General features: G+C 35.0%; 33 protein-coding genes, 1 long non-coding RNA gene and 1 other non-coding gene across 49 annotated transcripts; 18 read left to right on the forward strand and 17 right to left on the reverse strand.

The window, feature by feature from the left end:
- The first annotated feature begins 2184 nt into the window (after positions 1 to 2184).
- Positions 2185 to 51823, forward strand: Zip (zipper). 4 transcript variants are annotated; one of them, XM_064048438.1, is made up of 12 exons: positions 2185 to 2696; positions 40368 to 40524; positions 40578 to 40702; positions 40894 to 40908; positions 41038 to 41058; positions 41408 to 41500; positions 41556 to 41718; positions 41772 to 42130; positions 45975 to 49530; positions 49579 to 50494; positions 50666 to 50704; positions 50844 to 50895. In XM_064048438.1, the coding sequence occupies exons 1-11, from the start codon at positions 2346 to 2348 to the stop codon at positions 50673 to 50675; spliced, it is 5766 nt and encodes a 1921-aa protein (XP_063904508.1). In that variant the 5' UTR covers positions 2185 to 2345; the 3' UTR covers positions 50676 to 50704; positions 50844 to 50895. The 4 variants fall into 4 exon arrangements, with proteins under 4 accessions (XP_063904508.1, XP_063904505.1, XP_063904506.1 ...); XM_064048435.1 differs by lacking the exon at positions 50666 to 50704 and having other exon boundaries at positions 50844 to 51823; XM_064048436.1 differs by lacking the exons at positions 41038 to 41058; positions 50666 to 50704 and having other exon boundaries at positions 2186 to 2696; positions 50844 to 51823.
- A 4974-nt stretch (positions 51824 to 56797) lies between these two features.
- LOC135123633 (small ribosomal subunit protein uS7m) lies at positions 56798 to 57730 on the reverse strand. The gene is made up of 3 exons (XM_064048468.1): positions 57644 to 57730; positions 57340 to 57519; positions 56798 to 57288 (listed from the first exon to the last, which is right to left on the reverse strand). The coding sequence occupies exons 1-3, from the start codon at positions 57706 to 57708 to the stop codon at positions 56835 to 56837; spliced, it is 699 nt and encodes a 232-aa protein (XP_063904538.1). The 5' UTR covers positions 57709 to 57730; the 3' UTR covers positions 56798 to 56834.
- A 130-nt stretch (positions 57731 to 57860) lies between these two features.
- On the forward strand, positions 57861 to 66086 carry LOC135123631 (dual specificity mitogen-activated protein kinase kinase 4-like). Its single transcript, XM_064048465.1, has 6 exons — positions 57861 to 57952; positions 58018 to 58210; positions 58264 to 58558; positions 58767 to 59066; positions 65005 to 65231; positions 65288 to 66086. Exons 1-6 carry the CDS (start codon positions 57931 to 57933, stop codon positions 65451 to 65453), a joined length of 1203 nt encoding a protein of 400 aa, XP_063904535.1. The 5' UTR covers positions 57861 to 57930; the 3' UTR covers positions 65454 to 66086.
- Positions 66083 to 75033, reverse strand: LOC135123624 (vacuolar protein sorting-associated protein 18 homolog). Of its 2 annotated transcripts, XM_064048439.1 has the most exons (11): positions 74754 to 75033; positions 74521 to 74704; positions 74232 to 74474; positions 74081 to 74181; positions 73980 to 74027; positions 67755 to 68906; positions 67300 to 67662; positions 67042 to 67252; positions 66841 to 66992; positions 66560 to 66791; positions 66083 to 66452 (listed from the first exon to the last, which is right to left on the reverse strand). In XM_064048439.1, the coding sequence occupies exons 1-11, from the start codon at positions 74826 to 74828 to the stop codon at positions 66211 to 66213; spliced, it is 3003 nt and encodes a 1000-aa protein (XP_063904509.1). In that variant the 5' UTR covers positions 74829 to 75033; the 3' UTR covers positions 66083 to 66210. The 2 variants fall into 2 exon arrangements, with proteins under 2 accessions (XP_063904509.1, XP_063904510.1); XM_064048440.1 differs by lacking the exon at positions 73980 to 74027 and having other exon boundaries at positions 74754 to 75032.
- An 80-nt stretch (positions 75034 to 75113) lies between these two features.
- On the forward strand, positions 75114 to 77080 carry LOC135123632 (DNA-directed RNA polymerase III subunit RPC5-like). Its single transcript, XM_064048466.1, has 2 exons — positions 75114 to 75258; positions 75344 to 77080. The coding sequence occupies exons 1-2, from the start codon at positions 75202 to 75204 to the stop codon at positions 76103 to 76105; spliced, it is 819 nt and encodes a 272-aa protein (XP_063904536.1). The 5' UTR covers positions 75114 to 75201; the 3' UTR covers positions 76106 to 77080.
- A 351-nt stretch (positions 77081 to 77431) lies between these two features.
- LOC135123635 (vacuolar protein sorting-associated protein 18 homolog) lies at positions 77432 to 78248 on the reverse strand. The gene is made up of 3 exons (XM_064048470.1): positions 77965 to 78248; positions 77732 to 77915; positions 77432 to 77685 (listed from the first exon to the last, which is right to left on the reverse strand). Exons 1-3 carry the CDS (start codon positions 78037 to 78039, stop codon positions 77591 to 77593), a joined length of 354 nt encoding a protein of 117 aa, XP_063904540.1. The 5' UTR covers positions 78040 to 78248; the 3' UTR covers positions 77432 to 77590.
- Positions 78249 to 78308: 60 nt separating this feature from the next.
- Positions 78309 to 84663, forward strand: LOC135123630 (DNA-directed RNA polymerase III subunit RPC5-like). The gene is made up of 3 exons (XM_064048464.1): positions 78309 to 78469; positions 78555 to 79583; positions 84175 to 84663. Exons 1-3 carry the CDS (start codon positions 78413 to 78415, stop codon positions 84499 to 84501), a joined length of 1413 nt encoding a protein of 470 aa, XP_063904534.1. The 5' UTR covers positions 78309 to 78412; the 3' UTR covers positions 84502 to 84663.
- Positions 82760 to 83549, reverse strand: LOC135123634 (lysozyme-like). Its single transcript, XM_064048469.1, has 3 exons — positions 83464 to 83549; positions 83041 to 83312; positions 82760 to 82991 (listed from the first exon to the last, which is right to left on the reverse strand). Exons 1-3 carry the CDS (start codon positions 83504 to 83506, stop codon positions 82821 to 82823), a joined length of 486 nt encoding a protein of 161 aa, XP_063904539.1. The 5' UTR covers positions 83507 to 83549; the 3' UTR covers positions 82760 to 82820.
- A 27-nt stretch (positions 84664 to 84690) lies between the features above and the next one.
- Positions 84691 to 112848, forward strand: LOC135123627 (BTB/POZ domain-containing protein 9-like). Of its 2 annotated transcripts, XM_064048451.1 has the most exons (13): positions 84691 to 84778; positions 84835 to 84886; positions 106142 to 106265; positions 106316 to 106384; positions 106430 to 106499; positions 106549 to 106805; positions 106855 to 107116; positions 107169 to 107358; positions 107668 to 107824; positions 107882 to 108003; positions 112184 to 112293; positions 112367 to 112581; positions 112632 to 112848. In XM_064048451.1, the coding sequence occupies exons 3-13, from the start codon at positions 106155 to 106157 to the stop codon at positions 112713 to 112715; spliced, it is 1647 nt and encodes a 548-aa protein (XP_063904521.1). In that variant the 5' UTR covers positions 84691 to 84778; positions 84835 to 84886; positions 106142 to 106154; the 3' UTR covers positions 112716 to 112848. The 2 variants fall into 2 exon arrangements, with proteins under 2 accessions (XP_063904521.1, XP_063904520.1); XM_064048450.1 differs by lacking the exons at positions 84691 to 84778; positions 84835 to 84886 and adding an exon at positions 105864 to 106084.
- On the reverse strand, positions 86345 to 93726 carry LOC135123621 (BTB/POZ domain-containing protein 9-like). Its single transcript, XM_064048432.1, has 11 exons — positions 93379 to 93726; positions 93257 to 93325; positions 88877 to 88946; positions 88560 to 88819; positions 87879 to 88158; positions 87624 to 87825; positions 87414 to 87570; positions 87242 to 87363; positions 86855 to 86967; positions 86593 to 86804; positions 86345 to 86534 (listed from the first exon to the last, which is right to left on the reverse strand). Exons 1-11 carry the CDS (start codon positions 93505 to 93507, stop codon positions 86451 to 86453), a joined length of 1698 nt encoding a protein of 565 aa, XP_063904502.1. The 5' UTR covers positions 93508 to 93726; the 3' UTR covers positions 86345 to 86450.
- LOC135123622 (RE1-silencing transcription factor B-like) lies at positions 93732 to 95285 on the forward strand. Its single transcript, XM_064048433.1, has 2 exons — positions 93732 to 93928; positions 93981 to 95285. Exon 2 carries the CDS (start codon positions 94002 to 94004, stop codon positions 95169 to 95171), a length of 1170 nt encoding a protein of 389 aa, XP_063904503.1. The 5' UTR covers positions 93732 to 93928; positions 93981 to 94001; the 3' UTR covers positions 95172 to 95285.
- An 8210-nt stretch (positions 112849 to 121058) lies between the features above and the next one.
- Positions 121059 to 286084, forward strand: LOC135123118 (uncharacterized). 2 transcript variants are annotated; one of them, XR_010279546.1, is made up of 3 exons: positions 121059 to 121156; positions 121214 to 121316; positions 285885 to 286084. It is a non-coding gene; the product is annotated as an uncharacterized LOC135123118 (long non-coding RNA). The 2 variants fall into 2 exon arrangements; XR_010279545.1 differs by lacking the exon at positions 285885 to 286084 and adding an exon at positions 248225 to 248462.
- Positions 127035 to 129835, forward strand: LOC135123639 (uncharacterized). 2 transcript variants are annotated; one of them, XM_064048474.1, is made up of 4 exons: positions 127036 to 127488; positions 127550 to 127954; positions 128003 to 128161; positions 128215 to 129835. In XM_064048474.1, exons 2-4 carry the CDS (start codon positions 127550 to 127552, stop codon positions 128521 to 128523), a joined length of 873 nt encoding a protein of 290 aa, XP_063904544.1. In that variant the 5' UTR covers positions 127036 to 127488; the 3' UTR covers positions 128524 to 129835. The 2 variants fall into 2 exon arrangements, with proteins under 2 accessions (XP_063904543.1, XP_063904544.1); XM_064048473.1 differs by having other exon boundaries at positions 127035 to 127954.
- LOC135123638 (putative nuclease HARBI1) lies at positions 128533 to 130108 on the reverse strand. Its single transcript, XM_064048472.1, has 4 exons — positions 129602 to 130108; positions 129260 to 129546; positions 129010 to 129207; positions 128533 to 128959 (listed from the first exon to the last, which is right to left on the reverse strand). Exons 1-4 carry the CDS (start codon positions 129802 to 129804, stop codon positions 128565 to 128567), a joined length of 1083 nt encoding a protein of 360 aa, XP_063904542.1. The 5' UTR covers positions 129805 to 130108; the 3' UTR covers positions 128533 to 128564.
- On the forward strand, positions 275598 to 275670 carry Trnak-cuu (transfer RNA lysine (anticodon CUU)). Its single transcript has one exon. It is a non-coding gene; the product is annotated as a tRNA-Lys (tRNA).
- On the forward strand, positions 280049 to 282290 carry LOC135123117 (U3 small nucleolar RNA-associated protein 14 homolog A-like). The gene is made up of 2 exons (XM_064047630.1): positions 280049 to 280989; positions 281295 to 282290. The coding sequence occupies exons 1-2, from the start codon at positions 280108 to 280110 to the stop codon at positions 282255 to 282257; spliced, it is 1845 nt and encodes a 614-aa protein (XP_063903700.1). The 5' UTR covers positions 280049 to 280107; the 3' UTR covers positions 282258 to 282290.
- A 2817-nt stretch (positions 286085 to 288901) lies between the features above and the next one.
- On the reverse strand, positions 288902 to 295679 carry LOC135123642 (fibroblast growth factor 1-like). Its single transcript, XM_064048476.1, has 3 exons — positions 294486 to 295679; positions 289342 to 289553; positions 288902 to 289287 (listed from the first exon to the last, which is right to left on the reverse strand). Exons 1-3 carry the CDS (start codon positions 294602 to 294604, stop codon positions 288986 to 288988), a joined length of 633 nt encoding a protein of 210 aa, XP_063904546.1. The 5' UTR covers positions 294605 to 295679; the 3' UTR covers positions 288902 to 288985.
- LOC135123641 (uncharacterized protein K02A2.6-like) lies at positions 290050 to 294347 on the forward strand. The gene is made up of 2 exons (XM_064048475.1): positions 290050 to 290868; positions 291058 to 294347. Exons 1-2 carry the CDS (start codon positions 290256 to 290258, stop codon positions 294192 to 294194), a joined length of 3750 nt encoding a protein of 1249 aa, XP_063904545.1. The 5' UTR covers positions 290050 to 290255; the 3' UTR covers positions 294195 to 294347.
- Positions 295680 to 302057: 6378 nt separating the features above from the next.
- On the forward strand, positions 302058 to 302579 carry LOC135123653 (U6 snRNA-associated Sm-like protein LSm3). Its single transcript, XM_064048493.1, has 3 exons — positions 302058 to 302164; positions 302220 to 302327; positions 302385 to 302579. The coding sequence occupies exons 1-3, from the start codon at positions 302144 to 302146 to the stop codon at positions 302559 to 302561; spliced, it is 306 nt and encodes a 101-aa protein (XP_063904563.1). The 5' UTR covers positions 302058 to 302143; the 3' UTR covers positions 302562 to 302579.
- LOC135123652 (actin-binding protein WASF3) lies at positions 302572 to 321491 on the reverse strand. 3 transcript variants are annotated; one of them, XM_064048491.1, is made up of 4 exons: positions 321313 to 321491; positions 318161 to 318309; positions 309901 to 310264; positions 302572 to 304264 (listed from the first exon to the last, which is right to left on the reverse strand). In XM_064048491.1, the coding sequence occupies exons 3-4, from the start codon at positions 310234 to 310236 to the stop codon at positions 302963 to 302965; spliced, it is 1638 nt and encodes a 545-aa protein (XP_063904561.1). In that variant the 5' UTR covers positions 310237 to 310264; positions 318161 to 318309; positions 321313 to 321491; the 3' UTR covers positions 302572 to 302962. The 3 variants fall into 3 exon arrangements, with proteins under 3 accessions (XP_063904561.1, XP_063904559.1, XP_063904562.1); XM_064048489.1 differs by lacking the exon at positions 318161 to 318309 and having other exon boundaries at positions 321313 to 321490; XM_064048492.1 differs by lacking the exons at positions 318161 to 318309; positions 321313 to 321491 and adding an exon at positions 321045 to 321282.
- A 1868-nt stretch (positions 321492 to 323359) lies between these two features.
- On the reverse strand, positions 323360 to 379572 carry LOC135123651 (endoribonuclease ZC3H12A-like). Of its 2 annotated transcripts, none has more exons than XM_064048487.1 (3): positions 379205 to 379572; positions 330080 to 330531; positions 323360 to 325104 (listed from the first exon to the last, which is right to left on the reverse strand). In XM_064048487.1, exons 1-3 carry the CDS (start codon positions 379430 to 379432, stop codon positions 323925 to 323927), a joined length of 1860 nt encoding a protein of 619 aa, XP_063904557.1. In that variant the 5' UTR covers positions 379433 to 379572; the 3' UTR covers positions 323360 to 323924. The 2 variants fall into 2 exon arrangements, with proteins under 2 accessions (XP_063904557.1, XP_063904558.1); XM_064048488.1 differs by lacking the exon at positions 379205 to 379572 and adding an exon at positions 336551 to 336844.
- A 5619-nt stretch (positions 379573 to 385191) lies between these two features.
- On the forward strand, positions 385192 to 388032 carry LOC135123643 (serine/arginine repetitive matrix protein 1-like). Of its 2 annotated transcripts, XM_064048477.1 has the most exons (6): positions 385192 to 385413; positions 385468 to 385631; positions 386702 to 386969; positions 387024 to 387341; positions 387404 to 387599; positions 387658 to 388032. In XM_064048477.1, exons 1-6 carry the CDS (start codon positions 385391 to 385393, stop codon positions 387970 to 387972), a joined length of 1284 nt encoding a protein of 427 aa, XP_063904547.1. In that variant the 5' UTR covers positions 385192 to 385390; the 3' UTR covers positions 387973 to 388032. The 2 variants fall into 2 exon arrangements, with proteins under 2 accessions (XP_063904547.1, XP_063904549.1); XM_064048479.1 differs by lacking the exons at positions 385192 to 385413; positions 385468 to 385631 and adding an exon at positions 385637 to 385884.
- A 33394-nt stretch (positions 388033 to 421426) lies between these two features.
- Positions 421427 to 436068, forward strand: LOC135123645 (ubiquitin-conjugating enzyme E2-24 kDa-like). 2 transcript variants are annotated; one of them, XM_064048481.1, is made up of 3 exons: positions 434502 to 434676; positions 434729 to 434843; positions 434903 to 436068. In XM_064048481.1, exon 3 carries the CDS (start codon positions 435011 to 435013, stop codon positions 435572 to 435574), a length of 564 nt encoding a protein of 187 aa, XP_063904551.1. In that variant the 5' UTR covers positions 434502 to 434676; positions 434729 to 434843; positions 434903 to 435010; the 3' UTR covers positions 435575 to 436068. The 2 variants fall into 2 exon arrangements, with proteins under 2 accessions (XP_063904552.1, XP_063904551.1); XM_064048482.1 differs by lacking the exons at positions 434502 to 434676; positions 434729 to 434843 and adding an exon at positions 421427 to 421503.
- On the forward strand, positions 421659 to 422210 carry LOC135123119 (ubiquitin-conjugating enzyme E2-24 kDa-like). Its single transcript, XM_064047631.1, has one exon. It carries the CDS (start codon positions 421659 to 421661, stop codon positions 422208 to 422210), a length of 552 nt encoding a protein of 183 aa, XP_063903701.1.
- LOC135123840 (zinc finger and SCAN domain-containing protein 21-like) lies at positions 422470 to 423066 on the reverse strand. Its single transcript, XM_064048717.1, has one exon. The coding sequence runs from the start codon at positions 423064 to 423066 to the stop codon at positions 422470 to 422472; it is 597 nt and encodes a 198-aa protein (XP_063904787.1).
- On the reverse strand, positions 424123 to 427189 carry LOC135123644 (uncharacterized). The gene is made up of 2 exons (XM_064048480.1): positions 426988 to 427189; positions 424123 to 426635 (listed from the first exon to the last, which is right to left on the reverse strand). Exon 2 carries the CDS (start codon positions 426623 to 426625, stop codon positions 424163 to 424165), a length of 2463 nt encoding a protein of 820 aa, XP_063904550.1. The 5' UTR covers positions 426626 to 426635; positions 426988 to 427189; the 3' UTR covers positions 424123 to 424162.
- Positions 436069 to 442828: 6760 nt separating the features above from the next.
- Positions 442829 to 443924, reverse strand: LOC135123120 (phospholipid scramblase 2-like). Of its 2 annotated transcripts, XM_064047632.1 has the most exons (5): positions 443705 to 443924; positions 443609 to 443659; positions 443330 to 443550; positions 442975 to 443274; positions 442829 to 442915 (listed from the first exon to the last, which is right to left on the reverse strand). In XM_064047632.1, the coding sequence occupies exons 1-5, from the start codon at positions 443796 to 443798 to the stop codon at positions 442895 to 442897; spliced, it is 687 nt and encodes a 228-aa protein (XP_063903702.1). In that variant the 5' UTR covers positions 443799 to 443924; the 3' UTR covers positions 442829 to 442894. The 2 variants fall into 2 exon arrangements, with proteins under 2 accessions (XP_063903702.1, XP_063903703.1); XM_064047633.1 differs by having other exon boundaries at positions 442829 to 443195; positions 443395 to 443550.
- A 5651-nt stretch (positions 443925 to 449575) lies between these two features.
- Positions 449576 to 451333, forward strand: LOC135123121 (tektin-4). The gene is made up of 4 exons (XM_064047634.1): positions 449576 to 450003; positions 450063 to 450807; positions 450867 to 451021; positions 451076 to 451333. The coding sequence occupies exons 1-4, from the start codon at positions 449615 to 449617 to the stop codon at positions 451287 to 451289; spliced, it is 1503 nt and encodes a 500-aa protein (XP_063903704.1). The 5' UTR covers positions 449576 to 449614; the 3' UTR covers positions 451290 to 451333.
- A 985-nt stretch (positions 451334 to 452318) lies between these two features.
- On the forward strand, positions 452319 to 456178 carry LOC135123841 (zinc finger Y-chromosomal protein-like). Its single transcript, XM_064048718.1, has 3 exons — positions 452319 to 452393; positions 455466 to 455842; positions 455896 to 456178. Exons 1-3 carry the CDS (start codon positions 452319 to 452321, stop codon positions 456176 to 456178), a joined length of 735 nt encoding a protein of 244 aa, XP_063904788.1.
- Positions 456179 to 456290: 112 nt separating this feature from the next.
- On the reverse strand, positions 456291 to 458504 carry LOC135123646 (U3 small nucleolar RNA-associated protein 14 homolog A-like). Its single transcript, XM_064048483.1, has 2 exons — positions 457555 to 458504; positions 456291 to 457260 (listed from the first exon to the last, which is right to left on the reverse strand). The coding sequence occupies exons 1-2, from the start codon at positions 458434 to 458436 to the stop codon at positions 456298 to 456300; spliced, it is 1845 nt and encodes a 614-aa protein (XP_063904553.1). The 5' UTR covers positions 458437 to 458504; the 3' UTR covers positions 456291 to 456297.
- Positions 458505 to 459756: 1252 nt separating this feature from the next.
- Positions 459757 to 462370, reverse strand: LOC135123647 (U3 small nucleolar RNA-associated protein 14 homolog A-like). The gene is made up of 2 exons (XM_064048484.1): positions 461422 to 462370; positions 459757 to 461104 (listed from the first exon to the last, which is right to left on the reverse strand). The coding sequence occupies exons 1-2, from the start codon at positions 462301 to 462303 to the stop codon at positions 459764 to 459766; spliced, it is 2223 nt and encodes a 740-aa protein (XP_063904554.1). The 5' UTR covers positions 462304 to 462370; the 3' UTR covers positions 459757 to 459763.
- A 297-nt stretch (positions 462371 to 462667) lies between these two features.
- LOC135123648 (uncharacterized) lies at positions 462668 to 475676 on the forward strand. Its single transcript, XM_064048485.1, has 4 exons — positions 462668 to 462842; positions 462908 to 463421; positions 474766 to 475058; positions 475109 to 475676. The coding sequence occupies exons 2-4, from the start codon at positions 462914 to 462916 to the stop codon at positions 475655 to 475657; spliced, it is 1350 nt and encodes a 449-aa protein (XP_063904555.1). The 5' UTR covers positions 462668 to 462842; positions 462908 to 462913; the 3' UTR covers positions 475658 to 475676.
- On the reverse strand, positions 475661 to 476970 carry Ttm50 (tiny tim 50). Its single transcript, XM_064048486.1, has one exon. It carries the CDS (start codon positions 476842 to 476844, stop codon positions 475723 to 475725), a length of 1122 nt encoding a protein of 373 aa, XP_063904556.1. The 5' UTR covers positions 476845 to 476970; the 3' UTR covers positions 475661 to 475722.
- A 20915-nt stretch (positions 476971 to 497885) lies between these two features.
- LOC135123842 (uncharacterized) lies at positions 497886 to 499088 on the reverse strand. The gene is made up of 3 exons (XM_064048719.1): positions 498770 to 499088; positions 498166 to 498231; positions 497886 to 498076 (listed from the first exon to the last, which is right to left on the reverse strand). Exons 1-3 carry the CDS (start codon positions 499086 to 499088, stop codon positions 497886 to 497888), a joined length of 576 nt encoding a protein of 191 aa, XP_063904789.1.
- Positions 499089 to 515312: 16224 nt separating this feature from the next.
- LOC135123123 (angiopoietin-related protein 1-like) lies at positions 515313 to 517919 on the reverse strand. 2 transcript variants are annotated; one of them, XM_064047635.1, is made up of 4 exons: positions 517852 to 517919; positions 516307 to 517513; positions 516031 to 516249; positions 515313 to 515979 (listed from the first exon to the last, which is right to left on the reverse strand). In XM_064047635.1, exons 2-4 carry the CDS (start codon positions 516455 to 516457, stop codon positions 515804 to 515806), a joined length of 546 nt encoding a protein of 181 aa, XP_063903705.1. In that variant the 5' UTR covers positions 516458 to 517513; positions 517852 to 517919; the 3' UTR covers positions 515313 to 515803. Both variants share the same exon structure in this region; 1 of them encodes a protein (XP_063903705.1).
- Positions 517920 to 576716: the final 58797 nt, after the last annotated feature.

Raw genomic sequence — 576716 nt, forward strand, 5'->3', positions numbered from 1 at the left:
TTTAAAAAATAGTTTACTAGACCTACCGAATATACACAAAAAATTTCATAAAAATCGGTCAAGGCGTTTCAGAGGAGACACCAGAATTTTATATTAGATTATTTTAGAAAAAAATTCATTACCATAAAAAAGGTTATACTGAGTCGACCTTAAAAGATTGACGTATGCTGTCGCGGACTTTTTTTTAGAACTTTTAGAAGGGAACAATTCCATCATAAATGATTTTTATGTAACTTTAACCGTTTAATAAGCAGCGTAAGCAACGGAAGCTGTCAGAACGATGTTTTTATATCACTAGTGAGATATACTAGTGAGACATCAAACGAGAAAATCTGGCTTCTATTACATATTTTTGTTTACGTTTTCGTCATAATTAATTTTTGAACCTGACCTGATTCTTAGCCGATAGAAACACGAAAATAAATGGATAAGTTTATAAACAAAAAAAACGAACTCAAAACACTACTTCTTCCAAAAAAGTAACTGAAAAACAACTTTTCCAACACTTGGTTTACAGATTTCCAATGATTCTGCTAAACACCATTTCTAACTTTGCACCACGGCTTTGTATTGAATTTATTTCATATATCTGGACATCGTGTATATATGTACGCATAACTAAAATTTTTTGTGAACTTAAAAAATAGGTCGTAAATTTCCAATATCAACACGGTTCACTGCTTAATAACAACTTACCAAACACATTATAGCTAAATATAACACACTTTAACATGTAAATTTGACTTTATAGCCATTAAATTTAAATGATGATTAATACAAGTTTCGAATTGTTCATCGTGCAGCTGTAACAGGTTGAACGTCCGTGATGACATCATCAGGTTTACCTCGTTCTAACTGCTGAATTTTGTTTGACATATGTCTTTGTGGCCAGCATTTGCAGAACAAATGGCAGATTTGGAAAGACACAGATTCGATTACAAAAAATTAGTCACAAGCACGGTACACAACTGTCGAACACCCAAAAGAATAATCAATAACTCTAGTAACATAAAGAAAACTCACGAATTTTGAATTCTTTTCAAGTATATAGTAACTAAGTAACTATATAACTACATATAACTAATTACTAATCAGTTACCATGATGCTAGCCAAATTTTGAAAAAAAAGTCAGTTGAATTAGGTAATTGTAGTTCCAAAACACAAATGCTGAATTTTCAAAAACAAAGTTACTGCCTACATATTAGAAAAAAATTCTGTAAATAAAAGGTAGGTTAAATTATATCTTTATTTTAGCTTATAGGAGCACAAAAAAACAAAAGTTGCAAAACCAAATTTTATAATTTGATGGAGCAGCAAATGTAAGGGAACTTCTGTCTAAATAATTTTAATCCGAGTTTTTCCTTGGATAACATTTCATTTATTACGGGCTGAAAATTGGCGCGAAATCATGCTCAACTGAGACAGGGCGTATACAACTCTCATCCTGTAATAACACTAGGTGGCAATAAAAGTACGCAGGCTATGACGGTTAGACGTTTAAATCACAGATGATTTTTATTAAGATCATTTTCATTTACAAATTTACAATGCTTTCATTCTGTCCCGTTTTATTCTTAGTTGTTGGAGGAACTTCGGATGACTTCATTCTGGCGTAGCAAATTGAAATGAGTATTGAATTTCCTAGGTGATTTTAAATATTTATTCTTTGTTGAATTGTTAGGTGGAAAACAGCCATTGTTTTTGAATCTGCATGTTTTTAAAATTTGAATTTCGAATAGTGCTTTTTAGTTATCACGTTGGCAGCAACTTTAAAAAATCGGCATTTTTTAAAGTTTGGAATTGCGGGAAGTACTGCATTTCTACAAATCAGAAAGTTTCATGTCACTGCTACAATTCTTATAAAAGCAGAGATAACCACCGGTTAACACAGTATTATTTTTTTTGAAAATTTTCCATAACACATCTCGACCTCGGTTGCACGTTGTTATAAATGCGAATAATTTCCATTATTATCATTTCAGTTTAGATAAACGGAAAACGCTTTGACTCTATCGCGAAGTCACGAACTGTACAGTTAAAATCCCTTCGATTAATATTTAGTTAATAAAAATAAAAAAAAAGATTGTCAAGTTGCGTTGTGGCGACTTCACGTTGGCAGCACTTTTCCCTGCGCCGCGATTGGTCGATCCCGCTCCGCACAGTCGGTAAAATAGGCGCGGCCATACTCGACCGTTGTAATGATTTAGCGAGCGGCTGTCACTCACGCCACCCATTCGTCTCCGCAAGCACGTTAACCGGCCGCGTCCCGACTTAGCCCCGGTGTCGCGCCCCCGATGTGCATTTAGAGTGGACCTAGTGCAGTGTTGTAACACAGGGCCCAGCCATGGCGGACACCGAGAAGGACCGCTACGACCCCGAGCTCAAGTACCTGTGCGTGGACAGGAACAACTTCAACGACCCCGCGACGCAGGCCGAATGGACCCAGAAGCGCCTCGTGTGGGTGCCCCACGAGAACCAGGGCTTCGTCGCCGCCAGCATCAAGGGCGAGCGCGGCGACGAAGTGGAGGTGGAGCTCCAGGAGACCGGCAAGCGCACCACCGTCGCCAAGGATGACATCCAGAAGATGAATCCGCCCAAGTTCGACAAGGTCGAGGACATGGCGGAGCTCACCTGCCTCAACGAGGCCTGTGTCCTGCACAACCTCAAAGACAGATACTACTCGGGATTGATCTACGTAAGTTGAGCCGGCTAAGACTAACGACACCGAGAGTTATTTGACCTTGGGTTTGGGTGTCGGGCCTTTTTTATTCGGTTCCGTGAAATGGGACGGGTTTCGGCGGCCTTATCGTGGGAGGTGCGACATGGGGTGGACGCGATGGGGATTATCGCAGGCTCCGTTAGGAACTGGTTATGTCGCTTTGCAAGTCACCTCGAGAGGTTTTCGTCGGTTTATTTTTAAATTCGAGAACTACGGGCTACTTCGTCTAGCTAAATAAACGGTAATTAATTTTGAATTTAGACATAAGTAATGTTCATTTGATACTGCTGCTACTTGGTGCAGAACCGTGAAACCTTCGCCGTTGGGAGGTTGGAATTGTAGACTCAGCGTTTTACATAGAAGAATGTCGGCCTTTCCTAGAAGATTCGGTCTTCCATCTAGCTTTTTCAGTTTCTATGTATCTGATCATACTTCCGTCCTCAGAAATTGTCTATCGTCAAAGAACACTTGATTACGTTCCTTTGTTGATGCAGCACCTTCAAAAGCTAGAGTTTGTTTCAACATGAAAAACAATTAACCCATATGTGACATCAGAAACGGTAAAGGTGGAGTTTTCGACAAATAGAGCAAACCACTCTGATTAGCACGTTAGTGTCATTTAAAGTCACTATACTGTGGAAAATATATGTTCATTGTTCAGGTAATAAAACTTCCACAGTTGTAAAAGTTTTCTGATTATCGCAAAACGTCGGTGGACATTTGATAAACTTTATTGTCCTTTTAATTCCGAATTATGCAGACAAAAGACCAAATGAATGTTTTTTTTTTTCGCAACACAAAGATGTCATATTTAATTTCCGTCCATTGTAAAAAACCGTATTGTTAAATTCAGTTTTTTCACTTACTGTGGTCTGCAAAATTTATTTATTTAAAATTCCTTGGGAATGCGTTGCTTCGTTTGGGGTTAATTGGTCATTTCTTTGTTGGGTAGGAACTTCTAGCACTAAATAATAAAAATGTGCAGTTGAGTCTTCATTCGGTTTACGCAAGCAAAATTAAACTTAATGTAGCGTTCATTTAATTAAAAGTATTGCCTCCGTATTATTTTTTGATTATAAGAAATCAATTATAAACAATTTGAGTGTAGATGTTAATGTTACTTTTAGGCGGTTGTTATTTAAACACCCGAGTAATTTCGAAGTCGTGGGTAGCGATTGTACCTTGTCGTATGACAAATTAAATTGATTCATTTTAGGTACGTGAACTTTGTCGATTTTGAATATTAAGTTACATAAAAGTGCCAAAAGCACAAAGCTAAAAGCGAAATCCATTACCCCACCAAAAGCATTGTCGAAACAATACAGACAAAATGAACTCCAAGGCGAGGTATAATATTACATAGGAAAAACGAGCTCAAATAAATCTATTAGCACGTTGATGTAATTTTTATATTTGGCGGAGTTTCTACAGTTTATGCTCTTACTCACATTTCGGTCTCTTCCTCTTCGGTTCATGTTTCTATTTTCTTCTGCCTGTTTCCGGCCTTTTTTCTTATTCTCATCTAAATGTATAAAGGTGATTTGAAAGTAAAGGGCGTTCCCACGATTTTGCTTTTTATCCATAGCGTACGTAAATATTGCTTTAGAATATGCCGGACGTGGGTCAGTTGCGTGCCGCGGTCAAAACAAATTTTTTTAGAAGAAGACTATAATTGCTAAAAGATTCACATTTAACCCACCTGCTGTATTTTCCAGTTTTCCTTTTAGATTACATTTCTTTTCCTGGCGACTGGATGTCATCTAGAAACATCTCCGCATGTCAAACAATTATCACATTTCTTTGTTGGTACAGCATATACAAAGGCTAGACTTGGGTAAATATCGGTAACACTATCTCTTTCAGCGTCAGATTGCTGTAAAATATAATTGTCGGATACTTTTCTGCAACTGGATTTATATTTTTTCGCAAAAAATTCCCATTGTCGAATACAGAGATCTTTTTTTGTAAATGTAAAGAAAGGGCAATTGAACTTTCTTTTTTCTGGTTGGCTTCTTGTGCATCTTCTGCGCCCTGATGCCGAAGAAGGGAACAAAAATGATGCCCTATTCAGAAAAATATATTTTTTTGCAACATTTTCGCGATAGAGTTCCACTTGGTTTTGATGACATACTCTAATGCTAACTAAGTGACATGTAAATTGAGCAAGATCATAATTTCTTTCCTTGCAGAACGCCTCAAATTGCATCCACTTTATCTTCATGGAAAACATTACCAGCTTAGAGTTTTATAAACCGAAAATCGTGGTGAAAACCGCGTTCCGAAATTTTTATAAACAATTGAGATATTGATTTTTAAAATACGTGATGAAAAATTTTATCAAAGTGCTAAAAAGAAGATGAAGATAAACTGTTTTTAAGAAAACTGCTTTTGCAAAGCTGTGGACCAGGTATATTTAAAATTTCGTAACAATAATGTTAATAATGAAGATATTACATTCTGAAAATGTTTTGAAAACCCCATGAGCTCTTAAACTTCCCCAGCGGTCATTTCTTCCTTTTGAGGATCACGGACGATCTACAATAACAAGCCACACCGTAATCCCCTCTAGGTAACTTTCATCACGTAATTTAGTACATACTTTTAACTGAATTTTTTTTAAATTCGTCGTCCCACATGGAGTCAGTTGGTTTTAACTATACATTTGTATTCCATAATTTTTTAAATAATACTCAACAAAATAAAATACAGTGTAAACTATCAACGAAAGTTGTACTGTAAACAAATACTTTCGTCTTCGTGTACACGGAACGTTATTTGGTTTCCATTAAAATTTTGCGACGTACAATAGGATTAATGTATACCGGTGTATGTTTTTTAGGTACTGCAAGCTCTTCCTAGAAAGGTCGTTTTCACGTTTTTTCGTTTGTCGTTTTAAGTGAAAGTCAATATTGGCTCTAGGATTGTTTTAAAACTATCAGGTTTCACAATCTCCTTTTAAATCATCCAAGTCTAAAACTTCATCATTCGCTTTTTAAAAAATCGATACTGCGGAAATCGTGTCGTTTGAAAAATCTCTGATCTTTCCTTTCAATCCGCTTGGCTGTATTGGGTTTCGAAGTCATTTCAGTCGGGTGCCAGTAATCCTCGTTGGTCTATTTTTAAATTGAAGAACTACAAACTTGTGCAGCTATAACATAAATGTAATTTGAATAATGAATTTAATTCTTTATCTAATAGTGTTTCTACTTTGTGCAAAACCGTGAAAAATTAATTCACTGAGAGATTGAAATTGAAATCCGTATTTTTTAGTTTTTGAGCTTTCATTACAAAAAGAGGGACTACGTTTAAGAACATCAGAGTTATATCTCGTTTCTCATTAGTCAGACAACGCAATAGTGATTTCTTTTCAGGAAAAATTTCTTTTCCCGTGATAATAACTATCACAGCTTTAACGAGTTCGTTTTTATCGTTGGTCGCAAAAACGCAACTGCTACACTTAACTATTATTAGAAATGAATAAGAATGTGATAATGATAACGTTCATACCGATTGTGGCATTCAGAGAATTACGTTACTCTTAAAAACTATTAAAGAATATTGCAATAAAACTTAACAAAAAAAATGTACTAATACAACAAAAATAAAACTTTTCAACTGAAAAATTGCATTCAAATATGTTCTTGCAATTTAACGCAGCTAATCTTCTTATCAGTTTGAAAATGATTACTTCCATAATAAATTTTGTTTTATCTTGATTGATTTATTCTAGTTCTGGTAAATAATTTTACTTGAAATTTAACTGGAAAAAACGCAACCCTATCAGTGACTGTATTTTTTAGACCGCTTTTTTTATTGTCTCAAATATATTGCATTTTCTTTCATGGTTCAAGAAGGATTCGTGTTTTTAAATGATGTATTTTAATAAAATGAATGAGGAAACAAAATTTAAATAACGTTTAAATTAAAAATGCAGCTTCTATTCATAAATTATTTACGTTACGTGGAATGTACTTTTTGTTACAGTTTATTTGTTATTTTATACTATATCGGAACGAATCGTCCCGAAAATTTTGGAAAAATAGTTGTAGAGAAATGGTGGGGGAAATTAAGTGTAATCAAGTTTACAACTGATGTTGCATTCCAAAAAGTACAAACATTCGTCACGCTTTTAAAGTTTAATGTAAATACATATTCATCATAAATTACGACTGTTATATTATTTATCATTAGCGAGATGTAAAGATGCCAACGTACTGTTGAAAAAAGTTTGCACGTATTTGTCAATTAGTTAATTAACTAACTTTGATAACTAAAACTGTACAGGACTCAGCTTGAAATTACAGCGTTTCCCCAAAATTATTCATGCTGAGGTCATCTTCATTGAGCAATCTCATCAATTGTTTGTTTAGAGTAGCCAACTAACGGAAAATCCTGATCACTTTTCCGTTTTTAGAAGTTGACCTCATCGTCCATCCCAAAATTTAGAAAACTTCTAAACATCCGGTCTCATTTTAGTCCGAAAAGGTTCTAATAAAATGAACTAATCGCTTTATTCCTATATAAAAAATCCACAAAGCAGGAACTGCTTATGTTAATAAACTTTGCAATCCTCTGACAAAGCGAGCCAGTCATTGCGTTTCCAGGTAAAAGCGTTGATAAAATACACACCGTGTGGTTTTTCCTTTCCTGCACGATAACGCAGCTTGTTAACCATCCTCTGATAAAGCTATTTGTGTACCCTGTCTGATATTTGACATCGACGGCTACCAAAACCTATTCCACTATCAGACATGGGCGTAGCATCTCGAACCAAAATCCCCAAAACGTGGCGAATTTTCTATATCATCGACGATTTCCGAGTTAATTGTGTGTTTCATCCGATAAGATACCGTTTTATTACAGCGCTTATTTATGATTCCGCCCCTGGAAACGAACGCGAAAATGCCCCACCCACGACCAGATAACCATCGTCTCAATTAAACCCGACATCCATTCATCAAAAACAACCGTTTTTTCTCCTTGTTTATACAACCGTCTCAATTAAGCCCTCGAAAATACGTTACACAAATCATCAACCGCCCGGTGTAGGTGGCTTCTGATTTAGCCGATGACGTCCTTTTGTGCAGGCCACATGTTGCTTCGGTTTATTTTTGTTGCATTTAGATTTTTTTACCGTTAGGATGTTCGCATCGATTTTCGATGATTTTTGGCCAGACTTTGTGCTTTTTCGGTGAAATTCGACCGGTTGGAATGACATGACCTTGACAGAGCGGCGACCTGCGGTACTCGCAGCAGGTCGAAGTCGCCGTGGGATGTGTTCAACAGCCGGCTTGGATCGTGGCACCGAGCAATGAGTTGTTTTGTCATTGTGTTTTTATGTCGAATTAAAACGACCGAATTCTTTTCTATTAAGTCGTTATTGGATGAATTATTAATTTGGGACGTGATTCCATGGGGGCGTTGGCTTTTCTCTGGGCCATTGTGTCTTGGGTGTAGGACTGTCGGATATTTCACGGGTTGAGTCGGTCAGAGGCGGAGGAGATACGTAATTTATAAGGGGGCTGTTTTTTCCGGAAATTCCAAACAGTTTGTTTTAGATGCGGTAATTTCGTGCTTCAGGATTTAACTGAACTTTACCCCTAATCTAAATGACGTGTATTATTTCTGGGATTGTGAATTTAATCCTAACACGGATTGAGTTTCGGTAAAAATAGACAGCGCTTTATACACATAATCCCTTATTTTATGATTAGAACGTTTACAGTAAAGCGTTAGTAGTGTTTAGATTACAGATGTCGGAGACAACTGTCAAATTGTCGTCGTTGAGAAATGAAGACCCGAACCCATTAATGCGGATAAATCTGTGATAATTTATTCATCTTTGTAGTAAAATTGTGGTTGTTGAATACACCTACTGCATAGTTTACACCTGCATTTATATAGGCTGTTATGGAATGGTACGTACAAAAAAATTGACAGTCGTTTGCGAAGTCGAACAACTCTGAAAAACCTATTTTGTATTATCAAAATTATAAGGGGAAAATTAATCCGTATCTAACCTTTAGACCCTACTCTAGGATAAATAGCAGGGTACCCATTTGCCACAAAATCATAAAAAATCATAAAATTTTACTTCTGTGACAAAAATCATAATGTATCATAAAATTCAAAGATATGTCATAAAAATTGTAATTTGTATGAAAGGTTTTCTGATTTTCAATGATTTCTATATTTAAATTTTGGTGTTAAGTTTTGTTGTCCAGTTGGTGCCATAGTAGCAAGTGTTTTTCAAGTTCTTCACTGAAAACAATTTGGATTTCTCATGCCTAATCCATATTGGAATGGACGGTCCCAACGTCAATTTGAAATTTGAAAATCTTATAAAAGAAGAACTGTTTTAAGAAAGGTTCGGAGTGCTTGAACAGTAGTCAATTTGAATCATTTATCAACGATTTGGTTTTCTTTTTTATGTTGTCAAGTGCAAGACGGGAAGATTATAAAGCTATAATTGATATGGCCGAAGACTCAAATTCTTTGTTTCTGAGAGAATTTTGGAATAGGTGGATAATATTAAGAAATATTTCAAAGATGTTTTATTAAAGCAAAAGAATTTTTCAAAAGAAATTAAAAACATTAGTCGATATAAAAGAATTATAACAATTACACTGGTCAACAAAATTCAATTTTTTCTCTCTAACTTTGACATAATTGTAATGTTTTCGTTTAATTTGTCTCTGTGTTTGTAACAAAGGGCATAAACCTTACAACTTAGCTCAATTAAAAAGAAAAATGCATATTTGATGTTAAAAACAAAAAATCAGGTAAAACAATTTAAATTTTGTATATTTAACGGCAAAAAGTGATGTATTAACAAAAGAACAACCATAATTAAGAAAAAAACAACGATTTTAGTTTAAAAAACGAAAAAAACAAAAGAAACAGCTAGGGCCGACGTTTTTTCGGTTGCCTCCTATAGATTTCATTGGAGATCGCTCGCTTGATGATCCCGCAGTATTCTACGAGCATTTAGGTGTTCCATCGATCTTGGTAACGTTTTTCTATCCACAAAATGCCCAGATGGAAGCGTTCTCTATGTCCGTCATGCACGTCGTCATAATTTTTGGGGAAAAAATCAAGATGCGAATACATAAAATGCACTTTTAAGAATATGTTAATTAAAAATTTTTTATATGATGATAACATGTTTTCTACTTACTAAACGTAGTTTTCTTATTGTTTCCCAAGAAGTTTGTAGCAATTTGATCACAAAAAAATACACCTTATAGAAAGTTTCGTATTACTCAATAGTACGATTTTTGTATTTTTCAAAGGATAATATTTTAAGATTACTTTTAAATGAGAGCTAAGTTTTGGTTTAGCCGTTTATAATATCATTTAAAATTGTTAATTAAATAATAATTGGCTGCTACAATAAAAGTTAGAGCTTAGCTGTTGACCAGTGTTATCAGTGATCCAAAGACTAGTATTTATATTAATTTTTCTATTTATGTTGCACAAATTTCTGAGGAATTCCTGACAAAATTTCAAGGAGAACAAGTCCTAATTCATCTTTTATTGGCCTCTCTGCATTGTTACATACTTTAATGAGTCATGTATTAAAACACGAACTTCTAACTAGGGAGGGAAAGAAACTGGAGGGCGACTTATTGCGCAAAAAATTGGCCTTAAAGAAGATAAGCTAAATTTAACAATAAGACAAATGATCAGTGAAATTCTTTAAAGAAATTTCAAAGTACCTCAAAAAAAAACTTCTTTTGGGCAATTCTTTTTTAAAAGATGTGCGGCACATTTATTTCACAATATTTAGTTTTTATTATGTGAACAGAAAATTCTGTTGTTTTTTTACGTTGATGTTAATGTTATGTGTATGTATCTGAATGCAAATTATACTTTTTGTGAAAAACAACGAATTATTATTGTCATAAAAAAAATTCCCTCTCAAAAAAAAAAAAAAATTCTGAGCAGTGGGTACCCTGAAATAGGTATAATTAATTTATTTTAGTAAATCCTAGTAAGAAAAAACCCATAAACAATAATCAGAAAAATTACAGTGCCAGAGAACAAAATTGACAATTTTTTTTCTGGCATTTTTTCCTAAATTTTTTGAAATGTCTTTTGCCCATTACCATGTCAAATTACCTTAAAAAATCTACGTGGACAAATGAGGCAGAATCGTAGATTAAGTTTTGTACTTATTTGCTGATTTATTAGACACACCGCAAGCATGAAAATTAGAACATGAATGACTTTTACCCAAGTTTAGGTTTTAAAGGTTGTTAGTATTGAAAGATGAAAATGGGATGATCTTTTAGGAAACGCATTGGAATCCAAGTGACAGCATGTATCCAGAAATTGAAAGAAAATTCTCTATCAGCTCAGAATTTACGTGCTTTCTTACAACATTATTGCCCCTCTTGATTTGGCTATACTACATATTGAAGTTTTTTGTTAATACAGCTGTAGCAATAATAAAAAATAAGAGACTGTTTTGCTTTATCTACTGAATTGCAAAACATTGTTTTGGGAGAAATAAAGAAGTTTTTTTTTATTTTATGGTCGAAAAGTATGGAAACTGGTGATTTTAGCTATTGAACTCTATTTGCGGGAGTTTCATAAACCAATTGTTTCAAATGTCCTCAAAAAAATCAGTTGGATTAAGATCCGGAGAGTGAGGTGACCATCGCACTGGTTTATTCCTATCCATTGTCTTGGAAAATGTTGATCGAACCGTCATCGTACTTCTCGAGCACGGTGTGCAGATGGCCCATCGTGGAGATACTCAACGGGTAGCTACAAGGATGTCATCTAACAAATTTAGTAAATGTTCATTGAGATATTGTATATAAGCTACTGCTGTTGAAGGAAGAGGTAAAATGTAAGGGGCTACCACATCATTGGCAACTGTTCCGGCCTATACATTGACACTAAACCGCTCCTGAGATGTCTTTCTTGGACAGCGTGAAGATTTTCATTTGACCATATTTACCATCCCTTGTAAATGTCCTTTCGTCTGTGGGGGAAATAGTCGCTACAAAACGTAGGTCTGCGGTATTCCTTTCAAGCAACCAATCACAAACTCTCATTCGGCGTTATAGATCTTCTGGTTTCAAAATTTGAATTCGTTGAACGTGGTAAGGATAAAGTCCTTGCTCATGTAATATTCGGCACACAACAAACGGCGAAATTCCTACACTGTAAAATAATCCTCTTACTCTGATGCCTCTGATGTCCAAAATTTCTGTCTCCGTATCTAGAACACGCTGTGTTCGTTCGATACCCCAATTCGTCTTTGGACTAAGCGTGCAATTTTTTATTTGTCAACAGTTTATTGTTGTCAAACAAAAAAAAAAACTTTTTGTCAGGACTAAATGTTGCTAAAAAAACGAAAAAGGGCCTTTTGTCAGAGGCGTATAACGAATTTGGACCTAAATTTCACTTTAACACCCACATTTCCGAAACCAATTATTGATTTTATTTTGTATGTACTTTTCTGTAACACGCTGTATATTGCCCATTTTAGGTTAAATTGACATCATTTGTGTGTGACTTTGCGGCGATGTTGCCAATTCGTTTACTATTCTAAATTCCCCCCCACAAAAAAAATCGCTACCTGAATCATGCACAACTTATCAAATACCACAATTTTTTTTTATACAGTAGCCAGTTTGATTTATAAGGGTGCTTTGGCTTAAGCCGCTTAAGTCCTAAAAGTTTTACAAGGTGTATGTCAAATGAGTTTACTGTACTTGAAATTTGCGGTGGTTTTAACAAATTGGCATTATGATCCCAAAGTAATCGGGTATTCAATTGAAAAAGTCATCAAGTTAGCTTTGATTTTTTTGTAAACATGAAGCGCGTCTGCAATAATCTAAAATTTAATGGATGACAGCTAACGTGGAATGGTATACCAGCAAAAACGTTCATATTTAAAAAGGATGTTGCAAATATTGTCCATTTGCTTCAAAAATACGATAGAATTCTCCAGTCAAAACTTCTACGAACTTTTTCTAAGATAATGCCGGGTGATTTTTTAAATTTCGGCTCTAATTGCCCATGACGCTTGCATTACCAGTGAAACGTGTTGTACCCATACAAGCGTCTCCGTCAAACGGCAAGCCATACACCAATTTTTTCTATATGTAAAGGCGTTTCTTCAAAATACTGAGCATTTTCTGCGCTCCACATTCGCAGGTTTTGTGAATTCATATACCCTAACAAAAGAAACCAAGCTTCATCATTAAAGAAGGTTATGTCGAGAAGACTATTGTCCATCGTTGGATTAAACGAGTTGAAATACGTCACTCTCTACTCATCACCTAGTGGTTGAAGTTCTTGAAACATTTGCATCTTGTAGGGAAGCAACCCCAGGTCTCTCGACTTTACTGACTGCTCCCGACGGTGGTTCCCATTTAAAGAGCCACGCGGTCTTTCTCGGACAGTCGCCGTCACTGCCTCTAGGCTTATTCTGGAGCACCCATCTCGACTTCCGCTTCCAGGCTTTTCTTTAGCAAATGCCACCCGGCCGCCGTCACCGACGATGAGTCACCCATCACCGCTGCACGTACTAGAAAACTCATAGGTGTCGTACCGGGGCGGCGTATGGGTTTATTTCGTAACAGTATGATAAGTCAGCTTGCAGTGAAAGACTTCTTAAAGATTTTTGGCGGTTATCATCCATATCTTGTCTAACGTTATTCACAGTCTCGGGCGTTCGTTTTTTTTTCCTCCCAACACTGTTGCTTCTACTGCAGCAACATCAGGAAATTCTCTACGAAATTCCAGGAAACAAGGTGTAGCTTCATACACCATTCCTTATATGACCTTTTTACTTCCCGAGCGTAAGCAAAGGAAGTATTGTAATCGAGTCCGTCGGCCGACTCTCTACTTTTACGTTTTCTCGATCTTTCATGACCCCTAGAAGACGAAGAAATAGGTCTCCCATTTCCGTCTGTCTGTCCGTCTGTCCGTCTGTCCGTCCGTCTGTCCGTCTGTCCGTCTGTCCGTCCGTCTGTCCGTCTGTCCGTCTGTTGTCCCGGATTTTTATTAGACAGATAATCTCCGAAAGTACTCGACCGATTGTTGTGAAATTTTGTACTTATATTAAGAATATCATGTAGATGGTAAAACGCTAACCAAAATTTGTCTAATCATCCCCACCACTAATGCGATGACGTCACTTCAAAATTGTACATAGTAAATGGGTTTTCAATTGTATAAAATAACATAGTCCTACACATGTAGTTTACAACTCCGAATCGACTTTTCACCCGAAACGTCCAGATTTTTGGAAAAAAATCAAAATTATAAAACAACATTTTGAAATTTAATTTTTAATCTGCTAACCAGAATGCTTTGAAATGTTGCAGATGTTTTAAGGCTATAAAGAGCATCATAAATCTTTAGTCAAAAAATATTTGCTTATCCCCTCCAAAAACTTGATGACGTCAGCTCAAAAGTTTGTGGAATAAATCATATCTAAAATGTACAAAATATGATGAGTCTGTACTTGTGATCTATCACTTCATTCATATTTTTTGGATTTGCATATACAGGGTGACTCAAAAAAATTAATGAATGCGTAAATTTATTTTACTGATTTACTCAGAAACTACAAAACCGAATGCTTTGAAATCTTGCAGATGTTTTAAGGTTCTAAAGAGCATAATAAATGTTTAGTCAAAATATATTTGCTTATCCCCTCCAAAAAATTGATGACGTCAGCTCGAAAGTTTGCCGAATAAATCCTATCTAAACTGTAAAAATATGATGAGTCTGTACTTGTAATTTATCACTCCATTCATATTTTTTGGATTTGCATATACAGGGTGACTCAAAAAAATTAATGAATGCGTAAATATATTTTATTGATTTAATCAGGAACTACAAAACCGAATGCTCTGAAATCTTGCAGATGTTTTAAGGTCATAAAGAGCATAATAAATGTCTAGTCAAAATATATTTGCTTATCCCCTCCAAAAACTTGATGACGTCAGCTCGAAAGTTTGCCGAATAAATCATATCTAAAATGTACAAAATATGATGAGTCTGTACTTGTCATTTATCACTCCATTTATATTTTTTGGATTTGCATATACAGAGTGACTCAAAAAAATTAATGAATGCGTAAATATATTTTATTGATTTAATCAGGAACTACAAAACCGAATTCTTTGAAATCCACTGAGAAAAAAAAAACATAATAGGCATGCAGTCGTCACGTTTCCGACAGCGAGGGAAGTACTGTCTAAACTCTTTAGACCAATTTTTTTCTTCGGTGAATATTTTGCACAGGTCAAAATCATTCTTTTATTGAAATTGAAAGTCCTAAAATGTCCTTGATTCATGCGCCAACGACAATGTAGTCTGTAGACATATTTGAACCGATTTTGTTAATTCTGATTTTCATTTTTTTATTTATATTTTTGTAGACACCCCGTGATTCTTAATAAATACTTGATATATTAAAAAGTTGCTGTAAACGATTCAGAATCTTATCTCTTCTTGGAAAAATAACTTAAATGAGTTAACTACTATTTCTCAACTTCAATAATTGATTTAAACTCGAAGAGCGTGTTCTACGAATCATCATAATCCATGAATAGAAGTTAGATAAGAGATAGATAGATATCTTTCAAACTGTAAACACCGTTGATAACGAAATTTTCCGAAACTATCTCTGTAGCACTACAGATAGTAAGCTTTGCTCTTTACTTTATAGTACGGCGTAATCTGTTGCGTTTGCGCTAGATTCTTGTATACTTACTGATTATAATGGTAAAATTAAGGCAGTATCACTTGGGTTAGTTGGGGATAATTGTCTTCCCAACTTTGTTCTGGCTTAAAAACGAGGAAAATTGACTTTAGAGTGAGTTTTTTTTCATAAGAATCCTTGAATTAGACAGGATCATTGGATAAAACGAAAAATTTAACTCTACAAAAGGTTTAAAAACGTTATCAAGGTTTTCGGTGTGTTTGCTTGATACAAGGATAACCAATAATTCAGCTCGGATCATTCTTATACCGAATTCGAAGAAACTGCAAATTCTTGTTGGAAATGCAGTGACAGATTTTCCAAAACCAACTTTGTGTATTATGTGTTCAAAAGTTAAAAGACCACCCAACCGGAAAAATAATACAAAAACTCTACGGACTACATTGTCTAAGGAGATGTTTTGCGCATGTATTCTGCTTATTATAAGTAGTTTCACAATGTGGCCAATCCAGTGGGGTTATATTCACGCTGATAAGGAGGAAGTCGTAATGCATTTATACCATCCAGTAGTGATAAGGCGCGTTATCCATTACCACTACTGTTTTTCTGCCATCAAATGGTAACGCCGGAATTCATTGCTCCTCTACCCTCGTTTGAAAATTGTATGGTTCATGGTCATCTAGTTCTTTGATTTTGGAAGTTATAATTTTGAACACCCATCTAGAAACTCAGCATTTTATTCTTTTTTAGGAAATGCATCATTTGTGCATTCGAAGTTGACATCTGGGTAATCCTGCTTATATTTTTTTAGAAACCTAATTCTTTGTGCTACACTGCAGAGTGTTTAAAATATGTATTATTTTCAATCTACAAGGATAACCCATGTTTTTCTAAATACTATATAATATAGTGCGACCTCTGGTATACTCTAAATTTTGTCTTGCGAAGTCATTCAAGTTAAAATATCCTTCTTTTTTTTTCAAATTTGAAACTTAGCAGTCTAAACATAAGTCCTACAGGTGGTGTTGTTTTTTAATATTTGTAACAGATAGATAGTACATCTTGTATACTAATCATCATATACCACTGTCGAATAAATGAGTGCCCAAGCCATATTTATGCAGAAAATTATAATTTTAGTTTAACATAATTTGGGTATGATAAAAAACTGACTTTTTGTTCTTTGAATCATTGTTAAAGTTTAAATCAAGTTTAGTTGATCATATCTGGCTTTTGTGGTTTTACGAATTCAATTCAATTTACATTGTGCAGTAATAAAATCAAAAGAAATATTCTTTTTTCAATGTTAAACTATTTGTTGCACCGGCTACTCTACCATACTTACTTTTTATGTACACCTGTCCTATCATTTCATGTTAGTCTTCCTGTTGATGACAATATTAATTGTCCTTTCTTAATTTCCTCCAGTATTTCAAAACTAATTCAATTTTTACTACAAACTTGTAATTGTTGTGAATAAGATTTGATTTTCAGATAAGTGGTTTTCTTGCTAACATTGTTATTGCTATTGGTTACAAGTACTTAAAAAAAAAGAAAGTTTAATAGCACACCACAGGGACGAAGACCATTTTGAGCCCACAATTAAAGCTAAAATGCTCTCAAATTCGTTTGAAGTGGTCACTGTGTTTCACAATTATAAAAATCTTCTGAATTGTCTGTTCAGAAAAAGCTGTACCGGAATATTAAATTAATATAATTATGGAGCAACTTTCAGAAAAAAATACGTTTATCAGTGATTGATCAACCATAAGTAACTGATCCGGTAGATGAACATGCCAAGTGTAAATGAGTGTTATTACTGTCTAGTTGAACACTAATTATAAGTTTGTAATTGCATCACATTTACTACTTTTAACATACGGGTGCTTAGATTTCATCACATTTTGTCTTCGGCGATTGATGGATATTGTTTTATTCTTTTTTCCATCTCTGGTGGAGAATTGTTGCATAATAAATAATTAAAACATGCTTGTTAATTAATAGTGATGACCTACATTTGTTGGTTTGTTTACCTACTGCATTACTTAATTTTTCTTTTGTAGTATGTGTTTTCTACGTATCTATAAATGTTTATGGTAACAAAAAAAAAGTGGCACCCTTTACAAGCTTTTGGCAATCGACTTGTAGTCAACTCCAAACATTCTACTGTATAATTGGTCACATAATTAGACCAAATTAGTTTAAAAGAAATTTTTTCAATTTTATTTAAGTTAAATTAATAACGGAGTCATTTGTGGACGGACAAAAAAATGGAATATTTTGCTTTTGTGGCAGCACTGCGCGCGCCACGTCGTACGTGTCGCTCGAAATTTCCAATTTATTGCGTGATAATAAAACCATAAATTTAATCTCTGACCCAAATTTTATGTACATTTTCTACAAAAACATCCTCTTCGCGATACCTGAGTCAGTCATTCTTCCACCGGACTGACTCATAACCGATGACTTAGGGTGCGGCCCCTTCGGAGTCGGCGCCCATGGCAGCAGATATTTTTATTTGTTGTAAGTATGCGATGATGACGAGTCGCGACGGCGACTGCATTCCCTCCTGCGATAGTCCGTCCGGACGAGTTTCTGCTCTTCGTAATAACAAAACAGGACAAATGCACCGCTCTAATCGCACATACTTACCGTTTTAGAAAAAAGGAATTTCCAAATTAGTCATCATCAAGAAAACAAGCAGGCACGTTCTTATCGAACGAAAAGAGTGACTACATGTACATACCGTACAAACATCGGTTTAGTCATGTCGCTAGCGAAGTTTGCTTTGTATGAAACGGCGGAATGTCAGCGACCGTGAAATTCGCCAGGATCAGCGATTTCTCATGAGGAATTTTTCGACAAGAAAAATGACGCGGGCGTAAAGTGGAGGAGCGATTAGGTTTCGTAGTAATGACTTGTATAATGGCGATTATGACACGTTACCTGTGCGTAATTAATTTTTGATCGATGTATTGTTGGCCGAAAGCGAGTTTTTAATGGTCGCTTTATTTGTTTTCCGTTTTGTTGTTTTACTAGAGGCGGTCGTTTAACTGTCAGCTTTGGGCGGCCGTCGTCCGTAAATTAAAACGTCAAATTGAGGGAGCGCTCGTTGACGTGTCAATTAAAAATTTTTCTTGTTCGAGGTTCAAGTTGGGGACAAATAAAAGCAATCGGGAAAGCAAACATAGTCCATTAAATGACAAAACGGAATTATTTACCTGACAGCCAGCTTATAGAATCGAAAAATACGTGGCACAGATTAGATAAAACGAATTACACTTTCAGATGTGTAGTGTAATGTGCGTGTTCTCAAACTACACCATGATGTATTTTTATGCAGATGTGTAATATGTATATACATGCAATACTTTTGGGTAATGCAGCTGTCACCTATATAATATTTTTGATGTATCTGAACTAATTAAGCGAAGGACGTGGTGTGCAAAATGAAGCCTAATTTATCACAAACAGAAAGTTATTATCGATTTATCATGCCTATGAAAATAAAAGTATTTGCTCGCATAATTAGTTGTCCTGGCGGCGTTGAGGATGTTAAATGACATGTTAATTAAGGTTTTCAACTTCTATTTTTATGCCTTTTTACAGGTCGGGTTTATTTCTTCGTTCGGGCCAACTATTTTGGTTCAGGGAAATGATACTTTACCAAAAAACAACCGTTGGTTATTGTTGCACTGATGTTGAACAAATTAAGGGATGTTTGTTGAAGAATCACGTTCCTGGTATTACATGACGCTTGTACGTCTATAATTACATATTGTTTATTCTCGGTAGTACAACAGTTAACGGTCTTTAAGGACGATTATTTTCAAACAAACTACATGTTCTGCTGTAGTATATCTAAACAAATAGAAGTATTGTAGGCGGCAGATACGCCAAATAAATCTTATGTAAATTGAACGAAAAAGAAAACAAGACAAGGAGGTTGTACCTGTTTAAGCAGATTAAATTATTGCAAATTAATCATGCAGATTTTATAATGCGATTAGAAGGAAAAAATACTGGAATATCCCTCGATAGCTGCATTTTTCGTGTTTGTAATATTTTAAATCTCGTAAGCTGGTAAAGTATGGTAATAGGGTCCACTTGACTAATGGCTAATTTCATGTCGTCTGTCTGTTGACGATCTTATCTGACACGTAATCTCTGAAACTACCGGACTGATCGCCGTGGAATGTCGGGTATGTTTTAGGACTGTCGTCTAGATTAGTTTAACGCTTGTCAAAATATGTTGTTCATCCCCACGAATAATTGATTGACGTCATCTCAAAATTTTGCCGAGTAAATCGGATGTGCAAAATATGAATTCACACTTGTGATTCACGAGTGAGTCAAAATTCATGAATGAAGGAATTTATTTTATTGATTCCTTCTTGCGGATTTGTAAGCCACAGGTATGTGTGTTATTAAATAGAATTTACTTACAAATTTTGATTAGCGTAGACATATTCTGGAGGTTATGAAATGTCGAGAAAATACATAATTTTTTGGTGCAGTAAGATGTTCTGATACTTATTTTGAACTGGCAGAATTAATGTGTAAAAATGAAATCGTATTCTGTTATCGTTGTTTCATAACACTGTTGTGAATCCAACCTATCAGATTTGTTAAATGTTGAATGAAAAAAAAATTATTCAGCTTTTTCTCTTGTAGGTTCCAGTACATTTCCATAATGTAATATCTCTGTTATTAATTATAAAATTTTAAATATAATTTCCTCACAAATTTCTATATAAACATAAAAGCATTTTTTTGATGAAATTTTTCATAACGTATATCAATATATCCAGTTATTTATGGAAATTTCTAGAACGCAATTTTCACCACTGTTGTCAACTTACAAAACGATAGAAATTACAAAAAAAAAAAAAAATATCGACCTTTTTGCAAGAGCAGTTTTTTCGGTACAAGCTTCTTTTACTGTACCTCGGTAAATAATATTTAAATTTTATAAAATGATATCCTCCTGTATTTGTGGTTTATGAATCTACCTTGATTTTGTTTATAATTATTACTTCCCGAGCGCCAGCTAAGGAAATATGTATAGTAATCGAGTCCATCGGACGAATTGCCACTTTAATATTTTCTCGACGTTTCGTAACCCCTGTGTCGATTTTGTTAAACACCTAATTTCTGAAACTACGGAACCGATTGTTGTGAAATATTCTATGTATATTGGAATTTCACATAGATGGTAAAACGCTAACCAAAATTTTAACAATTTGATGACGTCCGCCCATTACATTGCATAATTAACATTACCAAAATTGTTTGAAATAATTTAAAATAAAAATGTTTGTATTGATGAAATTAAGGACGAGTCACCCCTTTTTCTCGAAAGTGTGAGAGTACGCACGTCTGTATTTAATAATGATACAATAAAAATAATAATATTCAGGACATTTTGCCTCAAATGGCTTTTTTTTAATGTGAAACCTTGACGGGGTCCCAATTGTCTTTTTTAAAAATGTAAAACCTTCTCGGGGCGCCAGATGTTTTTTTAGAATGTGAAACCATCTCGGGCGTCCCAACTGTCTTTTTTTTTTAAATGTAAAACCTTATCCGGGGGTCTAAATGTCTTTTTTGTTTCATGTGAAACCTCCTCGGGCGTCCCAACTGTCTTTTTTAAAAATATGAAACCTTCTCGGGTGTCCCAATTGTCTTTTTATTAAGGATGTGAAACCTTCTCGGGGGCCCCAAATGTCTTTTGAAAATGTAAAGCCTTCTCGATGGATCCAAATGTATTTTTTTAAGAATGTGAAACCTCGGCGGTCCCAACTGTCTTCTTTTTAATGTGAAACCTTTTTGGGTGGGCCAAATATATATATTTTTTTTCTTTAGAATGTGAAACTATCGCGGGGGCACAACTGTCTTTTTTAAAAATGTAAAACCTTCTCGGATGTCCCAACTGACTTTTAAGAAAGTGAAACCTTCTCAGGGGCCCTAAATGTCTTTTTTGAACATGTAAAATCTTCTCGAAAGACCCAATTGTCTTTTTTTATGTGAAACCTTCTCGGGGGTCCCAACTGTCTTTTTTAAAAATGTAAAACCTTCTGGGGTGCCCCAACTATCTTTTTTGAGAATGTGAAACCTTCTCGGGGCCGCCAACTGTCTTTTTTCTTTGATGTGAAACCTCGGGGGTACCAACTCTCCTTTTTTAAAGAAAGCGAAACCTTTTTGGGGGGCCCAAATGTCTTTTGAAAATGTAAAACCTTCTCGGTGGATGCAAATGTATTTTTTTAAGAATGTGAAACCTCGGCGGTCCCAACTGTGTTCTTTTTAATGTGAAACCGTTTTGGGTGCGCCAAATGTGATTTTTAGTATGTGAAGCTATCTTGGAGGTCCCAACTGTTTTTTAAACATCTAAAACCTTCCAGGGGACCTCAAATGTCTTTTTTAATGTGAAACCTTGTCGGGGGTCCCAATTGTCATTTTTAAAAATGTAAAACCTTCTCGGGGGCGCCAAATGTTTTTTTTTTTAGAATGTGAAACCATCTCGGGCGTCCTAACTGTCTTTTTCAAAAATGTACAACCCGGGATCCCGAAATATCTTTTTTAAAAATGTGAAACCTTCTCGGGGGTCCCAACTGTCTTTTTAAAAAAAGTAAAACCTTCTCGGGGCGTCAAATGTCTTTTTTAAGAATGTGAAACCTTCTCGGGTGTCCCAACTGACTTTGAAGAATGCAAAACCTTCTCGAAGGCCTCAAAAGTCTTTTTTTTATGTGAAACCTTCTCGGGGGTCCCGACTGTCTTTTTTAAAAATGGAAAACCTTCTCGGGTGCCCCAACTATGTTTTTTTAAGAATGTGAAACCTTCTCGGGGGCGCCAAATGTCTTTTTTCTTTGATATGTAACCTCGGGGGTCCCAACTGTTTGAAACCTTCTCGGGGCTCTCAACTGTCTTTTTTTAAGAATCTCACTTTCATTTTTTCGAGTTACACTGTGACTAGTTTTTACTCCATAGAGGTTATCAACAAAAAGTAAAATTCCGCAAAATCAAATTTTATAATTTTTCAGAAAAGCAGTATTTCTTGGACTAGTTCAGAAGCGAGGGAAGTTCTGTGGAAATAACTTTCGACCAATTTTTTCCTTTGGTTGTCTACTTTAATTATATTTTTCTTGTCCGTACTTGTGCGGCGTCCTCTTCGAATTGCGCCCCCACGGCGCGGGGGCTGCGGGGGTGTTATGTCGGGTTATTTCAGGATGGTTTTTTGGTTTCGTACTAAAAAAACCCTTGGAATTAAATATCGATATGTACCTTTGTTAGCAGTTGAAAAGCAGGCATTTCACTTATAATGACGAGCAATAAAATTTCATAAAAAATTAAGTAGGTAATTTACTAAATTTTCTACGGCTGTTCGGAGGAATACGCAAAGCGGATTATATTTCAAACAAACACTTTTATTAAGATCGTGTCACGCAAACCAATTAGTCATTAAATTTGTTTTTATACACATGAAACAAAAATGAAGGTAATTGGAATTTAAAATTCGAATTGGTATAATAATTATAATTTTTGTGTTTTAGTACATTCCGACTTACATATTTGAGCGCAAGACTTCTGAGAAGTACATTTTTTCTTGCTGTTTTGAACGTAATCCAAGCCTGCTACAATGATAACATTATTAAATTGCTTTGTGATTTTAATTAAGCTTCTTGTTAAACAGATCGTTTTAGTATCTAAATGGTTGAAAATCCTTCCAAGAAATATCGTAGACGTGAAACTTTTTCGTGATTATTCTTAGTTTTATGTTAATTGCGAAGTCACATCACGTCTGCACGTCATTAGGCGCTAATGAGTTTTAAGGATCGGTTTTCGATAACTTTCAAACAAGTTCTCAGTAATTCTCTTGAGTAAGTTTTTAAGAACATGAAATTATCAAGTAAACGGAATGTCGAACATTGGGAAAATTATCATAAGTCTGTGTACTTTCCTTATACATAATTCCCGTCGTGAGTAAACTGCTTGAATACTAAATGTTATCAACTTACTCGAATTAAAAATGTTATTTATTACCCATGCAATTTGTACCGTAAATCGTATAATAACACGTACTCCGTAAGTAAATTAAATTACATAATTACGTTTACGAGTTTTCACTTTTCTGCCTTTAAAAGGTAATCACTTAATCAGCACCGATTTATTACATTTAAATTTCAAACTTCGCTGTCTCAATAAGGCCAGCACTACACTATTTTAGTAAAATCGGAAGTACTCGAAAACCAGTGGGTTCAGTTGTTTGCCCTGGTTCTGTAAATAAGGCTAAAAATAATTAAAGCCAATATAGCCAACAATCGCGAAAAAGGCCATCTCAACAACACCAACCAAATCCGAACGTCGTTATCTAAGATCGCCACACTTTCATCGGCGTCATTTCATTCCCCGTTCATGACCCGCTCTCTAATCCATTTCGTCCATATATGGTATCAAAAAATGTAACCATGGCTGGGTCCTACTACAAAACAAAAGTGAAAATAAATAATGAGTATTAATTACACGAACTTGGAATTGTGAATAATGAACACTCGTATCTATTGGCACCCAACCTGGGTGAGGTAACCTCCTCTCTTTTTTCATTTAGATGGTATTTTTGCCATTGAATTGAACAGGTTTTTGTCTTTAGGTGTGAGCCTAGATGACCTTTTGGAAAGCTACTGTACCATCTCTTTCCAAATCTACCCAAATTGAAAAGGGTTTTAGACTTTCATTGTCTACTTTCTTGTTAACACTGTCTTACATACGACTTGGAATCCAAAGATCGACACCTAAAATCCATAATAGTTAACGTGGTGTATATCGTTAGGTACGATAGCCAAAAACAAATAATATTTTAAAAAAGACACTTTATTCACATAGAGATCAAAAATGCGTGCATATCGCTCAAACTTCAGTTTAAAGTACAGTTCAATGTACAAATACAGGACACACCTGTCACGTTTTGGGTTACATCTATTGAAAATATTTAAAAAAATATTATTAGAAAAGTAAATACAGTAATACATACTCTGATACGTTGTTAAAACATACTCAAAACAACTAGAGAAAAAGATAAGAAAAACTTGTGTGTTTAAGACCGCAGGACTAAAGTAAACACTTCTCTGGCGATCGTAATCAATTCGAAGTAATATGTGTTATTTATGAATTATGTAGTAGTATATTATGTAACAAATATTATAACCGTCGTTTTAGGCACGAGTTTAATTAATCATGAGCGGAGCGAAGCGAGTGTTTAAAAAATGAGTGTCTAGAGAAGTTTATAAACGTGTTATATGCTATGCTTTTTTACAACTTCACGCAACACTTTTGAAAATTTATCGAGACACTCGTTTTTTAAACACTTGCTTCGTTCGAACTTATATAAACTTGTTACATAACACAGAGTGATTTAAAAATGCCGAATTAACTCGATTATTAAGTTCGAGAAAAATCATTACAAAATTCATGGCGTCAAATTGACGTTTATTTAAAAAGCAAAACACCTATTTTGAGGTAGATGGATTAAAAAAGATGAAAAACTAGCCACTGTTGTCAGATCCATTCAGAATAAGCGTAAGCTAAGGAAGTACCGGGTGTCTGGTTCACAGTTAAAGTCTGTCAACTGATATTTGGGTGATTATTGTTTAGCCCCGCTGTAAATGTGTCCATTAAGACTGCGTTTAAAGAAGTTTACAAATTTTTCGAGTACGGCACCGATTCATGTCATTTGCCAAAATCGGTCTTATTTCAGCAAGTACTAGCCCCGCCCACCTGCCCTCCCTCTCTCTCTGAGGGTATCTCATTTACCAAAATCAATTTTATCATAGCAAGTACTATCCCCGCCCACCCACCCTCTCTTTTCTTAGAGGGTATGTCATTTGTCAAAATCAGCCTTATCTCAGCAGGTACTAGCCCCGCCCACCCACCCTCTCTTTTCTTACAGGATATCTTATTAGCCAAAATTTGTCTTATCTTAGCAGCGACTCTCCCCGCCCACCCACCCTCTCTTTTCTTAGAGGGTATCTCATTTGCCAAAATCAGTTTTATCTTAGCAGCTACTAGCTTCCCTGGTTGTTATGGTTATTGTCCTAAAAAACGTAAAAGGTGAATTTCAGTCACCATCGTTACTAATAAATCAGAAAGTAAGCCATTAGATGCTTGCAGTATTTCCAATAATTTTACTTTTATAAAACTACGTTTTTTTTCGTAATCACCGTCATAAAGTATTTTTGGGGGGGGGGATTCCCGAAACCCCCGTACATAACGTACTGAAGAGTTAATCCGCCATTTTTCAGACATCCGGTATAGTAATCGAGTCCAATGGGTGATTTGCCAACCTCATGTTTTCTCGACGTTTCATGACCCCAAGAGTACGAAAAAATGGTCCCCAGTTTCCGTTTGTCTGTCCGTCTGTTTCTGTCGATTTTTATTAGATAGATAATCTCTGAAACTACTGATCGATTGTTGAATACCAGTAAAACGCCAACCAAAATTTGGCTAATCATCCCCATCAACAATTTAATGACGTCATTTTAAAGAATTTTATTTTAAAACGATTTAAATGTTATACAACAACATACTCCTATACTTGTGGTGCATGAATCTGCTTTGAGTTTTTTCCTAAACGTCCAAATTTGCCGGAAAAAAAATTGACACAATACATATAACATTTTACCACCAACTCAGGATATAACCGTCCATAGTCTTGCGGCTTAGGTGTCAGACATTCGATGCCAAACTTGGCCGTTTCTTTTTTATTCTCTTGCAATTGTGACTAGTATTATCTATGTTGATGATATCATCACAATTTTTTTTACTCATCCAGTTTGCTCGAAAATTTGAGAATACGCACGTCTTGATTTAATAATGAAATGATAAAATAAGAAATATAAAAAACAAGTTTCTACGTGACATTCTTTCGATGTATAAACATAAACACTCGAAGTTAATCATGTTATTATTGGGGGAGGACATTTCCCGGTGGTTATCTGCTTTAAATATATTCCGTACTTGTGCGGCTCCCACGGCGCAGGGGCTGCGAAAGGGTTATTTATGGCGCTGATTTTTACTTTACATAAAGATTATCACAAAACAAAAATCGCAAAATCAAATTTTATAATTGTTCTAAGAAGCAGGATTTGTTGGACTTGTGCTTCAGGCGCGAGAGAAGTTCTGTCGAAATAAACTTTGACCATTTTTTTTTTAATATTATAGAATAAAAAAACAATGATAAAGACATGATGCTTCTAAAGTTATTTTGGAATAATAATAAAAGTCCGACAGATGTCATATTATACCCAACACAAAGCGAATTAATATATGGTCAGATTTGGGCGGAAGGATTTTTTAATTCATTTTTTCTTTGCTCCGTAATACCGTGTTATAAGTAGTTAGTGCGTATTTAAAATCGGCGTGGGTAAAACTCTACAATATATTTCTCAGGAATACTAACTTACATGATTAACATATGCAGCGCTTATGTACAGAATAATTCCGACTCGACTGGAATGAATTTGACTAGACTATTCTCTCGTCGACTGAACTCCTACCCGTTCTTGACGTTTGTCCCTATTTAAACCGCGATGCGTTCTTCCAGAGAATTCGCGAGGTAGTTCTGGAGTTCGAGACTTCCGGCACCGCATCCAGGCTTTTCTCTGTTCGAACGCAGCCGTCACCGCTCATCGCCGTTCAAACTAAAAAATCCATAGGCGTCGTACTGGGCGGCGTTTGGGTTAATTTCGTAACAATATTATTATAATCATTGTCAGAATCTGAAAAAGAAACGATGGGCTTGTGGTAACTAAATTACGAGATAAACACTTCTGATTGAAATCAGTCTAAATATCTAAAATACTCGATAAACATATTTAAATTCAATGTGGTTTTTAAAATATCACAGAAATCCACATAGAAATCTTCTCTCAAAATCATCGATAATAATTCATGTTAAGCCCCGCTTGAGTAGTGTAGACCCTGATGTTGCATAAATGACCAGATTTTCATAGATGAATTCAATGATTTTATCTACACCGTACATTTTCCGCTTCACATTTTCCTGCACAAATTTGTTCAGTAGATTATTTGTTAAAGCCACATGATTTTTGAATTACGAACGGAGCGAGTGGTTAAAACACGAGTGTTTTAGATGTCTATATGTAACGCATTTTTTTCATAGAACCCACACTTGTTACTCCTGTTTGAAAGAGTTCTTGAGATTTTTACAATTATATACTCCATCAAATTTTTTATACAATTTCAATAAAAGTTAGAAACGCGTTAAAAGTTGCTGATTATGACTTGTTACAACCAAAATTCCAGTAATATTAAATTTTGTTGTTATTTAAGAAATTTTGACATGTTTATGCATAATATTCTTTGATTAGATACAATAAAATTAGAGAATTCACACTTATCTGTATTTGTTAGTTTTCGAAGATATGATTAATCTATAGAAAGTAATTCATTATACAAAGCTATTAACCGTTATAATCATAGTTTTTTTACGTAAAATGAGGGAGAAATCTAGTTTGTGGTAGAATGCGATATTGTCTAGACGATGATTTGATATAATTTTACGAGTATGTTTAAAATTTCAGATCAGTTGATATAGTAATTTTAAAAATTTCCAGCAGGCAAGCGGAAACAGGAAACCTGCTTGTTCGTATTCTGTGAGCTGTGAAACTCCGAGAAAACATGAAATTAGATGTTTACAAAATGACCTTACTACAGTATGTCCTTTGCTTTCGCGTAGGAAATAATTGTGCAAAAAATAAATAAATACCCCTATAATAATAATAATAAATACTGAAGTTGTAGAAAATAACTTACAATAAAATTAAAGTCTAAATTCGACTGACCAAGGCGACCTGAGCTGTTTCGGTAAAATTAGAAATCCACCAAAACCAGTGGGTTTGGTTCTTTGCCCCGTTTCCGTAAATAAGGCTAAAAATAATTACAAAAGCCAATATGGCCAGCAATCTCGAGACCGTCATCCCATTAAGTCCGCAGTCCCACCGTCGCCTCACTTTCATCCGCGTCATTTCGTTCCCCGTCCATGACCCGCTCTCTAACCCATTTCGTCCATATATGGCGTAAATCATGGTGAACTCCTGGTGCAAACCGCGCCGGCGGCTGAGTCACAATCGCGACTTAATCATCTAGAATTTCGAAAACGACGCGCATTCCAAAAGCAAACAATTATTACTCCATCATCGCCGCGAGGTGGCCTGTTTTTTGCACACATAAACACATGTTGGGCAACAAGAGTGCACTTTCGTGCACACGTGGGCGAAACGGCACCTTGTGCGGGGTCAGCATCCACCTTGCGACCGGAAAACACCGACCTCGCCTTTTTTAATGGGGTGAAAGAGGAGCGGCCCTAGACGGCGCCCCTGCGGAGTCCCGTTCGGCGCGCGGAGGAACAATGGAACGAACAGCTGACACGGATAGAGGTCGGAACGACTTTCTCTCCTCGATATCGATCGAGATCGTCGACGGCGATGGCGGCGGAGCGGTTTCTAATGGGCCAAATAGGGGAGTGCTGAAGACTATCGGAGGCGAAAGATTCGAAGGAGTCGGTTATTGTTTAGAGAATGATGGCCGGTTGGGTTAAGCGATCTTTTGTGTTGATGTTAATGTTCTGATAGAAATCGCGAAACAAGTACACTATGAACAGAAGGTTCAGAGTTGTTGGCGGGAAAACGTTAACATAGTACTTTCAAAAGATTATTTGTCGTATGATACACATCAGTCGCTCGAGAAGGGGCTAATCATAAATTATTCTATATACCATATATGTATGCTTTGTACTTTTCCAGTGAAATTTTGCGGCTTTTTAAACAGAAAAAGTCGGTATCAAATTTTAACCGTTTTAAACCATAATCGTGATTATTTATACAGATATATATAGACAGTTTATCTAACATTTTTTAACATCACGATAAAATAGGAATATTTTTAACTATCCAACATTCAAGCATCAATAAAGCAGATATATTTATGTCTATTTAAACAGTTTAAGTATCATTAAAGTTAAAATAAGGGAACTAAACTTATTATTATTAAACAATAATCCGGGATTCTATTCTACCATCACCATACATAGGACCATAAAAGCAACCAAAATGCGTCCTTTTAAATTATTGATTGGCTTTATAAAACGCATCAAAAAATAGAATCAAAGTTCGGTTGTGCAAATTGGGTTTCTTCCCAATAATTAAAAACGTGCTTAGTATAATACTGCCAAACAATTAAACAAGTCAGTCTATTATGGTGGGTAAAATTGAACTAAATTGCTTAATGTAAGCACTTTGTGAAAGATAATTACTATTTAAACATTTGTTTTAATAACTGTAGTGGGTATAACTTTTTTTACTTCCCGAGCATAAACTAAGGAAGTATTGTAATAGGATCAATCGGGCGCTGGCTACTTTTATGTTTTTTCAACGTTCATGACCCCAAGAGTCCGGCAAAATAGGTCCCCGTTTCCGTCTGTCTGTCTGTTTTCTGTCGTCTGTGTTGATTGTATTGGACAAATAATCTCCAAAACTACCAGACCGATTGCTTGTGTAGATTGTAAAACTCTTGCCAAAATTTGTCTAATCATCCGCACCAACAGTTTCATAACGTCAGCTCCACATTTTGGTCAGTAACGGATATTTAAATTTTATAAACTAATGTACACCTGTATTTGTGATTTATGAATCCACGTTGATTTTGTTTACTATTATAATTTCATTGTTTTATTGTTCCTTTACTGTGGATCCATAATATGAAGTTCGACAAGCGCATTTCCAATTCATTTTCTCGAAAATATCAGAATATGTCCCGCCCGCCTATATTTAATAATAATAAAGTAATAATTATCACAATAACAGCTACTCATCCAAAATAATAGTCGGACCGTTTTGCTTCATTGTAGCTTAATTAATTAATTAATTTTGAAGAGACAAAATCAAATTTCATTTTCTTTTAACACAAATGCATGATTTGATGTCTGATCCTGGTTATCTGTACGTGCTAAATTCCTTCAAAATATAAATTTAAGCAGTCGAAGTTAAGCATGTACTGAGAAATTTGCTGTAAGGACGTATATTTATTGTATTGTCCGCACTTGTGCAGACCTTGCCCTTTTGGAACTGCCGATGCGTATCATGTTTTCTTCACGTTTCCATGCGAAACTACCGGATTGATTATGGCCAAGTTTTATATGTATGTTAAAAATATCGTGTAGATAGTAAAACGCTAACCAAAATTTGCCTGATCATCCCAACCGATTAGAAAAAATAGAAAATAGAATTTAAATTTTCTGAAATAACATACTCCTGCACCTGTTGTTTATGAATCCGCCTTGAGATTTTCCCCGAGGCATCCAAATTTTCTCAAAAAAGCGGAAATTATTCCTACAAGATTATTCATTAGCTTCCCACGTGCACCGTTCGCCTTCGGACTTGTAATGCGAAAATCGCGGAGCATAAGCTAAGGAAGTATTGTGATCGACTCCATTGGACGACTGGCTACTTTATATTTTCTCGACGTTTCATGACCCCTAGAATACGAAAAAATGGGTCTCCCGTTTCTGTTTGTCTGTCTGTCTGTCGATTTTTATTAGACAGATAATCTCGGAACTATTGGACCGATTGTTCTCAAATTTTATATGTGTGATAAAACTATCGTGTAGTTACGTTAGTAAATATTATTTAAATTTTATAAAATTAGATACTTCTGGTTTATGAATCCGTGTTTAGTTTGCAATTTAACGTTGAAACTGCAAAACCGAAAGCTCTAGAATCTTGCAAACGTTTTAAGGTCATCGTAAGCATGGTAAATCGTTAATCAGAATTTTTCCGTTTATGCCCCCTGAAAAACTGACGATGTCATTTTACAATTTTGCAGTGTTCTTTAAATTTTCTATAAATACGTGCAATACGTTTTTACCTTAGACATCCAGATTTTTGGAAAAAAGTTAAAAATTGTGTAACAATAAATGTTCCTTAATTTTTATAGAATATGTATAAATTTTAAGAACCCATTTTGGGTTTTTACCCTAGACATCCAAATTTTTGGCAAAAATCCTAATTTTATTTTACAATTTAACTTCGAAATTGCAAAAACCGAATGCTGTGAAGTCTTTCAAAGATTTCAATCAAAGAGCATGGTAATTCGTGAATCAAAATTTGTCCGTCATTTTACAATTTTTCCGAATACATATTCAAATTTTTGAGTGTTTTTAGGAGAAAAAAATAACTTCATGTGGTTAATTAATTAGTCCTCCTCTCCTCTGCAACCAGGAGACAAAATTAATCAAATTTCAGTTTCTGTTAACCTCTTATGCTTGTAATCTGAACGTGCTAGTAGTCAAATTTTTACGAAGTATAAACATAAACAATCGAAGTTAAGCGTGCATTGAGAAATTGAGAATATCTACCAATTTTTCCTTTGGCTACCTGTTTTAAAGATGTTTCATATTGTTCACACTTTTTGAGACCACATCCCCTTGGAGTTCGTGTAGGGGCTGCGGGGGTGTTATTTAGGCCATTACAAATTTTCTATGAATCAAATTCAGAACGAATCACCCCATCTTCTCGAAACTGTGAAAATACACACGTCTTTATTTAATAATGATAAAATAAGAATTATAACAATTATATTCAGAACATTTTATTCGATTATGGCATAATTAATAATTTTAGTCCTCTATTTTGAGGAGACAAACCCATTCAAATCAAACTAATTTCTACGTGACGTTTTTTCAATGCATAAACATAAATACTTCAAGTTAAGCTTGTTATTATTGCTGAGAAGCCACTTTTTCCAGTTGGTTATATGTGTACTTTAAATAGATTTTGCATTGTCCGTACTTGTGTGGCATCCCCTTGGAATTTGTCCTTCCCACCGCGCAGGGATTGCGGAGGTGTTATTTATGCCGCTGGTTTTTACTTTATAGAGTACAAAAAAAAAAAAAACAAAAAAGGAAAAATTAAGTTTCATATATTTTTTAAGAAGCGGGATTTGTCGGACTATACGAAAGTTCTGTCGAAGTAATCTTCGACCAAGTTTTTTTATTGATCTAATCAAAAGAACTGTACATTCCAGAGTTTTATTGGTAGTATTCTTGCTAAATATATACGTGTTTTTGCTGAAATGATGTTGATCGAAAAAGTTTCAAGTGGGAAAACTCACTAGAAATATCTCAAGTACTAACCCCGCCCACCCGCCCTTTATTTTTTTAGAGGATATATCATTTGCCAAAATCAGTCGTATCTTAGGAAGTACTAACCCCACCCACCCGCCCTCTATTTTCTTAAAGGGTATATCTTTTGCCAAAATAGTTTTAGCTTAAAAAATACTAGCCCCGCCCACCCGTCCTCTATTTTCTTAAAGAGTATATCGTTTGCCAGATTCAGTCTTATTTAAAACAAGTATTAGGCTCGCCCACCCACCCTTTATTTTGTTAGGGGATATGTCATTTGCCAAAATCAGTCTTATTTAACAAGTAGTAGCCCTTTATCAATGCATTCATATTTTTGGAGCAATTATTAATCTATGGGTGGAGGAAAAGTGCCCGCCAGACCAAATATAAACAAGTTAACAAGTGTTTTCATAACATCATGCGTTCGAATCATAGACAGTGGCTTCTGTATATGTAACTGATTAAAGGGTTATTCATTAATTAAGAAAAACAAGCTCGACAAGAATCTCTAAAACAATATATAGTGTCACTAAAAAAAAGTTGGATGTCGTAGACAAACAGAAAAATTGGGCCTCAAAACGTTATGTCGAAATAATCTACCAATTTTTGCACTAATATGCTCACTATTGCTTAGAAAATTGATTGTGGCAGACATATCAGAATTACGAAGTTAATTCTTCAGCTTTGAAGTTTAATATTTCAAAAAATTTGACTCAGGGATTTTTTTAAACCATTTTTCCGAGTTCTTCAGAGCCTGCTTAACTACCCTGGAGTCATTTTTTCAACATTTTTTTGCAGTAAATCTTTTCGGAACAAAATAATCTAACTTATTTCTTTGTAAAATAGAGTTCAAAATGTGGCATAACATACTCAACATTAGGATTGCGAAGCATATTACTTTCTTTATTTACTTCCAAAATAAGACCTTAATAAACCTACTACATAAAAAAGAAATTCTGTTCAAATCCAATTTATATCCCATTAGTATTCTTGAAGACAAGAATGTTCGAACAGCCTCTATCGTAAAAATCTTCATCAACATGTGACAGATGATACATGTAATACATACAAATTTAAATCCTAAGATAAAATAAACCAACGAATTTGTTGAAAAAAAAAACACCATTATAACTTACGACTACCAGTCTCTCGAGTGTCTGCAGTTATGTTTGTACGGATGATGATCTTTTAAGTCTCTTATCTTTCAGGTCGTAAAATTTATTCTAGAATTGCCGAGCATATGCAGTAATAAAGGAGCGTAAACAACGAACTTACCGTTCTTGTTGGTTAGAAAATACGTGTCTTGAAACTGATGGGCTTTAACGCAGGCTGTTCATGCGACTTTCTCGTGATCAGGGCATCTATGTATTCAACAACTATTATTACAGCACACTTTTTTCCTCTCTTTAAAAGATGTTGTGTATTTCCTGGAGAATTGATCAAAGATTTTCACCGTTCATCATAGAATCTTTGTCACTTCATATGTTGGTATTAAAATTTAGGAAAATAATCAATCCTGCTATTGTACCATCCAACCCCTCATAATCAGGTTATAAAATTATATTGCAATTAAAACGAAGCAAAGAGCAAAAAAAAAAACAATTGCATTAATCCAGCGAAAATTCCGAATGTTTTGTGTTTGTAAGAATGAGAAATAAAAAAATATTAATCGAATTGGAATCACTTTGGAAAACAATTACGTATTGCGCAAATCCATCAATCAAATAACAAAGTTGCCCATGTAGTTAGTTAAGAGATTCGATTTTTCGGTGTAAATAGGGTTGAAACTAGAAACTGTTCCTTTTGTTTTAACGAATTCTCCTCGACTCGCCGAGGCATTCCTGACATTATCGGCATTTCAACAATCACTTTTTGTCTTCGAACGTTCTGGGGCGATGGTCTTGGATGTCGTGCCGTTCAATTAGCACCATCTGGATCTGCTCGGTTGGTCAATCCGATGGGTCAAATATGGCAATAATTTGCCGCCAGTTGCACGAGCCCACGTAATTGGCGGCTAATTTGGTAAAGCGTTTCATTTAATGATGTTTGTTTACGTTGAGATTATGTCGATTGGAACCTTGGGTCTACATCGTAAATGGTAGATCGGAGAGTATGTATTTGGGTCGAAAAATGATTTCGTTCTTTGCAGATAAGGTATTGAGTAAGGTGCGGGCGCAGGTCGCTGGCACCGATGCACTTTTTCCTAATAATACAAGCCTGTCGAGCGTTATTGGGATTATTTACGACCCGACTCGAAATTCACTAATAGCCGAGTTGCCAGACGAGACGTCTGGCACCACGGAGACTTTTCAAAACGACCACATTCTTTCAATTCCAAAAGAAGTCGCGGGATAATTATGATTTGTAATTGAAACTGATTTGAATACGCAGTTATTAATATTGAAAGTAACCTTGGGATTAATTCATTTGAACTTGTAGGAAAATTTTGTAGGAAAGGCGATGAAATTATCGCTGCGGTGAGACGGAGTGTGGTCGAATAACTTCGAGTGGATGTTATTTATGGGTTTATTTTTGACTATCGTTATTTTACTTTATTGCAGTAAATTGTAAAGGAGAGTGATTCATTTGACGTCATTGTTAAAATTCAAATTTTACTTATCTACTGTAAGCGTTTGATTTAAATATCGTGTAGGTTGTTGGACATAATTTATTTACGCTTGGTTGAATATGTGTTGCTACTTTAAATTTACTTTTATGATTGTATGTTATTCTTGAATATTGCCGTGTAAATGTCTCGCGATGTTGAAATTATTCCACGACTTCTTTAAAAATCGGAAAATATTGTACGACGATTTTGCATTTTGTTGAAATTGCAGATATCGAAGTGTGAAAAATTAATTTTAAAATTTGTATTTACAACCAAGTTTGTTTAAATACATTTTATGGACAATTTAAGTTTCAGAATACTTCTTAATCCCACAAGGCATAAATTATCTCAGATAATCATAGGGTCAGTTGCGCGCTGCGGTCAGTAACATTTGGAAATGATTTTAAGAATTAATAGCATAAATACTTTAAAATAAATTGCACTTTATTTATAGAACTGAAAATGTTTTTCATTGTTTTTAAATTTTAAATTTCTACGAATGGGTTCATTTGCTGATCCTCTTGTTTGTATACATATTAACTAAATTACCTAATATATCTAGGTAATATATTAACTTTTATCAGAAACGGTGTAGACTAGGGCAGTTTTAGAATTTTTTCATCCCTGGGCTGCTAAACTTACTATAGAATTGATGGAACTATAATTCAGGAGAATAAAACGAGGCAATCCTTATAGTCCGCAAGTGTCATATAATGACCTTTTTAGGAATTAAACCAGCTACATTGGGTATACTGACCGTTGCGCGCAACTGACCAATACCCCCTTTGTTATTTTAAAAAATCAATAGTAGTTTGGAATTTTTAGTATGTCACAAAATTTATATTAGATATTAAGTTTTCAGTAACAAACGCAACTGCCGGAAATTACATACACTTTATTTTTAACGAAGTTTCAATAAACAAAAAAAAAATATAATCAATTGGTGCTTTTGTGAATATAAGTAACGATAAAATTTACAGTTATCGTTAAATATGGAGGAAGTGCGTTATTTGGTTACTTTGGCTTTGAATATGCAACAAAATTTCTTTGAGAGTAAAGTAAAATTTGGTCCCGCATTACATACATAAGCTTAATTTCCAAAATACCAACTATAAAATCGAGGGTGATTAAAAAATTGTGCACTAACTTTATGACGTCAAGCAAAAAACACTTTCAAAAATCCTTGGGTCTATATGTAGACGACCTTCCAGGTTTCATTTTTACTTCCCGAGCTTATGCTAAGAATAGTAAGCGAGTCCATTGGGCGACTTTCCAGTTTCGTGTTTTCTCGAAGTTTCATGACCTTTAGAGTACGAAAAAAAAGGTCTCTTGTTTCAGTCTGCCTGTCCGTCCATCTGTCTGTGTCGATTTTTATTAGGCATATAATCTCCGAAACTAGTGCGCCGATTGTTTTCAAATTTTGTATGTATATTAAGAACATCATTTAGATGGTAAAAAGCTAACCAAAATTTGGCCAATCATCTCCAACAGTTTGATGATGCCATTACAAAGAATTGAAACTTTCCCGAAGGCCCTAACTGTCTTTAACTATTTGACCAATTCACTACTTACTAGCTACATTAAATCGATCGGACATTTATTACCTACTTATTATTAATTTTGGATGTATGGTGTCTTTGGCCATAGTTTTCTTCATTTTATAATCTCACAAAAAATGTAAAAATTGATCAAAATAAATCTAAGAGCGACTAATTTTTCTCATTTTTTAATTTATATGTCTAAATCGATATTTTGTTTTTGCAAATGAACGTTAATTTGACGTAAGGAATTTTTTAATTACCCTTTTTTCGAACTTATTACTTACTGTTGAGTTGGTGCGCCATTTTTTAGTCACCCTGTATAAATTTGTTTTTCTAAAGTCGTTACTTTTGGTATTGACTACCGCGTTTTTAAAAACAAATCAACTTATGTCCATGGCAATTTAGTTCCTACGTACTTTTTCATTCCTATTATGTTAATCTGCCACATTGAATGATTTGAAATCTTTGCAGATGCTTTAAACTTATGGTAAGCATAATACATTTTTAATCAATAAGTATATATATTCTTATCCTCTCCAAAAAATTGATGATATCATCTCAAAATTTTGCCTATCTTAAATGTGCAAAATATAATGAGTCATTACTTGTGATTTTTTATATATAATTAATATTTGCTTATACAGGGTGTGTCAGAAAAATTAATGACGGAGTTGTTGAAAGATAAATACCCAATCAGATTTAGGAATTTAACTCGTTACTATGGAAATATGCAACTTAACACCTTTTAAATTTAACAAGTTTTTACAAGTTTAATAGGGGCAAAACCAATCTTATCTTAGCAAGTGTTATTATATCAGAGGGTATGGCGTTTGCCAAACTCAGTCTTATTTGAGTAAGTACTAGTCCCGCCCACCCGCCCTCTATTATCTCAGAGGGTGTGGCATTTGCCAAAATCAGTCTGATCTGAGCAAGTACTAGCCCCGCCCACCCGCCCTTATTGATTACTCCTTTTCTCTGTTTTGAGAAGGGAAAATCAGTCAAACTTATTTTCTGTTAACGCAAAGGCATACTTTGATTGGATGCCACTGATGCTTATTAACTGTACGTGTTTAATAGTCGAATTCTTTCGAAGTATAAACATAATCAATCGAAATTAAGCATGTACTTAGAATATATTTCATATTATCTGCACTTGTGTGGACCACGCTTCTATAGAATGGGCTTCGGGGGTGTTATTTACTTACTCTAGTGGTTTTTACTGTATGGTTATTACAAAACAAAAATCGCAAAATAAAATGTTGTTAAAATCTTTCAAAGAAACGGGATTTCTTGGACCCTACTTCAGGGCCCAGGGAAGTTTAGACCAATTTTACCTTTACTTACCGTAAGATGTTGTAACATCCAGTTGCATTTTATATTGACCACCTCAATTTTAAATTTTTATTAGTATTTATTTACTGTTATTTTTAACACCAGTAGTATTCGGACATTTTATCGTTATGTCAATATGTTGACTCATTTCAAAAGTAGCTCTCTCGTGCAAACCTAAATAAATGAAAAATCCAAGTGTTTTACAAGGATTCTACTTCAGACCCATTTCATTTATCCTTTACATAAATGATGCTGGCGTTACTTTTGGATGCTTAAAATACTTAAGACATATCGTCTATTCTTGTACTTAAAATCACTTGAATAAAGCACTAACTACTCCGCTTTTTCCGATCTGCCGCCACTGCACCAGATATCTATAATTTAATTTCGGAGTTCAGGTGGGCAAAAGTGCTTCGAAATCCTGTCTTGGTTTGTTACGTGAACAAAATTAGTGGCTTTCAAAAGTTTAGACGTGGTTTAATGTACGATCGTTGCGGTTGGTTTCACATGATCGGCAATTTTTTCTCTAGACGGTGAACACTAATTTAATAAATAGATATATTTACGATTGTTACATAAAAATACTTAAATTGTTATTATTGCTTTCGTTTATATTTTAATGAAACTTTACATTCTCAGAATGTAATAGCTCCATTATTAGTAGACTGGGTTATTGTTAATGAAATTTTAAATATAACCTGCCTACAACCGTCTGTATATAACACAAGGGCAGTGTAAAAAAAGCATCATTTTTTAAATTTTAGTGAAATGGTTCATCACGTATCTTTAACATTTCAATTATTTATGGAAATTTCGGAATGCGTTTTTTACCACTGTTTTCAGCGTACAAAACAATAAATTATTAGTATAAATTATTAGAACAAAATTGTAAATCCATCGTTGATTATATGCAAAAAAAAAATAAATAAAATAAAAACCATAATAAAGTAATAAAATTCTCTTTTTATTAAATACAAAAACAATAAAATACGCGTGGGAGCTTTGTAATTGTATAAGTTGTATGAATGCACGTGTTTAACATATTCTGAGAGTGAAAATAATCTAAAATTACAATTTAAATTTTAATTGACCGGTTATGCAAAAACTTTTTTGTAAATAATGTTGAACTATAAAGGAAATTGAAGGATGGTTGATTATATCCCGTTATTAGTGGCTCGGTATAATGAACGATGTTTAATATTATTTGCTAGGAGCTGAAGTAAATTATTAATTAATAATTTCCAATTAAGTAATCATCGAATATACTGTCACGTCAAAACAGTTTACTTATTTTTGTAGATATTAAAGCTGTCATTGAAAACATTTTCAAGATTTACTTATAAATCTTAAAATATTTATTTTATGTTAGTCACGATAACAAATCGAAATCCGTTTTATTAATTTCATCTTTCTCGCAGTGAACATTTTGATAATAAAAAAAGAATCCTTATATGTGAAATGTCTGTTATTAATGTCATATCGTGTCGAAACAACTATTTTGTAGCGTTTATCAATAAACTTTTAATCCGATTTAATTGTTCGGAAAATATATACTGGAGAAATGTTACATTTGATGTGTTTACTTCAGTTTTAATTGACCTACATACTTTATAAGGTAGAGAAAAGAAACCGAACTAAACGAAGTTGGTCTTTATCATGGCATTAAAAAGTATGTGTTTAAATTTTAAGCCGTAATGTGAGTGGTGACAGTTTTTGTTCAAGACGACTCACATACCAACTATTCACCAGGATACATAAAAATATTTATGAGCCAAGATGGCCATTGTTTAATGTTCGTTATTTACGGAAATTTATTGTTGTTTGCACTCCCACAATGGGCTCGAACCTTAAAAGCACGAAATATGAACATCTGACAAAGTTTCAAAAGTCTCAGGCAGAATATAATTCCATAAATTTGATAAAATTAAATAAGTTGTTGATTTGAGTCAAAACGGTATTGCATTTTCTTTCAGAAATTTTCTAAATGTTTGCAGTATGCAGTAATTAAAAAAATGTCCAAGTAGTCGTAAAGTTTTGCAAGATGGTGGGTTTTATGAAACTATATTTTTTAAGTAGTGAATTATAAACAACCTACGTGCTTACAATTTGCTAGTAGAACTACGAAATTGACTTAAATTAGCTTTTTTATTGATGAAATATTCCATTGGGCACACCCTGAATCGTAATTTAATACTTAGGGATAGAGGGAATTGTAATGAAGGAGCGCTACAAAAATGTGCACAGACTGGGTAATTAATTACTAACTTTTTTTCTTGTTTTGCAGACTTACTCTGGCCTCTTCTGTGTGGTCGTAAACCCCTACAAGAAGCTCCCCATTTACACAGAAAAAATTATGGAACGGTATAAAGGTATCAAAAGACACGAAGTACCACCTCACGTTTTCGCCATAACGGACACAGCATACCGTTCCATGTTACAAGGTAAATACAATTTTTGTACTTTTGCCAAAATTTACTGATCTTTCGGTTTTTAGAACGCGAAGATCAGTCAATTCTTTGTACCGGAGAATCTGGTGCCGGAAAAACCGAAAACACGAAAAAAGTCATTCAGTATTTGGCCTACGTGGCAGCATCGAAATCTCCCAAAGGATCAGGAGCGGTAAGTTTTGAAATTAGTTTCGATCGCATTGCATCTAGGAAATGTACAAAATTGGCATGATGCTATCACTGTACATACAGTTGCTGCAAGCAAATTTCTACTGTTATGAATGCCAAAGCACGTGGGGATTTTTTTCTAATTTCTTTTTTTCTCTTCTTTTGCATGTGTTGTTTCGTTCTTTCGGAGCACAGCAGAAAGACCTTATTGTAAGTAGTCTTAAAAATTATTTTAAGTACACTATAAGCACTGAGCTAGTAGTTGGTAGTGATGTGTGCGCGACTGTGAAAATATACATGTAATTATTTATTTTTTTACTTTTTACATGCTTACGGCAGAGTCCCACGAGAGAATTCTCGGTATGTAAGTTCAATGTGTGTCAAATCAGTTGGAAAATCGTACTAAAACCAAAGTACTAAATTAGTAAATTAGTAGAAGTCCGTCGCACGTAACCATCCTCCAATTAATAAAATCGTTCGTTATCGTTCCTGCATTCAAGATAATTGAATAACTGGTCTCATTAATCAAAATTCCTAGATAATAACTGGTAAACTCATCCATTTTTCCATCGTGTGTGTGTTTCCTAACATTATTCATTATTCAAATATGTCGGAACGAAGGACGATGTGTATTTACTTTATCATCATGTGTGCATATTGACTTCACGTCCCGATTACTTTGAAACGAAAAAAATTGTTTAACATACAGGGCGGTCTAGAACAACAACTCTTGCAAGCCAATCCCATCCTCGAGGCCTTCGGAAATGCCAAAACCATCAAAAACGACAACTCTTCCAGATTCGTAAGTTGAATTTTTCGCAAAATAATCGCCAACTTACCACTCGTGCCCGTTCCAGGGTAAATTCATAAGGATAAACTTCGACGCTTCCGGGTACATCGCAGGGGCGAACATTGAAACCTATCTTCTTGAGAAATCACGTGCCATTAGACAAGCCAAACAGGAAAGAACCTTCCACATCTTCTACCAGCTTTTGGCTGGAGCGTCCACCGACCAGAAAAGTATTGAACCCTCGCAAAACTTGACACCTGTTTCTATGTAAATTATTTTCCAGAGGAGTTCATTCTGGAGGACCCCAAGTCATATCCTTTCCTTCGCGAGGACAATCACATAGTTCCCGGTGTAGACGACGCCGCCGAATTTCAAGCCACCGTCAAGAGTATGAACATCATGGGAATGACCAACGAGGATTTCAGTGCCATTTTCCGAGTTGTGTCGGCTGTGATGCTTTTCGGGACCATGCAGTTCAAGCAGGACCGGAATTCGGACCAGGCGACGCTGCCCGATAACACGGTCGCCCAGAAAATCGCCCATTTGTTGGGACTGTCGGTCACCGACATGACCAAGGCCTTCTTGAAGCCCAGGATTAAGGTCGGAAGAGACTTCGTTACCAAGAGTCAGACCAAAGAACAGGTAATTCAAGGTTTTTTTCATTCAAATCCATATAATTTAATTATGAGGAGTAACTATCTTTCAAAATATTAGACATTGATGGAGTTCCGGTTAGTGTATTCATTATCAGTAATCTCAGCTTCCAAATTTACGTGATACATAAAAAGATTACCTCTTGTGTAATCCTGTCAGGAATGCACATCTACGTCACCAGCTGTCGCATTTGATAGCCTAATCACTGCTTTTACAATTTGACATTTTAGAGCCGTGGGGTCAGTTTTGTGCGTAACTGTAGGAGTGTAGTCAGCAGGTGTTCACTAAAAGAACTTTTGTGACGATAAAGTTTGAGTTGGATAACGAAATTGCATAGTAAATTGGTTTGTTATTTCGATTATCAGTGAAAATATCCATTCTGCGATTCTTCAAGAGCAAGCTGGGCAATAAATTCTTGTGGCATGTTCTGATATTTCGCAGCTGTAACTGACTTCTTAAAGAAAATGGGCCCAAATAGTCCAAACTCAGATTTTTTGTGGATGGAATGGCGTTCCTTCAAAATAATTTTCTGCACTCCACATCCTTCAATCTTGCCGGTTTATATACCGTGGCTGAGAAGATCATTGTTCATTGTTTGATTAAACCACTTAAAATAAATCATTCTCTTTTCATAATCAGGTTTAAGATTTTGAAACACCTACATTTTGTAGGGAAACATCAGGACCTTCTTAACAACTTTTTGGCAAATTGAGTATAGCAAGTACGTGAAATGTATCTAAGTATTCACGATAATTAGTACAATTTTTAAAATCATGTGTAACGTGATAAAAAAAAAAAGTTAAACCGGAAAGCATCAACATGAAAGTAGTGTTTAAGTTTTGCGAGGAAGAGGTAAATTTGAGTATGCCAACTTATTTGTATTATTTCTTTGAGGTGTGATAGAAATGTGCGACTTCTTAATGTTATACGAAATTAGTGGTTTTACGACTTTCACATTAACGTCCCCCTTGTCAACGACAATGAGCATCTTAAACTAATAACCTTAAGGCGAAAAACTTGGGCGTCGTTAAGAATTAATTAACACTAAGTCGGTCATTACCTATAATGTTTAGGGTGAACATAGATGTTAGCATGACCGTGCTTATTGCTTTATGGGTATTTAACTTGTCTCACCCCCAATAACCACCCGCTGTAAATTCTGTTTAGTTTCATTACGGTCCATCTTGGCAAAGTACTTAAAATTCACTTTTAAATACTGATGACCGTTGGTGAGGGTTGCTTAGAAAATTCTATTGTATGTTTATGGTCACTACTTAGAAAGTCAGAGCAATAAAAACGGAATATCGTTAGACAACCTATATAAATATATAACTTTATTTCACATTTAGAACTTTTGTTTAGTTTATTTCTGCAGTGCAACATAGTTAGTAAAATGATATTTCGAAATTTCTCGCTCACTTTACCATCAAAATATAAAATATCTTTCTCAGTAGTAATTTTCGGAGTAATTGTGTGACGTATTTTTATACGCATTGCCAAAAAATTGTGTTTTTTGTGTATCATGATGAAAACTTTAAGCACAAGTTACAGTTAGGAATCATCGTCGTTAACATCACTAATTTATAAAATTATATGTGTACCAAGTGTCCCAGTTTATCTATTTCACTTGAATATCTCAAGTTATTTGAAAAGGCAGGTTTAAAATTTAAACTACTTACTACGTACTGTGCTGTGTTACTTTCGGCTTGTACGGAAATGACATCAAATTGTAATTTTTGAAATATGTATTTAATATATTTTTTAATTGCGTTGAATAGATTTTTTTTTCAGTGATGTGGTACTTGGTCATATTATTTACACAAAAATTTTAATAATGGCATTTCTGTTGAACTGCTCCACTTTAATATCTCAGATATTTGAAAAGACAAGTTCAAAACTTGGAATGATTAATTAATTAATTAAGGATAATGTTGTAGGAAAAAAATTACGTACGTTAACAAAAAAGAAAATGTAAAAATAAGCTCCTTATTACTCGTAATCTTCCTTTCACAACAAGATACTTAAACATGTTTAAAATTGTAAATTTTTGCAGGAAACTAAACAGTACTACCCATAAATAGTAAAAATGAGGTTATAGTTATAGTACAGTTAAAAAACTAAGACAAAATTTTGATAACTTAAGATTACAAATTCAAATCTTCAATCAATCACGATAATTAATGTTTCCTTTTGTTGTCCCTACTTATAACTAATTAGTTGCATTTTTTTTTATTTTGTAAATTAATATCACGTATTTTATCACTGAAAAAAAAAAAAAAATATGTTTATTTAACCGGATTAAAAACATATTACTTCTATTTGGAAAAATAATTTGATGTCATTTCTGGAAAAACTAAAATCATGAAAATATCAATAAATATAGTTGAGATATTAGTATTAAAGTGGAATTTGTAAAGCTAAACCAAACAAACTACATATTACTTTCTGCCCTCTTGAAAAATTAAAAGATACTGTATTTAACGCACTGAAAAAACATACTCTCCTCGATTTGAAACAGAAGTTGATGTACTTAGTGTGACCTAACTAAAAGAGGACACCTCTAATAACTTTTTTATTTGTGAAACTATGTTAATGGAGTTTAGTTTATTAATAAAGAAGAATGAATTCTATGTATCCATCACTTTATTAACATGCAATAATTGATAGACAGCAAAATAATTAACACAATCGTCACAACAAAATTTTTTGAATTTTTATTTTACTATAAAATTGAGAAAAAAATGCTGTGTAAAGTTCAACATTACTTTAGGTACGTTTTATTTGCTTTTGTAAAATAATATTTTCTTGAAGCATTTTCTGCGCTGTGTTGTCTAAACACGTGTTTGCGGACGTAGTGAAGTTTTTTTTTTTTTTTTGAACTCAGAAGTTATTTCATTTCAATCCAATCCAGTATTTTACCAAATTTTACGTAAATTCGCACTAGCGATCAACGTTAGTCAGAATTTTTTAAGCAAAATTTCAATAATTTATGAATAGTGAAGTTAATAAAGCTAATTTTTCCATTTTTTTTTATTTAAAAAAATTGCAAAATCTGAAAAATAAAAAAGTTAAATGGTATTTCTGTACTACTTTTTCTTCTTTTTGGTAAAGTTCATGCAAGACTGAAGTCTAGAGCTAACTACTTTAGACCCTCTAAAAGCCTCTGACCAGTTTAATGGCCAAGAATTGCCGCTTCCATCATCTGATGTCATGTTTCTTTTGTTTTCGAGTCCTTCCTTCCGGCTGTCGTTATCCTTGTATTTGAGTTTGACTTCTGCTGTTCTATACAGCTTCTCGGTTGGTCTTGAATCATCTGGTTATTTCACTTATATTGTTGCGTATTACTTCTTTATTTGAGGTACATATTTTGAATTTGATATCTTTCTGCTTCTGGTTCTCTCGGACCTACGCTTCCGAAAACTAGTAACTGGAGATCTTTTTTATCGCTCGTTATATAAATGAGATTTTACGAAGCTTTCCTATATTTGATTGTCTACATTTCTGAAACAAAAACGATCCTCTAGTCACTAAAGGTTTTTTATGGCTCGTTTGCTATCAAATTTGGTTTATCTTTCTTGTATTTGGCTGATTAGCACTCCTTTGAGATTCAAATTCTTTTTGTTGGCCTACATGACTTCTGTTCCCGTTTTGATACAGAATTTTCTCCTAAGTTTTCAAAGTTTTCGACGACCATAAATATTTACACTATAAATCTATGAATTACACTGAACATGTAAATTATAAAAAACAATACACTCAAAAAAGTTCGTCAATGATACAACAAAAATAAGCTAGAAATAACCCAAATACCGAACGTTACAATTCTTTTTAGGTCGAATTCGCCGTCGAAGCCATCTCCAAGGCCTGCTACGAGCGCATGTTCCGCTGGTTGGTAACGCGAATTAACCGCTCCTTGGGCCGCACCAAACGTCAAGGTGCCAGTTTCATCGGAATCCTCGACATCGCCGGTTTCGAAATCTTCGAACTGAACTCATTCGAACAACTATGCATCAACTACACGAACGAGAAACTCCAACAACTCTTCAACCACACCATGTTCATCCTCGAACAAGAAGAGTACCAGCGGGAAGGCATCGAATGGAAATTCATCGATTTCGGCCTAGATCTCCAGCCCACGATTGATCTCATCGATAAACCCATGGGTATTATGGCTTTGCTCGACGAAGAGTGCCTCTTCCCGAAAGCCACGGATAAAACTTTCGTCGACAAGCTCGTTAGCGCGCACTCGGTGCACCCCAAGTTCAAGAAGAGCGATTTCCGAGGAGTCGCAGATTTCTCGATCATTCATTACGCCGGGAAGGTCGATTATTGCGCCAACCAGTGGTTGATGAAGAACATGGATCCGCAGAACGAGAATGTGGTGTCCTTGTTGCAGGCTTCCCAGGATCCGTTCGTCGTGCATATTTGGAAGGATGCGGAGAGCATAGGACGTGCCAAAGGCATGTTTAGGACTGTTTCGTATTTGTACAAAGAGCAGTTGGCTAACCTGATGGTCACTTTGAGGAATACCAACCCGAACTTCGTTCGTTGTATTATTCCGAATCATGAGAAACGTGCCGGGAAGATCGACGCCCCGTTAGTTTTGGACCAGTTGAGGTGTAATGGTGTCCTCGAGGGAATAAGAATTTGTAGGCAAGGGTTCCCCAACAGAATTCCCTTCCAAGAATTCAGACAACGATACGAGTTATTGACGCCCAACGTGATTAATAAAGGCTTCATGGATGGAAAGAAGGCTTGTGAGACCATGATTAAAAGTCTAGAGCTTGATCAAAATCTTTACAGAATCGGTCAGTCGAAGATCTTTTTCAGAGCCGGAGTGTTGGCACACCTGGAAGAAGAACGCGATTACAAGATCACTGATTTGATCGTCAACTTCCAAGCCTTCTGCAGAGGTTTCTTGTCTAGAAGAAACTACCAGAAGAGAGTCCAACAGTTGAATGCCATCAGAATTATTCAAAGGAATTGCTCGGCTTACCTCAAACTCCGCAATTGGCAATGGTGGAGGCTTTACACCAAAGTCAAACCACTGTTGGAAGTCACCAAACAAGAAGAAAAGCTCATGCAAAAGGAAGACGAACTTAAGCAAGTTAAAGATAAGTTGGATCATCATATTAAATCCGCGAAAGAGTACGAAACGAAATACCAGCAAGCCCAGGAAGAGAAAATCATGTTGCAAGAGCAACTGCAAGCAGAAGTCGAGTTGTGTGCCGAAGCTGAAGAAATGCGTGCTAGATTGACGGCTCGCAAGCAAGAACTAGAAGAGATTCTTCACGATTTGGAAGCAAGAATTGAGGAAGAGGAAGAACGTGCCAATACCCTCAGTAACGACAAGAAGAAGTTGCAGTTGACGATCCAAGATTTGGAGGAACAACTCGAAGAAGAAGAAGGCGCGAGACAGAAGCTACAACTAGAGAAAGTTCAATGCGATGCCAAAATCAAGAAGCTAGAAGAAGATCTAGCTTTGAGCGACGATACAAATCAGAAACTTATAAAAGAAAAGAAGGTTTTGGAAGAACGCAGTAACGACCTGAGTCAAACTTTGGCAGAAGAAGAAGAAAAAGCCAAGCATTTAGCCAAATTGAAAGCCAAACACGAAGCCACCATAGCTGAATTAGAAGAACGTCTTCTCAAAGATCATCAACAGAGACAAGAATCGGATCGATCTAAACGTAAAGTAGAGACTGAAGTGAACGATTTGAAAGAACAATTGTCGGAAAAGCGCACACACTTAGAAGAATTACAGTTACAGCTTGGTAAAAGAGAAGAGGAGTTGGCACAGGCCATGGTTCGCGTGGACGAAGAAGGTGCTTTGAAAGCTCAATCTCAGAAAGCTCTCCGGGAATTAGAAAGTCAACTTTCCGAGTTGCAGGAAGATTTGGAAGCCGAGAAAGCCGCTAGAAGTAAAGCGGAAAAATTAAAACGCGATCTTAACGAAGAACTGGAAGCTTTGAAGAACGAACTTCTGGATTCGCTAGATACCACTGCCGCGCAACAGGAGTTGCGATCGAAACGTGAACAAGAACTTGCCAATTTGAAAAAGAACTTAGAAGAAGAAAATCAAGTGCATGAGGCTACTTTAGCTGAAATGAGGCATAAGCACACTCAAGAACTCGGAAGTTTGAACGAACAGTTGGAGAACATTAAGAAACAAAAAGCGAGCGTCGACAAAGCAAAGCAGTCTCTGGAAGCAGAAAATGCAGACTTGACCAGCGAATTGAGAAACGTGGGAGCTAGTAGACAAGAAGGGGAAAGAAGGAGAAAGCAAGCCGAAAGTCAGTTGGTGGAAGTACAAGGAAAATTAACAGAAGTCGAAAGGGTGCGCGTGGAACTTCAAGAAAAATCGCAAAAATTACAACAAGAGATGGACAACGTTGTCCAACAGTTGGAAGAAGCCGAGCTTAAAGCTTCCGCGGCGTTGAAGAGCCAAGCAACTATTGAGTCGCAGTTTGCCGAAGCTCAAAGCGCCTTAGAAGAAGAAACTAGACAGAAATTAGCCCTCAGCTCGAAATTGCGTCAATTAGAATCAGACAAAGAAAACTTGCAAGAACAGATCGAAGAAGAAGAGGAAGCGAAGAAAAATCTAGAAAAACAAATCAACACCTTGAGCACTCAGCTGGCCGAAGCAAAGAAGAAAGCCGAAGATGAAGCCGAGCAAGCTGCCATCTTGGAAGAAAGCAAGAAGAAACTCGCTAAAGACTTGGAACTCTTGCAGCGCCAAGTCGAAGAGTTGACTGCAGCCAACGATAAACTCGAACGCAGCAAGAAGAAGATCGCCGCAGAATTAGAAGATACAAACATCGATTTGGAAACTCAGCGACAGAAAGTGTCCGAGCTCGAGAAGAAACAAAAGAACTTCGACAAGGTCCTAGCTGAAGAAAAGCAAGTCAGCGAGCAACTGATGGCAGAAAAGGATGCCGCTGAACGTGAAGCCCGCGAAAAAGAAACCAGAGTTTTGTCGCTGAGTCGTGAATTAGATGAATCCAACGTTAAAGTCGAAGAGCTAGAAAGAATTAAGAGACAGTTGCAAGCGGAACTCGACGAACTGGTCAACAATCAAGGCACTGCCGATAAGAACGTGCACGAACTAGAAAAGGCCAAACGGTCACTAGAAACCCAACTAGCCGAACTGAAAGCTCAAAATGAAGAATTAGAAGACGAACTTCAACTGACTGAAGACGCGAAGTTAAGACTGGAGGTCAACATGCAAGCTTTGAGGGCTCAGTTTGAACGTGATGTTCAAGCTAAAGAAGAACAAGCCGAGGAGAAGCGTAGAGGCATCGTTAAACAATTGCGTGATCTTGAAGCCGAGTTAGATGAAGAAAGAAAACAGAGAGCTGCTGCGGTCACCGCGAGGAAGAAGCTTGAAGGTACGTAGAAGGTGTTTGAATGTGCAGTAATAACATTTGCGGTTTCAGGCGACCTCAAAGAGTTAGAGGCTCAAATTGAATTACAATGCAAGATGAAAGAAGATGCTTTGAAACAGTTGAAGAAGTCGCAACAACAATGCAAGGAAGCCGTGCGGGATGCGGAGGAAGCTCGTGCTTCGCGTGATGAACTGGCTGCAAGTTGTAAAGAAGCCGAACGTAAAGTGAAGACTCTAGAAGCGGAAGTTCTTCAATTGAGTGAAGATCATGCTGCTTCCGAGAGGGCGAGACGTGCCGCCGAAGCGGAACGTGATGAATTATTAGAAGAAGTAAACAATAGTAATAGTAAAGGAGCGTTGCTCATTGATGAGAAACGTCGTCTGGAAGCCAGAATTGCCACGCTAGAGGAAGAAATAGAGGAAGAACAGAGTAACAACGAACTGCTGCAAGATAGGGCCCGCAAAGCACAACTGACTATCGAACAGTTGACTTCTGAGTTGGCTACCGAGAGGTCCTTGGCTCAGAAACAAGAGTCCCATAAGTTGTTGCTGGAAAGACAGAATAAAGAACTTAAAGCGAAACTGACTGAATTGGAGACGGCTCAGAGAACCAAGACGAAAGCCACGATTGCTGCCCTTGAAAGTAAGATAAGTAACTTGGAAGAACAACTAGAAGTTGAGGCGAAGGAAAGATTGGCACAGCAAAAGACCAATAGGAAGTTGGACAAGAGATTGAAAGAGCTAGTCATGCAGTTGGAAGATGAGCGCCGCCACGCCGACCAGTATAAAGAACAAGTCGATAAGGCCAATTCGAGAGTGAAGACATTGAAGAGACAGTTAGATGAAGCGGAAGAGGAAATCACTAGAGAAAAGGCTCAGAAGCGGAAAGTACAGAGGGATTATGAAGATATGCTCGAGAGTAATGAATCAATGACCAGGGAACTTAACAACCTCAAAAGCAAACTTAGGTAAGTCTTATTGTCCACTTGTCTATTCTTGGTATCATGCTTCCATCCATTTGAAAGGCAGCTTGAGCATATATCTGTACTTACACAAGCCGACTTTCGTTGTCTTCATCTGTCATCCATAAAGTAGCTTCTTGGGATTCTTTTATTTCATTTACATTTGGATATTTTCAGCATTAAATGAACGAGAATAGTCTTCGTGGTGATCATGTGGTATGTGGTGTTTAAAAATGGTTTTGGATGTGTGCAATGGTATTAACAATTTTTGCTTTGACTTTTTTTTTGTTTTTTTTTTCCTCTAATGATAATGCATTTGAGAAGAACGCAAGGGTCAATTTTGCTTCCATTTTAGGCGTGGCACTGGTACTGGTGGTAGCATGGGTTTGCCCAGTAGACTCAGCGGCAGAGGTTCAATCCAAGCGAGTGGCAATGGCTCTGGTGACGATTCCACAACACAGGATGACGCCATGGACGGTGACGACGCTCCCAATTAAAAAAAAAACGTCATTTTACGCATTTGTTGTAAATATATTTGTATATCCCCTCTTAGTACTTAGATTTTTTAAGAATCGCTATTGTCGGATGATTTGTAAAAATTGGACGTTTAGTTCAGAATATCAGTATCAATAATTGAATGAACTTCATTATTTTTCTTTATTTATAGTTTTTTATTATTTTAATCGTGCTTTATAGTAATTAATTTGTATTTTTAACAGTTGATTGCATTTATTTATATAAAAGTTAATTCGCTTAATTTGATTCTAGGGTTTCCATCGTACTTTATATTTTTTAAATTAGCTATTAGTTGGCAATGTCGGCATTCAAGAGGATAGAGCATGTATACTGAAAGAACATGATTGAATTGTCTTGTTGAGTACGGACACTAGCAAGGACACGGTTATGATTTGTAGTAAAGTTTTATATCTAGAACAGTCTACCTTCCTAAGATTTTAGTACACTTAACTGGTGTCCTTTTGTTAAAAACGTTTTACCTCTTGACTTTTAATGGCAATTGGATCGAATGTTCTATCAGTGGTATATCCTCTATTTTTTAATAACACATTTACGCATTAATAACTATATGGACTTATCGATATCGCTAACGACTACAAATGACATTTTTATACACATTTATAGGATACATAATAGAATATATTTTGTAAAAAAAGGCATCCAAATAGAAAAAAGCAACTTTTGATATTCAACGTTTTTGTAAAAATTCAGTTTTTGTATGTATATATCCTTTTACTTGTATAAAAATATATACATATTTTGGGTTTTGGGCTCATTTATTTGTACTTTAACGAGTTCAATAAAATCGTGAAAAAAGAACGAAGTTTTACTACTATTCCCAAATGGCTGATCATGAGAGTAGGAGACTGTTTTGTATGGGTCCATTTCAATGTTGGGAAAAAAGAGAGGCAGTACTACTAAACAGAAACCACAAATATAGAACCTAGAATTGATTACACTCGTGTTCACAAAAAACTCATTTTGTCCCTAAATTCTTGGGTTGAGTGTCATGGCATAGAGCTTGCAGTTTAATTAATTAAATTATATTTAGCGCCACAAAAATCACAAAAAACACCTTAAAAGAATAACTTTTTAGTTAAAAAAAATGTAGTGGGGATTTTTCGCTTCCGCAGTCCCCACTGAACGGTTATTCACTTCGATTCAGTTAATCGAGGAGAAAAGGCGTACTGTCACTATGGGGCCTGAGGTCACATGTGTTTGAAAACTTGATACAGTAAATTAAAGGAATGCCATCGTTACCCCCATGTGTAAGTAGTAAGTAAAAATTTTGACATACTTGTGAATGTGATTTTAAAATGTTTTAGAGATAATTGTTTTGCTGTTAAAATAATTATTCAGCAATGTAAATGTTAATATGTATAACACGTGTAAGACATTCACTGATTCAAACTTAATAATTTAATTCATTAATTCTCATCCGAGATACTCGAAATTGTAATATTCAAGATTTAATTTTAAACACTGATCCGTTGAAAATTATCAGTTGAATTATCGTGGACTTGAAGAAGGAATGGATATTTTATGGCGATTTGGTGTTACCATTTATGTGTTGTAGGACTTGACTTTTGAACATTAATTTTCAGACACTCCTCTCACAGCGAAGTGTGATATTACATATTATGATTTCGATCATATTTAATAGATATGTTGTGGGGTCCCAGTGTGAATTCAAATTTCGCGCTTAGAAAAAAAAAACGCCGCGAAACAGCATTTGAATTTGAAAAATCAAGTAAGAAAATCGTTAAACATACGCAATCATGTGCAACTTCATTTAGGATGTCAGCTCGTGAACGTCTATCATCAAGTTAGTAGTGGTGGGGGGTTGGTAATGGTAATTAAGTCATGAAAAGAGAAACTCGTTTTGGTCACGCATTTTGACATATAATCACTTCAAATAACACAATTTAACATCATCGAAATTCTTTGTTTGAAATTTAACTTCATATAACTTAGTCGCAACACGATTCCGCCAGAATTGAGACATGCGCACAAAATTTGAAAACCCGCGAAAAGTCGAAAAGTGGCCATGAACTGTGATCGTCATCAAGTGGTGGAACCCTACGTTGTGTTTTGAATGGCGAAATGCGTTCTGATGCAAGTGGTGAACCGCAAAGGTGGAAGAGTAACCTTGAAATTAACAACACAAAAATATGTTTGTTTTTTTTTGTCAACATTTCTAATTACAAAATTCTCGTTCTGTCAAGTGTAAGAGTTACAAATTTCGACCACATAAACACAGCTTGTTCTTAAAGGTACACAATGCTCTAAAGTAGCGGTCATTTCTACGGAACCACTCGATAAAAAGTCAAGTTGGTAGCCCTGTCATCTAGTACTTTACGCCGAACGCGGTTGGTAGCGGTAGTTGATATGGCAATCGAAACTAGCACAACACGAATGTTTTGGTTGCCCTCAAATATGCCGCACTGTATCCTGTGCAAATTGTATGTTCTGTTCATCTATTTATTAAAATAAAATATCTACATTAACAATGGGGCCATCTAATCTGTCAAATTTTTGACACATATATTTTCCCCCAGAAACCCCTCAAGGTCACTTACACCAAACAAATTTTGAAAATTTACACTAGGGAGTGGTTCTATAGAAAAGATCGCGACTTTAGTTGGTAAATTTATATCCAAGGTAAATGGAAAAAGCAATCCCCATTGATTATTTAAAACGATGTAACTGCCATCGGACTATTGCTTTGCACTACCACAGCTACGTACAACCAAGCCGCGATGCCCCCACAAACGCCACGCTATCTCCATGCTGTGTTCGCTGGCGCCTGAGGCAGCTACTTCAAGTGTTATCCCGTAACTATACTCCATCCACCGCGTGACACACGACACTGGCTACCCCCAGTAAAGTTTCCTTTACCAGTTGGCGGCATCCAGTATGCGAATAATACGAATAAACAGCCATATGAATGACAGGAAAAATTAGTCAGTCTTGACTTGCGCCGAAGTAGCCAACCGAATTCAATTAAACAAAATTAATGAAACAAGAGTACATCGTGAATCGAATTCCCCAACACATAAATACATAAAACACACGTTTAATATGGTTAAAAACACAAAATATCATTCGGTTTGTACATTGATTTGAGAGGTACGTTTGAGAATAAATGTTCCAAACTGGAATCATAAAACATAACACAATTGACCCTTTTCCTGTAAGCAAAGTGAGTAGACATTATATAAATTCCAATGGTACAGAGTGAGACAACATCGCGCAGGCGAAGTCAGATTTTTGGAGCGCCAAGTTAAAATTGACCAATGAGCGACGGATTACGCATGTGTAGCCGGTTGCATTCTGTCAAAGCGGTTTGTTGTCACAGGCCTTTGCTCTGCTGCCGGAGTGACGGAGACTATTTCCAACGTGGTTTTGAAGATGCGTGCGCACGGAAAGTCACTATGGAAGTTTTACGATCTTACAGGAAAAGGGTCAATATCAGTATAAAATCTCCTTTGTTCTTTCGAATCCACGAAGACATTTATTTCGCTGATTATTTCCAAAGCGACTCAATCTTTAAAAATTTAAATCTTGAATACTGCCAAAAACTATGTTAGAATTACTAGACGGGAATCTATTTAAATTGAAATAATAATTTAAGAAGAACCATCCATCCCCTGAGACATTTCGTAATTTAAAATATTATAAAATGTTGCATTTAAACATTCCTGGTATATTGTTTTTTTTTTTGTCGTCATATAAGAAAATAAAATGTATAATTTTTCAAGACTCGCTTTTAACAAGTTCAGCGCGGCCCGGGAAAACCTCCAGCTGACCAGTCAACGTTAGCCTAAACAACATATATCTAATAGTACTATATTGCTAACACTTCGGAAGTAACATAGAAACGGTGTTCACGGACAGAGAGAGACAGAAGATGTTGTTTTCTGTCTATAAGAGTACCGAGGGTCTATGCGCATGTACACAAAATAGAAACGAAAGTACGAAATGTCAAAACGCATCCAGTCACGCTATCCACTACAAATCAACCAAGTACGAGTGCATGCGCAGTACTGTTTGGTACCACAGAGAGACAGAGAGGTCCGATATATTGCTCTGCCGTTATGTTTTCGGAATCTTTTGAGGACAGTTAGCAATATAGTACTATTAGATATAAGCTAAACAATAATAATACAATGTGTCGAATTGCAGAATGGCCAGACGCCATCGTATTACGTGAGATTGACAAATTATTATCAATTAAAAATCATATTAAACTTTACACTTACACCTGGAGGTAACGATGGTGTCCCTCTAATCTACTGCCAATTGGCCCTTCGGTCAAATTTTACAAATAAATGAAACGTACAAATCTCAAACACATGTGACTTTAACACGAGGGATTTACATCCTCACAGTACGACTGCTTGAATTAATCTTAATCTCTCCCACCGCTCATCAAGAAAAATCAAATCTACATTACAGAAAAAATGTCATTCTTTGTGGCGCTAAATTTAATTTGAACCGGGACACTACAACGGCGTAAAGCTGAAAACTGAGAGGAGTTCACTCAGATAAGGACCATCGATCCCATAGACGTGATTAATGATTTGAACTTCTAATATAGACTTTAGTGTTGTTCATATTTAAATTTTTGCCGCCACATATTCGTAATACTTATAACTGTGCTTATATATTTGCATCCATTTACTTAAATTCATATTTCTCTCAGTTTTGATTTTTTCAATTTGTGACATTCAAATATTTGCATTGATTCGGAACGTTTGATTTGATTTCGTTTTGAAAACTAGGCAGTTTTTATGTAACTGAGAACTACTTCAATTTACTCAAAGTGCACTTGGCCGCAGCTTTTTTTGTCAGGAATAAACGATTTTTGTGTTCTCTATATTTTGTATTTTATGTAAAATAAATAGGGGCACTGATAATTTTTAGTGGCGTAATCAAGGCTTAAAACAGCTGATCCAAGGTCACGATGTCACGACAGGTGCGCGCGCAACCAGCAAACCATGTGTATCGTATTTTAGGTTAGAAAATTCGATAAGTATTTAAAATAACCAAGAAACAAGAAAATATATGAGCGTGTTATGTTTAAAATGTTAGTTTTTGCATATTTAAGAATTTGTGGAGATCGAAGTTTGTAAATAAACACAAAAAACAACCTTTCGATTAATTTAAAAGTGTAACAATTAGGTTATGTAAACTACGCACCAAAGGTACAAATAAATTTTAGATTTGTATCCAACTTGGTAATTTAATAATTTTTTAGATTTAAAATGTTTCCGTTATTAAGGGTAGCTACAAAATGTAATTTTTCGACGCAAGCTAAAACTACAGGTCAAAATGAGTTTAGAGCAATATATAAATTTCCATATATAAACGGCGCTGGAATGGTCAACAGAATGAAATTATATCAGACTTTACTCACTTCGGTAGCACTACCCAGTGGAGCAATTTTAAATCAGTTAGATCTTTTATCGCAAGGCAATTTATCACTCATTACTGTTTTAGGGCTGGGTGGCATGATACCTTTATACATTGTTGGTCACTTCACTAATAAGTTAGTAGGAATTGTGTACTCCAACGAACAGAGTGATTTGGTGAAATTTGCATATAGCGATTTTTGGGGAACAAGAAAAGATGTTGTAATACCTACAAATGAATTGGTGCCATTTTCAGAAAACCAGCCATCCATCACAGATGCATTATACCTCAAAGTGAATCAATTTTCATCAAAAAATACACTGAAATTGTGCACACGATACGGTATTGTAGATGTCGCAGGTTTTAATAAAATATTCGTTTGTTAACCTATTAAAAATTCTTTATTTCAACCTACTTAACTCCACCTATAATGGGCATACGCTCGGTTTGCCTCACACTGTTTATGTAAATCCTGTTTTCGCTTCACTACACGTCCTTTATTATTGGCTGCATCAATTAACTCCAATGCTAATTGATAGTGAAATCGCATAGTCGCGTCTTTTTCTTTAGCAGCTTCAATTAACCACTTCATTGATAAGAACTGACTTCTCTTTGGTGTGATGGGTACAGGCACTTGATAACGGACACCTCCTCTCTTAATGGGTGTTAAAGCTAGAATGGGTTTACAATTTTCAACAGCTTGATGAAAAATAACGCGTGGAGCTAATTCGATTTTTGCTTTTTTTTCCTCATCGTCACATTTGTGGTACTTTTCTAACTGGATTCGTTTGATATTTTCAAATGCTTTTTCGACTAATCCCCGAGCTAGAACTTTTTCGCCATTTCGCATGACATAATTGATGAAAAGGCTAAATCAAATAAGGTTAAATTTACACAATAGTACGAACTGTGGTTCTTACTTGACTAAATCATCTTGTCGGAATGAAGAACTTTGGTCGTTACGGGCCGCCTTCGTCGGTAAGTGTGCTAGTTTTTGTATTTCACCCGACTTTATTAAATCTTCTTGCATTTCTTTTTTATGGACCGGTTCGATGTAGTAACTAGGGTACTGAGACATGCCATGTTTTTGTACAAGGGGGCTGCAAACAAATGACACTTGTCAAAATTTGAGGTTAGATCAGTTTCACTAACATGCAACATGCACAACTAAAGCTAACATTTGGCTTAATTAAATCTTCTTGGTTTGTTTAAACTGCGATTTACCTCAAAACGGCACAATTTCTGTTAATAATTTGGCAATTTTTGACAAAAGTCCTGATGGCAGCCATGCTCGTCTTCCGCGCATGCGCCACCAAAATGGCGACGTTTAGCAGTCAAGTTTTTGCGTTGGCTATTTTTGAGTGAATTTCAAAGAAAAATTTGATATGTCTATCGATTTTTAACAATTATAACACCAGACTATGCTCAGAAAAAGATCGATCATTTAGTGCTGCCGGTTTGCAGTGCAGTGAGTTCTAGTGACTGCTTCTGTTCGAAAAAATTTGGTCAAAATGGCAGATCAGTCCAACCAAGGTGAGCACCCTTTTCTGCGCTCAAAACAATAATCTCGTCAAATTTGGTTTGTGTGCGCGTTGCAGCCCGAAGAACTATGCTTAAGATGGATTTTCCCGTCCCAAACAGTAACAACTCCATCGGAGGCTTCCGCCCCCTTCCGAGCCAGCCTGGGGTCAACAGCGAGAAATTTGGAGCGGCGGGGGGTACCAACCGCCCCAAAATGAACCTGCCTACCGTCGCCAAATCCGCACTGGACCCCACAATAGACAGAACTCGGTATGAACGCGATTGTTTTGGTTGTGCTCGGTGCACATTGTGTTTCTTTTTAGTGATTCAAGATTCAAAATTCAGTCGATGAATTCAACAGGAAAGCTGCAGATTGCCGGGAAGACGTACGATTTTACATCAGATGATTTGCAGGACATTGGTGAAATTGGGAGAGGGGGTTTCGGGACTGTTAATAAAATGGTACATAGGAAGTCAAATACTGTGGTTGCTGTGAAAAGGATAAGATCAACGGTCGATGAAAAGGAACAAAAACAGTTGTTAATGGATTTGGATGTTGTGATGAAAAGCAATGAGTGCCATTATATTGTTCAGTTCTATGGGGCGCTGTTTAAGGAGGTTGGTTGCGCAATGTAATTTTTCTTTTTGTGTTTGCACAAGTATTGTTATCAGATTCCCAGAATTAGGCTTAGAAATGCATTTCTTTAGTAATGTTAATGTTGACTCAAAGATAAGAGAACACGTTGTTTGCTTAATGACTAGAATTAAATTGTAAAAAATTGCCAGGAAATTTTAAAACTTCTTTTCTCCATGATGGGTGTTGCAGGGGGACTGCTGGATCGTAATGGAACTAATGGATACATCGTTGGACAAATTTTACAAATTCATCTATGATAAATTAAATGATCGAATTCCAGAAGAAATTTTGGGGAAAATTGCACTAGCAACTGTAAAAGCCTTAAACTATCTTAAAGAGAAGTTAAAAATTATACATCGAGATGTAAAACCAAGCAATATTCTACTTGATCGAAATGGGAATATTAAGTTATGTGATTTTGGGATTTCGGGACAGTTGGTGGATTCAATCGCAAGGACACGGGATGCCGGCTGTAGACCATATATGGCTGTAAGTAATTTTATCCAGTAGTTTCTATTAGCATTAAAATTAAAAAATTACAAAATGATAAAAGAGTGAACTTCGTTTTGCCATATTTTTTTATGTGAACAAAATTTGCCCAATATTGGCCCTTTGGCCCACAGTTTTCGTTGTAAAGTATTTGACGGTGTTCACTCAAAATAATTTCTAAAAAGATGATTATTTATATCAAGCTATGCGCCATCAGAATTAATGATGTCCTTGTCAAGTTGTATTCTGCATTCTTTACTGTAATTCGCAATTCTATTTTAAAATATGTACTTGGTGGAAACTTGACTAAAGGTAAATTTTTTTCAAATAAAATATATAGAGTAACATTTGTATATGGCATTCATAATTGTGTAACCAGGAAAAAGTTTATTATTTTTCCACCTTTTACGCAATTTGGCTGTTAGATTTGCTGGTTGAATGTTTTGTGTGCTTATCTACATAGACAAACAACACAGAAATAAAACGTAGAAAGTTATGTTTATATAGCAGTAACGAAAAATGTGACTCACAAATTTATACATTTAAAACCTAATTCGTCATTCTACCAACTTAGCAGTAGCGGTTGCTTTTAATTAAATTTTAGATATTAATAAGTTTTAGATTTGACAAAGAAGTAGCTGGCAGCTGACTATCAAATCAAATTTATCAATTTTCCTATAGAAATAATTATATTATTCGTGATAATCAACTTATTACTTATTACTAGTTTAACGTGCTGTAATAAAAATGACGGACTTCAAATAAGATTAAGTTTTGTTCTACTTTTTTTACTTCCCGAGCGTAAGCTAAGGAAATATAATAATCGAGCCATCGGACGAATGGCCACTTTTAAATTTTCTCGACGTTTCATGACCCCTACACTACGAAAAAAGTAGTGTCCCGTTTCCGTTTGTCTGTAGTGTCCCGTTTCCGTTTGTCTGTCTGATGTCTGAATCCATTTTTGTTAGACACGTAATCTACGAAACTGTTGGACCGATTTATTGTCAAATTTTGTATGTATATCAGAAATGTCATGTTCTATGTTTATTTGATTTAACTGTTAAACAACAATATACTCCTATACGTGTGATGTACGAATCCGCTTTGAGTTGTTTCCCTAACCGTCCAAATTTTCGCAAAAACATAATGCACAGTACCGGGTGTCTGGAAAATGGCGGATTAACAATCAACTGTTGAGTCTGGAAAAAATAGTAAAAAAATTCATTATCACAATAACTAGTAATAAAACTTTTAGTTAATATTTCTCTCGCCCATGACCATGTCTAATTACTATTTCAGTTAGAATGTACAAAGATATGGTCGTATTGTTTTTGTAATAATTTGATAAAATTCGATTTGACAACAATATTTGTCTAATAGAAATCGACGGTACTTTTTTTTTGAGATTTTGGGTACCCATGGTGTATTATTTTGGGAGCCCATGGAGATTTTTTTTGTAAATTATTTTAAACAAATTTGGGGGACTTTGGTGTTCTGTTTTTGGAAAATTCTGACCTGACCTTTTTTTTTTAACAATATTGAGGTTCTAGCTATTCCTGTTTGGAAAGAATTTGAAAGTGCTTTGGAGCCTCTAGTGTCTTTTCTTATAATAATGTAATTAAATTTCTTAGAGGATACGTCATTTGCTAAAATAAGTCTTAGCAGGTAATGACCCCAGCCGCCCGCCCTCTATTGATCTTATTTTAGCAGGTACTAACCCCGCCCACCCGCCCTCTATTTTCTTAGAGGGATCTCATTTGCCAAAATCAGTCTTATCTTAGCAGGTACTAACGCCGCCCACCCACCCTCTCTGTTCTTAGAAGATATGTCATTGCCAAAATCAATTTTATCTTAGCAAGTAGTGATGATTAACTTATACAAAAAAATGATCAAATTTGGAAACATTACGAGCTTACTTATATGCACGAGGCAGGAATTTTGAATATTTTCTCTACGGCTTAGTTGATTATGCTTTAATGTTAATGGATTTTTACCTCCCGAGCGTAAGCGATGGAAGTATTGTAATCGAGTCCGTCGGCTGACTCTCTACTTTTACATTTCTCGACCTTTCATGACCCCTAGAGTACGAAGAAATAGGCCTCCCGTTTCCGTCTGTCTGTCTACCGTCCCGGATTTTTATTAGACGGATAATCTCCGAAAGTACTGGGCCGATTGTTGTCAAATTTTGTATTTATATTACGAATATCATGTAGATGGTAAAACGCTAACCAAAATTTGTAAAATCATCCTCACCACTAAGTGGATGACGTCACTTCAAAATTGAACATAGTAAATGGGTTTTAAATTGTATAAAATAACATGGTCCTACACATTAGTTTATGAGTCTGTGTTGAGTTTTTACCCGAAACGTCCAGTTTTTTGGAAAAAAAATCAAAATTATCACATAAAATGTTGCAATTTAATTTTGACTCTGCAAAACCGAATGTTTTAAAATCTTGCCGATGGTTTACAGTTATGATAAGCATGATAAATTTTTAATTAAAATATATTTATTTATCCCTTCCAAAAAATTGATAATGTCAGCTCAAAAGTTGACCGAATAAATCCCATCTAAAATGTATAAAATATGATAAGTCTGTATTTGTAATTTATCATTCCATTCATATTTTCTGGATTTGCATATACAGGGTGATTAAAAAATATGCTTGAATTTATTTTATTGATTTAGTCAGGAACTACAAAACCGAAGCTTTTAAATCTTGGAGATGTTTTAAAGTTATCATAGGCATGGTAAATTTTTAGTCAAAATGTATTTGCTCATCCTCCCTAAAAAATGGATGACGTTACCTCAAAATTTTGCAATTTAATTGTGAATCTGTAAAACCGAATGCTTTGAATTTTTGCAGATACATATATTAAAGTTATGATGAACATAATCAATTTGTATTGAAAATATATTTGCTTATCTCCTCCTAAAAAATTGATGACGTCTCTCTTAAAATCTTAAATGTGCAAAATATGTTCAACCTATACTTGTATTTTATCATTGCGTTTATATTTTTTAGATTTGCTTATGCAGGGTGACTCAAAAAAATTAATAAATCTGTCAATTTATTTTATTGAATAAGTCAAGAATCGTAAGTTATTGTAAGCATGGTAACTTTTTAATCAAAAGGTATCTGTTTATCAACCCCAAAAAATTGATTGCGTCATCTCAAAATTTTGCCGGATAAATCCTTTCGAAAATGTGCAAAATATGATTAGTCTATACTTGTATTTTATTACTGCATTCATATTTTTTAGATTTGGTTATACGGGTTGACTCAAAAAAATTAATGAATGAGGCAATTTATTTTATTGACTCCGTTTTCCCGGAAAATTTTGGGAATACAACGCTGTTATTTTTAGTATAACTCTGCACCAATCCAAGTTGATGTGTCCTTGCAAAAATGTTGATGACGTCATCACAAAATTGTGTAAAGAAAAAACTCAACTCGAAAATGCTGGATTTGCTTCATTGTACTTCGGAAGCGAGGGAAGTTCTGTCGAAACAACTTTCGCCAATTTTTCTTTTGTTGGTTTTGTTTATCATTTATAAATGTCTTATTAAATGTTTTTTTTTTTTTTGGTTTATTTATTAATTAAAAACAACTTGTTTTATTAATAATAATGCACAACGATTAATGACTACTGGTTGTTATGGTTAATGTCCTAAAAAAGTGGATTTCAGTCACCATCGTTACTAAGAAATCAGAAAGTGATCCGGGGGTGCGTGCTGTGTTGCCAATTTTAGTTTTATAAAATTGCGTTTTTTTCGTAATATACATCATAAAGAATTTTTTCATTATTTTTTTTTTTTTGGGACTCCCGAAATCCCGTATATATTGAAGAGATAATCCGGCATTTGCCAGGCACCCGGTATAATACTCGGTTACCATTAGCGTAAGACGTCCTGATCGTAGTCTAGTCCATAGGAGTATGGAATTCGGACCGGAGGTCCCGGGTTCGATGTCAAATTTGGCCTTTCGTTTTGTTTTTTTCCCTCTTTTTTTCTCGAATTGTCCATTATCTATGTTGATGATGTCATAACAAATTTTTCATTGCTCAAATTAAGACTCGTTTTTTTTCTCGAAAATGTGAGAAAATTAACCAGACACTAAAAAATATAACAGCAGATGTTTAATTCAATAAAAAATGTAATGATAAAATAAGAGTTATGTATAATATTGACAACATTTTGTTCGATTTTGGTTTAATTAATAATTTTAGTCCTCTGTTTTGGGAAGACAAACTCATTCAGATCAAACTGATTTCTATCTAACATTTTTTAGATGTATAAACATAAATAAAGACCTGAGCTTCAGGTTGCTATTACTTAGTGCTGAAGGACATTTTATCCCGTTGGTTAAATACTTCAAATATATTTTAGATTGTCCGTACTCTTATAGTATTCGCTAAGATAAGACTGATTTTGACATACTCTCCAAAAAAATAGAGGGTGGATGAAAACTGAATTTGACACTTTTGACATTTTCAACCATATTCGAAAATTGGTTGAAGACATTTTGTTGTATATTTCGATATCCAGAACTAATTTTAGGCTTCGTTTCTTCAGAAATTCCTATCGTATTTCAAAAATCGCGAATTTATAGGTAAAAAGGATAATTTTTGTTTCACAAAATACAATAAGAATGTACTTTATAAATAAATATAGCAATTAGTATATATAAAAAAATATATATACGATAAGCGCTTTCTTTTACTTTTTTCAAATCCTAGATTTTTTTAGTTTCCAGTCCCACTCGACAGAAGAACATAATTAGCCCCACCCACCCACCCACCCTGTCTCCATTTCAGTGATTAATTTTATCCGGTCAGAATGAAATTAATGATCTTATACAGAAAATTTGTAATTTCAAAACGAAAATCGTAAAATCGAATTTGATAATTTTTTTAAAGAGCTGGATTTGTCGGATTATATTTCAAGGGCGAGGGAAGTTCTGTCGAAATGGCCTTTGACCAATTTTTTATTAACAAAATGGAATCGTGTAAAAAATTATATGCTTTAGAACTTAAATCTTCCAAACCCCTTTACAAAGTTTCAAGCAATTGTGACGAATAGTTTTCTAATGTCGCAACCGATTCTATGCTTGCAAAAATTGTTGAGGGATTAGTTTTTGATTTAAAAATGGATAGATAATTCTACCGTATGATCTAAAACTTGTTCGAAAGTCCGACAAAAAATGCTCATTCTATCCAACCAATTTTTCCATATAAATTTATTACATGGATTTACTAAAAAATACCTGACCTGACATAAATTTTAGTTTAAAATGTAAAAGTCATCATTTCATAGATAAACAGTGCGAATATCCAACTAGGTCACATGGAACATGTAGGGTCGATAAGAATTCTTTTTCTTATAAACTACCTGTTTTTTTTTATTATTAAAAAAAAACATTTCCCGATTTAAATGTGCTATGGTATGAAGTACAATAAATTGCGAAATATGTTTTTAAATAAAACCTTGAAGTCATAATAGGGTTTTCACCGGCAATGGAATAAAGCTCCAAGTATGTCTTATCATTTACGGACCGTTTCAGTTTAATAGGGCAAAACTTGCAGAATTTTTTATGCGTGTAGTTTTAAAAGTTTGTTTACTCTTTCTGCTTTATTTTCTATGTCTATGTAATACATACGTACAGGAGGAAATTATATGTATTTAACCTTGACACAAGGCAAGGTATTTGTAATAAAAGTTTATAGTGAATAGTAATAATAATAACGAGTAAAGGGGTAGTCTTATTAAAAAATAACAAGTCGCATTTAAGCATAATTAAAAGTTCTGTAAATCAGCTATGTGATTAATATGAAAATACTAAATAAAAAAGAAATATGCATTACACACTGATAGTTCTGTCAATTTTTTGTTAATAAAGCGAAAAAATGTATTTGTGGGAATTGATAATTGTTACAGCCGGAAAGAATAGACCCCCAGACTGCCAAAGGGTACGACGTTCGAAGTGACGTTTGGTCCTTGGGTATAACATTAATGGAAGTTGCAACGGGTCGTTTTCCTTACCCGCGATGGTCGAGTGTTTTCGATCAATTACACCAAGTCGTCAATGGGGAACCTCCTCGCCTTACAGTTAACCATAACGCCAACACATTTACGTCAGAATTTGTTAATTTTGTAAATACTTGGTAAGTCACGTCACGAGCATTCGTTCATGGTTTAATTTTTAATCCGTCTATCGTAGTTTAATAAAAGATGAACATGCCAGACCAAAGTACAAGCGGTTGCTCGAAGATCCGTTCATTTTGAGGGCCCAGAAAGAAAAAGTCGACGTGGCTGCTTACGTTTCGAGGATTATGGATGAAATGGCCAATAACGGAATAAGTGCTTTTACAACAAATCAGCAGTGAAGTTTGTTGAAGTGAGTTTCTTAGCTGTAGCGACCGAGTCACAGGCATCTCAGGTGATGTAATAAGTAGGAAAAAACTGTTAGTGATTACTTAAAGTGAGTAATTATCGCTTAGAAAATAATTTTATTATTAAATATTATGATTATCGGTAAGTTTTGTGCAATTGCGACTCCAATCGCGACTTCCTTGGTGATAACTCGATGATGAGATTCTTTACGTTATTTTAAGTTCATCATTCTAAAGATGTAATTATTGAGGAAAAGTATATAGCTTTAGTAACTTTCATGTTACATAGGTGAAGCCACTGAAAACAGTCCAATGTATATATTATAGTGAGTGTCCAGTTTTTAGGTTCAACTTTAATGTGATGTCTATTTTAGCATTTATTGGATACATTCAAGGTGCTTTTTGCATTATTTTCGTCGATTTTTTTGATGCGATTATTTCGAAAATTGTTACCGATTTTAACCAATAAAACGTTGCCTGTTCTATTGTACCTTGTACGATCTTTGTACATAGTTAGTGTATGTTGTTAATATTTAATTTTTTACTCAATTGTTTAAGAAATAAGCAAATTGTATGTTTATTTACCAACACAATGTTGAGTATGTAAAGTAAAATTGTACAGAAACATTTATGTTTTATTTATTTAATTACTTAAAGCAACATATTATAAATATATCACACTTAACATACTGCAGTACAGACATGCTAGCAATTGTTATACTTAATGGAATGAAGTTTTGAAGTCTCAAATTTATTCCCACTCTTTGGCTATCTTATCGTAGTCATCGTCTTCAATAAACGGCTTGTCTATATTTCTGATCATGTTTTCGCCACAGAACAGACACTCAGAGGCCACAATATTGTCGATTTCCGATTTCACTATTTCTCTGGCGGACATTCCAGAACCCGTACTGACATTGTCGACGTTTGTTTGTGTGTTCAGGATTTTTAACTGCCTTTCTAAGTCTGCCAGCTTATTCTTTTTCGCAGGACCTGTATTTGAAAAAATATTTACAACAATAATAATGAGCATCAGAAAGACCAAAATGCTTAAAATTTTATTCGTTTTAGAATAGAAGCATTTTGGTCCCTAATCTTACCTAAAAGTGGTTGCAATTCGCTCATCAAACATTCTGTATGAAATCGGTGTTGACAGGGAAACATATAAAATGGCTTTATCATCAAAGTAATGTTACAGATTTCACAAATCTTGTCACTACTGATACAGGTAAACCGATTTCGGAAAGACTGGATGTCTTCCCGGACTAAATGAGCCGACTTCGTAGCTTCCTCCATTTCATCCTTCAAATCCTGAATGTGTTGATTGTACTCCTAAAAGTCAACTTTGCAGTTGTTGTTGCTAAAAACGACAAAACCTCACCTTCAACGAATTACAAATCGCTTCTTTAAAGTGATCAATCGTTACAAAATCAGAGAAAAACGGTAAAATATCTTCAATCCGAATCAAATCACACTGTCGCAAAAATTCCATAGCTTGCTGAATGTCATCTTTTCCACTTACCACGTGCTGCGCTAAAATGTCAAAGATCTTTCACTGTTGTCACATTTTCAACATTTTTACCAATTTTGAGCCACAGTTTCTTCCTCAATTCTACATCTTCTTCAGGCGGCATATCCGCTAACTGCTTGGCCAATTTTAAATTATTGTCAGTCAGAGCCAACTCAACAGCGGATTCCCACAAGCCCAACAAACCAGACAACTGAACACACGCTTCTTTTAAATTTGGGTTATCTTGACACAACCTCAAAGCGAAATGAACGTCGTAGCTCACCTAAATTGTTGCTATTTAAACACGGTTTGTTATTTTTTGCGACATACCAGACTCAACTCCTGTCCCTGTGAGTTCAAATACTGCATCAGTTTTTCTTTATCGTGTTTGGCATACAAAGATAACAGAAAATTGTGGATGGCCTTATCGGTGTTTTTGAGTTTATCAATGCAAAATTCTAAATACGTTATTACTTGTTTGGCGTGAAATTCGCCCTCGCATGTTACAAGAGCTGGAAGGAGACGAACTGGAACTAGTTTTTTGCCTTGATCGATTAGCGCTTTGACGGTGTGTTTCGGGACTTCTTGCATTAAAATCGGGGCGAACTGGTAGTAGAGTTCGTATTTGTTTTGGCCTTTTAAGACGTCCAGGGCTTCGTGAAAACTATTTTTGTAGATGTGATGTCGTATTAACTAAAACGGGGATCGATATAAAATACAAAAATACCGTGTATACTTGGAAAAAAAAAGAGTTTGAACTAATCACAATTTTTTGTATAACCAACCTGTTCAAAGTCTTTGTTGACAATCGTCAACTTGATCAAATTACTCTTATCTCCATGGCTGGCCATCAGTTCATAAATCGTCGACTTATTTTTCTTAATGCAATCCGAAACCTCCGTCAGAGCCAAAAACGCCTCGAATTCCTTCTGAATATCCAAATACGCCGCACTCTGCTCCAAACCAACTAACCTCTTCTCTTCCAGTTTACTCAAATACAACTCAATAACCCAAATCACGATCATGGTAATCTGGGTTTTATCCTGCGGCTTCAACGTATCCAGCTTCCTCCTCAGAAAAATCTTGAGTGAATCCTGTTGATTGACTTGAATAAACTTCAAACAAATCTCCTCGAAACTCGACTGAGTTTCCGCGTATCTTTGTGCGCTCAATTCGTACTCTTTCTTGTTGAATAACATCTCAGCTTCTTTGATCAGAACTTGATTGTAGGACGCTTCATTGCCCCTCGAGTACTTCTTAGCAAGATCGAACTGCTGGTTTTCGCAGAAAATCTGCCACACGTTTCTCTCTTCTTTGCTTACTTTAAACCTGAAAACCGCATTTTCCGTAATCGCCCAAATTTCTCCCGTACTTGCGTCTTTGACTATATTTATCAATTTGCCGAAAGCTTCGTTGTAGTTATCTTCATACACGACGTCCTCGTTCAGTAAGCAAACACCTTTGATTGTGTCGGTGTATGCTAGCAAAATGTGAAATTCCGTCAGTGTTATAGCTATGGGGAATTTCTGCGAAACGGAATAGTCTTCGTACAAGGGTTTCGGGTATTTAATCAATCGAGTTCGGCTTTTCAGAGTCGACATGTTGTCGTCTATACCTGAGTCGAACTGACCGTAAGTAATTCCTTTTTCGGTCATCCAGGCCAAACAGTTCGGAATGGTCAAGTTCTCTGACCAGAACTTCAAGCGCGAATATCTCAAGTTGCTGTCAACTTCTAGATAAGTATCTTTTTCGGGTATGTTTAAGTAACGATTGAACACTTGTTGGAGAAGGGGTTTCTCTTCGTGTTCAGCTCGTCCAACGAAATAGTACAGTCTGGTAGGCGTGGCTGCAAAAATTACGTACTTATCACTGCCTAACACTTTGTGAAACTCTAAGCCTGTGATTGGTGTGTTGGACCCTTTTCCGATGTCGAATACCTAGAGAGAGGGCGGAGTCAAACATATGTATGTTGGGGGTTTACATTCAGTGCATTAAATAGAATTATATGATCTCAGTTGCAATTTTGTTAATTTTTAATATACTCCAACTGTCTGTCTTTGAAGCTTTTCAAAAAATTTCACTACTCAATTTTTACCTACGTATTGATATTAAAAATTAAATTTCACGCCGGTAAAACCGCATTTGAAAAATAAAAAAAATCACTTGATCTGTTACTTCTTGTTTAGTAAGTGCAGGAAAAACACGTGGGAAATTAAGGGTACATAAAATTTAGTCAGTAATTGCATGAAAAGGCAGTTGTTTAAACAAAAATGAATCGCAGTCAACGCCACTGTCCCCTTGAATGGGTATAATTAGTGTAAGACCACTTAATTAATCATTTTCTAATCTCACTTATTCAGGCTCAACTTATATTTAATAGACGGATATCCAAAAGTTCTGGATGTTTTTATTTAAGTTATTATATTATATGGGCGAATTTATTTTTTTTTTAACAGACTCAATTTGAACATTCATTGTTGAATTATTACAGATTTTGACCGAAATTTTGCGATATTTAAATATTTGTATCGATTTCATCACTCTGCATTTGAACATATTCCGTCAAATAAAAAAACAACGTAAATTTTGAATTTTTCGAGGATTTTAAAATTTTGGCTACATGTTTAATTTTGCGGGATGTTTGTTTAATATTTGTATATAGATTTCTAGTACAAATAGTGGGTGATGCTCTGTTTCTCTCCAGTAAAATATTTCGATATTTCATATATGCTTTTATTTCAACCAACCAATTTCAGAAACGTTCTTCATCTGCAGATCTTCCACAAAAACTTATACGTCAAAATTAAATTAACAGGTGAAATTAAGCTGTGTCGTCCTTGAGTGATTATTATTTACAAATTTCAGAAAATAAGGTGTTAACTTGTATAAATATTAAGTGTATGATATGAAAGTTTAAAGTTATTCTGCACCATTCCCCGATAGTAAATATATGGTGAATATTACCAAAAATAGATTTTAAAATTTTATATACCGGGTGTCCCAGTCTACCTGTTCCATATGTCTATGTGAATATCTTAGTTGTTTGAAATAATACACGTTTGAAATGTGGAAAGGTTATTAACTTTTTCGGCAATGACATCAATTTTTTTTAATAAAACGGAGCGTTCTGGGTTTAAGTGCAACAAATGGAATATTACTTCCCGAGCATAACTACTTTTACATTTTCTCGACCTCTCATGATCCCTGGAGTGCGACGAAATAGGTTTCTCGTTTCCGTTTGTCTGTCTGTCGTCTGTCCGGATTTTCTTTGACAGATAATCTCCGAAACTACTGGACCGATGGTTGTCAAATTTTATGTCTATTATGAATATCATGTAGATGGCAAAACGCTAACCAAACCTTGTCTAATTAACCCCACTAATGATATGATGACATCGCTTCAAAATTGTACATAGTAAATGGGTTTTAAATTGGATAAAATAACACAGTCCTACACATGTAATTTATGACTCCGCAGAGTTTTTACTCGAAACGTCTAGGTTTTTGGGAAAAAAAATCTAAAATTATAAAATAATATTTTACAATTTAATTTTGAATCTATAAAAGCGAATACTTTGAAATCTTGCAGATATTTTAAAGTTATGATAAACATAATCAATTTGTATTCAAAATATATTTGCCTATCCCCTCCTTAAAAATTGATAACATCGCCTCAAAATTTTGCTGAATAAATCCTGTCTGAAGTGTGCCAAATATGATACCCTATACTTATAATTTAACATTGCATTAATATTTTTTAGATTTTCTTATACAGGGTGACTCAAAAAAATGTATGAATATTCTGAAATCTTGCAGACGTTTTAAAGTTATTGTTAGTATGCTAAATTGTTATCTGTTTATTTATTATGACGTCATCACAAAATTTTGCCGAATAAATTCTACCCAAAATGTGCAAAATATGATGAGTTTTTACTTGTGATTTATCACTGCATTAATATTTTTTAGATTTGCTTATGCAGGTGGCTCAAAAAAATTAATGAATGAGTCAATTTAGTTTATTGATTAAATCAGGAACGGTTCACTTCATTTTCCCCGAAAATTTTGGGAATACAATACTGTTATTTTTCAATTTCCATTTTACACTAAATCTTCTTCCAACAATAAACTTAAACATGCTTAAAATGGTACATTTTTACAAGAAAATATGGATTTTGTAATTATGGGGCGGAGCCTAATTGCAAAAGTGATATTTCTTTATACAAATTTTCAATTTTAAATATGTTTTAAGTTTCATGCTGTGAAAGGAAGTCTACACATATTAAAACAAAAAGACATAATGTAAGCCCGCCCACCGGCGCTGTTTCAATTGTAAAGATTTTTTTTTATTCGCTATGAACCAAGCTTAACTGCAAAATACTTATTTCTTTGCAAGACATTAAAAACATTTTTTGAGTATCGTGTTGTTCAAAGAATACTAAATATATTAGGAAAAAAGGCAAAATATTAACCCCGCCCACCCACCCCAACTCAATTTTGATGATTTTTGAAAATATGGATTTTATGAATGAGGCTCCGCTTCTAGATCTAACGAATGAAAACTTTTTTTTTCTTAATATATATGTACATACTATTCTTTGACTAACACGATGACTAAAAGACATGTTTTTCATAGGAATTTCTTGTGAAGAAATAAGGATTTTGCAGTTAAGTTCCGCCTTCTTGGCTCACGACGAATAAAAAAAATCATCAGAATTGAGCCAGGGCGGGCGGGCGGGGCTACATTTTGCTTTTTTTTTCTTAATATGAGTAGACTTATTTCGTCAACAAAAAACTTAAAACATGTCTAAAATGGTAAATTTTTATAGTAATCAACTTAAATCCTTTTACGACTTGTAAAATCTGAACATTTTCTTTAATAAAACTTTCAATTGTACAAAATAGCATGTTTCTATGTACGTATTTTCTTTATTCCCTCTTGTTTTTAGAACTGTGTGTATATACATGATATCTCAAAAAAATTAAACAGAATAACATTAGGTCTTTCCATTTTTGGATTTATTAACTTTGCGGCTTTTCAATTTCTCGTTGTTTCGATTTTTTTACTTTTTTGATTTTCCAATTTGCAATTTCTAATTTTTCGTTTTAATTTTTGGTCTTGTCAAATTTTCAATTTTCAAAGTTTCAGTTTCTCGATTTTTCGACTACTCGATAACTCAAAATTTCAACTTTTCGATTTTTCGGTTTTTCAGTCCTCAATTCCTTTATTTTTCCATTTCTTGATTTAGGACTTCGAGTTTTCAATTTATCGATTTTTCGACTTTTCAATATATCGATTTTTGAATTGTTCTATTTTTCGATTTTTGTATTTTTCAACTTCAATTCTTCAACTTCTCGAGTCTCCAATTTTTTCCGTTCAATTTTACGACTTTTCAAGTTTTGATTTCTCGATTTTTCGACTTTTCGAGAATTCGATTTTTCATTATTTAAATTTTTCGACTTTCCGATTTTTCCATAAATTAGGGGCTAAATTGAGCTTTTTTCTAATTTTACGAGCAAGCAGTAGCCCCACCCACCCCTTCTTTGTTCCAGTGACTACTCTTAATATTGTTCAGTCCTACCTTAACATGTTTTAGCCCGCCCACCCACCCTTTTTTTTCTTAGAGGATATGTCATTTACCAAAATCAATCTTATCTTAACAAGTACTAGTACCGCCCACCTGCCCTTTATTTTCTTAGAGGATATGTCGTTTACCACACTCAGTCTTATCTTAGCAAGTACTAGCCCCGCCCATCACGCTGTTCTCATTCTAACGATTTTATCTCTTTCCTTGGGCTCCACCTTTCACTCGGGCTAGACAAAATGAATCACTGAAATGGAGGCGGGGTGGGTGGGTGGGGCTAATTATGTTCTTCTGTCGAAACAACTTGAGACTTTTAGACCTTTTTTATTACTGCCCGAGCATAACGTAACGAAGTATTTTAAACGAGTCCATCGGCCGACTGACTACTTTCATGTTTTCCCTACGATTCATAACCTCGAGAGTACGAAAAATAGATCTCCGTTCCCGTCCATCCATTCGGCTGTCTTGTCTATTTGTCTGTAGTCTGTCCAGATTTTTATTAGACAGATAATTTCCGAAACTACCGGATAAATTGTTGTCAAATTTTATAGGTATCTTAGGAATATCATGTTACAACTTTTTTCTTTCGAATGTAAATAAGCAAAGGAGTGTGTTTTTTTAGGTATTACATTTATTTATTATTGATTTAAGACTTTTGTAATATGTATGTTTTTTTTTTTTAATTTTTTGCAACGTTTTATAGAACAAATAATTCTATAGTGTACATTTTTTACGTCAATTGATTGTAATAATTTTCAAAATTTTGTTTTTTTTTGAAATAATTGAAATAAAACAGTGGGACAAATAAACTGGGGTGCCGCGGTTTCAAAAATTTTATGGCATTGTATTTTTAAGTGATCTATTTAACGCATCATATTTTACTTGAAAACGAAGTTGAACTAATTTCCGAAAATCCCAAAGTTGATCTAACGCTAAAAATATACTCATTTTATGCGGCTTTTTGTATTAATGTATTTTTTCAAATTTATAACCCTTCTTTTTCCATATAACTGAGATATTAGAATGGAATATGTAAACTGTCCACAAATTATTTTTGTACAAAAAATTTTAAATTCTAAAAATTGATCTAAAGTTAATGTTTTTAAGCAGGAGCAAGTGGTAATACATATTTCGAAAATGTGAAAGAAATCCGTCAGTTCTGTGTTTATATCTCGATTTCGTATTTGAAATGCCATAACAGATTGAGATTATATTTGGTATATTAAATTTAAAACTCAATAAGAATACATTTAAAAATTTAACATTAAATATGTAAATATGATAGTTAGGAGTTTTAGTTGCAGGGCCTTTGACTAATGGAGGTCTTAGTTAATAAAGTCAAAAACCAGTTTTTATTAAGGCTTGTTTAGCTATTAGTAGTATGCACTGAATGAAAAAACCTGAACACATATTCAAACACAAAATTACCAATCCATCTACTTCTCTATTCCCATACAATGGTAAATAATTTGGCAGCTTGTAATATTATAACAATGACTTTTTACAAGTTTAAACTGGAAAATAATTACCTGTCTCCAATACTGCTCCAAACTAGAAGAAAATCCAGACGTGAAAAACTTGTCACCTTCCAGAACAATCTCGGTTTCAAAAATTAAGCCTTTGGAAGTACCTACAACACATAAAACCAGTGACAAAAAAAATCCAAGTCAAAAATAGTACCCAATAAAATAGGTCCTGTAGTGCTTTCTGACTCATTCACAGTATTCCAAGCCACTTCAGTAAATTCGTGTCCTCGGAATTTCGTTGTAGATTTCAGCTTATTTGATTTTCTCGACAAATAAAGCAACTCAGGGCCCCCTTCTATGCTTTTTGGTGCAAAAGTTAACAGCAAGTGATTGCCAGTGGGGTCCATGAATAAATTAGTTAATCGGCATGTTGTAGTGTATTTAGTCAAAGAAATTTCTAAAACAGTGTTTATAATATTCCCCTACAAACACAATAGTCTTACCATCGTGTTGTTGGGGGTTGTGCAGATTCATTCGAAACAACATATTATTAGCCATAGCAACAGCCAGCTGTTTGTTAGAAATAGCAACATGCGTTATTTTATCCGAGGGCGTGAAATCTTTTTTTGTTTTGCTAAAAATTGGGACGTCTTGCTCTAGAGTCATGTTGATGTAACCGAGTGTACTCTAAAGATGCAACTTTGAACAGGAATTATTTGTAGTAATATGAGCTTACCATTTCCGCTGTTGTTAAATTGTTGTTGCGCGGTTTACTCGAGGGTTGCTCGAACTGATCGAATAACGAGGTCATTTTGTTTTATTTTATAAATAGTCTTATCCAGTATTGACTATCTTTGTTTTGAGGTTATGTCGTGTTAATTTAACACGATGCTATAAATAATACATAAATATTTGTAACAGCAGATAACACTGTTTACGACTTTGGCTAAACTGAAACTAAATAGGTTCCGTGACTGTTAACAATAGAATTAGTCAATAAAAAAGATTATTTGTAAATAAATTAATTTGACAGGTGTCATTCGTGTCATTTGTCATTTTGATAAAGCTCCCTCTCGTAGTGTCACCTGTAGTTGTGGAAACATCACAAATTATAACCTACAAAAACTGACATTTGAGGTGATAAGATTCGCCTCAAATGTGTCCATTTCACGAATAAAAGCAGCATGGATGAGCCCGTTCCTTCAAATTCTACAGCAGACGATGACGAAGTTATTAAAGAGGTAGGTAATATCACTTTCCAAGCTTTCACTTTTAGGTTATGTAACATTGTTGGGGTCCATGTGTCACAATAAAATTTTCTTTTAGATTCCAATTTTCAACTCAACCCGCTTACCAAATAATTTATTCTTACTGCGATATCCCCTACTGTCAAAAAAGTGCCCTAATGAACTCACTCTCCGACGTGGACTTTTTAAACCGAACAATCAAGAGCTTGAGTTGGAAATGTGCATCGACGTAGAATCGTCGAATTTTGACAGTGATAGAGCCGAATTAATTGCCCAGGAGGTCGACGGGGCACCAGAGAACCGCAAATCTACGACTAAAGTTCATTTCGAAAATGACTTAGTTGATAAAGTATGCCTTAAATCAACACCGCCCGTGAAGGAACCGAGCAAATACGCCGCTTTGACGTTCTCTGGCAAGGAGATACATCTAACGACACTTAGGAATATATTTGAATTCCGACCTTCATTTATGTATTTAGATAAGGGCTCGAGGAAACGCAAAGACACCGAGCATAATGACTTGAGTGACGAAGAAGAACCAGGACCCAGTACCGCAGAAGCGGTCACTGTGAAGTTCAAACAAAGTGATGATCGGTGGAAGAAATCAAAGGACTTTAAGACTTTGCAAACAAAAAGTGCCTACGAAGCTTTTATTTTCTGCGAGGTTCATCCAGAAAGCAGTTCTCTAAGTAAAGTGGAAAAATTGAAGTTGATGGCCGAAAACACTGAGCCGAGGGGGCAGGCTATGAATTTGACGGACGCGGAGTATGTTAGGGTGCTGGTTCCGGAGGACGAAGGGCAAGGAACAACCGAGCCATCTTCTCGATTTTTCATTATTTAAATTTTTCGACTTTCCGATTTTTCCATATCCCGGCGGGCGGGGCTAAATTGAGCTTTTTTCTAATTTTACGAGCAATCAGTAGCCCCACCCACCCCTTCTTTGTTCCAGTGACTACTCTAAATATTGTTCAGTCCTACCTTAACAAGTTTTAGCCCCGCCCACCCACCCTTTTTTTTCTTTGAGGATATGTCATTTACCAAAATCAATCTTATCTTAACAAGTACTAGCACCGCCCACCCGCCCTTTATTTTCTTAGAGGATATGTCGTTTACCACACTCAGTCTTATCTTAGCAAGTACTAGCCCCGCCCATCACGCTGTTCTCATTCTAACGATTTTATCTCTTTCCTTGGGCTCCACCTTTCACTCGGGCTAGACAAAATGAATCACTGAAATGGAGGCGGGGTGGGTGGGTGGGGCTAATTATGTTCTTCTGTCGAAACAACTTGAGACTTTTAGACCTTTTTTATTACTGCCCGAGCATAACGTAACGAAGTATTTTAAACGAGTCCATGGGCCGACTGACTACTTTCATGTTTTCCCTACGATTCATAACCTCGAGAGTACGAAAAATAGATCTCCGTTCCCGTCCGTCCATTCGGCTGTCTGTCTATTTGTCTGTAGTCTGTCCAGATTTTTATTAGACAGATAATTTCCGAAACTACCGGATAAATTGTTGTCAAATTTTATAGGTTCTTAAGAATATCATGTTACAACTTTTTTCTTTCGAATGGAAATAAGCAAAGGAGTGTGTTTTTTAGGTATTACATTTATTTATTATTGATTTAAGACTTTTGTAATATGTGTATTTTTTTTTTAATTTTGTGCAACGTTTTATAGAACATCTAAATAATTCTATAGTGTACATTTTTTACGTCAATTGATTGTAATAATTTTCAAAATTTTGTTTTTTTGAAATAATTGAAATAGAACAGTGGGACAAATAAACTGGGGTGCCGCAGTTTCAAAAATTTTATGACATTGCATTTTTTGGTGTTCCATTTAACGCATATCATATTTTACTTGAAAAAGAAGTTGAACTAATTTCCGGAAATCCCAAAGCTGATCTAACGCTAAAAATTTATTCATTTTATGCGGCTTTTTGTATTAATGTATTTTTTCAAATTTAAAACCCTTTTTGCATATAACTGAGATGGAATATGTAAACTGTACACAAATTATTTTTGTATAAAAAATTTAAAATTCTAAAAATTGATCTAAAGTTAATGTTTTTAAGCAGGAGCAAGTGGTAATACATATTTCGAAAATGTGAAAGAAGTCCGTCAGTTCTGTGTTTATATCTCGATTTCGTATTTGAAATGCCATGACAGATTGAGATTATATTTGTGTTATATTAAATTTAAAACTCAATAAGAATACATTTAAAAATTTAACATTAAACATGTAAATATGATAGTTAGGAGTTTTAGTTGTAGAGCGTTTGACTAATGGAGGTCTTAGTTAATAAAGTCAAAAACCAGTTTTATTAAGGCTTGTTAGTTAACAGCAAGTGATTGCCAGTGGGGTCCATGAATAAATTAGTTAATCGGCATGTTGTAGTGTATTTGGTCAAAGAAATTTCTAAAACAGTGTTTATAATATTCCCCTACAAACACAATAGTCTTACCATCGTGTTGTTGGGGGTTGTGCGGATTCATTCGAAACAACATATTATTAGCCATAGCAACCGCCAGCTGTTTGTTAGAAATAGCAACATGCGTTATTTTATCTGAGGGCGTGAAATCTTTTTTTGTTTTGCTAAAAATTGGGACGTCTTGCTCTAGAGTCATGTTGATGTAACCGAGTGTACTCTAAAGATGCAACTTTGAACAGAAATTATTTGTAGTAATATGAGCTTACCATTTCCGCTGTTGTTAAATTGTTGTTGCGCGGTTTACTCGAGGGTTGCTCGAACTGATCGAATAACGAGGTCATTTTGTTTTATTTTATAAATAGTTTTATCCAGTATTGACTATCTTTGTTTTGAGGTTATGTCGTGTTAATTTAACACGATGCTATAAATAATACATAAATATTTGTAACAGCAGATAACACTGTTTACGACTTTGGCTAAACTGAAACTAAATAGGTTCCGTGACTGTTAACAATAGAATTAGTCAATAAAAAAGATTATTTGTAAATAAATTAATTTGACAGGTGTCATTCATGTCATTTGTCATTTTGATAAAGCTCCCTCTCGTAACGTCACCTGTAGTTATGGAAACATCACAAATTATAACCTACAAAAACTGACATTTGAGGTGATAAGATTCGCCTCAAATGTGTCCATTTCACGAATAAAAGCAACATGGATGAGCCCGTTCCTTCAAATTCTACAGCAGACGATGACGAAGTTATTAAAGAGGTAGGTAATATCACTTTCCAAGCTTTCACTTTTAGGTTATGTCACATTGTTGGGGTCCATGTGTCACTATAAAATTTTCTTCTAGATTCCAATTTTCAACTCAACCCGCTTACCAAATAATTTATTCTTACTGCGATATCCCCTACTGTCAAAAAAGTGCCCTAATGAACTCACTCTCCGACGTGGACTTTTTAAACCGAACAATCAAGAGCTTGAGTTGGAAATGTGCATCGACGTAGAATCGTCGAATTTTGACAGTGATAGAGCCGAATTAATTGCCCAGGAGGTCGACGGGCCACCAGAGAACCGCAAATCTACGACTAAAGTTCATTTTGAAAATGACTTAGTTGATAAAGTATGCCTTAAATCAACACCGGCCGTGAAGGAACCGAGCAAATACGCTGCTTTGACGTTCTCTGGCAAGGAGATACATTTAACGACACTTAGGAATATATTTGAATTCCGACCTTCATTTATGTATTTAGATAAGGGCTCGAGGAAACGCAAAGACACCGAGCATAATGACTTGAGTGACGAAGAAGAACCAGGACCCAGTACCGCAGAAGCGGTCACTGTGAAGTTCAAACAAAGTGATGATCGGTGGAAGAAATCAAAGGACTTCAAGACCTTGCAAACAAAAAGTGCCGATGAGGCTTTTATTTCCTGCGAGGTTCATCCAGAAAGCAGCTCTCTAAGTAAAGTGGAAAAATTGAAGTTGATGGCCGAAAACACGGAGCCGACGGGGCAGGCTATGAATTTGACGGACGCGGAGTATGTTAGGGTGCTGGTTCCGGAGGACGAAGGGCAAGGAACAACCGAGCCATCTTCTCCTTCACATATTATGTCATTGCACACTCTGAGGGCGTCTCCTATTTCAGAACAGTGTCGAGTGTTGCTGAAAGACGCTCAGATTATACAATTTCAACAGTTGATGATGATTCTCGCAGGTGGTGAGGGTTTGACTGCAGATACTTTGTTGAGAAACTTGCCGAAAGTTGCTGTGCTAGTCAGGGGGAATTGGGTGGTGAAGAGCGAAGTGTTGTACCCCAGCAATACGTTTTCGTCGACCAGTGGGGTACCAGCTGAATTGATGTGCCGAACAAGAGATTATGTGGTAAGTGACAAATGTCTGCAAAAGAAGCATCATACTAAAAATAAACAGTCGTGGAATTTTTAAAATATGTTAGCCAAAATATATTGTGTCTAAAAACCGACGTTTAATGAAGTAATCTTGACCAAATTCTTACGAATCTATAATAAAAAAAAAATGGTTTAAAGTTATTCAGACAGAACATTCTTCTCCTCTGAAGCAGAAGCAATTAAACAAAGTCATTAACTTTTTAGTATACCTGTTAATTTAAATAACTACAATTTAATGTTCGTAACAACGATACTGTATTCCGATAATTTCATGAAAATGAGGTAGGCTGTTTTTAATTTAATCAGTAACTTAGATAGCATCTTTCATTAAGTTTTTTGTGATAAGCCAAATAAACAATAAAATTGTTGTTGGCAACAAAAGCCACAACATTTAATTACGCCACACAAACAAAACATTTGTAGGATATTAAACTCAATAAATCAAAATTGTGGTCGAAATCACAATAATATCGTTTTGGTACACTTTACTGTGAGAGGAGTGTCTGAGAATAAATGTTCAAAATTCAAGCTGTAGAACAGATAAATGATAACACAAAATCTGATAATAACGTGAGTATTGCAATTTACAGTTTCAAAATTTCGAATGAGAAGTTATTAAATCTAAATAATAACTTAGGAAAAAAAGTTATTTCAACAAAAAAACAGATCTCACTAAAACAATTTAAAATCACATTCACAAGTATGTCAAAATTTGACAACAATCGGTCCAGCAGTTTCGGAAATTACGTTATTAAAAATGGACACAGATAGACAGACAGATGGAAACGGAAGGCTACTTTTTTCGTACTATAGGGGCCATGAAGCGTCGAGAAAAGATAAAAGTGGCAATTCGTCCGATGGACTCGATTACTATACTTCCTTAGCTTACGCTCGGGAGTAAAATTGAAATTTGGCATATTCAATATGTATTGTGTAACACAGTCTGTTAAATGGATAGATTATTGGCGTCGTATTAGTTTCAGTTTCGCCGGAAATAACATCAACTTTCTTTTTTTTTTTTTTTGTGTAAAAGGGTATAATTTTTCAATACATTAATTAGTGCCCTTTTTTGTCTTTTCAACAATGTATCACATGATGCGATGTTGTTTACTTGAATGTTTTAAAACGTCTTTAAAATACAAAAAAAAAAACGAAATTTAAAACTCAGTCATATGCAACAAAGTATTTTAATAAAATCTAAGTTTAAAGCAAAATAAAACGATACAAAAACAATAACTTTAACTTACATATTCAAATTAAGGACCTTCTGCCTCTAAACAACATTCTGCTTGATCAAGTAGACCCCTACGTGTTACTTCTTGTAACATTTCTGGGTTAAACCTATCACATTCTACCCTAATTCTTTGCTTAAGTTTTTCTAAGTCTCTTAGAGGTTGATGATACACTGTGTCTTTTAAATAGCCCCACAAAAAAAAATCGAGAGGTGTTAGATCTGGAGATCCGTCGTCCATGAAGAAATGTATCATTCAAAATCTGTTATTATAATAATATCATTTATTGACGGTTCATGGTAACCAATTACAACACAGGAAGATATAATTTAAACAATTTATGAATTAAACGATTTTTTTTTAAATATTGCGGCAGATGTTCCTACAAAATCCAAATCTTTGCGTAAATAAGTTAGTTTACATAGCTGACAGTGGGTAGAATTTAAACCATACGAGGTCCTATGAAATGGAATCTGTAGAACAATCAATAACGGATGATAAGACCTTATAAATAAACAGACAATCAAACATACATCTACGGGTCTCCAGCAGCGATAAACCGAAATAAGTTAAGATATTTTCATAGTTGTCACTGGAATAAAAAATATTAAATTCAAAACATAAAAACTTTACAAATTTTTTCTGTACTTTCTCAATTCTGTTAATATAAATATTATAAAATGGAGACCAGATGACAGTACAATACTCTAAATTTGAACGAACTAAAAAATCGTAAAGTATTACCAACGTTCGGATTTTATTAAATTTAGTGCATGATCTTAAGATAAAACCAAGAAGCTTATTTGCCTTGGAGAGCATTTTATTCATATAGGTGGAAAAAGTTAACTGATAATCAAGATTGATTCCTAAATCATTAAATTCTTTCACATTGTCCAATTTATTATCGGAAATAAAATAATCATAGTAGCTACTAATTATCTTATGGCTAAATCTTAAAACCTTGCATTTAAGTATATTCAAATTAAGATTATTTAAAGTACACCAAACAGTTAATCCATTGATATCATGTTGAATGGGTTGACGATCTTCAATTTTAGAAAATTTTAAAAATAACTTTAAATCCTCAGCAAAAAGTAAGACTTTACAAGTCTTTATAACATTTACTACATCATTAACATATAAAGTAAACAAGATTGGGCCCAGATGGGAACCTTGGGGCACACCCGATGGAACGTGAATTGGGTTTGATTTAATTCCGTCAGTTTCTACAAATTGTTTTCTACCAGTCAGATATGATTCTAACCATGCTAAAAGAGGATTACCAATACCTAGGTGATATAATTTCATCAATAATCTTTTTATGTTTACACGATCGAACGCCTTTGGCAAATCAGTATAGACGCAATCTACTTCAAAACCATTTTCCAAGCTGTTTAACACATAATTCGTAAACAAAACAAAACAAAAAAAATAATTTCGGCGGTCGGCGTAACAATATATTGAACATGCCTAAATTTAAATTTTTATGTTTTAAAATAATTGAGACTGAGTGGAACAGGTACGCTGGGACACCCGGTATACTCTGACTCAGCATAAAACTTTTTAAACATGTCATTGTTGGTAGGGCAGTAGACAAATTTTAAAACAACAATCACTCAATCAGTAGTCCAACAATATTTTAAATAATTCATAGATAACATCTAGGTTATAGTGCGAAACCCTGAATACTGTCCGTCGTAATAAAAACGCAGTTGTTTAACTTATACCACGAAAAACTCCATAAGCCATAACAGTAGGATATACCTTGTATTAATTATATATTTCAATAAAAATGAGATAAAACGAGTTATAATTCTTAACAGAATACAAAGTATAGTTAGGCTAATAATAATTCTAACTATAAGTTTCCTCATTTATGTACAATTTACATTGTTAACATTTTAATATTTTTCCTATCATAAACATATTGCTAGTAAAGTACCTACGCATAACGAAATGCATATATTAACAAAGAAAAATTATCTATAATTATTACTTTGATCAACTCTTTCATACTTAAGTAACATCTTTCTGCACTGCGAATAAGATGTTGTATAGTAATATGGAAGCGTCCTTGTGCAGTCGTATTTTCCCAGTTGATGAATTGCGGCAAAATCATCGCAGTCAATGATACCATCGCCATTACAATCCTGTCAAAAAAACTTTTATAACGAAAAAAAAACGTTGATTAACACGAACCCGTTCGTTTATTTTCATGAACATTTGGACAGTTTTGATGGAACAGTAAAGATCACTCGTACAGTGCGAGAAAGCCGAAACCGAGTTGGGGGATTCATCCTTAATCGTGGGACTTCCAGCACCTTTCCAGTAGGGTCTGGTAATTCTAAACGGACCACATATTGCAGCGTTGGAGGAACAATTATAATTGAAATTGCAACCAGTTGTAGCTTCACAAATGCAAACCAAACATTCGGACGTTACAATATTTTGACATTTTATAAATCCAAAACCTGAAAATACGGTTTATTTAACTTTCATGCGTTACTGTAACTGATAATCTGAAAGTAGGTTCGAAAGTCCCATTTCTAAAACAGTTATTGCAAATATTTTTAAAAAGATCCATATGTTACAATGAAAATTAAATTAAAACAAATTACTAACCTGTAATCAGTAAAATCAAACAAATGCTGTTTATAGTTGCCATGACACGAAGTGGTAGTCTATGGTGGTTGGTAGTCGATTTTGGCTTCAATCGTTGACTGCCTGTTCGGTAAAATCTTTGCGACTTTTATAGAAAATGTCTTGTTAGTTATTTATAGCCAAATAAAATTAGAAAAAAAAAATACGACTTTTATGGATTTACTACGAAAACAACAAATGTTTGGTTAATACACAAATATGCTATTAATGTACGATCTGGTGATGTTCACCTACGTCTTACAGTCAGATTAATTTATTATTCTTTAAACGAATTTTTTTTTTACTTCCAAGGGTAACCTCGAGAAGTAGTGCAGTTTCATGTTTCCTTGACGTTTCTTATCTCGTAGAATATGAAAAAGTAGGTCTTTTATTTACACCCTTCTGTCATCTCTTATATGTTGGTGATTGTATTAGGCACATAATTTCCGAAACTATTAGGTCGATTACTGTAACAATTCAGATTTGTTTTATGAATATCGTTAGTGAAAATGTGATGGCGTTATCTATACGCAAATTTTATTTTAAATATGCAAAATATATGTTTCTTCGCTTAGGAGTACGCACCTCTAAAATTTGATAGCTTTCGAAAAATTAAAACTTGACATACATTTTTAGTATGATGTACTTCTTATGCAAACCTGTATCGCACAGTTGCTAATACTTACCTTTCAGCTTTATTTATTTACCAAAAATCAATATGTCGAGAGGAAGAAAGTTTCGTCAATAATGAAGATACCGTCTGAAGAAGTGAAAGAGATCTTCATGGGCTTCTCCAAGTTGAGCCATAACAAAGGATGGGAGTTAGTTCTGCCAACTGACAATGATTTCATTGTAAAACATGGTGATATAGTGCAAAAACAAAAAGACGCTTGGGAAGAAAAGTTTAAACAGTTGAGTGAGTTTTTAAAAGACAATTTGAAACAAAGACGGAAAAGTAAGAGTGTTAGCAGTGATGAACTCCACTTGCTGTCGGTACCTTTGATCTCGGCGGGTCCCTAGCGCATGCCGTATTGCCGCTTAGTACCTTCGTCGTAGTTGCCACATCGCCAACAAATCTCTGTAACGCATCCCGAGTCCCAGAATGACAACTATCAATTTTACTACAGCTTTTATGATTATAAAATGATGTAAAAACTGAAGATATTGGATTTATTACGAAAATTTTCTTTTTACTTCTCATCATGGCCCCAGCTATAGTTAAAATATTTGGCGAACAATATTGTACGAACGCTTTTTAATGTAACAAACTCAAAAAATTAACTAATTGATTTGAATGGTGACTACGTAAATTGCATTAAAACTACAGAGGACTAATTTTCGTTGTTATTTTAGATTACAAGTGGAGTGTTTGCTTTCAGTCACTTGAAACTGCACGTCATATTAGGTAAGCGAAAAAAGCATATAAAAGCACAAGAGTAAAGTACCATGTAGTAAATCAAATTTATTTGTAAACAAACAACCACATTACATTTATTTATTGACAAAAATAAATAGTCCTAACAATACACGAAATAAACAAGTATTTGTCTAATTAATAATAATTAGGTAGGCACTAAAAAAGCTAAACAGCGTTTAAAATTTCCTAGCCATATACGACCCAAAAGTTTTCAGATAAAGGCAGGCGGTGATGCTTACTGGAAAGCGACAGGACAAGGATACGTATATTAATGACAGCCTCCCTTTATCTGAAAACTCATAAAAATAAATACACCTAATAAAAATTACTAGAAGAAAGCCCAACAGGAGTTTAAAATATCACAGCATAATATACGGAAAATATACACATCTCATACAAAAATGACTAGACAGAAAACCCAAAGGGGGCTTAAGATATTATCACAGGTCTATATTGTATAAAACTGAATATATCTAATAAAAAAATGATTAGAAAGAAAGCCCAAAGGGCGCTTAAAATAATATCATTACTTTATAGCAACAAAAATAAATATAGCTAATATAAAATGACCAAATAAAAGCACATCAGGAATTCAAAATATCACAGTCTCATAATATACATACACTGAATAAAAATGACTAGAAAAAACATATAGGTGATATCACAGCCTAATATACGGAAAATATAGACACCTAATAAAAATTATGAGAAAGAATATATACATATACAAAATTTAAATAAATAAATACATAGAACATGACTAGAATAAGAACTTAAAAGGTGCATCCTAAATACGAAACAACTTTTATAGATGTCGTAAAATTATTATTCGATCTCACGTCGTGCCGATTTTAAAAGCTCCATATTGGCAAATTTTGTTAAATGGAATATTCTCATTCTTACAAACAAAGACAGCAAATACTCTATTGGAAAATTATCACATGGGGGACATGGGGGGGGGGGGGGTGAAATTAATAGTTGCTAGCAGCTCCTTTAACTTAAGCCCTACATTTGAACTTAAAGCCAGTGTCTGAAAATGTTCACATAAGACGTTATCCATGTTTTTAATATATTCGTAAAACTCTAATGACGGCATTGTTAATCCTTCAAATGGATTTGGTTGATTGTAATGACGTGCAACGTGGAAAACCTGTGCAGTCACTTCATATTGAGTATTCCCATATTCAACACACTTGGAACAAAATTATAATTAGTACCATTACTCATAATTAATAATTATCTGAGTTCGGATAACGATTCAGGCACTGAAAAAAATAAATCGGCAGTGGCTGCTAGAAAAATAATGAAAGTTCGAGATGGTGCGCAAGAGAGTGTGTCATGATAAATTATTGATATTTTTTTATGTAATAAATTATAACACTAGTGATGTTACTGCAAATTTGTTTTCCCTTATCTGCGCAGGAATTATATATTAAAAGACTGTAATAAAAGCAAGACTTTATTTCAAGTATGGGTAAAATTTATAATTAAAATATATTTCTAGTAAGTATAAATCCATAATGTATAAAATATTAAAAACATGCTTTTTCTGTTACTCTTGTATACTACTTTGACTCAAATTTGTAATATCAGAAGATATGGCTGGGCACACGAAAAGACAGATTCGAAATTCATTCTGCAACAAATGTTTGTTTAACTTTTTTAATTTTCTAATAGGAAATTAATATACAAACATCATTTGCCGACGTTAAAGTTCCCACAAAACGAATAAAAACGACTACCCTTTCTTCAAACGAAATTGTCGGTTGAACGTTGACTTCGTTTCTGTAATCTGCTAACATTTCCCAGTCTCGGGTGTTAACCGAAGTTTCGATATAATATTTGTAAGTCCTGTTGTTCTCATGACATAATAATAATAAGATATTTGACACTAGGTACGGTTGATCTAGAAATTAAAAAATAAGTTGGTATGTTTGGTTAGAAAAAAAAACTTACTAAATTGCACTGTGATATTCCTAATTTCAGTGTCAGTATGTATCCAGTGATAAGCGAAACTAGCATTAAGACTGCCTCTTTTGACGTTGTATATCAAATTGTCCCCATTCATTCTAGTATCAAAACAAAATTAGAATAAAAGGCAGTATCAAGTTTGAAGTAATTAAGTAAATTTCAAATACATAATTGTAGTAACTATGGCTGAAAACTAAAGAAAAATTCAGCGATAGCGAAAATCTGATCTTCCTGTACCATCAATACACATTTTCTACGTCGAGCAAACAAGTGACGTCACGTTTTGTAATCTACACAGAAACGCTCAATTTTTAATACCATTATATAAAAAAAAAACTAAAATCAGAAAAGCGAACCCAAAAATTTATTTACCCTGAAATAATAAGTGCTCCCATTTTTTTGGTAACGATGTTGTGCACTGGGCGGGTGATACCGTTTACTGACTGTGGACAGGATGTTTTATAACTTGCTCTAAACCCCATTATCCGAATTTCCTAAAACAAAGTCAATTAACTCTTAACAAAAAACTGCGCAAGTAACTTACATCCACTGAACTGTATGTTCCCATTACCCTAATATAAAGTGCAACCACCTCATCGAAATATAAGTACTGAACGCCCCTACACACATATTGGGAATAATCAATTATCCTTTTCCAATTTTGGCGGTCCACGGAAACTTCAATGTAGTAGCAGTAGCATCTTAAAAATTAAATGTAAATGTAAGCAAAGTACGCGGTACTAAATTTACATACTCATCGTGTTTACTATATAGCATCAAACCAATATAGTTAATGAACGTGGGAACCCCTAATTTTATAATTACACCCTTCTTATTTCTAATCTTCACCCTTTCACAAAGATCTAAATCTCTGAATGGGCCTTCCAAAATGCAAGAGTCTTTATTTGAAAGCACTTCTGCTTTGTCTGCCGGAGTGGCGACATTTTTGTTCAATACTAAATTACAAACGAATTTCACTGGAATTCATTTTAGGAAAATTACAACTTACTGCGAATTCCCCTACTGGATACTTCTTTTTGTTTAACTCCCATACTTTCAGCAATCGATTTAAGCAGATACTCATTGTTTACCAATCCGGTGGGCCACACGACTGACATAAGATTGTGCGGTTCTATCCACGACAAGCGAACACATCGTAAAACAGATTCATCTAATCGACCCTCATCGTCTACAAACTTGTTCTTTTGACACCACTGTACCACGGCATTGAATATTTCTATTTCGGGTGCATAAAAAGTGCTCCTTTTTAAAACACCGCTAAGTGAATCCTGCATTGAAAGTAACCGCGTTCTTGAAAAATATTTTAAAGCAATAACATACAGTAGAAAACACACCGTGCAAAACAAAAGTATGCTCAGGACGTTATTTTTATATGCACTAAAATTTTATGATATGATGATGCGGGTCTGGACAGCACAACAGGGTATACAGTAAATGTCGCACAACAAATTTTTATTACGAAAAAAAAAAACTTTCTTTTCTTTTATTTTCTCTCTGAAACCAGTTTCCGAGTTTACTAATGTTTCATGGCACACAATCAAATTTTAGTGGATATAAAAATAAAATACAGATTTTCGAAAAAAACAAGAATGTATTAAAATAATAACACAAAAAAAAAATATTTACATATTTTGTGTTCACACCAGGCCGAAGATTTTTGTCTTCTTACCTTTGACAAATCCTTAAAATTAGTAACTCGTAAAAATTCCAGGGGCTTGCTTTCTACAAAATGGTGGCACGTATCTCGTATTTCCATAAAACTGTACTGATTAGACACATTCAAAATAGAACAAATATTGTCTAGATTTATTACTGTTTTCAGTTGTTCAAGTATGCCATCCTGTAGATCAAGCATACAATATTTTTGTGCTAAAATCAACACCTCTAGATTGAGGTCTGTGTTTGCTGAGGTCACCTCTGGTATGCATGCTACAAAAATCGAAAACGTTAAACTAGTAGTTTTTAAACTATAAATGCTAAACTAACCACCGTAGATGTATTTTAGTAACAATTTAAATGCTGTGTTTGATGATACGTCGCTAAGATGAATTTCGGTCTACAAAATTGGACTATACAGAACACAGTATACTCGTAATTTTAGTTTACGTACACATGACCACGATAACATTACACAAGTTATTTAGACAGAACCTCCCTCGCCCCTAAAGTATATACGAACAAATACAGAATCTTCGAAAAATGATAAAATTTAAATTTGCCAATTTTATTTTTTATTTTTTCATAACCCCTCTAAGTTAAAATAAAGGTGTTAACTGTTGGCACAGTATATCTTAAACATATGTTTCAAATGATACTTTCTTGTAGGAAAATCAGGATTTTGCAATTAAACTCCGCCCTCGAGCTCACGGCGAATAAAAAAATCACCACAATTGAAATAGCGACGGGTGGGGGGTGCTTATATCTTGCTTTTTTCATAATTAAACCTGCATATATCAAGGAAAAAAGCAGAGCAAAGATTAAGCCCCACCCACCCGCCCTAATCTCAGTTGTGATGAATTTTTCATTAGTTGTCGAGCCGAAGGCGGAGTTTAAATGCAAAGTTCATATTTTTGTACAAGAAATTACGAAAACATGTTTTAAGAATTACCATATTGTTGGAAAAAACATCATTTTCAGAAAAAGTGGGCTACGTAACTCCTCCCACTTATGACAATAACACGATACTTAAACATATGTTTCAAATGATAATTTCTTGCAGGAAAATCAGGATTTTGTAATTAAACTCCGCCCTCGGGCTCACGGCGAATAAAAAAATCACCACAATTGAAATTGGGGCGGGTGGGCGGGGTTTATATTTTGCTTTGTTTCTTAATTAAACCTGCATATTATAATAAAAACCAGAGCAATAGTCATATACAAGATTTTTTGTGCAAATTTTTATATAAATATCATTGTTATTCATTATATTGATTTTGACGTATATAATTATGGAAATGGCAGAAAATAGGGTGTATGCAGAGCTGTTCAAAGTACTCAAAAAAAGTACTTGAAGTACCAAGTACAAAGTACTACTTGAAATAATGTTCAAGTAAAGTACCAAGTACTTACTTTCAGCAAGAGTATTTCAAGTATCAAGTACTTTTCAGATGTACTTGAAGTACAAGCCAAGTACATTACTTCAAGTACTTACGAGTACTTGAAGTACTGGAGGTATACTTCAAGTACTTACAAATACTTGAAGTACTGAAAATGCTTCAAGTACTTTCTAATTATTTGAAATACTGTAGAATTAGATAACTTTTCCTGTTTTTTTAAAAAAGCTTAATATATTTTTAGAACTGAATTTTTTAATACTCAGAATTTAAGTATACAATAATACATATTTCGCTACAACGAAAATTGCATAAGCATCAACTTAAATGCAGAATGGTAGCTCACTTATTAATAATACTATGTTATTTATAAACAATATTCTTTTGAAATATTTTTCTCTTTCTGTTGACACAATGCCTTCGACAAAATTAACGTATATTTCTAATTTAAAATTTAAAATAAAATACATGACGGCGGTGTCTATGTATGCTTACTATTAATTTATAACAAAAACATCGGCGCTGTATGGTATTTTCTCAGGCTTGTTGCCTTTTTTTAATATTTTGAATTTTGGTTCACCACCAAAACGTTCTGATTTTTTAATAAAGTTGTGTTAAAAATATATGAATTTTATGAACCGGTTCCATGTTTAAGTTTGTGGGTAGTTGACAGCACCCTTAATCATTACCCATTGTGAGAGTGCACAGGGCCGGATTTGTGAAACTCAAATTTTTTTGAAACAAATTTTAAGAGCAGTGCGATACATATAGGTACATGCTCGTGACATAAAAATGTTTAAGTCACTATGCTGCATTTTCAAAAAAAACGTATGAATTTTTTAAATAAAAAATAAAATGCCTAAAACGAGAGTCCATTTTCAGCGAAAACTATAACTCTTGAAAAATATCAAGGTGATCAAAGTAATTAGTCGTTTTTTACTTTTGCGGTTACCAAAAATGCTGAGAATTTTCTTGGAATGAATGCCCCATATTCCTCAATATATATGTCTACCACTTACGTATTTACTATTCTAAAAATTATTAAATTAACCTAAATCCTACAGTGACTAAATAGTAAACACTAATCACTACGATGTTTGTCTAACTAAGTATGTAACTTTACACTGACAAATCACAAATAATAGGTTCGTAATGCTGTTCCGTCCATTTATACAAAATTTTGTTCCTCTAATGCCACAATACTTTCAGAATTTTCCTTTACATTTTCGATTGGCTTATTTTTTATTTTTACCTGAAAACCCAAAGAAGATGACATTAGTAACTACAATGACTTCAGGGAATGCCTAACAACAGCTTTTGCGAAAATTCAGGTAAATATGTATAAAATTTATTATTGTTAAAATATTTCGTAGGGGTGTATTTATATAGGCAATTATACTAACTAATCGCGAATTTCATTAACTTTGTATTTTTTTATAATGTGAATATGTATTTTGTTCCATTTACGGAAGCGGCCACTGACCCTTTTGGGTATCTTTACCTGATATTGTAAATACAAACGTAAATTCAGTACTTCTGTAACCGTCCTGTATTTAAACATCGAAACCGAACGCTGTCTATTATTTCGCACACAACAAAACAAAGGTCCTTCGAGCAATACCAAAGTACAATTCGGTACTCATCAAAACCATACAATCATGGTCGTATCAACTGGATTACAAAAAACATTAGTACTACGAGCCGAGTTTCACAAAATATATTTCATTTTGAACAATATTGGGTTTATGTAATAGCGATGCAATGTAATACGTAAAGTTGTTGTACGGTAATAAATAAAATCCGCACAGGAAAGATAAATGACACTAATTAGTGTGACTTTTAAAATCATTGTTTTTCTGCCTTACGTCTTTTTAAATTGTTGGTGTTCAAATAATTCATACAATTTAACAGATTATTTGAAACTGTAATGTGAGAAAATATAAGTAGTAATAACAAACTAAGTTTATATGGCTGAACAATGTATAAACAAAAAAAGAAAATTTGGTAAAAAACGAGTGTCTAACATGATAAAGAAAATTAAACTGCAAAATATTTAACATAAAATTGTGTTTAAATTCTACGAGGAAGAGGCGAATATGGAAGTCTGTACCTGCCATCAGCTATTGCTATTATAATAAAAGGGATAATCCCCTGCCAAGTTCTCCGCCCTGACCAGGCTTCTTACTGACAAATACACGGCGGGGTTAATAAACTAATGAAAGAATAAATATCTTTTTGAACGAGTACTGAATCATTTCTCAAATATTTTCAAATGCGACCTTGCACTTTAGCAGGTACGTCAACAAACCCCATCCCCTTTGGGGTACTGGGAGGATACTGAAAAACTTAAGTTCCAGGCCAAAATACAAAAAAGACAAAATTCATATATTCACAACTTTACATCGCTGAAAATTTTACACAGATCTCCGACCCTTCTGCTGTCGTCATCTACTCTCAAATGACATATTTATGACATTAATTTTCTTACCTACCTATCTATCGGCATTATGCAAGTACCTATGAAATGTACGTCATATTGTGAATAAGATATCCACAATCACAGATCAAAATATAACCTCACAGGAAACAAACACGATTTTACTATAAAAATACATCTAATCAAATAATTGAATTAATAACTTCAAATATTTAACAGACCCTATTTTGAGATGTGAAAATTTCGTAAAATAGAGACTAAAGTATTTGAAATTTTCACTTTCATACTTCAAGTAATTCAAAAATATTTAAAATACTGAGTGAAGTACTTGGACTATAGTACTTGGCAAAATCAAGTACTAAACTCAAGTACATTTTAGAAATACTCCAAGTACCAAGTACCAAGTACCTAAATATAAAAGTACTTCAAGTAAAGTACTTGAAGTACTTAAAGTACTTGAAGTATTACTTCAAGTACTTTTACTTGAAGTACTGAACAGCTCTGGGTGTATGTAAATGATTTTAACAATTACCTTAAATGGGTATTCTAGTTTAAAATTTAGAAAAACTTTGCTTTATTACAAAAACATGCCAGGTAACCCATTTGTCAAAGACAATAAAAAGCAATAGTACCAACCGATATCGATAATTATAAAAAAGTCCCTAGGTTTTTGCCAGACCAGTCCAGCAATTTTTGGTTTCTGGACGTTAAAGACGTACGGAAAACCAGTACAAGATTTTTTAAATGCCATATTGATAAGGTTTATTTATTGAGAAGCTATTTTTTTAAATTTGACTCAAATAATGTTTTCAATGGTCTTGTGTTTGTAAATTAAAATCAACAATCAACCACACGGTATAAAGGTGTTCACCATACCTGCAAAGACTCTTGCATTCCTCCATAAAAAAGTGCTTCAAAATACTCACTTCGCACCGCAAGTATCATCTAAAAAAACCATGTTAATGCATCAACGAAGACAAATAACGCTTATTACATACCTTGTGTGCATACAATCGTTCATCGTTAACAATTAACGTGACATCTGAGTATCTTTCGTTTAAATAAAGTAAAGAAATATCTCGACTTAATTTCAACGAACTTGCATTCGTGGTCATGTTGACTGGCATCAACTTTGTCAAGAATTTGCAAAATAAGCGAATTTGTACAAATTTATAACCTCACAATATGTAAAAACCGAAAACCAGCTCATAATACTTCATGTACGCGTGTAAAACACTTGCAATTATGCTTCTTTTAAAACCTCCACAATAATAAACACGTTTTTTGTTACAAATGTTAATAAAATCTTTATATTTGCCTCAAAACACCGACTTAACCTGTTTCGACGATAATAACAAATGACAGCTGACAGTGACAGTTGAGTGAGAGATTAATGACAGGACAACCACGTGAGTTAGTCACGTGACAACTGACAACAATTTGATCAGCTAACCTCAACAATATTCAACAAATTTTACAAAACAAATACGTAACGTATCATGTAATGTCATGTTGTAGATATTTGTATTTTATTGAATTTGCGATCGAGTAAGTAATTCAAATCGTCAAAAGACTCTAACAAGAATAACATTAATTTTAGATATTTCAAAAAAAAAAAAAAATGCTAGGAAACAAGGACACAGAAAGTATAACAAAAAAGTATGCACCTTGCACCGTTAACGTTAATTCTGAATATCCCTGCACACTAACTGGTAATCATTTCTACCAAAATTCTGCTTTAGAATCAGTAACATTTAACTGTGCAACAGACAGCCTGGAAATGTACCAGTGCAAAGGTTGTAAGTACCAAACAAATTTTGTGGCATTTATAAATGATCATATCCAAGACGTCCACTGCGAAAACCTCGGACTAACAGAATATTTCTCAAAAATAGACTGCCTACTCAGAAGTTACACTTGCAGAAGTTGCTACTTTAAAACATACTCGATGTTATTTTGGCTCCAACATATCAGAACTAAATGTGATACTCCAATTCTCACACAAACACCTTCTTTACGTGTCAAAGCCATAAAACACTTCGAATGTACATTTTGTTCATTCACAACTAAACGCAAAAATTACTTAAAAACCCACATCTTTGTAAAACATACATCAGACGAGAATGTAATGTGGCGCAGTTGTATTTACTGCCTCTTTAAAACAAAACTGGAAGTAGTGCTGAAAAAACACATCCACTATCAACACGAAATATTCTCAGCCTCAAGTCAGTGGTTTAAATGTGATCAGTGCGCCTACAAAGCGAAACAAAAGGGTACTCTCAACAGACACTACACAGCAGTGCACACAGCACACGAAAACATTAAGTGGTTTGAATGCCAGCGTTGTCCATACAAAGCCAAACGTAAGTCAGGTTTGAAGGAGCATTTCATGACTCAGCATCTGCCTCAAGATGAGATTCAGTGGTTTCGATGTAATTTGTGCCCGTATAAAGCCAAATGTAAACAGTCAGTGAAAAAACATCAGTGCCCTAGAAAAACCGAACAGGATTTCAAGTGGTTTGATTGTCTTCAGTGCGGTTTTAGGACAAAGTGGAGCCATGCTCTGACGCGGCATTTTCAGGTTAAACATGTGAGGGATGAGGCGATCAAGTGGTTTGAATGTGATCACTGTGTGTTTAAAACTAAGTTGAAGTCTAATTTGAAGAAGCACTTGTTGTACAAACATACAGCGCCTGAAGATATTCGATGGTTTAAGTGCGACGAGTGCTCGTTTAAAGCTAAGCAAAGAGGGAATTTGAAGCAGCATCTGCAGCTGAAACACAAACCATAGAAATTAGAATAGGGGGAGAAACAGTTGTTGCAATAATTTGTTAAATTAGATTAAAAGACACTGTGCATTTAATACTAAAATTTTTTTGTTGTGTTTATACAAACTGTTTCCATTTTTTCCGTTGTAGCTGTATTTGTTATTAAATTATTTTAATGTCAGTTAATCGACCATTACCAATATCTGTTACATTGTGGAAGGAAAAATAAATAGTACTTTCTATCATTTGTTACATATTCTTGTCGAATTTTATGAGTTCTGAAGTGTATTTCAACTTGTTTTCACAATCCTGATCATCATCACCGTTTTTAGAATTTTGATGACGCTACCAAAAAAAACAGAGCTAGTAGAAAAATTGTGGAAGGTGATTTGGGCAGAACTTTCCTCGCCTTTGAAGTATGGTCCAATAAATTCCGCTTCTTTAGAAAATTAGATTCTGCGATTTTCGTTATATAACTGTTAATCTTTGTAAAGTGGCGTAATTAACATCCCCGCAACCCCTACGTCTTTAAATATAGTTAAAGCCGATAACTAAGGGGGAAAATGTAGACAATTTCAATTTCTCAGTATATGTTGAACTTCGACTATTTATGTTTTACAATTTAATAATGAAGTTGTAAAATGTTACAGTTTTGTTTTTTTTTCCCAAAAATCTGGATGTCTAGGGTGAAAACTTGCCACGAATTCATGACTTACATATGCAAGAGTATGCAATCCTATAAAATTAAATATAACACCAAAAAAAAGGAACAAATTAGTAGTAAGTAATACGTTCCACCAGAAATTTTGTTTTTTAATTTATTATAAAGTACTCTATCATTTTTAGCAGACCAGTTTTGAGGTTGAAGTGTTTTTTTTTTACTTTTTTTTTATAAAAATCTCAAAGTCAGCTATATGGATCGCTGGAATCATGATCAAAATCTTTAGAAATTCACAACTTTTTAAAAAATAACCTTAAAAATGGGGTTAAACGTCAAAAAAATGAGTTTTTAAAATTTCAACGTCAAAATTGGCCAGTTTGCTTACAAACATGATAAAGTACCTTAAAATAGATGAAAGGTAAAAAAAGCTTAAATAGATGAAAAAAAAATGTGAGGTGAAACGTACCATTTTACTTTCTACTGAATTCAGTTTAGAAATTTCATCTAAAATGTTCTATAATTCAATCCTTAAACCCGAGTCGTTTAGATGAGAATTGGATTTAAAATAATAAACAATGCTTTTGGAATCACCAAAAATTATATTTGGTAATTTGATTAACGGTTTTCCATGCTTACGATAACCTAAAACGTTTCCAAAATTTCAAAGCAGTTTCAAAGTTAAATTACAATATGTTGTAATTTTGATTTTTTTCTCCAAAAATCTGGATGTCTAAGATAAAAATTCAACAGGGGTTCATAAAGCACATGTATCTTATTTTATAAAATTTAAATAACATTTAATTTACTAAATGTTACTGTTGTGACGGGCTTGGGAGATTTTCAAAATTAACTTTTGTTAATTTATTATATATAAAACTGTAAAACTCTTGTCGTGGACCTTGTGCCCGACATACATATAGTGAAAATATTATTTATCTGTTCGTAGGCTGGTTCGTGATGATGGTAATACATTCTAGTGACTGATCAGAGGGACTACTTCAAGTATATGCATTTTGCTTTAATGAATAATTATATTTAATTTAGAAATGAGTATGTACAAAAGAGATTTAGTCATATGAGAATAATTTGGTATAACAATAAATTGTAGTGTAGTTTAATATGCAAATATAATTATCAGAAAATGAACTTCAGTATTAAAACATTTTTAAATAAATTCAAGAAAACCTTATAAATTTAAAACTAAATCTTTGAAAGCATAATAAAACAAACATTTAAAAAAAATCTAAAACAAAAATATAACAAAACTCAAAATTGGTACCATAACTCAAAATTTGGTAACATAACTCAAAATTTGGTAACAACTCAAAAATTTGGTAAGGAACATTATAGTAGTTGCGTGGTCAGCGTTCATCAAACAATATAACTGTTTAACTAATAATTTCAATGCAAATTAATCTTTAAAAATAGATATAAATCTCAAAACGTTATCCAATCGAGAATACAAAGGGCGATTTATCATCAAAATTAAATTGAACTTTAAAAATATTAATAAAAACAAAACTTTGAACTTTTTATGAAATCATCCACATTTTTGAAGATATCAACACTTACCCCCTTGTGTCACAACACAAACACACACTAAACAGGCAACTGGCTAGAGGACTCTGCTCTTTTTTGGATCTTTCGATCTTTTATAAGTAAAGACCCCTCCAAAGGACTTGTTTTCGCAAAATTGTTTACAAGTTACCAGTTTATTTGGGGAGTCGTAAAAGTATTTGTGTTTCCACCAAATTAGGCTTAATTAACAGTAATATGAAGATTTCTAGTGGCAAAATGTGCTTTTTGTTAAAATTAACAAATTTAAACCATGAAATTATAAAACTGGACAAAGACATCGTGTCCAGCCAAACGGCGCCAATATTTAACTGTGAAATTATAAACCTTGATTAGAATGGTGTGAAATCATAAAATCCAAGTTTCACAAGGACAACCTTGATTTTTATGACAATGACGATTGTTCTGATTCATACCAACATCTCCAAAAATAAGTAAATTTATCGCCCGTTACACTGTAAATTTTGGAGATGACGTCAACAAATTGTTGGTAGGGATGATTAGCCAAATTTTGATCATCTACACGATATTCGTAATACACGTATAAAATTTAACAACTGGTTCAGTAATTTCGGAGATTATCTGTCTAATAAAAATCCGGACAGACGGCAAACAGACATACAGACAGATAGATAGACGGAAACGGGCGACCTACTGTTTCGTCCTGAATTTACGCTCTGAAAATAAAAAGATGCTCTTATTTAGTATTTACATATACCGTTTTTTATGTATCTGTTATATTTTTAGGAATATTTATTGCATTTGTAATTATAACATCCTGCGTATGTAAAAAATGTAAATAATTCTATCTAAAAAAAAGGAGTAGACGGTTTCGGGGAATCGGGTCCCACCAGAAAATTTCTCGGTGTCTCGGCGGCACAATCTGATACTGCATTAGGTTGTACATAATTCGTTTTAAAAAACGCAATTTTTTTTGTCAATTTTTTTAATAACGTAACTGACATGCAATTTAAGTGTCAATTTATCGTCCATTTGTATTCCTAAATATTTAATTGGCTTAACACTGTGGTGACCAGATTTAAATTAAAATTTGGCGCTGAAAAAAACAACGGGACGAAATCACATTTGAATAATTTGAATTAAAAAAAAAATGCAATCAAGAAACTCGTTAAACATAAGCAACCATGTAAGTGCACGTTTAGTTCTTTTCTGGTAGTTGGTAGCTCTCTTAGGGCGGGAATTTCTGTTGAGAGGCTTGGTAGAAGTTGATTTTGGTTGCTAAAGGGGTGAGAGGTGTCACTTTTTTTGTCTGTTTAGTGTGAGTGAAACCACGTGGTGAGTCAGCTAGGTTAAATTTAGTTGGTTTGGTAGTTAATAAAAATGGGGAGCCTTTGCTTAGCGAAAATTAACCGTAACGACGAGAACGCCACAGTTTCCCAAACACGTGTAGCTAATTCTTGCGGTTTTTCCAAGCAGAAATATGCGAATTTTCGACCGACGTTAACTCGTGGTGTAATTTTTTTTGTTTTATTGTTTGTAAATTCACAGGTCATGTTAGGATTTTAATCGTTAACTAGTTCTAACACAATTTAACGGTCCTGACATCGTTCAGATAAAGAACTTGCTAGGAGATTTCATGAAATTCACTTAAGTCTTACATTATAACACTTCTTAATTCCTCACACAAGACTGCTAATAGTTCATTTGCGGCAGTTAAATTAACCTAACGTTGTCCCACTCTGGGAAAAGAACCGTGATAGTGCGGTAGAATTCATAATATCGTGCACTGAGGGACGTGGGGATTAAATTTTCCCCTTAGGCAGTTATCATCGTTATCATCATCACATCACCCAGACATATTATCTCGCAACGTGGAAAACTATATCACCGAGACGCATATTCCTCGCAACGCTTGTATTTGTTTATCATGTGTTTTGTTTGGCATAAGCTAGGGACAGTCCACGATATAAACTCTCAAACCTAATTGTTTAAAGCAACCAGTAATAATAATAATAATAATTTATTCACCATTAAATTTCAGATTTTAAGGCTAATCAAAACTATAATAATAATAATAACATTGTGATAACCCAAACTTCCCGCCTTTAAATGGACCTTGAAAAAGTTTGAAAGGCCCGCGAAAATTTAAAAATTCAAAGTTTGGCCTTGGCTATGATCGTCTAACAAATAGGAACCTACGCTGTGTTTTTGTTTTTGTTTTTGAAAAATGGCGGGAAGACGTTCTTTCATACAAGTGAGCAATATACTGCATGTGAGCTGAGAGCGCAAGAAATAATAGACAAAATTGTTTTGGAGGGGGGAGTACGGCACCCCCTCACCGGAGGAAAGACGCTGCGAAGATTTACTCCTCAGCGCAAAACCCCCTTTGTTTTATTCCCGGACATATTACATTTCAAACACCTTAAGATACGATATGAAAGAAAACACTCGCAAATTGACAAACATACACATATGAAAAACGAACAAACGGAGATTCTATACATCTGTTTGGAGTCAATGCAAATATTTGAATATCACAAATTTAATAAAACAAAGCAAAAACTGAATCAAGTAACTGGATGCAAATACACAAGTTATTACAGGCGTGTGGCGGCAGATCCTTTTTTTTTGCTACGGCAGTTAACAAGAGCACAACAAAAGTACCCCTGGGGCGTTGTAGCATAAGCAGAGTTTGGACTACCGGTCTGGAGCTGTTCTCCCCCCACGACGGTGATTCTATCTATCGCAAAGCCTACCCCACACGCATATCTCCATTACGAACGTGACCTGCGGAAATAGGCCATGACGGTCGTCCAACTTGCAAGAGATCTAGGCTAGCATGAAGTCTAGAAATTTACAACATCGGCGGCCGCCCCTGAATCTATCCAAACCTGTGGACTTGTACAGGTGGCACGATAAATCTCGCCAGCTCGACTAGGAACCGAACTTTGCTTCTGCCAGGTTTTCTGTGTCATTTAACCTCAATTCCATTTTAAAATATCCAATCTCTTATAACTCTGATGTTAACAACAACTGAACAAGTGTTAAAATTTCAAAGAGCAATAAACAACATTTAAATTCGCCATACAATCTTGTGAAATTTTAAACAACAAATAATTCTTATGTGAGATTAAAGTTGGACATCAAATAATTTATATGATAGAAATATTCATCAACAAAGTATTTACAAAACAAAACTTAGTAAGGATTTATGAAACAAAAGATCTGTTGTGAAATAAACTTGTACAAATAGAAATATGTGAGGTTAAAACTGTCGAACATGAAATTTACGTTCCATTAAAATTATACAACAAACAAAATTACTGAGGTTAAAATTGTGAGATTAAAGAAATATTGTTTGAGGTGGAAAATTGTAGAGTTAACAAAATTTACAGGAGATTAATATTTGCCACACTTTATCAACGGTTCAAACAAAGAGTTTACATTGTGCTAAATTATGTCATGATCTAAATAATTGGTTGATTAATCAATCTGTGGCGTTGTGAGGCATGCCTCGATGAATTAATCATGATAACGATGATAAGCGCCTAAGGGAAGAAAACATTTTAAACCCCTCCCGCCAGTTCGGAGTATAATTAACTTGTTTAATTACCGTAAATGAACTATTAGCAATCTTGTGTGAAGAATTTAGAAGTGTTATATTGTAACACTTACGTATATGCATCCAGAAGCTTATTCGTAATTAAACAATAAGGTGTTTTCCTGACTTGGTGAATTTCATGAAATCTTCTAGCAAGTGATTTATTTAAAGAATCTTGTGTTTGCACTAGCTGACTATTAAGAAAAACTAACTTGATTGGTGAATTTACAAACAAAGAAACAAATTTACAGCACGTGTTCGCGTTCGACCGGAAGTCCGCATTTCTCCGATTAACAGGGCGCAAGAATTTACCGCGCGGGTTGGAGACAACTGTATCATTATGAAAAATACGTTTGATTGTCGTTAAACAAAGGCTTCCTCCCGTTTTATTAACTACCAAACCAACTAATTTAAACCTAGCGCTTACCACGTGTTCACACTCTCACAAGCACATTCATAATAATCTACGACATGCAGCTTCTCTACCAACCCTCTAACTGAAATCACTCTAGCGCTATGTGCTGCCATCTAACTCAATGATCATGCATTAACCCGACATGTCTATTTGGTTGCCTATGTTTAACGATACTCTTTTCATGATTGAATTTTTTTTTTTTTCAAATTCAAATTATTCAAATGTGATTTCGCGCCGCTGTTAATTAATTTCAGTGCGAAAACTTTGATTTAAATTCTGTCACCACAACATAAAACATCTTGAGTTACAATAGACAATTAAAACCTATCTCCTAGAAATTCATCCACAGAGTAGTAGCATTTCTTCAGTAGCAAACATTTTGTTTTGTCTTTGAATAATCTTTCAGACTGTTGTTGCTTTAATTCATGTAGTAGCCTATTAACTAATATAGTACCAATATATTTTGGATTATTTTGAGAAATGTTTAATCTAGCATATGATATGGTTGATCTTGATTGTCCGAATTTATCAAATTATATTCAGTTACTTGGATAATGGCATAATTTAACATCAGGTATATTCTTTGTCTGAATCGTCGATAAACTGTGGCAAATATTAGGTAAACTCATGTAATTTTGTTAGGTTTGCAATTTTTCTCAATCTCACAATTTTAGCCTCAGTAATTTTCTTTGCTGTATGATTTAAATTGAACGTAAGTTTCATACTATGCAGTTCCTAACCTCATGTAACTTTTTATCTGCACAAGTTTTACTTCACACCAGATTATTTTTTTTATAAATCTTTGCTAGTTTTTTTCGTAAATATTTTGTTGATTAATGTTTCCATCATACCAATCTCAATCATAGAGAAGAATTCTTTTCGGTTTGAAATTTCACGAGAGTGTATGGCGAATTTAAATGTTGTTTACTGCTCTTTGAAACCTTAACAATTGTTCAGTTGTAGTTTAATATCAGAATAATAGAAATTGAACATTTAAATAGAATTGAGGTAAATAACACAGAAACATGTGGCGGAAGCGGAGCGCGCGGTTCGTTCTCGAGCTGGCGGTCTCGCCATCTGCACAAAAGGATACAGGCTGTGAATAGAAGTCAGGAGGGCGGTCGGGATGACGTGACGCTGTCAGCTTATCTATAGCCGTGATTTCCAACCACGAGTTTGCAACCGTAACGGCCTGTTTCCGGGCAGCACGTTTCTTCTGGATAGAGGGGTGCTGGGCGGCATCCTTGCTGATAGAATAGAATCACCGTCGTGGTGGGACAACAGCCACGACCAGGAGCCCCAAACTCCGGTCGTGCTACAATACTCCCTATGAGTAATTTTTGCTGCGCTCTGGAATGAAATTTATATAGTTCAATCGCCAGACTCTTATAGCACTCTGGTACCGCTGTCACTGTGCGTCCCACTGCATAGAGTTTTGTTCTCTTGTTGACTGCCACAATTTAAATTTGCCGCCACACTTCCGTAATAACTTGTGTATTACGGACGTACTTTAATTCGGATTTTTTTAAATTAAATTTGTGATATTCAAATATTTGCATTGACTCAAAACGTTTAATTTGATTTAAGAGGTGTCTTCAACCGGCACAACGTAGTCGCAGCTTTTTATTGTCAGTGGAGGAATACATGATTTTGTGTCCTCCATATATTTTGTATTTTATTTAGCGGTACTCTTCCAACCTTGGGATTCACCACTTGCATCTGAACTCATTTCGCCACAAAAAAAAACAAACACAATGTAGGGTTCTATTTTGTTAAATGATCATAGCCAAGGCCAAATTTTTGAATTTTTCGCGGGCTTTTCATTTTTTTTTCACATGTCAATTTAAGGCGGGATGTTAGGGTTATCACAACACGATTTAAATTTTGGTTTCCTATTTTAATTTTTTACATGTCACAGATAATCTGTATATGTACCTTAGATCATATAATAAATAGATACCACCATGCCGTGTTCTTTCCCTAGGACAGCCTGTGACGACATCCTCCTGTCACACATCTCTCTCGTGCATGGAAGGATTACAATGAAGCTATCCTTGCCTGATCACTATTTGAATTTTGCGCGCCTAAATTTTAGGAAGTATGTCTGAACTAACTTCGGAAGAAAGATGTTGACAGCTTGATTTTATAAATAATTCACAGTAGATAACGAAAGCAATAGTAAATTATTGGGCAGCAATTGCGATCCTTTATGACTACATCACTTAAAATAGGATCTTTGTTCTAAATTCTAAAATTGTTTTTTGTACAACAACTCGAAAGAGAGGTTAGAAGAAACATCTGTCAAAAGCGATTTGTTGCGCTGGTGCGGTACAAGGATGGAAGTGAAATAGACATATACAGATGAAATGCATATAACAAAGATGAAGATGTGGTGATCACACAAGGATAGCATTATACTACTTTCCTTGACGTAGAAAACGACAACAGATAGCTTCATGTCTAGTCACACCTTTCAGTTTGAGTATTGGTATCTATTTATTATATGATCTAAGATATGTACCTAATTTTTGTTGCTTATGATAATATATTTTGCTTTACCGGTATTAAACTTGAGCCTATTATTATAATACAACCAATTCAGTAACACTAACATTTTGGCATCTACAGAGTCATCAAAATTGATTGAGAGAGTTGGTACTCCCTGTTTTTGTCGTGAAGTTTGTCAACCTTATGACAGATTTCTTTAAGGTTATATGGCAATGAATTCAGTGGCGTGACAAGAGAACTGGGGATTGATTGTCGAACTCACCTGAATCAGTTGCGAATACGAAACTTACCTTCTTGCAAAGTTGCGAACAGTTTTAACGTTTGTACGAATCGCCTTGGTCGATGTGCACCCTATACCTTATTGCTACTTGCATCTTTGAGAACAAATTCCAAAAATGACTGGATCTTAACTTCGAAACTTCAAATCTGACAACTAATATTTTTTACCAAAAAAATAAATCGAAAAAAGACGCCACTGAGTTTTGAAATTTGAAACTTCAAATCTGACAGCTAATATTTTTATACAACTTAATAAACCAAATTATTCAAGTTCAGGTTTACCAACTCTATCAATCAATTTTGATGACTCTGTACATAATTTATATAATTTTTATTTAAACATTTCCCTGGCAGAAGGAGTAAGTATCATACGCAAAATATGGTGAATCTAAACTTGTGATTTTTCATTTTGACAAATACGTCCCGGGTGATTAAAAAAAATTAAGTCACTTATTTTATTGATTGCTAGAAACGGGTCACTCCATTTTCCCGACAATTTGGGAATACAATACAGTTTTTATTAGCGTTACAGTTCCCAATCCAAATTGATATACAATACAATACATGTCTTTCAAAACTTTGATGACGTCATCACAAAAGTTTATGACGGAAAAACTCATTTAAAACATACCGTGCACGCTTCTTTACATTTACGTACATAATTATCATAATTTTATCTTGATTTTAACTTCTTGAGGTTCTCATAAGAAATATAAAATTCGCAAAATCAAATTTTATAATTTTTCGAAAAAGCTGGATATTTTTTTCTGTACTTCCGGGACGTTCCTTTATCGCTAATTTTTGTCTACGATGTAATAGATCTGCGATATATTAATAATACAACGTACAAAACCCCGTGATTTAAGATTTTTACACATGCGTTAATTCATCCTTTATTTATTATGGTTTAATAATCTTTATACATTAATTCAGAGGGGATTTATAAAAAGATATAATTTGCAGAATGAAACTGACTTTATTTTATTGTACTCCATGGGCGAGGGAAGTTCTATAGTAATAATTTTAGACCAGTTTTTTTTGTTAAAGGTTACATTTTCATCTTGTAAAAAATACTGACTTGGTACAGTCGCGGACAGTGAATTTCGTCCACACAATTCACGTGAATTCACAAAAATTCACTGTAGTCGGTCCTTTACTGTCATGATGACTGACGTAAGTATTGTCAAATTTAATTTAGCTTCGAACCTGCCATCAATTAGTTATTTTAATGAAGGTAAACTAATATTCCTTTTCCAAGACGGGATGTCGCTACACTTTTCGGCTTACCGCGGACTAGTGTTAGTATGTATAAAAAAATGTTTGCCCCTTTATTTCAAAATGACAAAAAAAAGTTAGAAAGATCTAAGGGCTAATTTAGAATTTTTTTCTGTCAAAGAAATTGGGTGGACGAAATTCACTGTCCACGACCGTACACTTAAGTAATGCAAAAATGACAACTTCAATCGGTTTAAAAGTTTCATCAAAATGAAAACACATTTTTGTTTTTTTACAATGAAAAATAATTAATAAAATTAAATATTTGTGTAGATTCGCTACAAAAATGAATTTTTAAAAGGCACCGCAACTCAAATGTTACAAAAGTCCAATATTTTCATTTTTTCAGCTAGTGTAGTGGAGTGCGCGGTTGCATAACTCACGGACTCCGCCCCTGGAATCCACATTCCACATGTTGCGCACGATACCATTAACTTGCTGTTTTGTGGCTGGTTTTGTGTACGACGCATTATTGTTGTGCCACGTGCTCACGTAACAAAAATATTTTTGTTTTGATTATTATTTGAGGTTATGTGGTGATTTCAAAATGATACAGTTTTATTTTTATTATAACCATTAATACTCTTGCAATTTTGATCTCGTAGTGCTAAAAGTTCTTGCATAATTTCAAAATGTGTTCGTGTATGTGTGCGCATTTTCTGTAGGTTTCATGTTTCGCAGATTAATTTTTTTTAATGATATGGTTTTATGTTTATAGATGCGCAGGCAAAATGACCGGATGTAATTCGAACATACACGGCCACATTGCTTCGCTTTACTTGAACGAAAAGTATTCGGATGTGGTGCTCATCGCGAATGAAAAGCGACTACCCGCCCACAAAGTATGTGAACATTTAAATTTTTTCCATACATGTAACACAAATTTTATTAGGCTGTACTTGCTGTACGGAGTGAGTACTTCGATAAGCTCCTTTTTGGGGGCTTACAAGAATCGTCACAGGTAAATATAAAATCAAAAATATTTGTTTTTAATACCAAACTTTAGAAAGAAATACAACTGAATGACGCATCGTCGAGTGAAGCATTCGAACTATTTTTAGAGTATATGTATACAGGTGAATTGAATATATTAAATAAAATTTGTAGTAATAATTAAACTCACAGATTCCATATCAATAGCGCCAAAAAACATAGACTTAAGCTTGGAAGTATTAATTTTAGCTCATAAGTATTGCATGGAAGACTTGCAAAACACTCTGATTATTAAATTAGTGGAAGCCGTGGACTTGGACAAAATTGCCACAATTTTGAACATATCGAATATGTATCGTTTTAATGTATTAAAAGAGGCCTGTCTTATGTTTTTAGATAGTAATGCTTTGGATTTTTTACGAAACTTTGACGTATCAGAACTCTCACAGGTTACATAGTTGTGTTATTTTATATTTTATACAATTTGTTAATGTATAGGAGTCCATCATTGAGATTTTAAAACGTGATACGTTTTACGCCCCAGAGACTGAATTGTTCAAGACAGTTGTAAAGTGGCGTGAGAGAAATAAAGACGTAGGCGATTCTGTTTTGAAATGCATTAGGTTACCGTGGATTTCAGCACAGGATCTTATGTCAGTGGTTTGGCCAACTGGTTTGGTAGAGAACGATGTGTTGCTCAAAGCAGTAGCACAAAGTCTGTGCGTTAAACCCAAAGAGGTGCCTTCCAGAGGCCGTCGAAGTACTGCTTATTATTATTATTTTTTTTTTATTAAATAAGTTTTACTTTCTAGTACTTGATTCAAACGTCGCTAGAGAAGAAGATAAAGCAGAAGTGCTCACAAATCATAAATCCCGACTTTTAAGCGCTATTGAACCTAGAGATTGCGAACGACAAAAAATTGATCAAGGGATCGTTATAAAATTAGGTGTGCCTTCATTTATCAACAGCATTCGTATGCGGCTTTATAGTAATCACGATGAGTAAGTAACAGAATTTGATTTTTACTTCCTTTAAGCAAAATTTGCCCCACCAAAAATTTGGTGACGTCGTTTAAAAATTTCGCTAAGTAATCTTATTCACATGTAGGTTTTTGGAAAAACATTGAAAAACTTCGTCTATTGGCCCGTTCCAAAAATTATGATATCATTTCAAGATTCATTATATCTACTAACTAATTTACTGATTAAATCAAAAATAAAATCAATTTGTATAATTTATTTGAGAAACTGAACGTGTTTCATTGTACTTCAGACGCGAGGGAAGTTAATCTTTTTTAATTGTTTGGGTAGGTACTATAGTTACTACGTAGAGGTCACCATAGACGGTCGTAACTGGAAGAAAATAATTGATTACACAGGTTATGTTTGTCGAGATACACAGTTTTTATGTTTTGAGGGTCAAGTCGTCCAGTATATTAAAGTAGTAGGAAAATACAGCAATGTCAATGTGAGTTATGACTTATAAATTTTCATTGTTTTTCACAATGTAATTGTTTGCTTTTAGGAACTTTGTTTAGTCAGTTTTGAGGCAACCTATCTGTCACAGGGTCCACTAGTAATAGGAGGTCTTATCCGACCAAATAGTAATATTGCTATAGAAAAGCTTGGAGCCACCGTCATTGAAGGGTAAATATTATTTAAATTTAAATTTTACTTGCCAAGCTTAAGTTAAGGGAAGTCTTGTAATGGGGACGTTATTGTTTCACCGCTTAAAAATGCGAGAATATCTGTCGTCTCCTTTCGGTCTGTCTGTTGGATCTAAGATCTATGCTAACAATATTTCGTCATTCTGTAGTATATTCTTATTTGCTGATGTATATTCGTATTCATTTTCACTTAAAGCATCTCTAATTTTCAATTTTTCGAATTTTCGATTTTACAATTTTTCAACATTTCGGTTTTGGGATTTTTCAGTTTTTCTATTCTTCAATTTTTCGTTTGTTTATTTTTAGATTTTCAATTTCTTGATATTTATTTTTTTGTTTTTTTTTAGAGTTTCGGTTTTTTAAATTTAATATTTTCGACTTCATCATTTTTTTGTTTCGATTTCTCAATTTTTCGATTTTCCGATTTCTTGATTTTTCAGTTTTTCGATGTTTCGATTTTTTAATAGTATTTTGATTTAATTTTTCAGTTTTTAAAAAATGTTCGAGTTTTTAATTTGATATCTTCGACTACAAATTTTCCATTTTTCTTTCGATTTCTCGATTTTTCAGTTTTTCGATTCTTCTATGTTTTGGTTGTTTAAATTTTCAGATTTTTCAATTTCTTTATCTCTAGCTTTGGTTTTTTGGATTCCCGATTTTTTAAATTTAACGTTTTGATTTTACCATTTTTTTTATGTTTCGATTTTCCGATTTTTCGAGTTTTAGATTTCTTGATTTTTGAATTTATCGATTTCTCAATTTTTTGATGTTCCGACATTTTAATGTTTGAGTTAATCTTTCAGTTTTTCAAACGTTTTCAATTTTTTGGGGTCTTCATTAGTCGATTTTTCAATTTTTCAATCTTTTAATTTTTCAATTTTTTAAATTTTAGACATTTCGATTTCTCGATGTTTGAATTTTTCAATTTCCACTTTTCGATTTTATAATCTTCCAACATTTCGGTTTTGAGATTTTTCAGTTTCTCCATTTTTCAGTTTTTCGATTCTTCAATTTTTTGTTTTTTTTTTTTAGATTTTCGGTTTTTTAAATTTAACTTTTTTTTTGTTTCGATTTCCCGATTTGTCGACTTTTCGATTTCTTGATGTTTCATTTTATCGATTTCTCAATTTTTCGATGTTTCTCTTTTTAGTAGTATTTTGATTTAATTTTTGAATTTTTCAAAAATTTTCGAATTTTTAATTTTATATCTTCGACTTTACAAATTTTTCATTTTTTTTTGTCTTGATTTGGCGATTTTTCAATTTTTCCATCTTTTAATTTTTCGGTTTTGGGATTTTTCAATTTCGCGATTTTTCAGTTTTACGGTTCTTCAATTTTTTGATAGTTTAAATTTTTCAATTTTTTGATATCCAAGTTTTTACTTGTGTAGATCTTCGATTTTTAAATTTAACATTTTCGATTTTACCATTTTTTTTTGTTTCGATTTCCCCAAAATTTTCGAGATTTTAACTTTGTATCTTCGACTTTACAAATTTTCAATTTTTCGATTTTATTAAATTTCAGATTTTTCAGTTTCTTGATCTCTAGTTTTGTTTTTTTAAATTTCCGTTTTTTTGAATCTAACATTTTCGATTTTACCATTTATTTGTTTAGATTTCCTGATTTTTCGACTTTCCGATTGCTTGATTTTTCAATTTTTCGGTGTTTCGACTTTTTAATAATATTTTTATTTAGTTTTTCAGTTTTTCAAAATTTATTGAGTTTTTAGTTTTATATCTTCGATTTTACCAATTTTTCTTTTTTTTTTTTGTCTTGATTTGGGGATTTTTAAATTTTTCCATCTTTTAATTCTTCGGTTGTGAGATGTTTCAGTTTTTCGATTCTTCAATTTTTTGATTGTTTAAATTTTCAGATTTTTCAATTTTTTTGATACCTAATTTTTTGTTTTTTTAAATTTCTCCAAAATTTTCGAGTTTTTAATTTTGTATCTTCGACTTTACAAATTTTACATTTTTTGAATAAATCAAGAATTGCAAAATTGAATACTTTGAAATCTTGTTTTATCTTGATTTAGCAGTTTTTCAATTTTTCCATCTTTTAATTTTTCGGTTTATTAAATTTTAGTTATTTCGAGTTGTCAATTTTTCGACTTTTCAGTTATTCGTTTTTTCTATTTTTCAATTTTCCGATTTTTAAATCTTAGATTTTTGTCTTTTTTGATATTTCGATCTCTCTATCTTTCGATTTTCCGACTTCCATGTTTTATATTTTTCGGTTTTTCAATTAATCAGTTTTTTAAATTTTTGATTTTACGAGTTTTCAATTTTTTGGTCTTCAAATTTTTCGATTTTCAGTCTGTCGATTTTTCAATGTTTCGATTTATCGGGTATTTAAAGTTTAAATATTTCAGTTTCGAATTTTTCAATTTTGGACTATTTCTATGTCTCAGTTTTTCGGTTTTTCGACTTCTCCACTTCGTGATTTTTCGATCTTTTGAGTTTCGAGTTCTGGATGTTTGAATTTTTCAATTTCAACTTCTCGAATTCTCGGTTTTTCGAGGTTTCGTCTTTTTCATTTTTCAATTTTTCGATTTTATTAAATTTCAGATTTTTCAGTTTCTTGATCTCTAGTTTTGTTTTTTTAAATTTCCGGTTTTTTGAATATAACATTTTCGATTTTACCATTTTTTTGTTTAGATTTCCTGATTTTTCGACTTTTTAATGGTATTTTGATTTAATTTTTCAGTTTTTCAAAATTGATCGAGTTTTTAGTTTTATATCTTCGATTTTACCAATTTTCCATTTTTTTGTCTTGGTTTGGCGATTCTTCAATTTTTTATTGTTTAAATTTTTAGATTTTTCAATTTTTTTGATATCTAATTTTTTGTTTTTTTAGATTTTCGATTTTTTAAATTTAACATTTTCGATTTTATCATTTTTTTTGTTTCGATTTCCCCAAAGTTTTCTAGTTTTTAATTTTGTATCTTCGACTTTCCAAATTTTCCATTTTTTGAATAAATCAAGAATTGCAAAACTGAATACTTTGAAATCTTGTTTTATCTTGATTGGGCGATTTTTCATTTTCCATCTTTTAATTTTTCGATTTTATAAATTTTAGTTATTTCGAGTTCTCAATTTTTCGATGTTTCGACTTTTAATATTTGAGTTGATTTTTCAGTTTTTCAAAAATTTTCGATTTTTCAATTTTTCGGTTCGTTTTCAGTTATTCGTTTTTCCTATTCTCCCATTTTTGGATTTTAAATCTTAATTTTTTATTTCCATTTTTAATTTTTCGATTTTTCGAAAAAAAACCAAAAGTCTACAATCAAAGGGATCAAAATTATTTTTTTTCTTGAAGATTGGTTAACAATTGACTGTTTCCAGTCATCCGGTAGGCAGTCTGACCTAAAGGCTTGTGTCATCAACATGCTCAAGGGTTTACATATGACTAATGAACAGTTTATTAGGACCCGGCTGTTAGTTTGCAATTATTAAAAAAAAATGTGCAGAAACAATATTTGTTTTGTTTATTGACAACAAATTGGCTCGCGATGTTATTAATTTATTACGAATAACCACGTTACAAATGACTGGTTGAATAAGAATGTTGAATATGTGTATGACCGTTTGGTCGAGGTGACTATGCTAAGTCTTGAATGATGAGTAATAAATGTTCGGTTGGAGACTGATGATTAGTAACAAGTTAATGCATAAAACCCCTCCTTTTCCCTTGCTGTATGCAACTGGGACTATGGGACTCTCACCCACTGAAACCACTCCATTTTCTGCTCGGCCACCAGGACGTTGTCCCTTTCACCCTGATTAACGTGCCTAAGAGGTAAAACCCCAATTGTGGCCAATAATCTTACGGTTGTCCTAGTGTAATTTACCGACGAAATGATATACAACAGCAATTAGGGCAAATCTTGTTTCGAAATTCTTGGTTTTATAATTTCTAACAGATTTTTTTTATTTGCTTAATGGTTCTAAATATTTATTTTTTGTTGGAGCGTTTTTTTTAAGTCACCTGCGATATAAGAAATATTTATTTTAACATATCGCATAATCTATTTTAATTCTCCTATACCGCTATTGCCAGCTTGTTTTTTTCCCGATTCTTAGTGGTTTGAGTGGTATAGAAGGACAGTTATTAATTAATACCACTTACACAATTTGCTTGACATTTTATTTTGTTAATAGGAATCATGGTGAACATTTACTGTGGTGTGGCGAAAAAGACTTGGATTACAGAGATGGATATGCATATCATTTAATAGGTACTGATACAGAGGGCATTGTGATTCAACTAAGTACGTATATTGTTATTCTTAAATAGAATTTTTCCATACAGAAATAAAATAAAGTGTATTTTAAAATTTGTAGATCAACCATACATAATTTCCAGTATGATACTATTGTTGTATGATCTGGACTTCATAGTCTACAGATACTTTGTCGAAACGTCAGTAGATAATGAAAATTGGGAATTGTTGTTTGACCGTAGAGATGAAGATCATCAGTCAGGCGAAATCATTACATTTGATGAAAGACCAGTTGTGTTCATCCGGATCAAAGGGACGTACAGTTCAGCCGAGGATGTTAGTAGATTTACATTTTCTACGGACGTTTGACGTGATTTGTTTTGCAGGACCAGTTTCGCATTTTCCATTTTGAATGTCCAGCAATGGTTAAAGTTAAGACCGCTTGGCCGGAAGAAATTCTGGAAGATTAAAAAAAGTTTTAGGTCTGAAGTAGTAGAGGATTCAGGCTATGAAGAAGGAAAAATTAAGTTTTGTTTGTGTTAATCTGCATGTACTACAATAGAAGATGTTTTAGTTTTGAAAATAAATTTTTGAAGTTCTTTACAGGTGTGTGTGGTTGCTGACAATGTGTCAGAATATCCTGTTCCAGTTATCATGTGTCTGCTTCAAATATATGAGTTGTAAATTCCAACCAAAAACTTTGAGGCCCACCCCAATTTTTCTAGGAATACTGGTGTTACTTTTTAACTTGTTTTGTAATAAAATTACGAAAACATTTTTTTACTCCCCGCAAATGAATCCGCTGCCCGTAGGTGATGCTTTCACACTTTGGACACTTAATAGCTAATTTCGTTGTTTGGATTGACTGTTTCTTGAATTCAGGATTCTGGTAGCTCTGAAGAGTCGTTAAGTTGATTCTTAATTTGCAACCATCTGAGATGGTGAAAACGTAACTTCCTTTTATTGAGATTTGTTCTTCCTGTTATCCGCATGTTGAAGTGGCTGGTTGTTCAATTGGGAATATTCCAATCCATTGGTTCTTGTCGATTTTTCTGATTGTCATATTTTTGAAGTTGACTTTGATGATATTACACTGCTGGTAACTCTTCGAAAATTTGAGTAGTTGAATTTCACAAGGTGCTTCTTTGGAAATTTTGCTAGTCTGTGGCAAATTCTAGATATAGTCTCCAGGGGTGACTTCATTACATTTATCGTCGTTCAAACTGAAGTAAAGCTTGTTAAGGTAGAGGTATTTGTGGGACGGTATAATTATTTGGTAAGTTTTGGAATCATGCTGAATGGGAAATGGGTATAATTGGTAAAAATTGTAATTATGAGGTTCGGTAAGAGGTATCTCAAAAATGAACGTAATATGCAGATCTTTCTGATCTTTAATTCTTGCGGACTTCTGTTCAACGCGAAACACGTGCTGTAACTTTGTTTTATTGTTTGTAAATTCACCAATCAAGTTAGTTTTTCTTAATCATCAGCTAGTACAAACATAATTTAACAATCAGGATTATTTAAATAAACCACTTGCTAGAAGATTTCATGAAATTCACTTGGTCAGGAAAACACTTTGACACTTTGTTGTTTAATTACGAATAGGTTTCTGGATGCATATACGTAAGTGTTACATTATAACACTTCTTAATTCTTCACACAAGATTGCTAATAGTTCATTTACGGCAGTTAAACAAAATTCATTATACTGCGAATTGGCGGCGGGTTAAAATAATTTCTTCCCTTAGACGGTTATCATCGTGATTATCGTCGTGATCATGATTATATCATCGAGGCTTGTCCTCACAACGCTAAAGATTGATTACTTCATCGAGACTAGTCCTCGCAACGCTACAGATTGATTACTTCATCGGGGCTTGTCCTCACAACGCTGCATATTTATTACTTCATCGAGGCTGCTCCTCGCAAACACTAGAGATTGATAACAGCAACGAGACTTATTCCTCGCAACGCTAGGGATTAATAATACCATCGAGGTATTTCCTTGCAACGATAAAAATTTACATCACCGAGACGCTTTTTCCTCGCATCGATGATTGGATATTTTTGTGTCTGTTTATTATGTATTTTGTTGGGGTAACCAGCTCGCGGTATGCTAAACTCTCAAAGTAAATTGTTTTTTTTTAAGTAACCAATCACTTAGATCATGATATAATTTGACATAATGTAAACTCTTTGTTTGAATCGTTGATAAAGTGTGGCAAATATTAATCTCGTGTAAATTTTGTTAATTTTGCAATTTTTCACCTCATACAATATTTCTTTAATCTCACAATTTTAACTTCAGTAATTTTCTTTGTTGTATAATTTTGATTGAACGTAAATTTCATGCTCTACAGTTTTAATCTACGCAATGTTTTTATTTGTAGTTTTAAGTTTATTTCACACCAGATCTTTTGTTTTTCATAAATCTTTGCTAGTTTTTGTTTTGTAAATATTTTGTTGATGAATGTTTCCATCGTATAAATTATTATTTTTTTAATTAATTTGTCCAATTTTATCTCACATAAGAATTATTTGTTGTTTAAAATCTCACAAGATTGTATGGCGAATTTAAATGTTATTTATTGCTCTTTGAAATTTTAACACTTGTTCAGTTGTTGTTAATATCAGAGTTATAAAGAATTGAACATTTAAAATGGGATTGAGGTTAAATAACACAGAAAACGTGGCAGAAGAGAAGTGCAGTTCCTAGTCGAGCCGCGTCATGTGCTGTACGGGTAGGCTTGCGATAGATAGAATCACCGTCGTGGGGGGAGAACAGCCCCGACCTGTAGCCCCAAACTCCGCTTGTGCTAGAACACCTCAGGGGTATTTTTGTTGTGCTCCTGTTAACTGCCGTAACTTTAAAATTTGACGCCACACGCCCGTAATGACTTGTGTATTTGCATCCAGTTACTTTAATTCAGATTTTGCTTTGTTTTTATTAAATTTGTTATATTCAAATATTTGCATTGATTCCAAACAGATGTATAGGATTTTGTGACTGAATGGATTGAGTTGTTGTATCCGATAATTGCGTAAGCCATGGTGGTGATTGATACGTCTTTGAAATATTGGCTCAGAATTCGGTAATGTTCTAAGTGAGAGTCGAATGTAGTCTTCCAATTAAACCATTTGATTGCGGATATCTTGGTGTTGTAAAATGAGCTTGGATTTTGTGGGTTTCCAAAAGTTTTTTCACGGTGTCATTTTAAATTCTAGTCCTGAGTGAAATGTGATTCTTTCTGGTACTCCATAGTGTTGGAAAAAGATTAATAGTTTGTCACAAATTTCGATGGTGTTGTTAAGAATGTGGTTCCCTCGATTGTAAATAGATCCATGTTTGTTTGTTGAAAGGGATTGTCAACTTGTTCTGTCAGTTTTAGTGGAATCTCGGGAGGATGTCTTTCGTATTCGCCCTTTTGCATATTTCGCATTTGTTGATGTAATCGGCTACGTCTATGGTTAATTTTTTTGTAATCTGGTGTATGTATCACGTATTACTCGATGATTGGTTTTCCCAACATGGTCATCTCTTATCAATTCCTTTTGTTCGTTTTTGTCTGTGATTAAAGTTATTGTTTTGGTACACGGTTTGAGAATTGGTCCTTCGGCGTTGAATGTTGTGTTGTATACTTTGCAAAAATCTCTGTACATTCTTTCGATGTCGAAAACGCAATAATCTATAAAGATCTTCGATTTGTTGATTATAATTGCTCAAGACAACAATAATTGTTATTGCCTTGAGCGATTTGGACTTGAACTGTGGTTATAAAAATTTGTCTTTCTTTTCGATCGATTGCATCTTCACAGATGTTGATTATTCTTGGTGTTTCGTTATTTTCTCGTCGTGAGGTTACTGATGGTGTGTTTATTGTGTTAGTGATGGGTCTTTCAGATTGACTATTTTCTGATCGGTTGTAATTCGGTTGGTTATTTCCTGTTTGCCTGAAATCTGATTGGGTAGTTCTGTAATCTGTTAGTTGATAATCTGGTTTTCTGCAATGTCGATGTGTCGGATGGGCTTGTTCCTTAAATTGCTGATATTGTTTCTGATGAATTACTTGGTGATAGGTTTCTTGGTGAACTGCCTATTGGTGAATGTCTTGGGGAATTGTTTGGCGTTGGCATTCTAATGTTGGTATTGAGAATTCTTCAGGGATTGTTGGTGACAAGTCGATTAAGTTTGGAATGGGAAGTGCGTCGTTGTTGCTGACTGTTGGTTCTGGAGTTCTTATTAATCCTGAATTTTGGCTTTCATTTTCCTGTGTTAGCTCGTTTAGTAACCATTCAAGTTCTTCATCTGGTTGAACTGCAGTTGATCGTGTGTCAATGTCTAGAGGGCAGATCTGTATTCTTGAGAGGGCGTCAGCGTTTGTATTAAATTTTCCTTTTTTGTAGACGATATTGTAGTCGTAGTCTTCTAGTTTTAATCTCCAGCGTACTAATTTTGAATTAGGTTCTTTGAGTGAGAATAGCCATTGAAGTGAGCGATGATCTGTATAGATGGTGAAATATTTTGCTGCCCATAGCCAATACTATTGGTAATAATTCTTTTTAGATCGTTGAGTACCTTTTTTTGTTTAGTCTCATTGAGTGTTCTTAATGTGTAAGCAATTGGTTTATCTTCTCTTAGTTGTTCTTGTGATAAGACTGCTCCTAGGGCTACATTTGATGCATCTGTTTTTAAGATAAATGGTCTTGAAAAATCCGGGTATGGTAAAATGGGATGGTTGATTAAAATTTTCTTGCAGGTCCCGGAGGTGGTCATAAATTGTTGGTCATGCGTTATCTTGGCATTTTTCTTCAAGCATTTTGTTAAAGGTTTTGTGAGTTGTGTAAACTTTGGTATGAATTTTCTGTAATAATCGAGTGGTTCTAAAAATCCTTTAATTTCTTTCTGGGTTTTCGGTAATGGGTAGTTCGTGACTGCTTTTATTTTATTTGAGTTTAGATTCACTCCTTCGGGTGTGATAAGGTGTCCTAAATATGTTACTTCGTTTCACAAGAATTCGCTTTTGTCCAGTTTTATTTTGAAATTTACTTTTTTAATTTTTCAAAGACTTCTTTTAGTCGTGAGATATGTTCTTCAAGTGATGTTGAAAAAATGATGATGTCATCAATGTAACCGAGGCATGTTCTGTGTTCATGTGCTTTAGTCGGAGATTGCACAAATTGTCCTTTAAAATTTCGTCAATGTTTGGGTGAATTGGACATAGTGGTGGTTGTGGATTGAATTCGTATGGATTGACCGTATTGATTTCTAAAGGCTTGAACAGTGTGAAAGTCTATATTCTTGGTCCGTTGGGTTGATTATGGTGGTCGTTGCTTTTTTGTCCTTGACTGTGACGTATGAGGCTGGTACTTCAACTGTGTCGAATTTTTGGTGGTGTAAGATTCCTTCTGTGACATATTTGTCTGGATGTTTTGTTCAGTTTTTTTTTGAGATTTTTCCTCAAGACTCTATAATCTAAATTCTAAATAATGGCTCCAGTTTGCAAATTTTGCAATGATATTGTGGCTGACAAAGATACGGCCCAGTGTGACTTGTGTAAAGATACCTTCCATGGTGGATGTACGGGTCTTTCTTCTGCGGAACTAAAATGTTTAAAAAAAGAAGACCGTAAAATCAGTTTTCATTGCAACGCATGTTCATCATTAAAAGTCAATTTGCTAAAAATTAACGAACTTATTGCAACCACTTCTAGTCTTCAGGAAGAAGTTAATAATTTAAAAAAAGTAATAAGTGATAACTTAAAAAAGGCAACCTCTGATAACGCTGATATCGTCAATGACGCCGGACATCGATGCGATTGCAATGAAATAATGAATGAAATTATGGATCGTCAACGTCGTGAATCAAATTTAATCTTCTTTCAAGTACCGGAATCCCGCAATGATGATTTCACTGTCATCCAAGAACTGATTTCTCCTGACGTAAGAATAGATGGGATTAAAATCTTTCGTTTTGGCAAATACAAACAAGGAGTTATTCGTCCGATTAAATTTATTATGCCCTGCTCCCAGGATGCGTTATCTGTATTACGTAACAAAAAGACACTCAATGATAATATCTTCATACAAGCGGACCAAACTCATTCACAACGTCAATATCTTGATAATTTAAGAGTTCAGCTGAATCAACTTCAAAGCGAAGGAGTTTTAAACAAAACCATTCGTTTTATTAATGGTGTCCCAAAAATCGTTAATAAACCAAAAAACGCTTAATTCAAGGACATAATAACATCAACATGTTCTATCAAATAAACGAAAACTGTTGATATACTTCATGCTACTGCCAATCTAAATCACGAAATTGTTCTAATTGAAACTGGTGTTGATGATATTATTTCTACCTCTGAAATATTTTCTGAAAATTACACCGCTTATAGAAAAGACCGTGATGCTACCACAAGTACTAAATCCAGAGGTGAAAGTGTGCTAATTGTTGTCCTTTCTAGTTGTGCATCTCATCAAATCATTCTTCCTGTAAATAATACCTGTGAAAATTTATTTGTTTCTGTGAGTATAGGTTCTGTAGAGGCATTTGATCGGGTAAATATTAAATTTATTAACAAACTAACGAAATACGGTGGAATCGGAAATATGTTTAAATGGTTAACTTCCTACTTAATTGGTCGTATCCAAAAAATCAAGGGTTTTCTGTCAAAAGAAATACAGGTAACATCCGGTGTTTTCCAAGACCCAAGGGAGTCACTTAGGCCCAATCTTATTCCCTTTATTTATACATGATATTGTTCATTGTTTCAAATATTCAAAGTGTTTATTATTTGTAGATGATTTGAACCTCTTTTTAGAAATAACGAACAAATTAATAATGATATTATTAATTTTCAAAAAGACATTGATTCATTAAATAATTGGTGTAAAAATAATGACATGTCATTAAATATAAATAAGTGTAAAATTATATCTTTCGCATGGATACTACATCCCCTTGAATATCAGTAGTATATTGGTAACATCATAACACTAGAGGTAAAGATTTATTTTCTATTGAGCTTCAAAGAACTAATTATGGATTTCACTCTCCTTGTATGAGAATTACAAGACTAATTAATGACCTACCTTCATCTATCGATATAGTTAATTGTAAATTGAATAAATTAGAAAAATGTTATCCTATAATCATGTTTATTGAGTTTTATTATTTCTGTTTGTTTTAAGGTACAATCTGCATTGTTTAAATTAGATTAATTTTTATTAACTATGTCTCATTAGTTTTAGGTCTAAATTACTTTGTGAACTGCTTATTTGGGTTTTTCTGTTGGCAATTAAGTAACAATAAACAATAAACAATTCTTGGTTGAAGATTCATTTGAAGAACTGGTTTTCTTCTCTTTATTTCATCACAATCAAAGTAAATGGGAATTATGCCTTGTCTGTTATCAAAAGATTAAATAGGGTTCAAAAACTTTTTAGAGACGAATTTAATCAAGCCATTTATGTCCACTGTTATAATTATAGATTAAACTTGGTGGTAGTGGACGTTTGTAAAAACTATATTAAAAGTCATCGTTTCTTTAATCTACTGGACAACTTATAGGTACGTTTTCATATCCGGGTCGGTTGTTCATGCAAGATTTTTAAAAATTTAGACAGACATAAAACCACAACAAAAACCAACTGAATTAAAACATACCTACTTACTACACACGATGGTCTGAACAAGTATTCGTATGCTTTGAAATGAAGAAAGCTTTTCCACAAATATTAATTTTACTAAGCACTTTGTTTAATGAACAGAGTGATAGATCATCTGAAGCTGTGGGTTTGCTGCATCAAATAAATTGTGAGTGTGTTTTCAACACTTTGTATGTATACAAAGATTCTATCTATGTAAAGGTGTTAGCGATTATCTTCAACAAGTGGCATATATGACATTGGCCATGCTAATAGCCTTGTTAATTTTCTTCAATATATGCTGAAGCAGAAAAAATGTGTCAAGAAAATAACATAGACTTAACAAGTAATAAAAAAATTAGGAAAAAATGTAGAAGAAGAATTCAAAAAAAAATTTGAAAAGTACATTGTTGACCAAACCGTACAAGAACTATGTACAATTAAATTCAAAAGATGACTTTAGGATCCATATATTTTCCCTGCTATCGATCTTACTATTTCTGAACTTGAAAATGGTTTTGGCCAGATGAGACCCATTATTGATGTTGTTGCAGCTTTGCACCCTAGCAATACTTAATTTTTAAATTTTGACGACTTAACTCCTTTAGCCACTTTTTATCAAAGTAATTTGGATTTGTTGAAATCAGAACTTACGATACTTCCAACGACGTTGACAACGCTTAGCTCACCCTAGAATTTCATGCTAGTTCCGCCACTGTGAACTAGAATGCTTGCGCAGTTATCATAACACTTCAGTAGTGCTAATTTTGGTTTAGTTTACGTGTATTAACTACGAATTTAACATATACCAATTTAAAATTAATATAGTCAGACATGTAAAAAAATATTCTTGATTTTGTGAAATTACGAAAATTTCTCAAACTCTATGGTTTGTGGCTTGTATCCTACTTATTAAATTATGACTGCGAGGCGACTGTAGTTAAAAATCGGTAGTTGACAAGATTAACTTTAATTTACACAATATTTTTCGAACAAAATTTCAATTGCGGTTAGCTGATTGCACGGTTGCATACTCAATTATAATCCACTTAGAACCTCTGTACGTTTATTGGCTATTTCCAATCCCCCCTCTTCAAAAATGGAAGGAATTGGCCAATCAGTGTTCGTTCTTTGAAAGAATCGACAGTTGGCCAGTTCGGCGCGGTTGAGTTAGACGTGTTGAAGACATAACCTTAATAATTGTAGTGCGCAATTTAGAATATTTTGTGTATTTTTTCATAGTGCAGCGAGTATATCGATGGTATGTATGTTATTTGACGATTTTGATGGTTACTTTAATGTTCACATTTTGTTATAGCTCGATTCACTTGGTCGTAATGGTTTTTGTGTTCGGTTTCAACGTCCTGCAGATATGGACAACAAAAAAACCAAGGCTTTGTTTTTGCTGCGTCTGATTGCCGGTAAGTAATGTACAGTTTTAACATTTAACACGTTGAGGGAAAAAAGTCCACACGTGGGCATCTCGGTTGTTTTTATTCCAACAACGTGCTTATCGGGAATATTTTGTATGAGTTTTTGCATATGCTGGGGTATCTCTGGTTCGCATTGGTTATATAGGATACCCGCAAATTAGTAGGTGAACACTTATAACTTGCAGCATTTCGATAAATATACAGTATGCTGCACTCAGGGTAAACCGTATAGTTATAAAATACCCTTTTACTTTTGATTTGTGGTCATTAAAGGGTTAATATATATTTGTACCTAAATATAAATTGGTCAGAGTTGTTAAAATACTACGAAAGATAATTGCAAACGCCATCAATTACTTTAGGAGCGGTCTTTAGTACTTTGGACCGCAACCTGCAATAAAACCATTACCAATCCTTCGCAACGGAGGTATGACTTTGGCTAGGGCCGGACTTTTTATGTCAATGTATTAATGTAACATTTTCTGGTAATTTTGTCTGTACTGTTTATGAAAATTTTTGCAAAAATCGCTAATTCAATTTCAAAATTTTCTCCGATAATTTTTTTTATAGTTTTTCGGCGACAGGTGATAATTAAAAATTGCTTGTCAACTATAATTCTGATTATACCAGCTATATCATTTATTTAATGTGGGGATAACTAACCTCATACAATACGGCCGCGGCCGTGCCAAACAAAAACAACGTATTTCCACTTTTGACGTTTTCGAGAAAATGGCGATTGAAAGTTTAGTTTGGTTAAATTTGCTTTTTTTACAAACATTTGTTAATAATAATAGGTAGAACGCCATCAATAGTTACCTAGATACTCAATAAAAGGTATAATTAAAAAAAATCAAGTTTAAGTACCAAGTTTTATTATTAAAATAACATCAACAACGAAACTTGCATAACACAGTTAAAGTTAAAACATAATATTACCTAATTCAAACACTACAACTATTTTTTATTGTAATTTAAAACCATACGCTTTTCCAAGTTATCGATTAAAAATCTTTGTCTTTTATCGGACAAGGTATTGTTATATTTAGAAAAACTTCTTTATACATCAATGTAATGGGCGCGTATTTGAAAAAAAAAACACTTTCAAAATATTTTGTTCCAATTTTTTTAAATTATTAATTGATTCTGCCGGCGATTTATTTTGTTCTTCTAAGTTGTTAATAGTTTTTATAACAAAATTATAGTGATTTTTAAGAAACGCAAGTTGGTTACCTAGCCCAGAATCTCAAATATTTTGACATTTTTCTATAGCAGCACAGTTCGCTGCATCAAATTCTTAAATGAGTACTTCAAGTGGTTTAAAATATTGCGACTTCCAAAGTGCCCCACCTTGTTAAAATCGGTTCGGGAAGCGAAGGTGTGTCCGGTAATTTTTCCCGATATTCTTGGATTGGTCTTGTCGAATTTGCTCCGCAACTCTTATTAACTCCATGAGCCAAACAGGTAACATGGATTCAATTTTTGTAAATATGGTTTAACTCTTGTCCAGGGTTTACCAACTAAGTTAGGAGAGTAAAAGCTCACTAAACATTCATTTACCACTCTCAAAATACTCAAGTGGTTTGTTTTTTCTACTTTACTTGCACGCTGTTGACTAGGCTCATCTTCACGTATGCTTCCGATTAATAAACGAACAATATAACGACCACAAGAATCGGTGGTCTCGTCTACAATCAAATATTCCACCTAATGGATTCCAATAATATGTTTAATATGATTTAACGTATCTTCATAAATGTCAGTCACGTCATTTTTTCGTGAAGTGCTTTCATTTGTCACCCTTTTATGTGTAAACTTCCAAAAAATTTTTGAAAACAGTTTATTCACGGGTATTTTTGCGCAAACCAGAACTTTACATAATTTCGCATTAAATATTTACCGCTCACTTTTTGAGGATGATGCAATTGAAGTTCAATAGTAATAACATCTATTTCTTAAAATTATAAATTTCCAAAAAAAAAAGTTACTATAGTTAACTAAACATGTATTAACTCTAACCCCGACAGTAACAAATAAGTAAGAAATAAAAGAAATTAAGTTTCCTATAATAAGTATGTATGTATGTAACTGTTTATTTCTTTCCCATTCGGGACTTGAAAGAAGTCCGGTTTACATTTTTCCCTTAATATATCTATATATGTACAAATATATATCAATTAAACATATTTTAACTTAAACTAATATTCTTTCTCGAAATGCTTCCTTATTTTCGTTTCTTTTCTAATATCATTTTCATCCATTCCAGACCATCACCTGTTTCGTTCAATAGCTCATTCCTATCTTTCTCGACTTCCCGTAACTCTTCACAATCCTTTAGCCAGTGTTCAATCGTCTCCGGAAATTCCCTGCATAATCCGCATCTTCTATCCTCTTCCTCTTTCCAGTAACAGTTTTCTCCTTCTTCATTTCCCACCCTAAATCTGGCTATTGTCTTTCTGTCTTCATTCTTTCTCCCTCCTATAATAAGTACCTTAAACTGTAACTTAAACTATGGAACTCTTATTAATGAAATACATTAGCAAATTCTTCTCTTATAAAACATCATTAAACGGATTTCTTACAGTTAATTAAGATCTCTTAACGATGAAAAACTGAGATCAAAATTAGGTAGCCTATTAATGTATTTACACATTATTGAAAGTGGTGACTTTAAACCTACATTTAATTTTGTGTTCGACGCTTTGTTATAGGTAATATGTAGGATGTTGTCTAGCATTCACTCGCGGTACGGCATAATGAATTAATTTTAATAATTCAGTACAATCTACCGTATTATTTACAAGTTTATAATAACAACGAAATCGCAAAGTAAATTTTTCTTTAGTTATCGCCTATATAGATATAGTCACAGCCACCTATACTTACAAGCCGTGCAAAAAGCAATGGAAATACATTTATAAAACCCAGAGAAATAGATACATATACAGAATAATAATTAAAAATAGTATATTACATATCGAGGGTGGTAAGAAGCTAATTACGAACGAAGTTTACACACGAGCGAGCGTAGCGAGCGAGTGATGTAATATGAGTTCGTAATTAGCTTACCACCAGAGTTGTGTCATATACTTTTTCTACGATCTATAATGAAGAATCACTTTCAGAAGAATTTTTTTTGGGAAAGCAAATATTTATAGTTGCTATGGAAACTACCCAAACAGGCACGTAATATATATATATTACGTGCCTGTTCATTCATTACATGCCAGTGGGTGTAACTATGGTTTTACTATGAGGCTAGACAGTTCGTAATTCATGGATTACTATGTGGGAGTAGAAAAATAAAATAAAACACAATAAATTTACCCTAACACTTACTTGCTAAAGGTTTCCGATTTTCTTTTTTTATTTGAAGTTTTATGAAGTACATCCTTTGTACATTTTTAGTAATTATTTAATAAAATATAAGCGAAAATTTGGGCAACTATTTGAAATATAATTTTATTACTGTTGCCACATACGCAAATCTCTTCAAAATATCATGGAAAAAATTATGAATATCCAAGCTTTTTAACACCAAAGAAATTACTATTGGTTTTTGGTTATCTTTTTTTAAAAATCTGCTTTCAAGTTTATTATTAAAAATTATATATTGAAAAATTGCATAAGTATGTAAAAAAAACTGTTTCTTCATATTTCATGGCTGCAGTTAAACTTCCTCGCTGTAAATGCTCGAAGTATAGTAGTCCAGAAGCTAAAAGTTTCTATGGCCATCATAAAATTATCCCATTGTGTCGAAGTTAAGTTGTTTACAATAGAAAAGGTTTTGGGGTAGTAAATAACGTGTCCACTGCAGCTCGACCGGCTGTTGTCCTTTCGTTCAGGGGCGGTTCTCACTAAATATATAAATTCACCACGCCGTTAATCGGCTACTACCTACAGCCGCAGAGGGTTCGGAAATAACCAGTCGCTTTGAAAGCCGACCCTGTTAAATGTGAGCAAGAAATGTTTAGAACACGATTTATTGCCAACCGGTAAGCTTAGTGCGAACCACACAAAGAAGGTATTTATTTGAAGTCAACTACTTTTATGATCATATTATAAGCTTATAGCTTTTGGGCTAGTTTATATATTTTTACCTTGCAATGTTTGCATTGGATCTTTCATATTTAGGAAATTATTGCGAACACATAAATGTACAAAATCAAACATAAAAAATAGTTCCTTATTTTGATATATGGGATTTGGCATAGTTTCTGTGACTGATAACACTATGCAACAAATTAAAAAAAAATAAAATTCACAGAATGCACAGTATGTAGTTAAAATTTCTTACCTCAAACTCAATTGAGGATCATGCTTGAAAGAATCGTATCACATCAGGTTTCAAAGTGAAAAGTGTTTATTGAATTTTTTGAAATCATACAAAATTAATGAAACAAAACTTCATTTTTCATTGAAAAAGGTCTTTTTTTTCGAACGATTGGCATTCTTATTGTAGCCAGATCTTGCAGTATCCCTCTGAAGACACCAACAGAAGTCTGCAAGCATGGGTGGATACATAAAAGCGATATTTTTACGATTAAATGCAATCAAGTGTCCCAAAAAGTAAGAAAAACAAAACACCCGTTAGCTATGTTTTGTGATGTGATATGAGTATAAAACATTTTTTTCTTTAGTATATGGAGTATAGGTACCCAACATATCACATCAGATATCACAATGAAAAATGTTTATTGAATTTTTTGAAATCATACAAAATTAATAAAACAATACTTCATTTTTCATTGAAAAAGGTCTTTTTTTTTCGAACGATTGGCATTCCTATTATAGCCAGATCTCGCAGTATCCCTCTGAAGACACCAACAGAAGTCTGCAAGAATGGGTGGATACATAAAAGCGATATTTTTACGATTAAATGCAATCAAGTGTCTCAAAAAGTAAGAAAAACAAAACACACGTTATCTATGTTTTGTGATGTGATATGAGTATAAAACATTTTTTTCTTTAGTATATGGAGTATACCCAACCTCAAACACTATCTGAACTTTCTGTGAATTTTTTAGTGTTGCATAGTGTAATTGATTGAACATATTTTGATTCAATCTGTTATTATGTGTGATCACAGCTATAACCTTAAAATTTAAATTCTGCAAAAAAATTATCAAATTAAAAGTGATTTCTTTTAACCCTTTCTACACATAAGTAGACTCCACAGCGTGAACATATAGAATAAGGCCTCGATTCAACGACTAACGATGAACATTGTTGACATCTTCTTCTTTTCTGCCATTTCCTGTGTATGTTCTTTGATTTTACAATCTTCCCTTTCTTCTTAGTGTTTATTTCGCAACAGGATGCTTCATTGTCTGACTGCCCAGACATATGATCATCAATTCCGTTCTCATTTAGATCAAGAACATAAATTTATAAACGATTGAAATCGTCTTCAGATTCATCCTCACTATTTTCGACTCTGGGTTTCACTAAAGTCACAACTGTGGGAAAAGTCGCTGGTAACATCTTCAAAGATCAGAAACAATCAAGTATACGTATCACTTTTTTATATCAGAAACATACTTCCTGAATAATTTGATCCATAATTTTGATTTGGGAAGTAGGTAAAAGAGATTAAAACAGATCAACATCGACTGTTTGAAACTAAAATATATCCTACTCCTAACATACATTTTGACTACTTTATATAGTATATTATGACAATTTGGTACATTAACAAAATTGTTAAATTCTAGTACATATATTATTTTTAATTTGGTGTTCATGTTTTCGGTAAAGTACTTCCAACGTCCTTTATGCCCATTTGCACCAACGTTTAAGTCAGGTACTTAAAATTTAAGCTTTTCTTAAAACTAAGAATGCGTTGCACCAACGGTTAACTCTCTCTTAAAGCCTTCTAAGAAATCCTTAATTTAAGTGCCCGTTTACCTGTGGCTTAAATTTGTAAGCAGTGCTTAACGAGACACAACGATACAACGCATGTGCGGTAGCCATAGTAACGGAACAATACTTCGTTTCTATTGGATGATGGTTTTGGAAATCGAAAATTTGCAATTTTGCAATCATTTCAGCCATTTGCCATTTCAACCTTTCAACAGTAGCAGCGTTCGTGAGTGTTTTGTAATCAGCGGTGAAAAGTGTGGAATAAAGTTCTAACAAGACAAAAAATAATATAAAGAAGGTATGTACCACAATTACAACGTTTTGTTGTAAAGAATTATGTACATATGTTTTATTTTCAGATGAATAATACAAAGCGCCAGCGTGGAGCAAATTTTACGGCAGATGAAAAGACCTTTGTCTTAACATTAATCAGTGAACAGCGTCATATTATAGAAAATAAAAAAACGGACGCTGTTACAAATAAGGAGAAGCAGCGGTGCTGGGAAGAACTAACGAATAAATTTAATTCATGTAGTCCTAGCGGTGCCATGAGGAGTGTAACCTCATTACAAAAATTTTACACAAATAAAAAAAAAGAAGTGCGAAAAGAAGTGGCCGATAAAAAAGTGTTTATGCGAAAAACAGGAGGTGGTCCTTCATCTTCAAAATGTGAGGATCCATACCTGCAGCTAACGTTAGCCACCATGGATGAGAATTCAGTGTATGGACTGGAAACTCAATACGGCGGGGATAGTGAATTATTTGTAAGTTGAACAGCATCATAAAAATTGGTCTTATTTTTTTTTTTATAGCAAACTATAGGTGAAGAAGATAACGAAGACCATGAAAACGATAATGTGGTGCCCATTGCCACCTCTTCTCCACACATACCTGAAGCAATGGATGAGGTTCACAAAACAAAAAAACGAGTGTTTTCTGATACATATGACCAAGGGGAAGAAAATGCAAATGTAAGCTTTTTCTGTGTTGGTTATCATCTGTTATATATATTAATTAATTGCAGTTTAAAGCTGACTGGGGTGATTATAAAGTTGAACACCTGAAAAAAAAGAAATCAAAGGAGTTACAAACAGTCATTAATAGGAGGAGGCCAACAATAACAGCACTACATTCCAGCCATTTGTCGAAAACTTACGACGAACTAGCTACAAAGAAAATGGAGTTAGTTGAGGCACAACTCGAAGGACAAAAACATGACGAAGAAAGAAAGCAAGTTGAATTTTTGCTTCGAAAGCAAATTTTAGAACTAGATATTGAAATAAAAAAGGAGCAGCTGAGAAAACTGAAACAGGATAATACGGAAAAACAATAAAATATAAAATAAAATATTAATAAAACATTTATTTGTTAAATTTATAAATTTCCAAAAAAATTTGTTATAAAATTTCTTCTAATTTCACTGCCCCTCCTTTGGTTGTCAATAACATTGACCTCTGGTATTTGACCATCTTCAATAAGTCGCTGCAGTTCATGCTGGTTAATGTCAGCTGGGAGAGGAGGTTCATCTTCACCCATTTGTCGAGCTATATTATGCAGGACTGCACACGCAATTATAATACTCAAAACAGTTTCTTTTTTTAATCGACATCCATATGCTAGCACAGGAAATCTTCGTTTGCAGACACCAAAAGTTCTTTCGATGACATTTCTTGTACGAATATGAGCTTCATTATACAACTGCTCTTCTTGAGTGTGTGGATTTAATAATGGTGTAAAAAAATAGTGTCTTACACCATAGCCACCATCACCTGAAAACAAATGCAATGTATTTTTACACATATTAAAAACTGAAACTTACCCAATATTATACAATTTGGATAATCTCCATTCTCAAAATTTGCTCGTAAAATCGAGTTATTGAAAATGGTCATATCATGAGTAGAACCAGGCCACCGAGCAACTACGTTTGTAAACTCCATATTCGCATTACACATGGCTTGAACGTTAATTGAAAAATAATCTTTCCGATTGCGAAAAACTTCAGCATTTTCTCCACCTTAAAAACGTTCCAATGAAAAGAATGTGTTTTTGGTTTTTTAAATCTTTACCTGGTGATTCAATTTTGATATGAGTGCAATCAATGGCCCCAATCACTCTTGGGAATCTCGCGATGTCAAAAAAACCATTTTGAATAAGCCTTTGCTCCATGAGAGTTTGGGGCATCTTAATAAAATGGTGGTAAAGCCTTGCTATAGCGTCCGATACACGTCTAATTATTCTCGACACAGTTGAGATGTGCATTCCCATATAGTCCGCTACTGTACTCAAATGGCCCCCGCTTGCAAAGAATCGTAATGTAGTAAGCAGCTGATTTATAGGTGACACCGCCTGATTTCTGTAATGATCAAATCATAATATATTTACACATTAAATTTTTTAACCACTTTTACCTGTCTGTAGGAAATTCCAAACGTTCTTCAATTAACGTTAATAAATGTAAAACTGTTGGTTTTGTTAGTCGAAATCTTTGGAAAAATTGAAGCTCTGGTAAACCATAGAAATGATCAGCTCTAGTGTACATCTGCCGTGGAATTCCCATCTCAACAATTTCAATGACTTCTAAGTCATCCTCGTACGCGTCGAACACATCCATTTTTTAAACACACATTCAACACCACATAAAATTAATTCAACAATATCACAACTACATACGCGCGGTGTCATTGACTGTCGTACACACAACAAACTAACCTAAAATTTTTGATGTTCCAATAACAACAAACGTCAGTGTTGCCAATAGAAATGAAACTTTTACACAATTCCCCAACTAAGTATTACTTGGTTAAGTAGAGTCTAAGCAGTGACGGTGCAACAACTGTACAATTTAAGAAGTAGTTACTTTTAAGAATTGCTTAGCTAAGCAATGCTTACTGCTAACGTTGGTGCAAATGGGCATTATACATTTAAATAAAGTTGGATGTGCATATTACAAAACATTCTCTTTGTATTCCTTTAATTTTAGTAATTTATTTATATTTGTTTCGGAATGATCAGAGGTAATAAGGTTCGCAAAACATTTATCACATGTAGTCATTTTTTTTTTAATTTTATAAAATGACATGATGATAATAAATATTAAATACTACTCTGTAAATTCATGTCCATTTCTAATGCAACAATTTCCTCATGTAGTTCAAAAGAAGAACATAATACTGAACCATCGAGTCACCAACATCTTGTTCATAATTTCCTCTTTTTACACTAGTTTCAAATTGCGATAAACAGAGTAATTGTTGGAAATTCCATATCCAATCATCTTTAGCAGGTATAGTGAACCAAGACTTATAAGGTTATATGGCCATCATAAAATCATCCCATTGTGTCGAAGTTAAGTTGTTTACAATAGAAAAGGTTTTAGGGTCGTAAATAACGTGTCCACTGCAGCTCGACCGGCTCTTGTGGTTTCGTTCAGGGGCGGCTTTCACTAAATATGAAAATCCAACACTCCACTATTTCTTTACTACCTGCAGCCGCTGAGGGTTCCGAAATAACCACTCGCTTTGAAAGCCGGCCCTGTTAAATATGAGCAAGAAATGTTTAGAAGATGATTTATTGCCAACCGGTAAGCTTAGTGTGAACCACACAATGGGGGTATTTATTTGCGGTCAACTACTTTTATGATGGCCATATAACCTTATAGGTCTTGGTTCACTATACCTGGGGTTGTGAGAGGTGGGGGTGTGTCCCACCCACCCCATTTAGTCGGTACCGGTACACACAATTATGTAACCAGAGTTCTGGAATAAACCCCAAGTACAACGGTCGCACTATTCATTTTGGTCCTTCGAAGCAATTCTAATAATCATAAACAGTAATCCTAACGAAACTCTGAACATGTGTGCGTCAGGTACGGCTTGACGGCTTCTAATAGTCGAGAAACTGTTTTCTAAAGCATCTTGTGTCAACCGAGAGAGCATTATGTAATTGAATTTCTCTTCTTCTAAATAATGTTTTTGGAAATCTAAAGGCTGTCTCGGTTGACAACAGAATGCCAGTTTGGAATGGATTCCAGGTCCCATTGACTGTAGTTTTGCAAATAATGTCTTGAACCGACTTTAAAAAACTTATACTTTCGTCATACTCGTCTTTATTTCGGTAAGACAGTGCTAATTTGTGGTAACGACTGGTCATTAACTTAAACCATTTAAAAAAAACTCTAATCAACCAAGTTGTGGTTTTATGCTTTTCATCCGTATTTTTTTCTCCAATATAATACAAAATACCTGCTGCTACATCACTGTGTAGTAATGCAATGCTGAGAGAAACACTCATTTTGTCAAAATGAGATGGCGAAATTACATTCTGTTTTAATCTTGGACACACTTTAAGTACATCTGTGCTATCTATTTCAAAAGCCCTTTTCATTGGTGCTATTGAAATTTCGTTACAGGGTAACTTATAATGTTGTACAACTGAATTATCCACAACAAATTTATGCCTATTTGTAAAAGCAGTAGCAATATTTTTAAAAACGTGTACTGGATCTGGCATGAAAACTAATTTTTTGTCCCCATGCCACGGATGCTTTACGAAATTTTAAATTTTAAAATGTTTTCCAGCTACGATGTTTAACATTTTCCATAAACTTCTATTTTGCCATCCCATGTCTGATATCATAGCTGCTGCATGCGCCCTTTCAATTATATCTGTTTTACGGTTGTATAAGTCCACAGGATTCACTGAATTTGCTGTGAAATCATGTGCCACTATTTGTTTCCAAATAGTTGATAAACCAATGCATGGATTGCATTTTCATCTGTAACTTCATTTCCATTTGATAATCTAAGTGTACTTTTACCAACTATCTGGGACAGGGAATTATCATATTGGAGGCCAGGTTTAATTTCCATCTCATCGAAGATAAGGGTAGCATGTCGTTCCTCTGATTCAAAGGTCTCCATCTAAATATTTAACAACATTAATGATAATGCTGTTTTTAAATAATATATATTAAATGCACGTCCACCAATACTAACTTTAATTTGGGGCAGATTAAAAACGTCTTCTAAAATAGCTCGACGAAATTTTAGATTCCTAATCCTATGTTGCAATGTCCGAGGGCTTGAGTGCGGAAGTTTTTCTCTACGAATTTCTTCATAGCTCTTTACTCCACATGCCATATACAACTACAGTGCCTTAGTAATCGTCTCAGACCATGTGAACCTCTACATTGATTGGTTTCCAAAAAGTGTAGTTGATCTGCAAATTTTTTTTACAAATTTGTCTTACTCTTCTGTTGCAGTTTTTTTCATAAAGTTTACACTCTTCAATGCTGCTTTATGTTTTTGTTTGAGTTCTCCAACAGTGTTCAAGTTATCTACTGAATGTAGTCCAATGTCTTCATCTGCTCTGGAAATCAGAAAGTCGTCATCTTCTACTTGTTGGTTTGTCTTATCTAGTTCTTAATAATAATGAAAAAACTTTCAGAGTTTAAATAATATATTCGTCGTCACTGCTATACGTGTTTCGGTACACAGTACCGTTTTCTGGCAGAAGAGAAACTGATTTATTTTATTAATACATATTAACTAAAAAAATACTTACAAGTTGCTTCATAATTACCATCAAATTCGCTGTTATGCCCCGTTAATCTAACCCCAAGAATTTAATTCACAACCACATCGACATCGGTAACTTCAATAAGTTGTTGTGGTCCTCCCTCAGTACTACCGACGTAACATGTCTAGTTCTTTTTTTGATGTTGTCATATTTTTTTTCGAAACTTTGTCGTGTCGGTATATTTGGCGCGATAAAGAATTAAATTCTATGGCAATTTTTTTCCAGCACTGATTTTTTTTCTGGTTTGCATCAGTTCCGGACAACTTGCATTCAAGAATATTTTTATATTTGCTCACTAATGAGTCATTAGTAATGACAGCAGCAGTATACCTATAAATCTATCTTACAAGTCGATAAGGTTTTGAAGCTGATGCTTTTTATTCCGCAGATCTAAAAGAAGAGCTTCTTTTTGGAGTTGGTGCCGCTTTTCTTCTTTTTCCTTTTTGTGTCGCTAATTCTCGGGATTCTTTTCGGGTTTTTTGCAGCTGTGCCTGCAAAATTGATTTTTGACCTCCCTAAGTTATTTTTTATGAGCAAACTTTTCGGTTTCTTCTACAATCTGCATTTGTGAAAGAGTGAATTGAACGTTTGCCAACTCTTTTTTCACTTGCGAGAAATCTTCATACGATTTCGCCAGATTGACTGACGCACTAAGGGCAGGGCGTCTTCGATCCGCCCGGGATTTTCTGAAGTTTTCGCTAGTTCTTTTCATCAGGGCTGGCGATTGGGCATTAAATTCTTTGGTAATTACGGCCTTCGAACAACCCAGTGGCGACGCTAGACTTTAAAATCAGGGTGGGCCAGGTTGGGCCCAACAGTTTGAAAGGTGGGCCATACTTTCTTGAAAAAAAAAAAAAGAAAAAAAAACAAACTTAAGCATAATACAAATGTAATATATTTAACAACTATAAACTATTTACAAAAAAAAGCACTTAATAATTAATAAAACACACTATACATGTTATTAATTTAAAACAATGCGTCTGTTTTGATGGGCACTAGAAAATAATTCAAGGGTTTTATCTAAATCAATCTCGGTTGAACGTTCCGTTTCTATGCTTAAAATGGCTATATTTGCCAAACGATCGTCAAGCATTTTCGATCTTAAGTAGGTCTTGATTCGTTTCAAGCATGAAAAAGATCGTTCACACGATGCCGTAGAAACAGGTATTATAACAGCTATTTTACAACATCCAAAAAGTATTTCAAAAGCTGGTTGAAATTTTTCTAATAACTTTACTAATTTTAAAGTGGTATCCACGCATTTATTTTCAGGCCTGGCACAAATTTTTTTTAAAATTTTACATTCCGCTTCAACATCTTCCAACGTAGAATTATGCACAATATTATAATGCAAAACAATTTTATAAATTTTTTGTGCATTTAAAAATTCGTCATTTTTGGGATCAAGACTAGATAAAGCTTCTAATAACTCATTGTTCTGCTGAAATCTACAATTAATTTCCATTAAAATTTTGTCCAATATTGGGTAAAACAACTGGGTTTTACATGAGTCTTTGGAATTGTTTATTGAAGATAATGAATTGCATTCAGTTAAAAACACATTGAATTTTTCCGGCAGTTTTCTAATTCTTTTCGGTTTCACAAAATCTTCACTTTCTTTGAGACCGGTATTGTTAGCTAATTCATCCACTTTAGACCAGATACTATTCCAAATATTATCATCATTTCTCATTTCCTGTAAATCTGAAAATGTAGCAGTTATCATTTGGCACGCAGATGAATAATTCAGTTGAGGAGACTGTAAATAATTAGAGAGAGATGATAATTTGCCCAAAATAATTCTAAATGATATTAGATATGTTAAAAATATATGGTCAATATTAAATAACAAATTTTTGGCTTCATATCTTCTATCAGTTTTGCTGTTTGAAATATTTGTTAATAAAACAACTATAGCTTCAAATGTGTTTTCAACTGCAAAGCAAGCTCGATACTGAACGGTCCATCTTGTATCCAAAAGCCTTTTAAGTTCAATAGGTTGTTTTTTTGGGATACATAATTTTCTGCAGATTAATAAATTCAGGGTGTACTGTTAAATGTGAAACAAAGACGTACAAGGATTCTAGTGTCTTAAAAAATGACGATGCCTCCATCAACCCTTTACAGGTATCAACTATTGCTAAATTTAACACGTGATTAAAACAATGTATGTATACAGCATGAGGCACATCACGTTTAAATCTAGCTTGCACTCCATTCAAATGTCCGCTCATAACACTAGCACCGTCATAAGCTTGAGCTATACAATTTTGTAAGTCTAAGCCACAAGTTTTTATTTTTTCTTGAATTAGACCATTCAGAGATTCTGCATTTAACTTTTCTGTTGATATAAAACCGAAAAATTTTTCATGTATAGCGTTCTGATGCAAATACCTGATAACAATTGATACTTGTTCTTTTTTTGCTATATCTTTTGTTTCGTCTACTAAAACAGCATAATACTTTGAAAAGTTTGTAATCTCCCCAATAAACGAGTTTATTACTTGTTTTGCCATCACCGAAATTAGTTCATTTTGTATTGAACTATGCAGATACTTCGCATTTTTAGGAGAGTTGTCGAGTTTATTTTTAAAAATTGTGTCATGTTTTGCAAATAAATGAACTATTTCTAAAAAATTACCCTTATTAACGCTTTCTTCTTTTTCATTATGTCCTCTCTGAGCTATTTCAAGTTTGCATGTGAGACGAAGAATTTCACATAAAGTTTTGATAAAATGTCTATTTTCACGCACCACCGTTCGTTGGCTATCACTTAACATTTTTAATACACTTTGATCACTGCTTTTCATCTTTTGATAATCACTCCATCTGAGAAATGAATTTGTATGTTCTTCAGATCTTTGATGACCTTTGAATCCGTGGTTTGTTTCCATGGCCCGCTTCCAGTTCCAGAAACCACTCAGAATAAATGTCTTTTCTTTACCACTTTGAGGAGAAAAATGTCTGCAGTAATGACAAAAGACACAATCCTTCGAAACGGAGTATTCCAGCCAAGGGAATACTTTGTACCATTCTTTATTAAAACTTCTTAATCTATTGCCAAAATTTCTACTTGGATACGCATTCATTATTATTTGAGTTGGCCCTTCGTCAACACATTGGGAGATATCAGACGGACTGCGTAATGGCATCGAGCAATCAACATTTTCTTCATTGGAGCACAAAGTTTCCTCTTCAAAATTTTTACTTTGTATTTCAGTTGTCTCAAATTCATTTTCAGAATCATCTGATTCCGATGCCGACGTTGTTTCAACAACCTGTGGAACCTGGCAACAGCCTGATGTTTGTGACGATTCACCACCGTTTTCTTTAAGAAAATAGGAAATATAATCAAATTTTAAATATTATCTTTTAAGTACTGCATTGCATTTCATTAATTTCATTTTTTAAATAAAAATATAATAATGTTACTGACCTTCAATCGGACTAGAACCTTCATCACTTAATTTTCTTTTTTTCTGCAACTGTGTAAAATAATCTGCAATCGAACGCTTCATTTTGCTAACTGATGCTCTTCAGACACTGTTCGTCTGCTTTTATTCATATATTACAAAGTTAAGTGTTTAACACATGGTTTAGCACAATTTCGAGAATCGCTCGTAATAAATTGCAAAACCCTTAAGTGACAACTTAACGGCAACCGGATGCGGACCTTTCGTTCGGAACGCTTATTGTGCTGTTTTTACTAATGCTTCCAAATTCACATTTGTGTAAGAAATTAAGATAATGATTTTTTTTAAGTATTTCACAAGTCTCAGGGTGGGCCAGAGGGTGGGCCAAGATGTTTGTCGGGTGGGCCATGGCCCACCCTGGCCCCCCCCGTAGCGTCGCCACTGGGTTGCTGGGAATATGTATAAAAGTATTCTTCATCGGAAGTTTCCCCAAAACTTTCATCAGAGGACCCTGTGTTAACCATAAATTCAAATTCTTCTAAAGCCTCATCCAACATTCTCTCTCTACTTATATAGTCATCTTCGGTCTTTGCCACATGACTACAAATAGCCGCCCAATTATCTGGCGTAATTTCTGCAAAACGTTTTCTTGCCAAAGTTTCAACATCTTTTAATTTAAAAGTAGTATTTTGCCCAGCAACCCAGTTTTTTACATTTGCCCATATCTTCTCAATGGGATTCAGTTCTGGGTGATATGGTGGTAGTCTTAACACTTGGTGACCGTGTTGTGCCATTAATAAATCTAATTTATAGACGCGATGTTTACTTTTATATTCTTTTATAACTTGGTAAAGTTCTGGCTTAGTAAGATTCGGATCTACTGGAATTTCTTTTTCCTCTAACCATAAAAGCATATTTGCTTTTCTTGTAGCCGACGTTGGTTCTTGTATGTCCCTAATATAGTGATAAGACGCGTTATCTACCACCAAAACTGAATTATCTTGAAGATTCGGGATTAGTTGGTTCTGTAGCCACGTTTGAAAATTTTCCCAGTTCATTTCATCATGGTAGTCTCCAGACTTGCTTCCTATATAATCATAATAAAAATATTAAATAATATACCAGTAGTATATGACAAGCAAGAAATTTACCAGACGTAAATATCAATTCCATTCGTTACAAAGCCAGATTCGTTTCCTGCATGAACAATAATGAGTCGTTTTCCTTTGGCAATTGGTTTGCGAATTAATTTATCACTACCATCTCTCCATTCATAGGGGGTTGTATGCGATGCATGAATATAAGTTTCGTCGGTGTATACAATGTTTCTGCCTTCAGCACGATACTGCATAAGTTTTTTTAAATACTCAATCCGTAGCAATCGCACGTCGTGTCTTTCCATCAAAATTTTTTTATTATCCTTAGTTTTTTTCCATCTTCAATATATATTTTTATTGTATAAAGTATTTATTAAGAAATAAATTACTTACTGAAACCCCATACGCATAAGTAATCTTTTAAGTGATGATTCACTACCATTGAATGGTAGGCCAGATTCTTTAATTTTTTGTAAAAAAGCTAAAAATTAGTAGTAATAATAATTTTTCAAAACATGTATTGCAAAAGGTTAGTTGAACATGCCTAACTGGTTAGTAAAAATCAAAACTACCCATTATTACTTTTCTTGTTGTAGGCAAATATTTCAAAGCACCAAAAGCATGCGCAATAAAAATATAAAAATAAAATAACATAACTGACCTTCTGTCTGGTTTTTTTTTTTTTTAACTAGATACTATGTTACCAGGCATTGTTGGTTGCCTTTTCTCGACCACGTGAAAGTTATAAAACATGTTTCGAATAGTTTGTTCGAAATTTTGGTCAATATTTGTAACTCGTGGTTGTGGCTTTGTTTTTTTAGGCGTTGTAAACGATGCTTTGTCTCCAGATTTAACGACTTTGTTTTCTTTAGAAATGCTGACAAATGTATTTTTAGATATTCCTGTGGCTACCATAACTCTCTCTCTAAAATTTGCTATCGGAATAGTAATTCCCTCCTCAGCTTCTCTTTTCATAAAATCAATCACTCTAGCTATTACTTCTCTAGTCTGTGATCGCAAGAGCCTGCCTTTGCCGGTTTTCGAAGCAAACATTTCTACTACTGTAAATGAAATAAAAAAAAAAATTGGTCTAAAGAGTTTAGCCAGTACTTCCCTCGCTGTTGGAAACGTGACGACTGCATGCCTATTGTGTTTTTTTTCGCAGTAGATTTCATATATTTTTTTTTGAGTTACCCGGTATATGCAAATTCAAAAAATATGAATGGAATGATAAATTACAAGTACAGACTCATCATATTTTGTATATTCTAGATAGGATTTATTCGGCAAACTTTTGAGCTGACGTCAACAAGTTTTTGGAGGGGATAACCAACTATATTCTGACTAAAGATTTATGATGCTCTTTATAACCTTAAAATATCTGCAAGATTTCAAAGCATTCGGTTTTGTAGTTCTTGATTAACTCAATAAAATATATTCACGCATTCATTAATTTTTTGGAGTCACCCTGTATATAGAAATCCAAAAAATATGAATGGAGTGATAGATCACAAGTACGGACTCATCATATTTTGTACATTTTAGATATGATTTATTCCACAAACTTTTGAGCTGACGTCATCAAGTTTTTGGAGGGGATAAGCAAATATTTTTTGAGTAAAGATTTATGATGCTCTTTATAGCCTTAAAACATCTGCAAGATTTCAGAGCATTCGGTTTTGTAGTTCCTGATTAAATCAATAAAATATATTTACGCATTCATTAATTTTTTTGAGTCACCCTGTATATGCAAATCCAAAAAATATGAATGGATTGATAGATCACAAGTACAGACTCATCATATTTTGTACATTTTAGATATGATTTATTCCACGAACTTTTAAGCTGACGTCATCAAGTTTTTGGAGGGGATAAGTAAATATTTTTTGACTAAAGATTTATGATGCTCTTTATAGCCTTAAAACATCTGCAACATTTCAAAGCATTCTGGTTAGCAGATTAAAAATTAAATTTCAAAATATTGTTTTATAATTTTGATTTTTTTTCCAAAAATCTGGACGTTTCGGGTGAAAAGTCGATTCAGAGTTGTAAACTACATGTGTAGGACTATGTTATTTTATACAATTGAAAACCCATTTACTATGTACAATTTTGAAGTGACGTCATCGCATTAGTGGTGGGGATGATTAGACAAATTTTGGTTAGCGTTTTACCATCTACATGATATTCTTAATATAAGTACAAAATTTCACAACAATCGGTCGAGTACTTTCGGAGATTATCTGTCTAATAAAAATCCGGGACAACAGACGGACAGACGGACAGACGGACGGACAGACGGACAGACGGACAGACGGACGGACAGACGGACAGACGGACAGACGGACAGACGGACAGACGGACAGACAGACGGAAATGGGAGACCTATTTCTTCGTCTTCTAGGGGTCATGAAAGATCGAGAAAACGTAAAAGTAGAGAGTCGACCGACGGACTCGATTACAATACTTCCTTTGCTTACGCTCGGGAAGTAAAAATAGTATATTATTAGCCAAGGTTGCAGAGCCAAGCATTCTAGACCGAGCGCAAATTAGAACCCGAGACGCGCAGCGTCGAGGGCTCTAAGTGCGAGGTCTAGAAGTGGCTTTGCAACCGTGGTTAATATACTATTTTTTTCACTAGTACAAACCATAAGACAATAAACTGAAAAATAAACGTTCAATTTTTTGACGCAACGTGATTTTGTTTTGATTTCTAATCAAACTTGATCTAAATCTTCAACACAAAGAAAACCGTTTATACTTGTCGCTGAGTTAATCATTTTATCTTCTACCGTCTACCAACTACCATGCGTATACTCAAGTAATGTTTGTAGCACACATTTGTTCATTTTTTAAGAAATAATCACATCAAACATTGCGTACATAACCTCAATTTTCCTTTTTGAACCCGTGGTAGCAAAAGTTGAATTTGCTACCACTAAATGAGTCGACATTTGCATGCGTCCAGGCTGCTAGTGAAAAAACGATATTTTCTTTAAATAAACATAAATTAAAAGTGCTGCTTGTAGGTGTGCAGAGAAAAATGTTGTGCCTCGGTGGGAATCGAACCCCACGCCTCACGCTTTCCGGGCAAGCATCCTAACCACTAGACCCCGTGGCCACTTATCTTTCTCTGCTTACCGACGTCTTATTGTGCCGCCACACTGATGTTATTTATTTTATTTATGAGTAGGTACTTACTAAGAACAATAAAACTCAGAGCAAAATTGTCTTGAAAAAGACAGATTTTTTAAAACAAACAAGCAAAAAGAACGAGGAAACGCAAGGAAATAGCAAAAAGACACGAGACGCTGACACCACACACGAAGACAGTACAAAAGTAAAATAAATTAACGGCGCTACTGCCTTATGTTTCCATCCCTCGAGAGCTACGAATAGACTCGACCAACGTAACTTGCTTTACTGCGCAACCCACGTGATGGGCCTTTTCGTTTTAATTGTCACTCTACTGTATGTTTTTTCAGTTAGTTGTACAAGTACGTAAAGCTTGGTAAAGTCAGTTTAGAGAAGACGTTCTCGGTCAGTTTATTTATATTAAGGTTTTTCATTTACATATTGTAATAAGTTATTTATAAGCTAGTAACAATAAAAAAGTATTAATTAATTATAGTTTCCAAATGATTCATTATTAATTAACAATAAAAAAGGATTAATATCCAAACGGTATTGTGTCTAAAGTTTTCTAGAATAACTCTCTTGTCATAAACAAAACCAAATTCCTTTGTTTCTATTTTATTTAAAAGTTCTTTAGTTTTAGTATCTCTGGTAATTCGATTATATTGTGTACTGATTTTTTTGTCTTTGTTCTTTTTTGACTCTGGACCAGCTCTGCTGGACTTTTTTAAAATATCGTTTATACTATCGGAATTAATCTTTTCAGAGGTTTCATAGTTTAATGTAAATCCTTTAATTTTGCAAACAACTTTACCTGTGTTAGTTTTATAACAATAACTTTTTGGACCTGTTGATACCCAATCAGCAATCCATACGTTCTTACCTAATTCATCGGTCCAATCTCCCAATAGACAACCTGTTTTAACAGTGTTTTTACCATTATCTATATATACAATGCTATCTGTATCATAATATATTACACTTTCTCCTAATATGTCTAACATTTCGTACAATCTTAGTCTAGCATTTGCGGTTGTAAATGCCGCTATGAATATATTGGTATTGAAATCATTTTCTACATAGCAACCTTTATACTTGTAATCAATTTGTAACATATTTTCGTTTAATTCATTGATATGTATATTATCAAGTCTGTCGTCTAATAAGATCTCATAAAATCTCTTAATATCTGTAACATACTCTGTTGCCCCCATATTTTGTCTTTGACCAAATTTACCCCATAAGGAATTTAAACAGATTTTTGCAACAGCTCTCTTTCCAGGATTATTTTCTATTTTACCCAATTCAATACCTAGATTTTCTTTTACGGCTTTTCTATATTCTTCTTCTGATTCAAAATCATTTCTCCATTCACTTGTCTCTAACTTTATTTTCATAAATGCTTTTACATATCCTTTAAACAAATAACTCGATTTTTGTTCAAAATGCCAAACTTCATTAATAGTTATTATTTTGTATCCTTTTTCAATTGCTTTTTTTACTTCGTTTGTACACCAGGTTCCTCTGACAATTCTTTGAGATTCCGTATGAGTACATTTATCTTTTTGATTATTTAATTTTGCACACAATTGACATAATGGAAATGTTAGTTTTTCATCGCCAGATTTCCTTTTATTACTTCCCGAGCGTAAGCAAAGGAAGTATTGTAATCGAGTCCGTCGGCCGACTCTCTACTTTTACGTTTTCTCGATCTTTCATGACCCCTAGAAGACGAAGAAATAGGTCTCCCACTTCCGTCTGTCTGTCCGTCTGTCCGTCCGTCTGTCCGTCCGTCTGTCCGTCCGTCTGTCCGTCCGTCTGTCCGTCTGTCCGTCTGCCCCCGGATTTTTATTAGACAGATAATCTCCGAAAGTACTCGACCGATTGTTGTGAAATTTTGTACTTATATTAAGAATATCATGTAGATGGTAAAACGCTAACCAAAATTTGTCTAATCATCCCCACCACTAATGCGATGACGTCACTTCAAAATTGTACATAGTAAATGGGTTTTCAATTGTATAAAATAACATAGTCCTACACATGTAGTTTACAACTCTGAATCGACTTTTCACCCGAAACGTCCAGATTTTTGGAAAAAAAATCAAAATTATAAAACAACATTTTGAAATTTAATTTTTAATCTGCTAACCAGAATGCTTTGAAATGTTGCAGATGTTTTAAGGCTATAAAGAGCATCATAAATCTTTAGTCAAAAAATATTTGCTTATCCCCTCCAAAAACTTGATGACGTCAGCTCAAAAGTTTGTGGAATAAATCATATCTAAAATGTACAAAATATGATGAGTCTGTACTTGTGATCTATCACTCCATTCATATTTTTTGGATTTGCATATACAGGGTGACTCAAAAAAATTAATGAATGCGTAAATATATTTTATTGATTTAATCAGGAACTTCAAAACCGAATGCTCTGAAATCTTGCAGATGTTTTAAGGTCATAAAGAGCATAATAAATGTTTAGTCAAAATATATTTGCTTATCCCCTCCAAAAACTTGATGACGTCAGCTCGAAAGTTTGCCGAATAAATCATATCTAAAATGTACAAAATATGATGAGCCTGTACTTGTCATTTATCACTCCATTCATATTTTTTGGATTTGCATATACAGAGTGACTCAAAAAAATTAATGAATGCGTAAATATATTTTATTGATTTAATCAGGAACTACAAAACGGAATGCTCTGACATCTTGCAGATGTTTTAAGGTTATAAAGAGCATAATAAATGTTTAGTCAAAATATATTTGCTTATCCCCTCCAAAAACTTGATGACGTCAGCTCGAAAATTTGCCGAATAAATCATATCTAAAATGTACAAAATATGATCAGTCTGTACTTGTGATCTATCACTCCATTCATATTTTTTGGATTTGCATATACAGGGTGATTCAAGAAAATAAATGAAAGCGTAAATTTATTTTACTGATTTACTCAGGAACTACAAAACCGAATGCTTCGAAATCTTGAAGATATTTTAAAATTATCATAAGCATGGTAAATTTTTGATCAAAACGTATTTGGTCGTCCCCCCTAAAAAATTTATGACGTCACCACAAAATTTTGCTGAATAAATCCAATCTAAAATGTACAAAATATGGTGAGTCCCTTCTTGTGCTTTATCATTCCATTCAAATTTTTTCGATTTGCATATACAGGGTGACTCAAAAAAATTAATGAATGCGTAAATTTATTTTATTGATTTAATCAGGAACTACAAAACCGAATGCTTTGAAATCTTGCAGATGTTTTAAGGTTATAAAGAGCATAATAAATTTTTTGTCAAAATATATTTGGTTATCTTCTACAAAAAACTGATGACGTCAGCTCAAAAGTTTGCCGAATAGATCGTATCTAAAATGTACAAAATATGATGAGTCTGTACTTGTGATTTATCATTCCATTCATATTTTTGGATTTGCATATGCAGGGTGACTCAAAAAAATTAATGAAGGCGTGAATTTATTTTATCGATTTAATCAGGAATTACAAAACCGAATGCTTTGAAATCTTGGGAATATTTTAAAGTTATTATAAGCATGGTAAACTTTTGTTCAAAATGTATTTGTTCATCTCTCCTAAAAAAATTGATGACGTCACCCTTAAATTTTGCTGAATAAATCCTATCTAAAATGCAAAAAATATGATGAGTTTGTACTTGTGATTTATCATTCCATTGATATTTTTTAGATTTTCTTAAGAGGTTGTTCAAAAAAATTAATGAAGTCAATTTATTTTATTGATTAAATTAAAGGCAACACTTATTATTAGTATTACACCCCAACCAACCCAATTTGGTAGACACAAAATTTGTTAAAGGAAAAACTCGGTTGAAACATAAGGGTAGCACGCTTATTTACATCGACTTTAACATTACAGACCTGCATTTTTTTTATGCGCTCACTTGGTTCCGCGAATGTGAAATAGACATGTTTATAATCAACCATTTGTGAATTTCACCGTCAAGAATTAAAATAAAACCCAATGTTTTATATAATAAGCGGAAGTCGAAGCAATAAAACCGATGGTCGTTTTGTTTACAGTTTCTCTGTTTGACTCTCACGTATGCTGTTACGCCTGTCATCTTAAATTAAGAATGTTTATACATACACGATTTTCAGTTGCCTCTGATACGTATACGTGAGTAAATTGTTTCGTTATTTTATTGATTATTACAAATCAATATTCAAAACGACCCAATTCATTTTCCCGAAAATTTAAGAATATAATAATTTTATTCTTAGTATTACACTACATCTATCCCAACTGATATACGTGTCCTTGCAAAAATGTTGATGACGTCATCGCAATTTTTTTTAAATTCCCACTACAAAAATGTAATGAGAAAAAAAACACAATAGGCATGCAGTCGTCAAGTTTCCGACAGCGAGGGAAGTACTGTCTAAACTCTTTAGACCAATTTTTAGTTATAAGTTCAGTTAAAATGCATAGAACATTTTCGTTAAGAATGTAGATAATTAAAAATGGGTTCACCTGACTCACCGTGTTGTCAGGGGTGGCTAGTCATTACGGGTACTGGCGTACCAAGTAATGATTTTCGTTCCATGGCCCTATCCCTGGAAACACGATCAACTGACATTTTTATTTGTCACTTTGTCATGACTTTTTGACAATCGAATCAGGTGTTATGCATCCGTACGGGTTACCTATACAGTACAGTAACCAAGTGACGACGCATTATTTACGGGTCACCCATCTAAATGTGGGTTATATTGTTAAACATATCAGTAAGACTATTTTTATTATTATTAGCAATAACAGCGGCTCTCTGAATCTTACTACTGAATTACTGGATCACTGGCACACAAAAGCTTAGTATTTTAATGATGGTGGATGTCGACCAAGGAAATTGTAAAAGGCCTTTCAACTCATTGCAGTTGCTACAATTTTTTATTTTAAAAAAAGTGTTAAAAATAAATATTGTCGCAGAGCACAGATTTCGGAGGATGTGTTTTGTGGGAGGTAAAAGACGGAGTGAATTGAATTTAATAATGAATTGTATTGAAAAATAATGAACGTTACACATTGCTTCACATTACATTTCGAACTGAACTTTTTGTAATTGACAATTGACAGAATGAAAGTAAAATTCCCTAAACATACATAAACCCGCGAAAATACAAATTATTATTTACTTTCAACAAATATTATCACATTAATACTTTCTTGGTGGGGAAAATAAAAATTGGCTTTTATTGTCTAAAGTAACTATGTCGGAAGGGCTCAATGGAAGTGCTAAGCAAACGTTTTTCAAAAAAATATAATGACAATGAGAAAGTTCAGATTTCACTAGATACACTTTCCTTATCCCACTGTGGAAATAATTATGTATGTCATCACTAATTGTCCCATACACTTTAGTTGCAATCTCAGCAACATTATGGCATTCTGCCTCTGCCATTCGCGCCTGGAACGCTTTTCCCGTATTTTCTTCCTGTAGAAATGCTTTCCACATCTCGAGGGGGCTTTGTTCTTTTTTGTTTTTATTTTTAAAAACGTAGCGTTTTTGAAATAACTCAAGAGCTCCTCTTGCAGATAGTTTTTGCGTCGCGTACAAGTATTCTAGTTGAATGTTTTCCTAAAATATTTACCAAGAAATTAGCAAATTAGTTTTAAAACAGATAGGGTGTTAATAAAATGTATCAATTACTTTGTAGTGTACTATCTTACCAAAGACTGTTTCAAAAGTAATTTTTCCATTTCTAATTTGTGATTTTCCTCTTTTTGATTTTCATTCTTTAAAATTTGTTTTTCAATTTTTACCGAGAGTTTTTCTTTCTGTTTTTCATGTCTTTCTTTTTCTTTTTCATGTCTTTCATTTTCTTTTTCATGTCTTTCTTTTTCTTCTATATATCTTTTTTCATGTCTTTCTTTTTCTTCTATATATCTTTTTTCATGATACAATAAGGTTTAGCGGTATGATACTCATGCGACGCAATCTCGTCCGTTGCGCGCAGTGACGCGAAGTGGTGACCACTTCTCACAGAGTTGTAGGGGAATAATATAGCAAAACAGAAATTTCTCGGTAGTTTTAGAAAACTGTGGGTGATAAAGTGTTCTAATGACGAATTATGTACTTATTGATCAAATGTCAACACCATGTACATATGTACAACATCTTTTGGGGTTTCTCTAAACGTATTGTAATAAAAAAACAAGCAACTTTCAAAATTAATTAATGTAAAGATTTTTTCGTAGTAAAACATTCAACATACATTATTTATTTACTTATCATAAACAGTAAATACACAAAACTTTATAAAAATATATCTACTTAGAATGAGAATGACAAATTAACATTTGCATGATTGAAATAATATACAAAAGTAAACGGACATGCTAAAATAAAAAAAAATAGTTTACTCTGTTATTATAACATCAAATAATAAAAAATAAAATACGTGTTACAACCGATTGAATATTAGACAATTAGCGAAACCACGCAAAACGTAGAAAAAACTGTTATATCTATGGAAAAACTAAAAATTGACATGTTCTATACAACTTGTTTGTCTACAGAATGAATAAAAATATTATTAATATTAATATTATTATTATTAATATTATTATAGAAACATAGACAATGCAGTGTCCCTATTGGGGATTGTGTACGTTAACGTAACATACGTTGTACGGAACGTAATTTCGCTAATTGACTATGTAAAAAAATGTGAAACAAAAAAAATGTAGAGCCTAATTACAAATTTTAGTAAATTTTTTTCTTCTTTGTTTCATACCAGTTACATCTTTTAAAGAACGATTAAGGTGTTTAATTCGAAAATACATTCTTGATCGGAAAAATATTTTTTTTACATTCTCGCTACATTTGATCAATGTAGATTTTTGCAACAACTGTTTCACATAATTGTTGGTAATTTTGAGTGTATCTCCATTTACGAAATTAAAAATTTGTTCTAACTCACTAGTATGGGCTAAAAGTTCTTGCGAAGGTTTTATAAGTCCACCTTCGGATAATTGGTCGGTCCAAGTGAATGTTTCACTGGTATTTGTTGCATATTCTTGAAGATTTAACTTCCGACATATATAACCTGTGAGATGTTCTAACGCATCGTATTTGAGATCATCCATTTCTTCATTGACCACGTCTTGAACAATGGGTTCTGCCGGCCCGGCTAATGAAGAAAAACATCTTTCACTAAGAAGACGCTCCGCAATATTCTTTACTGGACCAGCTGGTGTATTGTCTTTTTCAGTGTTCCCATTCTCTGAAAGATACCCGTCATTTCGACCTAAAATATAATTGCGTAGCCTATATTTGAATTCTAATGGGTCGGGATGATCATGTAATCCTCCCTTAGCCCGTATTGCTGAAAAGAAGTTTTCGAGCACATCTTGGTTTAACCTGTATGTTAATATGTAGTCTATTTCAAATCGTGCTCGCAAATCTTCGTACAACTGTTTAATAGCCGAGTTTGTTAAAAGAATTCCTATAAAATATATATTTTAATTATACCCAATTAAGTAAACGCATTAATATAGTTACCATTCTGAAAGGGTAACATAGTTGATTTGCCCAATACTTTTAGTTGAGATATTTTTTCGGTCATCTTGTCCAAAATATTTTCTTGTATTTGCAGTTCTAACCCAAACGCCTTGACTCGTGCTCGACTGTCGCTTATTGGCACTCGTACGTTTAATACATCAAACCAGTCATTTACCTTTAAACCATACACAATAATAATCTTTAGACACTGTTGTAGAAATAAATTTCTATTTATCCTACCACTTCGATGAAATCTGCACATTATAGCCAATTGAGGTTTTTGTCTAGGCTTTGATCGAAACGTCCTTTGGTACCACATCTTTTAATAGCTGCAGAAACTGTCCGAGAAAAAAGTTTTGTTGCTAACTTCACTTTTTGTCGTTGCGGGCCCTGCACTGTTAAATTTGTCATATTTATTTTAAAACTAATCCTTAAATCAGTATCTGTCAATCTTAAAAGTTGAATAACGACATCTTTTGTTATTTGTTTTTCTTTTATTTCGAAACCATAATCCAAAAAGTGGTTTCTAATTAATTTTAACAAATGAGGTACGTCGAAAAAAACGAAAATTTTATGATTACTAATCGGACTGAGGAACCACGGTTTCTTAATATCAATTTCCAGAATTCGATGCAACTTTCTATTACCACCACCCATATCACTTACAATGGCACAAACATAAAAACCAGCTGCTTCTACATATTCAATAATGTTAAACAACAATTCTTTGTCCATGCTACGATCATAATCGAAGAAAATGGGTTGTATCCAGTTTCCCAATAAACCTCGCATCATTACCACTTGTACATAATTGCTAGGTTTCAAAGTTGTGTCATTAGCTTTGTCGTATGCATAAGCTTTTTTTACCTTCATTTCATCGAAGGACACAACACATATTTTATTCTTTGCAGAAAGGTCAGTTTTTTGAACAATGTTAATTACTTGTTTCAAGAGACCAGGGATTAGCTTAAGTTTTTTAGTCCATGATCGAAGAGTTGACACGGCAGGAAATGGGTATTCTTTTTTAAGAAGGAGTTCATAAGCTCTTGGGCCTGCCGAATATATAGCAATTCCTCGAGAAATGTCCTCTACGGACCAAATGGGTCTAACCTGAGGGTTTTGTAATTTTTTAATTTGCCTTGAAGTAAAAAGTTTTTCCAATAGTACAGTTTGGTTATTTTCTAACTGTTCAACTTTTTGTTTAAGGATTTGAAGTTCATCATTCACTTCTGTGTTTACCCTTCAACACATTAACAATAATAATTATTGATTCATTTTAATATAATAAAACAGTACTGATACTTCAATCTACTAAGAAAGAATCATGCAAAATACAAACAAATTATGCTGAAAAAAAAAACAAAATACAAATCCCATGTGGAAAAAAAACATGCAAAATAATATAAAATTCTTAGAAAAGCAGTTGATTTCCATTAAAAATATTTAGGTACCCAATCGATATTTTATTCGTGGATGCTATGTTTTGGTCAACGTTCTCAATTACAAAGTGGAAATTATTTTCGACCTTGCTAGGTGTCAAAACTTCAGTCTGATTATTGCTATAAAATAAAATGCCAAACGTCGAAAAAAATTATTATACGTAATAAAAATGAAAAAAAGTATTGTATTAATAATTTCCGATTTTTAACTCACCTGCTTTCAATTATAGCATTAACCAATTTCGACGACTGTCTTTTCGCCAGTCTTTTCGATCTTGCGTTCGATGCCGTAGAAATTTGTTTGCCTTTAGGCAGAAACAATGAAGGAACCGCAGCTGACTTCAATTCTCTTGCATTTTTGGGAAAATAATTTTGTAGTTCGTGTTTAAGGTTCCTTTCATAATCGTCGACGCCAAAATGCTTGGAACAAATTCGGGAGTACTTTGTATTTATTGTATCAGCGCGACAACAAGCAATAACCCACAGTTTTTGTATTTCGGCATTTTTGGGAAATCGATAAAAGTGGATACTTTTATCAAATGTTTTGCAACGATTATTGTTGTTGCATCCAAACATTGCACAACGCATTGTAGATGCAATTCTCTCAGAAAAAAGCGGTTAAACAGTAACAGAGCACCCAAATACACTCAATTCTCGTGTGTTGGTGATCGGAATGGTCACCACTCGCCGTCATACGTGGACTTGGACCTGCGCAACATCATTCCTTTAAGCTATTTATTCCATGTCTTTTTTCATGTCTTTCTTTTTCTTCTATATATCTTTTTTCATGTCAATCGACTCAAATTCTTGATCCAACAATAATGATTTTTGTCTTTATTTCCAAAGTATAGTAAGTCGATATTCATTTCATATATTTGCTTATTATTATGATACAAAGGATAAAATATTTGTTCTTCGTAACTAAACACGGTAACATTAATTTTATTATGTGATTCAAATTTAGGTATGTCCTGGATTTTGACAGGAAAATGTATTCCTTCAAAATTTAATTCATTTATACATATAACATAAATACAGATGGCCGCAACACAGCGCCCTTCTCGACACAGATTACCACAGTACGGTGTTTTATTTCCTCCCTCCTTTTCTTCTGTATGCAAGTCCTGCGGGACGATTCGTGGGGGGGGATCTGGCACGGCGGCTCCCCTCGTCTTCGATGCGCCCCCGGCTCGCTGGGACGAGTCGGGAGGGGAGGTGCTGAGGCCTGAGAGATTTTCACGACCTCCCAAAAGAGGTTTTCCGTCCTTCTTCAAAAAAAAAAATAAATAAATAAGCAGCACTCCACGTCGAAGAGAAAAAGTTGTCAAAAAAAAAAAACCGAAAACTTGGCTGAGGTTCTCTCTCTCTCTCTCTTACTCTCACCCCCGGTGTAACTTTTCCGGGCTTTCGCTCCCCAAACGTCACAACCCTTTTGATATTATTTTTTGCGTCCGCCGCCGACCGTTCGATTCTTTTTGAACACGATCCCGTCGGATGAGTTGCGGAAATTCCCGATTAGGCGACCAATCGCGTTATCCCTGCTCACAAACGCCACTCGTTCACCGCAGTCTCTCACCTGCGCCTCACTCTCTGTTATCTAGGCAACCCCTTATTTTCGAATCGTAACAGTACCTAAATCGTATTATTAATATTGTGCATTAATACAAATTAAAAGTATTTATAATTGTGTAACCACAAACACATTGAAAAAAAAAAATCTTCGCTGTAGTAAAGTTTAGGTTGGTAGTACAGAAAGTTGAGAACTGTCAATGATGGAATGAGAGTTTTTTTGATTAACTGTAAACGATTAATACACGACATGTGTTTTAATAACAAAAGCAACAACAAACTAAACAACCAAAAACACTACGTTCACATATATTCTTTCCTCCATAGTATTTACTATTTACCCGCCCGATAAAATGTAAGAAACGTCAGTTCCCTAACGTGACTTGTTGCAACCTAGAGTACGATAGATGATGAAAGTAACAATAGTCTGTGGTAATAAGAACGATGTATACCGATATAAAGTATAGACTTTTCTGTGTGACAGAGAAAATATGCCAAGACACATTTTACCAACTTAAAAAAGTCCCTAAAGCGTGCAAATTGTTTTTATTTTGTATATTGTAAATATTTATTTATTTTTATTTTTTATTTTTTAATAATTAGTTTCCAACTGGCTGAGGCCCAATATTTTAATGTGAACGCCATATTAGTCGCCAGTCGCCAAATTGAAAAAATCGCATGCCACAACTCTCCAACTGTCCCCACTGCTCATGCGTCAAAGACCGCGCATGTGCACAAACAAAGTTTAAATTCTTCAACTACGAATCATCGGGGGCTTAAGTTAACTGTAGTTTATGCGATAGTTAGAGAGTAGCGCGGCATGGTGCAAAGCAAGTTTCACCTTAACGATATAACCATATTTTCTGATATTACAAATTTAAGTCAAAGTAGTATCCAAGAGTAACAGAAAAATCATGTTTTTAATATTTTATGCGTTATGGATTTATACTTACGAGAAATATGCTTTAATTATAAATTTTACCCATACTTGAAATAAAGTCTTGCTTTTATTACACATTCTTTTAATATATGATTCCTGCGCAGATAAGGGAAAATAAATTTGCAGTAACATCAGTAGTGTTATAATTTATTACATAAAAAAATATCAATAATTTATCATGACACACTCTCTTGCGCACCATCTCGAACTTTCATTATTTTCCTAGCAGCCACTGGCGATTTATTTTTGTGCCTCTGATGTATTTTTATCCTAATATTTTTGTATAGCAGTGGCTAAAAAGGTCATTGTGTTAACGTCGACACTCTTATCCATATAATGTTCCGAGTTTCTTAAGACCCTGTTAATGCAGGTTGTGTGTTGTAAATATAATGACGTCACGCAGCACTGGATTTTCTAATGGAGACTAATTTTTATGTGCATTAATAGGGTCTAAGAACGCGGTAAGGCAGCATTCAGGTAGTGAACACAATTCCGACATATTCCGAGTGGTAAAAGGGCGCAACTCCTATCTTTTTCGGGTCATGTGCGCAATTCGGACCCCCCAATTTAGTCCCACAAAGAGCCAATATATCAACATCATTAAGGGTGGCGTCTGGTTCGGTTTCGCCCAATACTAAATATGTACATTGAAAACATCGTCGTAGTTTCCGGAATTGCATTTTTAAAATACTGAAATCTCCAACCAAGTCAGAATCTAAGTAAACCTGCATTCTGCTACCGCAGCACAGCTCGTTTAATGCCGTTTTCTAGTTTCAATAGATTTTGACTTTTCGCGAGTTATTTACCTCGGTCGTGGATTTTTTAATATTATAAATGGTATCAAAAGAAAGCTGACACTTTTCCCCAGGGGACCTCCTATCTCAGAATGCAAAAAACTTCAGCACTTCGTCTAAAAATGCATCAATGTGCCGGTTAAAATGTGATGTAAAAGTTGTTCAACTTTATCATTTTTTTTTGTAAAAACTGCATACTAGATATGAATATAAATATGGAGGTCCCCTGGACTGAAGTTTGTTAATTCGAAATATATTTTTTTTTAAGCGATATATCTCATATTTTTAAAATGCAACTCCGGAAACCGCGACGATGTTTTCAATGTATTTAGTATAGGGCTAAACCGAACCAGACGCCAGCCTTAACGGATAAGACTTAATTTTTGTACTTTGTTGTGGATGGCGTTGGCATTTCACCGAAATTTGATACGTTTTTTATGGCTGCGCATTGCTGGCTACAGAGTGGCCTAGAAAGGCCGTAATTACTTCTATGGGAGTGCTGTCTTTAGATATGCGGTTGTTTAATTGGATAAGCATATTTAACAAATTTTTTAGATTAATTTTAGATTTGAGTTTGTTAATCTCGCTCATTAAATACTCATTAGTACCCGTAATGATAGAAGTCTTGCCTGAATACCGGTCATTTCCAGGTTAGTGGTATGTCCTAATAATAATAACAACTGCTGTGGCACCATATACCACAGTAGAAATAATTCTAGTTCTTCTCTACATCTATCCCTACCACGTAAACCTCATCAGGTATGTTCGGCTGTTCCGAATCCAATCTCTGATATTTGAAATATAAAGACGTTGGAACATGTTTCTTGGGTTTTTCTATTGCTGCATCCATGTTAGTTGGAGTGAATGTGAGATGAATTCGTCATATACCACCGACCCGTCCGAAGCGACGACAGTAACTATGGTTAATTCTAAGCCGGCAATTTTGTAACGCATCTCACAGTCGAGAGCGTAGATGCCAAAATTGGTATGCAAGTGCGAGCATCCTCATGTTCCCATCTTGGACCGTCTTCTTTAACGGAGAAAGCTCCAACTTGTTCAACCCTCGCTTCCGTTGTAGTATGATCTGTGAGAACCGGGTGTTTTTGAATTGTTTATTTGAAGTAATATAGTACTGTAAAAATAGTATTATCATCAGCTGTGAATACTTCTAGCGCGACGCACTGGTAAGGGTCTTGTGGACCAGATCAAAGCGTCCCCACTACTCGCCGTAAAACACACCTTACTTCAACTGGGGGATTGCACCAGTAAGATATAATTCCGCGCGCCGATCATAGACCATCGACCCGTCCGTAGCGACAACAGTAACTATGGCTAATTCTAAACCGGCAACCTTGTAACGCATCTCAGTTGACATGCATGTGCGAACATCCTCATGACTGGCATTCTCGTCCCAATTTTGGACCGTTTTGCTTAACAAACACAGTAGTCTTCTGTTTCTTCTGTCGGCCAACAGATGTAAACGGCACAGTCTCTACACTCTCACTGGCCAGAGTAGATGCCGAAGAACAGCGACATTCCCGCACACCAGCTGAAGTAGAAGGTTCATTTAAATTAGCCAAAGGATCAGATATACCGTCCTGCAAGTTCAGGTATCAATGATTGTTGGAATCTTGGTCGTCTTCTTGCGTGCTTACACATTCTTCCAAAACCTCTTGCTTTTGTGTTTGTGCAGCGTCACTTAGGTTTGAATGTGTCTATGTATCGCTGAGGTAGGAATCAAGAAACATCCAGAAGCTACTTCTGATTCTGTATGATCCTCTGAGCACCTGCCTTTAAATTACAACCACTAATATTCCACTTGTCAAAAATACTGTTAAACGCACGTTAAAAGTCTGGTTAAAAGGGTGGTTAGAATGGACTGGAATGAATGGGCTTACAACAGCTGCGACTCATGCGCAGTTAGACTTACTTCATGAAGCGTAAAGCATTGGCAAGTAAAATTTCCTGACGTGGTTTCGCGGATTGACGAAGGAGTCGTACACCTTTGACCAGTGCAAAGCGACGACGGTGACTGGCTAATTCTAGGCTGGCAACCGTATAACGCATTTCAGAGTTCAGGGCGTAGGTGCCAGAGTTGGCGTGCAAGTGTGAGCATCCTCATAACTGTCATGCCCGCTCCCATTCCAGAAGATTTATCTCCCCCTTTTTTGCTATTACATGAACATTGAGATGATAAGTATCATTATCATATTTTAATTTTACCCTGATGTAACCGAAATTGTTCGATGTGTTGCTAGATCAGAATTTTAATATTACCTTATTTTTAAACAAAGTACGTACATCTCTAAAAAAAATGTAGTAATTTTCCATTATCATACATAAAGTTGTTCCAGTATCCATCGGGATCAGTACTGGTACCTTCTTTATGAACACGTTTTACCTTCCAAGGTTCGCTGTTATCAAATTTCAAGTTGTAGATCTCTGCTCTTTCTACTTGCAAAAGTACGCATCATGCCATTTAAAAATAAAATTTGACTTACGTTTTTCGTTCGCCAGTCTCTCTTGGTGTTGGAATTCCTCTTAGTGTAAGTATTGGAACGACTGCTGAATGCTTTTCTCATGGAAAGTTTCTATCATCCGTTCCATCGAGAACTGGTGTTCTTGCGCTTCTTCAAGTCTCTTCGAAAGGTATCCTTCTGGCACAAATAGAATTAACGGAAAATTTTGGGGCCTTGATGTGGAGGGAAGACATATTTGAGGGCTACGACTCATTGGGGGATGCGTTCCGACGCTTCGTCGAGGGGGAGAAACGTCATGACGCCTTCGTCGTGGACGGAAAGCGTTACGACGCTTTCACCTTGGGGAAGCCGACTCACGCCTCGCATTAATTTATCCTTCTGTTTTATTGTTTCTAATTTTACTCTTGTTTTGGTGGACCCTAACAGAATTATTCAAATAAACATGCCTTAAATAAATTAAATGGTGGAATAACTAAGCTATTGCTTCGGGTTACGGTTTAAGCTTATTTCTTTAAAGTTAACTCGCTGTTTAGTTTTAAAAATGACATAATTTGCCTTTTTTTTTCTTCTTATTTTCATTTTTTCTATTCCAATGTGACTACAAAAATGGAAAATTAAATTTGAACACTGAATCTATTCTTGCAAATGCTGTTTCTCATGTTCCAAAATAACATCACTCTCCCATAGTGCGCGGATAATGTGACTTTTTGATGATTTCGTAAATATATGATTATGCAATTTTTTCATGTTTGCTCCTATTATTTCGGTCTTAAAGTATTTTGTAACAATACTTACAAGTGTTTTCACTGACGTTTAAGGTATCGGTTGGTGGAGATGCCATTTTAAACTTAAAAATAGAATCGCATGATTTAAGCAGACCACAGCTAAAGACATCGTATACATGTTGGAAATTCCATATCCAATCATCTTTAGCAGGTACCTGGGGTTGTGAGAGGTGGGGGTGTGTCCCACCCACCCCATTTAGTCGGTACCGGTACACACAATTTTGTAGCAGAAAGTTCTGGAATAAATCCCAAGTACAACGGTCGCACTGTTCATTTTGGTCCTTCGAAGTAAATCCTAATAATCACAAACAGTGTGGAAATTACATATACCGAAGGCTCCTCGGTTCCATGCAAATTACAGATTCGTGTGCTCGCCGCCAATGACGGATTGCAGTTACTTGACCCTTTTACTCTTTTGATTCTGGACGAAAGTCAGGTACTAATTAAATTACTTTTTAAATGTCATTTCATTCGATTGTCATCTAAAATATTTTTCAGTCTTTGAGAATAAAACAATATAGCCATCTGAATAATGTAACCAAGTTTTGTTCACACTATTCTACTTCACTGATATTTTTCTAACAAACTACAAGTTGGTGGTCGTCCGTCAATCTTAGGTATACGTCATATGCCTGTTCGTAAGGGTGACCATCACGCGACCACTGCCTCTAGTTAATGATCTTCCGTTGAGGTTTTATGAGTGTCAAACGGATCCGGTGCCACATAATGGGAGTCTTTCCGTAATTCTTCCAGCATTTACAGTTTGATGTGCGATATTTATCAATACTTTGTACATACGTACATAATGATGTAAATATTTCTATTTCTACACCTCGGTGGTGGACAATTCGGCGCGGCCGACTTGGCGCGAGACATTTTGGCGCAAAGCCAACTTGGCGCAGGGACACTTTGGCGCAAGCCATCTTGACGCGGATTAACTCGCACCAAGAAAAATATATATACCTAAATATATACAAATTGCAGCCGTTGCTAACATAATCCAACTTTTTATAGTCACCAACGCGTGGAGGGATAATGTCGACTTTTTTAAGGACACACGGGCGCCCTGCACCCCATTACAAACATACTCCTAAACGTGGAACTTTGTGCTCCGTGGATCATTTAGTTATTGGAATTTGTGCGAATGAAATTCCGTGTGTATTTCGTTGTCTACACTTGGCGTAACCAATAGGGTGTCAACCAGAGTACGAACAATAAATATTGTTTATATTATACACCCACCTACTCGCGCCAAAGTGTCCTTGCGCCAAAATGTCTCGCGCCAAGTCGATGATGCCCGTTCCCATCTTGGACGGTCTTCTTTAACGAAGAGAGTTCCAACTGTTTTAATCCTCGCTTCTAAGGGAACCCCTTATAGTGTGACCCGTCCGAAGGGTCGACAGTAACTCTGGCTAATTTTAAGCCGGCAACCTTGTAACGCATCTCGCAGTTGAGGGCGTAGATTCCAGAGTTGGCAGGCAAGTGCGAGCATCCTCGTGACTATGATGCCCGTTCTCATCTTGGACCGTTCTTTAACGAAGAGAGCTCCAACTGCTTCAATCCTCGTTTCCAAAAGAATCCCTCGTGTGACTCCAGAAAACTTGGTGTTGTAGTCCACGACGTGGGTCCGCGACTTGACGAAGGAGTCATTTCACCTTCGACCCGTCCGAAGGGTCGACAGTAGCTCTGGCTAATTTTAAACCGGCAACCTTGTAACGCATCTCGCAGTCGAGGGCGTAGAGGCCAGAGTTGGGATGCAAGTGCGAGCATCGTCATAACTATGATGCCCGTTCACATCTTGGACCGTCTTCTTTAACGAAGAGAGCTCCAACTGCTTCAACCCTCGCTTCCAAGGGAACCCCTTGAAGTGTGATCTCTCAAAACATCGTATTAAAGTCCAGCACTGTGTCCGAGGCTTGACGAAGGAGTCATACTCCTCCGACCCGTCCGAAGGGTCGACAGTAACTCTGGCTAATTTTAAGCCGGCAACCTTGTAACGCATCTCGCAGTCGAGGGCATAGATTCCAGAGTTGTTGCGTAGCGGCCTCAACCTGAATCCGCGGGAGGAAATGTTCCACTCTGCTCCCTTGATATATAAATAACTATAATTTTACCTTGATGTTACTTAAATTGTTCGCTGTGTTGCTGGAGTAAGATTTTAATATTATTGTACTTTTAATCAAAATTCATGTCTAGAAAATTTGGACTGATTACTTTCCGTTATCATACGAGGGCTTTTCAACAAAGACTAGGACTAGTACTACCAAAACTTCATTATTAATCTTGAACAATAATATTCCTGTCACTTTTTTTATATATTCCCCTTGCATTGCAATGACTTTATCCCAACGGTGCTGTCATTGTTTAAAGATATGACGGAAGCCATTCTTTGAGAGCCTCTTTAAAATCGCGTCTAAAGTCTTAACAGTATCCAACTCTGTTCGAAACCGTCGTCTTTTAGGCTTTTTTTTTTGCGTGGGGGAACAAATGAAAATCGCATGGGGCCACATCAGAGCTATACGGAAGATGCGGTACACACTTGATATTTTCACTGACCAAAAATTGAGTCACAACATTAGCCACGTGCGGGCAGGAATTATCATGATCCCCTTCCACTTTCCGTTCATTTCGGGTCGTTTTCTAGGAATGTGATCTTTCTTCAACTGATGTAAAACTCCTTTGTAATAATTTGCGTTTACCGTAGTACCATGTGGGACCATATGGGTATATACCATACCCTTGTAATAAAAAAAATGTTATGACCACACCTTTTCCGGCAGAGTTTTGCACGCGTGATTTTTTGGTTGGCAGTCCTCCTTTTTCTACCCACTCTGTGCTGTGTTGGTTCATCTCCGGATCATAAAGAAAAAGTTTCTGTTGCAGATTTTCCGAGACGTACACAAAATTTAATCGTATGTCTTTGCTCTTTCTTTTCTTCAATGGCGATTATTAGAGGCGCGATAACAATGTTTTAACTTTCGAGCTGTGTCAAACTCAAACAAATAATTTGTGACAAGTGTTATTTTGCAGGGCCTTAAAAGAATCAGTCCTAGTCTTTGTTGAAGGGCCCTTGTAGATAATATATACAGAAGCCTCTCGATCATAACTTCAGCATTCTCCATATTTAGTCATAGCTCGTTGTTGGGCCAATATCATTTCTTTGATCTTATTCTGATTCTATACCACTCATTTGCCAAAGTGGTCTACCTATCCCGTCCCTTTATTACAAGACTTTCGATTGATGTCAATGACGAATTCTTTTCTTTCCGGTGCCAACGTTTACAACCATTTTTTGTATAATTTACTGTATCATCATTCATTTTGTAGCCACAGTAACCTGGTTATTGTCTTGCATTCTCGTTAGTTATTCCATAATTTTGACCTTGCATTTCATGTTTCTTTTTGTAGGTACACGAAAAGGAAATTTTTGTATCTATATAATCATGTACCAGTACTTGTTTGTGATTAAAAGTGTGGTGAAAACGGGCTTTGGAAAAATGTATTAAAAATAGCCTAATTATCTACTTAAAATTAAAAACGCAGTTACACAGGTATTTACAATATATTTTAATATAATATTATACATCATCTCATCTTGTACTTCGCGAGATTGATACAAGTGCGAGCAGCCTTATAATTGTCGTGCCCGCTCCCATCCTAGACATTCTACTTTCACAAAGAATCCACTAACTGCTCGGCCTAATCCTCGTCTCCACGGGAATTCCTTGTAGTGTGATCTCCAAGAATCGCGTGTTGTAATTTACGACGTGCTTGACGAAGGAGTCTTAGATCTTCGACTTGTCTGATGCGACGACAACTCTCTGGCTAGTTCTAAGCCGGCAACTGCGTTAACATATCTCACAGTCGAGGCCGTAGTTGCCGGAGTTCGCGTGCGTCGATTTCTTCGTTTTGGCGTAGTCCCTGAAGGGGCCGTAGATCCGGGTTTCACCCCGCTCCGTACGTGCAGCGTGCACGTGAGCCGGAGCTCCGTGGAAAAAGACCTGGTCCACCCCGTACACGAAGGAGTCCCTGTTGTTGGGAAACGGGTTCTTCCTAGTCCAGGAATTGTTGATCATGAAGACTACTTTTTACCCACGGTATAAGGGAACCCGCATTTAAACTGTTGCTCTTTGATGAACGTGGGGCTGCAGCATATATGCACAAAGATGCACTTCGGTGCAGTGTATTCGGACATCAGATATCATACTTTGATTAAATCCAACAAAATTCTGTGGAACGTCATGCGATTTGAAAATAAAATTTGACTTACGTTTTTCGTCCTTCCTGCTCAGTTAGTTGGAGTCGCTCTTGGTGCCAACGACTGCTGTAAGCTCTCCTCTCGAAAAGTTTTCATTGGCAGTTCTTTCGAGAATTGGTGTTTCTCCAATCTCTTCAGATATTGTTCTTGTCTCCTGAAGTTGCCGAAGTGTTCTTGAATGTCTGGCCGGGTGACGAATGTATTAAAAATAGCCTAATTATCTACTTAAAATTAAAAACACAGTCACGCAGTAATTTACAATATCTATAAATGATCGGTCACATCATCAGTGATCCTATCTTATACTTTGCGAGATTCACACAAGTGCGAGGATCCTCATAGCTGTCGTACAATCTACTTTAACAAAGAATACACTAACTGCTCGCTCCACTCCGCGTCTCCACGGGAACCCTTTGTAGTGTGATCCCCAAGAATCGCGTGTTGTAATTTACGAGGTGCTTGACGAAGGAGTCTTAGATCTTCGACTTGTCTGATGCGACGACGACAACTCTCTCTGGCTAGTTCTAAGCCGGCAACTGCGTTAACATATCTCACAGTCGAGGCCGTAGTTGCCGGAGTTCGCGTGCGTCGATTTCTTCGTTTTGGCGTAGTCCCTGAAGGGGCCATTGATCCGGGTTTCACCCCGCTCCGTACGTGCAGCGTGCACGTGAGCCGGAGCTCCGTAGAAAAAGACCTGGTCCACCCCGTACACGAAGGAGTCCCTGTTGTTGGGAAACGGGTTCTTCCTAGTCCAGGAATTGTTGATCATGAAGACTACTTTTTACCCACGGTATAAGGGAACCCGCATTTAAACTGTTGCTCTTTGATGAACGTGGGGCTGCAGCATATGCACAAAGATGCACTTCGGTGCAGTGTATTCGGACATCAGATATCATACTTTGATTAAATCCAACAAAATTCTGTGGAACGTCATGCGATTTGAAAATAAAATTTGACTTACGTTTTTCGTCCTTCCTGCTCAGTTAGTTGGAGTCGCTCTTGGTGCCAACGACTGCTGTAAGTTCTCCTCTCGAAAAGTTTTCATTGGCAGTTCTTTCGAGAATTGGTGTTTCTCCAATCTCTTCAGATATTGTTCTTGTCTCCTGAAGTTGCCGAAGTGTTCTTGAATGTCTGGCCGGGTGACGAATGTATTAAAAATAGCCTAATTATCTACTTAAAATTAAAAACACAGTCACGCAGTAATTTACAATATCTATAAATGATCGGTCACATCATCAGTGATCCTATCTTATACTTTGCGAGATTCACACAAGTGCGAGGATCCTCATAGCTGTCGTACAATCTACTTTAACAAAGAATACACTAACTGCTCGCTCCACTCCGCGTCTCCACGGGAACCCTTTGTAGTGTGATCCCCAAGAATCGCGTGTTGTAATTTACGAGGTGCTTGACGAAGGAGTCTTAGATCTTCGACTTGTCTGATGCGACGACGACAACTCTCTCTGGCTAGTTCTAAGCCGGCAACTGCGTTAACATATCTCACAGTCGAGGCCGTAGTTGCCGGAGTTCGCGTGCGTCGATTTCTTCGTTTTGGCGTAGTCCCTGAAGGGGCCATTGATCCGGGTTTCACCCCGCTCCGTACGTGCAGCGTGCACGTGAGCCGGAGCTCCGTGGAAAAAGACCTGGTCCACCCCGTACACGAAGGAGTCCCTGTTGTTGGGAAACGGGTTCTTCCTAGTCCAGGAATTGTTGATCATGAAGACTACTTTTTACCCACGGTATAAGGGAACCCGCATTTAAACTGTTGCTCTTTGATGAACGTGGGGCTGCAGCATATATGCACAAAGATGCACTTCGGTGCAGTGTATTCGGACATCAGATGTCATACTTTGATTAAATCCAACAAAATTCTGTGGAACGTCATGCGATTTGAAAATAAAATTTGACTTACGTTTTTCGTCCTTCCTGCTCAGTTAGTTGGAGTCGCTCTTGGTGCCAACGACTGCTGTAAGCTCTCCTCTCGAAAAGTTTTCATTGGCAGTTCTTTCGAGAATTGGTGTTTCTCCAATCTCTTCAGATATTGTTCTTGTCTCCTGAAGTTGCCGAAGTGTTCTTGAATGTCTGGCCGAGTGACGAATGTATTAAAAATAGCCTAATTATCTACTTAAAATTAAAAACACAGTCACGCAGTAATTTACAATATCTATAAATGATCGGTCACATCATCAGTGATCCTATCTTATACTTTGCGAGATCCACACAAGTGCGAGGATCCTCATAGCTGTCGTACAATCTACTTTAACAAAGAATACACTAACTGCTCGCTCCACTCCGCGTCTCCACGGGAACCCTTTGTAGTGTGATCCCCAAGAATCGCGTGTTGTAATTTACGAGGTGCTTGACGAAGGAGTCTTAGATCTTCGACTTGTCTGATGCGACGACGACAACTCTCTCTGGCTAGTTCTAAGCCGGCAACTGCGTTAACATATCTCACAGTCGAGGCCGTAGTTGCCGGAGTTCGCGTGCGTCGATTTCTTCGTTTTGGCGTAGTCCCTGAAGGGGCCATAGATCCGGGTTTCACCCCGCTCCGTACGTGCAGCGTGCACGTGAGCCGGAGCTCCGTGGAAAAAGACCTGGTGCACCCCGTACACGAAGGAGTCCCTGTTGTTGGGAAACGGGTTCTTCCTAGTCCAGGAATTGTTGATCATGAAGACTACTTTTTACCCACGGTATAAGGGAACCCGCATTTAAACTGTTGCTCTTTGATGAACGTGGGGCTGCAGCATATGCACAAAGATGCACTTCGGTGTAGTGTATTCGGACATCAGATATCATACTTTTATTAAATCCAACAAAATTCTGTGGAACGTCATGCGATTTGAAAATAAAATTTGACTTACGTTTTTCGTCCTTCCTGCTCAGTTAGTTGGAGTCGCTCTTGGTGCCAACGACTGCTGTAAGCTCTCCTCTCGAAAAGTTTTCATTTTCAGTTCTTTCGAGAATTGGTGTTTCTCCAATCTCTTCAGATATTGTTCTTGTCTCCTGAAGTTGCCGAAGTGTTCTTGAATGTCTGGCCGGGTGACGAATGTATTAAAAATAGCCTAATTATCTACTTAAAATTAAAAACACAGTCACGCAGTAATTTACAATATCTATAAATGATCGGTCACATCATCAGTGATCCTATCTTATACTTTGCGAGATTCACACAAGTGCGAGGATCCTCATAGTTGTCGTACAATCTACTTTAACAAAGAATACACTAACTGCTCGCTCCACTCCGCGTCTCCACGGGAACCCTTTGTAGTGTGATCCCCAAGAATCGCGTGTTGTAATTTACGAGGTGCTTGACGAAGGAGTCTTAGATCTTCGACTTGTCTGATGCGACGACGACAACTCTCTGGCTAGTTCTAAGCCGGCAACTGCGTTAACATATCTCACAGTCGAGGCCGTAGTTGCCGGAGTTCGCGTGCGTCGATTTCTTCGTTTTGGCGTAGTCCCTGAAGGGGCCATAGATCCGGGTTTCACCCCGCTCCGTACGTGCAGCGTGCACGTGAGCCGGAGCTCCGTGGAAAAAGACCTGGTCCACCCCGTACACGAAGGAGTCCCTGTTGTTGGGAAACAGGTTCTTCCTAGTCCAGGAATTGTTGATCATGAAGACTACTTTTTACCCACGGTATAAGGGAACCCGCATTTAAACTGTTGCTCTTTGATGAACGTGGGGCTGCAGCATATGCACAAAGATGCACTTCGGTGCAGTGTATTCGGACATCAGATATCATACTTTGATTAAATCCAACAAAATTCTGTGGAACGTCATGCGATTTGAAAATAAAATTTGACTTACGTTTTTCGTCCTTTTTGCTCAGTTAGTTGGAGTCGCTCTTGGTGCCAACGACTGCTGTAAGCTCTCCTCTCGAAAAGTTTTCATTGGCAGTTCTTTCGAGAATTGGTGTTCCTCCAATCTCTTCAGATATTGTTCTTATCTCCTGAAGTTGCCGAAGTGCTCTTGAATGTCTGTCCGGGTGACGAATGTATTAAAAATAGCCTAATTATCTACTTAAAATTAAAAACACAGTCACGCAGTAATTTACAATATCTATAAATGATCGGTCACATCATCAGTGATCCCATCTTATATTTTGCGAGATAGACACAAGTGCGAGGATCCTCATAGCTGTCGTACATTCTACTTTAACAAAGAATCCACTAACTGCTCGCTCCACTCCGCGTCTCCACGGGAACCCTTTGTAGTGTGATCCCCAAGAATCGCGTGTTGTAATTTACGAGGTGCTTGACGAAGGAGTCTTAGATCTTCGACTTGTCTGATGCGACGACGACAACTCTCTCTGGCTAGTTCTAAGCCGGCAACTCACAGTCGAGGACGTAGATGCTCGAGTTTGCCTGCGTCGATTTCTTCGTTGAGACATAAGAGGTGAATGGTCCGTTAATTCCGGGTTCCATCCCGCTTGGTACGTGCAGCTTGCACGTGAGTCGGAGCTGCGTTTGCAGCAGCTGTACTGAGCTGCACTTACCTTCCCCCAGTGATAAATGCAGCTGTCCTGCGTCTGATAATCTTTATGGGTTTGAAAAAAAGATCTGGTCCACCCTGTACACGAAAGAGTCCGTGCTATTGGGAAATGGGTTCTTCCTAGCCCAATGATTTTTTGTGAGGAACACTACGTTGTCCTCTACGGTATAGGGGAAACCGTTCAGAAATATCTTTAAGCTGTCCAAAGCAACAACGGCAACCGTCTGGCTATTTCTAAGCTGGCAACCGCGTTAACATATCTCACAGTCGAGGACGTAGATGCCGCAGTTTGCGTGCGTCGACTTTTTCGTAGTGGCATAGCCTCTGAAGAGGCCGTGGATCCCAGGTTTCACCTTGCTCCGTACGTGCAAACGTTTACAACCATCTTTTGTACAATAAATTACTGTGTCATCATTCATTTTAATAGCCACAGTAACCTGGTTATTGTCTTGCAGTCTCGCCACAGTTATTCCATAATTTTGATCTTGCATTACATCCTATGAGTCGTTTGTTTTCTTTGTTAGGTCCTCTAAAAGGAACTTTTTGTATCTATATAATTAAGTATCAGTACTTGTTTGTGGTTAAAAGTGCGGTGAAAACGGACTTTATAAAAATGTATTAAAATAGCCTACTTAAAACTAACACAGTCACACAAGTAATTAAAAAAGTACTCCTAATTTACAATATCTACAAATGATCGGTCACGTCAGCAGTGATCCCATCTTATACTTCGCCAAATCGATACAAGTGTGAGCATCCTCGTAATTGTTGAGCCTGCTTCCGTCCTGGATATTCTACTTTGACAAAGAATGCACTAACTGCTCGCCTCAATCCACGTCTCCACAGGAACCTCTTGTAGTGTGATCCCCAAGAATCGCGTGTTGTAATTTACGACATGATTGACGGAGTCATATATCTTCGACCTGTCCGAAGCGAAGAGGACAACTCTTTGGCTAGTTCTATTGCCGGATTATTCAGTTTTTTAATGTTTTCTATGACCAGCTTGCAATGATACATACACCTTTGGTTTTTCCAGTGCGACTTGGAACTCGGATAACCATGGATAAGAGTACTTTGCTCGAATAACTTCCATATTTTGTTTGGTTATTAATATTCCTCTTGATGATAACTAATTGTGCACTTGAAGATCACAGCATCGACATTTAAAACAAATAATAAAGAGTTACTCACACTTCTTGTATTTGGAACGATGTCATTATGTTATGATTGGGGTGGTATTTGAGCTTTTCCTTATCGGGGGCAACAGTAATTGTTAGCTGTTGTACATGAAGCTCAGATTAATGTTACTTACAAATTTATTTTTTATAAAAGTACGCAATTGTACACAGAATTGTAAAAAATTCACGTATTAGCTGTGTCTACTTCTGACGATTTTTCAAAACATGAATTGTATAATAGTCTTTCAGACACCAGACACACAGATGTATTTATTGCATTTTTCAGACGTACGCTGAGTTTTACACCGTTTTCTCGTTTCTGTGTAATAGGATACGCAGTATTTTCGCTGGTAGGGCTTAAGGGGGATCCGATACGGCTCAAGTTTTTTCGGGGGTGGCGATCGGAGCGGTACCATGGTGGGCGCCCGGACATTTATTGAGGCCGTTATAGTATTGACATAATGAAAAATGGGAGAAAGATACTGATGACAGCTTTCACCGTGGTGATACAACTAAAATGAGTGGATTCTAGTGAAACTATATTTCAAGAAGTTAGTGTTGCAAACTTGAAATTTTAAACTTTTTGAATTGTTTCAAGTTTTTATTATGAGAAACTAACCAGGCCAAGAATCGTATATTATAATGGAAGACTTAATGTTGGCAATAAGGTGGGATATGATAGGGGTGTTAAAATTGTTTGTTTGTTTACATATCTTAATTATCTATTGTTTATTTAACCACATAGCTTTATCATCGAAGGGAATATATCTGGCCGCTCGAAAAACACCTGTCTGTCAGGTATACAAGTCCCTTTAATCCCTTGTACAGGCAAATTTTTCTTCTATGCTTTGTACATACATGTCTGTTATCTCAGCTGAGGTATTGTATTTTCAAGGATTGCACCCTCGGGCTTTTGCTCTTCCCCTTCGAGGATGAGCTTTGCCCGTTTGTGCAGGCGTTTGCACCGTTTTGCTAGCTGCGGGTGCCCTCGCTCCGGTAGCCGGCTTAGCGGCATCGGCGTTTGTTCCCTGTTAAGACCATAGCGGGCATCCACTGTAGCTGGCTGGGTGCGAGCCTCCGTAACTGGTCTAGTTTTACAATCAGGCCGCACACTCTGGACACAGAATAGATTTTTTGTTCTTTTCGGGGAACCTTAACCACAACCATGTTCAGATTTTTCTGGCTTTTCCGCATGCGGTTTACCCGCAGAACTTCGATGGAGATCTTTCTGTTGTCACCCTTCAGGACTACCTTTGAGCCCTTTTCGCCTTTTAGGGCGAAGGAATGCTACGGGAGCTTGGCTTCGTGGAACGCCGCCGTAAGTGCGCGGAAACGATCCCCGGACATGGGCATTATTCGCATGCCGTCCCGAGTCGTTTTCGCCTGTTTGTAGGCGATATTTTTGGCCTTCAATAAGGCCGACACTATTGTTGCACTCGTGCGCGTACGGAGAATCACCGACGGGATCTTCTCCGTCTTGGTAGAGGAGTTCGCGGTTTTTCCGTTGGCTTTCCCCTTCGCCCGCGCTGTCGTCGCCATCTGTTTTCGATTCTGAATCAGACGTCGCGGGCTTCAGCCGTTTGTGGGACCGTGATGAAGCCCTCTCCGCCCTCGAGTCGGACGGCTGCCGTGGCAGGACGTCGTTAGCTTGTGGTACGCTCTCGACGATTTTCATCGCCTTCTCTCGCGGTGAGGTCACTGGGATCTACTTGACTGAGGCACTGTCTCTTTTTTGCTTTTTTACGAGGTTTCACTTTTATCAAGTTATGAGGTTATTTGCTTCCTGCGGTGACGATATTATTATCAGCCCATTTGACAGAAATTATTCCGTGAGTTTTGTCAATCGCCGAAACATATGCTCCTCTAAGTGCTTTCTTCAAATCGTTGTTTTTACTTATTCGGAAGCTAGTGGGAACCCGGTTTTCACGAAATGTACCTGTCAAATTATAGCCCTTTTCTCGTGTCACTGTGGCCGGTGGTGGAGAAGTGGGGGAAGAAAAACACGCCTCTTGAAAGTCGCCTAGTCTTTCGCGGCACGATGTATAGTTCGTGTAAAACTCACGGACGATCTTAACGGGCTTCGTGGACAATCTTGACGCGTTTCGTAAATCTGCGATGGACCTGCCGCGTTATGAAAAGGGTATTGTTTGACTCGCCTAATTTGCAAAACTCCCTTCGGTCGTTTTGGCAAACTGTTAGGACTCGTCAAACAATATCCCAGTTTTCATAACTAATTATGTAAATCACTATTTGACTCAGTTTTGGCGTCCCATTTTTTTGCCTATTTTAGTTGAATGTACCCCACTGAAAGAGCTTGGTAAAAATACCGGTTTATTATGGTATCATTTGAGCGCTGTTTTTTATGAACATACCCTCTTCCTTTCTTTTTTTTTATTTTCTTATCACTGATGAAACTGCAACTTGGTAACCGAGTTGAACGAACTGTTCCTAAGCTGAGTATCCCCATTTTGTATAGAGCAACTTCCAAGGGTATGCTGTTGAACAATTATCATAGTACATTTTGTAGTATTCATCCTTGGGTACAATTTTTGCTAAAGTTAAAACCACATTTCCACTAACACCAACATCTGGAAGATCAAGATCATGGTTTACAGCTCCAGCATATAGTTCCCTATTATAAACTATTGCATCTGAACCACATGATATAAAAGCTTTCTAGGCCCATTTTCGGCTGATTTTTGAGATGTAGATGGTGGCGATCCTTGAAAGGTTATCATTTGTTTACCTACACATATTTTTTTACCGTAGGAATTTTATTACAATTTGTTACTATCTTGTCTATAAAAGGACGAATTTTGAACAATTGTCCTTTTTGTCCCACCTATTTGAGATCCCTAGCAACTGTGGACTAGTAAATGCCAGTCTCTCTTTCGCCGGTTCTCATGCTAGTGGATGGATCTTGCTTGATTTGGTCCTGTACGACTAATTTTGGAACATTCGTCTCTGGCGCAGCAGCAGCTTCTGCACATTTCTTTTTGCGCGCCCAACGCTGCCACTGTTTTCGAAACGCTCGATCACAGGTTTAGAGAACTGGTTACAAAAACAAGTCGTTTTGGAAAATAACCTGCCAGTGTGTCGCAAATCTGCGCAAGCCGAATTTCCGCCATAATAAGCTTTACTACAACCTTCCTTGTCTTCGACAATGCATGTACCTTATTGTGAATATAAAATTTTTAAGAGAGGGGGGCGTCTCACACTATAAGAGAAAACTTTATATTATATCTGACCTGACCTGACCTGAGCTGACCTAACTTGACCTGACTTGACTTATTTTGGTCACTTGTATAATACATAACTAAGTATTATTTAACCCTTTCACGATGGGCATGTTTTCTTATGTATTTATGTAGCCGAGAACCGGGAGTTTTTAGCTCATTCGGCTGACCTGGATCGGTTGGAAATCCAGGTCTTCCAGGATTTCTTGGCTGGCGACGCCGCCGGTGACCACCCGTAGGTTTTTTTCCTCCCGAAGGGTGAAGATGTGGTTCCGGAGTGCTCTTGGCTTTCGCATACCGAAATGGACTTGTCGGTCATCCGCCGCGATATTTCCGACCATCTCTAGCCGTCTCGCAGGATTATCGGAGGAATCTTGCTCTTCGGGGTGGTCTCCACGGGGACGATGACGGGCTGGGGCTCGACGGGGCACTCGTCGTCAGCGGGGGTGGTGTTGGTGGTGGGCTTGGCCTTGGCGTGGGCCTGGCTTTTTCGCGGTCGGGGGTTTCGGCACGACGGTCGGGGTCGGGGTGGCCCTTTTCGGTGGGGGCGTCTTTCTCGTCGCTCAGGACGTTGAAGCGGTTGCCGGTTATGAAAATTGGCTTGGGGTTGGGGGTGTCCGGCCTCTTGCAGCTTGTCTTGGCGAGGACAAGCTCGAAGGGGGTTCGGAGAGCGCGACCTCCATGGCCTCGTAGCGAGTCAGCATCTTCTTCTTCACTGGAGGACTCGGACTCGGTGTAGTCCTCGATTTTCTTCTCAACCCTCGTTATTTTCTTAAGGTTTTTCTTCACCGCCGCTTCCAGCCTGGTCACAACCTTTTGGAGCATGGCGTGTCGCCGCTTCGGACATCAGATAATCATACTTTGACCAAATCCAACAAAAGTCCGTGGAACGTCATGTTGATTCAGACGAAGAAAGTTTAATTCGTCCAAATTTCACATCATACGATTTGAAAGTAAAATTTGACTTACGTTTTTCGTCCGCCCTGCTCAGCTAGTTGGAGTTGCTCTTGGTGCCAACGACTGCTGGAAGCTCTCCTCGCGGAAAGTCTTCATTAGAAATTCTTACGAGAATTGGTGTTCCTCCAGTCGCTTCAGATATTGTTCTTATCTCCTGAAATTGCCGAAGTGCTCTTGAATGTCTGGCCGGGTCAAACGTGGTTGGAAGACCTCTGTCTCGAATTATTCTTGTTGTTTGCTCCGTGGAGAGTCGCCATGTTTAAACGGCACTAATTAAAGAACTGTTTTCGAAAATGCCTTCTGTTTTAAAATTTTCCCTCTAGAAGGGGTGGTACGCGAAGGGTTGTGGGTGACGACTACGCTATCATTAGACTTAGGAGGGATTGTTTTCGGATTAATGTTTTTTTTAAGTGTTTGCTTTAGGACAGATCAAAAAAATAATTAAAATATGCAGATCTTGTTGTAAATTTGCAAATTTTGGGTAGTTCACACGTTTTTGGCGTTATCTTGTTTGTGCGGCTTAAGCACAGCGATTTGGTGCTTTTTAATGAAACTGTCATTTGTTTGGATAAAAAAAGTAGTTATAAAGACATTGTAGCCAGTTTTTTGGTTAAAACTTGTAAATGTGAAGGCTTTCGTTCGGGAATCTTGAAAAGTTATAATAACACTTTTGGTGTTTGTCTTTTTTGTCTGATGGTAAAAAGATATCTCTCGATAACACAAAAGAAATGCGATAAATTTTATTACTCCTGAATTTTTTTACAGAATCGGAAATAAAACTAAAAATATCAAATCAAATGGATACATGAGATTTGACAAAAGGAGAAAAAAAAATAGTAAAGCGATGAAGAAACTTTTCCCCAACACAGAGAAAACGTATTAACAATCATTTAACTATTTCTGCTTTGTGAAAATAATAAATTAACGTAAAGTTTAATGAACAAATTCGCTTTAATACAAGTATTTTAATTAATTTTTGTAAACAACCTTATTTCGTTATTGCCGGATTATTTAGTTTCTTTATGCTTTCTATGACCAGCTTGCAATGATATTTAGTTTTTCCAGTGCGACTTGAAACTCGGATAACCATGGATAAGAGTACTTTGCTCAGATAACTTCACTATTTTGTTTGGTTATTAATATTCCTCCTGATGATAGATCACAGTATCAACTCATTTAAAACCAATAACAAAGAGTTACACATACTTCTTGTAGTTGGAATGATGTCATTATGTTACCATGATTGGAGAGGTCTTTGAGCTTTTCCTTATCGGGGGCAACAGTAATTTTTAGCTGTTGTTCATGAAGCTCAGATTAATCTTGCTAACAAATTTACTTTTTATAAAATATACGCAGTTGTACACAGAATTGTAACAAATTCACGTATTGGCTGTTTCCACTTCCGACGATTTTTCAAAACATGAATTGCATAATAGTCTTTTAGACGCCAGACACACAGATGTATTTATTGCATTTTTTAGACGTACACTGAGTTGGACACTGTTTTTTCGGTTCTGTGTAACGGGATCCGCAGTATTTTCTTTTATTTCTTGCAGCTTTGTGGGGTTGGTTTTGTGTTGTTTATTGGTGGTCTTGGTTTTTCCAGCAAAACGTGTAGTTAGTGTAGTGCAGTTAGTGTTGCAAACTTGAAATTTTAAACTTTTTGAATTGTTTCAAGTTTTTATTATGAGAAACTAACCAGGCCAAGAATCGTATATTATAATGGAAGACTTAAATGTTGGCAATAAGGTGGGATATGATAGGGGTGTTAAAATTGTTTGTTTGTTTACATATCTTAATTATCTATTGTTTATTTAACCACATAGCTTTATCATCGAAGGCAATATATCTGGCCGCTCGAAAAACACCTGTCTGTCAGGTATACAAGTCCCTTTAATCCCTTGTACAGGCAAATTTTTCTTCTATGCTTTGTACATACATGTCTGTTATCTCATCTGAGGTATTGTATTTTCAAGGATTGCACCCTCGGGCTTTTGCTCTTCCCCTTCGAGGAGGAGCTTTGCCCGTTTGTGCAGGCGTTTGCACCGTTTTGCTAGCTGCGGGTGCTCTCGCTCCGGTAGCCGGCTTAGCGGCATCGGCGTTTGTCCCCTGTTAAGACCATAGCGGGCATCCACTGTGGCTGGTTGGGTGCGAGCCTCCGTAATTGGTCTAGTTTTACAATCAGGCCGCACACTCGGGACACAGAATAGATTTTTTGTTCTTTTCGGGGAACCTCAACCACAACCATGTTCAGATTCTTCTGGCTTTTCCGCATGCGGTTTACCCGCAAATCTTCGATGGAGATCTTTCTGTTGTCACCCTTCAGGACCACCTTTAAGTCCTTTTCGTCTTTTAGGGCGAAGGAATGGTACGGTAGCTTGGCTTCGTGGAACGCCGCCGTAATTGCGCTGAAACGATCCGCGGACATGGGCATTATTCACATGCTGTCCCGAGTCGTTTTCGCCTGTTTGTAGGCGATATTTTTGGCCTTCAATAAGGCCGACGCTATTGTTGCACTCGTGCGTACGGAGAATCACCGACGGGATCTTCTCCGTCTTGGTGGAGGAGTTCGCGGTATTTCCGTTGGCTTTCGCCTTTGCCCGCACTGCCTCCGCGCTGTTGTCGCCATCTGTTTTCGATTCTGAATCAGACGTCGCGGGCTTCAGCCGTTCGTGGGACCGTGATGAAGCCCTCTCCGTCGTCCTCGAGTCGGACGGCTGCCGTGGCAGGACGTCGTTAGCTTATGGTACGCTCTCGACGATTTTCATCGCCTTCTCTGGCGGTGAGGTCACTGGGATCTACTCGATCGAGGCACTGTCTCTTTTTTGCTTTTTTACAAGGTTTCACTTTTATCAAGTTATGAGGTTATTTGCTTCCTGCGCTGACGATATTATTATCAGCCCATTTGACAAAAATTATTCCGTGAGTTTTGTCAATCGCCGAAACATATGCTCCTCTACGTGCTTTCTTCAAATCGTTATTTTTACTTATTCGACAGTAAGTGGGAACCCGGTTTTCACGAAATGTACCTGTCAAATTATAGCCCTTTTCTCGTGTCACTGTGGCCGGTGGTGGAGAAGTGGGGGAAGAAAAACACGCCTCTTGAAAGTCGCCTAGTCTTTCGCGGCACGATGTATAGTTCGTGTAAAACTCACGGACGATCTTAACGGGCTTCGTGGACAATCTTGACGCGTTTCGTAATTCTGCGGCGGACCTGCCGCTTTATGAAAAGGGTACTGTTTGACTCGCCTAACTTGCAAATTTCCCTTCGATCGTTTTGGCAAACTGTTAGGACTCGTCAAACAATATCCCAGTTTTCATAACTAATTATGTAAATCACTATTTGACTCAGTTTTGGCGTCCCATCTTTTGCCTGTTTTAGTTGAATGTACCCCACTGAAAGAGCTTGGTAAAAATACCGGTTTATTAAGGTATCATTTGAGCGCTGTTTTTTTATGAACATACCCTCTTCCTTCCTTTTTTTTTATTTTCTTATCACTGATGAAACTGCAACTTGGTAACCGATTTGAACGAACTGTTCCCAAGCTGAGTATCCCCATTTTGTACAGAGCAACTTCCAAGGGTATGCTGTTGAACAATTATCATAATACATTTTGTAGTATTCATCGTTGGGTACAATTTTTGCTAAAGTTAAAACCACATTTCCACTAACACCAACATCTGGAAGATCAAGATCATGGTTTACAGCTCCAGCATATAGTTCCCTATTATAAACTATTGCATCTGAACCACTTGATATAAAAGCTTTCTACATCTTTTCCACGTGTATTTCAGAACAAATCAACTGTAATTCAGATTAGTGAATTGTATTTCAGAAAGCGTCAGTTGTAATTCAGAATAGACAGTTTTATTTGAGAAACCATTAATTGTATTTCAGAACAGTCACAAGTAATTCAGAATACAACAATTGTATTTCAGATTTCGCCAATTGTAATTCAGAAAGCGTCAAATGTAATTCAGTCAATTTATTTTTTCCTACATAGACAGCTTCAATAATTGTATTTCAGATTTTGCATAAACCCACCATTAACATTTATAACTTATGGAAAATTAACAAACAAAAATGAAAACAACAAAAAAATCAATATGAAACACACGAGGAAACACATTAGCGACCAACTTGCATGTCTTGCATTGCCAGTGCTGCAGCATGGTGGACGGTGCTGTGTTGAGCAGCTCGAGCACAATCACCACCAACCACCGTTTCTTTAGCAGCGTCGATTATTTCTTCTAAATATACAAGTCGTTCTACGACGCCTGGAGGAGCCACCACAGGCACACGAAGATTGGGTTTGGCATACGTTTTTATTTTTGACCAAATGTTTTCGATCGGATTAAGCATTGGTGAATAAGGTCCTAATCGTAAAAGAGTAGCTCCTGTTCCATTTACTGCTTCTTCAAGTGAAGAATGGCATGGGGCATTGTCACTGACCAAAACTAGGTCGGCGATTTCGTTGCCCATAGCTTGCCATTCTTCTAGCAATCTTCTAACCCATTCATTCGCTAAAAGTGCCGTAAAAGACCCTCTTCTTCGCTCCATTTGTACGACTCCTGCAGCTGAAATTGCTCCTATCAGGTGCACATTAGGACCTCTAGCTGCTGGAAGGTGTTGAACGGCTCGGTTTACAACACGAGCTCGACCACGGGTTCGACGGCAGAACAAATTGAAATTTGTTTCGTCCATCCAGACAATTTGCTTCTCTTGTTGAATATACCTGTTTAAGTTTTCAACGTATTCGGCTCTCTTCCTTTTATTTTCCGGGGTGTTCATAGAGACTGATTGCCGATGAACCCCCTTTACAGTGAAAATTCTACCTTCAAGATAATTCCCTATTGTTGATATTGACACTATTTGTCTAAAATGCTGCAAAACTTTGTCTTTCAACTGCTTCAGTGTAATGCTAGAGTCTTCTTCAACCCATTCTATTATATTATCAATTTGTTGTTCAGTGAGCACTTTTGGTTTTACGCCACCTTTTTGAAGCATTAAAGGGCGACCAGAATGTACCCAGTGAGATGCCGTTTTGTAATTAATTCCCAAAGTTGTAGCCAACGCGGTCCAGTTGTCACCTCTATTTGCACAAGTGACAATTCTCTCACGGTCTTGAGAAGAATTTTTCTTGTAGCTTTTTCGTTCTATGATTTCTGTATTATACACTTCAGTTCTACAAAGTGGACATACATGGTCTTGGTTAAGTCCATTCAGTGGTTGCAGACAATTTGTATGGAACAAGTGTCTGCAGGGTAATAAACGTGCCACCCCTTTTCGCAGCATGGGCACCCTACATATGGCACAATTATCTTTTAAATTCATATTGAACAATAAGTACACAACTTTTGTGACAAGCTATTATTAATAAAATAAAATATCAATAAAAAGTCGTTTACATAGTAACAAAAGGTTTCTTGATTCCTGCTGCAGTAAATGAAAAAATATAGTTTCTGAAATACATATAACGAAATCTGAATTTCAATTGACAATTTCTGAAATACAATTCACTAATCTGAAATACATTTGCTGCGTTCTGAAATTCAATTGATTAATCTGAAATACATTTGATGCATTCTGAAATTCAAATCACTAATCTGAAATACATCTAACGATTTCTGAAATCGACGTTATATTTTCTGAAATACACTTGGAAAAGGTGTAGCCCCATTTTCGGCTGATTTTTGAGATGTTTTAGATGGTGGCGATCCTTAAAAGGTTATCATTTGTTTACCTACACATATTTTTTTACCGTAGGAATTTTATTACAATTTGTTACTATCTTGTCTATAAAAGGACGAATTTTGAACAATTTGTCCTTTTTGTCCCACCTATTTGAGATCCCTAGTAACTGTGGAGTAGTAAATGCCAGTCTCTCTTTCGCCGGTTCTCATGCTAGTGGATGGATCTTGCTTGATTTGGTCCTGTACGAGTAATTTTGGAACATTCGTCTCTGGCGCAGCAGCAGCTTCTGCACATTTCTTTTTGCGCGCTCAACGCTGCCACTGTTTTCGAAACGCTCTATCACAAGTTTAGAGAACTGGTTACAAAAACAAGTCGTTTTGGAAAATAACCTGCCAGTGTGTCGCAAATCTGCGCAAGCCGAATTTCCTCCATAATAAGCTTTACTACAACCTTCCTTGTCTTCGACAATGCATGTACCTTATTGTGAATATAAAATTTTTAATAGAAGGGGGCGTCTCACACTATAAGAGAAAACTTTATATTATACCTGACCTGACCTGACCTGAGCTGACCTAACTTGACCTGACTTGACTTGACTTATTTTTGTCACTTGTATAATACATAACTATTATTTAACCCTTTCACGATGGGCATGTTTTCTTATGTATTTATGTAGCCGAAAACCGGGAGTTTTTAGCTCATTCGGCTGACCTGGATCGGTTGGAAATCCAGGTCTTCCAGGATTTCTTGGCTGGCGACGCCGCCGGTGACCACCCGTAGGTTTTTTACCTCCGGAAGGGTGAAGATGTGGTTCCGGAGTGCTCTTGGCTTTCGCATACCGAAATGGACTTGTCGGTCATCCGTCGCGATATTTCCGACCATCTCTAGCCGTCTCGCAGGATTATCGGAGGAATCTTGCTCTTCGGGGTGGTCTCCACAGGTACGATGACGGGCTGGGGCTCGACGGGGCACTCGTCGTCAGCGGGGGTGGTGTTGGTGGTGGGCTTGGCCTTGGCGTGGGCCTGGCTTTTTCGCGGTCGGGGGTTTCGGCACGACGGTCGGGGTCGGGGTGGGTCTTTTCGGCTTTGGGGGCGTCTTTCTCGTCGCTCAGGACGTTGAAGCGGTTGCCGGTTGTGAAAATTGGCTTGGGTTGGGGGTGTCCGGCCTCTTGCTGCTTGTCTTGGCGAGGACAAGCTCGAAGGGGGTTCGGAGAGCGCGACCTCCATGGCCTCGTAGCGAGTCAGCATCTTCTTCTTCACTGGAGGACTCGGACTCGGTGTAGTCCTCGATTTTCTTCTCAATCCTCGTTATTTCCTTAAGGTTTTTCTTCACCGCCGCTCCCAGCCTGGTCACAACCTTTTGGAGCATGGCGTGTCGCCGCTTCGGACATCAGATAATCATACTTTGACCAAATCCAACAAAAGTCCGTGGAACGTCATGTTTATTCAGACGAAGGAAATTTAATTCGTCCAAATTTCACATCATACGATTTGAAAATAAAATTTGACTTACGTTTTTCGTCCGTCCTGCTCAGCCAATTGGAGTTGCTCTTGGTGCCAACGACTGCTGCAGGCTCTCTTCGGGGAAAGTCTTCATTAGAAATTCTTTCGAGAATTGATGTTCCTCCAGTCTCTTCAGATATTGTTCTTATCTCCTGAAATTGCCGAAGTGCTCTTGAATGTCTGGCCGGGTCAAACGTGGTTGGAAGACCTCTGCCTCGAATTATTCTTCTTGTTGTTTGCTCCGTGGAGAGTCGCCATGTTTAAACGACACTAATTAAAGAACTGTTTTCGAAAATGCCTTGTGTATTCAAATTTTCCCTCTAGAAGGAGTGGTACGCAAAGGGTTGTGGGTGACGACCGCGCTATATTAGACTTAGGAGGGATTGTTTTCGGATTAATGTTTTTTTTTAAGTGTTTGCTTTAGGACAGATCAAAAAAATTATTAAAATATGCAGATCTTGTTGTAAATCTGCAAATTTTGGGTAGCTCACACTTTTTTGGCGTTATCTTGTTTGTGCGGCTTAAGCACAGCGATTTGGTGCTTTTTAATGAAACTGTCATTTGTTTGGATAAAAAAAGCAGTTATAAAGACATTGTAGCCAGTTTTTTTGGTTAAAACTTGTAAATGTGAAGGCTTTCGTATGGGAATCTTGAAAAGTTATAATAACACTTTTGGTGTTTGCCTTTTTTGTCTGATGGTAAAAAGATATCTCTCGAAAAGACAAAAGAAATGCGATAAATTTTATTACTCCTGAATTTTTTTACAGAATCGGAGATAAAACTAAAAATATCAAATCAAATGGATACATGAGATTTGACAAAAGGAGAAAAAAAAAATAGTAAAGCGATGAAGAAACTTTTCCCCAACACAGAGAAAACGTATTAACAATCATTAACTATTTCTGCTTTTTGAAAATAATAAATTAACGTCAAGTTTAATGAACAAATTCGCTTTAATACAAGTATTTTAATTAATTTTTGTAAACAACCTTATTTCGTTATTGCCGGATTATTTAGTTTCTTTATGCTTTCTATAACCAGCTTGCAATATTTAGTTTTTCTAGTGCGACTTGAAACTCGGGTAACCATGGATAAGAGTACTTTGCTCAGATAACTTCACTATTTTGTTTGGTTATTAATATTCCTCCTGATGATAACTAATTGTGCACTTAAAGATCACAGCATCAACTCATTTAAAACCAATAACAAAGAGTTACACATATTTCTTGTAGTTGGAACGATGTTATACATAAAGCTCAGATTAATGTTACTAACAAATTTACTTTTTATAAAATATACGCAATTGTACACAGATTTGTAAAAAATTCCCGTATTAGCTGTTTCCACTTCCGACGATTTTTCAAAACATGAATTGCATAATAGTCTTTTAGACGCCAGACACACAGATGTATTTATTGCATTTTTCAGACGTACACTGAGTTTGGCACTGTTTTTTCGGTTCTGTGTAATAGGATCCGCAGTATTTTCTCTTATTTCTTGCAGATTTGTGGAGTTGGTTTTGTGTTGTTTATTGGTGGTCTTGGTCTATATTTTTCCAGCAAAACTTGTAACTTTCCAGGCAAATTTTTTAGTAGCCATACCCTTTGTAACTGTAGTGTCACTAGATCCTTGCTACTTTTTTCAAGAAATTTCTTCTTGAACTATATTCCATTCCGTTTCCAAAAAAATGATTGTGGACTTTATTCCAGCCATATTTAACACATGGTTAAATATTACCATGGAACGTCTTCTTGTTGATGGTGCTGTATTGTATGTGGCACATAATTTGTCCAGAACATCAACACCTTTAATGGCCGGATTCGGGAAACAATTAACCGACAAGTTAGTTTAACTCTCCGATAAATTAGTGCATGGATTGCTAGAAACAAATTGTCATTTTAACTGAGCGAAAATGCACAGTTCAATTAATACGGCACGGAGGTCCGTTAAATTTTGACGCATGCGCAGTCGCTTTGTTTCGTTTCGAGTTTTGATTTCGATTTTGGAGTTGTATGCAAGGATTAAATCTTCAGCGGTTTCAACAAATTAACAACAGTTCAGTGAAAATAAAATCAGTTCTTTTCAGAACTTTGCAGTGTACGTGGTCAGAGACGATGGAAGTTGTTTGAAAATTCGAGAGTTCCAGTTCTTCCTCTGATGAGGAATTGGATGACCTTTTAGTGGTTGTGGATAGCATGAAAATATTCGGAGACAGACGTAATCCTAATCGTAATGCAGTGAAGACGAGTTTCAAAATGTCATTGGTTGTGTGGATGGTAGCCATGTTCCCATAACATCACCTGGAGGAGACAATGTTGAGCTATTAAGAAATCGGAAAACTTGTTTCCCCATCAACGTGCAAGCTGTTGGTGATTCAAAGTTAGCCATACGTGATATCGTTGCACGTTGGCCAGCATCTACCCACGATAGCACAATATGGAACGCTTCACTCTTAAGCGCAAGATGTGAAAATAGAGAATTTCAAGGGTCATACATACTCGGAGATAGTGCCTATGGTTGTACAACTTATTTAATGACCCCTCTTCTAAATCCAACAACTCCAGCAGAACGAATTATAATGCAGCCCACAAATCGACTAGAAAAGTATTGAGCGTTGTTTTGGGAACTGGGAACGAAGATTTTCGTGTCTGTCTCTGGGACTACGAACAAAATTGGAGAAAACCCTGACAATCCTGGTAGCAACTGCAGTGCTGCATAATATTGCCATTAGCCAAAATGATCCAGCTGACGATTTTGAAGCTATTCAGCAATATGAAGATGTGGAAAATGAAGTTAACAATGATAATTTTCCAGGAGCCAATGCTACAAGAAGAGCACTAATAGACACAGTTTTCAGGTAAACTGTGGTTTTATTAACATTAACATAACTATAAATATTACAAAAAAATATACAAAAGTCACAATTATAAATTATTATTATCGGCATGCAATTTATTCCGTTTCATTTGGCGAATTTTGCGCTCGAAATTAATTTCTTCTAACCTGTTTTGATAATTTAAATTAAACAGTTTTTGGTCATTGTCCAACTGTTGTTGCACAACGGCCAGTTGTTTCAATTTGACCTCATTTTCAATGTTCAAGATTTGTATCTTTAATTTCTGCATCCTGCAGATCTTTGAAATTTTTGCGGCCTACAAATCTATTTGATAAAGTTTCACCACAGGTTCTTCTTCTTTTAGGCACATGAATTGACTGCAATTTTTGTTTCTGGCCTACTCTTGCTTCGACTTGCTGCTCAGGAGGAGGAGAAGGCGTTTCGGATGAAACAGATGCACTTGGTGAAGCTCTAGTTAAGTCGATCCGTCCAGGTGTGTTAGGAGATTCTGCACAGAAATTGTTAGAATGTTTATTTTATTTTCTTACTTATATTAAGTACCATTTGATATTGCACCCGCAAACTCAATCGAAAGGCGTAGATGTTGTATTTTTCTAGAAACATAGTTACATTGTATAATACTTATAATTGTATGTTATATTATACCTCTTATATTAATTAGTCCAGAACAACGTGGTTTTGGCTGTCCATCGATATAACTGGCACTAGAATCGAATTTATTGTGTAGCGGTCGGAACTGGTCTTTCAACATTGTTACGATTTTTGCATCCAGGGCAGTACTCTTAGGTACAAATGTGCCCCCGCCTGTTTTGTACGAATTCTTCTAAAAATAAAGCATATTTCACATTTATAAGTATATTCATTTTCTTCTCTCGTCTCAGGGATTTCAAAAACTGCACATACACTTACCTTGTCGGAATATAAATTGCTGCGCGCCGTGTTTTTCATGTTGTCATATAACTGTCTTCTGTTTTTTTTTTTTGAATATAGGAAACTAATGTTTTTGTTTTTGTATACCCAAAAAGGCTGTCTTTTGGTGAAACAAATGGAACAGGAAGCTCTCGTTAATTCAATCAGACTTTCTTGTGTATGGCAGCATTTTGTCCTGCAGTATATTTTTTAAGATCAAAACCAGCTGTCAGCAGTTATGTGTCTTCCGCTTCCGATTCCAAAAATTGGTTCGGATATTCTAAGAACGATGCTCACTTCTGAATTACTTTGTCTACAGAGTCTATTTAACTGCTGAGCACAATATATTTCCATATTGTAGGCATAAAAAAATTTCTCATCACTTGGGCAAAAAAAAATCATTCCATTCCATTAATATTTGCAAGAGATATACTGGATGAATTCCCAACGTCCTCGGACTGCTGAAAGAATTTCATCCATAGTGATATTTTCTTCAGGATGGTAATGAGTTTTATAATTTTCAAGGAAATAAACCTACAGGTACGCATGTACAAAGATACTCATTCCATACAAGGGGACACTTAATCTAACGGTGCATGGGGGAAGTCCGGGAATTCAATGCGTACTTGAGTCACGCGCACCAGAAACACTGTTAAAAATTTGTTGCGTACCTGTAACATGGGTAAGAGTGCGCACTCGCAGCAATCCAACAATCTGCCCCTCTCTTCAAGAGATGTGAACCCGCGGATCAACCCAGCGGAAAGAAGGTAGACTAAGAAGACTTGGAGTAACAAGTAGCCAAAGACACAAGACCTGAGAGCGGGTGTCCGCTTAGCTGCAGGGGCTTGGTATTTTAAGGTTGAGAGTGCGCTGGTGGAGCGAAGAGGGGGAAACGATACGGCTGGAGTTTGTTTGGGGGTGGTGCCCGGACATTTATTGAAGCCGTTACAATATTAACATAATGAACATGGGAGAAAGCTACTGATGGCAGCTTTCACCGTAGTGATTATAGAACTAAAATGAGTGGATTGTTCTAAAATGTTCTCTAGCAGAAGTATTGGCAAACGATATTTAAGGCTACAGAAAATGAAATTAAATTGCATTTGGTTATAATATAATCATAACCATATAAGCACCGAAGTTATTTCAATTTATAATTGAGCTTAAATAAATGTAATAATTACAATCTGTGAGATTAATCGGTCGGCGAATTCGGCCGGTGGGTCTATGATGATAGTTGGGAGTGTCTGGGTTTCGTCAGTAACTGTCAGTTTATGGAATTCCGGTCATGCAGGAAGGAGCATTCGAGTCCTTCCTTTGGACATTTGGGTTTCCGAACACGGGGGACAATGTAGAAATCAGAGGCGCCAACTAATAGATGAATATTTTGCGAGATTAATTTTTTTATTAACAAAAATTTATAATTATGAGACAAATGTGATTATATCTCTATATTGTATTTTTGCTTAAAATCTTGTAACTTCTTTACTACTTACCCAGAGAATACTAGTGTCATCTCCCTAAATTGTTAATTATTGCTCTTAATATAAGATTTCCAATCGGAAGAAAAAAATCACTTAACAGGGTAGGTTATCGTCGACCCTGTTTTGCCATTTTTACATTAATAATTGCAAGGAGGGCGTAGGTGACCGGGCCAATTACCAACTTACTTTAGCCGACGTCCTTCGTATTTCTCACAATTTTCCTGGTACGTGTTTTATACTGTCATATTTTGACATAATTTTGTCAACAGATCGATATTAAGTGACCACAAAATTACGTTTCTGCTTACACGAAACCACCACCACGATATCTGAAATTAGCTGCAAAAACTTGATGCTTTCTTGAACAGACATGACATTTAATTTTTAAGGATACAATATTTTTCTCATCAAAAAGGGACACATTTTGCGTCTCCATGGAAGTTGGAAATAAAACTTTTTGATTTTACGATGAAGCCAATTTTACAGTTTTGTTTCTCTTGATGGAGATGCTTTAACAATGATCTATTCTCCATTTTCGAGAATTTTCTTTCACACCTCCTGGGATGTTGGTCAATTTGCTGATCGCCGTGAGGATGCCCGTGGCGACTTTATCTTCCATGGCTTTATCTGCTCTACATGAAACCACCATCACTATATCTGAAATTAGCTGCAAAAATTTGATGGTTTCTTGAACAGGCATCACATTTAATTTTTAACGCTACAATATTTTTCTCATCAAAAAGGGACACATTTTGCGTCTCCATAGAAGTTGGAAATACAACTTTTTGACTTTACGATGAAGTCAATTTTACAGTTTTGTTTCTCTTAATTCTCTGCTTTAACAATTATCTTTTCTCGATTTTCGAGAATCCTCTTTCTGACCTCCTGAGGTGAACGATCAGATCATTGATCTTGTTGGTCAATTTGCTGATCGCCGTCAGCAGGGCCCTGACGACTTCACCTCCCATGACTTTATCTCTCCTGCTTAACCCATTAAGTCCGGAATTTGTTTTTAAGTAATTTTTTGTATAATTCAATAAATGTTTGTCATCTTCTTGTGTGATAAATGACACAACAAAACAACATTTTACATTTAATTTTCAAAATATAAGAAAAAGGAATGTAACATACATGTACGAGTATGTTACGCTAAGACAATATACTGCATGGTTTATTATTTTTTTTTTTTTTGTTACTGTGTGGAAAATTACATTTCAATGATCGGTCAACATCACACTTGCCACACATTGTTCACGTGTGACTTGAGCAACCTTCCCCCGCATAACGTTTTCTGTTATTATTGAGTACATAATCTAGCAGATGATTGCGGCCATCGTAACGCAAATCGTCTAAAATGCGATTGAAGGCCAAACTTGAGTCTGATGAAGAAGACCTTCCAGGGCGTTTGGGTAGATTTGAAATCCAGATTTTCCAGGACTTCTTGGCTCGGGCGATGCCACGAATGACAACCCGCAGTGTTTTTTCCTCCGGGAGGGTGAAAGTGTGATACGGCACGAAGTCTGATTAAACCTCTGAAGTCGTCGACTCCGACGGGCTGAATGCGGACTCCTTCCGGAGTACTCTTCGCTTTCGCTTACCGGATGGACTTGTTCATCCGGCGTGAAATTTCCGACCATGTCTGGCCGTCTCGCATGATGATCGAGGGAATTCTGCTCTTGGGGGTTTTCCGTCTCTGTGGTCACGATGACGATGACGGGCTGGGGCTCGATGGTGGCCTCAACGTCGACGGGGGTGGTGTCGGCGGTGGTGGCGAGCTTGGCCTTTGCGGTGTTCCGGCGTAGGGCTGCGTGAGACTGGCTCTTCTGCTGCTTCTTGTTGCTTGCCCTGGCGGAGACAAGCTCCAAGGGGTCTTCCAGGATTGTCGGGTAGGCGGGGGCAGGCGGGACCTCCATGGCCTCGTCCGAGTCGGCATCTCCCTCTTCGCTGGTCTCGGACTCGGTGCAGTGGTCCGCGCTTTTCTTCTCGATCTTCGTGATCCTCGTCATATTTTTCTTCACGATCGCTTCCAGCCTGGCCACGACCGCTAGAATCATGGAGAGCGTCGGAGTCCAGAACCTGATTTTCGATGAAGCGAAACTTATTCTTGTTTACATTCGCCACTCACTTTGAAAAAAGTTACGTACTCGAGTAAAAAGCAGTGGCTGGCTGGTGATAAAGCGCTTAAAAGCACAAGTATCACAGCGAGTTCGGTGATTTCTCAGCATACTTTGAGTGTTGCCGGTCGGGAAATACAACGTCGTAGCGCCTCCGGGAGAAATAAGCCGACGGAAAACTGGCCACCATTCCATAGAACCGCCGCCGACGACGTAACATCGTTGTCACGGGACCGGGGTAGGCACCTAGTGGAAACACGCAGCCTTGGTGGAGGACGACGAACTTGCCTTGAGAATAGGTTGCTTGAACCGATCCGAAGTGTAGGTCCTCCACTTTGACTTTGGCCTTTTCGTAGGAGGCTTATTCATTTTTTTAGCCCAGTGATAAACTGCTCTTCATGGTTTTCAATCTGTAAGATTAAAAACATGGAGTGTCCTTTGTTCACAGTTTCTCTTCCACTTCGGTCATCTGTTCCTCGTTTTCGTTATCCTCATCACTGTGGTAATAATAAGGTTTTAATTCATCGCGCTTATTCCATCCGACATCAACTGGCGTTGATACTGCTTTACATTATTGAACGTGAAAACGTAAAATTTTCTTGATGTAGGCACTCTGGTTTATAAAAATCGAGCCATTCTTTAAAAAAGTAAAGTCAATTCCCAGAGATCTTGAATTCACGTTGAAGAGCACTTAAGAAATTGTCTGTATCCTTTTGCTTTGTAGCAAACACCAAATCGTCATCAACATTTTCTGTACTTTGAGTCTTCAATTTCTGCTCCTCGGTGAGCAACCTCGTTGTCAGGTTGTCTAACGTTTTCAGCGTTGGACTGGTGGAATCCCAAGCACTATGGAAATACTGGTACTCTCCAGGTAAAATGGACAGAATTCTGGACACCAGCATCGAATCAGGAATTGTCGCATTTAACTTTCGCATTCCATGGGTTGATTGCTCCAGATTGGCAATGTGTTCTCCGACGGACAGCGATCCATCCCACTTAAAATCGAAAAATTGTTTTTGGATCAAGGCCAAGTTTCATCATTTTGTAAATCGTAAACTGAGTGCAACTTCATCCACATTTCGCGAGCCATCTCCGCATTCATTAAAAACTGAAGCGGTTTCGATTCCAGAGTAGTCACAAACAACTTCCTCGCGATTTTATCTGCTTTGGTATGTTCCATGCTGCTAAATCGGAATTGCCAACCACAACTTAAGTTTTCCCAAATTTTTTCCGTCAATTGATCAACTTTACCAGTGTAAATCTAAAAATCGCACATATATCGTGTGGAATCTGCACGAACCCAGACCTTACATCCTGCATTTATGGGTTTCATCGGCATATATAGACGAATGTTATTGCGACCCATAAATTTTATCATTGATTTGTCTGTTAATAAGGCCAATCAATGGTTTGGACGCCCTCAATATCGGTAGATTCGGATGCCGACGATGAAGTGATCGAAAATAAGTCATCATCTTCTTTCCTACCATCCCTCTCCCAGTACTCGCCTTCAATTTTTTTTACATGTCTGACGTAAGGCCGTATTGCAAAAATTGCTTGGTAGGTTAAATCTGTTAACTGGTGAATGCTCATTTCTCCTGTGGTATTCCTGTCTCGTATGTATCTTAAAAGAAATATAATATTATATAGACTTTGAACAACTGCGGGTCATATGCTAAAACAATCGAAAATACTGTCATACCGTTTTAGTGCAGTTCATGCAAGTTCAATTGGGTTCAGTTCACACATGTACGGCGGTAATCTCAAGGGACGATGTCCATGTGCCCAAATAATTTCATCTTCTTTATATTGTTTTTCAAGTGCCTTGTGTTGAAGAACGATTTGCATTAGATCTACCTCTCGCATGGAGGAGTTACATGGAATATTGTTGGCGCTCAACCAATCCATTATCGTCCCTTTCGTAGATAAGGTAGTTGGTACTTTATTGACTAAAGTGGAATGGTATGGAGGATTATCCAATACAATCACGGAGTTCGGTGGTATGTTTGGAAATAAAGATTCTGTTAGCCACTTTTCAAAATTCGTGGCATTCATGTGTCCATGGTAATCTCCTGTATTCGTGCCCGTTCTAAATACAAATTCGGCTTTTTTAACAAACCCCTGCACCGACCCTCTATGTACCATTATTAAACGCTCTGTAGATCTAATACCACCCTATTTATTTTTTGTTAACCCACGCTTTAGCAATTTTTTGTGTTCCGTTTCTTTAAAACTGGATGATTTTGTATAACTTGACCTGATTCTGGTAATATGGGCAGCTGCTTATTTTTTAAATTATTACATTTTTTTCAGGTGTAGTCCAGGTAGCTAATATTTTTGTAATGTACCTATTTAATTACGAAAATCACTTACTTTTAGGGTCGGTTTATAGAAAGGCGAATTAAATATTTAATCCTCGATTAATTTAACAGAGGATTAAAATGTGGAATATGAGCCCGTGATTGGTTAGAACATGCACGTTACCTAGCAACGGACCTCAGTCGCAGAAAAATATTAGCTGGCCCGTTTTTCATGCCGGTGAGTGTAGGTAGTACAGCACCGGTACTATTTTTACGTACAAATTTTTAAACTGATCACTTGTTGGCGCTGCGCTTCATTAAGTTTAAATCGAGAGTGCAACAATATTTGGAAGGGCTGTTCATGCACGTTAGGGTGGGCGGGACCGAATGTTCAAATGAGAAGACTAGCACAATTAAGGTCGAGCATCATAAAATCGTTTGACCTGTTTAATTGTGCAAACGTCTTCTCATCTGAACATTTCTTTATCTAACTAGGTAGACGTTTAAAGGAATATTGTTGCGCAACTTAAAAGTATGTATGTATATACATACATATTCATCCTTCTTGACATTGGACGGAGGGGCAGTGGCTGCAACCTCAGGGTTTAACCGGGGGACGTTTGCGGGAGTATTTTCTGCCTTCACTTTCATAGTTGGATGTCGATATCTCTCGCATATATTGTGATACTGCAATAAGTTTGACATCATTTTGAAATTGCGACACATTTGGGATGACATTTTTCGAACGAATAACGGAAAATAAATTTTCTACGCAGTCCTGACCTGACCTGTGAGAATGAATTCAAAGTTTCTTTCCTCCAATAAATAAAAAGTTAAATCTATAATTGATTGGATTGAAATTATTACGCCTCTTTAAATTGGCTTAAATGATCACTAAAACTCATGGGTTTAGTTATATAAGGCTTTAATGCTAATGTTAATCTTAATGTTAAATGTCGCTCTTTTTCCAACTTTTAAAATTTAAAATAATTCAATCACCTGTCGTAAAAATGCGATCGTCTCTTCGAACTTCTGGTTGTTGTGTTTGTTTAGAGCTAAAGTTGGGTGTCTTGAGGTCATAAAACAGAACCATCTGGCAACTGTTTTAATAAAAAAAGCTGTCGCAAAATATTCAGATGCAGTATTTTCGTCAGCTAAAAATTCAAGAGCAGCACTAATATCTCTACTCAGCAAGTGTTTTGCGCGATTTACTTTCATTTTCTTAAAATGACTTTTCGTTGCAATATCATCCTCCAGCAATTTTCGCACTAGCATGAACTCTAAAGCTTTTGCGAAAATGTTGCGGCAAAATTTTTACTGGAAAAACATTCTGCTGGCGGGTGTGTATTGTCTTTTGGCAATTAACAAATTGGAATTTTGTTCTGCCGAACCAAACATCACTTCAGCACATGTGGGGCAACTAAGTACTTGTTTTTTATTTTTTTCAAAATGAAACCAGAAACATAGTTGCTAGATAGTTCGTTTTAAATCAATTTGAATTAATTGCTCGTCCAATGTAGCGTGTTCCACTTTTGGAGTTTGCTCGTTTTCTATGTTTAAATCAAATTTCGCATCTATTGCAGGCAGTTTCATTTCCTGTTTAAAAGATACTTGAAAATCATCAACCAGAAAATCACACTCATCATCTTTGCAGTTGAAGGTGGGATTCTAATTTTTAAACGAAGAATTGACTACAATTGTTTTAAAAATTAACGTAAAACTTGCAGGAGTTGGATTGTTCTGCAAAACACCATAACTGCTTACCCGACTAAAAAGAATATCCAAGGGATCTTGATTAAAATGTCGTATACAACATAGGTATAATCAAATCCTTTGCACTTCAAAATGTCCCAGATTCTAATGAAATTTTTTATGATAAATACCCTATTTTTTAAACTAGTGGGTTAGCTCTGTCTTTAGAATTTTTCACTTCAAATTTCACGGATTCAAGCAACGGTATCGCCTCATTTTTCCAGAAGTTCAAATGTTTTGTGGAATCATTAACACCACACCTCTCACCTTCTTTCGAATATTTGTTGCTTGCTTCCATTAACTTGTCAAAAAACAACAGTAGCAGCGCTGTATCTTTGGTTCCACCGCCAAAGGCATTCAAAGAATCTAAAAAATATAAATTAATAACAGTCATAATTAATATATTGTTTTTGCTTACCAAGATTCCCTGCCAAGTGTAACAGCAACGCGTGCCGCATATTTAACCTTCATCTTTTTTATCTTCCCAGCATATATGTGTTCATCAGTAAGATGTGATACGGCCTTCAATCCATCAAGTGAATTAGTGGCGTTATCTATTTCATACAATTTCACAATATATTGCCATTTTGCAACTTTTTTTCCATTAATGCCATACGAAATACTCTTATTTATAAAATTATTGCGTGTAACTTTCAAAAGATGTGAAGGATCATTTATCATAAAACTTCCTTCTACGTGCTCACTGGCATTTCTAAGGCAGTCTTCCTTCGTTTCTTTCAACAAGGCATTTAATACCTTCACATTGGTGGTCGCCTGATTACAGACTGTGGCAATTGAGTTTAGACCAACTTCTACAAGAAGGGCTAAAATTGTTTTTACCATTTTTACTTCCCGAGCGTAAAGCAAAGGAAGTATTGTAATCGAGTCCGTCGACCGACTCTCTACTTTTTTCTAGACCTTTCATGACCCCTAGAAGACGAAGAAATAGGTCTCCCGTTTCCGTCTGTCTCCGAAAATAACGCTAACCAAAATTTGCCTAATCAACCCCACCAATAATGTGATGACGTCACTGCAAAATTGTACATAGTAAATGGGTTTTAAATTGTATAAAATAACATAGTCCTACACGCGCAGTTTATGACTCCGAATTGAGTTTTTACCCGAAATGTCCAGATTTAAAAAAAAATCAAATTTATGAAACAACATCTTGCAATTTAATTTGGAATATGCAAAACCGAATGCTTTGAAATCTTGGAGATGTTTTACAGTTATCATAGGCATGGTAAATTTTCAGTAAAAATATATTTCCTCATCCTCCCCTAAAAGATTGATGACGTCACCCCAAAATTTTGCTGAATATGTCCTATCTAAAATGTAGAGAATATGATGAGTCTGTACCTGTAATTTGATAGACACAAAATTTTGTAAAGTAAAAACTCGTTCGAAACATTGGCGTATCACGCTTATTTACATTTACTTTAACACTACAGACGTGCATTTGTTTTGTTGCGCTGGCTAGGTTCCGTGAATGTGGGATAGACAAGTTATAATCAACCGATTGTGAATTACACCATAAAAAAAAAATTCTGGGCGACCATCGGTATTGTTTGCAGTTTCTCTGTTTGACTCTCACGTGTACAATCTCAACAAGTGTTACCGCTTGTTATCTTAAATTAAGAATTGTTATACGTAAATGATTTTGAGTCGCCTCTGCTAATACACGCCGCATACGTCAGTAAACTGTTTCGTTATTTTATTGATTATAAATCAGTATTCAAGACGACCCGATTCATTTTAGTTTCGTGTCCTTTTGCTCCATCTTTTGAAGAAAACGCATAACATACGGGTTGCTTTAATCTCCTTTTGATTCCTCGTATCATGAAGACTAGTACGTGATCAGCTATTTCATGACCACGGTTATTTTCTCCAAAATCATGGAACCCTTCAACATATCTTTCTTTTATTAAATGTCAGATTAGGTTGAATCGACATTTCATCCCACATCAAAGTTATGTAACGTTCTGACCATGACATTTTCTGCACTCTGTGCCTCAATGAATTAAAAATTTCCATATTTACGCCAGCTTGAAATTTAATCTCATTTAAAAAGTTCTTTTGCGGGGTAATGCAAATATCTTCGAGAGAAAACGATATGATTTTGGGCTTTGTTTAGAAAGTGTCAAAGCCAAAATTTTGTTCTCCACATTAAAACGACGTTGTTTATTTAATTTAGATTCGACAGATTTTCTTCCAAACCTCTTATATGAAAATTTTTCTGCCTCAAATAACCGTTTGCGAAAATTATCTCTGGATGAACCGATTTGCATCACTTTTCTCATACATTTTTTTACAAGGGAATATAATCGATTTTTACACGGTGTCATATCGTTTCGAATATTGATTCCAGTCCAATATTCACCAACATTTCATGAAGTTTCCAAGTTTCTTAAAAAAAAAGCTAAGAAAAACCGTTGTAAAATAGATCAATGTCTGAAAAATAAGTAAATAAGTACTATTGTTATAACAAATACATATTTTGTAAAGATTACCTTCCTATATGGGATGTTTTTTTCCGTAATTGCAAAATTGTGCATAATTGTCCGAATGGATTCTACTTGACCTTCGTGCAATGTACTTTTTGGGTATGCACGAGTTCTTTTTTTTGGGATTCGGAAATTTGGTCGAGACTCCGGCTTGCACTTTTTTCGATTCCGCCGTTCTGTTCCTATAACTTTTGCTTATTTTAATTGGAACCAGAAGTTTTGCTTTAAAATTAGCAATAACCTGCCGAGTCTATAACAAACAGTGAAACAAAAAAATTCACAGAGCGCTAGTGAAACATAGGTGAAACACAAAACTGAGGGACTGCCTCCCGTCCTTTTTGAAAATGGACACGTCCGGTCCCAATTTCGTTCTTTGCGCATTTTTATTGGTGTGCTGTACTTACAGCGGGCAAACTCTAACAGTGTCAGAGACGTCTTTAATAACACTTTTACCTATTGAAGTAAACTTGGAATATGGATCTTTTTTAACAATGGAAAAATTACCAGAATTTAGAAAAGTTTCAGCTCTGTTGTCTGTTTTATCTATGATGACCACCGAATTGCCTTTGTCTGCTTTTGAAAACAGTGTTGTGGATTTTGGCTTCTGACTTGATGTTTCTAAGGGATTTTAGATCTGAGAATTTTGTTGTGTTTTATTTCTTAAATAATGTACTCACCAACACATTATCAGAGAAATTAACAAGCTCTTCAAGACAACTTTCAAAACAACATTCTTTTTATCAGTGTACCTTACTATACTTTTAAAGTCAAATAATTATGTGATTTATAAAGGGAAAGGTAAAATTGAATTTGAACTGTTCCCATGCATATATTTTTTCTTAAACACAATTTTGTATCGATTAGCGTCAAAATTTCGCTGAAGAAATCCATTAAATTCCAATGTTTCGATGTTTATGTTGGCAAATTCTAGGAATCTCTTTTTTTTCATTCTTGAATTTGACTATTCAATTGCTTGCCATCGAGTAGGTCCAGGAAGTTTCTTAATTCAACAAGTTTTAAATGCTTCAAGTTTTTCCAGTTGGATGTCGTCTAAAAGATAGCAATGACAATTAATTTTAATTAAATTCATTAACAACAATCAAAATAACGTTAACTTACGAAACGATATTTTTCTTTTTCTAATTCAAAGTCAAAAGACAAACGAATTATTTGTTGGTCGTTGTTATAACTATCTAAGGATAATTTTTCTAAAAATTAAATTAAGGAAGGAAATAAGAAAATAGGAGAAATAGTTTGAAATTAATTAGATGTTTTACAACAAGCTTGGGTTAGCAATGATGAAAGCCATACCTGAATAACTTGCTGTAAGTTCTTAGTTAGTTTTGTAAATAAAACCTATTCGTCTATTTTTTTGAGATATAAAATGATTTATAACTAATTCGTTAAAATTTTCGGTGTTCTGAATCAATTCTTTTTCAATTGAACACACTGCTAAAGCACATAGCCTATCCTGGGCCATAGTATTCCGCTTAAAAGAATTAATTCTTTTTAGAGTTGAAAAGCAACGTTTCCTTTCAACTATGGTCATGGGAATTGTACAAACCATTTCCATCAGCTTAACGGTTTCTTGAAAGACATTTGTGAGGTTGTTAAAAAAAAAAGCCGAAGTAAGTGAAGCGCTCCATTAGCTTGAACAAAATCTTCTCTTGTGTAGGTGGTTATTAATTCTTGTTTTAGTGATACAGGATCAACTTTAAATTTTTTTACTGCTGCTAGGAATCTTGAAAATACTTGTACGTTGAACGGGTGATTGAAATCGGTGTGGACTAAACTCAACACCTATTTCTAAATAAACCAAATTACACGACTAAATATTACAGCGATTGTGTACAAAGTAACTTCGGCGTAACTTCTCTGGACACTCGCTGGACTCGATGGATTCAGAACGCCGCTTCAAGGGTTTTCTGGGCCCGTCGCGACATCCGGTTCCAAGCTTTTCTCTATCGAGCGCCGGTCGCTGTCATCGATGAGTCATACTACGCACAAGAAGAAACGCATACATACTAGAAGACCCATAGGCGTCGTACCGGGGCGGCGTATGGGTTTATTTCGTAACAATACGTTACATCAAATAACAAAGATGCTTCTAAATAAACAGTGAATGAAAATCAAATCAGTTGTATTGGAAATGATAACATCACATACCTCTTTTACCATTTGTATATTGTTATCAGCATATGCTGGTCGCTTTGTTGGTGATTCCACATCATGTTTGTCATCAACATTATAATAGCCGTAATTACTTTCATCCGTAATCTTCTGAATAGAATTTTTAAAAGTAGATATATATTCCTGAATCTTTACACTATCCAACTGTCGTTGCTGTAATTGACCATAAAGAATATCGAAATTTAGAAGAATTTTATTAAAAAAATATAACCAAAAATTGAAATCTGGGCCCTTGAAATAATTCATAAACCCTGTCACGACCGATAACGGTACGGCTCGCACCCGAATCAAGCAAAAACTCGCATTGTCACATATGTTTTATCTGGTAGAAGTTTCCAAAAAAGTTCAGTCTCATCTGCATTGTAAGTTTGGTGTTTGCTTAAGTCAAAAAAAAAAAAATGTTCACATAACCGAGTACTTCCGTACCTTCAGGAAGGTTGACGTTAACATAATGAGGTTATAAATATGACACAACGGACTTAAGAAATTTCTAATACAATTTTTGACTATAAAAGCTGGAATATTGTCAGAGCCGCAAACCTTGTTTGGTTTGGTCTTCTTCACTGCTGAGAGGATGTCAGCGTTAGATATTGACATCTTATAAAAAACAGATGTGTTAACACTACGAGGTAAGCGCCAAATATTCTCGGCCTGATATACAGTAGCGTCCGGTTATAATGAACTCAAAAAATGTAACAAAACTAGTTCATTATATCCGAAGTTCACTATTAACGGAAAAATAAAAACTGCGTTTGTTTAAATTCAATTTACTTCAATTCTACGTTGGGAACAATTCAAAAAATATTTCTTGGTTTATAAACTAAAAATAAAAAAAAACATAGCTATTTATGTAATTACATATAACAAGACGTCACATAAACACAAGTCTACTTGACAAAATCAGTTATTTTTGTCTGTACATATCTATTAGAAAAGTGAATGTCACTAATATAGCGTTCGAGGTTGCAAAAGCTGTTCCATATAGGCTCCGGAACAGTGCGCGATTCTAAAAAGTTGCGAGTCTCTGCCATTTTTTGCGCCATTTCATTAAGAGAAGGAACATAAACATCAACATCTTCATCAGACTCATTTTCCTCACCCTCGGCCTCGTCACTTGTTGCCATGACTGATGTCACTGATTCTATAATCTGCTCGTCAGTTAGTCTTTCTGTTACCGTTATGTCGTTATCAATTTCCACATATTCTTCAAAATTAAATTCCCCGATTTTCTCTTGCACTGCAATTTCAATTGCATTATCCACATCTGTGAAAATAAGTCCAGGATCATCTTCATGTTTTTTTAACCATTCTGTTAGGGGAAGCTCATCGTCTGCATCAAATTCAGCACTTTTTTCAGAAAATCCTCCATGCTTGAAACAGTTTGCTATTGTATCTTTGCTAACCTTTTGCCAAGCCATGTGAATAAAATTTACAGCATCTAAAATGCTAACTGAAAATGTTTTTCCGTTGTCCATAGCCTCTATCATCTGCGCGAGTAAAATTTTCCTATAATGGCTCTTTAATGAATGAATTACACCTTGATCCATCGGTTGTAATTTTGAACTCGTATTCGGTGGCATAAAAACTAATTTAATTTGGTTTAGTTTAATCTCAGGGTGAGCTGTACAGTTATCAACTAAAAGTACAATTTTCCTATTTTTTTGTTTTAATTGTTCATCCCATTCAAGCAGTTCATTTGTGAAAATTTCAGAGGTCATCCACGCGTTACGGTTTGATTTGTATTTTACGGGCAATTGTTTATTTTTGAAACATCTAGGATTGGCAGATTTGCCTATAACCAACAATTTCCTTTTTTCTGTTCCAGACATATTGGCAGCTACTAAAACTGTAATCCTCAATTTAGATAACTTTCCTCCAGCACAACTTTCTCCCACAAATTTTAAAGTCTTATCAGGAGTCATTTGATAAAAGAGCCCTGTCTCATCAGCGTTAAAAATGTCTTCACTGTCATAGTTTTTCCGAATATGAGGCCAAACATTAGTTAACCAGTCATTAACAACATTCAAATCTACTGCTGCAGACTCACCCACAATTTTTTTGTTCGGATATTATGTCTTCTTTTAAAACGTTCAATCCAACTTTTAGAACACTTGAAGTCTTTGTTTTCGATTTTACTACCCATTTCATTAGCTTTTTCTTGTAGAATAATACCACTTACAGGAACGTTTTCTTGTCTTTTTTGTGTAAACCACTTAAGAAGCCCTTGATCCATTTCATGGTGCTTTGATTTTCTCATTTTTTTACACGTAGAATTTCCCTGACCATACGCTGATAAAATGGCTTCTCTTTGCTTCCATATCATAGAAACAGTGGATTTTATCAAGTTCATTTCCTGGCTAACATCGCGTTGTTTAACACCACTTTGTATTTTTTGTATAATATCATACTTGTCCTTTAAGGTTAGAGCTTTACGTTTTTGTTTTTCCATTTCGAACAATGTTATTACACAAGTAAGTACTTATGTAGCGCTACTTCGACACAGTGACCAAGAATCGACTGGCACAGAAAGCAAGTTGGTGGGGAAATGCGTAGCGCGTAAATCAGGGAATCCCCGAAAAGTTCATTATAAACGGAAAACTGCACTTTATTTTGAATAATATTTAGTTCATTTTATCCGAAAGTTCATTACAAGCGGATTCAGTGGTTCATTATAACCGAAAAAAAATACATTAGATATATGGAAAAAATTTCGTTACTTGAAATACAGTACACTATAGCCGGAAGTTCATTACAAGCGGGTTCATTATAACCGGACAATACTGTATTTGCGATTGCTCACCGGGAAATTTGTACAACTCATAGAAGACTAGAGGGTCCCTGCAGTATGTGTGTAAAATTTCAAACCCTACTCCCCATTAGTTTTGATACATTTGAGGAGTAATCTTTGAAAAATTATGGACTCATCATGCCTGTTTAAAATTGAAAATCGAACGGCAATAAAATTCTTAGCAAAAGATGGAATTGCTCTAAAGGGTATTAAGGGCAGGATGGTTTTTGTGTTTGCTGAAGCTTGTCCTTCACATTTTACTAAAAAAAATGATTACAGTTATTTCGCATGGGGTAAGAAACCCTTGAAGACGAATCAATCTTCCAAAAAAATCATGGCCACAATTTTTTGGGACTGTAGAGGCATGTTGTTGATTAATTTTAAAGGATGAAATACCACTGTCAACGCTACATATTATAGTTACTTATTGCATAAATTAGGAGAACGTATTTGGGAAAAAAGGCCGAGAAAATTAGCAAGAGGCGTTCGATTGCTTCATGACAATGCGCCCGTTCATACCGCATGTCTTTCTCAAGCTGCTATAGGGGCCTGTGACTTCGAGTAACTTGAGCACCCACCCTACAGTACTGACTTAGCTTCGAACGATTATTAACTGTTCTCTAAGTTACAAAACGACTTGCAGGGAAAACGTTTGGGACGGATAAAGAAGTGCAAACGGCAGTACTACATCATTTTAGTGATAAAGATTCAAATAATTTTTTTAAACGGATAGAGCTGTTAGTTGAACGTAGTTTTGAGTGTATTGAAGTTAACAGAGACTATGTTGAAATATAAATATTTAATTTTTTTCCATCAGGTCTCTTTCTTTGTTAGGCCGAGAATATTTGGCGCTTACCTCGTACCACCACAATTAATCGAGATTGATAACGACGGGCAACACATCTTATTACCGTAATCACAGCTGGTCGAGACGTGAGCATTTGATAGTATATCACAGGTACTATTAATATCACAGCTATTATTACTATCGCAGGCACATCACAGTTAAGCAAGTAAACACTAGAGAAATGGTGTGGGAAAGCATTAACAATGTCTTGCTGACTGCTCAATGTCAGGTCGCCGAATTTCATAACCCCAGGCATAACTGTAGTTTTATTCTTTTGGTGGATAAATGACCAAAATTTGTTAGGGTCATTTTTCAGTGATTCCTCCATCGATCTAATGTAGGCACTGAAAGCTTGGCGGACTTATGACGTAATGACCTTTATGGCACAAGTAATACAGAAGTTTGGACCTCCTGTATTTATTATTCAGCTGTCTTTTCGCTTTTATCGGGCTAATTATATGATTAGTGTACCAGTTTGGATATGTAGACGATTTCGGATGAAATTTTTGTCGGAGCACAAATTTGTCTTAAAGTGCCATACAGGATTGAGTAAAAGTTGGAGCAGGATATCTCGACTGTAGTAGATGATAGGATGGAGGACCAGTCTACTGATAAAAAGCACCATAAAGTTAGGGCGGAATGGGACTATTTGGCGCGGCCGATTTGGCGCGGCCAACTTGGCGCGGCCGACTTGGCGCGAGCCATTTTGGCGCAAGGCCAACTTGGCGCAGGGACACTTTGGCGCAAGCAATCTTGGCGCGAGCCATCTTGGCGCGAGTACGTCGGTATATAATATAAAAAATATTTATTTTTTGTATCGTCGTTTGCACCCTGTTATTTATGCTAAGTGTAGGCAACCAAATACACAGTTTCATTCGCACAAATTCCAATAACTAAATGATCCACGGAGCAAGAAGTTCCACGTTTAGGAGTATGTTTATAATGGGGTGCAGGGCGCGAAGCGCCCGCGTGTCCATTAAAAAGTCGACATTACCCCTCCACGCATTGGAGACCCTAAAAAATTAGGTTATGCTAACAATGGGTACAATTTTTGTATAATTATATCCATTTTTCTTGGTGCGAGTTCATTCGCGCCAAGATGGTCCACGCCAAGATGGCTTGCGCCAAAGTGTCCCTGCGCCAAGTTGGCTTTGCGCCAAAATGTCTCGCGCCAAGTCGGCCGCGCCAAGTTGGCCGCGCCAAGTCGGCCGCGCCGAATTGTCCTAGACCGAAGTTAGGGATAATTTGCTTTTGGAAAATTGTATTTGTGTTCGTCCCACCCACTCAAACGGCCTAGAAAGATCCTGCTGTAAAGAGATGTTTAATTCGAGACAAATGTTTATTTAGGCTTTATACTAGTAGTTGGGAATTTCATGTGGACCACGTGCCCAGGCAATATGATGTCGTCTTTGTCACGTGAATAAATGGTCATCAATTACGTCATAGTGACCAAAGATTTCACGTGATATTGACGTACCAATGACGGTCAAATGTCTCGTCCAGATGACGTCATTTTCTAACGAACTATTGACGTGATGTACTGACGTCTTAGAGACGGCATTTATTATAAGACGTTTTTTATATTTTGATTTTTAGAAAAAAATATGCAATAAATAAAACGCTGAAATAAAGCAAGCAAAAAAATGGGGTTGGGTTCTTCCGGCAAAGATTTCCGACAACAGCTAAAAAGCGACCAAAAAACGCAAGGTAAGTGTAATTAATGAAACAAACCCGTTTTTCTGACTGTGTTTTAAGTTATGCAACGTTTTCTCCAACAAACCGACGACGAGGCGATTCAATGTGTTCAAAGCAATGATCTCGTGTAGGGTAGATACGCCGTGGCTGTATGTCGTACGTACTCGGAATTGAAATGACCATAAGAAAGAGATAGCATGATAGAGAACGTGTCAAGAGGAACAAGAAGCACAACAATTGTACCACGTGGTTTACGGCAACCTTTAAATGATTTCTTATGAAAGTTATTGGAAATTTGAGTGCAAAATATTTTTTTCTACGCAAAACAATTAAACAGACAAACAGAGTAAAATAAATATATTTATTTTTTATAAAAGAACATTAACAATTTATTTAAGTTATAAATAAGGTGACTGGTAACTCTTTGAAATGAAAAGTCAGGACACCAAAAAAAACTTCATTATCTTCATTAAGTAAACAATAAGAGTTATTTACGTATCAAGTGAGTAAAAGTGATATTACTGTCGAGACAAGGACATTGCGTTCGAGGCAAAGCCAAAGTGTAACCACGTCGAGTGGTAAAAATCTTATTATTTATTAATTATTAAATATTTTGAGGGTTGAAAATGTTGTCGTTTCATAGCCATGATCCGTCGCTGCCGCAAAATTGTATCAGATGGGAAACTGCATACGTTACAAATAAAATAGTTTTTAAGGATATATGTTTGTTAAAAGAATATTTAAGTACCTATGAAAGGATATGTCGACACCTTTCTTTTATCGATTTGTACAACCATACGCTGAGCAAGAGATCACCACTTTATTAAAGCATAAGTCTTCTAATCAAGAACTAGTAAAAGAAAAAGAAAAAGAAAACAGTAATAACCACCAACCATTCCTATGATAATCACACTACAAACTACAAAAAAACACTGTCCAACACTGTTCGTCAGTCACTAATCCACAAAAAATAGCCTGATAAATCCCCGATTGAAGAAACAAATTAAAGAAAATTGATCGTCTTCATCAAGAAACACTATTTATGACACAAACACTTCGAAATAACAAATCAATACGTCAGATCCGTCTTGGAGTATGCGTCGGTGGTATGGAGCCCTTTTTTTCAAACCTACATTTCTCTGTTGGAAAAAATGTAGCGTCGATTCTTAAAATTCCTGTCTTATATCTGTGATGGTGTTTACCCTACAAGAGGAATTCCAAATGATATACTGTTACGTAGATTTGGCTATGAGAGTTTGGTCTGCAGGCGAAAAGCAGCTTCTATCTTAATGTTACATAATATTTTAAATTATCGTATCAAATGTGAAGATCTTCTTAAGATCCTAAAGCTACGTGTGCTAAAACCAGGTTTAAGATCATATTCTTTGTTGCATATGCCTGTCCCAAGAACAAACATATTGAAATCGTCTCCAGTATATCAAATGCTTCAAAACTATAGAGAGGTGGAATCGGAAATTGATATATTTAGTACTTCGCCAGCAAAAATTAAGCAGTTTTTCAGTCTCTAATTCTATATTAACTTAGTTGTTTTTGCCTTTATTTTCTAGTTTTTATTCCTCAGTAATTGGGCTCTCAGCCTGTTGAGGGATTACTCATAATAATAATAATAATAAATCAAACACAGTTTATTTGTATAAAACAGCTAAATAGAATGGCTAAAACCGGTGTATCGTCCGTATGTTTTGCCGTAAATCACCTGATTGCCGTTCGCTATCTCATTCTTATGTTCATTTCAATACCTCTCTCTCTACAAGTTATCTACCCCTACTACCAGATCATTGGTTCAAAGCTACTTGGAGCATGGGGGTAGCGCGTTGGAGATTCTCCAAACCATGGAGGGCGAATCGGGGGTTTCGCCCGTTGTGGCATTCGATGTAGTTAATCGAGTTTTGCTACAAATTGGAACAAAGCTGCCACAGTATTAAAATGCGGCGTACGACGCGTGTCGCTACTTGTTGAATACGTATCTCACCCAGATTAATAAAATGTTGGGGTTGAGCTCGTCGATGAAAGAGCGCGTGCTCACGTTGAAATTGTTAACCACGAGGGTGACGTTTTCAGCGGTTTTTTGCGAAAGACGTGTTGCTGAACGTGAATTTCAACCCCACGAACTTGGAATTGTTGACAAAGGTTGGGGAAAGCAAGAACGAAGCGAGGGCGGCTTTGATTCATTTTATTACCGCGTATTTTCCAACGTTCTCAGTGCTGCTGGAGAAGAAGGGTTTGATGACTAGTATTATTAAGGGGTTGCAATTTGATAGAGCCGACGTCGTGGTTTTGCTGGTCACAGCGATGACGAACCACATCGTGGAAAATTCGTCGGTCTCAAAAACCGTCAAAATGAAGACATTTAGTACCCCAGTGGTGAAAGACATTGTCAATTTGTACAACTGAAAAGGACCCGCTGGGCTTGCAGATCACAAAAAACACAAAACTGTGGCCGTGAGTGCGTCAATTTGTGTTAAAATAAATTTTGAAACTTGTTTTTAGGTGGATGAAGTTGAAAAATCCAAAGTCAATGAGGCCGTGCACGCGTTTCTTTTGGTTTTGTATACTTCCCACAAATTCGGGGTGATTTTCAAAGACCCGGCTCTGGGTTTAGGGAGGAGACAGAACAATTTGATGTTCACGGTTCTGGATAGCTTGGCGCGACCCTGGGAGCATTCTTACGCAGGCGAGCTTGTGTCCAGATTTGGCGAAAACCGTCTGGAGTAGCGTGAAGGCGTTTCTTGAACCCAGGTGGACTGAAAAGGGGCTTAAAAGTATCAATTTTGCCCATAAACTCGTGTATGAGTTTAAACCAGATTGCATTGACTTTGCAGTTGATAATCTTACGGTTCATCAGGTGCGTTTTTATTTCATGTCGCTATCAATTCTGAAAACGCTGATCCCAGAAAGTTGCCGTTTTGATAAACCCGTGACCAAGTTCCACGTTTTGACGTTACTATTGAAAATGGCGACGTCAATGGAAAGTTTTCTGAAACGTGCGAAGACTTGGACGCACGTAAATTATCCAGATTTGAGCAGTTCTTTGGGTGATTACGTACAGAGAAATTTCCCAGACGGTCAGGTTATTTTCACCGACTGGGACGAAGTTTGTGACGATCTACGTATTAGTGACTATTTAGACGTAGCGTTTGATTTGTAGAAAAATATAAAGTTTTGTCGCCCAAAGCGACAGAAGAATGGAGTTTGAGTTTCGACGTACGCGAGTTTCTCGCAAGAAGTCAACGAGTCATTGACGAAGATAATTTGAAAAGGTTGCAGGTCAAAGCGGTGATGTTTTTTTATGGACTTGGAGCCTGCGCTCTTCAAATCGCAGACGGATTTGTTCAGAAACGTTGTATTATTTTCGCTGGAGTACTACCACGAGGTGAAGGATTTAAACTTTTTGACGGTCCTAAGGCAACTTTTGAAAAACTCGGGAGTTTTCGACGGTTTTCTTCACGAAGTTGATTTTTGGATAGACGGGATACTCAATTTGAAAAGTTACGACACAAATGTGGCTGTTTTTTTGTACGAATTGCTACAAAAAAGCGAAAAGAACGCGTCGTACATCAGAAGCTTTTCGAATTTAAGAACGCCAATTTTAGCGTCATGGTTTTGAGTTTGGTGAACCATTTCAACGGCGTTGAGGTCTCAAAGTCGGTGAAAAATTATTTGAACTTGGTCGTTTGGAATATTTTTCACGTGCAAGATGATTCAAGTTCGTTAGTGCAAGTCATGGGAAAATTTCAGCACGTCTCGGACGTTCTGATTAATCACATGTTAAATTGGAATAGCCTTGAAGCGGTAACTTTAGGCAAATGTAAAGGAAAATTGACGGATCAGCTGCATTCGTTCTCCCAGAATTTTTTAGAAGGGGGTTTGGAAATCGTTGATTTTGATTTGTATCCCAATTGTAGACTGTATTTACTGAATGCTGTAATTTTTTATTTAACACGTTTGGTTAAAGCGTAGAGTGGCGTTTCGGGCGTCGTGCCCTTGCCGTTCCGTTCGTCCGTTCGCGCGGGCGTTTCGGTCGGGCGTCGCTACGGGCGCCGATATACGCTCCCGCGTGATCCGATCCGAGGACACTGCGAGGCGGGGAGTTTGACCGGGGCGGTACATCTGTCAAAGAATAACGCAGGTGTCCTAAGGCCAGCTCAGCGAGGACAGAAACCTCGCGTAGAGCAAAAGGGCAAAAGCTGGCTTGATCCCGATGTTCAGTACGCATAGGGACTGCGAAAGCACGGCCTATCGATCCTTTGGCTTGAAGAGTTTTCAGCAAGAGGTGTCAGAAAAGTTACCACAGGGATAACTGGCTTGTGGCGGCCAAGCGTTCATAGCGACGTCGCTTTTTGATCCTTCTATGTCGGCTCGAAATTGGCCCTTCGACTGATGAAAAGGTAGATATGGTGTTAATTTACGGTGCACTTGGTCCTATTCGCCGGGGATTTGGAGTAGTTTAGTGGGCGAGAGTCCGTCGCGGTCAGCGCATTCGGTCGGTAGGTCAATTGTGATTGTGAGATTAGATTAAGGAATTCAGAGCATTTTGTGGCCCATGCGGAGTGGGGCCTTTGCAGAAGGGATATTCCGGTTCTTCCGTGGGGCACTTTCAGGACAAGGTGGTTGTTAGGACGGCATTTTACTTTTGGGTTGCGAATTTTTGAGGTATATTTTGGACTGTGTACTTGTAAAATGATTTTGATGATGATGAGGAGTTCAAAGAACGAATGGCTGCTTTTGAGTCGACCGGAAACGATCGACCCGAGCTAGAGGGGACTGGGGACTGGGATGGTGGAGATTGGCGTTTTTGGCGGGGTTCTTGTAATGGCGAGCATTGGATCCAGAAGTTCATTCTGAATAGTTTTCGAAACACCTTTAAATACTGTATTTTGTTGAAGATGTTCTTTGAAAATGAAGATTCCTTCTTGTAGTGTCCACGTATTGCCAATTCAAAAGCTCCACAGAATTTTACACATTCGACAATTCTGTTGAGAATGTATCTGTTTTTTGTTTAACTCGTTCGTTAAAATCTGGAACTACTCAGTTGAAATCGGATATTAGTTCGTCCGAGAGCGGCTAAGCTCATGGAGCTCATCAAATATGTGCCTAGAGTTGAATGATTCTTTAATGTTTCCTTTAAATGTTTGTCTTTCACCGTATGGACAAGCCGCCACTGTTCGAGAAACTTCTCAGTGTCCATACTGATGTTTCCATAGTAGTTATTCTTCTCCCTTAAGCTTGAAATATCTTCGGTAGCAATAACGTCTTCAAGGTGTTCAGTAAAAGTAAAATGTTTATACATAATTTTGCTATTAAGTTTTCAAGTTTGTTTGTCATGTCAAAAACTGTAATAGACAACAATTCATCCCCGGTAGGTATTTTGTTCAAGCTGTAGTGAAGGAGTGTCTCAAATTTCGGTATGCGTTTCATTGTTTGCGTAGGTCACCACATTGGTAATTTAATCGCTTTGACTTCACTATAGTCTAGCTTTCTAAGTTTGGTTAAAATATTTAGAATAAATATTTGTTATTTTGACTCATATGATTCTAAACTGAATTAGATTATTACTCAAGGTGCGCCACTACCTTTTGCCTCTCTGTGGCTCTGTAGTGCATGATCAGCGCATCGTCTTAATCATTCTTCTCACTACATTTGTCAACTGTTGGTCCTGCCTCATTGATAGGGCTCTGAACCTTTCAGTTCCGATCCCAGCGGGTAAGTGATTGAATGTACTTTAGATTAAATCTGGTACCGTTCACATACTCGTGGAATGCGTTTGCAGTGATACCATAGCCTGCTAGGCGTTGTAGTATCTGTGGTCGTCTTGGACCGATAGGCGCGGTATTTCCAGTCAAGTTGCTTGTTGTTCTTGATCCTGGAGGTAAGTTTATACGGAAGTTTGGAATTGGCTCGTTCTTCTGCGAAGCGACAGCCATTAGCATATCTCCGGCAATGCCTAAAGATGGCACCTCTTCGAATAAGTTATGCGTGTCGACGTTTATCGCATTTGCGTGATAACCCCCAAATTATTCCACAAACCCATTTTTGACACATCGTCCTGTTTCTTACACCTTTGGAACCTTGGTCCTTGAATTTCATAGTTTTGCTGTTGTTGCTGCCATTTTTCCTGTTCCACGCCTGCGCACCTGCACTTGATTTGCCATCACTATTTCTCAAGTTTTCACGGTAACCACCAACACCAGTTTCAGTACACTATTTTTTATAGGCTAGACATCGTTTTTCCCCACGATTGTTTCTATTTTTAAGCTATATTGTACTTTCCCTCAATTTCTCTGAAGTTAACCTACAAATTAGGACATTATAAATGAGATCAGTTTCCAAATCTCCCCATTTGCATTTTTAAGCTTATTTAACCATCAAGTTGTTGGAGTCTGACAATCGCATTAAGAAGAACGATAAATGCGAGTAAAATTTTTACAGAAATATGACATTTCTACGTTGTTTTGATTTGATCCCCCTTTTAATTAATGAATTAAATAATATTGATTAAATGGAATTTTATTATTCGAATACATTTATTCAAGCTATATTAGGGATATATTAATAATAATAATTATGTATTTGCCCAACAGATGCAAATCCATTAACAGGACAAAAATAAAATAATAACAGCTAAAACATTTCTCTTACTAATAGTAAAACAATTCAGTTTTACTGGGGGTTCGCTGAGGAACTAATTTTTCTAAAATATTCTTCCTATATAGAATGCTGTTACGTTGAACGGTGAATAAAATCGGCATGGGTAAAACTCAACAATTTATTTCCTACTAACTCGAATTTACACGGCCAACTATTGCAGCGATTATCTACAAAATAACTTCGTTGTGCACTGGCTGGACTCGGCTTCTTAACTGAATAATAACACTAATTACAAGGTTTTATATCCAAAGACAAAAATTGTTGATTCTAAAGGATTTGGGTTCGGGAAATTCAAATCTGAAAGCAGAAAAAATCCATCACGTCAGGTTTTTGAGATATTTATATAAACATACCCTGTATTTCTTTGATTTTATACAACTCTTGTATCTTTTTTATTTTTAAATATACACTCCCCCCAAAAATTATCGCACCACCTCCAGTTCTAGTGAACCGGACTACATATGGTTACCATATACATAGTAGTGATAAATTTATGCAAGACAATGCCAAAAATGACAATATTTAAAAAATATACATATTCTGGGTCTGATTTGGAGATTGTCTTAATATAGGTACATAAGTTTATAAGCGTTAATTAAATCAATATCGTGTATTTCCACCCTTGACTTGAATAACGGCTTCCATCCGTCGCTGCATACCTTCGTAAAAGTTTACAATATTGTCTTGAGGAATATTTTCCCATTCTTCCATAAGAACTGCTTCTAGCTGTTGGAGAGTTCTAAAAGCAATTCTACGGCCCGCAACACGACATTGCGGATCATCCCACACATGCTCGATGGGGTTCATATCAGGGCTTCGAGCTGGCCGCTCCATAACAATCGTATCTGTTTCTCTGAAATAAGCTTGTACAACGCGCGTTATGTGCGGCCAAGCGTTATCATGCATATAAACAAAATTTGGACCAATAAAAGGTCCGTATGGAATGACATGTGTTTCCAAAATGTCTGTTATTTAACGTACAGCCACCAAACGAGCTCCAGGTAATGATACTAAGTCTGTACGACCTTGCAAAGATATGCCAGTCCAAATCATGATGGAACCTCCACCGAACTGTACATTTGGTTGAAGTTACATTGAAAATACCGCTCCCCAGGCCTTCTATACATCGGTATTCGTCTGTCATTTGAGCAAAGACAGAATCTAGACTCATCAAAGAACATCACATTTTCCCAATCTTCAATTCCCCAATTCACATGCTCCCTTGCGAATTCTAGCCGGGCTACTCGGTTAGCTCTGGTGAGTAATGCTCCTTTTGCAGGAACACGAGCTGGAAGATTATCTTCGCGAAGACGATTTCTTACTGTCTGTACAGAAATATACACATCTTGAGCACCAAACAACTCCATTTGAGGTAATCGAGCAGTGCAATGCCTCATACGGAGCGCTGTTAAGTGCAAAAAGCGATCATCCTATGGCGAAGTCACCCTTCGACGACCTTGTCCTATTCTTCTGGCAAGACTTCCTGTTTCATGGTACCTTTGTGCAAGTCTAACTATTGTGGAATGATTAACTCCTAAAACTCTTGCTACGTATTCGCTGACTACGACCATCTTCCAACAGAGTCAATGCTCGTACAACTTCGTCGTGGGTCAAATGCAAGGTTAAGGGTTGAGGGACCTCCATAATGTCGAATATGTATGACAGTAGCGATAGATATCTACATAAATCCTTTGCAAATGAAAAGGACGAAATTCGTATATGTGCATATTTATCTGAAGAACTAGAAACCATCATTTTAATCCCCATATTGGTTTTTATTCTGGCAAATAAATAAATAAAAATATGTTTGGATATGATTTGGCCCCATATGTGTCTTCTACAAATTTTCAAATTGGAAATATACAAAATTTTGAGGGTGGTGCGATAATTTTTGGGGGGAGTGTATATGAACATATATAGTTCTTGGAGCAAATTTGTATCATTTTAAAAGATTTACGTAAATAAATAACATGAGTGTCAATTTTTCAAGCTACTAGATTGTCATCAATGTTTTATTTAAAAATTTTCAAGTACTGATTTTAGAATAATTGGTTGCTTTTGATTTTTCTACGGGAAGTAATAATAAAAATGTGAGGTTGGCCTCACAAAGATCTTTTATAATGATACAAATTTCCTCAAAGAAATACAGGTTTATCTTTAAGAATAAAGAAGTTACAGTTTACATTTTCGTCCCAAAAACCTTGATACCTTCTTTTTAAGCATATTTGAACAGGTCTTCTCGCTTTAGGTACTATAATTTTACTACAAACATAACAAAAGTGATTTGCACTTACTTTGCACGATCTCGAAGACATTTTTTATGCGACAATGGTGCATTAACATGAATCAGTCTAACACTAACGTGAAAGTAAAAGCAAAGTTCATTATTTTGGATTTATGAAAAAACCTGACGTGATACGGATTATCCGTTTTTGGATTTGTTGTCAGTAAGTAATTTAGAAGAAAAAAAATTTTTTTTTATTTTTGGATATGAAAAAAAAAGTTTAAAATTGTAAAATGTGTAATCGTTCCCCACAGTGGCCTCTATTTAAACCGACACGTTCCTCTCGAAGCTTCGAGGGTTTTCTGGGTCCATCGCGACATCCGCTTCCAGGCTTTCTTTTAGCGAACGCCGCGTCGTTCGGCCGATGAGTCATACTACATACTAGAAGAAACATGTACATGCTAGAAGACCCATAGACGTCGTACCAGGGCAGCGTATGGGTTTATTTCGTAACAATACTACAAAATTTATTCAAAGCATTATTAACATCAGTGCATGTCATAACTTCAGTCTAGTCAACATCATAAATATTTTGATATGGAGTAATATACAGGGACATTTTTTTAACTCTGAACATACGCCATAAGTCCCTATGTTCAATCTGAAAAAAACACATCAATGTATTGGAAGTATACAACCAATATTACATCTAACCTACGTGACAATTAAAAAATAATTTTAACTCAACTTGTCAAAATATGATTTGGAAATATGAAAAATGCATACAATAGAAGAAAAAATACAAATATTAAATTAGGACGCCATGCAAGCACTCGAAGTGTTGGTACGTTTTTTTGGGTCAATTTTTCTTCAAGCGAATGTAGGTAAAGAATAAATTAATTATGTATTGTGAAATTTATTAAACAGATGACAGAAAAAAACAAACAAGAATTATTACTTATTTTAACAAATATTCGAAATGACCACCTTCACATTCCAGACAATAAGCCAGCCTATGGTAGAAGCCTTGAACAGCGTTCCCAATGAAATTAGGGTTAAGCTCATTGCAGGCATTTCTTATCCGGTCTTTTAATTCTTCAACATCGTTTATCATGATGTTATTATAAATCGTATTTTTTAGATGCCCCCAAAGGAAAAAGTCATTCGGAGACAAATCTGGCGACCTTGGTGGCCAGGCAATCGGCCCAAATCTTCCTATCCACCGTTCTGCAAAAATTTCGTGTAAATAACGACTTATTATTGCAGTTGAGTGTGGGGGAGCTCCATCCATTTGAAACCAAACATCATTAATATTTAAGTTTTGAATTTGGGGCACTATGTGGTTACGAAGCAGTCTTAAAAAGGAATTAGCATTCAAATTTCCTTCAATAAAAAATGGACCAATTATGGTTTGGTTTATAATTCCTACCCACACATTAACCCTACGGTTATATTGTGTTCTTGTCAAATTTTGCAGACGGGGATTAGTATTTGACCAATATCTGTAAAGAAAGGAAAAGGATATGAAGGGGTAAAGGCATCAATAGGACTAACCGATAATTTTGGGAATTGACTTCACCATCTAATGAAAATGATGCTTCATCTGTAAATACGATGTTTTTTAAAATATTTTCATTATTGTTTATTAAATTAAATAGTGTTTCGCAAAAATCCGTTCTTTTAATTTTATCTTCTGGACTTAGTTGTTGATGATTTGTGAATTTATAGGGTTTGTATTTAAACTTTTTTTAAACTCTGCGAATTGAAGACCGGGAAATTCCAAAGTAGTTGCTTGTTATGGTTAGCGAAGACATCGGGTTCTCTTCGGCATAACATAAGATATTCAATTGTACTTCTTCAGTTAGGACATAATTTGATCTGTTTCTCCTGTGATGTTTATATTCGACGCATCCATGGGTGTTAAATTTTGCAATAATGTTATGAATTGTTCCAATTAACACAATTGGTCTATCGGGATAATTAACTGAAAAAAGATCTCGTACAACTCTAATGCTTGAATGGCTACGGTACCAAGTTAAAATTTGTACTTTCTCTTCTGTCGTATAAAACATTGTTTTTATACTCAAATTTTGAAATTATATTTTGACAAGTTGACAAGTTTAAATCATTTTTTTTTTAATAATCACGTAGGTTTGATGTAATATTGGTTGTATACTTCCAATACATTGACGTGTTTTTTTTCAGATTGAACATAGGGACTTTATGGTGTATGTTCAGTGTTAAAAAAATGTCCCTTTATAAACAATATTCGTAACACAGAAAACCAGTAAAAAGATGTTTAATCTAAATGACAAGGTCTGAGCGTAAAATAAATAACTTGTATAGAATCTAAACTACAGAAAAACCTCTATAAGAGGATTGTGTATGTGTATATACAATGGTAAAATGCGACGAAACTTATAGCCGCACATTATGGCACGACGAGGGCCACTTGGACCTCTCACCGCAGAGCCCGATCACGGAGCCAGATGGTCGGCTCGTGAGATGGTGTGGTTTACACCCCCGTCAGATATACAATGCGCGATCGACGGGGGACAGGCAGGTAGGTGTGAGATCGGCGTTCGGAGGACGAAGACTTGGACAGACAGAGGCGGCGGAATGGTTCCGTGAGGCCCTATGCCCAGACGGTCCTCATGAAGGCTGAGTGGATACTCGAGCCCCACTTGAGGACCGAATTTACTCAGGAAGACCTCAAATGGTCGGGGATGTTCAATAGGTCTACCGTCCCTTTGTAATAAATTGTGATTTTCGATAGCAGGGTCGCCATGTAATTGATGTTGTTTTAATTTGATGGGACCATTTGAAGAATACGTACTCAACCTTTTAAACCCATATATTCACTACCGATGTACATTGGAGACTACTCATAAATTGTCACTTCCTATCCTATGTTAGGTGCTGACTTATGTTATATATTAGTATTTCCTAACTTAACGCTTACTCTACAATAAATACAATAAATGCTTACTGTACAACCTGATTACATCGGGGCCAAAAACCCCTAGCCCCCAGGATGAGCGGGCAGAGCAAAACGGGCTACTTTGCGACAGATCTCGTCATGTCTTTGAATCCTCACCCCGTGCGTCACAGCACATCCCTCTAGGACGTGTGGGACAAGGTTTCTATTCTCTGGAGACAACCCCTGCACTGCCTGGTCGGTTGGGGATTATAAGGCACCCCGACTACCGACAGGTTCTCCTTAACCAGGCAGAAAGCGCAGGATCACCAGACGCGCTTCGGAGACCCGCCGTCATTCACCCGCATGCAGCCTCTCCTTCCACACCTGGTCCGGGGAACGTCCCCAGCCACTTGTCGGATCCTCGATACGAGCCTAGTCACCCGCGGCGAGGCCATCACAGCGCGTATCACGAAATCGCCTTTCCTACCCGGTCGGTCCAACCTCCGGTAAAACGTGTATGGCACGCCACTCCGGAGGCAATACACTGTCAGACCGCCATACCGCGCCGAAGCGTGAATCACCGCATCTGGGATGTGGATTTGAACATCTACACCCCTCTTCACAAACCTTTTAATTAACCGGTCGGCTGCTGTAAGCAAACTGCCTGTAACACAGAGGTTCTGGAGTTCATAAAGAAGCCGAGGGACCAAGTACTCTCGGAGCATGGAGAGCTTCTGGTCCGGCTTCAAAGAAGCGCGATGAATACGCTCTAGAATCATCCAGAGCGCGTAGAGATTCGGCCGCTTGACACCGAGCGACCCGATCCGTTGTCCAAGGTATCGAAGAGTCCATTGCCTTAATCGGTCTTATCCATTGTCCGCCGCGATCCTAAATCACTCTTTCGAGGATTGACCTCCGTGTCTCGGACACGGAAGAAGCCCTCCACGGTAGCGAGCATGTTTGGGACTCTTCTCTTCTTCTCTTCCAAAAAGACAAAGTCGTCGACAAACGCCATTGCGGCTAAACGCAGTCCGTCAGCTCTTTTCTCCCGAACCATTGAGGCTCTCAAGTAGCTCGTCCACCACCATTCATATTGAAGAGTAGTGGCGACAGAGGATCCCCCTGTTTGACTCGCCGCCGGAGAACTAGTTCCGTAGTACAGGTCTGCGTCGTGGTGGCATAAGTAAAAGTTCCCATGATATACGTTCTGACGGCTTCATCAACCCCATATCGACGTCCCATCGAACGACCAATGCGACACCGTATCGAAGGCCTTCCGGATATAGAGAGACGCAACCGCGCCCGACCTACCAGACTCCCTCCTGGGCCGTATGAACGAATCTAAGATTGCGACGTTGGGCATCGTCCCATCGATCTCTATGAAACCGTGCTGGTTATGGTTTAGCGCTAAGGCTCTGCGGAATCTCCGAGACAATAGCCGGTGGCACAACCGTAGAACGGCAGAGCCTATAGTGATATGGCGCCAGTTGGAAGCGTCGTTTTTATCTCCACCTTGTGGATCAATATGGTCTTAGAAGCCCCCAGGACGATTTCCACAAAATAAGCGTGTAGAGGACAGCCAACTCGTCCGACCTGCCCCCCACCTGCGCCACCCCAATTCCATCGGGACCAGGGGCTGAAATACTCCAACCCCTTTTGGCGGCCCCAACTTCCTCAGGAGTGACCGGCAAAAAGACAGGCTGCGAGCCCTTCGGGTACCGCAGTGGCTCCTGGTCAGGTGGACAGACGGACTCAAATATACCCCCAAACAACTGCTCCACATTGTTCACCTCGGGAACATTTTCCCCCATCGAATCCGCCGATCCACCGTCCAAAATCGCTCCGGCGAGGGTTGACCTGTTCTTCTGCCAGAGGTCCTGGGTTTTCTTATAAAGAGACGCCCTAGGATCTCGTTTTGATGGTTTATGCGGGCAGGCCGGCAGGTCAGTGGTCTTCGCTCTCCTACCCCTACGTCTACCAGGGCCAGCAGATGTTCGGAACTGTACCCTGATAGACAGGCCTCTATCAAGCCGGCCGCGGCAGAGGCCCCCCAGATGTGCAACGAAGAGCCCTTCAACCGCCTCCGCTGGGTTGTCCAAAATGGAAGAGGAGGGGTGTACGCTGCGCCGAACCAAACGGCTCTGGCGGCGATCTACCTGTCCTCTCAACAGTACCGGTGTTTTACCCTTGCTCACGGGTTCTGCGGGGGGAGCAATGGAGTTCACTTGAACGGCTTCAATGGCATCATCAAGGGATCCGGATGATGTAGAGGCTAGCGATGCTTCATTAGCTGATCATTTCAGATCCAATTATTTTTTCGATAATTTGAAGACAACCTTTGATGTCATAACCGTCGAGGTTACTATTATTTACATTATGGTCATCACTCTGTTTAAATATCTGATACATTTTTAACTTTAGTATAATCCACAGCATCAGGATTTAGAGGACATAAGTCACACCGTTTGAATCCATTTTGAATAGTCTACACTGAACATGTCTTCTTTAGAGTTTCAGGAAGTAAAGGTGCAAAATCTTCACGTTAAATCCCCTATCACTCACGAAGAAAGACCACTTAACAAGCGCTTGTTCTTCTGTAATATTTAAAACTGTTGGGGCATCGATTCTTCTTTCCTCTGGATATTTTCCCAATTTTTTATAGTAAAGTGTAATTCTCGGAACATTATATGCTTCTTGTTCAGGAAGGGTTGTGACCAACGTGGATTCTTACAAGTAAAACTTTCAACTCTTCGTTGGAATTTTGCTTTGCAATTATACGTGCAGGACCATTGGCATTTATCTTGATGGTTCCTTTTACTTTAATATCTCGCTGACATTTATTCGGATCCTTTTGACGAGATTTGTATGTCCCCGATCGATTACAAATATATTTTATAGTCTTCGTTCCATCTTCAATGTCGTTTTTTGAGTTGTAGAAGCAAAATGCTGATTGGGTATCTTTTTCAAAATCTAGTTTCCACTTGGTAAAGTCTCCTTTCGTTGAAAACTAAAGTTCTTCTAATTTTATATCATGGTAATGATTTAGAGATAGGTTTGTCAAATTCTTCATAGTTTGGACACACAGAGGCACACAAATGGCAGCGTAAGGTAGGCTTTGTAAAAGAGCTACAGAAGTTACCATGGACTAATTTTGTGTGTCTGTTCATATTCGATTTGCTCGAACACGTTGTCGCACAAATCGTATTTTTTTACGTATTGCTAAAGGACCTTCGTAAATATTGTTTAATCATTTTCATTTAAGTCTGATGCGCTATTGTCGTGATGTTCGGGAATTGATTGACTATTATTTCCTGATATACTTTATACATCGTTTCTATACGAAGTTACAAAATTCCATCGGAATTTTTGACAATTTTTATTTTTTTTATTTCGCTCTAATTAACATTCCTACCTTTCCTATTCAAAAAATAAATTGATTTCCATGTTTTCGGTCCATTCTTAACTATATCAGAAGACATTGTGCATTTGTTGTATTCACTTTGTACCTAAATTAGTAGGAGTATCAGATTATCAACATCGACTGAAATCTCATAGCTTCATAGCTTACGTGTATTTCACTTACTTTTGAGATATGGCAGTCTTGCATTAAGTGCACACGTAATTTTCGGAAATGCAATAGAAACATTTTGATGAATTTGAGCATTACGCAACTATTAAAAACCGTTTATACTTACATGTACTAAAACTACATTAACTTTTTTATACATTAATGATAAATTTAAGAATTCGGTAAATTTTGACTTACGTGAGTATTGCTCTCACAGTGCGGTATATTCTTTCTTTAAGGTTTACGACCCCTGCCTGTCCGTCCTCACTTAAGTACGTATTTCTTCTGCTTCTAGTTATTTTACTTGGCTCTTGTATAGCCATGATGTCGACTTTGTCTCGTGTTGCGGTGGCCGCAGCCAGGTCGTAGGCTGCGGGCGTCACCTCCAGGTTTATTTGAACTTTATCGCTATTGAATGTCGTCGATGCTGGCTGTATCCATGGCCAACATCTTACTTCGGTATAGTTTTAGGGCTTTTCGGCAGGCTTTGCAACTGCCACTTCCAGCCTTGTGCCCTCGCACTTGCACAGCGGACAGAACGCCGGTTTTATGGAGTCCTTTTCTCTGTGACCTGTGCCCGCGCAGTTTCTGCACTTTTCGGATCTATTGTCGTTTTCGCATGTGTCAGCCTTGTTGTGATATCCCCAGCATTTGCAGCAGTGTTCGACGTTAATTCTTTCTTGGACCCGACACCTGCTGAGTCCTATTCGTAGTTTGCCGAGTTTTATAAGCACCATCGCCTCTTTTTCCGGCATCTGTACCGTTGCTGTCTGATTTCCGGACCTGTCAGGCCTGATCGATTTTACTTCTAGGTTATCTTTTTTTTCTATTTTGCTCGTGTTGCATAGGATCTCTTCTATTTCCGTTTTATTCACGGACGATTCTATGTCCTTGATGTGGAGGGTTTTTAGTTTTGCCCCTCTGCTCTCTTTCACCCTTCTGCCATGGAACATTTCCTTGATTTTGTCTCTCATCGTGTCCACCTTTCCTGTGATCACCGTCATGTCTGCGTTAATTCTGTTCTCGGCCGTAGCGATACGTTTTATTTCCGTCAGCATTTGATAGGTGTTTGTCCCCACTCGTCTTCCAGCAGGCTTACGTCTACGAAAGCTATGGTTATGGTTTTCTTTTTTACTTGAGTAATTACACCACCTCGGTACTTTACGTCTTGCGATATCTCTAGGTATTTTCCACCGGGGCAATGGATTTTGTCTACCGTCAAAATCGCCGGATATCGTCTGATGGTTTCCTTATATTGGCTGCATTGGTTTTCTTCAGTGTCATCTTCGAAAACTACTAGGTTGTCGGCCCAGGTTCCCACTGGATTTACGGTCTCTATAGAGGTTACCACAAAACTTTCTTTGGACTATCTGCTGTCTTGGATTTTAACGAATTCTTCGTAGGTCTGAATAGTTGTCTCTCTTAGATTGAATTCTTGTATTTTTTCTTTAACGCACGTTTCACACTTGGCTCCTCTGAGCTGATTTACTTGTCTCTTCAGATTTTCTATGGTTTCCTTCTGCCTCTTTTCTTTGCTCTCATTTTCGGTTTTCATCTTTTCCATTTCTTCACGCATCTCTTTTAGCTTTTCTTCTAGTTCGCTCTGCTTTTTGGCAGATTCTTTTTGTATTACCGAGACTCATTGGTCTTCTTGGTATTGGCTGAGAGTGAGAAAGAGAGGGTGTTTTCTTCTATTCTCCAGGAATTCACGGTTAAGCTGTTCTTCGGCCGCCTTTTTTTCTATTTGCTCCTTAGCGGTCATGTTTTCTGTCTTACCACGACACTTTAGTCTTTCGCCAGAAGTAGATGTTTCTCCTTGTACTTCTGTATTTCTTGTTTCATCTTCCATTTTCGTTGCAACGAGTTGGGTCCTCTTCACGGAGAGAAGGCGTTTATACTGTGGGGTGCGCCCGGTGCCCGACAGGTTTTAACGACTTCGCTGTCGGTTTTTTATAGAGGTATGCGCCTCGCGAGCCGACCGGTCAAGGCAAGCTCCCCGGTCGCGGGTCCCCGCAGACGTACCACCGCCGCGCTCAACGGTGGTTGTTGAATGCTGGCCGCGATTACGGTATGTGTCCGGGCGGCTACGTTCCACCGCCCGCCTCCGGGTCGTGGAATCAAGTCGCGTCCGTGTCCATGCCTTGTTCAAACGTTAATCCTCGCTCGATGGGCTGTCACCTTGTCGTGGTGAGGGAGCTTTCCACCAAGAGCAGCCCACCTGACTAACTGTAACCATCTCTTAACCGGTTAAGCCTGGGTCGTCATAAGTGTTTTTTATTCCTGGAGGTTGTCGTCTCCTTGCTCCATTTGGTCCGCGATGGCCGTAACCTGCCGGCAAAGCCGGTGAGAGCTTCCCCTATCCGCCACCCGGGGGACCCGCCCAATAGCAGTTTAGCTTCTCCCCTAGGTTTATTCCCTGCCACCAGCTACACGGCTAAAATCAATCTTACGGGGCTAATTCTTAAATAACTACAAGACAAACTTTACAAAATGAAAAAAGAATAAAATGGCCGGCACGGTTTGCTTTCAGATGGGATGTCCATCTGAAAGCAAACGTCAGTGATTATTGGGTCAACGGTAGAATCTTTTGGGGCGCGTCGGATGCACGGGGTTTTAACCGATGGGCAGGGTGACGTCACAACAGACTCGGCGACGATCGTCCGAGACGCAGGGCGATTCCACAATAACACTCTTCGGGGGATATCGACGGTGATGGTGTTGGCGTGCAGGAAGTCTATGCCTAAAACCATAGCCGAGGTGAGACTTGGAAAAACGACGGCGCGGACGGTCACGGGGACGTCGCCGATTTTGATCTCCAGGTCATAGGTTCCTGGAATGTCGCCATAGGCCATGCGGATCCGAACCTGGGGGGCTGACACGGTGGCGACTTCCTGACCAATAAACGTGCTGACGGCTACTACAGTGTCTAGTAGGGTGTCGTAAAACTTGAGCGTAGCGGAACTTCGGTCGATGGAGCCGTCTTGGACGGGTGCTGAAACGGCTTCGATATGACGCAGACTTCTCGCTCGTTTCTTCGGGCGCAGGGACACTCCTTGGACATTATTTCGTTTCGACCGCACCTGGAGCAGAATAGTCGGACTGGCTTCCTACCGGCCGTCCGGCCGAGCGTTAGTGTCCAGTTTCACCACATCTCCAACATTTGAAGGTGGTTCCGGTGGCTGGACGGACCTAGAGATCTGGTACAAGTTAATGGTTTAAGGAAGCTTATTAAAACTGAGATCAAAAAAGAGTATGCATTAGGGTGATTAAAAAAAAAAAATAATTTTTTTTTTTCGTGCAAAGAGGTTCAAAAGTTTCTTTTCAACGTAAAAAAATACCAGTTAAAATTTGAGCTCTTAATATTAATATTAAGACCGTCCGCATCGCGTTTTTCTATTTCCCATAAGAATAACATGGGAAAATTTTTGTTTGCACCTTCTGATTTTTATTGCTAGCCCGTCGTGTGTCGTGAAAAAAATTCAATCACATATTTTTATAGAGAATTGAACGCTCTACAAAAAGTGTCTCCTATGATTGTGCGAGAAACCTGATAGTTGAAGAGTTATTTTAGGCTAAAGTTAAATTTATCCAAATTTTGACGTTTTTGATGCATTACAATAAATTTGATGGTCTTATTGGAATAAATCACCACAAAAATTTATACACATTTTAAATTTAGTTTTTTAAACAGTAATTGTTTATAATTTTATGCTATAATAAGGCCAGTAAAACTCTTTCCGAACATTTTCAGCATCAGTGGGTTAAAAAATCATAGTCAGGTTTCTCGCAAAATCATAGGAGACACTTTTTGTAGAGCGTTCAATTCTCTATAAAAATATGTGATTGAATTTTTTTCACGACACACGACGGGCTAGCAATAAAAATCAGAAGGTGCAAACAAAAATGTTCCCATGTTATTCTTATGGGAAATAGAAAAACGCGATGCGGACGGTCTTAATATTAATATTAAGAGCTCAACTTTTAACTGGTATTTTTTTACGTTGAAAAGAAACTTTTGAACCTCTTTGACACGAAAAAAAAAATTATTTTTTTTTTTTTAATCACCCTAGTATGCATACTTCGTTAGATGTGCCGAAGAAAACATTAGAGTAAACCCGCAAAATCTATGGAGATACATTAATTTGAAACGAAATAATTCAAGCATCCCGGGTAATATGTTTTTTCAAGGTAAAGAGTTAGTACATCCGGAAGACATCGTAAACACTTTCGCTGATTTCTTCAGTTCAGTTTTTTTACTGATACTAACGGTGATAATTCATCTGTCTGTGATAACTCTAGTGATATGTCTAATGTGTTAAATAACTTTGTGATAACGACATGTGATATTTGCCAAGCTGCTAAGAAAATTAAGTCAAACTTCACGATAGGCCCAGATTGTATACCTGCATTCTTTGTGAGGGACTGTGTTTCCTGTTTGTCTGAACCTCTCTGTCATCTGTTCAACTTAATAGTTCGCGAAGCAACTTTTCCGAACAAGTGGAATACGGCTAAGGTAGTTCCTGTTTTTAAAGATGGTGAGCGTCAGAATGTGGAAAATTATAGACCTATAGCGATCATTTCAAATTTTGCAAAAATTTTTGAGTCTATCTTAGCTATAAGTCATATAGCTTGTAAAATAAGCGATAGTCAACACGGCTTTATGAAGGGCAGATCAACGTCAACTAACCTCTGTGAATATGTTCAGTATTTGTCACATGCATTAGATAATCGTAAGCAAGTTGATGTACTATATACAGACTTATCAAAAGCCTTTGATGTTGTAAATCATTCCATCCTTCTTAGTAAATTGAGTGCTTTTGGTTTGTGTGAGAACTTAGTAAACCTGTTTAAGTCATTGCTTGTTAATCGTAAACAGTTTGTTGAATATCACGGCTACTGTTCACAAACGTTCAACACGTGTAGCGGAGTAACGCAAGGTTCAAATTTGGGACCAATTCTCTTTGTACTATACATCAATGATGCATTGTTACATTTTCGTTGTCGTGTGTTTGCGTACGCGGATGACCTCAAGGTTGCTAACTATATAGATTCTGCTGATGATTGTGAGCTTTTGCAATATGAATTAAACACTTTTGAAAAGTGGTGCACAAGTAATTTTCAAAAAATTAATGTATCCAAATGTAAACTTATTACCTTCTCCAGAAAACTAGTGAATGTAGATTATAATTATACACTGAATGGCTCAGTAATTACTAAAGTAGATCAGATCAAAGACCTTGGCGTTATTATTGATTCACAACTAACATTTGTACCGCACGTTCAATATTTATGTGATCATGCTACTAAAATGATGGGATTTATATATAGGAATACCAGAAGTTTCACTAACATCGATGCTCTACTCACATTATATTATGCCTATATAAGAATGAAACTAGAATATTGTAGCATTGTATGGGATCCTTATTTAGTCCAGTCATTTTAGGATAAAAAAGGGATCAATCTCGGAATGAGAGATAATAAGCTGAATTTTTGTATATACCTTAATTTTGGCGTTTTAAAAGTTGTGTCAAAAGTCTCATAAAATCTCGTGTCTGCGTCGTAAGTTATTCAAGGCCAAAGATGAAGAAAAACAGTTTTTTGCGATTATCTCGGTTTCTATTGCTCCAGTGATGTTAACATTCATTATCATAATTGTAGAGCACAAAATTTGGGACAAATTTTATTTGAAACATTTTTTCATGCGCTCAATCGTTTTTGAGATAGAGAGCAGTGAGCGCGCAGCGCTCATCCATACGTACTGTAATGCAATCAACCGTGAATATCTATGAACGCTACCTTGAATTTTGAAAAATTTGTATTATTTATCAATTAATACATTGTATTTAAACATTTTACATAATTTCAACATATTCATTGAATAATACTTACCTACCTTGTGTAATTAAAAACGCTTTTAATGAAATATTTATTGTAAATCTCAATTTATTTATATCCTTAAAATGCGTAAGGTTTTAAATACTTATTTTTCTATCATGATTATAACTGGAAGGTCTGGAAACAACGATTTAGGGCACCGAAGATGATAACGATGAAACAGAAATTCCCGAACATCCAGAAGATGACGGTGAAGAAGAAGAAAATTAATACTTTTGTTCTTTAAATTATTAAAGATTTCTAGATTTTCACTGCAATTTAATTTCAATCGTAAGAAATGTACAGGTACTGAACAAAGATAAAATTAAAATACATTAACTCGTTTTACTTCCTTAAATTTTTACTTTGAAAAAATTAATATAACTTTTAGATATATAATAATATAACAAGTATAATATATTATCTAATATATAAAAACTTACACATTTGAAAGATAAAGTACTTAATTATTTTTCTACTTAAAATCTACTTTCACTAAATTAAGATATACATACAATAAGTATTTCATTTAAAGAGTTTTTAATTCCACAAAGTAGGTAAGTATCATTGTATTGAAAATATGTAAAATGTTATTAAATGCAATGTATTAACTGATAAATAATACAAATTATTCAAAATTAAAGGTAGTATTCACAGATATTCACGGTAGATTGCAATACAGTACGTATGGATGAGCGCTGCGCGCTCACTGCCCTCTATCTCAAAAACGATTGAGCGCATAAAAAAATGTTTCAAATAAAATTTGTCCCAAATTTTGTGCTCTACAATTATGATAATAAATGTTAACATCATTGGAGCAATAGAAACCGAGATAATCACAAAAAAACTGTTTTTCTTCACCTTTGACCTTGAATAACTTACGACGCAGACACGAGATTTTATGAGACTTTTGAGACAACTTTTAGAACGCTAAAATGAAGGTATATACGAAAATTCAGCTTATTATCTCTCATTCCGAGGTTGATCGCTAATTTGACTGGACTAATTATGATGTACACATCTCATCATTAGAACGTATACAGAGAAAGTTTTGTAAACATTTGTATTTTGTTAAATATGGTGTGTATCCTGTTAGGGCCTATCCTAATAATGTTCTCTTAAGTGAATTTAATCTATGTAGTCTAAAGGCTAGAAGAACTTTCGCTAACATTTATTTCTTATTTAAATTAATTCATGGGCTTATAGGATGTACGAATCTTTTAAATGATATCGCTTTTTTAGTACCTCAAATAAACTGTCGCCATCATGAAACATTTGCTTTAAATATATGTAGAACTACTCAGTATTATTATGCCCCACTCAATAATATGTGCCGTTGTTATAATGTAGTTGCGTCCATTCTAGATATTTTTAATCACAGCGCAAAAGTATTTAGAGATAAGTGTAAAAATGTCATATTTAGCATAAATTGAGATTGTCTTTATTTTGTTATTCAGGTTGTATTTATCCTCTTAGACTATTGTCTGTTGGATTGGATTAAAATATATTATTATTATTATTATTATTATTAGACGACGGGTGCGGGGGACGGTTTTCGGACCCGGGCGGCCGGTTTCCTACAAAAGGAGCGTAGGCATACCTGGCAGCCGGAATCTGGGTCGTAGTCCGGAACTTCACCGATAACGCGTGGGGGTGACATGCCTCGCTGCCAAGCCTTGGGCCGATTAGTGCCACTGAAATAGGTAAACGTCTGGCCGACTTAGGGTTATGCGGACACCTTCACGCCACCGGGGGTGGCACCTTCAGTCGGGAGCGGTCGTTGCTCGGGCGAGAGCTCCCTCTCCGGGGAGGGAACACCGAGGTTGCTCTAAAGCCGGAGACACGGATCTCCAGGTGGTCCAGCAGTTTTCATTTCTTTTGCTTTGTTTTCTTTATCCTTAAACGTCAGTCAAGATTTTTTTAATTCAGTCTTGTAAGGTGAGGCGGTAAAAAAACTACCGTTTTTCCACGCTTATAACTTTTCTTTCCAGTTTTTTCTTTTGGCAACAGGATTAGGTCTTCTGGGGATGTGATTGAAAAATTTGTGTCAGCGTTGGTCCGGACAGGGGAATCGGGCATCCAAAAGCATCCAGGTTTAGGATTCATCACGGGTGGTGCAAGATTCTCGTAATTCGTAAGCACAGATGGATTATCTTGGACAGAAGGATTATCGGCTATAGGTGTCGGATGAAGTTGAGGTATTTCAAGTTTATTCGAATGCTGCTGTACTGGTGCCGTCGCCGCTGGTGCAGTGGGCGGCACTTCCTGCGTTCTTCACCTAGCAGAATTATCCAAAGGAATATCTGTTGTTGCTGGTGGTAGAAAATTATCACCAGTGAATATATTAATGTTAGATGGCCAGATATCAGATTTTGCAAAGCGATTAATAGCAGTTCTCATATTGGCTGCACTTAAGAAAGTTTGGCCAAAAAGCGCCGATATGTCGAAAAGCTGAAACACTCTTCCTGGGACCTGAGCCACTTCCTTATTTCATCCTCATAATACAAGCCCAAGGGCTTCATGAAAGCAACGTCTAATGGTTGAAGTCTGTATGAACAATGAGGAGGGAAGCACAATGTTATCACATCGTTGTCATGTGCTAAATCTATTACGGCCAATTGTCACTACGAATGCTCGAGATTGTAGCAGAAAACGTGGCCACGATTGTAATAGCGCTGGCAGTAGGTCGCTGCCGGACGGCAATGAGTGCGAATGACGCATCACTTCCAGTCTACCGAGAACTGTTTTGGTAACTTATCTTGAAGGGTCCTATATTTACTTCGCAATCGTTATTCCCTTCAATTAGATAAGTACCCAATATTGGAACGTTGTCTGTGTTACGACCACACTGACTTGCTTTTATATAAACATCCAGAACCAAAAACACTAATCATTTTTTTCAACCAACGGAATTTTTAGAATAAATACGATTTGATTATTTTTACTTCCCGAGCGAAAGCAAAGGAAGTATTGTAATCGAGTCCGTCGGCCGACTCTCTACTTTTACGTTTTCTCGATCTTTCATGACTCCTAGAATACGAAGAAATAGGTCTCCCATTTCCGTCTGTCTGTCCGTCTGTCCGTCTGCCGTCCCGGATTTTTATTAGACAGATAATCTCCGAAAGTACTGGACCGATTGTTGTGAAATTTTGTACTTATATTAGGAATATCATGTAGATGGTAAAACGCTGACCAAAATTTGTCTAATCATCCCCACCACTAATGCGATGACGTCACTTTAAAATTGTACATAGTAAATGGGTCTTAAATTGTATAAAATAACATAGTCAGTCCTACAGATGTAGTTTACGACTCCGAATTGAGTTTTTACCCGAAACGTCCAGATTTTTGAAAAAAAAATCAAAATTATAAAACAACATTTTGCAATTTAATTTTGAATCTGCTAATCCGAATGTTTTGAAATGTTGCAGATGATTTAAGGCTATAAAGAGCATCATAAATCTTTACTCAAAATATATTTGTTTATCCCCTCCAAAAACTTGATGACGTCAGCTCAAAAGTTTGCCGAATAAATCCTATGTAAAATGTACAAAATATGATGAGTCTGTGCTTGTGACATATCACTCCATTCATATTTTTTGGATTTGCATATACAGGGTGACTCAAAAAAATTAATGAATGCGTAAATTTATTTTACTGATTTACTCAGGAACTACAAAACCGAATGCTTTGAAATCTTGAAGGTGTTTTAAAGTTATCATAAGCATGGTAAGTTTTTGATCAAAATGTATTTGCTCATCCCCCCTAAAAAAATTATGACGTCACCACAAAATTTTGCCGAATAAATCCTATCTAAAATGTACAATATATGGTGAGTCTCTTCTTGTCATTTATCATTCCATTCAAATTTTTTCGATTTCCATATACAGGGTGACTCAAAAAAATTGTGAATTTATTTTATTGAGTTAATCAGGAACTACAAAACCAAATGCTTTGAAATCTTGCAGATGTTTTAAGGTTATAAAGAGCATAATAAATGTTTAGTCAAAATATTTTTGCTTATCCCCTCCAAAAAATTGATGACGTCAGCTCGAAAGTTTGCCGAATAAATCCTATCTAAACTGTACAAAATATGATGAGTCTGTACTTGTAATTTATCACTCCATTCATATTTTTTGGATTTGCATATACAGGGTGACTCAAAAAAATTAATGAATGCGTAAATTTATTTTATTGATTTACTCAGGAACTACAAAACCGAATGTTTTGAAATCTTGAAGGTGTTTTAAAGTTATCATAAGCATGGTAAGTTTTTGATCAAAATGTATTTGCTCATCCCCCCTAAAAAATTTATGACGTCACCACAAAATTTTGCTAAATAAATTCTATCTAAAATGTACAAAATATGATGAGTCTTTTCTTGTGATTTATCATTCCATTCATAGTTTTTAGATTTGCATATACAGGGTGACCCAAAAAAATTAATGAATGGGTAAATGTATTTTATTGATTTAATCAGGAACTCCAGAACCGAATGTTTTGAAATCTTGCAAATGTTTTAAGGTAATAAAGAGCATAATAAATTTTTAGTCAAAATATATTTGGTTATCTTCTACAAAAAACTGATGACATCAGCTCAAAAGTTTGCCGAATAAATCCTATCTAGAATATACAAAATATGATGAGTCTAATTTAACATTCCATTCATATTTTTTCAATTTGCATATACCGGGTGATTAAAAAAAAAAATGAAATCTACTGCGAAAAAAAAACATAATAGACATGAAGTCGTCACGTTTCCGACAGCGAGGGAAGTACTGTCTAAACTCTTTAGACCAATTTTTTATGTAACTGTTAATATGTGCAATTTTTTCAAATTCAAAATTTTCTATTATGTTTCAAAATATAATTGCTTTAATTACTCGGGTGGTTATTGATCAACTGAAATTCCTTAAGTAAATCATGAGGTTCTACGATAGAATTGTGAAAAGGATTTAATTTAAATTTAACGAAGCAGACCAACATTTAATGGTGGCTGATCTGGCACGTTATTATCTGAAATAAATATTTATTCTTAAAAATTAACTAGTCAAATCGTTTTTTAAAGAAAATTATGATTAAGAACAAAGGGTAATTTTCTTCATCCGTTCTGCCTCTAGGAACCTTGGATGTCGTCCAAAATCCTAAATCTTCGGTGATACGGTTTTCTAATTTTTTAGGATCCCGCTTTTTTCAAACTGTCGACGTAATCGAAGAAACTAAAATAATAATCAATGCTCGATGCAAGATAAATATTTTCCAGCAATCCTACCGAGTGCACCACTTAAATTCCAGGGTGCACAAATTAGGTTTTTAAAAACTAGAAAGCTTTATTGCAACCGTTGCACAAGTGCCACTGAAAGTGAGCTACAATGTTAAAATGTATGCTTATATATCATTAAGAAGTGCCCGCTCTCTGGTCCTCACACATAGGTCGGATGACCTAACTAGCTCTAACCTCTGTAACAGCATCACCTTTTAGTTTTACATACAAAAACATGGTCTCTCCAGGTTCTGAACTGAAAGATCGCGTTAAGAATCAATAGAAGCCAACTTGGCTAAGCAAAAATTTTACACATAGGTATGTGCTTCTTGCTGTAACTTGTGATATTTCTTTCTTACCTCCACAATACCTTTAAGTCAAACATTTGGAGAAGTTTCCTGAATGTCATCAATACACCTTGAGAATGTGACCAATAAAGACGGTCATCTGCAATATGTACATGTGGTGCAACACTGCTATTTAATGAACTAATGTAGTGATCTCTACTTATTTGTTATATCTACAGACAGTGAATCAAAATTAATTTTCTCTGTCGGGGCTAGAGGTCCACTTTTCCGACTCGAATCTGATTTTTAGTTGTACAACTTGTAAGAACATGATTGATATTTGATTGGGGCCTTCCTCTGTATATGCCTCCCTTCTTACATAGAAGGGCTCGCAACCTGGGATAGAGATTCTTCCATCTTGAGTCATTATTTGAATATCCATAAAATCATCAGAACCGGCACCCCGCAATTGAAATATCATGTATTTAAAAAAAGTGGTACATCTTTTCCATGTAAAATATAGAGCTATCAACTTCTACAAAGCGATCACCCCAGCATATTTTAAAAATTTTAAACAAGAGGGTAGTTCCAGTAGGTAAAAAAACTTGAATGGTTTTTAGCACATACATTTGTTCACAGTTTGACAGAAATAAATGCTTCTTGGCTAAATATCTGACAAGCATTACTGGCATTCCTTTCTGCAAATCATACAATTATTTAAGGTGATAAGGTGAAATTTTGTCTTGAGGAAAATACATGTCATGATCTGAGAACAAATTCCTTGCATTTTTTAGGCCACGACAGAACTCAGAAATAGTGGAATATGTTCCAAAGGTTGATGGAGTTTGTCAAGGATCCGTTTCCATTTTTTTAAGGGACCTATTTCTTTAAATATTGTCAAACAAACTTGGTCACAATGTAGCCACAACCAGTCAGAAACTATAAAATGTTTTTTTTGGTAATAATACTATAATTCTTGAGCTATTAAGGATGAGTTGAAAAAGTGTCCTGCTGGTATGGTGTTTGTATTTGATACACAATCCATACACCACATGTTGGCTACTTTTGATTTGACTCCTACATGATTAGAACTTTGGTCAATTAAAAATGATTACCTTGTATAATGTTTGCCATTAGTGTGTCTTTAAACGTTTTTTTACATCAGAGTGTAATTTACAACGTTTTCTGTGCCTTCTTAGAGATTCCCTTATAAAAAATCCAAAACAATCCTTGCATGTCACGTACGTATTCTTGTTTTCCACTGGATGTTCTGTGGAACTTCTAAGTAGTTGGTCTTCTTATGGGACGAATGATGTTCATTTGTGAACCTAAATAGAAATTTCCTTGCCTGCGTATCGCATTTATTATAACTTTTCATTTTGGATTTTTAACTGACATGGCTGCAGATTCTTTAATTGCGCCTTGTTCCTTGTGGTTTCTTATCAAGTGTCTAGGAAAATGTGTTACTTCTTTAAAACAATATGGACATGTATTCTTCTTTGTCCATGCCCTACTGCTTTCAGCACATTCTACAACTTCCCGTTCCTACAAAATAAATGGTGCTATTCTGTAAAATTTTACTACATTCTGTAAGTTATTGTTATTACAACAGCGTAGGCTTTCGATAGATTGACGTTTCCATTTTTTACTTGTCAAGTAATTAAAGGCGTCGTAGATATAGAAGATTTAAGAAAAGCAGCTTACGACTTAGCTCTGAAATATCCGAATGATATAAATGCTGTAGAAATGTCATCAGAAATACTTAGTTTTAAGAACCAAGCAATTGCCATAATTCCAGATATTAGAGCAGCTACACCTTTGGATCTTTTGAAAATAATTCACGACTACGGTTTAGTTCAATCGTATCCAAATTTGGAAATCGCGTTAAGAATATTTTTAACTTTACCAGTTACTGTAGCTTCTGGATAAAGAAGCTTCAGTAAACTTAAGATAATTAAAAATTATTTAAGATCTTCTCTCGGTCAGGAAAAATTGTCGAATATGGCTATTCTTTCCATTGAACAAGAGCTATGCAATCAAATAGATTTTGAAAAAATCATTGATGATTTTGCTTCATTAAAAGCAAGGAAAATTAAACTGTAAAATTTTTAAAAGTAATATAGGGGAGTATTTTTTGTTAAATGTTATTAAGAATTAACAGTTGGAGAGAACCGTTGGATTTTTTGTAGGTTAAGTAAATATTAAGTGCTTTTTTGTGGTCGTCGGAAAAATATCGTGTACAACACTTGTTGAAAATTCGATTTCACACTCGTTTGCTTAAGCCACTCACCTTCGGCTCCTGACGCAATTCTGCAAACTCGTATGAAATCTTTCATTTTCAAGACTTGTACAATATACAATTTTCTTTTGTGATATTGGGCCGTATGATTAAAAGTGAGCATTTGCTCGTACTCGTTGTTTTTGGAGCATATGCTTCGCTATATATGAATAAAACAGTGAGCAAACGGTTTTGCTCATACTTTGGTGTTGGAGCTTGAGCAAGTGCTCTAAATTTGAAGTAGATGCTTACACTTGAGCAAATGATATGAATAAAAGAGAGCGTTTACTTACATTATGGAGCACTTGCTCACAAATTGATGCGTCTGCTATAAAGGAGACGCAACTTCTGTTGGATGGAACAGTATTTCGGAAAATGGCAGACATGGTTGTTCTACGAAAAACTAAACATTATAAGGAGCGTAGGGAAACCAACATAGGTGACTATAAAACCTTGTACAGGTAAGCGTAGAACATTTGTCATTATAAGTATGTTACGATTAATAGCACGTATTGCAGATTTTCTGCAGAAAATGTTACTTGGTTAGCAGATTACTTTTTAAATGATTGTACTGAAACCAGGGGAGGTGCTTTGTCGCCAAAAATGAAAATGAAAATTTTTTTGAGGTGTTTGGCCAATCCCGGTTTTCAGTCAGGAATAGCAGAAGAATTAGGCGTTCATCAGTCGACAGTATCAAAACTAGTTACATTTGTCACAACAAGGGTCACAGCAAAAGTTTCATCATGGATCAAATTTCCTCACACTGAACAAGATATTTTGCAGGCTTTAGAAGACTGGCAAAATGTCAATCACTTTCCGGGGGTCATTGAGGTCATTGATTGTACCCATATTAGAATTGAAAAACCAGGTCGTCATGGGGATGAATATATCAATAGAAAAGGATGGCCCAGTATCAATGTACAAGCGACTTGCAACGCCCAAGAAATGTTTACAAGTGTTGATGCCAGTTGGCCAGGTTCGTGCATGATACTAGAGTATGGAAAAACTCCACAATTCGGGAAGTTATGCAAAAGTTTCCGAATGCTAGCTTATTGGGGGATCAGGGATATGGCTTGGAACTGTCACTATTGACACCATATAGAAACACAGATACCGAAGCAAAAATACACTATAATCGGCTGTTGAAACGAGAACGTTGCATTATTGAACGCTGTTTTGGCCAAGTGAAACGGCGATTTCCTATACTGAAATATATATGCAGATTAAAACTTAGGAGAATATCACGTATTATTATTTGTTGTTTCATCATGCACAACATTTATTTATTATTTTTATTATTATTATTATTATTAACATAGCAAAACATCTTAAAGATGAAGAGTTTCCTGAAGAAGAAAAAGATGAAGACGACACTGATGAAAATGATGAAGACGACAATCAAAATCAACATATCCCTGACAACGAGATGTTGCAACGTGCACGTGTAAAACGAGATGAAATTGCTGATATAATTGTTCGACGTCACCTTTAATAGAAGACGTTTCTTAATTAAAACAGACAAAAAAGAGTTGAATATGCATTGTTAAATATCGTTTATTTGGCATAATACACATATTATCACTGTCAGTTTATTCCAGTCGTTCGATTTTCTTCAAAATATACTCTCTTTGCATCCTTGCGGTTTTTAGTTGCTCCAACAACACAAGTCTTTGTAGTTCCGTTGTGGTTAAACTGTGTGTTTCCTCAGTCTTGTAGTTGTAAAGTTTTGACTTCTTGGGCTCGGGAGAACGTCTACTCTTTTCACAGTTCTTTTTCTCTCTGTGTTTGGGCTCACATTCTTGTGCCCTTTTCGCCATACCTGCTACAGCAAGTTCTACAAAAAATGTTATTTTATAGAATTATAGAGTTTATTATGTAAAAGGGTATATTATGTGTATTAAACACAGATGCGATAGGTACCTACCCGGAATTTTGTTGATTGTTGGATTATCATCTCCTTCAAGTATCTTATACAAGACCTTCTCCCACTCATGCAAAGTAATGCGTTTGTTTCCGGTCTTCTGTTTGTCGGTCTTCTTCTTGAGCCGCGATTTCAAATTGTTAATTTTTTTTCTTCAACTGTTGTTGGCTGATGCGAAGCCCTAAGTGGACTTCATACAATTCCACCACCTCCAGTAAGGATTTTTCTTTTTTTGCTTTTTCATTTGGTAACTAAGATTTTGATAGTAATTCAGGTCGTTTTTCGATTTCTCGGACTATAAATAATTGGGAATTTGCAGTTTTCCCAGCACCGGACCCCGGCGATTCACAGCCACTTGACGAACTCATCTGTACAATGCACTGATGATAACCGAACTAAATGAAAATCATGGATAGCGAATTGTGGTTTTTTAAATAATCTCTTCATGGTCGTCGTTCTTATACGAAATAAGCTATCGATGGGTGTTTTTATGAAGATAACGAATATGAGCGTTTGCTCCAGAGTAAGAAGCAAATGCTCTTAAGTAAAAGGTTTAGTTTATTCATACTGATTGAAGTATGTGCTCATACTCGTACTTTTTACTCTAAGCATGTGCTCATACTTCGTACTCATGCTCACGAGCAACTGCTTCTTTTTATTCATACGGCCCATTAAACCGTTCTACATTTTTATATTTTGTAAATAATAAAGTTTAAATTGGGCTAACCACTTTATATTATAGAACGCAAATTAGATGTTTAATTGAACTTAACTCTTTAACATCGTGTTAATTTGATATCGTAACGTCATTGAGTGCAATTAAACGCTCTATCAAATATTTAAGTGAAATGAAATTAATTTGATTTTAAAGTAACATTTTTGGTCAAAACGGTTTACAAAAGCTCAATTAGCCGTTAATTACAATTATGTTTATGTTTAACACGATATTAAGTTAATTCAAGTCTCGACCTCAATTAAACTGTTTAATTGGCAGCTTTTGAACTTCAAAAAAGTAGAAAACAGTTATTGGTGAATTGAAAGAAACCCCAACTCACAAGCGCTAGCTATTTTATATTGAAAGAAAAAGAGGGAATGTCTATTTAATACAACTCGATTATTTAATTCTTGTCGTAAAGTCCTTAGTAAAGTTTAGTTTAGGTTAATCCTCATTTTACATTTTACGCTTCCATTCCAATATATTTAATAATAATAATCAAATATATAATATTACACAGTCATCTTCAAAAAAATCCGCCAGAAGATGCAAAAAATAATTGATGAAAACGTCTCGTGCTGCAATTTTCATTTTAAAACATTCAGCACGAGAACAACTTTTCTTATCTATTTCATTTTCTTTAACACCCACGTTTTATTACGAAAGTACCAATAAACGACTGTGCTGACCACTCTTACACTTAACTTAATTAACACATCAATAAATTTTCTGGCATAATGTCTATCCCAAAAAATGAGGACGGAAGGCGCTGCAACAGTCCTAATTCAGCTTGTTCCTTCTTCGTAATTATTGGTAGCGAGGAGACATTCGAATCAATACGTTCCAGAAATACAGAGGCTGCCTCATTTCTGGAGAGAAACCAGTTGGGTTGGACACCATCAAATAATATCAGCTCAGTGTTCCTTCCAATTTGCAATGGCTGTGCACGGGCGAACCGTGGCTCTCTAGTAATCCTGTAGGTCCAAGGACTTGAAAAATTCATATCATTCACAAGTATGCGAACAATATAATGAGAAAATTCATGTGCCGCTAAAGTCAACAGATCAGCACGATACTTGGTGTTGTTGGAAAACCCAGCAACGTTTTTGACGCAGAGGAGTATACCATCTCTAAGACAAGCACCTCTAAGAGTTTCGTACGGTTTAAAAAGTAATACTTGGTAAATCCTTGCAGACCTGATTTTATTTCGGACAAAATCAGCGTTGATATTCGGTTTTGTTATTGTAGTCTCCAAGGAAGAAATGTTCGCCAGTATTGCTTGGATGATTGGCTTTGAAATCAGTTTGTCTTTAAGTAATGAAGCATCTTCTGCTGACATTTCTGTTATTACAGAATAGGTTGCCAAGGGCTCCAAAGCAAGATTTACAAATGCACTAATCAATTCATCGAAGTACTTGCTCTTGTTAAGTACATTTTCATTTACTGCTACTTTACTAAAATGAAGCAAACCTTGGAGATATATTTTAAGAGTAATTGAGCCAATGTGGAAGTCCTGGTCTAAAAACTCCAACACTTTCCACCATGTACTAAGTTTAAGTTCTATTTGATTAAACTTGTGCTGCAGATGGATATTGGAGACAATGAAATTCTGGAAGATTGTTTCATTGAACACCTCGTCCATTTCAAGCCTTCTTTCTTCCATGGGTGTTCTGGGAGACATCAAACCTATGTTGACCAGTTCATCAGGATTGTCAGCCCAATTTCTAACGAACGTCTTTACCATATCATAATAGTCCATGATTCACAAACCTACAAAGAAATAGCTCTTTTTTAAAACTACCAATACAAAAGCTCAACTCAGTGCCAGTTCATAAAGAAGTCGTTCGATTTGAAACAAAACAATATGTATTTTCGATTTCTGGAACATTTAAATTAACTAATATATACTGAATAAAATTTTTACAATAAATAAACAAATGACCAATACTAAAGAGAACAAAATTGTAGCAGAATATTATACACCATTAAAAACAAGACAACCATCTGAACTCCAACAATTTAAAAATAGTTACAAATCTTTTACTCTTGATAAAAAACTAAATATACCAAAAAATATCAGTGAAGTAACTCAAATGAGAAATCGTAATTTTGCCATTGAATATCTCAATTCGACTGTAAATAAAAAACTAACAAAGACAGAATTTTGCAAATCTAAAAATATTTCCAGAAATTCCCTAAATATGGGACTAAATTCCGTTGAAATTAAGATTGCATGTAAAACTAGAACAAACCAGAACAATCGGGAACAAAAGAGAACAAATCGGAACAATTGGGAACAAAAGCGAGAAAAAATAAAATAAAAAATAAAAAAATATCCGATAATGTAGAACATAAAGCAGGTAGCCGTAAACATATAAGTTTAGATGAAGAAGCAGATGAATTAATTAGTAAATCTTTAGAAACTTTTCAGTCATAAATGGACAAACTAGTTTCATACATTCCCAACGATGAGAAAGAAAAATGGAAACAAAAATTTAAAACCTATTATTACTGAAATAGACAGATTAGAAGATGGAGCAAAAATAGTTGGTTTCAAACAAGAAGTTGTAGATAAGTATAGTGCAAGAAAAACAGCTAATTTATTCCTTGAACAATTAATTATGACAGACTGTGAACTAGAATCCGCTAATAATAAAATCGATGGATTGGAATATAAATTAGACAACTACAATAATTATGATCCTAAGAAATTAGCAGAATTAAGAAACAAAACAGTAGTAATACCATCAAACATCGATGATGTAAAGAAAAGAACTCTGAAAATATTTGAAACATACTAAAAATATGAGAGCAATAAATGAAAAAACTCAAAAATTGTAAATTAAATGGAAAGTACTGTATTCAAGAATTTAAATATATCCAATGAAGAATATCCAAAATTCCAAAAAAAGTTTTCAAGCCTTATTCAACAAGTTAATAAATTAAAAGTTATTATTTTTGTTCTTATATGTATTATGGTAATTGTTATTATTGTTTTCTTAATTTATTACTTCAACACTAATAAAAAATAGCGATTTATTCAACAATGTCCATGAACGTACCTATGATGATACTAATACGTGTCCATAAGCTAATGTATCTGTAGAATTAGGTAAAAGGTATCTTTTATCATCTTTCCAACTTAGAGACTTTTTCTTTAGTTCTTCAGTAAATATATCATGTTTATGACTCCTGATCACTTTCTGTCTATGGAAGTATACTTTTTGATTAAATAAGCAACTTTTGTAATCTTCAAAACTTATTTCTTTTTTCAATACTGCTTTCTTAATACCTTTTAATTTTTTTGAAACAGAATTTTCTGTTCTGTTTCAAATTTTTGATCTTAAACCTATGTACTCTAATATCTTAATACCATTTAATTCATCTTTGAATTTTCCTATAACTTTCTTATTTTTATCAGAATATAATGGATGATCATTTGGATAATCAGATGTATCAAAATAATCGGGATTGTTTTTCATAAATTCATAGAAATCAGCCATTTTAATCTCATATATGAAACTGTCGGTATCTCCATAAAGAAGTTTTATTTTTTCATTAAATTCTTTTTTAATTACATTGTAATGGAAATTATACATTAATAATTTCGATAAATCTAATACGGCTTGCCCAATGTAAATTGGTTTATTAAACAATACTTTGGTTTTATAATTGTGAACTGCTGCCAGGTGTTTGCTAAATATAGTTCTGTGTTTAAAATTAGGTTTGTTTATCGCTTTTTGTAATTTTTCTTCATCACAATATATAATTTAATATTTTGTTGGTTTCTAACAGATTGCATAGACTTACCATATGGTGCATTAACCATTAGTTTCCAGAAATCTTTTTCAAAATCATTTTTCGCCTTTTGTCTTTGTTCAGTATTAAATTTTACATATGGTGCTATGACATTTGACTGAGTAAATTTTATACCTCTGTGAACCTTTGTTATTCTAATACCTAAACTTTTGTAAAGTTTTAATGTTTTGTAATGAATTATATAATTTTTCTTATCATAGAAATGACAAAGTAGTCTGAGTGACAATCGAAAATCCACTTTGACATTTCAATTTTCCATAGCCAATCCAAACACGCAATCGTCGAATGACACGGAACGTTTCGCGACAAATTGGGCCTAGCGCGAATTTCAAAATACGATGTTTTAAGCCTTTTTCAGTGAATGATGCAACGATTTGAAAAAAAATCGGGCCGAGTGCAGTCGTTTACCTCCACCAATGCATCAGTCAATAATAGCTTTAAGGTGTTCTGGGGAGATATTATAAAATAAAAAATAATTTCCCATGTTAATTCCCTATGTCCAAACTTGGATCCGGCACGCTGTATAGTGAGAAATTCAATATTTTCTGGACTGCTAATGTGTGATCCGCTAACGTATTTTAATTTATTAATATGAACAAAGTTGTGTAATGCACATGTTTAGTTCATATCTTGATAATTGCTACATTTGAAAAAGTGGCCTATCCACAAGTTGTACATAACCTCAAAAATTATATCTAATAAAGACTGAGTTCGACCATGCAATTCCATTACTTTTTAATAAGTAGTGTTTAAGTCAATTACCGGGTGACCATTAATGATTGAAACAAATTTTTGGGTTGTGAATTATTCGCAGCAATGTTAATACATATGTCAGTTCACAGTTGCCAATCCTGGCATGAGCGCATCTAAAAACCAATGTGAAGTTGGCAACTACTGAATTGGTGCCCAAAATTTTATTTAAAATCAAGTATACCATTATAAAATTTTAAATATGCTACCAATCTGACAAAAAAAATCACCAACATTAACAGTCACTGGGTATTTGGCAATAACGTTTGTTTCTTAGGTAAAAAATACAGCAATTGTGGCTACAAATTTACAATTGTCTAAGATTATGGATGTTACAAATCGATTACACGCATTCGACTATGACGTTAAGAAGCAATATATCGAATATGACATTTTCATCACCTAAAATAGCTTTTGTTACGGACAACTTATTTGATCGTTCAAACATTACCGCAAGAAAAAGTGGGTAGGACACTTCTGAAAACGGTCCTGCTGTGACTGCATTAATTTTCTGTGATCGGTGCAACATAAATAACACGTCTTTTTGTAAATTCATTTCTGCTCTATACCATTCTGAAGACCAAATTGCATGCGGGAGCGTTTCAATCTGCAAGAATCAGTATTATCTTGACAAAGTACGCAACAGCACAACATAATAATTACCCCATCAATAAGATGCTGTCCACCGTGACAAGCTGTAAATAAAGCTAATGTCCATCCAATAATATAAAGTATAGCGCATAATTTACAAGCTCCCTAAAAATAAAGTTATTCAAAGAATCACCACCCTGTATAATTTATTAATTCTTGTGACTCTCGAAAATACGGTTCCTTTTTTTAATGAAGCAAAAATTAAAGTTCATTTTTGACTTACATCAATATATTCCTTCTCCAAACACGCACAAATGGCGGCAGTCATTGTTATATGGCCAAACATTTCAGATGAAAAGCACTCATTTAATCTTGTGACATATCTGGAAGTAATATTACAAGTACAAGATTACATGATGATCAGAAGTAGAATTAAAATACAAAAAAAAAAAAAAACTACAATTTTTATAAAATTTGTTAAAAAAGAAAATTACATCACCATGCATACCGGATTTTAACACTTTCTTTAAATTTACTTACCCCAGTATTTCATTATGATACAAAAAACACCTCCAAAGTCTCTCCTGCATGTCGTCAGCTTTGAAACATTCTAAATACATTTCCCCTAAATGTTTTATCCTCAATACAATGTGATGACTCATTTCTAACATTAGGTATGAAGCGACTAAGGAAATCTTAGAGACTATTTGCATCGCAAAAAAGACGTAAACGTAAGTCAAGTGATAAATGGGAAAATCAGTACCATTCAAGGGCATCCAAATCCGTACTGGAAAATGGCATGTTTGATGCCACTGTTCTTTAGCGGTTATTTGCTCACACTGTTCTCGCTCTAGTATTTTAGTTAAACTCCAGAGAAGTAGACCGTTTATCGTGTAGAGAAAAATACATCGTGAACCCTTATTCAGTTTCTTGTTTAGGGATTCGCAACCTGGTGGCTTGCCAAATGTTTCAAAATTCGACAAATCTCTGAGAAGCAGTGCTATTTTTGGTTGATTTTTCATAAAAACGATTGCTCCATAATAATTACCCAGCATGCTAAAAAGGAAGGTGACATCTTCTATCTCCACCTCGTTATTTTCTTTAACAAAAATGAAGTTTATAAAAGTGATACTTGACAAAAAAAAAAATAATACTTTTTACATATTTATAAATAAACGCCGCTAAGCCCAAATACCACGGAATAGTTATTAGATAAAACACAATTACTCTGATATACTGCCATCTTCCCGGAATTATTTCGGTTTTTTTGCTTGGCCAGAGAAAACTATATTGCAGAATTTTTCTGGTAGTAGAACATATTGTGATTTTGTCATCTTTGTGCTCCATTGAAATCATCTAAAAAATAACGGTACTTATTTGTGCTGAGATCAAATGTGTACAGTAAACAATTTGGGTTACATTAGCAAATTTCAGAGAAAATATTATACAACTTAAATAAAACAGAATTTAAGAAAGTCAATAAAATTTTAGAAACTGTATTCGGCAAGAATACACAGCTTACCCGTATACTTGCTATGCTTGAAGAAGCAAAAAGGACGATTTGTGTAGAGAATAGTTACATGTTAAATGCCTTTTACTGCTAAAGCTTTGCACAATGTTAATGTAAGAAACACTGGAACTGTAATGGTTTCTGAGGAGTAGTTGTCTAATGTGTTTTATATTACCTAACAAGCGAGTTTCTTTAATGGAAGAACTGCGCGTGTCTGTTCTGAATATACCTACAAGATTGTCCATGTGTACATTTTATAGTCCACAATATTATTAAAAACTATAAGCAATGTTATTAAGGGTACAATTTTCTTAGACTTTTAAAAAATTACTAGTTCATGGAAATAGAATGTAAATTATGGTTCTCTGAACCATGTGGGGGATGCTTGAAATTATACCCTCCACGTTGAATAAAAAAGATAAGTGTCTGTTCCAGATGAATATAACTCCGTATTAATATTAAATTTTAGTATTACAAATAAAGCAGTGCTGTTAGTTAGTAATCCTGACGCGTATGCGTGAACCTATTAAAATTTGGAAATAAAAATACGTCTTACAAATTACTGGATAATACACGTTGTGTTGCAGGAATATTGATTTTGAGTGAAGGCAATTCGAGAATTGATTTTTTCGTAATATGTATTTTGTTATAATGCCAGAGCAAGAACAATAATTTATTTTTTGTTCGGCTTCTGCCTTGATACACGCACGAGACACGTCTATTGCAGTTTGTCGAGTTATAGTCGTTTCTGCTTTATCTCAATAATTATTTGAAAAAACTCTAAACATACACTGAACCAGCTGCATACAAATTTTCATCTCATAAACTATTGAAGATTAAATTATTTGATTGGAAATGACATCAGGATTGATTAAATTTCAACAAAACCAACAAATTGACCAAGCGAATAACCCGACTTAAAAAAAAGAAGTGTTAAATTCGTTTACACGTGATTTTTCTCGTTTCTAAAGTGCAATCCGGGTCGATATACAGGTCGCTAAAACAGTTGAATATCGCGAGAACGGTTTGTTGAATCATTTTGAAATTCGGACTATCTTACGAATAGTCAGGTTCTATTTTCCGCAATTTTTTCAAATTTTATACTTCATTTGTTTTTGAGATTCAGGGCTAACTTGATTTTTTTTAAATAGCACTAGTAGTCAAATGTTCCGTTTTTAAATAGTGCGTTTTTATCTGAATTCAGAAATGTAACACGTGTATTATTTTATTGTTTCCCAACATGGTAAAATAAATTGCCAAAATAAAAATACTGAATATCAGAAAATCTTGGCTGGCCTACAATACTATCACTTGTCATAGTCCTGGCATAGGACACTTTATTCAAAAATTATACTAGTGCCCAATTATTGAAAAAATGACAGAACTCAGGGTACATAAACTGAAATAAAGGTGCCAGCGTAATAGATTGATTGAAATGTTGTTTCCAAATAATTTACAAAATATTCAAGAAATAACATAGTCCGATTTAATTACATGCTTTTGCAAGCCCTGTGACCTAGCTACAAGGTACCCGGCCAGGCTTCCGTAGTTCGATAAGACCAGTGCCCGTATAAGCGCATACCCTAAAAACCACCATATATGTAAATTCCAGTACTTTATTTTATTCATATTTACTGGAGCTTTCTACTTCGCCCGTGTTGGAGCGTTCTAGTGATTTCTTCAGTTTCACTGTTGGCTACCATTCCAACACTTGACACAGGACTTCTGGACCCCGTTGGTAGGAGTTCTTTAGACATCATCAACGTCTCTGCGCTATACAACTAGGGCGGATCCTCTGGTCCTTCAATGCCGTGAATTGCACAAAACGGTTTTACAATGAAAAAGAATAAGACTTCCGGCACGATCGTTCCGGGCTCCTGGACAGCGACTTCCTTCAAGACAGGCTCCTCCTGGACCTGGGGGCGGCGATCTTGAAACCTGGAAATCGCGCGAGGACGGTAGGGCGACTCGGGAGGGGAGCGCGGTGGCGGTACCCGACGCGTGCTCGACGATTTCGACTTTGGCCGGTAACAAAAAAATGGTGACGGTGATACTCGGGGGCGGCGATTCAAAACTGGTACGTCTACAAGCAGAAAACCCAAGACGGTACTTAAGGTGGCTTAAGGGCTTCTCCAAATCTAACTACAACAACTTCTTCCGCCGCGTCGGGGCGGTGATCGCGAATTTACCCCCGACTTACTCGATACGCGTCCCGGTTTCCGGCCCGCGAAAAGTCGCTTCGTTACACTCTCCCCTCTTTCGTCAGTAAAAAAAAAGAGTGAACTTTTTTTATTAATAACCATTCCCAATACAATACCCAAACAAAACGAAATTTAATTTCTTCTGCCCTCCTGGGCTTCAATGAGGGGGTCCTCCCACGACGGCGACGCTTCACGGGCGGCTTCGTCGGCGACCCCGCACGACGTGGGGCCTCCGTGGTGGACTTGCGCTAAGTGACGGTGCATGGAGATGGCTAGGCGACGGTGGTCTGGGGCCGCTGGACAACGATGGACAGGCCGCACCGGCACCCTGCGGAAGTGGTGCCGATGAGATCGCACCTGGAGCACAAGCTGGGGCCGGCCGGGTACGGGCATGAACCCCGGCCCGGTCGTGCACCACGAGGTTGTCCATCTGAAAACAGACATCGGTGATAATTCCGTCTATTTCAGAGCCGTGCGGATCCGAACCTGGGGGGCTGACACGGGGTCAACGTTTCGTTGGCACAGCACGATGGCGACTTCTTGGTCAATAAATGTGCTGACGGCTCCATTATCCAGCAGGGCGTCGTAGACGATGCCAAAAAGGGTGACGGTGACATGGGGACGGTTGTCGGAAAACTTGAGGGGAGCTTCCATTCACGGAGCGACAGCTTCAACATGGCGCAGACTTCTCGCTCGTTTCTTCGGTCGCAGGGGCACTTTCGGGACATCATTCCGATTCACCACATTTCCAACATCTGACGGTGGGGGACGGACGGTCTCCAGCCTTCACGGTGGTGCCGTGGAAGGACGGTTTTCGGACCTAGGCAGCCGGTTTCCTACAACTCTCCGATGCTCCTGAAGTTGCCACGGCGAATGTGCAATCGGTATCGCCTGTACAAAATCTTGGTCGGCTTCTCCAGGTCGTTGGCAGCGGTTCACGATCTGGTCTTCCAGGACTTCTTCGTAATTCGGCAAGTAGAAGTCCCGGAACTCCTCGATGAAGTCGTTCCAGGAGTACCAGAGTGCCCGGTTGTTGCGGTACCACTCTAACGCCTTATCGGTGAGCATTTCCGGCAGCATCGTGTCAGGTGGAATGGCAAAATGCTCCGTCGAAGTGGATACGGCTTTTACGCACCAAGTCCAGGGCATCCTGCTGTATTTTTTTTCTTTGTAAATTTGCGATCGTATTTTCTTCACTACCAGGTCTTTAAATACCTATTTCTCTACTACATCGTAACCAAAATTCTCATCATGTATTTTTAAACTACTTGCAAGCAAACTTTTTGATTGCATTGTATGCAACTCTTATCAAAGAATCATCAAATGTATCTTGCCCATAGGCATTAGGCAGAGGGGAGATTCTTTGACATTTATAACTATTACCAGGATCTCTATGTTTGCCACCCAATCCCCATTGTCTAAGTCAAAAGGATCTAATCCTGCAGTATACCCCACTTCACTTACATGTCGCCAAATAAATTCGAGCATTGCTACAACATGGCTGCATTTGCCTGGACTAGTTTGAATGCATTCATAAGTAGCACCTATCACAGCCCCAGAACCCTGACTCAATTTTTATGTAATATGATATTATACATCTTCATGGCATTTGGCCTTTACATAATAAAATTCTTCATCACTGGCATCCTGAACTTCTGCTAAATGCCCACTATCTATAAACTGAGATGCTTTCTGGAAAGATAACAAGGCACAAACTGATCCATTCATTCGTCATAGTGCGCGACCCCATCAAACGAGCCATCTCGAACTACACTCAGACCGTATCCAAAAAGCCCGAGAAGAAGACTTCGAGCAGTTGGTCTTCCTCAAAACCCCGTCCTGAGAGCCCTCAAGCTAGGAACGTATTCGCGTTGGCTCACTCAGTAATCACTGAACGACTCAAATTGAATTATTTTATCCAATATGACGATTATTGTAGGTCAATTTAAACGGAATAAACTCACAAACTGCACAAAATATTTTATTAGGTTATTAGCTCTTTGATGTGTCGCAAATTGTGCAATATTTATTATGTACGCTTAAAAAGATTTTTTTTTTTTGTTTTTATTCCCATACTACAGTATCCAAATTGTATTTGAGAATATCTAATAATTATCTCCAGTATTAAAATTAATATTTTAAAAGAATATGAGAAATGATTATTCTATGCTGAAGGTCTGTTGTCGGCAACCTGTCATAAATTATTATTCTTCAATATCGGCTTATGATGTTTTTATGACCATGTCCGGTAATCGTCTATCCCAGTGCGGCAGGTATATACATTTTAGGAAGAATTGCTGGTTCCGTTTAATAAATACAGTTTCTTACAAAGGTATTTAAATCACTTATAGGATCAAAGGCTGCCTGGCAGGTCGGAATCACCAGCGTGCAACTTTAAATTTTCAGATTTTTGTTCAAACTCATTTTATTTTAATCTCATTTCACGATTTCTGAGAATATATCACGATAAATTATTCTACCGAAGGTTGTAAAAATATTAATTTTATTGCCCAAGATTTCCACTTAAACATAATCGGCACATTCTAGGGCAAAACGGACCTGCCAAGCCCGCCTCGCGTTAGGTCCAACAATGAAAAACTAAAGAAATGACACATGTGGCAACAGGAAAAGATGCTGCTGCCGCTCTAGGCATCAAGAGACCGATGCCTAGAGCGGCAGCAGAGTATCCTCCGGTTGATGCCTGGCGGCGGAACGAAGTATACTCCGGTTGATACCCGGAGAAGAATCGGCAAATCCTTCGGTTAATGCCTGGAGGCAGTAGGTCGGATAGGAAAGTCCTAGAGGCGAAAATGTAGAAGGAAGAGGCAAAGAGAGCCAATTGATGCCGAGTGTTTCGGCTCGAAGACCAATGTTTCGGCTCGAAGACCAATGTTCCGGCTTGAAGTGCCAATGTTTCGTACAACCCGAATCGTAGTACCAACGTTTTTTGTAATTGTTGATATAGTAGCCTGCATAGATATTGTAGCCGTCCATAGAGTCGAGATTTGCGAATAAAAATAAAATAAAACCGGCTCAAACGGAGCTGACGACGGCTTGCAAGTTCTGTCACTACGGCACGCGTCACATCACACAGGGATGTATTTAAGGCTGTTTGCACAAAATCTTAGGGTCACTGTAATCTTACTATTTTCTATCTACGACAAACGATTTGTCACACAGCTACGAAACCGATGAATTAGAGAAAGATGGAAGTTTGAAAATTTATTTCAACAAGTGTAATAACCGTTTGGTGCAACACAATTGGTTCAAGCAAACTAAAATATGACAGGAAACAAACAGTCCACGTGGACTAGTTTATAGGCGTGTTTGCTGCTGAGATGACTAGGTTTTTCGCTCCACCTGCCTCCGCAACGATGAATATACCATACCACAACTTGTGTACAATGAACAGAGCTTCGATTTTATTGACGAGATTCAGCTCAGAAATTAAACAGATTATATCGTAACGGAAAAAATGACATTTAATATTAAATACGTCTCTGTGCAACGTGTGCCAGAGTGATGTCAGACTTTGCAAGCCACCGTCGGCTCCTTTTGAACCGGTTTTATTTTATTTTTATTCGCAAATCTCGACTCTATGGACGGCTACAATATCTATGCAGGCTACTATACGACCATGTATGGTCTTCCGAATTGTACCTTGATATTGCTCGAAGGACCTTTGTTTGCTATAATTGAAATAATGGACAGCGTTCGGTTTTGATGTTTAATGTAGTACGGTTACAGAAGTACTAAAATTACAGAGCTATTTACAAAAACAGGTAAAGATACCCAAAAGGGTCAGTGGCCGCTTCCGGAAATGCAACATCCCGCCGGCCTTGAAGGGTTCTTCAATATTATTCTGTACAAATAAGAACAAACCATGACAAATGAAAAAGATGAAATATACAATAGAAGTGAACACTATTCAATTGGTAAAACGCACACTTTGTTTATTGCACGCTTCACTATACCGCTAATTGTTTTCACGGAAACTACCCGCACATGCCCGTCACTGCCCGGATGGAGCTCTTGAATTCGGCCCATCTTCCACGCAAGCGGGGGCAGGTTGTCCTCCTTGAGCACAACGAGTGCTCCTGGTTGGAGTTCTTCCTTCGACGCCGCCTTCCACTTCGTGCGTTGTTGCAACTCGTTCAAATATTCTAAGGACCAGCGTCGCCAGAAATGCTGTTTAATTTGTTGAATGCGCTGCCAATGATTCAGTCGATTGGATGGAACATCGACCAAGTTTTCTTGAGGCAACGCAATTAGTGGACTCCCGATTAAGAAATGGCCAGGAGTTAGAGGTGATAGGTCGTTGGGGTCATTTGAAAGGGGTGTCAAAGGACGAGAATTCAAACATGCTTCGATTTCAAGTAATAGGGTATAAAACTGATCGTAATTCAGCAATGCGTTTTTCGTCACTCGACTAATGTGGTATTTTGCTGACTTAATACCCGCTTCCCATAAACCGCCCATATGAGGGGATCTACTTGGTATAAAATGCCAGTGAAGATTTTGCATTTCTAATTTATTGGTTAGTTCACCGAAAGCTTGTGATTGAAATAATTTACTTAATTCGTTATTACTCCCTACAAAATTAGTTGCATTGTCCGAGTACATGTCAAGAACCTTGCCACGACGGGCTACCATGCGATTAAGTGCACTCAGGAATGTTTGACTTGAACAATCGCAAACTAATTCAATGTGAATTGCCTTTGTGGCCAAACAGATAAAAAGAGCAATATATGATTTGATTGATTTTGAAGTTCGTAAAAAACCATTTTTGATAAAAATGGGACCAGCATAGTCGACTGCACAATTGAAAAATGTTTGTTGTATTCGAGCTCTAGGCAAATTACCCACCAATTGATTAAGGGAAGTTGGTTTTGCTTTAAAACACGGGACACATTTTAAAACACTCCTTACGGCATTACGCCCGCTCAAAGGCCAAAATTGTTGTCGTACAGTGGCTAGTGTGCATTGACTTCCTGCATGTTTTAGTTGCCTGTGTATGTCTGTTATTATTATTTTGGTAATATGATGGTTTTTTGGGCTTACATAAGGATGTTTTTGTGCTTCTTGCAAGTCAGAATTAACTAGTCTGCCGCCTACTCGGATTAGACCATGGTTATCCAAAAATGGGTTTAATGAAAATAACTTGCTTGGTTTATTAACCTGCCCGTTATTGGTTAATTGTGCAATTTCGCTAGACAATACTTGTGTCTGAAGCAGTTTAAGTATACATCGCCTAGCATTTTCAATCTCCTCAAATGTAAATGGTTTCGGTTTTTGCAAAGATAAACTTGCTTTGTGTTTAGGTTGATTAAGCTGGGTCTGTTTTCTCAGAGTATTGTGTTTGAACCTCAAAATCCATGCTACAATAGTTATTAATTTCTTAAATGAGGAAAACCTATATAAAATTGAATAATCAGTTACACTGTGCGTTTGTGCGGCAATCAGTGTAGTTTTCCTGTTTGGAACATCGGATAAATTATATTGAGGAGTTGTGGGCCAATATGAATTATGTAATTTTAAAAAATGTGGACCCTCCCACCAGAGTGGTGATTGGATTAATATGGAAAATAAATCTAATTGGATTGTTGGGCCAGTCATTAGTAATTGATTTAAATTAACCCCATTGGATGAACTTGCAGAACCGTTGAAAACCACTCGCACCTTGGTGCTAATACTTGTTTCCTTTATTACTGGATGGTGACTAAGATAAAAGCGATTTTCTTCCAGAGGGTCTGGGGTATTTATTACCTCCATGTGTCCCTGTTCAATGTATTCGGTCATAAATTTACTGTAATCATTATGAAGCTTAGGAGCTTTCACCAACCGCCTTTCTAATGAGTAAAATTTTGAAAGAGTTCCGTTGAAAGAATTACCTGGCTCCAGGTGGCAGTCTTTAAAGGGTAGTTTTACTATAAACCTACCGGAAACATCCCGTTTGAAGTTTGCCGAAAAATGATTTTCGCATAATTGTTCTTCCTTGGAGAGAGGCTTACTCATGGGTATTTCCTCAATTTGCCACAATTTAGCTACCTGAGTTTCTAATGAATTAACTGCCACATTGCACGATACTTGTTTAATCCTTTCCGGAATTTTAAGTTTACCACCGAAAACCCAACCCAGTTTTGTTTCTCGGAGGGACGGTAAATCTGTACCAAAACTTAATGAACCGGCTAAAATTAGTTCCCAAAAAACTTCGTTGCTAATTAGCAAATCGACAGGTCTAGATTTATGAAATTCAGGATCAACCAACTGGATATTATTTGGAATTTTGAATATGTTATGCGAAAAATTGAATGGCGGGGTGTTTCTTGTGATCTGCTCTAAAATTAAGCAATTCAGCTGTGTAGTAAATGAACTAACTCTGGACTTGATTGTAACGTTTACACTATTGTTAATAATTGTAGGAGATGAATTCTGAGGGTTAATTCCAGATATTTGCACCTTAGTCGGTGAGTTATCCAATTCAAGTCTATCAGCTAAAGATTTTGTAATAAAATGTGACTCCGATCCTCCATCTAATAAGGCACGACAGAAATGATAATTATCATACTTGTCTTTTATGTATACAAGTACAGTTGATAACAGTACTTTAACATCCTTTACTTGCGAACCGAAATTTGTTAAAGTGGTGCTAGTTTGAGGTTCTACTGTAGGTTCAGTTGGATTGTCAAAATGCAGAAGCGAATTATGTTTTTCTTTACATATTTTGCAAGTATAAGAAGATCGCCAAGAATTTAAAGAATGTGATTTTAAGCAATTAACGCACAATTTTAATTTGTTGATCTGTGACCGACGTTGCTTGACAGCTAATTTTAAAAATTCTTCACAATGATAAATAAAATGATTACCCTTACAGTGAGGACAACTTAATTGATACTTGTTTGCGATATGAACAGATTTGTGGTTGACGGGGCTTGTTTTTGGATTAAATTGTTGTGTTTTAAATAACTTATTGGATTCTAATGACTCCAATAATTGATACCTTTTCGTTAAAAATGCTTTCATTTGAGCCATTGTTGGCAATTCAGTTCCTACTAATGAATTTTCCCATTCTCTAGTTGTAATAAAATCGAATTTAGTTGTTACTAGATAAATTAAGATTGGGTCCCAACTTTGAACTTCTAATTTCAATGCTGCAAGAGCTTTCAAATTTGAATTTAATTTATCTGTAAACATGCGGAGTGCGTTAGCAGAATCTTTTGTAATATTAGGTAAATTGAACAATTCACGCATGTGATTTTTGACTAAAAGATTTTTGTTTTCATAGCGTTCTTTTAATAATTCTAAAGCAACTTTATAATTTTCATTGTTGATACACAAATCGGAAATTATATTACCAGCTTCTTTTTTAAGGCATGATTTTAAATATTGTAATTTTTGGACATCACTTAATGTTTTGTTTTCGTGAATAAGTGATTCAAACGTATTATAAAAATTAGGCCACTGTGTTATTTCACCATCAAAATTTGGAATTTCTAATGTTGGTAATTTAACTTGAATATTATTGGTAGGTTGTAAATTAGGATTTGGTGATACCGATCTTTGTGAATCGGGTTGAAATTTGGAAATAAGATGTTGTGAGCGTGTGATTACTCTATAATATAAAGATTCGTATTGTTCACGGGGATCACTAAGGGGTTCTGACGAAGTGCTCTCTTCATCAGTTTGGCCAATAGAGGAATTTTCTAATGACTCGATAATTATTTGCAATTTATCTAACTCGTCTAATAAAGGCTTAATGCGTGTTAGTCTGTATTTAAGTTCTACAACATCATGTTCAGAGTTAACATTATTTAAGAAATTATCGTACCTATTGAGCTGGTTAATGATTATTTTTTGTTGATTCTTATTGTGCTGTAACTTTTCTATCATTTTGGGAGGCATATTAGCGAATAACGAAATGCAGTATTATTGATCGCGAAATCGAAATCGACACTTATCGAATTCTCGAATTATGGATTGGATAGGAAGTGAAATGATGGAGTCCACTAACCTTGTCTCTGGTTCTGGAGATGGTGTTCCTCCTGCCGTCCTGCGGGATTGATTGCGGTGGTGACTCTCCGCCGAAGATGCTGTCCAAATTTGAAGTTGATTCCAACTCGGTGCAACGTGGTGGTGATCCTTTTGTAGGAATGCTGCCCACTGCTGCCGTCGCTTCCAGTTGATGATAATGATGTCGATTAGCGAAATGTATTTCTGCGCGATTTGATCCAACCCGGCTCGATATGGACCAATGTTTCGGCTCGAAGACCAATGTTTCGGCTCGAAGACCAATGTTCCGTCTTGACGTGCCAATGTTTCGTACAACCCGAATCGTAGTACCAACGTTTTTTGTAATTGTTGATACGACCATGTATGGTCTTCCGAATTGTACCTTGATATTGCTCGAAGGACCTTTGTTTGCTATAATTGAAATAATGGACAGCGTTCGGTTTTGATGTTTAATGTAGGACGGTTACAGAAGTACTAAAATTACAGAGCTATTTACAAAAACAGGTAAAGATACCCAAAAGGGTCAGTGGCCGCTTCCGGAAATGCAACACCGAGTCTTATCGCTACGTCACGCGAACGTCAGTGTATACCGTTTATTAACGATATTACGGAGTATTCTCCGTAATCTAAAAATACAAACCAAGATAGAATATATGCACCATTTCGTTATATCTTCAGCATAACAACGTAACTGGCTCTAATCAGAGTCGATCCATGAAACTACGGTACGTCGCACATTGCCATTCGCGCAGCTCAAGCTAAATAAAGGGGATAGTGTGGGAGATGCTCATCATGATCCTCTACCTAGTAGCTATTAATCTACTCCTTTGTTTCATGTTCTACCTAATCGTTCGGCCGCGGAGTACGAACCTTCATCACCAATACTACCAGACCGTCAGCCTTCAGGCCTGTTACATTCCTTGGGCCGCATCATGCGACACTCACTGATGGTGTCCGGAGGGTGTAGAAAATGCAACCATCCACGGAAAAATCCAGACCACGTCGCGGAAGAAACCACAACGTCCTAGCATATCATCCCTCGAGACTGGAGGGACGGACTAGCCAAACCCGGGCTCACCGCGTCCAGAAAGGAATAACTTAACATTATTATTCTTATTATAATAAAAGATATTAAACGTTTTACCCCATTTATTGTATTACTACTCCCGACGACAGTGTACTCAAAACTAATCGCTAACCGTTTTATTCTGCGTTTTTCTATTCACTCTCATGCTGTCACTGTTGGACCTGTCACTAAAGCTCTGTATCTATGTAGTTATTGGTCATCCGAGAAAATATATACAGGTGTCTCAGAAATAAATACATTAATTTTAATCAGTTATAGAGCTCATTGAACTTAACAACTTTTTTTTAATACAGTTTTGTCAAGAATTTTTTAATTATCAAGTTAAAAATTGTTGAAATTTTATTTAAGGTTACCCGCCCATGGATCCTCAGTCACCCATGGACACTAATAATTATTATAATTAACTAGCTGACCCGGTGAACTTCGTTTCACCTACAATTTAATTTTGAATCTGCAAAACCGAATGCTTTGAAAACTTACAGATGTTTTAAACATATGAAAAGCATAATAAATTTTTATTCAAAATATATTTACTTATCCCCTCCAAACAATTGATGACGTCAGCCCAAAATTTGCCAAATGAATCCTATCTAAAATGTCCAAAATGGGATGAGTCTATACTTGTGATTTATTATTCCATTCATATTTTTTAGATTTGCTTATATAGGGTGACTCAAAAAAATTAATGAATGGGTGAATTAATTTTATTGATTTAATCAGGAACTGCAAAACCGAATGGTCTGAAATCTTGGAGATGCTTTAATGTTATCATAAGCAAGGTAATTTTTTTATTAAAATGTATTTGTTCATTCCCCCTAAAAAATTGATGACGTCACCTGAAAATTTTGCTGAATAAATCCTATCTGAAATTTGCAAAATATGATGAGTTTTTACTTGTGATTTATCACTGCATTAATATTTTTTTAGTTTTGCTTAAACGGGGTGTCCCAAAACAATTAATCACTGAGTCAATTTATTTTATTGACTGAAAACCGTAAATAAACTTTATTATTCTGGATTCTTAAATTATGGGGGCTGACCGTAGCCAGCTGGCACTTAGGCCTCGCCTTTGGGCCCATTGTACCTTCCCCAAGTCTATATCAGGGTGTTTTCCCGCTCCTCTACTCGTCAAGCCACCCAACTGCTTGAATGTACCTGAGTAATGCAGAGGGTGGAAACTCCCTGATATTTGCCATACTAGGCCAGATGTCCCCTAGTATGGATTCCCTGTAGGAGGCTAGGGCTGGGCACTCACGAAGAATGTGCTCAGCTGTTTCCTCTTCTTCATTGCATCCACGACAGATCGGGTCTGTTACCACCCCTATCGTGTGTAGATGTTTGTTAAACTGGTAATGTCCTGTAAGGAATCCTACCAGTTTACGCAGTTTGTCCCTTGAAAGTGAGAGATAAAATTTCGTCAACTTACGGTCTGGCATCGCCATACAAGCTCTACTATGCCGACAGCTGCTCAATTTCACCCATATCTGCTCATGGCGTCTCTGGGTATATTGCTTTACGAGTTCGTTCGAGAGGGCGACCGAAGGCGTGATTGCCGGTTCGGGTCCCCAGAAGGGCATGCGCGCGGCTCGCTTCGCCATCTCATCTGCCCTCTCGTTTCCTTCGTTGCCACTGTGTCCTTTGATCCAACAAAGTTCCACACTATTCCTCTGCGTTACATACTTTAGCGTTTGTCTGCACTCCCAAACCAGCCCGGATCGAACTATACAGCTGTCCAGGGCTAGTAGTGCAGTTATTATTATCAAGAATTGTAAAACTGAATATTTTGAAATATTGCAGACGTTTTGAAGTTACTGTAAGCATGTTAGCTTTTTAATCAAAATATATCTGTTTATCAAGCCCAAAAACTTGATGACATCATCTCAAAATTTTGCCGAATAAATCCTATCTAAAATGTGCAAAATATCATCAGTATATATTCGTAATTTATCATTGCATTCATATTTTTAGTTCCCGAGCGTAAGCAAAGGAAGTATTGTAATCGAGTCCGTCGGCCGACTCTCTACTTTTACCTTTTCTCGATCTTTCATGATCCCTAGAAGACGAAGAAATAGGTCTCCCATTTCCGTCTGTCTGCCATCCCGGCTTTTTATAAGACAGATAATCTCCGAAAGTACTGGACCGATTGTTGTGAAATTTTGTACTTACCTATATTAGGAATATCATGTAGATGGTAAAACGCTAACCAAAATTTGTCTAATCATCCCCACCACTAATGCGATGACGTCACTTCAAAATTGTACATAGTAAATCGATTTTAAATTGTATAAAATAACATAGTCCTACACATGTGGTTTACGACTTCGAATTGAGTTTTTACCCGAAACGTCCAGATATTTGGAAAAAAATCAAAATTATAAAACAACATTTTGAAATTTAATTTTGAATCTGCTAACCTGAATGTTTTGAAATGTTGCAGATGTTTTAAGGCTATAAAGAGCATCATAAATCTTTAGTCAAAATATATTTGGTTATCCCTTCCAAAAACTTGATGACGTCAGTTCAAAAGTTTACCGAATAAAGCCTATCTAAAATGTGCAAAATATGATGAGTATGTACTTGTGATATATCACTCCATTAATATTTTTTGGATTTGCATATATAGGGTGACTCAAAAAAATTAATGAATGCGTAAATATATTTTACTGATTTACTCAGGAACTACAAAATCGAATGCTTTGAAATCTTAAAGATGTTTTAAAATTATCATAAGCATGGTAAATTTTTTATCAAAATGTATTTGGTCATACCCCCTAAAAAAATTTATGACGTCACCAGAAAATTTTGTTGAATAAATTCTACCTAAAATGTACAAAATATGGTGAGTTTCTTCTTCTCATTTATCATTCCATTCAAATTTTTTCGATTTCCATATACAGAGTGACTCAAAAAAATTAATGAATGCGTGAATTTATTTTATTGAGTTAATCAGGAACAACAAAACCGAATGCTTTGAAATCTTGCAGATGTTTTAAGGTTATAAAGAGCATAATACATGTTTAGTCAAAATATATTTGCTCATCCCCTCCAAAAAATTGATGACGTCAGCTCGAAATTTTGCCGAATAAAGCCTATCTAAAATGTCCAAAATATGAAGAGTCTATACTTGTGATTTAGCATTCTATTATGATTGTCAGTGTCAAAACGGTGCTAGGGTACCTTCTTCATTGTTGTAGTGCTGTTATTATTTAAGGTGAACATAGACGGCCCGTGAATATATGGGTGGGAAAATTCGAAATTCGACTTGAGTTTTCGAAAAAATGCTAGATAAAAAAGTTGTTCCGTTTCACGAGTTCTGTTACTGGTTAAAATTAATGTATTTATTTCTGAGACACCCTGTATAGTATAATCTTCTCGGTAATACAGACATTCGGAAACAACTACAGACCGCCTATATTAATAATATTCGGGCACATAACGTAAGGGTCGACATAAATAGCCATATATTACGCCGATTGATAATGTGCATAAAATTTTGTGGAGTGTTTGAACTTGCTTTACGTGGACATGAAAGTAGGGAATCACAAAATCCAGGTATATTTCGAGGTCTGATTGATTTTACGGCTGAATTGGACTCTACTTTATCAAATCGTTTGAAAGAAGCAACGGTTTTTCAAGGAACGCCTAAAACTGTTCAAAATGAACTTTTAGATGCCATGAACGTAAAATTTTAACCGAAGGCAAAAAGGTATGTGGAGAAATCCTTTTTTACTTTTATTGAAAGTATTTTTGTATTTATTTCCGTCACACAATTTCGTCTATTAATTGGTAATAACAAAATAACAACCTGTTTTATATTTTCATATTTAACTCATCAATCAAATTGTGCCCCCCCGTTTCAAAAGGTCACGAACCGCCACTGATATTTCGCTTTACACATGTGTTATCCATTTTCAGTTTATTTCGTCTGTTGCGCCGGCACGTAACACGATGTACACACACTTTATGCGTAGACTGGGCCCATAACCTCTAGGAAATGGGTTGATTATAACACAATTGTCCTTAAAGTGCGTGTATTAAAAAATGCGACCCGTTCGTTTTAAAAGCGTATTACGAACTAACTTTTGAGCACATAACAGCTTTTAAGATCACAAATACGCATATAAAATATAAAATTCAAACTGAAGTACTCAGCGTTTCTCAGGCGTGGTACATTTATCGCCCTTTATAAACAAATACTCAACAGTAAAATAAACAGAGAATATATGGGATACGGTCGTAATAATTTTTGCCTTCACGAATATCTCGAATTACAACATGATCGTCAATATCTTGTTGGTGAACATGCAATACTGCATACTTTTGATGTGTGTCATGTAATCAAGTGTTTATGAAATACTATGAAAAAGGTATACACCATTCTGACGGTACCGCCAGCTGGTGTTGCTAAGATGCTAAGGTAAAAGTCCCACTCAGTGATAGGGTCCCAGTGGATGATCAGACGTGCAAAAATATATTATCTTGAAGATGTCTGTTTGAAATCTGCATTTATTGCACTTTTGTACAATGAGATATTGGTAAATGGCAGTCTTAGTAAAAATCTGAAGTCACTTTCCAATTCAATTTCACAGCTTCTCTTGCGTAGATCGCTAAGCAAGTGTGTACCAAAATAATTTTATTATTTGGGTTTAAGCGTTAGTCAAATTAATGTTTGTACTCTTATAGCATGTCATTGTATGTTTGAAAAATCATTTAAAATATATTAATTCTCAATAGAATTAGGTTATAATCCATAAAACTGCAATTCATCTACTGGTAGTACTGGTACTCTTGCAGTACTTAATGTACCAGTGGTTGATGATGATTTCAAAATTCCAGTTCTGAAAGGAGTAATTTTAATGACAACGCTCAAAATTTTGATGAACATGTTGAAGAAATCACAGTGACATTAGAGATAGTGAGACAACTCAACGTGACAATCAAAATATTTAAGTCTTCCAATAACACCTGAAAAACAGAATGACAAATCATTAACTTACGTTCCATAGCCTTTCAAAAAGGTTCTGTTCTGGCTAAAAACTCTGGAAAAGAAAAACAGAAAGGAAAAAGAGATTGCCCAAAGAAAAAATTCCTTCTGTGGCGAGCTCTTCCGACTGGCAGATGTATCATCGGAAAAAAGAACATGAAAGAAAACCAAAAACTAGAACGAACGAAGAAAAGCAACAACAAAAAGAAGTAAATACTTCCAAGAAACGCAAATTGGTAGATATACGACCCTACCAAAGAAATGATTTTGTTATTATCAGATATGAAGAGATATACTATCTGGGAGAAATTTTAAACACAGTTGATCAAAAGAACAAAGTCAATGTTATGTATAGAGAGCGGAAAATATGCAGCAAAATTTTCAGAAATATGATCATATGATATGCTCCAAAAATTAAAAAAAAAAAGCTTAATAAGCGAACTAAATTTATTCATAAAATTCAAAAGCAGGTTTTCCGAGCTTATGTTTTATTACAAAAAATACATAAAACACACTGCAAAATGTTTAATTACATCTCACTAACACATAAATCACGTTTTTAAAGATAATATTCTTATACTAAAAAATAAATGCAAACAGATCAAATTAAAAAATAGTAGTAATCCACTATTTAATTACTATTTTGATAACAATTTATTTTTAGATATTTTTCGAAATATTCTAACAAAAAGTTTTTCCGGTGATTCACAAGTAAATGTATTTTGTAAATAGAAAAACTGCGTACTACGTCCACAGATGTAAAAATAGTTACCGGTTTAGGGCAGGCGCGACAAAACACAGTTCGTTCTTGAAGAATAAGTTCAGGAAAAGGTTTAATTCATAAATTAATTTGAGTTGTCTTCGACATATTGATACATCTGTATCCCTTTAAATGCTTTCAATACAAACTTACGATGAAAAATAATAGTATAACGTCCCTTCGACCACCACTAAACGTACCATTAATACACTTAACTAACGAACAAAAATATTGGGAATGAACGGTATTTCCAAAAGTAATTAGGGCCCGAATTTACCTGGAAAAATGGCTTAACACCCAATGGTGTCTCCAAACTACCATAAAACCCAAACCTTTTCTAGTTATTTGAAGCTCAGAACAATATTTGCAATATGATTAATAAAATTTCGTCTTTCTAGATAAATGTCCATAGAATGACAATAATTTTTTTTCAAATTAGCACAAAAATTGATAAAAATGCAAAATATGCACCTATTACGTGAAATATGCAGCAGAAGGCAAATATATGCAAATATGCAATTTTTTTATTGCTGTATTCATTTTTAATTAGCATGATTCGTTCACATATTAAATATCAAGACTTATATGCAAAAAATAACGGATATGCAAATTTCATAAAATCCGCTCTCTAGTTATGTATAAAAATGGTGTCAACATGAGGGCCAAAAAATTGATGGCCGGATCCCATAAATGTTTTATGGTACGACAAAGAAGATATTGTTGAAAAAATTGAAACACTATCGAAGCTAAATAATCGAGGAGTGTTTAATGTGGAAGAAATACAGGAGTTTGACAATTATTTTTAACTTTTTCTTTAATTTTTTGTTTTAATTTTTTTATTATTATTTTTTTTAATATGTTTTTGTTTAATCAAGTTGATATGTTTTAATCAGGGATGTTGCGAATATTCGCATCCGCATCCGCAAATGCGGAGCTTCCGCATTGATTTGGACAACCGCATCCGCATCCGCAATAATCAATGCGGAATTCATGCGGATGCGGAGTAAATGTGGTGCAAGTCGCGACAAGAAAGAAATTAGTTGGAGCCGACGAGTGACGCATAGCGTGCACTCGTGATGCATTGACCAATAGGAAGACAAGAATTCTACTTTCGGTGTTCCGTTTCGCACATCAGAACGTGTTTAGTCGGGGTTGCGCGAATTGTGAACGTTTTGTTTTTGTGTTATTGGACAAGTGAATCTACAATGGCACCGGCACCAACGATGCAAAGTGAGATTTGGACTTATTTTAAACCAGATGATGATCGAAATAAAGCTCAGTGTATAATATGTAATAAAACATATTCTCGCAAGGGTCGTACCACTTCGTCTTTGAAAAATCATCTGATTAATCGTACCGAATTAAAAATTTTATCTGGAATAGCACGCAGATTTTTATCGCCTCCACCAGCTAGTGTTCCCGGTGAACAGTTATTTAGTAGTGCAGGATTAATTTATGAACCTCTGAGAAATAGACTCGAATCTGAAAAGGCCGCAATATTACTTTTTATTAAATATAATTCAACAATTTTTAAATTTTCGTACTAAAAATTTGTTTATTAAATAAAAATATTAAAAACCCCATTTTTTTAACTGATTTCTGTACATATACTAAGTTTCTTAAAAAAAAACTTGAGATCCGCATCCGCATCCGCGGATGTGAGCTCCCAAAAATCCGCATCCGCATCCGCGGATGTTGAAAAATCTGCATCCGCAACATCCCTGGTTTTAATTGCAATATTGTTAAAAATTTTGGTAGTTAAAAGACTGAAATTCGAATTATCATCTACTACGAGTCGTTACGGACGCAAACTCGCAGTTAGGTCTCGACTTTTGGGCCAAATCGACAGCGTTACGTTATCTCGACCGCCCCTGAATCTATAAAAACCTGAATTTTTTGTGCAGGTGACCCGATAATTCCCTTCAGCTTGACAAGGAAATCGCAGAAAATACCATTCTGTTATGTTTTTATTTAAGATTTTGAATAACATTATCCTGGACAATAACATGTTGGCTGAGATCAATTTTCTTGTACCCCGTACAAATGCTCGAAATCCACTGTTGTTTCATTACGGTTGTACCAATCGTATTTTAACTCTCATATAATATGTATGTTAAGAGAATATAACAAGCACAAATTTGGTTTAGATATATTCGGGATGAATTTTAGAAAATTTCAAAGTAAATGCAATTGATATTTTTTCTTTAAGTTGGATAAACTGATTTGATGATTTAGTTTTTTGTCTGTCAGTAGTCTGGTTGACATTTGCTTTGAGATGGATTGCCACTTTTCTACTTCATTTATTAGATCAGAATTATTGGACGCAATTTTTTAATCAAGCAAACAAATGTTTTAATTTTGTCAGCATAGATAATATGTAACGTTTCAATTTTGTTGAAGAGATAAACGTTCCAATTGTTTTGTTTCATCCCTTCTTAAAAAAAAGGGGTTGTTTTATTGGGGATGCAATATTTTACGTGCCGACATCTAAGATATCATGGTTGCCTATGGGGAGTGTCAAACGACGTCGTGGCACTGCTAATGCGCTGGTACTCCCACCCCGCGAAAAAGAATATTCGAGAGAATCGAGCTGATAGGGGAAGAGAGAGGTTCTCGTGAGGCGTTTTGGCGAAGATCCTGGAAGAAGGAAGTGCTAGGACGTAGCCGAAGAGGAGGAAAGAAGTTTTCAAGACGATTTTGGTGGAGTTTCTGAAGGAAGGAAGTGGAAGGACGAAGAGGAAGTACTCAAGATAGAGATTTGTATCGTTTTGTTCGAAGCAAGAGGTTTATTTGAGCCGTTTTCGTATCGTCCATCACAGAAAAGAGGAATTTTATCGTTCGTTTTTTTATCACCGCACCCAAGTGAAGAGTTCCTGGAAGAACCAAGCTTATCGTGATGCCGTTGCAGTGAGTAGCTTATTGTCGTCCCTGTTGCTCCCTTGAAGAGACCATATCGAACCGACGACTTTGATTTTCGCTGCTGTTCCTGCGGAGCCGCCGCTAACCTTGAAGTTTTTCTTCGGATCCAGAGGTCTGTGACGCCGCTGTTTCTTTATCAATCCCAATCCAGACGAAGAGGAGCTGCTGATAACTACGGTTACGAGCTAAGTCCACTCTAACGCCTTATAGTTCTAATTTTCCATTTAGTCGCCCGGTCACAGCTATCTTTATCGAAATTCTTGGAAGTTTTTTTGTATTTTAATTTATCATATCGCAAGATAGTTTGTACGAGGACACATGAATACATTTCATTTTCTGATATATTACGTTAATATATTTCAGTGATAGTCCCTTCTGGACGTTAAGGGTAATTTTTTTAATATTAGATGAATTTCATTTAATCAACACTTGTCAATTTTATTATCCGTTGAATATATTTTTAGTTTTTTTTCTGTGTTTTCTTGTGGCTTGATTCTTCTCGACTGTTTACTCGACGTAGCGGAGTAAACTACCCCAACAGGAAGCTACGTGGCGCCCAATACAAAAAAAATAATAAGAACTCTCCGAACCGCGACCCGCCCCGGCTAAAGAGCTGCCGTTCGCTGTAAAACCCTCCGAAAGAGGGTTATAAATAATTTGTCATTGTGACAGATTCACAGATCATTGCGACATTATTTAAAAAAAAAATCCTAAAATAGTTTTACTGCAACAAAAAATTGCAATAAAAAGATGTTTTTTGCAGTTTCGAAAAGACAGGCCCGATCTTTCTTTCGAAGAACTAACTATGAGGGTCTCGAACATATTTTCTGTAATGTAAAAACACGCCGGAATAGCTATTTATGGTATAAGTGAATAAAAGTTAATTATATCCAACGAAAAAACAGTTTAGCACACGAGGCGAAGCTGAGTGTGATAATATTTTTGAGTGGATAAAATTCGTTTATTCACGTGTATCATACAAGATTTTTTCCAATTTCGCAAAATTTTTCAAAAAATTTATTGTTTAGGTAATCCATATACATAAATATTAACTGTACTATTACTAATATGATGAACATTTGAAGAAAGTAAATTGCCTAAGCTGCCTGTACTTCCGTCACGGTCAAATTCAAACGATCCTCCTGGACTTTCAGTAGGATTGTTTTACAGGAGGCAGGAGGTAATCAAGCGTTGCAAATTTTAGTTGAATATCCACACATCCATAGCAACGAAAATTTCAGTGGTAGTGCGAATTTTTAGTTTTTTTATCCAACACCTCTTGACTATAAGGTCATAAAATTGCCGATTTTGGACATATTAGAAGGTCTATAAGTCACTAGCGGAATTATGAATCTATAATTAAACTGTTTTTTCATAATTAAACAGTTTAGACAAAATTGAACAATATATTGAACACAAAGAAGTTTAATACATAAAATTAGAATTATATGAATCATTTGTCCAGCTTCAGATTAATATTTATATTGAAAGATAAAACATTATTTGCTTCTTTGTTTGTCACTTCAGTGTTGTTCCCACGTTCATTTGGTTGTCTTCTCAATCTCAACAGTGACTGTCTTCTCAGTCTCAACACTGCTTTCCGCTCCCAAATTTTCACCCAGGATCTTTTTAGCAATAATCATTTTGCTAGAAATTGACTCTTCAACGTAGTCTTGTAACATCCTTATCGATTTCCATCGGCCATGACGTTGGAGCATACCAAGATCAGCTCCAGCACTAGATAGTAAAGTTGCTCATGTGCATCTCCTACTGTGTCCTGTGAACAACTCTACTTCTGGTAATTTCAAAAAATCTGCTACTACTGATGGTATTTTCGATAAACTATATATTCCGACTGGCTGTACTGTGCATTTCTCACTTCTGTAGCACAAAAACAACCTGTTGTGAGAAACATTTTTAGGTCGCAGAGACATATTTTCTACAAATATCCAACACATTAACGGAAAATCCTTCTTTCGTGATGGTAAAGCTGCGTGAAACATTTGTTTTTGTATCTGGTACAGATACCAACATATAGGATCCATTATCTTTTACGTTATCGATTAACATTGTCTTGTCAGCGGTTCTTACTTGCCATTTTTTTATGTCTAAACTTCAAATGATGCTCTAGCTCGGCCCACTAGAGAAGATATTGAAGGTTTAGATGTCGAAGGTACAGACGTAGGAGTATCTGCTCTCTAAGATACTAATAACTCCTCCTGTGCTACCAACCATAAGGCATTTTGCTTAAAAAATCGCTCTTCATATCTCCTACACTTGTCAAGTCTTGAGGAAAATTCAGAACACAGCTGTCTATCTTTTTTCTTCAATTCAAAAATTAAAGTTTCTTTGTCTCCAATATAGTAAAACTTTATTAGATGAGTAATTAAATGCTCCCTCTGGACTGAGTGATTTTGTTCGCGTTTTTCTCCTTCCTGCAGAACATATTGAACTCAAATGTATCTCAAAAACACACTCATTAGTCTAAAGTAACACATATAAACTTATATCAAATTGCTGTATATGTAAAAAAATGTAAAAGGGGCAAAAAGGACCATTTCAAATTTTGAGGGATCTGTCGCCAAACTTTACAGATTCATATCCCATTTATACAAGGTGGGGCATTGTGGGGCTTTTTTTATAAGTCACCGCAAACATACAAAAGTATTTCCAAGTTGACAAAATTTACGATACTATAAAAAATGTTTTATTTAATGTAAGGTACAAACAATAACTCAATATAGTTAATATGTGAAAAAATACTTAGCTTGAAGTATATTGAGGTATAATTTCAGTAATATATGTTTAATACGAAGCTGATGACACGCGTTTGAAATAACTTGATCACTACCAGTCTGAACACCAGTAAAAAATGAATAATGGCAAACAGAAAGTTTGTGGCCCTCAGACAACGTAAACAGTTTTACAATCAGCAATAACTAATTGTACATAATCCTTCAGACATTTGGGCGTTCAGAGCAGGTAATATTATTTAGAAAAACAGATGTTCATTTTTCACTATTTTGACCACGTATTTTCAGTTTCGTCCCACTGTGCGCGGGTCGTTCAACGGGGTTCTTGGATGGTTGTAACAATTTTTTTAAATCAAAAAATAACGTTAGAGACTATCATAAAACGATGTACGGGACAATTTTCCAAAATTGGTTAATCAGCTCATTCCTGTTTTGGCAAAGTTGAACCAAAAATGTGTGGTGGTTTTAGACAATGCACCGTATCATTCGGTTCAGTTGGATAAACCACACACTTTTTCTAGTAAAAAATGTGAAATGCAGGAATGGCTCTTTAAACATAGTGTTGAATTTGACAAAAAAAATTTGAAGAAACAGTTGTGGAATTTAATTAAACCCTTCAGAAACAATAGAAAAAAAAGATATTTAACACTTTTTTTGTACCTAAATGAGAAATTGAAAAACAATGTACCTAAATATTAAACTATTATGTGACGATTCGATCTTTCTTTAAAAAAATCGTGATGTTAAAATCGATTTAAAAAATCGGAGATCGTACCGAAAAATATCGATGTCAAAATGTCAAATAATCGATGCGCATCGCACATCCCTAAGCCATTGCTAACAACAAGGAAAAATACACATGTGTGAACATGGTGTTTATTTTATGATTTAGTTTCAGTGATATGTTATACATACAGGTGTTCATTTTATGTGTTCACGCCTGAATATTTCTGCATAGGCAACCCATTTTACTTTTCATAAACAGCTTTGATTAATTTTTATTTTTAAATAATAATGAACTCATAGATAGCAATGATCAGAACCAAAATTATGACAAATTATTTCTGTCAGCCAAATATTACCTTCTGAAGCCATGTATACGGCCGAATTCCTTCAATTAATTGATGACTTGTTTGATTCCCTCAACAGTTCTGGCCCTCAAGTCATTGATCATAAAAAAATTAGATGTGCTCTTTCAGAAACTTCTCCGCATTTGGAATTTTGGAAATTGTTTTTGGAAGATTTGACCACTGGAAAATAATTGATTTGAAAACTGATGCCGATGTCACTAATCGGTATTCGTTTATCAAAGGGTGGCAAACGACAATCAAATCAGTTATGTTCCTATAGGACTAAGTCAAAGATGTGGACGGATTTAATTTTTTAAACTTAAAATCACTTAATTAAGATCCGTTGGAAAATCTGTTTTCAAGTATTCGACAACATACACAGCGGCATTAAAAACTGTTATAAATAAACTAGTTTCACCCCAACTTATGCAAGTGATCAATTAATGTCACTTGTGGAAAATATACACGACAACTTATATGCTTTTCTCACTCAATTTTGTCATCAGAACTTGGAAGATGACTTGAAAAACACATATAAGCAAAGTATACATTTTTTACAAAGTCATTTTTCTTCAGAGTATCACTGCGAAGATTTAATTTTAGAAAAGTGTGTTCCTTTTCTAATTTATGAACTTTGTAGTGATAATAAAAAGCGCAAAACTGTATCAGAGGGACACCAAAGATGAAGAAGCTTAAGAAAACAGTAAGATTTTTTGTTTGCACATAATGTATATATTTTTTTTATTGGTTTTAAGAGTATTTACTGTGATTTTACGGGATATTAGAATTTAAATTTAATTTTTATTTTTTTTATTACAGAATATTTTGTTAATTTATTTTGTGTTACTTTTAATTTTGATAGAGTTTTCAAATGTGCAGAATAGTTTGTTCGTTTTAATTTTGAAGTTTATTTTGTTTCATTTTTTGTTTTTATTTACATGTCTTAAGAATTTATTTTGTTTTTTTTTTTTTGTTAATTGATTTATTAAAGTGTTGGTTTATTTTGTATTATTTTCAATTTTTATCTATATTAATAAAAATGAATCGCCGAAATGTATGTACGCCCATAACTTGAGAACGGCTGCACCGAATCGGACGATTCTTTTTTTTACGTGTTCCTTATCGTCAGGAGAAGGTTTATATGTAAGAAAATTTATCAAAAATGAGACCGGTTAAAGATAAAAAAATTTTAAAAATTTTGTACGGGAATCGCCATTTCGTATCAATTTGAATAGTTGGCCATTCCTGACGGATCTGTCGCCTGACTGACGTGTCACACAAAACTATTTCTTCCGTGCGATTGTGAAAAGTATTATTGCATTTAAAGTCGTTGTTTGTTTTTTCGTAACAAAAAACGTCGTTTATTTTAAGAAGAGTGTTGGTTAAAGTGAATTTAGTTACGCATTGTGAAAGTTTCTTATTAATTTTGATCTGCCATTCTATTTACGTATATTCGCTTTGTTGGTTTCGACAAAACCTCAACCTTTACCGTTATTCGAGGATTTAATTTGAAATTTTCGATATTTTAAAATTCTCAAGACAAAATTTACAGATCTGATTGACTGCGAAAATAATTCTGTGTCCTTTTATGAAGTTCATTGCAATGCCGAGAAGACGACAAGCTGACATAGGTCTACGAAGTCAAACAAATGTGCGACGAACTACCTCAGGTGCAAACCGCAATGATTTATTTCATGGGTAATTCGGATACGGAAGTTGATCAGCGTCGTGCTCATAATCAACATAATCAAACATTGAAGCGAGACATTGGGTAGTATGAATAAAAGTGAGTAGATACTCATATTCGAAGTACGAAGTACCTAGAAAGAGTAATAATCTTATATACCTGAGCATCTACTCTATGTACTGAGTACCTACTTGGAAACATTGTATCTCCTGTAACCTACTTACAGGATTTCAAATAAATGCTACTGTATTGTTACCTCACGAAGTGGGTTTCAACCCGAGCCCAATAAAACTACGTTTACGACAAATGATATTATTAAAGATATTACATACGATAAGCCAATCACTGTTAAAATATGCGGAAGGGCACCTCTTCTCTCCTCAGCGTAGGCGGCGGAGGCTCCTGACTCTTCCTTCGGTTCTCAGGTCCCGTCTCTTCCCGAAAATCTTCCTTGAAAAGCCCCTGAACTTGATTGTCTTCCTCCCGAGCTCCTCACTCGCTCCCGCCCCGCTATCTCCTCCGTTCTTATCTCCTTTTTTCTCCCCGTTTTTTCCCGTAGCTCACACCAACACTACGCGTGATAGATGCGCCACCACTTCGAATGCAAATCAATTCAAAATTAAATAAAAATCCGTTACACACCCCCCTATGATAACAAAAAAATTTAAATTAAACATAATTAAAATTTTTTCCATAAGATGTATCCCACCTAAGAAAAAAGAAAGAAATTGTAAATAAAAAAAGATTCCAGTCACACTTCAGAATTTTCTTAGGAGTAAACAACAAAAGAATTTTGAGCGCCATTTTCGTGAAACAGGAAAAGTCTCTTTGAGTAGGAATTCGAATCCAAGAATTTGCAGATTTAGAGAGTCACGAACAAAAACATCCTCCATCGGGAGAACATGAAACCTCTGACTGCTAATCGACGAAGGGCTAAAGTTAAATGTTAAAATCGAGAATAAAATGTCAAAATCTGGAAGTAAACGTCAGAATCGAGAAAAAATTGTCAAAATCAGGGTTTTATTGTGTGCACACGTCGTAATTGGGAAAAAAATTAAATTGTCTTGAGTCGGAAAAAAAATCGTACTCATCCACTCACCAGATTCATACCACATACACGAGATCACTCATACGTCATATTCTCTCTCTCAGGCACATAGACTTAAAAAAAATCATTCGTCGGTACTACTGTCTCCACGATCATCACCCCGAAACGGCTTAAGATCTTTAACGTGCCAGTTTCCTAGGTTTTGATGACTCTCAGCCTCCGCTAATCTATATACGAGACGAGAGATAACCTTGGTGACGATACATGGAACATATTTTGGAGCCAGTTTACTGGAAAAGTGCTTTGATGCGTCTGAAAGTACATAATTGCGTTTCCACACCCGGTCACCTACTTGATAGGAATCAGCAGGACGGCGTCGTAAATTATACGTGTGAGAATTTCTTTTATACGCGGCCGTTAGTTTTTGACGCACTGTCTTGTAGATTTCAGACAAGCCCTCCAAATTTTCAAAATATTGGCTCCGGTCAGGGTTCGTTAAATCAACTTTCGATGGGTCGCTGTTCCTGTTATAAAAATCTCCTGAAATTGGTACGTACCGACCAAAATTTATATACGTAGGAGATAATCCGGTGGCTTCATGAATGGCCGTTCGAAGCGCAAACCCAATTTTTGGTAAATGGACGTCCCAATACCGATGATTATTATCCTTAATGTAGGAACGAATAGCAGCCCCGGCTACTCTGTTCACTCGTTCTACGCTGTTTGTTTGGGGATGGTATTTTGCGTTATACCAAATCTTACATTTGTACAAATCCGCTAGCTTCTGAAAATCACGCGAAACAAATTGAGTACCATTGTCGCAGGTGATGATTTGAGGGACACCAAACATCAAGAAGACGTTTTCTTCTACAAATTTGATAATTGACTTGGAATTTGCCTTACGAAGAGGATGTAATAAAATGAACTTGCTGAACCAATCACAGACCATTAAAATATAACAATGCCCCTGCATACTACGAGGAAGAGGACCTAAAATATCAATTGAAATCAATTGCCATGGGAAAGTAGCCTTCTTAGAAGAACCCATCAATCCGGGAGCAGCTACATTAGTTGCCTTTTGAGCTGAACAAGTTGAACATCGAGAGACATATCGTTTAACATCAGTTTGCATGCCAGGCCAAAAATAGAGTTCTTGTATCCGTTCCAGAGTTTTATATGATCCAAGGTGAGCTGCTAGAGGAGAGTCGTGGCTTTCACGAAGCACTTCCCGCCGTTGTGATTTGGGTACTACTATTCGCCAACTTGGAAGGATATTTGGGACTCGTGTGGTGAACCGGAATTTCAACCCTTAAATTAGCCCTACTGTGGCACACAGTATTTTTTCATAACGAGCCTACTCTTCATCATCAGGGGAACCAAAAGTCCGAACTTCCCAGTATTGTCAATTAACATAATCTTCAAGGCAAGCGATCGCCTCCCATGGCCCCACACAGTCACACTTCATTCCAGGAATAATCAGCAAAATGCATTCCATGCCCAAATATGGAGAACATCGTCACGTCCAATCAAATCAATCCAGTTGCAACTAATATGCACATTCGCATGGGAAACTTGGGGTCAATACAAACACTTGAGATCAAGGCCAATAAGTCTGACGAATGCGTTATCATTCTGGGTGGTCCGATGCCAATTAATTATGGGAAATGCACTGATAAAAACACTTGCCGCCGTTTCCGGTGACGGAATTGCGAGAAATAGATTTTTTTTGCTACATTATCTTCGATATTCTCACGCTCGAGAACCCTATAAAAACAACCGGATTAGAATTAGAAGGCAATTCGATTCCGATTCAGTCTCGCGTGCGGATGGGCCTGCTTCCTAGTCTAATCGTGATACCCAACTTCCGGCCGCTGTGCTAGTGCCAAGTACGGAAGGACAGCTTCCAACACGACCTTCTCCATTGAGTGACAGTGGCGCTTCGCCGAGGTTCCCCCCTCCGACTTTTCCATACAATCGCTGAACTGCTGACATGTAAGTCCCACTGACCTACTTATGCGGTTCTGCCCTTGCGAAGGCCGCCTTATCGGCGCTTACCGGCGATTCGACGGTGACTCAACAGGCCCGCGGTATGAATCTGGTTCGACAAGTCAATGATCCACCGTATCGGATCAGCTTTTTCCGGCTTGATGTGGGCCCTCCATGCCAAACAGCAAGGGTTCGTGCCCCCCGTTTTTGCCCTACGGTGTACCTTGTCACCGCCCTCAATTTGATAAACGGACAGTTCTACGTCCTCAAGGCCCGGGTGCCAACCTCGGGCTCGCCCATACACCACGAGCGCCTGGAGTAACCAAAAGCGAGACCCGCTACCCTTCCAGGCACGCGTGACCCTACCACGATCAGTCGCAACCCCCCCAGCAACCCTCAGTTAAATGTTATAGGCTAGTTTAATGTTCATATGTAATACGTTTCTATGGTCTTCCGTAACGAAGGCATAAATTTATACTCTTATAGATAAGATTCCGTCGCTTACTGCTTGATATGCGTTTATTCAGTAATCTTAACCAGATACCAGGGTTCACCGCCCTGGTCTCCATATGTATATATTAACGTAAGATGCACAGTTAATGTTCCTATTACTCTAATCGTAATCACCCCTTTTCCTGGCTAGAGTATGTAACCCTCTGATCATTGTTAGCTCGTCAAAACTGTGTTACCAAGTTACAATAGATAACCTATGGAGCGAGACTGTGTCTCATTTGCCCTTCTCATCCCCCGAATCGGCCCTCACGGGCCAGGACCTAAGGGGCACTCTTTTGTGACGGCCCTCGGCACAAAACTCGGACACTAAATATAAATAAGCAAAATAGCCCAAGACCCGACGGTGCCGCCACAAAAATGGCGCTGCGAACAGGATCTCAATTTTTCTAAATTTCGGGGACAGGATCCAATTTTTCTAAATTTCGGGAACAGGATTTCAATTTTTCTAAATTTCGGGGACAGGATCCAATTTTTCTAAATTTCGGGGACAGGATTTCAATTTTTCTAAATTTCGGGAACAGGATTTCAATTTTTCTAAATTTCGGGGACAGGATCTCAATTTTTCTAAATTTCGGGGACAGGATCTCAATTTTTCTAAATTTCGGGAACAGGATTTCAATTTTTCTAAATTTCGGGGACAGGATCTCAATTTTGCTAAATTTCGGGAACAGGATCTCAATTTTTAAATTTCGGCAACAAGCTGTAAATTTTTCGGGAGTAATATTAAATTTATTCGGGAAAATAAGGAATAATTTTAAACTCCATAAAATCAGAAACATTCCGGTACGTGGTAAAATTCAGAATTGTCTTTTGGAAAGATCGGAATAAAGCTGCGCAACTCAAGAAATCCGTAAAAATGTATCAGAACAAAATTCAAAGCACTATCACTAGAGGAAAATTCACAATTTAGGCATTCCCCAAATTAAATTCTTAATACTAAATAAAATTAGGAAAACTCCAATATTCATCTAACAATTTCTTAGAGTAAGCAGGAACCTCGCGGAAATAATTAATTAACGCTTTCGTACGATTGGCACTGTCAAAGAATAACTTGTTTAGAATACATCCGGCGATAATAATTAATTGGCCCGATCGACGGCGTTTTGTAAGCAAATGAGATCATCACCCAGCTGCAATAAATCCGCTATGAGCGCGATAAAAGTGCACGAGGGAAATTCACTCAGGAAAACAAACACATCTCTCTCACTCTTTGTCTTGAAATTAAAATACCATCATGAATAAAAGACTGATTTGGGTATAATTGGCTTATAAAACCACACTGAATTGCATTAAAAACGTACGCGTCTTTCATATTACGTATAGTTGCAAAATTGAACCAGGAATTTTTTTTTTACATCAAATTTTTCCAACTCGCGGAGGTCATAAGAAATAATTAGCGCAAACTCTTGGCATTCTCATTCGGCCGAAATATAAAATAAATTTTAGGGAAAAATTTTAAATTAATAATAATTAAACACAGATTATCAGGCGCAGCTGTGCTGTTCCGTAAAAAGAAAAAAAAATCTTCATGGCACGTGAGCAGCATCGTGCAAAGTTTTAAGCAAAAATTTACGTCCCAAAGAAAAATTTTAGCCACCCGTAGATATAATCTTATGTAACATTAACTTTATTCGCACCCAACTTTTTAAATAGAATTAGCTAGTCTCACAAACAGGGGGATAAGACGTCTATACCTATTAATGTATTCACCATAGTTTTAGATAGTTCATTAGGCATTATCATTGTCAGTCAGTAGCACCAAACCAGTAATAAACAGAAATACATCATTAAGGGCGCGATTTTAATCCCGGGAATCAGCGACGCTTTTACCGACAGGAAATGTTGCTTGAGAAAATCGCAGGAGGCGCTGCTCGTAGAAACAAAAATTAATTATCACAATATGAGGTCGAAGGTTAGGCAACCAATTAAACTGAATTCAGCTTTCTCGCTAATAAAACCTTAGAAATAGGCTGATAAGAAGTAGATGAGAACGAAAAACAGACATTTTTTCAAAATTTATTTAAATAAACATTTCGTAAAAACTAATTACAAAAAAAAAAAAATACGAAATTATTAAAAACACTGATTAATAAGAAAAATAAAACACGTAAAGCTGATCATGTTATCTATCAACTTAGGAAACACCTGCGCAATATTCCCATACCAGTCGTTAAACATATGCTACCACCCGTTAATTGCAATTAAATAACAGTAGCTTCACTAGTGTATTCAAAACTGCCTAACCACCGTACCCAATAAATCTTTTTCTAAAACAAAAGGCTTGCGTTTACCTTAATAGTTGCCTACAAGTATTTTTTTATAAAACCACCATCAAGAACACGCGTTTTCATTAACAAGTTAGCCACAAGGATAATTTTAACCAGTTACCATTACGCACTTGCAATTCTCGTAACCACTCAACAGTGATTTCTTTTTATCAAGCAACTATGTTTCGTTGACAATTTAACAACAATAATTCCTATACAAAACTACCCTTAAGGACTTTCGTGTCCTTTTAACAAGTTATTAACAAAATTTCTCAAGGCCACCCTTAATGACTTGCGCGCCCATGAATATTTTCCTACACCTTAAGAACTGTGGGTTCCCACTAACAAACCAGAAACTCTAAATTCTTTTTAAATTATTCAAGAAACACCACGCAATCGCGACTCGTTTCTTGCAAGTCCAAGTGACGTTCATACTTGTAAATATTATTAATGATTAATCAATTGTGAACATTAAGCTAGTGCCTTATTGATCAATAATCCAAAAGGAAGTAATAGCCAAGGGGTTGTTGACAATCGGTAACCATCGGGGCACCTCAATGACAATCAGCAACAAAGGAATCTCGCGAATACCCGCGTTCCAAGTACCACTAATACTAACCACCGAAGCGCATAAACGAACCAACCACAGGAGCTGATAGGAGTGATAACTCTGGAAACTTATTTTCAGACTACGAATTCAAAAAGAAATCATAACTCGATAAAAGATCTATAACTTAAACAAACAAAACTGTGGGAGAAATAACCCAACACCAACACCAACGAAAGAATTCATAATGACAAACGGTACCGACCCTCCTCGACCAGAGGCACCAACGGTAACCTTGGAATCAATTCCAAGCTTTTCAGGGGAAGGGTCAGTGCGAGTCTTTCTGGGATACATCGAGGACTACGGTCAACTGATAGGCTGGAATGACAAACAAAAGGTACAGGTGGCCAAGCTAAAACTGACTGGAGACGCTCGTCGCTTACTGGAATGGAATGACAAATTACGAGACACCGACACTTGGGAAGAGTGGTCGGCAGAATTAAAGAAAAGATACGAACGGCCTGTATTCACAACCGAGGCCACACTTCAATTCAGGACATGCAAGCAACGCGTTGGCGAGTCAGTCACTGACTTCAGTGAAAGGCTTCAGGTACTGGCAGCAACCACTTATCAGAAAACTGGTGACGGTGATAAGGATAGATGGAGAAAAGAACATCTAAAGGAGGAATGTTTGGAACAATTCATGGAAGGCCTATTGATGCCCATTGGACAGCGAGTCATGTCGGCACAACCGGCCACTTTTGAAAATGCAGTCGCCCTAGCAATCAGAGAAGAGTTCATCGAGAAACGCACCGGAAAGGGCACCTATCAAAGAAAGATCGAAGTCAATTTACCAGCAGCCACATCTACAGCGGTGGATGAAGAGACTGAAAAACCATACCACCAAGGGTCAGGAGAGAGAGAAAGGCCAAATGATCAGTGGAAGGCAAATTACAACCGAGTCCGCGGACCGGACGGCCGACCTCCTCACTGGCTAGGGACAAACCAACCCCACCGAGGATCAGGAACCCCAGCAAACACAAATGCCAGGCCAGAGTGGGGAAGGAACAGGACCTCTTACGATAAGTCGAACATCACCTGCTATCGATGCGGCAGACAAGGACATATTCAAAGAGAATGTCGACAACGACAACAACAATATCAAAACCCGCCGTGTTGCACGCACGCCCAAGGATGCAGTAGACAAGGACAGAACAATAGTCGCTCATTTTTCGCATCCAGGAATCAGGAAAGAAATCGTCCTTTAAACTCTTCGAGGACCGAACCCGTGGGGAAGGTTACGGTCCGCCAGGGAACCCACCCAAATCCCAACCAACATTAGCCTACCAAACTCCAAGGCGCCAGGTCTGCTATATACGTCTAAACATAAGCGAACTCAATAGGTTCTGTGTGACAGGGAATTCACACCAATTAGTGGTCCTTGTCGACACGGGAGCAGATTTATCACTAATCAAACGAGAAGCCATTGACCTCCTGGATAAACCCGTCATCCAACGCATAGCTCTCGTAATACGCGACGTACAAGGCAGACCCATACCATATGAAGGAATCATTCAAGTACCATTACAACTCAGCAAGGAAACGGAAATTGTACATGATTTTATAATCGTTTACGATGACATCAAATTCAAGGGAGACATACTCGTAGGGCTGGATTTTCTCAGTAAACTTAGGGTTCGAATTTGCTGGGCAGCTAAAACCATACAAATCCAAGGTTGCCATCTACCATTAACCGCAGCCATAGATAACGAACATGACAACTTCAGGAACAATAATCACCACAAGGCTCAATACAGGGATCAAACCCATGACAATATACAACAGAGAAGCAATGACAAAGTAGAACAAGGAATAGTGAATAACCAAGAGAATTATAGTAGTATGAGCATTAGAACAATTACTGATAACTCTGCAGAGTATTTTTGCACGTGTACCGCATTGCCAAAAGGGCAGCGAAATTGTACTAGCGAAATAGGCAACAAAAATGATAATCTAAACCCACTTACCGACGTCGGAGAGAAAGAAAACACAAAAGTTAAACAACACGCTGATAGCAACCGATATAGTGAGAATGTAAAATGTAATGAAGTTAAGAATAGCAATACTGAAGTTAACATAACAGATAACGAAGTTACGATGAAAAAGAAAGATATGAGTAATGAAGAAACTGAAATTGTATTAAAGCCTCCGGAGGCAAAACACTATACCGAACCGGAGTTGAGAGACATTGAGCAGAAATCTCACAGGAAACAGGGTGTGGCAACTCAGAAAGAAGCCAACTCAAATATAGTTCGTTTGGCTCACGATATCGAACTCCAACCAAAAAGCCAGACGATCTGTTGTGGTATTATGACGGGTCAGGCCAACTCGCCATTTATCATTATAGAACCACGCAATACCCAAATGCCCGGCGTACTAGTCGCCCGAGTGCTCTGCGCAACTCAAAAATACCTCCCGATTCGTATAGTCAATTTTCTGAACATAAGCACAAAGCTACCCAAAAACAAAATCATGGGATCGTGTGTTGAAGCCATGGTAGAGAACGAACCTAAAGTTGAAGACGCTTCTATAAATACTGTACTGACAGAAGAAGAAAAGCAACAAGAGATAGAGGAATTGTATCAAAAATTAAACTACCCCAAGGAAAATAATTTCCATCAAAAAGCCCTTGAAAAATTAATAGCAGAATTCATCGACATTTTCCGAAAACCAGACCAACACTTAACATGTACAAGTCGAGTCAAGCACCGTATAATCATCGAAACGGTGAAACCCATTACCAAAAGACCCTACCGAGTACCCTACCATCGAAGAGAAATCCTCGATAATGATATCATTAGAGAAAGCCAATCTCCATGGAGTGCCCCTGCACTCTTAATAGAGAAAAAACCCATTCCAGGCGAGGAACCTGAATTCCGACTGTGTATCGATTACAGAGAATTGAACAAGATCACTACCAGTGATAGACGAAGCCGACCCTATCCAACACCAAGATGAATACCTTCCGCTTCAACAAGAACCGGAACCCAATCACCCGTACCAGACTCGTAGCAAGGGAGACGTTCCAGAATACCCCTGGGTTCTCCGCAAACATATTTAGCCTACAATTAAGAATAACCACTTAGAATAGAACTCAGAAGCATACAAAAATTTCGCTCCATAGGATAGATTATTAGCATTAAGATAGGATAAGAAAACAATCACAGACGAAGGATAATACAGACTATCTGTTTACAGATCAAACCATCATGAGGTTGGTACTTTTACCCCTCCTTTGGCACCTTACAAACCGGCTGATAGCCTACGATTGCCAGAACTCCGCGACCAATATCACTATCATCCCTAATCTATTATAGCATTTCATACTGTAATCACTTATATAAGGGCAGAACGCATGCGTAACGTGGGCAGTGGAGATTTGTGGTCAGGCGGAAAAGCTAACCGCGGCAGGTCTTACGTAGTTTGTACACCATGTCACAATATCAACGACAATGGAGTCTCACCCCAGGTCCCGCCAAGGGACGATTGGACGTCACAAACGTCACATGGGAATCTCCGGAGACTGCCACCGAAGAAGTTCACCTCTTCTGGAAAACGGGCAATAACCGAACCAATGGCCACATTAGCACAAGGGACAACTTCTACCTCTTATCCACTCAGTGTGGGGATACCATTTCCCTGTACCTACAGCACGGCAATGTTCCGGGACCAAACCAAAGTCGATCCACGGAACTACAGTACACCGCACGTTGCAATACAGCCAATTCCACCCCCGTAGAGGGGGCGGTGTGGGAAATACTCATCGTGATCCTGGAGTTAATCGCCATTAATCTACTCCTTTGTTTCATGTTTTATCTCATCATTCGAGCTCGGAGTGCCAGTTGGCGTCCACGGGCGGCTACCACCAACACGAGCCGTCCACCCACTCCGACATACCTCGGGTTCACATGGGGCTTCCCCGGACGCAACTCCGTATCAAGGCCAGCCTCTTGGCATGATCCCCACGGCTATGACATCCCAGCACAGCCTCCCAGACCTGTCTCATTTCTGGGTTCGCAACCTGCAACCTTGCCAGATGGCCCCTCAACGTCACCACCCGACCCTCAGGCAGCACCAGCTCATGAACGCAGTCACAACCCAACCACCCGGGAGACTTCCCGCAGTATTTCTCGTGCTGTCTCAGCTAAACCATCACCAATTCAGTGTAGTGCGCGAGGTGCAGTGCTGTATCAAAACATCTCCAATCGGTTAGCCACGATTATCGAAACTGAGTTAGATTCATCCACGGACGAAGAAAACCACGTCGAGAAGGAACACTCACTGCTTCGTAATGATGAAGGAAAGCAGATTTACCAACCCCGAAGACCCAGTGCCCAAAAGGGACTAGCTGAGCATTCCCGGCAACCAAACTTGTAAGCTAGTAGCGAGGATACGTATGTTAACTTTCACACCTTAATAAACCTTTCAAAAATAGTACCCTCACTGCTGGACCGTGTTACCATAGTTCTGTACGTAGTCATAAGTCTTGTGAGAAAATACGAGCACCTTGAGGCTCATATTTTCATCTTAAAGCGGGGAGTGTTGTGGTGAACCGGAATTTCAACCCTTAAATTAGCCCTACTGTGGCACACAGTATTTTTTCATAACGAGCCTACTCTTCATTATCAGGGGAACCAAAAGTCCGAACTTCCCAGTATTGTCAATTAACATAATCTTCAAGGCAAGCGATCGCCTCCCATGGCCCCACACAGTCACACTTCATTCCAGGAATAATCAGCAAAATGCATTCCATGCCCAAATATGGAGAACATCGTCACGTCCAATCAAATCAATCCAGTTGCAACTAATATGCACATTCGCATGGGAAACTTGGGGTCAATACAAACACTTGAGATCAAGGCCAATAAGTCTGACGAATGCGTTATCATTCTGGGTGGTCCGATGCCAATTAATTATGGGAAATGCACTGATAAAAACACTTGCCGCCGTTTCCGGTGACGGAATTGCGAGAAATAGATTTTTTTTGCTACATTATCTTCGATATTCTCACGCTCGAGAACCCTATAAAAACAACCGGATTAGAATTAGAAGGCAATTCGATTCCGATTCAGTCTCGCGTGCGGATGGGCCTGCTTCCTAGTCTAATCGTGATACCCAACTTCCGGCCGCTGTGCTAGTGCCAAGTACGGAAGGACAGCTTCCAACACGACCTTCTCCATTGAGTGACAGTGGCGCTTCGCCGAGGTTCCCCCCTCCGACTTTTCCATACAATCGCTGAACTGCTGACATGTAAGTCCCACTGACCTACTTATGCGGTTCTGCCCTTGCGAAGGCCGCCTTATCGGCGCTTACCGGCGATTCGACGGTGACTCAACAGGCCCGCGGTATGAATCTGGTTCGACAAGTCAATGATCCACCGTATCGGATCAGCTTTTTCCGGCTTGATGTGGGCCCTCCATGCCAAACAGCAAGGGTTCGTGCCCCCCGTTTTTGCCCTACGGTGTACCTTGTCACCGCCCTCAATTTGATAAACGGACAGTTCTACGTCCTCAAGGCCCGGGTGCCAACCTCGGGCTCGCCCATACACCACGAGCGCCTGGAGTAACCAAAAGCGAGACCCGCTACCCTTCCAGGCACGCGTGACCCTACCACGATCAGTCGCAACCCCCCCAGCAACCCTCAGTTAAATGTTATAGGCTAGTTTAATGTTCATATGTAATACGTTTCTATGGTCTTCCGTAACGAAGGCATAAATTTATACTCTTATAGATAAGATTCCGTCGCTTACTGCTTGATATGCGTTTATTCAGTAATCTTAACCAGATACCAGGGTTCACCGCCCTGGTCTCCATATGTATATATTAACGTAAGATGCACAGTTAATGTTCCTATTACTCTAATCGTAATCACCCCTTTTCCTGGCTAGAGTATGTAACCCTCTGATCATTGTTAGCTCGTCAAAACTGTGTTACCAAGTTACAATAGATAACCTATGGAGCGAGACTGTGTCTCATTTGCCCTTCTCATCCCCCGAATCGGCCCTCACGGGCCAGGACCTAAGGGGCACTCTTTTGTGACGGCCCTCGGCACAAAACTCGGACACTAAATATAAATAAGCAAAATAGCCCAAGACCCGACGGTGCCGCCACACTCGATACCGAGGCCTCGCATGTTTATATAGGACACCATCCTTAACTAAATAATCCGGATAATCGTTTGGACGTTCCTCAAGACTTTTAAGCATGCTATGGTACCACTTATCTGTGTTTCCCGGCCTCACCTGAATTACAGCAACTTCTGGCAGTGGCGCTCGACTTAAGGCATCCGGCACCACGTTCATAAAACCCTTTCGGTGTTCTAAAACAAACTCAAACTGTTGCAGCTTCACTGCCCACCTTGCCAATCTACCACTGGGATCCTTTAAGTTGTTAAGCCACAGGAGACTGTGATGATCAGTTACTACGGTGAATTTTGCCCCCTCTGGCGTGTATAAATATATTTACAAGAGATTTTCCAATGGCACCATTTGATTCCATTTCATATTAACAATTCTGATAGTGATACGATTTTGTTACATTAGATGAATTCTAAAATGAATAAATGGAATCAAATGGTGCCATTGGCCCGGCTAGCTCAGTCGGTAGAGCATGAGACTCTTAATCTCAGGGTCGTGGGTTCGAGCCCCACGTTGGGCGCCAAAACTTATGTAACCTACTTACAGGATTTCAAATAAATGCTACTGTATTGTTACCTCACGAAGTGGGTTTCAACCCGAGCCCAATAAAACTACGTTTACGACAAATGATATTATTAAAGATATTACATACGATAAGCCAATCACTGTTAAAATATGCGGAAGGGCACCTCTTCTCTCCTCAGCGTAGGCGGCGGAGGCTCCTGACTCTTCCTTCGGTTCTCAGGTCCCGTCTCTTCCCGAAAATCTTCCTTGAAAAGCCCCTGAACTTGATTGTCTTCCTCCCGAGCTCCTCACTCGCTCCCGCCCCGCTATCTCCTCCGTTCTTATCTCCTTTTTTCTCCCCGTTTTTTCCCGTAGCTCACACCAACACTACGCGTGATAGATGCGCCACCACTTCGAATGCAAATCAATTCAAAATTAAATAAAAATCCGTTACACTCCCCGGACACAAATTGAACATCTACCTACGCGTTTTGTGAGCATATAATCTAAAAATGAGAATCGGCGTGGCAAATGACTGAACTGTCTGTAAAGCAGCTTAGAAAGCGAGTAGGATCGTTGTAAAAGTGAATTTTGACTAAACATGGATACTTTCATGAACGTGGAGCGTCGTCAAAAGGTGCATTCAGTTTGAAAAACATATTAGCAGCGGGAATATCGAAAACTTTTCAGGTAATTAACTTTTATTTATGCATAAATTGTGCAGTACGTTTTTTCTAACACTGGCCATAGAGATTCCCATCTCAAGGTGTCTACCCCATACTGACTTTGGTGACCCGATTTTTGCCTTGATGGTTGAACACTGTCAGTGTTTTTCTTTTTTGTTGTATCGAGATGCTACTTGAGCATCAAGTGTTACCTATTTGCATCATCTAGAAAAACTAGAAATATTTTGATTTGATATTCGAGTAGATACTTCGTATTTCGAGTATGAGTATCTACTGAGTTTTATTTATATCAACCATTGTCAAACAACTGATCGAACGTTTTTTCGATAGAACTTCCTTCGCACCAAAAGTATAATGTAACATATTCAGCATTTTCGAGTTGAGTCTTTTCTTCACACAATTTTGTGATGACCTAATCAACATTTACGAACAACACGTATATCACCTTGGATTGGTGCAGTGTAACTAATACTAAAAATAACTGTATTGTATCTCCAAAATTATCTGCGAAAATCGAGTGAGCCATTCCATCAATATTTTGGGTGGAATAAATAAATATTCTTAACAATTTACCATGCTTACAATTACTTTAAAACGTCTGCAAGTTCTCAAAGTATTTATTTCTGCAACTCTTGAGTTATTCACTAAAATAAATTGACTGATCCATATATTTTTTGAGTCACTGTAAAAGCAAATCAAAAAATGGTCTAAAGAGTTTAGACAGTACTTCCCTTGCTGTCGGAAACGTGACTGCATGTCTATTATGTTTTTTTCGCAGTAGATTTCATTATTTTTTTTTTGAGTCACACGGTATATGCAAATTAAAAAAATATGAATGGAATGATAAATTACAAGTACAGACTCATCATATTTTGTATATTCTAGATAGGATTTATTCGGCAAACTTTTGAGCTGACGTCATCAGTTTTTTGTAGAAGATAACCAAATATATTTTGCCTAAAAAATTTATTATGCTCTTTATAACCTTAAAACATTTGCAAGATTTCAAAACATTCGGTTCTGGAGTTCCTGATTAAATCAATAATGTACATTTACCCATTCATTAATTTTTTTGGGTCACCCTGTATGTGCAACTCCAAAAACTATGAATGGAATGATAAATCACAAGAAAAGACTCATCATATTTTGTACATTTTAGATAGGATTTATTTGGCAAAATTTTGTGGTGACGTCATAAATTTTTTAGGGGGGATGAGCAAATACATTTTGATCAAAAACTTACCATGCTTATGATAACTTTAAAACATCTTCAAGATTTCAAAGCATTCGGTTTTGTAGTTCCTGAGTAAATCAATAAAATAAATTTACGCATTCATTAATTTTTTTGAGTCAGCCTGTATATGCAAATCCAAAATATATGAATGGAGTGATAAATTACAAGTACAGACTCATCATATTTTGTACAGTTTAGATAGGATTTATTCGGCAAACTTTCGAGCTGACGTCATCAATTTTTTGGAGAGGATAACCAAAAATATTTTGACTAAACATTTATTATGCTCTTTGTAACCTTAAAATATCTGCAAGATTTCAAAGCATTCGGTGTTGTAGTTCCTGATTAACTCAATAAAATAAATTCACGCATTTCTTAATTTTTTTGAGTCACCCTGTATATGGAAATCGAAAAAATTTGAATGGATTGATAAATGACAAGAAGAGACTAACCATATTTTGTACATTTTAGATAGGATTTATTCGGCAAAATTTTGTGGTGACGTCATACATTTTTTAGGGGGGATGAGCAAATACATTTTGATCAAAAACTTACCATGCTTATGATAACTTTAAAACACCTTCAAGATTTCAAAGCATTCGGTTTTGTAGTTCCTGAGTAAATCAGTAAAATAAATTTACGCATTCATTAATTTTTTTGAGTCACCCTGTATATGCAAATCCAAAAAATATGAATGGAGTAATATATCACAAGCAGAGACTCATCATATTTTGTACATTTTACATAGGATTTATTTGGCAAACTTTTGAGCTGACGTCATCAAGTTTTTGGAGGGGATAACCAGATATATTTTGAGTAAAGATTTATGATGCTCTTTATAGCTTTAAAACATCTGCGACATTTCAAAACATTCGGATTAGCAGATTCAAAATTAAATTGCAAAATGTTGTTTTATAATTTTGATTTTTTTTCCAAAAATCTGGACGTTTCGGGTAAAAACTCAATTCGTAGTCGTAAACTACATGTTAAGGACTATATTATTTTATACAATTTAAAACCCATTTACTATGTACAATTTTGAAGTGACGTCATCACATTAGTGGTGGGGATGATTGGACAAATTTTGGTTAGTGTTTTACCATCTACATGATATTTCTAATATAACTACAAAATTTCACAACAATCGGTCCAGTACTTTCGGAGATTATCTGTCTAATAAAAATCCGGGACGGCAGACAGACACACTGACGGACGGACGGACGGACAGACGGACGGACAGACGGACGGACAGACGGACAGATGGACAGACGGACAAACGGACAGACGGACAGCCGGACAGATAGGGGTCGTGAAAGATCGAGAAAACGTAAAAGTAGAGAGTCGGCCGACGGACTCGATTACAATACTTCCTTTGCTTACGCTCGGGAAGTAAAAATATGAATGCAATGATAAATTACGAAAATATACTGATGATATTTTGCACATTTTAGATTTATTCGGCAAAATTTTGAGATGACGTCATCAAGTTTTTGGGCTTGATAAACAGATATATTTTGAAAAGCTACCATGCTTACAGTAACTTCAAAACGTCTGCAATATTTCAAAATATTCAGTTTTGCAATTCTTGATTCAGTCAATAAAATAAATTGACCCAGTGATTAATTGTTTTGGGACACCCCGTTTAAGCAAAACTAAAAAAATATTAATGCAGTGATAAATCACAAGTAAAAACTCATCCTATTTTGCACATTTCAGATAGGATTTGTTCAGCAAAATTTTCAGGTGACGTCATCAATTTTTTAGGGAGAATGAACAAATACATTTTAATCAAAAAATTACTATGCTTATAACATTAAAGCATCTCCAAGATTTCAGAACATTCGGTTTTGCAGTTCCTGATTAAATCAATAAAATTAATTCACCTATTCATTAATTTTTTTGAGTCACCCTATATAAGCAAATCTAAAAAATATGAATGGACTAACAAATCACAAGTATAGACTTATCCTATTTTGGACATTTTAGATAGGATTCATTTGCCAAATTTTGGGCTGACGTCATCAATTTTTTGAAGAGGATAATAATAATTGAATAAAAATTTATTATGCTTATCATATGTTTAAAACATCTGCAAGTTTTCAAAGTATTCGGTTTTGCAGATTCAAAATTAAATTGTAGGTGAAACGAAGTTCACCGGGTCAGCTAGTTTCCTAATAAAATATTTAAATGTTAACATTTTCTTTTATTTATAACAATACTTGTGTATAAATTTGTGTTATTTCTACTAAAGTAATTACATTAATTAAAAAATTACCTGTTCAGAGTAATCAAATTAATTACTTTAGTTGAAATAAATAAAATGACCTCGTAGCATTTAAAAGTAGCGCCATTCTTATTTAGTTTGCCATAAAAACACAGTCGCGCGTCGGTTCTGTTGTCGGCCAATAACAAGGGGCTTTGCATTTCTTAAGTTAGATGTTCTGTGGTGTGTGCTCTGTGAACCTAACCTAAAATAAACGTCGCGCGAAGTGATTCCACACGTACCGCTACTTTTTTCTTAAATATTTCAAAAATGGAAAGCGATACTAATGAAAATTACGAAAATTTCTACACAGAAGAAGATGCTCAAAAGCACGAAAAATTAGTAGAAAAAGTCCTTAGTTTGAATAAGACTCAACATATTAGAAAACCATCTCGTACAGAACCCACGTTGCAAATATCAGAATTCAACTTAGTTAAATGCAGCGCTGGTGATAAAGGTTCTGTCGAGATAAACGATCTCACCAAGTCATTGCGAAACCGGAAAAGTCGACTCCGAATAAAAGAAAATGTTAAAAGGGTCCATAAGGGTTCACACACCCTTCCCAGGCCCTTGGAAAAGCCCCAGGCAAACAAAATTCGCAGAACGGTGGCTTATGAGAAAACACGGTTGGAGTTGGATAGGTGGGAAGCGACGGTGACTGCAAACCGCGTTTCTACTAATTTATCGTTCCCTTTGAATGATGACGTCAAGATGGACCAGAAAGAGTTTGACAATTTTGCAAGTATGTGGCGAGTAAAGTCGAAACTGACAGAGGAGTTGGAAAAACATGAGCCTACAGTTGAAGAGTATCATATTAATTTAGAACAAGAGAAGTTTCCTTTAACAATGAAAGAAATGTTAGCTAGGCGAAAGGAAGCGGCGAAGATGAGGGCGTATCAGGGGTATAAGGAGGCTGAGGCTCGGAGGCAGAATAAAATTAAGAGTAAAAAGTATCACAGGATACAGAAGCGAGAGAAAATCAGAAAGAAATTAAAGGAATTTGAGCAGCTGCTGAAAACAAATCCAGAAGAGGCACTCAAAAAATTAGAGGAAATTGAGAAATCGAGAATCGAGGAAAGGTTTAGTTTAAGACACAAAAGTACAGGGAAGTGGGCAAGAAATCAACAGATTAGAGCTAAATATGACAAAGAGGTAAGATTGCAGAGTTTTAAGTAAATTTACATAAGGTAAAAGAAAACGTTTCAATAAAACACAAGTCTTATTATATTATTTTACAACATTTAAATCGGATTTGTTTAGCAAAAATTTGCGATGACGTCATCAAATTGTTGGTGTGGATGAACAAACAAATTTTGATTAGCGCTTAACCATTGACAGACAAAAACAGGAAAACTGTTTTTTGTATTGTTAAAGCTTATGCTAGGAAAATAAAAACACTGCTATCGCGTAAAAATAACAATTCTAATTAATTTTTATTATTATTATTATTATTATAGAGTCGACAAAATCTGGCCCAACAGTTAACAGTAAGCCGAGAACTGACTCAGAAGTCAAAAACAAATAGAAGTTCGTCAGAAGAAGAAGATGAAGACGTTGAAAAGGCCCCTAGAGGGATTGATGAAACTAATCCGTGGCTAAATGGTGTCAAACCTGGAAAAGAAGTTGCCGATTTTATTACCGGATATCGAAAATACTGGCTGGAACAAAATAAGATAGCGCAAAAATCGGATGCAGAGAGAACTGAAGATGGGCTAGAAAATTCCGAAAATGTAGACTCAAATTTAGCTAAATTTGACCAACCAGAATCCAACAAAAGTGTTTTATTGAAAAAGAGAAAGCAGAAAGTTGTAACTTCGGATTTAAGCTTTGATGTTGAAGAAACTGTTAAGAAATTAAAAAAAGACAAAAAAGTTCCACTAAAAAAGAAAAAACAAAAAACGAACCAACACCCAACTAATTTAATTATACCCAATATTGTTACAACTGAAGAAGTAGATGACCAACGAGCGGTAATTTCTGAAGCTTTTGAAGACGACGATATTGTTGACGAATTCAATAAAGATAAAAGTAATGAGGCTGATAAAGATAAACCTAAAAATATTAATCTTACATTGCCTGGGTGGGGTTCATGGGGAGGAACTGGCATTAAAGTAAATAAACGAAAGAAACGACGTTTCACGATGAAGGCGCCTAAGAAAATCCCCAGAAAAGACGATAATAAAGGATTTTTGATCATAAATGAAAATGCACAAAACAAAGTTAAAGAAGACATGGTTTCAGAGGTTCCTTTTCCTTTCAAAACTGTCAAGGATTTTGAGGCTAGCATAAGGGCACCAATAGGCAATACTTTCATGCCAGAAACAGCGTACAAAAAACTAATAAAACCGGCCCTTACTACGAAAATGGGAACTATTATTGAACCAATGAGCAAAGATTTGCTTTTAAATAAAAACAGTTGATTTTAAATGGAAGTTTTTAATTAAAACAATGTATAGTTGTCCAGAAATTGAACCAATTTGGCAATAATAACAAGTATATTCTCTTCATGTTTTTGTTTTTAATGCCTTTTAAAATTTCCTAATTTCATGTTTTGAATTTATGTGATGTTTTAAATGATAATTCCACTTAGTTTTGTATAGGCACTCTTGATACTCATAGACTTTAACACTTTTTTCTTCCAAGTGTTCCAGGTCGACGTGTTTTTTCAAATAGTAATCTGTTTTACCTTTGTATGGACACTTTTTGCATTCATAATACATACTTACTTTTCTTTTCATTGAAATGTCGCATATCCATGTGTCTTTTTAAAGCGGAATTAAACTTACTTCTATATACCATTCTTGATGCCATTTCATATCCTGTTCTTCTACATGGTGTGTTTTTATGTGGATATACACATTTGAACTGTTGTTTGAAAGGTTTAATTAAATTTCGTACAAAGTCTTTTTCTATTGAAATTATTGCTAAATCTTGCAATCTGACTGTATTGCGTGTGTATGTTTTTAAACGTTTTAAGGCAGAAAAACTTCGCTCAACTGAAGCAGATGTTACAGGAATTGTAAGAATAATACATAAAAGTTTATACATTTCGCTTATACATGTATGAAGATCATTAACTACTATAAAATTTGACGTTTCTATCAAGGATGCACAATTTCCTAGAATAGATGGACCATTATAAACAGCACACAGCTGACTTTCTAATTTACTCTTATCAAAAATGTCGTAAAGTTCACAAAGATTACCAAGTAATTGAATGGGAAAATCTTTCGCAAAAGTTTGAAATTTTTCAAAATTTAGCGACACAAAAAAGTGTAAACTTTCAATATCTAGGAAATTTACTTTTATCTGATGAATAATAATTTGTAATATTTGATCAAATTTTTCCTTATAAATAGTTTTTGGTTCATCATAAAATCTAGCTCTTTTTGTTGGTGGTTCAAGATTATCCGTAAGGTCTCCAAAAATTTTATTAAAATGTGTTTCCTCTTTTTAAAATCCCATTAGTATATCTATTAACTTGATTAATAAATATTTTCTTGGCGTATGAAATGTCTGTCAACATAAGTATTTTGTAAAATATTAAAAACTAATTCCGTCTCTGGCAAAACTATCACTATTAATAATAAAATCAAATACTTCAGTTAATTTATCATTTAATGATACCATTGTTTGAACAGCTGTTGATGTAAAATTCCATCTTGTCTGTACATTACTTGGAATTCTTTTGTTACATACTTGATCTAAAATATTACATCGTTTCGTTGATTTTGAAAAAGTATACGGACATCCCGGCAGCTTTTGGTTGCATCGCTTAAAAGTAAATTTAAATTATGGGCATAACAACTTAGATCATATAATAAATAGATACCAATACTCAAACTGAAAGCTGTGACTAGACATGAAGGTGTATGTTGTCGTTTTCTACGTCAAGGGGAGTAGTATAATGCTATCCTTGTGTGATCACCACATCTTCATCTTTGTTATATGCATTTCATCTGTATATGTCTATTTCACTTCCATCCTTGTACCGCACCAGCGCAACAAATCGCTTTTGACAGATGTTTCTTCTAACCTCTCTTTCGAGTTGTTGTACAAAAAACAATTTTAGAATTTAGAACAAAGATCCTATTTTAAATGATGTAGTCATAAAGGATCACAATTGCTGCCCAATAATTTACTATTCCTTTCGTTATCTACTGTGAATTATTTATAAAATCAAGCTGTCAACATCTTTCTTCCGAAGTTAGTTCAGACATACTTCCTAAAATTTAGGCGCGCAAAATTCAAATAGTGATCAGGCAAGGATAGCTTCATTGTAATCCCTCCATGCACGAGAGAGATGTGTGACAGGAGGATGTCGTCACAGGCTGTCCTAGGGAAAGAACACGGCATGGTGGTATCTATTTATTATATGATCTAAGCATAACAATGAAAAAAGCGTGCTTGAGGGGCAATTGTCTTTATTTTGGCTTGAAGCCCATTAAGTTCTCCAGCCATTACCGCTGCCCCACCATATGTCTAAGATATGAGCTTCGTATTTAAATTAAATTTTGAGAATTCTAGAGATGAGCGATATTTCACTACCGGTGATTATTTCACCGTGATCGGTTTGTCACTGTTGGTAACCGTGACTGGTATCGGCAAGTAACGGCGACCGTAATTTTCCCTTTTAAAATTGATTCCAGTAATACGAAACAGTGAATGGTAAATTTTGCTTTTATTTTCTTTTCATACAGTTTGCTATAAAATCTGAGACGACATCTAGTTATTTGGAGGTAGTTTTTCTTTAATTAATTATGCATTTTATGCATGTTTTTATGTGCCAATAAATTTACATTTACTATATGATTTGTTGTTATTTATTTGTTCCCAACAATTACTGTTTATTCATTCATCGATATATCGGAATTTTCTGCTGTTCACATGGCACACCGTTTCACCGTTCCTCCGCGAAAGAATATTGAAACCGTTCCTACGATCACCGTTCCTGCGATCACCGTTCCTCCGCGAGAGAATATTGAAACCGTTCCTGTGATCACCGTCACGGTGACAAGAAAGAACCGTGAAAAGTCGCGGTTCGCGCCGGCGCCGTGATCCTAATATTAAATCGCTACTTTCGTCGCTCGCCGTTCCTTGATCACCGTGACAAAATCACCGTTTAAAATCACCGTGATTCAAAAGGAACGGTCGCCGTGATCACCGTGATCGCAAAATCACGGTATCGCTCATCTCTAGAGAATTCGTTAATTAATAAATTATACAAATCGTTTGCTGAACGACCTGCACTAACATCGAAAAAAGCCAGAAAGCGCTCTACGGGATTTCCTCCAACGACATAACGAAATATGGAGCTGGAGCGCCGGGGTTGCTCTCAAGCCGGAGTCACGGATCTTAAGTGGTGAGCGCCCGCGAAAACAAGATATGCCGGCACAATAACACGTGGTCTAGTGGTCAGGGTACCTGCCCGGCAAGCGGAGGGCATGTGGTTCGATTCCCACCGAGGCAGCAACATTTTTCTTCGCTTACCTACATTGGTGGCCGTGGTATCGGAGGAAATAAATCTATTAATATTATTATAAAAATATTTTGTTGATTACTTTATTCATAGCGATGGTAGTAGGGGACTCTCCGGTCTCTTGATGCCTAGAGCGGCAATAGAGTATCCTCCGGTTGATGCCTAGAGAAGAATCGGTAAATCCTCCGGTTGATGTCTGGAGGCGGTAGGTCGTATCGGAAAGTCCTAGAGGCGAAAGAGTAGAAGGAAGAGGCAAAGAGAACCAATTGATGCCGAGTCTCTCTCTACTTCTCTGCGGAAATCGGGCTGAAGTATATCTTTAACACTCCGTAATCTAAAAATGTAAACTAGGATAGAATATATGCACCATTTCGTTATACTTTCAGCATAACGTAATTGGCTCTAATCAGAGTCGTTCCATGAAACTACGGTACATCGCATATTGCTATTCGCGCAGCTCAAGTTAATAAAAGGGGATAGTGTGGGAGATACTCATCGTGATCCTCTAACTAGTTGCTATTAATCTACTCCTTTGTTTCATGTTCTACCTAATCGTTCGGCCACGAAGTACGGACATTCATCACCACTACTACTAGACCAGCCTTCAGGCCGCATCATGCGACACTTACTAATGGTGCCCGGGGGATGTAGAAAATGAATTGCATCCATTCACGAAGAATCCAAAACACACGGAAAAAACCACAACGTCCTAGCTTATCATCCCTCGAGACTGGGGGGACGTACTAGCCAAAGCCGGACTCATCGCGTCCAGAAAGGAATCATTTAGCATTATTATGCCTATTATAATAAAAGACATTAAACTTTTTACCCCATTTATTGTATTACTACGCTCGACGACAGTGTACCTACTCAAATCTAATCGCTAACCGTTTTATTCTACGTTTTTCTATTGACTCTCATACTGTCACTGTTTTCCCAAGACACGCCACTGTTGGACCTCGTCACTAAAGCTCTGTACCTGTGTAGTTGTAGGTCATCCGAGAAAATACGAGCGCTTTGAAACTCATATTTTTTTTTTTCAGAAAGGGAAGTGTAAAATAGCGCTATTGCGCAAAGTGTCCCTCCCGTAACTGTACTCCAATATGGGCAGCACCCTCGTGCCCAATCAAATAGTAATTCACTTTGAGCTCATGTATTTGTTTTTCTTCTCCAATAAACAAAGGCATTCCATTACCAAATATGGGCAGCGTTTACTGTCCACCTTTAGGGATAGTTGCACGGACTCAAGTGCGACATTTTTACTCAAGGACCACTGTCTATTTCTTCTAGCATTCCGGGTGGTCCGACGATGGCAAAATTATGAGATGCGTTCCTCATCCCGTTCCCACGCGCAAAACCACTATAAATGGGAACAAAACAACCTGAAAATCAGTCCAATCCGATTCACTCATTCGGGCCGTCCGTCTAAAGTTTAGTATGGTCGCGACATGTGACTTCCATACGCCGAATGAGCTCAAAATAACCCCAGATGCATCTCCAAGCCGTCCTTCGTCGGGTTTCAGCACCGCATCGCCAAGCTTTCCCTTCCAACCTAATACTCAACTGCTAACTCCATCGCATTGAAGTGTAGGTTCTCACTAGTCTAGTCAATTATATTCGTTTGCATTATTGTGATCTGGTGATGCCGCGTGATTGACAACTCATGTTATTTTAATTAAATATTAAGGTCTTATGCCAGGTTATCGATACGGTATATTGGGTTAACTTCTTCGTGCTCGATTTAGGCCCTCCGTACTAAACGCTAGCACCAAGGTTTTGCCCCTACTTTTATCTCATAAGTGCACTCAATCTAACGACCATGCTTTTTCTCACCATTAAGGCTGTGTACACATCGCAAGCGATCCCATCTTCACGGCCAGTCCTTCCCTGGTCCTCAGGAGGGCTTCCAGTTTCATTCTCTGCTCTTCGTTCACCCTGACTAGAGCAACGGAGCCGTCCTTACTTGGGACGAGTCCCGACAATGGGCCTCCGATGGCTCCGATGTCGGTCGTGCTCGTCAGTGTTGCCTTCACTTCTTCGGCCGACTTTTGTCGTCCCTTGTGGTAGGTCCCCCTGAGGCTTCACCCTTTTCTACGGGACATCGGATTCGCTTCCAGTGGATTTGTCGTCATTTTGTTCCCCTGTCTCACCTCCTCGGCGTGTTCGGCGCGGAATGGGTCGAACTTTTTTTGAGATGGCCCTCTCAAGTCCCGGTTCTTCGTTTGGAGCTTTTCCGTTGCCGCGCGGGATTGATTCCTCAGAGAAATCGCCTCCTTCTCAGCTCTCTTGTTGGCTCCTTTCGTCCTCGCCTTCGCTTGGCGGAACGCACTTCCTGATCGTATCGATGCTGTCTCTGCCTGCGTTCTGGTCCTTCTTGCGGAAGAGGACCTTCCCGTTTCGCTCATGGCTCACAGACCCCGGGGTTTTCCCTAGAGCCCTCTCTACTTCGTCTACGTAGCACCTTATCAATGCTGCGCGGCTCGTCTTCTTCACTTTTGCCTTTCGTTTCTCGTCTCTCTAGAGTCGCGTTCCACAACTTCGGTTCCTTTCTTGACCGCCTTCTGCGGCGATGCGCTTGCTAGTCTCTTCGTGCTGGCGTTCTTCTGGCAGTTGTTCTTCCCCTGAATGAATTGGTCCCGGTCCACTGGTGTTTCCGTTCTCGCCATGTCCATGTTCTCCATCCTTGCTATCGCTAGACTGTCCGTGCTTCCCTAAATTTAGGTCGTGGTATTCACCGCGGGTTCGCGGCCGAGCAGCCAAGACTAATCGGTTTGTGGAAACTTGGAAAAATTACAGTAATCTCCTTTTGTTCTATTGAAGTAATCTCCTTTTTCCTCTGTAAAATTTAATCCTCCTTAATAATAGAGATTATCCCCTCGCCAATGACTTCTCGGAAAGAAATTATCTCCGATCCGGTGGAATCCAGTATTGCGAATAAACAGTCATATGAAAGAAAGTAAAAATTTGTCGATCTAGACTTGGGCCGAACGCCGCTGTCGCCAACCGAATTCAATAAAGCAAAATTAATCAAACAAGAGTACATCGTGAATGGAATTCCCCAACACATAAATACATAAAACACATGTTAAATATGGTCAAAAACACAAAATATCGTTCAGTACACACGTCGCTTTGAGAGGCGCGTCCGAGGTAAATATTCCAAGTCGAGGTCGTAGAACACCTAAATCAACACAAAAACAGCATAGAATCCCCTTTCTCTCTTCGAATTCACGATGACTTACATGATATTCGAGATATACCTATAAATTGCATTCTGGGCTCTTTAAAGGGACATGATTCTTTTAGAACTCGAAGTTATGGGCCTCTCCGTGCGGCTTAAATTGTAATAGACCCCCCCCCCCACCCTCCAAAAAAACTTCTGCATCTCACAGACAGGTGATTTCTAACCAAAGCAGTAATTTGTAATATGCTCCACGTTACCGTCCTCTTTGAACCTCAAAAGCAAACACATTTCGTCGCCATTCTAATCTAAAAAGCCGTTACAACACAAAACTAGCAATGCAAATACGTCTTAATTAATTAGATATAGGATAACACAAAAAAGAAAATATCGTAAGATTCACTATTATTGACATGTCGTGGTAATATAAAAAAAAAATACTGGTCTATTTACAGAGTATTAAATGTTATGATAATACGGTTCCAATTTTACTGAAATCGTGATCGTCTGGGCAGGAACATGATGGCCTTCTGTCCATATTTGGTACGCGGCCCTCGTTTAAATTTCCCGGATTTCTTTATACCAACATACCACCCTAAATGTGCGTATTTTAGTGACAAATACGTATTATATGACCCCCGAAAGGACTCAATAAAGATCGTGTTATCTTCATTCATATCTGGTTCTCCATACAAGCGTCCTTTCTTGTCCATGGCAAGGTAGAGATTTGTTAGAAGACCTTTTATGCGCACATGACCCGGATAACCAGCTGAGATTATTTCCAAAAATGCTGAAAGGTGTATTTAATTTAATGAAATGAAAATTTGAATTTCTATGTTTTTACTATGTAGATCATTATCATCTGGATTTCCTTTCACCACACTGTCTGGGTACACAGCCAAGTGGTGTTTCGTTTTGGAGAATAATTGCAATTTGGTACCATGTAAAGGATTTCCTAATCTGGCAGGACGTAACTGGCGCCAATTGGCTGATGGATTGGAAGGTGGCCAGGTGATTGGAGGAGAGGTCGTGGGGGCATCGTCATCTACTCCACACCTGCACAAGACAAAAAACGTTTATAAGATATGTAGTAGCCATTGACCAAACAAATGTTCGTGGTAAGAATTCATTATTAGGTAAACATACTGAATTCGAGTGGATCAGTCATAACCCCTAGTCTCCAAACCATTTAGATTTCAGGAGTGTGCCTCCAAAGTCTTTGCGACAAACTGAAGAAATTCAAATTAAAAAATTTACTATTGTTATTCGCTTCTAGACATTCTCAAAAATGTTACCAAAAACTTTCTTTGCACTTGTTGTCTTGTTAATAAATGCTTTTGTTCAAATTTCAAGTAATGTAATTAAATTAATTGAAGTAATTATTGTTGTAAGTACTGACAAACGCAGTTACTTTTTAATGAACAAAAAAAAATGGAATGGTCCAATTTTCAAGAAAAAGTTTATTTTATCATCACCTTCGAATGTGTACTAAAATCAATAAAGAAGTGTGGTCTATAAATATTTATATTTTGAACTCAATATCTGTTAGGTAAATAAGGTAGGCAACCAGCTCACCATACATGTAATTGCCTACCTTATGGAACGAACAAATACAGTTAGTAGAGAACCGGAATGGCGTCTAAATAACACAAATCCAGATCCTTAGAAAAGAGACAAAACAGATTATAACATGGCGCAGTCGATGGATAAATAGTCAAATAACGAATCTACATTGCGGTGAGTGTAGTACAGTGAGCAATGATGGGTGAACAGCGAGGAATAGCACCCATGAGAATGGAAGGAAATTTGGCGGAAAATTGGGCCACGTGGCGAAGTCGTTTCAACAATTATCTTACAGCCTCTGAAGTGTCCAAGAAGGATCAAACAATTCAGTGTGCACAACTGCTACACTACATTGGAGAAGAGGGTTTCAAAATATACACTACATTCCAGTTCGCTGATGGTGAAGCTGGTAAACTCTCAGTTTTAATGGAAAAATTCGAAGCTCATTTCGTACCAAAGGAAAACTTGTCATACGAGCGCTATAAATTCTTCTCGTACAGGCAGCAAGGAAACCAGGCTTTTGAACAGTTCGTCACAGAATTGAAGAAGCAGGCTCAGAAATGTGCATTCGACACTCTCGAGGACTCTCTAATCAAATCCATGATAATCTGCGGGGTGACTAACTCGACGATGAGGGAACGACTCCTCCAGGACGACTCTCTCTCATTACAAAAGGCTATAGATCTGTGTTTGGCCATCGAAACATCAAAGCAGCGCACAGTGGCTATAGAAAACAAGGAGGTTCCGCTGGATGTCATCCGTAAGTCAAAGGACAAGAAAGTGAAGCAAGGTCAGATCTCGAACTGCAGTAAGTGTGGTAGAAATCATCCTATAAATAAGTGCCCAGCTTACGGCAAATTTTGTAATTTCTGCAAAAACAAAAACCATTTTGCATCAGTGTGTCGAAAGAAGCTTGCATGTGTAAACTTACCAAAACAAAAGGCTGTTAACGCAATTGATAAAAGCATAGAAAATGATAGAAACTGTTTGTTTATAGGTACACTCACACAACAGAATAATTCTAAGGACGGATGGTTTACAAAATTAAAATTAAAAGACAAGTTTATTAATTTCAAAGTTGATACGGGCGCAATGGCTAACGTCCTTCCTTTAGATTTATTCAAATCATTGAAAATGCCAATGACAGAAATACGAAAGACAAGTGTTAAATTAAAGTCCTATACAGGAAATTACCTAAATGTATTAGGAATTTGTAGGTTAAAGTGCAACAAAAATAATGTCAATTACTTAATAGATTTTTTTATTGTTAGTTCAGGTGAGCAGGCTATTTTGGGTTTGCAAACGTGCGAAAAGCTGGAATTAATTAAGCGTATCAATTTCTTAAATTCAAATGAAATTATTTCCACGAATTACAGAGAATTTTTGGGACCATTCGAGACAGTATTCTCAGGAATAGGGTGTATTCACGGGGAACACCACATCCAGCTATTGCCTGACGCCAAACCAGTCGTACATGCGACAAGGCGAGTTCCATTGCCAATATTAAATCAGTTAAAAGAAACTCTAGATGAATTAATTGCACATAACGTTATTGAGAAAGTTGACGGTCCCTCAGATTGGGTAAATGCACTAGTGGTAGTACGGAAACCAGATGGAAAATTACGTATCTGTTTAGATCCACAAGACCTGAATCGTGCCATAAAGCGGGAATATTGTGCGATACCAACTTTAGAGCAAATAACAAGTAAATTAGCAGGTGCTACCGTATTCAGTAGTCTAGACGCAACAAACGGGTTTTATCAAATACAACTAGACAAAATGAGTTCGGATTTGTGTACATTCGGAACTCCGTTTGGAAGATACAAATTTCTTCGACTTCCATATGGAATTAAATCAGCACCAGAAGTGTTTCAGACAAAATTCAAATCAATTTTTAATTTAGAAGGAGTAGAAGTGTATATCGATGATATAATCATTTGGGGTCGAAACAGAGCAGAACACGATGCACGATTGCAAGCGGTGTTACAAATTGCAAAAGAAAACAATGTCAAGTTCAATCAAAATAAATGCAAATTTGGGGTGGCAAAACTCAAATACATGGGACATTACATTTCCGGGAGAGGTATTGAACCCGATAATTCTAAAATCGAGGCAGTTTTGAACATGCCGCAGCCAACTTCAAAGCAGGACGTTCAGCGTTTGTTAGGTATGTTAACATACGTTAGTAAATTCATTCCAGAATTTTCAACAAAAACCTCACCCTTGCGAGACTTAATTAAAAAAGAAGTAAATTTCGAGTGGACAAGTCACCAGGAAAAAGCATTTACAGAGATAAAAAAAATTCTAACGTCAAAACCAGTTTTACAGTTGTATGATGTAAATAAAGATGTTACAGTTTCAGTAGACAGTTCTAAAAACGGACTGGGGGCGGTAATTTTGCAAAACAGTCTTCCGTGTGCATATGCTTCCAAAACAATGACCGAGACTCAGCAAAGATACGCACAAATAGAGAAGGAGCTCCTGGCAATCTGTTTTGGTCTAACAAAATTTCATGACTACGTTTATGGCAAAAAGGTAACTGTCGAAACGGACCATCAACCTCTTATCTCTATCTTTAAAAAGCCATTAAATAAATGCCCAGCGAGATTACAGAGAATGTTATTACAGTTACAAAAATATGAAATTAATTTAGTCTACAAACCAGGCAAATATTTGCTCTTAGCGGACGCGCTATCTCGAGCTACGTATACTGACAATACACAAAAAGATGAAATAGAGGAGGAAATTGACGCTCATGTGTTTCTAATACAAACTCAGATTAATGCTACTCCAGAAAAAATTAATCAAATTAAAGAAGCCATTCAAAATGACCCAGAAATGCTGGAACTAAAACACGCGATAACAGAAGGATTTCCGAAAAATCTTAAACGTGCAAGTCATACAATCAAACGGTACGCCAAATACAAACACGAATTAACTGTTATTGACGATTTAATTTACAAAGGTCAGTCTCTCGTTATTCCATATAAAATGCGCAAAGACATGATAGAGAGAATCCATTACAGTCATTTAGGCGTGAATAAATGTTTAAAACTGGCGAAAGATTCAGTCTTTTGGCCTACGATGACCAACGAAATTACTCAACGTGTTCTTAGTTGCCATACATGTTTACATTTCTCTAAATCCCAGAGTAATGAGCCTCTCAAAAGTCATGAAATACCAATACTACCTTGGAATAAAGTAGGCTCAGATATTTTCGAGTATAATGGAAACAAGTATCTTCTTCTAATTGATTACTATTCAAAATACATCGAAATCGAAAATCTCAGTCAAAATATGACTAGTAATAACATCATAAACAAAATGAAATCTGTGTTTTCACGACATGGAATTCCAGTAACGTTAGTAACAGACGGAGGAACACAGTATACATCCAAAGAATTTGATCATTTTTGCAAAGAATGGGAGTTTGCACATATTGTTTCTTCACCAACTCATGCTAAATCAAATGGAATGTCTGAAAGAAATGTTCAAACAGCCAAAAACATCTTTAAAAAAAATTTGCATGATAAAAAAGAGATATATATGGCACTCTTGCAATATCGAAGCACGCCCATTTTTGAGAATGTCTCGCCAGCCGAAATCTTGATGTCACGTAAATTACGCACATTAATTCCAACGACAGTAAAAAAACACACACCTAAAGTAGCCTCACAATATAATTCATCAACAATAAAGCAAAAGCAGGCAGTTCAAGCTGAATATTTTAATAAATATAAAACCAAAAAACTAGGTGATCTTCCTGTAAACTGTAATGTGTATGTACAAACGAAACCAAATTCTACATGGACACCTGGAATAGTCATAAGTAAACTTAGAGATAGGACGTACAAAATTAGGTTGGACAATGGCGCATGCTTGATCAGAAACCGAAAATTTATCAAATGCAATGAGTACATGCAAAACCGTTCATTACCCAACCTAACTTATAATAAAATTCATTGTGAAAGGAAAGAGGAAAGAGAAGAACCTCTAAGATGTTATATAGAATTAGACAGTGCTAGTGAATGTGAAACAAGTGAAACACCAACTGTGTTAGAACCAGAACAACATGAACGATACAAAACCAGAAGCGGCCGACCTATAGTCCAGCCGGAGCGGCTTAATCTTTAAGTTTTAATTTTCTTTACGTTAAGAGAAATATGTTTTTTCTTTTTTTATTTTTAAGGGGAAAGATGTTAGGTAAATAAGGTAGGCAACCAGCTCACCATACATGTAATTGCCTACCTTATGGAACGAACAAATACAGTTAGTAGAGAACCGGAATGGCGTCTAAATGACACAAATCCAGATCCTTAGAAAAGAGACAAAACAGATTATAACAATATCCCAGTCGGATGTTTAATTATAGAAATTCTTAAAACCACTTAAACCAACTAAGCTTTTAAATACTGAAAAATTTACCAGTGGATCCCCCGTTGGATTCGAATTTTGCCACCTTTTGCTTTATCTGTGTCATCATTGTCTTCACTTGATAAACTTTCAATATCGGTACTATCACTGTCACTGGCCCTGTTTTCCATATTTTTTGTCGATTTGTCGATATGTTAATAAATTGAAATGCACGTGCAACCGCAGTTAGATTCAGTTTTCAAAATTAATTGCGGTTTAAGTGACTTTGCACGGGAAATAAGTGTTCGTTTTCATTTAATGGGTGTCAATTGATGCTGACGCTGACGCTCGCGTTTCAGATCAGACTGTTCGCGTTTCTAGCTCTTAAATTCTAATTTTCCGCGGTTAAAAATAGAATTTTATTTGGTATTTACGAGTCGATCGTAGATCATAAAATTGTGTGAATAAGTAGTAAATTGCTTACCTCACAGTTTGTTCCAGATATGGTTGTTAGGGCACTGTTTCTTTGATAACTAGTTCTCCTGTGGATAGGTAATAAAATTATTATGGTGATGCCGACAGTTTGTTATTAAAAATAATTTTTGGTGAGAGAGGTCACCAATTATTTCAAATAGTTAACGAGGATATTACTGGTTATCTACGTACATTTGACGTTAAAATGTTTGATTCTTAATTGAAGTTCAATAATAAATTCAGCTTCTTCTAAAAATTATGAAATTTGATTTTGCTATTTTTTATAACTTCTAGTTAAAATAAAGTTTTGTGCGTCGGCATTGTCAAAGTACTGGTAATAAATGAATATCAAGTGAGTTTTTCCGTTACAAAATAAAAAAAAATATTTTAGAATTTTCAAATGAGAACTGCAGTGCCACCGCAATATGTCATCAAATTTTCAAAAAACATTATTTACTAAATGAATTAGTATTTATTAAAGCAAATTATCAATTTTCAAACCAACACTTTGAATATTTCAGGAAAAATAGGCAATTTTGTAAACCAAAAAGTAAAAGAGGTAATTATTAAAAATACTAGTTATAAAATTCTAGAAAACAGCAGTAAAGTTTTAAGTGTCGAATCACTAGATATGTAGAATTAGGTCCGGACATTATTATTAGTTCGTTAAAGTACACACCAATTACACCCGTTGAGGTAGAAAGAAGTTTTTCTTCATACAAAATGTTATTGACAGCTAGAAGACAGAATTTTACAATGGAAAATTTGGAAAAACATTAATTGTCAATTGTAGTAGCAAAGAAAATGTATAATTTATGCATTATGTAAAAATATGTTATAGGTAATAAATGTAATTTCTCTTGCTTTTTTGTTTCTAGTTTATTGTTCTTTCCGTCCGGACTATGCATATTTGGCAAAAATTGTGTATTTCGAAGAAATTTTGAGCATATAAATAAATGCCCACATTTTAACAAATATTTGTGCATATAAATCCGCCCTTTAATCATCACATTTTTAGTGGGGCTGATTAGACAAATTTTAGTTAGCATATCGACACAGGCGACAGACAGACGGAAACGCGAGACCTACTTTTTCATACTCCAGGGGTGACAGGGGTCATAAATCGTCGAGAAACTATGAAAGTAGCTATTCGCTGGATCCTATTACAATACTTCCTTAGCGTATGCTTGAGAATTAAAAAAGAATAGGTAGAGCCAGTCTGTCTCTCAAATACTACTCTAATTAGACTCAATCGATTTTATTAACTTTTGAATGTGCAGTCCATGGGCAGAACAAACCGAAACAAGATGACTTTTAGATAATGTCAACAATCACAAAGTTTATATCGGTTAAGTCTGGCTTTTTTGTGAAGCTTATGAAAATTATTATTGTGAGGAAAAGGTAAACGTGAAAAAATATTTTTTATTCAAAATAATAAAAAAAAAACTTGAATTATTTATATGCACTAATGCTAGGAAATAAAGAAAATTATATTTACTATTTAAAACAAGATACAAACAAAAAGCCTAAACCTAATAATACTTCGTCATTGCTCGCAAACGAACGCAAAAGGAAAATGTGCAAATCAAGTTATTGGCACCACTAAGTTGGGAGTAATGGCAAGCATAGTGGCAAAATTTCTAAATTTTCAGGATGCTAATCAGTACACCGGACATTGTTTTCGAAGAACATCGGCCACTCTTCTGGCTGATTCTGGTGGCAATATCACAGAATCAAAACGACATGGGGGGTGGAAGTCGACGACAGTAGCCGAGAGCTACATCAAAGATTCAATCCAGCAAAAGAATAAAATATCCGATAAAATATTGGATGTTAAAATTTCGAAAATTCGTGGAGACATAGAAAATACTCAAGAAGATAATAGTAAGAAAGCTGTTTCTGGAGTTGATATTTCCAATAATTGTGTGAATGTTGCGGTTAATGTTTATAACAATGTACCACAAAAATGTAGATAGATGTAATTTTTTATTTGACGCAAAATCCTATACATATGTTTGGAATCAATGCAAATATTTGAATATCACACATTTAATAAAAACAAAGCAAAATCTGAACTGGATGCAAATACACAAGTTACTGCGGGCGTGTGGCGTCAAATTTAAAGTTACGGCAGTTAACAGGAGCACAACAAAAGTACCCCTGGGGCGTGCTAGCACAAGCAGAGTTTGGGGCTACCGGTCTGGGGCTGTTCTTCCCCCCCCCCCCCCACGACGATGATTCTATCTATCGCAAAGCCTACCCGCACCCACACGTCCATTACGAACATGCTGTGCGAAACTAGGCCATTACGATCGCAGATCCGCAGTTAGAACTCGACTATTGGGCCAAGTCGAGAGCAATACAACAGCGCAACCGCCCCTGAAGCTATCCAAACCTGTGGACTTGTACAGGTGACACGATACGTCTCGCCAGCTCGACTAGGAACCGCATTTCGCTTCTGCCACGTTTTCTGTGCTATTTAAGCTCAATTCCATTTTTAAATGTTCGATCTCTTATAACTCTGATATTAACAACAACTGAACAAGTGTTAAAGTTTCAACGAGCAATAAACAACATTTAAATTTTAAACAACAAATGAATCTTATGTGTGATTAAAAATTGACATCAAATAATTTATACGATGGAAACATTCATCAACAAAGTATTTAGAAAACAAAACTAGCAGAGATTTATAAAACAAAAGATCTGGTGTGAAATAAACTTGTGCAAATAACAATATGAGGTTAAAACTACAGAGCATGAAATTTACGTTCAATGAAAATTATTTAACAAAGGAAAATTACTGAGGTTAAAATTGTGAGATTAGAGAAATGTATCAGATAAAAAATTGCAAAGTTAACAAAATTTACAGGAGATTCATATTTGTCACACTTTATCAACGATTCAAACAAAGAGTTCACATTATGTCAAATTATATCATGATCTAAGTGATTAGTTACTTAAAAAAAAACAATAGCCCGTATTCAGCGCTATCGATTATGTTTAGTAGATGTTTATTAAGCCCTTAATCAATGTCTATTAAATTTACATATTCAGCGCCATTGCTTATCGGCTAACTAACGTCATTTGACCATTTTTTTAATCAATATTTTAATCGACGACATGGCCGTCTTAATTTACTTTGAGAGTTTAAAATACCGCGAACTGGTTACCCCAACAAAACACATAATAAACAAACACAGAAATATCCAGTCATCGCTGCGAGGGAAAAAGCGTCTCGGTGATATAAATTTTCATCGTTGTAAGAAAATACCTCGATGGTATTATTAACCCCTAGCGTTGCGAGGAATAAGCCTCGTTGATGTTATCAATCTGTAGCGTTGCGAGGACCAGCCTCGATGAAGTAATCAATCTGTAGCGTTGTGAGGACAAGCCTCGATGATGTAATCACGATAACGACGATAATAACGATGATAACCGCCTAAGGGAAGAAATTAATTTAACTTTCCCCAGCACCAGTTCTGAAAGACACCAAGAGTGCAGCAGAAAATTTTTCTTGTGACTATTGCATGACAGCAAAAAGAAGTGGAAAAAGATTTTTGCATTTTTAACTAACTTTATAACGTACTTGTAATGTAAATATATATTTTTCAGTGTTTATTTTTATAACATCAATGGTTAAATAAATATGTCTAAGTCAGTTTCAAAATTTTTTAATGCGCGGTATTGCCCCACATCATGCGCAATTTTACCCCGTAGAATGGGGAATATCGCGCATTTACACCCGTTCTAAAATATTTTTTAACAAAAAAACTATTTGATTAAAACTAGATTAAGGTTGTTACATACACCTTAATAAGAGCGATTTATACACATTTTGTCATTCCAATCAATGTTATGTGCAAATTATGAATTATTTTCCTTAGGTGCGCGATATTCCCCCACTTTGCCCTATTCAGTCAATTGTCAATTCAGTCAAGACCAGTAGAAAAGGTGTAGTCCACGCGAAAAGATCCGTTCTGTACAGAAGTCATTTCGTCGAAGAGAGAGAATATTCTAATGTTCGACGAAATGAGTATTCTCGAACATTTATTAGAATTTAGAGTACGGATGAAGAGGAGACGGTTTTGTGGGATCGGAGAACTTAAGACGCCAACGCAGCTCTGCAAAGATTGCAAATCATGTCCTGGTGTTTAGGTATGGTTCAAGGTGTTGGAGGTAAATGGAAACAACCTTTGGCTTTCTAGTTTTCACATGACCCTGTTTATTCAGATAAGTTGCAACTCATACTGTTAGACGTTCTTGACACTTGTAGTTACCATGGTCTGAATGTGGTAACCTGCATTTCAGACATGGGTACTAGTAACGTCGAGACGTTTAAAACTATGGGTGCAACAGAGTCCCAACCTTTCTTCGTGTATAAAGGGAAACGTATCTTTGTGTATGTTCGGTCTTCCTCACCTTGTTAAATGCCTGTGTAACAATTTCCTTAAACACACCATCCAAGCTCCAGTTTTAATTGGTGAGGAAAATGTATCCTTCACGGCACGGTGGGATTACTTGTTGGAGGTTAAGGCCATTGATGATAGGAGCCCTGTAGACTACCGCACTTTGAAAAAACTGACAGATGGCCATTTGCAGCCCTCTGAAAATGAAGGTGAAATTGGTGGCTCAAATTTTTAGCCATTCTTTTGCTGCATATATTCACAGCTTAATTTCAACTAGTAGTATATAGTTAGTTACATTTAATATTAATATGCATGTTTTACAATATTATATGGTTTATTATGTCATTTTTCTAAAAACCAAATATTTTGAATGAAAGCCGAGACCTAAAAATTTTTTTTATCTTTTTTTACAGACAGCGTGCCCAATGACAGACTTCGCACAACGCAGATGTTGAAAGATGCCAATAAGTTGTTTGACAACCTAAATGGGTTTGCACAGGGGCAGGAAATGGTAAGGCGGTATACTGTGTTGGAAATAATTCTCAAATGACAATTCCTTCGTGACGACAATACTGTCTATTGGCCACCCAGTCAAACAGGGTGGTAACTAACAGTAAAGTCCTTCACGATTATTTGTACTGAGCTTCTTCGAAGTGGCGAGTTCTCAAGTCTACGGCCTCGTTCTGTTAATCTGGATCCGCTCGACAATTTGGGGCGATTCTTCTTGCGAAACCAATGATACTCCTACAGCAACACAATTCATAAGCGCTCTAAAGGCGCAAGTTGTTGTCTGTGGCCTCTATAAGGGTCACCGGAAGGGAGGCAACTGCGAGGCAGACAACGCGAAACTTTTGAGCGACTTCCGTCATTTATTTACGGGATTGCATCAACAACTTGACGATACTGTGACTTGACCAACCGGGGGTGACTAAAGGACAACACTTACAGATGAAATAGAATTAGTTGTTGATTTGGAAAAATAAACTGAATTTTACCCATGCCGATTTTTAATCACCGATCAACGTAACAATATGAAATCCATGTAGGTACTTCGCCTAGAATTTAGCACCTTTATACCTTATTTATTTTGAACTTATTATTGCGATGTTTTTTTTGTGTTCTCTGTTCTTAGGTTTGAACTAGAATGAGTTTTCTTTCTACTTTGCGTTAAGAATGGCCTCATTGTTAAACAAAAAAAAAACAGTTTAACAATGAAACCTTTGTGAAACTGTTTCTGGTAACACTTTGTTTTGTAATGTAGAACGCCACATTCGTCATTTGACAGTGTTGGCATTTACATAGATCATATTCAAAAAAACCTTAAATAATAATCGTAACCAGATTTTCTATTTTACTTCAAAAAATCATGAGGAAAGTAGAAAAAATTGTATATTACACTCGTTTAATAAGACATATTGTAGAACTCGTTCTTCACAGAACGTTTTATTAAACTAATTTAATAATATACTATTTTTCTCTGTGGGTTTATTTCTCACAACTTTTTTTCTACTTAGGGTTTTTAATTCCATTGCTCTTTACGCTCCACAGTGCGCTAACTTGTTTGAACGAACGTATTCCGCCCTTAGATCATATAATAAATAGATACCAATACTCAAACTGAAAGCTGTGACTAGACATGAAGCTATCTGTTGTCGTTTTCTACGTCATGGGGAGTAGTATAATGCTATCCTTGTGTGATCACCACATCTTCATCTTTGTTATATGCATTTCATCTGTATATGTCTATTTCACTTCCATCCTTGTACCGCACCAGGGCAACAAATCGCTTTTGACAGATGTTTCTTCTAACCTCTCTTTCGTGTTCTTGTACGAAAAACAATTTTAGAATTTAGAACAAAAAACCTATTTTAAGTGATGTAATCATAAAGGATCACAATTGCTGCCCAATAATTTACTATTCCTTTCGTTATCTACTGTGAATTATTTATAAAATCAAGCTGTCAACATCTTTCGTACGAAGTTAGTTCAGACACACTTCATAAAATTTAGGCGCGCAAAATTCAAATAATGATCAGGCAAGGATAGCTTCATTGTAATCCCTCCATGCACAAGAGAGATATGTGACAGAAGGATGTCGTCACAGGCTCTTCTACGGAAAGAACACGGCGTGGTGGTATCTATTTATTATATGATCTAAGATTCCGCCATAAAAACACACACACACTCAACGTAAAGTTCCAGTTTTGTTGACGATCACAGTTCAAGGCTAAATTTTGAATTTTTCACGGGTTTTAAAAATTTTATTCACATGTTAATTTTTGGTGGGACGTTTGTACTACAAAATTATATCAACTCCCTCGACCTAGTTCATGTATGGCATTTAAATTAATCTTAAACAGTGATCCAGTTTGAGAGAAATCACCTTCATTATTTTTTGAGTCAATAAAAGGTACAGCAAAATAAAAAAAGCATTGCGATTATTGATACTGATGAGATCTTTTAAATGAGATGCCACTAACTTCTCTTCTCCCTTCAAATATTTAAAGTGGTTCAAAACAATACGTAATGAATTTTCTAACAGTTCTGTACTTCTGCGACCGAAAACCATTAATAAAAGTCTTGATATTGGCAGTTACACAACTTTTAAAAACAAAATAGTTTTAAAAGATTTGTCAAGGGAGCGGAATAATACCTGTGATAATACGATCCAAATATTCGTATAAACGTAGTCAGCAGTCGTTGTAATGTTTAGCCATTGTTGCCAACAAAGACATACCATCTAGTAATTTTATTAATTTTCGATTGGTAGTGCGCTAGTAACAATCGTGTAAACAAGTAATTTTCGGCACTTTTTGCAAATATAATTTTTATTAAATTACGAGAAAAATGGCAGATGATTTAGATAATGTATGTCTGTCTGTAATGTACGTCATTAGCACCTCTAATTGTTGTATGTTTTTAGATTCCATCAATAACTGTCAAGGAGCCGTTGGATTTAGTGAGGTTAAGTTTAGATGAACGAATCTACGTAAAAATGAGGAACGACCGGGAAATTAGAGGCAGACTACACGTAAGTACGTTATTGTTGAAAGTTTGGGTTATATTTAACGCTTTACTACTACGTCAGGCGTATGATCAACACATGAACATGATACTTAGTGATGCCGAAGAAACCATCACCACGGTAGAAATCGATGAAGAAACATACGAAGAGGTGTACAGAACAACCAAACGTAACATTCCTATGCTGTTTGTAAGAGGTGACGGAGTTATATTGGTGTCCCCTCCTATGCGTACTTCGTAAATAAAAAACGTTCTTCGACATACTGTTTATTACCCATTAAATATTTTACAAAGATTTCCTGAAGATAATGGTTAAAATATTAAAAAGGGAGTATTAGAATAGTACGAGTTAAATAAATCTCTATACAGCTTAATTTATAAATAAAACGTTCACCATTTACAACGTCTCATTACAATATTTACAATTCATTCCAAGACTTACCATAACTATAAAATTTAAGCTTACTCATGCATTAGCACATGGATTACTATGGAGTTGTGGTAGGGTGGGGATGTCAATTACTCGACAGTTGATAATACTGGAAATTTGGCATATTGCTTATATACATGTTGCACAGTAAGGAAAGAATTTTCGTTGCGTCATCAATAAATTTGACTAGCAGTGCTAGCCTTGCGTCTATGTCACGCCGACGTCTCGTTCTCTCCCCAGCCCTCACTATCACATTCCGAGTCACTCCCTGAATCTGAATCGCTGAATTCCACGGCGACCCGTCGCGCCAAAATGCTAGCTACATCGTGTAAACCGTTCCCACGCTCCACCTCTTTCTGTTCGATCTTCTCCACCTTCCTTAACTTAATTCCGTCCCTAATCGCCTTCAGGAGATCATTCCTAGGGTCCACCATCGGTGGCGCTTGCTTAGAAATCGGCCTATCCTTCACCGGCGTCAGTTTCGGGGGCGACGAGCTATTTAGAATCTTGGCCAAATCGCCGTTGACCAATGGAGGACTAGTCGTCGGCCCGTTCAACAACGGCATCGGTGGAGGAGGCGGCGGAGGCGGAGCTTGTACCGGAGTTTGCTGCTTAGGAGGCGACGCCTGTTTCGGAACCGGAGGCGGGGGCGGCAAATCTTGTACAGGCTCAGGAGTGGCTTGATGGGAATGTGGACTGTTTGATCGAGACTGGCTTTGGGAACGTACCAAGTGCGCTGGAATGCCGTTAGGAGGAGACATGGTGGTATCCGGCGGTGGCGGCGGAGGCGGAAGCGTGTCGCGTCCTGCCGACATGCTCCGCCCCCTTGTTGGCGTGTTGGAAGAGGGCGTGCTTGTATTGCTGGGCGGAGCTGGCGGAGGCTGACTAGGACGGGCTTTGCTACCCCGCGTGGGAGTCCCACCTTGATACAACGATTCGGAGCTGAGTGGACCTTGCCCACATAAACCGGCTTGGTAAGGATTTTCCTCGTACGGTGGGAAAGTTGGGGAATGGAGGCCATCGGGTGCTTCCTGTGGGTACGATCTCCTGACTTCGATGGAATTCGGTCGGGGAGGTCGCTGTTCGATCACCGTGTTTTCTTCAGCTGGTAACATTATTTGTTGCTGTTGTTGCTGCTGCTGTTGCATTATAGCTTGCGGCGTGCGGTATATGGTGTTCTGCTGAGGCATTATGTATTCACCGTGTCCTACAGCGATCTGCTTTTGTCTTTCTCGGGTGTTGTGTGGTTGCCTCACACGCTTCTTGTGCCTGTTGCCTTGGCCACCTTCCGTTCGGGGTCGATGAGGTTTCTTGCCACGATCGTGCATCATCCGTTCAGTGTCATTCAGCATCTCTTGACGCCACAATTCGAAGAAGTAGTTTGGATCTGTGTAGAACTTAAGACCGTCCTTGCCGTCGTCTCGGTAACAGTTGAGTTTGTGGAGTGGAGGTGGTTTATCACATGACCTATAGGTTTCTAGCATAGCTGTCGGCATTGTGTCCCTTGAGAATATCTGCAAAAAAAAAATACTAATTAACACAATGTTTCTTTGTGTGAAAAACTCAATGATTTTGTACGTGCAATCAATTCCTTGATGTAGACGTCATGCAATAAAATTCAAATACAGATTATCTCATTAATTGGTTATCCGCCAAGTGTATCCACAAACAGCGAAGACTAATTAATTAACGTATACGGTGTTTCATCTCAAATGATCAAAGTACTTTACAGTAGGTACAAAATTAAATTAAGTAATATAAGCATCCGCTCTATTTATAGACACCAAACTAAGTGACGATAGCAGTTCCTGTTTCACCGAAAACGAAAACAACTTTTGAAGAGGTTATTATTTTATTAGCACAGCAACATGAGTTAACGGAAAGTTACATTAGAAAATTGTGGGCAAATTAGGAGTGACTGCGTTTTTCAACAATAGTTGACTGTAGAAATATGTGGTAGGAGTGATATTTGCGTCTAGTACAGTTAGTTTACATGGCAAAAGAGTTGCGAACATTTGTTCTGTTATTGTATAAAAAAATTGCCTTTATTTGGCATAAACCACAAGATCAAGCGTTTTAACATTAGTTTTTAATGAATCCGTGGTGTCCTGGTTTAAAAATTAAATTTGGCGCCTAAAAAAACACCGCGAAACCACATTTAAAAGATAAAAATATCATTGCAATTACGTAGGCAATCACCCATGATCTAGCGTTTAAGGAATTAGGTAAGGTAGCTCAAGGGTTGATAATGCAGGTCAGTCACCTCCTATTTACGCACCACTTATTTTGTTAGGATAGGGTTAAACATGTGTTAAAAATAAGGGTAGCTTAAATTTAGTTCGTAATTTTATAAAAGGGCAACTGCTTGAAGAAAAATAAATCGGATTCAGTCCCCCTTCAACGAGTATAATTAATGTAAGACCAGTTATCAACCATTTTGCAACCGATAATGTTGTGAAACTTTGGCAAATGCGTCAACAGGTGTTTTATTGTTTGTAAATTCATTTTGTAATTTTTGTTAAGATTTGAAACTGTTCATGGTTATTTCAATTAACGATATACCTAAAAGTTCTGGATGTTTTTTTTTATTATGTTATAGATCACACACTGCATAATCTCTCACTCGAGATTTTAAAATAGTTGATTTATTATGGTATTTAAACTAATCTTAAACGTTAATCCATTTGAGAAGGACCTTGAAAATATTTATCTCTCGCTAACGAGAAGGCTTTAATATTATTAGAATTCTTAAAAGTTCAATAACCTCTTACCGCAATTTTTTTTTAGCTGGCTGTTTTGCGAAAAGGGGTACAGCGTATAATATGTGTCAGGTTTTTTTTTGCAATCAATTTTCAAATTTCGTTCATTATGCCGCGTTGTCTTAATAATTAAAGTTTTAAAACCAATAGATTTCCTTTTCTTTATTTCAATAACTCTTTTTTTTGCTTTCATTTCTCGTGTCATCATTTTTTTTTTTTTTCAAAATAAATATAGATATGTAGAGTTAACCCCTACTTTAGTGTATATACATTATCCCATGGAGTTGTCATTTCAAATTTAAAATATTGAAATCAGGAAATTTTAGCCCTTAACCCCTACTTTAGTGTATATACATCATCCCATGGAGTTGTCATTTCGAATTTGAAATATTGAAATCAGGAAATTTTAGCCCCTGTCCATTCTATTCCATGTAAGTGTTTATGAGATTATGGAAACTCGCAAAGAGGAGACGGAGTAGCCTAATATCTCTTGGATACTGACTATTTTTGTGTACGATAATACATACAGTGTAGTAAAAAAGGTTTTTGTCTTCGTTCGACACAGGTAGCCAGATATACGTTTCCACCCCTAAAATGCTAAGAAGTGCGGTCAGTCTTTACTGCGTACAGTGTATCACACAAAGATAGAAACATACTAGATGTCGCAATTGGTACAGTTTTACAACATCTTGTCAAAAAAGAATTCTATTTTAGGGATGTCTTGTTCAAATTCAGATAGGACGTAGTAACCCGATTCCGGTTTCAATAATGAAAATGTCAAACAAAACAATTTGTAGTCGTAATTGTTACACGACTAATAAAGATTCTTGTAATTTTCTAAACTAATATAAATAAAGGCATTTAAATTCAGGTCATTGATCATAATCATTTCAGTTATCGCAATAAATTAATGTTTGTTATTATTTTTATGGAATAGGTTTTAATTTTTTCAACTCATTTAGAACCGTAATAAACTTGGCAATTATTTTTGGTTAAAAAATTTAACTCATTGGACAAAAATTTTATGATTATTCAGTATAAAAATGAGATAATTGTGCCTGCCGTTAAATGGGAAAAAAAAATCCATATTTTTTTCTTCTAGGTATTTCTCTACAAATTCTTGTATTTTAATACTAAGAAAAACATTTAGAGACTAGAGTTTATTACACTGTTACACTATACACGATGTAATATTATAGTTGAAAGAAAAAAAAATGCTTTCCCCTTCACTCATCTATAGTAAATAAAGCGAGCTCAATAACAAACTGCAAACAACAAAACGAAAATCTGAAAATTTTATATAAAAAATATAATTAACAGAAATGAAGAAAAATTGAGAAAATTATGTCTTTCCTAGCAATGAAAACATACGTGTAATATTATTTTTTTAATAATAATGAAAAGAAATGCGAAATTATACCCAGGAAATACACTTTGGGCCGGTTTATAGAAACGCGTGGTTGTAGATGAAAAGTGGAGGATAATTACAAAAATTTACTATTTTAAACATATTTTAAGTTTTTTGTCGAAATAAGTCTACACATATTAAGAAAAAAATGTAAAATGTAGCCCCGCCCACCCGCCCTATCCCAATTGTGATGATTTTTTTATTCGTCGTGAGCCAAAAAGGCGGAGCTTAACTGCAAAATCCTTATTACTCTACGAGAAATTAAAAACATGTTTTTGAGTATAGTACTGTTCAAAGAATACTATGTATATTTTTAAGAAAAAAATAAAGTCAAAGATAAGGCCCCACCCATATCCGCCCCGATCTCAATTCTCAATTGTGATGAATTTTTCATTCGATGTCAGATCGAGGGGCGGGGCTTAATTGTAAGATCCATATATGTCTACAAGAATTTTCTATTTTAAACATGTTTTAAGTATCCTGTTCTGAAAAGACGACTACGTATATTAAGAAAAGGGACAAAATATAAGCCCCCCACCCGCCCTGTTTCAACTGTGATGATTTTTTTAATCGTCGCGAGCCAAAGGAGCGGAATTTAATTGCAAAATCCTTATTATTTCTCTACAAGGAATTACCATATAAGATATGTTTTTGAGAATCGTGTTATTCAAAGAATACTATGTATATTAAGAAAAAATTAAAGCCCCACCCATACCTGCCCTGATCTAAATAGTAATGAAATTTTCATTAGTTGGCAGACCTAGGGGCACAGCGAAATTGCAAAATCCATATTTCCTTACAAAAATTTACCATTTTAAACGTGTTTTAAGTTTCTAAGAATTAAAAAAAATCATCACATTTAAGACGGGGTGGGTAGGCGGGGTTTATATTTTACTTTTGTTTCTTAATATACATAGTATCTTTTGAAAAACACGATACTCAAAAACATGTTTTTAATTTCTTGTAAAGAAAGAAGTGTTTTGTAGATAGCCTCCGTTCCCTTGGTTCACAGCGAATAAAAAAAAATCATCACAATTGAGATAGGGCGGGTGGGCGGGTCTACATTTTGTCTTTTTGTTTTATTATTTGTAGATTTCTTTTCATAACATGAAACTTTAAACATGTTTAAAATGGAAAATTTGTATAAGGAAATATCCAGTTTGCAATCAAGCTCCGCTCCATAATTACAAAATTCATATTTCTTTGTAAAAATGTACCATTTTAACCTGTTCAAAATTTCTTGTTGTGAAAAGTTGGCTATGTAAAAAAAGAGGCAAAATATAAGCCCCGCCCACCCACCCTATCTCCATTCTGATGATTTTTTTTTATTCGTCGTAAATCGCGGAGTAGAACTTCACTGCAAAATCCTTTTTTTATGAGAAATTACCATGTGAAATATGTTCTTAAGTAATCGTGTTATACAAAGAAAACTACATGTATCAATTAAAAAAGAAGACCAAAAGAGAAGCCCCACCCATCCGTCTCGATCTCAATCGCGACGAATTCTTCCTTCGTTGTCAGACCGAGGGGCGGAACGTAATTGCAAAATCGATATTTCCCTATACAAATTTACCATTTTAAACATGTTTTAAGTTTCTTGTTGTGAAAAGATGACTACACATATAAAGAAAAAAAGGCAAAATGTAAACCTCGCCCAACCGCCCAATCTCAATTGTGATGATTTTTTTCTTCGTTGTGAGCCAACTCTACAAGAAATAAAAACATGTTTTTGAGTATCGTGTTGTTCAATGTATATTAAGAAAAAAACAAGCCAACAATTAAGCCCCACCCATATCCATCCCAAGCTCAATTGTGATGAATTTTTCATTTGTTGTCAGACCGAGGGGCGGAGCCTAATTATAAAATCGATACTTTCCTACAAAAATTTTCCATTTTAAACATGTTTTACTTTTCTTGTTGTGAAAATACAATTAAGAGAAAAAGGGCAAAATGTAAGCCCTTGTATTTATAATACCTAATTTGTTTTTGAGACGAATAGCAAAATAATTAAATATGTCGATATATATTTTTGTTTTTCTCTCAGTCACCTGCCATTTATTCCTTAAATTTAATAGCTCATTCCATCGATTTTCATGTTGGACGTTCTGACGAATAATTGCAATGTTAAAAACAGAGCATTGTGGCAATGTTATTTTAAATTTAGTGTGCGCGCAATGCCAAGCATTTTAATTTTTAAGTAAAGAATGCCAATTTAACCCTGCACAGGTAGCTATTATCATCGCGGTAAACACGTTATGAAACAAATATTGCAGTAAATATTTTACGTATTTTGAATCCCAGCGCAATATAGTGTGCCATCTCAACTGAACGATCCACTTTCTAACCATATAATACGGTACATAAAATAATTTACACAACACTTAATTATACATAAAAAAGTTTATTTAGAACATCGTAAAAATAGTTGTAACATTTCAAATTCCACGGGAAATGTCTTTTCAAATGAACTTAAGTTTTTTTTTGTGAAACAATGTTGCCCCGACTGGTCAGATTAAAACAAGTGCAAGTTTTTTGGCCAAGTCTCTAATACGTAATTCTACATAACTAGAAGTTTTGAGCTTCATTGTGCAAAACAAAAATAATTCTGATGGAGAAACACATGTCCGCAAAGTTCAAAAATATTTACACATACGTGTCAATGGCTTTATGACTGAAATTTAAAAATCGTTCACAATTTATTCGAACATTAAACCGCGTCCACGTGCCAACATAAAAAATTAATAGGGAAACATCTGGACACGAATCAATGCCAAAAATCTAATAACACAATGCAGATGACACACTAGAGCAATAATATTAATAGAAACCAAATCTCATAAACCGACCAACGCGGACGTACATACTTAACGAATAAAGAAAACGCAAACCAACATCTGGTGCTTGTACCGATCACAATTTTAATCAACATCCGAGCAAATATTTTCCATCTCATTAATCGAACACGTGTACACAAACGACTTACTTGTTGATCAAAAGCTACCGTACTCTTGAATGCCTTCCGCATATGAATATCCTGCAAGGAAACCTCTTCGACGGTGCTGTCCAACTGCGTTACTTTAATCGCTAGCCTGTCAATCCTAGCCTGCAACGAATTCGACCTTTCGTAGATCTGCTGGGCATCTTTGGCCAATTCTCCGAAGAGGTCCTCCGCGTGCCTGGATAATGAGGACAGCTGACGGACCGTGTTTGCCAAGGTTCCGTTGGTCACAGCCTCTAACTCAGACACTAGAGGAAAATCCTCCGGGAGGGTGCCTCTGGCCACGTGGACCGGCTCGATGACCCGCTTTGGCAGAGGCATGGTAGCTTAATGTTCACGACGCCCACAACTGTAAACAAATATTAAATTAAGAAAGAGTCAAACTGAACGCGACAGCAGGTGACGAAAACGTGGAGTTCTGAGCACATTCGTTATTACAGTAACACAATGCATATCAAAACACTTGTCCTACACAAGGAGGTTGCGCAAACGAAAGGCATACAGAGGTTTCGGGGTCCTGTGGGAGCTATTGTCTTCATGGAAATTCGACACCATCTCAATGTGTATAATAATATTAGTAATTTCAGCTAGATGTTCAATTTTTGATCAAAAAAAGTATTTTTAATCTAGGAAAGTTCTGCGAAATTTATTCATGCAAATATTATTTGTTATTCAAGAGTTATGTTATTACAAGCGCCAAAAAGATGAATGGCATGACGAACCGTCGCAGCGGCGGGAGTCTGAAGGTTGAGTGCTGTCTGAAAGTGAATCATCGACTTAAGCCATTTTTGGTGTAAGTAATATACGCCATTTTTTAATGCCTTTTATAACATGATTTACTGAAGGAAGAATAAAAATTATAACAAATGTTACCTCAGTGAGTCATTTTTCACTAAAATTAAAACGTCAAGTGTACATCCATCACGCGAAGAAAACTCAAACCTAGCCTGTACATTTTAAAATGTTTTTTTTTTAATTTTGGTTAAATTACTACCCATCATAGCGAGAACATACTTTCTTGTATGACATTAAATAAATTTTACAATGAATAGCACTTTAAAAATCAAGCATCGTGACTAATTAATTCATATTCTTTCATTTTAATTTATAATAGCACGCGAGTTGAGCAATTTAAAACATAAAAGTTGTTACTGTCATTAAAAACCCCCTTATTAAAATACCGTTCGTGCTAGAGAACATGAGCTTTGCGATCTCCAAACCATTGTAAAAGGTTTCGTTCATTTTTTACCTCTCAAGCGTAAATCATGTTTTCTTGACGTTTGATAGCTCCTAGCATATGAAAAAGTACTCCTCCCGTTTCCGTTTGTTTGCCGTCTGCTGGCGATTTATTAGACACATAATCTCGGAACTAGTCTGCTTGAAATTTTAGTCGTACTTTAATAATATAGTGTAGCTAGATGGTAAAACGGTAACTAAAATTTGTCCTATGACGTCATATCAAACAAATCCCATTTAAATGCATAAAATATACAGTACCATCTGTAATTTATCTCGACCCACATGCATTTCTAATTTTATAATATGTATCTACGGTTCTGGGGGAAAACTACAATTTAATTTAGAAACTGAAAAATCAATTGCATGGAAATTTTGTTAACACAATCATTAATAAGAATTTTGTATTTTCAAAAATCGTTCAGTAGATTTGCCATTTATTTATGGTATGACATTCCTTTCTGTTTGTGGTTTAATAATGTCTCCGTATTCTTAATGATCCACACACGGGTTATCGTAAAAATAATAAAATTTTACAGTTTGTTTTACAATCAGTACAACAAACTTGTTTTGAAATTTTGATAAGCTACCAACATGCATTTAGTAATTAGAACACACCGATAAAAATTTTAATATTCATCCCTTTTGGAAAATTAATGAGTCATTCCATTAAATTTATTAAGTAAATGTTACTAAGAAATGAATTTCAGGATGCGAAGTTCTTTGTGTTTTAGTAATATTTTTAGAGAATTGCTAAAAAAAAATTAATTGAATTTAATTTTGACGAAATTAAAAAAAAAAAACAAAGTACAATTTCATTATTTTAACATATCGGGATTATATTATTTAGACAAAACTTCCCTCGTCCCTTAAATAAAATCGAACAAATCCAGTTTTTTCGAAATATTACAAAATTTGGATCATTTATACGAGATAGTTTCAGAGATTATCCGTCTACTAAAAATCGATACAGTCAGGCGACAGACAGAAACGGGAGATCTATTTTTTCGTACTCTAAGAGATCATGGGACATCGAGAAAACATGAAAGTAGCCATTTCTCGAATGGAACTTACTACAATACTTAATTAACTTACGCTCGGGAAATAAAGAGTGACAAAAGGACAATAAACCAATAAACGCTAGAAACAACACGCAAAAAAAGAAGGAAAAATACGCGACAAAAAAGACTGTTTTTAAATTAGTTACCTAATAATCACAAAAAATTGGTCGAAAGTTATTTCGACAGAACTTCCCTAGATTCTGAAGTACAGTCCAACAAATACTGTTTCTCTGAAAAATGATAAAATTTGATTTTGCACAATTTTACTTTTTCGTGACAACCTCTATGGAGTAAAAACAATATAGAAGGTACTAGTCACAGTGTAATAGAAAAAAAAGACAGTTGGAAGCCCTGAGAAGATTTAATATTCTTAAAAAAAGACACTTGGGGTCCCGAGAAGGTTCCGCCTTCTAGAAAAAAGGACAGTTGAGACCCCCGACGTGGTTTCACATTCTTAAAAGACAATTCGGACCCCGAGAAGGTTTCAATTCTTAAAAAAAAAACATTTGACGCCCCCGAGAAGGTTTTACATTTTTTAATAAACTATTCTCACCTTTTTGAGAAAGTGGAGGAATTTCATCAATAAAAAAATCTGTTATGACGTCATAAACATAGATAATACATAATGCGAGAGAAAAAGAAAAAAAACTGAAAGGCCAAGTTTGGAATCGAACGCGCGACGTCTAGTCCGCATTCCTGACTTGTAACCTCTAGACCACGACCGGGACGCCATACGCTAATGGAAACCGTCATTATACCGTGCATTATGTTGTGCAAAAATAATCTCTGAAGTTGTTATTCCTACGTATAATTTTATATTTGGTTGGAAACATGGCGTTATATTTTATTACTATAAAACGCTGTAACACAATTTTTTTTTTAGGGAAAGTCTGGATGTCTAGGGTAAAAACTAAGGTGGATTCATAAACCACAAGTACAGAAGTTATTAGTTTATAGCATTTAATAGCCTTTAGAGGTCAACTAATTAAATTGTTGGTGGCGGTAATCCGACAAATTTTGGTTAGTTTTCCTATACAATTTTCCTAATATACTGTTAATAAATAAACCCATACGCCGCCCCGGTACGACGCCTATGGGTTCCAAAAAGACGACTCTGGAGAGGGTTACTGGAAATCTCGATTGCGGTGCCAAAAAAAAAAGGTCGAAGTGGCGTTCCCGATCCATCGGGAGGAACGTATGTATAGAATTAAATAGAGACCAGCGTCGGGAACGGGATTATTCAGTTGATTCAGTCAGCCAGGAGTGGTGAGAACATCCAGTCAAGTCGCGTCGGAATTATTCTGTACATAATCGCTGCATAGTTAGTCGTGTAAATTCGAGTTACTAAGAAATAAATTGTTGAGTTTTACCGACGCCGATTTTTATTCACTGATCTTCGTAACAATACGTACAAAATATGATCACAAACGACAATACAGACGACATACGACAGACAGACAAAAACGAGAGACCTATTTTTTCAAATTCCACCCTATTACAATCCTTCAGTTTAGCTTGGCAAGCAAAACATTGGCCCAAAGTTATTTAGACAGAACTTCCCTCGCCACTGAAATATAGTGGAAGAAATACAACTTCCTCGAAACATTATAAAGTTTAATTTTGCGAATTTTATTTTTTTTTAAGGTTAAAATAAAAATATATGTGGATTATTACAGGTAAAAAGCCTGCTAAGCGTATGGTTCAACTGAGATTTTCAATAACAAAATTTTGTGATGGGTCATTAACATTTTAAAAAGGTGCAGTATAATGCTAATAATAACAGTACTATATCCTGAAATTCTCAAAATTTCGGGAAATTGGGATGAGCTGTTCTTATTCAAACAATCAAATAATTACCCCATTCGTTCATTTTTTTGAGTTAGCCTGTATAAGTAATTCTAAAAACCATGAATCCACTAATAAACCACATGTACAGTCATAGTCATAATATTTATTATACAATTTTAATTTTTTTCCTCAAAACTCTGGATGTTTTGGATAAAACCTCAACACGGATTCATTAACCACAAGTGCAGGAGTATCTTATTTTATAAAATTTAAATAACATTTATTATTGTAAATTTTGGAAATGACGCCATCGCATTGTTTGAAAGATGGTTCCTAACTTGTATATAAAATTTGACAACAATCGGTCCAGTAGTTTGGAAAATTGTCTAATAAAAATAGATACCCAGACAGACATACTTTTTTGCACTATAGGGGTCATGAAACGTCGAGAAAACATGACAATAGTAATGGACCCTATTACAATAATTCCTTGGCTTACGATTGGGAAGTAAAAATTAACATATTTCTATTCATAAAAAGTGACCCTGACAACACTGAAAACTATTTTAAATATTTTTTCAAAAATTTTCAAAAGATCAAATTCTTAAAAAATGCGTGGTCTATTTATTATTTCATTTCAGAACTTGGTCCTGTACCTAAGAAATGTACAGTTACTAATTTAGTTGATGAATCTGACGTTCAAAAACACTTTTGACTGTGTCAAACAATTTGCTGTTAAAAAATTAGACTTAATAGGCTTTAGTTCTCCATTACAAAGCAAAGCCTAACTTCACTTCTTATAATTTCGAAAGTACCGCAGGGCCCGATTTTGAATCCACTTTTATTTGTTGTTTTGGTCAATGACGTTGTTGACATATTTTAATAACAAAACTACTTTTTACGTTGTCTGGAAGTATCTTTGGACATAAATAGCTTTGTTGGTTTTCAAAAATTGCAGGTAAATTCAAATTGCCTTATTTTAAAAAGAGAATTCAATGACAACATACCAAGAAATTATTTTAATAGGAAAGATAATTTCAAAAATCTGGATGGGACTTTGATAGTCATTTGTTACATAATGTGTTCTTTGTGAGGTGCGTATAAGGTCTGTATAGATGTTAGGGTTTGCAGCGATTTTTACTTTCCGCACGTAAGCTAAGGAAGTATTGTAGTAGCTACTCTCATGACCCCTAGAATATGAAAAAGTAGGTGTTGCATTTCCGTCTGACTGTGTTCTTCGAAATTACTGGGGCGATTGTCAACTTTTAACGTATGTTAGGAATATCGTGTAGATGGTAAAACGCTAACAGAACGACACTTACATTTTATAAAATAACATGCTCTTATAGTTATGGTCTATGAAGCCGCCTTGAGTTTTTACCCTAGACATTTAAGTTTTCGTAACAAAATCCACATTTTTTTATACAGAGGCGGGGGAAGAGCTGTTGAAATAACATTTATCCTTGTAATAAAATATGAACGCTTTTAACTGAAAATTACTTAAGTAGAGGATAAGATTACTTGGTATTTATTCCTTTAGAATTGAAGTGCAGTGCAAAGTTCAGTCATTAAAATTTTTGCATAAGTTACGTCATGGGTCAATTGAATGTGTTTAACTTTTAAGAAAAGCGATTATATATTCGTTATAACGTTTAGGAAGCCATCACATCCTTAAAAAGTGTTTTACTATACTAATGTCATGTTAAAATCACTTAGCGTGATATCAGCACTCCACTTCAAATGAAATTTGTTAATTTAGTAAATAATAGTAGGGCGAATAGTGTAATAATATTTACTCTTTTTAGCGTTTGTTTTTATTTTATGCACAAAAAATAACTTTGAGAGCAATACACTTCATATCTTAATGATATCACTATAAATATCCTTACGATATTGTTGTTTTCTTCGATAAAATCTAAGTATTTCGAATTACCCCGAATTCATATTTTGAAAATATAGTCTCATAATTAAATTTTGGCTCAAGTATAAACATGAATATTAGAAATGGATTACATACTGAGGTGCTACTATATTTTCATGATTTTTTTCCTATTGTAAGGTACCTGGTGCCACTTTTTTAATATATGAAGATCTTCCTCTTTATCAAACCTATTGAAAAATCATTAAAAAACTTAAAACCAAATCTCGACATCTTTTGGTAGGTAAATTGTTTTGAAATGCATAGTCATGCAAGTTAAATGTACTAATTTGACCTCTCTTCTTTGTATCTTTTTCAGTACGTTCCCCTATTCATATTAAAGAACTTGACGAATCATCAATATGAAATGGGAAAGTCCATCAGATGGTGGCAATAGACTCAAGCGGCAAAAAATTGGAAAATTTCGCTAAAAATGACCACTCGGCATTAATTCCTTTGCAGGATACCTTGACAGAATCATCGTTTTTCGATCAATAGTTTATTTTAGAACCTTTCGTCATACGCCATTTAGTAATATTAACTAAAATTTAATTTGCCTAATGTGGTTTTACTGTATTTTTTATGGAAATGTTGCATGTTATTTTATGAAATTTAAATAATATTTACTATCCACAATTTTAAGATGACGTCATCAAATTCTACGTGGGGATGACTATACTAATTCTGGTTAGCGTTTTACCATCCAGATGATGGGTGGACTGATTTTCTTGTAGCAACTGCAGTTGTGAGAGTGTAATGGCAACACAAGTAAATGTTACAGGTTATGCAGTTTCCATTTCTGTTTAAATATACCTATGAATCTTCGTTTTGGTATTTTAAACTAATAACTAATAACCCAACCTTCACTACGTAATTACAATAAGATAATTTGCATTTTCATTGAAATGCGTATGTGCAATCGTTGCACAATTTACATTCCTGTAAGTTCTTCTGAATAAATTTTGTATTTATCAGTACCTAGAACATCAAAAAACTGGATTTATATCTTAAAAACCGTATTAAATCGTATTTTTTATTATCACACTCAAGGAAGCTGTAAGAAAAGGTTAAATTATAATATTAAAATATTCACATTCGAATCAAATACCTGCGTTTAAATGAAATATTTGCACAATTACATATTTACGTGACATACATTTAAAGCACGGTCTGAGTTAAGGACAAAGCATATTCTTGATTTATTAAAAATTCTTTGGGAAAACTGAGAATTAAGACGGCAATGCAATTGCTGTCTCCCGAATAAAGTCGGCTCTAGAAAATTCTAGATAAACACGAAGATATGTCAAGTATTTGCGTTTGCTTTGGCACTCCTATTGGAAAAGATAAACTCATTTTGTAGCATTACACATCAATTTATCACCGTATTGTGACGGAAATGTGAAAATGATAGTGAAAAACAATATTAGATTTGGGAAATGGAAAAAGATAATGCAACGCTGTATTTTACAGTTTTTGGTTAAAGCAACACACTAACAATAAGACGTTCTAGAATCATCCAAATTAGTTGTCGTTCTTATAATATGTAGTAATCATTGCGATATGGTCAGGATGTGGTGAGTGGGTTGTAAGAATTATCGATGTTAAAAAGTTTAGGCACATCCACAACTACATTTCAGTCGAAATATTTTTATACGACCATACAAGTATATATACCAGGAATAATGAACAGAAACGAATTTAAGTTTTCTGCAATCAAACACCAATTTTCGGCCACATTGCTCGGCAATAATTCAATATCAGCAGCAATATTCCTGCTTTTATGAATTATTCTGTGAACGTAATACACGATAGACTCATTGAGTTAGTCATAAAACAAAGCGTACACAATTCCAGAAAGCTTGATTACAGTTTTTCATTAATACAACTAAATATCGAACAAAGGTATGTAAATCAAATTCAACAACAAAATACAAGATAAATAGTAAGAGAACACAAAAATGCATTACTTTCAACCTTTTCAGCTGGTCGACAAACAATTTCTCTTCTTGAATTTAAATTATTTAATGTTTAAAGTTGGGGGAAAGTTGCATTCATCTCGAATGGGGTTTACACGTGACTCATTCTCATTGTACTTGGATGACTCATTATCAATATTATTGTACAGAGGGCGTGTTACCTCAAATGGTCATTATTTCAAAATTACTACCTAAGTACAAAATAAATTTAACAAATAAAATTTTTAACAACTATTTTGGAAAAGTAGATAATTTAGGTTTCTTACATGAGATTGCCTCTTTTTACTTCTTGAAATGTTGTAATAAGAATCCATTTGACCAATTAGTAATTCCATGCTTTCTTGACGTTTCCTTCTTTTCTTCTTTTTTTTGACTCAAATATTTTTTTATGTATTAGTATTTTAAAAATTAATTTCTACAAAAAAAAAAAAACATGGTGCAATTAAAAAAAAAACAAAGCCGACTACTGTCTGTCAAAAACTAAACATATTCTTTAGTACTACTACTGGACTACTTTTGAAACGATTTCATATAAAACATGTAAAAAATAAGCAACATACAGCGTCAAAGGTTTTTTGTTAGTCATCCTGTATGTATTAGGAACATCGTGTAGATGGTAAGACGTTAACCAAAATTTGTCCAATCATCCCACCAACAATTTGATGACGTCCCCTCATCGTGTTTTGCAGTAAAGGTTATCTAAATTTCATGAAATAATATACTCCTGTACTCGTGGTTTACGAATCCGCCTTAATTTTTGCCGCAATTATTTTACAAAAAATTTGTACTGCAATAGTCTCCAGGTATATTTATATTTTTTTACTTATAAGGGTTAACATAAAACGCAAAATTTTTACAAATAACCAGAGGTACACGCCTTGTTGTAAAATATTTTAAAATATCAATATTTCAGCTTTTTCAAACAGAACATCCTGCATTTTATTACTGCATCTTAATCAATTTTCTGTTCTCTTTCCTTCAATACGTCGATGCGGCTATTAAAAAAATAAAAAATCGCAATAAGTATCGACGTTAAATATAAAAAATACTTAACAACAATGAAAACAAAAAGAGAGAATAAGATGAAATAATAAAATACAGGTGTTCTACTTCAAAAGCTGAAATATCGATATCTGAAAATTATTTTTATAAATATGTACATACTGCATATACAGTGGTGAAAAAATGACGTATTTGCTGGATGGTACGTTGTTACGAGGGCTCTGGAGAAATTGAAAAAAATTATTACAAAAAATCTGAAACATTTTTTTTTTAATATTAGACTTCAAAATTAACGAATTAACTTTGTAATCCTGATATGTTTTAATGTGAAGTTATAGAAACACGCTTTTCAGGTTTCAACGTTTCTTTTTTAAATTCCACACGGTACAAACTTCTTCAACTTGACGTTTAATAGTTTCGAATGTCAAGCCATTTTTTTCATCACCCTGTAGACATAATTTTATTTATACCACAACAAAACGTACCTCTATTTATCTCTCCACAAAATGTTGTAACACAGAATGAAAAATGACCCTATTGGGTTTTTTGTGAACCCTTCCATTCTTAAAAAAATTCAACATAACGTCGCATCGGAATTTCAAAAATAAACTGAAGGCAAAATTGGGGAAATGACGTATTTTATTACTAAAAATAAAATGGAAATCAATATTGAAGTCACGTATTTATTCGTTCAATTTTGCTCCCACGCGAGCGACATCAATTGCGATTGTTTCTCTGGATACCTGAGCTATCTTTTATTTCTATTTCTGTGCGTCCTTCCATTTAGTAGACAAACCTCGGCGTCTATTATTCGAACTGACAAGATTTCCAACCACAGGTTTCCGAGCCTTTCTTGGCCAAGAGAGCTTCTAAAAATACGAAAATGTAACTACAAGTAGCCTGAACATTATGTATGCGTTTGTATTCCACGATTCGATAAACGTAAGCCAATGTAAGGTAATCTTATACTTTATGACGATATTACTGACTTAAGAAACCCTAAAGTTCGCGCCGGTCCGAAAACTCGGGGTTCGTGTCGATCCGATTTGGGAAACTTCAAAGTGAAATCCCTGGCAGTATTGAAGAGTACTACAATTTCTCGTACGCTTTAAAAATTGTACTTTAAGCAGAAGTCTTGCATCATCTGCAGTAAATTACCTTTTAAATAACATCTTGCATACTGCTTCGGGCTCAATATGATTTAATTCTTAAACCTGGCTGCTTCACAAAGATGATGTCACTGCACTCCCCATTGACTTAAACTCTATATGTATATATAAATAAAGAAGTTCAGAGTAATGAAAGAATTTTTAAATCCTTTTCATACTCAACCTGACCGATTAATTAATACTTGGAAATTTTACAGTCTATTCAGTTTTTGACCAATTAAAAACCGATCTAGACTTAAATCAATTATGTTAGTAGCTAAATCAACATGACAGGTTAAGATAGTGGATATGCTTTTATGTGGTGAAACGTCAACTTATGAAAATAAACGAAGTGTATGGCTTGTTTGTCATAGTTAACTATATTGTATTTTTTCTTATGATATGATTATGTTTAAAATACAGAACCTGCTTGGTGCACTTTAATTATAAATATATTTTAATTTATTAATTGAGGCAACCCCATATTTTCTTGTTAAACATCAAATTTGAGTTAACAACCGCCCCAAACTTTGAAACTTTTATAACTTTCACCCCCATTTTCCAGCAGTTTAACTAATTGGAACATAGCGGAAAAGCAACTGCTACCCTGTACAACCGAAACACAGAATGTGCCCCTGGAGACCAATTCTAAGGTAAGGCAATGGGGGAAAGTCGGAAAAGCCGGTGAAAACACGAGGGTTCTCAACCAAGTCAACAGCTGGTGACTTGACTACACCAGTTACACAAGTAAATGTAAGATGGAAATAATAAATCAATGCATGTCGTGAGAATGAGGAGTGTGAAGGTTATTAACCGCTAATTAATAACAAAAAAGAAGCGTGGCAGGAAGTACGAAGGCAGGGTTGGCTTCAGCTCTAGTTTCATCAATACTGCCTTCGCTGTCAATAAGGAAGTGAGTCATTAAAGGGCGGTTCGGGGAAATGATATTTAACCACGATTTGTTGCACTACTTAACGAGTAAATTGTAAGTCTCACTTACCAAGGTCGTGTTATTATTTATACAATAATAAGCAAATAAGCGCATCGATAAAGCTCCCGTCCTGGGATGCGTTTATCGTGGACGTTGCACACCAATTTCCCGGAATAACCAAAGATAACACTTCGAACACTGTTAAGAGGTCGTTTTCTGCGACTTTCGATGCGTTTTCGCTGATGACAAGAGCGATTTTTGTAAAAATGTCAGATGGAAAGGGGAAAGGCCAACAAACCGTTGCAGAAATGTGGCGAAATTTAGGTCAGTATCTTACCTCCGCATGGTTGAACGCACTCATTTATGATCAAATAAACTGCCACACATTGTTTTTAGTACACACCACTGTAATTATTTAGTCAAAAACTGTGTTAATTCAATAAATATCGTGGAAAATGGCGAAGCGGTACACCCAACAAACACGATTGGCGCAGGACTGCCACACCCACGGAGCTAAAAACACCAAATGAAAGCAGTGGCGCCACATCGGATCACTTCACTAACTCGATCAAGTACCCTTTATTGACATTTAACAAAATCAATATGCTTAAAGGTATCAAAGCAAACACAGGCTGGTCTTTTTCGAATTATATTTATAAAATAAAAATAAATAATAGATATTGCAAAAGGTTAATAACGTTGAGTAAAATATAAAACTATAAAACATTAATTCTGTAGTGTAAATACATGATTCTCTCCAAAATAAACGAAACCCTGCACATGGCCATGAATTAACTGTAATATACAGAGTAACGAACATTAATGAGTATTTTTACAACAACATTAGTATTTGAAAAACACAATGCAATATGCAACTTTACTAAAGAAAAGACACTTAACGTGCATACATAACACATCAACATCGACGCAATAGTCTAGGTTGGTTTATAGTACGGTTAATTTAACAAGTTTCATCTACAACTTAAGAATTATCTATTTTTTAAACGCCATGTTCCGTATCGTTTTGATAATCTTGACAGCAAACATGGCGTAGTCCAAAATCTGAGGAGGGCCTCTTGAGTATTCATCAAATTACAACATTCTCAATACTTGAATTGATACTGGGCTAGTATCAAATTTGACTTGTACAATCGTCGACTATACGAATCAAATTTTCAATATACTATACTATAATACAAAATTGCAACAATTTTACTAGAGATACATAGTATCAACTTATTGATTATATTATGACATGTTAAAACAGAGGGTTGACACCACAATCCTTGAAAAGCGTTATTCCTATTTAGTACAAATCTACTTAGTTCTCCTACTAATATTACTCTGTATTCTTCAATATGAAGTTATTTTGACAATCTAAACTACGCCTCGTCGTAAGTCCATTACGTTTAGATAATGACTGACCTAACCTCGTATACGCTTAATCTCTCATAAGCCCATAGAAGTATAAAACAACAGATCGTGCTTTATATTACAAGATCTTGATGGTATACACAACAGTAGGTACCAGTGGCGTAGGGAGAAACACTTACGGTAAAAATTAAATAACTAGCTGAAAGACACATGCACAAACAGTAAACATAAGTTCATTCCGCGTCGAAACATGTTCATCGTCACGTAGCCTACGCTACACCGTTTTTGTTTATGAATTAATAAAAAGCAATATATGATGCATTACGTTGCCAAAATTGACGCAGTTGAAGTTTGATTTTTATTTCGTTATGAAGAAGGAAATGTGGTACGACTGGATTTGACAACTAATGACACAATGTCAATATAATTTAATTCGTACCCCATGATATGTAACAGACTGTCAAATGTTAATACATTTCAACAAATCTGAGCTGGTTTCAGATAAGTGATCTTCGGTATAAAAAATATTTAATTACATGTTAAAGCCCAATCTACCCGAAAAAAAAAACGAATAAATATATTTTGCGAAATATATTTAAAATTTGGAGGAAATATATGATAAATTCCCGAAAACATAACTAAGGAAATAAATTGATATTTTGTTGATTATATTTTTTTCCCATAAAAGCCCCTTTACTGTTGAAGTATACATTTATTTCAAATTAGTCATACTTGTTACTTACATACTTATCCACTCCAAATTAACTGTACATGGAGTGCAATTGCGGCTCTCTGCGTAATCCGCTCGTCGTAGAAGGAATTGCGTCACTCATAAGTCAGCAACACGAATAGAAATCCGAAGCGTGTCAACACTTGACATAAAACATAGAAACTTACTTTCCTCGTTTTTTTAAAGTAAAAAAAAGATTTGCTTAATATTATAGGCAGTTTAAGTAGTAGTATGAATGTTAATATATATAACATAATCTACTGTTCGTTTTCTGCGCAGGTCAGACTTTTTAGTTGCATTTTGGCATACTTTTGCGTTTCGTACGTTGTATGAATTTTTCACGTTTAGTCGTATCGCAGTTTTTATATTTTATGTATACTTATATAAGGTGTGCAATGCGCATGCGGAAAAATTAGTTTTCTAAGGTCTTTAAGTGACCCGTTACTGGGACTGTTATCCACACAATTTTATAAACGTGCAACTTTCTATTTATATGCGAAAGAAATGTTCTGAAGTGACAGTCAGTGGACTTAGCTCAGGTCACTTTTCTTTAATGTAAACTTAAGTCTCTGACGTCACGTGATTGTGACCCTCAGCGGCACCGTCAGTAATTTTCTTCGCGTATAATTTTAAAATTGCACTAGAAACTGTCATAAAAGCTGGTTTTCCACCAAACTTTATACATCGAATATTTTCTCCAAGTGCCAACTGCAAAATCAATAAATTGTTGTCAGAAAGAACACGAAACTCTGACAACAAACAATCCGCAACATCAGATCCTACTTTCATCAAAATGAGCAATTTCTACTTCCCTACGCCACTCTTCAACATCCCACCAAACCCTACTAGGTCTTCGGAAACATCGACAATATCGCCGCACATATCTTCTGGGGATTGGTCTCATCCGGGTACATTCTCATCGCTTGCGTCACCTGTTCTTCCGGGAATATCGCCGCTAGATGATAATGCAACTTTCGCCTCGCGTCCTCCTGCAGCGTGGGAGGCGGCGGGGGCCCGCCTTGTGACCACACCGGTGGCCAAACGTTCAATTGTGGATCGGAGCAACTCGACATCCTCTGCATGTGTCTGTGCTGGGCGTGGGCCGCCGGTGGCCACGGTCTGTACGAGTCCGGCGCCGACGCTATCCGCGTCACGTGCTGGTGCATGTCCCAGTTGGGTGGAGCCATGTACTGTTGAGGCTGCGGCTGAGGCACGTACCTCCTCAGCAACCTCGGATCGGAAGTGGGGTTCAACGTGAGCTGTCTTTGCAGTTTCCTGTGCAGGTTTTCGGTCTGGGGCTGCTGCTGGGAGGACGAACCGACGTTGTCGACGCTTCTGCTCTTCGAGACGATGGCATGCTGCACCTCCTTCGGCGGGGGGACGTTGGACCGTGTGCGTCCCAACGGCGTCTTCCTGATGTCCCCTTCCCTGGCTTGAAGGTGTCTTTGCGCGTGCTCCGACAAGCGCTCGATTACGCTCTTGTGCGGAAAGGGCCCTCGTTCTGGGTGGTGGTACTTGCACTTGTTCCCGTACGTGCACTTCTTGCCGTATGGGCACGGCGGCGGCGGGTCGCCCTTTTTCGGTTGCGTTCGCAAGAAGTTGTCCAGGGTGGGACCGGAGCGACCGAGGGGGTCGTCCGGAGGCATGAAGCGGTCGTTCACGAAACTGTACATTAATATTCGCTCTTCTACTACTTTTCGGAATTCTGTGCTTTCTTGGCAGAGGTCTCGGTAGTTGTCGTTGCTCACTACGATTCCGTCTACGTCGGCGGCGAGTCGGAGGATGTACCGGTCGTCGTAGCAGACCATTCTTTTGCCTCCGACTAAACGCGACGGAGTGAATACCAGCAGTCTTTCTCTTTCTAGTTCGGCCAAGATGTCTTGGTCGCGGATCGGGTTATCTGGACGGGGTGCTTCTTTTCGCCATTTCGGTACGAATACGGTGATGTCTTTATGGCCGCGGGATTTAAACCAGTCGACACATATTTTGATGCCTCGGCACGAAAATATTTCTTTGTTCCCATGGCTGAAAACAGAAGAAATTAATGTTAAACTTTGAAAAACAGTACACATTACGATTTTTCTTATTATAATTAACTTTGTAAATTGACAGAGAAGTAACAGCGTGAAGCACTTGGGGGGCTACAAAGTTAGCTAACATGTTTTCGTAACATCATCGCATAAGTCAATACTGTGGAGGCTGTTAATACACTGTATTGGGTTTTTTGAAAACCGAATATTTAAAATATGAATGACTCATTACGTAATAAAAAATTCTGTGAAAATAACCACTAATTACCACTTTAATCTCAAAAATGACTATTAAAATGAATGTGCAATTAACTCATGAATCTGAGGTTTTGATTAGTTGAATTTACTCACGTGACTGGTTAATTGCGTAATTAAATTAATAATGTGATTAAATGATAATGAGTCTAAGATCCGGTTTACAGAAGCACCTTAATCACTAGACAGCGGATTTCTGTCGGGCTTGGCAAGGCCAAACTCGGTACGGCTCGTGCGGGATGGGAATTCAGAGCAGTTACTAGCTGCACTTCGTCTATTTTCGAATAAAATAACGGTGCTTCGTTGTACTTTGCTGTTAATTCCCGTTCTCATTTACCTAGCTGTTTTACGAATTAAGGTTTCGTGAATTGTATTTATGGAATAAGTGAAAATTAAATGCACTGATTATTACCCGCTACTGATTCACAGCGATTCACGCGTCCCCACCTAATAATCGTGACGTAGCCCGACAGAAATCCGCTCTCTATTAATCACATCACTAATTTACGCAAAGTCCGGTTTAACATTAACACTGATATGCAGTGCTCCAAAATTTTAAGACATTGAATTTTATAACATTACTTAACACACATAAATAATTTAGTCACAAAGTAGGCAGTTATTGTCCATAAAATGAAAAATGATGGGAATCGACCATTTTTTGTACACTTTGGATTTTATATTTAAATCGCAGTTTCAACAAATATTTATTTTTCACACGCAAACATTAACTCCTTAAAACACACGTGAAAGTAGGTTAGTTATAGCATCGTCTAGAAACTATTTAAAAAACAATTTTATAATCTGAAAGTACGTCCAGGTGAAACGAAACAGGATATTTCGATAATTTCTTTAGGTTTTGTCGGGTTTAGTTTCTTTTTTTTTTTTTGCAAATTATCGTTTTTAAGCCTCAGCATAATAAATAAGAGGAAAAATTTGAAACATTAAAATTAAGGATAATATCTAAAATGTACATTAAAATCTGAATTTATTTGGATTATATGCAATTTACATATCGCGTATTTTTGATATAACAAATAATAATACTTTAGTATATGTATATCTGAATTATCCTTTTTACTTCCCGATCGTATGCTAAGAAAGTAATCGAGTCCATTTGACGAATGGCCACTTTTATATTTTCTCGACGTTTCATGACCCCTACAGTACGAAAAAAGTAGTCTCCTGTTTCCGTCTTTGAGGGTGTAAATATATAAAGAAAAGTTGCCAAATACTCCACTGTCACCTGAACCCGTTTTTACCCGATAGAGTACTTGGTTAAACACCACAATCTTTATGTGGAACATTTGGAACTAATAAAAAATGTGATTTTAGAATTTTCAAATGAGAACTGCAGTGCCATCTCAATGTCTTCAAATTTTCAAAAAAACATTCTCTGCTGAACGAATTAGCATTTATTAAAGCGAATTATCAATTTGTTTCGGCGACGATTACAAAATTATAAATAAGGGTGCATGCCCTTAATTAGATCTGCGCAGTGAACAATTTTCAAACAAATACTTTGAACATTTCAGGAAAAATGGTCGATTTTGTAAACAAAAAAGTAAAAATACTGGTTACAAGCTCCTAGAAAGCATCAGTTTAATTTTAAGTGACGAAATCAGTAGATATTAATGTAGAATTAAGTCCGTCTGTTGATGTAGAAAGAAGTTTTTCTTCATACACAATGTTATTGGCAGCTAGAAGACTTGTAATTTTATAACGGAAAATTTGAAAAAACATTGGACTGTTAATTGTAACAGAAAAAAAGTGTAGTTTATAGCGTATTTATGCTTTATGTAAAATATGTTGCAGGTGATAAATCTCTATGTATATAATTACAGACATTTCTCGTGTTTTTTGTTTGTAGTTTACTGTTCTTTTTTCCCGCCGTAGGTATATTGCAAGTGTGCATAACGCTGTACATATTCTGGGTGTCTAAAAAATGGCGGATTAATTCTCCGCTATGCTCTTAACAATCAAAATAGTAAAAAAAAATCTCACATCTTGATGGAGTTACAATGATTTTAAAATTGGGTCTTTTGCTACGTTTAACTATTAAACAACACATTCATTATCACAATAACTAGTAATAAAATTTTCTCTCGCCCATGACCATGTTTAATTACCCTTTCAGTTAGAATATACAAAGATATGGTTATGTGGTTTTTGTAATAATTTGATAAAATTCCATTTGACAACAATATTTGCCTGATAAAAAGCAAAAGCACAACCAGCAAAAATCGAGTAAGCAGTTAAAAATGTTTGAAGTATCAAAAATTGTCAGCTTTCAAAACTCTACGTTTAGAATTTTAATTTTAGGTTCCCTGGTGTTTTATTTTCGGATAAATTTAAAGGAATCTGGTGTTTTATTGCTAGATGAACTTGAAAAAAATCTTTTGAGCTTTTAGTGTTTTACTTTTTACGAATTTGAAAGTCTTGGGTGCCGCAGTGATTGGGTACCTATGGTGTATTATTTTGGGAGCCCACGGATTTTTTTTTTGTAAATTGGTTGAAAGAATTTTAGGGGACATTGATGCTCTATTTTTGGAAAATTCTGACCTGACCTACCTGTTTTTGAGTTAATTTGAGACCCCGTTTTTTTTTTTTTGAAAAAATTAAAACAATCTTGAAGTTATAGGTATTCCTGTTTGGAAAGAATTTGAAAATGCTTTGGAGCCTCAAGTGTCTTTTTTTATAATAATTTAATTAAATTTCTTAAAAGATACGTCATTTGCCAAAATCAGTCTTAACAGGTAGTAGCCCCACCCACGCGCCCTCTCTTTTCATAGAGGGAATGTCATTTGCCAAAATCTGTCTTATTTTAGCAGTTACTAGCCCCGCCCACCCGCCCTCTCTTTTCTTAGAGGGTATCTCATTTGCCAAAATCAGTTTTATCTTAGCAGGTACCTAGCCCCGCCCACCCACACTCTCTCGCATTAGGTGTGTGCAGTGTTGTCAATTTTACTATTATAAAATTACGCTTTTTTCGTAATCTAAATCATAAAGAATTTTTTTTTTGAACTCCCGAAACCCCCGTACATAACGTACTGAAGAGTTGAACCGCCATTTTCCAGACACCCGGTATAACAAAAATTGTGTATATTTCGAAGAAATTTTGTGCATAACTGATATAATAAAATTAAATTCTTTTTAAATTGTTTGGTACTCTAAAATTAATTAGACCGGCGATAAAAAACTACTTTGTTATTTTTGTTTTATACACTTTTTTTAATTCTCAAGGAACATTTATAATTTTTTTTTTACAAACACATTACCCAACAATGACGTTTACAATTAATACAATAAAATAAACTGATAGAAATCCAACATAAAATGGAAAACAAACGAAAAAAATTACACGCAAAATAGGCAAAAATGTATTATGATCCGTCACTTTCAATTAATTATCCAAACTTTTAAACAACCTAAAAAATGTGATTGTCATATTAGTAATAATCGATATGTAATTTGCATATATTCCGGATTCCAATTATATGTGTAATTATGTGATTAAGGCTTAATTAAACCGGTCAAGTCAGAACCGCACAGTTAATCTGAACTAGCTGAATTGGCGGAAGGTCACCTAACGAAAAAAACGAGAATTACATTTTCAAGTTTATTTACTTTTCGAACAGTTGACGATTTTTCTGTGGAAGTATTTATTCAAAATATGAATAAATAAACAAATAAACAACAGGTTACGATGGTCTTGGTTTTATATTTTTATAAACAATAAAAATACAAGGCTTCGATGCTGTCTCATATAAAATGTCATTTCTAATATAAAAAGTCGCCCACAACAATAAAACTTTAATCAAGTAGAAACAGTTACTATGCTATTATTTAAATGATCAGTATTAATTTTCGATGACGCAAAACATGGACGCCAACGAATAACAACAATTAAGTAGGAAATGTGGGCAATGGGCAAAGGATGATTTTATTAGTTTTAATTATTAAAAAAATGGTTGAAGGTTATTTCGACAGGACTTCACTGCCCCCTTAAGAACAGTTCAACAAATACTGCTTCTTCGAAAAATTACAAAATTTGATTCTACGGACAGTTGTTTCTAATACCTCCATACATTCAAACAAATAATAACTAAGACCAGTGACAGTGTAAGAAAATCTATACATTTGTTTGTATTTGTATACGATATCCATTTTTTTAAATGGCACTATGGGAAAAACTCAAAACGGCTTCATAAGCCACAAGTATAGGAGTATGTTATGTGTAATATTTGAATTACTTTAATACAGAATTTTTGGAGACGATGTCTGTCTATTGACACAGACGACAGACAGACGAAAACGGGAGACAACTTTTTCGTACTCTTCGGGTCATGAAACGTCGAAAAAACATGGAAATAACAAGATGCGTTGGTTGTTTTTGAAAAAAATCGTCATATAACAATTTTCACATATTATTTTTTATACTAATAAAATTTTACAACTGGGAAGTTAAAGCATCTAAATTCTCAATCCGTAAAACCATACGGACTAGAGACCCTCGTCAAATGCCGGACAGGAACGAATTTTAGTAACCAAGAATACAAAATAATTGTACGTGAAGTAAACTCAACAAACGTTGAGACGTGGCGTCGTTTAATTGGTTGCATAACTTTGCATCCTAGCCTCAAATATGTATGCTTCACCACCATTTTTTAAATTCCACCACTTCATTACTTTTTTTTTTTAATTCCGCTACTCACCTCATCGCCACATTACTCCCATCTATCACAATCGGCCTCAGAGCGTGTCCCCCGCCCTGGTCCCCGGGCACGTCGGCCACGTCCAGCGTGCTCTCCGACGGGCTGCTGTCGCACGACGCCCCCTTCTGCGCCCCCAGCTTGATTAGCTCCGCCAGCAGCTCGTTCTGCGCCGGCGACGGCCCCAGCTTCTGGAGCGCGGCCTGCACCAGCCGCTCCGTGTAGCCCAGCTTCAGCGCGAACTCCACCCGTGCGGTGTAGCCGGGCGAAGCGTCTGGCGGCGGCGTCGTCTGCACGTACTCGGCGTACTCTGCGGCCAGGGTGTCGCTGGTCGTGCGCGACACATCCTGGTGGCGGGTAGGCGGGTCCGCTTCGTAGTCGGAGTCGTAACTGGAGTCCTCGCCGGCGGCGACGGCCCGCTGGCATCCCTCGCCACAGATGTCGTCTACATATTTCTGGAAGAAAGAGGTGAACGAGGTTAGAGCGGACGTCAGCGGCGGCGGGCGCGTGGCGCTGACGCATTCAGTGGAGACGGTCGTGATTTGTTATCGTATCGGTAACGAGCGGAGGTTTTCGGGGGCAAAATTCTTTAGATAAGTTTGGGATGGAGTGATTCCTTTTATAAACTCAAAAAATATATGTGTATTGTCTAACCAAGGCAAAAAAATTTGCCTTAAACTATACTAGGGATGACATCCATATGCCCACTGTGGTGAAAATATTCCCAACTTTTCAATGACTGCAAAAAGTTCATAACATATTAGGAAAGAGCGGCACATTTTCTTGATTTCAAAGCCGCCCTTGATGTCAGCGTCATTTATAGACACGTTGTATTTGGCATTTAGTTTCACCAGATGGTATAATTGGAACGCAAGAGGTGATATTATAAAGTAATAATTTGATAAACTGGGACAGATGTGCGATAATAATTTATTGTCCATGGTACTTTAATGATCTTTAATCACGTTGCCGCCGTTCCTGTGCGTTTTGTCTTTTTTCAAAGGTTCTTTGTTATTCACCTCACTTGCCGAAACTGTTTTATGTAAAAATACCTTATTCAAAATGTGAAACTAGCAAGTCATATTTCAAAGCCTTCATTACATTCACCATTTAAATCTTATCATAGTCTGGTGGCAAAACGTAATTAACTTGGCACAGTGCAGTAAATTAAACTCCATCTCCGCTGATGAATTTTCTTAAGAATTAGTTCAAATGTGACACGCCTCAGCTGCTATTTAATTAAATCAATTCAATTAATTAAATAAAATCAACACATCAATAAACTCAGCGCAAATGTTTTTCTTGGAAACTTCAACTAAAATCAATAAAACATGTTCCTATTTGTTTTTAAAAATCGACGATATTTATTACCATTCGAAATTAAGAGTCACCACTAATGCTGCACAATGCATTACTCGTTCAATTAATTTTATACTCTTTGCAAATTATAGCGTTGTTCAATGAAGTAGATAAAATTCGGATAACATAATTAGAAAAACTGTGGTAAAAACACGTCTTGATTCGCAGAAATTCCCTCGCCTATGCAGCACAACCAACACAAACAAAACCACAATTTCGGCGTAGGCAGGAAATACGTTTATTTACTTAATTCCCGAACGGACAATAATGAATTTGAAAGGTATATGTTATGCAATCTCGTAAAGTTAAAAATAAACGTTCATTTTTATTTATTTTACCATTTTAAGATAACATCAAAACTTCCAAGAGTTTCGTTATCTAAGCTCATAAGATGCATAATGGAAAATTTGATGTCTGACAGTTGAGAAGAAGTATAGATGGCAATTTTTCATTTTACATTATAAAAGCTCCATTTGTAGGCAACGACAGCATGTGTCCACCCACTTTGCACACTTCCAGGTAGTTAAAAATACATTACTTTTTGTCCACTACAATCTTTTTTTCAGCGTCTTAGCCTCTGGAAACAGTCACACTTTCTCTAGTCTTGTATGTAGGGTAATAATACGAAGCGCAAGCGTATGTAATTAGTAATTACATTGAACAGAGGCAGTGTGGTAGTAACATACAAAATAATATAAGGTATATTATTGGCTTTCTTGATGAGTGATTAAGTGATTAACTATTCGTCGCCACTATCGCAATGTCAATAATAACCCAATTTTCTTAAACATTTTCAATGCGTTTTCTACCTTACAGGTAGGCAACCAATAATTCTTGCTGTACGATTTTGTAACCATCAACCATAATAATGATAACGAATATTGGAAAAACAGTACTCATTCGCAGTAAAATGTCATGCTTAAAACTTTTGATCAGCTGAGTGGAAGTAAGTGGGTGGGGTTAATTTTACTTTTTGTGTCTAGATTCCACTGTCTATCAATATAAAATCGATTTTTCGTAATAAAATGAGTGATTAAAAAGAAAGCGGGTGGGTGGGCGGACCCACTTTGATTTTTTTTAAGCGTAGCCACTTGACAAAATAAAATTCAATCATCATCTCCGACTAAATAAAATAAGCCAATGAAATTCAAAAGTGGAGATGGATGGGGTTAATTTTACTTCTTGTGTCTGGATTACATCTACTTTTCGTCCAATAAAAGGAGTGATCAAAAAGAAAACGGGTGGGTGGGTGGGGCCACTTCATTTTTTTAATGTTGGTAACGTCATCAGACAATTTTTACATAGAAAAGCTCACTAGAAACATATGCATACGATGCTTCTTTACCTGTGCTGTAACCAACATACATAGTTTCTAATATTAAAATTCCACGTAGACCGAATGTGACTTTCAATGAATGAAAATTTATCATTTTCGTGGTGCATAATCTCTTCTATTCGACTTTTTTGCGGCATGACAAATTTTAGTTTATTATATTGTTACGGTTTTCGGGTATTAAAATCGACGTGGGTAAAACTCAACAATTTATTTCTTGGATTCTGGATTAAAACTACCCGGCCCGCTTCCACCGGTGATCCCTATTTAACCAGCCACGCGTTCCTTTTGGGTAGTTCGCGATCGCTGCTTCGAGGTGGTTCTGCAGCCCGTCTTCAAGACTTCCAGTCGAACGAAACGAACGGTAAGTATACATTCCGCACAAAACAAAAATTTGACAAATATACTAAATAGAAAGAGTACCGAGTAAAGGTTTCCCTATTTGTAATTTGGAGGACCTTAAATTAACAGAGCCTACACCCGTATCATGTGCAATGGGTACAACACTTAAAGCCCGACGATTTGCCAAAAATGGTTGCGTTGTGTAAATTATTGATTAAAAAAAAAACGTACATTTCACCAACCCGCATTAAACACCTACATTTTAGAAATTGTTGAATAATAATTATTCCTCGTCCTTGAAAACGCACAGTGACACAACATAATCCACATTACACAATAGTCAAACATACTTCTTGAGTTCTAACTAATCGACTTCGGTTTTCTTTGATAATCTGAAATAAATTTTAATTTTGACTTTTTACTTGTCATTGTCGACTATTACTTTAGGCCAGGGCTAAAGAATTAATGAATACCGTATATTTTGCACCTAATTAATATTTGTCATTGGAGGCAATTTTTTTGTGAAATTTGTACACTAAAAAATGTTTTATATGGTTTTCCGAGATCATTGGATTTATCAGATTTTTTTTGAAAACCTTTCAAAAACACCCAGTATATTTCGGACAAAATATGTATAATGCATTCACCACCTTATTCGATAGCAGCAAGCCACAGAAATCTAATAATTCGTTTGGTAGTCTGTCACTTATTTACGGTCATGAATTTTTCCACAAACTTAACCATTGTTGCCATCTTAAATATCATCATGCAATATTATTATTAAACTAATTAATAAAACATTGAGAACTTGATAATTTTACTAATATTTCTATAAAACTTTGAAATAATTTTTTTAACTGAAGGGCGAATTCTGTACCGCTTTTAAAAACTTAAAGTTCGTGGATTGTCATTACATTTTCAGAATATAATATCTCCGTTATTAACAAACTTATTGTTATGAAATTTTAAATATAACATGTCCACACCTTTCACTATATGACGCGGCGACAGTTTTTTTAATCATGTTACTACCACCTTTTTTTTTAATTTCGTCAAATTTTTACATCACGTATTTTTCAATATCAAAAGCTCAATTAATAATGGAAATTTTGGAACGCGGTTTTCACCACTGCCTTCAGTTTATAAAACTCTTTAATTCATGATGAAAATATTGTCGACTTTTTTGTCGGGCCCCCTTATAAAGGAAAGATGACAACAATTCTACATGCGGGTAGTAGTGTTTCAAATGCTTTTTTATTATCAGCAAGAATATTGCCCCCTCTCTCTCCCCCATGAATAGTAATGGATAATGCAAGTTACCATTCTAAATTGTTAACCAAGAAACCTAGCACTCTTTAAAAAAAATGGTTGAAGATTATTTCGGCAGAACTTCCCTTTATAAAATTTCATTTTGCGATTTTAGTAAAAATTAGCGGCATGTAAAACATATTTAAAACAGATAACAACGAGAAAAATAACCTCTCAGCACTAAGAACAAGCCAAGTTTAAGTGTTTGTGTTTATACATCGAAAGAATGTCACGTAGAAATTAGTTTGATTTGAATTAGTTTGTTCTGACTAAATTATTAATGAAGTCACAATCGATCAAAATATTCTGGATATTATATTTCTTATTTTATCATTATCATCATTAAGTAAAGACGTGTTGATTCTCACATTTTCGAGAAAAGACAGACAGAGACAGATAGACGGACAACAACGGGAGAACACGTTTTTCGTACTTCACGGGTCATGAAACGTCGAGAAAACATGAAACACGCAAGTCGCCCGATGGACTGGATTACTATACTGCCTTAGCTTACGCTCGAGAAGTAAAAAACAAGAGATTTTAGACTGTATGGAACATAACAGTACCAATGTCCCAGAAGGTAGGAAAACAAAGAATGATTTACTAGATATCACTAAAGGATTGGACATTCCTCAACAATTTCGTGTTGATGAAATTGCAAAATCTAGTGGATACGATGCGTTGCCTTTAACTCTATATTTCTGTGTTCTTAATTCAGTTGAACTCATCTGGAGTTCACTGAAACGTGCAGTAAGAAAGAAAAACACATTTCCTAATTTGAGTGTTGCCGTTATTGACTTAATCAGACAAGAAGTAAACAACATTAGGAGGCTTCATGGAAAAACTGTATTAACAAGTAATTGAAGTGGAAGACTCATACGTATCCCCTAATTTCCAAGAATTAATAATAAGTGAAGATGAAAATTGTACATGTATACTAATAACATGGATAATTTTAACAAAATGTTTATAACATCTTTTTTAAATATGTACATATTTGATATAAAATACTATCTAAAATTATTATTCATCTGAGTTCTTTGTGAGTTGCAGAAAATATTATCGTGAAGGTTAAAGTGATTGAAGCGAGCCGTGATTTTTCAGATAGCCCTCGTATCTACTTTTAATTTATAATCGGCATGATATGGTAAATTTAAAGTGATATAACTAATTACGTGAGTTCATTTAAAAATTAAAGAGATAAATCATTTGTCAAAACGAACTAATTATATCTGCTTTTTGACAATTTTCCTAATTCGTAACTAATGTAGAGAACCTGTTGTCGTGTATTTCTGTAACGCGAACTCTGGATTTGACAGCAACTACGTCAATGTAGACATTAATATTCACACAGTATCAGATCGATGAAATACGTTGTTACCTTCTAAAGAAACGTGAAGTTCAAGATTTGCAAAATTTATGGCTGACATTTAACTGACGTTACATAGTGCCAATTTCGAAACAATTTAACATTGGCACAACAACGAAATTACAAAATGGCATTGTAATTTGTTTGAGTTATGGCGAAATCCCCCGTTTTTGAAATTCAATATTTAATTTAATTTTGCCAGTAAACCGCGTCACATTCGTTCTAGTCGAACGCAAAATACTCCCATGATTGATTTTCCGAATTTTCAAAATCCCACTCAATAACCATAAACAACGATTTGGTATAATAAATTAGAAATTAATTAAAAAGTCAAATTCTAAGTTGATTAAATTCATATAAACAGATTTATTACCGAAGACTCCCCGGACATCAAAGGAAACCGCGAGCCAATCTCCAATTCACGTGACCAGACTGACATTTAGCGCGGAATAGCAATTTTTGCAGAAATTCTGCGAACGCTCACCGAGGTTAGCGGAATAACAAATCGGAAGCTTACGTCATCGTCACGAAGATGTTGGGCTCGGAAAAAGTCGAGGAAAAAGTTTTCCGAGGCACGAAACCGGATGTCGCTATCGAAATCCGCCAATTGATAAAGCGTGGCCTGATTTGTCGTCATTCGGAGGTCAATAGGGCGCCGATCGGCGACAGGGACGGGCTGTGCGCGGGCGGGGTTCCCCGGGCCTCTGGGGAAGGCCCAACCGCGCTGGCGGCCCGCAACGCACCGGCTCGAGGGTGTCTTTACCTCGTCGACAACTGTCATGTCTTGGAGAAGAAATCCGGAACGGACAGCCAATCCATTCCGTTCACGTTGACGTCACACCACTTATCACCACATCCTGGTTCATCGCAGACACATAAACAACAACAGTGTGGATTTAGATATTGCGGCCGAACACTCGAATAACAGACTTTCGGATTGGTTTTGGAGCAGGACTTCGCAGAGCCGTTGCATTCGTCGTACGGTCAGACGAAAACTGAACCCGTTGCGACCGAATAAAATGAATGAAACGTACTGAAGCGTCGAACCGGATTTACATTCGGAACAACCTCCTCGAGAGTCGGTGCACGGAAAAGACAAGGTGAAAGGGAGAGGGAGGCCCGAAGAAAGTAGATGGAGAGAGGAGGATCCACGTTTTGGCTGTGCTGACTGCTGAGATCTACATGCTGGAGAATAATGCTATATTGCTACATATGCAGAGTTCGTATACTGTTCCAAATTATTTGTATAGTTGACAAAGAACTACAATTTTTTTGAGGTATGTACTTGTCGTTCAGGACAATAGATGCAACATATCACAATCGACTTGAAAAGGTGTTATATTCAATTAAAAGGTTTTTTTTAATTTTAACAACTAAAAAAAGATATACCACAAGTTGGGACTTTTTGTGAAACAGATTTCTTTTTATAAAAAGTACGATTTTCCTTCAATACAGGACACTGTTATAAGAACCACATTAGTAAGTTAATTTTATCTTGTTACATATGTATATCAAAAGAAACTGCTTCATGTTTTCTTGTTTGGAATTGGCATTTCCAAAGTCGTATAAAATGCGCTTTTTATACGCTTGAAAGATATTTTCTACAAAACCACTGAAATTATGCAATCGATATAAAACAGGCATAAATAAATAAAAAACACTAAATTCAGGTCAATTCGTGTTTGACTATAAATTTTAAAGAAATACGTGATTATATACTTTCTTAGATAAATAGATAAATCGTAAATTTTTATTTCGCTAACTTTGTAATTTTAGAATAACCTCGTTAAGTTAAAATGAAATAAAGATGGATAAAAAGACACAAATAAAATCCTATTAAGAAAAACTCACTTGAAACATATGCACAGCATGTTTCATAATAATGCATATCATTTCTACTTTAGCCAATTATTATTTTAAAAAAATTGGTCCAAGGTTATTTAGACAGAAGTTCCCTTGCCCCTGAAGCACAGTCAAACGAATGCTGTTTCGAAAAACTATAAAATTCAATTTTGGGATTTTATTTTTTATAATAACCCCTATATCTACGTTAAAATAATGAGTAGACTACAGCTAAAGAAGCATGCTATGCGTATGTTTCAGGTGAGTTTTGTATAACAAAATTTTGTTATGATCAATATTAATAATTTAGGAAGGGCACATATTAATTTGAATAGATATAGTGTAATACTAATAACAACGTATTTTCAAGTTTTCATGGTTTTCGTTTTTGACTTAATCAATAAAAAAAACTGCGGCCCGTCATTGATCCGCGGACTCTCTATCATTTAATTATGCAATTTTTTTAAAGGCAGATCCTGTAAGTTACTATTACATAAATGTTAATTATTTAAACTGATTTTTCTTGAATAAAATGTCATAATGCCAACATCTACTTTTGAAATGAGATAAACCGTTTTTCATTAATCAATAAAATAAATTATTTCATCCATAAATCCGACAAATCCCGCTTCTTTTAAAATTATAAAATTTGATTTTGCGATTTTCGTTTTTGTGATGATCTGTATAAAGTTAAAACTAGAGGCATAAATAACACGTCGGCAGTACGGAAAATGTAAATTATATTTCATGCAGATAACCAACGGGAAAGAATTACCTCTCAGCACTAACAATAAGCGCCACTTCAAGTGTTTATGTTTATACATTGAAAGATTCTCAAAATTTGTTTTGATTTGATGGACTCGATTACTATACTTATACCCGGGAAGAAAAAATATGACGACACTAATAGACTACAATACCTTGCCCATTTTATTTGGGGGGATGAACAGAAAATAAAATTAATTGGCATTTTACCATCTACACGACATTTTAAGACGGAATGATTAAGTCTTTGGAAGGGTTGAACTGGGATAATGAAAGGGATTCTAATTACCTATTCACCCTTTTGTCATAACATTATAACGTATGTAAAATTTCAAGATAATCGCTTTTGTAGATTTTAAGTTAAATCGAAAAATTTTATTATACAATTTTGAATTTTGTTCTAGAAACACCTACATAATACAATATTCTTAAATACATCATAAATTTTTTCATAATCAATCCAGTAGTTTTAGAGATTATTTGTCTAATAAAATCGCCAACAAGCAACAGACGACAGACAGACGGAAACGGAAGACATACTTTCTCATATTCTAGGAAGTATGAAACGTCGACAAAACATGAAATTAACCAGAAGGCAAGCAGTTATGTATCTATTAATTTTGGCTCACTTTGTGGGTATCTTGGTGGATTATTCAGTATATGGGTCTAAACAAAACCCAGTTTCAAGTTTCCTTGGGATTTCGCAGCACGTAGAATATAAAAATATAAGTTTCCCGGTTTTGTCTGCACATAAGGTGGTTTGCTGGCAATTTTATTAAATGGATAACCTGCAATCTTTTTAAATACATTATTTTGTAATTTTAAAGCTTGATTTCACTTTAAATTTATTTTCATTCGATCGCTAACTGTTTGTTTTTGCCGTTCTAAAAATCTCGTTTGGAAATTTCTTGAACAGATGATCACTAAAAGTATATTCATTTTAAAATTTTATGTGTATTTTAAGACTGAATGTCGACGGTAAGACTCCACATAAATAAAAAAATTTTTCCAAACAAAATTATACATTTTTTAATTTTTTAAATTTTAATAAGTTCGCAATATACGTAATATCTCTTAACTTTTGTAAATCCACTCTACAACCCTGAAAGATGGTCTTAGAGAGTAAAAGGGCTACAACCGTTTTTTTTTCCCGAACGTAAGCTAAAGGAATCTATTTTCATGTTTTCTCGACGTTTCATGACCATTTGAGCACGAAAAAATAGGTTCCTCGTTTCCGTCTATCCGTGTGTCGTCTGCGTCAATTTTTATTAGACAATCTTCGAAACAACCGGAACAATATTTGTCAAGTTTTATGTATGTTACGAATATCACGAAAAAGCTAACACTAACCAAAATTTGAATAATCATTCCCAACAACAATTTGATGAGATCCCCTTTCAATTTTTTTTTTAAGTAAACGCTTTTTAAATTTTATAAAATAAACTCCTATACTTGTGCTTTATGAATTCGCCCTGATTTTTTAACCAAGGCATCCAGATTCTCGCGAATACATCCAAATTGGCGTAAAAATGTCGAATTACTATACTAACGATTGACTCACCCAATTTTTTTATTCATCCCATTTTTGAAAATTTGGGAATACATTAATGTTAAAGTAAGAATTATAATCATACAGCAACTTACCCAAAATGATTTCCAGGACGTTTTCGGTTATAACACTGTATTTACACGAAAAATAATTGGTTTGTTTTCACTTTTTCTGTAATGGATGAAATTGTACATATTATTTTAATTTCTTTCATGAATTTTTGATCCAGATAAAAATAACCCATTTTTAAAAATTATTTAAACGCCACCCTGAATATACTATTACAACATATATGTGATAACTTTACTAGAAAAACCTTGGGTAAATTTAGCCATTTTATTGGTTACACAAGAAAAACAAAAGATCTGAGGAAAATACACGTAAGAAAACACCTTTAAAAATAGAAAAACTAATCCCTGAAATTTGTTTAACAAAACTTCGATCACATTAATTGGCACTCCATGTCGCAAAATCTAAAAACAGACGATATAATATTGTCGCGCCGCTCGTTCCTTCCGCAAGCCAAAAAATGGAGTCGTTCAGTAAATTTTATTGGAAATTTCACACAAACTTTTTAATTTGCGGTTTCATAACGACATCCGCCAATTAGTGGAGCGGTCGAACGCGAAATTCGGAATTTGACCTACATACAGACGGACGCCCCGCGTTTATTACCCGCGACATTGACCCATCTAGGTGACAGCCTCGGAAAACGTCCAAAACAAACCCGCAATGAGTTTTCAAGATTGAAAAAAAATAAGGTCGATGACGTCAATTTGACAAGGACGGCGTAAATATTTACGTTATTGAAGGAGCGGATGAAAATAATCTACCGGATTGTGAACAGGATCGGGGCGAATGACGAGATTATAAACTCTATTGTGGATTTAGGGCAGCGCTGTTGTTAAAAAAGTCCTAAAAAAGCAAGTTTAAGATGTTTACTAAGGGACGTACGAGTGAGTACGAAGTGGTGAGTAGTTTTTTCTATTTCACGAACCCAAACTGAAATTTTGACGAATGTAGAAGCCATGCTTCCTTGATACTTCACAGGATGTAGAATACGGAAATGCCGACATCTCGCTTCTGCTATAAATTTGAAAGTAACTTCGAGCTGCGGTTCTAACTAAATAAATGCTAATTAAACTGCATACACTTTTTAATTTAGTAACTCTCGAGTAATATTAATGATTTTCGACACTCTTACGAGCTCCAAGTTTGGATGCTGTAGTGACATCTAGACTTCTGTTGTCAAATTAACATTAAAACAAGCTGGAAGACATTTTAAGAACATTTTCTAAATATTTACACTTTAAAACGTGTGGACGTTATCCTGTTTCTTTTACACCAATTTTACTTCCTCCAGTTTCAAAACAAACTTTAACGTTATGATGATGACAGTTTAATGTAAATTTATTTTCTCTTTATTTTATATTACTTGTACTATGTATACTATGTATACTATGTGTACCGATTTGTTTCCACTATTATGGGCAGTAATGCCTGTTGGAAAATAAATCAAATTTATTACTATTATCCTGTGTATATTATGAAAGCGTCGAATAAGTAAGTGTTCGACAAACCTCAAATTCTAAAAGTAGCGACATTTTGACTAAAAACTTGATAAAACTCTTTGTATTTTTTTATTTTCCAAGTTTTTTTTATGTTACGAAATTAAGGGAGATGTCAATACTATAGATCGTGGAAAAACAAATTAAAAATCAGTGGCACCTGCAGAACAGTTGGCCAGATTAAAAAAAAAACGTCTTCAAGGATTCAAACCATTTTCGGAAAAAATGGGATCTTTACCTATAGCACAATTTACTTTTATATCTACCACCAACGTCGTTGAACCTACATATATGTCTATTCCATGGTCGCTACTACATTAGCATTTAAATTAATTTCAATCAACGAATTGTGGTAAACCAAGGTAAAGGGAAAATTGTGTTGATGACGGCGTGCTATAGATATACCACCCTAACAATGGCAGAGTTCCGCAAAAAATTCCCAACCACAAATAAGGTGTGGATCTTGAGTTTTCCTCTTGGTAGTACGCAATATATAATTTTATTCTCAGCCACTAAAATTTGATTGACCCGTGAAGTTAAGGCGGTGATTACTCTTTCACCTAATCAAAATGTAAATAAAATCATCGAATTCATCTATGAAAATTTGCTCATTTACACAACAGCAGGATCTACACTTCTCAATCGGGACTTACCATCAATTACCGATGATTTTAAGTGGGAATTTCGATGTGGATTTCTCAGAACAAACATCAAAGCCTCTAATCGATGTTTTAAAAACCACATTGAATTTAAATGTCGAATGGCCCAAATGACAGTACAACAAAATACCACAACTAACTACTCAAGCCCATTGCTACAGTTTTTGATTTTGATAACGATTAATAAGTAATATCATTCATAATATCTGTACCACGTGATTTGTTAAATTTCTGCTCTAGTTACTCATGACGCAGCATGAAACGTGTTGCCTAACTTGAACATGAAGGGTGTATTTTGGGTTGCCCAACATCTAGTGTCGTGTGTGATGAATTGGCGATGGAATGTTTTCAACAAGATGGTACCACAGCCTATGTAACAGGAACCACAATTGCTTTGTTACGAGAGATTTTTGCAAATCGTATCATCAGTTGAACCATAGAAAACACTGACTACTATTTTATACCTATATAAAAAAAAAAAACTGGACAAGATGAGAAAATCAGGTTCTCATAGATCAATAAAAAGCAATGAGAATAAGACGTTCATGTCATTGTATTTTATCCAGTTCAAGTACTTAAGATAACACCTAAAAGTCAAGCAGAAATGCAACTAAACCTTATGGCTGAAAATAAATGCCAAATACAAAACAAGAATGTATGTCAATTACAACTCCAAAGTAGACCTGAAGCGTCTTAAAAAAAATTGTCGAAGGTTATTTCGACAGAATTTCTCTCACGCTTGAAGTACAGCTCAACAAATCCCGCTTCTTTGAAAAAACACAAATATTTTTCGCAATTTTTGGTTTCTGATAACCTCTATAAAACAAACCAGTGGCATAAGTAACACTCCCACAGTTTTTTTCATTTGAATTTTCCAGTTTTCCAATTTTTCAATTCTTCAATTTTTCTTTTTTTTTTGTTTTTTCAGTCTTTCGATTTGCAATTTTTCGAGTTTCAAGTTTACAATTTTCAGTTTTTCAATTTTCCAAATTTTGAATTTTAAAATTTTTTGATTTAGCAATTTTTCGATTTAAAATTTCAAATCTAAATTTTTCAATTGTTCGATAAATTCATTTTTCGTTTCTTTAAATTTTCGAATGGTAATTTTTCGTTTCAATTTTTTATTTTCTTTATTTTTACAAGTTTTCGATTTTTCAGTATTCCGGTTTTAGAATTTTTTCTTCTGTCAATTTCAATTTTTTTCAATCTTCAATTTTTTTCGTATCTTTAATTTTACTTAAAATTATTTATTTTGAAATTTTTCGGTTTTTAGATTTTGAAATTTTTCGATTTGCAATTTTTCATTTCGGTTTTTAATGTTCAATGTAAAAATCTTTCAATTTTTGGATTTTTCAAATTTTTTATTTGTAATTTTTCGGATTTTCAACACTCAGATTTTTTAATTGTAATCGTTTTAGTTTTGAATTTAAATATGTAATAGTAATTATAACTTTTTCCATTTTACAATTTTAAATTTTTTTCATATTTCAATTATTGATTTTAGTTTTTGAATTGCTCGATATTAAATTTTTCAGTTTTTCGACCTCACAATTTAACTAGTCTATAATTTTTCTATTTTACAATTTTTGAGTTTTCGATTCAATTCGTTTTTTTTTCTTCCCAATTTTTAGATGCATTTTTTTTTCGATTTTTAAGTTTCTCAATTTTTAGTTTTTCAATATTTCAACTTTTTGTTTCTTCATTTCTTCTATTTGCAATTTTTCGATTTTCCACTTTTTCGATTTTGCAATTCCTCGTCTTTTCAGTTGTTCGATTGTTCAATTTTTCCGATTTTTAAGATTTTCGATTTTTCAATTTTTCAACTTCTCTAATAAAAAAGTGGCAATTCGTCCGATGGACTCGATTACTATATTTCCTTAGCTTACGTTCGGAAAGAAAAAAAAGGAAAATCTGCAAAATTGAAAAATGAAAAAACTAAAAAGTATAATCTGAAAACTTTGAAAAATCAAAAAATTGGAAATCAAGAACTTGAAAAAGTGAAGAAATGAAAAATTGAAAAATTGAGAGATTAAAAACTGTGAAACTTAAAAATCGAAAAAGTCAAAACCGAAAAAACGAAATGTTATAAAATCGAAAAATTTATTGAATATTAAAGAAATCGGAAAACGGGATAAATGACGAATCCAAAAATTGCAAAATTGAATAAACGAAAAATCGTAAAATCGAAACAATGAAAATTAAAAAAATAAAAAATAAAAATCCAGAACTTGAAAAATTAAGAAAAAAATTAAAATATCTGATTCTGTGAATTTTTTTTTTATGATAACCCTTATGAGTTAAAATAAAGATATGTATGTATTGTTAAAGTAGGTAAATGTAAAGAAGCGTGCTACGCGTTTGTTTCAAGTGAGTTTTTCCATTACAAAATTTTGTGAAGACGTCATCAAATTTTTTGCAAACACACGTATATCAATTTGGATAGATGCTGAAAATACTAATAATAACAGTACTGTATTCCCAAATTTTCGGGAAAATGGAATGAATCGTTCTTGATTTTAATCAGTACCTACAATAAAGTGCCCCATTTATAATTTTTTTGAGTCACCCTCTATAAGTACATAATTTATAAATCAATGAGTGCAGGCATAAACCACAATTGTATAGGGTCATATTCATAATATTTTGCATATTTCTGAGGGGATTTTTTGGCAAAATTTTTTAGAAGAGGATAAACGAATACAATTTGATTAACAATTAAAACTTTAAAAGGTTTGCAAGATTCTAGTACATTCGGTTTTGCAGTTTTATAAATTAAACTGCAAAATGTTGTTATACAATTTTGATCGTTTTTTTGAAAATCTATACGTCTAAGGTAAAAACTGAACACGGCCCTACTAAATGTGAGCAAGAAATGTTTAGAAGGCGATTTATTGCCAACCGGTAAGCTTAGTGCGAACCACACAAAGGGGCTTTTTATTTGCGCTCAACTACTTTTATGATGGTCATATAACCTTATTACCTTTTGGACTAGTATACCATCTATATGATATGCCTAGTACACATAAAATTTGACAACAATCGGTCCAATAGTTTCGGAGATTATCTGTCTAATAAACATTCGGACAGACGGCAAACAAGACAGACAGACAGACGACATAGTTTTTCGTATTCTAGGTGTCAAGACATAGGATTAGTCAGTCGGCCAATGGACAAGATTACGAAGTTTTAGCATCCTACGTCTTCTCGTTCTAGGTGGTGTTTTTTAAACCCAGTGTAATTACGTATATTGGACACTCTAGTCTACGTCGAAATGACAAATGCAGCTAATTTTAAAATTTAAATTATAGTACCTAAAAGCTCTTTTGCACATTATGTCACTGGAATGACAGAACTGCCTAGGATTTGGAGGACGACAATAATAAAAATTCCCTCAATTTTTCTTGTTGGGTTATGTTGTTTTAAATGTAAGGTTATGTAAAATGTATAAACAAACGTTGTTGCCGGCACTTTCAGATGCAGTTTTTTGTTGTAATTAGACAATTTTTGGCATTTTCCGTTGAAATTATTTTACACTGACAAGGTTAGACTATTTGTTTACTTGATTAAAAATATATAGACCTTGCCATTTCTATTGAATACACTGGTTTCATCTAGAAGTGCTGGGGGAAAGAAAAAATTAGACGTGTTTGAAAATCACTTTTTTAAGAAAGAGTTAGGTCAGGAAATACAACGCTAAGTCCTGGCCTTTGCAAAAAATAATTTAGAATACGGTGGATCAAGAAGTTGTTTATACAAAATTCTAAAATCAATGAGTTTCAAGTATCAATTTGAAAATAAAAGGAAGATACAGAAAAGCCATATGAAGTTGCCAAACGTACAAAGTTTCTAAAAAGTTATCTCAAATATAAGCAGGATTACCCAGATGTCAAATTCATATTCTTGGATGAAACATGGATATATAAACATGGTTCACAAATTAAGAGTTGGGTCAATGATAATATGCCCACAAAAAAATACAAAATCATAAATTTGAAGGCACGCGGTTCACTTTGTTGCACGCAGGTTGTTCAGAAGGCTTCATTAACGGATGTAGCTTCCTTTTACATTCTTCAAACAATGACAGGGACTATCACAAGTCTATGAGTGCATTTTCATTCAAGCTTGTACCAAGTTTGAAGGCCCAATTTAGTAATAATTCAAAAATACTAGTAATACTAGATATGGTATAGTTACCATTCGACCAAACTAGAAAAGCCACCTACAAAATCTTCAAAGAAAGCTATTCTCCAAGATCACCTGGCAAAATATGATATCACTTTTGATCCTAAATTGACGCAGAAACAGTTATGGGCCTTAGTTGAGCCAACTGTTGTAAATGCCCCGATCAAATATGTAATCGATACATTACTGGCACATAAAGGCATTGATGTATGGCGATTGCCGCCTTACCATTGCCAGTACAATCCAATTGAGTTGCCATGCGCACATTGCAAAGGATTTTACAACAAACATATCATGTTACAAATGTGGCAAAATAGCATTCACCACTGTGGAAAACTAATACAAACACATTGACAGAAAACATTCAGCCATTTGTAATTTCTTTGGTGGACTCAGTTTCAGAGAGCGACTTTTCCGATGATGAGAACGACGATATTGTGGAAGTTGATAAGCTTGAAATGAACAGTATGCACACCATTCTTCAAACGGGGGCTAGTTCATCAAGTACTTAATATTTTGATTTGTTTTAATAAAAGTTTTTTCTTAACGTTTCAATGAGTCGTGTCAATCAATTCAAAATAATCCCCCATGTCAGATCATCTACAATGTTGGCGATTGTTTCCGATATTATTGTGTCAAAAATTTGCGACGCTAATGGTTTTTTAATTAAAAATTGACAAACTATAACTGAAGGTTGCTTAATGGAGACTTTTGACCAGACATCGGGAAACGAGCCCTACCCTAACCTACAGTTCCTTGACGAATTATGGCATAATAACCCTGCTATCGTGTCGTCCAACCCCTCACAACCACGCCATAAAGCATTTGTCGCATTTAGTGGACGCAAAAATACCGTTCTTGGTACACGTTCAACGCCTCAGACCAACTCTGAACGTGCGACTAATTGAACACTTGTTACTACGCAGTATTGGCAATCATGGAAACACCGGCCAGGCGTCTCGGATCTTCCCTCCCGCCCATACCAGCTCGGCTACTGCTTTAATCCTCCTTAACCCAGTGCGATTCTATTATTGTCTAACACCTTTTGCGAGAGGATGACCGACGGCGAGGTGGACGGGAGTAGAGCGAGCGGTGTCCTCGTGACGTCAAGCGGAGATCCGGGTCGTGTGGGGTACGCCACGGCATCGCAGGCAACGTTTGGGTCGCTGAACCGTGCCAACGAGAGAGTCGTCGACGAGGTCTCCACGACACGGACGGACGATGCTGCTGACCTACTCGACGTCCGAAGAAGACGGATGGAGGCGACCGCCTTTTTTTCAACGAGTTTCTTCAGTTTTCTACGAGGATGCGTAAACGAGACCGCGACACGGAGCCGTAACCACCGAATCTGAGGCGCCTTGTTTAGCTCGGAAAAGTGGAACGGTAGTTTATGCTGATGTGGTGACGATGACGATCTTCGATCTTGTTGTTGGCTCGAAGTTGTCGGTAAGAATTCGCAGAAATGTTTTGATGGAGATGAATATTAATTGCTGGGCGGAATGACAACGAACTCGAGGAGAATGTATAGATACAAATACGCAAATCAAGGTACATCGTTGGGAGATGAAGCCTTGGGACGGCCAATGATTAGACGAAAGAAAATAATAAAAGCTTTATTATTTCGCGGAGCTTACCAGGATTTGAGCAATGAACTCAGCGCGGAATGAAGGCTTGGATTCAATATATAAATTATAAAGTAATTTCCTAGCCACGTCGCGAAAGAATGATCTAATTCTGTCAAGTTCAAAGTCGTAAAATGGTCGGTTTCGCATACATGTCGGTCAGATTTGAGTCATGCAAAGAAGCACGGCAAAACAGCCTTAGGATCAGAATAAAATATACACAGAAAATCAATTATAATACGCTCAATTAGGCGATACAAAGGCATAAATCGCAGTAATAGGTTGGAATATCTTAATATCAATGCAGCTGTGATTCAAAGGTTATTTTAATTAAGCAATGATTTATAAAAACAGAGCCAATACTTGTGAACAGAAGTGATGGATGGGAAATTAAAGCCCAACCTTTGCATTTATTTGCGAATTTTATCAGAAATCCCTAACTAATTGATTTTTTAGAGTAAGCTTTCCTCGACCCTGAAGCACAATCAATGTGTGCGTGTTGAATCGTATGGATCAATAAAGATTTATTTGGTAATTTTTAGTAAGGCTAAAGCTTTAAATTATACAGGGCTTTCAGGAATGTTTCTTAAATCCATTAACCTATGAAATTTAAAATTGGTAGATTGGCCATTAGTTATGTAGTTTCTTAGATCAATTATAAAACGTGTGGCGCATGTTATAGTAACTACAATATATCAATTTTAGGTGATAACTACATCAAATTGAATAAATTGAATAAATACACTGTACCCATTAAATCAATATCAATGCTTTGCTAGTATCAATAACAGTATAATATTGAAAAATTTTCTGGAAAATCGGGTGGGTCATTCTTGATTTAATCGATAAAATAAATTGGCTCAATCATTAATTTTTTTAGTCATTCTGTATATTATTAATAATTTTAAATAAGATGTCACAACAAAAACACACATCGACATATATGTAAAAAATTGGTCGAAGGTTATTTCGACAGAACTTCCCTTATCCCTGAAAAACTGAAAATCCCAAAACTGAAACACAAAAAACCATGGTATCCACAAATTGAACAATCGGGAAATCTAAAAATTGAAGGACTGAAAATCTGAAAATCAAGAAGTCGAAAAATTAAAAAATCAAAAATACAGAAACGTCAAAAATTTAAATACTGAGTATTGAAAAATCTTAAATTTCTAGACTTAAAACACCACACCTAGAGAGAATTTTAGCAGACAATCACAAACATTTTCAGGATTCACCTTTTTAGACATTACAAAGTGCTGTTATTAATAACTCAGCTTTTAGGGACACTAACGAGTATGGTTCTTTTAATAGTAGTCCAGATATGTCATTTGCCAAAATCAGTCTATCTGAGAACGTGCTAGCCCCGCCCACCTGCCTCTTGTTTTATTAGAGGAAATGTCATTTGCCAAAATCAGTCTTATCTTAGCAAATACTAGCCCCGCCCACCCACCCATTATTTTCTTAACAGATATGTCTTTGCCAAAATCAGTCTTAACTTAGCAAGTACTACCCCAACAAATCTAGCAAAACCAGTGGCGCCGAGGGAGCGCATATGCCAAAGGGGAAGTGCTTCGAACAAGTGTGAACAAATGAAATATATTTAAAGCAGACAACCATCGGAAAAATTCCTTTTTGGAAAACTGAGAATTCGAATTATCAATAAATCCAGAAATTAAGAAATCCAAAAATTTCAAATATCGAAAAATTGAAAAACCGAAAAACCGAAAACTGAAAAATCCAAAATCTTAAAATTCGAAAAATTGAAAAACAGAAATATCGAACTGAAAAATCGAGAAATCGAAAAATCTAAAATTTAAACAATTTAAATATGGGCATATTAAAGAATCGAAAAATTGAAAAATCAAGAAATCGAAACATCAAGAAACATCAAAATTGGAGAAATTAAAGATAAAAATTGAAAAAGTAAAAAATTGAAAAGTTGATAAAAAATCGAAAAGTTGTAAAATCCAAACACCGAAACACCGAAAAATTACAAAAACGAAAAATTGAAAAGTCGAAAAATCTAAAACCGAGAAGTAGAAAAATCGAAAGATACAGAAATTTTATTGTTTGATTGATTGAAATCGAAACAAAAAAATTGGTCTAAAGAGTTTAGGCAGTACTTCCCTCGTTGTCGGGAACGTGACGACTGCAAGCCTATTATGTCTTTTTTGTATTACATTTTTGTAATTCTTGATTTAATCAATAAAATTAATTAACTCAGTCATTAATTTTTTTCAGACACCCTGTATCAGCAAATCTAAAAAATATTAATGCAGTGATAAATCACAAGTATAAACTCATCATGCTTTACACATTTAAGCATTTTTTTCAGCAAAATTTTGCTGCGGCGTCATCAAATTTTTAGGAGGATAAGCAAATACATTTCGATCAAAATTTTACCATGCTTATGATAAATTTAAAACATGTCCAAGATTTCAAAGCATTCGGTTTTGTAGTTCCTAATTAAATCAATAAAATAAATTCACACTTTCATTAATTTTTTTGAGTCACCTGTATGTACAAATCCAAAAAATATGAATGGAATGATAAATCACAACTACAGACTCATCATATTTTACACATTTAAGGTAGGATTTATTCAGCAAAATTTTAAGGTGACATCATCAATTTTTTAGGGGAGGATTAGCAAACACATTTTGACAAAAAATTTACCTTGCTAACTTATTAATGATAACTTTAAAACATGTCCAAGCATTCGGTTTTGTAGTTCCTGATTAAATCAATAAAATAAATTCACACATTAATTAATTTTTTCGAGTCACCCCGTATATGCAAATACAAAAATATGAATGGAATGATAAATCACAAGTACCGACTCATCATATTTTGTACATTTTAGATAGGATTTATTCGGCAAACTTTTGAGCTAACGTCATCAATTTTTTGGAGAGGATAAGTAAATATATTTTTATTAAAAATTTATCGTGCTTGTCATAACTGTAAACCATCTGCAAGATTTCAAAGCATTCGGTTTTGCAGATTTAAAATTAAATTGCAAAATTTTTTTTCATAATTTTGATTTTTTTGCCAAAAATCTGGACGTTTCGGGTAAAAACTCAATTCGGAGTCATAAACTACATGTGTAGGACTATGTTTTTTTATACAATTTAAAACCCATTTACTATGTACAATTTTGAAGTGACGTCGTCGCATTAGTGGTGGGGATGATTAGACAAATTTTGGTTAGCGTTTTACCATCTACACGATATTCCTAATATAAATACAAAATTTCGCAACAATCGGTCCAGTACTTTCGGAGATTATCTGACTAATAAAAATCCGGGACGGCAGACAGACGGAAACGGGGGACCTATTTCTTCATTCTCTAGGGGTCATGAAAGGCTGAGAAAACGTAAAAGTAGAGAGTCGGCCGACGGACTCGATTACAATACTTCCTTTGCTTACGCTCGGGAAGTAAAAACACTGAAAAATCTAAAATTTTAAAATTCGAAAAATTTAAAAATAGAAATAACGAACCACTGAAAAATCGAGAAATCGAAAAATCTAAAATTTTTAAAATTAATGAAATATGGGAAAATTAATGAATCGAAAAATTGAAAATCCTACCACCAAAACATCGAAAAATTGAAAAATCGAAAAATCGTCGAGTCGAAAAATGGAAAATTAAAAAAAAAAAAGAAAAACTGAAAAATAAAAAATCTCAAAATTCAAAAACCGAAAAATTAAACAATTGAAAACTGAAAAATCGAAAAACCAGTTGGTCGAAAAATTGAGAAATTAAAAAATCTAAAATTTGGAAACATCCAAAAATGACAAATTGGAAACTCGGAAAATTTTAAAATCAAAATATTAAAGAATTGAAAAATTGTAAAACTGAAACATCGGAAAATTGAAAAATCGAAAAATAAAGAAATCTAACATTTTTTATACAGGGTGCTAGAAAATATAGCGTATGACACGTTGTAATACAAGAGAGAAAAAATTATTTCAAAAATTCTTGTGTTCAAATGTAGAAAATATAGCCCTTCAAAATTTCACTTTTATTTTCAATATTTCACCATATTCTAATTCACGACTTAGTGTTGGATACATGAAATCAATTAGACTTACATTTTTCGAAATATGTAATTTTGGTGCTATCTTGTTTTCATCCATAGTTTTCTTCATTTTATAATACTTATAACAAAAAACTTAAAAATGATTTAGGATGAATTGGAAAAGTGTGTCTAATTTTTAGAGTTTTTTGATTTATCGATCTAAACCGATATTTTGTTTCTGTAAATGAACGTTAAATTCATGTAAGGAATTTTTTAATGATTTTTCCCGAATTTAAACTTGGCACCTTAATAATGTACCGTTGAGTTGATGCGCCATTTTTTCGGCATACACCTACAATTTTAAATTTTTTTTCCAAAAATCTCGATGTCTAGTACATATAAAAATTCAACACGGATTCATAAACCACCAGTGCAAGAGTATCATACACATTTTCTACAATTACATAATATTTACTAATGTAAGTTTTAGAGATGACGTCATCTTGTTGTTGGTGGGGACGATGGGCCACATTTTGGTTAGCGTTTTACCATCCACACGATATTCCTAATATACATATTGTCAAATTATAAAAAATGCTGCATACGCTGTAATTAAGTCAATTGGACGAGTGGCTACTTTTATGTTTTCTCGACGTTTCATGACCCTAATACGAGTACGAAAAAGTATGTCTCCCGTTTACGTCTCGGGATACCTACTTTTTCGTACTGCAATAAATACTAATAAAAATTATAACAATAACAAATAAGGCTAATTCATTAACCACAAGTACAGAAGTATGTTATTTCATAACATTTATATGGCATGTACTAAGCAAAATTTTGAGATGACGTCATCAAATTGTTGGTGGGGATCATTAAAAAAATTTTGGCTAGCGTTTTACCGCGTTCATGATATTCTTAAGACGAGTCCCTACCTTTTTCATTCGCGGGGTGCTCATCATGTTTTCAGAATGTAATATCTCCGTTATCAACAGAGTTATTGCTATGAAATTTTAAATATAAATTGCCTACAAGTCACTCTTGATAAAACATTGGCAGTTTTTTTTTAACAGTGTACTAATACTATTCCTTTTAAAGTTTTGATGAAATTGTCATCATGTATTTTTAAATTCAATATCTCCGACAAAAAAAAATCGCCAATGTTACCCGGGTAATTTATAGAGTTCTGTAACCTGAAAACAGTGGTGAAAACTGCGTTACGAAATTTCCATCAATAATAGAGGTATTGATTTTTAAATATACGCGATGAAAATTTTCACCAAAATGCTGAAAAGAAGACGATGATAAACGTATAATTATCTATTAATAACGGATATATTACGTCCTAAAAATATATTGAAAATTCCATGAAACAAAAGTTAGTGACTCCTCTTAACAGAATAACTATAATCTACGACTATGAGGTTATATTCGCAGATTGCTCGATCCATTAAAAAAAATATTTTGCACATGGAACAGCCAACAAGTTAGGGAGTCGAAGTTCTTCTGTTGAATTTTGCAAAAATTTTAGAAAACATGTCCTATATCTAGTTACCCACAAGAAAATCCACGAGATAGGTCATTTCTAATGTATAACATTTCTTTATTAAACCACATACAGCTTTTTTGTTGACATTTTTTGAATTATTCGTGGTCAGAAAATATGCTCAGCACTGCATCATCGTACACCTGTATATTCAAGGTGTCACGTAAAAACTGAAATATATGCAATTATTAATATCCAAACAGATTAATTACAAATTCAGGTAATTAAAAACGACTGACGCCAATTCCTTTTTGAATATTTTACCTTTTTTGAATATTTTTTCTAATAGTGCAATTTTAGATCATCTTGAATATTTTTACATATCTTTGCATAGTTTTCGGTTTTTGACAAATTACCGAGATTTATTATTACATTAATTTTGGAAATTGTAAAAATATACAAACAAATACCAATTTTGCTCTATATTTCTTCACCAGCGAAAATAATAATAATCAAGAAAAATGGTAACTGGGCAAAATTTTGAATGGTGACAATATGATATGAAACATCTGACATCATAGACAATAATATGCATACCTACTTATTATTTATAAAAAAAACAGACCCCAGATCTGTACTCAACAGTGATTTGACATTTAATAATGTTATCTAATCTTATAAACTGATTAGTTTATTGCATTTATAACAAAAAACTAAATTACATATGATCTCTTGTTAGATCACTGACTAACCAGAATTGGTAGTTGGCATTATTGTAGCATGAGGTAACCGTGACAGGATATTCAGTAAGCAGTGCATAGATTAGATATCTTTCTTAAACACAACTCTTAAACTTTGATATGCCAGTCGCAATACGTAATTATGAATAAATTTATTATGATAATATTATTATCTATTATATTATATAAACCTATAACCACATAATAAAAATAAAGTAAGGGCAACAACAATAACCATATTTAATTTTACAACTTTTACATTTTATTATTACTACCTTTAAAGATACTATCAACATAATAGTTCAACCTGACCTCTCCACGGCCAGAATGAATCGATTTCATCTAAGCAGAACGATTCTAATAATAACGATGCGAACGAAAATTAAAATTACAAAGCTTATTCAAATGACCACAATTCCACAGATCATGACCAACATATGGCAAAATTCACCACCATAAAACTGCACAAACGTTGCGAGATTTATTCGACTTCCACCAAGTAAGCACGACATTCCCATAATTTATACACTTTCTATCATGAAATTAAATCATGCAATATGTATGAATTACTGTCCAATGTCAACATTCACAATAGACAATAAAATTGTAAAATGAAATCCTACCGGTCTTTCGGATTAAATTAATTGTGTTCTCCATAAAGCACCATTTTCAAGGATTCATTATGAGATAATGATGACAAAAGAGAAGACCACTCCTCGACTTGCGAAGTTCATTTGTAATTATGTAACACTAGATACCATGCTAGAGTATTAATAATAATCGTGATTTTATGCTCTCAGTGTTCTAAGTTTAACTCTTACAAATTACAGGCTATTAAACCAACATGTTTTTGGTTTATCTGTTATTATCCTAATATTAGCGTTTATTATGCCTAATCTAAATGAGTACATTAATTATGTAATCATGTTGAATGCCGGCTTTAAAATTGCATGCCAGTTCCGTAATTAAATGGCATAATTTTCAGAAAACCAAATATGGAAAACACCAAGAACGAAATCTGTTACTCAAGCTTATATTTAAGACCACGAGATTTACAAGGCCCAACCGTACATCGCCATCGGTGAACCTGGAAAATTTGTTTACTGCGGTTTTACACTTTTTTACAATCTCACAAATCATTAGTAATAAGCACCAGCAACTTCTTGAATAAAACACTGCATAAATCTTAGATTTCTACTAATTTCGCAGATCAATCAGAATTTACCGATTTGCGAAGAATTTAAAATACATATTAATTATTTTCACATTGCATTTTCAAGGTTCACGCGGTTAAAAACACGTTATTTAACGTCGTTTCAATAATCGCAAAAATTTTCGTTTTTCTATTACGGAAATTCCAAACTAAACGTAAGTTTATAAACTTCTACAGTGAAATAATTGTATGGCAAAAAACGATAAAACCTTCGAAGGTCATCAGATTCTTTTACCTACATTTTAGATTTAGTTCATGGCCGAAAATTTTATTTACGTTAATTTTTATAATGATTATAATTTAAGCAATAAAATTTACGGTCGAGTACATGGAGACGTCTGCAATTGGCAAGCCTGTAGATCATCAATTCGCACCTTGTTATTATATACATGTAGCCAAGATTTTAAATGCACGAATGTTATCTCTGATTCACATCAAGTGTGCAATAATGTTTTTAAAGCTACTGAACCGGATCTATTATTGTTTCAAAGATAACAAATAGAGAACTGTATGTCAAGGAGCATAAACATAAATGAAATTGTGTGAATCCGAAGAGAGATCTAAAATCCATTCAAACAGCATGTCAATTCCACGTCTGAAATTATTGTGACAGCTGTCAAAAAACAAACAACAAAATAACAACGCCTGAAAATGAAAATCTGCTATTAACAACGTTATTTATTATTTTTAGGACGTAATCACCTACAGGTATGCAAATCCTTTTCTTAAAAATAGACTGTTGATGTTATAAATACATACATCACGTTATTCATCGACGTACAACAATAAAAACGTGTACTTTTCGAAACTGAAAGTTTATATAAAAAATCACACCTACTGTGTGACGTCAAAGCCTCCAGTTTTAAGATAAATAGAAAAAAATGGTTCCTAATTAAAATTATCGTCTGCACGCTGATTCATTATTAGCATTTCCAATTTTAACTCGATTTATCGCAAATAAAACAATTAATCATTAATTTTAATATGTTGTCAATGTGTGACGCCATTGGAATTCAAACCTTTACAATCTATCGCGCATTATGGAAACTTTACATTTTTTCTCCTCTTTGATTCTTGTAGTAACTTATCTTCTAACAAGTAATTCATTTGTTACGCTTGAACCAGCAATCCACACAATGTCAATATGACCGGTTTTTTAAACAAAGACATGTGTTTGACAAAACATCGTACTGCATTATGTATGCAATTTTGACACATGCTGATAATTACATAACCCTGGTACAAAGTTCCTTTCAATGTTAATTATTTTAAAACCTAGCAAAAATAATAGGAAGCGACTCGTTTTCGACATAAATATTGTCAGTGATTATCACATCAGTTTTCGAGGATGCCTAAACCTATTGTGGCTACTTATAAACAGTTATGCAAATAATGCTTTTCAATATGACTTCTCCACCTTCAAACGTACTGCACACCCAGTATTTGTGAATATTGCATTAATATTGAATAACTAATTTATAACCCCATTTTTCCTTGATATTTAGTTGCCTGAAGCACTAAAACGGATTAACTGATTTTTTATATTTGTAACATGACACTTCAAGCTTGCATTTGAATAATCGTTTGTAAACATTTTCTCCGTACCCTGGTTTTCTCTATAAAACGATTTACGATATTGATGCTAATGATAACAGTCTGATTTAAATTTAATTGTACCGCGCACATATTTTACGTAATCTTTCAGTGACATCAAACCAGTTTGGTACCAACAAGAAGATGCTTGGTACGGCCCTATTTAAAGATACTGATTTTCCCCGGAGGACGAAGTGGGCGACCTTGAAGAGGACGTTGTTTTCGAGAGGGTTACGGACAGTTCCGTCTTGTCAATCAAACTGTTAAATTAATTACTATGAAGACCCGACCGAATTTTATAAAATACGAACTTGACATAGTGAAATTTAATGATGTGCTCTTGTTTGTCAATAGCATAACCTCTATGTATGTTAACTGTTTTAAAAACGATTTAGTAATATTATGTAAAAAGTAACAATTAACACGCAAGCATTAATTTACGCCATTGTTTCAGAAATAGATAAAAGGTTATGTTAAATGTTAGTTGACTAACTTAATATTGCCTAACTTAATTTTTTTAATTAATTAGTAAAGTAAAGAAGACTAAGACCAAATTATGTAGTGGTTGCTTAGCTGATTGGAATCCGTGAATATGGTTATTACTCAGAAAAAATAAGTTGTCAACACTAGATAATTCTATGCAATTATCTACTATCCATTCAACAATTAAAAGACCACTCAAGTACGAGCACTCAACCGAGAACATTGTCTAGGGAAATTTTTGGTGCCAAGATGTCTTATCAAAAAAATTGAGGTTAGGATTATTATCATTGACGACGCGTTGTATTTCGTTGAGGCGATAAAAAAGCCTCTTCCTACTTAGAATCACTGTAGATTCCACACAAAAAAGTCATGCATTTCACTTTGTACTAGACTTTAAAGCACTACTATTCTCTCATCAAACGGTAACGCCGGTATTAACTGGGGTTTTGACACCCTGAAAGTTGTTCGTTCTTGCGAAGAACATTTGGAGGTCTGCGACAATGAGGATAACAATAATCAAAGTAAAGGTTTACCAGAAACGAAAACACCTTTCAGGAGATGCCAAACAAATATATAATTTTTAACTCAAAAATGAAAAAACTGTCCAGCAGAGTTTAATTACCCATACTGCAGAGCTGACAAGCATTCCATCATACAAGAAAGAATAACGCCGATGAAAACCAGGTTAGATGCTGGAAAGTTCCGTGCACTGCTTGAGAGTGACGCAGATTTAATTCGGCGGATAATTTATCAATTATATGATGAAAAAGTAATACTAATTTTAGACATTGTATATCAAAGACTGAAAACCCAGAATCAAATATCCTGTTCGGAAACCACGCTTAGGAGATTCCTTAAGAAAATTGGTTTTTATTATAAAACAATTAATAAAAGAGTTGTTACCATGCAGTCTCATTCGTAATTGGTGGTATGAACGGGGAACGATTGGTACATGAGGAAAGGTTATTTTTGGCAAACAAAAAAGTAGAAGACTTTTGAAATGCAGTCTCGGAGCATGTTCTTGAATGAATCCCGGTGTTGTACAACTGAATGACCCGAAAATAAACCCGGGCAGTCAACTTTGCTTAAGTCTTTGTTAGCAGATCCGTAATCTATAATGGTTCTCGTAAATGAAACCGTTCTTCCTTTGAGAAGAGAACACATCTGCATATGAACCTTGAGTACCGAATGGGCAGAGATACATATCGAGCCTAGATATTCCAGATTGGTTAATGAATTATCGTCTGAAGCTATAATTAAATCTAGCGTAGATGGTTTATGGCCGGATCGATGTGTAGTAGGTTCAGTTACCAACTAGTTTAAATGAGAAGATAGTTACACTTGTCGATGTTGTCAGCTAAGGGGGTAATTTCAACTTGGATTTGCGAAATCGCAAGTGTCGTTGCTATGGTAATTTCAATGACAGTTGTTGCGATTCGCGATATGATTCGTTCTCGCGACTGCTGTCATCGCATCTTCCATGGCAACAGGGACTTACAAAATTGTAACTTGAAATTGGCCCGAAAGGCAGTAAGGTCATGTTTGGCCACTAGAGAGGCGATGTTGTTATAAACCACAGGATTATCCATATATGTATTTGAGGACAGAATTATTAGCAATGTTAGGCATAGCGAAGATAAATGATAAGAGAAGAAAAATAGTGCTCTAGGAGTAATCCATAGATATATGGAATAGTCCGGAGACATCGATATCTGCAGTATTTGTTACATTACGAAGGTTGTCAAGGGAATTTTTAATTTTACGTTGTCTTTCTCTCCAAAGCTTTCTCCATAAACTCTACAATCTACTATGTCGGCGATAGCATTCAAAGATTGGTTTACTAAAAAATTAGTTCCATATTTATCGACAAATAGTATAATAGAGTACGCATATGCTGGGTAAACCGGTAATAAAGGCAATACAAACATACATAGTATAGTAGTTATGGATAATGCAGTCTAGCATTCCCAACTGCAAAGAAAAAACCAAATTTAACTAGTACCAAAGCCGAAATAGCAGAATTTTTAGACCAAGAAGATATATATTTTGAAAAAGAGTACACAAAGAAACAACTTCTGAAAGTTTTACATACAAAAACATGTTAAACATGTTAGCAAAGAAACACGGTCACACAATTTTAAAGTTGCCTCCATATCATTGTGTGTTTCACTGTAGAATTAATCTGGTCAGAGTTAAAGACGCAACAATACAAATGCAAAGTTTTCACAATTTCCAAAGTTCAAGGAATAGAATTAATTAAAACAGAAATTAAAAAAAATGAAAACTTCAACCACAGGGACGTCAAGCTTCAAGACTATTTTTGCATTTTTTAGGAAAACCTATTTGAAAACACTGGCGAAAAAACGCCCAAAAACTTTCATGTGACACTTTCTGTTGCTAAGCTACGATTATCATCTTTACCTCGAAAATAAAATCAGCCCGCCGCAAAAGTTGCCGTAAATCAGTAGAGCATACCAAATTTTTATCAAATTTTACCTAAAAAATCTTTCAAAGGGTAATTTATAAAATTATTTTTCCTCTGAACACCCTCAGCGTTTTCTAAAATGCTAATATTTGTCAAATCTTCCTAATTTTGGAAAAAATAGAGCCAGAATTAAAATGCGCACTTACAACCATACATGATAAGTTTTCCATACATTTGAGGTCAGGACGTGCTGCTCGCTTAGGGTGGGTTAGAAAATTTGAGGCAGATAAAAGCGGTTGACAACGCTGACACAAGCAGGTAGGTGGTCAGGAAAAATCCTCTAGAAGGTCACCCAAACTCCGCTCCATCGGTCCTATACGAAGAATTCTTAAAAGTTATGTATACTAGACGCGAACTTTTAGTGCGTTTATGGCTTCACACCAATTTAACAGCCGTAGTTATGGCCTTCCCTTCTCGTCACTTTTAAGTCATTATAATAATCATAACAGTTTACTTTACATACATACTGAACTTTTAAATTCTATATACACTCACCGGCAAAAAAAGCGAATCACCCAAAGTTTGTATTGAAAATGGTTCATTTTTTAAACGTTTGGCTACAGTCAATATCAGTTTTGAAAAAATCACACAAAATATACTAACACTAGGTTTTTGGTTCTTTTTTGTACATGATATGAACCTCAAATCTGAAGATGATAAGTTTTTTCCAACAATGAGATTTGCAGTTGTGACGTTTAGAGGGCATTAACAGACGGTTTGTCATTGTGATTTGATGAAAACTGTGTTTTTGTCAATTAACATGAGTATTGTGGCCATTAATGCAGCACGAGCAATTGCTCTTATTCAGGATGGTCGAAGTTAACGGTACGTTGCCAATAGGTTAGGGGTATCACAAGTGAACATTCACAGAACTGTACGACGGTTTAATGAGACTGGATCATACAGCCGAAGACCTGATTCGGGTCGTCCAAAGAAAACATCGGCTCGGGATGACCGTTTTTTAACGCCGACCGTGTTCCGTAACAGGGATACGACCGCAGTTGAAACCAGAAATCAACTTGAAGAAACACGAGGAGTTAGTGTAAGTGAAAGAACTGTAAGAAAAAGGTTAACTGCAGCTGAATTGAGGGCCCGTAGACCTGCAAGTGGCCCAGAACTTCTCCCACGACACAGAGTAGCCCGACTTGCATTTGCTCGAGAACACGTTAACTCGGATCTTGCCCAATGGGGCCAAGTACTCTTTACAGATGAGTCGCGTTTTTGTCTACGTTCTCCTGACGGCCGTCAAAGAGTATGGCGAAGAAGAGGCGAGAGGTAGGCTCAGTGCAATATTGTTTCCAGACTAAGTTTTCATGGAGGTTCAGTGATGGTCTGGGCAGGAATTTCTGCCGAGGTTCGCACGGAACTTGTAGTGGTGGATAGAGGCACAATGAATGCTGATCGATATGTAGCAAATATTCTTCAAGAGCATGTCGTACCTTTTGCTCCTTTTATTGGCGATAATTTTATTCTAATGCATGATAATGCTAGACCACATATTGCTAGAGTTGTACAAACCTACCTCGACGATTTCGGGATTTCACGTATGGAATGACCAGTACGCACTCCCGACCTGAATCCAATTGAGCATGTGTGGGACATGTAAGGTAGACATATCAGAGCACGTGTGCCGGCCATACAACACATAAGAGATCTTGCAAATGCGCTAGTTGAAGAATTTGACCAATTAGCCCAGGCTGAGATTAGACACCTCATAGAAGGCATGGGAAGACGTATGGCAACCGTAATGCAAGCTAGAGGCGGCAACAGTCGTTAATAATGATATGTTAAGTAGTCTTTTGTTGGTTTAATGTAATGGATTTTCTGGTATTTTTTAATAAACTCGTAATTGTTGCAACTTCAGCGAAGGTCCCGTTACCTTCTCATCTCCTTTGTCCTAGATAAACTAATTTGTCTTATAAATGTGACGCACACCAGAATTTATTGAAGATTTCTACAAAAATACTAATGATTCGATTTTTTTGCCGGTGAGTGTACTTATGTACCACTAAAAATATTATTCAAAATACAAACACAATCCACAATTTTCAAAAATTGTTTACAAGTTATTAACGTAGCACAAGGTTTAATCAAATTGTTTGTTTACGTGTTTCTAAATTTAATTACAATTGTATTCACAGCATTATGAACACACAAAAATTATGAAAAGACAGAACCTGCGGTAAACAATTCGCAATTTATTGATGAATGATTAATGATAAAAAAAATACAATAAAAACATCTAAGCTCTGCGAAAACAATAAATTAGCCTATCATTGAATGCCTACCTAGTGTGGACTTCTGCAGTACAGTAAATGTGATTTCCATATAATAATTGATGAGATCATAACCATAATGATAATCGTATTTTTATGTAAAACAACTATAGGAGCTGGCATAATATTTCAATAAAATTATTAATGACGCAAACTGTGATTTAGCTCATATTAATGTTCTAGATCGATTACTTCCGTGGTGGGAGAATTACTTCCTATTGTAATCCTAAAAATAGATAACCGTTTTGTCGTCGTTTATTTTTGGAGAACTATACGAGGGATATTTAGGAAAAACTGACACAACTCATTTAATTATTTGGCTTTTTCGTTTCCTGCTCTATAAGATGCATTTTATGGGAATTAGACAGTTCTATCAAACTTGTGGTCAGTTGAAAAAGCAGAAAAAAAACTATAATCTCAATAATGTTGTATTAAAGACACAAATTCTGAACAATTTTGCATATTGCAACTAACGTCATGTTGGCGTAAGAATTTAAAGGCCGCTGATGAAAGCAAGGCGTTCTTGTACTTACTCCAGCAACACTGACGGGTTATTAATCTCAAACTTTCACTTCTGACCATCTATAGTCTGTCTACTATTCTTCAGACAACTATCAAAATAATGGGCTTTGGTATGTGGTAAATTTTGCAACGCAGTTTTACTCAATTATAAGGTCCTACAATATCAACGCTACTTTCTGTGATTCTTGCCGTTACCCTAAAGTAAAAAACGTACGATAATTGAATTCTGCACAGATCGCTTAATGGCTGCTAGATTGCTTAATACACAGTACAATGACAACAATTTACATTATTATTAATAAGACATATTAGTTACGAATTTATTGTGGGAATTAGAAGGTCGCTTTCATCTGTCACTACAAACCAAAACTGCCAACCACGATTAGCGAGACAAATGATTGTAGCAACAATAAAATCAATCACGATGATTTGTATTCTGCCATTATAGTAAAAATCAGCGACTTCAGTTCTAATGAATTACACTACAGAAACGGCTACCATTTTTCAGCAAAAACGCTCTTAATATATTACACATGTTAACCACAACTGACGTGTGTACAATCTAAATGAACGCTTAATAAATAGCAGTTCCTCTTCATAAGTCCATCCTTCAATTTTTACGTCTACAAAACCCAACCGCATGATTTATTGATGTGTTCCAAGCACTTCCCGTTCTACCGGAACTATTGAAACAGGTGATCTTGAATCATTTAGTCGGTAATAAAATATGAATTTCAATTAAAATCGCGTGGTCGCACACAACAAATTCCTTCCTGAATCATAAATCCTCCATTTTTAATATTTAGTTTTAATAGAGTTCTTACAAAAACCATAAAATAAAATATATATATATAGTAAATTAATTTTATCCGACCTATTATCGAATAAATTATCTCATTTTTCTCTGCGCACAAAATAAATTAGTACCGATCGTGAAATACGATCTGTCGAGAAAATGAGATTTTTTGCCTCATTAAGGATGTCCGTAATATCTATTGTGTTTCGCATAGATCAAGGTTTCTTCGCCTCTGAAACATGACACACCATTAACATTGAGCAGCAAAACAATTAAAAATTTTCGACTACACCTGTAGAAACCGCGTTTCCGGTTCGAACCAATTAACAATTCGCCTATCAATCAGTGTGGTACTTTCCCCGTGGTTCTTCGCTGAATTTTAAATGTTCATTTTTCTACGGACTACTCGGATTTTCAGAGAACGGTCATTGAAATGCGTAAAAAATGTAGGCAAGTTGTAGGCGTACATCACGACTTCGTATAAGCGGGCAAAGCATAAATTATAAAATGTGACACAAATATGGTTTGTATTTAATGAAGAACGCGGTTATAGGTCACAAGGACTTCGTGAGGCGTCCCTGTGTTACAGATATCAACAATAACGATTCATAATGAGTTATTAGTCATTATCTTTATAAGATCATCCAGAACAGAAAAACTAATACTCCTACACAATAAATTGTTGCAATTTCATTATAACGAAAAAGGTTAATTAAATTAAAACTGAAAGATGTAATAAATCAAGCCGAGTAATCAAAATTAGGTTGTTCTTGACACCTAGGTGGTAATACTTAAACGTTTTAACCTTCTTTATAGCAAGAGTATGCCCGTTTAAACCACACCGGAATGGTTCCTCTTATCTTAATCAAATTCGTACGTTCAACTCTGAGTGTTTGAAATGATGCCAAATTTGTATGTTCAGCTCTGGGTATCAGAATAGAAATCAAATTCGCAAAGGTTATGCACCTGCTTTTCCCTTATAGAATTCGCCTCTTGGTTTTCAAGAGATACCTAGCAGCTAAGGCATCTCTAAACCTGGTATTGATATGCTTTAGAAGTCAATCGTAAGCCTCAAAAATAACTCAACCTAGTAATACTAGGCATTTTTAAAATTTTAATCAACATGGTTAATACATAATTATATCATCAAATCAGAATAACTATGACATTTGAACTGTCGGTACCAATAAGAAGCGGAACAGTGCCTACTTGGATAAGAGAATCAGTAGTAGTCGTAATTACAATCAAACTCATTATTCGTTTTTGGTTTTGATATTTTTCATTTTTTATTTTAGATTTATAAGTATGTATATATTTTCGAATTTATTTTATCCTGCGAATAGTTGGACATAAATATTGTTATACATAGATACTACGTTACTGTACATATCGGAGCATTTTTTAACTGTGAACAAGTCCATATGTTCAATTTTAAAAAACACAGATTAATGCATTGGTAGTATGCAACCAATATTACGTCAAAAATATATACTGTTTTCGTAGAACAAGAAACCCAAAGTAATTGATGAAGACACTGGGTTTTCTTCTACGTAGCACAACTTCAGTTAAAACATGATTTGTGTTGTTTCTTTTGTCGTATTTAAATTCGACGCATCTGTTTTTTTTTTTTTTCTAATTTATTTTGACAATAATTCAAACACGTTGGCATTTCATTAAAAAAAAAAAAGGTTGACAATAAATTTGGTTGCACACTTCCAACGCATCGATCTGTGTATGCTAAAATTGAACATAGGAACTAAGCATGAGGTACTTTCAGAATTAAAAAAATCCGCGGTTAAGTGTAGAGTATAACAAGTACCGTTAAGAAAATCTAATATTAAAATTGCACCATGCTCCTTTATGTATAATTTGATGGTTCATATCCAAGTTACATAACCAACTTCTTCGAAATCTTGACAAGACGCATTTTCTAATTAACCAGAACGGTAGATTCGTTGTTAATGTGCTGACCATGGGCTTTGATTACTGTCTTTGTTCGGCGATTCTGTCTTAACCTTTTTGTAAAACCAAAAATATGTTGCACTTGTATTTTTTGACAAAATGATGATTAATGATGATGATTGGGTTAATTAAAGTATTTGCATATTACACTGAACAATTAGAAAATGCTTTCATTACTTCATTTGAACATACTACACTTTTGCTTCACGTTGGTAGACAACTTAAAAATCAGCTGGCCTTAATAACATACAAGCATTCATGCAGTAATCTCCCCCACGATTACCTTTTTCCATTATTTGTGCGATTAAGTATATTTTATACATTGAAATTCCATAATAGGGAACTACAGAAGCAACCTAAAAAACAGAGGAGAGTAATCATTTTGTCCCATTTATACAGCATTTGCCAGTTCCATCGGTCAATAATTAATTATAGGTGTAAAAAATCATCGGTTTACTTATAAGTGTTAATTTTATACAACTATTCCTGTACTTACCAACAATATATTCTTTGTTAAAATGTACGTACCTGTAATACATACATACATACATACATATGCAGTTAACATGACTGTTCTTTTATAATTTGAAACCATCGCATCATATTTAATTGAGGTTATCTCAAAGTTCGCGTTTTTCGTTCGTTATGTCACTTTTAGTAATTTATTTAGTAACATTTAACATACACATTAGGACATTCAGGTTTACCATCACAAATGTTGCGCCCCCAACGGTCCTTTATGTCACATTCTGTGTCCGCTTCACTCCCATGCATTTCTTATGGAGAATTCAAAAGCTGTCATACCTCTATTATCTCTGGTCAAACGAACACATTTTATTAAATAGTTGTAACACAGACCGTAGCGCCCTCTCGATCATGCCCACGCTTCTCTCGCGCTTGAGTCGCTAGTTACGACCGCTGCGAACAGGACGCGCTGCCCGTCAACGCCTACGCACAACAATGGCCTCACCGCAATATATCTTCAAGCAAGAATAATTCGTCGAGCAACCTGAGCACTCAGACCGAGTTCCGAGAGTCAACTGTGCATCACTTCTGCATCCTGAGGATGGTTGTGGTCTTGGATACTCTTTGAATTCTGACAGGGGGTGTAGGTTGTGTTTTCTTAGAGCATCCTGGGAGTGCTAAGAGACGGAATCAGCACCACTTTATGAGGCGTTTTGATGTACATATTGTTTGATAGTTTATTTCTATCTCTCTCTCACTCTCTCTTTCTATAGCGCGGCGTTATATGCCGATGTTCAGACTGGCCTCGATGACCTCGACACCGACACTAAGCTCGTAGCTGGAACTCTCTACATCCTATTCCGGTGCGTAACGTGTTCTATATATAATACGACAAGAAAGGAGTTTAAAACTCCAAAAGATTTTGGATTAGCGATTTACTAATTTTATAATTTCTAAATTAAATTGTAACCTATTATTCTGCAATTTTGTCTTTTCCCCAAAAATATAAATATCAAAGACAAAAAAACATGGGCAATTAATAAATTAAAAATACAGAAGCACGTTATTTTGTACCATTTAAGTGAGATTTACTTTAGAAAATTCGAAGATGGCGTCATCAAATTGTTAATGGTAACGATAAAACAAATTTTCTTAACGTGTTACCATCCACACGATATTCCTAAAATACATCTAAAGTTTCACATCAATCAGCCTAGTAGTTTCGGACATAATCTGTATGATAAAATCGGCAACAGATGGAAAAAGTGTATATTATTTCACCGTCGACCTTCCGTCGTTCATGAAGTACAAAGCAAATAGCATTTTAAAGACTACCTTTCAGGAAATATTTTTATTATTTTGAAAGTCCTAAACTGAGATTAGTGATTTCGAAAATTTGTATCCAATCTGTTACATAATCCCTAATGAAAATTCCAAAATTTAATAGGCCAAACTAGTACACGGGAAGTGAAACAAAGAGGTGGCTTATTACATCAGAGAAAACGATGTCATGGCGCATTTTTCCAGTGAAATTGGAGGGAGGTTTAGTTATGTAATTTCTAAGATAAAATATCGATCGAAGGTTATTTCGACAGAACTTCCCTCGCCTCTGAAGTATAGGAGAACAAATACAGATTCTTCGAATAATTGGTCCAAGGTTACTTCAGCAAAGCTTCCCTGGCCCTTGAAGTACAGTCCAACAAATTTCGCTTTTTTAAAAAATTATAAGAAATTTTTGTTTTCTGATAACCTTTAGGTATATAATAAAAAGCAGTGGTGTAAATGACGCCTCCAACCCCTTGCGTCACGGAGGGGCAAATTTCAAGGGGGGCCGTCCACAGATATACGGACTATATAAAATATATTCAAAGCAAATAACCAACGGAAAAGAGTGTAGTATTATCAGTGTACATGCTTAACTTCGATTCTTTATGTTTATACATCGAAAGAATGCCACGTAGAAATTTGTTTGATTTGAATGAGTTGTCTTCTCAAAACAGAGGACTAAAATTAATAATTAAATCACAATCGAACAAAATGCAGGGGCGGCGAGGGTGTTATTTATGCCGCTAGTTTTTACTTTACAGCGGTTATCACAAAACGAAAATCGTAAAATCAAGTTTTATAATTTTCTTAAAGAGTTGGATTTGTCGGATTACTTTTATAACCTTTGACCAATTTTTGATTGATTAAATTAAGAACCTTATTTTCTAGAAAATGTGAGAATACCCAGGTCTGTATTTAATTACAATTATACGAAAAATCATAATCATATTCAAAACATTTTGTTCCATTTTGGCTTAATTAATAATTCTAATCCTCTGTTTTGACGAGACAACTCATTCAAATTAAACATATTTCTCAGGGTATTTCTCCTTGTAATGTGCACCCTCGCGGCCCCAGGGGTTCCAGGTGTAATTTACAATACTGAATTTTACTATATATAAAGGTTGGCAGAAAACAAAATTTTTGTATAATTTTTCAAAGATGCGGAATCTGTTAACCTTGGACAATTTTTTTTGGGAGAGGATAAGTTATAAATTCAGATAACATTTACCATGCTTACGATAACCTTAAAACGTGTGCAAGATTTCAAAGCATTCGATTTTGCCATTTCAAAGTTAAAGTTTCAAAAAATCTGGATGTCTGGGGTAAAAATTCAAGATGGATTCAGAAACTGTAAGTGCAGGAATATAAAATTTAAATAAGATTTACTATTGTAAATTCTGGCTGGAAAAGACGTCATCCTAGGAAGTAGGAGGTGCTGAGACTTTTTTTGTAAGCTCAAATAAATAGAAATTAAAATGACAACTATATAATCATCCTAACCTCAATTTTTTTGTTAGCACATCTTGGCACCAAAAATCTCTCTAGACAATGTTGTCGGTTGAATTTTCGTACTGTTGTCCGTTGAGCGTTTTTTTTTTTAATTTTTGAACAGATAGTATGGGGTCAAACGAAAAATACTGATTTTAAACCAGAACAAGATTCAATATTTTGTCTGATTTGCTCTAGTTCTGTGGTGTGGAATTGGGTTTCCACCTAAGCAAACCCAGAGTGCGGGGTCGTACTGTCATATTGTGGGTTATTTTATATTTTTATTATTGTCAAATTTTATATGATGTTAGGAAGATGGTGTAGATGGTAAGACGCTATTCAAAACATGTCAACAATTTGATGACAGCACCTCAACATTTATCTTAGTGAAAACCATTTAAATTTTATAAAATAACATCCTCTTGTACGTGTGGTTTATCAATCCGCCTTGAATTTTTATCCTGGACTTTGAAATTTTCCCACAAAATTTTATTTTCTACGTGTACAAGAGTTACTCCACAGAGAGTGGAAATCGCATCCAGTTAACGACGTGGAGGTCGCATCGATATCCTCATGGACCAATGTCTTTTCTTACATTATAATTAATTAGTATTACCTACATTTTTTTTACTGACGGGGGCTATGAATTAAATCAACTTTTTTACAAAACTACGAGTAACACTAGTAGATTATTAAATCACAAATAAAGCAAATCGAAACACACTATATGTTCCTTCGGGTGGAATATGGATTTTTTTCTTTCTTGGTCGAGCAAATCCTGTCAGTGTTAAAGGGACTGATGTGTAATTAATGATTATTGCTTTGGGTCTATTCCTCGGCATATAATATATTATTACTCTCAATGGCGATACATTCACTAAGATGTGTGGTATGCAACAGTGCAAAAGCAGTAAATTTTTGGATGCGGATTCATACTATACTCTAATGCAACACAACAATGGCTAGTTTACCAATTTGTCACATTTTCTACCAACAATACAAAATATGTTTTGCAGTAAAATACTATGAACAAAACGTTTCGCTTTAGTTGGGTTACAAATATTTGAAGGATTGCATTTGCAACACACCCCAGTACGTAGTAACGAACAACAGTGTGAATAGTGTTTCAGATAAATAAAGCGATGTTTCTGCGACCTTATGAGCAAGCAAATTAATACAGGAAAAATAAAATGTTTTTTACCAAAAAGCAGAATATTATCCAGTTACACAATGTGATTTGATTGTTTCATCACAATGTTATAAATACTACTTTCTTGAACTTGAAGCATATGAAGGACATTCACATATTATCACAACAAGAACTGTTATAATAAACCGGTGAGCCATTACAGACAATCTAGAATAATCAAAGAGACCTAAAAGTTTTCAGTCTCGGTTTGAAGAATCAAAAGATATCAAAACAATTTAAAAATTTGATCGATCAACTGGAAGTTAAATGAAACAGACAAGACGTCTGACGTGGGTGTTAATATATTGTTCGTCAACGAGTAACGGTAAAAGAAAAAGATCACATTTTGAAACGACTTCTTGATTTGTTTTTTGCTTACCACCAATCTATGGGAAAAATATTCCCTTACAACGAAAAGTAATTTGGTGACATACGTAAATATCTTCAGTAACAATTCAGTCCTTTCCTACCTACAAGGGAAGAGCGTACTTCAAAGTACCTTAAGCACTAGAAAGTATAAAGAAATATGACCATAACCTTTGCAAAAATTAAGTTTCTACCATACGTCACTGAAATGTGACGCCTCCAAGTCTCGCCGTTTTCTAGAATATCTGTATCCTCACAGGCCAACAACCGGCCGCCGGTTACGGTATCGCCTCCAAAAAGGGGCCACGTCGTGACGTAACCGACACGGAAGTGGCCCATAACCGTGGACCAGGATGCGTCTTTTTATACATTTCAATTTCAACCTTCGGCTTGCTCACCTTTCACCGACTGCCCGTTAACCGTTGCCTTATCGAACAAATGAACACTCGAAAAAACGGCCGTTATTCTTTCGTCTGGATATTAACATGATCGCAAATCGCGACATATACATATAGTCGTAAAAAGTAAAAGTGGTGTCCCCGTTCGGTGTGTCAGATCCGTGTTGGTGTCTTTCCCCTGCCCCAAATAAGGTGCATGGGTCTCAAAAAATGGCGGAGATTGAATTAGGTTTTTTATTTTTTTAGGAAAAGCTGCTTGCAGTCAATGAATACGCCTATGCGCCCACTTACATAACTGCTGAATGTATGTATCTACGTATGATATGTGGTTTAAATGCAACGAAGAGTTGCGCAGTTCTTTTATGAAGTATCTCGGTATGAAAACATGTTCTGCTAATTACCGCGTTTTATTTAAAAATGTATGAAAAGCTAAATTTGAAGGGAAATAAAATTAAAGCTTGAAATTTCTTGAGTTTCAAAACATACAGCATTGAATAAAAAGGAATGCTATATATTTAACAATTTTTCCAAACTGAGAAAGCCACACAAATGCTATAAATTGCCTTAGTCTAAGTACTAAGCTGATTATACCCACACATTTAACACAAACGTATCGTTTCCACGGCCACTTTTATTCTCGTAACATGGAAGAAGACACTGGAAGTATATTGTTTGTTTACAGCGTGAAATATTTACTGACTTAGAAACTAAACTCCAATTGCTTTAAAATCTTGTATATCTGGTAAAATTGTCGTGAATACGGCATATCGCTACACATAATAAAATTCCCAAAATAAAATTTTATCATTTTTCGAAGAAGCTATACTTGTACTTCAGGAGCGTGGAAAATTCTATCTACTACCCTGGACCAATTTTTACCTCATTGTGTAAGCTAAGGAAGTAATGTCATGAATCCATCAGGTGACCAGTTATTTTCATCTTTTCTCGACGTTTCATGGCCCCAAGAGTACAAAAAAATGGATCTCCCGTTTCCTTCCGACTGTCTGTCTGCCGCATGTCACTGGATTTATGTTACACAGATAATCTCCGAAATTACCCGACTAATTGTTGTCAAATGTTGTATGTATGTTAGGAATATCATATAGATGGTAAAACGATAACCAAAATTTGTCTGTTCATTCCCACCAGCAATTACCTCCAAATTTTACAATAGCAAATGTTATTTAAATTTTATTAAATCACGTACTTCTCCAATTGTGATTTATGAATCCGTGTTAAATTCTTATTCTAGACATTTTGGGAAAAAATCAAAATTGCAGATTTATAACAATTTTTTGATTTCTCAATTTCTCGGATTTTAGATTTTTCAACTTTCGATTTCTCAACTTTTTCGATTTCTTTATTTCTGAAATTCCTAAATTATTGATCTTTCGACTTTTCGATTTCTTAGTTTTTCAATGTTTAGATTTTTCGATTTTTTGATGTTTTAGTTCTAGAACTATTCATTTTTTCGATAGTTCAAGTTTTCTTCCATTTTCCAATTTTTGGATACTTCAATTTCGCAATTTTTCAACATTTAGATTTCTCGATTATTCACTTTTTCGATTCTTCAATTTTTCGAATTTTAAATTTTAGATTTTTTGATGTTCCGCTTTCTAGGTGTTTCCTTTTTTTTCGAACTTTCAATGTTTCGATATTTTAGTTTTGGGATTTTTCAATACATATTTGGGTTCATCAATTTTTCGATTTTTTTTTTCGGTTTCGCGATTTTTTTCCCTAGTTGACTTCTCAATTTTTCAATTTTTAGATTTTTCAGTTTTTCAATTCATCAATTTTTCAGTTCTTCGATATTTCTATTTTCAATTTTTGGAATTTTTTAATTTTTTGATGTTTCGATTTTTCGATCTTTCAATTTTTCGACTTCTCGCTTTTAAATTTCGGTTTTCCAAATTTTCGATTGTTTAATTTATCAAGTTTTGGATGTTTAGATTGTTCAATTTCAGATTTTTCCATTTATCGATTTGTTTTCATTTTAAATTTTCCAATCTTTTAATGTTTAACTTTTCGATTTTATCCCATTTCGACTTCTCAATTACATACGATTTTTCAACTGCATACCCGATTTTTCGATTTCTTGATTTTTTGATGTTTCGTTTCTCAAACGTTTCAGTGTTTTAATGTTTTGATGTTAGGATTTTGTCAATTTTTCGATTTTCCAATTTTTCATTTCAGTTTTGGAAATTTGTCAATTTCTCGATTTTTTAGTTTTTCAATGCTTGAATTTTCTGATTTTTCATTTTTCCAATTTTTAAATTTTAGATTTTTCAATTTTTCAGTTCCCCGATATTTTAATTTTTTAATTTTTCGAATGCTTGTATTTTTGATTTTTCAGTTTTTGCAATTTTTCGTTTTTATGATTTTTTGAATTGATTTGACATCTCGGTTTTTCGATTTTTACAATTTTAAGACTTTTCATTATATTTACCGAATTTTCAAGTTTCCAATTTCTCAACATTTCAATTTTGGGTATTTTTTAATTTCTAGATTTTTCAATGTTTTGATATTTTAATTTTTCGATTAAAATAACTCGATAAAATATAAAGCGCTATTAAAAACTGAATAAACGTTATTAAAACTTCTAACTGTTCCTTTTGCTTGCTACTTTTAGAGTTTTAATACGAAATAACTGAAAAACTAAAAAAAATATCAAAAAACATTAATTTTTGTTTTTTTTCAATCCAAGTTTTTCCAACACTGTTACAAACTAGACGTCTTTGATTGTGCTTCACAAGCTAGGGAAGTTCGAATTAAATAACTTCAAGCTAATTTTTATTTCGTGTTCTCAAATAAATAGTATGATCTTAGGATCTTTCGAACATTTTCGAAATATTTTTCTCCACTGTGCTTACTCACTCAACATAATAAGTATCAAGATGGAATATCACGCCAAATCTTGCATTATTTTACAGAAAATGTTTTTAAATTGTTGAAAGTTATTTCGGCAGAACTTTCCTCGCCCCTTCGAGTTTTTTGTGATAACCTCTACCTCACAATGTAAGAAAAAAAGACCAAAAAAGACGTTTATATTAGTAGATAAGGTTGTTTAACATTTTAAACTTTGTGCAAAAAACAGATTCATAAACCACAAATGCAGGAGTATATTATTTTATAAACTTTAAGTAATATTTAATCAACAAACTTTTGAGGTGACATCACCAAATTGTTGGCAGAAATTATTAGACAAATTTCGGTTAGCGTTTTACCATCTACACGATATTCATAACATACGTCGAAGATTTGACAACCGGTCTGGTAGTTTTGGAAACTAGGGGTAATGAAATGTCAAGAAAACATGAAAGCACATGAACTCAGGTTTTGCTGAGAAAGTGAAAATTGATCAATGTCCTGTAGTCCCCAGATTAGTAAATGTATTAACAAAAGTTTCATGACAAACGTTTTATCGCATATAGGACAATCCTAAAATTTCACAATAATCCAGCAGTTTCAAATGATCTGTTTAAACAAAACCGCCAACAGGCGAATAAGACAGAAACGGGGGACCGACACTTTCGCGTCGTACAAACTGAAAAGTCGAGAAACCTGAAATTAGACAATCGTCAAAATTACTCGAGTTTACGAGTGGGTAGTAAAAAATTAATAAAAGGCGGTTATTCAGTTTTTAAAATGTACTCATCTTATTCTAGGGTCTTATTTGAATAACAAATTTCAATATGTTTTATTTGATATTTTCAAGTCAAAGTATTTCATTACATCATGTTTTATTCTGTTATGGGTGCAAATTAAAACTTCTTATTATTTTTTTAATTCATTAATGATATACCAAGTGACCTGTTATTGTTGTATTATTTGATAAGAAATTCTTTGAATAAAGACGTTTATTAACAGTTCAAAATACTTCAGCCCATTTTCACTAACGATTGTTAATTTAACCTGCCAATATTTATGGTAGGAATGATCGTGTCAACAGATATTTCCATAGCAAATATTGGTATAACATTCTGAAATGCTTCTGTTAAAATCAGCCCTTGGTTGTTTAAACTACTTTCAACTCCCAAAATTAATATGCACGACTCCACTATTCTTCTGGGAGGACGCCACCTTCAGTCTTTCAAGGTTAAACAGTTACACACCAATTAAACCCCAAGAGAAAAAAGTCCGAGGAAGAAGATGGTGTTTGCTCTACAAGTTTGCAAATATTTTGTCTATAGGTAAAAAACACTTGTTATTACGCTGTGTACATCAATTCTATAAAGTCTTAAAGTCTTTTAACTTTTTATTTAGGCTGATAGTTCCTGTTTATGCTGTAACAAAACATTACCGAGAATTCAAAATATTACATATATGCAAGAACAGTACGACACTCGACTAATTACTAGTCAAACCAGCCACAAGTGGTACAAGTGGTACCATGTACATTGCTTCCGATATTATTTGACAGGTCAACAACATTCCAGACAAGAAAATCTGGTAACACGAAGATGCACTGACAAATATTACAGCGACTTATTACATCAATTTATATAATTACACTTTTCAATTAAAAAGCCACACAGATGGCGGCACAGTAACAATGGGGCTGTCACTTTTGATGTTTGTTAGGTTAAAATCGCTGCTTTGCACTCGTATTTTACTAGCAGTACGCCAGTTAAACACAGGAACATGCCATCACTTCAGGAATGTTCGCTAAATTTTGGTTAAGAAACTTCGAAATCTGAAAGCTATCTCTACGTTTGGCAGCAATGTGACAGTCCTTGAAAACAAGCGGCGCCATCTAAGGAAATCCTGTGAAGTGTGAGGCTGCTTGACAAGTTGAGTCACCGTGAAATTCTTCTGTATCTTGAGTAAAATTAAATTTGATGACATTTGCATAAATTCAAAGAACCACGCCCATGCTGACATCCTATTTTATTTTTGATAACATGCCTTCGCTATATAAAAGTTGTTAATGTGATGTGGCCGATGCCAAACCTTTGTCTCAACCACTGTCAAACTGCCAACTAAAATTTGGGACTTAAAAGCGCCACTTACTGCCAAGAAGGTATCCGTAGCATAAATTCTTGGTGTAATGTTACTAGATTTTATTAGTTCTATCAACTCTGAAAATCTCACTTCCAATCTTTATTTCAATAACTAATTTTCCGTTCAGACGGATGGGAGTCGCCGACTTATACGGTTGTGCAGCAAGGTCTCCCGACCTAACACAATTAAACTTTCTTTGTGGAGTTACCTTCAAGAGCCGAGAGTATATCGAATCAAGATATAGGTGAATTAAAAATTGGTATAGAAAAAGATATCCCTTCAGAGACACTCCTGAGATGTTTTTTTTTAGCCCTACCTATAGAGTTTTGTACGTTTAAGAAGACGAGACGGTGCCACTGGAATAATTACCGTTTTTTTTTTTTTTTTTTTGAAGGTAAAGTGTCAAAATCAGCTGAAATTAAACGATATTGATGAATTCATTGCATGAGGACTTTGTTAGCTCCTTGAGGTTTTAGAATTGATTCTACCACCTATTTATTATACAATTATTACATACGACCTTAACTGACTTAGATTTCGCTCGGGTAAATTTTATATCACCTTCGGTTAATCCCACACAGTCTAGGTGTAGATTATTGTGACATTCATCACAAAATAACAGTTAATCTTTTTTTTTATTTACAGGTTAGTTATTCTCTTATTTCCTTTCTTCGTTGTAATTAAGTATTCGACCAAAGATTTAGTTTGACCAGAGAGAGAGGGGACACTCATCTCTGGTATGATTTCAAATGAAACAACATATTCACATCACATTTGTTCTAATCTAATCTAACTGTTGCTACAAAAATAAAATGTGGATTCACTAAAATAAGGAATGCCATTCCTAGTACTACAGATCTACTACGACAACGCTCTGTTTGCATTCTGTGATCCTAGATAGACGACAAATAAATTTATGTCAGAATACAAAAGACCTTACTAAAGATATCCGTCCGGGAAGATTACCAGCCCCGCCCACCCACCCTTTCTTTTCTTAGAGAATACCCCATTTGCCAAAATCAGTCTTATCTTAGCAGCTACTAGCCCCGCCCGCCCACCCACCCTCTCTTTTCTTTGGGGGTATGTCATTTGCCAAAATCAGTTTTATCTTAGCAAGTACTGATGACTAACTTTTACAAAAAATTATCAAAATTTGGAAACATTACGAGCTAAGGCAGGAATTTTGAAACCTTCGCTAATATTTAGTTGGTTATGCATTAATGGATTTTTCTTTTTGTGTTTTTGTTTATAATTTATAAATGTCTTATGAATTTTTTTTTTGGTTTATTTACTAAAGAAAAATAATAATTTGTTTTATTAATAATAATGCACAATGATTAATGACTCTATCGTTACTAAAAAATCAGAAAGTAAGTGCGGAGGTATTCACACATTAGGTGTGTGCAGTGTTGCCAATTTTGCTTTTATAAAATTACGTTTTTTTCGTAATCTACATCATAAAGAAATTTTTTATTATATTTTTGGGACTCCCGACACCCCCGTACGTAATCTACTGAAGAGTTGATCCGCCATTTTCCAGACACCCGGTATAACGTGTGGGCAGTTTTTTTTTTAAACATTTTTTTTTAACTTGATAGTTTTTACAACAATTAAATAAAGAACTAGGAAGATATTTCGTCATTTAAACGGACACAAACGTTGTTAATTTTTAGTCATTTCAATCCGGGGTTTCGTCTTATGCTCTTATGCTTTAAAATATTATCACAAAAATTTCTCGTTTCGAATTCAAAATTTTCTAAAATCACGCCAGGAAATTTTGGTCCTTTTTTTTTTAATCTAGCCAAGCAGCTATGAGATTATGAAAACCCGCAGAGAGGAGGTGGATAAGTTTCTCTCACTTTGTTGCTTAAAAATCACGAAAAAGTCTCGTACTCCCTAACGTAATGTCGTTTAGACTTTTCCGGCAACAAACCAACTTCTACTCCTTTTGCAGATCCACAACGTGTTGAGGAACAAAGACGCACGTCACCAATATTTTCCATATTATAACAATTATTAGTCTAGTTTTGGCAAACGGAAGTGGAGATGTGGCAGACCTAACTTTTATAGCCGAATAAGATTATCATAAAAGTATGAACTTCTATCAAATAATGTTTATTACCCTATATGAATACACCCCTGTACAGAAGCGGGATGACGATGAGTCAAGCAAAGCGGCATGGAAAATCAACCCAGACCAGGTAAAAAAGACATTATTTGACAGAAATTAATCCACGCCATTTATGATATTTATGGTAATCCTATGGCAGCTTTAAAAGTTAAGTCTGCCACTTTTACTTGCCAAGAGTATACCTAACAAACGAATGAAATTTAGTTTTTGCTTTTAAAATTTTTTGTTTACTGTTATTATTATTAATTAATTCTTTGTTAAACATTTTTACTGCTTATGAAAAAATGTGTTAACCACGGATGAGTAACCTTTTCGTTGACAGCTGACAAAATCTGTCACGTTGTATACTAAACTCACTTGACATACACCTTGTAAAACTTTTATGACTTAAGCGGCTTAAGCCAAAGCACCCTTATAAGTCAAACTGGATATTGTATAACTTAACTTAGTTCACATATACCCAGTACAACTTTACAGCTCCATTGTGGCAACAATGGACAGTAATAATCCTTGCGGTTCGGGTCCATAAAGCTTACAATAGCCAGTTTGACTTATAAGGGTGGTTTGGCTTAAGTCATAAAAGTTTTATAAGGTGTATGTCAACTGAGTTTAGTATAGTTTTCGTCATCATTTTTGGGTTGTGAAGCGAGGCAATTGGGAAGGATAGTAGTTTCAGGTATTATCACCAAAAACTGGGCTATTTATGGCCTTGACCTCACTAATAAACAATGAGATCTATGTATTTCGTTTTAAAATAGCACAGCAAGTGATAAATAAGCCACTAATTAATTTACGCAGAAACATTAAAATTGTTTTCCTTTAATTTACAACTTCACAGTTTTAATGGTTTTAACATGTGTCAATTGTCAGAGAATCTTATTACGCAATGGTTAAAAAGTAATAACAATAATTCAAGTCACCATAATCAACTGCTGAAATCATCTATTAAAACAACACAAAATTTTTGAAACCGCAAATTCGCACATCCGCCTAACAGCGACAATTGTAAATACTAACCCAAATACGCAGCAACTTGTATAAAAACAATTGTTGTTCTTCGATAACATACCTAAATTTAAACAACGGAATTTTCAAGACTCAATACCAGACGATAGTCATTAAAATTCAAGGGTATTGCAATCTCTTCTTCCTAGAACAACAGACTTCCCTAGAACGATCTTTATTAACCTGAATTCCAACCGCAAAGTCTATCAGTAATCGCTACCGCCGGATCCACCTGCTTCCAATGTCCTTGTTTATTTACAAACACTGTCACCCTTACCTGCAACCTGGTGATGAAGTCCGCGCTGGGGGCGCGTTCGCAGCCGCTGGGAGCCAGCGAATGCACTTCGAAGCTGACGAGGTCGTCTTTGGCGATGTTCTGGGCGCGGGGCTCCTCAAGTCGCGCCGCGAACAGCACCGAAATCCTGTCCAGATTCTCCAGCAGAAGGGGCGTACAGGTGCATTTTATTTTCACTGTGCCAAGTAACGTCGTCGCCACCGTTGACATTTTCGCGAAAGCCCATGCTTGTTACATGGCGAAATCACTCCACAAGTTACACTAGATACAGATGCTACCTGTCGCCGATTATTCGTAGGACGCACTTTATTTATTCCGATCAAGGTCTCGCGCACAGCTGACGGTCGACATCTTGGGATTGTTGTGGGTGGGCAGGGCTGCCAATCGCTGCGACGAAAAGCGCTGACGGTTCGAAGTTAAGCGCGAAGAGGGTTTGTCACAAGTTGTGTTTTGTGAAATGGGGGAGAAAGCTCAGAAAGTTTGAATATTTAAAAATCCGAAATACATAGGTAGAAAGCAGTTGAGGTCGGTGAAAATATTTCTAAGATATGATGAAAAATACACTATTCAAAAATTTGAGGACCCATGTTTCAAATATCCAGTGGTGGATCGACACGTCTGCGCATGTCACAGATCACGGCCTGTGTTTAACACAAAACACAGTAAACAATTATATTTCCATCGTTTTGTGCTTCCCAGAAAGCACTCGTATCGGTGCTTCCCTAGGTGGAGCTCTCGTTTACCATGGGAAACCGCAAGGATTACTAGGAGATAAATTATACGTACCTATACCAGGTGCTCCATTGACAAAGTCATCAAGTTAGCCTTGATTTTTGTAAACATTGTGAAGTACGTTTATAATAAACATAAAATTTAATCAACGGCAGTTGCAAATGAGAAAATTTCAATGATATTCACAACAGTACGCATTAATCAGACACATCTGTTTTTGGCTATATTTTCTTCTACAAAAAAAGCAAGTGTTCAGTTGATGTATTCTTCAACTGAACATCTCTTATGTATAAATACCGGTTTTGAAATAATACTAATAAAAATACTCCCTCTGTCCAAAATTCAATCCATAAAAATGAATTAGAAATTTGCTTTTTTTTTAATTTTACATAAATTACCAAAATGAAAGAGGAGACAAATTTAAATTCACTTTTGAAAAAATTCTACATTTTAACTTTCAAATTGACGGTCATCATTTTCAAAAATTTGTGGCTGTCTTTGATCGTGTTTATTATTCTTTTTCTGCAAGTACTGTTTCAATTGGTATCGATGAATTTTGCTTGAAATTGGTAGAACTGTCACTCCACCACCACCTAATTTCCTGTTGTCAAAACTGACATGGATAACAATTAATGAATTAGTATTATTAAATTGTCATAACCAAATTTTCTTGAACGCTTAAAAGTGACATGGCACCAAGCATTCAGTCAGTACTCGTTGACTACGATGTATACAGTTTGAATTATAATATTTTCCCGGTTTCTCAAAATGTTCAAATATTTTCTTGTGCCACTCCCTTAAATTGATTAAACGCCCCCAATTTCCCCCAAAACCTCTATACGCCCTATTTCTGAGATTGACGTTTTTTAAATTTCTACAAAAACTGCCTTTACAATCCAGAAGTCAAATTAAATTTTGCTACCCTACAACTATCGCTACATTGCTGCCACTATATATATTTTTTAAAACCCTATTAATATTTCGCACCAACATTGCCGATTGGCCGACATAGTGACACTTAAACAAACTTTACCAACTTGAATGCTTGAGTCCACAGCTGTTTTCTTATTGTAAAAAAGGCTTCATTTTCTACTCTACTGTAAGTGTTACTTCTGCAATTATTAACGGGTAACAACTCAAAATTGAATCAAGTTTGTTATTCTTTGCAGTAACTTAGATTGACTTTAAAACATAAAAAATTTCAATCAGTAGGAATAAACAAAATCATCACAATTGAGATGGGGTGGGTGGGCTTGACTTATATTTTGCCTTTTTTTTCTTAATATACAACCCATTCTTTGAAGAACACGATACCCATAAACATATTTTAATTTCTTGTACAGAAATAAGTATTTTGCAGTTAAGTTGGTTCTCGGCGAATAAAAAAATCATCACAGTTGAGACAGGGCGGGTGGGCGGGCTTACATTTTGCTTTTTTGTTTTAATAGGTGTACCTAGACTTCTTTTCACAACATGTTTAAAATGGAAAATTTGTATAGGGAAATATCGATTTTGCAATTAGATTCAGCCTCATACTTGCAAAATCCATATTTCCTTCCAAAAATGGACCATTTTAACCATTTTAACCATGTTTTAAGTTTGTTCTTGTGAAAAGATGGCTATGTAATATATTAAGAAAAAAAAGAAAAAATAAAACTTGCCAAGATAGGAAGTCACTTCCGGGCTCGTTTCTTCGATAACTTTAACCGTTTTTTCCGAATCACCCATTGAAAAATTGCAATTTTTGGATTTCTTAAACAATTTGATTTTAAAACCGAATATTTCGAAAATTTTGCTCCGTGACCATAATCATTTTTGAAATCAGCACGTCGAGATCTATATTCTAGAATTTTTTGAGGGTTTTTAGGCAATTTTTTCAAAAGTGAAATTTTTCGAACACTACTCCTTGTTAAGATAAGATTTATTTTGGTAAATGACATATCCACTAAGAAAAACGGGTGGGTGGGCGGGGCTAAAACTTGACAAGATAGGAAGTCACTTCCGGGATCGTTTTTTCGATAACTCCATCTATTTTTCCAGAATCACCCATTGAAAATTTGAAATTTTTGGAATTTTTAAAAAAATTTGATTTTAAAACCGAATATTTCGAAAATATTGCTCCGTGACCATAAACATGCTACATTTTTGGAATCAGAACGTCGGGATATAAATTCCAGAAATTTTGGAAATGTTTAGACAATTTTTTTTTAAATGAAATTTTTCCAATTCTTTAAATTTCGACCCATTTTTCATCGTTTTCGAAACTTAACTAATGTAGTATCATATTTGGTACTCCCATTTTGAAAAAAAAGTCATAATAAAGCAGAAATGAGGCTCTCGAACGCAATATACTCACTCGTATTGAAAATGTTTGAGAATATTTTTCCACTGCATCTAATTTCGGCTGTTCATTACATTTACGTCAAAATTTTCAGAAAATTCGAATATGTTATTTATACGTCAAATGAATGTAGCTACAGCTCATGGTAGAAGGAGACATGGTATAGGCATCCGATGTACCAATTTAAAAATGGTCTGCGCATCCATTTGTGACGTTAGGTGGCATCAACGACCTTGTGACTCTTGTGAGCTTCGCTAGGGAAGTCTAGGGAATTTCAGCTTGAGTTGTCATTGCTCTGTCCAATACGTCAATTAGTTGTCGGATAACGAATTGTATTTTAAATTTCGCGCTAATTTCACCCCACTTGACGTCACACCCGATGCGTATGCCTATACCATGTCTCCTTCTGCTGCCTTCTGCCATGGCTACAGCTATCTTTCTATTTGGACACTTCGGTAATGAAGTTAAATATAATTGGAGCGAAATAATCAAAGATTTTAATTACATAAAAATAAGTTGCAGTTTTTTAGGATAGTGTCCTGTGTATGTACCAGTGGAGCAACATATTTGTAATCGAGTCACCCTTGGAATTGAATACATATGTCTTCTTTGAAATGATATGTTTAACGTTACGTCTAAAGCTACGTCATGGAACAGTTTTAACAAAAATAATTTTAATTGCCTATTATTTATAAACCTAATATTTAGAACAGAAAATAGATAGAGATAGAGAATCCTGGCTTATTCATCTGAGGGATTACATTAATTATCAAAATACGAGAAAATGAAGAACCGAAAATCCATATGTTCATGTTGAGACTACTCTTCATCCTCTGAAAATTAATATTTAGACTAGAGTTAGCCAAAGACGAACAGTAGGCCCTTTGTCATTTTTTGACATTTATCAGTATGATTTAATCACCGAATGCTAAATCCTTTCCACGGATGACTCGATTACAAAATATATTGCTGACCCGATATACAAGTATCAAGATAAACAATTGCTAACCAGCATGGAGCTCCTGTTTGGTAAAACTTAGTTACACATGGCATGCATCAGAGGTCAAAGAGGAAAGATATGATCTAGAAATATTCATCGTCGACTTCTCCCAGGTCAAGATTCAACCTGGGACTGAAATTCTCTTTTATTATTTTTATGATTACGCAAACTTGTTTAACTTACAGCCGACATTTAATAAATATATGTATGTTAATTATACAACAATGACATAAGATATAACGGACGAATAAGATTTATAAATACACAATTTTGAATAAACTTCTAAATAGGATTAGTTACTACGAGATGGCAAAATATTCGCCTTTACAACAAAAATTTAGCTATGACTGTTAGTTAAAGAAACATAATATATAGTAATAATACAATAGGAGAATTTCTAGCATATAATCTATAATCTATCTATCCTCTAATAAGTCTTCAAATCAATTACGTACATTTGCGATAATTAGAACAAAGTAAAAAAAAACTTGTGTACCTATAACTTTTTAGCAAATACATCTACTTAGCTGGAAATTTGTAGTTCTATTTTTGGACTACTTCTGGGAGATTACCATATACTTAAGAAAATTTCATACTGAGTGAAACTGTGAAACATGTGAAACTGCTGGAAATTGTTTAATTTGTGCACAACTCATTTGACACTAAAGTATACTGTTTTCATTCGATGTAATTACAAGTAGATTTTTTCTAACCGTCTCAGATTCAGAACCGCAAAATACAAAATGTAATTATAAATGACATTAGGTAATAATCGATATAAAACAAATTATTCTTCTTATGTTATAGCTCGGTAACTTCAGTTTATAGAGGTAAAAAATGCATTTTTGTATTATTTTGATTTCAATATTTAGGTTTATTTACCTAATGAATTTTGGGATGGCACCACTGTAGGTCAGCATCCGCCAAAATTTGAATATGCTAGGATACACTTGGGGCCACGTTCATCTTCTTCAGCTTATTAGTAACAACCTCAGTACAAACATTGCACGGTAATACTACTAAAATTATTATTTTTTTAACAACTTAAGTTAAGAGAAAACAATGCAGAAATTAAGTACATTAAAGCTCCTCGTTATCCTATTCAGTACTTTCGGCATTTATAGTGTAAATAATTATTGTCCATAGGGATACCATTGCAAAATCCATTTTTATACTACAGTTGTATGTAGGCAACCAATAATATTCTATGAAGCGAAACCATAACGTAGAACAATTGAAAATAATACATTATTTTATACACATGTTTGCCTAGGGTCTCTGAAATACCAAGGAGCCTGCATTAACTCATCTATATTCTGGGACATTTTTTTAACTCTGAACATAGGAAAACGAGTATGGGCATCATCTCTATGTTCAATTTTAAAACACATACTAGTACACCAATGCATTGGAAATATGCAGTCAATATTACGCCAAGGCTCCTTCATTAAAAAAACCTAAATATCAACTTGTTTGAATTACTGTCTAAAAATATTTTACAAAAATGTAAACACTACAAAAGAAATAGAACAAATAATGTTTTAACTGAAGAAAATAAGTTAAATATCTTATGCATTGCTTGTGTTTTTAAAACTGAATATATGGATTAATGTTCAGAATTAAAAAAATTGCCGGTATAAATTATTTGACATGGGATTTTTATTCATCCATAATTTCTATAAATTAAAACTTTTTAATTGTAACAATTTCTTGCTTTGTGCTGCCACTTATAAGAATTTACTTTTCCATTTAAATTTTAAACCATAAAATTCTGCCTGTGATTCTGCTCACTTTTGTAGTTTGTTCCTCTATATCCAGTTTTCGAACGCACCTCTCAGCTGTCCAGTGTGACAGGGAACGACTAGGGTTTTTAATTTTGCTAGAGTTGGCACTTGGCAACTTAATTTACGTTGAGGACTGAGGTTGTTGTTGTCAAAAATTGTGGCGGTGTGGTTTTGGTCCCTGGTTTTTTGTGTTGTCGTGTCTCCACCCCAAACCTGATGTCTACCTTGTGATTGTTTACACAAAATGGACTACAGATGATTACTGTAATGAGTATTCGTTGATTTATTATTATCTTTAGTTAACCTTAAAAATGTCCAATTCCAATACTTCAAGGTATGAATTATGAAAACCGTTTTTGTTCCAACGTATAAAATGTGTTACTTTCAGATCGGGTGACACCCAAATGGGTGCACTTTTGAAATTAGACAAAGCGGAACTTAAGAGCATAAAGGTTGCGATTATGCGAAGGAATGTAATTGAACCAAATGCGTCTGGACCATTCCTACGAAGCCTGGAAGATCCCTCACAATTAATTGTTCACTATAGGCCGGGTAAATAGTATAATCTAATATGGAACAAATTCCAAAGTAAAATTCAAATTTTATTGAAGATGTTGATAACAAATTTAGCTCAGTTTCTATTCTCTTCTAATTAATTGTTAATTGGTGTTTAATTTAACTTCTTTAGAAGGATTGTTTTACCAACATGCAAGCATTATAGGAAGTAAGGCACAGCTACTGGGACAAAAACTCTACAAAGGATCACTATGTAATTCATCATTGCAATATTTATAAATGGAACAATGTAAGTCATTTTTTTTTTGAATAGATAACTTTTTAAGTCATAGCTTATTCAATATTTTTATTACTTAACTTTTATAGCATAATTATTTTTACTTGTAATTCGTAAGTGCTTATAATTTAATTTTTACATAGAAAATTAACGTTGTCACATCTTTGTATCTGTGTTTGCATCCTAATTAACTTTGCTCAAATGAAGGCATCGATGGAACACATTCATCATAATGTGGACTAAAAGAACACTTTGGGGATTAGGGAAGACATCCTAACTTAAATTTCGTAGTTTTTAATTTAATTTACTAAAAAAATAGTTTGTTTTATAAATTCTATTTCATTCAACTTTGCAACAGTAGTTTGAATTTATTATAAATTTAATTTTTTTACATGGTTAATTTTTGTTAAAAATTTAAGTTGTATAACTAATTTTGTGTAAAATGAAGAACACGGCAGAAAGCACAACTTTACGAAGAAAGAAGAACAGAAGACCTCATTTCATCATGCATCTTAACATTGTTATTCATTAGTATTGATTGTTAATTGAACTATTCCAAAGAAACTAATTTTTAGAAATTCTCAAATATCTTAATATATAAAGTCTAACATGTTCAGATATACTTTGTTGCTTCAAAATTTACTTTTTTTTTGTATATGCAACTTAAATGTTATTTTAAATCACGCCTATTAAAATACTAAATACCTGTTTCTACAATTAGTATCGTTCTTTGCGATTTCTTTGGAGTAATTCCGTTTTGGTACAGGATTTTGTGTGAATGCTTGCGCGTAAAAAATATTTTCACTTTTGAGAAACAACTCATTTTCAGATGAGGGAACTCGACCAATTTTTGAGCGCGAGGATATAGTTGTCAATAAAGAAAACCAGGAAGAACGGATGGTCTTAACCTCTTCACAAGGAAATGATAAGACTTTAGCTCACCGAGTTACTTCTAGGAGTAGCTCAAGATCAACCCGTAGTTCTAGTAGAGGCCCTCAAAAAGAAGATAAAAAAAAATTGAGTCCTGAGGCACACACCTCCAGGGACCGCTCCAAAGAAGAGTATAGGAGCGGTGAATATTATTCCTCTAGATCTCGGTAAGATAAACAAATCAGAAATAGTAAATTTAACCCGACGTACATTTTAATTAGACGAAGCAATTCAAATTCCCGGAAGGCGGTGTATAAGAGCAACACACCTCCTCGTTCATCGGGATATCAATCCAGGCGAAGCAAAAGCCCTCGAAGGTCTCCTGAGGCACACAAAAGGCGAGAAAGGTCGCCTAGAAGTACTCATGAAAGAAGGCGAACCCCTCCAAGGTACTATACCAAGCAAAGGCATAGTCGATCGCCGTCCGGGTACAAAAGAGCTCCTCCCGAGAGGAGAACGACGAGGTCGCCTCCAAAAGTTCCAGAGAAATCAGTGAGTCGGCGGCGGTCAAGGACGCCTCCACCGAGGAGGAGCAGCAGGTACTTGCAATGTGCAAAAATGAGTCGTAATAGTTTTTTATATATTTAATTGTTTCTTCCAGAGGCCGAAGCCGAAGCTATTCTCCCCACCATAGATCTAGATACAGTAGATCACCCTATCGTCGAGAAGATCGTCGCGAAAGATCCAGAAGAAGTAGATCGAGAAGAAGTCGGTCGCCACGTAGACGTTATGACGAAGACAGGCACGAAAGGCGCGAAGAGTACGAACCTCCGAGAATACCGAATCCATATTTTGAGGTAATGTTTTTTATGCCTGATCATGTTGCTGATTTCTTATTATTTAATTATCTAACAGGGTGCAGAATTTTGGATTCCCCCTATGCTTCAGCATCGGTTTTTGCCGAGGCAAATGATTCCACCTGGACCATTTCCATATCCATTTAGACCAGGCATACCACCCATGGTTCCGCCGAGGATGCCGTTCAGGCCCAGAATAGTCTATAATAGTAGGCCACCTAGGCCCAGAAGTACTCCTTCGACGAGTGCGGCAATTGAAAGTACATCTGTCGTCACGACGACGACGACTGCAGGAACGTCTAAAGACAATGAAACCGTCACGATTACTGAATGTGTTGAAGATAGCGAACAGCCTTCTGTGAAGACTGAGTAAAGTGATATTATGTAGACAGATTTTATTTTGTAAATTTGTACAATATAACGGTTATCAGTTTCTTCGATTTTTTAATTTTTAAACATATGTGCACAAAGTGCCTGTTCAAGAACTACCAATATTGTTGTGTTCATGATTATTTTTGGTGGAAGTTGCAAGCATCAGAAAAAACGAATAAACTTACTAAAATAAACCAAAGATCCAGTAGTAAACATGGGTGATCAGTAGACAGCGGATTTCTGTCGGGCTACGTCACGATTATAGGCGGGGACGCGCTGCATCGCCGGGACTCAGTAGCGGGTGACAGGTAATCACTGAATTTAATTGTCACTTGATTCCATAAATACAATTAACGATTTATTAATCAAACGGCTAAGTAAATGAGAACTGGAATTAACAGCAGAGTGCCACGAAGCAGCGTTATTCTAATCTCAAATAAACGAAGTGCAGTCGGTAATTGCAATGAATTCCCATCCCGTACGAGCCGTACCGAGTTTGGCCTTGTCTAGCCCGACAGAAATCCGCTCTCTAGTGATCAGTATGTGATCACTTTTCTATTGGTCAATGCAGTTTGGGTTTGGTTCAACCAAAAATCTGGTTCACATATTTAAAATGACTCGTTCTTTTCTTTAGGTCTTTGCAGACGACATACGAGTACATATGGGTAATTCCATGCCAAACCGACCACTTTTGAACCCGGCCACTGTCGATTTTGCTGAAATTTTTATATTTTTTTCCACCCCACCAAAGACGTTTTTGAGAATTTTTTCAATTTTTTTAACCAACCGAAAAAAATTTATGAATTTAAAAAAAAATGACTTTTTTTCAAAAAACTAACTTTTTGAAAAATTGAGTTATCGAAACTTTTTTCAAAATTTTTTGTCTTTGAATGTACTTTGCAGAAAAAAAATATTGATGTGAGGTTCTATGAGATTTTTCAATTTTTTGAGTAAGACCGTCTCGAAGTCCGACATTTTTATTTTTTTTCCCTAAAGATTGATTGATTGATTTTTCTGGACATAACCCCGTGAAAACGGGACTGGGCCGAATTTGCGTTCTATTTCTTTTCAATTAAAAAAAAAAAAACTCGATTTCTAACTTTTTACTGTTAATACACTAAAATTATTTTAAATCTATAATTTTATAATATTTCATACTTAATTTATGACCTCACCTTATGATTTATGATCAAAATTTCACGATTAATAAAATTAAAAATCAATTTTGAAATGCTTATTGAAGAAACTATTTATTTCGTTTTTCGTTGGCGCTTAAATAACTTACATACCAGTAACTCATTTGACATACACCTTGTAAAACTTTTATGACTTAAGCGGCTTAAGCCAAAGCACCCTTATATGTCAAACTGGCTATTGTATATAACTTAACTCAGTTCACAGCTCCATTATGGCAACAATGGACAGTAATAATCCTTGCGGTTCAGGTGCATAAAGCTTATAATAGCCAGTTTGACTTATAAGGGTGGTTTGCTTAAACCGCTTAAGTCATAAAAGTTTTACAAGGTGTATGCCAGATGAGGTTACTTTTATTCTGTATTGATCTGAATTTGAAAAATTACGAACATGAAGACAACCATCTCTGTTTGGAATCACAGTGTGCAGTTTCCAAGTTCCACTAATTGATTTTGTTCTTGAAAATCGATCACTTAAATAATTTACAGCTTTATTGTAATTCTTTTCTGGTGAAAACCTAATCGCTATTTTCGGAACATATTAGATTATGGAGTTGGTTCGGAAGATTATAAGTGAAGAAGCCAAGGAGAAGCCCATGCATAAAGTTCTTGAGGTGTAGTTATTTATTTGTCTACTGCTACCTGAAGACCTGCTCTCGCTGCTATAATCTTTGAGTGTGTCACAGATACCATCGCATGGACCTTTTCCATGTCAGTACCGAAAAAATGCCATTCGGCAGGTAAGTATGCCAAAATCATCTGCATGGTAGCATAAATTGACAGTTTTTGAAAATTTTGAATTTCTGAAGAGCTCCATCCGAAAAATAATTTGTTGAGTTTTCACAAAATCATTTATAATTAAACACTACATTTTTTCGGTTTTTGGATGCTGTAATTCACATTTGGTTAATTACAATTTCTCTAGATCTAGGGGAGCTTCCCCTAGCCTCCTTCTAGCTACGGCCTTGTCTAGGAGTTATGAAATATCGAGAAAATTTGATAGTGGCAAATTGCTCAATGGATTCCATTACTGTACGTCTTTAGGTTATCCTCGATAAGAAAAACAAGTCTTTATGTTTATACATTGGAAGAATGTCGTAGAAATTTGTTTGATTTGAATGAGTTCGTCCCCTCAAAACAGAGGATCAAAACAATTAACTAGTAATTAACTAATCGACAAAATGCTCTGAATATCATTATTATAATTCTTATTAAATAAAGATGTTTGTATTTTCGCATTTTCGGGAAAATGGGGTCATTCGTTCTCTTAATTTAATCAATAAAAAATGCTATGATGAATTACAAGTAAAAACTCATCATATTTTGTACATTTTGGGTAGAATTTATTCGGCAAAATTTTGAGATAACATCATCAATTTTTTGGGGGAAATAAACAGATTTATTTTGATTAACAATTTACCATGCTTACAATGACCTTAAAACGTCTGCAAGATTTCAGAGTATGCAGTTGTGCAATTCTTGATTAAAGCAATAAAATAAATTCACGCATTCATTAATTTTTTTGAGTCACCCTGTATATGCAAATCCAAAAAATATGAATGGAATGATAAATCACAACTACACTCATCATATTTTGCGCATTTAAGATAGGATGTATTCAGCAAAATTTTGAGGTGACGTCATCAATTTTTTAGGGAGGGGATGAGGAAATATATTTTGACTAAAAATTTACCATGCCTATGATAACTGTAAAACATCTCCAAGATTTCAAAGCATTCAGTTTTGTAGTTCCTGATTAAATAATAAAATATATTCACGCATTCATTAATTTTTTTGAGTCACCCTGTATATATATATAATCCAAAAAATATGAATGGAATGATAAATTACAAGTACAGACTCATCATATTTTGTACGTTTTAGATAGGATTTATTTGGCAAACTTTTGAGTTGACGTCATCAATTTTTTGGAAGGGATAAGTAAATATATTTTGATTAAAAATTTATCATGCTTTTCATAACTCGAAACTTTCTGTAGGATTTCAAAGCATTCGGTTTTGCAGATTCAAAATTAAATGGCAAAATGTTGTTTCATAATTTTGATTTTTTTTCCAAAAATCTAGACGTTTCGACATGTGTAGGACTATGTTATTTTATACAATTTAAAACCCATTTACTATGTACAATTTTGAAATGACGTCATCGCATTAGTGGTAGGGATGATTAGACAAATTTTGATTAGCGTTTTACCATCTACGTGATATTTTTAATATAAGTACAAAATTTCACAACAATCGGTCCAGTACTTTCGGAGATTATCTGTCTAATAAAAATCCGGGACGGCAGACAGACGGACGGACAGACAGGCGGGAGACCTATTTCTTCGTCCTCTTGGGGTCACGAAAGATCGAGAAAACGTAAAAGTAGAGAGTCGGCCGACGGACTCGATTACAATACTTCCTTTGCTTACGCTCGGGAAGTAAAAAATTCGAGTTAATTTTTATTTAATTAAAAAAAAAATAATGCAAATTCGTCCTACTCCCATTTTCAAGGGATTATGTCCAGAAAAAACAAAGTTTTTTTTAGAAAAAAAAAAAAAACAAAAAATCAAAAATGTCGACTACGAGGAATTGACGGTTTTTCTCAAGAAATTGAAAAATCTCATAGAAGCTCACATCATTTTTTTTCTGAAAACTACATTTAAAGACAACATTTTGAAAAAAAAAAAACGTCTCTATAACTAAATTTTTGAAAAAGTTACAGTTTTTTGAAAAAAAGGGTCAGATCAATTTTAAATTTTCCGAAAGGTACATTAGTAGAAATTGTATTAAAAAATCCATTGCGCTTTACAGAAATAAAATATCTTAATAAATAATTGAGAAACGGGCAGAATATTTAAAATTTGTGGTCAAACAAACTTTAGCCATTTTTTTGATCCACTCAGATCTATAGCAGGTAACCGATACAGCCCCTCATAATCAGACAATAAAATTTTATGAGTGTCCACCCTCTGAGGGATTAAAAGATTTGCGTACGCAGGTAATTATCGATGGACTAATATTTACAATACATTTACACATAGCCAATAAGATATTTTGAAATCTCCTACCAATGCAAATTTTTGTCTAAAAGTTGTTGCAGTTGACATCGTACTTTTATTTGTAGCTAGACTGGAAAGAAATTAGGCGCAAAAGAATCGGCTCTTCAATTTTTGGTAAAATATGTAACATGTTGCCCCACAATAATTCCATCTAGCGCCGCAGTGGAAAGGATGTATAGTGTTGGTGCGGATGTTTTTAAGACAAAACGTTATGCCTTAGCTGACGAAAATTTTGAATGTCATTCATTAATTTTTTGAGTCATCCTGTATAAGTAAATCCAAAAAATATGAATGGAATGATAAATCACAAGTATAGATTCATCATAGTTTGGTCATGTTAGTGAGATCCAACAAGATCGAAACTGCAGTGTACACCTTTCCAACGGGTCTGTTTGTCTAGCCGTCGGTGTTGATTAAACATTTTGCATTGTTCGGACATTTTAGATAGGATTTACCTATTCGACAAAATTTTGAGCTGACGTCATCAACTTTTTGGAGGGGAAAAGCAAATATGTTTTGATTAAAGATTTATTATGATCATCATAACTTTAAAACATCTGCAAGATTTCAAAGCATTCGGTTTTGCAACTTCAAAGTTATAAATTGTAAAATAATGATATTATTATACAATTTTGATTTTTTTTTCAAAAACCTTGATGCGTACGGTAAAAAGTCAACACGGATTCATAAACCATAAGTGGGGGAATACGATAGTTTATAAAATTTAAAGAACATTTACTATTTTAAAAGTTGGTGATGACGTCACATCATCGTTGGTGGGGATGATCAGACAAATTTCGGTTAGCATTTTACCTTCTGCACGATATTCCTAATATAATAAAAACAGAGACACAGGCGTTAAGACGGCAGAAGATAGACGGAAAACAGACGGACGGAAACGAGAGACCTCTGTTTTCGTATTCTAGGGGCCATGAAAACATAAAAGTAACTAGTCACACGATGGACTCGATTACAATACTTCCTTAGCTTACGCACGGAGAGTAACAATGATATAATTTCCATTTTGTGGAATGCTAGACACAAGAAATAACTAATGATTTCACTATGACTGTACTTAAGTAAATTGTGACAGAATTACTGACACGACTTGTGGGAAACAAAAACTTTCAAATCTCATTTATTTAAATAGATAAACTTCAGTACAGTGTGGAATCTTTTATTCTTTATATAATACAAGATAGTTATATTAAAATAATAATTAGGAGTAATAAGTACATTTAATGAAGTTACTAATAACATACAGTACAACTAAGATATGTAGTTATTTTAATATGGTAATTGGTGACAGATAAATTTAAATGAATTGCTTATCATTATCACCTTTGAAAAATGATGTAATTTTCATTTTGGGCAACGGTAGTTACAAGAAATGACAACTAAGTAATGATTTCAGTACGTTGGCAAAACTTTAACACTTACTGTACAATGGTTAAAGTGTTATTTTTTACAACCATTTTTTATTTTTACGGGGGCCCATCCGTCAAATGGCGATTTTCATGTTTTCTCGACATTTCATAAACTCTACAAAAATAAACCCTGGTTGTCGTCTCTCTGTGTATGTGTGTCGATTTTTAGTAAAAATATAATGCAGAATTTTACAGCGGGAAATTTGTGGGGACAGGAGGGAAATATAGACATTTTCCATCTATTTTTAAACAAAACTTTTTCAATAATCTGTTAGTGTATTAAGTTCAAAGTGCATATCATAATACAGAAAGTAAATATACACAAACCATTAGCGAAATCTTAAAGAGCATTGTCTTATGATGTCAAAAAGCACAATATCGAATAGGACATTTTCATCACCTGCAACATTTTGCTTAAATTATATACCTAGTAGCATTACTGTATACTTTACTGAAAGAAACAGCGGATAAGACACTTCAGAAAAAGGTCCTGCTCTAATAGAGTTAATTTTTTGTGATCGAATTAACATAAACATAATATCATTTCTGAGCTTTACGTCTGCTTCGTACCAAGAAGAATTCCAAATGGCATCCGACAGTGAAGCACTCTAAAACATTGTATTAATTTATACAATTAAAATTATTACTTACAATTCACCGCATTAATAAGATGTTGTCCGCCATAACATGCTACAAACAGAGCCAAAATCCACCCGAAATTGTGCAGAAAAGCACACAGTCTACATTCCCCCTGAAAAATAAATAGGTATAGTGCACATAGTTCGTTGATTTTGTTAAACTGATATGTTATTTAATTAATTTTACAAAAATTGTACAATTATATTCTTCTGGAATTACTAAAATTTTTGGAGTTCTTGTCGAAATGCTAGAATAATTTTAATGATACACTAAGGGCCGATTCTTTAAATGTTCTTAACTTATCAAACAGTACGGTAAAGGGTAAAGACCAATATTATTTATACGTTATAAATACCGGGTGGCTATTAATAATTGTAATTTTTTTTGTCAGGTTGGCAACATATTTAAAATTTTATCTATATAATATCCCGTCTTTCAATTGGGGGTTAATCCATGAAAGTCTGGTGTAGCATTATTGTCTTACCTTGTATTTTGATGGACCTTCTCAGGACTAAATAAAGCGACAGTCTGGATGTGATGTGTAAATTACATGACACCAGATCCAGACCGTTACCTTAGGTAGTCCAAGAATTTTATATATGATTGTAGTTTTGACTTGGTCAGTTATATGTGTACTTCCCGAGTGTAAGCTAAGGAAGTATCGTAATAGGGTCTATCTGGTGAACGGCTACCGTCATGTTTGCTTGTCGTAAGAGTTTGGAAAAACAGATCTCCTGTTTCCATTATCTATCGCCCGTCGTCTGTGTCGATATTTATTAGACTCCCCGAAACTACTGCACCGTTTGTTCAAATTTTATATGTATGTTAAAAATATTGTGTAGATGGCAAAACGCTAACCAAAATTGGTCTAATCATCCCCACCTCAAGATTTTGCATGGTTAATGCTTTTATAAAATAACATAATTCTGTACTTGTGGTTTATGAATCTGTCTTAATTGTTTATTTAAGTATCTCAATTTTCACGTAGTGTGGTTATAGGCGTCGTGCTAATAACAGGAAGTTTATCATTCATTTCACTTCCTTTACAACGTTTCGACGGTAAAAATACCAATATCAATTGTTCCATAAATATTGTTAAAAAATGGTCACTGCGCTGCGTCTGAATTAATAAAACACACTGAGTTCTCGAGATCCTTTCTAATTATTCCAAAAACTAGACGAGGGGTCTCCGAGATTTTTTTAAATTACTTCAGAAATCAGGGACAAGTGGTGCCCGAGATTCATTTAAATTACTTCAAAAAGGAAACAAGTGTTCTTTGAAATTCTTTCTGTTTCTTCTGTTTCAAAAACAAAACCCAAGGCGTCCCTGAGTTTCTTTTAAATTACATCAAAAATAAAACAAAAGAGGTGCCCGAGATTTTTTCAAACTACTTCAAAAACTAGACACAAGGTGTTTCCGAGATTCTATCAAATTACTTCAAAAACAAGACATAATACATAGAAAGATTTCTGAGATTCTTTCAAATTGGCAACTTTTTTCACTGTGAAAGACAACACTACTTTTTAAAATAGCTTCCCGTGTTAGATTAGAAAACGTGATCAAATTGAATATCTGTTTAGGCAGTTTTATGTTTTCTTATTACAAATTACTTACATCTATGAATTGTTTTTCTAAGCATCCACAAATTGCTGCTGTCATGGCTAAATGTGCAAACATATCAGCTGAAAAGCAGTCATTTGTTCGTTTGGCAAATCTGAAAGCGATTAGTTTTTATTCAGCTGAAGTTTTAGCATGATAATACTTAAAACGAAATAAATTGTTGTTCAAGTTTAATAGGTTCAGCATTGGAAGTTTTCACATTTTGTTTAAAATTTTGTACTGCAGTGATGGTATGATCTATGAGTTCCTTTTATAATAATAATAATATAAAATCTAAAACGACGGGAAAACTTACAAGTGCAGTTTTTATTTTTTATACGGAGCAGATGCACGTGAAAGTCACATGAACAACCTGGGCATTAGCGCTTCAGTCCAACTCAGCTTCAAGACAAGTCTTTTCTAATTAATAGGAATGGTAGTTTCGCTGTTCACGTGATGATCACACACATTTTTGTTATTGTTTGGTGGTTCTAGTATGGTTAATTTGAATACTTACTCTAAAATTTCTTTATGGTATAAAATGCATGTTGCAAATTGCTTCCTACGTGTTTTATAGTCTAGTTCGTCTTTAAAACAGTCAAAAATTAGTTGCTCTAAATGTTTGATTCTCAAAACCATATGATGTACAATTTCCAGCAACATATAAGAAATAACTAAAGCTGACTTAAGGAACATTTGCATACACACGAAAATATAAAAATATATTAACTGAAAAACTGGAAAATAATTAACGTCGATAGGGATCCAAACTGCTGTGGGTAGACCACAAATTTCCTTTACTCCTTTTCTAAGACTAGTTTTTTCACATTCTGGCCCATGAATTGTCTTTGCTGAACAGTATGCAATTACACCGACCCCTGCGTATAAACAAGCACACAACGAACCGAAATTCAGAGTTTTGTCTAGATTTTCAAATCCAGGAGGCACGCCAAACTTTTTGAAATTTGATAAATCTCGAAGCAGAAATGCGATTTTTGGTTGGTTTTTAACAAAAACAAATATCACGTAGCTAAGACCACAAAAGCAACAAGTCAGTGCGACATCCTCGCTCATGTTAAGATCATCTAAAAACGAACAATGGTTGAAAAAGTTAGTTGTTTTCAGAAATAATACTCTTGAAAGCCATGACGAGGTGCATAATTATTGTTGAGTACCACGGGCCAAGTATTAAGAGAAAGAAGGCGATTCTGATGTAGTTCCAATTTCTACAGGTCAATTCATATTTTTGGCGTGGCCATATTAAACTATATTGTAGCACTTTTCGTGTGATACGACATATTTTGATGTTGTTTTCTTCAAATTCCATCTAAATGTGTTTTTAATTTAACGAAGCTGAAAGTTTTGTCAAAGAATCATTCTTAAACACAAAAAAAAACAGTTTACGACTTACGAGTTTAGCTTTTTGTAAAAGTGTGGATTTTGAAAGGAAATAAAACATAAATCACCAGTATTACTTATAATCTCTTAAGTCTTACTGTTTTGAGATCACAGCTAGAACTTTAATCTTTTTCATATTCCTCCTTATATATGATAAGAATTATACCAATTAAACATTAAGATGCAATGTCCCTTCAGCTTCATTAATATTTAAAAACATCGATACTGACTCGTGATGCTCACTTTAATAATAAATTAATGTTTTGTGAATTGTACCTTTTAATTATCTTTGTAATTTTGTTCTTTTGATGTTTCCAAATTCAAACAATACAGAAAGCTTAAGTATCATACAAAATACAAAGGAGGCATTTGACCGTGAGAACATCATTCGGTGTGTTGTACTTATCCTTACATCTTTTTTAGGAAGTAAATGTGTAAAAAATATAATTAAAATACTATATCATTATCAGTTCTGTTGAATCACATAAAAACTAATTTAACCTAATTAAAATTTTAAACAGTTGGATGTATTTAACGGCTTTGAACTTTATTACAAGTTTTAAAATATGTTTCAGTTTAACATGAATATGGAATTGAGCAGAAGGTAACTTTTTAAAATAATGGTATGTAGCGTAGGGTTTTTTGGCACCATATGAGTCCTGCACCACATTATTTCTTCATCAACATGTTGCAGGTTTTTTAATACCTAATTAACATGGCTCGGAAGGAGTGGAATAAATATGGCATGCATGACTATATGTTTCAAAAAATATATTATGTCATAACCAGCTTTTCGATTTTTATAATGTGAAATGGACGCAATCAGTAATAAATATAATGTACCTAATTATAATCATAACATAAACGAAGAACTTGAATTTTTATTTAGCAGACATGATTTAAAATTACTGTATAATTTTAACATTACTTAAGAAGAAAAAAAATTAGACTGTAGAACAACTAACAGTTCAGTGATTATTATGGAACAGGGTAAAAAATGTAATAAAAACAAAGCAAATCTAAGGCAAAAAGGCCATCGTTTACAGGAAACACGCACTAAATATTCCTCTAATATTTTTGTGAAGTAATTGTGGTTAAAACAATGCGGATGCATAAACCCCAAGAGTAGAACTACATTATTTTATAAAATTTACAGAATGTTTAATGTACAAAATTTTGAGGGGATGTCATCACATTGTTGGTGATTAGGGACATTATGGTCAGTGTTTTATCATCTACGCGATTTTCCCAAAAATACATACAAAATTTGACAACAATCGGTCCAATCAATCGTTTCGAATATTGTTTATCTCATCAAAATCGACACAGGTGACGAAGAGAGACGACAGACGGATAGACGGAAAGGGAAGATCAACTTTTTCGTATTCTATGGGTCATGAAACGTCGAGAAAACATGAAAGTAGCCATTCGTCGGATGGTCCCTATTACAGTACTTCCTTAGCTTAAGCTCGGGAAGTAAAATATAAAGTTTATTAACTATCGATAAACAGACATGTAACGATGAAATTTCAAGAGAAATTTACTTATAAAAATTGTGGTGTTCATGTTCATCCTCAAAAATTAAAATATTCTTTGGAAGTAATGTTGGGAGTAATAATCACGTGAGTAACTAGCTTATTCAATGTAGATAATTCTCTTTAAGGTAACTTAACCGCTGCTAGATCTGAGCAAGAATTTTGACAGATTTTACCTATATCACAATTCACGATGATGAATTTGAAGTAAGTTATTTTCAACAAGACATGGCTATAGCGCATTTGGCTAGAATTACAATAGCAATGTTAACGGATCCTTAGTCAAAATACAGAAAATATCTGACCCCCGAGATCTTGTGAACTTTCTCCTGTAGAATTTTTTGTGGTCCTATTTAAAAAACGAACACCTGCCAATAATTGGAGACATTAAGGTTGAGAATCACTGAAGAAATTAACGACATGGACAACACTGCACAGATGTTGAGGCAATTTTCAACATTTACTGTACCCTAATTTTACTTATTTTATAAAATTAATTAATCTTGTACCCATTTTCCTTTTAACTCAACACTTATTTTGGTGAAAATATGATTAAAAATTGTCTGCCATTTTTGATTTTACATGTGCCATTTTTTGACATTCATCAACGCGGTTTAATCATCGACATACTTTGCGCGTAACCCCTTTCGGCGTACCGTCTCCGTACTGTCTCAGTTTCAGCAACGCCGCCTACCCAGAATCCGAAGCAGCATCGTCAAACGAGAAGCCTCCACTAGAGAGGCCACAGGACGACCTTGATCGGGTCTTCCTTTCTTTAATTAGTCTAAGTTTTTTTAGTTGGTTTTCTTATTTAGTTTTATACTGGTGGTGGGGAATTAAAACCGAATATTTTAGAGTACCCCTGGTGCTCCTCTCCGGTGAGAGAGCTGGCGCCCGAGCAACCGCCCCCGTAGAAGGCGCCAAAACCGGCCAACTGTGTCTTCAGCGGCACTAGTCGGTCCAATGTCCATCACTGACAGACGCCACAACCCGCACTAAGATATTGACGCTACCGTTATCGTCAACGACTCAAGGGTTTGTCGAAAAAAAATGGCTAACTAAATTAGAATATCAATAGGAAAACTGTTATCATCGCGTTTAATTAAAAAATGTGAGCAAATTCAATACCTATTTGGGCAATAATTTTATGTTTTGTTATATTATAGGAGTAATTACTTACATCTATAAATTGTTTTTCTAAGCATCCACAAATTGCTGCCGTCATGGCAAAATGAGCAAACATATCAGCTGAAAAGCAGTCATTTGTTCGTTTGGCAAATCTGAAAGTGAATGAATCTTATTAAGTTATTAATTACAGTTCAAGAAGTCTTATAACCCTGTCGATACTTAAAACGAGATTGTTGTTTAGGTCTGACAGGTAGTATACATAGTGCATATACGTGCGATTACCGATTGAGGGTAACAATAAGTACTTGCCAAGATAAGACTGATTTTGGCAGATGACCTGTTTTTTAAAAAAAAAGGGTGGGTGGGCGGGGCTAGTACCTACTTGCTAAGATAAGGTTCATTTTGCTAAATAACATATCCTCTAATGATAATAAAGGGCGGATGGGCCAGTTAGTATTTGCCAAAATAAAACTCTTGGCAAATTATTACCTACTCCCTAAGAAAATAAAGGACGAGTGGCCGGGGCTAGCACAAACTAAGATTAGATTGCTTTTTCCAAATGACGTGTCCTCTAAAAAAATAAGGGTGGGTGGGCGGGGCTAGTACTTTTCAAAAGAAGACTGATTTTGCCGGATATACATAAATTGAAGACCAGTAATCTTTTAATCCTTTTCGCACATACTTATTTTACCTGTGAAGGCACACATAACTTAAGGACTGACTATACACCTCTCATGGCAGGAGGTTTATACTTATGATCACTTGACCATCCTTCAATTTCTACTCGGAAATCATTTGTGTTTGTATTTATACTACAATAAAATTTGTGGCACTTAAAAAATTACTTATTAAAATAAAAACAAAAAGTATATATAATCTAAAACATATTTCTGCTCTTGGTAACTATTTAGTTAACACACGTTAAACGTAAATGAAAAAAGAAATGTTTCCATTCTTCTTAAATACAAAAAATGAGGTACAACGTGACAACACCGCAAAAGTACAATGTGCAGCAGCGTATTTTGAAAACAAATAAGCAATCAATTTGGTTTTTGACAATTTTTTAGCTATAAAAATACACATGTTTTGATGTTTTGTATCATAAATGTTTTAAAGAATAGTGAACGGAAAAATTGTGATAAATACATAGGTCAATATTTTATTGGCGTATCTTTGTAGACGCATAGTCCTATATGATTTGAACAATTAGTTTTGGTTAGAAAAAATGTGGATAAATGTTCAAAAAGACCGATCTGCACAAAATAACACCGGGATCACGCCTTAGAATATCAAAATTTTTAAGCCTCGTATACAAGTATAAGTTTTCCATCCAAGGTCAGTATTGGAAGTTTTTACATTTTGTTGTAAATTTTGTACTCTGGCGCTGGTATCAGTTAAGTATAATCTATGTAGTTCCTTTTATTATTATTGTTGAAATACGGGACCTCAACCTTGGCATGAAACCCAATTACCAAGATCCACAACTCCAAAAAAAGAAAACAAATTTAATGAAATAAACAAAGAGAACCCAAACACAGAGAAAGAGCTAGATAATTAAGATAGAGTTTGGAGTTTTTTTTTTAATATCACCTAGTTTGCAACAAAATATGTCAGTAGTTTCTTTTACATTCAAATAATTCTTAATTGCTAGACATAAGGACAAACATTTTGAAATATTGGTCCTAAAATGAGGGAGTTCAAAAAAATTATGCCATTCCTTAATTTGGATCTAGACTAGACACACGTAAGTAAATTTGGTACACCAGACCAGGACAATTGATGCCATTATTAATAATATTTGAAAGAAGAACGATACCACGCTACGTTTGTTTACCAGACTTTGCTTTGCTGGTATGAATAGGTATTATAAATAGGATTCCAAACTACAGATGCATTTTCAAGTCAAGATCATACAAAACTTAGTATGGTTGATTTGAATACTTACTCTAATATTTCTTTATGACATAAAATGCATGTCGCGAATTGCTTCCTACGTGTTTTGTAGTCTACTTCGCCTTTAAAACAGTCAAAAATTAGTTGCTCCAAAAGTTTGATCCTCAAAACCATATGATGTGCAATTTCCAGTAACATATAAGAAATAACTAAAGCTGACTTAAGGAACATTTGCATGCACACAAAAATATAAAAATAGATGAACTGAAAAATTGGAAAATAATTAACGTCGACAGGGATCCAAACTGTTGTGGGTAGACCACAAATTTCCTCTACTCCTTTTGCCCTGCTAAGTTTTTCACATTCTCTCTGACGAATTGTTTTTGTAAAACAATATAAAATTATAACCACCACTGTGTATAACCAAGCACAGAACGAACCGAAATTCAAAGTTTTGTCAAGATTTTCAAATCCAGGTGGCATGCCAAATTTTTTGAAATTTGATAAATCTTGTAGTAAAAGTGCAATTTTTGGTTGGTTTTTAACAAAGGCAAATATCATGTAGCTAAGACCACAAAAGCAACAGATCAATGCGACATCTTCGCTCATTTTAAGATCATCTAAAAACGTCCAATCTTTCAAAAAGTTATCACTATTAGAAATAATACTCTTGAAAGCCATGATGAGGTGCAGAATTATTGTATAATACCATGGGCCGAGTATTAAGAGAAAGAAAGTAACTCTGACGTAGTTCCAATTTCCACTTGCCACTTCATATTTTTGGCGTGGCCAGATTAGGCTATATTGTAGCACTTTTCGTGTGACACGACATATTTTGATGTTGTTTTCTTCAACTTCCATCTAAATCGGTTTTGAAATTAACGACGCTGAAATAAAACAGATTTCTTTGCAAAAAAAGCACACAAATGTTACCTCTGTCTTTTGTGTCCTTAATTAAATTGATTTTTTTGGAAAATTAAATTACTTGGAAAATAACGTAGGTTTTCTGAAAGTATTATTTCTATACACAAAAAGTTCATATATTTAGCGTCTTGTAAAAATATGGACGTTGGAAGGAAATACAACATAAATCGTCAGCATTACTTACAGTCTCTTAAGTCTTACTGCTTTGAAATCACTACTAGAATTATTCTCTTTCACATTTCACCTTTTATATGACAAAAATTATATCAATTAAACATTAAGATGCATTGTCCCTGGAGCTTCATTAATATTTAAAAATATCGATATTGAATCGTGATGTTCACTTTAATAATTCATTAAAATTTTGTGAATCGTACCTTTTAATTATCTTCGAATTTTGTTCTTTTGAAGTTTCCAAATTCAAACAATACAGGAACCTTAAATGTCACGCAGAATACAAAAGAGGCATTTGACTGTGAGCATGATTCGATGCGTTGTAGTTATCAATATATATTTTTTAGGAAGTAAATGTGCAAACAAATAATTCAAATAAAGTATTAACACTATTTTTATTACATGTTTTAAAATAACCAGTTTAACATAAATGGTGACTTGAGCAGAATATAATTTCTTATCAAAATAATGGTATGTAACCTAAAATTTTTAGCACCATACCTACGATTTCTGAATTTCTTGACAAGTCAAAAGTAAATATGCATAAGTTTGTTGCAGGTTTTTTTAATTAATATGGCTTGGAAGGAAAAATGTGTAAAATCAGTGATACAGAACTTTTTACGTCTTTGGAGTGGAATAAAATAATATGAAACGCATAAATACATGTTTCAAAATAGTTTTTTATCACTACAATGTAATCCATGGAATTTTAAATAAATCTAATGTAACTAAATATAAACCCATCTCATGTGTTGGTCCACTGAATGAAGATATTGTATTTATTAACGATGAAGATACGTAAAAGACTTTTGGTGCACAGCAACTAACATTTCAATAATTATTATAAATGCAAATGCTGGGAAATGTAATAGTTTATAAATAAATGTGCACAGAGTTTACACAGCACTTTTCTTGCTGTGGTAAGTATAATCATTAGCCCTCATATTTTTGTCCCACCTTATATATTTCTGTCTTTTTCTAATAAAAGTACATCTATTTATTAAAAATTTATTTAACCGATTCGGTGGATTGTTAAAGTTTCAGAAGTCCGAACCCTAAAAAAAAAAAATTGTAGAGTAAATTTTATGAATTATTTTCAAAAATATCTATCCACATAAATTTTCTGCACCGCAGATAAAATTGCATCTAATTTTAGATAGTTTAATCAATAACTTTAATAAACTTTTAAAATTACGTCATTAATAGGTATATATTTTAGAGGAGAAGACCAAATTGCATGTACAAAAAGAAGCGGTAACGGGTCGTGGTGAGTATAACCAAAAAAAAAATCTATTAAAAATCTTCTCGTTTTTAAGATAAAAATCATTGAAATTTTACCAAAAAATTGTTGTGCGCCACTTTTGAGAAACAAATACAGGTAAGCGTGAGAACAGAAAGGTCTGACTACTGACATATTGGCATTTTTATGAAATTTTTACTTCTGTGGATAAAATGAGCTCCACATGTCTGCGTGTGTCTTTGACAGAAATCATGACATGAGGATTGAGTAGCTGGATACAGCGAATGTCTATATATATACAGGGTGTCTTTTTTATTTGATACAACCCCTGTAACTTTTTTATTCTTGAAGATAAACCTGTAGTTCTTTAACCAAATTTGTATCATTTTCAAAGATTTATATGATGGTAAGCACACATTTTTATTATCACTTGCGGTAGAACCGGAAATGACGTCAACTTAATTTTTTTTAATGGAACACTAGGTATATTTTTTCATAAATGGAAAGATTGATTTTTTACTACAAAAAATCAAAAGCAACCAATATTCTAAAATCAATAATAAAAAAGTTATTTAGTAAAGTATCTCCAAAATTTTCCGTTTATTTCAAAATCTAGTTGCTTGAAAAACAATTGAAACATTGTTGCCATCACATGGATCTTTTAAAATGATACAAATTTGCTCAAAGAACTACAGATTTATCTTTAAAAATAAAAAAGTTACAGGGGTTGTATCAAATAAAAGAGACAACCGGTATACCTGAATGGTACCTTCGAAGAAAACTTTTTTATGAGGCTTCCAACCAATATGATTAATATTCGCGAGTTCATCACTCCGAAACGAGGCTGATCGTGTGTTGTTGGGTAGGCTTGTTCTAATATGGTGATATACAGTGTGTTATCGAAGCTACTTCGAAATATTATCATATGCTTAGAGAAGAACTAATGTGTAACAAATTATTAATATAGAGTTTAAGAAGAAAAAAAAAAAACTTTAAAAAATTGGTCGAAGGTTATTTCAATAGGATGTCCCTCGCTTCTAAAAATAGTACAGTCGAACAAATACAGCTTCGAAAAATTATAAAATTTAACTTTGAGAATTATATTTATTTTTTTGTGACGATCTCTATGAACTAAAATTAATATATGTGTGGATTGTTAAGTAGAGCTAAAGAAGCACTATATGTATATATTTCTAGTGACTTTTTTCATATAAAATTTTTTCGATGACGTTAACAACATTGTAGTAAGGACATGTTTATCAATTTGAACAAGTGCAGTGTAATAATATCAGTAACGGTACTGTATCCTCAAATTTTCGGGAAAATGGGATAGGTAATAAAACACAACCTTTGCAACTTAGTAAATTCAATCGAGATAGTTGTCGTTCAATTAAAGTTTTTTTTTCATTCAGGAATAGAGATAGTAAATATTGTTAAGGGAGCCAAAAACCTTATTAAACAGTACAGTTCGAATTTCTTTTGATAAAACTCCCATATAACTGGAATATCTCAGGATCACAACTTCAGAATCGAATTAAAAATGGAGAAACCAATTTAAAAATCAAACATTTTATCGGTTTCCCATCCCTCTGATTAAGTATATTCAGGGTGCCGTATCCAAGTTTGGACATAGGGAATCAACATGGGAAATTGGTTTTTATTTTATAATATCTCCCCAGAACGTTTTAAACCTATTATTGAATGATGCATTTGTGGGCGTAAAGGAGGGCTATCGGCCAGTATTTTTTCAAATCGTTGCATCGCGCTCATTCACTGTAAAAAGGCTTTAAAAATCGTATTTTGAAATTCGCGCTCGGCTCGATTTGTCTCGAAACGTTCCGTCTCAGTTTGATGATCACGTCTTTGGATTAGCCATGGAAAATCGAAATGTCAAAGTGAATTTTCGTTGCCTGTATTTTTGTAACACCTTTACATCAAATCTTCAATTTCATTACCACAACTTCATGTTTCCCACAATTTGGGAAAACGGTAATGTTACTCCTGTACTTAACCGCCGCTGGATCTGAGCAAAAATTTTGACAGATTTTTATATCACACTTCACGGTGAATTTGAAGTCGGTTATTTTCAACAAGACATGCCTATAGCGCATTTGGCTAGAACTACAATAGCAATGTTAACGGATCCTTAGTCAAAATACAGAAAATATCTGACCCCCGAGATCTTGTGAACTTACTCCTGTAGAATTCTTTGTGGTCCTATTAAAAAAACGAACACCTGCCAACAATTGGAGAAATTAGGGTTGAGAATCACTGAAGAAATTAACGACATGGACAACACTGCACAGATGTTGAGGCAATTTTCAACATTTACTGTAGCCTAATTTTACTTATTTTATAAAATTAATTAATCTTGTACCCATTTTCCTTTTAACTCAACACTTATTTTGGTGAAAATATTATTAAAAATTGTGTGCCATTTTTGATTTTACATGTGCCATTTTTTGACATTCATCAACGCGGTTTAATCATCGACGTACTTTGCGCGTAACCCCTTTCGGCGTACCGTCTCCGTACTGTCTCAGTTTCAGCAACGCCGCCTACCCAGAATCCGAAGCAGCATCGTCAAGCGAGAAGCCTCCACTAGAGGGGCCACAGGACGACCTTGATCGGGTCTTCCTTTCTTTAATTAGTCTAAGTTTTTCTTATTTAGTTTTATACTGGTGGCGGGGAATTAAAACCGAATATTTTAGAGTACCCCTGGTGCTCCTCTCCGGTGAGAGAGCTGGCGCCCGAGCAACCGCCCCTGTAGAAGGCGCCAAAACCGGCCAACTGTGTCTTCAGCGGCACTAGTCGGTCCAATTTCCATCACTGACAGACGCCACAACCCGCACTAAGAAATCGACACTACCGTTATCGTCAACGACCCAAGGGTTTGTCGAAAAAAAATGGCTAACTAAATTAGAATATCAATAGGAAAACTGTTATCATCGCGTTTAATTAAAAAATGTGAGCAAATTCAACACCTATTTGGGTAATACATAATTTTATGTTTTGTTATATTATAGGAGTAATTACTTACATCTATAAATTGTTTTTCTAAGCATCCACAAATTGCTGCTGTCATGGCAAAATGTGCAAACATATCAGCTGAAAAGCAGTCATTTGTTCGTTTGGCAAATCTGAAAGTGAATGAGTCTTATTAAGTTATTAATTACAGTTCAAGAAGTCTTATAACCTTGTCGATACTTAAAACGAGATTGTTGTTTAGGTCTGACAGGTCGTATACATAGTGTATATACGTGCGATTACCGATTGAGGGGAACAATAAGTACTTGCCAAGATAAGACTGATTTTGGCAGATGACCTGTTTTAAAAAAAAAAAGGTGGGTGGGCGGGGCTAGTACCTACTTGCTAAGATAAGGTTCATTTTGCTAAATAACATATCCTCTAATGATAATAAAGGGCGGATGGGCCAGTTAGTATTTGCCAAAATAAAACTCTTGGCAAATTATTACCTACTCTCTAAGAAAATAAAGGACGAGTGGCCGGGGCTAGCACAAACTAAGATTAGATTGCTTTTTCCAAATGACGTGTCTTCTAAAAAAATAAGGGTGGGTGGGCGGGGCTAGTACTTGTCAAAACAAGACTGATTTTGCCGGATATACATAAATTGAAGACCAGTAATCTTTTAATCCTTTTCGCACATACTTATTTTACCTGTGAAGGCACACATAACTTAAGGACTGACTGTACACCTCTCATGGCAGGAGGTTTATACTTATGATCACTTGACCATCCTTCAATTTCTACTCGGAAATCATTTGTGTTTGTATTTATACTACAATAAAATTTGTGGCACTTAAAAAATTACTTATTAAAATAAAAACAAAAAGTATATACAATCTAAAACATATTTCTGTTCTTGGTAACTATTTATATAACACACGTTAAACGTAAATGAAAAAAGAAATGTTTCCATTCTTCTTAAATACAAAAAACGAGGTACAACGTGACAACACCGCAAAAGTACACTGTGCAGCAGCGTATTTTGAAAACAAATAAGCAATCAATTTGGTTTTTGACAATTTTTAGCTATAAAAATACGCATGTTTTGATGTTTTGTATAATAAATGTTTTAAAGAATAGTGAACGGAAAAATTGTGACAAATACATAGGTCAATATTTTATTGGCGTATCTTGGAAGACCCATAGTCCTATATGATTTGAACAATTAATTTTGGTCAGAAAAAATGTGGATAAATGTTTAAAAAGACCGATCTGCAGAAAATAACAGCGGGATGACGCCTTAGAATATCAAAATTTTTAAGCCTCGTGTATAAGCATAAGTTTTCCATCCAAAGTCAGTATTGGAAGTTTTTACATTTTGTTGTAAATTTTGTACTCTGGCGCTGGTATCTGTTAAGTATAATCTATGTAGTTCCTTTTATTATTATTGTTGAAATGCGGGACCTCAACTTTGGCATGAAACCCAATTACCAAGATCCACAATTCCAACAAAAAAACAAATTTAATGAAATAAACAAAGAGAATCCAAACACAGAGAAAGAGCTAGATAATTAAGATAGAGTTTGGAGGTTTTTTTTTTTAATATCACCTGGTTTGCAATAAAATATGTCAGTGTTTCTTTTACATTTAAATAATTCTTAATTGCTAGACTAGCTAGACACATGGACAAACATTTTAAAATATTGGTCCTAAAATGAGGGAGTTCAAAAAAAAATTATGCCATTCCTTAAGTTGGATCTAGACCAGACACACATAAGTAAATTTGGCACACCAGACCAGGAGAATTGATGCCATTATTAATAATATTTGAAAGAAGAACGAGACCACGCTACGTTTGTTTACCAGACTTTGCTTTGCTGGTATGAATAGGTATTATAAATAGGATTCCAAACTACAGATGCATTTTCAAGTCAAGATCAAACAAAACTTAGTGTGGTTAATTTGAATACTTACTCTAATATTTCTTTATGACATAAAATGCATGTCGCAAATTGCTTCCTACGTGTTTTATAGTCTACTTCGCCTTTAAAACAGTCAAAAATTAGTTGCTCCAAAAGTTTGATCCTCAAAACCATGTGATGTGCAATTTCCAGTAACATATAAGAAATGATTAAAGCTGACTTAAGGAACATTTGCATGCACACAAAAATATAAAAATAGATGAACTGAAAAATTGGAAAATAATTAACGTCGATAGGGATCCAAACTGTTGTGGGTAGACCACAAATTTCCTCTACTCCTTTTGCCCTGCTAAGTTTTTCACATTCTCTCCGACGAATTGTTTTTGTAAAACAATATAAAATTATAACCACCACTGCGTATAAGCAAGCACAGAACGAACCGAAATTCAGAGTTTTGTCAAGATTTTCAAATCCAGGTGGCACGCCAAATTTTTTGAAATTTGATAAATCTCGCAGTAGGAGTGCAATTTTTGGTTGGTTTTTAACAAAGGCAAATATCATGTAGCTAAGACCACAAAAGCAACAGATCAATGCGACATCTTCGCTCATATTAAGATCATCTAAAAACGTCCAGTGTTTCAAAAAGTTATTACTCTTAGAAATAATACTCTTGAAAGCCATGATAAGGTGCAGAATTATTGTAGAATACCATGGGCCGAGTATTAAGAGAAACAAAGTAACTCTGACGTAGTTCCAATTTCCACAAGTCAATTCATATTTTTGGCGTGGCCAGATTAGGCTATATTGTAGCACTTTTCGTGTGACACGACATATTTTGATGTTGTTTTCTTCAACTTCCATCTAAATCGGTTTTGAAATTAACGAAGCTGAAATAAAACAGATTTCTTTGCAAAAAAAAGCACACAAATGTTACCTCTGTCTTTTGTGTCCTTCATTAAATTGATTTTTTTGGAAAATTAAATTACTTGGAAAATAACCTAGGTTTTCTGAAAGTATTATTTCTATACAAAAAAAGTTCATATGTTTAGCGTCTTGTAAAAATATGGACTTTGAAAGGAACTACAACATAAATCGTCAACATTACTTACAGTCTCTTAACTCTTACTGCTTTGAAATCACAACTAGAACTATTCTCTTTCACATTTCACTTTTTATATGATAAAAACTATATCAATTAAACATTAAGATGCATTGTCCCTTCAGCTTCATTAATATTTAAAAATATCGATACTGAATCGTGATGCTCACTTTAAAAATTCATTAAAATTTTGTGAATCGTACCTTTTAATTATCTTCGTAATTTTGTTCTTTTGAAGTTTCCAAATTCAAACAATAGAGGAACCTTAAATGTCACACACAATACAAAAGAGGCATTTGACTGTGAGCAATTGAGCATGATTCGTTGTATTGTAGTTATCAATATATATTTTTTAGGAAGCATAAATGTGCAAACAAATAATCCAAATGAGGTATTAACACTTTATTTTTATTACAAGTTTTACAATAACGATTTTAATATGAATAGGGAACTGACCAGAATAACTTCTTATCAAAATAATGGTATGTAACCTAAAATTTTTAGCACCATACCTACGATTTCTGCACAACGTTATTTCTTGATAAATCAAAAGTAAATATACATAAGTTTGTTGCAGGTTTTTTTAGTTAACATGGCTTGGAAGGAAAAATGTGTCAAATCAGTCACACAGAACTTTTTACGTCTTTGGAGTGGAATAAAATAATATGGAATGCATAAATGGCGGTTTCAAAATAGTTTTTTATCACTACAATGATATTTTAAATAAATCTAATGTAAATAAATATACTTAAACCCATCTCATGTGTTGCTATATTAAAGGAAGATATTGTATTTCGATTTAGCAGACATGATTTATAACCACTGCGTAATTTTAATATTATTAATGAAGAAGATACGTAGAAGACTTTTGGTGCACAACAACTAACAATTAGACGATTATTATGGAACAGGCTGTGAAATGTAATAGATTATAAATAAATGTGTACAGAGTTTATTTCCTTGCTGTGGATATTCATTAGCCCGCATGTTTTTGTCTCACCTTATATAGTTTTGGAAATTTCATTCTACCCTATAAAATTTTATTGACAATAACGAGACGGACAGCAGTACAATGGTAAGGAATATTTATGGTTCATACCACTCACCCGAATTTGTAGAGAACATTTAGTAGGTAGTTGTACTCATAAAATTATGGTCATTTTCGTTCGTCAGTAACAATGGTCCGACTTGGATTATTCTGTTTTCAACATCTGGGGATTACCAGCACGCGACAAATTTAAGTTGTAAATATTTCTTACTATTGTACTACTGCCCGTCTCGTTATTGCCAATAAAATTTTATAGGGTAGAATAAAATTTCCAAAACTATATATGTCTGTCTTTTTCTAATACAAGTAAACGTATTTTTTAAAAGCTTATTCATACGACTCGATCGATTGTTAAAGTTTCAGAGGTAAAAAATTGTAAATATAATGAATTATTTTAAAAAATATGTATCCACACAACGTTTCTGCACCGCAGATAAAATTGCTTCTAATTTTATATAGTTCAGACAATAACTTTAATAAACTTTTAAAATAACGTCATCAATACATACATATTTTAGACCAAATTGGATGTACAAAAAAAGTGGTAACAGGTCTTGATGAATATAACCCAAAAATTAAAAAAAAATCGAATGAAGTTCTTCTCGTTTTTAAGAAAAAAATCATTGAAATTTTACTAAAAAATTGTTGTGCTCTACTGGTGAGAAACAAATACAAGTAAGCGTGAGAAGAGAAAAGTCAGACTACTTACTGGCATTTTTATGAAATTTTTACTTCAGTGGATAAAATGTCTGCTTGTGCCGTTGACAAAAATCACGACATGAAGATTAAGTAGCTGGACGTAGTGAATGCCTACCTGAATGGTACCTTCGAAGAGAACTTTTTTATGAGGCTTATTCCAACCAATGTGATACAGTGTGTTACCGAAGCTACTTCAAAATATTATCAGATGTTTGGAGAAGAACTAATGTGCAACAAATTATTAATATAAAGTTTAAGAAGAAAAAAAAAGCTCTAAAAAAATTGGTCGAAGATTATTTCAATAGAATGTCCCTCGCTCCTAACAGTACAGAATTGAGATAGGGCGGGTGGCCAGGGCTTATATTTTACCTTTTTTTCTTAATATACATAGCCATTTTTTCACAACAAGAACTTAGAGCATGGTTAAAATGGTTCATTTTTACAAGGAAATATGGATTTTGGAATTATGGGGCGGAGCCTAATTGCAAAATCGATATTTGCTTATACAAATTTTTCATTTTAAACATGTTTTATTATTATTATTATTAAACTAGGGCCCCAACAGGCAAAAGCCCAATTACGGAGACCAAAAAAAAAAACAAAACAAAAACTGAGAATATGAATAGTTAGACAAATTAAGCCAATCACAAACCAATAAAATTATTATAATATTTAATATAACCAACAGCTGAATTACTCAATGAGAACTACTATTATACCGAATATTTAACACTACAAAGATACTATTTAAACATATATATAGTTACATATTGTGAAAAGAAGTCTACACATATTAAAACAAAAAGGCAAAATGTAAGCCCGCCCACCCGCCCTATCTCTACTGTGATGATTTTTTTTTATTCTACTTATTTTTTTACAAGAAATCACAAACATGTTTTTGAGTATTGTGATGTATACTATGTATACTAAGAAAAAAAAAAACAAAATATAAACATCACAACTGATATAGGGCGGGTGGGCGGGGCTTATATTTTGCCTTTTTTCTTAATATACAAGAAACTTAAAACATGTTTAAAATGGTAAATTCTTGTAGATAAAAATGGGTCTGGTAATTAATTAAGCCCCGCCCCTCGATCTGACAACGAATGAAAAATTCATCACAATTGAGAACTGAGATCGGGGCCGGTATGGGTGAGGCTTAATCTTAGGCTTTATTTTTTTCTTAATATTCATAGGTGGTATTTTTTTGAACAACACGATTCTCAAATACATGTTTTTAATTTCTCGTAGAGAAATAAGGATTTTTTCTTCTTGGTTCACGACGAATAAAAAAATCATCACAATTGAGACAGGACGAGTGGGCGGGGCTACATCTTCCCCTTTTTTATATGTGTAGACTTATTTCGACAAGAAACTTAAAACATGTCTAAAATGGTAATCCCCCACTTTTCTTCTACAACCCCTTTTAGATACGGCAAAAGTTGAACATCGAAGTTACTATGCAACAGGAACTTCAACGCCAATAGCTAGTTAATAAATCCCACTTAACATTGTCTCGAAGTCATTTTGTTCCATATCTGGTGTGCCGCAAGAGTCCAATTTGGGACCATTGCTGTTTTTGTTATACGTAATCGATGTGGTTAACTCGTTATCCTGTCAGAAATTACTATTCGCTGACGATCTTAAGCTGTTCTTGTTAGTAAGTGATCCTGGAGATTGCGATATTTTACAAGAAAATTTAAACACGCTATCTACATGGAGCGCATCAAATCGACAATTTCTAAATAGAAGCAAGGGTTTTGTTGTGACATGCAGTAGAACAGAGAACATTTTTGTGTCACATTTGACAATAAATTTACTTTTAGAGATCATATTACTGAATCTGTTGCGTAAACCTATAAAATGTTCGGTTTTTTCATAGGATTTGTTCCAGTTTTACCAATGCCCAAGTAAAATATTGAAGAAGTGGAAAGATTGTTTACTCGCGCTTAGCTCATTATGGACCTTAAGCACGATTTTATCAATTTCAATTTTGAAAAGCTTCTTTCATTTTACGATGAATCTCAAAAGCTCCAATGTAGACCATATATTGAACCGCTTCTTGAGAAGAATTGTCATTTTCAGTTCTAAAAGTTGTCAAGTTGACGTTGCTAGTAATTTTGATGTTCAACTTTTGCCGTATCTATTTAAAGGGGTTGTAAAAGAAAAGTGGAGAATTTAAGTTGATTATTACAAAATGTATCATTTTAGACATGGTTTCTTGTTGTCGAAATAAGTCTACACATACTAAAAAAATAGGCAAGATGTAATTTATGTACAAATTTTGACGAAAATTTTGACGGTAAAGTGTTCACAAAAGTGCCCAAATGCTCAGAACATGGTTATTTATTTACGTTTTTTTGAGGTGAGGCAGCGTGCGAAGCAAAATTTTTACGCGCATTAATTTCGTTACAGTTTCGTTATGATTTCCATTATAACTTTCAGAGTATTTCTGTGACGTGTAAAAACGGCTTTTAGATCTAAAAAAAAGAATAAATAATTCGTTCGCAGTTTTCCATGAGTGACCCTGGTACGGGCTGCTACCTGATTTTATTATTCGTCGCACTTTTCATCCGACAAAAATTTACAACATGGGCTGGAGAAGATTAAAGCACTGTATCCGCTGGAGTTTACATCTGCTCACCTATATCCGGCAGATTCGGCAAATAATTCTTAGTGAATAGTCGGCATTCCAAGTGAAAGACCCCTCAATAAACTTTTCAAACTTTCCAAGCTAAAAATTAGTCACGCCATTGCGAATAACCACTACACAGTGGCGTCGTCATCCTGATTGTTTCTACTTTTTAACGGGATTCACTGTTTGTAGTACTTGTTACTTGTGATCTATTGATTGATTTAAATATTTTAAATGATATTAATTAATAGATAATATAAATCTGTTATGTGCGTTGTTTTATTCAACAATTTTTATTTCATGAGCCGCTTCAAAAAAAAAAAAAAACTGTACGCCACTGTCATCGGCAGTCTTATCTGGGTAATGAGGGGTACTGTTTATGACACTTGACCGGTTTGGCTCGAAACCATCATTTTAAGTATGGCACTTCCGCCAGTATCTTCTTTCCTCCATGGTCAAAATTAATATTTTTACGATCTGGTTTACACAAATGACGTAAAAGTGGAGATTGGTATGTAGGTACTTAGTAAAGGGAATGAGATAAATTATTCATTCTTTCGTATCTATAAGCCCCTCACTAACAGTGTGAGCGTTCAAAAAAGTCCTGAATGAAAACAAAAATTGAAGATATGTAATCCAGAACTAATTTGTAGTAACTAAAAAAATTTCTACAAAGAATGCAGTAAACTCCAAGTTATACATAAATTCAAATTTCTTTGCACCAAATTTATAAAAAAAAAATAATACTCAATTTTTCAAACTATCAAACGTAATGAAAATAATACTTTTTCTACTTAAAAGTGTAATGAGATTTCATTGATTTTAATAAATTTATAAATTTTTAATTTGACGGTTGTAATTTTAAAGCCATTTTTTTATTTAAAAAAATGACGTTTCCAAAGCTATTTTTTTCACTCGTTTCATTGACAAACTTTAAACTTGTGAGAAAAAAAGCATGAATCACTTACATGAGTGTCTAATTAATAAGACGAATGTACCATGTCACTGTGTAATTCAGCTAGAAACTTAAGTAAGTGTCATTTTTGTGGTGTTGTTTTATAATGTGGGTATTTATGTATTTTTCATATTTATTACATAGTATGACGTGTATCTATATAAGTAGGTATATATGTTCTATAAAAAAGCAAGTTGTAAAATATTTACATTAAAAATCAATTTGTTTTGCTGGAAACATATAAATATTTTATAATTAAAATAGATAAACTTTATTTAACTGCATATAAACAAACATGTAACGATAAAATTTCAGGAAAAAATTACTTATAAAAATTTGAGGTGGTGTTTTCAATTTTTTGTGGCGAGGAACGGGCAAATTTTGGTTAGCGTTTTCCATTTATAGCAATAACAAAATTTTACAGTAATCACTTCAGTGATTTCAGAGACAATTTGTCTGATAAAACCGCCATCAGATAGACAGGATATTTTCGGACTCTATGAGCAGTCGCACGTTGAGAAAAGACAAAATTAATTAACTCTTAATTGTAAAGTCTGCCACAATACTTTCTTGGTTTACTCTCGAGAAGTAAATAACTAATTCGCACCAAGAGAGATATTACATTTTATTTCTAAGCAGTTTATTGGGGGTTTCCAGTAAACACATTTGGAAACAGAAAGTCATATCTCCTATTTGGCGAACGCTACTTTATCTATTAATATTACTTTGGTACTTACATCAATGAATTGTTTCTGTAAACATCCACAAATTGCTGCTGTCATGGCTAAATGTGCAAACATATCAGCTGAAAAACAGTCGTTTGTTCGTCTGGCAAATCTGAAAGTGAAGCAAATCTTAATTAAATACACTTCACTTGGCATTACGAAACTTGCAAAACAACAAATAACAATTTAAAAAAAAAATAGTTTCAATAAGATGTAATATTGTTTACAACTCAAATTACTTATTGTGTCCATTGTTAGATGAAACGTTCCAGTACACAAATTTTATTGTTGTAATAAATTATTATTATTGAATTAAATTTTCAATAAACTTCTTGAGCGATTTGTAGTCCAAACAGTCAAATTTGATAACATTGATTCAAAAATTTGATCATCCAAAAAAAATTGATACCAGAGTTTATGTGGTAGGTACATGCAAGTTTGCAAGTTTTGATTCTCACATGGAATTTTTTATCCGACTTTAGCTAACGAATTCTTAGTAAGTTTTGTATGGCTGCTCCTACTACCAATAGATTAAAATCACCATGATTTAAAACACTGAGAAAAAATTTATAAAATATATAATACTCACTCTAATATTTCTTTATGATACAAAATGCATTTCGCAAACTGCTTTCTCTGTATCTCACAGTCTTGCTCATCTCGAAAACAATCAAAAATAAGTTGCTCTAAATGTTTGATTCTCAAAACCATATGGTGTGTAATTTCCAGTACCATATACGAAATCATTAAAGCTGCCTTAAGAAACATTTGCATACTCACAAAAATGTAAAAATAAACCAATTGAAAAATTGGAAAATAATTAACGTCGATAGGAATCCAAACTGCAGTTGGTAATCCACAAATTTCTTTTACTCCATTTCTGTTGCTAATTTTCTTACATTCTGGTTGATTAATTGTCTTTGCCGAACAGTATGCGACTATCCCGAGTGCTGTGTACAAATAAGCACACAGAGACCCAAAATTCAGAGTTTTGTCAAGATTTGCAAATCCAGGTGGCATGCCAAATTTTTTGAAATTTGATAAATCTCGAAGAAGAGAAGCAGTTTTTGGTTGGTTTTTAACAAAGGCAAATATCATGTAGCTCAGACCACAAAAGCAGCAAGTCAGTGCAACATCTTCGCTCATATTAAGATCATCTAAAAATGAACAATGGTTTAAAAAGTTGATTGTTCGTAGAAATATTACTCTTGAAAGCCATGACGAGGTGCATAATTACTGTCGAACACCATGGGACAAGTATTAAGAAAAAGAAGGCGATTTTGACGTAATTCCAGCTTCCAGTTAGTTCGTATTTTTTGCGTGGCCACATTAGACTATAGTGGAGCACTTTTAGTGTGACACGACATATTTTGATGTTGTTTTCTTCAAGTTCCATGTCAATCCGTTTGAAGTTAACGAAGCTGGAGATAATATTTCATTAATTTTATTAATTTAGACGATAATTAATTAATAAAGTTATCTAGATTTATAGATCACACATTTAAAATTGTAATCATCATTTATATATAGTTGGATTTCGTGCAAAACTTCTACAAAGTAAAAAAAAAATATAACAAATCCACGCCAGTATTTGTAATATCATCAAGATAAACCTTCATATGTCTACTTATTTAAAAGGCATAAATTCTGAAATTAAATTAAACATGAATCGTCAACATTACTTACAATTTATAAACCCTGCTGCTGTGAAACCACAACTATAACTTTGTTCTCTTTTACATTTCTCTTTATATATGAGAAGAGGTACATCAATTAAACATTAAGATGCAATGTCCCTTAAGCTTCATTAATATTTAAAAATATCGATACGGAATCATGATGCTCACTTTAATAATAAATTAAAATTTTGTGAATCGTGCCTTTTAATTATCTTTGTAATTTCGTTCCTTTGATGTTACCAAATTGAAACAACGTAGAACCTTTAAATATCAATCAAAATACAAAACAAATATTTGACTGTGAGAACACGGCTTGAGATGTTGTATTTTTCATTATATTTCAATAATGCAAAAAAGAAATGTAGTTTATTTTAAGTTTTAAACATAGCGATGTACCTATTTAGCGAAAATGACCTCTATCAATATTTTATCAACAGTTTTAAAATAGTTGTTAGCTTTCAGGTTAACATAAATAGAGTGTTGAGTAGAATATATATACACAAGTGATATGTGAACTGGGATTTTTGGCATACAAAATTTTTGTAAAGTTTGTACTTTTTTTTAACTATTTTATTAAATATGTATAAAGTTTAACAGGTGTGGAAACGTAACTGTAAAAAGATTGATATAAAACTATCCACGTTTTTAGAGTACAACAAGTAAGTATTTTATTCATGTTTCACAGGAATATAATATTTATCAAAAAAATATTTGATGATACTTTGAGATCACATAATCATTTAACTGGTGGAGATATAGTTATTTATCTTATATGTATAGGAATCGTGACGCCAATCATTATGATACTAGTCGTTACCAAACGAGGCACAGATCGAAGATCTGAATCAGTGACATAAATTAAGAAAACAGTTAGAATTTTGTGATGAATTATTTTTTTAAGTTAAAAGTATGCTGTGCATTACTCGAAGCTTTGAAGAGTTTTATTCATAAGAAGAAAGTCGATATTAACAAAACACATGATGAAAAAGTCCAGAATTTTTACCAAGCAGGATATCACAAAATTTCTTCTAGAAGCAGAAGATAGAACTCCTTTAATGACTTTTTTTTCTATTCCTATCATATTAAACTCAACGTAACACACACGTCAAGTCACGTATAGATCACCTTACACACAGTTCCCAAAACCGTGTGTAATAACCAGTGGTAAATATAAATTAAGTTATGGTGTTTTTTTATGATTGGGTTTTATTGTAGCTTAATTTTTGATGATAAAATGTCGAGCGACGATGATTCCTGTACACCGCTTGAGATAATCCAGCTGGCCAACACTGGCAATAACAATCTTTTGCCCAATGGGAAACAACTGAAAATTCATGGATTGGAAGTTATACCATAACGTTAAATCTTTTTCGGAAAACGTTTTACTCCCTTATTTTGACGAGTTATCCAAAAAAATGAAATCTTCACTATGGGCCATATATTCGATGTTGAGAGCAACTGTTAGTGTTAGTATTAACCACAATCTAAAAATAGCTGCATATCCCAAATTAATTGCTTTTCTCAAGAGAAAGTCTGAAGGGTTTAGAAGTAAAAAATCGCGAAAATTGAGTCCACAACAAGTTCAAGATTTTTTGAAAAATGCTTGTGATAGCAAAGATTTATTTATGAAAGTATGTATTTTAATTTCTAGTTTCAATTATTTCACGTGTTTATTTTAGGTGGTTTGTATTATTGCTGTAAGTGGCGCCTGCCAGAAGCAAAAATTGAAAACTATAAAAATTGGTGACGTGGAGGAGACTGGAAATTCACTCATCATTAAAATTCCCAATCTTAAAACCAAAACACAACGCTCTTTCGTAGTGTCTAATACATTTTACCCAATGTGCAAAAAATATATGAATCTTCGCCCTTCTTTCCAAGTGCGATAAATAACAACCCTTCAACGTCGGAAAATAAAAATAAAATAATAACAAATTCGATATTAAAATCTCCTTGTATGGTCAACACAGAGTCCGGTCCGTCCACCTCCAATAACAAAATAACAAGGCATCTAGGTCACATTATAATCAGACTATTAACTATTCAGCACATAGTGTTGTGACATAAATCTAGTTAAAATTAAAAAAATGTTCTTTTACTTAGAGGATAAGTGGTCATAGAAAAAGTAGAGTAGAAAACTCGCTATCGCTCGTGGCTCAAACTTCGAAAATCGTGTGGAATGGGCGACTTACCACTCTTGTTATGTAATATACTGTTAACTATTATCTAAATATTGTTTCGTAGGTAACAATGCTTATTGGTGTAACTGGAGGATGTAGGAGGGAAGAACTGAAGGATTTATGTATGAACAACGTAATAAATGAAGCCCAAGTTTTTCGAGTTGTATTACCAAATACAAAAACCAACATTTCACGAGAATTTTTCGATACATCAGTTGATATTCTAGGATTAAATTTTGTACAGCTTGTTCAAAAATAAATTGTAACGCGTCCGAACCATACTGACCATGGTCGGTTTTATGTCTCATTAAAAAAAAATAGTTGTTCGAAACAACCAGTTAGAATACACACTTTTGGGAACATGCTAAAAATTATTATTGCTCCTTTTTTGAAACTTGATCATCTAGAGGAATACACTGAACATTGTTTCAACAGGTCTTTTGCCTAGTTTTTAGTCGATTCCGGGGCAGTTCTTCTTGCAATTATACATTACGGAAGTCGGAAGCGCAATAATTTTGCTAATTCTAATAGAAGAGCTCCAAGCTGACGATTGGTTTAATAAATTAAGCAGACTTATTAATATTAAAAAATTAAAATCGACTGCTGAAAAACTTGGAGTTAAGTCTGTCAATGCCAAAGAAGCGTAAAAAGATAGATCTAATAAATCGAATTTCCCATAATGTGTCAAATGCCCATTCTCAACGAAATCAGAACATTTAGTTTAAAAGAATTATTAAAAAAAAGAGAATGAATCCTTAGTTGTAAAATCATACCCGAAACAAATGTTGAAAGAACTAAGAAAGACTGTCAAAGAAAATCATGTCAAAAGTCATTCAAAAATGAACAAATCGCAATTAATACAAAGGATTGGTGACAAAAATTTGTTGTGTAGCAAGACGAGTCCGGATGATGCCTTTGAAGAATGAAGATTTTTCAGAAAAAGATTTGACTTCCTCAAAATTTATAATACTTAATAAACGATTCAAAAAAGCTGGTAGATTCAATGCAAGATATAAAAATCATGAAATTAATTATAAAGTGATATTAACAAGAGAATTCGTGGAATTAGACAACGTGATAGTAGTTGAAAAAATGTGAATTTTTACGGAAGGTCTGAATGAATTAAAAATAGAACAAATTTCATACAAGGTGTTTTAATGCAGGTCGAATTATGTCAGATGAGCTGCGGCATTCTGTTCATACAGGATTTGGCAATGAAATTGTATTGAATAACCTTAGTAATATTATAACTTCAAACCAAGAAATAAATATCAACAAAATGATGCTTTCTTGTAGAGAAATCAACATTCCCTAAGGTCGTGGTAGAGGTATAAGATTTTAAATATAGCAGAAGACAGTTTTTTGTACTGAAAAAACGAGCGCCGGTTGGCTTTTATCGACGCACGACTTGGTAAAAACCGTGAATTTTTGCCTTGTTTAGTGAGACTGCTTTCACGTTTCTCCGACAGTAAAGTGACAACCCTGAGTACTCATCCGCTAGGGGCCAATATTAGTGAAAAGAGAGTGCATTGTGTTAAGTTTTTAGTGCAAAAGTACAGCAACACAATGTCTTCAGTGGGGCCTAGCGGATCGGGTCGCGGCAGAGGCAGGGATCAGAAGGCGGACAAGGAGTCGAGGACGAACCTGAAGATGTCGAAGGCATCAATGGCCACGTCGGCGAAGAGGATCCAGAAAGAGCTCGTGGAAATCAATCTGGACCCACCTCCAAATTGCAGTGCCGCACCAAAGAAGGAGAAGAACTTGTACCACTGGGTGGCTACGATTATGGGCCCGTCGGGGTCGGTCTACGAGGGTGGTGTGTTCTTCTTGGACATACACTTCTCGCCAGTGTACCCGTTCAAACCGCCGAAAATCACGTTCAAGACGAGGATCTACCATTGCAATATCAACTGTCAGGGCTTGATTTGTTTGGATATATTGAGCGATAATTGGTCGCCCGCCCTCACCATTTCCAAAGTTCTGCTATCCATCAGCTCTTTGTTAGCTGACTGCAATCCAGAGGATCCATTGGTGACGAGTATAGCCACGCAGTATCTTCAGAACCGCAAAGAGCACGATAGCGTCGCCCGAAAGTGGACCAAACGTTATGCTATGTAACTGAAGTATGTGTTAACACTCGTCGATGTTGCTTCCCTTCGTTATAATGGCAAAGTATGGTATTTTCATCTGTCATGATTTATTTTATATTGTTTTGTCTTCATTGTTCATGTATTATGTTCATTAAATTATCAATATGTTTATTTACATAAAGACTAGGATACGAAATTATTGTCTAAAAATGTTTTACTAGTGGAAAAATTTATTAAAATACAATATATAACAGTGTCCTATTTACAGAACCTACAAAATGGCAAAATTATTCATTAATCGGCAACAAACTTCTCAATCCGGCAAAACTCTTAAGCAACTTCTTTTCGCCGGCAGGAACACCCCCTTTGTACACCCGCTGGGTCTCCTCTTTCTCCAAAACGAACTTATCCAGCGTCTCGAGCCCATGCTTCAGCACCTTATGTTTAAACAGCTCTCGATGACTGCTAAAGCACATTGAACACTGCTCACGCTTTAGCTTCAAATTAAGCATCCCCTTCTTATCCACGATCCTCTTCCCGGGACTAATGACACTTGTCGTGCTTGCTTTCGGAGGCGTCAACTGCAACCTCTTGCCCGCGTCTCCCTTAACCCGCATCGCCCTCCTACTGGTCTGCGGCGACTTGACGCAACTCTCTCTCACGTGCTTCTCTAGCATCAGCTGCGAGTAGAAGATCTTCCAGCAGGTCCCGCACACGAACTCCCTGTGCGTCTTCATGTGCAAGGTTAAATTCTGCAACGATGAACACAACTTCCCGCAGGTCTTGCAGTTCATTGATGACGTCTTCGGCGCCTCGGACGTCTTCGTCGGCAACGCCTGCTTCATCTTCTTCGGTGATACCTGCACCGTCGTGCTCTTCACCATATGCTCCTTAGCATTTGATAATAAATATACGCAAATGTAACGTCAGTGATTTTTTTTTGTGTTGTAGTAATAAACTTGTATTTTAGGCGTTAGGTGATTATTTTCTATTATACCATAGAATCAATATTGTTAAGACGTAAACCCATACGCCACCCCTGGTACGACGCCTATGGGTTTTCTCTGTCAAAACAAGATGTCTATTGGGAGATTGGACGGATGAATTAGGTAAGGATGTATGGGTCCAAAGAGTTATTGTTATATGACTAACACAGTTAAATTTGTTTGTAAAATAAAAGGATTTACGTTAAACTATGAAACGTCCAAAAATATTATTTCTGATTCTTACAATGTATAATATTTTACAAAACAAAGATAATATAAAGACTAAAGAACTTAAAAATAAAATAGAATCAAAAGTATTTTTGGTTTTGTTTATGACAAGTGAGTTAATTCTAGAAAACTTTGATACAATATCATTTAGATACTGCTACTTTAACATATTTTTGTTGTTAATTAATAACAAATCAATTGCAAACTATAATTAATACTCCTTTTTTATTGTTATTAGGTAATGAATAACTATTATATCGCACTCCGGCGAGAATAACGTCACATCTAAAAAAACATAAATTGTCAGTATTAGCTAAAATCCAATTGCTTAAACTGTAAACGCGCTTACCAGGCATTTATTGATTCTGGGAGCTCAATTGCTATTATAATCATTTATAATTCTACTATTACTATAGTAATAATAGACAATATAAAAATTGTTCCTAACCAGATGTTTCCCAGGGGTAGAATAAGCCAGGTACTTTGAGTTGTGTCACTTTTCTTGCTTAACAATATTCTATATTCTGACTTGTGACATTTTCTTTTCTAGTTGTGTCAGTTTTCTCGCTTCAATATTTCAAAACTCTATCATCTTCTGCAGCACTTTAAAAAAAAAAACTAAATTTATCACTGTCAAGTTATACCTAATGGAGGGAAGGTTGTGAAAGATTTTATGACAATATTTATAAAACGTAAAAAACACGTTTTTATTGTGAAAAAGTTATAATAACACCTTATCCTTATATTAAAATTACTAATTTAACCATTAATTTAAAATTGTGTTATACAATGCTTCATAAAATTTAGGAATGTGGTTCCCATTTATGAGATCCTGTATGTCGGTTTTTTTTCTGTCGGGAATATTAATTTTTCTTGAATATGCTGGTTTGCAATTCAGCGTTGTGAAATTCACTGGATGCTTTCGTTTACCAAAAACATTTATTTTCTTAAAAAACTCCTGCTCATACGATGTTTTTATATAAATCACACCAGGCTCGTCCTTCAAAACTTTGATGATCTTAATGTCACCCATTTTAATAGATTCGTTTTCAGTAGTTTTGCTAAAATTAGGCCCAATCTGCTGCGCAAGATCTTTCAGGTTTGTAAAATCTGAATGTGACATTTCCATTACCTTGTAAGGTACACCTGTTTTTTTAGCTGAGCGGATTATTCTGGCATATTCCATTGGATGGTATATTGGTCCTGACTTCAAAGCTTGTTTTACAGATTTTTCAATGACAGCATGAACATTGTCGCCCTCATTTTGAGTATGTCCTTTTATTAGGAAGTTGTGGGTTATCGATTTAACAGTAAATTTTTGAACTGCATACAAATACATACTTATAATAAATTTATTTTTTTGTTGTCCACAACAATTATCGGAAAAAAAGATCATTTCGACATTTTCATCATTATGTAATTCAGCTGTCTGTTTTATATAATTCATCACACATGTCCCGATCTCGTTTGCACCCCGGTTCGCCTCTCCTTCGTGCCAAAAGTAACATGCGACATTCTTGAACTGCATGTCACTAATTGTGAAATTATAGCTGTTAATTTTGGACTTGTAATAGAAAACAGAAACTTCTCCACGTGGAGCGGGTAGAACTGCTTGGAGATCATAGGTTGCCAGTATAATACGTTTATTTACTGCTGTTAATTCTTTGTATTTTCTCTTCTGTTCTCTAGACAGTTCTTTTTCTCTGAGATGTGTCTCATACTTTTCTTTGAGTTCACATTTTTCTGCATCTTGGGCATTGTTATAAGCTACGCAGAGCTCGCATTGATCCTTCTTGGGAGTGAAGAAACTTAAATTAAATTCATTATTGAAAATCCTAGAGTATTGTGTCAAATTTCCATAAGAAACGTTGTTTTGAATGCATTGCTCCATGTAGTCACGATGTAATCCTGCTATTGTTTTTCCGCCTTCGATGTACTCTCTTGTGGTTTGGGCTCGTAAATAGTGGCTTTCTATTTTGGGTATACTATTGATGTGTTCACGAATGCTCGCTCCCAAGTCAGGATTTAATACTCTATGTTTTCCATGTTTCCCTCTTTGGTCAGCAGCTACAAAACCATCAGTATTTTTTTTAATTACCGTTCTGATTGGCCGGTCGGTTATATCTAGTGTAGCCTTGAAAAACATTTTGCAGACACGTATGAGTTTTCCAGAAATTGTGAAATAGAAAGCATGATTCAAACCTCGATGACTTCCTTCTCTCGGGTACCTATACGCGGGCCGAACAACATTCATACTTTTGGAGATGTATTCTCGCTGCAGTTGAAGATTTGCTAGATTCCAGTACTGATCAAATATTCTTTGTCGCATATCCTGACTGATCTTATTTGCACATTTTACTTTGCATTTGTCGCCACAAGGTTGCTGAATGGCCCTCCCTCTTACTTCTTTTGGAACTTTTGCAGATGAAAGGTAACCTTTTCCGCTGTTTCTAAGAATTTTTGCTTTTTCTTTTTTCCACTCTGTTAGATTTGCTTTTCTCTTTTTCGTTTTTTTTGGCAGATCTTGATTTTCTGCTAGTTCATTGAGTACTACTCTAACTTCTTCCTCAACAACTACATCTTCAGCCGTACTGCGTTTTCCACGTTCATGTCCTATTTCCGTCAGTTTCTTCTCTTCATAGAAGCTGCTGTCGCTTGTTGAAGAATTATTTGATGTACCATTAAAATCCGGGTCTGCGTCTGAATCATCACCATTTTCTGCCGAGAAAAAGTCATCGGATTCAAATGCCTGCTGTTTCCCGGTTTTCGTAATTTTTTTTAACTTTAATTTTGTTCCATGTTTAATACCGGAACTTTTCCAAAATGAACATTGAGGACTCTGAGGATCGATTGGACTCCTATTTTCTTTATTCCGACTAAACTTCCTAACATTCTCACTTGCAGTCTGTAAACCTTTTGTTTTTTCAATCTGGTTTAGATTTTTTGTTACATTCAAAATTGTACTTTCACAGGATTTTTCCGGTGACATTTTACAGAATTTGTTTACTTCAGTTTTATTTCGCTTTTCAGCTTCATCTTTTGCAGCTTCTCCAATCTCGTTTTGAACCTTGGCAATATCGTCAATCATGTCGTCGAAAGCGGGTTCTAAACGTATTTCATCGATTGTGTGTTCACTGTTGATGTTTTCTTCACCTTTATCTTTTTTTCTATTTGCTAATTCCATTTGTAACAGAGCAGCATTGACAATTTTTTTCCCTCTTGTAGTCATAATAATTGGTCTAAAGGAAAACAAAATGCATAATCAATTAACTATTACAATTCTGTAATAATGAATACAGAGCATCAAGCATAATTACACAACTCTGAATTCTACAAACTTTACGAATGTCAACGAAACACAACTAGAAATTGACTCAACACGAAATAAAACAACGTGACACTCATTTTCTAAGAAAAATATTAAGGGAAATAGTGATCAATTGAAAATTGGGTCCAAAGTACAATAATTGTTCTATCTCAAAAGTTGATTATCTTTTCTGTTGAAAATGAATCATTTACTTGTGTATTTATAAAATAAAAGTGACACTTTTAGACTTCGGACGTACTTAGAATTATTAAAGATTAACTTACCTCCTGCAACAAAAGGGTACTGTTTTAAGTTGTGTCGTTTTTCTTGACTAACCGTCATGAAATTTCGTGTACGAACTCAGAAGTGACACTATTCTTGCTTGATGTAACGTAAAATCTGTCAAGCGGAAAAACGACATATCTGCCCTCTATTGGTGTGTTTTGCTAGTTGACAAATGACACTTTTCCACCTTGAAGATAATAATTACACACATCTCACCAGAGTATTAACTCAACATCACGTTTTTTTTAGTTGTGACGTTATTCTCGCCGGAGTGCGATATATGTAAATGGAAACTTGATATCTCCAAATTTAAAGAAGAATGATGTTTTAATTACAAAATTACCTCGTGAAAAACAGAAATTCAGAAAAAAATATATAAAAAGAATCTTTGTGTGCTAAAATTTTTAATCAAAATATGTCTGTCTAACCACCCTACACCCTGTTTTTCATTAGATAAAGTAAATTTAATAAAGTTAATCATTTTCTAATTTTTATTAATCAAATTAAGAACGAGTCACCCCATTTTTTGTCTCCTTTGTCCTAAACAAGTTGTAATTAACCAAATGTGAATTATAAGATCGAAAATCAAAACTAAATGCAATGTTTTATTTCATAAGTGGAAGCCGAAGCAATAAAAAAGTCTGGACCATCGCACTGTGAGCCGGTTATTGCAAGAAAATATCGTTTACTTTAGTTTCACTGTTTGATTCTCACGTGTACAGTTACGATAAGCGTTATCACTATTTTTTTTTAATTACGAGTTCCTACTTTCGATTCATTCAATTGTCTCGAAAATTTGGGAATGCAGTACTGTTATTATTAGTAAATTGATATACATGTCCTTGGAAAAATGCTGATGACGTCATCACAAGATTTTGTAATGGAAAAACTCACTTGAAACAAACGCATAGCACGTTTCTGTACTTTTACTTGAACATTGCATACATATCTTTATTTTTACTTATAAAAGTTATCGTAAAAAATAAAATTCGCAAAATTAAATCTTATAATTTTTCGGAACAGCTGGATTTAAAGTACTGTACTTTATGAGCGAGGGAAGCTCTATCGAAATAATCTTGGACCACATTTTTTTCTATGATGTTTGATTTTTTATTACGTTTAATATATGGTTCACTAGTGAAAATTTTAAGGTAATATTTTTAGAAGTAGGGTCCTCTTTTTGTGCCTGTTTGCAATTAAAATGGCTGCTGGATACCCCATATTTTTTCATCTAACACCACAATTGTTGTAATTTCAAAACCATAAGGACTAAAGTTGGAAGTTCAGATTGCTATGGGTCAACACTTCGAACATTTATTGCATTAGTAAATAATAAAACGTGTTTTTATTTTTCAATTTGAAGTTTTTGTCTAAACTTTTGTCAAGTGTTAGGGTTACTATGTTTAATGCTCCAATTGTAATTATACTAATATCCAAGATGTATTGTTACGAAATAAATATATACGGACGCCTATGGGTTCTAGTATGTACGACGTACTACTAGTACCTGCTACAATAAGACCGATTTTGGCAAATGACATACCTTCAAAGAAAAGAGAGGGGGGTGATACTGACAAATGACCTACTTTCTAAGAAAATGAAAGGCGAGTAGACGAGACTGGTACTTACTAGGATAAGACTGATTTTGCCAAATGGCATACCCTCTAAGAAAATGAAGGGTAGAGGATATATCATTTGGCAAAATCAGTCTTATCTTGGTAAGTATTGGTCCCGCCCACCCACCCTTTATTTTTTTAGAAGGCCAGTACCTGCTAAGATAAGACTGATTTTGGCTAATGAGATCCCCCTAAGAAAAGAGAGGGCGGGTGGGCGGGGCTAGTACCCCTGTTAAAATAAGACCGATTTTGGCAAATGACATACACTCTAAGAAAAAAGAGGGCGGGCGGCTGGGGCTAGTACCTACTAAGATAAGACTGATTTTAGCAAATGACGTATTGTCTAAGAAATTTAATTAAATAAATTATTTTAAGAAAAGACACTAAAGGCTCCAAAGCACTTTCAAATTCTTTCCAAGCAAGAATACCTAGAACCTCAAGATTGTTTTAAACTTAAAAAAAAACGGGGTCCCAAAATTAACTCAAAAACAGGTCAGGTCAGAATTTTCCAAAAATGGAACACTAAAATCCTCCAAAATTGTTTTAAATAATTTACAAAAAAACCCATGGGCTCCCAAAATAACACACCATGGGTAAGTACCCAAGAGTCTCTCGAATTAAAAAAATAAAAACACTGTGGTACTCGAGACTTTTCAGATTCATAAAAAATAAAACAATAAAAGCTCAAAAGACTTTTTCAAGTTCATCCAGCAGCAAACCACTAGAGGACCTAAAATTAACTGCAAACATCTTAAACGTAGGGTTTTGAAAACTTTGACAATTTTTGATACGTCAAACATTTTTAACTGCTTACTCGATTTTTGCTAATTTGTATTTTCGCTTTATAAACATTGTTGTTAAATGGAATTTTATCAAAGTATTACAAAAACAACATAACCGTATCTTTGCACTATTTTATTCAAAAAATATTAGGCCCTTTCATTCTATCATTTATGACAAATCATATGTGATTTAAGCTTTACTGTCATTTTGACACTTTTCAAAAATCTATTTTGTCAAACGATGCCTTTGATATTATTAATATCCGGTGTATCCGACAGATATGACACTACTGTCAGTGAATTAAGGTTATCTAAATAAAGCACATTTTACAAGTTATGACATTAGTAAATAACAACTGCCCAATATTTTTTGATTAAAACTGTACATTCTAACTGGAATGGTAACTAAACATGGTCATGGGCGAGAGAAATATTAACTAAAAATTCTATTAATAGTTATTGTGTTATATAATGATAATGTGTTGTTTAGTTGTTAAACCAATTTTAAAATCATTGTAACTCCATTAAAATGTGAGAAGAAATTTTTTTACTATTTTTCCCAGACTCACCAGTTGATTGTTAAAAGCATAGCAGAGTTAATCCGTCATTTTCCAGACACCCGGTATATTCATATTTAAACTATGTACACTACAATTGTTAGACCAAATTATTCTCTCGTAAACTAAATAGTAAATAGTCATTTCCAAATTAAATACAGTTATTCTTTTAAGTAAAATGCATATACTTGAAGTATTCCCCTTGTCCACTCAGTATAATAGAATGTGTTAGTGTTATCATCATTACGAACCAACCTACGAACAAATAAATAATATTTTCACTATATGTCGGGCACAAGAACAACGACAAGAGTTTCATATCTCTTTAAAATAAATCTTGGATTACTACTTATTTTGTGAGCAAAATACAAAAACGCGCGAAAGCATAGGGGAATTAAATTATTCTAGATTTCCAGAGACTTAAAACTTAAACTATTATCCATTCACGATCTTTTTGTAGTAAAGTAGGCTTTGATGTTTTTTCTTTAAGTTGGATACCCTGATTTGATGATTTAGTTTTTTGTCTGTCAGTAGTATTTTCTGTAATGTAAAAATATGCTGTAAAATATTTTTTTATTTTTTTTTTCTCATAGGTGGGAACATCAACTGTGGAGAAAATTTTATCAACAGGGGACCAAAATTTAAAAACATCACTATCTGGCAAACGAAAACCAACGGATTTATTTACAAATTATATGTTTCGGAAAGACCTGCAACGAAAAATTCGGCAACTTAATGAAAAAAACGAATATTTCACTGTAGATACTCTTTTGGCATATTCTAGGGAACAGTTGGAATTTAAAGGGGGGCGAACCACATCATACAAAATTCAGTCAATGGGTTATAAACACAGGGAAGTAAATGGTTCCAAATTCTATGTGAACAAAAACATGTCGTTGCAGCCAAAATTACTTTTTTGAGTACATATTTACAGTTTCTAAATTCTTGTGAAAATTTGACTTTCGTGTATTTGAATTGCTAACTGCAGAAAGGGGACATGTCCCATTTTTTACCACAATAACATTCGTACATAATCGTGTTCTAGAGGTCTAAACACATCTTTACTGCAAAAACGGGCCATGTTTAATGATTTAGCTCGGGGCTACAAGCGGATGAAATTTACGGTTACAGCAGAAAAGGGATATGTCCAGGAGATATCGACTTTCTGCAGTAAACACCGTGGTCTCAACGTCTTGCGTTATTCTTATCCAACACGACACTCAAAAACATGTCTTACATGGTAATTTCTTGTAGAGAAGTAAGAATTTTGCAATTAAGCTACGCCCTTTTGGCTCACGACGAATAAAAAAATCATCACAATTGAGATAGGGTGGGTGGGCGGGGGCTTATATTTTGCCCTTTTTTCTTAATCTCCGCAGTCATCTTTTCACAACAAAAATTTAAAACATGTTTAAAATGGTAAATTTTTGTAGGGAAATATAGATTTTTCAGTGATGCTTCACTCCTCGGCCTGGAAACGAATGAAAAATTCATCATTAAACTAAGCCCCACCCACACCGGCCGCGAACTCAATAGTGGAGAAATTTTCATTCGTTGCCAGACTGGGGGGCGGAGCATAATTGCAAAATTTGTAGTTCCCTACAAAAATTTACCATTTTAAACATGTTTTAAATTTTTGCTGTGAGAAGATGACTACGTATATCAAGTGCAAAATTAGTATAAGCCCCGCCCACCCACCCTATCTCGATTGTGATGATTTTTATATTCGTCGTGAGCCAAGAGGGCGGAGCTTAACTGCAAAATTCTAATTTTTTTAATTATTATTCTTATCCAACACGACGCTCAAAAACATGTCTTGCATAGTAATTTCTTGTAAAGAAATAAGAATTTTGCAATTAAGCTACGCCCTTGGCTCACGACGAATAAAAAAAATCATCACAATTGAGATAGGGTGGGTGGGCGGGGCTTATATTTTGCCAATTTTTCTTAATCTCCGCAGCCATCTTTTCACAACAAAAATTTAAAACATGTTTGAAATGGTAAATTTTTGTAGGGAAATATAGATTTTTCAGTGACGCTTCACTCTTCGGCCTGGAAATGAATGAAAAATTCATCATTAAACTAGGCCCCACCCACACCTGCCGCGAACTCAATAGTGGTGAAATTTTCATTTGTTGTCAGACTGGGGGGCGGAGCATAATTGCAAAATTCGTAGTTCCTACAAAAATTTACCGTTTTAAACATGTTTTAAATTTTTGTTGTGAGAAGATGACTACGTGTATTAAGTGCAAAATTAGTATAATAACTAGCCATCAGCCAGAAGAAAATGACGGATATAACAAACACTTTACGATTTATCCCAGACGCTTATAACGCATTTTGGCAGGAGATTGCTACTTGGCCAACTGTAGAACAGGAGCGCGATAATGATTAAGTTTTTTAGTCAGATATACATATAACATGTTTGTGTAAAATTATAACTGAAATAAAGCTGTTTTTTGTGTTTTTTTTTACCTTTTTTTTCATTTTACTGCAAAAAGGGGATATGTCCAAGTGTCAAATTTGACAGCCAAATTGACCCAAAAAAAAAACCATGCATTTAACCAACACTCGTTGATAACTGAGAACATAGAGAACCGACAATTGAAAACGGGGATCGGAAACAAGTAGTTGTAAAAATCTGAGACGTTTTATTCATTTCCTCGACATTTTGAAAAATGTGATATATCCCCTTTCTGCAGTTAGCAATTCATTTAAATGAAACATGGATCTATCAAAATGGTTCGTCCATTGGTCGCTGGGTGCACGATACTGATCTAAAAAGCAATCCCACCAAAATTAAACGTGAAGGATCAAGGTTTACTATTCTCCACGCGGGTTGTTCAACGGGGTTCTTGGATGGTTGTAACAATTTTTTAAATTCAAAAAATAACGATAAAGACTATCATAAAACGATGGACGGGACTTTTTTTTTCAAAATTGGGTGGTTAATCAGCTCATTCCTGCTTTGGCAAAATTGAATCAAAAATGTGTGGTGGTTTTAGACAATGCACCTATCATTCGGTTCAGTTGGATAAACCACCCATTTTTTCTAGTAAAAAATGTGAAATGCAGGAATGGCTCTTTAAACATAGTATTGAATTTGACAAAAAAATTTCGAAGAAACAGTTGTGGGATTTAATGAAACCCTTCAGAAACAATAGAAAAAAAAAATATTTGGTAGACGAGATATTAAGAGAAAGTGGCCATGAATTTCTTAGATTACCTCCGTACCATTGTCAATATAATCCAATTGAAATGGCGTGGGGATTTTGTAAGAACTATTACAACAAGCATATAAATTCTCAACCTTCATTAAAAAATAGGGTGGAGAATTTATGGCTTCAGGCGCTTTCTAAATGTACTCCAAGCATGTGGCAAAATTTTTGTAAACATTGTGAAAAACTTATTTTGACAGACTGGGAAAAAAATATGGGAAATCTTTCGTACGAATCTATACCTCCTTTCATTATTTCGCTAGGTGAATCTGATTCAGAATCTAAATTTGAAAATAACGGTGATGATACAGATTTTCATAACGAAATAATGGAAATGGAGTGAATTGTAGCTTGTCGGGGGGTGATATTTTTACGCATCTTTCATTCTAAATTTACCAAGGTATAGTATGTGAAAAACTACCTGACGTACAACAAAATAAGTATAATTTTAGTTAGATCATCCATGTTGTTACTTTGCACCAAATTTTAAGCATTTTCATTTTTTGTTGTAACTCTTCATGGACTGGAGAAGGCGTATAGTAATGTTCTTATTAATAAGCGTTTGGAAGTACAGTAAAAGCAAATAAAGGGCACTTACGTAAGCATTAGTAATAGCTATATAGATAAATCATTCAATTTAAGGCCGGAAAAATGTTTCAGAAGAGCTACAAGCACTATCAAAGCACTAGAGCAAGGTTGTTGTCTTTTATCAACCCTTTTAGTAATCTTAGAAAAGTGAAAAAAGAAGTTGGAAGATATGGAAATAGGCTGTTCACAAAGGTTGAAATTTCCATTTCTAAGAGTGGACGAGCAGAACGAACTGATGATTGAGAATTAAAGATGAGATGCTAAATGTGGCATGCGACAATAGTCGTATGTAGAACCCCCATTCATATAAAAACAATGTTTACACTTACTAAAAGCCGAATAACTGTTTTAGATAGCGTAAAGTTTTATGCTTTCTAAGAAATGGGTACAGTTAACTTGCTCATTGCTACTGAAAACTGAAAGTATCGGCAACAATGTTTATATTTGTGGCATATTTTATAACCATTAATTTAATAAAACATAACCTAACGAAAGAAGTTCAGGGAATTTTTACTCTTCTGCATCGAATACCAACAAACTCACTAGATTTTCATGGCCAATCCTACTATATCAAAATCATGAACGGATAATAATTGGCGGGTGGTTTGAAACAAACGGAGAAATTAAAAATTGTAATAAATTTGAATTTGGCGCCAGTAGCGGTTGTTTGGCGTCAAATTCTTGAGATGGGTTATCCTTACCACGATCCTTAGAACGCTTTCTATGCAACGCTTTAAGAATACAACTGAGAATAAAATGCGCATGCGTGCATGCTAGTTATTTCGTTTCTGCTGTCAATACGGAAGGTGGGGTGAAATTAGAATTGTTAAAAATACAACAAATTTCATACAAGGTGATTTAATGGAAGTGGAATTGTGTCAGATGAGCTGTGGCATCTTATTCATACAGGATTAAGCAACAAGCTTGGTAATATAACTTCAAACCAAGAAATAAATATAAACAAAATGGCTTCTTGTAGAGAAATCAACACTTGTAAAGGTCGTTGTAGAGGTATAAGATTTTAAATCTAGCAGAAGACAGTTTTTTGTGCCGAAAAAACCAGCGCCGGTTGGCTTTTATCGACGCACGATTTGGTAAAAAACCGTAAATTTTTGCTTTGTTTAGCTCGACTGCTTTCACGTTTCTCTGGTAGTAAGGTGGCAAGGGAACCCTGTCTACTCATCTCGTACCCCAGGAGGCGACATTAGTGAAAAGGAAGTGAATTGTATTAAGTTTTTGGTGCAAAAAATTCAGCAACACGATGTCTTCAGCAGAAGCTACTGAATTGGGCCCCGACAGTGGCGATCAAGCGGCTGTCGAAGATCAGAAAGAGGCGAAGGAGTCGACGTCGACCACGCAGACCTTGCAGGGGGTGGACACGGCGGCGAAGAGGATTCAGAAAGAGCTCGAGGAAATCACACTGGACCCACCTCCAAACTGCAGTGCCGCACTGAGGGGGGACAACTTGTATGAGTGGAGCGCCAAGATTAAGGCTCCGCCGGGATCGCTCTATGAAGGCGGCGTGTATAACATGCACATAAACTTCCCGCCAGAGTACCCGTTCAGACCGCCGGAAGTCACGTTCACGACAAGGATCTACCATTGCAATATAAACCTGCAGGGCTCGGTTTGTGTGGATATGTTGAAGCATAAAAATTGGTCGCCCGCCTTCACCATTTCCAAAGTTCTGTTAGCCATATACTCTTTGTTAGCCGATTGCAAACCAGATGATGCGATAATGGGAAGTATAGCCCAGAGTTATCTTCAGACCCGCGAAGAGCACGATCGCATCGCCCGACTTTGGACCCAACGTTATGCTACGTAATTGAATTACGTGTTAGCAATTCCATCGATGTTGCTTCCCTTCATCATAATGGCAAAATATGGTATTTTCAGTTGACATGATTTATTTCATGTTATTTTGTCTTCACTGTGCATGTATTATGTGAATTAAATCATCCACTACATGTTTAGTTACATAAAAATTAGGATACGAAATTACCCTCTAAAAAATATACTCTTTTGGTAGTACATAATATTGTAGTTATAAATGTCAGTGAATTTTTTTTTATGTTGTGGTAATACATTTGTCCTGGGTGGCCAAACAGAATGTTGTATTATGATTACTTTTTACGTAAACTTGTATTTTAGGCACTAGGTGTTAAGTTCCTCTTGATTATTTGCTATTAGAGTGTAGGATAATAAATGTTCTTTCTCTTTCGCTAGGTTAAAATTATTGGAAAGTATTAACCGTTACGGTAAGATCGTGGTCTCTATATGATGTTAGTTGTATGTGGATTAATATAATTTCAATTGGAATGAGAATTTCTTATTGGTGCAGTTACTTTCCCATACCGCTTGTGTACTTTTTTTTTTACAAAATGAAGAGAATATGGACTATTCTGCTTGAAGTGGGGTACTGTTCAGTTTAATTGTAACAATAAAGTTCTAGTATGTAACCAAAAAAAAAGGCTTAAGAACCAAGAAAAGTATAACGCAAAAAAAGTAATAAAGATAGGTTATGTTCTCCAAGAGCTGTTACTGTTGAATTAACTCCAAAGATTAACTTACACACATATTACACTAAATAAAATAGTTATATAAGAATGGGGAGAGATTTACAAACAACTTTAGCGCAAGAACTATGTAACAAACTTGAATGAATTTTACCCTAAACGAGATTGTAAATATAGAAAGAGTATTAAATGTTCAAATAAGTCGTGTACAGTCGAATGACTCGAATGTTTTAATTGTATAACATATTCAGGGCCTAAAGAGATATAAAAGTATATTTACATAAAAATGGAAACCATTTTAATATACCCATGGTACAAGTAAGGTAATCAATGGTATGGCAGCTATCTATAGTCAAACAATCGTATTACATTATGATTTGTATCTATCAGAAAACACAGATCAACATAAATGCAAAAATTGGTCGAAAGTTTTTTCGACAGAACTTCCCTCGCATCTAAAGTAGGACCTTAGACGTCAAGATTTTTGGAGAAAATCAGCATTCCAATTTAGTTATTGGAAGCATGTTAAATCGTTAGTCAAGAGTTATCCGTTGATGCTCCCCAGAGTTGTAATTTTTCAATATTTCGATTTTTCGACTAATTTATACTTCGATTTCTTAATTTTTCCATGTTTTAATTGTTCAATTTTTAAAATTCTAGGTTTTTCGAGTTTTCAGCTTTTCTATTTTTCAATTTTCCGAAGTTTTAAATTTTCGATTTATCGAATTTAGATGTTTTCATGTTTACATTGTTCAATTTCTCGATTCATCAGTTTTTCAATTTTAAACTTTTTTTCTCGGCTTTCGACTCTTCGATTTCTCGATACTCTGATTTTTCGATTCCTCGATGACTGTTTTTGAATTTTTCGATGTTTCGATTTTTGCATTTCTCGGTTTTTCAGGTTTTCGATCTTTAAATTTTAGATTTTCGAATTTTTACTTTTTGATTTTTCAGTTCTTCAATATCACTATTTTTCAATTTTTCAAATTTTGACGTTGCTAAATTTTCAGTTTTCCGATTTCTCAATTAATCTATTTTTGATTTTCCCATTTCTCGACTTCTCCAGGTTTCTACAGTTCTCCAATTCTTCGATTTTTCGACTTTGCTTTTTTGGTTTTTCGATTTCTCAATTTTCCAGTTTTTTCATTTCTCAATTTATGGATATTTCTTTCAGTTTTGGGATTTTTCAGTACTTCGTTTATTCGACTTTTCGATCTTTCGGCTTCTGGATTTTTCGATTTTTTATTTTTAAATTATCGAATTTTCAATTTTTTGAAATCACGACTTATCCAGATTCGGATGTTTCGATATTTGAATTTTTCAATGTTTTAAATTTTAGATTTTTGGATTTATCGATTTTTCAGTTCAATATTTCTTTTTTTTCATTTTTTCGATTTCTCAATTTTTTCAACATGATCAATTATCAGTTTTAGGAACTTTTCAATTTCTGTTTTTTTTTTTAATTTTTCGATTTATCGAGTTCAGATGTTTTCATGTTTCGATTGTTCAATTTCTCGATTCATCAGTTTTTCAATTTTAAACTTTTTTTCTCGGCTTTCGACTCTTCGATTTCTGGATCCTCTGATTTTTCGACTTCTCGATGTCTGTTTTTGAATTTTTCGATGTTTCGATTTTTTCATTTCTCGGTTTTTCAGGTTTTCGAATTTTAGATTTTCGAATTTTTATTTTTTGATTTTTCAGTTCTTCAATATTACTATTTTTTAATTTTTTTAAATTTTGGCGTTGCTAAATTTTCAGTTTTCCGATTTCTCAATTAATCTATTTTTGATTTTCCCATTTCTGGACTTCTCCAAGTTTCTATTTTTCAGTTCTTCAGTTCTTCGATTTTTCGACTTTGCTTTTTTGGTTTTTCGATTTCTCAATTTTCCAGTTTTTTCATTTCTCAATTTTTGGATATTTCTTTCAGTTTTGGAATTTTTCAATATTTCGTTTATTCGACTTTTCGATCTTTCGACTTCTGGATTTTTCGATTTTTTATTTTTTGGATTTTCAGTTTTTCGTTTTTTAAACATTTTTCAATTTTTCGATTGTTTTATATTCGATTTCTCAACTTTTCAACTTTTCGATATTTTAATTTTTCAATTTTTAAAATTCTAGATTTTTTGATTCCTCGAGTTTTCCATTGTTCTTCTATACATATTTTAATTTTTCAATTTTCCGAATTTTTAAATTATCGAATTTTCAATTTTTTGAAATCACGATTTATCCAGATTCGGATGTTTTGATATTTTGATTGTTCAATCTCTCGATTTATCAATTTTTCAATTTTTAACTTTTCGACTTTTCGGGTCCTCGATTTCTCGTTCATTTGATTTTTTGATGTTTCGATTTTTGGATTTCTCGGTTTTCGATTTTTTGCTTTTCGATTTTTCGATTTTTGAATTTTCCGATTTTTCAATTTTCCAAGTGTTTTAATTGTCGAGTTTTCGATTTCTCGATTTGTTGATTTTTCAGTTTTTCAATTTTCAAATTTTAGATTTTCGAATTTTTATTTTTTTGATGTTTAGATTTCTCCATTTTATTTTAACTTTTCAGTTTTTAAAATTTTAGGTTTTTCGATTTCTCGAGTTTTCAGTTATGTTATATTTCAACTGTTCAATTTTCGGAATTTTTAAATTTTCGATTTTCCATTTTTTTTAAATTTTCGATTTTCCAATTTTTCGATGTTTTAATTTCTCGATTTTTAAATTTTAGATTTTCCAATTAATATTTTTTTTATTTTTTCATGTTTGGATTTCTCGATTTTACAATGTTTCGATATTTGAATTTTTCAATATTTTAAATTTTAGATTTTTCGATTTTTCAGTTCAATATTTCTTTTTTTTAATTTTTCGATTTCTCAATTTTTTCAGCATTATCAATTATCAGTTTTGGGAACTTTTCAATTTCTGTTTTTTTTTTAATTTTTCGATTTATCGAATTCAGATGATCATGTTTCGATTGTTCAATTTCTCGATTCATCAGTTTTTCAATTTTAAACTTTTTTTCTCGGCTTTCGACTCTTCGATTTCTCGATTCTCTGATTTTTCGATTTCTCGATGTCTGTTTTTGAATTTTTCGATGTTTCGAATTTTGCATTTCTCGGTTTTTCAGGTTTTCGATTTTCAAATTTTAGATTTTCGAATTGTTATTTTTTGATTTTCAGTTCTTCAATATTACTATTTTTCAATTTTTCAAATTTTGACGTTGCTAAATTTTCAGTTTTCCGATTTCTCAATTAATCTATTTTTGATTTTCCCATTTCTGGACCTCTCCAAGTTTCTATTTTTCAGTTCTTCAGTTCTTCGATTTTTCGACTTAGTCCAGTCATTTTAGGATAAAAAAGAGATCAATCTCGGAATGAGAGATAATAAGCTGAATTTTTGTATATACCTTAATTTTGGCGTTTTAAAAGTTGTGTCAAAAGTCTCATAAAATCTCGTGTCTGCGTCGTAAGTTATTCAAGGTCAAAGATGAAGAAAAATAGTTTTTTGCAATTATCTCGGTTTCTATTGCTCCAGTGATATTAACATCTATTATCATAATTGTAGAGCACAAAATTTGGGACAAATTTTATTTGACATATTTTTTCATGCGCTCAATCGTTTTTGAGATAGAGGGCAGTGAGCGCGCAGCGCTCATCCATACGTACTGTAATGCAATCAACCGTGAATATCTATTAATACTACCTTGAATTTTGAAAAATTTGTGTTATTTATCAATTAATACATTGTATTTAAACATTTTACATATTTTCAACATATTCACTGAATAATACTTACCTACTTTGTGTAATTAAAAACGCATTTAATGAAATATTTATTGTATATCTCAATTTATTTACATATATCTTTAAAATGTGTAAGGTTTTAAATACTTATTTTTCTATCATGATTATAACTGGAAGGTCTGGAAACAACGATTCAGGGCACCGAGGATGATAACGATGAAACAGAAGTTCCCGAACGTCCAGAAGATGACGGTGAAGAAGAAGAAAATTAATACTTTTGTTCTTTAAATTATTAAAGATTTCTAGATTTTCACTGCAATTCAATTTCAATCGTAAGAAATGTACAGGTACTGAACAAAGATAAAATTAAAATACATTAACTCGTTTTACTTCCTTAAATTTTTACTTTGAAAAAATTAATATAACTTTTAGATATATAATAATATAACAAGTTTAATATATTATCTAATATATAAAAAGTTACACATTTGAAAGATAAAGTACTTAGTTATTTTTCTACTTAAAATCTACTTTCAATAAATTAAGATATACATACATACAATAAGTGTTTCATTTAAAGAGTTTTTAATTCCACAAAGTAGGTAAATATCATTATCATTAAATGAATGTATTGAAAATATGTAAAATGTTATTAAATGCAATGTATTAACTGATAAATAATACAAATTATTCATAATTAAAGGTAGTATTCACAGATATTCACGGTTGATTGCATTACAGTACGTATGGATGAGCGCTGCGCGCTCACTGCCCTCTATCTCAAGAACGATTGAGCGCATGAAAAAATGTTTCAAATAAAATTTGTCCCAAATTTTATGCTCTACAATTACGATAATAGATGTTAACATAATTGGAGCAATAAAAACCGAGATAATCGCAAAAAACTGTTTTTCTTCACCTTTGACCTTGAATAACTTACGACGCAGACACGAGATTTTATGAGACTTTTGAGACAACTTTTAGAACGCTAAAATGAAGGTATATACGAAAATTCAGCTTATTACCTCTCATTCCGAGGTTGATCGCTAATTTGACTGGACTTTTTCGATTTCTCAATTTTCCAGTTTTTTCATTTCTCATTTTATGGATATTTCTTTCAGTTGTGGGATTTTTCAGTATTTCGTTTATTCTACTTTTCGATCTTTCGACTTCTGGATTTTTCGATTTTTTATTTTTAAATTATCAAATTTTCAGTTTTTTGAAATCACGATTTATCCAGATTCGGATGTTTCGATATTTGAATTTTTCAATGTTTTAAATTTTAGATTTTTGGATTTCTTGATTTTTCAGTTCAATATTTCTTTTTTTTCAATTTTTCGATTTCTCAATTTTTTCAACATTATCAATTATCAGTTTTGGGAACTTTTCAATTTGTTTTTTTTTTAATTTTTCGATTTATCGAATTCAGATGATCATGTTTCGATTGTTCAATTTCTCGATTCATCAGTTTTTCAATTTTAAACTTTTTTTCTCGGCTTTCGACTCTTCGATTTCTCGATTCTCTGATTTTTCGATTTATCGATGTCTGTTTTTGAATTTTTCTAATTTTTGATTTTTGCATTTCTCGGTTTTTCAGGATTTCGATTTTCAAATTTTAGATTTTCGAATTTTTATTTTTTGGTTTTTCGGTTCTTCAATGTTACTATTTTTCAATTTTTCAAATTTTGACGTTGCTAAATTTTCAGTTTTCCGATTTCTCAATTAATCTATTTTTGATTTTCCCATTTCTGGACTTCTCCAAGTTTCTATTTTTCAGTTCTTCAGTTCTTCGATTTTTCGACTTTGCTTTTTTGGTTTTTCGATTTCTCAATTTTCCAGTTTTTTCATTTCTCAATTTTTGGATATTTCTTTCAGTTTTGGAATTTTTCAATATTTCGTTTATTCGACTTTTCGATCTTTCGACTTCTGGATTTTTCGATTTTTAATTTTTTCGATTTTCAGTTTTTCGTTTTTTAAACATTTTTCAATTTTTCGACTGTTTTATATTCGATTTCTCAATTTTTCAACTTTTCGATATTTTAATTTTTCAATTTTTAAAATTCTAGATTTTTCGATTCCTCGAGTTTTCCCTTGTTCTTCTATACATATTTTAATTCTTCAATTTTCCGAATTTTTAATTTTTTGAGATCTCGATTTATCGAGATTCGGATGTTTCTATGTTTTGATTTTTCAATCTCTTGATTTATCAATTTTTCCATTTTTAACTTTCCAACTTCTCAACTTTTCTACTCCTCGATTTCACGTTCTTTTGATTTTTCAATGTTCGATTTTTGGATTTCTCGGTTTTCGATTTTTTACTTTTCGGCTTTTCGATTTTTCGATTTTTGAATTATCCGATTTTTCAATTTTCCAAGTGTTTTAATTGTCGAGTTTTCCATTTCTCGATTTGTTGATTTTTCAGTTTTTCAATTTTTAAATTTTAGATTTTCTGATTTTTTGATGTTTAGATTTCTCTATTTTATTTTAACTTTTCAGTTTTTAAAATTTTTGGTTTTTCGATTTCTCGAGTTTTCAGTTCTTTTATATTTCAACTGTTCAATTTTCGGAATTTTTAAATTTTCGAATTTCCATTTTTTTTTAATTTTTCGATTTTCCAATTTTTCGATGTTTTAATTTTTTAATTATTCGATTGTTCAGTTTCTCGATTTTTAAATTTTAGATTTTCCAATTGTTATTTTTTTTATTTTTTCATGTTTGGATTTCTCGATTTTACAATTTTTCAATATTTTCAAGATCGCGGCCGAGTGACAAAATAACCTAGCTATTTGGACAAAAACGTTTTAACAATATTTGGTATAACAGTAAAACACAATTTACAAAATAACTTATATTTTCATATGACGAATTTTACATTCTGTATGTATTAGTACGTTGGTTTTCATTTGCAAAACATGGCGTCCTGTAAAATGATTGGTGTTATCATTATTACTGCCTATTCAAAAATTGACAAATAAGTACAATTAAAAAACAGGCTCCCAATATGATAGCTTTTCGCTTTACACCAAGGTCTTTGTCAAAGGTAACCTTATAACCGGTGGTAAAACCCCATCTTGTTACATCCACAATTTTTCCAACTTTCGTTAGCAAATCAGGTAACGTTATTTGAAACTTCTTGCAACGAAACATACGTTGACAACCTCTTAGTACCAACATAACATTTTCTCGTGGACCACAGAGAGCTAGAATAAAATCGTAGTCATTGTATTCTTGTTGAATGCTTCCTATCAAATTCCCCGGAGGTGAAAACACTTCCATTCGCTATAAGTTGAATAGATTTCATTTTATATATCATGAAGTGTCTATCAAAAAGTACTTGAAGATCATTACAGCATTGGCACCTTTGGGTTGCTGGGTGTAGAAATCGAATAACTTCGTTACCTGCGGCATCTGAAATTTTTAGCTGATACCGAAATTCTTGTCTACAACAAACTTTTGAAATACAGGTAGAACATCTAGACCCATAATCTTCAACAACTAAGTATATTATATTTTGGTTGTCCATTATTTCAAATTTATTAATTAATTTACAAAAACCTGAAAATGCGGGTCAATAAAAGACGTATGTAGAACTATTGGTTGCTTCTGCTTTTACCTTCTGTTTTGTGTATAATTAATTCATCCAAATTTTCAAGATCTTGTAATTCTACAACACCAGCTTTATTTAATAAAAAAACAGTATTTGATTTACCTCTAGGGACACGAGAAGTTAATGAGGTTAAATCAGCACTATGGAATGAGTCTTCATCAGTAAAAGATAAGTCTTCATTAATCGGGAACGTCATTTATTTGAAATTAAAATAAAGCTATCTCTAGATGTGCTGCAGTTAGATGCGCATAAGAAATTCATCTGAACAATTCAAGACATTTGTTTGTTTTTGTATGATAGAGCACATCCAAACACGACAGTAGTGACAGTACTAAAACACACAAAAATCAAAGTTGTATTATAGTAGATTTGACAATAAGGTAGCTTGATGGTCGTTTTTAATTATTTAAATAATAATTATTATTTAAACAATTAATTATAATTAATAAGTTTATCTGGGATAAACTCATTAATTTGAAAGAATTAGACTTCTGTCGTAAAACGTTTGTATTGTTTTTACTTCTCGAACGTAAGCTAAGTACCTAAGTAGTGTTTTCTCGACGTTTCATGAACCCTACAGTTCGAAAAAATTAGGTCTCCTGTTTCCGTTTATTTGTTTATCAGGCGTCTGTGTCGATTGTTATTAGACAGACAACCTCCGAAATTACTGAATCGGTTTGTCAAATTTTATATGTTGTACCATCGGGGACACGGAAAACTGGGCAGAGGTGTCAAAATTTCTAAACCAGACCTTAGCTATTCATAACCACGCTTTTAATGTTTGGCGTGTTTCTCATTTTGACACTGACAAAGTCGAAGTTTTATTAAATTTGTTTCAATTATATTAACATGATTTGTTAAAAATAGATACAGCTGGCATGTCGAACCAATTGATATACTTCAAAGTTAATTTAACAGTTTTTTTCGAAACTATCAATCATATTGACGCTAAAGGTGCATTTACATTGACATTTTTTGAAATGATAAGAACAGACTGCCCAGAATTCCATGTCCCTCATATTACGAGTATATTACCAATTAAAGCTCACAATTTTTCACAGTAAATGTTACTTGAATTTTATAAAATAATACTCCTACACTTGTGGTTTATGAATCCGTCTTGATTTTTACACTATGTATCCGGATTTTTGGAAAAAAAATCATCCCCTTCAGGTTCCGCTCGAGAAGTTATAAAATTCGCAGAATTAATAAAACATTTTTACATTTACAAATTTGTTTTTATTTATCTTCAAATCAACCTTTTTCTGTTAGACTTTCCCAGTTATTGTCCAGAAAGGTCGAATACTGAAAAAATCTTTTTACACAATTCTCTCCTTTGTCCAGGTCGTATCCACAAATGTTTTTTTCTAAAAATTTAGGTTCAGATGGGCGCCACGCTTACAAATTTCTTTAAAATTCGCTCAAAAATCGGCCGTTTGAGTAAATGTTGACCAAGGAAATTTCTTATGAAAATATGGGTTTTAAGGTTTGTAGGCAGATTAGAAATAACTTTAAAACTCCGGGTCCAAATTAGGATTTTTTCTGAACTGAAAATAGGGTAGCACCCGGATCAGATCCAGATTTTGAAAATAATCCGTATCGAGTGAACATCACTAGTTCATTCTGTTTTTGGGAGATCCTTGATCAGATTTTACGTTTATTTATTCTTGTTGTTGAAATACTTTGTGGATGTAAAACTACTAGCATTAATTAACACACGACAAACTTAGATCTGCTCTATCGAATTTGTTATTTTCATTTGTCTCTTTCACTTTAAATGTTCTAGTTCTTCAGTGCAGTGATTAAGAATGCTAAATCTTCAGAAAATTTCAATTCTGCCTTTAGTTATCTCCAATGTAGGTGTAGTACCAAATAATTTCTTAGTTGAGAATTTGAAATCTTTACTGAGTCAGTGGTGGGTCTTAATAATAATAAATTTATTGATCCCAACAGGATAAAACACATTACAGGAACCGTAAAATAACTTAAAATATAATTAGAAATCAAGGTAACTTTAATTTAATTTAAGATTTTAACAATTCCTACTTACCTACCTGTAAGTTTTGCCTTTTTTCTTAACATACGTACCTAGTCTTCTTTTCAGAACAAGAAACGTAAAACATATCTGAAATGGTAAACTTTTGTAGTAAACAACTTAAATCCTCTACTTTTCTTCTACAAGCCTTTTAAATACGGCACAAGTTGAACATCCAAGTTACTATCAACGGCAACTTGGCAACAGAGTCTATAATTGACAATTTTCAGCTTTAAAACAACGCAAACTTCAACGTCAACAGCAAGTTTATAAATCCCACTTTAGACATTTTCCTAACTCTTTGGTGGCTGAAATTGTAAGAGAAGATGGGATTATAAATGCCTTTTTTTGGATTTTTTTTTGAAAAAAGAATTTTTATAAAGAAATTACTTAAATTTCAAATTTAAAATTATCTTCATCTACGATATCTATGTTCGAGATTGTACAATTACAGCATACCGATTTGTGTGCTTTGTGCTAGCGACCCCGATCAACATGATTAAACTTTTCGAGGAATTAATTATTATATATTTTTTATAACATTGGAAGGAGACTTGTCAATAACATTTAAAGTAAAATGATTGCGTTGTCTGTGATTCTACCCACAGGTCGTTACCACAAATAATCTTCCGGTAATAAAATTTTATTAGCATGCAAAAATATTAATTGAACACACAACCAAAACTAAAAAAAATTAGCTAAAAAAGTTGATCACTTGATCCCTGTTGTCAAATAGTTTCAGACTGGGAAATATGTTAAGAAATGTAGCTTAATTTTTAATGATTTTGAGCTTTTTAAGATATTCTTTTTATTAATGATGAAAATTAAAGATTAAATTCTTTGACCAGAAAATGGTGTCTTTCTATATTTAAATACTAATTTCTGTGCCCCTCAAGAATTTGCTATTGAAGTTAAGAATATAAAATAATCTTCTAGACCTCAGTGAGAATGCGAAAATATTTAAAAATGTAGATAGAATCTTCAGTGCATATGCTGGTCCTGTCTGGTACTGCGATAGCTTTTGATGTGTTAGTGTACCAAAAAACGTTATTATGTAAATTATTATCAGTGCTGTTGTACTTGTAATAAATTAGTGGGAGTTAATAAATTTAAAATGTTTTTATAACTCAAAAACTGTGATACTCACTCTATTGCAACTTCATGCAAATTTCAACCCATTTTCGACGATTTTCGAAATTTTAAATTTAGTTTCTTGTAGATTTCGGGCTGCAAAAGTCAATTTCGGCCTCATTTCTTTGATAACTCAAACCGTTTTTCCAGAATTGCCCATTGAAATATCGCAATTTTTAGAAATTTCAAAAAATTCGCCTTTTACTCTGAATATTTCGAAAATGTTGCTCTGTGACCCAAAAAACGCTATATTTTTGGAATCACCACGTTAAATTTATAACCCTGAAGTTTTTGACAATTTTTAGACGATTTATGCAAGAATGAATTTTGAAACATCGCCATTTTTAAAAATATAAAAAAAATTGAATTTCATACCGAATTTTTTGAAAATATTGCAGCACGTTAAGATTTATAATTTTTAGACGAATTCAAACGGTTTAGATTTCGAGTTTTTGCCTGAAAAACTTTTGTATTCCAGAGAGAGTAATAGTGTCCCAGCGCCCACCCACAAATAAGCTTAAGGGGTTGAAATATGAATATCACATTTATGCGTTATACTATTATAATGAGCGTTCAAATGAAAACGACGTCAAGGTGGCTTTGTAAATGTGAATTTAGGGCTTAGTGAATGATTCGTTCACATTTCCAAAGCCAACTTGACGTCGTTTTTATTTGAACGCTCGTTAAATCGACAGTTTAATGCTATTGGAGACCTAAGAAGAGCATTTGTTTTATGATTTATTGTGTAAAGCAAATTTTACTGGCGTATGTTTGGGTGTGGTACCAGAAAATTTAATTGGTTTAGAAGCTTTGGCAGTTAACCTGGGTATTAAGCAAATTGTAGGTATAAGAAACGAATGATTAAATAACATTTCTTCGAATGGCAAATGAACTACCACGAAACCTAGATAGTAATGTCAAATGGTCAATACTTCGGGAAGGATAAGTTTTATTTTCCACGTAGGCTAAAAACTTCTAAAATGTTCAAAATAGGATACCACATACCACATAAGAACCGCATATTCAATCCTAGATCTAACTATTGAATAAAATAGTTTTTTAAGAGCGCAATCATCTCAGAAATCCTTGCAGTTTCTATGCTTAAACCTATATGTGGTCGTTCGTTTTCTTGACCACATCTGTAATCTGACTCACAAATGTGTTTGCTGTCAAAAGGTACCTCCCAAGTCTTTGAAACTATCTACTTTTTTAGTGAAGTACCCATTTATATTATAATAAATAATAGTGTAACAATTTGGTTAATAGTGTGAAGTGATTTTGTGCACCCCAAGTGTATGTATAGAATGGTTTCGAGTAGTCTGGCGAAAATGTACGATTTTAACTATGTTTTAAGTTTCTTGTTGTGAAAAGATGGCTATGTATATTAAGAAAAAAAAGGCAAACTATAAACCCCGCTCACTCACCCTATCTCAATTCTGATGATTTTTTTTTATTCGTCGTAAGCCGAGAGGCGGAGCTTAATTGAAAAATCCTTATTTTCTACGAGAAATATGAAATATGTTCTTAAGTAACCGTGTTATACAAAGAAAACTAAATGTATTAACTAAAAAAGAAAACCGAAAGAGAAGCCCGACCCATCCATCTCGATCTCAATCGTCATGAATTTTTTATTCGTTGTCAGACCGAGGGGCGGAGCGTAATTGCAAATAAGATATTTCTCTAAACAAATTTACCATTTTAAACATATTTTAAGTTTCTTGTTGTGAAAAGATGACTATACATTAATATGTGTATTGTGTAGTAATCTTTTAGTAGAAAAAAAAAGGCAAAATTGGAGCCCTTGTAGTTATACCTAATCTGTTTTTGAGACGAATAGCAATAAATCTTGTTGATTTAAACATCGAGAACTGTCTTTATCTAACAATGCATAAGTCCTGACCGAAAGCGACAGTGTAGAAAATGATGGCAGCTATTTAAAATATGAGGGTTTCGGTGATCAGGTGATTAAATGTCTTAAATATTAGTGGACCTCATTATCTCTATCAAAATTTGATTTTATTTGATTTTCGTGGAATTAGTGCTATAAACCAAAAAAATGTCGTCCCTACTTCAGGGGATTTTCCTTCAAGTTGGCATCACTGCTCACTACCGCAACACAGAATCGCAATGTGATTGGTTGAAAACCTTACGTCAACGGCAACGTAACGGCGAACAGCAACGTCAGCGACAAGTTTGTAAATCGACCTTTTATAGTTTGCCAAACTTCTGTTGATCTAGAGCTACCGATATATGAATGAATTTATTTGATTGCATTTCTTCTTCCAGAACATTTTTTTTTCGTTTTATCTTATTTCTCACTTTTCTGTTTTTTCTTTGTATTTCGTGTAATTGTCTTCTGTTGAACTAATTCTGTAATTTCTTCCGTTGCCCATGGTCGCGTTTTTTTTTTTTTTTGTTCTGATACCCCCTCTGAGACCCTTTTGCCAACCTTTAACCACTACAAGGCCAACTTGATTTTTTTTTTAATAGCACGAGGGATCAAATTTAATATTTTGTAAAGAAGCAAAATTCAAATACTTTTATCTGTGTACCAAATTGCAATGAGTTCTGATAAACCGTTCTCGCGATATTCAACTGCTTCCATACTTTTTTAGCAATCCTGTATAGCACATGTAATATACAGGGTTGTAGGTTATATTACGTGTAATATAACCTCCATTTTAAGCTTATCAAATTAAAAATGCACTATAGAAAACCCAAATCAAGTTCGTCCGTTGCCATAGCAACAAAAGCACCGTTGCCTAGAAAACACTAATGTTTGATCAATCAAAACCACGCGTAGACTCCCTTAGCAACGTCCCCCTATTTTTGATTTTATCTTAGAAATGTCTGCCGGCGTCGTCAATCCCTGTTGCAAAAAGTGTCCAAACGAACAAAATGTACAAAACGTCGAGACTCCCACAACACCGTCTCCTGAACCGGATCCTGTCTCCCAACCTCCCGTTCCTAATAACCTAAGACCCGTTCCAGGTGCAACTGCTCCGTGTTATTTGCCCCAACCCGAAGATGCCATCCCAGCAAACGAAGACACGTCAATGGGACCAATTGGACCATGGGCGACCGGCAGAGTTGATTGGAGCCCCATGGCTGGACTTACTGGAACACGACCCGTAGTCGACAAATACTCGATTGCGAGGTACAGCGAAGGGGAATGGAGAAGACACAACAAGGAAATTTTGGACATGTCGGCCCGAGAACAACACAGAATGAACCTGTAAGGCAAACTTTCAAACATCTACGACACTCATTTTGCTTGTTATGCGTTTTTTGAAGTATTGACTGGAATGGCCGCCAGTGCTTGATCCAAACCACTGCTGACGTCGACAAAAAGCAAGAAGACAACACCAAGAAGCTACGCCAAAGAGAACAAGAAGTCCATCGCTGGAAGTGCGAAATAGAATCGGAAATAGAAGCAATGTCTGAAGAAATAACACAAACAGAAGAGCAGCGGCGCAGATTGAAACAGGCATCCAAGGTGCTGCAGCTGCCAGAGTCCATCGCTGGTGAATGCTTGGAAAGGAGAAGCGGGCGATTAGACACGGAGATTGTGCGTGACGAAGTCGAAGTCGAGCTAATAAGAGAACTAGCTTTGACAGCAGAGATTCGAGAGACGTTCACTAGGACTTTGAAGGACATTGAAGCGCAGCTTGTTGAGGACAAAACTGCTAAGCAAAGACTGGAATATGATTGGAGCGACAAAACGGTGGCACACGAGATTGAGGCGTTGAATATTTTGCTCAACAATAGTTCGAATACGATGTTGTTTAAACCAGGGTCTGTAATATTTCCCGACGATCAGTCTACTCCAGAATATTGGACACACTTTACCGAAGAAACCTTGACGGAAGCTAAAGCTACAAGACAAAGGTCGGAAACTTTGAGGGCCACGTTGGACGCAATCTTGATCAACGCTGCCAGAGATTTGAGATCGCAAGCTGATAAAGTTGAACTAGCTCTTTCTAGGAGAGTAGCATGTGTGGAAGAGATGACCCAGAAATTGGAATATGAATTGAAAAAGGTGAATTCCAAGATTAGACTCTTTCGAGATTTATAAATTACGTTTTCACAAATTTTCAGGTACTGAAAGACTTGGCTGATGTTGAAATTCTTGTAATAGATCTTCGCAATGCCATTAGAAGAATGGACATCCCAATGAAAAAAGCGCAAACGAGACTCGATAATAGACTCGGTCGACCACGAGTTGAAAACTGTCGTGATGTACCTCACTTTGGGTTTGTGCTTGTAATAATAACATACTTACATAATGCAAAAACGTTCTTTTGCAGGCTTATAGAAGAAGTCAAGTTTATTAAAGAAAACATTGCTGCACTTCAAGCGCAACTGAAACAAGCTGAAGAATCTCAAGCCAATCTTATTACAGCACGTAACGATTTGGAACGCGAAATTATGCTCAAACGAAAAACTCTTGAGATTGATAAAGGAAGATCGCAACTAATTCGTTCACATTATCCATCAGCAACAGCATTGTCTGGATATTAAAAAGCATTGAAAAGCATGTGTATCATATTTGTCTTGATAGGGGTATTATATGAAGTTTTTTGAGTGTAAGAACATCCCAACTAAAACGTCATAGCATTGTTAATAAGTATGAGTTATCTGACAATCAATTTGTAAGAAATTATGCTTCTAACTTTCTAAAATGGTACTTGACTTCGGTGTTTAGTATTTTTTGATGTTCAGTTTCCATTTTAATTTGTAAAACTGATAAAGAACTGATTTACTGCAATTTTTAAAGTTTTGGTACCTACTTTTCAAGGGCCGCGAATGCAGTAGTTCGATTAAAAAAAAACAAAACTTTAATGGTCACCAGTTTAGATAAAATTTTTGAAAACTACATCTTTAAATTGCTTTCAAGCATCAAAACTTGAAAGAATTAGATACACGAAAAATATTTAAATACAATATGAGAATATTGTATATTTGTGATTTTTTTTGTAAGGTTGGTAATGTATTTAAAATTTTATAGCATACTTGAGGTCAAATTGAAATTTTGGGCGCCAATTCAGTAGCTGCCATCTTCTCATTGGTTTTTAGATGCGCTCATGTCAAAATTGGCAACTGTGAACTGCTATATTAGCATTGCTGCCAATATCTCAGAATTTTCAACACAAAAATTTACATCAGTCAGTAAAACAGTCACCCGGTATTTTTATGTATAGGATAAGTCAGCTAAAAGGAGACACCTCCAAGAAGTTTTTATTTATTAACCAAAAAAAAAAATTAATTTTCTAATTACGTTGTTCACTAGTGCATCTTTAGGTAAATTTAATTAAAAATTAAAAAATAAAATAAAAGTTATTCGAGGTGTCCCCTTTTAGTTCACCCACCTGTACATACATGAAAAATAATTATCAATTATTATTGGTAAGTTAATTTTAACCAATTAAATAAATTAACGGATAATTTCGCATACAGCTTAATTAATTAAGCTATAATTATAATTATTATTATTATTTTTTATTATTTTTCACAAAAAAACTGTTTTTACAAAAATATCTTTATCTAACAATGCATGTGCTGACCGAAAGCGACAGTGTAGAAAATGATGGCAGCTATTTAAAATATGAGAGTTTCGGTGATCAGGTGATTAAATGTCTTAAATATTAGTGGACCTCATTATCTCTATCAAAATTTGATTTTCGTGGAATTAGTGCCATAAACCAGAAAAATGTCCTCCCTACTTTAGGGGATTTTCCTTCAAGTTGGCATCATTGCTCACTACCGCAACACAGAACCGCAATGTGATTGGTTGAAAACCTAACGTCAACGGCAACGTAACGGCGAAAGTTATTATAGTTTGCCAAACTGCTGTTGATCTAGAGCTACCGATATATGAATGAATTTATTTGATTGCATTTCTTCTTCCAGAACATATTTTTTTTCGTTTTATCTTATTTCTCACTTCTCTGTTTTTTCTTTGTATTTCGTGTAATTGTCTTCTCTTCTGTTAGACAGAATTTTTTTGTACAATTGATCTTTTTGCTGAACTAATTCTGTAATTTCTTCCGTTGCCCATGATCGCGTTTTTTTTTTTTGTTCTGATACCCCCTCTGAGACCCTTTAGCCAACCTTTAACCCCTACAAGGCCAACTTGATTTTTTTTTTAAATAGCACGAGGGATCAAATTTAATATTTTGCAAAGAAGCAAAATTCAAATACTTTTATCTGTGTACCAAATTGCAATGAGTTGTTCACTAGTGCATCTTTAGGTAAATTTAATTAAAAATTAAAAAATAAAATAAAAGTTAATCGAGGTGTCCCCTTTTAGTTCACCCACCTGTAGATACATGAAAAATAATTATCAATTATTGGTAAGTTAATTTTAACCAATTAAATAAATTAACGGATAATTTCGCATACAACTTAATTAATTAAGCTATAATTATAATTATTATTATTATTTTTTATTATTTTTCACAAAAAAACTGTTTTTACAAAAATATCTTTATGAGATAGACCAAAATATATTGTTAATATTTCTTTAATTATTAAGTCTAAAATTTGATGTTAGATTTCTTACTGCTTGGGTCATTTTAATACCACAACCCAGACATCATGTGTGCATATTTTTTTGTTTTTAAACTTATTTAATTTTTTTTTGTTGTGTGACATCAGCATCACTATGCATGCATAACATAAACCAGTTTGTAGTAGCGACAGTCATGACTGATTTATTATTATTGTACAGATGTTCTACATTTTGTTTTTAGTGTGTCGTTATTATGATGTGCATCTACATAAAATTGGCCATTGTATGTATCACATGTAGTTACAATTTTTATAATGTTAACACTAGATAAAATAAATACTGACAAAATATTGTATGTACAATAGGTATGCGTATTGCGCATAGTAACATTTATACAAAAAATATGTTTCTGAGCTGACGCTATCAAGAAAAACAAAGCTAGTAAAAAAATTCTGGAAGGTTATTTTGACAGAAATTTTAAAATATGGTTTCGTGATTTTTGTTTTGTGATAACTGTTAACCTCTACAAAGTGGCGTAATTAATATCCCGGCAACTCCCGCGTCTTTAAATATCAAATATATTTAAAGCAGATAACTAACGGGAAAAAATATAGACATTCTCAATTTCTCAGTATATGCTTAACTTCCACTGTTTATGTTTAGACTTCGACCGAATTCAACTTTTCGCACGTTCAGATTACAATAAGCATCAGCGGTTAAAAGAAAATGAAATTTGGTTGATTTTGTATCCTCAACGCAGAGGAAATGACACAAAACAATCTTAAAATATCTTCAGGATGTCGCAGAATTCGGTTTGTGCAATTTCAAAATTAAATTGTAAAATATTGTTATACAGTGTTGATTTTTTTTACAAAAATCTGGATGCTAAGGGCAAAAAGTCAACACGGATTTATAAATCAGATATGAAAATTTAAAGAATATTTATTGGGTACAATTTTAAGATTTTTTGGGAAGGCCTTAACCGAACAAATTTTGATTAACGATTTATCATCGTTCCTATAACCCTAAAACGTTTGGAATATTTCAGTACATTCGCTTTTGCCATTTTAAAGTTAAATTATAAAACACAACTTTGATTTTTTTCCCAAAAATCTCGATGTCCAGCGGAAAACTTCAATACGGATTCTATACACATGCATGGAGTATGTAATTTTATAATATTTAAGGAACATAAACGAAAAAAAATTATTAACCATTTACCATGCTTACGATAAATCTTAAAAAGCTTGCAAGTTTTCAAAGCATTTGGTTTTTACAATTTCAAAGTTAAATTGCGAAATGTTGTTATACAATTAAAAAAAAAAAAAAAAAAAAAAAATGTGGGGTGAAACGTACCATTTTCTACTGATTTCAATTTAGAAATTTCCGATAATCCCATCCTTAAATCCGAGTCATTCATGAGATTCGGATTTGAAATTGTTGTTGATATCAAACGTCAAACGTGTACTTTATTTATTATGTTTTGTCAGTGACTATGTATTTAACATCTATACCACTATACTCACTGGTTTTGTTGTACAGTTTGAGGTTATGTTTGGGCAGCAGAAAAATAAAACAGGTAGAAAAAATTTAAACGTTGCGTGAAATATTCTAATAAAGTTTAACTTCATTTAACTTATTCAGATAGCGTAAAATGTCACTGTTGGGAATTTTTTGAGAAGTTTTCTCCACTTAAACTTTCTGCCCACAATGTCCATGATTACAAAATTTGCTCGTACTTTACAACATCAATTTTCCTCATGGTAAACCATGATAGACGTCACAGATTACCACTAGTGCCTTTTAGTTGCGAAAGAACTAACGTTGAAGTTTACTACTGCAAAGACTGTGAGTTCCAAACTGACCTGACACTAATTTTTAAGAAACATCTCAAAGAATATCACAATCTCAACCAACAAAAAAGGGAAGACCTTTTTGAGGAATATGACGCTCTTGAAAACTATAACTGTGAAAACTACAGTTTTGTAACATACTTTCATCTCGCTGAAAACTCTCCAGAAAATAAAAAATGTTCAAAAAGTATAAATCCCGCTTTATATAACACCAAGGACAAAATCTTTTGTAGTGAATGCCACTGTAGATTTAAAAGGAAATACAGCTTAAAAAAACACATGCTTGCAAAGCATATAGACGAAAAAATAATTAAGTGGTTCGAATGTGAGCAGTGCCCATTTAAAACAAAATACAAGACGGCCTTAAAAAGGCACACAAATACACACCACTTGGATGATCACGAGATTAAATGGTATGAATGCAAAGAGTGTGCTTACAAAGCTAAACAAAAGGGCAATTTGAAATATCACATAAATGCTCACCATTTGAGTGAAAAAATAATTAATGCTATAAATTGGTTTGAATGTAAAAAGTGTCCCTACAAAACTAAACATCAATCAGCTTTAAAACTGCACACAAACGTGCACCATCTAAATGAACATGAGATCAAATGGCATGAATGCAACAAATGTTCATGTAAGACTATGTATCATTCCCTTTTAAAAAGCCACATAAATGTGCACCATTTGGATGAAAAAGATATTAAATGGTATGAATGCAGAAGATGCTCATATGAAGTAAACACAGTTCAAGTGTGTATAGCCAGATAAAAACACACCATGTAGAAAAACAGGATATTAAATGGTATAAATGCCAAAAGTGCCCCTATAGAAGTAAGTTTAATTCTGCTTTAAAAAGACACATGGACATACGACATTTCAATGAAAAGAAAACAAAGTATTATGAATGCAAAAAGTGTCCATACAAAGGTAAAACAAATTATTTTTTGAAAAAACACGTCGACCTGGAACATTTGGGTGAAAAAAGTGTTAAAGTGTATCAGTGTCAAGAGTGCCTATACAAAACAAGTGGAATTATCATTTAAAACGTCATATAAATTCGAAACATGAAACTAGGGAATTTTAAAACAAAAACATGAAGTTGAGAAATTGCTTCGATTACTGTACAACTATACTTTTTTAAATTAAAAACTTCCATTTAAGATCAACTGTTTTTATTTAGAAGCAACTCTTTGCTCATTGGTTCAATAATCGTTCCCATCTTCGTAGTAACGGCCAGTTTTATTAGTTTTTTGTAGGCTGTTTCTGGCATGAAAGTATTGCCTATTGGTGCCCTTATGCTAGCCTCAAAATCCTTGACAGTTTTGAAAGGAAAAGGAACCTCTGAAACCATGTCTTCTTTAACTTTGTTTTGTGCATTTTCATTTATGATCAAAAATCTTTTATTATCGTCTTTTCTCGGGATTTTCTTAGGCGCTTTCATCGTGAAACGTCGCTTCTTTCGTTTATTTACTTTAATGCCGGTTCCTCCCCATGAACCCCATCCAGGCAACGTAAGATTAATATTTTTAGGTTTATCTTTATCGGCCTCATTACTCTTATCTTTATTGAATTCTTCGACAATGTCGTCGTCTTCAAAAGCTTCAGAAATTACCGCTCGTTGGTCATCTACTTCTTCATTTGTGACAATATTAGGTATAATTAAATTAGTTGGGTGTTGGTTCGTTTTTTGTTTTTTCTTTTTTAGTGGAACTTTTTTGTATTTTTCTAATTTCTTAACAGTTTCTTCAACATCAAAGCTTAAATCCGAAGTTACAACTTTCTGCTTTCTCTTTTTCAATAAAACACTTTTGTTGCATTCTGGTTGGTCAAATTTAGGTAAATTTGAGTCTACATTTTCGGAATTTTCTAGCCCATCTTCAGTTCTCTCTGCATCCGACTTTTGCGCTATCTTATTTTGTTCCAGCCAGTATTTTCGATATCCGCTAATAAAATCGGCAACTTCTTTTCCAGGTTTGACACCATTTACCCACGGATTAGTTTCATCAATCCCTCTAGGGGCCTTTTCAACGTCTTCATCTTCTTCTTCTGACGAACTTCCATTTGTTTTTGACTTCTGAGTTAGTTCTCGGCTTAGTGTTAACTGTTGGGCCAGATTTTGTCGACTCTATAACAATAATAATAAAAATTAATTAGAATTGTTATTTTTACGCGATAGCAGTGTTTTTATTTTTCTAGCATAAGCTTTAACAATACAAAAAACAGTTTTCCTGTTTTTGTCTGTCTATGGTTAAGCGCTAATCAAAATTTGTTTGTCATCCACGCTAACAATTTGATGACGTCATCGCAAATTTTTACTAGACAAATCCGATTTAAATTTTGTAAAATAATATAAGACTTGTGTTTTATTGAAACGTTTTTTATACCTAATGTAAATTTACTTAAAACTCTGCAATCTTACCTCTTTGTCATATTTAGCTCTAATCTGTTGATTTCTTGCCCACTTCCCTGTACTTTTGTGTCTTAAACTAAACCTTTCCTCGATTCTCGATTTCTCAATTTCCTCTAATTTTTTGAGTGACTCTTCTGGATTAGTTTTCTGCAGCTGCTCAAATTCCTTTAATTTCTTTTTGATTTTCTCTCGTTTCTGTATCCTGCGATACTTTTTACTCTTAATTTTATTCTGTCTCCGAGCCTCAGCCTCCTTATACCCCTGATACGCCCTCATCTTCGCCGCTTCCTTTCGCCTAGCCAACATTTCTTTCATTGTTAAAGGAAACTTCTCTTGTTCTAAATTAATATGATATTCCTCAACTGTAGGCTCATGTTTTTCCAATTCCTCTGTCAGTTTCGACTTCACCCGCCACATACTTGCAGAATTTTCAGACTCTTTTTGGTCCATCTTAACGTCATCGTTCAAAGGGAAAGATAAATTTGTAGAAACTCGGTTTGCAGTCACAGTCGCTTCCCACCTGTCCAACTCTAACCGTGTTTTCTCATAAGCCACCGTTCTGCGAATTTTGTTTGCCTGCGGTTTTTCCAAGGGCCTGGGAAGGGTGTGTGAAGCCTTATGGGCCCTTTTAACATTTTCGCTTATTCGGAGTCGACTTTTCCGGTTTCGCAAAGACTTGGTGAGGTCGTTTATCTTAACAGAACCTTTATCACCGCCACTGGACTTAACTAAGTTGAATTCAGATATTTGCAACGTGGGCTCTGTACGAGATGGTTTTCTAATGTGTTGAGTCTTATTCAAACTAAGAACTTTGTCTACTAATATTTCGTGCTTTTGTGCATCTTCTTCTGTGTAGAAATCTTCGTAATTTTCACTTGTATCACTTTCCATTTTTGAAATATTTGAGAGAAAAGTAGCAGCACCCCGTGCAAATCACTACACGTGTTGTTTGTTTATGGTTTATTTTAGGTTAGGTTGTGTTTTTGTAAATTGACAAATGACGTTACCTAGCTAATTTCATACTTCACTTAATTTAAAATATTATTTTATTAATAACAACTATGTAGTTATCTCTATTGTTCTGTAATATGCTGCTTATCTCATTTTGTTAAATTTTACACAGCTGGTGTGTTAATAATGTAACAAATAATAATAAATTATTATTAAAAAGTAATTGATAAAATAAACGCCAACTTCACACAAGTGTATTTTTCCTTGTCAGTAACAACTTGTAACAGTAGTTTTTTGAAATTTCCAATGTTTTCTCGTTTTGTGGAAACAATAATGCTGAACAAGCAGTTTTTTTTTGTTATCTGATATTTCTGAAGAATATGATGCTCTTGGAAACTATGACTGTGGGAACTGCAGTTTTCATCTCGCTGAGAACTCTCCAGAAATTGAAAAATGTTCCAAAACTATAAATTCCGCTTTATACATAACTAAGGATAAAATCTTGTCTAGTGAACGCCACCGTAGGTTTAAAATGAAATAGAGCATAAAAACACATGCTTGCAAAGCATACAGATGAAAAAATATTTAAGTGGTTTGAATGTTAGCAGTGCCCATTGAAAACAAAATACCAGACGGCTTAAAAAGGGATACAAATACACATCACTTGGATGAACACGAGATTAAATGCTATGAATGCAACAACTGTTCATATAGGATTATGTATAATTCTCTTTTAAAAAGTCACATAAATGTGCATCATTTGGATTAAAAAGATATTAAATAGTATGAATGCAAAAAAAAGCTCATATAAAAGTAAACACAGTTCAAGTGTGTATAGCCAGTATGTAGTAAAAACACACCATATAGACGAACAGGATATTAAATGGTATAAATGTCAAAAGTGCCCCTATAGAAGTACCTTTAATTCTGCTTTAAAAAAACACATGGATATATGACATTTCAATGAAAAGAAAACAAAGTATTATGAATGCAAAAAGTGTCCATACAAAGGTAAAACAAATTATTTTTTGAAAAAACACGTCGACCTGGTACATTTGCGTGAAAAAAGTGTTAAAGTGTGAGTGTCAAGAGTGCCTGTACAAAACTAAGTGGAATTATCATTTAAAACATCACATAAATTCGAAACATGAAATTAGGAAATTTTAAAAAACAAAAACATGAAGAGAATATATTTGCTACTGATGAGAAATTAGTTCAACTGCTGTACAACTATACATTTTTTTAAATTAACAACTTCCATTTAAAATCAACTGTTTTTATTTAAAAGCAAATCTTTGCTCATTGGTTCAATTATCGTTCCCATTTTTGTAGTAACGGCCGGTTTTATTAGTTTTTTGTACGCTGTTTCTGGCATGAAAGTATTGCTTATTGGTGCCCTTACGCTAGCCTCAAAATCCTTGACAGTTTTGAAAGGAAAAGGAACCTCTGAAACCATGTGTTCTTTAACTTTGTTTTGTGCACTTTCATTTATGATCAAAAATCCTTTATTATCGTCTTTTCTCGGGATTTTCTTAGGCGCCTTTAACGTGAAACGTCGCTTCTTTCGTTTATTTACTTTAACGCCGGTTCCTCCCCATGAACCCCATCCAGGCAGTGTAAGATTAATATTTTTAGGTTTATCTTTATCAGCCTCATTACTTTTATCTTTATTGAATTCGTCAACAATATCGTCGTCTTCAAAAGCTTCAGAAATTACCGCTCGTTGGTCATCTACTTCTTCATTTGTCACTATATTAGGTATGGCGGTTGCTAAATTAGTTGGGTTAATTTTCAAATATTTTTCAGGATCAATATCACAGGGTTTCTGTTTGGTTTGTGAGGACAAAATAGTTTTCAAATTTGATAACTCTTCATTGCTTCTGATTTCTGCATCTATATTTTCAATTAGTGCTTCATCAATTTGGGGAGTTTTTTTCTGTATGGGTAAAGACAAATCCACCTTTACTTTATCTTTTGCGACCTCACGTTGTAGTTTCGCCAATGTTTTTGGAACCAACTTCTTTTTTAACTGTTTTACGTTCCTTAACATTTTCTTCTTTAATTTATTTTCTGCTCTCTTGAACATATCTTCAACTGCTTCACCATTTTCTACAAGGCTCACTTCCCATTCTGATGTTGATTTTGAGTTGTTCATCTGTTCATTCCTTTTTTGTTTTTTCTTTTTTTGTGGAACTTTTTTGTCCTTTTCTAGTTTTTCAACAGTTTCTTCAACGTCAAAGCTTAAATCCGAAGTTACAACTTTTTGCTTTTTCTTCTTCAATAAAACATTTTTGTTGGATTCTGGTTGGTCAAGTTTAATTAAATTTGAGTCTACATTTTCGGAATTTTCTAACACATCTTCAGTTTTTTCTGCATCCGATTTTTGCGCTGTCTTATTTTGTTCCAGCCAGTATTTTCGATATCCGCTAATAAAATCGGCAACTTCTTTTCCAGGTTTGACACCATTTACCCATGGATTAGTTTCATCAATCCCCATTGGGGCTTTTTCAACGTCTTCATCTTCTTCTTCTGACGAACTTCCATTGGTTTTTGACTTCTGGGTCAGGTCTCGGCTTAGTGTCAACTGTTGGGCCAGATTTTGTCGACTCTAAAATAATAACAATAATAAAAATTAATTGCAACTGCTACTTTTCGAGACAGTAATATTTTTATTTTTCTAGCGTAAGCTATTAGAGTACAAAAAATAGTTCTGTTGTTTTCGTCTGTCTAACTAAAATTTGTTTGATCATCCACACCAACAATTTGATGACGTCATCTGAAATTTTTGCTAGGCAAACCCAACATAAAATTTGTAAAATAATATAGGACTTTTATCTCATTTAGAATTGCTTGTCTGTCTTTTACACATTTACAGAATTTATTAAATTGTTTATTATAATTATTAAAACTCAAAATATATCTTACCTCTTTGTCATATTTAGCTCTAATCTGTTGATTTCTTGCCCACTTCCCCGTACTTTTATGTCTTAAACTAAACCTCTCCTCGATTCTCGATTTCTCAATTTCTTCTAATTTTTTGAGTGCCTCTTCTGGATTAGTTTTCTGCAGCTGCTCAAACTCCTTTAATTTCTTTTTGATTTTCTCCCGCTTCTGTATCCTGTGATACTTCTTACTCTTAATTTTATTCTGTCTCCGAGCCTTAGCCTCCTTATACCCCTGATACGCCCTCAACTTCGCCGCTTCCTTTCGCCTAGCCAACATTTCTTTCATTGTTAAAGGAAACTCCTCTTGTTCTAAACTAATATGATACTCCTCAACTGTAGGCTCATGTTTTTCCAATTCCTCTGCCAGTTTCGACTTCACCCGCCACATACTTGCAAAATTTTCAGACTCTTTCTGGTCCATCTTGACGTCATCGTTCAAAGGGAACGATAAATTAGTAGAAACTCGGTTTGCAGTCACAGTCGCTTCCCATCTATCCAACTCTAACCGTGTTTTCTCATAAGCCACCGTTCTGCGAATTTTGTTTGCCTGGGGTTTTTCCAAGGGCTTGGGAAGGGTGTGTGAAGCCTTATGGGCTCTTTTAACATTTTCGCTTATTCGGAGTCGACTTTTCCGGTTTCGCAAAGACTTGGTCAGGTCGTTTATCTCAACAGAACCTTTATCACCGCCACTGGACTTAACTAAGTTGAATTCAGATATTTGCAACGTGGGCTCTGTACGAGATGGTTTTCTAATGTGTTGAGTCTTATTCAAACGAAGAACTTTGTCTACTAATTTTTCGTGCTTTTGTGCATCTTCTTCTGTGTAGAAATCTTCGTAATTTTCACTTGTATCACTTTCCATTTTTGAAATATTTGAGAGAAAAATAGCAGCACCCGGTGCAAATCACTACACGTGACGTTTATTTTAGGTTAGGTTGTGTTTGTAAATTGACATATGGAAATGACATTACCGACGTTACCCTAGCTAAGTTCATACTTCACCTGATTCAAAATTTGAAATATTATTTTAATTATAAGTTATAACTAGGCACGCCTATTTTTCGCTAATATTCTATCTATTTCATTTTGTTGAATTTTGTACAGATGGTATGTTGCAATAATGATGTAATGTTACAAATAATGATAAATTATTATTAAAAAGTAAGTAATAAAATAAATGCCAACTTCACACATGTATATTTTTTCTTGTTGGTAGCAATTGCTGTCAGTAAAAACAACCTGTAAACATGCTGTAAACTGTAAACCTAAACAGTTTTTGTATTGTCCAAAGTTTTGTGTAAACAATGCTAAACAAATAGTTTTTTGTTACCGTATTATTAAAGAAAACTTACTTAGTTATATTAGTTAGTGAAGTAGTTAAAACTTTGTGGTTTCACACAAGTAAGTTTGGAATTATAAAAAATAAGTCTTTAACCTCACTAATAAAATCAATATGCTCATTTTAGCACAAAATGAACAAAGTTAAAGCCTCTCCGGTACCTGCGGTGCCCACTGATCAGAATTCATTAGCGTGGAAGATATTCAACGCTTTTGTATCAGATGGACAAATTACGGTGACGGAGAATGAGCTTCGAGATTACGCAGTGAATGAGTTAAAGCTCTCAGACTGTGCCAGAGATAAAATGCCACCAGAGTTTATGGAACATTTACCAGTGATACTGGTAGCCTTCATGAATATGTGGTCAGGGTGGCACTTTAAAGGAGAGTTCTTGGCTGGAAAGTTCCAGAAAGAGCACTATTTCCAGAGGTTTCAGAAGTTTATGATACATAAGTTGACGAGCATGTTGCGTGGCCAGTTTGCTAATGCGATGAAAGCAAATGCAATGAAGAGTTTAGGAGACACACCTCAAGCAGATAAGATTCCAAATGGGAAGAAAGAACCGGAATTTTCATCATATGCTATTTCTATTAATTGTCCTGCACATTTGTTGAATACACTTGTGTTTTCAAATGTTGGGGGTGAGTATTTTACGTAAACAGAATAATAGTGCTAAAGATATACCTAGAATTATTCGCGTTTTCCATCTTTAATTTAAATGTTCATGAGTTTATAAAATTTTGCTTTGGTGTCTCTGTTTTTTTAGTAAAGTAGGCACTGAAGTTCAAATTTAAAATAATTGAACATTCAGGTGTTCGACTGAAAAAGTCATCAAGTTGATCTTGATTTTTTTGTAAATATTCTATTGATCAAATCAAGAACGGTTCATCTTATTTTCTCGAAAATGTAAGCCGTTTTACAGGCCACAGAATTTAGAATGTTTGAAATTTTGCAAGAAAAATATTCTATTTTGATAGTAGTGTCCAAAAAATTGCGCGGACGTTCAAGACATGACCATTTGTTTACGTTTTGAATGTAACCCAAAATGATTATTATAAATTAGCTCAATTAATTCGTTAGTCCTTTCCTCTGTTTGAAGGAGAAAAATGGATCAAATTTCATTTTCTTTTAACATAAATGCATTCTTTTTGTTGTGGCGCCGCTGATTCTATTATCTGTACATGCTTAATAGTCGAATTCTTTCGAAGTATAGACATACACAATCGAAGTTAAGGTGGCTCCGCAAGTGTATTGTTTTGTTTCACTGCCGTTAGATGTCTCTGTCCGCAGTGACGTCACACAATGCTGTACTCTAAAAAATAAGACAGCTACAGCCCTGGTTTCGAACAAAAAACAAAATTAATTTAAAAAATATAAAAATCTAAATAAAAACTAACTACTCTGAATTTTTCTACAAAAAAAATAATTGCGACAATTTATTATAGATTATATTTTTTCAAACGTACTCTCGCACACAAAAGTATTGTCGGTAGCCAGCAGCGAGGAGTATTAGGGTTCTGTTCTGTTATGATGATATACCGGGTGTCCCAGCGTACTTGTTCCACTCAAATATCTCAGTTATTTAAATTACAAAAAATTGAAATTTGGGATGTCGGAAATGACATCAATTTTATTTTTTTAATACAAAAGGGTTTAACTTTTTAGTACATTAAATAGTGCTCTTTTTTGTATTTTCAACGATATATCATATGATACGATGTTATTTATTTTAATGTTTTAAAGCGTCCTTAAAATACAAAAAAAAAGAAATTTAAAACGATCAAAATTGACACAGGATGCCTATCCAACCATATTTCCGAATCAACCGTCCTATATGTCAACAAATTTACCTCCAAAGAGGAAGAACCCAGAACAGTTACAATTAGTGACAGCGAAACAAATAAGATATTCATCGGACACTTTAATATGGGCTGCAAGGTTGTATTTTACATAATTATAAATTTTTTACCTTTCCTCACCCAAAATATTTGCAAAAATAATTGTTAAAATTAGGACCTACAAATTCAGGTTTAAAGACAAGAGTATATAAATTATTTGAGAGAGAAGTTAAAACATTTACCAACTAACGAAAGATTGGTTAATTTATTGATAGACGAAGTATATGTGAACGTCAATTACAGAGGTGGCAAAATTGAAGGATTTTGTTGTGGTCAAAGTGAGCATGAGCCTCAACTACTAATAATAAGAATAAAGATGTTTTGGGGTTTTTTCCAGTTTCTAATAAAAAATTTTCCTGTATACATACGTTAAAAAAAATATACTTCAGGTGCTAACTGACACTAATTACGAAGTGGTATCTATATGCAGTGACGATCTTAGTGTAAATCGAAAAATGTTTGAAATTTTTGGGGACGACAAACTTCAAATAAGTTTCATCAATCCCTATAAAAACCAGCCAGTTTTAAATTTATTTGATCCTGTTCATTTATTTAAAAATCTGCGGAATAATTGGTTAAATCAAAAAGATCTAAATCAAACTTTTGCGATGTTAATTGTACATTTACCGAAGAGAAGGGTTGCGTCTCACTATCATTTTTAAAGAATCTCTATCAAGGGGAAGAAAATTCTGTTGTAAAATTAACTCCATCGTTAAGTCGAAAAGTTATATTTGGGCAATTCCACCGTTACGTATGCTAAAATCGTACGAGACTCTGCAAAGTTTTTTTATTTTAAACTGTCCTCATAAGTGCTTTTACACTTTAATTTTTTAACGTAATCGTAGAGATTTGTTTTCTGTTTTTTCTTAATAATTTGATATTACTAAAGTCATATTTAATTTAGTCAAAATTTAATTAAAAGTTTGCGTTACTTATGCGAAACCTTTGAACCTGCCTTTTCTGGAATTGATAAATTTTCTCCATTTTATATGGAATTGTGAATTATCATACAAAAACAGTTATATTGATAAAAAATTTAATTTTCGGGTTTTCAAAAACCGAGAAGAAGTTTAATTTTGATTATGTCTGAAAAGAGAAAAAATTGCGTTACTTACACGATGTCATCGTTTCTTACGCGAACTTGTGAATATTAGCTGTCACGGAAGTAAGAAAAATTGCAAATTCGTGTTTTAAATAAAAGAAACAGTTGGTCGAAGGTTGTTTAGACAGAACTTGCCTCGCCCATGAAGTACAATGAAACATTTCCAGCATTTTCGAAAATTATAAAATTTGATTTTGCAAATTTTATTTTTTTATGAAAACCTCTATAAGTTGAAATAAACAAATGTATGTAATGTTAAAGTAAGTAAAAGGATTAAGTGCTAAAAGAAAAAATATTCAAACTTACCGAATTTACAATTTATTTACTTGATGACATTACCATCATTTGAAATTTCCATTTGTTTGTTTTTATTTTAGCTTTTCTCGCTTTTCTGCTTTTATTTTCATGGTATCTTAACTTTTTTTAGCGCAATGTCTTTTTTCTTTGTGCAGCTTATGTTTGCCGTATATTCCTGCTGATATTTTCGGTTGGTTGATTTTAGGTATTCTGAGTCTCTTTAATTTTTGTCGGTGGATTCTTACTCTTTCAGTGGATGTTAAAGACATTTTGATTAACACAGCAAAATTAAATTACTGGTAGATTGACGGCTGTTAAGATTAATTATTTAATTTCAAAGCTAAGCCACCCAAAGAAAATTATCCCGTTTCGCGTAAGTAACGATGCGATTTTTAATAATAATCGCAAGGAAATTTCAATAAAAGAATAATGAAAATAGAGAGCGAGAACGAGAAAAAGAGATAATGTAAGCTGATTTGCAATTATTTTTAATATTTCCGAATAACATGAAAAGTAGTCCCTTATCGTTACTTACACCAATTATCACATATATCAGAAGAAATAAGTGTACTTAATATTTTTTTAAAGATGATTTTGGGATAAGTATTTATTGTACATTATTGTCTATAAAGGTGTACTCTTTACGACGGTGCGCTATATTGTATGTAAATCAAGATATTTACTTTGATTCTACCAATTTTAAAGAAGATATAATATCTATCATTTCTTTGAACAATTTTATTATTCCTCATTAACAAGAAATTTTTATTGCGGGTCTTATGGTATTGTAAAAGCAAATATATGCCAGTAAAATTTAAAGTTTTTAGAAAACAATGTGCTGAGGTTGACATTTTCGTGGAATTGCCCATTTCCAACTTCTGTGGAGAGGCCTTTGTTTCAAACTTTTTGATGAGAAAAATATTGTAGCGCTAAAAATTAAATTTGGGAGAAATATTGTAGCTGTTTAGGAAACTATCAATTTTTTGCAGCTAATTTCAGACTGGTGGAAAATTGTTAACTGCAGTCCCCCTTTTAAAGCAACACGTTTTCGAGATCCACGATATGAAGCTATTAAAAAAATTGACGATGATAACTTAATTTTTTTAGAAAATTTTGTAAGGTGGATAAATCTTTGGGATCTATTAGAAATTTCAGGAATGGAAAAAATCTAGAAATGGAAAACTTTCGTCACAAACTCAAGTGGTCATAGTACATACGAATAAAACATTAATAGATTTGGCAAAATATTTGCTTAATAATATGAATTTTGATTATGTTTTATTAAGTAGATTTCAAACCGATAATTTGGAAAGTCGTTTCTGTCAATACAGGTTGATGAGCGGTGGTAATCATCACATTTCTGTTACTCAGATACTGGAATCTGAAGGTAAATTGAAAATGTTATCGCTTCTCAAACTGAAATCTACTGCTCATGGGAATTTGAGATTAAAGATTTTTTAGAAGATGTTTTAATTGAATTGACCCTTTTCCTGTAAGCAAAGTGAGTAGACATTATATAAATTCCAATGACACAGAGTGAGACAACATCGCGCAGGCGAAGTCAGGTTTTTGGAGCGCCAAGTTTAAATTAACCAATGAGCGACAGATTACGCATGTGTAGCCGGTTGCATTCTGTCAAAGCGGTTTGTTGTCACAGGCCTTTGCTTTGCTGCCGGAGTGCCGGATACAATTTCCAACGTGGTTTTGAAGATGCGTGCGCACGAAAAGTCACTATGGAAGTTTTACGATCTTACAGGAAAAGGGTCAATAACGTTGAATCTATTACTGAGAATGAGATAGAGGTGCTTAATTATATTAGCGGGTTAAAAATACCCCAACAATATGTACGTTGTTGATATTATATCTGAAATGTTAAAGTTCTTATTAAAAAAAAAAATAAATTTCGAAAAAGAATTTCCCAAATGTGAAAATCAATAGATTTTATTATATCGAGTTTCATCTGAATTGTTGACTTGTAAGAACATTAGTTCAGGAGAATGTGGCCACTCTACATACAGTTTAATTAGTAAATGTTTAAAAAAATTTACAAATATTGTTTTAAATAATTATTGTAAAATAACGCAAAATAAAAATCAAGTTAGAAACACTTCCACGAGCAAAAAAATTACAAAACATAGTGGAGGTAGTGCTTAAATTGTACACCTTTTGTATTTTGAAGTGTACTATTACATTTTATTGTTTGTTGATTTATAATAAAATAGGTTAATTACACTGACTTTTCATTTATTTAGGTTTATTTGTTATTTTTTTGTGGATATTTTAATTGTTTCTTGAACTTATAAAGACTGCATTTCACCGTCGGTTTGCTTGATATGTATATTGTACGGCTTCGGTTAATCCTATCACATTCTACCCTAATTCTTTGCTTAAGGTCTTCTAAGTCTCTTAGAGGTTGCTGATACACTCTATCTTTTAAATAGCTCCACAAAAAAAAAAAAAAAATAGAGAGGTGTTGGATTCGGAGATCTGGCAAGCCACCGAATTGCTTCATTTTGGCCAATCCATCTATGGGGAAATGTATTTGAAATAATCTGTTATTATTCGCCCGTTATGTGGTGGTGCACCATCTCGTCAGAAATACCTTCTTTCTCTCACCACGAGTGGAACATCTTCTAATAACACAGGAAGTTCGTTTACAGAAATTCCAAATAAATTTGCAAATTTAGATTTCCTTCGTAAAATTTAGGCTCGATAATTTGACTATTGATTATTCCACACCAAACGTTGCTTGATGTCCTAAATGTGTTTAAAATTAGTTTTTCTTAGCCAGTGAGGATTTTCTGAAGCCTAGTAATGTCAATTATGTCGATTCACAATTCCATTATTATTAAAACGAGTTTCATCTGACCATAAAATATTGCCCATGATACCCTCTTCACGTGCCTCCGTTAGCCAAGCAATAAAAGCCAATCTTCTTTTAAAATCAGGTGGTACACAAGCTTGATGTAAATGAATTTTGTAATCATGATATTTAGCCGTTTTTTAAATTCTTTGTATAGAAGGATTTTGAAATATTCGTTTTTTCGCGTATTTGCCTAATGGAAATATGAGGATCTACATTAACCCTCCCCAAGTACGGTATGTTCTTCATCTGTTGTCGTTTTTCGTAAAAAGACTGTGCGTTTCTTTTTCAAAGATTCAGATTGGTTGTTCTCTTCGGAAATCTTTCTTCGTATAATGTTCTTGATTGTCGTCTATTTCACCTACACTTTCCGTGAATAAGTATCGTATCTAACGTTTCGGCATTGCTGAACCTTTGGTTTTCCATTTTTTGACACTACATTATTTTATTTATTTTAATCTACAAGTGACAAGCCAGAACACGAAAATACGAGGAAACGTTGCTTGAGAAACGCTTCTAGATGAATACTGTTATACCGAGTCATATATTATTGAAAAAAGAAAAAAATGCCTTCTTTTATAGTACTACAAACTGTGCTCCTTTAGCTTTAGGGAAAAAAGTTGATGTTATTTCCAGTGAAACTGAAGCTAATACGATGCCAATAGTCTACTCATTTAATAGATTGTATTACATACTGAGCATGCCTAAGTACAAATTTTGATGTTTTAATTGAGATATTTGAGTGGAACAGGTACGCTGGGACACCCAGTATATAGTGTGCTGCCGAAGCTACTGCGAAATATTATCAGATATTTCGAAAATAATTGATGTGCAACAAAGTATTAATATGAAGTTCATGAAGAAGAAAATAAACGATAAAAAAATTGGTTCAGGGTTATTTCCGCAGAACTTCCCTCGATCCCAAAGTACAGTCGAACAAATACAACTTCGAAAAATTATAAAATTTAATTTTGAGAATTTTATTTTTACGATGATTCCTGTGAGCTAAAATTAATGTGTGTGGATTGTTAAAGTACAAGTAAAGAATCATCATATGCATATGTTTCTATTGAGTTTTCCGTATAAAATTTTTTTGATGGCATCATCAACATTTTATCAAGGACACAAATCAATTTGAATTATATCCTCAAATTTTCGGGAAAATGGGATAAGTAATGAAATGAAACATGTCGCCTCAGTCATTAATTCTAAAAATGTATTTGCACGATATTACTAACATACATGTAAAATTTGACAACAAACGGGTTGGTAGTTTCGGAGATTATTTGTCTAATAAAAATCATCACAGACAGACGACAGATAGACGGAAACGGAAAACCTATTTTCGTACTCTAGGGGTCATGAAACGTCGCGAAAACATAAACGTAGCCAGTCGCCTGATGGACTCGATTACAATACTTCTTAACTTACGCTCGGGAAGTAAAAGATCATAAATAACAATTAAATAACTGGGAAGATATTTCGTCAATTAAAACGACCGAAACGATGTTAATTTTTAGTAATTTCATTCTTAGGTTTCGTCTTGTGCCATTTTTAATTCGTCAATATTAGTGAGCTTATTCGAGTGCTTATTTATCAAGTAATAAATTTATTAAATACAGATTCAATTTTATAAAAAAAAACAACAATCTAGTGTATGCTTTAAAATATTTGTTCAAAAATTTCTCGTTTAAAATTAAACATTTTTTGTTATAAATTTACCATACGTCATATTGTAACCATTTCCACTAAAGTCAATGCTTTAGTTTGTTGAATACATGCCATATATTATACGAGCCCTAACAACTAAATATTGGGACACAGACAATTTCTCAAAAAAATCCGGTAGATATTTTTGATATCATTCAATTCGTTTGGGCTAAATGCAAATTATGCATGGGCATCTATTTTGGCAGAGAGTGAGGTATTTTGCAAATTAATAAATTTTCTTAGAGCGCAAAAATTGTCACCTAACTAAAAAATGTGCAATTTTTGCTGACATTTAAATGTTGGGACACCCGAGAAAATTTGCTAAGTATACTATCGAAATACAAACGTAGTAGCTGATAAATGCTGCCATTATTATAGGGATCGTAGCATTTCATGCTAGTGTTGGTTTTATTTAGAAAAAAATAGTTAGCGGCGGGCTAGTTTTAGTAAAAGTTCTGAAAATAATAATTTCTCAGTACCTCAAGGGAAAATCGCTAAGAAAAAGTGAAGATTTGTTCCAAATAGCTTAGTCGTCGATGGTAAATGTCGTAAAATATTACGCAGACAGAGGTACCATCGGAATAAAAGGTAAAATTCCCCGTAGGCCACCACTTGTGAAGCCGCGTGAACAACGACAACTGATGAAAATTTATAAAAGTGGACGCCGGACTACTTCAAGAGAAATTACTACTTGCTGGAATAGCGATAACCAACTAAATTTTTCAAGACAATATTGTCGCGAATGCATACACAAATCAGGCCTTGGTTTTTACATTGTAAATCTTAAATAAAGCTATCTTTGATGGACTCTATTATTTATTTATATTATTTTAGGCTAAAGTAAAACCACAATTAAAAACTGCCCACAAGAAAAATCGGTTAATATGACCAAAATAAAAATTGGAGAAAAGTACTATATAACGCTGAGTCCAAATTTGATGCCTGGGTGAGATAATAGTCGAAAAAGAGTTATTGAAATAAAAAAGGAATTTTAATATGGATTATCTCAAACAAAGAGTCAAGTTTGCAAGCGGAAAAATGGTTTGGGGGTGCATGTCTATTAACGGAATTTAAAGACCAGTTAACAACGTTCATGGAAGGGAAATTACAAATTCAAACAAATATCAAGAGACTTTGTAAAAAAATATTAACAACTACTGAACCAGTCTATCCTGTTGATATTTATATTTTTCAACAGGATGATGCTTCAAGTTACACACCTACAACACTTATTACAAAGAATAATAATATAAATGTTTGCCCTGATCATCGAATAGCCCAGAACCTAATCTAGTAGAGACGGTATGGCGTGAAATAAAAAAATATTTACGAAATCATCCATCACAAGCGATTGTCAATCTTCAACGGGAAATTTAGCGAGTGTAGGATATGGTAACAACTCCTGTGTATTGTAGAAAATTGGTTGAAAGTATGATGGCAAGAATTCCTGCAGTTATTAAGGCAAAAGGAGATATGACCAGTTACTGAATTTGCTGTGTCCCAATATTTATGTGTCACAAAATGTTACGTTGTTTTAGAGTTTTATGTCACTGTTTGAGTTAGAAATCAGTTTTTGTTGTGCTGTAAACATTAACAGTTTTGCAAAACGAATTAATTTTAAAATTTTAGTCATCTAAAATAAATTACATTTTTGTTAAAAAGTTTGGTGATTTTTTTATAAAAATTTTTTGGTGTCCCAATATTTAGTTGTTAGGGCTCGTATACCCAATGCACTGCATCATTCAAGCACAGTCGAACAATTTTAGAAAAAATTCTTGTTACAAGCATTCTGAAAATGTATTCTGAATGGTTATTTTGTGCTGAATAACTATCTAATAAGACATTATGCCTACGTCGTCAAAACAATTTTTTTTGGAGATTGTTCGTCGATAGTTCCAGTTAACTGCCCATTCACAATGGACATAAGGCATAAGAACGAGCGCATATCATAATTTACGTTTTTGGTTTGTGTCTGGCTTATGCTTATGTACGTTCACAGTGGACAGAGTGAACTCTCAACTCTGTAAGAATTGTTAAACTGCGCAAACGCAGAACAGAATAACTGCCGGCTAAGCATAGAGGTGTGAAGTGCCAAGTGCCAACTGTCAAAGGGAATTCAATAGCAACATTCAAAAGTCCCTAGATTTTAACATAATTTTGACATAATTTGTGCACAAAGTTGAACTTATTTCAACTTTGTATACGCACACAAGGATTACATAAAACGTTCATAAGCATAAGAATAACGTTCGTCCATTGTGAACAGGGGTATACGTTTTCCATCGTTTCAACTTTATGTATTTATACAAGCTTTATGTAGGTACTTGTTATGCCTTATGTCCATTGTGAATGGGCAGTAAACGTGTACTATTGCATAATGGGAATAATTATCTAATACTGCCGACTGCATACTCCATACAAACTGCAGAAACATATGAGAATATTCAACACTTGATGTTAAACTGTATTAACGACAAAAAGTTTGAGTGCAATTTGATAGGCGATTTAAAAATTGTAGCTTTAGTAACTGGCTTCCAATCTGGATATACCAAGCATATGTGCTTCTTATGCAAGTGAAATACAAGAGAGAAAGCATTTCAACATCTGAAAACAATATTTCCTAAGCTTTCTGCTACTAACATAAATCAAGGTAAAAACTAAAATATTACAGTGAATTTCACTTTTCATTTTATGTACGTCCTCTATATTTAGGAATTTTCATTAGGCCTGAAATTCAAATGAAGGATCAAATGTTCTACGCCTATTTGAATGATATGGAAAAATTTATTTGGGAATCAATTAGCTTAGTGATCAGTGAATTTTTAGGAAACAAACGTTCCACAAATTATGTTTCGTTGAAGTTTCTTTGCTGATAATCTTTTCATCGAAAAATCAAGAGAGTCGAAGAAAGATTTAAGAGAAAGGCCCAAGTATCCATTATTTCCGAATACATGAGGCTTTTATAAAGAGTTAGATCCTTTTACATATGCTAGGCAGGTTAAATATTCGTAGACGTAATTAAATCTCTGTCGACAGAAATCTGTGGAACATTTTTTTAGTGTTTCTTGCGCGTTTTTCTATGTAAAATTAGAATTCACTTCATTTTTTGTAATTGTTCACCGGACGACAATAAAAATTTGAATAATTTTTTTTTGACGACATGGGTATATTATCTCTTTTAAGAGTTGTTCAGCACAAAATTACCTTCCCGACCATGTTTAGAAAACATATGTAACAAAAACACTGTTCTACTGTGTTATTGCAATATGATCTTCTACGTTGTTCAAGGCGAAAATTAAAATTTTCAACAACTCTGTTAAATGTCAATTGTTGTTGATGACTTTTTCAGTTGAACACCCATTGTATGCAGGTGTGGCGACGGAAGATTATGCGATGCTTGTTAATTATGAAACAAACATTTTTTTGACGCAGTCTGAGAAAACTTACTTGGAGTTACAATTTTTTTTTTCATATATGGGGTGTTTCATTGAAAAGGAATTCATAGAGTAGTATTTTTTTAACATAACGTTGTATATATTTTTACAGATTTAGTTCTTCAAAGGTTTTTTATCAACGGTTCTATACATATTTCAGCATTTTGATGCAAAAAATGGTCATATTTAAAAATTGTCAACTCCGCTATGTGTATCGAAAAATGGAGATAGAATTTTACATGCGATTTTTTAGCTACCTTTCGTTTACACACGCATAAAAACTTGAAGAGGGTTCTACCTTATGTATGCAATATTGTATTTTATAACATTGTTGAGCTAATCTCAAAGTAAATTTCGTTGGTGAGCAGTTTTTAACTGATTAGCGGAAAACGTGCAGATTTTTTATGAAATTCCTTTAAAAAAATCCTACATAATTTTAGACAATTGATTTGTTTGCAATGTTAAGGAATTGGTAACACCTCTGCGAAATTTCTTCCGAGAGTTAAATGCTATCAACCAAAAGTCAACTAGAAATAGAATATTTTTCTTTTTGTTTTTACAAAATTGTCGCAGTTTTTCAATACAATAAAATAATCGTAATACAAGGATTTGTTACTCTTTTATAAAACTATTAGCTATGAACCATGAACGCTGAAAATGACAAACTTTGTTTTGTTGCAGACGATGTAATCATGAAACAGCATCTTGGAGTAAAATGGTTAGATCTATCCCCTGTTCAACTCGTAAACTGGCCTCATATTGAAATAACGTTCCGCACACAAGACATATACTTCGTACGACGACAAGCTACAGAGTTCGTGCGATATTTAAATTTTTTACCACACGAAACCAATAAACATTCGGACTCCATTATTGAACATGCAGAAGCTTATGGACATCAGGAGTGCTATAGCTACGATTTTTTGGAAAAATACGTCAGAGTTTACCTCGAAGCATTAAAGACAGCCCCAGTAGTAAGTAATTATAAAAGTTTGATTGTTTCAAATTATGTGTGTTTTCCTAGGTGACTCCTGCCAAGTTATATGAGGTGCAAACTATTTTGGTTCAGTTCCTTGAAGACGTGAAGTATATGGACGTGAATAAGAGTATGGCGACAAGTACGGTAGTTATATTTAGACTGTCGCGAGTGCCGTTCATCAGAAATAAGAAACTGGTAAAGTCTGCTGATGGGGATGAAGCGAGAGTAGGTTACTGTGAAGTGATAACTCCAAAAATCCAACTACTATTAGTGTACTGCAAAGCTAAACAGAAAGACACACCTACACTTGCTTTTGAATATACTGACCAAATTAAGAATCCTGCAGAACACAGCCAAATTAAAGTAGTACCTCAAATAACATACAAGTGCACCTTTTGCAAAGTGGAGTACGTTGACTCAAATTCAAGAGACTTAATGATACAGCATTTGAAGCTGCAGCATAAAATGGAACAACATGTTCGTTGCACTCATTGTAAGAAGCAGTTTGAAGTTTTAGCTTTAGCGGCATGTCGCTGGAGACACAAATGCGTGCCCACCAGTGTCTGGTCACCTCCAGCTGCAGTAAACAAATAAATATATTTTTTGTATCAAACTTTAATTTTTGACAAATAATTACAACAAGTCTTAAATATAATGAGCTAGAACTGTCGTCGCGAGAAAATTGTAGGAACCCATGGTCTTGGCTTTGCCTCTTGTTCTTTCTTCGCAGCACCTTGTGCTTCAAGAAGCTCCATCAATTTTTTATGCTTTTCTCTAAAGGCGTCAATAGGATCGTCGTATTTGCTATAGTAATGAAGCACCTCTCTTACGTCTTCAATGTTGTTGTCGACGATGGTTTTCAAGAAAAGTGACAAATCCACCAGCGATAGATCTTCATCACTGCCTTCCCATCGTTTTATTTTTAGGAGGTTCTCGGGATGAAATTGAACGTTGTGCGCATTCCAGTCAACTACAATAACTTTACTTAAGTCGCGGTTAAGCTTATCGAGACTCTTGACATGGTGTCCGCCTGTAAAATGGGTAGCGTCCCGTACTAACTTGTATGCTATGATATTCTTCGGATCCATGGCTTCAATTAACGGAAAAACAGTCATGCCTTGCTCGGCGGTGTAGATAACGATTTCATAGTGTCCATGTAAAGAGTCAAGGAAATATTCTAAACCTGGTCGTTTCTTGAAACGCCACCCAGTGTTGTAAGTCCAATCTGGGTGCACCAAGACGTCCGTCAATTCCAAAACGAGTGTGTATTTTGGCTGCAAGTAAGGGTATTGGAGCGGATCTGGTAAAAGCTTGTCTCTTGAAGGCTCTTTGATTAAGCGTCTATAATTATCTAATTCTCTGTACGTTCGTATTAAATACTGCCGCCACAGTGAAATATTCGACAGATCGTCTTCAATAACATTACCGTTCTTGTCTCGTTCTGGCGCCCCCAGGACAAAAATTAAATAAGTTCCTAGGCACGTGAAAGACACTCCAAAGAACATTAGGGTCAGTTTCATCGTTCTCCATGATGCTTCTCGCTGTTTTTTCGCTTCTTCTTCCTCTGAGGGACCCTTGTCGATTGTTTCTTTAGCTATGAGGTTACCAAGTGGTGACTGAACAGGCTTCTTTTTTGCTTCTTCTACCAAATTTCTACTTTGAATTACAACTACGGGTAACTTAAACAACACTCGGGGTCCATTCCTGGTGAGAATAAGCGAAGATTTTTGTCTAAATAAGTTACTGAAGACTTGAAAAGTTCTAAAAGTAGATCTGTACATTTTTAGGTTAGGTCGGATACATTTGACAACTGTCAAATTCGCCGATTCACATGGCAAGCATTCAGCGCAGCTGCAGCAGCATTTACAAGAATTTATACTGATTCATAATCCACCCTTCGAGACATGAATATTTCCTGTACTTCGTCAATTTTGTTCGAATTATTTAATAAATTTTGTTATGCGGCAAATCAATCAATACCGGTCTTTTTAGGTTGGCAGCACCTCCCGAATTAAAAGCCCCGCGAACTTTGAAGAAACACGCTTTCGTTGCGATTAAACGGTCTGAAAGTAACAATATTAATATGAACCTTCTAATGCACCCTTCCTTAGGCAATTCCGAGCTGACTTGTTGTTATTACGGTGATCACTCACCTGTTTTAATCTAAAGGAGGCATAATTCACGGCGAAAGGGTGCGAATATTCTTCGGTTGCATTCTTTTCAAATATATGAAGCTAATATTTTTTTAAAAAACTCATAAAGCGACCGACGAACCGTTCAAATTTATCATAAACTTATTCTGGTGAACATTCCAATAGCGCGCTGGCGAGGTGAGATGCAATATGTAAAATAATCCACCGGAAGACAGAGACGGACTGTAAAGAGGGTGCCGCAAGTGTGGAGCGAACAGAATAATTTACTGCCGGATGGGAGAACGGAGAATTGATAACAGATTCTCAAGAAATATAACAAAAAACCTGCACGGAATTTATTATCGGCCTTACAATTCTTACATTTTAACACGAAAAGCCGCATTTGGGGCTTTGGGGGGTGTTTCGTTCATTACAGTGACGTGTCGGATTGAGTTGGCGAGATGTCACAAATCAACATCGAGAATGTTTTTAATTTGAGGAAACCAGTGGGAGCATTACTGTTTACTAAATCATTCTTAAATCTAGAGTAAAAAAAATGTTTTTCTACGTTTAATGTTAAAAATAGGTAGCTATACCGATATTTAGTATTCTTGTAGGTTCAATATAAATATTGTATAGAGATACATGGGCAGGTAGAGCCACATACATTATCAAACAGTAAAGTCCAGAAAGTAAGTAGGTATACCTACTGAACAAGTCCTAGCTCTGGGTGTTTGTATAGGTCCGGTTTACTGTAATTGGGGTTCGGCCTGTTGAAAACCTAATTAATAAAATAAAAAAAAAATCTGTCTAATAAAATCGCCAACAATCAGACGAGATAATTTATGACTGACATACGGAAACGATGAGGGACCTGTTTGTCCATATTCAAAGAGCTGTGACAGAAGTAAAAAAAGCTAGTGAAGCTTAATTTAATTTTATTAGTTTCTAAAAGGGTAAACATAATTTACACAGTTTATTTTGCCATAAATGGTTTTAAACTAAACTTCCCTAAAAAAAAGTGGTCCCAAGTTATTTACGATTCACAGGGGACCTTTCAATTTATATTCATCTAGTGTGCAGTGTTTAATAAAAAAATTATACACTTGAGCCATTTTATGACCACTTTAAATGGACCCGTTCATGCATTTTTTAAGGAAATGCTGAAATTGTTTGCGTTCTGAGATAGGAGGTACTCTGAAGAAAAGTGCCAGCTTTCTTGTCATACCATTTACAAGCCTAAAAATCTGCAACTGTGGTAATGTTGTCATATATCAGAAACCTTGTTCTAAAACTAAATAGTGGAATCGTCATCTTTGTGCCGTACAGGTGGTTGCCGACCGAATTTTGTACTTTCTAAAATAAATTTTCAAAATTTTCTAATTAAAATAAATATAGATAGAGTCAACCCCTTAGTAATGTAGTTCGCGAGTTACATAAAATGGCATTCCTTTTTCTGGTGTTATAATTTGTAACATTTCCTTAACATTTTCCCAGGATCTTTTTAAATAAACTTAGATCATTTTTTTTTATGGTTGTTTTCAGATTTCTGGTGCAACCAGATGTTAAGTAGCAGAATATTTCTTCTCAACAGTTGGCCTTTCCTATCTTTTACAATATATGATCTAGGTTCATTACATTTTTTACAATTTTTGCCGACTTCCATTTACCCCCCTTTTGTAAGGTAACATTTTATTTGTCCACAAAATTAGGTTTAGCTTTTGTAGTCCTGTACTCCTGTCATAGTAATATTTTGTCTGTTGTTGTTTGGTGTGTAATTTTTTGATTACATTATTTGGATCAGTTGTGTTTAATTCTAATGTATGTTGAGGAACTGGCAGCTTGCTTTTGATGTTTCGATTAAAAACTAATTCTGCAGGAGATAGACCTACACCAACAAATTTTGTCGATCTGTAAGACAAATTACTTTTAAAAAGTAATTTGGCTATTTTTACTACACTTTCTTCAAAGCCATTACTTCTAGGATAATGTGGACCAGTTGTTGTTATTTTAAACCCATATTCATTCGAAAATTTTCTGAAACTATAAGAAAAATATGGAATATTATCAGCTATCAGTAAATTCGTATCCCAAAGTAAGCAACAAATTTTGTAAACTGGGGGAGTCCGAATTGGGCACATGACGTGAAAAAGATAGGAGTTGCGCCCTTTTACCGCTCGGAAAATGTCCGAATTGCGCCTACTACCTGAATGCTCCTTTACCGCGTTGTTAGACCCTACAATGCAGGTAAAAATTACTCTCCAGTGGAAAATCCAGTGTTTTGTGACGTCAGTATAAGATATTTCAATTACCTAAATATAAATGAACACAGAAATGAACTCTAAAAATCAGAGACTTTAAATACATGTATTAAAGTCTCTGCTAAAAATAAATTGACGAATGCATAGTTTTACTGAGGTGCCATTCTTATAGTAATATTACTGCATACCTACCTAAAATGTACATGTAAAATGTATATTCAGTTCAGTCAGTAGATAAATTGTGTTAACGTGCTATGGTTTACAGAATCAAATTTTCCTCAATCTGATTGTAAATTCGTGCACCTATTTGTATATAATCTACTGTTGTTTCCTCGTATCAGGTGGGTCTATAGTGAAAAATTTTGAGGAGCAACAACAAATGCTTGCAAATTATTCCACGCGAAATATAATAATCCTAATTCATTTAGTTTTTCTCATTCTAATAGTAACTATTACCTATAGCCCCTAGAAATACATGTATTTCTAGGGGCTATAGGTGTGATAATATTTCCAGGTAGCGGGCGCAACTCCGAACATTCACCTACAGTAGAATGTGCGCAATTCGGACTTTTTGAGCTCGAAAATTCAGGTAGCGAGCGCAACTCGGATACATCCGAATTTTGCTGCCCTTCTGCTACTAAAATTACAAAACAACTACTTCTATTACAAAGGTTTTAGATATTGAAATTGCCCAGCAGTTACCGGATGCAATAAGACAACTTCTTCTAAACTGGATCTTACCAGTTTATCTGACTTGACCAGAAGGGCATATGCTTTTTTTTGTAGAAGCTTTTGCATAACCATGTTTACAGAATGTCCTGTTATTCTAACTCAATTGCCTTTTAACATTGGTAACAGGTCTATAGGTTCTAGTCATTATCAACTTTTTTATCTGCCCACCTCAAGAATCGATATTAAAAAATTTAGCCTGTTGTTCAATCTTCGTTCTATAGGCAATGACATTAATCATGTTGTGGATCTTTTTAACTCGTCGCTCAAATGTGTTAAATCGTTTTGCAATTGATTTTGTTTTTATTTTGAGTTTTTTTGTGGTTTATTAATCAGCAGTCTCGTCATGGGAGCACTGTCATATAGGAGTGGTGTAACGTGCTTTTACTGCTGTTTTTACTCTTTACTTGCTTCAATTTAGCATTCTTTAATTAGAATGTTTTTTTTTCTGTTGGATTCTTAGTGTGACAATAAGACATTTTGTATGTTACCGTTGTCATGCAATTAATAATAATAATATTACTAATAATAACAATTTTCACGCAGTTAAAAAGACCATTACGCTTTGGAAGGGAAGTTTGAGGCGTCCAAATTGGAAAATTTGTTCTATCTGCAAAATTTGTCAAGTACTTTCTTCTGTAAAGTCTTTTCTTATGTATTTTTAAAGTTATATTTTAATCAAGAAGATTTTGTAAATATTTTATAGCTCAAGATTTTAAAGATAAAATTCCATTTAAAATTATAAGGAGAAACAATTAATGAAAAAAATATCAAAAGATTCAAAATTTAATATCCACTGATCCACTGAAAAACAATGCAATGATAGAACAAGAAAACAAACAAGTCAATAACTAATTTCTGGGAGGATTACCTATAGGTAAAGTATTTCTAAAGATATTTGGAAACAGAATTAAGTACTTTTATTGCACTCTCAGCGGGATATCAATGCCTCTGCCATAAATTAAAAAACATACATTTTATAAGAATACTAGCTGACTATGTGAATTTCGTTTCACCTACAATTTAATTTTGAATCTCCAAAACCGAATGCTATGAAATCTTGCAGATATTTTAAACTTATGATAAGCATAATAAATTTTGTTTCAAAATATATTTATTTATCCCCTCCAAAAAAATTGATGACGTCAGCTCAAAAGTTTGCCGAATAAATCCTCTCTAAAATGTACAAAATATGATGAGTCTGTACTTATGATTTATCATTCCATCCAGATGCGTGAATTTATTTAATTGATTCAGGAATTACAAAATCGAAAAGCATGGTAAATTTTTGATCAAAATGTATTTAGTCATCCCCCCCTAAAAAATTGATGACGTCACCCCAAAATTTTGCTGAATATGTCCTATCTCAAATATACAAAATATGATGAGTCTGTACTTGTGATTTATCATTCCATTCATATTTTTTAGATTTGTTTAACAGGTGACTCAAAAAAATTAATGAATTAGTCAATTTATTTTATTATTTATTGATTAAATCAGGAAGAGTTCACTATATTTTCCCAAAAATTTGGAGGTACGCTGTTATTATTAGTATTACATTGCACCAACCCAGTTTGATAGACACAAAATTTTGTAAAGGAAAAACTCGTTTGAAACATAGGCGTAGCACGATTATTTACATTTACTTTAACATTACAGACGTGCATTTGTTTTCTTGCGATGACTAGGTTCCGTGGATGTGGTATATACAAGTTATAATCAACCAGTTGTGAATTACACCATCAAAAATTAAAATAAAATCCAATGTTTTATGTAATAAACGGAAGTCGAAGCAATTAAAAAGTCTGGGTGACCATCGGTATTGTTTGCAGTTTCTCTGTTTGACTCTCACGTGTACAGCTCAACAAGTGTTACCGCTTGTTGTCTTAAATTAAGAATGCTTATACATAAATGATTTTGAGTCGTCTCTGCCAACACACGCGGTATACGTGAGTAAACTGTTTCGTTATTTTATTGATTATAAATTAATATTCAAGACGACCCAATTCATTTTCCAGAAAATTTGGGAATACAGTACTTGCATTTTTAGTATTACACTACATCTATCCAAACTGATATACGTGTCCTTGCAAAAATGTTGATGACATCATCGCATTTTTTTTTTAAATTCCCCCGCTACAAAAATGTAATAAGAAAAAAAACATAATAGGCATGCAGTCATGTTTCGGACAGCGAGGGAAGTACTGTTTAAACGCTTTAGACCAATTTTTTTTCTTAATAAATTATATTTATCATAGAAAGATACATAGGTATAAATATTCACAGAGCAAGTAAATACTGTAGAAAAAACATTTGCTGACGCAGTTTTAGTTAGTTTTAGTGGGTTTAAGTTTAACCTGTTGATTGTTGCACTCAGATATTAAAATCTAAATATAGTTGTAGTAATTTAAAAAAATCGCTCCGAACTTGTCTGTAAGAACGTGAACAATAATGTGGGGACACTGTGTACCAACTACATAAAAGTTGATAGTAAAGCCAACTACAATTCAATTTATTTTCGGAAAAACGATATATATATATCTAGAACCGAGTCTAGTGTAAATTTTGAGCGATCCATCTCAACTTATTATTTAGTGTAGGTTTCGCTCGATGAAAACTTTCATATGTAGAGAAAAAAAGAATTTTCTTACGTGTGGCATATAGAAAATTTTATTGGCATTAATTTTGACAATATACAAATGTTAAGTATATTTAGTGAGTTTTATATTTATTGGGGATTTTTTAAGTAGTTGTTACAACAAAATAAATATTTTGGAATGAGTAGCCATTCCCAATTATATTGATCATTACTATAGAGATTTCCTTACACTAAGGGCCGGTTGCATAAACGCAAATCAAAGTTAATCTCTGATTAACTCCATAGTAACGATTGTTATTATCATAGTTACAATTGTTCTTAATCAGAGATTAAATTTGATTTGCGTTTATGCAACCGGCCCTAAGATTCGGATCTACAACAACTAAAAGCAAGGTGGAACATATTTAAAGGTTATTACGCACAATTTTATACCACTTAACGAAATCTCTCCCAAATTATAATGATATACAATTATGTTGGTAATATAAAAGAACGCAGGTTTCCATAATGCTTCTGTGTATCGACATATTGTATTTTATATTCAACAGGGCGAATCCAAATTACGGACCATATTCTTGGCTTTATTCAGATATTGTTAAATTTTGGAGCCCTTATTTTACTCTTGTTTGTATTCCATGTGTATCCACCATTTTATGATATTAATAATAATTAATATTAGGGAGCAGAATAAATACTCTATATTGCATGGCTCATTGCCCGTAATTATGGAAACTGTTTTTGTTTTGCATTTTTGGTCAAGCTAGGCAGTGTGTATGGAAGCACCTACCTAGTGAGGGTCAATTTTGAATCGTACTTTAAGCATGATGTGTGATGTTGCAAGTGAGTTTTTCATAGTTTTTTTTGTGATGATGTCTTCGACATGTTAACAAGGGCACATATATTACTTTGGATTTGGTAATTATAATAATAATGTACACTGTACAACAAATTTTCGAGAAAATGAGGTGAGTCGTTCTTGATTTGATTAATAAAATCAATAATTTTTTGAGTCACCCTGTATATGTGGTTCTAAAAAATATGAATCGACTTATTTAGCAAAATATGGAAATGAAGTCATGTCGTTTGCAAGAGTTCAGACTGTTCAGAGCATTCAGTTTTGCAATTTTTTTGTTAAATTGTAAAATGTAAGTAGTTGATAAAATTTTAATTTTCACCGTCGTGTACGAAAGCAGAGAAAAAAGAATTGCCAGCCTGTCGCAGTAGTCTCCCCTCTGCGTGCTCCGAGACCACGTGATGTAATTATCCAATCAAATCAATGTTAATGTTACTGATTCAGATGCTACTTGATTAAGCTTTGGAAGGAGGCTTGGAAGTTGGGGCGTTTCTGTTAATTCCGCGAATATTAATTTATCTCGAGAGTTATAAAATGTCGCTTGGAACTGGAGCCATTATGTTGACAAATTATTGCCGGCGAAACAATCAGGAACAGAAATCATTCATTGCGTCAACACTCGAGTGGGAAACAAGAGAGGGCCCAGTCACAATAGAACGTGATTTGAAAGTCTTTACAATTTATTTTAATCACTTTGGAAGTTTGTTTTAAGTTAAGAATTAATCACTTAGCTGGCGATTAATCAAATTTTTGATTCGTTCGGAGTATGAAGCCTTTTTCCTGACAATCACTGATGAGTTGGGTCTTCGTAAAATAAGGGCCTGTCTGATTATGACAGAACAGCTATTAATTCTGGTACTAGTAGTAAGTTTGTAAGTGTCTAAAATTGTCTCTGAAGTTCCGCTAGAAATACGAGACAACTAGGCTTAAGTTTTAATTAATTTAGTTCAGAATTTATCTTGCTCTGCGAAATCCCTTGAATTGTGTATAGGGTCCCAGACAGCAAAATATTAATATTTGCCGTCTTTTCGGGCACAGGTGAATAGAAGAGCGTCTACCTGCTGTAGCAATTTTGCTCGGTTCAGTTGGTACAATGCAGGACAAATTATTGCCAGATGAAACCTGGTTGGGGAAGTTTTTAATTCGTCGTTCCAGGGCTGCCAATATGAATATCTAGAGCGCACATTTCACCCAACAATGGGGATTACTTGTGAAAGTATCAAGCGGCCTGTATATTCCACCGAAAAGTGAATATGGTTATTGATTCCGATAAAACTTGAACAGGGATTGTAACAATGCGGATGGTGAATACGTATTACAAGAAAATGGGAGAGAAGGAATAAGGAGAAAAATGAGATCGTCGCGTGTCGTATCTTCCATTAAATTATTTCACCTCCAAAACGTGCCGTGTGCATAATGATTTGGTAATTGAAGGAGCTCGTCATATGCTCAGAACCGAGGCAGCTCGGTGTTTTAAGGAACGGAAACATAAATCATGTAACTACAAATATAATACGAGACATAAATCATTCGCAACATTCAATTATTTACTTACAGGATCGGATTAACATGAGCTGCCGCTGTGGGCCCAAATTATTTTGTCCCCTCTTCCTTCTATATTTTTTCAGCCGTTCAAAGAGTATGCTCAAAAATGTTGAACCTTATGAGACATAACTAAAACATAATTAACAAATAAAATTTTTTAGATTTATTTATTAACCCACATTTCAAAAGACTTGGACAAGCTTTCAGTGAGGCAAATTTTGACATGATATCGCCAAACGTTTTGCTTGTCTCTAATTTAATTCTATTGTCTAGTACGCTGCCCAAGTAATCTTCTCTTTTTGAGTGTTTCGTAATGAATATATTTTTTTTTTGATATATACACGAAAATATAGACATTCAAGAAGCAAACAATCTTTGAGATCTTTGTTATAAGTGTTTTTTAGAGATTTTGCTTATTGTACAATTTTATTGTCAGGACCATAATTTTTGTATTGTATTCAATGTTCATATATTTTGTAAATATTTCTTTGCAACTAAAAGCTCTTTTTTTATCCATATCGATTTGAGCAATGATGACGATATAATGTTTCTGTTTTTAATTTATATCTTTCAGTCAGTTCAACATTATCTTTTTGAAATTCATCAGCGTGCTGCTTTCTCGTCCGGTTTTGTTTCTTCTTTTCATTATATTCTTTATCCGTAGTTGTTATTGATATTTTGATACTTTCTTTCTCGTAGTTATCAAGCATTGCATATTTATATATCGAAGCTTGGTTTGTACTATGACGAATTTATCCATTAATGTTCACCATACTACAATCTGAGAATATCGTAGATGGATCGGATGACGAATGAAGAAGTGTTGAAACGCATGAACAAGAGGTCCGAAATCATCAACATTGTGAAAAAGAGAAAGTTAGAATACCTAGGCCACATAATGAGAAATCAGAATAGGTACGGTTTGCTACAGTTGATCCTACAGTAAAAAACAAAGTAAAAGAGGACCTGGAAGGAGGATAATTTCATGGCTGAGGAACCTGAAAACATGGTTTATCATGAATACGACACGATTGTTTATAGCAGCAGTTAATAAAGTTCAGATTGGCATGATAGTGGTTAACATCCGGAACGGATAGATACAATAAGAAAGAGATACTACTGTTACAAAAGTCGTCTCAAATCTCTTAAGATATTTAATGATACTCTGGCTTCAGAGCGAAAAATCGGATTTTCAAGAGTATTACTAGCTATCATTTATCTTTTCGTAAGTTACCTCGTAATCTTTTGACAACCTGGAATAAGCCCACTCTCTGCCAGAAAGATTTTTGACAAGAGGACTGTCCTTTTCTAGTTTATTGAAAATTTATAATTTCTTCTCTGCATCTACACATAGATTTAGATTTTTTAGAAATTTTCTGAACTAAGTAAGTATATCAAAAAATGTTACAACTCCAGAACAATATTTTGTGACATGCAAACCAACAAAATTCAACGAATGTGCAGAACAAAGGACAAAAACTCCAATCTATTTACTTCTTTTATGCATGCTTGTCAACCGTTATAGACACCTGACATGTTAAATCTGTTATCAATATTCGATGTCAATTTGCCAAGTATTTAAAATTTCCAAGACTACTTGAAATAACTCTTTGGCTTTATATCCAGCGTTAGATTTAAATCTCAAACAATGTTCAACTGGCCTGCCATCGTCGGCAACGTTTTGAGTAATAAGTAAAAGACAAAATTGATTAACATGGGAAACATCTAGTGACGAGGCAGTGTTAACTGACTAATATTTGCTTCGTTTTATTTCGGAAATTATTGTGGCACCTTTCCTCTATACTTTGAATAAATTGTAGGAGTTGCATTTATGACAAATATGAAACATATCCCCAACCTCGATTACCGTGTTGGGTTAGATGTTTAGCAAAGAAAGGAGCATTACTCTGCCGTGAGGTAAATACTCTTTAAGCGCTTTCGAAATTTCGTTGTGTGGTCTACCGTATCCAGAGGATGATGAAGTAACATAGTGTAGGGTTAACTTGTCTCATAATAAGCAGGTTAAAAGTATCTAAAAAGGGATGAAAAAGGAATACCAGTTAAAAATTGAACAAGAAAAAACCACATAAGCAAGAAAATTCATCAGTCTGAAAATAAACAACAGACAATATGGAGAACAATTAACGAATTAAGTGATAAAAAGGCTAAAAATAAACAAAACGAAGGCTGTTTAAAATATTGGACGAAACTGGGAAGAAGGCAATCAATGTAGTTCCACATAAGGAAAAATCAATAGCCATTTACTCTCTGCAAAAAATGAGGGGTCAACGGAGATAACTGATAAAATCATAAGATTTTCTTTTCTTATTTCCTTGCTCACAAGAAGAAATTGGAAAAGTGAGCAAAACAATTAAAAAAAAGAAGGCAAGGGATATTTCATGTCGATCCACAAAGGAAGAAACCACTTGACAGTTGACCTTTGTAAATTTCCACAATGTTACTATGGATCTTGAGTTGTAAACGTGGATTTTAGTAATTTATTTTAGCAAGTATATGGCAAGTATTCTCTCGATTAATATTCTGACATATTAAATCATGTTGAGGTTAGCGTTGTTAAGATTGTTTTTAAGAACACAAAAGAAAAGGTGTTAAAAGATACGCACAAGCTCTCCCACTGCTCAATCCTAACTTTTAAGGTGATTATTAGCAATAATTATGATTAACCCGAACTGTTGACGAGGAAGTAATCGTTGTCTGGGGAGATGGAGAAGAATAACTAAAGCAAGGCGACTAAAGTTGTGAATTTGAAACGTATGAAAATAGAAATTTTACTCTAAACGGAAACTTGAGCCGCACACTGAGAAAAAACAATTAAGATATAACAAAGTAAACACTAATGTGGTCCATAGTAGAGCGAAGAAGTCGAGGAAGACCACATAGTTATACATGGAAAAGAATGATAGAGGATGATTATAAGAGTACTGGAAAGAGCTGGGGAGAAGTAACGGCCTTGGCTAAGAGCAAGGAACAATGAAAATGCTTCGTGAATGCCACGTGCTTCGTCAGGGAGTAAAAGAAACAATTAAATAAAGAACAAAATTATAGCTTATTTAACAAAGAATAATGTCCTAACTCAGTGTCAACATGGTTACATTAATGAAAAATCAACAGTAACAGCACTAACAGCGATGGCTGAAATGACTAACCTCATGAGAGAGGCGACAGATAAAAAGAGTATGTAAGAATGACCCCAGTGGATTTCAGCAAGGCCTTTGATTCAGTGAATCATGCAATTCTGTGGAACAAATTTGAGTCTTATGGCGTGAAAGAGAAGGTAGCGAAAAATATTTCGTTCTTACCTGAGTAACAGGAATCAAAAAGATTTCTGCAAAAATACATTTTCAAACACACAAGAAATTAACATTGGGATTCCTCAAGGGCCCCTCTTAGGATTCCTACTCTTCGTAGTATACTTATGTGAACAACTTTCCATCGTGTCTATAAATAGTTTTTCGAAGTGATGTTTTCGTGCTGACGACCCTTTGACAATAACACATGGCATCACCCGACAATAAATGGAACCAGCTACCTAACTTGCAAGGAAGACAGTAGTAGACTGGTTTAAAGGGAATCAGTTAAAAATAAATAGAGAAACAACAGACTTTATACAACTTCCTGGTACAGTAGCAGAACCAGAGGCAACAGAACTGATTACTACGCAAGCTTCCACAGAATATGCTATTTTGACGTAGGGTTGTTCAACCGAACTCAACACGATTGTTATCCTAAAAAAAAGCTGAACATGCAGAAAGCTGGTACGTTTAGGAATCTCAAAATTTTTACAATTCCATCTGTAGGTATACTTACCTGCTTAAACTATATTCACAGAAATCAAGGAAGATATAACATGCTTCGAGAGAACCATTCTTACTTGACTCGAAACAAGAACGATATAATCTTACCAATACATAGTGTAAAAAAAACCCAGGAAAGTGTGTACTATAGGGCGATAAATTTTATAATAGTTGGCCTAGCGAAACTAAATTATTACCTACTTATTTAATTTAAAATTCAATCATAGTGTTTTTTTTTTGACAATTCTTTTATAACGTGCACGTGCTTTTAGAAGTTTCATCAAAGTGTTGTTAAAATTATGCGTAATGTTCATGTTTGGTACTTGACTCTCGCGCTAACTTTGAGGCTCTTAGAAGCCCAGAATACTACATCTATCGAACCTAAGAAAATCTGGCTCGCTGTTGGGCTATGAAAATATCCATGGTAGCCCCGAGGGCTAGAAATTTCAAACCAGTTTTTACGTTTACAACCCGGCGACTATAAGATTGCTGGGTGGACAGGAAGACGGAAATACAGAAAATGACAGTCACTGGCTTAGTGAATAAGCATCGGCTGTCGGTTTTGCAGCTCAATTTGTACATATCGACAAAGCTGAAGTCGTCGGATCATCAATGCATTCGATTTAGCTTTCAAAAGACTGAAGCATCGGTACGGGAACACAGATATTCAAGAGCCACAAACTGGGACTTCTATAAGGAGACTCTCGCTAAAAGGCGACATGTAAAGGGTACGGAAGAAATGGCTGCGTTGATACATGGCGCCATTGTCGAGTCTTACAAGGAAACGCAACTTTCGTAGAATCAATTGTGCTCCATGGTGGAACTCTCCCCTTAGTAGGTTGAAACACAATGCAAGGAAGATTTGGAACAGGGTTTGACTTGACAAATCATCCAATTCTTGACAGCTCTATAAGAGAGGGCTCAAAAAGGATATAAATCTGCCATCAGAAGCAGGAAAACAGACAGATGGAAGGATTTCCGCAGAAAGATAGACAACCTTCCACAAGTACCGAGACTTTAGAACGTCCTTATTAAGGACTCGTCTGCTAAACGTATGTCCTTGAGGGACTTCACAGTATCCGAAGAAGCTACTTTGAGGCTCTTATTAAGTGCGAACTTCCGGAACTCACAAGAGTGTAACGAGGAGGCGCAGGAAACACCAACTCATTCCGTTTCTCAGGAGGTATGGCGATTTACGTCTAAAGTCGTCACCCCAGGAAAGTTGAAATGGACAAAAAACTCTTTCGTCCCATTTAAATCAGCGGGCATGGATGGTATTTTCTTAGGTCTCTTACAAAAGGGACTACTAACCCGCTGCTGCATCTTTTCAGTACTTGCTCCGCTCTGGGCTACATATCTACTAGTTGGAGGGAAGTAAGAATTGTCTTTATCTCTAAACCTGGACGTAATACTTATGTCGAGAATAAATCTTTTGCACCCATCAGTTTGACGCCGTTCTTTGTAAAAGTGATGGAAATACTAATTTAAACGTATGTTCGGGAGGAGTTACTGAGTAACATGTCACTGCACCTAAACCAACACCTTACTAGAGTCAATCATTAAAATTATTAAATCGTGACGGGGATAGAGGCAGGGCTGGAAGGTGGATTTTATTTACATGGAACACTCCTGGATATAGAGGTGGCAGTTGGCAATGCAACCTTTTTAGCCCATGTGCTTATCTCTGAACAAACGAGGCCTAGATTCACAATGGATTAAAGTAATTCCCATACAGGGTTGTCCGCAGGGGATAGCTAGTAAATGCCTTAATCTGCCAGTTGCAGTATACGTTCAAGGATATGCTGAACTTGTACTAATTCTTGTGAAAACCAAATTTTCGATGTAAATGGTGTCAATTAAATAGCTTATCTGTTAATCCAAATAAAAACTAGGCGTTGCGACCTCTATCGAAAAACATTGCGGGTACACAAGGCAGTCAATTATCTAGGCATTTTTCTAGACTATAGGGTTTCTTGGAAGAGTTACGTGACAAACTAGACGAAGAAGACGACGGCAGCACTTTAAGCGTGCACAAGACCCGTAGAAAAATCTTGATGCTTAACACCCACTAATTCATTGTCTGTACATCAGTAAAAAGAGCGATGATCCTCTACTGTATCGTTATTTGATGGGGTTGGACGATGAAAGTTTGGGCTAAAACTCTTTTGGCCCTAACGTACGTACTGATTTCACGAGAGGTGTTCCATGGCATTTTTTGTAGCGGTACTCTTTGGGACGGTCTTTGCAGTGCTGCATTCTTGTTTTGCGACTTGTGCCACTATCGAGAATCCATTCATTTTAATTTCATGTTCTTGATATTTATTATCTTTTGTTAGAATTAAGAGCCTAAAGTTAGCAGCCGAGATAAACGAAATAAACCACCAAAGCTGAACCAAATCTATAATTAATCTCTTCGTGCCCACCATCTAGCGATCATAATAAAATACGGCTGGAAAAAGCTCCAGTCGCCAAGACTTTGTCGAGCTGTTTTCTTTTCAGTATTAAGTCGAGTGGAAAAACACGACTACAAGAACGGGCTATGAAACCTTTGCCAAAAGGCTAATGGAGACCAACTCCATCTTCATAAAGAATTTTGGGATCAAGCATTTTGGAGATGTGTTTATAAGTTGAATCCTGGGCTTGATGGAAGGCACAAGACTCTTTAGGGCCCAAGTACTATGGGGAGCAGGACGCAATGGACTAGAAGGTTTCCGTATGGGGCTCTTCAACAAAAAAGAAAGGGTCAAATTCAAAACTAAACGGCAACGTTTATTGCTATAGTGATTTTAACTCTATACATCTAGCACTATGCTCATTATGTGACCAGTTCTAAGCTTTAATTTTTTTTTCAATTAACCTAGATGTACAAGGTGTTTCTTCTTGTGTCATTTTCACGTCATGTCATTTTGGGAATTTTCGTCACAATTTTAACAAAAATGAGATTATTGTTTGACCCGTTTTTTTTTAATTTGCAATGTAAAATGTGTTAACTCGTGGTATGGTGACCACCGTCGGTTTTGTTTATGGAAAGGTTCCAAGCCTGTCTACGTATTACTAACTCACTCGTGTAATAAATGACGTCACTGTGAAGCATCGTGTTTCAAGATGTCATTAGATTTTAGAAAGGCTGAAAATATATTATAAAGATATGTAAATTGGAATATTTTTGTATTGCACAAATGGTGATTCATAAAATTAGACAGAGACTCGTAAATAATTTTTCAGGAATTAAAAGTCAAGGTTATCAGGATGTGAAAATTGTTTTTATTGTACAAGAAAGCAAGTAGAACATCTATATTTTAAGGGTATTTTTTAAACAGTAATTTATTAGAAAAGCGGTAAATATCGATTCCTTTCGACGAGATCCCGACGTTGATCCGTGTTTGAAGGTTTTCATATGTTATCAAAATATTCATATCCTACTATCATCAGAGCGACTTATTATTTTATCATTTTTTTTAACAAGAAATGGAGAACAAACTTAAATTACTTTCGTGTTTACGGTATAATATAATTTTGCTCTTTTTAGTTCGGGCACCTCATCTAATGTAGTTGAACATGCGAAATAAATGAGTTCTTATGCCTATAGTTATCTTACAGATGGCACTGATAGACACAAGTTATGTCTAAACGTCTTAAACTTTAGGGAAACTATTTCAGCTTTGTGAAATGAAAAATAATATGTGAGGTGCGGAAATATAGAAAATATTTCATCTAAGGTTTTTTTTTCTTTTAACTTTTTTAGTTAGTTAAAGAAACGATAATATTTGAACTTTTTGCCAGTTTTCACCAAGTTAAAATCACTTAAAATTTTTGAAATCTCCGAACGTCAGAAAGAGTGGCACTGTTTGCAAGGTTGTCATTTGTCAATGTTGATCCAATTATTTCGTATGCAGTGCAACTTACAAAAAAAAAACACTTTTAATATTTTAGTTTTCCAATGAAACGGTTCAGCTGCTCATTTTCAGATGTGACATATTCATTTATTTTCCAAAAGAAGTACTTCCCAATGTAATAGTTGTGTATAAGGAAAATGTTTCTAAGTGATCCATTACCGACATTACAACTTTGCCAATACAACGTTTTATGACCACTAAAATGTCCCAGGTGTCCATTTCCGACTGACCAGATGGAATACGAGTGCCCACTCTTTACTTCACGTCTGGACGTGCAACGATGTTGTTGCATTTAATCCAGAGCTTAACGGCTAAACGGTCGGCTTTGTTCTAAGCTGATTATCCAACGACCGTTTTTGCCGGAATAATTCTCCGAAATTAGCATTTCTGGATCGTGAATTTACTACTTTAGCATAAAGTGACCCTTAAAATCCAGTAGGACACTTAGTTCCTTACTAGGACGCCCAATTTAATCTCACAACGATTCTCTCATTTTGTCTCCAACAATTTACGATTCCAACAGAAAAACAATCTCATGCAGGTGCTTGGAAATTCTTGCAGATTCTCGCTCCCTTAATTTCCATAATGAAGTCTCTGGAAAAATTCCCGCTGAAAAATTGCTTCCTATTGTATACGGCGTCGAATAATCCATTAGGATAATAATTCACCTGATCGGTGGTCCCTGGATCGATGTTTTAATTTTAGGGAATTTTATTTTATGTTGAGTTGCTAAAGGGAACCCGAATGTTAGCACGCTTTGTTGCCTCATACCGTGCCAACTTTGGCACGGTCCGTTGGGTTATTCGAAAGTTGCTTAAAAAGGGTTACGTTCATAATTCCGTGTCTAATGTAAACAAGGCTCCGCTTCGTTAAATTTATTTTTGTAACTTTAGACGGATGAAATTATTAATGACGTGGAAAATAATTTAAATACGGTTTAAGGATTTTTTCGCTAGCCCGGCGCCTCCGCTATTTGTGGAGGGAGCATTTAGTGCTGGCTGTAACAAATGGCCAGTAAGTTCCACGGGAGGCTAAAATTACTTAACAGAGTGATTTACAAAGGGAATTATTACAATCACATCATTAATCCATCATATCATAAATTACGTCAACTTGCCTTTTGGGGGATGACTGTAGATTGCGTGCACGCGAGACATGTTCTTGTGACAACATAATAAAGTTTCGGAACGTAATAAGTCTTGGTACGCATATAGGAAAAAAGGGGTTATGATTTAGCTACCTAATTTTTTGCATAATGTTTTCTTTGTCACATAAAACATAAAAGACGTTTTAGAATGGATGTAAGAAAATTAAGTAGATTTCAGATTGTATTCAAATAACCCCTTTCTGTGACATTAATGGAAAAAGTAATCATAACAATAATTACAACATTCACAGCTCTTAATCTGTTCAAAAGAACTTTAATATTCACTTTAGCAGTTCTTATGCTAGTTTGGTATTAATTAAATGAAAAATTGTGGAAAGTAGACACTTATACGTTATATTAAATTAAGACTGAATTCCATTTAGTTTTGTTTGCATGAACCCAACACTACATACATCACATTTTAATATTACAGACTTTACTCACTGGTCAAACACTTTTAACTAGAATAAATATACTGTGAGAACGACCCATATTTGGTGAAATATGTTATTATGTATATACACCAGAAATTACAGAATTAGTTGTTCAGGTAACGACTAATTTATTAACTGAATATGCGTAAAAACTACAAGTTCACTAATAAATCAAAATAATTGTCTAAAAATATTATTGTATATAACATAAATTTGTTTATATTCAACTCAATCGTAATCACCTCAATAGATACGTACATATTTCTAAATGAACTTTAACGAATTGCTTATTGTACGAATTACTAAAATAGGTTTAGTAGATTCGAGGTGGGATTATTTTCGGAATCCCCTGGAATTTCACAGTTTTCAGTGAGGTATCCAGGTAACCGCTAGACTGGTTTATAAAACTGGCGCCCGAGTTTTTCTTTATTTCAGGTTGAAAAGATCCATGATGTTGTTTCAGTTGTATGTATTTAATTTTTATTTTCATTAAAATTTATCGTCCTTTATGTCCAGAATTTCTGAACCCAGAAAAATACTTTTTTTTTGTTAACTTCCCTTACGTGAAAATTTATTTCTCGAATAAATAAATTCATTAACCTTGAAGAATGTTTTGTAGAGTTTTATTATCAATTCATTTAGAGTGTTTTAGTTTCTGAAGTGAAAGTTTTACAAGGGGATCAATATTTAAGGAGATGGTGTTCTTTTTTGGTGAATATACTGTTCTGAAAAAATAAAATTTTATTGTATCGAACTAGCAATATAATAATGTGCAATTGAATCATCTTTAGAATGTCGGTGAAAATAGAAGAAAACAAAAGAGGAAATCAAAAACTTTTATATAGAGCCCTAAAACATTAAGGGAAGGGAACACTAAATTGTAGGTGCTGTTAAGAGTAAAGACGGCTTAATAGTAGTAGAAGAAAAAGATGTGATATGGAAATGGTACTTCAAGGAACTATTAGTAGGACAAGAAGAAGAGCCAAATCGTATGATAGAAAGTGAAAAATCTCTAGAAATTAATAGAGAAGAAGTAACAATCAAGAATTTTTAGGGCAAGTAGAGAAAGATACTTACTACTCTACATTTGCAAAGATTTGTTGAAAATATACGAATAATGAGATTAGAAGGAAACAGCAGATAGAATCAAAATAATATTACCTCCAAAATTTTAATTTCTGAAATATGAGACACAGACTAATTATTTACGAGTAATTGAACTCAATGAAAGATTTCGTATTACAAAATTAAATTATGTAAGACTTTTTTAAATTTAAAGGCAGCCAATTTTTGTCACACCAATCAATTAAAGAGTGTAAATCAAGTTGAAGTTTTTCAGCATCCAAAGTAAAACGGATGTTTTTTAAAAGTTTAAAAGCTTCATAATAAAAAAGTAATTACAATGACGAAAACAAGAAACATCAAAATGATTTGAAGTACATTTACCAATGCGGACCTGCTGATTTCTGTTCGTAAGGCAAGGAGGTTAGCCAACTGATCGTCGGATCTTTAAACCATAATTTTTGCAATTTCAGAATTAATAATAATCTATGTTCGACACCATCGAACGTTTTAGCGTAGTTCGTATAATTAGAATCAACTTGAGACCGACTGCTGATAGATTCATTAAGAAAAGAATAATATTATATACTCCTATTAAATAAAGTGATACAGGAAAAGAAAATACCTAAAGATTGGGGAGTAGGATTAATTGTGCAGATCTACAAGAAAGGCGATAGGAAAGAATGCAAAAACTTTATTAAGTGGAGTACTTAAAATATTCGAACACAGACTAAGAGCAGAGTTAGGACACTCGTTCATTGAAGCACAAAGGGTATGGAAAAGGCGTTCGATAGAGTGTTTACGGAAAAAGTTAGGGAAAGTTTAGTTGCCAGAGGAATCTACGACAAGATGATAAAAGTCATTCAAAGCATATAAAAAAAAATGGTCTAAAGAGTTTACTTCCCTCGTTGTCGGAAACGTGACGATTGATGTATATTATGTTTTTTTTTCACATTAGATTTCAAAGCATTCGGTTTTGTAGTTCTTGATTAAATCAATAAAATAAATTTGCGCATTCATTAAATTTTTTGAGTCACTTTGTATATCCGAATCCAAAAAATATGAAAGGAATGATAAATTACAAGAAGAGACTCATCATATTTTGTACATTTTAGATAGGGTTATTCGACAAACTTTTGAGCTGACGTCATTAATTTTTTGGAGGTGATAAGCAAATATATTTTGACTAAAAATTTATTATGCTCTTTATAATTTTAAAACATTTGCAAAATTTCAAAGCATTGGGTTCTGCAGTTCCTGATTAAATCAATAAAATAAATTTATGCGTTCATTAATTTTTGGGGTCACCCTGTATATGCAAATCCAAAAAACATGAATGGAATGATAAATCACAAGAAGAGACTCATCATATTTTGTACAATTTAGATAGGATTTATTCAGTAAAATTTTGGGGTGGCGTCATCCATTTTTTAGAGGGGATAAGTAAATATATTGTGATTAAAATTTTGTCATGCTTATCATAACTGCAAACCATCTGCAAGATTTCAAAGTATTCGGTTTTGTAGATTCCAAATTAAATGTTAAAATGTTGTTTCCTAATTTAGATTTTTTTTTTCCAAAAATCTGGACGTTTCGGGTAAAATCTCAATTCGGAGTCATAAACTACATGTGTAAGACTATGTTATTTGATACAATTTAAAACCCAATTACTATGTATAATTTTGAAGCGACGTCATCATATTAGTGGTGGGGATGATTAGACAAATTTTGGTTAGCGTTTTACCATCTACATGATATACCTAATATAAATGCAAAATTTGACAACAATCGACCTAGTACTTTCGGAGATTATCTGTCTGATAAAAATCCGGGACGACAGACAGACGGACAGACGGACAGACAGACGGACAGACAGACGGAAACGGGAGACTTATTTCTTCGTCTTCTAGGGGTCATGAAAGATTGAGAAAATATAAAAGTAGAGAGTCGGCCGACGGACTCGATTACAATACTTCCTTTGCTTACGCTCGGGAAGTAAAAATAGCGTAAATTGTGTAATTAATGGACAAATGGAAGGCTTTGTACGTTGAGAAGGATTAAGACAAGGTGGTGTTATGAGCCCTTTTCTATTGACGATGTAATGAGAGAAAGCCATAGAAGAATAAAGAAGAAACTGCATTTTGATTACAGAAATTTAAGACAAGTAGAAATTTTGGAGTATATATTTGCGCACGATATTGTAATAGTTGTAAAAAAAGACCTACAATAGCTACTCGTATTTATACATCAAGTTGCAAAATGAACTTTTTTTTCGCACTAGACGTGAACAAGTTTTGTAACATGTTTTCGAACAACTGAAGGCAAATGTAAATATATATATTAAACTTCTCACAGAGATGCGTCTTCATTCCCTTCGGTTTTTTGCGTTCTTCCTCCAGGCCTGTATTTGTTTTCTGCTAGGTCTTCCTCTATCGCTTCTTTCCACTTCTTCCTTGGTCTGCCTCTTTTTCTTTTGCCCTCCGGAATTTTCCAAGCCACCATCTTAACTTCTCTTTCTTGGGTCATTCTTTCTAGGTGTCCTAACCATTTAAATCTTTTTATTTTTATGAAATTGCTTACAAATGTGTCATTATATAAATCATATATTTCTTCATTAGTTCTTCTTTACCATCCTCCTTCTGTTTGTTTCCCTCTAAAGATTCTCCTAAGTATCTTCCTTTCCCAAATTTCCAGTCTTTGTTTCATTTTATTTGTCATAATCCATGTCTCGCACGCCTATGTTAGGGTTGGTTTCATTATGGTTTTAGATATTCTTAGTTTGGTTTGCCTTGATATTTTTTTACTTTTCATAATTTTTCTTAATCCTCCTGCACCGTTGTTACTTTTAGCAAATTCTCAGTTCTATTTCTTTGTCTTTTTGGCATTTGTTAGTTATCAACAGCCCTAAGTACATAAACATTTCTACTTCTTCAAATTTTATTTTATTCCTTCTTGTCTGTCTATTTGTAGGTTGTTTTTATTTCGACTCTCACAGTTATTCTCTAGTTCCATCTATTTTGTTTTTTCTATATTAAATTCTAGGCCTGCCTCTTCTGCTTGTATCATTAGCTTTGCTGTTATTCTTTCTATCCTTTCTGTTCCTAACTAGTAGGACTAAATAGTCTGCGTAGGCTAGACATTGATGGCTTCTATTGAATAGTAGACCCTTTCTGTTTGTATCACTTTTCCTTATAATACTCTCTAGAACCAGATTGAATAGAGTTGTTGACAACTGATCACCTTGTCTGATCCTTGTTTAACATTGAAACTGTCACTAGTTTTTCCTTTTACTTTTACTCTGCTTATTGTGTTTTTCAATGTTATTGTTATTAGATTCACTAGTTTTTCGGGAATATCTAGTTCTCTCAATACGTTTATTAACTGCGTCCTGTTCACCGTATCGTAAGCTTTTTTGAAGTCCACAAAGAGTAAATAAGTAGGAATTCTATATTCGTAGTTTCCTACTATGATTTGTTTCAACATAAATATTTGATCGATTGTCCCTCTTCCTTTTCTAAAGCCTTCTTGATATTCTCCTAGAACTTCTTCCATATATCCTTCAAGTCTTCTTTTTGTTATCGATGCCAGTAGTTGATGCGTAACGTCCAAAACGCACTCGCACGGTAGTTTTCACAGCTTCTTCTGTCACCTTTTTGAAAGAGCGGCGTTATTAGTGCTTCTTTCCAGCTATCCGGAATTTCTTCCTTTTCCAAATTTGTTTTATTACCACCTGGATATAGTATTTCAGTTTTTCACCTCCATATTTTAGGTTTTCTTTTGTTATTCCTCATTTGGTTTATGATATCCTCTATCTTTTCTCTTGTTGGCATTGCTATACTTTCATTACTTGAAGTTCTTTTTTTGGTACCTATTTTTGTTCTTCTCTCGGACCTCATCTGATTTCGCTATTTAATATTTGTTCGAAGTACTGTTTCCATCTTCTCAATTTTCCTTCATCGTCGCCTATTAACTTGCTTTCTATATCTTTTATATATATATATTGCGTAGATTCGTGATTTGTTGACTTTACGTTTTGTATGTCGTTATATCTTTCTTCTGGTTTTTCTATAGTTTTTATTTGTCTTTCTAAAAAATCCCCTTTTTTCCTGCGATATATTTGCTTAACTATCTTTATCTGACTGTTATAATTCTTTGTATTTTCTTCTAGGTAAATGTAAATCAATTATAATTTTGGTGACGCGAATAATTTTCAATCAAAAGTTAGGTGGCTGAAAATGTTTTCCGTGGTTACTGTCATTAATATAATAAACAACAAAACCCATCGTGCAATTTAGTTATAATTACTTAAGCTGCGTGTACATGAGCAAGTAAAACTGTCGCAAGCTACTCTCTGAGAGTACTTGCTGGTGCACTGGCTGGTGTAAACAGTGGTAGAGAGTACGCTTGCTGCAAGTTTTGCAAGTTGCGGCAAGCACTTTATGCAATAAACAATTTGCAAGTATAAACAATTTGCTAGAGACCTCTAGCCAAGCAGTATTTATTTCAAGCTTGTCTGGAAAGTTTTTATCTAGAGTGGTAAGCGGCATCAAGTTATTATTATTAAATATGGACACCGTCGTCCAAGGAAGAAACGTACGCCTTGATTCAAATGTATGAAGGATTCCCGGAATTGTGGAATGTAAAATCAAAAATGTATCTAGATAGGATTAAAAAAGAAAAAGCGTTTAAGGCCATAGCAGATAAATTTAAAGCTAGTGTAAGTGAAATCCAAAGAAAACTACACAACCTCCGCACTCAACAAAATCAGGAATGTAAAAAAATTAAGAAAAGACACAGTGGAGAAGGCGCTGATGACGTGTACAAGAGCTCTTGGGAATATTTTGATGCTCTCAAATTTCTGTTTAATGACGAAATTTCAATGGCACAAGGCGAAGATAATTTGGTAAGTAATAAAATGTATTTTGAATTGTTAAATGTATTTATTGTTGTATTGGAAGTTCATTATTTACACAGTAATTAAATGTGCCTGTATTGCCATGCAACTTCCCCTTCCGGTGAAACAAAATAATATCGAAATTTTTACATGTTTTACTCTAGCACGAATTAAAAGACTATCTGGTGTACACGGCAATGCAATAAGTTGCCAAAGCGCCACTCTAGATAGCAGTTGCTGAAAGGTATTTGGTCAATTTATTTGCTGGTATGTAAACGTTTGCGCAAGTACTCTCAGAAGTTCCCCTCGCAAGTTACTTTCTTGTGTACACGCAGCTTAAAGTTGGTGCTTATTTCACTCTGTGGTGAACGAAAATGTGTTATCCTGATGAAGACGACATTCTACTTGATATTGAAACTGACGTGTCGCATTTAATCCCCCAAAAATTTCGATCCGCATAAGCATACGCGACAACATCCCACTGTTTCGAAGACTGGACCCATAAACAAAAAGTAAACTGCATTGATGAGAAAGTAATGTTGTTTAACTTTCTTGAAAAGTCCAAGATTGTGAAGCCTTCAACGTTGTGGACTGTATATTCCATATTAAGAATAATGATTTCAATCAACAAAAACCTTGACTTAACACATTAAGCGCCATGTCGGTCCCTACGGACCGCTACTGGTTATACCCACGAGGCCGCGGCGGTCCCTAGGGACCGCTACCTTAAAATTTACTTTTCTGTCGCTGCAAGCCGACGGACCGCTTGGTCCCCTAAACGTGACTGATAAAAGTAGTTTTTGATTTTTTTTTCTTTTAACAGATGGTTATTATTTAAGTATGATAGCCAAGAAATCAAAATATTAAATATGTAAATCGTAATTTTTATTCAAGTACAGAACTAATTTAACATTCTTTGGAAAAAAAAATCATTTAGAGTACATAACAAAAACAGTTTAATGGTAATTACCTATTGTCAAGACGATAAAATCACAGGTCTGTCTCTAACCGCGTAAATGAAAGAAATGCATGTGCAAGAGCAAGTAAAATGCAAGAACAAACATGTATAAACAGGACCGCCGTACAGATCGCTCGTGCTTGGATAATAAAAAATTGCCATAAGGCCTTCACACAAAATATAGAATCACCAATTCAGTTTATTAATTCATCAATTGTAGGAATATATTAAATTATGCATGGTGTTTCAAAATGATTTTCATCTGGTAAGCTTTGGAATTTATTTAAATATAATTCTTGTGAATAATGTCACTTTCACTTGTGACTCATCATTTTGTCGTCATCGTTATTTGAAATATCATCGGCAAGTCGTGTATTTTTTGTATAAGTTGGCTGATAGGGCAAATCGTCAATAATACGTTGTCAATCACTTTCCATATTTATTAAAAACATTCGAAGTAATAAGCAAATAAAATGTACTTATACCATACAAGTTCATCTTAGCTTCTTTTCGGATGAAGCGTGGTTTTACTTGAGGAGTTATGTCAACAAACAGAATTACCGAACATGGAGTGTTGTCAATTCACACAATTTCATTGAGGTTCTTTTACATCCCGTGAAAGTTGGAACATGGTTAGCCGTATCACGTCGAAGAATAATTGGGCCAATATTTTTTCACAATGCCGTTAGTGGGCAATGTTACATGCAACAACTGTTTGAACCATTTTATTTTTAGTGTAGGTGTATCCGGAAGAATTTGAAGGTGGTTTTTTCCAACAAGATGGAGCTACAGCTCATACTACTCAAGAAAATTTAGGATTTCTTGAAGAGTTTTTTCTTGGCCGAGTTGTGAGTAGAGGTACTTGGCCAGCCAGGTTCCCAGATCTTACTCCACTGGACAATTTCTGGATCCATCAAAGGCTAGGTCTACAAAGAACAAATTAATAATTTGGAAGAATTATTGGAACGAATTAGCTTAATATGCTATGAGATAATACCACACATATTGCAACACAATTTTAACAACATAAAATGTTGTGTGGTTTTATGTATACAACAAAATGGTGGTCACTTGCAAAATTGATAGTAACGACTTTGTCTTTTTTCATTGTCAAAATAAATTGTTTTACTTTGCAAGTGTCTTTCTTTTTTCAGTTTTACAGAAACGTTAAATGTGCGAAAGTTAGAAAACGTAAAACCATTCTGTCTTGTGTCTACTTGTGACCTGCTCAATATAAGATCGCCAACTTTGTCAAACGGAAAATCCCCAACTGCAGGAATAAATTTAAACAACAAATAGAAAAATTAAGCAGAGATTGAGTCAGCTTACCTCTCCAGGGAGGGAGCTGTCCTCGGTATCTTCATCATTATCTAATAACTTTTCAAGAGTATTTTATAATTATGCAACTAACAATCACTGCTTACCTTCCAATCATTACCTTCGTGAAGAGATATTTTTTAATTTGCTTGAAAAATCTATGGGCGACAAGATGAAAGTTATTTTGAAACATCTTGTATTTTGTTGAAACGTAGGTTTAATAAAATAATAAATCGCTATAACGAAAGAGAAATACCTAGTCGACAAAGGAAATTACAGCTCGAAAGAGTGAAGCGAGAATAAGAAGTATAGGGTTTTTTATAAATGATTCTAAGGGCGTAGTTGGCCATACACCTAAAAAATCCCGTTTCGCTGAAATTATGCCTGATTATGACAGTTCTCACTTGTCATTAATGTCATTTATAATTTGTCGTTTAAAATCATCAATTGATTCATTAGGAAACTAGTTGTACAGATGCGTGTGGTACTTGTCGTGAGTCCTTGGCATTTAGTAAAATCCACATAAAGTGATAGGCGACAAGCTTCCATGACCTACTTCGACCCTATAAGCATTTATAGAAAGCCTGTATATTGTTGCACCTATTTATTTATTTATTTTTATAAACGTGTAATTAACTTAGTCATGCAATTCGCCAATTTAAATTGTCCGTATCAAGTCTCACTTCCCTATTAAATTATTATTAATAAGCCAATAACTTTTAATTCGTTTCCAACCTGTAAAATGGTTTTTACTGAAGGAATGAATGAATTTATGTAGCTTTAGTGTAACGCACTGACATGAATAATTGAATAAATTTTTACACCTGTGAGCAAGAAGTTGTTTGAAGCCAACTCACTTTACTTTACAAATTCCTCTGTTCCCGTTTTACAACCGTCGATACATCTATTCAGGAGATTAAACATAAATGAAATTAAATCGAAAACAGAGACACAAAGTGCTCATTGTACAGCTAGCCATCACTATTCAACTCTTTCCAACCAAGCGAGTAATACCGGGTAAAACCTCTCGTTTCCGAATCGATTTCTTCTTTTTTCTAATTAATTTTTTGCTTCTCCTCAGCTTTAGTCAAATGCAGAGCTCCGACAAGCAAACAGAGAGAAAAAGAAGCGGACTTTCTTGTCGAACAAAGCCTCCTCTCTGTACACATGCACGAGCAAAGTAACAAATCTATTTTGCTTTCGCGAAGGTGTTGTCGAAGTTAAGGTCGTAGGATTAGCCTTAACAAGCTGTACGTGATCCCAGGCCACGTAAACCTGGATTCGGCGACCTGGAAAGCAGCTTTCAACCTTTCGATAAATTTGCATGCAGAGGCGGCTCGTCATATTATCAATTAAATCGCCCCTGGTGCGAAAGCGATAAATTCTTGATGTGGAAACGGTTAATTGTAAAACGAGATAATGGAATAGAAGTGTAACCTCACGTCAGCGGACTGAATTATTCGCGTGAGGTGCGTCTGGGTCTTTTATTATTCACGCACAAGTGTTATTTTGTGTTTGCTTTAATTGGAGGGTATAAGTCTCTTCGCAGGGACTACGGTATTTATAAGGTTTTGGAATACTCACAAAATTTTTAATAAGAGCGTGCACTTGTAGGAGGATGATTAAAATCGAAAATGAATTTAGACGTTGGGGGAGGAAATTTCTGTCATGTGTCTACCTTTATTATTATTAAAGAATTATTGCAGACCTTCATTTTTTAACTCAAATTTGATCACAATTATTGTTTAGATAATTAGATCCTTTATTTATTTGTTGCAGCGGCACGTTACCATAAATGTTGAATTGAGTTTCGTATATGTCATGGTCATGAAGTTAATGGACTATATTAATTAATAATAATAGTAATGTCTATTGTATTTATATTTACAACATAAGTTGACACTAGACAAAAAAAATATAAATAGATATACAGAAAGAAAATATAGGGCTTTACAAACGTTTACTTCAGGTACACATGGAAAGTAAGCTTTAAAATGATAAAGTGCATTTTGACGAACATTTTAATTAAATTTCAGTTAAGTGCAAAAACTGCAAGGTTTTACCCGTGGCGGTAGAGCGTTATAAAAAGTAATATAATTATAGAAAGTGCTGTTTCGGGACTTTAGTCTAGAGAAAATAATTTTAATAATATCTTTATTTATCGTAGGGTAAACATGATTATAACTACCATCCCCTATGTGTTAATGTGTTAAGAGTATAGTAGTCCGTATCTTTCGTCAATGGAATTTTCAATAAATTTTCATAACGTAATATCTTCGTTATTAGCATAATTACATATCATTATGAAACTTTACACAACAGGTGTCCAATTGAAATGTGTGTTCCTGTAACATATAAGGTACAACAGACATGCCGTTTGTGTCAAATGAAATTCCAACGCTTACTCTGAGTGATTTTTCAATTGAACACCTGTTATAATTCACACATTTCTCTGTCCTTTTTAGCATTTTGGTGAAATTTTATCACTTATCTTTAAAAATTATAATTTCGTTTTATTGTTATTTAATTTTTTTCGAAATAAATTTTCACCTTAGTATCATTCGCGTTTGTTATAATTGGACACCCAGGATGTTGTATACGTTGAAAGATGTCATTAATATAAACTATGAATAACGTGGGACCTAACATGGGTCCCTTTGGCACTTATTATTGTTACTTTGTATGTAGCTAGTGGACGTTTGCCTGCGATCTGACATACAGGAATTAAATCACTTCAATGGAATCCTTCGCATAGCTGTCCTTTCCAAGTTACAATAAAATTTTGTGATTTACGGGGTCAATTTTTTTAACTTTTTGGATGTACATATAATCGAAATTGTATCGTTTTCAGATACAGCCTATAAAATATAGATAAAAATATATATAGGTGCAGGTCTAGAGCAGGAAATGATCAATAAGATCCTGTTAAAAAAAAACATACCAGAGGAATGGAAATTTGCATTCTTATGATCAATACAAAAAAAGGGGCGTAAAATGGTATGTAAAAAGTACAGGGGGATTAAGTGTAACATCGAGAGTGGGGAGAATAGAGAAAAAATTATTGTGATAGACGAAAACCAGAAAGGATTTACAGTAGGCCACAGTTGTATAGATAACTTTAGTATTAAGTATATACAGCTTGTATATAGACGGAATGTATAATACAGTCAGTGACTATGTATTTAACATCTATACTCACTGATATAGTGCTGTATTTAAAAATTTTCAGGAAATAAAGTGAACCGTTCTTGATTTGATAACAAAATAGATTCTTTTATTCATTTATTTTTTCTTACCCTGTATAAAGCAATGCTAAAAATATGAATAGCATCTAGCTAACTATAGGCTTATTATACATATATTGCATATTTTAGGTGGGAATTTTTGAGATGATGTACGAGATTGGGTGCAATAAACAGTTAAATCTTCACTAGCGATTTTTATCATTGCAAACATTTTAAGGATTAACGTGGTAAATCTCTGAAATTAGAACATTCTATTTTGTAGAATCTGAGCTAAATTGTTGTTATTCAATTTTGATCTTTACTTCCCGATCGTAAATTAAGGAAGTACATATTGTAATCGAGCCCACCGGGCGATCCGATGGTTTCATATTTTCTCAGTGAGTCATGACCCCTAGACTACGAAAAAATGGGTCTTCCGTTTCCCGTCTGTCTGTTTGTCTGTCTGTCTCTGTCTGCCGCCTTGTGTCGATTTTTGTTAGGCAGATAATCTCTGAAACTACCGGACCGATTGTTGTCAAATTTTATATGTTTATTATGAATGTAGATGGTAAAATGCTAACCAAACTTTGGCTAATCGTCCCCACCAACAACGTGATGATATCACCTCAAAATTCTAAATTGTTGTTTGTTTTAAATTGTAATTTATGAATCTGTGTCGAGTTTTTATCCGAAAGGTCCAGATTTAAAAAAAAAATCAAAATTATATAACATTTTGGAATTTAATTTTGAGTCTACAAAACCGAATGCTCTGAAATTGTGTAGATATGTTAAAATTATTATAAGCATGGTAAATGTTAATCAAAATATATGTGTTTATTTCCCCAAAAAATTGATGACGTCATTTCAAAATTTTGCCCAATAAATCTTATCTAAAATGTGCAAAATATGAGGATGGGCTTTTGCTTGTGATTTTTCATTGCTTATACAGCTGGTTGAAAGAAATTAATGAATGAGTTAATTTATTGTATTGATTAAATCAGAAAAGTCTTACTCAATTTTCACAAAAATTTGGGAATACAATAATGTGAAGATCTTGAAAAATGCAGAACTTGTTAAATAAAAAATCTTCCAAATTTAAGAACAAATTTGTACTAGCAATTGTGATTTTCATGAGTTCATGACCGTTTAACGTGGATTTTTTTTTAATTGACCATACTACGGTATTGTTTTTTTTTGTAATTTACCATTTTGTTCATGATTGTGATCATCGGTATGAATTTCTAGAAAGATAATAATGATGCCTACGAATGGTGGATTTAATTATTATTATTACTTTAATATTTTATTTTAAAAATCTGTAACTATATATTTATTATGTAAAAGGATTTTTTAGAATTGCTAATGATAACTTCTGTTAATAGTACAACAAAGGAGGTAAAATAAATACTTCAGCCGTTGGTACTTCCACATCCTCTATGGATTTACTTAATCCTCAACAGCAATTCAGTGACTTAAAGACTCTGTAGTTAATACAATGGATCATATGGTGAAAGCAGTCAAAAACAACTTGGTTAAATTATTTGACGTGTTGACATGAAATTCGTAATCTCCCAGTCGATTAAGACAGAATTTACTAATTGGAAATCTGAAATTAGTAATGATCTGCGTATTGATGTAAAATACTCTTTATCTGAGTCGTTTATGATTGTTGACATAAAATCCCTTATTAGTTGCTCTCTTCAGATTGAGTTTGCTAAGTTGAACTCTACATTTAGTATCACTTACAATGAAAATCTCGAACAAAAAACCGAAATATTACAGGCACATGTTCCTTAACTTAAAATTCTGTATTACTGACTCATTAAAGTCAGAATTTGATGGTCTTAAACGGTAGTTTGCGAGAACTCAGTGAGAAAATCCTAAATAACTCAAAGTTAACAGATCAACCTAGTTCACGTCCAATAATAAATGCTCCTGGGACGCCTAAGACTACGAATATCAAAAAGGAAGTTGTCTTATTATTTGATGAAAAAGAGCATAATTGTGTGAACTTGCTGAAATTTTATTTAAAATCTGGTGAATACGATGTACTCGTATTTTCCATTTTTAAACCTCAAGCACCTATATCTGTTCGTCACTTACAGTCAATAACCACCTAATTATTTTTGGTGGCAACCATGAGGTTCATCGGGCATACTACCCGTGATTTTGAGAACGTTCTCTGAAGTAATAAAGAATTATGAAATAAACCCGTATGCAGCCCCGGTACCACGCTTATGGGTTCTAGTATTCATTGTCGGTGCCGACGGCCGGAGAAAAGCCTGGAAATGGATGTTGCGACGGGTGTTCCAGAACCAGCCTAGAAGCGGTGGCGGAGACTTTCGAGAAGGACCTGTGCGGCTGTTTAAAGTGGAAACCACCGTGGGGAGCAGTTTGTGAAGTCCAGACACTGAGAGGAGCGAATGTTGAGAGAAGCCAGTCAAGTTGCGCCGGAATTATTTTGTACATAATCGTTGTGCAGTTAGTCGTGTAAATTCGAGTTAGTAAGAAATAAATTGTTGTGTTGTACCCACGCTGATTTTATTCACCGATCAACGTAACAACACGAATGCCGTTTTTATAGGATGTCCCTATTTTCTGAAACGCCCGATTTTAAATAATTTGGTCTCTCAACTAAATGATACTTTGCGTAGGCTAGCCGATTCTAGTAGTAACGTATTTTACTTGGACTCGAACTATGTATTAGAAAAATAATTTAAAACTATCAATTTTACGTTCAAGGAGGCTTCCAAAAGATCGATAATGAAGCATGTGGCTGATGGTATTTTGATTAAGGAAACCACTATTTTGACTACCGAGACTTCTTCCACATCCTATCCATCTGTTAAATCTTTTTTATAAAATACGATGACGTGCTTCCTATTTCTATTAATAACAATGATTTCAGTGATATTTTGAAGCGACGATCTAAAGTAACATGCATGTACCAAATTGCTAGGGGTCTAAACACTCAATTAACCTCATTCTATAATAATATTCTAGCACTTTCTGATAAATCTAATATTTTTATTTTAACCAAAATATGGCTGTATAACGATGTATCAAACGCAAAACTATTTCCTGATGATTTTGCAGTTTACCGTTGTGATTTTAACTTTGAACGTTTAGGAAACATCAGAGGTGGTGGTGTAAATAAAAGCAACTTCTATGAATATTGATGTCAGTAACATTATTGAAACCGTTCCCTCTATTGACTTTATCCGATCATCAAAATCTTTTGGTCTTTGCTGTTTATATTCCGTCTTGGACAACTTTTCAAAATTTCGAAACATTTTTCGAACATGGTATTATTATTGACGAAACGCAGGATAGGACTGTTCTTTTTCTAGGAGATTTTATTACATCCACGTCTTGTAGTAATATTAATAACAACTACAGCCAATGTTTGAACAAGTTTGTAGAATTTACCAACCTTAGTCAATATAATAATGTCTCTTAGATCTTATATTATCTTTTTCCTCTTACCATGTTGAAAAATCTAGCTTTCTTCTAGTCCAAGAAGACGCATTTCGTCTTCCATTAGAATTTGATATTCAGTGAAACACTAAAAAGACTGACATATTTTGTTTAAATTCAGACAATTATAGAGCTACAACTTTAGACCAGCGGATTATTCTGGTTTATATAACTCATTATCACTTTTTAATTGGTGTGAGCTTGGAAAATTAAAGATGTTAATTTAGCTTGTCAACCTTTATACACAATTTTATTTAAAACTTTTGATTAATATATAGGGTAAATGTGTACAAGAGTGCGCATATGTATAAGAGTACGCACTGATGATTTCTGCTTATTAGTGCCATCTGGGTAAGATGAAGTTATACCATTCAGAATTTAATGTTAAACCTGAGATAAAGGTGCAAAAGTGACCTGAATATAGTTTATAGTTTGGTCGTACTGACGATTTTATGTTCACACGTTGTGTGGATGTAATTTTTACCGCTCATAGTTTTAGTTTTTTGTAAGGTACGTACCAGTTCTTTTATTTTACAGTAATAATTTTCATTAGTTGTAACTTTTAAGGTGTCGTTATACACTAACAGTTTTACACTTTCTGTCCATCAAAAGCTTTTAACTTTGAAAACATTAGGTTGTGTACAAATGTACAAGAGTGCGCAGCGAGGTATTGTATAAGCGTGCGCATTGCTTGCAATACGTAGTCTAATAGTCTTGGAGATACATATCATACGGTAATGAATTATTTAACTCTACTACTTTGTACTGCTTCTCGAGTTGTGGGGTGGTGGTTATGGTGATTTTTTTTTTATTTTTACTTCCTGAGCGTATTGTAATCGAGTCCGTCGACCGACTCTCTATTTTTACGTTTTCTCGTCTTTTCAAGACCCCTAGAGTACGAAGAAATAAGTCTCCCGTTTTATGTGTAGTCTGTAGTCACTTATTCCCATTTATTTTCACCTTAGAAACAAATATTTTTTCATAAAATGTAATGCGTACTCATAAGCGTTCAAATGCGCACTCTTGTGCAATGAACTGTCTAACAGTGCGCATTTACACATCTTGACAAAAATTGAAATTACTCTTAAAATATAGTGGTGTTGGGGCGTACAATTAAATATATCTGATCCCTAAACATGTATATAACGAACCCACATCATAAAATTTGTCTATCCAAAAAAATTAAAAAGTTGTTGACAGTTTTACACTAAGTGCGTACTCTTGTACACATTTACCCTACCGAAGACTGGAGCTTTAAAATATACTGTCGTTATCCGCCTTGGTTCGGTAAGAATATTATCAAAAGTCTTCGATTAAAAACTAATATGCGTAAAACACTTCTGTTGAATCAGAATCCTCAGTCACATATTGAATTTAAGAGACTCGGATCGGATGTTAAAAAGAAAATTTTTATAGCATACGCAAAATATATGAAAATAATATTACCAGGGATCCTAAGAAATTTGGTCGTTCATTCATTCCAAAGAAGGTAAGACGCATACACCTGGAATACTAACATACTAACATGTGATGGAAAAATCATTTCGAATCTTACGGATATAGTTAACAGCTTTGCTGATTTTTTTAAAAGTGTTTACACTTCTTCCCTACCTATCAGTACTGATATCGTTTCAGATACACTTCCAAATAATTTATAATTAATTCTGTCTGCTATAACTGAAGATGGAATTATTCGGGCTATGAAAACGGCAAAAAATACAGTAACCTCCGATTCTGATGATATCCCGAGTTTTTTGCTAAGAGATACTGCCTATGTTTTATCAAATCCGCTAACTGGTATCTTCAGTTTTATTCTTGAAACGTCGACTTCTTCGGAACTTTGGAAGTTAGCACAAATAACTCCTATCCACAAAAAAGCTGATACTTCTCAAATCATCAGTTATAGACTATTGCGCAATTTTTCAAAAGTGTTTGAGTGGATTTTCTATACTCACATTTAGCATTTATAATTCGGTTCGTAATTTCATTTCACCTGACCAACATGGTTTAATGAAAGCGCGTTCCACTGCTACGAATTTAGCCACTTTTATGCATTTTACGTCGGAAGTGATAGATAGAAATCGTCAGGTAGATGTCATCTGCACAGATCTAGATCGTTAGATTAAATTGACTACAACTTTACAAATTAGACTGTATCTGAAGTCCCGCAAGGCTCAAATCTCGGCCCCCTGCTATTTCTAATCTTCATTAACTATGTGACGGATGCACTAGTATCATTGTTTGTCGACTTAAAATTATTTTTGGAGATTCGCCCTTCATGCCTAGATGCTTTAGTAACTTTGTGCATCAGGAACCGGCTTCAGCTAAACATATCCAAATGTTTCGTTGTAACGTTCTCTCGAAAGTTTATGAAAATAGAATTTTCTTACAGCATACGAACCGCCATTCTACGGCTTAGAATAGAATAGTACAGCACTTGGAAGTATTATTTGATGATAAGTTTACATTTGTTTTGCACATAACGGAAATTCTCGAAAAGCAAACTCTATGTTGGGTCTGATCATTCGAGATTGTAAAAATTTCCAACATACACAAACGCTAATTGTTTTGTATTTTGCATTAGTGCGTAGTAGATTAGAATATTGTGCTATTGTGTAGGGTCGCCAATATGTATATGAGGTTCATGTTAATCGCTTAGAATCGGTGCAAAGGCAGTTTTAAAAATTTTTGCGTTTTTTAAAAAACAGAACTATTCGGTTAGAGGATATGATCATTTAACATTGCTAGGTAGATCTAATTTTACTTCACTGCATGTGGCTGTTGAATAAAATAAATTTCATAGTACCCAGATTAAATATGCGACAATTGACAACCATCTATCTATTCAGCTACATGCAGAACTAATACTCTGCGTAAATTACTTGTATTTATCATGTTTGAGAACATCAATAATATCTCCTCTTTATGTGACATTCAATTTGACAATCTAGAAATAATTAAAAAGTGTCTTATCAATTTTTTCGATCATCAGCGTACTTTTGTTTAATAAATAATTGTTCATATTATTAGAGTCTTAATAAAATAACTGTAGTTCCGTTCGTTTTAGTTGCGTTTTTTTTTATTATAAACACTTGTTATTTTATATTTTCTATAACTGCATGGGTTATGTACTTGTAGGAAATAAATTAATTGGTTTTATAAAGACCTAAAGAATTGTGGCACAAACAAACCAGAAAAGACATGCGTGTGGCCTTGAAGATGAACATGCGGGAGTTTTATTAATTCGTACTGTTGTGTATAACTGATATTTCCGCGTTGTCAGCTGTCTCGGATTAAATGTTAGGTTTAATGTACACATACTCCACAATGTTTACAAAAAATGAAGGCTAATTTGATGACTGTTTTAACTGAACGCCCGTTATATTAGCTGGATTATTCAATGAATTCCTCATCAAGGTAACTCAACCACTGCTAGATATCAGCTAGGAACTTAGGCAAATTTTAAACCACCACTTCACGACGATGAAATGGATACATGTTATTTTCAGCTAGCCGGGCTTACAGCGTCTATCTGGAGTGTTAAATATATATAAATACTTCTTGCACTGGCTCGTTCGCAGATACAAATTTGGTTGTAGAACTTTTTAAAAGTTGATGGTATTTTCGAAATTGATGCAAAATATATTACGAGTATGTGTTTCTGTAAAAAAATCTTAGAACACACGTCTGGAAAGGTTTTTTTTAACTGCTTTCACAAGAAGATGACAGAGTTGATGTTTAAAACACAAAGAATACACCAGCACAGAACATAACCGACATTTCATTGCTATCGAACTTTTATGTTTTACAATCCCACATTTTATTCCTGAAATCTCTGCATCGCGAAGTCATAAATATCTTTTTTAAACTCTCTATCAATATAAACGTTACATGAGTGGATAAGTTAGGTATGTGTACTTGTTTTAGGGTGACTTTTACGGTATTGACCAAGAGCTTTAGGTCCTGGTGTCATACTTTAATGGTAAATTTTATAACTTTATTGCTACGATAGTTATGGCCCCGTTAAGCGCACCGATGAATTTCAACGTGGCTCATAAAACTTGCATTAACGTCTATGCTGCGGCCAGACGGGATATGGCGTCGTTGCGTTGTGCATTGCTTTATGTTCTGATCTCTATCGGTAACGGTCGGTTGGGTGTTATTGAACCTTACGTGTATTAAATATGCAAATGGAAGCGTCCCAGGACAGTGAAAGCTCGTTGTTCACTTCCTCCATCTTGCTACACCCTTATCAAGAAATTGTGGTTGAAGTGATGCTTGTGAAGAAGTGAGTGAGAGACGTTAAGCGAAATTTGAAACGTTACGTTTCTGTATTCTTTCGCATAAACTTTAATGAGAGTCTTGATGTTTTTTTTTTTCGTTTCTGTTGAACATGGCATTAAATATGGATTTTATCACATACTATGTGTTTACTGATTCGTGAAATAGTAGTTGTTGAAGTAACAGAAGAAATGTTTGTAAAGAATACAAAATGCTAGATATAAGGCTTTCAGTTGTTTCTTGTTGACTTTTTTTTGTCAGAAGTGAGATAAAGGCTTTTATTTAAACATGATACAGTTTTTTTTTAACTAGAACGTAGAAATTTGTTTAATTTGAATGAGTTGTCTTCTCGAAACACAGGACTAAAATTAATGAATTAAGCCACAATGGAACAAAGTGTTTTGTTGATTATTATTATTCTTATTTGATCATAATTAAATAATAATATTTTCTAGAAAAGGAGGTTCTTAATTTGATCAATAAAAAATTGGTCGAAGGTTATAAGTATAATCCGACAAATCCAGCTTTTTAAAAAATTATAAAATTTGATTTTAGGAGTTTCGTTTTGAGATAACCACGGTAAAGTAAAAACCAGAGGCATAAATAACACTCCTTGTCCTTCAGCATTAGGAAATAGCAATCTGAAGCTCAAGTGTTTATTTATGTTTATACATCGAAAGAATGTCACGTAGATTGTACCTTGCAAAGGTTTTTGCGAAAATTTGAACGCTTAGTGAAAAAATTGAAAGTGGATTCGCATACTATAAATAAAGGAGTATGTTTTTGTACAACATTCAAATTATTTTAAAATACACATCATCTACACGATATTTCTAATCTATACCTATATTATAAAGCTGAAGAGTTTATTTTATTGAACGCACTAATCTCAGAAACTACTGGTTCGAATTTAAAAAATCTTTTTGTGTTGGATAGTCCATTTATCGTATCTACATATAGAATATTTTGATTTGATATTCGAGTAGATACTTCATATTTCGAGTATGAGCATCTACTGAGTTTTATTTATATCAACCATTGTCAAAAAATTGATCGAACGTTGTTTCGACAGAACTTCCTTCGCACCAAAAGTATAATGAAACATATTCAGCATTTTCGAGTTGAGTCTTTTCTTCACACAATTTTGTGAGGACCTAATCAACATTTACGATCAACACGTATACCACCTTGGATTGGTGCAGTGTAATACTAAACATAACTGTATTGTATTCCCAAAATTATCTGCGAAAATCGAGTTAGCCGTTCCATCAATTTTTTGGGGGGAATAAATAAATATTCTTAAAAATTTAAAAAAGTAGTCATTTCTGCAACTCTTGAGTTATTCAATAAAATTAATTGACTGATCCATACATTTTTTTGAGTCACTGTAAAATCAAATCTAAAGAATATGAATGCAATGATAAATTACGAATATATACTGATGATACTTTGCACATTTTAGATAGGATTTATTCGCAAAATTTTGAGATGACGTCATCAAAATTTTGGGCTTGATAAACAGATATATTTTGATTAAAAAGCTACTATGCCATACAGTAACTTCAAAACGTCTGCAATATTTCAAAATTTAGTTTTGCAATTCTTCATTCATCCAGTAAAATAAATTGACTCAGTGATTCATCTTTTTGAGACATCCCTTATAAGCAAAACTAAAAAATATGAATGGAATGATAAATCACAAGTAGGTATAGTCTCATCCTATTTTGGACATTTTAGATAGGATTCATTTGGCAAAATTTTGGGCTGACATCGTTAATTTTTTGGAGGAGATAAGTAAATATATTTTGAATAAAAATTTATTATGCTTCTCATATATTTAAAACATCTGCAAGCATTCGGTTTTGCAGATTCAAAATTAAATTGTAGGTAAAACGAAGTTCATGGGGTCAGCTAGTATATATATAAAATTTGACGACAATCGCTTCAGCAGTTTCAGCGATTACGTGTCTAACAAAAATGGATACAAACACCAGACAGACATACAAACAGACAGACAGACGGAAACGGGAGACTACATTTTTCGTACTACATTCGTTCGATGAACTCAATTACTACAGTTCCTTAGCTTACGCTCGGGAAGTAAAAATGGTATATATTATCCATGTCGTGGTCTGATCATCATCCTCGCTTCCTTAAGGCTCTGTTCAACACCGTGAAATGTAACCCAATGGACTCCCAAATCGAAATATTTAGAAGTTTTTACTTCATTCATAGGTCGATATCTGCAAGTTAGACAGGAGGAATAGCAGCTCGAGTACCACCAGCCAGCTTCTACAAGTATATTATTACAAATTATCCGTAAAACATTCAACTAAAATTTACTGTGATAGTCTGCGCAACGGATATTTTCACCATGATCTGTAGTACTAAATTTCTCAGTCTGACTTTTGAACGAATTTCCAGCGTCTCCTCTATACTGCCCCACAGTTTTTATACGATAACTCTCAAGTTCATTTCCCATTTGAAAATCGTCATATAGCGCATAAACCTTTTTCAAATCCTGGTCGACCAGTTCAAAAAACAACTCGGTTGGTTTAGTACCTAAACGATAAAAACAAAATGAGTGCAGGATTTTTTGACAAAAGAAGTGAAACTTACTTGTCAGTTCGTAGAGATGATCTAAACCTAACCAATGTTCTCCTGAAAGATTACCAAAACTTTGCTTATAATCTGTCCACTTGCGGTCAAAGTTTACTGACCCATCAAATCGATTAATGACGTAAGTCCACCCTCCTTTTCGAGTCGACATATCGCACTAAACTAGAAAACTTTGCAAGGAAAGCATGGGTTGTATGCGAAAAATGCCAGAAGTGTTATATCCCCTGTTTTGAACTTCTCTACAGTCCTTTGGTACAGATTTACAGTCTTGAATTTCTGTAAGTATCTTTTCCTGCGTTTTCGCCAGTTGGTTTTTAATTTCGTTCAAGTCCTGTAGTTGGGAGATTTCGGCTTTCGCCTCTGTAAACTGAGTTTGCACATTTGACTGTATTTTTTCGATAAGGTTTTCGTTGTTTAAAAGCAGAGCCTTTATTTCGTCAACCATACCGTTGATTTCAGTTAGTTGTTCTTTGACGCTCTGTTCTTTTTCGTTTATATTGATTAGTTTGTTATTAATTTCGTTGAAAGCACCAGAGGTGTTAAGAGTGACTTCTATTTCTTTACTCTGAATTCTAATTGCCGACTGTATTTCTGAAGCAAGTTGCTCGTGTTTAGAAATAGAGAGCTTTGTCAATTCGCCTGAAATGTTTATTTTAGCAAGTATTTCATTTTTTGCTTGTGTTATTTGCAGTCTAACATTTCCTTCTGTTTCTGCCACAATTTCTTGTTTCGTTTCTTTCAACTGATTTTCCAGATTGCTAAAATGAGTTTGCACGTATGATTTTATTCCGGTGATGTGTTTTTCGCTTTCGGAAAGAATTAGCTTCGTTGATTCCCTTTGGTTGCTCATTTCATCAAGTACTTCTTTTGTCGTTTGTGTGAGTTTCTTTTCGATGATAGAATGAAATGTACCTAAATCCCGATTCTTTTACGGCGTCCATGTGGTTCGTCATTTCATTTTTTGCCTATGTTATTGTCGTCTAACATTTTCTTCTGTTTCTGATAATTGCTCTTTTAGGCCTGCATCGTAAATCCTGATTTTCTTTTCTATCACGTTTTCGACTTCTTCGATAATTTCCCGCTTTATTTCTTTTAATGCGTCAAGTATAGTGCGCATTGCTAACGGTAATTCCACTCGTACAAAAGAAGGATCGTTTACGATAGCTTCAATTTTTGGTGGACTTTTGCTAGTAGAAACCACAGAGAACTGTCAAAAAACAAGATACATTGTTAACAAAAACTGCTGATTTAATAAAGTACGTGGTGATGTCTTTTGGGATGACATCTTACAGCGTGGTATATTTTTGTCAATTATGATGTAATTTTGAGGGAGCAGTACGGCTCAGATAGCCCCTAGCACTGCGCAGCGATAATGCATGAAGCAACGCTGTCCGCAGTCACTTTGTGGATGGGTGGCCAAGATCGCCATACCTATCTGAGCGGCTCGGTGCGTCTCCCCCCTCGACACCCAATGGGTAAAAGAGGGTAACAGATAATATATATACTTATGATGTAATTTCGAATGAATTTTAAAGGCCTACTTACGTCGTCAGTGTCACTAGGGTTCAGGAACACATTTCTAAACAGCAACATTAATAAGAATATAATTTTTGAACCTATTTTCTGCATTAATAATTTTATTGTACTTGTACTACGAAATTTTAATCGTGGGTTACACTTTGTAACCTCTTTGTTGATATTCGTGGTCCTTGACCAAATGTGTGATAAATGAAAAAGTTATCTAAAAATTATGCACAACTCTCATCCAAACAAACAACGATTACGTTCTTATAAGAATTTAGTTAGTCGAGTTATCCAGACATTGCTTTCCAATAAATATTAGCTTTGTGTCCAACGGGAACTGATTACTGATCAGTCTCCTTTAAAAGAACATTTCTTTTTGTCATACGCTATTTCGTAAGCTGGACAGCGTTTAGAATTTTTTTTAATTAGTTTTTTTTGACATACATTCCATATTTACGAATAGATTCTACAAAATTCTGTTGTGAAATCTTAAGTGTAGATGGTAAAACGCCAACTAAAATTTTTTTCATCAAATTCGCCAACAACTGACATCATCTCAAAATTTTACAAAATAAAGCTTACTTAAAATTCATGAAAGAATATGCTTTTGTACTTGTGGTATATTAATTTGCCCTTATATTAGATGTCCAGTTATTAAAAAAAAAACAAAACGTTTTTCAATTTCAGATCTTAAATACCTACATTACGGGTTTAGGAAACATGCTAAATCGTTAATCAAATCTTTTTTTCTCTCCAAAAACTTGTTGCTGTAATTTCAAAATTGTGCTAAAATGTACAAACTAGACTATTTTGTACATAACTACAAATGACTTAAGAATTTCCGACCCTACATCGCCTGAGAACATCTTAACGATTTCATACATAATGTTCCCGAATGACAAAATTTACACTTCAAATTGTATTATCAAATGGTAAAACGCTCCCCAAAATTTGTCTTCTCATCCACACCAACACTGAAATGACGTAATCTCCAAATTTTACAATAGTTAATGTTATTTAAATTTTGTATCCTCCGTTTATGGTTTATGAACCCATGTTGAGTTTTTGTCTTAGGCATTAAGATTTTTGGAAAAAAATCAACATTTTACAATCTTTAGTTAAAATCTATCCTTTCATCCTCCCCAGAAATTGATTGATCTCATTTTAGAATTTTGTCGAAAAAATGTTATTTAGGCGTTAAAAAGTGGCATAGTCCTGAACTTGTGGTTTATGAATACGCGTTAAATATTTATCCTCGATATTATGATTTTTCGGTTTTTCGATTTATCGATTTTTCAACTTCAGATTTCTCAATTTTTCAGTACTTCAATTTTGGGCTTTTTCGAATTTTGCATTCTTCAAATTTTCCATTTTTTCAATTTGCCGATGGTTCAGTTTTACAATTTCTCAATTTTTCTCCTCTTCAATTTTGCGATTTTTAAATATTATTTTTAAATTTTTCACAATTTTGACGTTTCTAAATTTTCAGTTCTTTAATTTTCAGATTTTTTAAGTTTTCGATTTTTCGAAATTGCTTTTTTGCTTTTTCGATTTCTAAATTTTTCACTTTTTTCATTTCTCAATTTTTGTATTTCTTTCAATTCTGGGATTTCTGAATTTTTCGATTCCTCAGTTTTTCAGTATTTTGATTCTTGGATTCTTAGATTTTTTCGACTTCTGGATTTTATTTTTTGGATTTACAGTTTTTCGTTTTTTAAATTTTAGATCTTTCAGTTTTTCGGCTGTTTAATATTTCAATTTCTCAAAATTCCAACTTTTCGGTACTTTAATTTTTCAATTTTTAAAAATCTAGATTTTTTCAGTTCTTCTATATTTCAATTTTTCAGTTTTCCGAATTTTTAAATTTTCGATTTTCCAACTTTTCTTTTTTAAAATATTTCGATTTTCTAATTTTTTGTTTTCTCAATTTTTGGATATTTCTCCCAGTTTTGGGATACTTCAATTTTTCGATTCTTCAATTTTTCTTATATTTTTGAATTTTTCGATATTTCAGTTTTGAGATATGTCAGTAGTTTGAGTCTTCAACTTTTCGATTTCTTGACTTCCGGATTTTTTGATTTCTGGGTTTTGTACATTTTGAATTTTCAATTTTCGTTCTTAACTTTAGATTTTTCAATTTTTCAACTGTTTTATACTTAGATTTCTCAAATTTTCGACTTTTCGATATTTTAGTTTTCAATTTTTAAAATTCTGGGTTTTTCGTTTTCTCGAGCTTCCAATTCTTCTATATTTTAATTTTTCAATTTTCCGAATTTTTAAATTTTCGATATTTCAAATGTTTGATGTTTTGATTTATCGGGATTCGGACATTTCGATTTTTGATTGTTCAATTTCTCGATTTATCAATTTTTCAATTTTTAACTGTTCCATTTTTCGATTTTGGCTTATTTTGGTTTCTTAATTTTTCGACTTCTCAACTTTTCGACTCTCGATCCTTTGATTTTTCGATTTCTCGATCTCTCACTTTTTTTATTTTTCGACGTTTCAATTTTTCGATTTCTCGTTTTTTTGATTTTTCACTTTAGGTACGGCTTTTCGATTTCTTGATTTTTCGGTTATGCGATTTTCAATTTTTAAATTTCGGAGTTTCGATTTCTTGACTTTTTAATTTTTCGATATTTCAATTTTTCAATGTTTTAAATTTTAGATTTTTCGATTTACCAATTTTTCAATTTTTGAGTTTTCGATTTTTCGATTTTGACCTATTTTGGTTTCTCCATTTCTCGACTTTTGGATTCCTTTAGTTCTTGATCCATTGATTTTTCAATTTCTCGATGTCCCGATGTCAGTTTTTGAATTTTTCGATATTTCCATTTTTCGGTTTTTCGATTTTTTACTTTTTACTTCCAATTTTTCGATGTTTCGATTGTTCAGTTATTGGATATTTCAAATTTTCAATTTTTTAAATTTCGGAGTTTCAATTTCTCGAATTTTCGATTTTCCAGTTTTTCCATTTCTAAATCCAAATTTGTATTTTTTTGATGTTTGGATTTCCCGATTTTTCAATGTTTTAAATTTTAGATTCTTCGATTTTTAGTTCTTCAATATTTCCATTTTTTGTTTTTTCGATTTTTCAATTTTAGCGGTTTTACGATTTTGTTATATTTAAATTTTTTGCCAACTTGGTTTTTCGATTTTTAAAGTATATGTTAACTTTTCAATTTTTAGATTTCTAGATTTTTCAATTTTTCAATATTTTAATTTTTCAATTTTCAAAAATCTGGATTTTGCGAATTCTTGAGTATTCAGTTCTCCTGTTTTTCATTTTTTAATTTTCCGAATTCTTAAATTTATGATTTTACAATTTTTTTTTTAATTTTGATTTATCAATTTTTTTAATTTTTAACTTTTTCACTTCTCAACTTTCAAGTCCTCGAATCTCATTCTTTTTATTTTTCGATTTCTCGATTTCTCAGTTTTTGAATTTTTTCATGTTTCGATTTTTCGATTTCTCGGTTTTTCGATTTTTTACTCTTCGGTTTTTCAATTTTTCGATGTTTCGATTTTTCAGTTAACCAATTTTTTAATTTTTCAATTTTTTAAATTTTAGGGATCGATTTCTCGATTTTTCAATTTTTCGTTATTTTAATTTTTCAATGTTTTAAATATCAGATTTTTCGATTTCTCAATTTTTCAGTTTTTCAATTCTTCGATTTTTGGATTATTCAGTTTTGCTGTTTTACGATTGTTTTATGTTTCGATTTCCTGCCATCTTGATTTTTCGATTAAAAAAATTTTTCGACTTTCCGATTTTTAGATTTCTCGATTTTTCAAGTTTTCGATTTCTCAGTTTTGGAAATTTTTCAATTTCTGTTTTTTTCGATAATTAATAAATCCTGGATAATTTAGTCCAGTCTCTTAATCGGCTGAAAATATTTAAAATAAACATACGAATATTATAATAAAAAAGAATTTTGGGATTAAAAAAAATGGCTTCGTGTTATTAGACAGATCTTCTCTCAGACCTGAAGTTCAATCAAACAAATCCAGTCTTAAAAAAAATAGATAATACCTGACAGTCATACTCATAAATATATTATTATAAGATGTTGTAACACAATTTAATTTTTGTTTTTTGTGAAAATCCGGATGCGGGAGTAAAAAGGCGGATTCATAAACCACAAGGATACAGGTACGTTATTAAAAAAAAAAAATAAATAGCTCTCACTATATAAAGTGATGTAATCACAGTGGTAGTGGGCCTGATTAGACAAAACACTGGCTGTAAATAATTTAATAGTCAGTAATGATCTCAACAACTAAATACAAATGAATGTAACTAAAGATTTTAAATTCGTTTCACGTTTTCCAAAATTCATAATTTCAACGTACCTTTGTATGGAGATATTAATAAAAAGTGCTTACTGTAATATTACGTAATAACTAACTACAATAAACCCAGTCTGGGATGTGCGAATTAGATAAACTGCTTATTGATGTAGCCGCAGATAAGGGTTGATCTCACCAGTAGCGATTAAGTCCGTTGCGAATTAACTCGTGATCCCGAAAGTCAAACAGGTATTCCAGTAAATTAAAGTTTTGAGACCGGTCTAAACAGTTTAGGCGTTGGGATTTTGGCGATCTCTCCGAGCTACAAAGTTTGGATCGAATGAAACATTATGTAACAGTTGGATTTTCACTGTACGATGTCCGGATATATTTTCAAAATACTTTTCTAGCATTTCCAACAGAATTTCAGCATATGTGTGTTTAATAATAAATCTACTGTTTCGAGTGATAATTAAAAATTCTACGTACCTATCTATTTACTTATAAATAATTAGTATTACATTAGTATTAAAGAAAAGTTGCAAGGTCAATAAGTGTTGTAAAGTAAGAATTTTAATGAGATCGATAAAGGTTTTGAATGGAAAGTTGAATATTACTTAGAGGAAGAACTATATTTGGAACGTTATTTTTGTGATAGCGAAAATTTATGACTTTATTATGAGGCGCTAGACAACAAAGTAACAAGATTACTTTTTTTACCTAACTAAAGTTCAGCATCAATAGCATCCCAAACCAGAATTTGATAACGTCATATGGAAAGATTCTATATTAAAATTACTTAAAATCCGCTTTGAATTTTTCCTGTAGATATCCAAATTTTCGCAAAAAATCAAATTATATTATTGCCTTTTATAAGTGGCACACTAGTCATAAATGAGGTAGTAGTGGAGAGACTTGTAACCCCCGTTTGAAGCACTGACGGGTGGCTTCTTTTTTTAATCTTAATCTAACACTCTCCTTATATATATTTTTCAGTGATTAAATCAAGAAACTTATTTTCACCGTATTTTTTCGAAAATTTGAGAACACTGTATTGTGGCCTCCGCCTATATTAATAATAATTAGGCTTCGGAAATTTATATATTTATCCGAATTAAAAAAAAAACTGTTTATTTAACGCCCATTTATTACTACCTAAAATGCCTAATTTACCGTTAGAGAACTAAAGTGTTAATTAAACGACCTAATTGTAAATTTTAAAAGACTTAAAATAGGATTCCACGACCAACGAAGCGGACGTGCTTGCACAATAGAGATTTTCCGTGAATTCATTGCTTTGGCTGGCAGATTGTTTAAAAATGGGTTGTAAACAACGCCCTTGAGTTTAATGGTACGGGTTGGTGTCGCCAACTGACAAAGCTGGCCTGCATTTTATTTAGATTATAACCGGAAGGAGGTGAGTCTCTGAAAAAGCATTTTATTTTAGAAGTTTATTGTTAGTGATACTGAGTGTCTTTGCGTGTTAGTGAGTGTGCTGGGGCCGGTTTTGATTTTTGTGCATACAGTAAAAAGGTAAAATCATCCATGAAAGATAAAATCAAATTATGGTTAGGGAATAATTTGGACACTAATTTTAAATTTCCTTCTTCAACCAAAGACAATGAGTTATTCTGCAAAGTGTGTGGAAAAGTTGTACGTAAACATTTAAAATACTGAAGCTTGAATTATGTTCACATTTTTGTTTCCTAGTTTAAGTGCGAAAAAAAAATCACACTTTGAGCAACACTGCAGTGGCGATGCACATAAAAAGAACAAGAATAAATCCAGTAAGCAGACTTTATTAAACATTAGCTCCGACAATGATTTTACGCAATTTTGCACCGATTTATGTAGGGCATTTACCGCAGCAAATATTCCATGGAATAAAGTTAGTTGTCCTGAGTTTAAAAATTGTATGCATAAATATACAGGAAGACATTTATCCTCAGAAAGCACTTTGAGAAAAAATTATTTACCAAAAGATTACGGTATGGTGAGCACTAGAATTTTTATTTAAAAACTTTTTAACATAAATTTTATAATTTACAGGTAATTAAACAAATTAGAAATTCTATTGGCAATAATGATATATGGATTGGCGTCGATGATACGACGGACAGATTAGGAAGATACATAGCCCATTGAGTAATTGGAAAGTTTCTGAAGAAACTGGCCGTCCATTTCTACTAGCTTTGAAGCAGCTTGATAAAACTAATAGCAACACAATCTCGAGATTTATAAACGAATCCTTGGGTGTGCTATTGATAATTTTAAGCATTGAAATTATTATAATTTATTTAATTGTTAATGTGTAGCTTTATTGTGGCCAAAAGGAACTGAATACAAAAAAGTTAAATGGTTTGTATCAGATGGTGCTTCATAGATGATCAAAACTGGTACTAATTTGAAGGTGTTTTATGAAAATATAACACACTTAATATGTATGGCACATGGGTTAGATTTAGTGTCTGAAACAATTAGACTGAATTATCCAGATGTCAATGGGATAATTAGCAATGTTAAGAAAATCTGTTTAAAAGCTCCAATAAGAGTTTTATAAAAACAGTTTACCAAATACACCTCTCCCACCTGAACCTGTATTAACCAGGTGGGGCACTTGGATTCAAGCATCATTGTTTTATGCAGAACACTTTGATGTTTTAAAACAAGTCAGTAAATATATAATGGTTTTTTACTATCATTCTTATATGAATATTTTTAGGTTGTAATGTCATTTGAAGCCACAGATGCACAAAGCATTAAAAAAGCTCAAGAATTCCTGAATAAAGTAAACGTTAAAAATGAACTCTTGTACATTAAAACTCACTTTAAAATTATTGCTGATGCAATAGAACAATTAGAAATTATAAGTTTAAAATTAAACGAAAGTATGGAAATGGTGGAAAAAGTGTATACATCTTTGAAAATCACACCGCGAAAGGTGGGAGAAATGGCGTTCCAAAAATTATGTTCTCTATTAAAAAAGACTCCAGGATACGATTTTATATGTTCAGTAAATAACGTAATTTGCAGTAATGGAAATGCTACCAACAATACATACATAAATGAAATCATAGGTTGTTCAATATTTAATTTTGCACCTATCACTTCTTGTGATCTGGAACGCACGTTTTCAAAACTTGAAAGCGTTTTAAGCGATCAAAGATGTAAATTTACAATCGAAAATTTAGAGAAATATATAGTTTGCTTTTGTAACTCATTTTAAATACCTGAATTTATATTTTATTTTTTGTTAAATGCGACTTGCTTTAATTTGATCACCAGTTTTTTGCGATAACTTAGAATTAGTAGACGTAACTATAGATCATTTATTTATTTAATCATTTTTTGTTTGTTACACAAAATATTTGTTTCTATAATGTTTTGTTTCATGTTTTTTTTTAAATATATATTTTTTTGATGTATACGTTTTCGTTGAGCAAATATTTTTTCCTCCAGGTTTTTAACCGAAACTAAGATTTTTATAACCTAATTCGTCAATTTTGGGACCTAAAAATGTCTCCTTTTATTCATTTTTTAACGACCTAAAATCCGAAGCCTAATAATAATAAAATGAGAATTATTTTACTATATTGTAGCTGTTCAAGTTAACATTAGACTGACACTTCCACAAAAACGCAAAAGGAGCTTATTTTTTTAACTTGTTGGGGTCATCACAAAAAAAAATAAAATCGGCAAACTTAAAATTTAGGAGCGCGGAAGTTTTTTCGAAATAACTTTAGACCATTTTTTTTTCATTAAAATAAAAAATTATGCGCATCACTTTTTCAATCAAAGTTGGTGTTTTTATATGGAACAACCCTTATATTGAAATGTAGCAACACAGTCTTTAAAATTCACGACTAGCAGGAATTTTTGGTAACAAAATGCATATGTGTCGTTTTTCTGTAAGTGGAAATAATATAAGAAATTTATAACTGATCCATATGTTTTTATAGTATCATAAAAACCAATAGCGCTAATAAAATAGCCAACATTTTAATAAAAGCGTATTTAAAGGAAGTCTTTCTTTAAAACAATAATAAAAAGAAATCGAGAGAATGGAGTCCAGTTTATAGGATCTAAGATCTGTCAGGGGAACCGCATTGTACAAGTTATTTGAAAGTATTAGTTAAGCAGAGCTCAATAAATGTTTATAAACTGTAATTATATCAGTATTTTATGTAGTTTTAGATCGCGCTTACTCAAAAAGATTTTTTTTACAGCAAGCAAACCCGTTCCATTATCAATATCCTCAATTAAAAGTTTATAATTACCGACAAAAGCTGGTTTATTTAATTAGAACTTCCTTCGTTCCTGTGGCAGATTCTTTTAGTAAGCTCAATTTCTTTAGATAAACAAAATTATAAAACTGATCTTGTAAATGAGACTTGAGACATCCTGCATTAATAATAATATAATAATTCTAAAAAATAAGACTGCGTTAAAAACTACATAATGTGAGAGCATGTTATTTTATACTTACATTTCAAGTGAGATATATTTCTCAAAATTTTAAGGTGACGTCATCAAATTTTTAGAAGGAATGATCAGAAAAAATTTAATTAGCAGTTTACCATGTCCACACACTTTAAAAACTGTGGCAAATTTCATAAAAATTTATTTTGTAGTTAAAATCTTGTAAAAGACTGAACTTGTTTTGAAAAGACTTTTAAGAAGTCATCCAAAGTCCAAAAATGTTGGTAAAATTGAAAATTGTTGGGCTTTGTGTTTAATCATTTTGACAAATGCCTAACTTTATTTATCTTGGAATTTTATAAAACACGAAACTACATGATCGCTTTTTTACTTCAGGGGTGTAAGCTAAGTATTGAAATAGGGGGGGTCTATAGGACGAAAGGCTACTTTAATGTTTTTTCGATATTTCTTGACCCCTAGAACACGAAAAAATAGATCTCCCGTTTCTGTCTGTTGTCTACGGTTTGTCGTCTGAGTTGATTTTTATCAATATCATTATATAATAAAAAAACAGATAATCTTCGAAACTACTATTGTTTTCAAATTTTGTATGTGTTTTAGAAATATAGTGCAGATGGTAAAACGCTAACCTAAATTTGTCTATTCATCTTCATCAACAATAGGATGGCATCATCTTCAAAATCTTCAATAGTATTCATAATTGATACCTTATATGTGTCCTTGCTAAAATGTGATGATGTCATCACAAAATTTTATTATAGGAAAATCACTTGAAATATGCGCATAAAATGCTTCTTTATCTGCACTTTATCAGTCCGTAGATATCTTTAATTATTATCTGAAACTTAAATGCTAACACATAGTGAACGAAAATGTAAGAATGAGAATTGAGAAACCAACAAAATACAACCCAAAAAATATGCTTGAGAACGAGAAAAATAATAGTCTAAGGTTATGTCGACAGAAGTTCCCTCGCCTCGGAAATACAGTCCAAAAAATTCTCCTTCTCCAAAAAATTACTCGTATAAAATTTGATTCAGCGACTTTTATTTTGTGAAAATGATAACCTTTCCAAAAAACCAGTGGCGTAAATTCTCTGCAGTTCCTCCGCCGTCAGGGCGCAAATTCCAAAGAGGCGCGGCCCGCGTAAGTGCGGTTAATATTGAATATACTTAAACCAGATAACCAACTGGGAAAAATTTATTCACGGAACATGCTTAACTTCGGCTATTTATGTTTATACTTCGATAGAATTCACTATTAGTACGTTCAGGGAAGAAACATCAGCGGGCATGCATAAAAAATGAACTTTCATTTGTTTTATCTTTTTAAAACAGAGGAGAGGACTAATTAATTAATGAAGCTGCAATGGAGCAAAACGTTCCGAATAATATTTTGAGTGAATAGTTATTGTGAGAATTTGGTGTTACAGTTTCAAAGTTAAATTAAAAAATGTTGTTTTACAATTATGATTTTTTTTCCAAGAGTTTGGTTGCCTGGGGTAAAACTCAATACGGATTCATAAATCACACCTTCAGGACGAGTATGTTACTTTATAAAGTTTAAAGAAGAAGCCACGCTTACTACAACTTTAAAATGTTTGCAAGATTTTAATATGTTTAAGATAACTTTAAAATATCTGCAAGTTTTCAAAGTATTTGGTTTAGAGCTTTGAAGTTAAATTGCAAAATATTGTAACACAGTTTTGATCTAAATATCTAAATATCTAAATATCTAAATATCTAAATATCTAAATATCTAAATATCTAAATATCTAAATATCTAAATATCTAAATATCTAAATATCTAAATATCTAAATATCTAAATATCTAAATATCTAAATATCTAAATATCTAAATATCTAAATATCTAAATATCTAAATATCTAAATATCTAAATATCTAAATATCTAAATATCTAAATATCTAAATATCTAAAGATCTAAATATCTAAAGATCTAAATATCTAAATATCTAAATATCTAAAGATCTAAATATCTAAATATCTAAATATCTAAATATCTAAATATCTAAATATCTAAATATCTAAATATCTAAATATCTAAATATCTAAATATCTAAATATCTAAATATCTAAATTTGGATGTCTAGGGTAAAAATTCAATGCGGATTCATAAACCTCCAAGTGCAGGAACATGAATAAAAATTCTGGTTATGTGTATAAATTCAAGTTTTGACTAAATTGTTTGTTATAGCACTTATGGCACAACGACGGCTAAGGACGTCGAAAATCTCAGAGCACCTCATTATTACATTCTGTCACTTTGTTACGTTTTAATAGGAAAAGATATTACACGTAAATCAACTGTTTGTAAAAGAGCTGCGAAACAGCACTCAGTATGCAAAATTCTTAAAGAAATTTAAGTGGCGCGAAATTTGAATTTTAAACAGATATACCCCCAGCTGAAAAAGAAAAAACTTTTCCCGAACTCAGCTCCAATGAATATTTTTCAATTTCCCACGGTGCCGCAACGAATGCAAATGCACGAATTTACAAACATTCAAGAAACATAGATATGTAAAACTCCACCTTAGGTCGCGAAAGCGGGACTTCCCGAAAAAGACAGAAAAAGCCCGCTTCATTCCAGCGCCAAATTTGAAATTAATAATTAAGTCGTCTGTGAAATGGAAGAAATTATTTTTTAAATGTTCACGCTGTACGAACAACTTTCTTTTTAATCTAAATGTAAATGAAATTACAACCAATTATAACGTAAGTATAAAAATTTTACGGAAGTTTTGGCACAGCGTCGGATTTAATAATTTTATTACCTTCTTGCCTTTTAACAGCCGGATTTTCGTATTACGAGTTGGGAACTCGGTCTAGACTTGCTAAAATCGATTACATTATTAGTATATTTCACGTTGCTAGAGTGGCAGTTAGACCATTAATGGCATTAACAGATAATGCACGTTTGTAACTTTGACCGACCTGCAGCTGACGGTTCTTTGATACGTTCATGTAACCACTTGACACGTGACATGATTTTGCAGTTTATATAACTGGCTAATAAATCGGCTTTTGGTAAAAAATTGACGCTAGAGGCTAGAGTAATATTTATCGAAAACCTCTACTAAAAAAGTTTTGATATTAACATGTATGTGTAATTGTGTAACGATCATAATAAGAAGTTAATCGATATACTAAATTGTGGCGCTATAAAGACATATGTTATTAGTACTATTAGTACTATAGTTATAATTTTTTAATAAACAAGCATGACTATACTTTTTTCGGGTATTTTCTTCGAATTTCTTAAGTATATATTAAGATTGTCAGTTATAAGAAAATAGTTGGACTATGTAGCTAACTATAACTATTTAGCCTGTTACACAATGATATTAAACGATGTGAATGGAAAATTCTTTTTAGTAGAGAGTTATTGGAGTATGCTGGTTGGCTGCAGGTGATTTACTATCACCTTATTCCGTACAATTTGACGTTAGTGTCGTATGTATTTTACTCGGTAAATCTTGTATTATAGAATTAATGAACGTTATTTCTTGGTCAGCGGTGTAATAATTCAGCCAAAACTGAATTACCATAGGCGCCCCCAAGTATCTGGAGATGTTATTTTGACTTATAACAACGAAAAAACAAAGTAGTATATTGTTTTATTAGGAGCAAAAGTGAGGCTTTTGGTGGCGTATTTGTGGATTTTACAGTTATAGATGACTCCCGAAACATTTTTTTTTTCAAATGTGAGAAAATGTTGAAATTTGAACAAAAAAATGTGATAACTAGTCTATTAAGTATAATACAAGCGTATAAGTAAGCCTTTCAGGTACGCGCGATAATAAAAAATTAATTAGAGCTGATTTATTTTAAATTCTTAAAGCACTAATAAGATAGAAGGAAGTTTAAAAAATTCAAACAACCGTTGATTACGAACCAAACAGCTATCCGCTGATGAGCGGCAGAAAAAATACGAAACAGCCCAGGCAGAAAAAACTGGAGTCACTATACTCTTTATAAGCTTGTGTTTTTTTTTCTTTCAATATCCATACAGTTTTTCACTTTTATGTGAAAATGGATCAGTGGCTAATTTACTTTAATGGAGTATTTACTAACCCAAATGGCTTTTCTTCTTGTTTAATATTCCAATTCCAGCCTTTTGAAACAGCTCCTATCTAAGTATATTGCCTTAAAATCTATCAAGGACAACCATTTCCAGCATAACTGAACAAAAGTACGTACCTTTGATTTCATCACTACAAGTATATATTATTTACAGTGATTTAAATGTTGTTACTTTTTATAACGTCACTTTTTTTCGACCGATGTCATGAACAAATTGATGAAAAATATGAGTGTAATTATAAAATGTTAATCATAGCAAAAACTTTCATCGAATTCACCAAATTACAAATAATTATCTTAATTATTACCAGACTGTTCATGTTGATGATGATTGATTAATTTATTATGCTTTCATTGGTTGTTTCGGCGACAGGACAAAACTTTTGCAGCCTAGGCAGAATTTTTTTCTGCCAATTGCTACATGCAATGTCTCTGTATGTGACCTTCAAAGAAAAGTATGTTTTTAGATAACGTAAAGTTATCCTGTTCAACTTTCGGTAGAACATAGCTTTATGGAATAAAGAAGCGAAAAGAAAGCTTCTCTTGCTCTATGTCAATTCACATTTTCGTGTGGTACAGACTGTTTTCACAAACGGAGATCTGGCGGGGACCGAGCAAAGCTTTCAGTTCCTCGTAAAAGGGCTGTAAAATTTGGTACCTGGTATTTCTGCTGGACTGAATACGTTTGAGCTTTTAAAGTTGTAAAATAGCCTTAACTGTATGAGGGGACAGTTAAACTCTTTTGTATTACACTCACTCAGTGGGGCTGCCATCCTACCGAGTTACTCGTTCTTTCTATGTACATGCTTCAAAAGGGTTACAGATCAAAATTTATTTCGCATCTAATAAGCTGGCTAACCTTACCTTTGATGGCAGACTGGGCGGCGAGTGAAACGCCATACTCTGGGAATTCGAGGGCGTAGGCACCCTGCTAAGATTTAAAGTCCACATGGCGGAGGGCAGCCTCTTAGCCATGGGTGCCTAGCTAGCTCAAGGCAAAGAAACTCTGGCGAGGATTTACCAGTATTTACTTGTCGAAGAGACTCCTCCTGAAGGGTCATCACTCATCATGTCCTAGAGTGAGTACGACTACAGTATGATTCCATCCAATATAGCTACTGGTAGGACATATATGATGCGAAAACAAAGCCTCTTTTGCCGTCAACCCCACCTTCTATTTGGTGCAGACCGTTTCCATAAACGCAGTTCTCGGGTACGTTGACTAAAGCATTCAGTTTCTAATTCAAAGTCTGCAAAATTTGATACCTTGTACTCCTACTGCCATTGGGACTTGTTGGAGGTGAGCCCTGAAGGGTTGAGAGGTATGACGAAACCAGGCGGTTACGCAGTCGGGGAGATACTTGTATCAGTATCAAACCCACCAGGAAGTTCTTTTGACGTCTGACTGGTTACCACGCCACTTTTCCTCTGTACGTGTAGTTACAGAGCCTTCTTTGATGGGCCTGAGGCCAAGTGTGGAGGGGTACGGATTGCTGTTGTTGATTATCGGGCTGATGATATCCAAAAGTTTAGTCCTTGCTTGGAAGAAGCTTTTGGGTTAGCCTCATCCCTATTTCGGCAACTTTATAGGGTAGCTGACGCGAACTTCTCACACCTCAGAGGTCAACTAATGCGCTTGCCATGAATCGTCAGGTTTATTAAATCTGGAAGTGATGCACTGGTTCTGGTCCATCAGTGTTTCTCAAAACTGGCTCAAGGAAATGTAAGAACGTCTTAATTGTTTGTATGTTATGCTTTGTAATGTATGTACTCATTTAGTAGCCAAGGTCCAAATAAAAAGTATGTAATATTATACGAAGTATATGTTCCAGTATAGACAATATTGTCTGTTGGAAAGAAATTCTGTTACTATTATTATTAATACGTAATTGTTTTAATGTGTGGTATTTTTTAATTATTTTAATTGATTTAGAGATTTAATTTTTTGTGTGAACAGAGAAAATGTAATAAACGTGTGAAATTTAGTTGTTCATTTTCCTCACCCCGTATACCGAACGCTCTTTATGACGTAAAGAACTGTTTGGTCTCTTAAATGTATTTAGTTTCTACGATATTTCTTAAAGAAAAGTAATTTTAGGTAGTTAAATATTATTTTCAAATCCATTTACATTTTAAATGTGGCGCCTTTGACACTACTTTTTATAGCGGTGTATTTGGTGACTTTTCTATTAGCTAATCTATCGTTGGAAATGCTATACTTGTATTTTTGTTATACGATAAGTTTTAGGGGTATCGTGGGGTACGGATGCGGAATATATAGCCTCTCCTACTTAAATGTCAGCCTCACCTTCACTTGGTATACCCTGTTCATACTAAAGAGGCAATGGCGACCGAGCAGCTGTCGGTATAAAGAGGTCCCTTCTGCACGGCCGACAGTTTCGAGTGGACGAGCTGGCAGAAGTTGAGGGCACTCTTTTGTCCTGAGGTTGTGAAAGCGGCCTCAAAGGCGGAAAAACAAAGACTTAACAACTTCAAAAAGATAAGAATTGGTACTTGGAATGTAAGAAGCCTGTATGAAGGGGGCAAAACACATAACGCGATAAAAGAAATGAGAAGAACAAATGTAGACATTCTAGGAGTGAGCGAAACGCGATGGCCTGGGTCTGAGAATGTGAAGTTGACGGTTACCGAGTCTACTATGCTGGGAATGAAGATATAAATCACTGTAACGGAGTGGCAGTTATAACAACAGGTCGTGTGGCAAAATCAGTCAGAGGTTATGTACTGGTATCAGACAGAGTAATCAATAATCATATTACAAATCGAGGCAAAACCCTTCAACATTAATATAATCCAAGTCTATGCGCCTACATTCACCAGCAGTGAGAATGGGTTGGAAACATTCTACCAGGATATCAAGTCAGCTCTTAAACTAGTAAAGTCCGCAGAAAACACAATGATTTTAGGTGACTTTAATGCTAAAGTTTGCAAAGGAAGATGCCAACGCGTCATCGGAAACTTTGGTTTAGGAAATAGAAACGAACGTGGAGACCGATTAATACAGTTTTGCCAAGAACACGATTTTTTCGTAGCAAATACCTGTTTCAAGCTGCCCACACGGAGAATTTACACATGGAAATCAAACACCGAAACTGATGAAAAGATTGTAAGGAATCAAATCGACTATATTTTGGTAAAGAATCGACATAGAAATAGCTTAAAATCAGCTAAAACATATCCGGGTATAGATATAGGATCCGACCATAACCCAGTGATAGATAGTGAAAAAGAAACAGGGCTATAAAATGGACAGAACGCAGCTAACAAATGAGACCAAGAAAGAACAGGTACAAAAGCTAGTTAATGATAGTTTTAAAAAACAAGATGTGACTATTGATATAGAGCAAGAATGGAATGAAATTAAAACATCTTTAAACAAGATCTGCGTCGATAACTTGAAGAGTAATAAAATAAAGAAAAAGTCTTGGATGACAGATGAAATAATCGATTTGATGGAACACCGAAGGGTCTCCAAAAACGATAAGAACATGTACAAACAACTCCAAACAAAGATAAGACAAAAGATCCGACAAGCAAAAATTGAATATTTGACCAATCAATGTAAAATGATAGAAGAATTGGAAAAAAAGCATGATTCATTTAACATGCATAAAAGGGTTAAAGAAGTGGCGGGACTGTATAGAGAAAGAAATGCGGATTTGTTGTGTGACGAGCAAGGAAATACTATTTTTGAACTAGAAGAGAAGCTAAAAGAGTGGGAAAAGCACATAACTACTTTATTCGATGACGATGGGCGTGCAAGTAAAGCACTATATTAATACAAGCAGACGCAAGCAATAAAAGTTTGCATCTTAGGAACTTTTACGCTGTAAGATTTTCGAGTCCTAGGTTGGTATGTTGATATGTCGTTACTGTTTTGTGGGTGGTACACATCTTTGACACGCAGTTGACAGATCAACGTGTTTGAAATAAAGGTTAGTCTATGAGGTTAGTGCAATATTTACACTACAGATAAAAAAATTGAAGTTCTACACTTTGCTAAATAATGTATACATATGTTATGCATATTACAAATTTTAATGTAATCCCTACACACTTTCCGCCATGAAAAACGGGCGACCCTCATTTATAGAAAATGATAAAAATTCAATAATCAAAGTGTATATATAATAAAATAATATTTAATTTTGAAAAATTATAATGGCGGAATTTTTTCATCGTCGCTAAAATTTAACAAAAGGAATCACATATGTTTGTAATCTGAACTTTAAACAACAAAAAGCAAAGCAAATTATTGTTTTTGACAGTGACGTTTCGTACTCGGAATAATAACTGGAATGTTACTAGATTTCAAATTTCCCACTAAAATTCTGGGATTCAATATGGCGGATGCGTCTGCTTGTATAATAAAGTGCTTTACGTGCAAGTATACCACCTAAGTAACGGCTCTAGAAGGACCTATCATTACGTCAGATGAAGTACAACGTGCTATCAACAGTTCAAAAAATAATAAAGCAACTGGACCAGACGAAATACCATGTGAAATATACGAAGTGATAAACGACGATAAAGCTTTAAAAACACTAACAGATTTTTTCAATAATATATACGTTAATGGATGTTGTCCAACAGAGTGGACAAAATCAGTATTTATTCCGATACCCAAGAAAAGAAGTGCCAAAACTTGTAACAACTACAGAACCATTAGCTTAATGAACCATCTATTCAAAATATTTCTCAGAGTGATACATGGACGAATATATAGGACATGCGAAGCATATCTAAGCGCAACACAGTTCGTCTTCCGAACTGGTTTCGGTACAAGAGAGGCGTTTTTCGGAGTCAATGTGCTTGCTCAAAGATGTCGTGACATGTCAGTGGATATGTACGCATGCTTCATTGACTTCCGAAAAGCATTCGATCGGGTCAGACACGAAACACTGATACAAATTCTCGTAGATATTGGGTTGGACGCCAGAGATATTCGAATCATTGAGAATCTATACTGGAAGCAGGCAGCGGTAGTATGTATAGATGGCACAGAAACAATAGCACTGAATATCAAACGCGGTGTCAGACAAGGATGCATTTTATCGCCAGTTTAATATCGACTCTGAAATGATATTTAGAAAAGCACTCTCGGACAAACAAGAAGGTATCGTGGTAAATGGAGAAGTAATAAACAACATACGCTATGCGGATGATACAGTACTGATAGCCTCCAGCAGAGAAGATCTTCAAAGTCTGCTAGACTGCGTAGTAGCAAAATGTGAGGAAGCTGGACTTGATTTCAAAATATCATAAAAACTCATGTAATGGTTATAAGCAAGCAAACAAATCGTAGAGCAAATATTAGAGTTGGAGACATAAAATTCAAACAAGTTAATAATATCCGTTATCTGGGGTGCCAAATAAATAACAATGCAGACAGTCACTCTGAAATTAGCTGTCGAATAGAGCAGGTCCGCTTTGCCTTCAAAAAATTAAATCGAGTTCTATGCAGTTGAGATCTTAGAATATACTTAAGAATCTAGTTGCTTCGATGGTATGTGTTTTTTCTGTACTGCTATACGGTGTCGAGGCCTGGACTCTGAATAACATCGACATAAAGCGACTCGAGGCGTTTGAGATGTGGTGCTATAGAAAAATATTAAAGATCTCTTGGGTGGACAGGGTCCGCAATGCGGAAGTTCTGGAGTGCCTGAGTAAGAGCACCGAGGTTGTATGCACAGTCAAAAGCAGAAAGCTCCAATACTTCGGGAACGTTATGAGAGGAGAAAAGTACAGATTGCTACAAAACATCATGCAAGGCAAAATAGCAGGCAAACGAGGTCCAGGCAGGTGAAAAACATTATATTTGAAGAATTTAAGGGACTGGTACGGTGTAGATACAAACACACTTTTCAGAATAGCTGTCAACAAGATCAAAATTGCTGTGATGGTGCCAATGTTCTGAAAGGACATGGTACATGAAGAAGAAGATAAGTTTAAAAAAAAAAAAATTAATAGCAACTCACTATTGGCGTCATCTCGCTTGTGCAAGATTTAAGACAGGGAAGAAATTTCGTTTTTTAAGACTCAGCATTTTTTGTTTATGAATATACTATTTACTTGCAACACAAACATAAATAATAAATATAAAATAGAGCTATATAATACTCGATATGTATGTTTTTAAATGTTTTTTGCTGTTACCCTGTCAGAAACGTTAATTTTCGATTTAACATGCCATTTTGTAAAATCAACTGAAAAACACTTTGCATAATTAACTAATAAAAATAAAACATTCCGAAGCATGTATATATATATTAATCAGATATCTAGTAACTACAGTTAACATTACTTATTGGTTACATAACCGTAGTACTCCATTGTGATGTTACAAGGCTTACCTGCCAACTATATCGCTGCGACACAATAATGAGATATCTAGTAAATGCAGTTAACATTAGGTGTTAGTTACATAACAGGAGTACCACAGTGTGATATTTAAATGCTTATATGCAAGCTATATCGCTGCGACATAATAATGAGATATCTAGTAAATGTAGTCAACATTACGTGTTGGTTACATAGCATGAATACTCCATTGTGATGTTATATAGCTTACGTTCCAGGTATATCGTTAAGAGATAATCATGCGATGTACTTATTGTTCTTTTGTGAGTACGTACCTGTCACGTCAACATCACAATTGTGTTTACTGGGAACGCCATACAGCTCTCACACAAGGCGTGATGGGTTGGGGGGCAATAACGCAGGGTGGCAGGTTCCCTCTAGTTTTCATTCAGGGAAATTTGAATGCAAGAGGATACACCGATACAGTACTGGAGCCGGTTGCAGTTCTTTACCTCAGAGGGTTAGATCGACCCCGCAAACGGCAAGAGTCACAACGGAGTACCTTCAACAACATAATGTTGAAGTTCTCCCCTGGCCTGCACCTTCACCAGATTTATCACCAATCGAACATGTATGGGATATCGTGGCCACACGTCTAGGTAACTTGCAGCATTCCCCGAATAATTTAAATTACCTTCGTATGCGGCTTCAGGAAGCTTGGGACGAGATCTCACAGGACACCATAAACCATCTTTTTTTATTTCACGAGTTTTAGGTTTGTTGTTTTAATAATTTATTTGGTTCGATTTAATACTCATTTGGTGAAACTTTCAGTTTTATTAGTGAACTAATTCAAGGTGTTCGGATTTTTATGGAAATCAGTATATAAAAGCCGATTAGCACGACTTCGTGCAAATAATATTGCACTAATACGCAATTATGGAACATGAAATCAATATAGTGTACGTGGTTAATTCTTAAGGTCCGAGCACATATCTAATTAAAACCGGAGATCGGAAATTCAATCTAAATTAAATTTTAGTTCATAGGATCAGAAGGCGTTGCTAAATCTAAAAAATAAGAACTTGATAGGTTGTAAATCAATAGGGAACAGTGACAAGAAGTACAGGATAAGAATGGACAGTGAATTGAGATTTAAGGCTAAAAAGTTAATTAAAACCACCGCATAAGCTTGGTTACTAAAAAGTTTTCCAATTTTTTTTTTGGAGAGAGTAATGTAGTGTATTTAGTACAGTTGAAGGTTGCCTACATTACGTAATTTCAATTGACACACTGTTTTGCGCTTGCCAGAGATGCGATGCCGGAAGATCGAAGAAGTTTGTGTTTTAGAATTTATAATTGTTTAGAATCCATAATTTAGGAATAGTATATTAAAGAACGAGTTTCATAAGGCAAATATTGAGGCACGAATCCAAGTTTATAGAACGAGCGGCGAAGCCGCGAGTTATTTAAAGGATGAGTGCCTCAATGGCCTTATGAACGAGTTATTTATACTATTTTTTCAACCGCACACGTTTTTTCCCAAAATTTAATTGAAATTTGCATTTTTTTTAATCTGGGGACTTTTGCCGTGGTTGGTGATGGGTTGGTCTGACACTAACCACGAAATATTTGAGGTTCGAATTTTCACAACAACAATTGTAATTCGAATCAATTCGAGTTTTTGTAATTTAAAATTGGTTAAAATGTCTTGTGAAGAAGTTACGCGTCCGGATATATGGGAAATTTTAAGTTTACATTTGCCACTGACATTCACCTGACGTTTCTCGTCATGGCTACCAATCTTACCGATCTAAATTACACCAGATCTATTATAACTTCGCTATTAACGAACTGCTGTGACGTCATTTGCGTGCGTTAATAGCTCTATTAGAAAACCAAAAAACGTGGGCGGTAGAAAAAATATATTTTTTTAGTTTCCCGTGTTTTTAATTGCTATAGAATTACGTTGTCATTGAATTTTAAAAACGCATCTTTTAAACGTTAAGAACACTAGCATCACCCGGTAATTAGGTGGATAGCTTGCAGCTAAACATTTCCAGTAACATTATGCTTTTAGTGCACTGTGTCATTTATTCAGCGAACCTAAATATGGGGCAAATACTGCAAATAGTAAGGTAAGTTGTCTACTTCTCAGGATATAAAAAATAGTCAAGATCCGGGGATTTTACAAATTTTAGAGAGTCGGTAGAGATTGTAAAAATTCTAGAGGTTCTAGAAATTCTGCATATTTTAGAAACCCTGGGTCCTGAGGATTTTGAAGGTCTTCCAGATCATTAAGATCGCGAAAATCCCAAAGGTTTCGAAGATCCGAGAGATTTCAGAGATGTTACAAGTTACAAATATAACAAAAAATGAGTACTTGTTTTGTTTTGTCTAACAGTCACGTGCAAGGATCGTTGAGTTCTTCTATACTCAAGTGTAGACGAAACTATAAAAAGACTGAGAAGCGAGATCTTATTTTTTGAAGAGTACAATGTCCACTTCTTTACATTGCGATCTAAACCGTCTTTGAACAAGATATTTTAATTTAGTGACATACTTTACTTTCTAAAGTGATTTATGCATCTATTTTTTTGCCATATGTTCTCCACAAGTTTGGTTTTATTTAATGTATTTCGCTTAAAAGTTGATCGGGAAGAAACAGATTCAGAAATTTGAACAGAAAAGAACGTAGTCAAAACAGGTAAAAAGAAATTTTGGAACTGTTGGGAAAAACCAGAGAACGTTGGTGAAAGCGGAAACAAAAGACGGGTTTTACTATAGTCAGGTAACAGACAATATATTTACATAGATTGGAAAATATGAATTAATGTTGTGAGACGTGTTGTTCCAGCACCGTTTTTTATTTTTGAAATTATGGTAACATTTCAATCCTTGTGTTTAGTCCTTTCAAATTCATTACTGTTTTGGTCTGTAGAAGTAGACTGTTCATCTAAGTATAACCGAAATCCTTACTGACTTATGTGTGGATGCATTTGTATATTCAGAAGAATTTGATTTTTTCTTTTCTGTGAAAACCGCTGTTATTCTTATCGTATTATGTAATAAATTTTATCTGACCAATTTGTCTAAATAATTTTCTCCGACTTTTTCGTGACTTCGAATCTTAAACTTTTACCCCACTTCAAAGTATATTCTTTTTATATTTCAGTGGACACAACAAGTTCGCTAACTATACGGCAGTATGCAAAGATTTGTTACCGAAAAGACGAGTAGGATGTCGGAAGTAATAAATTATCGTATCGGTCGAAGGGAACGTCCTGTCTGTGGTGGGTCGGTGTTACCCCGAGAGACACCGCAGTAAAAGATAGCAAATGGACCCCACAAAATAAAGCTTCAGACATGACGATATCTAATCTAAAGTACTGAAGTTTATAAACCACGCATTTTTTGTTTGTTTTTCAACTAAAGACTGTCCACGAAAAAAATTGGACACTTAAAACTAAGCGTTATTTTTTAATGAATAATAATATTTCAATTATTTTAAAATATAAAAATTTGAATTTAAGCATGTTCAATTTGTGTAAGGCATTCTATTAAATGAGTATTGGCATCGTATCAACTTCAGTTTCACCGGAAATGAACTTTTCAACTTTTTTTTCTAAATCTAAAAGAGTACTAAGAAATTGAATCGAAATATGTATATATATTCGAAATATGACATCGTTTGAAACCTACCTGCGGTTAGTATTTTGCTTGCTCAACTCCCAAAAGACTATGTTGTCCTTGGTTTGGATCTATATCTACACTGTACACACTCTATACTATGTAACAGAGTCATGGTAATACAGGGACTGCACAAACACAGCTGCTGAATCTGTGCGCCAAACCAAATATCGTCACATTACAGATCTTGAGTGCTATTGTCTCGTTTATTAAAATCGATAACGGAATGGGTCTTTACAGGATCAGAATTCCGAGCTCTTAACTAAGTTTTCATTGTCACTCGACAGTTTTGTGTCACGGCATCAAAACTATAAAAACCAAAAACTCCTACTTTTACAGCAATAAGAATGCAAAAATAATTAAAAACATTTAAGCCACGCAATGCGACCATAGTAAATTTACATTCAGCAAATATTTATTTTCTCTTTTAAGGACGTCTTTTTACTGTACGCAGCAGCAATGGGGCGGATTATCGACAACACTGGTGCGTCCGGGCAAATGATAATATTTCAACGGTGATTTCTACATTGAAAGGGAAGAATACGAGGGCGCATTGTCCATTTAATTCGGTTACATAATGGAAAACATGACGGCCGACGTGTTCCAATTATGAAAAAACATACGGTCGAGGGTTGGAAACCAGGGGCGGAACGTGCATTATTTATGGTGTCATCGCGGGCATGAAACCGTAAAAAAACGATTTTTCGAGACTGAATCGGGATGGTGGCATTTGCGGTCGTAATATATTTGTTTTGTTTTTGTTCGAGAGTTGACTCCGGATGGCTTGTTTTTGCAATGATAATTGTAAAAGTTTTAGTTTATACGAACTACTTAAGTACAATGTATGGCCACGGCTAGTAGTTTCTATACAAGAGTTAAAAGTAAATAAGTCCATAAAGCATTATTAACAGTAATAAAGCAGTGGCTGTCCAAGCTCTTTTTCTTTTACCGTATTCAGTCTCCCAACACGATACAACATTAACAAAATGTTACATATTTATATTTTCAGGAGGCAGACAGGCATATATATTTTTTAGGTCATTTGTCATTAACAGTTGGAGGCACTGGATTACGATAATTGTTCATATTTTGAATTCACAGGAATGGTGATGGATAGCATTATGGAACCGGGCGGTGGACTTTGGTCGAAAATTACCACTTGTTTTCGAATTTTAATTTCAAAAGATACGGTGACCAAGCCGCGGCTTAGAGATTAACATTTGCGAGAAATTCACAGTATGTAGGGTATTAATGATTCGTACAGTTATTATATTCATAAAACCGAAAATGAAACGTTGCCCATTTTGTTATAAACATAAATGAACTCCTGTTATTTTCAAACTTAATTAAGTTTAATTTACTATATGATATTTTTTGTTACAACCAATGAGCATTGGACAACACAACGTTTGTTAATTTATTTACGAACATTGTTTCATATTTTGCTAAAGTAACTGCATCAAAGCAAAAGCCCTGTTTGTTGCCTGCATCGATTCGATTAAGTACCATTGATAATTTTCTCCGCTCTGGGAAACCCCTGAACCGCAAGATTATTCGACGTTCTATTCAACTTTCCCCTTTTGCGAACTCAACTAATTAATTATAGCCGAATGACAGTTCATATTTTACAGGTCGTTAGTTAATTAACGTGTTAAGCATGTCGGCGCTTTATCGACTCTTCTGGAACGCGGCGTCGTGACGGAGCTAATTTGAGTGCAAGGCACAGGGACGAAGGTAGTAAAAGGAGATGCGTCCCTCTGTTCGTCGCATACGATTGTCCACTCAGCAAAGAGGTTTTGTCCTAATCCATGTGTGTCGCGCATAATACAGATATAGAAAAATAAAGAACCGCACAGACTAAGTCGTATATTTTCCTGCAGAGGGCTACCACACAGCAATTTCCTACTGCAAAATTATTGGTGTGTGGTCATTGCGGAGTTCGGTTTGTACTTACATTTTCATGTGCGGGCTATTATTTGAGCGTTTTTGGTGTTTGAACTGTATTACTGCTGAAAACAGCTGCAATGTTGAATAAAAACTTGTTATGAAGCAAAGTGATTGTCAATATGGGTGTCGTGTCGCTTAGTTTTATTAATTCATAAGAAATAAAATCGTTTTTCTTTGCATACTTCAAATATAACTTATAACTTTCAGAATTGCTGGGTTCTACATATAAAAATTTTCTTTTTCATTCAGAAGTAATATGGTTTTTGAGGGTTAACGTCTTGAAAATAGTTTTCCGTTAGAGGCAACATTTTTTCAATTCTTTTAGCGTTTTTAGTTTTCATTGCTGATATTCTCGCATACTTTTCAAATTCTTTTAGACAACGGAGAAATTCTGTAATTTTATACACGAGAGATTGTTATGCAAGAATCCATGCATTTTATAATACTTATCGAGCTGACTTAATTTTCCTCCACATTTTTAGCACATTTGTGAGCGTGGTTTTAGAGTGTTTTAGTTAGATTTAATTTGCAATTTAAATAATTCTATACTTCTATACTATTATCTAAAACATACTGCAGAAATTCACTTATTCAGGATTAGTTGAAGAACTGTTGAAGTTTTGGTATATCTCAAATGTTGGATGGTTCTTCTTAAGTTATTATTTACTTTTCATAATTTCTCATTTGTTATGAAAAAAAAAAGTAGATTGTTGGTGTGTTTCTGGTCGAGCTGCGGGCTGTGGTTGAATTTGTTGTTGTTTCCAAGAATTGTTTACGTTCCATTGTTGAGATTATTGCACGACAGATACGACTGCGATCAACACAAGTTGTTGGTGGACAGACGAGACAAATTGAACGCACTGCAGTGGTTGCATATGAAGTGGGTTCCAAGAAGTCTTCGTCTTGGGCTGTTTCACGTTTTACGTTGATAATTTCCTTTCTGGCAGATTAGAAATATCGATTTTTCTACAAGTCGATTTGGCTACTTCAGATCCTGTATGCCGGAAAAGGGAAAAGTAGACTGGGTTTTCTGGTAGATTCCATCTTGTTTCCATTCCGAGTTTCGGTATCGGTGGTATCAGGGTTTCTAGGGTCAAACCGGTGCGAAAGACAATGTCGGATGCAGAGTCTCTAGTTGAGTTATTTGTGGTAGCTCAGTAATGTCTAGGACGGATCTGGGCCTCTGAACTTGTACTAAGGAAGTTTTTCCCCATTTTTTTTTGACCCCGAGTATACCAGAGACAATTACTTGATCGAACTCGTAAATACGATCTATTTAACCTTCTTCTCAGGTCTTTTCTGGTCTTTCTTTTTTCTTGTTTTGTTTTTTTTTGGACTTCTTCCTGGCGTTGAGGAGTTGTAATGAGGGTTTGACCAGCCGCAGTACCGCCGCCATTTTGTTAAGGTTCTTTTATCGTCCCCGTTCCGCTGGAGAAGCCAGGGTACCCATTACTCCAGATATCCGAATCCTAAATAAACTTAATTCATTGTCGGCTCATGTTATTATTTATCTATTACAACTCCAAATTTGAACATTTATTCTTGCGGCATTCCTCTCATAGCGATGTGTGTACCAAAACCAATTTATTATAGTTTGGACTGTATTTAATATGTGTTTGTTGTGTCCACAACAATATACACACCATACTGACTTACGGATGTGAAACATGGGTACTCACAATGTGGTAAAAGTTTAAAATTCAGGCGGTTGAAATGAAACACTTACGAAGAGTCCAAGGTGTAACTAAAGCTGGCAGATGCAGGAATGTATAAAACAGAGAAGAATTACAAACAGAATCAGAACGAGGGAAGACAATTAGGTTGGTGGGGATACCTACAAAGAATGGGAAGTACAGTACGAGTGGAAAAAATATGGACAGCTAAGATGCCGGCCAAGAAAAAGAGAGGAAGGCCCAGGAAGACCTGAAACAATGTCCTAGGCAACATAAACAACGGAAAGGGCAAGACATCAACTGAAGCTAAAGGAATAGTAATGGAAAAAGTTCTTAGAAGCTGAAAATAACACATCCCTACTGCGACAAAATTCCGGTGACGGACGATGACGGTCCGGAATTCGCCGATTGCACGTGCCTCGGTGCCAAGCCTTGGGTCGACTAGTGCCGCTGAAATAGAAACACGTCTGGCCAACCTAAGCTTATGCGGACATCTTCACGCCACTGGGGGTGTGGCGCCTTCGGTCGGGAGCGGCGGTGATCGGGTGCCAGCTCCCTCACCAGGGGAGGGAGTACCGGGGTTGCTCTAAATTTAGAGATGCGGATCTCAAATAGTTTGGTGAGCTCCCGCGGAAACAACAAATAAAATAAAACCGAGGAAAATTAACAATAAAGCGGGTTTTACCCCCTGTCACCAGCCACACGGTTAAAATAATCTTACTGCCAAAACAGACTTAAATATCTACAAATCAAACTCCTGCACTGCGACTCCCTTCAGGACGGGTTGCTCCTGGAATCTTTTGCGATGACGAAGAAAAAAAAAATGGTGATGGCGGTACGGTTTTTCGCTGGGAGGCGGTGATTCAAAAACCAGTTCGAAATAGGGACAAAACCCAAATTGTACTTACGGTGGTCGGTTCTTACAGGGGCTCTGTACTTTTCACAACCTACACCTTTTGGGGAAAACGGCCACAGCACTCCTTCTTTCATGAAGACTTCAAGAAAGAATCCTTTTTCCGGCCACGTCGGAGCAGCAATGGCGAATTTACCCCCGGCTATCGGTACTTGTCGCGATTTCCGGCCCGCGAAAATTCGCTTCGTTACATTACACTGGCAAGGGTGGAAAGGATTCATTATTGTATACGTTAATGTGTTTATTTCATATATTTTGTTTATATGATTTTGACATTCGATCTAGAATGTAATCTTAATGAAATCATTTTGATTTAGTCAGTGTAACTTATTGAGTTGGCGTATAATTTAACATCACCTAAATTCTTTGTTGTGTATTGTGTAAAATTGTCTAAATTCCAAGAATATAAGATTTGAATTTTAATCGGGGTAACTGCACTGGCCTGCCTAGCGGAAATGAAGGGAAGATGTCCGAGTCTAATAAGTTGATAAGTTTCCTCTCATTGTTATGGGTCATGTGAATATTTATTAGCAATACTGGATCAATACTCTTTGTGAGGGAGAGAATATAGCCTCAACATAGTACAGGTCTATTGCCCGATTTGTTACATTTAATTTTTGTCTTTGCTCGACTCTAACTACAAATTTGTCGACATACCATTGTGATAACTTGGGTATTAGATGCGACGAAATTCCGGTGTTTCGGAATCGCCCCGATAACGTGTGGTGAAGGCGTATCTGGGTGCCAAGCCTTGGGTCGACTAGTGTCGCTGATTTAAAAACACGTCTGGCCGATCTAAGCTTGTGCGGCGACCTTCACGCCGCCAGGGGTGGCGCCTTCGGTGAGAAGTGGCGGTCGGTCGGAAGCCAGTTCCCTCTCTGGTAGAGGGAGCGCCGGGGTTGCTCTCAAGCCGGAGACACGGATCTCAGGTGATGACCGCCCGCGAAAACAAGACAATAAAATAAAACGGCAAGGAATATTTTAAATAATAAATCGGATTTATTCCCTGCCACCAGCTACACGGCTAAAATAGTAAAACTTACGGCTAATCTTAAATTAAATAATTACAAATCGGTTTTACAAACATAAACGAAAAGAATTTAACGTCCGGCCGATCGTTCCTTCTGGGCAGCGCCTTCCTTTAGGACGAGTTCCTCCTGGACTTTGGGGCGGCGACCTTGAAATTGGAAATCGCGCGAGGACGGTACGAGGAGAAATGTAAAGTATTAAAGCGAATTAAATGGAGCAAATTAGGTAAACGAAGTGATTGAGGTGTGAAATTACTAGCTAGCCTCTAAGAGACTACGTGGACCAAATTACAGGCATCAAGCTAATAATGAGGTAACAGTAATAAGAGTAACAAAACTATTATAACGTTGAGATAACTGCAACCAAGGACATGTTCGTTCTTGCTGAATGAAACAACCCTATTCGGTCCAACGAAGACCCTAAGAGGATAATACAAGCGCAGAAGTGAGTAACTGAAAACTAAAGACAGCACGGTTACCATAGATGTGAAATGGCCTAAGAGGGCAAGGATCTGAATGCGCTAAAAAATCCGCAAACTTTTGTATATGGTTCTTTACTACTCTGACCAAATCCTACTATCTCGAGCATCATTAATCTCAATGAAGAAAAAATGAAAAATCTCGATGGTTCAACAGTACACTACGGAGAGAGAGGTGAAAATCGATCGGTTTGGAAGGTATTCATATTAAATAGGTTAATCAACATAACAAAGTGAGGTTAAATCAAAACACTGCCCTAACAACTTAACACCCGCCTTCCAGAATCGCTTGTGATACCGAGAAGAACCACAGATGAGCTTCCTATCACACGATAGTACATTTCAACACCATATTTTAGTTCAACACGTGTACTAGTTCTCTGATTAAGCCCAGACGCCCAAACATTCAGCGCCCTCAAGAACCGAGCAGACGGTATTGCCAACCCTATAGAGATATCTTCCATCACGTATTCAACTAACGCAAATATTTTGGGCAAATTATCATCTATTTTTAGTTATTTACAATCTCTTCAACTGAATTATTCCTGTGTGTGCTAAATGATAGCAGCTACATTTTTAGATTTGCAGGAGATGAGAAATGACGATGTAGGTAAGCCAAGAAAAATGTTGCTTCTCCGGTGGGAGTCGGACCACACGTTTACCGCTTGCCGGGCGGGTGCCCTTACCACTAGACTACGGAGGAGCTTATCTTTCTCCGCTTACCAACGTGTTATCGTGCCGCCACAGACCATAATATTAATAAAAAGTGAAGATTTTGTGAAACCAAAAAGAAAACTTCCACAAAAATTCAATGTGTTTGTAACTAAATGCAATTCATTATTGTTAATAAACAGTTCCAAAGACTCATGTAAAATCCAATTGTTTAGCCGATATTGGACAAAATGTTAACGGAAACAAATTGTAGACGTCGGTAAGCGGAGAAAGATAAGTGGCCTCGTGGTCTAGTGGTTAGGGTGCTTGCTCGGAGAGCGAGAGGCGTGGGGTTCGAATCACACCGAGGCACAATATTTTTCTCCGCTTACCTTCACGAAGGATACATTGAGGAGTCTGTCAACCACAAAATTAAAATTGCCAAGAGAATGGTTAGTGCCGATGTATCCAGTAGTGGTTCCAGTGCCTTAACGTCGATCGAGAATGACAATAATGTAAGAACAAATGCGAAAGTTGTTCAACAGCGAAAATATCTGAAGAACTGATGACACCACCATCAGGAATTCACTTTTCCGGATGCACTGTCGTTAATTTTTATTGCAGTGGCAAAGAAAATTCCCACCCTTAATTTGCATTAGATATTCAAAACTTTGTTTTGTCTCTTTGTAGAGAAATTCTATATGAAATTGTTGTACGTTAAAAAAGAATAAATGTTAATAAATGTTGAAATGTTAGTAAATGGTGTTGTTTAAGCTATGAAGAATTTTTTCAGTTTATTTTTTTTTCAATTGACATATCAGCATTTGTAAAATTGACATATTGGTATGTGTAATAATTTACAGATACTGTTATTAGGTTATGTCATAGTTACCAGACTATTTTTGTGCATGTAAAATACTTAACAGACAGAAACCGATAATAGTTATTTATCTTATTAGTGGGATAGAGCCATTATTACAGCACTACGAGTGTGAAGATTGCAGAAGACGAGGTCGTTAGACCGAGTCATCTGTAATCACACGAGTTGCTGTAATATGCTCTAGCTCACGTATGAAATACAAAACTTTATCTACAACTGCCCAAAAATGAAAAAGAAAAAAAGCCGATTAAATTTTTTTATTAATTAAAAATCAAGAATCAAGAGAATTTTTGCAGTGTTATGACAACCGCTCAAATTTGTTGTAAACAACGCGTCAGTTTTTAGAAAAAAAATGTTGTTCAATCGAGAAATGAGTGATTCTGAAGCAGAAAGCTTGCCTTTCGAAACAGAAGAAGCTGCTACAAACCTAGTGTCTTCATTGTTCCCTGATAAATCAAAAACTAAATACGAAAAACGGTTCACTGACTGGTGTGCATCCAAGAAAATAAATCATGAAGCAAGATAGAAGGTGCTGTTGCCATTTTTTGAAGATTTGTCGAAAAGTTATAAATGCAGCAGCCTTTGGGCTGTATGTGAAGGTACTGAAGGTTATATCGACACTTCGATTGAAAACAAGAAAAAGACCGCTTCTGATATTCTTGGAGGTGATCCTGGAGCCAGAACAAGTACGGCCAGTAGCTACAACCGAGATTCAAGCATTGTTAGAAGAGAAATCTTAAATACTGGAGCTGTAACAAACATTTTGTTAACAAAACCTAAGCATTATGGACAAAGATACAAATAATTTCATTTCATCTGGTATTAATATCAGTAATCGTAAGGAATGTATTATCGACGTGTATAACAAATAAGTTAAGAATTAATCAATGTAATTTGTTGTAATTTACATGTTAATAAAATTCAACTAAGAAGTGGAGACCTTCATTACACCACTAGTGGTGTAATCTTTCTATTACACCACTAGTGGTATAAGAGGGTTTATTACTCAACTCAAACAGTGCCGAATGAGTTGTGTAATAAGGCCTTTATAAAGCAGTTGTAGATAAAATAAATTACGTATTATGCTTGAATATTTCGTTTTTCTTTTTAAGTATTGCCCACTTTTGAAATCTTCGGGCCTACCTTGACTTTAAAGTCTATGTCGCTACTGTTGTGCGCATGTCTCAATTTAGGCGAGATATTTGGGTTATCATAACAACAGTTTTGGATCAAAAGAACGCAAGAATGCGCGAAGCTGAACTTGGTTCCATTTGCATCATCAAGCTGAGTTTTGCGTCTATGACTGTTGTTGGTACCACTGGTACCAACCCCATGTTTCTACCCCCACCCGTTCCACTGTTCAATTCAATGTATATTTCGAACGGACTACGAGTCTGTCCGCAACCACCATCTAATAAACAACGCTACATAATTCAACGAATAGTATTTTTTGGGATGTACCTTCGTACATTTTATGGTCCTTCGAGCCGGATACGATAACCAGTGCAGTTATTTGTAAAACTCGCGGCTAGTGTAGTAATTCGCAAAACTCGCGTTTAGTGCAGATAGTCGTAAAACTCGCGTTAGTTCAGTACACGCATCTTCAACGTTATACGATCACCATTGCAGTGGTCAAAACAAGAAATCAATCAACAATATACGATCACCGTTGCAGTGATTGCTTCAAGGCGAAAATTCATTCGAGGGAAGACCGAACCATCGAAATTCAGAGGACAGACGAAGCATCCACTTGGTTGTAAGGTCAGATCAATTCCTTTTTTCCTTTGTATGCCCCTCACATTATTCGTGTTCAAACAAGTTTCGCCGTTGTATTCGGTACGGTATTTTGGATACGTTTGCCTGCTACTCATTGCAAATCGTCGGCATTTTTGGCAGTTTTTATCCCACTATTAGCATGGCAAACAATTTAAAAGAGCTGAAAAATCAACGTAAAATCTTAAAAGGGATGATCACGCGAATTCAGAACAATATCAGCGAACAAGACGGTATTCAGGAACTGGAAATGCGGTTAAATAATCTTACGGACAGTTTACAGAAATATAATGATGTTCAAGCGCAAATTGAGGTGTTGCAACTCGAAGATATTAGTAAAGATGAAGAAACTTGGGACGTAGAAAATGATAGGGAACGTGCCCAGGTTGAGAATCAGTTTTATAAAACCGCAGGTCAAATTAAATCGTTAATAATGAAAAATAAACCTAGTTCATCAAACCCGTCGCATAAAACAAACGCGACCGTTATTAATTTCAATAGTTCTAATTCCATGGATAGGCCAGTTCAAAATTTATTTTCAACAAATGTCGTGACAAAAATTATGTGCTTAATTTGCAAGAGTCCGCATGGCATTTTCCAATGTACTGAATTTTTGGGTAAATCGGTCACAGATCGAATGAAACAAGTAGATGAATTAAAACTTTGTCATAATTGTTTTAGAACCAATCATAATGTAACACAATGCAATTCGCCAAAACTCTGTAAAACTTGCGGTCAAAAACACCATACTTTACTGCACATTAATAATTTCGAGCCATCTACTTCCGCATTGCATGTATCGACACCTAGTCAAGTCCTTTTATCAACAGTACTTTTATTAATTAAAGATAATAACGGCACACTGCATCCATGTCGTGCCTTACTAGATCAAGGTTCAGAAGCTAATGTGATAACTAATAACTTGTGCAAAAAATTGAATCTAAATCCAAGGGGTATAAATACCTTCATATCGGGAATCAATGGTTCAATAAATTCTGTTACTGAGCGTGTTAATATAACTGTTAAGTCTCGAATTAATGAATTTGAAATCTCCTTTAATTGTTTAGTTATGCCTAAAATTACGGAACGCACACCAGCACTGTCAATTGATAAAGGTAAAATACGTATACCCCCAAATATCATTTTAGCGGATCCCGATTTCGAACAATCACGCGAAGTAGACTTACTTATCGGTGCTGAAATATTTTGGAGCCTTTTGATTGGTAGTCCAACTCGGTTCAAACCGAATCAACCATTTTTACAAGAAACTATTTTTGGGCATATAGTCAGCGGGAAGGTTTCTACAGCTGAAAATCGCAACCAAAATTTATCCTGTAATATTTTATCATTATCTGCCGATTTACAACTAAATGAACAGGTAGCAAATTTTTGGCAACAAGAAAGTGTCGATGAACCCAACTTTGGCGAATCGTGTACAATAGAATCTCATTTCCTTGAAAATACCCATCGGGATGTACAGGGCAAATTTATGGTAAGGCTGCCATTCAAAGACCAGGCTACTTTGGGTCATTCGCGCGGATTAGCAGTCAAACAATTTTACAGTCTTGAAAGACGCCTGGCAAGGAATCCTTTACTCAAATTAAATTACCAAAATTTTATGAGGGAGTATTTAGCGTTAAACCACATGGAACTTGTCCCAACGAAAGAATTAGGAATTCCCAAAACCTTCTACCTGCCCCATCATCCGGTCTTTAAACAAACACCGGATGGTCCTCAAATAAGAGTGGTATTCAATGCGTCCATAAAATCCTCCAATAACTTAAGCTTAAATGATGTTTTAATGACGGGCCCTACAATACAAGGGGACTTGTTTTCACTGCTTTGTCGGTTTCGAACTTACCAGTACGTCCTTTCCGGGGACATAACAAAAATGTATAGAATGATACTTGTTGACGAACAGGACACAAATTATCAAAGGATATTTTGGAGAATTAGTAACGATGAACCAGTTCAAACATTTAGATTGAAAACGTTAACATACGGTACAACCTGTGCACCATATTTAGCAGTACGTTGTCTGCAACAGCTAGCGGCGGAAGTCCAAAATACTTATCCTTTAGCCAGCGAAATAATAAATCGGGATTTTTATATGGACGACCTTCTAACAGGCAGTAATTCAGTAGAGCAAATCGTTCTAATCAGGGATCAACTTTCACAGATTTTAATAAAGGGGGGATTTAAGCTTTGTAAATGGGCGTCAAATATTCCGGCCCAATCAGTTGTGGCTGAATCGGAACCCTTAACATCAGTTAATTGGAATAAAGAAAGCGAAGTTAAGGTTTTAGGATTTTTCTGGCATTGTCAAAATGACGATTTAAGATATCAAGTCAACATTCCACTAATTGAATCTGAACAAATTTCAAAACGGCACATATTGTCAAGCGTGGCTAAAATATTTGATCCTTTAGGGCTAGTTAATCCAGTAATTGTAAAGGCCAAAATTCTACTACAGGGTTTATGGAAATTAAAATTGAATTGGGACGAACCGGTACCGCCCACATTTCAAAATGCTTGGACAAAATTCGTTAACGAGCTGGTAGGAGATCTAACTAGCGAGGGTTTTTTAGCGGCCTTTAAACGGTTTACTTCGCGGCGAGGTAAGGTAGCGGAAATATTTTCCGATAACGGCACGAATTTTGTAGGAGCCGAGCGGCAGCTCTTTCGTGCCCAAGCCTTCCAAAACAAAATAACCGAGCGATTGACCTGCCAAAACATAAAATTTCATTTTATTCCTCCGCGGTCCCCACATTTCGGAGGTTTGTGGGAGAGAGCGGTCAGAAGTGTTAAACAGCATTTGCAAAGGGTAGTAGGTGACGCTAATTTAAATTACGAGGAATTTTACACGGTTTTAACAGCAATCGAAGCTTGTTTGAATTCACGACCTATCACACCCATATCCTGTGACCCTAACGATCTCGACGCCTTAACGCCGGGCCATTTTTTAATTGGGGCACCCATTACGGCCCATGCTGAGGAAGACCTCACAACGATCCCAAGCAACCGATTATCTCGATGGAGAAGAGTTCAACAGCTACAGCAACATTTTTAGAAGCGTTGGCATAAGGAATATCTATCGCAGCTACAATGCCGACCAAAGGGTCAGCGGGGTCCAGCAACAGCCATCGACGTCGGCACATTGGTGGTGCTAATGGAGGAAAATCTACCGCCCATGCAATGGAAACTGGGACGAATTGCAGAGCTTCATCCTGGTGAAGATAATGTGGTGCGCGTAGTGACCGTAAAAACCGCGAATGGCCTGTTTAAGCGATCTGTGAAAAAGGTGTGTGCGATACCGCTGGAAACATAAGCGCGTCAGCACTATTATTTTCAAGGACTTTAATCTGATAATTTTGTTATGATTATTTTATTGTATTGTTTATATATTTTTTATTGAAGAATTGGCTTCAACGTGGGGGAGCATGTTGGTACCACTGGTACCAACCCCATGTTTCTACCCCCACCCGTTCCACTGTTCAATTCAATGTATATTTCGAACGGACTACGAGTCTGTCCGCAACCACCATCTAATAAACAACGCTACATAATTCAACGAATAGTATTTTTTGGGATGTACCTTCGTACAACTGTTATCAAAACAAAAGTGAGAAATGTTGTCGAACTTGAAAATTGTATCATTATATCTATATCAAATACAGAGCCCAGATTTAGAAATCAAGTGTCTGAAAAACAAGCACATATACCTATCACATTAATAGAATTGTTTTATTTGGCAATTTATTTTGTATTAAAAACAGTTTGTTTTTGTTTATATTCCGCAAGCTGGGAGATAGAGCAGGTTCAAGATCTCGATGTTTGGCTCAAGGTACTATTGTCACTTTTCATTAGCCGCTTCTAGCCCGTAAGTCGTCCACTTTTTTCCGTATTATTCTATTTCGTCTGTATTTTCTTTCGTTGTTGAATACAGAAGACAGAACTGGTAATTAAACAGAAAGTGCTTTTTTTGTATTAATGGATTCATCTCTTATTATTCATGGTATGATAAAGAACACCTTTGCATACCTTAGGATACACGCCGTTTTTATTATTTTATCCTAGTTCATTTTAATTAAACTTTGGAAGCATTAATCCAAATTTTACCTAGCTTCACCAACAGCCCTTCATAAACTGTAGTTCATTATTTTTTATTATTGCGACTCCATTTTCAACAAAAAAATTAAGGTCGCAAAACCTACATTAAATCCAAGTTTCCATGCAACATAATTTCGTCATAGTCGACTTGACGCAAGATTAAAATTGTATGTGTTTATGTAGAATTTTGTTAGTCGCGCCACTGGTTCACTCCGGTGTCCCAAGCAATTTATTTTAACTGCCGACCATGGCAGATTCGCGTCGCGTTAACCAGGGATTAAAACGCTACCTCCCCTTTTCCATTTAAACGATCCCTCAATGATTGCCACTATAAAATTCTTGTCAAAAATAGAAATTAAATCTAGAAAACAAGTTGGGGATTAATTTTTAATTATGAAGGGGTTAGCGTTAGGAGTGGTCAGGCTGTCCCTTCGGGAAAGATTTTTAGCCCCTACTTGAGTATTTGCTTTTAATTAAGAAGTTTTGTGAGGGCCAGAACTGACTTGCAGAGTTGCTCTGTTCAATCTCAATTATAATTTTACGGTACAATAATTACTTCTAGAACTTGATTGTGTTAGAGTGGATTGTGTTGCTGCAGTTTCTACTGAAAAAAAGAGAAGAATTTAGAAGCTTTCGTACAAATACGTCTGAAATGATAATTAGTTTTAATCAGCGGTGGATAAAAACAAGAGAAACAATAGAATTGGCATCCATCTTGTCGCCAGTGGGAACCAAAATCTAAAGTTATTTTTGATATATGACGTCATTAGCATAATACAATTTAATAAGATATATCAAATATCTGCGCTACGATTTTAAAAAGAGTGGTGATGTGACGGGTGATCACGCATTCTGTCTCTTTAAAGCTCGATTAAGCAAACTCATATGCGAGTTACAAGAGCTTTAATTAAATTAAAATTAATTGTCAGTAGAGTCTGGACGGGCGGTCCTCTCTGCGAATAATTTAATTAGAATTATTGCGGGGGCGGCGGGCGGCGGTGGTGTTTGGTGACTAGACAGTTTGGCGAAGTTGAAGTCAACTGAGGCTTTTTATAATTTAAGATCGCGACTGGGAAGTTTGTTAGCTGCGGCTTGAATAACTTTCGCATTTTGGCGACAACTAGAATATTTTAATAATAAATTCGGCAAAGTTTCTGTGATATTTTTCAGAGTGCGGAATTGCAAACAATGTAGAAAAAATAAACACAAGCATCGAATTGTTGGAAAGAGTCTCGTCGTAAACACTGCGGTTTCGAAGCGCAGTCCAAATAAAAAGTAATTTTCTTTGATCAATCCAAGTTACCGTGCTACTGTACTTGGGTTATTTTCTACGTATAGAGTACATACATATCACGTACATATCGCAACAAATGTGTTCCCTAACAAATGCATGTTTGCAGTGAAAAATATAATATAACATTTGGAATTCATTTCGTTGTCTTGTGATAGAAATATGTAGTTTTCAAAACGGGTTTTAACAGAGACAGATAATCATCAAAACTGGTCACCAAAAAAGTGTTTGTATTGTATTATTTGTACTTAAATGTACGTCTAGACAATATTAATGTGTGCTTTTATTCAGCCAAAAAATATTTTAGTTGCAGCAATAAAATATGGTATTGCGAGTGCTTATAACAAAGCTAGCTTAAATATCTCTACGTGAAAACACATCGTAAATGAAAAGAGTTTTATTAGAATTACTCTGCCCCAAACGCATATAAACTCAGGTCGAAATATGTCTGGAATAAACTGAACCGGTCTTATTCGAAAATTCATCACTTTATGGACTTCAGTTACCAAGAAAAAAACGACTATTTGTAAATTATAAATACCAATAATTGGAAAAATATTCCTCAAGAGTTACCCATCATCTTGGGTTGGTGCACTCTATAGAATATACAGGGCATTGCGTCACAAGGTTTTTGCTTTTCTTCAGGAAAACATGGGTATTGCATGCATCAGAACTACGACATGATGACTACCACAACAGCACCGTCCTCACTTTACGAAGACAGCGGTAGCAGAATAAAAGAAAACACCAAAAACTGGGACGCAATATATTTTTTTGAATAAATCAGTATTAAGCTTTATTGACTTTTTACTCACTCTCCACAATTCCACTCCAGAATTGGTCACCTACAATAATCATCACATTGGATAAAATAATTCAATTTTAGTTGTTGAGTCATTTCTGAGTGAGACTCAAGGACATAGTCGTCGAACTGCTCGAAGGGCTTCCTCTCAGGCTTCTTGGATACGGCTTGGGTGTAGTTCGAGATGGCTCATGTGACGTGATCGCACACTACGATCTGGAGTTTCATGAAGGGATTCATATGCTGGCTGCACACAGCACCAATAAATGGACAAATTTGTCCATTTATGCGGTTATCTGAATTGGGCCTCGGGCTGTTGAAAACATAATTAATAAAATAAATAAAAAATAAATAAAATTTAATTCGTTTAATTTGTCCATCATCACACCGGATAAAATAATTCAATTTTAGTTGTTCAGTGATTTCTGAATGAGAATCGAGGAATAATTTCTAAATTCACTTTGACATTTTGATTTTCCGTGACTAATCCGAAGACGCGATCGTCGAACTGAGACGGTAATTTCAAAATACGATTTTTACCTCCACAAATGCATTGCTCAATAATAGTTTTGGGGTGGTCTGGAGAGATACTATAAAATAAAAACCAATTCTCCATGTTAATTCCCTACGTCCAAACTTGGATGCGGCACCCTGTATTCGTAAGAGACTGACAGGCCCTGTTTGAATTCCACAACTTCGAGATGAGCCTGGCGTTACTGTTACTAAGGATCGTATACCAGTGAGACTGACAAACCTGTCTGCTTTGACGTGATGTTACGATAATACAAAACTATCATTAGTAGTTTAGATCTTAATGAGCTCAGTGAGTAAAATTTGTTAAAAGTGTGGCAGAGTTTATTCTTGTTTTTATTTACGTGGTTCTTAATTTCACAGAAATGGCACCCTAACGTTAAATCTTTATCTGTTGACACGTTTCCTTGGTAAATAAGCTCTTATTAAATACAAATTACACAACACACGTAAGCGTCGTGACATTTATGAAAAAATGACTTTGTACATCGTACAAGCTAAATTTAACTTATACTTAAAAATTATACCATGACCACTTTTCATCATAATACAATTTCCTGGAAGATGCGAGAATAATTTAATTTTAAAATTTAAAAAATGTTAAATATAACCTTAGGTAAGGCTAAATAACAGTGAAGGAGAAGTTAAGGAAAATCTGATCGTCGACAAATAAGAGTAATTTACTGTGAAAGCCCAATCTTCCCGCCTTTAAATTGACCTTGAAAAAGTTTGAAAGGCCCGCGAAAAATTCAAAAATTCAAGATTTGGCCTTGGCTGTGATCGTCTAACAAAATGGAAACATACGTTTTGTTTTTTTTTTGAAAAGTGGCGGGAAGACGTTCTTTCATACGAGTGAGCATGCACTGCGTGTGAGTCGAGAGCGCTAGAAATAATAGACAAAATTTTTTAGGAGGGGACAAAAAAAAATTGCGCCCCTCTCTAGGAGGAAAGAAGCTGCGAGCGAAGGTGACACGGACTTGCCATCTCGCATTCACTCCTCAGCCCCAAAACCCCCTGTCGTATTTTTACGGACATATTACATTTCTAGTGAAACAACTTAAAAATATGAAAGAAAAGTTACTCGCAAATTGACAGACATACACATATGAAAAACGAACAACCGCAAAATCCTATACATCTGTTTGGAATCAATGTAAATATGTGAATATCACAAATTTAATAAAAACAAAGCAAAATCTGAATTAAAGTAACTGGATGCAAATACATAAGTTATTACGGGCGTGTGGCATCATATTTTAAAGTTACGGCAGTTAACAGGAGCACAAAAGTACCCCTGGGGCGTTCTAGCACAAGCGTAGTTTGGGGCTACCGGTCGGGGCTGTTCTCCCCCCTCGACGGTGATTCTATATATCGCAAAGCCTACCCAAATAGCACATTACACGACTCTAGGACGAACATGCCGTCCGAAACTAAGCTGTTACGGTCGCCAGACCCGTAGTCGGATCTAAGTTAGCACAAAGCCGAGAACGCTACATCGACGGCCGCCCCTGAATCTATCCAAACCTGCGGACTTGTGCAGGTGACGCGATGAGATCTCGCCAGCTCGACTAGGAACCGCATTTCGCTTCTGCCACGTTTTGTGTTATTTAACCTCAATTCCATTTGAAATGTTCAATCTCTTATAACTCTGATATTAACAACAACTGAACAAGTGTTAAAGTTTCAAATGAGCAATAAACAACATTTAAATTCGCCATACAATCTTGTGAAATTTTAAACAACAAATAATTCTTATGTGAGATTAAAATTGAACATCAAATAATTTGTATGATGTGAACATTCATCAACAAAATATGTACAAAACTAAACTTAGCAAAGATTTATGAAACAAAAGGTCTGGGGTGAAATAAACTTGTGCAAATAAAAATTATGTGAGGTTAAAACTGCAGAGCATGAAATTTACGTTCAATTAAAATTATACAACAAAGAAAATTACTGAGGTTAAAATTGTGAGATAGAGAAATATTGTATGAGGTGAAAAATTGCAAAGTTAACAAAATTTACATGAGATTAATGCTTACCACACTTTATCAGCGATTCAAACAAAGGGTTTACATTATGTTAAATTATATCATGATCCCAGTGATTGGTTACTAAAAAAAAGCAATTTACCTTGAGAGTTTAGAATACCGCGAACTGGTAACCCCAACAAAACACATAATAAACAGACACTAAGACATCCAATCATCGTTGCAAGGAAAAAGCGTCTCGGTGATGTAATTTTTTTTATCGTTGCGAGGGAATACCTCGTTGATATATATTTTGGCGTTGCGAGGAATAAGCCTCGTTGATATTATAAATCTCTAGCGTTGCAAGGACAAGCCTCGATGATGTAATCAATCTTTAGCGTTGTGAAGACATGCCTCAGTAATGTAATCATAATAACGACGATAATAACGATGATAACCGCCTGAGGGAAGAAATTATTTTAACCCCCCGCCAGTTTGCAGTATAATAAATTTTGTTTAACTGCCGTAAATGAATTATTAGCAATCTTGTGTGAAGAATTAAGAAATGTTATAATGTAACACTTACGTATATGCATCCAGAAACCTATTCGTAATTAAACAACAAAGGTGTTTTCCTGACTAAGTGAATTTCATGAAATCTTCTAGCAAGTGGTTTATTTAAATAATCCTGACTGTTAAATTGTGTTTGCACTAGCTGACGATTAAGAAAAACTAACTTGATTGGTGAATTTACAAACAATAAAACAAATTTACAGCACGTGTTCCGCGTTGAGCGAAAGTCCGCACTTTTTTTTGATTAAAATGCCGCAAGAATTAACCGCACGGTTTGGGGAAAACTGGGTCGTTATAGAAGTTACGATCGATTGTCGTTAAACAAAGGCTTCCTCCCTTTTATTAACTACCAAACCAACTAATTTAAACTAGCTTTTACCACGTGTTCACAAAAATATATTCAGACTGACGCTCCGCCATGCCGCTCTCTGTCTAACCACCAACCCTCTAACTAAAATCCCTAGCGCTACTAATTGTCCAACTATCCAGCAAGCGTTACCGTGCACCTGGTTGCCTATGTTTAACGATTTTTTGATTTGATGAATTTTTTTTCTTTCAAATTCAAATTATTCAAATGTGATTTCGCGCCGCTGTTAATTAATTTCAGCGCGAAAATTTTGATTTAAATACGATCACCACATTATAGTGCTCTGAAAATAGTTATAATATACTTTGTGGCATTGCACGCTATTTCCTGTTTTTAAGTTATACTTAGTTAGGTATTTTGTCTACAAATTATTCGCGGAATGGACGTTATTACATAGAAGATTGCAGCTTGAAAATTAGGCAGTGATTTAACTATTGATGAATAACTAATGGGCTAGGAGGCGGAAACTCCACGGTGAGTAATCCCATCCTTAACTAGTGGCGACAAATACACCAGGTGTATCTGTTCTGATATTCCGGACCTGTACTAAAACGTCACATGTGGGAATGAGTGAATCTGTAGACTGTAGCTGTTTTTGATCGTTATTTATGACGATAATCAATGACATCTCCCGACGGGTCTACATTTATTGCATTTATTTTTCTTCGTTGATTTATTGGTCCATAAATGGGTTACCTGTTGATGGGTGCTTAATAATAATAGCATTAATAATTATTAATTACTAATAATAAGGTGTTTGAAGTGAACCATTAAAATAAAGGTGATTACAACGCGTTCAATTTTATCGAAAATAAAAACAGCTTTTCTTTAAACGTAATTCTATATATAAACACAGTATTTACTCTAAGCTTCCACAGTTCTTATCCAGCTGTGGTATTGGAAAGCTACTTCGCTAGAATTTTATTTATCACTTTGCGTTTACGAAATAGCAGAAATCCAGGTCCAAACGTCGCACAACTGTGCATCATCCGATGGGAAAACTTTCATCAAGTGCCCAATAAAAACAGGCCGTTAAACCGGCTCAGCGTGTACCACACGCGAATGGCATTTTAATACGTGGAATAAGCGAACAGCCCTTAAACAATATATTATGGTCACATCATGGGTCCCGAAACGTGGCACCGACTAATGGAACTACTAAAACATTTTATTGTCGCGTGCCCAAGACAAATGAGATTCAGTCGAGTTTTTCTCAAAGTTTTTGTCTCCGCGGAGTGGTAAAAAGTAAAGCACTCTTCTCCGCTGCCGGTCGCTTTATTAGATAACGTGGTGGAGTGTTACGTCCTGGGGATATTCGTTCTGTTACTACTTTTTAGTTTTGCTTTTTTCAGCAACGCTCGACTTGAACGGCGGCAGTCGGACCAAACAGACATAAGAAACATCACGTTAAGAGCGTTTTGTTGCGATGGTTGCAAGCTCGCTCGGTTTGATTCTCGAGCTGTAACAAATGTCAAAGTAAATGCGAAGGTTGTTACCTGGAAAACAAGATAATTGGATAAATATTTTGTGAAACATGCTCCCTTGAGAATAACAATTCCATTTTTTCGACTCGCGAGGCGGTGTTATGCTTGTGCTTAAATATAAATATTGTTATTAGAAGTCGAAGCTGCTCAATAACAAGATGTCACTAGATTGCCTTTGTTGTCAAAAAGGTAAATAAATGAAGAATTGAAATAATTGAATGAATATTCACAAAAAACAACACTGGATCGTTTTTACTTCTCGAGTGTAAGCTAGAGTCTATACGGTTAACGGCCAATTTAATTTTTTTTCGACGCATCATGAATACAACAGTGTGGAAAAATAGATCTCTTGCTCAGGTATGACAATTTTTTCGTAGTAATTCCCATTTACATTTTATAAAATAACATACTCTTTTAATTGTGGTTTATGAATCTCGTTTCATATGAAAAATTCAGGGTAATTTTTTAAGTAAAAACAGTGGTCAGTTTATTTTTTTGGATGGTTCACTTCCAATCGAATCTATTAGAATTCGTAAGTTGTGCAATTTTCGAACTGTATAATAATAATGGCAGAGTTTTCACCCACTTACAGGACAATTATAAAAAATACGCATTTACATTAATTAATACTGGGTACAATACTGATAACTAACTACAAAATAAAATCTACATGGAAAGTAAAAAAAGTAATAAATAAATAAATAATACTAATAATAATTAATAAAATTACTGGCTGCTAGTGAAAATATCCAAGTAAAAATTATTAGCCTCCCGACACATGGTTGTTAAGGGTGCTTTTCTGAGTAAATTCGTCCTCGCAGTTGGAATTCTAAATCTAACAGCATGACGAGCATTTGGACGAGGAACATGAAACCTTAACGAATTAACGATCTCACGGCAGTCCAACATACCGTGTATAATTTTCCAAATAAATCTGGCACCAAGTCGTCTTCTTCGAAAGGCTAAGGAGTCAAGATTGTGTGTCAGTACGACGTCGGGGATAACTGCCAACAATCTTGAATTACAAAAACTTTAAAAAGCGCCGCTGCTTCTTTTAGCACTAACTGGTGACAAATATAATATGGAGACCAAATGTTGGAAGAACATTCAAGTTTCGACAAAACAAAAGAAACATACAGAAATTTTAACACTAGTGGACTGCGAAATAGTTTAGCAGTTCGCATAATCAAGCCTAAAGTCTTAGAAGCAACAGAGACAATAGTCTCAATATGATTGAAAGTCATATTAGTGTCAAATAGTACCTACTCCAAGGTCTTTAACGAGGGTTTCTTTGGATAATGGTATGTAATTGATCTAATAAGAAGAAAGAACACTATAATTTTTGCGAGTGTAAGAAACTATACGACATTTATCAATATTTAATTTTAGCTTATTACGAAGAGTCCAAGATTGGACCCCTGAGGCACGCCTGATGTTGAGACATATTCTGGTGACTTATAACCATTGTAGGAGACATAGCTAATAGGATTTGATAAATATGACATTATAAGGGCCAAGAATGATTGAGCAAAACCGAAGGAACTAAGTTTGTCTAAAAGAATTTGATGATCCACAGTATCGAAGACGCTTGAGAAGTCGGTGTAAACCACATCAACTTGGCCGTTATTATCCAGTTCTTCACAAATAAATTGGGTAATTGTAACAAGATTGGTAACTGTTGATCATCCAGATATAAACCCATGTTGATAAGGAGAAATGTAGGAATGAATATTATTAAAAATTGATTTATATGTAATTTGCTCGAAGATTTTAAGAAAGTTGGGCAATATTGCGATTGGACGGTATTCTTTCGGCTGTTTATTCTTTTTGTGGATCGGAATTATCCTAGCTCGTTTCCACCTAACTGGAAAAGTATATTCCTTTATTAATGATCAGAGCTAAAGATTTAATTAACGCAAATCTAGTATCATGAATGAGAAAACTTGGAATTTGATCTCCACCTGCAGTGTTTTTGATGAGGAAGGTTGACATTATTTTAAAAAGCTCTTCTTCGGAGACGGGTGTAAGTTTAAAACTATATGAATATCATTAACTGATAGGTCTGACGAAAGAATTTCAAACGCATTAACAATAGCTTCAGATGTTACATCCTCATCGTGCATTTTAATAGGCTTTCTGGTGCTATCTTGTTTTATATGAATAAATTTGAAAATTTTGTTAGGATTGTTTAGCTATTTCAGATTTGCAAATTGCACGAAGTCGCTTAAAGTTATCGAGAAATACAGTACTATTAATGAAGAGTATTTTTTTCTGTAATAGTTTTTATTTTTTGTGTGATGTTATATTAGGAGTAAACCAAGTAGGATAACGAGATTTATACGGCTTGTGGTAAAGTACAAAACGTTCCAAAATATTAGCCAAGTCTCCAATCAGTATTGAGGAAACCATCTATTTTTCTATGCTTATATTATAAAGCTGAAGTGTTTGTTTGGTTGAACACGCTAATCTCAGAAACTACTGGTTCGAATTCAAAAAATCTTTTTGTGTTTGATAGTCCATTTATCGTATCTACATATAGGCTATATAACATCACGCTACGATCAATAGGAGCGAAGTAGCAATGAAAAATTCGGAAAAACGGGAACATTATTCCTCCTTTGACAGCTTCCGTTGCTTACGCTGCTTAAACGGTTAAAGTTACGTAAAAATCATGTATGACGAAATTGTTCCCCTTTAAAAGTTCTAAAGAAAAGTCCGCGACAGCATATGTCTGTCTAGGTCGACTCAGTATAACTTTTTTTATGGTAATGAAATTTGTTCTAAAATAATAATGCATTATGTATAAAATTTTCGCGTCACAGTGTTTGCAACCGAACTCCTCCGAAATGGGTTGACCCATGTGTATGAAATTTTTTATGTATATTCGGTAAGTGTCAGAATAGGTTGTAAACTATTTTTTATACTCCTAAGTGATAAGGGTGGCCCACCCTAAAAAATTGTTGTTTATTTTTTGGAAAAAAAAAATTATTTTTATTTTTTTAAGATTTGGCATCAAAAATATATATAACCTTAAATTTTCACCTTTCTACCACCAACCCCCATTTTTTAATCTTCTATATAATAAAAATCAATTGCTGTTCCTGTTAGTCTCATTAAAACTCAAAAACGGCTTGACCGATTTGTAGAATTTTTTTATATTACGGGGATGGTTTATAAATAAAAAAAATAGGGAAAACTTAACAGCTAAAAAATCAAAAAATTCTAAAAATTTTGTATGGGAATCGCCACTTCGAATTAATTTCAATAGTTGGCGTTCCTGACGGACCTATCGTCTTATGATGGATGTGTCATAGAAAACTATTTCTTCCGTGCGATTGTGAAAAGTATATTGAATTTCAAATCGTTCTTTGTTTGTTCGTAAAAAAAAACGTCGTTTATTTTAAGAAAAGTCTTGGTTAAAGTGAATTTAATTGCCATTCTATTTACCTATATTCACTTTGTTGTTTTCGACAAAACCTCAAATTTTACCGGTATTCGAGGATTTAATTTGAAGTTTTCAACATTTTAAAATTCTCAAGACAAAACTTACAGATTTGATTGACTGTGAAAATAATTCTGTGTCGTTTTATGAAGTTCATTACAATGCCGAGAAGACGACAAGCTGACATAGGTCCACAAAGTCAATCAAATGTGCGACGAACTACCTCAGGTGCAAACCGCAAGGATTTATTTCATGGGTAATTCGGATATTGAAGTTGATCAACGTTGTGCTCATAATCAACATTATCAAACATTGAAGCGAGACATTGGGTGGTATGAATAAAACTGAGTAGATACTCATATTCGAAGTACCAAGTACCTACTTCATTATTACTCGTATATACCTGAGCATCTACTCTATGTACTGAGTACCTACTTGGAAACATTGTATCTCCCCGGACACAAATTGAACATCTACGCGATTTGTGAGCATTTAATCTAAAAATGAGCATCGGCGTGGCAAATGACTGAGCTGTCTGTAAAGCAGTTTAGAAAACGATAGGATCGTTGTAAGAGTGAATTTTTACTAAACATGGCGACTTTCATGAACGTGGAACGTCGTCAAAAGGTGCATTCAGTTTGAAAAACACATTAGGAGCGGGAATATCGAAAACTTTTAAGGTAATTAACTTTTATTTATGCATAAATTGTGCAGTGCGTTCTTTCTAACACTGGCCATAGAGATTCCCATCTCAAGGTGTCTACCCCATACTAACTTATATTTTGGTGACTCGATTTTTGCCTTGATGGTTGAACACTGTCACTGTTTTCCTTTTTTGTTGTATCGAGATGCTACTTGACCATCAACTGTTACCTACATCATCTAGAAAAACTAGAAATATTTTGATTTGATATTCGAGTATGAGCATCTACTGAGTTTTATTTATATCAACCATTGTCAAAAAATTGATCGAACGTTGTTTCGACAGAACTTCCCTAGAAGTATAACGAAACATATTCAGCATTTTCGAGTTGAGTCTTTTCTTCACACAATTTTGTGATGACCTAATCAACATTTACGATCAACACGTATACAACCCTGGATTGGTGCAGTGTAATACTAAAAATAACATTATTGTATTCTCAAAATTATCTACGAAAATCGAGTGAGCCGTTCCATCAATTTTTTGGGGGGAATAAATAAATATTCTTAACAATTTACCATGCTTACAATAAGTTTAAAACGTCTGCAAGATCTCAAAGTATACATTTCTTCCATTCTTGAATTATTCACTAAAATAAATTGACAGATCCATACATTTTTTTGAGTCACTGTAAAAGCAATTCTAAAAAATATGAATGCAATGATAAATTACGAAAATATACTGATGATATTTTGCACATTTTAGATAGGATTTATTCGGCAAAATCTTGAGATGACATCATAAAGTTTTTGGGCTTGATAAACAGATATATTTTGATTAAAAACCTACCATGTCAAACAGTAACTTCGAAACGTCTGCAATATTTCAAAATTCAGTTTTGCGATTCTTGATTCAATCAATAAAATAAATAGACTCAGTGATTAATTTTTTTGAGACACCCCCTATAAGCAAAACTAAAAAATATGAATGGAATGATAAATCACAAGTGTAGTCTCATTCTATTTTGGACATTTTAGATAGGATTCATTTGGTAAAATTTTGGGCTGACGTCATCAATTTTTTGGAGGGAATAAGTAAATATATTTTGAATAAAAATTTATTATGCTTATCATATGTTTAAAACATCGGCAAGATTTCAAAGCATTCGGTTTTGCAGATTCAAAATTAAAATGTAGGTGAAACGAAGTTCACGGGGTCAGTTAGTCATATAATAAAATAATATTAGCTCTACGAAAGTTGAAGGTTTTATTAAAAGTAGATGGAAAGGTAGAACGTCCAGGATGAGACAACATTTTAATCGACATGGATAAGGCTGGGTGATGTGGATCTTCTGGAACAAATGGCTGCTGATTATGACTGACTTCCACTTTATGTTGAAAATTTGAAAAAAACTAAATCAAGTTGCTTAACTATATTATCACTATTTACAATGCCATTGTGTTATATTAATTGGAAGTCACAAAGGCTACGGAGTGCGCAAACTTTGGAACTTGCATAGCCATTATTATGAAAATTCAGTAGATTAAAATCTCCAATTAGTAAAACGGTTTTATCACAAAGAAAAGCCTCAAGACTTTCAAAAAATAGTTCGTAATCGTCAGCAGAAACATTAGGAGGTATATACTCGTATAATGCTACAAGAAGAAAAGTTAAAGTATTTAAATAGATGACATTTACAAATGAGAAAATCAATCAGAGGTACAAGACTTGAGATGTTCGCAGTATTTACCGTTTCAACAAAAATATTTTTAGAGACACCAAGGAGGACACGACCACCATCAACTCTGCTTACAATAATGAATTTTCTGTCACACCTGAAAACATTATAGTTAGAAGGTAATAGCTGAGTACTATTTATAGCTATTTCGCCAGGATTCAGTAATGACAACAATATCAAAAGATAATTCGCAGACACTGACATAAAAAGAATGAGTTTTAGAGCGTAATCGGCAATAGTTTTGATAATAAATTGAAAGATGATTATGAAAGAAACTGTTGGGCACATTTAGTTTTCCGACGTATACGTAACGATTGTGGGAATACCGTTTTTATATCGTATTCTAACATTGGTTTCACCTTTGGCTTGACGATTAACTAATTCAGTTTTGACATATTTGTATATTTGAATCTGCACTGGAATGCGATCAGATGACATAGCAATACCACTGAATTGAGGAAGGGTTTTGAGCTTGAAAGAATTACGTAATAATATCATTAATATAATAATAATATATTTGTGCTTTTACATAATATCAATAAATGCTTACACACCTTATCAACTGAAGATATTGTTGCTCTAATAGGTCGACATTTTACTCCAATTGTAGCTTCTAACTTTCCCAGTAGAATAATACGTAGTTGTTCTTGATAAACATCAAGAGCCGATAAGATTTTAGGTACTTTATCCATATCCAGTTTAAGTTGTTTTTTGGTTGACTTTATGTTGTCTTCTTTGCAACCATATATACCTAATTATGTGACATTTGTGTTTTTCACGCTCCGCAACTTCTTGAATTATTTTTTCTGATCAACAATTACACGTCTTAAGCTATTAGTATCAGAACCAACTTGAATACATGGTTTACACGTCCAGACCAAAATTGAGGTGAATTTGGTTGGCTTTGGCACTTGAAATACCTACACACTCAAGTTTAAAAGGTTTATCACTAGGCTTCGGATCTTCGGTTTTTTGCCTTTTTATATCTACTTCAGGCATTGCAGCGAAATTTATATATTTATCCGAATTTAAAAAATTCTGTTTATTTAACGCCCATTTATTACTACCTAAAATGTCTAATTTACCGCTAGAGACCTAAAGTGTTAATTAAACGACCTAATTGTAAATTTTAAAAGGTTTAAAATAGGATTCCACGACCAACGAAGCGAACGTACTTGCACAATAGAGATCTTCCGTGAATTCATTGCTTTGGCTGCAGATTGTTTAAAAATGGGTTGTAAACAACGCCCTTGAGTTTAAATCTCATTTAGATTGTAGCCGGACGGAGGTGAATCTCTGAAAAAGCATTTTATTTTAGAAGTTTATTTTTTGTGTCTTTGCGTGTTAGTGAGTGTGCTGGGGCCGGTTTTGATTTTTGTGCATACAGTAAAGAATCCTCAAAATGCCTAAGGTAAAATCATCCATGAAAGATAAAATCAAATTATGGTTAGGGAATAATTTGGACACTAACTTTCAATTTCCTTCTTCAACCAAAGACAATGAGTTATTCTGCAAAGTGTGTGGAAAAGTTGTAAGTAAACATTTAAAATACTGAAGCTTGAATTATGTTCACATTTTTGTTTCCTAGTTTAAGTGCGAAAAAAAATCACACTTTGAACAACACTGCGGTGGCGATGCACATAAAAAGAACAAGAATAAATCCAATTTTGCACCGATTTATGTAGAGCATTTACCGCAGCAAATATTCCATGGAATAAAGTTAGTTGTCCTGAGTTTTAAAATTTTATGCATAAATATACCCTCAGAAAGCACTCTGAGAAAAAATTATTTACCAAAAGATTACGATATGGTGAGCACTAGAATTTTTATTTAAAAATTTTTTAACAAATTTTATGATTTACAGGTAATTAAACAAATTAGAAATTCTATTGGCAATAATGATATATGCATTAGCGTCCATGAGACGACGGACAGATTAGGAAGATACATAGCCCATTTAGTAGTTGCAAAGTTATCTTCTGAAGAAGCTGGCCGTCCATTTCTACTAGCTTTGAAACAGCTTGATAAAACTAATAACAACACAATTTCGACATTTATAAACGAATCATTGGGTGTCCTATTGACAATTTTAAGCATTGAAATTATTATAATTTATTTAATTGTTAATTTGTAGCTTTATTGTGGCTAAAAGGAACTGAATACAAAAAACTTAAATGGTTGGTATCAGATGGTGCTTCATACATGATCAAAACTGGTACTAATTTGAAGGTGTTTTATGAAAATATAACACACTTAACATGTATGGCACATGGGTTACATTTAGTGTCTGAAACAATTAGACTGAATTATCCAGATGTCAATGAGATAATTAGCAATGTTAAAAAAATCTTTTTAAAAGCACCAATAAGAGTAGAGTTTTATAAAAACAGTTTATAAAGGTATTGAACTAACTGATCCACAAGAAATTGTCAATCATTTCGCGATTCATTTCAGTGACGTCTTTAGTAGTGACAATATCTGTGATAGTTTCCCAGTCTGTGATAGAGAAAGTGATATAGTGAGCGTCTTACACAATTTCGTAATAAATACCTGTGATATTTTGGATGCCGTCAAAACAGTCAATTCTAATTTTACTATGGGTCCTGACAATGTGCCTGCTTTCCTTGTAAAAGACTGTATTTCTTGTTTATGTGAACCCCTTTGCTACTTGTTTAATTTAATTATTGCTGAGGCTGCATATCCTAATAAGTGGAACTCTACTAAAGTTATCCCGATCTTCAAATCTGGTGTACGTAATAACATCGAGAATTATAGGCCCATTGCAATAGTTTCAAATTTTAGTAAGATCCTTAAAGAATTGTAGCTAATAATTTATATAGTCATGTATCTAATCAACTTAGCCCCAGTCAACATGGCTTTATAAAAGGAAAGTCAACTTCAACAAATCTGTGTGAATACATCCAATACATATCTGATTCTCTTGAAAGTAAGAAACAAGTTGATGTTATTTACACAGATTTATCTAAAGCTTTCGATGTGGTTAATCACTCGATTTTGCTTGATAAGTTGAGCAAATTTGGCCTGTGTAGTAATTTAATAAAGTTATTTCAATCCTTTTTGTGTAATCGCATTCAGTATGTTGAGCACCGTGGTTTTCGCTCTCAAACTTATGTAACTACGAGTGGTGTAACGCAAGGGTCAAACCTTGGACCTATTTTATTTATTATATACTTCAATGACGCACTTTTAGAATTTAAGTGTCCTATCTTTGTGTACGCTGATGACCTGAAGGTGGCTAAAACTATTACCACGCTTGATGATTGTTACTCGCTTCAAAATGATCTTAATAATTTTATTATATGGTGTCACAATAATAAACAAAATATTAATGTAACCAAATGTAAAGTAATAACCTTTTCTAGATCACCTGATACTACACAATATAAGTATGAATTAAACGATACGGAAATAGATAGAGTATTCCAAATTAAAGACCTTGGTGTTGTGGTTGATTCAAAATTGTCATTTATACCTCATTTTCAACATATTTGTGATCATGCTAATAGAATGTTAGGGTTTATTATAAGAAATACTGTCGGTTTTATCAATGTTGATTCTTAGCTTGTATTATATTATTCATTTATTCGTTCTAAACTGGAATATTCATCCGTCGTATGGGATCCATACTACAAAATTCATATAGGTATCTTCAATAGAGCGTATTCAAAGAAAATTTTGTAAACATTTGTTTTATGTTAAATTTGGCAGATATCCCGTAAGAACTTGTTCGAGCGTAGTTCTTTTCAATGAATTTAATCTATACTCGTTGAAGGATAGAAGAACGGTGGCAAATATTATATTTTTACATAAGCTGATTCACGGGAAAATTTTTTCACAAAATCTGCTTGGTAATCTTAGGTTTCACATACCTCGCTTAAATTGTAGATATACTGGAACATTTGCAATAGATTGGTGTAGAACTAATCAATATTTCTATTCGCCGATATATAATATGTGCAGAAGTTACAATAATATTGCTCCACTTGCAGACATCTTTTTACAGAATATCAAACATTTCACTTATCTGTGTAAAAATGCAGTTCTTACGCCACTGTAGTTGACGTTCCTGCATGTTGAGTTATATCATTTTTTAGTGATTAGTGTTTAGTTATATAATTGTTTTGTATTGATTTTTTTTTTTTGTTATATGTATTTGTGTATACTTATCCGCAGTTATGTACAAGTATCCACATAGATCTTTGTCTGTTGGATAATAAATTACGATTATTATTATTATTATTATTATTACCAAATACATCTCTCCCATCTGAACCTGTATTAACTAGGTGGGGCACTTGGATTCAAGCAGCATTGTTTTATGCAGAACACTTTGATGTTTTAAAACAAGTCAGTAAATATATAATAGTTTTTTTACTATCATTCTTATAATGAATATTTTTAGGTTGTAATGTCATTTGAAGCCACAGATCTCCAAAGCATTAAAAAAGCTCAAGAATTCCTGAATAAAGCAAACGTTAAAAATGAACTCTTGTACATTAAAACTCACTTTAAAATTATTGCTGATGCAATAGAACAATTAGAAACTATAGGTTTAAAATTAAACCAAAGTATGGAAAAGTGTATATATCTTTAAAAAACACACCAGAAAAGGTGGGGGAAATGGCGTTCCAAACATTATGTTCTCTATTAAAAAAGAATCCAGTATACGATTTTATATGTTCGGTAAATAACGTAATTTGCGGTAATGGAAATGCTACCAACCATACATACATAAATGAAAAAGTTCAATATTTAATTTTGCACCCATCACTTCTGGTGAGTTTTTTAAGCGATCAAAGGTGTAAATTTACAATCGAAAATTTGGAGAAATATATAGTTTGCTTTTGTAACTCATTTTAAATACCTGAATTAATATTTTATTTTTTGTTAAATGCGACTTGCTTAAATTTGATTACCATTTTTTTGCGATAACTTAGAATTACTGGACGTAACTATAGATCGTTTATTTATTTAATCTTTTTTTTTTGTTACACAAAATATTTGTTTCTATAATGTTTTGTTTATTGTTTTTTTTTAAATATATATTTTTTTGGTGTATGCTTTTTCGTTGAGCAAATATTTTTTCCTCCAGGTTTTTAACCCAAACTAATAAGATTGTTATAACCTAATTCGTCTATTTTGAGACCTAAAAATGTCTCCTTTTATTCATTTTTTAACGACCTAAAATCCGAAGCCTATTTATCACAGACAGAGCAGTTTTCAGATTTGTGGGTAGAAGTACCACAACAGGAACAGTTCACAGCACTCATGTTTGACGATAAGGGAAAATATAAATAAGGACACAACTTTCACGCTAGCGGTGCCGATCGCAGTACACATTTAAGATAAGAACTTAGTTGAGTATATCTAGACAGTGCGTTAAAGAAGTACCATATTTAAGGGACCACACAATTTGAGGGTCTATATTTACCTCATCTGAAAAGGGTCCATCTAAAACTTTTGCCATATTAGTTAGTCTAGCACAGTGGTTCGCAAACTTTTATTATTGACGGCACCCTAAAATATTAAACAAAATTTGGCGGCACCCCGCCAAGAACAGTTTTAATTGTAACTAATTTATTTTCAAAAACACTTTATCACATGATTGTATAATAATGTAATTGATGTTAAGATTGTTTTATAAATATTTGTTTTCCATAATTTAAGTTTGTCTTTTAAAACCAAAATTTTTTCACTGGAGGTTAAAATATTTTCATTTCTACCTTGCATACTTGAATTTACATATTTTATTTAAGTGTTCAAAAATATTAGTTTAACTTGCTAGTTTGGCACACCAAACGTGGTCTTGAAGGAGGTCAAAAAATAGTTCAATATTTTCTGATTCAAAAAACGTTTATATCTGTTTTCTTAATTCCCAAAATCGGGAAAGAACACGGCCTTTAGATAGCCATCTTACTTCAATATGAAGAAAATTAACATGTTCAGAACACATTTTCCATTACTGAACAGTTGTAGCATATTAATAAAATCAGATCATCAATTATTATTTTTTAAAGTTGGTTTTGTGCTTACATTTATTAAAATCATAAAATTTTCACTAGTGTGCCGCGGCACCCAGTTTGCGAACCACTGGTCTAGCAAAACCCTTAATTTTACTAAGAACTTTGTCTAGTTTTTTTGAGACTGTTTGAGCAATAGGACCTTGTGCTTTATTGATATTTTTTTAAATTTTCTATTAGCTTTATGGATTTACTTAGGGGTACTTTTTGTTTTTTTAATTTTGTTAATTTTACACCAATTAATTCGTAGTTGTTATTTATGAAATTTAAGTTCTGATTTAATTTAGTACTATTTAAAATCTTTTTAGCTTCCTTGATTACTGCGGACGAACTAAAAAGCTGCGTCAAGCCATGTACCCTTTGGTGTAATGACAGGTTTAGGCGGCAGTGGTCCATTTGGTAGTGTATCTTCATATACTGGTATTCTTAAAGGAGTCTTAACAAAACCTTTTCCATATTATTAATTAATTCATTTACCAATGGAAATTGATTTCGTTCTTCTTCCACTATTTTCTTTACACCGTGGGCGAGACAAGTGCAAAGTATCAAATTTGGATAAAATACTTTTAAGTGGGTTCCAGCTTTGACCATGCATGACGCAGCATCAGGAAGCATTAAGACGATTTTGTTAAATGGTATATAGCATTGGGTAAAAATATGTTGGTTAAATTTTCTTGGACAAATCTACTTATAGTTACATTATTCACTTTTCTAACTCTTTAACAGAAAATCTGGATAATTTAACCTTTTATTAGAAATTTCTTTTGCTAACTTAAAGTTAATAACAATTTAATAAGGCAGGTCAGATTGGACGTGATATCTGAGCTTTAAGCTACTAAAAATTTAAATATTTAAAAAGTATGTCAAAATATCTCCGTCATTCATAATTTATTCCCGCACTCTTACGTCACACTTATTAACTCGGCTTTTAAGAACGTAATGCTTACTTTTACACTCCATAATTTAATTTACTCCTTTCCCGCGAACCTAATGAGCAAAATAAAATTATTCGCGTACACGGGACAAGCTCTTCCGGTCTAGTGTTCCGCCTAATGTCGCGGCGTGCCGCCCCCACAAAACAATTGTCGCAACACTAGCGTCCAAGGAAAAGGGTGAGACCCCAGCTTTATTCCCTCCTGTACACTTTTTAATCACACTTAGCCGCTTTTAGCTTTCCACAGGAAATCCGATAAAAACTTCGGAAATAAAGCCCCGCGGAATTCAAGCCTGCGTTACCTTTCTTCGGTCTCCGGGGCCGTTTAAGCCATTACACCATCATGCTAATCCGGGCCCAGGTATGTTTTCGTCCCGGAATTATGATTATATTGTCGTTTCGCGTCCGGAAAATTCCGGGTCGAGGGAAGCGGGCGCGTGTAGGAAGTTGGGAGTTAGTTTTTCGCGACAGTAATCCCTGAAATAACTCCGCGGGGGATTGTTACTAAACTCCGGTCGAACTTCATAATGCAGCTGAAGGTCCACTTGTTCCGGCTAAAGCTCGCCAAGTTTTTCATTTCGGGCGGATAACTTTTTAAGTGAGTGAATTTTATTTACCGGAGCTTTGAATGGAGCGAATATGAGATGATAAGTGTGCGCTGGAGTACCGTTTCCTGGTGGGAGCGGTACGTTCCGGCCAACTTTGTGGACATGAAATGCGGTAATCGTCCTTATAAAGACTTATGAAATTCGGAATCGTCTCGTTCTAACAAAGGGGAACAGGGCTTTACTGTATACGAAAGTTCTCGTGCTGTGTTTCACTTTCCACGTACAGTTTAATTAAAGTTAATATACAGCAGAGTGTTGATAAAGTTTTGTACGAAATTCGTAATTCCGTTAATTGATGGTTTCTTGACAAATCCTCGGACAGGTCAATTTTATTTTCTAAAATGATACTTGACGTAAACATTTACTTTTTCGGAATCTGATACATCGTTTTATTTGTTAAATTGTCGTTGAAAAAAGTTGGTACCCCCGATAAGTACCTTTTTGGGAAAAATCCTATTAAAGTTTGGAAAAACAAAAATAGGATTTTCATCGGAAACTGATGATTTATTTACAACTAATTTAACATCACTGACAGTATTAGAATTATAATACTTTTTACTTCCAGGTTTTTGTCCTTGGATATCTATTATTCAGTTTTCGTCCATTGATTTTAATTAATTCTATCCAGTTTTTTTTTTTACTAGAATGTTTGCTGATAAGTACACACAACGTGGCAGACTAAAATCGCAATTACATGCTCTTTATATCATCTGAAGTTTTAGCTCAATAGACGCCCACACGAAGTAAGTTTACATTTCCTCCCACGGTATTTGTTAAATCTTTAATTAAAATAGATTCTAAAAAGAGGATTATATTTTACTTTCACGTCTTATGCGTTGTTTACATACAACTACACAAAAGATGCTGTGACAAGCTTAATAATTTTATACAGCAGTAATAAGAATTTTGAACAATCGAGAAAATAAAGTGAATATTTACTTTATGGCACTGTCGTTTTAAAACGACAGAAAATCCAACCATTTTCTGTCATGCAAGACGATACTAACTAGTTTATTTCAGAGACTATCGAATCAAATAACCGGCTTAGTAATTTATAAGTTTTGGCGATTTCATCATCCCAGAAAGAAGCTGAGCTTTCAATTTTTTAAATCCAACTTCTCCTCAAAAAAACAAAGAACTAAAATTATTAATTAAACCACAATCGAACAAAATTTTCTGAGAAAGAGAGAAAGAGAGAGAGAGAACGACAACCTGATAGACGCGCGGAAACGGGAGATTACTTTGTTCGTACTGTAGAGGCCATGGAACGTCGAGAAAACATAAAATTGGTCATTCGTCCGATAGACTCAATTACTATACTTCTTTAGCTTACGGGAAGTAAAAATTAAAAGATTTATCAAAAATACATCTGAAATAAATTTTAATTGACCAATTACACGCAAACAAATCTTTGACATGCACGTTTGGACTGTTGATAAACGATAAACGATGGTCAAAATATAACCGTTTTTTTCGTTTTCAAACTTTTTTTATCAAAAACACACTTTGTAAAATGCAATTAATTTTTAAGCAACTTATGACCAAACGACTACTTTACTCATCCATTAAAATTGAAGACATACACAGAAGTATAAATAGTCTATAAGGTGTTATTTGAGAATTTCATTATTTTGAAAAAATTACATTCCTATTACCTAGTTATTTCATCGGAAAGTTTGGAATGCGAAATAACGCTTTAAAAGGCATACCGTGAGTCGGCTCTTTGTCATCAATATTGTTATTACTCTACAAAAAAAAGCTACTAGTTCGAATTTAGGAGTTCATGATTTCAGATATTTTGCGCGTAAATTTCCATAAATTTGCATTTGTCAGATTTGTGAGTTTATGACTAACAAAGTCCATCATCAGGACGAACCACAAAATATCCATCCAAACTGGATGAACAAACATTTATTATATCCATTTTGCATAATACCGTTAAACACGAATCAGTTTCTATGAGTGCGCTGAATATATTTATTTTTTATTGTTTGAAAAACACATATCTCTTACATGCTGGCTTTATAAAATTGTCATTAAAATATAATATACAAAACGTTTTCTCTTCTGTTTGAAATTCATTATAATCTGAATCGATAAAATGCCAGGAAGAACAGTAACGTCAATGGTAAAATTATTTACATGAATTTCAATAAGCGGAATAA

The sequence above is a fragment of the Zophobas morio genome, unplaced genomic scaffold (genome assembly GCF_036711695.1).
Source record: "Zophobas morio isolate AGI-343-1 ecotype UQ-CSIRO unplaced genomic scaffold, CSIRO_AGI_Zmor_V1 ptg000006l, whole genome shotgun sequence".
Classification (NCBI taxonomy): Eukaryota; Metazoa; Arthropoda; class Insecta; order Coleoptera; family Tenebrionidae; genus Zophobas; species Zophobas morio.

Coding starts and splice junctions, on each gene's coding strand:
- LOC135123643 (XM_064048477.1), top strand. CDS start 385,391: ATGTCCAATTCCAATACTTCAAG. Junction 385,632..386,701: donor AATTGTTCACTATAGGCCGG/GTAAATAGTATA, acceptor ACTCATTTTCAG/ATGAGGGAACTCGACCAATT. Junction 387,600..387,657: donor TACCGAATCCATATTTTGAG/GTAATGTTTTTT, acceptor ATTATCTAACAG/GGTGCAGAATTTTGGATTCC.
- LOC135123634 (XM_064048469.1), bottom strand. CDS start 83,506: ATGGCAACTATAAACAGCATTTGTTTGATTTTACTGATTACAG. Junction 83,313..83,463: donor TTTGATTTTACTGATTACAG/GTTAGTAATTTG, acceptor CCGTATTTTCAG/GTTTTGGATTTATAAAATGT. Junction 82,992..83,040: donor TCATGAAAATAAACGAACGG/GTTCGTGTTAAT, acceptor TTTTTTTGACAG/GATTGTAATGGCGATGGTAT.
- LOC135123644 (XM_064048480.1), bottom strand. CDS start 426,625: ATGACTACAAGAGGGAAAAAAATTGTCAATGCTGCTCTGTTACAAATG.
- LOC135123642 (XM_064048476.1), bottom strand. CDS start 294,604: ATGGAAAACAGGGCCAGTGACAGTGATAGTACCGATATTGAAAGTTTA. Junction 289,554..294,485: donor ATCCAACGGGGGATCCACTG/GTAAATTTTTCA, acceptor TGTCTTGTGCAG/GTGTGGAGTAGATGACGATG. Junction 289,288..289,341: donor AGATGATAATGATCTACATA/GTAAAAACATAG, acceptor TACACCTTTCAG/CATTTTTGGAAATAATCTCA.
- LOC135123631 (XM_064048465.1), top strand. CDS start 57,931: ATGGCAGATCAGTCCAACCAAG. Junction 57,953..58,017: donor GGCAGATCAGTCCAACCAAG/GTGAGCACCCTT, acceptor TGCGCGTTGCAG/CCCGAAGAACTATGCTTAAG. Junction 58,559..58,766: donor ATGGGGCGCTGTTTAAGGAG/GTTGGTTGCGCA, acceptor TGGGTGTTGCAG/GGGGACTGCTGGATCGTAAT.
- LOC135123648 (XM_064048485.1), top strand. CDS start 462,914: ATGAACAAAGTTAAAGCCTCTCCGGTACCTGCGGTGCCCACTGATCAG. Junction 463,422..474,765: donor TGTGTTTTCAAATGTTGGGG/GTGAGTATTTTA, acceptor GTTTTGTTGCAG/ACGATGTAATCATGAAACAG. Junction 475,059..475,108: donor CATTAAAGACAGCCCCAGTA/GTAAGTAATTAT, acceptor GTGTTTTCCTAG/GTGACTCCTGCCAAGTTATA.
- LOC135123120 (XM_064047632.1), bottom strand. CDS start 443,798: ATGACGTTCCCGATTAATGAAGACTTATCTTTTACTGATGAAGACTCA. Junction 443,275..443,329: donor AATGCTGTAATGATCTTCAA/GTACTTTTTGAT, acceptor TTCAACTTATAG/CGAATGGAAGTGTTTTCACC. Junction 442,916..442,974: donor TGGGAGCCTGTTTTTTAATT/GTACTTATTTGT, acceptor ATCATTTTACAG/GACGCCATGTTTTGCAAATG.
- LOC135123652 (XM_064048491.1), bottom strand. CDS start 310,236: ATGCCTCTGCCAAAGCGGGTCATCGAGCCGGTCCACGTGGCCAGAGGC. Junction 304,265..309,900: donor CGGTAGCTTTTGATCAACAA/GTAAGTCGTTTG, acceptor TTTTTTTTGCAG/ATATTCTCAAGGGACACAAT.
- LOC135123653 (XM_064048493.1), top strand. CDS start 302,144: ATGGCAGATGATTTAGATAAT. Junction 302,165..302,219: donor TGGCAGATGATTTAGATAAT/GTATGTCTGTCT, acceptor GTATGTTTTTAG/ATTCCATCAATAACTGTCAA. Junction 302,328..302,384: donor AAATTAGAGGCAGACTACAC/GTAAGTACGTTA, acceptor CTACTACGTCAG/GCGTATGATCAACACATGAA.
- LOC135123627 (XM_064048450.1), top strand. CDS start 106,056: ATGTGTTCGTGTATGTGTGCGCATTTTCT. Junction 106,085..106,141: donor TGTATGTGTGCGCATTTTCT/GTAGGTTTCATG, acceptor TTATGTTTATAG/ATGCGCAGGCAAAATGACCG. Junction 107,117..107,168: donor GCCTTCCAGAGGCCGTCGAA/GTACTGCTTATT, acceptor TTTACTTTCTAG/TACTTGATTCAAACGTCGCT.
- LOC135123840 (XM_064048717.1), bottom strand. CDS start 423,066: ATGGTGAAGAGCACGACGGTGCAGGTATCACCGAAGAAGATGAAGCAG.
- LOC135123622 (XM_064048433.1), top strand. CDS start 94,002: ATGCTAGGAAACAAGGACACAGAAAGTATAACAAAAAAGTATGCACCT.
- LOC135123117 (XM_064047630.1), top strand. CDS start 280,108: ATGGAAAGCGATACTAATGAAAATTACGAAAATTTCTACACAGAAGAA. Junction 280,990..281,294: donor GAGCTAAATATGACAAAGAG/GTAAGATTGCAG, acceptor TTATTATTATAG/AGTCGACAAAATCTGGCCCA.
- LOC135123632 (XM_064048466.1), top strand. CDS start 75,202: ATGGATGAGCCCGTTCCTTCAAATTCTACAGCAGACGATGACGAAGTT. Junction 75,259..75,343: donor ATGACGAAGTTATTAAAGAG/GTAGGTAATATC, acceptor ATTTTCTTTTAG/ATTCCAATTTTCAACTCAAC.
- LOC135123647 (XM_064048484.1), bottom strand. CDS start 462,303: ATGGAAAGTGATACAAGTGAAAATTACGAAGATTTCTACACAGAAGAA. Junction 461,105..461,421: donor GAGCTAAATATGACAAAGAG/GTAAGATATATT, acceptor TTATTATTTTAG/AGTCGACAAAATCTGGCCCA.
- LOC135123621 (XM_064048432.1), bottom strand. CDS start 93,507: ATGCCAGTCAACATGACCACGAATGCAAGTTCGTTGAAATTAAGTCGA. Junction 87,571..87,623: donor CTATATAGTAAACACGATGA/GTATGTAAATTT, acceptor TTAATTTTTAAG/ATGCTACTGCTACTACATTG. Junction 86,805..86,854: donor GAATATCACAGTGCAATTTA/GTAAGTTTTTTT, acceptor TTTAATTTCTAG/ATCAACCGTACCTAGTGTCA.
- LOC135123841 (XM_064048718.1), top strand. CDS start 452,319: ATGCATGTGCTGACCGAAAGCGACAGTGTAGAAAATGATGGCAGCTAT. Junction 452,394..455,465: donor ATGAGAGTTTCGGTGATCAG/GTGATTAAATGT, acceptor GAATGTGAGCAG/TGCCCATTTAAAACAAAATA. Junction 455,843..455,895: donor GATGAAAAAGATATTAAATG/GTATGAATGCAG, acceptor AAGTGTGTATAG/CCAGATAAAAACACACCATG.
- LOC135123123 (XM_064047635.1), bottom strand. CDS start 516,457: ATGTCGACTCGAAAAGGAGGGTGGACTTACGTCATTAATCGATTTGAT. Junction 516,250..516,306: donor TCATCTCTACGAACTGACAA/GTAAGTTTCACT, acceptor TTTATCGTTTAG/GTACTAAACCAACCGAGTTG. Junction 515,980..516,030: donor CCGTTGCGCAGACTATCACA/GTAAATTTTAGT, acceptor ATATACTTGTAG/AAGCTGGCTGGTGGTACTCG.
- LOC135123119 (XM_064047631.1), top strand. CDS start 421,659: ATGTCTTCAGTGGGGCCTAGCGGATCGGGTCGCGGCAGAGGCAGGGAT.
- LOC135123646 (XM_064048483.1), bottom strand. CDS start 458,436: ATGGAAAGTGATACAAGTGAAAATTACGAAGATTTCTACACAGAAGAA. Junction 457,261..457,554: donor GAGCTAAATATGACAAAGAG/GTAAGATTGCAG, acceptor TTATTGTTATAG/AGTCGACAAAATCTGGCCCA.
- LOC135123638 (XM_064048472.1), bottom strand. CDS start 129,804: ATGGATGTGTTCGACGCGTACGAGGATGACTTAGAAGTCATTGAAATT. Junction 129,547..129,601: donor TTGGAATTTCCTACAGACAG/GTAAAAGTGGTT, acceptor TGATCATTACAG/AAATCAGGCGGTGTCACCTA. Junction 129,208..129,259: donor TATCAAAATTGAATCACCAG/GTAAAGATTTAA, acceptor AACGTTTTTAAG/GTGGAGAAAATGCTGAAGTT.
- LOC135123624 (XM_064048439.1), bottom strand. CDS start 74,828: ATGACCTCGTTATTCGATCAGTTCGAGCAACCCTCGAGTAAACCGCGC. Junction 74,705..74,753: donor ATTTAACAACAGCGGAAATG/GTAAGCTCATAT, acceptor TTGCATCTTTAG/AGTACACTCGGTTACATCAA. Junction 74,028..74,080: donor TGGAGCAGTATTGGAGACAG/GTAATTATTTTC, acceptor TAATATTACAAG/CTGCCAAATTATTTACCATT.
- Ttm50 (XM_064048486.1), bottom strand. CDS start 476,844: ATGTACAGATCTACTTTTAGAACTTTTCAAGTCTTCAGTAACTTATTT.
- LOC135123651 (XM_064048487.1), bottom strand. CDS start 379,432: ATGTCAACGGTGGCGACGACGTTACTTGGCACAGTGAAAATAAAATGC. Junction 330,532..379,204: donor ACTTCATCACCAGGTTGCAG/GTAAGGGTGACA, acceptor TCTTTCTTCCAG/AAATATGTAGACGACATCTG. Junction 325,105..330,079: donor GGGAGTAATGTGGCGATGAG/GTGAGTAGCGGA, acceptor TTCTGTTTTCAG/CCATGGGAACAAAGAAATAT.
- LOC135123639 (XM_064048473.1), top strand. CDS start 127,535: ATGTTTTATTTTCAGATGAATAATACAAAGCGCCAGCGTGGAGCAAAT. Junction 127,955..128,002: donor GCGGGGATAGTGAATTATTT/GTAAGTTGAACA, acceptor TTTTTTTTATAG/CAAACTATAGGTGAAGAAGA. Junction 128,162..128,214: donor AAGGGGAAGAAAATGCAAAT/GTAAGCTTTTTC, acceptor AATTAATTGCAG/TTTAAAGCTGACTGGGGTGA.
- LOC135123641 (XM_064048475.1), top strand. CDS start 290,256: ATGATGGGTGAACAGCGAGGAATAGCACCCATGAGAATGGAAGGAAAT. Junction 290,869..291,057: donor AGGTCAGATCTCGAACTGCA/GTAAGTGTGGTA, acceptor GTTTGTTTATAG/GTACACTCACACAACAGAAT.
- LOC135123630 (XM_064048464.1), top strand. CDS start 78,413: ATGGATGAGCCCGTTCCTTCAAATTCTACAGCAGACGATGACGAAGTT. Junction 78,470..78,554: donor ATGACGAAGTTATTAAAGAG/GTAGGTAATATC, acceptor ATTTTCTTCTAG/ATTCCAATTTTCAACTCAAC. Junction 79,584..84,174: donor GCCGAACAAGAGATTATGTG/GTAAGTGACAAA, acceptor CTTACCTTTCAG/CTTTATTTATTTACCAAAAA.
- LOC135123121 (XM_064047634.1), top strand. CDS start 449,615: ATGTCTGCCGGCGTCGTCAATCCCTGTTGCAAAAAGTGTCCAAACGAA. Junction 450,004..450,062: donor GAACAACACAGAATGAACCT/GTAAGGCAAACT, acceptor CGTTTTTTGAAG/TATTGACTGGAATGGCCGCC. Junction 450,808..450,866: donor TGGAATATGAATTGAAAAAG/GTGAATTCCAAG, acceptor ACAAATTTTCAG/GTACTGAAAGACTTGGCTGA.
- LOC135123635 (XM_064048470.1), bottom strand. CDS start 78,039: ATGACCTCGTTATTCGATCAGTTCGAGCAACCCTCGAGTAAACCGCGC. Junction 77,916..77,964: donor ATTTAACAACAGCGGAAATG/GTAAGCTCATAT, acceptor TTGCATCTTTAG/AGTACACTCGGTTACATCAA. Junction 77,686..77,731: donor CAACCCCCAACAACACGATG/GTAAGACTATTG, acceptor ACACTGTTTTAG/AAATTTCTTTGACCAAATAC.
- LOC135123633 (XM_064048468.1), bottom strand. CDS start 57,708: ATGGCTGCCATCAGGACTTTTGTCAAAAATTGCCAAATTATTAACAGA. Junction 57,520..57,643: donor AGAAATTGTGCCGTTTTGAG/GTAAATCGCAGT, acceptor ATTTGTTTGCAG/CCCCCTTGTACAAAAACATG. Junction 57,289..57,339: donor CGACAAGATGATTTAGTCAA/GTAAGAACCACA, acceptor TATTTGATTTAG/CCTTTTCATCAATTATGTCA.
- Zip (XM_064048435.1), top strand. CDS start 2,346: ATGGCGGACACCGAGAAGGACCGCTACGACCCCGAGCTCAAGTACCTG. Junction 2,697..40,367: donor ACTACTCGGGATTGATCTAC/GTAAGTTGAGCC, acceptor CTTGTTTTGCAG/ACTTACTCTGGCCTCTTCTG. Junction 49,531..49,578: donor CGCGAGGAAGAAGCTTGAAG/GTACGTAGAAGG, acceptor TTGCGGTTTCAG/GCGACCTCAAAGAGTTAGAG.
- LOC135123645 (XM_064048482.1), top strand. CDS start 435,011: ATGTCTTCAGCAGAAGCTACTGAATTGGGCCCCGACAGTGGCGATCAA.
- LOC135123842 (XM_064048719.1), bottom strand. CDS start 499,088: ATGGAAGAAGTTCTAGGAGAATATCAAGAAGGCTTTAGAAAAGGAAGA. Junction 498,232..498,769: donor AGGATCAGACAAGGTGATCA/GTTGTCAACAAC, acceptor AATGAAACAAAG/ACTGGAAATTTGGGAAAGGA. Junction 498,077..498,165: donor AAACAAACAGAAGGAGGATG/GTAAAGAAGAAC, acceptor TTAAATGGTTAG/GACACCTAGAAAGAATGACC.